Genomic DNA, 514,584 nt, shown 5'->3' with positions numbered 1-514,584 from the left:
AGTAATTGTTCTTATTGTTACCCGCTGAGATGCGGACGTGATTTGTTGTTAACGTATTGGATACTTTTGATACCGCTGTTATGCGGATAGGATTATTATTTCTTGACTTGTAGCACTAACAAGGAGTGCAGTATATTATTATTATGTTGTAAATAAACTTAATGTTGTCTGCTGAACGGACTTGAGTCAGTCGTATAGTGTTTGTCTCGTCACGTGTCTAGAGTACTTCAAGAAGTAAGAACCCAGTATTACACCATTCAACGTTCATTTACAAGTACCGAACAAAATAATTAATGACCAATATTTATTTAAATAATTAGTTATTTTTTTTTATTGATTCTTGTTTTATCAGGTACAAGGAATTACAACGAATAATAATAACTGTGTAAAATTTCAACTTGATCCGAGATTGGGTGAGGAAGAAATTACAAATAACGTGTACACACTTTTTTACTAGACAGACAAACAGCGGGAGTTGAAGGAAGCTTTATAAAAATCGTCAAAACATGTTGATTCGTTTTTTTATACGGTATTTTATTTCATGAATCACAAAGATTCTAATAGCAAATAGACCACTAAAACTCTACTTGGATTTCTGCTTTACAAAGTATACAGTTAAACAAATCTGATACATCTATATCCCTGAGATAATATTATTAATAATACAATCTTCAAATAACAACCACAGAATGCCTTATAGGCTACATTGCAGTGGGTATGTACATTTACAGACATTTTCAAATACCGTGCATATAAAATTTAAAGACTGTTGCATCAAATGTGTCACTTAATGTTGGACACAAAACGTTGTTAAAAAATATACCCGTATGTGGTTCAAAACAAGGCATGATGGTATGAAAAGAGTCCCTGAGTATTTTAAAGTTATTTGTATATTGTTTTGAGATTCTTAAAAAATGCAAAAGAGAAATGTTACAGATACAGTAGGCCTACCGTAATACACATGCATAAGTTCACACCAAATAATATCAATTACAAAAACACAGTAAGAAAATATAGCAATTTACGTTTAGGAGAAATGCAAATACTTCACACACACGCATAAACTGACCCCTCCTTTTGCTTTAAATGATAACTTCATAACCTTTTTATTGATGTTCTTTTAGAACAAGCAATCATCGCATCATTCTTATAGTCGAGCGTTTCAATGAGTCCTACAAGCATCGTGCTGTTTTACAAGATGTGATAGAAAGCTTTTCGCAAATTGCGGTGCTCAGGTGCGAATCTGTCTAAAATGGTTCCCTAGTGAGCGCCTAGGAGATAGAAAAAGACCCAGTGTACGAAATGCCATGCGAATCCGTAAGACAGTTAATGATATCCCTTGATCTATCAATCAATCAGTCAGTGGTATTTTGCGCTTATAATACAGATGATCATGGTTCTTTATTAAATGCATCTAATTCTCATAAAAGTAAAATAAACCGTAAGCTGCATTAAACATCTTTGTAATATGCTCTGTAAATGATAAGCCTGCCTACAATAAACCATAAACTATACATCTGTAAATGAAAAGCCTGCCTACAATAAACAAACTATATACCTGTCAATGATAAGCCTGCCTACAATAAAACCATATAGCTGTCAAGGATATACCTGCCTACATTAAACTATATAGCTGTCAATGATAAGCCTGCCTACAATAAACTATATGGCTGTTAATGATAAGCCTGCCTACAATAAACTATATAGCTGTCAATGATAAGCCTGCCTACAATAAACCATAAACTATATAGCTGTCAATGATAAGCCTGCCAACAATAAACCATAAACTATATAGCTATCAATGATAGCCTGCCTACAATAAACTATATAGCTGTCAATGATAAGCCTGCCTACAATAAACTATATAGCTGTCAATGATAAGCCAGTCTACAATAAACCATAAACTATATAGCTGTCAATGATAGGCCTGTCTACAATGAACCATAAACTATATAGCTATCAATGATAAGCCTGCCTACAATTAACCATAAACTATATAGCTGTCAATGATAGGCCTGCCTACAATTTACCATAAACTATATAGCTATCAATGATAAGCCTGCCTACAATAAACTATATAGCTGTTTATGATAAGCCTGCCTACAATAAACTATATAGCTGTTAATGATAAGCCTGCCTACAATAAACTATATAGCTGTTTATGATAAGCCCGCCTACAATAAACTATATAGCTGTTAATGATAAGCCTGCCTACAATAAACCATAAACTATATAGCTGTCAATGATAAGCCTGCCTACAATAAACAATAAAAACTATATAGCTGTCAATGATAAGCCTGCCTACAATAAACTAAATAGCTGTCAATAGGGCGTACAAATGTCTACTTTAAAAGTGTGTAGTTTAAATAGAAACTCTCACGTTTGTTCCTACTCTACTTCTATCTAATACTATTGATATGTATTCAACTAACCGGTACCTCAATACGCTTTTTTTTAATTACGTTTCACCTTTACCACAAAAAAAAAGGGGGGGGGGGAGAATGTAACAAAATTAGTTCTTATGTAAGAGATATATTGAGAAAAAAAATCATTTTTATTAAAGTGTGATTCATAAGCGCCATTAGTTCTCAATAGTTTGCATGGAAACAAATGAACCTCAATTAAATATCATCGCTCATAGTAAAATAAATGCCGGTACAGTACCGGTACTAATATTTTATAACAGCAACAAGAATAGGCATTTCCATAGAGCCAGTCAAAAATAACCATCCAATAATAGATTTGAAAACAAAACAAAACAAAATCACTTCACGGAATTTCCACTAGGCTACACCTTAAAATAGTTTTGTAAAAGAAATATATTACATAAGTATTTCAATCATATAGATTTCAATGTTGGAGTGCTTCAATACACATCCAAGTTAGTAACGAATATCTTTAACAGTCCAGTCGTCTGTATGGCATAGATGACCTACTTTCTTACCGACCTTACACATACCATTGTCTATATTCACCACTGATATCAGTATCATTAATGTTGCTTATTGCTTATGCATATACGGACAGCCCATATCAAACAGTAATTAATTTTTTAAAAAATCCTATTCCGACTAAAGATACTTTAAAAAAATATTTTAAAAATTTCTATAAAAAAAAACGCAACATCACATTTAAATATTGTACATAGTGTACCTAAGGATTACAGTATATACTAAGTGCTCTAATGATCGCCTGATGATTACTTTAAAAATGACTTTATTAAAGTTGTATGAGTTATTTAGTAACAAACTTTTAAAAAAATCAACAAAATGTCTTTTTAATCAAATGCCCAATTCTTTTCACATCTTGTTTAAAATGACTGAGTATTGCATATGGGACAGTTAAGAAAATTTTTTTGTATTCTTAATTAACTAGAAATGTGTTCAATTCAGGTCAAGTTCTAATTTGGTATCCTGTTGCATGATGGGTTTTACTCCATCAGCGTTCACATTTTTCAAGTCACACGAAAGCCTACTAAATCCACTGCTCATGACAGAAGTATGGTCAGCGCTTTGACGCCTCAGCTGTTCCTGCCCAATATGTGGTCGCCCGCCATGTGCATACCCCATCGCCGCGATGTCATCTAGAAAATCTGACTGGGGGATGGGCGATTTCAGAGAGGTCTGACCCCTACATGCTCTCTGCTCCTCTTGTCTCTTGATGTTCATTCTGAGGTCTGCTGGGGCTCCGGGGTAGCCCTCTTCATAAATCCTTGGCGTGCTTTGGTTTCCGTACTGCATGCTGTAGAAGTCGTAAGGCCTCGGGTACCCACTCATTGACCCAGGGCCGTAGCGAGTGTACGGTGAGCTGTGCTTGGCCTGGTAGGAAGACGGAGTGGACGACTGCTTAGGCTGGTGACCAGGAGAAGGGGAGAAAGGATGACCAGAGCTGTTACTTGCTAAGCCCTGCTGGCTTGAGCTGGCGGCTGGAGCCCAGCTGGGCGATGGATTGAAAGGTCCGTAAGCAGCAGGACCGTAGGAAGTTTGCAAGTTGTAGGTGGTCTCACTTACTTTTGGGCTGTTGTCGGAAGACTCACTGCAGACTTTCTCAGCATCAGAATCATCGAGGGACGAGTGCAGCCCCACAGAGAACACTGAGGGAGATGTTGAAGATACGTCGTCAATATTTCCTGCGCTTTCTCTCTTCTTGCGCAACTCATTAGCTTCGCGAGCAGCCTTGACCTCTAGAATGCATTGCGCTTGTTCACCAGGGGTAAGCAGACTTTGTTCAGTTGGAATTCCATAGCGTGCCTTTATGATGACGATTTCCTTGCGCAATAAAGCATTTTGTTCCTCCAAAAGGGCAACCTAAAATTAATATTGAAGCAAAAATTATCAACCAGCATTTTGTAAACACACTTAATCTAATTATTTTTTTTATCTAATATTGCTTTATGTGACTGGAAGACAATTTAAAATTAATTAGAGAAAACTAAGTGTTAATTAAGAGTTCATCCATAACGTAATAATAAATGTCATTGTCTAGGTTGTTTTTTTATTTTATAAACAATGTAGTTATATTTTCAGAAATAGCAGTAAATTTCTAATATCACTAACTATAGCCAGGGAGTTAAAAATATGGTTACAAATATGCGAGATTAATCAATAAGTTACAAGCTTCATGTTAAGTCTAATTTTGTGAATCTGTAATATTAATATATATTGTGTATTAATAGTGTGTAAAGTATAGTTTTCCCTTTCAGACCTAGACCTATGGGGCAGATGATGTTAAAATCATCTATTTCTTTAGCCAACGGTTAAAGAGCAGGGTTTCATGTGGCCAGCACAACAACCAACCGCCTTTACTTTACCCAACTTAAGTCAGGTACCCATTAGAGTTGGGTGGACTCAGGGGTGCCCTAAAAATCCCCAATTTCCAAATCTCAGTTTTCACAGAAATTCGAACCCAGGACCCCAGGTTCGGAAGCCAAGCGCTTAACCACTCAGCGCCCTCTATAATAGAGTGTGTGCTCAACCTTTTCAAGAATTTTTTCGAAAATAAAAATATGTTATTTCTTAAAGAGGAATTCTGTTGTTTTCCACGTTAACCTAGATTACTTAAGAGTTAGGGTTATCTGATTTAACTTCCGCTAGTGCTATACACTTTTCACTACCCAATCCATCGTAATCATTGGACAATAATCATATTAAAAAGCACTGTAAAAAGAATTCGTAAATAAATAAGTAAATAGGGTTTTATTTTAGTCATACATGTAATTTCAATATGCCAGATAAACAAAAGCAAGGAAGATAAAAAGATTGAATTAGTAGATGGCATTTAGAAATACAGATAGATTGACCTTTAATTTCACAAATTAAGCGAGAACAGAATGTAATATCAAGTTGACAGTACACTATTTCCACAACAAACTTCCCAAGGAGAACAGAATGTAATAGCAAGTTGACAGTACACTATTTCCACAACAAACTTCCCGAGGAGAACTAAATGGATTTAAAAAAAAAAGACATTTTCGTAGACATGTTACATTACAAATCACTGAAATCAGTACTTTTGGCAAGAATAAAATAACAAAACTGTTTTAGTACGGTACCTTCTGTCTGATGTCACTCTCCAGAAGCCTCTTGTTCTCGCGAGATCTCTTGGCGGCCAAATTATTTCTCTTTCTCTTCTCCCAATACTTGTCGTCCTTCTCCGTCTCCGGAATGTTTCTCTTGGCTCTTCTGTGCGCGTTCTTGGAGCTGCTCTCTTCTTGGTCCTCGTCGCACGACTTCCATGGATCCGAGTCGGACATGAACGCCGGTGGTGGCAGCTGTGGCGTCGCATTTTGTTGCTGCTGTTGGTGCTGGCAAGTCGGGCGGTCCTGGTTCATACTTTGTTTTCGGCGTGTTTCGTGGGTCTAGGACAGAGTGAAATGGTTTTAAAGAATTTTTTAATATGAAGTATACAATTATTTTGAAAGGAGGCAGTTATATTCCATTTGCTTTATCCTTTCAAGTTTTCTGTCCCTAATCCTGCGGTTGAAGCTAAGACTGCTTTCTCACCAAGCTTATATCAACTCTGTCTGGTAAAAAGTTTGTACACGTTATTTCTTCCACACCCAATCTCGGATCAAGCTGAAACTTTTCACAATTATTCATTGGCGTATACGATACACAAATCAATAAAAAAAAAAGTCAATTAATTACTTGTAATTCATTATTTTGTTTCATACCAACAAGAGAAATTAACACTTCAGTATTCACAGATATAGATAAATAAATAGTATTTTGTCCCTTTAGATAATTGTACATATTTGTTTCTCCCACACCCATTCTCGGATGAAGTTGAAACTTGAAACAATTATTATTGTACCTAGCAAAGCATGAATCTATCAGTTATGAGAACAGACTTTTTTTTTTAATTAGGAAATTTTCTGCAAGTGTGCCAATGTAAACCAAATAAAAAAGTCATTAAATATTTTATTTTAAATTATTTATTAAATTATAGTTATAGTTGTAATATATAGTTGTACTGGACATTTGAAAAAGAAATGTTTGAAATCATAGTCCCTGCTCTTTTGCTATACTGGTACTGCCAGTGGCGTGGCTAGGGTGTGGTGAGGGGGGGGGTCCAAATCTGAAAATCCCCTCGGGCCCCAACTTGAGGTGGTCCCTCATATGAGTGTCCAAAAATGTGTTGTTGTTTTTTTTAATAAATAGTACGCCATTATCTCATGGCATGATGTCGAATGTCGAAATGCAAGGGTCCTTAAGGAGGTCAAGTTCCCCAGGGCCCTCAAATCCCTAGCTATGCCACTGAGTACTGCATAAATAAAAATATGTATGGAAGGACAGTTCTTTGCAAATTCAAAGGAAGTACTTGAAGACTGCTTTTCTTCTTTTTGCACTTGTATCTATGTAAATGGTCAAGGCAGTCTGAACTAATTAGAATAGTCATGGCAACATCTTTTCTCAAAAATATTTTTCTGATTTTTAAGGAAAAAAAATGATAGTAAAATTTTAGGTAAATTCCCATCACTGATCAATAAAAAAACAAAATTACAAAGAGAGTTTGTGTTACACAAACTCAGAGGCGGCCCCCGTCGAAGTCGGATCCCTGTCGGATCTGCATATTCGCAAATAATATTCAAGAGGTGATTTAATTTTGATGGTCAAAAGTAATAATGTTCAAAACGTTTGGAAATGAAAATCTAAACTTTTTTTTACACTTTAAGTTTAGAAATTGAAATTCTACATCTTAATTTAGTCTATTTTAGTCTAAACTAGATCTAGAAATTCTAGATTTAGACTCTAAAATAATTTTAATTAGAATATAAATCCAGATCTAGATATACTGTAATAAAAATCTTGATCTAGTTTTAAAATCTAGATTAGATCTAAATCAAGATATCATTCCTTTTTTAAACGCGAGTCACATAACGAGGCTTAATAAACATTACTATACCGAGTTCTTTTTTCATTTCATTTGAAGAATTAATTCCATATAACGTCAGAGGGAAAAACAAACACAACGTCACACGGCCTAGCTAGACTAAAAATCGCCTTCATCAATACGAGCCATTTATTGAGTGTTTATAGACATTGGTGCACCGAGTGCGTTCTTTTAGCATTTCTTTTAAAGAATTCATTCCATATGACGTCAAAGGAAAAAAAAACACTACGTCACACGGCTTAGTTAGAATAAAATATGTTTTCGTCAATACGAGCAATTTTTCGAGGGTTAATAGACATTGGTGCACCGAGTGCGTTCTTTTAGCATTACATTTAAAGAGTCCATTCATATGACGTCAAAGAAAAAAAATTCCATTACCTCACAATAGGCTATATATAGTAGCGGTACCATAAAAAAATGTCTTTATTTACACGAGATATTTAACGAGGGTTCATAGACATTGGTGCACTGAGTTCTAATAGAATTTATTTAAAGAGGATCAAAGCCGCATTGTTTTTGCGTTTTGTCTGTCAGTCGGTCTGTCCGTCATCTTGATATAAAAAAACAACAACTAAAAGTTATTAAAAATTAATTAGCCTTTATTTTACGTTTCAAAACATCGCAATAATGTTTAGGTATGAACACAATTGAAAAGTTTATATAATAGATTGTTTCGGATGTTTGTATAAATAGTAAAAGAAAAAGAGAATTTCAGATAAATGTAATACCGTTAATTAAATTTTTTGGATGGTCTGGTATAAAAATTAGATGTACTACAGCCATGTGGAGAGATTTTCATACCTTACTATGGTGTATGGATTCTGTTTTCCTTAAAAATCGGAACATAATATTAACGATAATTAGATTTTTTAATGTTTTAGGTAGAAAGTTAAATGTACTGTAAAAGAGTAGTGAGTTAAAATATTTTTCATAAAAATCCGTAAAAACATTATTTCGTAAATGAGAAGATTATTTGTTTATTAATTAGAAGAGGGAGTTCAAACAATTATTTGGCGTTAGTAGATTTTTAAATAAATTCGGAACTTTCTGGCGACGATTTGTAAGAAACAAAATCCGGAACATTCTTTATCGATTACAAAACTTCTATGTTATGTTTCAGCAAGAAAATTAAATGTCTAAAAAGTAATGTTCAGTAATCAATTCTAGTGAATTACTTTTTTTTAAAGCCCTGAACAACCTATTGTCGATATTTTAAAAATTTGTTTAAAGATGAAAATACGGAACAATTTGATATTGATAACCAAATTATAGTGACGCATTGTCAAATAATATAAGTGTAATATTAGTAAATTATGCGATTTCAAACAATCGTTAGGCATAATTCATGTTTTATAAAACAATATCCGGAACATTTTTACACTTAATGAAATATAAGTCAGAATAGACATTTTGATTTAGCATTAATATGCTATTTACATAAAAAAAACGGAACAACATATTATTGATAATGTGTTTTTGCAACGTTTAAGCATGGAAATTGAATGTAATATAAATTAGAAGAGCAAACAAACATTTGTTGGGGTTGATTAGTTTTGCACAAAAAAATCCGGAACAATAAATTTTTAGATACTTAAAACTATTGAGATGTTACGGGAGGAACATTAAAGGGTAAATCAGATTTTCAATAGCTTTTAGAGTTCTAGTTTTTTTTATCTAATCGTGACGGACAGACCGACCAACAGACAAAACGCACAAAAATAATCTTCTTTTATTCGGATGGGGCACTAAACAAAAAAAAAATAAAATCTGATTGCGGCTTTTACCCCTTACGCTACTGCACGAAAATCGCTGCATAAAAAGTCCATTAAAAAAATGTGCGTGATATTTACATACAAAGTGCATTATTAGCCTTTATAAACAAACAGAAATGTTTTCTTTTAATTTTAGCAGCTAGTTGACCAGAAAAAACATCGTTAACTATTATTTATATTTGTTGTAAACATTTCCTGTACATTTTAAAAATATATTTGACTTAGTGATACTGAAAATACACCAAAATTGCCCATCTTTGTTAGCATATTGTAACATTACCTCCCTTACATTTACGTAATTGTTTTAGAATTGGTGTATTTTTATGAAAAAATCGCTTGCATAATTAATTTTATAAATTTAACGGTTTGCTTTTAGAAAACCAAAAGTAGCCGTTGCACCTAAACTTTTCAAGCCGCATTTAATGATGAAATAATATTTTTCTTATCTCTTCTAGTTTTCGAGATCTGAGTGTGACAGACGGACAGACGGACATTTCGCACAAACCTAATAGCGGCTTTTTCCCCTTACGGGGCCGCTAAAAATATCCAATTAGTCAATAAATTATTGGTCATTAATTGTGTTTGATGTCGAATAAGGGAAATAACTTCTACATTATAAAGAGATATAGTATTACGTGCGGAGTTTTTCCCCTTAGATAAGCTTTGTTGTTGTTTTTTTAAAGGATTTTTAAAAATTATTTTGCTTTTTTTATTTTGATTATTATATACTGCCTTTATATACCCATTTAGCTTCAGAATATTGGACGAAATGTGTTTTTCTAAATCATGGGTTAATGTCGCCCTGACATTCAGATAAGTGCAACTTTAAAAGCTATATTTACAGGCTTAGTGACTCTTTTTTTTTCCGAAACATAGAAAAGTGTTTCTACAACCTGAGTGCTTAAATTGTTTAATGCTGTATTTAGGGACCTAGTTTAGTTTAGAGAGTATGTTAGTTTTGTTGATAACTATATTGGGCATTGTTTTTTAGTAAATGTAATGACGTAGTCAGACGAATGACGTAGCAGAATAGGCGTACAAGTAGAACAAGATGGCTGGAGCTTAGAGAAGTTTGAATAGTGATAGAGACAGATAAGGAAACGACGGCTAGGGGAGACAAGACAAGCATCCCATTTATAAATAAATACATCAGTGAAGTATGCAACAGTCTTGAGTAGCCTACATCTATCTTGTTAATTGTAATGCCCCTTTGCTAGTTTAGACTAGTAAAGAAGAAAATTGTTGGATTTACACAACACACAAGATCCTAGCCAGGACAAAATTAAAATACTTCTAAATGAGTTTGGCCCTTGGGAAATGCCCGCTTCCCACCTACCACGCTCCTAGAGACGCCTCTGGTCTCGAACTATTCAAGAAGTATGGGTTCATTATGGCTCTTTACGGTACGAGCCGTAAGCAGCATACAGATAACAAAGCCATGACCTGCTGTCCCATTATCGCCATTCCCAACTACTGACTAGCCGGTGGCCGGTGACGTAACGGCACGCGCAAAACACGCATGTCCATGCCGGCTAATGGAGTGAGTTTTTAATTTACAGGAGGGAAAAGAGTGGCTGTGGTCGATGAGGTGTTCAAGTCAGCAGCTGTGGCCACTACTGTCCGATTCGCCCCCGGGAGGAAACAGGCTTCTACAGTCAATAGGCATGATAAAATAATAATAAGCTTTTGTGTTGAAACGAACCTGGACACCGGCAGATACCGGTATTAAAGTAATCGATAATTGTTAATGTTAGCTATTTTAAATGTTAGGCCTTATTTAGATCTAGATCTGCTAGTCTATTTACCAAACTAAATTGCTTTATCCATTATCTGTATCTGGAATCATTATCATTTAAGACAGGCTTCCAAAACTGTGTTACTAAATAGGTGCTCCACGAACTACTGGAATAATTAAATATCAGACCATTGCGTGAATTAATCACTCTAATAAAAGCTAAAGCAAAGTGTCCCGTGAAATACTCAGAGTGTGCGAAGTGTTCCGGTTATGGAAAAAAAGGCTTATTACTGATTTAAGCGATAAATGAAGAAATTTTGTTAATTTCAACATCTATTGGCTTAATAATAAATCAGAATAATGTCGTAGCTTTCTGTTACATAATGCACCATAAGCGTGATCCACCAAAGTACTCATATTGACGAGAGTCCAGGCTTTCTTATCTTCAAGAACAAGTCATCCCTGTTTCACGAACCTATATTTGTCTTTTCAAGCTCATTTCTGCTCGCTTGTTCTGGACATTTTTCTTGGAGGCGGAGGGCATCAGTATGAAATATATACCCCTCCCCCAATGCTGGCTATCTGTAATTGTTCAACTCCTGGGGCAGAGAGAATACGTACTACTAATACATTTAACCGCCAAAAGCAGCTAGTGATTTCTTAGAAGTGTTAGAGGAGGGGGAGGGGAATGTGCACACTAAGGTCACTTTGACCTCTTTAAAAAAAAGGTATCGGACCTAAAAATTGTGTCTTCAGATCTATGAGTTAGCGTAGACGGTGAGGTGAGGAGCGGGACAATAGGTGCCCTAACGGACTGAGTCAATGGGACAATAGGTGCCCTAACGGACTGAGTCAATACCTATTGCGGCTGACAGGCTGACACAAAGCAAGATTTAGGTACACACATTTCAAGCTTCCGGGATATTCATGTGTACATAATTTCAGACCTTCCGCCAGGGACGATGGAAGTTTTGAAGTGATCCGAAAACAAGGTAGGGGAGAAGTGGAAGTGGAAAGGGTGCCGGGTTAAGCGTGACCTCCGTGACGAAGGTGCCGGGTTAAGCGTGACCTCCGTGACGAAGGTGCCGGGTTAAGCGTGACCTCCGTGACGAAGGTGCCGGGTTAAGCGTGACCACCGTGACGAAGGTGCCGGGTAAGAGACAGAGCGAAGGAAATAAAACGTGAAGGCGGGCAAGCAAAGGGTGAGTTCATGAAATTAAATTGATGTTAGTAAAATGAGATTATTTGAAGCAAAAATAATTTTAGAAACAAAGAGCAACAAGGTTATAAAATGCCTTATTTTAAGAACGAAATTATTATTTTACAATATTACAATGTTACAATGGCTTATGCCAACTATTAATACTTTTGAAATAAAATAAACGTATGATTTTTTCCAGTAATTGATATAATAAAGATAAATGTACAATAGACGTATGTGCATTCACATAAACTGTTTTGTTTTCCATCTATTTTGCAATGTACATGTACGAATTGGATTAAATGTGGCACATATATGCCTAGATTTGATTTGCATCTCTATAATTATATACTGGGTTCCCTTTGGGTTTTTTTTATAACAGAAAGAAGAAAAATACGTCCAAAATGCTCGTGAAGTTTTTTTTTTTTTTTGGTCATCATACTAAATACGTTGAGCCAATTCAAAACAAATATTGGCAGAAAAAAACAAGGTCAAAGTGTGCAAATATAAAATTAATACGCGAAACTGAAATAATCCTAATACTGTAAGTAATTTAGGCAGGTCATATTCAGTCTAGCAACATAGTGCTATGGTCTAGCTCAGCACAACGACCGAACAGTTTTGCGTAGAATGACGTCTGGAAGTTTGGTTTTTAATTATGTTTTAGACTGTCTGTTGATAATGAAATAGCCAGCAAGACCGAGACCAATCATCACAGAAGGCCTGAACACTGACCTGCAACGTTTGCAACCTATGTACGACGTGGAAACGAGCCATGGGTCTCCACTGCCCACAGGTTGTGACGCTGCAGGTCAGTGTTGAGGCCTGCTATAACGAATGGTCTCTGCAAAACAGAAGAGGTGGGGGGTGGGGAGGGCGAGACCCTCGGGAGTAGTTTGACGAGGGTCCCGGACGGTGCTACGTTGGGCAGAACTTAATCTATGGACCATCATGTCCGAAGCGCATACTACACGACAAGACCGCCCTCCACTCCCCCACGACAAGAAATCAAACCTTAACATCTTCGATAAAACGTCCTATCTCTAAACCACTTCCAATAAATCTTACACATCGTTTATGGACGACTTTACCGGAAAATGAATGTCAACACATAAACAAAGACATCTGTGTGCTTACCTTTCCTGAATGTGTAACTCGCAGAGTGACCTGGGAACAGAACTTATGTCACATGTCAAAACAAAAATACAATGGTTGTAGGCAATGGTCATGTACTTTCTCCGAGATGACCGTGAGTCCACTGACCCACCCACTCGAGGAGAAGATAACAAGTGGTTCACGAACTCGCCACCTCACAGTGGCCACTTTGAGGCACAATATAATAAGTGGTCGGGTCGGCGATGTTATCAACCCGGAATAGTCTCGAGATGTCCTCAGGGGTCAAGTTAAGTAGCACCTTCATTTCATAATGAAATTTCTCAGTTCATACATAATTAAATGTTTCTCTTATTGTCTAATATGTATCTTTGTTTCAATTCACAAGCAAAAAAAAAATTAAAAATCTCAGAATAGTTACGTTTTTAAAGCTACACATTTTTATACAGAGTTCAATGGTTCAATGACGCGACATTTTTTATAGCAATTTATCAATCGCTTTCAACGTTTATTACTAGTGTCCGTAATTTTTACACAGAAGCCATTAATAAAAATCACCATTCAAGGGAAAGAATCTATAAATAAAATGTTTTTGGTGTATTCGGTGTATAGAAAAAAAAATGGATGATTTGATAAGCTTTGTTGTTTTTGTTTAAATGAACTGATAATTACTGTGCACTTTTTACCATTTGTAGCTTTGTTTAGTTGGTAACATTCAAATTCAAATTAGAGTCCTCGAAACTGTTTTGTTTTTTCTGATTAGTAAATGAAGTATCTTTGAAGTCGTCTGCTAGTGTTTGTACACAAATTACTATGTAACTTACTAATGAAAGACATAGCTTTAGCCAAACGTGTGTTCTTTTCTACACCGGAAACACCAAAAAAAAAAAACTATTTATAGGCTTTCCGCAGTGTAGGAAAATCTTCTATAAATTTCAGAGGTTCAAAAGAGAAGATAATTATGCCCTAAGCGTGGCTGAGCGGTGAAACGCTTGGCTTCCGAACCGGTGGTCCCTGGTTCGAATCCCGGTGAAAACAGGTATTTTTTATTTCGGGATCTTTGGGTCCACTCAGCTGGCCACATGACACCCTCGTAAACCGTAGGTCACAGAAACAGATGACCTTTACATCATCTGCCTCATAGACCACAAGGTCTGAAAGGGGAACTTTACGTACCTATATATTGCCAAATGTTAATTTAGTCGTGCATATTAATTAGATACTTAAACTCTGCTAAATCCTTGGTTTTCTTGAGTGAATTATGCAGCGCATTCAATGCTCAAATGGCCTAGTGAAAATAAAAGAATATTTAAAATATTTAGGCTTTTGTTTTGGAAGGTCGCGTAGGCCGAGTGCCAATATAGTTTTACTATTTATATAAAGTAAATTTTGACAAAATGCAGATCTAAAATTTTACATGCCACGGTTTCAAACGTTAAAAAAACAAAAACAGCAACTCTAGTTGGTGATCTGGTTAGCGACCACGACATTCTTCAGTTGAACTCTTGAACTAAAGTAAACTCTTCCGCAATACTCAAAGTAAGCTATTGATACATGTCAAATGTTTCTTATAGTATTTTGCAAGTGAATAAATATTTCTCCCATCGGCGCGACTTCGCCAACACAACACACGCGCACACAGACGGACCTTATTACTAGATTTTAATACAAATGGAACTAGAGAAAAAAACAAGGTAACAATAGATTTTTAAAAGTCTGATGTTCTAATTTGTTGATCCTTACCAAAAAAGTACATCCTCCTATATTTAGACCATAAACATTGTTAACTCTTTCTCTCCTAATTTACGATGCCATACAGTGGTGTAGCAAGGTACCCGTGGCCCGGGTTCAAGAACATTTGGGTGGGCCCGGGTTCAAGAACATCTTGGTGGGCCCCCCTCCAGCCAATAAGACAAATTTAGTGTGTGACAAATTGAGTTATCTAAATGCAAAGACATTCCAATGTAAAGATCGTAACTTTAAAAAAAAAAAGTTATTCGAATGGATGGTTTTGAGGTCATACGATGAGAATGTATGGGCATTGGCATCGTATTGGTTTCAAAATCAACCACCGCTGGAATCCGCTTTCAGAATAATTTAAATAGGCACTCGCTGAACCTCCAAGAAAACATTTAACATCTATATTTCATTTAGTTTGGGGATCCAACCAAGAACTTGTGTGACAGACTCAAGCTAAATGGGAGATGGGATAAACATGGCTTGGTGTTGGACCGAATTGATGTTGGAAATCAAGTGCCAGTGCTTCTTGTGACTGAGTTAGAGACAGTATTATAAGTGCACATTCTTAAACGCACGGGATAAAACGATATTATTAATTAATATCTATTCGTTTTATGACACATTGGGAAGTAATATGCAAGCACGTAGTTTAAATGTTAAGTTAAATTTTAATTTAAGTGATGGCCAGAGACTGTATACGACGTAACCACTGCCTGCTACACAAGTAAATATCACTCCAGTACTGCGAGGACTTTCGGACGTAACCACTGCCTGCTACACAAGTAAATATCACTCCAGTACTGCGAGGACTATAGGACGTAACCACTGCCTGCTACACAAGTAAATATCACACTAGTACTCCGGGTTCAAGAACATCTTGATGGGCTCCTCTCCAGCCAATAAGACAAATTTAGTAAGTGACAAAAATGAGTAAACTAAATGTGAAGACATTCCAATGTAAAGATCGTACTTTTTTCTTTAAAAAAGTAATTATGTCATAACGTTTCATTCAGTTAGGACTGCATATAAGTAATAGTGTCTTAAAAGTCAATGTTTTTACAAGTACTTAACAGAGTTAAACTACTTAGAAGTGTTTCAAATGAACAAACAAATGTTCTTCCTAAGTTCTAATGTGGGCTCCAACTGGCCTTGAGGCATGGGCCCAAGCGTAATGAGCTCCTTCGCGCCCCTATTGCTTGTGGGCCCGGGTTCATTGAACCCCTTCGCGCCATGGATGCTACGCCACTGATGCCATCGTTGATTTAACCCTATTAAATTAAATTAAGTTTTGGTTTATAAACTTTAATTTGTGTTATATAAAAAGAGTATGCATTTAATACCAAAAGTAATCACAAACAAAAATGTTATTGTCATATCAGGGTATATGTACAAATGTGAAAAATGAACAATTCTGTCAGAACATGGAAAATAATTACGAGTGTTAATTTTATTTAAAAATTCATCAAAGGTCTACCTTAGAAGTCTTTTTTTTTAATCTTTTACAATACGGTATATCTATTCAAGTCAAAACTTCATGGAACCTTCAAGATCCTGGACGCGTACCGCGAATCTCACAAACGGCTCTAATGATTTTCCTAGAAATTTAAGTGGATGTATATCGCTGAGAAAAGAATTACTAGCTCGTTGACCACATAGGTGAAAATTCTATTTTGACCGTTATAATTTTTCAAAGTAAAAAATAAATGAATGTAAATTAGTCTTGAGTACTAGACTTAGATCTAGAGCCAACATCGATTTTGAAAGGACAAACGAGTTCTTGAAAAGACTATCGCCTTCGGGAATTTCCGAATGTAAGGCATCATTGATTCAAGGCTTTAATTAATTAATGTTCAGGAGGTAGTAAATCTTGGGAGTCAAATGTCCAGGTCTAGTGTTAGATCTAGATGTCCATATAATAAGAATATCAATAAAGAATCACTAAACTATGCATCGCTCGCTGGCCGAATTGGTAACGACATAGGCATCCACATCAAGTTCACGAAGCCGACAGTGTCAAAATTACTGGATCAATACACGATTTAAACCAATATGTTTTTAAAATTATTTTTAATATATGTTTATATTTTATATTTATATATATTTTTTTTATTTATTTTACTTTAAGTTGTATAATAGGAAAAGGCATCGTCTTTACAAAATGTATTTTTTAAAAATGTTTTTCTTGTTAAAAATAGTTAATATGAATGTTCAAATAATATATAAGACTTATATATATATTATTTGAACATTCATATTAACTATTTTTAACAAGAAAGTCTATGGTTCATACAGTCCGATATAAGAAACAAGAGAAACATTTTAAAAGTATAAGTAAAAACCTTGCTTGAAAAAAAATGAGTTTCTTTGACACGTTTTCGGATGTTCCTTCAGAATTGAAGATTATTACATCCAAGCCTAAACCTCCAGCAAGACGGCGGTGAATGTCAGCGGGCGGGGTTTGAGCCCCGGGCCTTCAAGACGACAGTCAAGGGCGCATACCACGCAGACGTACAGTGAAAATAAAAAAAAAATACCTACGTTGAACTATTAATAACTTGTAAATCCAAGCTCAGTCCATTGAACTATGATGCACTAGACTTCACTAGACCTCTAGTACGAGTCTTGTTCATAACGAGTTTCATTTGTAGAGCATCGTCAGTGGAAGCCATGGCGTGATTGAAATGAAATGGTTGCGAGACTAAATACCTCTATCCAAGACTCATCCAGGAAGATATATTTCTAATATAGTCTATGTGACTGTCTACTCCGAAACAAAATGTAAAGTTTTTAAGGCACGGTAAGTTTTACAAGGATTTTACTGCACCTTTGTTACGTTTATATACACTGACGTAAACCTGCACAGTCATGGCTTTGGAGTTTTTTCGTTGACCAGTGCGGTCATTGTGTCCGAAAAGCACGCCTTTATTTCCTTTTACTGGACCGTGGCGTGTAGAGGAAAGCCTGATAAAGTATCGTTGCGTCACCTTGACGCAACAGCAGAGAAAGCGTGTAGCAGTAAGCCTCCCCTCTTCCTCCAGCTCATTCTCCACCTACCTCCCACTCGACCATTTTCTTTAGTTCTGCATGAAACGCTGTAAGGCTCACATTTTAGAAGTAAATCTGGCCTGTAGATGTGTGTGCGTGTGTGTTTGCTAGGTGGGGGTACAGCGTCACAAAGGTGCAGTGAACTCCTTGTAAAACTTACCTTGCCTTATAAACTTGACATTTTTCTTTCGGAACATGGGGGTCAAGCAGCAAAAACTCTCCCACCCGGCGCCGATGCATTATATCAGAATGAGTTTTTAGTAAGGGATTAACGATGAATTAATTGAAAAGGTATAAAAAATAAACTACTTCACTTCCCCCCTACCCCCTCCCACGTTAGCATATTTTCAACCCAAAAGACAGGTCATCATAGTTATCTCTTTTTTTTTATATTCATTATTTAAAATGGGTAAAACTTTTTGTAAGATCTCTTGTGAGAGTGTAAAAGTGTGTTGGTACTAAGTGCACATTTTTTACTTTCTTCAAGTATTTTTTTGTATATTGTGGTAATTAACTTTTCCACATATCTGCATATATTCAACATACATGTCAATTTATGTAATATAATATTTATATACAATAAATATGGTAGGAAAATGCAAAAAATCGGCTACAAATAAAATATAAAATATAGTGTTCTGAAAATTGAAAAAAAAAAGAGGACTAATAATATTTGGATAAAATGACTATTATATATATAATCACTAAATACTTTTGTTAGTTTATTAACATATATAAACCGTGACCTATCATTATAACGATGGGTCTCGTTTAAATCCCCAAGTAACCCGCACAATGCCCAAGTAACCCGCACAATGCCCACACCCTTCCTCTCTCACAACACGCCCTCCCACTGAAATGGATTTTCTCGCAGGTAGATGTTAAACCTGGTCATAAAACTTACGTAATGGAAATAAAAGGCAAAACACTGGAGTAAAGGATATGGACATTTGACGTTATATTTACTAAGGATTTGAAAGTTGCTGAATTTTATATTAGAGATGGGCAGCGACATAATATATAATACATATTTTTATAACAATGAATCAAAAGTATATCAAACAATGACTATTTATGTACATAAATTGCGTAATTATCAATACCCGGTACCAAAAAATCTCCTGTTAAGCTTGAGGTTGGGGTTTAATTTAATTTAATTTTCCTATGTACCTGTGCCTAAATTGCAATGCTTAAAATTCCAGTGCCTAAATATTCAGACACCTTGTGAAGTGTGTTAATTAATATTTTAAAAATTGTTTTGTTTCTTTTACAATTTTCGGATGTTTTTTCAGAATTGAAGACGATTACATCATAGTCCAAACCTCTAGATGGAGGCGGGGAATGGCGGCGGGCAGGGTTGAAACCCGAGACCATCGAGACAGTCGAGAGGTCATGCAGCATGACCAGGCAGCCAGCTTTCAAATATTTTTTTTCTAAATAAAAGATTTCCCGTATGCCATAGAGATATACAAAATATACTTACAGGGTCGTCCATAAGTAAGTGGACAGTAAATAACATTTATTTTGATGTATACATAGTGTGTAGATTTTATTTGTGTTGTTTAAGGGAAAATTAATACCGATTTTAAAAAAATATTTGAGTGCTATGTTTTTCAGTTTGGGCTATACATTTTATGTATGCCATTGTATGTTATAGTGATTAGAAAATACTCAATTTTGAGCTGCAAGAGCTGTAGGAGAAAAAAAATTTAACAACTCTGAATTCAAATTTCTGCTGCCTTGAAAAAAACATTTTCCTTTTCAGAACCTAACGATCTATTGGGCAGATGATGTAAAGGTCATCTGTTTCTGTGGCGCACGGTTAACGAGGGTGTCATGTAGCCAGCTCAACGACCAACAGCCTTTACTTTTCCTCAACTAATGTCGTGTAGGTGGGCTCAGGGGCGCCAAGGAGATCCCAAAATTAAAAATCCCAGTCTCTAACAGGATTCGAGCCTAGAACCCCTAGGTTCGGAAGCCCAACCTTTACCATTCATTCAACGCGCCTCCGCAAAACCCCAAACATGGGAAACTGTTCGGAAGTCAACCCTGAGGAATAATCAGGAGCCAGCGATCCTTGAAAAGCAGCTTGCAGCACACGGTGCAACATTCTGTAGAACGTGCTGATCCCCAGCTATAGCTGTTATTTGACGTTTCTTTGGCTCCAACAGCCGCGTGTGTGTGTGTGTGGAGGGGGGGACTGCTGTGAGGGCGACAACGTTCCGACCATACCCAGACTTTCTTCTCATCCAATCTCTATGATATAATATCCTAAAAAATACACTGGTACGACAAAGTAGAAAACACCAAACTATGGGAGATGAATGGGCAGAAAAATATAGAAGTGCAGATCTTAGAGAGGAAGTGGAGATGGATTGGTCACACCCTTAGAAAAGATACCAACAACAGAGCTAGGCAGGCCTTAGAGTGGAACCCCCAGGGAACAAGACGCAGAGGAAGACCAAAAAGAACATGGCGACGCAGTATACTAGAGGAAGCCGAGAGGACCGGAAAGAGCTGGGAAGCCATAAAAAAAAAACTAGCAAGAGACCGTGGAGAGTAGCGTGTTTTCACAGAGGCCCTATGTTCCATGAGGAACTCAAAAGAAAGATGATGATGATGGATCTCTATGATATGAACAATTATCGTGTTACGACTAAAAGCAAACAATAATATAAAAAAACTCCTTAAAGCGTAGGAAATGTGAGTGAACTATCATGTACGAGAAATATATAGCATAAAGATGAAATAAAATGCAGGGCCTTATTAGAGGATGTAGAATAGATGTGTACCTGCAAGGTTGCAAATAATGCAAATCCCTATTGCCTGCATATTAACAATAGATCTATATTCTTATACCATTCCAGCGCAGTTCTCAAGCTATATCTTCTCTTGTTTAGTTTAAATAGTTTACAAGGCGAGAGAAGGAGAAACAGAGACATTTACTCAAAGCTGATGTTACATCGAAGTTATGGCTCGTTTCAGAACGAGACTGAGATTTCGCGCGGTTTGCCTCAACGTGAACATGACGTCTCGGGCATTTTCGGCCTAAGAAATCTTCGAAGTCATCGCCGGTATCTGGAAATTTAGGCACCGGATATTTAGGCACCGGAAATTTAGGCACCCGGATAATTAGGCACACGGAAATTTAGGCACCGGATAATTAGGCACTTTTTGACAAGGCGGAAAATTAGGCACCGGAAAATTAGGCACTCTTTAATTAGCGACCTTAATTTTGAAAGTAGTTTTAAAATGTTAACGTATATTTTATCCTTAGGCTATGGGCTATCGGTGACGTTATTAAAAAAATAGCAACTAGAATGATTCTTACTGAATTTTCATGATATAAAAGAAAAGCTGACAAAACGAGGGGAAAAAATGACAATCGTGAGAATATGTGGAAAAAATGACTCCGGAGTAATAGTCATTATAATATGTAGACCTCACAGGATTCAGGGAAGGGGAGGTAGAGTTGATTCTCTTCTCATTGCTTCCCCTCCTTAGCACTTCCCCCTCTACGCACTCCCACTAAAAGGAGAGGATTTGTCGCGGGTAGATGTTGAACTAGGTCGTGAAAATGACGTAATGAGTCTCAAGGCTACTGTTACGGTCGTAGCGCAGCACGGTGTGCATGAATAATGGTGCGAATTTGTGTAATGAATGGAAGGGATGTTTAAAAGGGGAAGCCGGGAGAAATTGACAGGAAGAGAAATGAAATGTTCGTATTTACATAACTTGTTGTAATATTAAAGTATTTATAGAGTAATAACCTGAGAGTCTATTATTATTTCGAAGAGTCTTGTGTCATAACAGCTACACACTGGAGTACTGGGCAGCATTGTACATAACTGGAAGTCTGGAGAAAATTGTCTTCTTATAGTGGGAATGGAAATTAGCAGGTTTGCGCGCGTTACTTGTAGGAATTAAATATGTTGATAAACGAAAGTAGTATTCATATTTTATAATAGCATTAATATCTATTATCAACACTTCTTCTTTTATATTGTTAATGGGTAACCCCTTTAGGAAGATCTATTGTGGGAGTGTATAGGTGTGTTACGTCCTTCTAATGTGGTAATTAACTTTTATTGAATATATGTAAATTTATGTAATATAATATTTATATAAATTGCAATGGAAATCGCAAAACGGCTAGAAATTACGATAAAATATAGTTTTGAAAATTAAAAAAAAATATGGAAAAGACAGATGAGTTAACAATTTAAATTTTATTTTTTTGGAATACTGGTCTCTTATTAATACTTATTCTGCTTATAGAAGATTGTTGATGTTCCAATTTAACCCCGCCTTCTCTATCATAAACCAAATATATTTACTACAATTTTCGAGAAGGTATGATTCCTCTATTCCTTTTGTGTTCAGTACCATATTCAATTATTTGTTTCTTCAGAATGAAAAAAAAAAACAACGACAAAAAAAGGTTTCATACACACATTATTAAACACACACACACACATAAATATTTATATATGATTAAAAACAACAACAAAAAAACACTCGTTTCCCTAACTTTGAACACTGCCCAATGAAATTTAACTATCTTCATTTCCATTATATATATTATTATTTTTATTACTGTTATTATTATTATGATGGTTTTAACAGAAATATGTCTACCAAAGTTTTTGGAAGGCCTCTAAAATATAATCCCCAGACTTCCATTTTAACACCTTTGTGTTTCCATACCCTTTAGTCCAGTGTGTGCGCTCCTCCCCCCCCCCCGCCCATCCCATTTTAAAAGTACGACCCCTCCCTTTCCCATAAGCAGAGGGCGATTGCGATTATATTTATCGCCAAAACTCACCGACATAATAAAAATATTTTATAATACTTTTTAATCCTAAGTATTTACATTAGTAACTAAATATTTACACAAATTGCATAATCATCAATTTAAAAAACTCACCAGTCAACCTTAGGGGTTGGTGATGGAAGGAAGCAATGAGCGGAGAATCATCTCTACCTCCCCTTCCCTGAATGCTGTGATGTCTATATTACATAATGACTCATGAGTCATTTTTTCCACACATTCTCATGATTGTCATTTTTCCCATTTTGTCAGCTTTTCTATAGCTAAAATCGTTAACCGTTATAGTTGCTATTTATTATAACGTCACCGATAGCCCATAGCCTAAGGATAAAATATACGTTAACATTTTAAAATTATTTTCAAAATAAAGATCGCTTATTAAAGAGTGCCTAATTTTCCGGTGCTTAACTTTCCGCCTTGTCAAAAAGTGCCTAATTATCCGGTACCTAAATTTCCGGGTGCCTAAATATCCGTAAATACGCGGTGCTTAAATTTCCTAAATTCGTCATCGCCACCTTGTCAAAAATGTTTCCCCCTCATTAGACAAATTTCTTAAATAGGTGACATTTTAATGTTTTAATGGTTCCCTTTGTAATTAAAAAAAAAATAATTTACATCTCTATAAGTCTATAAGCCTAAGGAAATATTTTGATTTATGTAATTTACATATTTAAAGAAAAATGTGAATACTAACGTAACGATATCAAGAAATTGGAACGTACACATTTCTTGTTGCCCTTTTCTTAACTATGCTGGAAGCTTCCATCTCTTTTATATTATATTATATATTAGTGGGCCTACTTAATTCAGATGAGTTTATAACTCAGCTAAGAACAAAAGCTCGATTTTTATGATGTGATTTTAATTACTTAAAAAGCACTTAATATTATATTTTTAGTTTGTTTGTTTGTTTTTTGTTGTTGTTTATGACTAATTCAACATATACCTCCACATCTGTCAAGTACGATTTCTTTCCCTTGTTCAAGATACCAAACATTTAATTGATTCTTGTGTTGTGAGGTAAAAGAAATAATTGTGCACAATTTCAGCTTGATCCGAGATTGGGTGTGGGAGAAATGACGTGTACAAACTCTTTAGCTTACAGACAGACAGACAGAGTGAGGTTACAGAAGCTTTGTGAAAAGCATGAAATAGCGCTAAGCAAAAAAAAATTGGTAAAAATATTTCTAATCGCGCAGATTTATTGCTGTTGGTCAAGATCTATTACAAATTTAACTCCATGACTGATCCAACCTAATTGATAGAATTACTCTTCGTATAAGAATTGTTGTTTTTTAAAGTAATTTTAAAATGATTTTCTTGTTTCTAACTACCTTTGTATAGCGCAATTTTAATGCTAAAACCATGTTCAGTGCGCTTTGGTTAGCATGGTCTAATCTTTTGGGGGAGTTGGATATTTGAGACTGGGTTTCTGTGCTGTGTACACATTTAGGTCCAAAACGTAAAAAATGTATACTTTCTTTTTAAAAAAATGTTTTCGGAAAGTAGCTCGTACAACTGAAAACACAGTTATTTTGTAAATCTTTATTTTGTCGAAATAACAAAGCTCATACATAAATGTTTTAAAAAATTATACAAAATAATAACACCCCCTTTACATAGTGTAGACTCCCATGTTTTTATAATAATAAAAATAAATTTTTGTCAAAAAAAAAAATACAGTTTACGTTACAGGTTTTATATGGAAGATAAGAAGCAGCCGTTGCACCAGAACTTAGCAAGCCGCAATATAGGATAATTAATTTCTTTTCTAGTTAGAGTACAGTAGATAGTTAGTTAGTTAGTTAGTTATTATAGATAGATAGATAGATAGATAGATAGATAGATAGATAGATAGATAGATAGATAGATAGATAGATAGATAGATAGATAGATAGATAGATAGATAGATAGATCTAGAATTCTGTATAGACATTCATCATAATGTACGTCAAGTAGGTCCAAAAAAATAGCATATTAACTTACACTGAATCAGAAAAGCTTTAATTTGCTCCTTCCAAATACATGTCGAATAAGAAGAACAAACTAGTTCAAGTCCTTGTATGAAATAGTCTCATGATTTAGCAGAGAATCTGTACTCTGCAATGGAACTGCACTGACACTGTGGAAGCCATTATTGGCGTTATATGAAATAAGCCCAAAAGTATGAAGCAATGAAATGGTTAGAAACTATTATCCAAGACAAAGAAAAACTATTTTATTTTTTAATTCACCTTGTCTAATCCGAAGTAAACATTTTGTTTAGGGCACGGTAAGTTTTAGATTTAGATTTCACTTTTATTGCATCTGGACTCTACGTGCACTGACGTCAACTTGTACAGTCATGCCAGTCATAGCTTTGGCGTTTTCTCGTTGACCGTTGGGGTCATTGTGACTGAAACGAACGCTTTTAGTTCGCTATGCCGGACCGTGGCGTGTTGCGAGAAGCCTGATAAATGTTACGTCACGGCCAACTGGAGAGCGCTGTGACGCAACAACAGAGCAGCCGAAGGGCCTCCCCTTCCCTACCCATCCCCCCTACAGTCCTTGATCTTTTTCCCTTCATAAACTGACACTGTTAGGCCGTAACCCCACGACAGACGGAGGTCATAGTTAGGCACTTAGATCTAGGAAAGAGTGGGCAGTAGTCGCCGTTAGCGTATGTATGTGCTGGCCACCATTCAGGTGCCGATGCATTAGTTCCACGTGAGTCAAGTGTCGTTTGCAATATGCAAAATGATTAAAATAAGTCCGTTTGTGAACTTAGATAGGCTAAGAAAGAATCTAGGATGTTTAGGCACTGGAATTTTAAGCACAGGTAATTTAGGCACCGGTAAATTTGGCACTTTTTTTTGACAAGGCGGAAAATTAGGCACTCTTGAATAGCGACCTTAATTTTGAAGATAATAAAAATGTTTAACTTTTTTTTTGTCATTAGGCTATGGGCTAGTGGTGACTAACTGGCTAGAGGAAGAAGAGAGTGTCATGGGGAGGTATGGCGAGAATGAATGTTAGTTTGATATTTTGGTATGATTGTTATATCCCCTTGTTATGAATGCGAAGTGTTGCACGTGTTGTGAACTGAGTGATTAAGTCTTCGTTGAATGTGCGAGAGAATGTGTTAGTCAGTAAGGTCTTGCTCCCGGTCCAGGAAGGTTGGACGTTGCTTCCTGGACTGGTGTTTATATATGTATATGACATGAAAGTCGATGGACTGGTGTTTTGTGTATTACTATTTCATAAGAGTGATATAATTGTGTGCTTTATTAAGTATTAAAGTATTATCGATATTTATGAATATAAGGAGTTAGAGTTGATGTATATTAAGTGTTCGTATTTGAGTTAAGCAAGTATTGATGAATTATAATTGAGTAACCAAGAAAGTATCAAGCAAGCATTATTTAATATTCAAGAAAAACCCCTAGTGAGCCACAGGAACCAAGACAAGAAAAACAATAACAAGAGACAAGCATATATATAAATTTGAACCCTGACACAGAGCTTAAATTTCAGGGTGCCTAAATTACCAGACACCGCTAAGAAAAATGCCAAAAGACACAAAGATAAAGATAAACAAGTGTTGGGCCATCAAAACATGAAACGGTTACACGAATCAGCCCGGAAAACATGTACGACTAGATTCTAGATAGACACATATTAAGGTTCACATTCAGACCTTGCGATCTATGGGGCAGATGATGTAAAGGGCATCTGTTTCTTTGCCTCACTGTTAACGAGGGTGTCCTGTAGCCAGAAGAACATTTACATTTCCCAAACTAATGTCAGATACCCATTAGAGCTGGGTGGACTCAGAGGTGCCCCAAAAGATCCTAAAATTAAAAACCCCAATCTTCATCGGAACACTCCTGTTTGAATGTCAAGCGCTTTACCACTCAGCCACCGCCCCTCCTCACATGTATGATATAATATATTTTATTCTGATGGAACGACAGTTACTCACATAAGAGTAGGGGCGGACTGGGTATCAAAATCGGCGCCGGCATTACCATATAACCTGGCCCACAAATGGTGTGACATATGTTGTGCATCCTAATGGGTACTTCTCAAAATGTGTAAAGTTTGGATGATGCACCGAAAACTGGATGAATGCAGGCGTAGGCTACGCAAAGTATTTTATTTCTACATGAAGTGGTCTAAACATTATTTACAATAAATTTTTTATTTCTACATGAAGTGGTCTAAACATTATTTACAGTAAAGTATTTTATTTCTACATGAAGTGGTCTAAACATTATTTACAATAATTTTTTTATTTCTACATGAAGTGGTCTAAACATTATTTACAGTAAAATAGCAAACGTGATGAGTTTGAAAGGTGTCTGGAAATTTAGCCACTGGAAAGTTGTGTTCCGGTAAATGGGGTACCGAAAACTTTGCCATCCTGAAATTTGGGCACCTGGAAATTAAGGCACAACTAAATTCGTCACATTTTGATAGCGAAATTTATTTTTAAGATTATTAAATTCAGTTTAAAATGAATACCTTATTAAGTGTTCCAAAATTAAATTCAGTTTAAAATGAATACCTTATTAAGTGTTCCAAAATTAAACTCAGTTTAAAATGAATACCTTATTAAGTGTTTTGGAACCTATCTGGTTTTACATTGGACTACAGGAGTCTAAGAAAGCCAAACGCCTAGACAGGAACTTACTGCACGTAAACATCTCTTACTGCTGTATACATTTAATGTAGTTGATACTTATATTCAAGGAATACTATGACCTCTCATGAACATACTAGTTCCTGCCTTATCGTTTATAATTGTGTCGAAATCAATTTTTTCTTAAGCATTTTTATTTACAGACATTAACATCATTAAAAATCAAGTGTTCTTGTGTCATGGTGCTTCTTAGCCTATTCTTTAAAACGTGCAATGTGCAGAAGCTTCTTTCTCAAGTTACTTGAGCACGTAATAACGTACACACAAATTTAGAAGCAAAGCCGATGACAAGATAAACTGTACATCTTTATTCGGTGACAACAATATAGACAGTTATTACTAGACAAACACACTTTGCGCTCAACTTCCATATCACTATCACCACGAGAAATGGACAAGCTCTCATCCGAATCACAAGAAGATGGCGCCTATTATAAGCTATCCCGACAAGATCATCGTCTAATGTTTCGTCTCAGAGCAGGACACAACAGAATGAGACAACATATGTTCCGGAAGCTCAAAATTGGAACTAGTGAAATCTGCGGAGTGTCACCAGAGAATGCTGACCATATTCTTCAAAGCTGCTCTCTTTACCAAGAGGCCGGAATAAGACACTGGTCTGGCCCAAAAACACTCCTTTAGAAAGAAAACTATATGGAGAGTTTCCTGATTTGGAAACCAGTGCGCAGTTCATCTCATATATTGGTCTGGTCATCTGAACGCTCCAACATAATTATGAGAACGAAGAAGAACTATCACCTTAATAGTCATAGTCCTGTTCATATTAGTCGTTTCCTAAACTTATCTTCTTCCAATGGAGATGTTTTCATCTACTTCTTTCTTCACGACTTGGAAATCTGAATGTCTTCATCTTGGTTTACACATACCATGTTCTATGTTCTCAGAACATCCATTACATTTGTTGGAAGGTAATTTGAAAGAGGTGTGGTCAGTTCAAAGACATGCAGTAAAACAAATGCTATCAAGATGGTTTCATAGCTAAGTAAAGCATCTTTTCTTCTTGTTTCTGATTTCGGCTATTGTTTTCTATTATTTTGTCACGCATTTGACAATCAAAATGATTAGGTCTCGAAGACATCAAGCAGTGTTAAAGTCCATGCCGATAGTAAATTTCAAAAATACGGTCTAACATTTTGCAGATCATATTATATTCACCGTATAGTGTAAAGTTTTTGATACTCTTGTTGAATTTAAAAAAAAAAAAAATTGCACACAAAAAATGAACAAAAATATGTTCATGTATTTGTATAAAGCTATTGTATCTTTTTTTAAAAAGTCTCCTTAGCAAAAATGCATTATTTTTCTTTAGTGACATCCAAGAATTGGATCATCGAATTTAAAGCTCGCACTGTATCACACACATATCATCCACCCAACTCCATTGTAATACTTGAATTGTAAACTCAACATCTTTTTAGAGTCTTGGGAATCACGCTTTTGATATTAACAAAAAAAAATAGCTTTATACATTTCTCGAATTTCATTTATTCAAATTTAATCAGAGCTAATTTTCTCAAAACAAAATTAATTAAAGCTATCCATTACCAGCGAAAAATTTTTTTATCAGAAACATAATAAGTGTGAGACTTTTTTTTAATTTAAAAGTAAGTACACATTTCTTTGATCGAGCAAATGTTAACAAAGTAGTAGCCTACGAAAACAAATTAGACAGGTGAAATAGAAGGTTTCTATACGTTTTACTTTAGACAAAAAGTTCTTAATCAGTGTGTTCGTTTATTTTTGTTATTTCTTTAACTCTTACGTTTGTTCCAAGTGCAAACTTTGTTATGTGCCTTGTTCTCAATAAAAAGTACTTTGAGAGCTCAAGTAGGCCTACTTAAGGGACAGATAGGGTACACATTCTCGTTCTTTGGTCCAAACCTTAGTTTTTACTTAATTAATACTCAAATACGAGTTTATAAATACAAAGTAAATATAACATTTTGTTTTTAAATCCTTGAAAAAAAAAATACCAACATAGCGCCCTCTTCTCTTTTGTCATCAGTACCCACCTCACAGTTTGAGAAACGCTTTCTTAACAAATAGAGAGCCAGGGAAAGAATGATTATGATCAGACAGAGTGCAGTGTGATGCTGAAATAAGTGTCTCTTATAAACTATGAATTTAAAAAAAAAATCGGCTTCCTTTGTTTCCCCGGTAGAGCAAGCTTATAAATGATGATGAAACAACAAAACAATCAATTAAATTATAACATTTTTTATTTCAATAGAAATTGGATCAATCTACACTCAGTACAAATATTCCAATGACATTGCAGTGTGATTAATGAGTATATTACAATATCATGCTCTAATGATATGATACAAGAAAATAACTAAATTTTAATGAGTTAAACTATTTACAGATCTGTCTTCTTCCTGGTCTCCAGGTACTGTTTAATTCCATCAATCTGGGCCACTATTTCCCGTATGGCTTTCACTTCAGGGTATTTGTTAAGTAGGTCAGGGTTGGTCTGGGACAAACTTGTTGTACTCTCAAAGATGACAATGTCAGCCAAACTGAACTAATAATAATAAAAAAAACAACAACAGGTTTTTAAACTAGTTTATCAATTTATATAGTACCGGTATTGTGATTTCAAGGTCTTTATACTTTTCTAGTTTATCGGCTGGAGACCTCGGGTGACTTTTTAATAGACTCTTGATAAATGAAACAATCCTTATATACATTGTAAATAAAATAATCAAACCTTATAGAGAATTTAGTCTCGAGAATATGTGCCTATAAAGATTTTGAAATTTGGGTGTGTGTTTGTGTTGTGCTGTGTGTGGTTAACAGTTGAAGAGTTCATTAAACATTCTTTTAACACTTACTTTTGTTCCAACTGCAAACTTTGATTTGTTCTCTGCCTTGTTCTCAGCAATAAGTCTGCTCAGAGAGCCCAAGTACTTAGGGTACACTGCCTCGTTCATGTTCTTGATCATCTCAGCCTGAAAAGGTGAAAAGGTCAAACACACATTAACAATTAATACTTTTGTATTTCTATGCTACAATCAAACACACCAAGCTTCAATGCTATCAATTGATAGTGAATGAGTGGGCCTATAATTTGTTTTGTTTAATAAAAATATTCTCACTAAAGAGCTACATCAACACAAAAACATAATAAGGAGATTATACACAAATAATCAAATTTAAATTTAATAATAATCTGTAAACGGCAATTATTATGATTATCAGATTTGTCATTTCCTTTTTTTTTTAAATAAATTTATCCCTTAAAGAGCTGAGCTGTTTTACAATGAGTGCATACAATTTGGAATAACAATTCTCATGAATTGAGGCTAAACTACCACACGCGTCTTAAGGGTTAAGAGCACCAAAGTGTTCAGAACGACGTTCAGATGCACGTGCAAGCCTTTCGTAGCAGCAGATTAAAAAAAAAACTGGTCACGTGAACTTCAAGAAATGAAAACAAAATGTTTAAATAGTAAGTGAATCCTTTTGTTTTTTAAATTTAAATCAACTTATTATTCTTCAAACCAGAAAAAAAAAGGTAGGGCCTATATCTTAAATAGATATCCTAATTATATGACTGGTCAGGCGACTTACTTTTTTTGCCGCATCTTTCTCTTTGAAAATATTGATTTCTTCAATAATGATGTCTTCCCTCAGCAAATGGATCTGGTCTATTGCTAGGGCGTCAAGGTTGGAGGATCCATACAAGCCTTGAATCATAAAGTAAGAATGAGTTTTTGATAATTCGCTCCGATAGTGCAATTATAGCAAAAATCGAATAGCCTACTAGCTAGATATAAGTATCACAGTATAAGTATAAACATGTTTCTATGTCTCTAAACAAGAAGTCTGAGGTAGGCCTGTTTAACGTATTTATCAGAAAGGAAAGACAACTCAACATTGGACCCTACGATAACCTATGTTATTTTATATTTACGTAAATGGTCGTAGCACGGCAGTAATAAAGTCTTGATTTCAACTTAGATAACAGTAAAATGTTACTTCCCTTTATATGTAAAATAACGCATTATCTGTTTTCGAGTGTTAATCGGCAGTCTCGGTCATGTTAAACCAAGTCTAAGGGTTAAAACCCAACCCAAACGAGCTAGATGTTTGCAGGAAACGTGAGCTTTGCCTTCTGTTTAGACTGCTCAGAGAACGTTATAGTTTAAAGCCTGGAACTGTTGGGAAAGTTCTAAATTTAGATCTCTAGCTATTTTATAGCAATTTTGAAATTTAGGGGGGGAAAAATCGTCATTTACAACAGATTTGTTAACTTCACCCTGTAGTCGACAGTCTGTATTCATTGAAGATACGCCCTTTCGACACCCCCCTCCCCATTCCAAAGAAAAAAAAAACTTTTTAGTTTTTTTTTTGTATTAAAGAACATAAAACAGTCTCATGTGATCATGTGTAAAAAAAAATGGGGAGGGGGGATCATTATGAAGCCTTCGTCCACTCTAAACTTAAAAGTTCAGGACCCATCCATAAGCATAATTGGCTTGTTTGATGGTAAAAAAAAAAAAAAAAAGAAGAACAGGGATTAATTCACACCTTTTAAATCGTATAAATTACACAAGTTATTGCTGCAATACGCGTAATCCCTGCTTTGACCTATTTGAAGTCATTTCTAGCGTCACGTTCTTTACATCAATAGAAATATTAATCAACAACAACGAGAAAAAAAAAAAAAAAAAGCTTTTTCATTTTAACCCGATTCAGTCGAGTCTCTGAAGTAATTTTAAACTTTGGCTCCACTTAAAAAATATCCAACATTTTGTAAGCCTTACAGAGCGGTATTCAAACCGACGAAACACTAACAAACAACGACTGCTAATTATATTTTAATTTCACCCATATTTTTAACTCTTTCTCTCCTTTATTATTTAACACGTTCTGATGGAATCAACGTTGGTATCGTGTTTAGGAGAGAAGGAGTTAAATTTATTCATGTGACAACTCAACCTTACCATTCTCTCTTGCCAGATAGGTAGATAAAGCGATGCCTTGGGCAAATTGTTTACCATTGACTTCTAATACTGGTACACTCCCGAATGGTGTGGCTGCGTGAAAAAAAAATATATGGACCATGAATCATGAGTTATCAAAGTGTTGGTGGCAACAGAGGAAACCATTATTAAACAAGATTGTTGCTAAATAAAAACATGGTAATTTCCCTTTTTGCTCATGTTATTCTTTCTATTTATCTTCTTTAATTACAGGTATACTAATTTCTTATGAAATAATATCTTTGTTCCATTTACACTATAAAGCCATTCATGCATCTTATCTTATAAATTACATTCTTATCTTATAAATTATATGCTTTATTTCAAAAGAAAATGCTACCCAATCATAAGCCTAGGCCTATCCATGTGTTAATCGTGTCAGGCATGTGAATTAGACGCTTTAAAAAGTCGTTGGTTTTCCTTGTTGATAACTTCAACACGTTTCCTGCTCTAATGGCGCTAGGGAAGAAGGAGGACTTGTATGAATTGATCCCAGTGTACGGAAAAAGAAATGTGCCTTTATCTTTTTGTCTATCTGGGCATTTTATTAGGTTGTGTCTTTGTATTTGGTTCAATATAATGAGTCAGACCTAACAGATGTTAGAATACACCTAGGGCCGGATTTAAGTATGGGGAGGCCCCTACACTTTTTGAAACCTTGAATACAAATCCACTTATTAATAATATTTACTGAGATCTAAAGGAGTGATATTTTAGAAGCAAGAAGCTTGAAAATTTAAACAAATTTTCCTACTTTTAAAAAATTATTTAGTAGGTTTATGTAAATTTTTGTTTTAAAAAATGTATATTTTTGAGTTTGTGGAGGGTAAGGTCCTGGGATGATGTAGGCCTAGTGTCGTAAATCATGAGCTGCATTTATGTATTACCAGCACGCTACAAGTGGACACTCCTTAACCACGACAGTGATGACAACTGTAAGATGGAAAGAATTGTCACTAAAATGCGAAAAGGTAATAATGCCATAAGAACGTCAAAGTTTCAGACCCGTCTATATTTAATACGAATATCTTTTTTTATGTATTTATTTTGTAATTACCTAAATGATCCAAATAAGCTATAACGTTCTTCCGTGAAGCCATATTTAAAAAATAAACAATAAACTTTGTTTCAATCTTTAGAAACAATGGGAAACCTCACGTAAATGGGATGGGATTAACATATTACACATGTAGAATAGAACTGCCTATAACTCGTGCAAACCAAAGCCTTTTTTTCTAACTCTAATACAGTTTTTTTTATTGTCAATGCGATTATCCCTAATGCCTTATAGATGAGAAACAGATATGTGTCAACATGTTCACTTTCACTATGTGTTAAACCAAATTATAAGAAAGTCTAAGGGAGATTATAAAACAGAATGTTGTAAATGCAGAGTTATCTTACTTGGCTTCACTTTGCTCCACTCAGAGAACGGGATTCTGTTGTCTACAAAAGGTTTCTTAGCTGCGTGCAGGACAAGTCTACTTGTTTCAGCCCTTCCTCTCAAGTCGAAGTAAGACAATTTTATAGACATTGTGGAATAGGCTGGAATATAAAATGAATATTTAACAATATAGGGCCAATAAATAGGGTCACATGTTTATCACATTCTATGTTAACAGCAAGAGAATGTACCAAAACGTGTCTATCTGTAGGATTTATTTTGCTATTATTCCAGGAGGCGCGGTGGCTGAGTGGTAAAGCGCTTGGCTTCCGAATCGAAGAATCCCAGGTTTGAATCATGGTGCAGACTGTGATCTGAGTCCTCCCAGCTTTAATGGGTACCTGACATTAGCTGGTGAAAAGTAAAGGGTGGGTGTTTGTGCTGGCCACATGACAACCTCGTTAACCGTGGGCCATAGAAACAGATGACATTGAAGTCATTTGCCCCATTGAGCGCAAGATCTTATAGGGAACATTTACTTTTACTTACTTTTTATTAGGTTAAATAGAGCCCACAACTCAGCGGATGGAACACGCAGTGTTTTGGCATCATTTATTTTTTAAACATGTTTCGTTTAGAACAACGAAATCCAACAACGCCCTGACTTCACTTGCATGCTTGTATGATTAGCAGTGACACACATTATATTTCATTGAACCTATGGAAGCCTACGAAACCAAGACAAATGAGAAGCAGATAGTCCTGGTGCGTCTGGAGAAAAAGAATTCTGACGAAACACACTCAAACACAATCACAGAAGCTTTTGTTTGTAAGACTGATCAGCACAAACAAACAATGCAAACGGATCTTTTAATACTAGACTACCAGGACGTCACGGTGTCTGATTCGCAAGCAAGCCATCCGTTTTAATTCTCCAAAGGGAAATAACTAACACAATTTAATTATACATTAGCAACATGCATAGAAATTACTTTGCAATACGCGTAGACCATGTGTCAACTAACCCAAAAACGTCAGTATATAATATCATGCACATTATTTACATCTGTTCATGGTAGTGATGTTTTTTTTACTCCGCTTAAAATCACTAACCTCGTGTAGGTTTTTTTAGAGCGGTATTTCGTTGTATTTTAGTTACACATTTGAATATATACAGACACATCTATTACAAAAGTCTTCAATCAAACTTATTTAGACTTACAATGTTTGTACTTGTATCCTCAGTGCAGTCAAAGAAAACTTTGCAAGCTGTTCCTTCAAGTGTCTCCGGCTTTCTCTCCCCTTTATATAGCCATAGCCAAGTAGGAGTCGTGCGTAAGCCTGGGGAAAAATCCCGCCGCGTCATTTACATCCTGAACGGGTACAGTATGCAACTCGTTGCTTTATACATAATTAGTAAGACTATATTTAGCGAACCGGTAGAATGACATTTCATTTTTTTTAAAAAAAAAAGCTGATTGAATTTTTTTAAACCGGCATTCGCTTTTTTTTTTATTTATTTATTTATTCTACCTTTTCTTTCGTTGTAGTACATTTTTAGTGAAAACAAAAGATCAAAGTGCTATATAAAAATAACAATAAGCGAGAGCAATCACTATAAGTAAATCGATAATATAAATGAGTTGTATAAAATAACATTTATTAGGATCTAACAGTAACTCAATGTGCTCATGCACATCACTTCAAGCAGTGTTTATCTTAGAAGCATGTCTCTCCAAAGGGAGATAAACTCTATTCAGGACAAATTCTCTCTCTCTCTCTTATGGGCACCCATCACATCAAAAGCTATCAACATTTGGTTATTGTCTAACACAGACAATAAACTTTTGATTTATTTTATGCATACAGACATACACAAATATGTTGAGCTTCATATTGCTGACAATGACACAAGCCCATGCTAATTTTTGTTGTGATATAAAAATGCTAACCCTTTTAAGTTACACAGACAGTTTGATAGAAGACACAGTATCAATTAATTTTTTGAAAATGTGAATTAAAAGATTTAAAGTTTAAACCGATATATTTTAGAATAAGACTTAAAGATAAAATCAAAAATAAAATACAAACCAAAAATAAAATCTATAAAAAAAAAATTAAAAAAATAAGTCTTGAAAGCATTAATAAATTTGGAATCATATACCATTTGCAAATCTGAAGGAGTGCTGTGCTATATTTGTTTCGAGTTTTTGTAAAATGTTCACAGGGTCTTTTACGTTTTATATTTAGTTTATTAATTTTTGCATAGGCCTATATAATTTAAGTTTGTGGAGGATTGATACATTGAAGCCGATGCAACAAGATCTATATCAGGTGACATTTCACAGAACGAGCATGAAAGAAGGGGGGGGATGGGGTCGCAAACATGAGATCTTGTCTTATATACCCACACAATTTCGCCGAGTTTGGTGTTACCCCTGGACACGTAGAGCCCAATATTCCAGGAACTGGTTAAAAGACTTAGACAGTTACACAGAGTTCGATGACGTGTACTGGAAATTCCATTTTTTAAATATTTCAAACTAGGAAGTCTAAACATCCGGGTATAAATAGTATCATTTCTAACAAACTGGAAACATAGATCTAGAGCTTTATACTCCCTAGTTTCTTGTACATAGGGTTGATCTAAACAATTCTCTCTGCCTTATTGAGAACTATAGACATCAGAGGCGTAGTGTGGTTGGCATCATGCCCCGGACGTCACTGTCAGAGGGGCACCATACTAAAAAGGGGAGTCAATAAAGTACCGTGCTCCGGGGTGCCAGCTATGTTCACTATGCCACTTCTAGACTCATGTGTCTATAAATAGATACGGTCAATATACTTCTATGATATATTGGACCGATATGACATTAGTTCTGATTCAGTTTTCTTGTAGTCACAATGGTTCACTCCGTGCATGGCTTTTCCAATTCTTTTAAAAAAATACTTGCGTCACTAGGGTCAGTGTCACCAGGTGCGGTTAGCTCAGGGTCTCAAACCTCCACCACAATCAACCTCTCCCACCAAAAATTCCAAAAACTATCGTTAGTTTGTACTTTTTGTTGAACCTTAACAGAAGCCTACAATAAGTTAATTACACAAATTGATTGTTAAAATGATTGTCGATTCATATTTTTAATATAGTTTTTATATCGAAAGTCTTTTTTACTACAAACTCGTGGGCTGCCCAGGTGGGTCACACGACACTTAAGGCTTACATGGCACACAAACTCGTACCTAAATAGTATGTATGACAGTGACCTCGAATACCGGGTACCTATATGAGATCGTTTTTATCATTTTAACAAACTTTGTCTCAAAAAATGTTTGTCGATTGCTATTATCATTTTCTTTTTAAGTTGCGGATAATTTGGTTTTCATATCGATCTAACTAGTGAATGATAGGCAATGCATTCTTGATTTTGTTTAAAATTACAAGTAAGTAGTCAATGCATAAACCAACGTATGAAAGTATCGTATACGAGTAGCCTACTGTTATGAACTGTATGTGGGGGCTTCAGAAAAACAAAACATGAAAATAATGTGGACGGATGGTTAAATTGGTTGAGCAGACTAAAAAGATTCTGATGAAATCCCGAGGTGGTCTGTCGTAGTTTAAGTTAATAAATACTGGTGTGAAGTGAAAAGGGAGGAACAAGCAAGCGACGTGAGACAGATAAGACGTGAGACAGACAAGACGTTATACAGACAAGACGTTGATTTTCAGTGACCAATATCTTGTTTAAATTACCATTTCAATTGTGTTTCTACATATTTCTACGTACAAGTTGAATCTGTGAACATTTATAAATAAAATGTTATTTCAGTTTTTGTTTTAAAAGAAAGGTGTTTATTTTTATTTCAAGTTCTACATTAAGAATTAATACGCCTACATTTTTCTTAGTTGTATTAGCTGTTTTGGAGCTACAGACGAACGACCACCAGTTAACTGTAGGAGATATAAAGACATACCGGTAGGAGATATAAAGACATAGGCCTACCGGTAGGATATATAAAGACATACCGGTATGGCCTTAGTTTTCATTATGCTATGTTTATGAAAGATTTCCGGAGTCAACCCTGAGGAAAAATCAGGCGAGCTGGCGACTCTAAGGCAGTTTGCAGCACTCAGGGCTACACCCTGGCAGAACCTGCGACGCCGCTGACCCCAAACTTTATCGGCACTGTCGTTCCTTTGGATACATCAGCTGCGTGGAGAGGGGAGAACTAATGTGTGGGCACCTTTTTTTTTTTTTTAACAAAAAGCACTGCCACGGACTATATGTACGAAAATACGGTAGGCCTAGTATCAACTACTATCAACGTGTTCAATATGCCTAGGCCTAATTATATTTTAAATATAAAAATAATCCTATTAAAGTATTATAGACATTTGTTCCATTGAGAGCTTTTATCTTATTTTATCTAAAGTGAAGATAAAGAAAAGTTAACAAACGATAGCGATTCTGAAATCGAATTTTAAATGTCAATTTTCGTTGGTCTTTTTTAGAAAAAAACAAACAAACAATTAAGAAGTAGACTTTTAAAATATTGTACCTGAAAAAAATTAGACTACCTTAAGAATTAATGAAAAAAAAAAGGCTTCTAAAAATATTATTGTTGTCAAAGCTTTTATAATATGAAATAATAAGACATATCTTAGCTAAATGCGACATGTCTTCTGTTTACACATAGATCTACAGGTTGGTTGTGTTAACATCAGTCTCTGTGGCGCAATCGGTTAGCGCGTTCGGCTGTTAACCGAAAGGTTGGTGGTTCAAGCCCACCCAGGGACGTTCTTTTTTTTTTATTATTATTTCATGTTATTATGTTTCCGATTGGAATTTCTTCGGGCATAGATCTAAACGCTAACTGGGTCAACTCGAGTCCAGTGATGTCAATGATTTATTATTATGGAAGGAGCTTTACATCAGACTTCACAGAACATGGCAACTAACAAGAGTAGGGAGAAAGGCTAAAATAATAAACAAAGAAAATTAGTTATTACAAAGGACATTCTGACCACGATAGGGCTTCCAACAAAGAAAACAAACAATGAACGCAAAGTTAGCATAAGCAATATCAGATCTGTCCGATGTTGTTGGCTATTGAGGGTTGAGGCAGACTAGAATTAACATTACGCCAAGTTGTCTTGTTTGTTGAAGCATTTTTTTTTCTGTTGAATTGCCGTTATTTCATTACTGTCTGTGCCTTTCAAATGCTGTAGCCTGTATGTCGTTTTCAAGCAGGATGTCGTGTGGTATGTGCACTGGACAGTCGTTCGGATGGCCTCGATCGTCCCGGATTGGTTCCCTGCCCGCTGCCATTTCGTCCTGGGCTTATCCTCAAACCTGAATGAACATCCGAAACTTGTAAAACAGACAACTGTTCTTCAAAGCACTTCTTACTTACAACATCATGATATTTTAGATTTTAAATTTAATTTAACATCGACGAAACAATAATTAACCTTTGTTATACAGCAACCATCAGCAGTGTAATTAACTTTGCCATCACATGCTGGTATGGTAATACTTCATTGGCACAGACTTAGACTAAATAGACTAATTAAAAATACATCGTATATCACTCGAACACAGCTACCATCTCTTGAAGAGCTTTATAAAGAGCTGGTTGTGAGTGTGTATGTGTTTCGTGTGTGAATGTTGTTCGTATTTGCGTCTATATTGTTATTGTACAGTAGTTACGCTGAGGCTGTCAATTGTTATCGAACTGAATTCCCATTGAATGTTCCTCTATTGCACATTGATCTCTATAGCAGCCTAACGTTTTCACCGGAGATTGTACAAGGACAAACAGATCTGTTTATTGCACTAACTACTACTACTACTAAGGGAGACCGCTAAAATTATAGACATTGGACCTTATTCACCAATCGTAAACAAACAAGATTTAGTCACGTGATAATATTGATAATACTGTAATGTACTAGTTTAGAGAGTATGTTAGTTTTATTAAATATATTGTGTATAGTTTTAGCGACGGTAAAAGTAATGACGTAGTAAGACAGACTAATGACGTAGTAGACTTAGGCGAACAAGGGACCAACATGGCGTTATGTTAGAAGTAGGTTGTGTTTTGAACAGTAGTTGAATAGTAGTTAGATATAGCGACGTTTTAGAAAGACTGGACGGATTTCCCAGTGGTTAATAAGTCTCATTTTATAGAACTGAATGTTGTTATCAACTATATCTATTTTGTAATGTTCTATGGCTAATGTTAAGTAATAATTGATACATAGTCGAAGTCAGATTAGATTAGCCCACAACAATACAACGAAAAAAAAAACTGTCACGTGATAGCCACTGTTTTGTTTGTTTGTTTTACATGTTTCGAATGTTCCTTCAGAGTTGAAGATAGTTTATCTTCCTAGTCCAAACCTCCGCCAGGACGACGGGGGATGGGACCGGGCAGGGTTTGAACCCTCGACCGTCGATTAATCCGAACGACAGTCCAGCGCGCAAACCTCACGACCAGGCAGCCACTGTGTATTACAATTAGATCGTAATTTGTATAGAAGAGATAGAGAATCATGTGGCTAAATGTTGTTTGTTTACGATTGGTGAATGAGGTCCATTATGTAAAGGCCGCGGGATACACATTTAAATTGAGACAAAAAAGAAAATCCGATGTCGAGGACAGGCGCAGACGGCGAAAAGAAAATCTTAATCGACCACCGGCAGACAGTGGTTATGCTTGCCCTGGAGTGGCAAAATATGTAGGCCACAGTTGGGGCTGCGTAGCCACGGAAAATAAGCCTACTGCATTCGTCATTAATCTTCTGACTCGAAGACAAGCCTTATTATATATAGTATATAATCTAGAGAGCACGGGTTATAATTATAATATATATATATATATATATATATATATATATATATATATATATATATATATATATATATATATATATATATATATATATATATATATAGGCAAGGCATTGCGATTATTGAACTGCTCTTGACTGGAATACAAATGTTAGGCCTGGCTGTTTGTAACTGTGTATTGTCTGCTGCATTTTCTGCATGGAGTCGGTAAGAGATGAGACTACTGTAGATCTAGATCTATAGATCTAGATTAGATATAGAATCTAGTTATCTTAGAAAAAATGGATGGATTTAGCTATCTAACACTTGACACTCCCGTTAACGGTTTAGTGTTACTGCAGTAGGCGAACTGTCATAGCACCCCTAACTACTAACTAGTAAAACTAGCCTCCGGCCGGCCCTACCCCTACGGCACGGGCCCTAGGCGGCTAGGGGCCTACAGCTACGAGTAGGCCTATACTATTAGCTTCTAGTAGATCTAGTACTACGACAAAAGATTGAAAAGTCACTTTAAATAAGTGTCAAAAGACATTAAATAATGTCAATAAATGACTCTAAGTCAAGACACTTAAGACTTTTTAGTCACTTTTTAAAGTGACTTAAGACAGTCAAACTGTCAAGGATTAGGAACAGATGAGCTCTAACTTACTCTAAGTACTCTAAGTCTTGATCTATAATTTATAGTAGTAGTAGTAGATCTATAATAAATCATTTGGATTCTAGCCTTCTAGTTCTAGTTGAACTTCTAGCTAGAATTATCTATATTATAACTATGTTAATATACTATGTATATATAGTATTATATACTGTCAAACCTAGCATGTGAAGTCTGGACTTGGCGGCCTGTGCGTAACGTCACAAAACTAGACAAATCAGACAGAAAGGCAACTACCAGCACAGTGATGTGGAGCACTCTAGAGCAGGACAAGACACACAGAAAGTCTCTGGTCATCCACTGCACCCAAACTCTTCCCTGTACGTCTTGACCAAATCTTGCTTCCCGAAAAGGATGGGCTTTAGGGGGAGAGAGTGAGGGCGACATGTTGCGTGAATTCTTCTCACTTAAATCAAAATTTTAGCGCAAGTCATCATTCCCCCCCCCCCTCCAATTAAAACCAAAAGCCCTCAGCCCCCTGGATGACAAAGTGGTCATCATCGAACCACGATGGACGAACTATATACACTATATGCTAGATCTAGATAATAATCCTAATCTATTCAAGTATTCACTAGACTCTTACTCTTATGACTATTAGTATTTGCACTAGATCTAGACTCAAGATCTACAATCTAGACTCTAAGAGTGACTATCTCTTAAGTCTTAAACAAAAATAAGAATTCCAATGCAAGAAGTAGTGTAACTTTTTTTCTAAGTAATATTGTCATAACAAAATAACCTTCACTAACCTTCAATTAAGTTAGGACTCCATACTAATCTAGATGTGTCTTTAAAGTTAATGTTTGTACAACTTCTTAACAGAATTAAAGTATTTAAAGTTGTTTGAAATGAAGAAGAAACAAATGTTTTATAACTTCTATTTCCCATGATACACATTTACATTACGAAAGCACTGCTGTAAAACAATCATTGATAAAAACTATTATTATTATTATCAGTTCTATGTGCATTATATCTATTTAACTGTAAACGGATGTAACATTATTTACTAAAATTTTTCTAGCCTTCTAAGTAGCAAAGTCAGAAACCAGTTTATCGTTTTCTAAACATTTAGCACAGTGAACATAATGCATGAGTGGTTGCTTTTGATGAAATAATCATAGTGATCACTCATTAGGAAGCACCATCAAGCTTTAGCCTTGCAGTTAATTTAAGGATAATAGGCGATTATTCATTACTTGGAGCATTTGTTCAGCCAACTCTGTAGGTTGAATAATTAGCATCTGTGTTGAAATTTTATTTTGTGACCTAATTGTCATGGTCACCTTATTTTTTCCGTTCAACGCATTGATTATTTCTTCACCTAATCTCAGGTTCTCTCGCTCTTTCTCCCCTCTCCCAGAGTCCTATAATACTATCAATGGTTTTATGAACATACAGGGAAAAATAAAAAGAAAGGGACAATCTGGCATCAATTGTCCTCAGAAATGCCTGATAAGGGCTAGCCACCATTACAATAAATTTGATGAAAACAGTTCCTTACATGAAGCAGTCCTTGCATCCACGCCGCTGGTACATAGACTCTAGCTTAAAACACAGGTCAGTGTTTTGAAGTTGATATAAAGTTTTGTAAAACATTTAGAACATTTGAGGGTCCTTTTTAAGATTGTATTTTTAAATCAGTTTTTACAAAAGTGCAATTTTTTTTTTAGCACTTCTGTGTCATACCGAACTTCTCATGTAAGCCCCAACTGGTGATAAGTAATGGGCCCAAGTGCAATTAACCCCTTAGTACCATTATCACTACACCACAGGCTGTGGGCCTCTAATGGTACTATCTGTACCATCCTACAGATTTTGCATATTTACATCTGCCTTCTCCTGATTGTATATAGATCTAAAGGAGGACAAGAATTTCCAGACTTTTAATATTTAAACCTGTCTTGTTTTGCTTATAGGCCAAATATTGTCCAGATTGTGCATATTTTTAGTTGTCTCTATATCTAGATCTAACTTTAATTTTTTAGTTCACAATACATTAATTTATTATTTCAGCTTCCTCCTGAAGTCTTGCAAATTATTTTATGCTGCTTAGGAGGACAAGATTTTGTCAAATTCAGAACTGTTTCTAAATGGACCCGTGCTGTTTCAAGTGACTTAGAGGAAAGAGCCAAACCCACTATTTGGCAAAAGTAAACTTCTGTAGTTGATTTAAGACTATCTATTTTAAACTTTAAAAAATACTTTTATGATTAATGCTTTTGTTTTTATTTGTCTAAATGCTATTTTCTTTTAATATGTATGCAGGTGAATCCACTTAATTTGACCACCAATTAGTAAGAATAACTTTTATAGGGACTGAATCTTACAGAAATGAAAAGAATCAAATGCATAAGCATGTTATAATTACTTTATTAAGATCAAAAGGGTGATCAAAGCACTTACAAGAGAATAAGATAAACTAATCACTTTCTCACCCTGACCTTCATTTCTTTGTCCAGATGTTGACACATCTCTTTCGACTTGTGGTCAGTCTCAGCTATCCATGGGCGTAGCCAGGATTTTTTTTCGGGGAGGGTTTTGGGGGGGATTTCCCCCTCCCCCCCGCGGAAAAAAAATTATATATATATATATATATGTGTGTAAGTGTGTGTGTACATAATTAATCTTTATTACATTCTGACCCTTTCGGAAGACGCTTATTGTTTATTGTAGACTCCCCGCCCTTGCTAGCAAGGGGGTCTGGGGGAGTTCGCAGCGCTCACCCAGCGCGGGGCGAAGCCCAGCCGCCGAGAACTATTTCTGGTATTGAAAGCCAACAAAATGCATATTCTGAGGTACAGTGCATTATCTTGCTATTAAAAAGTTTTATTTCAAAAACCTAATGTGCTATTCTTACTGACTTAGACCCTCTCGCGCCGTTCAGCGCATTTTCCGGCAAGCTGTTTCCGCAACTCTTATTTTGCGTAATTCATTTTGTCGGAAAACATGTCCCGCAAAACCTCATGCGACGCTCTGTCACAACCTTACTAAGGATTCGACTCCCAGTTCGACATATGATTTCTTTGATTTAGACCCGATCTCTATGACTGACTCCTAAAATCTGTCTTAGCCATCTTTGTTGAGACACATTTAATGATTTTCAATTTGGGCAGAAGACTATTCACACTTAATTAATTGAGCCCAAGCCACTGGTAGAAATGTGTAACCTTTCTTGACTACGCTCTTGGAATTACATGCCTGTATTTCGCTTTAGATTTTATATCGAAAAGGAAAGTTTTTTCGTCAAATCATCTGTTGAGGGATTTTAAACTAAAAAATCTCTGTTTTTTTTTTTTGTTTTGTTTTTAATTCAAAACCCCATTTAGCTACGATCATAGAATTTGGTGACTGTAGTTTGCTTTAAAATTATATTGAAGAGAGAGGTTTTCAACTCTAACGCTCTATAGGGGAATTTTAAACTCAAAACCATCTGGAGGGGTTTTAAACTTTAAAGAAAAAGCCATCTGGAGGAGGGGGATTTAAACTCAAAACCCCTTTGGCTACGCTCAAGATTTTATAGTGTGTAATTTGCTTTTTTTTTATATTGAAGAGATACTTTTTAGCTTCAAACCCCAACTGGAAAGGGGGGGGGGGGTAAACTCAAACCCCCTTTGGCTACGCTCATAGAATTTTGAGTGTGTAATTTGCTTTTTTATATTGAAGATGGAGTTTATCGTAAATTTTGGATGGGTTTTAAAATCAAAATCTTCCTCAACTGTGTTGTTGGAATTTGGGGATTGTTGTTTGCATTTTTTTTGTTTTGTTTATAGAAGAGGGGGATTTAAAAGCAAAAACCTCTGGTAGGGGGTTTAAAATTCAAAACCCCCTGTAGGGGGTTTTAAACTCAAAGCCCCCTGGTAGAGGGATTTGTATCTCAAAACCCCCTGATAGGGGTTTTTTAAATCTCAAAACCCACTGGTAGGGGGATTTAAACTCAAAACCCCCTGGTAGAGGGTTTTCAACTCAAAACTGCCTCGGCTGTGCTGTGGTAAGTGATGATTTAGTATTAAAATCTCACCTAAAATAAACAAAATGAAAGCAAAAATCAGTCACTTAATTCCGCCCCCCCCCCCTGGGGGGGGTTAATTTCATTTCGGGGGGGGGGGGGGGGTTGAACCCCAAGAACCCCTCCTGGCTACGCCCATGCAGCTATTATTTCTTTGTGTCATGTAAGCAGAAATTTCCAAAGAATGACTGTGCAAAGTGACCATCTTACAGCTTCATTTAGCTTGCTTGAAGATTTTCTACTTCCTTCTCTGGAGCACAATTTGAAATGCAGACAATGGACTTGGGAATCTTTTATTTTGAAATATTGTTTATCTTGTTCTAGAAGTGATTGAAGAAAGTTTGCTCATCTAAACAGCCAGAGAAATATGTGCAAAGGTTGATATCTTACAAGCAGTATTAGATTTATGTCCAGTAGCTGGGGGTACAAAAGCAGTCAAAGTTTTACTGACTTTATTTTTTAGCTTTTGATGTCTGCAGTGGTTGTGGAATACTGATTTATTTATACAAAATGTAATAGTAAAGTTTCAAAAATGGGTAGACGAAATAGATCTAGATCCATTTTACTTAGTAACCAACAATGAAAGGGCGGGGTAAGACACATTTGGCCTGTGTAAAAGTAAATCTAGATTTATCCTTGACTATCAGATGTGTTATTTGTTCGCTAGACAACTCAAGCCTATTACGCACAATGAAAAACACATAGCAGTCCTTTAATCTTTTATAGCAACTAGTCGATATATGACTACACACTAGACTAGGCCTAGAGTTATCTGACCAATTCAATACACACTGGTCTGCTGTCCAACTTTTAGTGTTCTACTCAAGTTCTAGCTTGTTTACTTTTGGGCAGAGAGGGAGGGGGTGGATGAAAGTGTAAATTTTTTTTTCTAGGGTTGTTTACCCGAATGCTAAGAACTTAACTGTAAGTGTAGTGTAGATAAAGAAATCTAGATCAAAGTATGGCAGACTATAGGCCAAACGCTTCGGTACCTTCTGTCAAAGGTTTAACTATCTGTTTTAGTTGAAACTATTAAAAAAAATGAATTTCTACATTCTCCTGTTATTAAAAAATTATAGTTTGGTTCTAATGAATAAATTAAAACCACTAAATATTGACTTGAAACGCTTCAGATTCCCACTATAAACTAAATGAAACTAAGAACGGCATGTAATGTAAACACAACAACCACATGACTCAGGAGAAATCCGGAACAACCCCATTGCTATCTAAGATGTTGGTGGTGACATTCCTTCACGTGCAGGTTTTTTTTTTTACACAGAAATCATGTAATAAAGCTAGAAAAGTTAAAATGCTTCCTGGAATTCGCTCTTTTTTTAAACAGTAAATTATGTTTTGCATGAGTGCAGATTTTTTGAAGAATTAGTTTGTAAATATATTTTCCAATGACATCAATTGTGTCTTTCAGCAAAAGTCTAATTAACATATCAGTTTATTATATCTTGTAACATAGTTCAAGTTTGTATAATTGGACCAGGTGCATAATATAAATAAATAATTGCATCCTAATGTGGCCAGTTTAAATGAAATGGATCTGGAACTTGCTGTCCTTTGAACTCAGACAAACGTGTTTCTCTACATTCAAGAAGAACATCAACACTTACCCATTCAAAACTTAGTTCTATTTGTTGGCCTTTTAAACTCTTGTTGTTGTTGTTTTGTCTATTATGTTCTCAAAGTGCCTTAAATCTGCACTATATTTGTTTACAGCACAATATAAATACAATTATTATCAATGCTAGTATGGTTTAATCTTAAAAACATTTTGGTCATAAACTTAAGGCCTAAACATTCATATTGCTAGCATTTTACATCTTCAGGTTTGTGTTTAGTGATTTTCTTCAGCCTTGTGTGGAATCTGTTGCTCCCTGGGTCTACTCCAGTGATGTCAATGATGTATTATTATGGAAGGAGCTTTACATCAGACTTCACAGAACATGGCAACTAACAAGAGTAGGGAGAAAGGCTAAAATAATAAACAACGAACATTTCTCAGAGGGTGGTGTTAAACTGGTGTCTGATGTCAAGTTTATTTGTAAGTTTTTCTTTTTGTAATGCTCGTGTGTATTTAGGGTTTCATTTAGTGTGCCATCGTTCAACACAAATATGTTTCATACTTCTAAAAGATTTGGTACAAGTAATACTATAATAAGCATTTAGATTAGAAACAACTTTGGGTTCCACTGTCTTCATTACTTGTTGCTTTTACTTTCAATTTTTCTCAAGTGTAAACAGAGAGTTCTTTAACCTGTATTTAAACAAAAATTAACTTGTTCATTAGAATCTTTGTTGGGGTAGTAATATGTTTATCATGATACAATGTACTGAACTTTAGATGGTCATAGCATTAACCCATCAAGTCCAGTATTTTGATTCTGATATATCTCAATAAAATAAGAAATTAAGTTCATTCAAAAGTTATCAGGTTATTGAGATCTTCAAAGAAGCAATAAGTGAAATAACAGGAGAATGCCTAGATTATTATTCATTGTTACATACAAACCAACAGATTTCATTTATGAATTTTATGAAACAAAAAAACACACACAAGTAAATCCCATTAATTCAGCCACCAAAAAAAGCCATTCTGTGTTTTAGTCCATGTTTTTTTGTTTGCAGATGGTTTTTTATTTCTCATCTCCACTGACCAGTGTGTCAACTTAATGGGTATAGCAGACCAGCTGAGATTGAGGGCTCATTGCAAAGACACAGATTGGATTTCTCCGTTGTCACTAGAGGATGATATGTTGCTAGCCCCTGTCACTCTAGTTCAAAGAGGAAATGACAACTATTCAGTGGTGTTGAAATCTTCAGGTGAATATCTTTAGCTCATGAAATATCATTTTAACTGTGTTTAATTGAATAACCAACATTCTGTATGTCAGTGTGGAACAACTGAACAAAAAAAACAGCATGCCATGTCTTGGCACAGACTGCAAAAGAGCATATAGCTCAGCGGCAATAAACTAGCTAGAAGATGAAGAAGTGTCTTGCTTTACTTGTGCTTAGTAATTCCATTTTCAACTAATTTTAAGTTCTTTTTTTTTTTATGCAGCACTAAATTGATACCACAAATGATGTTTTTATTAATGAAATAATTACCAATTTTCTATCAATTGACTGAAATTATCATTTTATGTTATTTTCTTCAATATTGCAATTATTTTGCTTGGACAAAATATTTACACATTTTAAATTCTTATTTAAAAAAAAAAGCAGTCCAAATGAAACCAACTTTAAATATATATCACAATTATTTCAGTAATTTCAAAGCCTTTCTTAAGGCAACTACTACAAGTAAAAAGAATATTCTTTTAATTCATTATAATGTTAAGCAACTTACGTTGATTTACTTAATTTGAGATAAAATAAAATAAAGTTAGCTTTTTTCATAAATAATTTCTTAAGTCATACTAGTTTGACTTTTGTTTATCATTATAATAATAAATTTAATTGATTATAGATTCTGGAACTTAGCAGGTTTACATGCAAATTACAAATATAACACCTAGCTGTGATCAATATATTTCCCTATGTCTGATTCAATTAAAGGCATAATTTCTCTTTTTCACATCTTTTTTATTGAAAGAATCAGGCATCTTTCTTTGAGTGTAACTTATCTTTAGGTCTCAAAAATCTGTAACATTTTCTTAAGTTCTCCAGCTGTCTTACTAGGAGTGCAGTTTCTAACAAGTGTTATTGTGTATGCAGATTCCAATAAGTTTCAAATCCCAAGTCTCCTATTTAAGATTGTTTCCATGATATGCATTAGGCTTGTCTGCACTTCAATTATGCAAATGTTGTATTTCCTTAAGCTAGCAGTACTTCCAAGGATGAGGAAATTGATGACGTAGATTTAGAAGTTTGTGAACCGCCTGATAATTTTGCCAAAAGTGTTGGTTTAAGGTAACAGATATTGTGTTTACAGCAATAAATTATTTATAAAATATAAGATGGAAAATAAGACTTATTAAAAATAAAATTGTAATAGTTTTAAATGCTTTGTTATATCAGATTTGTCATTTTTACAAATTTAGTTACAATTTAGCTGTAGGCTATATAATGTTCTAAATTCTATGCTGTAACCAATGCACTTAAGTTAAATTTAGACAATTCTTTTTGCATCTTTAGCTTGATTTAAGAAAGAAATAAAAAATTTAAAAAATAAATGCATACTATGATTTCCGTAATTAAAAAGAAATGATGACAATATAATAGAATTTAATATGTTAAAAAAAATAAAAAATAAAGGAATAATTATATTAAGTATAGGTTTTGATTTATTTATATATATATATTTTGTTTACTTCCAGTGTTTGGACTGACACTTGCATAGTGTACCAAAAGCAGTTTCTCTTTGATGAAGAGAAATTTAAGATGTATAATTATAAAGACATTAACATGACATTAAACAGGATTATCACATTGTCATCACCAGTAACTGAGGTGCTAGACCTTTCATACAATCAAGATAGAGTAAGTACTATCCACTATTAATCATCAGCAGGTAAAGAATAGTGTTCCATGCAATGAAGGGGCTTCTTTGTTCCATAAATGAAAAATCTGATTGTTAAACTAAAAAAAGACACTATAAATGAGAACATAAAAGGATAACATATACTTGAATTATTGTTGGTTATGAATAAGAACCATAGTTTCTCTAGAATGATTTGATGCAATAAAAATGTTTCTCTTGAAATTGAAAGAACAGTAGTACTTTTTCACTGCATTTAACTGAATGACTTTTAACTTGCATGCTTTACATATATATATATAGAGAGAGATTGCAGCTTTACAGTTTAGAAAGTTACCAGAATACACTTGAATACTGCTATTCTTGTTTTTTTTTTCAATTCCTATATTGTGCTTGTTGTCATGTCGAAATGAGAGCTATGGCTTTCACTTCCATGTTCTTTACCTAGTCTTTCTCTCACCATTCATACTAATTAGAATTTTATACTTTATGTCATTTTTTTAATCTTATCTTATAGATTACAGACGTTACTTCAAAAAAGAAGATAATTATGTCCTATGCATTTCATGTGTCAATCTAGTCATGCATGTTAATCAATGACTTAAACTCTGCCAAGTTGTTTTTTTTTTTGCTGATTCAGGCAACGCTTTCCATTCTCTAATTATCTTATATAATACAGACGTTACTTCAAAAAAGAAGATGATTACATCCTACGGGTCATGCATTAAGTCATGCATATTAACCAATGACATAAATTCTGCTAAGTCACTGGTTTTCCTGTCTAGCTCAGGCAACCCATTCCATGCTCTAATAGCACTAGGGAAGAAGGAGCTTTTGTACAAATTTGTCCTAGCATATGGAACAAGGAATGTGCCTTTATCTTTGTGTCTTTCTGAGTATTTTATTAGATATTGTTTTGTATTTGAACATTATGGTTTAGTGATATTTTGCTAAGATCAACAAGGCTGCCAAGAAGTCCCCAATGTCTAAAGCCATTGATAAAGCTCGCAAAGCTGATGAAAAAAAAAGACCGAAAGGAACCACAGACCGAAAGTGCTGAGGGAACGATGAACTCCCCATTCTCAATAGGCGAGCTTAATGCTGCCATAAGGAAATGCCAGCTTAAAAAGGCTCCCGGGCCGGATGGTATCACCCCCGAAATGCTTAAGCATGTAGGGGGGAAAGGAAGGGCTGTGCTCTTGGCATTCGTAAATAGAACTGGGGCAGATGGTCATCTACCCAGGGCCTGGAAACGTGCCACCATTATTCCTATACCAAAAAAGGGAAAAGATGCTTCCACTGCTGAGGGCTACAGGCCCATCTCACTCACATCTTGTGTGGGAAAGATGGCTGAAAAAATGGTAAATGAGCGTCTGGTTTGGTACCTTGAGAGTGCCCGTCTTATAGCTCCAGAACAGGCTGGTTTCAGGGCTGGAATGTCCGCTATAGACCAAGTCAACATCTTTGTGCAGAGCGTAGCAGATGGATTCCAAAGGACCGAAAGCACATACGCAGTCTTCATTGACTTAAAACAGGCATATGATAAAGTATGGCGGCCTGGTTTGCTTCATAAGATAAGAGCCGTGGGGGTGCGGGGACGGATATATGACCCTCGAGCACGGCCTCCCCCAGGGCTCCGTCCTGTCATGCGCTCTTTTCACGGCCTTCATAAATGACCTACCGGCTCAGCTAAAATGCCAAAAGCTGCTATATGCTGATGATATTGTCCTTTGGAAATCCGGAAGGAGCGCAACCTCTATACAAAAAGTGCTACAAGAAGACCTCCATACGCTCTGCTCATACACACAAAAATAGAGGCTAGAAATAAACACCTCCAAGATGGTCTATTCTCTGTTCACGCTCGGGACTGGCATTCTCGGGCAACCTTTCCAGCTCTCCCTCAATGGAGTGGCTCTTAGCATGGAAAAGCTACCCAAGTACCTTGGTGTAACTTTAGATCGCAAACAAAAAATGTGTGAGCACATCCAGGATGTTGTAAGAAAGGCCTCAGGGAAACTTTGCATTGTGCGGAAGCTGGCATCCACGAAGTGGGGAGCCCGAGCAGTATATGCTCCGATCCCTGTATTTAGGAGCAGTCCGATCACAGATAGACTACAGCCTACCTGTGCAAATTTATGGCTCTAGGACTGCTCTTGAACAACTTGGTAAAATACAGTCCCAAGCACTAAGATTTGTCTGTGGAACCTTTAGGACAAGTCCAGTAAATGCGGCTGAAATAATGGCTAATATAGGTCCACTAACCCTTAGGAGGGAAAGGTCAGTACTGACCTGCTATGAGCTGGATGAATACCTCCCAGCTAGAAAACTAGTGGATGGTTGGAGATGCAGAAGACATATCCAGATGCAGTCTTTTATGCATCATGCCACTAGACTATCTGATGAAGCTGGCCTCTCCACCAACCAACAAAACATTCAACGCTTTCATCCCCTTCCCCCCTGGTGTCGCCCAACAACCCCAGACATACGCTTGAAATTAGTATACCCTAATGCCACTAAGCAAAGCCGTTCATCTAACGACCTTCAAATCCTAGCTCTGGGGACCATTAATACCTTCAAGCCCAGTGCTATTTTTGCATACACTGATGGGTCGGCATCTATAGATTCTGGAAGAGCAGGCTATGGAGCCTACATCGACTTTCTTGGCTCTTACACAGTCAAAATCTTTGGACCATGTGGTAGTGTTTGCAGTTTTGATGCGGAGACCATGGCAGTCTGTGAAGCCTTAAAAGTCATTGACTCTCAACTCGGCGAGGGACATTTGAGGGCAACACAGATTGTTGTGGTCACTGACTCAAAATCTGTACTACAGGCTTTGCAAAGCCCCGGACCATGGCCCCCCAATATCAACACTGTCATCATGGCTTCACATAACATCAAACAACGCTATGGCACCCCTGTAATAATGCAGTGGGTACCGAGTCACATAGGTGTGACTGGCAACACAATCGCAGACTCTTTGGCCCACCAGGGAGGGCAAATTCCACCCACTGATCAGGCTGTAAGCTTTCATCAAGCCCTGGCTATAATACAAAAAACAGAAATGGAAAAAGTGGTTTGAGTGCTGGGACAAGTCCAAAAAGCCCGTGGAGTCTGGGAGCGCATGAGGCACCCTGACCGCACTTCCCCGTGGTGGAGGCTGTCCAGGCCTGAGCAAGCTATTATAGCACAGTGCAGGACAGGCCACTGTCCTGTTGGCTCATATTTCTCGCGGCTATGGCCAAATTTTGATTCACGGTGCCCCCGCTGCGGGGAAGAAGAGGAAACCGTGCCTCATGACTGCCCCAGACTTGCTGATCTCCATCTCGACAGGTCTGGGAAACCCAAAATTCTCGACCTGTATGGCGACATTTATGCACTACGCAAGACAGCAGGGTTTCTGTCCAGGGCTTTTGCAAGAGAGGATTTGAGCCTCTCAAGCCCTCACTCTAATGGAGTTTGATGATGATGATGATGATGCTCTAATAGCACTAGGGAAGAAGGAGCTTTTGTACAAATTTGTCCTAGCATATGGAACAAGGAATGTGCCTTTATTATTGTGTCTTTCTGAGTATTTTATTAGATATTGTTTTTGTATTTGAAGATTGTGGTTTAGTGATTTATGTGTAATTGCTACTTTACTTTTGAGTCTTCTATCCTGAAGGCTTTCTAAATTCTACGATTTTACTAAAGGTGTTACTCTGGTGAAATATGAATTTTTTTTTTGTTATGAATCTCACTGCTCTATTTTGTGTCTGTTCAGTTTTTTAATGTTTTCTTGAGTTAAGGGGTCCCAAACAGAGGATGCATATTCTATTATTAGCCTAACCAAGGTTAAATAACATTTTAGTTTTATGTTCTTATTTGATTTATAGAAATTTCTTTTAATAAACCATAATGCTTTGTTTAATTTTTTGATAGTGTCATCAATATGAGGATTCCATGACAGTTTTTTCATTTATTATAACACCTAGGTATTTTGCATTTTTAGTCTGTGTTACTGGTTTTCCGTGAATAAGATAAGTGAAATTAATTTGTTTTAGTTTTTTTGGTTACTATTAATAACTGACATTTTTCTGAAATGTGCCTTTAATTGCTCTAGAGAAGAAGGAGCAATTGTACATATTTTTTCTAGTGTATGGAATAAGAAATGTGCCTCTATCTTTGTGTCTTTCTGAGTATTTCATTAGGTTTTGTTTTCTTGGCTCATGTAGGCTACATGTTGCACTCTGACATAGGTCAATTTTTTTTTTATGGATATTTTTATATCTAGACTTAATGTACAGAGGAAGGTATATTTGTACAGCCCAGTTGAACAATGGAAATATTGAACCATTGGAAGTCATCTTCTGCAGTATAATAAAGGATGATTTTAAATTCAATTAAAAATAATACCCTCTAACAAGTCTAACATATAAAACACCAAACTGTTTAATATGTTTTAATGCTAAAACATTTTTTTATTTGATATTAAAGCCTATATTTATTTCTATCTAGATTGCCTTGATTACTGCACAGCAAAAGATTTGTTTGTTCTCCAATTTGTCTACACACAGTGTTCCTGTTTTTGAGTTTTCTTTGCCTCAACCAGCCACTAAAATACAAATGTTAGGAGATTTCATTCTTTGTTTAATGGGTAAAAGTTGTTCTCGTCTGATAAACAATTCACTTTTCAGCTAGCAGGAATTAAGAGTTTCCTTTTCTGTACAGTGTGGGTTTTAATTGAATGATTTCCCCAAGTCCACTCTACTAGAGTAGGAACCTGACTCTGGTGGGGGAAAGTGCAGACAGTTGGTCTTGCTTACCATAGAAACAGTAAGCATTGCCTATGAGGTGGATCACTTGATTCATTTTTTTAAATAACTTTTTTTCATTTTTCTGAATTATATGTTTTTTTTAATAAAAATGTGTTTTTTAAAGCTTTTTTTTCTTCTCTGTTTTTATGTGCAGCCAATTTTAGAATCAATTTAGTAAAAAGTATTTTTTCTTAAACAAGGTGATGGTGTACTTGAGACATGTCAAGTGATTACAGACAAAGACAATAAAATATCTCTATCAAAGTGGACACAAATGGACCTGAGTGGCCATGCAGTCTTACAGGATCAAGATGTCTTTATTTATGTGGTAGACTTTGTTTTGCAAGGGCATATATTTGCATTTACTACAAGATATGGTAATTCCAGTTCCCCATAGTTTTAGCTGTGAATACATATAGGTGTATTTAATTTTTGTTTAAAGAATTGCTCTTTTCCTTTTTTTATTAGTATTAACAACATTAATGTTGAAGTTGCATTTTTAAAATGGAGTTTTTGTTTTTTGTGACCAATGTTTTTTAAGGGAGATTTTTTGTTGTTGACAAAACAATGATAATGTTTATTTTACTTAGTCTGAGACCAGGTAATTATCTAGAACACTTTTCTCAAAAGGATTTCAAGTAGTAATTGAAGTCTTAACCATTGCACCTTTTTGTTATATGTTTCATGAAGTATACACTGTTTGTTCTCAATCAATATAACACAATTTATCTGATCTTCATCTACAGGCCTTGTGTTTGTTAGCTATATGGACACATTAACCCTTTCCTGCCTTCTCCGAAACTTGAAGTGTGTTCATCAATTACATTTGGACTCCACTGGGTTTATTTTCAATATGGCAGTTGACCAGCAACATGGACCTAAGTTTGCAATCATTGAACGCTACTTTGATGAAATCCAGTGGGTCTCAAAAGTGCATGTGTTTGAATTGGGCTGATTTGTCAGTATTTATTTAGCTTTACATCTTCAAAATATTTTTATAATTTAGTCACTTACCTCCCTTTTCCACTAAATGTAGATATTACATTTTATTGGAAGAAACAAAAATGTATCAAAAATACTTTATCCATTTGTTGATGGTTATATAAGTAAAAATCTGCCAGTATATGTAGACTGAAAAATAACTTCTTCCAGTTTCTTTCTTTATAAATGTATATCAAAATTACGCACAGATGTGTCAGTCTGAATCTTTACCCAATATCATAAATATGATCTTGAGTCAGATTTATACAAAAGCATTGCATACAATATTGCTAGAGAATGGCAAAATTAAAGTAAAAGTGATCAAAGTAAAAATGGGAAGATGATGTAAATGTCATCTGTTTCTGTGGCCCATGTTTTAGGTATTCATGTGGCCAGCATAACAACCAACCGCCTTACTTTGCCCAACTAATGTCAGGCACCCATTAGAGCTGGGTGGACTCAGAGGCACCCTAAAGATTCCAAAATTAAAATTCTCAAGTCCAGGATTCGAACACGGGACCCTTCTGTTTAGAAGTCAAGCGCTTTACCACTCAGCCATTGCGCCTCTGCTGAAACAGTTTCTTATATGCTAAATATTTATTTCTGTACAATTTGTTTTAACTTTCATAAGTGGACAAATAAAGTTGAGCATCTTTCATCTTTTACCTTGTATTCCATTGAGAGCCTTCTTTTGGATTGTCCATACATGTTATTTCTATGAAGGTACCTTAGGCTATCTTCAATAGATTTTGTTTCAGATTTTTTTGTTAATGTAATTTGTAAACTATTTTTTAAAATACAAGTCAATGTACTTAGCAAGCCTTCGTGTCTTGTTTGTTAACTTTCTATTTGATCTTCTTCTCCTTATGTGCCTTGAATTTCAGGCTGTTGGAAGTATTTCAATAGGGTGTTGATAGGTGAGAAAATTGTGGCCTCTAGGACATTGGTTGACTTTTTTTGTTTCAGGAAACATGGGGAATATCTAATCTCTACTGAAAAATATGGAGAATACATTTGTAAAAATATATGTACACAATATTTTTTATTATAGATTAAGAATTTTAGAAATATATCAATTGTAAATATTAATACATTTTAGTAGCTCTGATAGGAATTTTAGGAAAGATTAAGATTAAATGGGCATAATAGGGCCTGAACAATGCAGATGTGTCAAATAATAGACATCCTACTTTTTATCACAAGAAGTAATATAGGATTTGTTTTTGTTCTGACCAGCCACGGGTCATCAAGAATTAACTTCAACGAGTCATTCATTCACATTATTTACTAAAGATTAGATGTTGGGCTAGTTGTAGGTCCTAAAACATCTTCATGAGTTTGATATACATCCCTTTCATCTTACCTCAAATTATTCGAGTACAATCTGTACATCAACCATTAATGTTGCTAGAAAAGAAGAAATCTTTATAACCTAAAAGGGGGAGAGATGTTTTTAGTTGAACATTTGTTGATAAAATCCAACCCAAAAGAGAATAAATAATTCATATATCTAGTATAGAATGAACACTGTAGTTTTGTCTATCAATGCAGAATCGAAAAGATACTTTTTTTATTGGTCCAATCCAATGGAAATTAAGTTGGACTACAATTGACCATCTCAGCGTAACTACTGTACAATAACAATGTAGAAGCAAATACGAACAACATTCACAAACGAAACACATACACACTCACAACCAGCGCTTTATGAATTAGACTTCTAGATGTAGTTTTCGATGACGACAGATGACCTTGTAACACTCTGACCAAAAGTGTGATGAAGGAGTTTTTAAATCTTTCAGTTTTAGTCCTAATGGCAAAGAGACGACCAATTTGTTTAGTTCTTATGTAACAGTGGTTTATTAGGGGAAGGTTGTCTTTAAGAATCATGTTTTGGAAAGCCATCTTTCATGGAAAAGCTCTTCAAGAGATGGTAGCTGTGTTCGAGTGATATACGATGCTTTTTTAATTAGTCTAATACGTCAAGTATTACCATACCAGCAGGTGATAGCAAAGTTAATTAGACTGCTGATGGTTGCTGTATAAAAAATAGGTTATCCAACTTTCTACTTTCCATATGCTTACATATAAAGAGCTCAGTAAGTAAATGCTTGAAAGCCGCCTATCATTGATGGTGTCCAATTGTACAGACACACCTGTTCATTTTGAAAGCAACATTATAGATTGAACATTAACACTGCAACACGTAAGTCCTGTAAAAAAATTCTGGAACATGGACAAGAATATGAATTTTTGGGTTCTGTCGTTTGGAACGTTGACATTCCCCCTCCCCATGCCACCCCTCAGACGCGATTAAGAAAATGACCGCAGGTCTTAGGAAGTACGAAAAGGTTTGCAAAACAATATTTGCTGCAATTGATCCAGTTTCAAACTAATGTAGAACTGTGTACTCGAAAGTGCATGTCTATACAGCCAAAGTTTCGTTTAATTGTTGGCTTTAAAAAAATACGTTGGCTTAATTCTACAGAGTTGATGTAGCACTAGGTAACGATGCAGTCAACTTAACGGCTCATTTATTTGTTGAAAGAAAGAAACGCAACAGCAAAGCTTATAAAAGATTTATTGTTCATTTAGAATCACCTCATTTTGTTTTGTTTTTTCACGCGGACTTCTATACTCCCACTTTCTATCTAATGCCAACAGCTGGTGAAGATTAGAAGAAAAAATATGTATAGCCTATAATCAATTCTTGTGATATATTTGATTTAAATTTTTTTTAAAGTAGAATTAGTAGATAAGTTTGTTTTTTTTCAACAATGTGAATGTTCAATATTTTGAATTATTCACTATTTGACAGATAGGCCTACGGTATTTATGTAACGTTAGATATGTCTGGTTGGTGAGCCCTGTTAGGACTTTCCCTTCAACTCTGTGTATGTGAAGATGGCCACGTAGGCCTAGTTTAGAAGATATTGAAGTCGAAGATTTTCTAAGGAAGTGTTTCTCGTACATGGACTCGATTAAAAACGTATGTCCCACACACTCTCTCGTGTCAGAGTTATTTCTTCACGAGGCTATATGGCAAGCTTTAATCAAACCTCTTCTCTGCCGAGTCAACAGTTAAACGAAGCCGCGTCTTTACTGACCTGTGGTCGATTTGTGAGTTGATAACGGTTGTCAAAAGGGCGGGGGGTGCTGGCATTGATACAGTTTTCATTAAGCTGGGACATGTCCTGCTTAGTCAGCCAGGCACGAGGATCAGGCAGGAGATTTTTAGTAAGCCGCAATTTCTTCCTGATTAGGCAGCCACCACACAAGTTGATGTGAACACACACACACACACATATACAAAGGACGAAAGGGAGGGCATCCCAGACAGACGAGATATACTAGATCTCTAGATCTACTTCTTGTCCAACACAGCCAATTAATAAACGTCTTTCATTAATTTAATTTGTTGTTAATATACGTAAAGCAAGCTTCATTTCACCACAAACATACATAGTCTACTTGACCTACATCGCTCTAGTATTATCATTGTTTTATTTTATAAGCATTAAATAGATGTAATTATAAACCAGAGTGATTGGTGCTATGTTATTTTCTGTTTTAAATTAATTTTCATGCACTTTTTATGCATTCTTTCTAATGAAATGACCAACATAAGGTGCATCTCAATAAGAAACAATTAAGTTGTTGAATTAAAACTCCAAGCCGCTTTATGTTTCAAAAGCTTTTTATTGTCTTGTGTCAAAGAAAGACTCAATATCAACCAGACAAATAATTGTTCCATCAAGAAACAGCAGATTAAAAAAACAAAGGGAGAGAATACATGGCAAAGCAAAGGTCAGATTCTCCACAGTATAATACATTGTCATAGAATAGAAATACAACACCAGAGGAAATTATGCATAGAACAACCCAAAATGGAGTCCACAATGTGAGCCTTGTGGTTTCAATATTTCAACTAAGACTTGATCTCAACATAATATGCTAGTGTGAGTGTGTGTTGTCTGAATGCACAGAACTTGATGATTATCAAACATCAATACAATGTCTGGGTAGGTCAATGAGGAAAGGATTTCAAGTCCATCTATGGGGGAGTTGTCTACAAGGTCAAGGAAGTGGATAGCCACAAGTGGGCAATCACAAGTCTACAAGGTCAATGTATGGGGAAGTAGACATGCCCAAGGTCAATGTATGGGCAAATAGACACGGACATATCTTTGAGGTCAATATATGGGGAAGTGTCATTGACTTCAAGGTCTATGGATGTGGTAGTGGATATTCAAAAGTTCAATGCATTGACTAAATGGCTTGATTTAAAAGGATGTACAGTCCAATACAAAAAAAAAGATTATTATTCTACAAACTAAATGTAAAAAAAAAGTTTTTTGCAGCTTTTAATTTCTGATAATGCCTGTTCCAGATGCATTCATTTATCAGGGAAAAAGCAATAACGCAATGCAAATAAATCAAAATGGCTCTCTTTGATTATCTTCTTCTATTATTAATAACAACATTTCAAATAATTCCTTTTTAAATCCTAGAATTTCATCTTATCGAAATAAACAGTTTCAATTAGTTCTGTAAGGAATAAAAAAAAAAAAAGATAATTATTTAAAGGGCACACAAAAATAAATAAATACAAAATGTACAAGAAGTGAATTACATGTCAGATCTTTCCCTCTCTCCACCAACAAAATAGTGCTCAGACATTGAATGTATACAACATATGGTCACAATTTATGAGACAAATAGTGAATACTAATAATGTTTTGCTATTAATAGACTGATGAGATCAAAGAGCATATTCAATTTCAATATTTCTTAATCTACTTCAGTCTTTTCTTAAGTTTGGTCAGTAGAGAAGTAGCTCTATAAATAATAGAGGTCCTTATTTGTTCAAAATAAAATGTCTGAACATTTAGATTAACAACAACAAAAAAAAAAAAAAAAAAGCGAACAAAGAAATAATGACAACCAAGTCCACATATTAGATTACTTGAACCAAAGGAGGACACACCTTAAGATTTCACAGGATAAATGAATCATACATCTCAGATTTCATATCAATTTTTTCTTGTTGACTTGAGTTACATCCCTTTCTCACCCCTCCCTCTTCTCATGAAACATTTTCTGCAAGAAAATCCTTGAACTTATGGAGGTTCTCTACCTAGAAACTTAGGCAGGAGGGGGATCTGATAACATCTGATGCTGAAAGTGATACAATGTTCAATTGTAAGCAGAGGATAACTATTGTGTTGTGAATCGCTAACATCATACTATTGGATAAGACATCAAAACATTGAAATGTTTAATGCCTCTAAGATCATGAAATGCAAAACACAAGACACACATGACATTAGAAATAGTATTTGTACAATTCAAAACTAACAACAATAAGAATATCTTTGGAAGTATCACAAATAAGGGAGAGAAAAAGCTGACCCAAAACAAAATATATATAAAATAGAGAGAATCTCTAAGAAAAAGAGTTCACTGTTAAATGACAATATAAAAGACTGAAAAGAAACCCAGTAATAACTGAAAGGTATTAGGAAAATAAATAATTGAAACTCCTTCAATTTATCTACCATTCAAAGTTATGCTTTTAAACAGATGAGAAGAAACTTGAGAAATCAAGACACTGTAGTTTCAATTATTGTCACAAGTAATGAAAGAAATTCTCTGTTGTAATGATTTAGCATAAATATTTTAATGAAAACATCTTTTTGAAAAGGATACTTAGTCATAGACAATCAATAAAGCAATTTTTGAAGGCAGGACATTTGAAGGATAATAACCAAGTTTGAAAAGAATGACAAATAGCATAGACATTTGTAAACTTGAGTTCTAAGCAAATGTCATAAATCTTTGAAATATATTTCCACTGTCATGTCTTGGTCTGATCATCATATAAGCAAGCCTTCAAAGTGCAGTAATTTTAATTTAGTTGTTTGCCTAAGAAACTTTCATTTTTATTCTCTTAAATGTTAATATACAGTATGTTCAGTTCTCATATAGAATAAATAACACGTATATAAATATATTACTCAGTATTATACATGTATGCTATTTGATTACAAGCATCATAGTATTCATGTCAAGTTTTTATGCAATACAGGAGAATGGATTCAATAAGGATGGCATTTTGCATAGCAGAAAGAAAAATACAAATGGACAGAAGGAAGTGGAAGCTGCCTTTGGATTAATTGCATAGCTTACTTCATTTCAAGAGCTGGCACTGGTCTAGGTACGTGAACCTTTACACTTTTATTATGAGACAAAGATTCCAGACCTTATGTTCTTACTAGCAGTGAAGATGAGTGTTAACTCTGCTGTGGTTAACAGTGCCTGAAGGTGCAGTAGTGCCAGCTAAACAACCCATCATAGCTTTACCTATCTGAGATACAGATACTCATTTGAAGCAAGGTCTACTAAGGATATCTACTTATGGCTTTTGTATTAATTTTAAAAAATGGTAAAAAGGATTTAAACCCATGTCTCTCATTATGGCAGCTGAACATCTATAAGTCAGCCCATCAAATGGATAAGTTAAGTTTAAACAATGTTTAAAGCTTTCATCTTTGTCTAGATCCAACTCAAAACTTACACTGCTGAGAGACAACACATTGGTCTACACAGCAGTGTTTCCCAAACTTTTTCCTTAATGGGAAACATTTCGCACATTCTGAGTATTTATCAGATTACTTTGCTTATTTTTTAGAGAGATTAAGTCAGGTGGTGGCCTACTAGTTAATTTATTAGTCCAGTAGTTCATGAAACACCTATAGAGGCCCAGTGGAAAACTAGGATTCAGCAAAATACAGTTTGTGAAACAGTGGTCTAAAGAATTGCAATGTACACATTCAAAGTGAAACAAGAAATTGAGAGAAGAAATGAGAATCTCTAATAAAAAAAAATACCTTTAAGTTTATAGAGTTCTCTCCATGTACAGATTCTAAGCAAAACATCACAGTATTAATTTCCTCCCCTGCAAAGAGCAATCTACAACCTTTCAACTAAGAACAGGGCACACACCTCTGCTAAATTACCATCTTAACAAAATAAATCTTGCACACCTACCCCTTTGTAAACACTATCAAGTCATATCCTCTTTGAATGCCCCTTCCTAATCCTCCTTATGCAGACCCTATTACCACTACAGCCCAACATAACCAACACTCTGTTCTGCAGTGCTGAACAACTGAAGAGAACAGCACACTATTTTTCCTTGGCACAGTCTGCTAAAGAGCTCCCAGTTCAGCAGCAAAAAGCTGGCTAGAAGAAGTAAAACATCAGACACTGCAAGAATTTGAATCCCATCTTGGCAAATTAAAGGCATTCTACAACAAATTATCTTATTGACATTTGAGCAATGAAGAAAAAAAAAGGTGGTCTGTATTCTTAGGACATGATAGACAGCTGAAGAGATGTACATGATTTATAACTATAAAATCTGGTTTTAAAAATTGGTGTCACACAGTTAATGTAAGCACTGAAGAGATCCCTAGAGAAATGAGTAATGCAAGGCTGAATCCAATGTCACTTTTCTGCATTCATCACTTAATGAGCGTCTGTGTTTTGGTAGAGAATAAGATTTGATGGAGAGATCACCGAAGTCTTGAGACAGTTTGGTCGAGTTGAACACTTCTTGGGAAGGTGAGCAAATGTCACTATCACTCTTGATTGGTGACCTTTGATTCACATAATGATCACTGTCTGCGCTGTCGTAAGACAGGTCAAGGATGTCTGCTGATGAGTTTGAGCCCACGCTGCTTATGCTCAACCGGTTTTTGGCTTCCTCTGACTGAGTTCTGCCATTTTTCAAGATGCTTTTGGGCCTGCGTACTACTTTGGAAACATTTTTACAGACTCCACTATCTGGTGACTCGTCAGTGGGTGAACTGGTTTTGTCTGCAAGGCAGTGAACAGGAAGATTCAGAATGTCCCTTGATGTTGTAACAACAGAAGTTATCTGTGAAGAATGAGCATAAGATCCAGAATTATTATGTACAGGTGTAAGGCAGTGGTCGTGAGTGTCATGTAAAGATGCTGAGCACGTGGTAGGTGGATGGACAGATGATAAGGATGATGATGAAGGCGATGAAGGCGACTGGTGATCCTGATCTTGGCGACGATGTATCAGCGGTGAGGTAATGCTTTGCGTTGGTTGAGGCAAATTGCCAACAAGTTCACTATTCCCAGCATGCAACAAATGACTAGCTTTGTGTTTGGATGAAAAGATGCCATGAGCCTCTTCCCTGAAAGAAGGAAGCCTTCTTGGCAGATGACCAGATTTAGGAATGCTGGACTCTTCCGACTTAGCCACAAGCTCTTCCTGCATTATGCATCCGCTATCCCCACCAGAAAATTTTCCTTTTCGTTTTAATATACCTCTTGCAGGCTTCCTTTCAGAATCAAAAACAGAGGAAACAGTCTTTTCATTTTGGTCTGATCTGGTTCCTTCAGTTTGGCACTTGGGATTATAGCTCTGAGACAAATTACTGTTTCTGTCCAAACTGTTGTCTGGGTGAAGAAGAGCAGCTAAAGATTTACTGCTGCAACCTTTTAAAATTTCAAAAATATCTGGGGATAGTTTCATGAGACCAGAAGCAATATCTGCTGAGTTCACCTCAGGGAGGACCTCCTCGTCCAACTTGCTTTCTCCCAAAGGAGCAGGACTGCTGGCCACTGAGGAGGACACACTGTTGCCAGCACTGTCCAAGGCCATTTTTCTTCTTGACCAACGGTTAGGCCTGAAGTCCAACTCTAAGTCAGAGTCGGAGGAAATGCTGCTCTGGTTTCTGTGGTGGATGACTGCCAGGTGATCTCTGCGGGATGAGTTACTGGTAGGCTGATCATCCTCTGTGCTATATGGCACATCATTGGGCATGTGTGAGTGCCCAAAGTTGATCCACCAGTGTCTGAGGGCATCTTCCATGGTAGCACGGCGTGTGGGGGTGACAGTCAACATATGACGTATTAATCCAGCAGCATCTAAAAAAAAAATAATAATGATTAAATTTGTTGCTATCACTACGTTTTTTTTTCTTCAATAATTAGTTTTTACAGTAAAATGTGTCATGTCTGCTTAAAAGTGATAGAAAACTACAAAAAAATCTGAGTTACTTAAACCATCACTGACCCAACAAACAGCAAAGGTAAAAGAGAGAGGGAGGGGATTACGACCATAGGTTAGCTACGGGACTGTGTCATTGATTGTATGTCTTCTTCATTGATATAGAATGCTGGGTAATCCAAGGGAGCTCGCGACACGAAACAAAACACGAGATGTGAGCACAAATGTGTGTCTTTTTGCTGTCAATGTGTATCTGCGAGCTAGACCAAACAAAAGTGTTCCCGTACAACTTTTTAACAAAATGTGTGGGGAGGGGGAGCGCCAAATTGTTGGCTCAAATTACGTTTCACAAAACATAAATAAGGAAAAGAATTAAGTCACGCGCTAGTTACATCATGCCACAGGTCACGGGAGCAAGTGAACTTGACTAGAGCAGCCCAATGTCCTCTCTGCGCTGTCTATCTTAATATAGGCCTACCACAGAGACGGTGTCTCATCACCAAACGGTTCATACATTTAAATGCCAGTAGCTTATATCAGCAGTATCTCTGTGTTGGGGGGAGTTATCAGAAGTTAATTATTTACATGCACATTTTGTATTTCTCGTGCACATAAAGGCATAACTGTTATGAACGTATTGAATAGTTGTTTGTTAAGTCACATTTTTAGTTTTATCATGAAGACACTATTGCTGAAGTGTTAAAAGGTGTGTAAATAAGCACACAATCGACGAAAGATTAAAACATGTCAATAAGTTCACGTTAACTTCAGATAGAGTGTGTTGCGATTCAATTGTAAGCTGTCCTCAAATTGAGTCCTAATGAATCTGTGTATAAATATTATGACGCCGTGCAAATTAATTCAGTATGGTATAAGCAGTGGACAGGGGCTATCTAGTTTCAAATGTGTTAAACATAATCTAGAATTACAGATTTAGATACGTTTCTAAATGTGAAGAAAAAGGGGCTAGTAACTGCTCAATCAAGGATGGTCAGATAATGCTACAAGGATGGTCAGATAATGCTACACGGGGCAACACAATGCCTCGCTTGCACTATTTCGATTGAGACGTTAGTGGTTTGACCTTTGACATGTCTAGACACACACACACACACCATGAGATGATAAGCTCTAATCTTCCTATTATTTTTGTATCCCGTTCTCTATATCAAAGTCTTTGATAACCACTCTCCAAATACATTTGGCAGCGTTAGATAATGTTAGACGCTTCAGATTTTCTTTCTGCCGAATGGCTCAGTCTTTAGGCTATTAATAAAAGTGATTATTTGTTCTCCAACTCCAGAGGAAGAAATAGCCTCTTTTTAGCAAGAGAACAGTTCAACTAATATATAATGGGAATCAGACTCAAATATGCAGTCAAGTAGAGTAGAGTTCCCCTTTCAGACCTTGTGGTCTATAGAGCAGACGATGTCAAGGTCATCTGTTTCTGGTTAACGAGGGTGTCATGTGGCCAGCACAACGTCCAACCGCCTTTACTTTTCCACAACTAACGTCAGGTACCTATTAGAGCTGGGTGGACTTAGATGCGCCACAAAGATCCCGAAATTAAAATCCCAGTCTTCAACAGGATTCCAACGCGGGACGCCCGGTTCGGAAGCCAAGCGCCAACGTGCCTCCCTAAATATGCAGTAAATGAACGTAATAAATTTGACGAGGAAAAAAAAAAAGGAAGAAGTGAATTAGTTATCAAAGTTTTGAATTGACTTCTAGACTTTAAAAGGAACAGCCTCGACTAAAGTTTGCCATGGCTAATTGATTCAACTAAAATCACCGATTGCAATTAATAACTAGCGTTATGCTCATTGATGATGATTGCAGCTTCAAAATCTGATTGGCCCCAAGTTTGATTTGCATATTTGTTTCATATAAAGTAACAGCAGTTACTTATTTTATTTTATTTTACTTTCTGACGTGATAGGAAATCCGTTCTTGATTATGAACACTTCTATTGATCTCGTGAATTTGACAACATTTCTTGTTTTTTGCTACTTTGAATAAAAAGAATATACTCCAGCTCGACATTCATTGTGTTGAATCAAATACTTTAAGAAACTGTGGGAGGCAAAAAAAAAGGGATTGTGGGAGGGGTGAAAAGGTAGGTAGACATTCTTCCCCATTCTTAGACATTTTGGGATGTTTTTATGATTTCTTTGTTTCTTTTGCAAATTAGAGACACCTGTTAGAACACATGCACTGTCACTGACTGTTGACCTGGAAACCATATCAGCTCATCACAGTCCTAGTGATCAGCCAAGTGAATAAAGTCTCTTACGAAGTATCAGGTCACGGTGTCCACGGGTTTTTAGGTCAGCGTTAACCAACAGGCTAGGATTAAGGCCTAGGGAGATTTAGACATGAATTCATCAATCACTTTGGTGATCCTTGACCTATTTGTCCCAGCCACTGTTACAGTCGGTAGACCTGGCATACTTCAGGAGCACATTTTGAATCGTGTCCATGACGTCCTTCTCTCCCCCCCCCCCCTTTCCCCTCTTACTGCTGCTCAGATGTCCATTATATTTTCATCCAACAATATCTCTCCATCCCTTTCCACCCCTTCAGTTCAACAAGAGGCGCTGCTCCTCATCTGCTGCATGGCTAAGTCAATTTCAAGGATCAATTCATCATTGGCCATCGTGATAAATCACCACCCTCCCCCCTATTTTTATGTTTTTTGCCCAGAAGGTGAGACCGGCGTCAAGAAGTCTCTAAGCCAGGGGAAGGGAGGGCCAGGTTGAAACTGTAATCCACATTGATGGTTGCATCAAAACACCACCACAGCCTCCCCCATGCAACGAAAGAGAGAACAGACTCGATCATTTAATTCCACTTAATGCATTATGTCAACTCATGGGAGAGAATCATTTGATCTGATCTAAAGATGACTTGCAGCAGTTTTAAGCGGCGTCACCTGCTCCTTCAAACCAAGGTCATTTGTAGCCATTAGTAAAAGGGAAAGAACTCGAGAAGGAAAATTGTTCACTATCATTCACTACGCAAAGATTGTTGGGTATCACCTATTGAAGATTAATTACGGTTCAATCCAGTTAGTGTTAACAGTTTCAGTTATTGTTAACGTGAGGTAAATATAAAACTGCGTTGAGATGTGAATGCAAGTTCATACAGAAGGACGGCAGAGCGCCACAGTGCACCTGAATACTAAACAGTTCAAATCTAAGCCTTCAGTTTCTCTAGGAGGGTGTCAGGAAATTTAAGCACCGGATACTTAGGCACCCCTCTAGGCGGGAGTTCAGCCAGGTTCTACCAGTTAACATAGGGAGTAGGCCCCTATATTCCTGTAATGTCCAGGTGTGTCCAGCAACAACAACAACATGCCTCTTCCACATATCACTATAACGGAAGTCTTTTAATCAACCATCGTGCAGCCCTTAAATAGCTGAAATATGTTACCATTCCGTACAGTCTAATGCTATAGTACAGCCTAATGTTATAGGACAGCCTAATGTTATGTTATAAACGCTCTTTTAACGTAAAAAAGAACAACGTTATAACTAAACACATAAAAAAATGGAATCATCTATAAGACTATGGAGTGTCTAGAGATGCATACTGACAATGAGCATTATCAATGTATGCATTTAATTTGTAAGCGTTTCTGTTGGACAATTCAGAAGTTCAGAGGTCAGAGGTCATTAGCATCTGTGATAGGCCTCGATCTTGTAGTTGTTGATGTTCTAAGATGTTGTCACCTTGAATTCAGCTGACTGTATAAATAGACTAGAACCCACCAATCTGTGACGTCACTATATGTCGTGTTTAACTATGATGCGTCTCTATACCGTCTGACACATCCTAACGACATAGGAATTCTAGAAATAGCGTATTTCCCATAGTTGAAAAAATTTTATCAGAAAGACACGAATCACTGTTACTATCGATTAGCCTCAAGGCACAGACTGACTGATAGAGAAACTTTTTTTTCTTTTGTTGCTTGAGCGACATGTTGCATTCTAATGAGTGGACTTAGCGAGGACCCCGCCTGTGTCTGTGATCTAATCTATCCGGCTAGGACCTTCATATTATAACTTGCTGGACTTCCTCGCGGGAGAACATAAAAGACAAACGAGATACGGCCAGAGTTGTATATGAAATCATCCACACACAAGTAGAAGAGATACGGCCAGAGTTGTATATGAAATCATCCACACACAAGTAGAAGAGATATGGCCAGAGTTGTATATGAAATCATCCACACACAAGTAGAAGAGATACGGCCAGAGTTGTACATGAAATCATCCACACACAAGTAGAAGAGATACGGCCAGAGTTGTATATGAAATCATCCACACACAAGTAGAAGAGATACGGCCAGAGTTGTATATGAAATCATCCACACACAAGTAGAAGAGATACGGCCAGAGTTGTATATGAAATCATCCACACACAAGTAGAAGAAAGAGAATGTTGAAACTGATGCCACCACTTCCCATAACGTCTTGCTCCTGTTTCCCTTTAAATAAAAACAAATATTGCTTATTAAACTGCGAGTGATTAGCGGGGGGAAGGGGGGGGGGAGCTGTCCGAAAGGTGCTGAGTCCTAATAACTCTTTCAGCGAAAATATCTTTTTTTTTAAATAGTGTTCTAGGGACTTTCAGGGACGGGGTAGTGTAAAAGATTTAAACGCCCCATCGTCCCCTTTATTTTTGTTTATTCGTTACGGACATTCCTCCAGAAGAGAAGGTTATTACGCTCAGCCTGCAGCAGGACGGCAGGGTTCAAACTCGGGACGCTCGTGACGACAGGCCGAAGTGTATACCACACGATCAGGCAGCCATCTCGTCAAACGTCAGCAAGGCCACTCTAGATGTCTGGGTTGGCCACTCTAGATGTCTGAGTTGGTTATTTCGAATGAATGACAAAATATCAAGAGAAACAGCTGCACTTTGGTCTTTTTAAGCTTTAGAAAGCCATATATTTGTTTCTTCTATATTGACTTCACCCCAAGTTATGATAGATCAGTCCAAATAACATCCACGAGGAAATGGCAGCCCTCCCCCCTCAGACAGCTTTCTAGTTTGTTTTTTTCGACTACATTTATCTGAGCCTTTGTTCTTCTCCCTTGAGTGGTTTGACAATTATTCGGATGTGTTAAAATATACAGATAGTATGTGCTGATGTGTTCTGTATCCATGGAGCAAACATAAAAACTTGGGTAATATCAGCCAGTGAATTAGAGACACAGGTCGAGCCTTTAGTAATTCTAAAGGTAAAACTTATCACAAGTGACGAACGGCTTAGTCAGTTTGATGTTATTGCGGAAATGGGGGGGGGAGAGAGAAATTTTAATCGTATGCAAACCAGTGTGACATCCAAAAAGTTATTTCCGTTTTGGTAAATCAAATGTAGCATACATTAAAATGTAGCGCTACAAAGTACACAGGACCTGACGACCTTTGAGATTCTGACTTCGGCTAGACGAGTACCGTAGCTCTTTAGCATAGGGCAAACAATGGACAGGAAATGTGCATCCGGTTTGTGGTTAGAAGTCAACCAAACCCAAAGACCACTTACGTTCTTGACAAACTAAAACATGGGACAGTTGAAAAGAGAAGATAAATGACTCGGTTCGAATCTCTCAATCTTGTGTGTGTGTGTGTTGTTGTTTTTGTTAGAAACACAGTCGTTACTGTTGTTTTGTTTTTGAGCTATTTTTAAACATGGGCATTAAAGGGAGTTAATAGTTGACCTTTGAGATTAATGCAAGCGCGGGACAGTGTATTGACGTACTTCTATTTTAGACAGTACTAGTGAAACAAGACTTAGTGCGACTGTATTTGGTAAACACACACACACAAAAACACAGACTTTTCAGCAGATGTGGCTAGAACGTTATGAAAAAAAAATAATTAAAGTTATAAGGAGGGGGGGGGGGTAAGGGGGAGGAGAGAAAAGAAGGTGACAGAAAGAGTACATCCAACTTATTTTAAAATTCACAATGAGTGAACTAGCTTTTGACACAATGCATCAATTTCCGTGCTATCACTGCAGTATGATTGTATAAAATAAAAAAAAAATGAATAAATTAATAAATCCTATGTTTGTAAGCTTGGACACTGAAATGCAACCTCGCAAGCTGTGGGCAGTGGAGACCAATCGCTTCCTTGCCACGTCACAGGTCTGTGCGATGTGGCGACGAGCCATTGGTCACCACTACCCACAGGTTGCGACATCGCAGGTCAGTTGTTAAGGCCTTCTCTAACGACTGGTCTCGGATAGCCTCATTGGAGAAGGAAGTACTGAGCCTAGGTTATTTTTAAATTCTTTTAAATAAACATTGCATGCCTCACAGAGAACATTAATTGTATATCTATAAATTAATTTTCCTATGTTCTGTGAATAGTTTTCTATTAAACTTTATTTTAAGTTACTAATGCCTAGAATAAAGTTACCAATGCACTTAGTGATCTGTTTCTTTATACTTTTACAATGAGTTATGCTATATCTTCAATGATCAATTTTCTTATTGCCCTTTATAATAAGTTACTACTGTCATTTATAAGTTACCAATGTCCTTTCTGATCAGTTTTCTCTTGCCTTTTATAATCAGTTGTATAGTGTCCTCTATTGGAACGTTTGTTTAATAATGTTCTTTAAAGTCTAGCTCTAGACAGTGAAGTATATAACTACACACTGGACCTACCCGAAGGTTTGGACGGCTGAGCATAGTCCCCCTCTGAGATCTGTCTCTTCAACGTGATTAGATCATTGGACTCAAAGGGCATGGCGCCGTACACCAGCGTGTAGAGGATGACCCCAAGTGACCAGACATCAACCTGAAGAGGAGAGGAAGAAGCGTGACAGATTTTGGCTCCGCCAAACAGATGAATATGCGTATAATATAAGCAAATAAATACAATGTCAACTGATAGCACAAACAACAACATCAAACAAACTTAGGCTAATTAAAGCGGATGAGGGGCAGAGGCTGAGTGGTTAAGCGCTTGGCTTTTAAACCTGGGGTCCTGAGTTCGAATCTCGGTGCTGACTGGAATTTTGAACTTCTGGATTTTTAGTGCACCCACCCAACTCTAATGGGTACCTGACTTCAGCTAGGGGAAAGTAAAGGCGGTTGTTCGTTGTACTGGCCACATGACACCCTGCTCGTTAGCCGTTGGCCAAAGAAATAGATGACCGCATGATCTGCAAGGGAACTTTACTTCTTTGTTTACTTAATTAAAAGTGGAAAGAAATTATTCTAGAAAAAAAAAACAACATAAAAACCTGTTTATTTACCTAAACAAGTTTATTTGGTTCAAATGATTTTCGATCATCATTGCAAGGTAAGAAATAAAAGAGTACATACATCAATAACTGTACTAATGCTAACGGTAGGCATGTACTAATGATGTTATCAGTAGGCATGTACTAATATCAGTAGGCTAGGCATATACTGCTAATCTTATCAGTCATTATATCGCTTGTCACACTGAATTAAGTATCGCCATTTTGACTGATTATAATTCAACTATGCTCAGATTATAAGAAAAGAACGCGTTAGTTTGTCTTTAATACTGGCGATGTTCACGAACTCTCCAACAGACGGTCTTGAAAAAGTCCCTCCTCTACTGCAGATTTCCCAGAAACACAAACGAAACCAAAGATTTTAGAGATGATTTATTTCAAAGCCATTTTATTTAGGTCAGTGTAGTGTAAACTTGGTTCTAGCTAGAGCTAGTGACAGGACACATCTTTGAGTGGTAGTTTTGTGCCTTCATGTAACGCTAATATTTGACACACCGTGCCCATCTGAAAGTTCGGGTGTTTCCACATGTGAGGTTCTATAGGTTCGGCTGTTTCCGCATGTGAGGTTCTCTTGAAACAATGCATTTTATTTCAAGCCTGTAGTAGATCTGGATTTAAAAAAAAACAAACTGGTGTACTTCTCTTTCTCGCAAAATTCACTTGACCGGTCATAATGTCAAGTAGGTACTAGAATAGGTCACAGTGAAATAGAACTGTTTTGACCCAAATTTATCTCCGCGGGCTGCTTCCTCAATTTTCACTCGAAAGTTGGGCCAGGATACGACGACATTTTAAAAGTAGCTGACCTACTTTTGACGACCTTGACCTAAGTGTCTGATAATCTGTTTCTGTTTTCTTTTCAGTGAAAGTTTGTTACTGGTTTTATCAACCTTGTCACCGTTGGCGTTTGACGAGCTAGGCGTGCACCAGATTCTACATTCGTTTACAGAAAGATACATCACTACTTAAGAAGTCATGCGATTTCGAGTCGAACCTTCCGTGTCAGAGACCGCTCTAGTTCTATGTAGCCACATCCAACACCAAGAAAAAAATCCAGGTTTACTTTCGAAGATGAATATTCAAGATAAAAAGAGAGAGGTTTAAAGACTTTATTTTGTAATTTTAATGAAATATATAGTTTTTAACTTTCATTACAGAATATAAAGAATACATTCTCGGGATTCTATTTGCATTATCTACCTTGAACCAGGTGACTACCGTGCACGACTTAGCTAGCAAAAGTAATCATGTCGCTATGGAGAAAAGTTGAGGTTTCGATCATTGTTTCGATGGATTTAAAAATTACATTTTCGTCCAATTAATGAAAATGATTCTAATTATCTACCTTACAAGTCTCACAGACCTATATATATATATTATACCTAGACTGGACATGGAGATCTTTAACACTACACAAAAATGTCGTGAAAAACTTTTTAAAAAGCTGAAACAAGGTGTTGTTTTGTAAAGTGGCTATAAGAAGTCAAGTTGTTGTTTTTTTCAACCCTAACCTAATTGTAATTAAATATTGAAAGTAGAGTAAAACAAAAAAGTTCCTCTTTCAGACCTTGTGGTCTATATGGCAGATGATGTAAAGGTCCTCAGTTTCTGTGGCCTACGGTTAACAAGGGTGTCATGTGGCCAGCACACCGACCAATCGCCTTATATATATATATATATATATATATATATATATATATATATATATATATATATATATATATATATATATATATATAGGTCTGTGATCTGATCATTATTGGATAAGTACGTGTTTCCGTTTTCCAGTCTAGGTATAATATATAGGTCAATGGTTAGTCTATTATTAGCTACTTTAGGGGGGATAATCATTTCATCGGCTTAAAAAAAAGATGCATGACTTTCTGGTCAGCTGGTTTAATTGTACGTAAAATGCATATATTATGTATTTGAAGCTATCGATTGGGTATCGATGTGATCATAATAACAGAAAGCTTCGTGGATGTGATGGTCAAATCAGGTGTTCGAAAGCGCTTGTATTTATTTTTAGATGGAAAAGGTGATCCACCGACTGCAAAAACACAAAAGAGTCCAATCCACACGGGATAGCTAATAATTGTACAATACCAGATGTAGATATAACGTTATTACACATGCAATACAGTTTGGCAGAGGACTACGGTGACATGCCAAACCCCCACGTGAATGCAACAATCTTCACCAAAGAAAACAAAATGTGTGTTGATTCTAAGTTATCGACATTATAGCCTCATTATCGCTTGAACACGTGATGCTAAGAAATAGAACAAGAGATTATCCACACGTTAAACCTAATCATTATTTCCAGCAGTCTCTAATCTGAAGTCCTCCCCACCGAGTCGCTCGTCCAAACAACCTGGATAATTTCCTTAGATATAAATAAACATGTCAAACTCATCCTTCATGTCAATCAGCAACACCAAAGGGAGGAGGGAGAGAGGGGAGGCCATAATTATTGTCATTTCACAAGTAGGTCGAGGTAACTTACCTTAACACAGATATGTCAAAATAAAACTCATAAAAAAAAAATTAAAAAACTCAGGATATTATGTATTTGTAAACCAAGAATACCAAGCCGTACAAATAAAATCCAACAAGGCTTAACGCCAAGCTATGTCTTCTTTAAAACCTTGTAAGCAGACTTAGTTCCATAGACAATTCTAAACACAGAGCAATTGAAATGTTTATCATTCACGAACTTTAAAGACACAAAGAATATGTCAAGTCAAACTGTTACTGCTGGGCCAAGGATTATATCTAGTTCAGATTGCTCGCATTTTAAGATATCCACATAGAAAAAAAAAACACTTAAAATAAATAGTATCTTCGATTGCTTGAAAAAAAAAAGTACCTAATTCTTTTTTTTTATTATTTAGGCGAAGAACCGCTGGTGTCAGAAGTAGGATCTACTCTTTACAATAAGTTTTCTTGTGTTATTTGTTTTTATCTACATTATGTTGCGTTGGTGTTTTCAAATAAAACTTTCTTCAACAGAGAGGTCACATTTTTGAGGGAGAAAATCATTTCCAGGTTTAGATCAAGAGTTCTATGAAATTAAACATTCTTTAAAAAATTGAATGTTAGTTTAAAAAAAAACAGCCAATGGGAAGTGAGGAGGCAGCGAGTGACCAATGGGAAGTGGGAAAAGCAGTAAAAAAGAAATGCACAAACAAGCAGATTCAATATCTAGAATGTCTTACTAAAGTGTATGCAGATCAAGTCTGTGTTTGTTTGTTTACAACATGAATGACGACATGAATGGGTTTGCTATCTCCTAAGATGTGACATTATCTTCTAACAACGTGACAGCTTTGATAGAGCTCTCAGAACAGAAACTTGGGACTGGAAATGTATTCATGTTCATAATAAAGAAGCAACTAAAAAAATGTGTGTGTGTACGCGCGTGTGTGTGTACGCAGGTTACAGAGCTGTCACCATAGTGTGTAGCCCTTGACTCGAAACATTCAAACCTTGATCTTGACAACACTAGATTATTTTTTGTTATAAGTTATTAGTTCAGAAAAAAAATGTTCCTAGCAATATAAATGTTATGTTTTCGTAAAATATTTTAAAGTCATGTTCGTCTTTCTTAATAACAACCACCTGGTAGCCTGGTAGGAAATATTCATAATGCATTAATGCTGCACTGACAATAATGTCTTCATCACAAAATAAGTTGAGTTAAAGTATATTTAACAATTTATCATTTTTCTTAAACCCATCCTATACTATCCATTTCGTTTGATTGCAAGATTAGATCTAGTTCTTTAGTTCTACAATGTCTGTTTGAGACACACACACACACACACACAGATACCAAAAAAAAAAGGGGGGGGGATTTTCCTTTCTGTTTTTTTTAATACTCTGTTAAAGATAATTTTGTGTTCTATATATTAACAATACCAAACAATACAGATAACACATCAACTTACTTCAGGGCCATGGTAAGGTCTTCCATTGACGATTTCTGGCGATGCATATAGGGGGCTCCCGCAGAAGGTCTTCAGGGTGCCGTTCATGCTGTAGTAATTGGACAGACCAAAGTCAGCGATCTGCAGAGATACACGACAATTAGATCTACATGACGACAATTAGATCTACATGACGACAATTAGATCTACATGACGACAATTAGATCTACATGACCCGATGTTGCTTTCATTTGTTATGGCACGATTAGGAATTAATTATTTGTTTCGGAAATAGGGGAAGTTTTTACGTGACTTTAATAAAAGAAGGATAAGGGTTTTTAGACAGAACGAAATAGAAGTCGACATCAACAGACGGCCTTCATGTGATTGTAGAAATACGTAGCCTTTTATGAACGTAGCTGACATTCGATGGTTCCTTTCATTGTTATTAAACTTGTTCGATATTCAACATCAGCGTCGACTAACTTCAATTGATTGTTCGGCCTTTCGCCAGTGTTAGTGGATTCTACATTTCGTTAAGTGTTACCTCCATTTGGACACAGCGGAAGCGTTTAACACATTCATAAAGATTCTGTGTTATTATGTGTTTGAATGCTAGCTTCTTTCGTGTATGTGGAAGTCGCTAGGTATTGTCTACGCATGCGTATAGGTATGCTGATTCCGTCACCAGAGGGAGCCAAGCGGTATTGCAGGCGGTCTGCAGAAAGTTTCATGTTAGAATCCCTATAACCATTGCAGCCACTAGACTATTATTACACTGGTAAGGAGATTGTGTAGAGTGTAGACAAAGCAAAAGATACAAATCTTATCTAAAAACTTGTCAAGATGAAACAGGAAATAAAGCCTGAACATAAAAAATAATATAACTCTTTGAGAACCCGAGATTACAGAAAGTAGTTCTTTAAGCCTGTTTCATCAAGGGACAAACTGTCTGAGCTAGATATCATGGCTTCTGTGATTGCCTTGAAAGTTGCTATTACTTTCTTACGTAAAAACTGTGCATCAGTAATAAGGTCTTGGTTATTGTTGTCCCCTCCACTTTAATAAAAAAAAGATGTAACATTGTAATTTGTTTAGTACATTATTTTTAATATGCTACAAACGATCATTCGAGGGCATGGTATTAGCTGACACGGTCTGTCGTCTGCTCAACATGGCAGTTTGTCCCACTATGTAAAATGCATTATGTCGTAGGTCGTGTTTTATAATGGACCTCATTCACCAATCGTAAACAAACAACATTTAGTCACGTGATCTGATTGATAAAACAATGGCAAAAAAAAACTGTCACGTGACAACCATCATGAATTAAACATGAGATCGTAAATTATATAGAAGAGATAAAGCATCACGTGGCTAAATGTTGTTTGTTTACGATTGGTGAATGAGGTCCATTGAGCAACCAAATAGTTCAAATAACAACTGAATTGCTGCGAGGTTACAGACTGTTTCCCCAAGCAGACGACATACTGACCTTGACATTGCCCTCATCATCCAGTATGATATTCTCCAATTTCAAGTCTCTGTGGACGATGCTATTCTGGGGAAAGACAAGAAGAAAATCATGGACATTAAAATACAGAATCAACAAATGTCAAATGTCAGCGCGGCCAATTTGACGCCCGATTAAAAAAAAAACAACAACTTAGTCATAAGGCCGCGGCGTGTCATGTACAAACGTTTACAGTGCCATGACATCCCACGTGACATTAACCCAAAGCACGAGGTCCACGTTTGGACATCACGTGACATTTTGGCAGAACGCGTTTGATTATGTCACGAATGAATTGTTCCGAAAGTCTTCGCCAGTGGCTCCCAACCGAGGAAACAGGAAACCCATGGAAGTATTCGGCGGACCGATTGGGGGTTCTCACAGCAGTAACGGCTGATATGAAATTGGTTCGGGTTGAGTTAGTGGAAAATATGTCCTAACTAGGTGATGCCTACATAGTGTTTTGAGGATATGACTTAACTAGATGGTACCTACGTTCTGTTTTGAGGATATGACTTAACTAGATGGTGCCTACGTTCTGTTTTGAGGATGTCCTAACTAGGTGATTGTGTAGAGTTGTAGAGGATAAAAGACTTAACTAGTCGATGACTACATTGTGTTTGAATTTTAAAGATTACAGAAGTTACTTGAAAAGAGAAGATAATTATGACCTGCGCATTTCATGTGTCAATCTAGTCAGGCATGTTAATCAGTCACTTAAAATCTGCTAATTCTTTGTTTTTCCTGGCTGAGAAATTGACTTTAGTAGTTCAGTCATAGGCTATACAATTATGAGTTTCACTTATTTGATTGAGACATAAATCTACACCACATGTGTAACTGTTAGGTGTTAAGAAATGATGCTGTTTCTGTTCTCACCCACTTAACAATACATCGACTCCATAAAAAACGAATGATTTTTATTCCCGGAAACAAACGTAATCTTTAAAACAATCAAAGCAATGAAATATTCTAGGATGTTGATGCTAGATCAAGATACTTGGACAGAAAGCTTACGGCTTGGGTTTGAATTTAAAATGAAAATGTATTCAATATGTAGATGCAAAATGAGAACGTGAAGACATCAGAAAAACATTCTGAGGTGGTCAAGACATCACGGAAACAGTGTGTGGTGGTCAAGACATCACGGAAACATTGTGTGGTGGTCAAGACATCACGGAAACATTGTGTGGTGGTCAAGGCATCACGGAAACTGTGTGGTGGTCAAGGCATCACGGAAACTGTGTGGTGGTCAAGGCATCACGGAAACTGTGTGGTGGTCAAGGCATCACGGAAACAGTGTGAGGTGGTCAAGACATCACGGAAACAGTGTGAGGTGGTCAAGGCATCACGGAAACAGTGTGTGGTGGTCAAGACATCAGAGAAACATTGTGCAGTAGTCAAGACATCAGGGGAACACTGTTGTCTAGAGTCAGGAAGACAACCTATCATCCTTTATTACAAACATGTCAACGTAGAACACACATCACGTGACAGGGACATTGATAAAGGTCAACCACGTGATGATGCAGTCTACACAACATAATCTGATTGTATACGTGTGATGCTATATCAGTGTGTCAGTGAGTGCAAGATGAATGATGCAAAAGCGACTTTTTTACTTAGGAATTTTTTTTTTTAACCACGACATGCGTAGTAGGTTGAATACAAAGTTTGAATTTGATGCAAGGAAATTTTTTCTTTTAACACACCAAGGATGGGGTTTGGGAGGGGGGTTAAAACAATTTGCCAAGATTTAAAATGTATAATAATTTGGTCTACTCCCGAAGGGCAAAATTGTTTAAAGTACCGGTACTTAGACATGTATGCACACCACTGAGCCTCTATGTTCAATAGAATGTGTTATCCAAAACGTGAATTTATTTCCTGGCACTTACCTGGTGACAATAATGAATGGCCGACACAATCTGTCGGAAGATCCGCCTGGCTTCTGGCTCGCTCAGTTGACCCATCTTGTTGAGGTAGTCGTAGAGCTCACCCCCCTGGGCGTAGTCCATCACCAGAACTATCTTGTCTTTCTTCTCAAACACTGCAGACAAACAACAAACACAAGCGTTAATTCGTATAGAAAGATGTATGAATAGTGAAATATACACAACTGTAGAGCGAAATAGAAATAAACAGCACAGCAAAAATGGTTAACAAGAAATGTTTTTCTAGAAGACAACAAAACCTACAAAATATTACAGTAAGGAAGTAGGGAGGTTTTCCAAATATATGCAATAGATCTCTGAAGATAAAGAATGTTCGTTAATGATTATATTCTCACTCGCACACCCCCCCCCACACACCACTACCATGAAGTGTACGTTTTAAGATGTTCCTTTTAAAATAAAGATTATCAAGTCCTAGAGGAAACATCTCGCATGGCGGCGTGCAGGTTTCAACTCCGGGATTACCGGATCCAGCAAGAAGCCAACATAACATCACTAGAACTGAAGGGGGACTCAAGAGAAGCAGCTGGGTAGAAAAATGTCAGAAACGGGCGTGGACAAACTAAACAACGCCGAGTGACGGTCTGGACGACGGAGGGATCTAGAAAACTTAAAAACAAAGAAGGATTAGGTCTATTTTATGTGTAGGATAGTGAGGCCAGAGTATCACTACAACCTGACTTACAAGTGTAGATAGTGAAGCCAGAGTTTCATTACAACCTGACTCAGAAGTGTAGATAGTGGGACCAGAGTTTCATTACAACCTGACTTAGAAGTGTAGATAGTGAGGCCAGAGTATCACTACAACCTGACTTCGAAATGTAGATAGTGAAGCCAGAGTTTCATTACAACCTGACTTCGAAATGTAGATAGTGAGGCCAGAGTTTCACTACAACCTGACTTAGAAGTATAGATAGTGAGGCCAGAGTTTCACTAAAACATGACTTAAAAGTGTAGGATAGTGAGGCCAGAGTTTCACTACAACCTGACTTAGAAGTGTAGGATAGTGTGGCCAGAGTTTCACTACAACCCTAGACGTGTAGAATAGGCATGTGTGTAGGAGATTGGTAGGTGTGCAACATTAAAAACAAACGTATCACTTCAGTGATCAACTCATCATTCAAGCGATTCCAGGTATGCAACAATTAATTATTACCCAAGGGAGATAAGAAAGAATAAAACAATGTTCAGGGGAGGTGATGAAATGGCAGACGGCGTCGCATAAAGGTACACGCGCGACACCTGGGGTAAGGGGGAGGGCTGTGATAAGGTGGCGGCGGCAGCTGATAAAGAATGCGCGGCGCAGGAATCAATAACTCAGGAATGCTATCGATTGTCTGGCCATACAACAGTACAGCTTAATCTATAACCACGCCCACCGTTTGACTTGGCGTGTCAATCTATTCGCCAACTGACACTAGCACTACATGTACACACAAATGTATGTGCTCTGGTTCTAACGCTGTGAGACAATGTATAATTAAAACAACACCACTACATTAGACAATTAATTTGTGTTGGTTTTATTCAGTGAATCGTTTCAATCTCAAAGTCAATGCTAGACCTGGAGAGATATACAAAGACAATTTATGGTCGACACAACTAGGGGTTTGAAAACTTCCATCACAGCCATGTCGTATCACATAGAAAGAAATCTGGACCTAGAAATAGTAGACAGTTAAAAACAAAGAAAAGATTGCAATTATTTGAATCAACTAACTCGGTGTAAGAAAGAAGGGGAAAAAAAGTGTATCATTCCTATAAACCAGTTTGCGAATAAGAGGACACGTGAAGGGAAGGAGACATCCAGAATGTACTTTTGCTAACTCACATTCATTACGTTCTAGATCTACTTGTAGTAGGAATGTTTATTAAAACACATTGGTTCTCAGACACCGTAGCAAGACATTTTTATTTCATTCATTGTCATCTACCATAAAGGGATCACGGGTTTATTCTGATCCATTCACGAAAACGTGGCTCAAAATGGTCGTGCCAACAGCTCAAAATGTTATTGTTTTCTATTTCCTAAGTCCACAACGTTCAAATAGCTGTAAGCCGGGACTCTGGCAACAGCTCCCAGCCTGTCATTGAAGAGATGGACCTGATGAGTGTTTACAGAGGACAAGAAGTATCCGAGGCGTACAATGTTTCACCTTGTTGCCAACTCTTTTCTCGTCACAATGTTAAGTTCGTTATGAGAGACAGACACATTCCTCAAGATCTACTAACATGGCTCTTAATGTTAATTATTTAATAACTCTCTCAATTAAAATGTGACAATGCGGTTGGAATGTGTGAGTCACTGATATTAGTTCTCGTTTCAACACACTTCCGGAATGTATGTTAGTCATACTGAAAATATTAGATTAGTTCTAGTAAAACGGAAGTATCATACTGAAAGTACTAAATTAGTTCTAGTAAAACGAAAGTGTCATAATAAAAATACTAGATTAGTTCCAGTAAAACTGAAATGTGCAGATGTAAATACAGATTAGTACAAGGACAATAGTTGTCGACAGAGAAGATTGTATACCATTTACTGTATTATACCATTTACTGTATTACAGAATAAGTTCTGGGGTCATAAAGAGTCAATTTACTTCTTTACGATCACTGATTCCTCGGTCATATTTCTCGCGAGTTTTTCGCATTGAGCGACGACGAAGACTCAATGATCATGCTGTAATGAGTTGCAAACACAACGCTAAACTAAAAGTATAATCAGATTTTAGAAGTTAAGTAACAGATGGAAAGATTCCACAGACAGCTGCAGCCATTCGAAGAATGCGCTGTTTGGGGTCACGACAGCAGCTAAATTTCCAACAACGCCATATGTCTAAGAGCGATGTCAATTGAGTAACAACAGTTCTGGAGTTGGGGGGGGGGGGGAAACAAAGGCTCTTTGAAGAAACATGTAGTTCTTAGACACTCTTTGAAGTGCTAATTAGATAAATATGTCGATTGGCCTCTTGTCAACGCCTCAGACCACACGGAGGTATTGGTACAAACCCTTCTTGTCCCTCGCCTCCTGTTTCCACGTGAAGTGGCTATCCACTCCAGATAGCGGTTCAAACCAGGGCTTCCACCTGACTATAATATACTAGTATCTTGTTGACACAAGCTATTTGATTGGTCAATACTAGACAGAATGGGAAGTCTAGTCAGTTTGTTCGACTGAAACAACCTTTTTAACAGAGTAGGACACGAGAGATGTCTAATAACAAGTCAGACAAAAGAGAATAGTCTGCATTGCTAATTTGAGAACCTTTAAAATATAAAGTAAGTAAATATCCCGCTCGTTACATTGGTGTCAGAGGGCAATCACAGTTTAAGCTATGGATCCCATAATTGGCTCAAAAGAATGGTGTGACCACTACAATTACAGACAATTGAATATAGAATATTTCTTACACGAGTTTAAAGACTGCCCTACTATTTGGTCTATGTATGGCAAGTGAAAATATAACAGTAAACAAAATATTTAAAAAAAAGGTCAAGCATTAACTCTTTCTCTCCGTAATTATTTACCACATTCTGGTGGAATCAACGTTGGTATCATCAGTTAGGAGAGAAAGAGTTAAAGATATATGGGGAGAAAAAGAACAAATACCACAATATTAAATAGATTTAGTCTAGAGTTTCCGGTGATGTGCCACGAGTGTAGCGCGAGTCACTGTTTGCTCAGACGACAGAAAACATGTAACGTATATTCTGGTACCGGAGACAGTGTGTGTGTGTGTAGCTGATTGCATTCCTGGAATAACTTCCGTGCGTGCCTGAGAGAATGTCTAAAGAGACACGTTTTTATAAGACTATTTCACCATCTATGACATTCGTTTGATGACAAGGCTTTCCCAGAGTGTGTATGTGTACGTGTGGTAGACTTCAACTTAGCCACGGTCTACTGAATACAAATACTATGTCGTTTTCACTTTTGTGGGGGGGGGGGGGGGGAGGGTTGATCTAGAGTATGATATCCATGTACTCTAGGCAGTAAGTTTATAATAGTGGGTATCATGTAGTCAGACATGGGAGGTTGGGGAAAGTGACAAAAAATAAAGGTGAAATGCTCTCTGATTGGCTGCTGAAAAAGAGTGTGTCTAAAAAAATATGTTTAAAAATTGGAATCATGGATTCGAAAAAAAAATATGTTTAAAAATTGGAATCATGGATTCGAAAGTTTAATTTCTAAAGTAAATTGTAGCCGGCTTTATTCATACCTAGTAATGCAAAAAAAAAACTACTAAACTATCTTTCAGCTGTAATCAAAATTGTTCTCTCTCTCTCTTTTAAATTAATTCCATAATTAATAGAAGAAGAAAAATTCCCTCTTAGCAGCTAATTGAAAGTACACTTGCTATACAAGAAGAACGGTGCTAAACTACATCTACATTAAACGTCTGTGAAAGACTTTAAACTGACGAAATACAAAAATGAGATTTAAAACGTTGTACTTTTATTACAGCCGATCATAAAGTATTCCCGAGACCCGCGTCACTTTGAGAATTTCATAAATGGAGACAGATCCATGGACAGCGAGCTTATGGTGTATCCGGTGTACAGTGTTCAGAATGAAGGAAATACTGACAAGCTATGTTTTTTATAAGAGAGATTGAGAGAGAGGGAAAGAGAGAGAGGAAGAGAGAGAGAGTAGGATTGATCGCATCCTTGTGAAGAAAGCATTTACATTGACGGATAACGTTAGCTGACCAGGTCCAGGGGAAAGACAGCGATATTTGGATTAATAAACACCGTTTGAGAAAAGAATAAGCAAAGGGACTGAACTGTTCAATCATGTCACAAAAAGGAGCAGACGACAATGCGAGTAAACGCTTATCAAAAATGTGTAACCTTCTATTCCCAACTTCGTCTTTCGTTTCTTTGTTCAAATTTTAATTTTTGTTCCACCAGTTCTCAGCCCGTAGTCTTTAGCTAAGATTCGTTTTGTATGGTATGGCCTCTTAAAAAAATAAAATACTGATACAATCAATTAATATTTGTGTATCTTTTACATTCATTACCATATCTTCCTTCATCAATAACAATCATGAGCAAAAAATTCAAAACGATCTGATGGGGGAAACTGTTTCTGCACCATGGCCTGCGGGCTAAATCATGACTAAGCTTAGAATTTTCGTTTTGTTTAAAATAAAATAAATAAAGAAAAAAGGATGAGGCGTGGAACAAAAAAAAGGGAAGGGGGGATTCTATTAAAATAATCGCAATGTCACATAACAAGTAGTCATCAGTCTATCAGCTATTATTATTCATATAAACTCAGTGAAGTGTTTCAAATCTCCTCAATATTCTGATGGTATCACTTCTTGCCCGATGACTCGTCTGCCAAATTTCGATAAGCAGACTAAAAGTGAGTTATTGTTCTTGGCCGCACAATTTGAACCCTTACCTCATTTGAATATTTGACATCTCCGTGAGTGCTTTGTTTGTATACTTCGACAATATGGTTGAACGTTTTGATCAATGCTAACAAAATCTACAATGCCTTTTTTTTTAAATTTACAATAAAAATTTAAAAAAAATAAAAAAAATGTCTTCATTCCATATTATGTTAAAAAAGGAAACCTTCTTTAAAACTAAAAATTATTACTAAGGAGACGTCCCAAGTATGTCAACACTTTTCCCTCGCAAAACACCGGCTTGAAGTCTACATTACGCCTCATTGTAATATGTTACACAAATCAGACGTGACGTTATTAAAGGCTTATTGTCTGAACTAAGTCGGCTCCGCCCCCTTCCCCATCACACACCTGCATCTCGTGACATTTCTAATGTCAGACCAGTGGAGGGAACAAAACAAAGACATCCGCCTAGCGTCTCCCCTTCCTCCAGTAGCATCCTTTTCTCTTCACAGCATTACAGCCAAGAAAAACACAGATTTTAATCAAGAAATACACAGATTTTAAACATAAAAAATAAAAATAAAAAAACAACAGATTTTTAAAACAAGCAATAGAAAAAAAAAAAGAATACTTATTAAAAACAAAACTTATTTATTATTGCCATTTATCTGAAAATTACCGGGTTTATATATAAAACAAAATTAATTAATTAGACTAAACGATTAATGAATCGGCTAATTTTTTGATTGATTCGTATATTTTCATCGACTATGAATAATTATGCAAATTTTCAACATGATCCGAGAATGGGAAATGGGAAACAAAGGTGTCAAAACGTAATAAAGGGATTAAATCCAAATATACATCCAAATAGTAGAAATTATTCCCGTTATTCCGATATCAAACAAAATAATTAATAACCAACAATTATGTAAATACGTGGTTAATTTTGTGATTAATTCATGTCTTGTCAGGACCAATGAATAATTGGGCAAAGTTTTAACTCGATCCGAGAATAGGAAATGGGAAAAAAACAAAACATGTTGAACCATTTTACCACACCGACATAAGAACTTAGTTCGAATCCTTTCAATGGAAAAAAAAGTTGAATCATCTAGCTTGGGCTATAAAGTGATGAGAGCAGGGTATGAACTCGTGACATCTAGAAGACCGAACCACAGTCCAGCGCGCATATCGCACGACCAGGCAGTTATCGAAAACCTGTTTAAATCCAAAGATATTGTAACTAACTACCAATGAAGGTACAGCCTAGTCGTCTAGGTGTAGGTCATTTTTTTTTTGTTTAGAAATTGCTTTATAAGAGTTTTGTCATGCTTATATCATGCTCAGTGAGTCAGTGTCATATGGTCTTATCTCTTTTGTCGACCAATTGGGGGAGGAGGGGAGGGTCTGGGGCAAGGTTTCCGTGGTGCCTTTTGGCGCTTAGCAAACATAACTAAGATAAAGTCGGGATTCGAACACTAATTTTATTGTGCCTCCGAGCCACACATCCCACAATGGTAGCAGTGGTGGAACTGTGAAACAACTAACATTCTTAAAATCCGCTGGGGTACTCTACATCACCACACGAGGACAAGCTGGTGTGTGTACGTTGACTCTGGTCATTGTCTCTGTTTCCGGCGAGAGAGGGGAGCGAGCGAAAGAAAGGGGAGGGAGGCTATGTCGCATGGAGCTTCTCGTGTCCTGAGCTCCCCTAAAGACGTTGAAACGAGAATAAATTCTAGCTCTCCGTGATGTTTTTTTTTGGGGGGTCCAAAACCACGTCACGTGACCCCATATGTCATAGTTCATCGCCCCTCCTCGCGCATGCCCCAGATACAAACAGACCAGACAAACAAAACGGCTTCCCGGCATTAAACAATGACCAATGGAATCATCATCTGGATCATCGGTGTGGATAGTGCAAGGTCATCTACGTACTTGGTCCTCACACATCTCTCCACACACATCTACTCCCCACACACTGGTTTTGACCATAGTGTACGACAGTCCATTGCACTTTCCTAACAAGCCCCACTGAATGAGTTCCCCACGGGACTGGTCATTATTTGTCAACCTCAGTAATACGTTTCACCCCGCACTCCCCCCTTTCCCGAAACTATGTCAAGGGAATATGTCTGAGAACAATGGTTGACCCTGTTTCACTCCCACATCGTCCACTTCCGCCTCCAATTTAAATTCAGCAAAAATGGCGTCTGTGTGCCGAGCGCGTCCGTTACTGTTTAGTCGGCGCGATGTGACACAAATTATGAGTAGCACGTCAATACGATGTACGCGAAGGATGAAATTTGTAGGGAAAATACACCATTGTGTGTTGAAATCTTCAAGCAATACCAGATTTAAAAAAACAAACTCGGACGCCTACACCAAGGTGCAAAGTTTGAAATGTGTGACATCCCGGCGCTGGAGGATTAGACAGCGTCACTTGGACATTGAGAAACAGAAAAAAAAAAAATTGAAGACTTGTATGTTAGACATCATCTTGTCGAATAACATTTCAAGAGATCGATTTGACCAGCTCAATGTATCACATGTTCTACATGCCCTTTCTTAACAAGTAAACGAGGCTAACAAGGGGAAGAACATTAGAAAGAGAAATGGGGGGGGGGGGAGGGCAGAGGTAGAGGTGGATTATATACACAGAAAGACATTTGAAAGGAACTCCCCCAAGTATCGGTTTCCCTCCATTTTTTCTTATTAGTTCAATGCTAGCCTTGACGTGAAAGACGGAATGCGGCGCGACAGTGTGTAGATGTAGAACCAACAAGGCCGCGGCTTCAATATTTCAGTAAGATCTAAACACGAGACCTCAAAGACGTTACGTAAAAGAACCGTACAGTATTTATCTTACGCCACGTGACTGTACCATACGACTCTCACGTTACACCCAGGGCATTCATCAGGTGCATCAACATTGACACGTTTCACCAAGGTGCAGAGACGTTAGCAGGGACAAGCTGGCTTGTCATTGAGTACCTCTTGTCATTGAGCACCTCTTGTCATTGAGCACCTAGGTGTATGGCATTCGAAGCGACTCTGGATCATAGAAACGCGACGAAAACTTGGGGATAACTGTGGTCAAACGATGCTGCCCACATAGCAACACACAACTGACGTGTCCAAAGGAAAGGCAGGTGCCCATACACTTGAAGATCAGGTTCTGCCAGGTTGTAGCACTGTGAGCTGCAAGCTGCCTAAGAGTCACCAGCTCCTGTTTTGTCATCAAGGTAGCCCCCCACCCCTCCAAGCCTTTCCATGTTCCGGTCAAGCCGCAAGGCAGCAGAGGTCATTGTTTTCCTTTTCATGTAGCCAGCCAGAGCTAACCAGCCCCTCCTGCACATACCTCTTAAAATATCACTGTAATTTGGGCATTTCGATGTTGATATATTTTTTTTATCCGTGTATCATCAGCGTACATACCATGTCTGTAATGCACTTTGGTTGGGATCTAGAAGTGTAAACTCTATTTTGACCAATGGTATTCAATAAAGGCAACATTTAACTAAATTATGCGTCCATTAGTTGTGCTTTGCATAGAGTGTGGTTCATAGCTCAGCGACCTTATGCAAAGCATTACGTCATCCCCCAATTTCGAGATTAAAATCTCGTGCGCCTCGAACCATTACGAAATGCCCAACAAACAGAATATCCATGACCTTCTGACTCCCGGATATGTACAGATTAGATCACAGACTTTGCCACTGTAACAGTGTGACACTTTGCTGTGTGGATGTGTGTTTCTCCCAGTGATTGTGTCTGTGTGTAACGCGCCTCTCAGTCTAGCGTACAAGAAAACGAAACATAAATTATGAATAGGACAATATATATAATTTTTTTAAATATTCTTTCTTTGTCAGCGCAAAGAAGAAAAAAAACTTCGACCAAGTTTCGTTCTTTCAAGTTCCACCATGCGTCAACTTGCTACCAAAGTGGCCCTTAACATTTGCTAAATGTAGACGACAAAACCATTTCTGAGTACAATGTATGATGCTTTAATGGAGCGAATCAAGAGAGCTTACACACAAACACATGAAAGAGAAAGAGCGAGGTATCCTCACTTAATAATCTTGCCTAAGGACCGAGTCCATAGAACTGGCGGGGAAGGAAGAAAACCTTTTATGACGAACACCTGAATGGCTGATGTGGTACAGAGACGGAATATGGGTGTGTGTGGGGGGGGGGGGGCATTTCCTAGTGTGCTCGGCCTTCGGCCTCACTTCTAACCAAAACTTCTTGGGATACGAGTAATTGGTAATAGGGATGCTTGAATCTTTCCCAGAGAGACACTTTCTTCATACGGCGACGGATAAAGAGTTTCAAGAGTCTTAGACTCAACTAGTCAAATCTTATGACAATTACAAGGAAGAGAAAGAAGATACGGTATCGCACATAATATACATAATTACCACTTTTAACAGAAAAATTTCCCAATTTGATATGTTTGACTGAGAAGCTTTGGTAATGTTTTGTTGTTATTGTCACAATGTCATTTTGTTTTCAGGCCAAGTGTGTGTGTGTATTTGAATGTGCAAATCTTGAAATGATTTCTAGGTTTCAAAGAAAAATGATCTCTTGACTACAACATAGTACACAGTGTGGGGGTGGGGGAAATCTTATATTGTATTTCTTATTCAGGCCGAATCGGGCATAGGTATCGATATGTTTTCATACAGTTGGATTAGCTCATGAGATCTTAGTTACTAGGTCTTTCTTTGAGGAGTTTAAAATAAAATCATGTTTTTAAACGGAACTTGAACTTCGCAAAGGAAATATTTGGTCCAGAAAGTCACGAAATAAAGAGAATGCACAGAGTAAGCGTTTTTTGCACTAAGTAATCGAAAACTTATCATCAGTTCTGGTTATGCAAGTGCAATCGATCACAAGACACTCCAAACCATTTTGTTTTATGTAACCAAATGCTTCTTATATCGAGAGAAGACCGTAACAGATGTTTCGAGTTATAAAATATAGACTTATTTGTGTTACACACGATATTCTTCCCCAAACACACACACACACTTGCTATGTAATTGAAAGCAAACGTTATCGCAAAGATTAAAACGCCGTGCAAGCACTGCACATAATTTACGACCTAAAGTTCCTGAGGTCGACCATTCCAGGCCTCAGATGTTGGAGCGACACGAAGGTTGCAGTCAAAAGTAGTGAAGAGTGTATCGATGTAGGTTGTTACATTATTAAATGATGTTGAGTGGGGAAAAAAAGGGGGGGGGCGTAGAGACTGGGGGCCTTGTTTGGGGGGGGGGGGATTAGGGGCAATGTTGGGTTTCGGAGGTGTTGAGAGGACTGGATCAATGTAGGGAGTATATCGCTGACGCTATCGGAAACAATAGATCAAGATATAAAGTATTGGTGGTGACAAGTTGGAAGCATTCAGTTAGTATTGATAATAAAAACAAAGATTATGTGGAGTAATATGCTCCCCTCTCTCCCAGGGTCGCTGGTTGGGGGAGGGGGGAGTACAAAATGTCATGTCGTGCTTTATAGAAAAAGAGAGAAAAGAAAGGACATCGGCAGCTGGTCTTGATACATACAAGTAAATAATGGAGCTAGCAAAATTGAACCCTAATCTGGGGAGGTCAGCTGTAGAATCAAGATTGGGTCAATCGCATTAGAACACGACTTAGAAGACGACCAGACCCAGTGGTTAAATTTATTTAACGGTTCTGAACTTTTTAGGCTCGGCGACCCCTTTTTACAATCCCCCACTCTGCCGCGACTCCTCCCCTCCACACACATACAGCACTAGAAGAATAGACAATAACAATCCATATTTTCGATGCTCTTAGGCGACCCCTGGCAAATCGTCAATCGACCACAAAGGGGGTCGCCACCAACAGGTTGAGAACCCCTGGGTTAAAACATGCACCAGCAAATGTTATACGAAACTTAAAGCAGGCTCGCGAAAATAAATTTAGATTGTTTTATTTTATTTGTTCATTGCAAAGCTCCTTCTTTAAACATTTTATCTTACACACACTGTGTTACACATATTCTTCTTAGTTAAGTTTGTTTTTCTTTCCCTGCCAGGCTGCTTTAAAGAACAACCCGTCCTTTTTTTCTCCCCTAAACCCAAGGAATGACAAAGCCGACATTGTTTGTAGAGTTGTCTGGCCGTGTGTCTGTCTCGTCGTTTAGATCTCAAAAACTAAAAGCGCCATTGAGAATCTGATTTCCGCATCCTCTGCCACGTGCTCTAGGTGGGTTCAACGGGTCACATTCTGGTCTTCTCAGAGCGCATCCTTTTGTATTTAAAACTGAAGACACATACTGCAATATATTTCTCAAACAAGATGCACTTTGTGTTATGCATATCTGGTGCACACCCAGTACCGCCTTACATTCCATTTCTCGATCGACTCCATCGTGTTTAAATCTGTTCATAAAGTGTACCAGCTTGTAAAGAATTATTTACAGCTTGACCTTTTATTTTTTATAACTTTTATATGCATATTGTATGCGGATACTTATTAACCATTTATAAAGCAAGATTTGCAAGTTTGTTCGCTTTAAGTTCTAAGAATTCTATTTCAGAATGATATATATCGAGATTATAAAAGAAGTCGCCCAAGATACTCTATGAGTCTATGTTGTCTAATGTACGTTAATGGTTGATCTAATTATAGTCTCATAGCGGTACATCCTAATTCCTGAGATTTCGCTAATGCCAATCTGACTTAAGTCACTGAGTAACAAGTTTATGTACGAGTCTTTCGGATGGGCTGCCAACGAGTGAATTCATTTGTCACCTAGGTTTTTTTTATTTTTACTTCTCGTTGCACAAAGTGTACCAGGTAAGTAAATCTGGGCAGTACAAATATATATATATTGATAGCTTTACATAGGATGGCTGCACAACGATCCCCCCCCCTTTTTTTTTTCTAATACAAAAGCTCATTTTTTTTATTATTAATAAATATGTACTTTTTGAAGGGGTGGGGGAGTAGTGTCAACGATTCATGAATTGAGATGCCACTGCTATAAACGAAATATTTCTGATCTATTGAAACGGAGAAGTCCCCTCAGGAGGTGGAGACAACCTGCTGAATGAAGGCAAACAAAACTGCACAGCAGGATACGGAAAGCGTCATCTAATGGAAGACATTTGCAGGCAAGATCGTTGCAGCCAAAGAAAAAGGATTACGCCGAAAATGCAAATTCTTCGTCTTTATCTGAGATGACCTTTAGCCCCCCATGAGGCAAGACATTTTTTAAATAAATTAACATAAAAAAAAAGACTTCAACGGTGATGTGTATCACAAGACATTCTAGACTGCACTGATATCTCAGTTTTAAGTCACTAAGTCCCAAACTGTTATAGAAACAAATATTAATTATGACTTCCAGGATTTCTTTAGTGTCAGCAAGTGTTCCCCTAACTTTTTCCTCAACGGAACACTTTGCACATTCTGAGTTTTTAGAGGAACACTTTGCTTATTTTTTTTTAGAGAGATTAATTTCACGTGGTGGCCTACTAGTTAATTATTTCTGCAGTGCATGGAAAACCTATTCAGGTCTCGCGGAACACTAGGGTTCTTCGGATCACAGTTTGGGAAACACTGGTGTAGGGTACGCGGAGGATTCCAGCTACCCGTCGCCTCAGCGTGGCGCCTCCGGTGGAAACGTCTAGTAGTGGAACTAGATAGGCTAAGTACGAGTAGCGAACCAGGCCCTTGCGGGATTCCCTGGGTGAGCTTTTTTTTTTTTTTATCTCACTCGGGGTAGGGATGAAACAAACAGCCCGCACCCCAGTCCAAAAAGTCCGCCACGCCGTTCCACAAAGGGTGTCGTCATCAGTGTCCCGTTAGCTGGAGTGGCGGTCCCTGCACGGAACAGTGACAGTTTCAGTATAGAAAAATGAGACAAGCTCCCCATGGTAAGTGCTGCTCCAGGCCACTTATAGCGAGTGGACCCAGGACCGGGGGCGGTGCGTCGTGTACGTGGTACGGTCCGGTTTCCGCCCAGTTACAATTATGGTCGCTACTACTGGGAGCCCTCAGACAGGACAGGGGTGAAGAGCCCCATGTCCAGGCCTGGTTGTTGGATAAAAGCCTTTCTAGCAATCAACGGGATAATGTCGCAACAAGCGCCGATCCCGACTGGACTTCATCGAAGGTGTAGGGTACGACCCTGTCCGCTGTCCTCCTCTATCGTCCTGCAGGGGAGGGGGGCGGTTGGACAGGGACGTATATTTTTGACACATCAGTACACAATGTATGACAGAGATCAACATCAGTACACAATGTATGACAGAGAGCAACATCAGTACACAATGTATGACAGAGAGAATTGAGAGAGAGAGAGAAAGAGAAGATAGAGAGTCATGTTCGCTATTCTTGACCCTAGTGTGTGTGTGTGGGGGGGGGGGGAAGCCTCCAATGTCGTAAAACGTTCTATGCACGTGCTAGAGATACACGTCCACGCATTCTCTCCCCTTCTATTGGACCAGTTGCTATTTTTAGGTATCAACGATGACGCTGTGTATGCTAATAAGGCCATACAGCTGTTGCCCCGAAGAATGTAGTGATTTGACACGAACCCACAGATGAACACACTGGAAAATGGCTTCGCCAGCACACCCTCGCATTAGATTGAATAAAAGCGAACATTATTATTATTACTATTATGTGGGCGCGCAAGTCGTTTTTAGGGATTAGGGGAAATTTACATATAATTATGGCATAATACTCTTTAGTTTGAAATAATTAATTACAGTGAAAAGATGAAATCTGAACATCCACGTAGAATACAGAATACGAGAGAAACAAGAGGACATGTTCACAAGTGAGGCTTACTGAAGGCCGTGGGATAATGACAGTTTCACATTTGTACATATTGATTTGGCGATCGAACGATCCTCCTTATCAGAGCCTGGCTTTAGCAGCAGGGGGGCTGGGGGTTGAGTTATAACCATAAATGAATAGAAAATCGATCGTGAAAATAAAATACAGACCTTGCGCCCAGTTGATACACGTTTTTGTTACGATGTTGTCTTCAATAACAGGGTTGCAAGTTATAGAAATAGGTTGCCCATACGGCTATACCATACCCCAGGTTGCGGTTTAACGCGTGCAAAGATAATACAGAAATATATTCTTGTAAAATCTTCAATGTGGTGTTACTGTAAAGCATGTTGACTCAAAATAGTAAAGGTTCCCATTCAGATCTTGTAAAGGTCATCTATTTCTGTGGGCTACGGTTAACGAACAAGATGGATGGACGGACGGACGAGCAGGCAGGCAGATAGACAGACAGACAACCAGATAGACAGATATATATATATATATATATATATATAGATAGATAGATAGATATATATAGATATATATATATATATAGATAGATAGATAGATAGATAGATAGATAGATAGATAGATAGATAGATAGATAGATAGATAGATAGATAGATATTTTATAAATTTGCAATTACGACATAAAATCAAAATTCATTCCTTAAGTTTGTGTTGGATTTCATACTGTTGAAATTCACGTAGTCAGCGCCACGGAAAGAGAGAAACTAACCAAAGGCCTTGCGCTGTAACCCCCCTCCCCGCCCCCGATTTCTGTAAGCCCAAAGACTCGGTTCTGACCTTAACATTGAACAGAATGATCCTCAACACTCCCCAGTATGCTGTACGAGTAGCCAGTTTCCCAGATGACTGTATCTCCAGAATGAAGGCAATAAGTCACGTGTATTAACACGACACGCACCTGATTGAATCCTGCCAATAGTCGGACAACTCTGAGGAACTCCTTCAGGTGAGATTTTTAAGAAAAAATGCTTTTGTGTACTCGTTCATTGATTCTTTATCCCCGACAGTAAGCTAAGATAAACATTATCTCCAGAACTATAAGCCCGTTGTTCAATGGAACTGCTGTCCGGCGGGTGGTCCACACTAAGCCCAGTCCTTCGCGACTCTGTCCTTGTTCCCGGGGTGACAATGGCCAGGCAGCGCCGTCCTTAATATTTGATTGTTGGCACTTCGTGTACATACGAGCGCCACGTCGCCTTAAAGTGGGACCTCGTCACGGGAGGAAGATGAAAGCGGATTCTTGTTTGTTAAGGCGAATGTCAGACACCCAGGTTATTGTCACGTGTCTCCTGGCCACAGGCATTGAGAGATTGGACAGTTTGATTTCAAAAGACCAGCGACATCACCTTTCTTTGTGTCTATAACCATTTAAAATTTATTTTGTGTGTGTGTGTGTGGGGGGGGTACAATGTTATGGATGTTACTTTAACTTCGAGAAAAAAAACACGTTTTATTGGTCAGTTCAAATGCATTGTACAAAATATTGTTTTCTTTTTATATGCTAGATCCTAATCCACTTTGGCAGCTTGAATTACAGAAGTTAATGAAGGAGATTAATGTCCGAGTGTCTGACGAACTGAAGCCACATATAACAAGCTTATAATATAGATCTAGTAAAGTAACATTGTTACAAGATTTTAAATTGAGTTCGAATGAGTTCTAAGGAATAGGACGCGACGTCCCGTTTCAAACGTAGCAAAGAAAGCTTGCTACAACAAGTTGCATTCAATATTATTTCTAGACCTAGCAAATTTGAATACCGCCATTCCAATGCCCATGCCAACAGCTCGCTGGTTTACTTGACATGCTCTAGATCAGTGATTCCCAAAGTGGTCTTTATAGACCCCCAGGGGTCTACGAGACAAACAAGTTTGGGAACCAGTATACAGTTTGATTCAGTCATACTGTGGACATCAACAATGAGCGACTTTGCAAGATCACGTGACTCATGTGTGCATCTCCTAAACTGTTCCGGTGCAAACAACGTTCGTGGCTTCATTCATTTTCTCTCAGACAAAGTCTGTACGTAACCTGCAGCCATAGTTTAGATACACTTTTACCTCTACATGATGCTACATTCAGGCTAATGGGAGATGCACTTCGAGCTAGCAATGCATGACGTTAAGTCGTGTATTCAGTCTCAGTAGATAAAAACATTTGTATTGATAAAAGACTTGTGATTTTGATCAACTGGAATGCTCAAGCCAGTTCTTTTTATACAGAAAAAGGTTTTTTCTTACAGGAGCAAAAGTGATCGTCTCTCTGTAGCTAAGCTATTCATCTTTCTCTACAAACCCTGATTTCACTTTTCTGAGAGTGTCACGCAACAGATGCCGTCCTATGTGCAACTATTTGCTTGATGTCTTCATAAATATCGTAATCTTCTAGCTTTATAATAGGACATAGTTTCTCAAAGGTTTTACAATTCAGAAACATTTTGACCGCCAAGACTCTTAGAGCTATCAAAAAAGCACCAATTATACAAACTTGTAAAAATCTCGTACTTAGATAGTCCAGACTCCTCTTAGAGCTATCAAAAAAGCACCAATTATACAAACTTGTAAAAATCTCGTACTTAGATAGTCCAGACTCCTCTTAGAGCTATCAAAAAAGCACCAATTATACAAACTTGTAAAAATCTCGTACTTAGATAGTCCAGACTCCTCTTAGAGCTATCAAAAAAGCACCAATTATACAAACTTGTAAAAGATTTGGTACTTAGTGAGTAGCTCTAGGTTTTTGTTGTTTAGGTGTTGTTGGCGGAGCAGGAGGAGATAAAAAATTAATAAAAGGCTTGCAAATAAATGGAGAAAACCGAAAAGTGGGAAAGCATCCTGGATGCTGGGAATGAATCACACACACATAAACACACGCACGGGCGCAAACACAAGCGATGACGTGGCCGAAAAAGGAAATGAGATAAAAAAAAAGAAAGATGGGGGGGGGGGGAGAGAAAGTCGTAACATGGTGAGTCAGGTAAAAACTTGACAACAAGGTAGTCAGATGCAACAAACACTGAGTTCTGTCAGTGGTGACTGATTATCGCCTCGGCGTCAGTCCGGTCAGACGGGGGACCCCCGCAGGTAAATGTCATGACAGGAAGAGCAACTCACACTCTACCCACACAGTCACATCACTCATGAATAGAATTAAAAGAAAGAAAAAAAAAGAGAGAAATAATTATCGGAAGATTGGTAGCCTGGAGGAGGGTGTGAGAGTGGTATCAAGATGACACAGAGTGAACACAAGTAAACAAACATCTAAGTAAGTATAAAAAAAAAGTATTTGTACCTGAGGCAGTGTATTTGTCACAAAGGGAGACAACTATTGACTCTTGGCAAAGATTTTCAGAATCAGATAAGTACTTCTTAATGTTTTGATGAATATCTAACAACTTTTTTTCTAATATTGTTTAATACCTCGGAGCCCACGAGAAGATTTTATAGCTAAACATTTCAATTTATCACTCTAGTACCGAATACAAATATAAAAACAATGAAATATTCATATTCTTAAAAGCGAGGCAACGTATATGTATATCTGTATTTCTGATCATTACAACAAACCATGATGTTGGTATATGTACATCCGCAAATGTGTATTTTAGTTTCGGTTATCTAGTCAGCAATGGATTTGATATTATGGATTTATTTGTATAAAACTAATGATTTAATGTTTACATATGTATATAGTGCTGGTATCTGTAAAAGTGTTCTTGTGTAGTTATTAGTTATCCATTTTCCCTTGTATGAATACAAATGACTCACCAAAGCATTAATACTTTTTATTGTTCAATTTGCCTCCAAATAAGAAGAGCTCCAAACAAACATAAAAAATACGGCTTTAAAAACAGCAACAACAAAAATACCTTTTACAATTCCTTAGTTATGTTTAGCTATGTTTTACAAACAACAACCCAATAATAATAATAATGATAATAACAATATAATCAGGTTAATAAAAAGGGTTATGTATTACATTTTACTTGAGTGTTTGGGAATCGGGCTGTTAGCTAATACTTCGTCTTTATTTTAAGAGCCACACTATTGCGAGATTGTGGCATGAGCTCTGAGAAACACTGATGCATCTTAGAAGACAATATTGGAATGTAGTTTTCGTGGCTACACTGTGGATGGCTTTGAATTAATCGAGTTGCAAGGAAAAAAAAAAGTGTGTTATGTATGTGGTGTGGAGATGTGTGCATGTCTTATGATGTTAAATGTTCACCCAGAAACGCGTAAAGTTCAAAGCAGAACTATGAAAGGAGACGAACATTAATCCCCAGTCAGCCATGATAGCATCAGACACCATGCTGCGACCAGAGACTGACTGTTGCCAAAACACAGAAAGAGAACCATTTGTGTACGTCGGCTGTGAAGTGCGGAAGTGAGCTGCTCTAGCAAGACATGCGCACATCTACATCTGGAGAAAGAAGACAAACAAAATCCCGTCGTGTAGGTGGAAGTGTCAGAACGTCAAATTTGGTTGAAAATAAAGCGTAGCCATCCAGAGTCATTGCCCCACGTGGAAATGTGGCCTTCTAGAGACATGTCATTAGTTCAATGGATTAAATAAATATCCAATTCATTTCTAGACAGAAAAAACAAAAGCGCATGCGCGTTTATATGAAAAAAAAGGTAGACATAATAAAAACAAGGGAGAGAGAGAGAGAGAGAGAGAGCGAAGTAGACAGCTACAATTGTATTTCTCTTCCCTTAATTCACACTACATTGTCACAGGCTCAGAGCATTTATTTTTTAATCGTTGATAAAATATGGTGATTTTATTTTTACCACGTCGCCATTTTGACAAGGTGGCAGGCAATGCAGCCCACGTGCTGTTTTATCACATCCCATTAACACTTTCATCATAGGCTGCGATTTTATAGGACATAGGGGAAAATGGCTCAGGATAATAGTATTACTTAACATTCAAATGGAGACATTTCAATAGTTCACGGGGGGGGGGGGGGAGATTGGGGGGGGGGCAAAGAAAGGAAAAGATAAATCTGCCAATTTCAACGTGAAACCAGGAAGTAACGAATGTTTAGTTCCACAGTACAATGTTTAGTTCAACTGTACAATGTTTAGTTCAACAGTACAATGTCATCTCAGCTAGCAGAAATACATTTCATAGAACAACGAATCCAGACAATAGCAGCAGATTAAAAAAAAAACAACAACATATATTTTAATGGATATCGTTAAGACATCAAATGTATGGCTTGTTCGTGGATCCAAAAGTCAGTTCTAGCGTCATGTCCATGCCCACTTTATAGCTAAATAATCGCATAGAAAACTAATGTCTTAATTGACCTGATCACTGGCGGTAATTAGTCACGCAAGACACGACACATTGACAGAACGTTAGATCTGCAAACAAGCATAGAAGAAAACGGAGTCTTCCCCTCAGATGTTTTACTCAACTGAAACCACAATTTTAATGACAATATAGAATTGTTACAATTAGGACTTGTTATAACATTGACTTGTTACAATATAGACGTGTTACAACATAGAAATATTCACAGTCGAGTCGTATTGCCCGGATGTACTAATATGCTTAATCAATATCGAATAATAATTTTTTTAAATAATAATACGATTGTCTGAGAATGTCCGGGTCTGGCAATTTTTAGGAAATCAGCTATTAACAAGTCCGCGCTGATTTGATAGAAACTTGGTAAACAGGCAACACAACAGCCTCTTGGTTACATCCGTTTCAGTCACACTAGTTTCTTAGTCATATTCGTCTCTTAGTTAATTTAGTCTCTTATTTACTTAGTTTCTCAATTACACTCGCTTGTTAGCCACTTTAGTCTCTTAATCACCATTCTTCTTAGATGCTACACGAGGTCAAGGCCGGATTTACCTATACGCAACACAATTTACAGCTTAGAGCCCACAAGAAATATTTAGCACTGACGTACAATATCCGAGACTTATGAAAAGCCTCAAAAAGGGTCCCCTAACTGAAATAAATTAGAGCCTTTTTAAGCCTAACTACGGCACTGATCAAGCATGCCACTTGTTGTACCGGGTAGTTGAGGCTCTGTCTGGGGTGGGGTCATTTGGAGCATTGTAACAGACGACAATGGCGATAGTAGGGAACAGTCCTTGCAGTTGCATTTTTGTTCCGTTTTTTTTTTCTTGTATCGCAATTCATCAATTTAACGCAGGTCCTTACAAAAAAAGTCTACGCTTGCTTTGTACTGTTTTTGTTACAGTACATTGTGAAACATTTTCATATAAAATAAATAAAAAGTGAAACAACGTGTGCTGGAGTGATTGGACAGTTACAAAAACATGTTATTGGTAAAGGTTTAGAAATGAAACTTGGCTCCAAAAACCGCAACATGGCATAAAGAATTAGGGACGAAAGTCATTTCTGGGCGGTTGATAAATACAAGAAAATAAATGCTTCTCAAAATGTCAACGTCTTTTTTTTTCTTTAACAATTTCGATAACAAAAAAAAAGTGGTAAAGGGGGAGGATATTTTTAAAAAAAAGGGGGGGGGCAATTCTAAAAGGGTCAAGGGTAACTTATCTTGACAGAATGACGGCTTCATATTTCTACACGCAGGCACACACACACTTTTGTGACTAGTTTTGTCCTGAACGTTTTATCAATCGGAGACAGCGGTGAAGTGCTGAAAGGCAGGCCAATGGCGGGGGAGGGGGGGGGGGGCAGGGCGAAAGGGAAATCATTTAATAACAGTTGGGTAATAGTGTGTTGGTACTAAACGTTTGGAAGAGAGAGAGAGAGAGAGAGAGAGAGAGAGAGAGAGAGAGAGAGCAACTACACTCTAAAGAAAAGAGAATTTGAAAAGAAAAAAAAAGGCACTTTAAAATAAAAAATTTGAACCTAGCCCCGCGTTTCCCATACTAAATTACGCGTACAGCAAAAGGTACTTGCCATTACATTTTGGAAAATACTTGCCACATACGATGAGATATACTTGCCTCATAAGTTAAGAGAGGGGTGGGGGCGGGGTACTCAAAACAAATTTACGTAATGGCGAATACTTCTTAAGAACACACAAAAAAAAAAGACGGGAAGTACTTAGAAGAAAAAAACTCAGGTTTTTAATTGTAATAAGGTTGACATAATATCATGTGATAGTAGACAATGCAATACTGATACAATAAAACTTCATGGTTAAAAATGTTAGTTATGTAGGTGTCTTTTTTTTTAATGTATCCACTTTAAAGCACAAAAAGCGTATAACGTATACTTGAACCCTGTCCCATCCCCCGTCCTGGCCTGGGGTGTAATGCAGTAATCTTATATTCTGAAGGAATACCAAAAACATGTTATAAAATTAAAAAAAATACTTTCTTTTCTAATTCGTTTTTTATTTATTAACAAAGCTTATATGAACTCACTCTGTTTGTCTGGTAAAAAGTGTGTACACGTTATTTCTCTAACTACCATTCTCGGATCAAGTTGAAGCTTCATTGGTATAGACAAGACATGAATCAATTTTTAAAGGTAACCAATTAGACAATTGATTACTGGTAATTAATTATTTTGTTTGATACCAACAACGGAAACTAATACTTCAGTATTCACAGATATGGCTAAATTAGTAGGGTTTGGTCCCACTATTGGTAACACTATTTCTCCCTCACACATTCTCCAATCAAGTGAATACTTAAAACAATTATTTATTGTACCCAACAAAACATGAATTAATAAACAGAAATATTCAATTAGTCAAATAATTATTGGTAATTAATTAGTTTGATATCGAATAAGGGAAATTACTTGTACATTATTGATAGATATAGTTTTAAAGACGGAGTTCTTCCCCTTTAGATAAGCTTTAGTGTTTTTTTTTTAACTCTTTCTCTCCTAACTGACGATACCAGCGTTGATTCCACCAGAATGTGGTAAATAATTACGGAGAGAAAGAGTTAAGGGATTTAAAAAAAAAATATTTTGCTAGTTTCAGTTTAGAGTTGTTTTACTATTTGTTTTGTTTTTATTAATTGACAAGAAAAGTCTTCAAATCATTGACTGGTGTCAAGTCAAGTAGTTGTCAGGGACTGGTTACATGCTTGTCTTCAAGACGGACACATATGGTGCTCTTAGAGCTTCAAGGGAACCAGAATTTTAGTGCAACGAAATTCACATTTAAATATGCCGTGAAATCTAGACCGTGACACGGAGCACCGACAAAATATATTCGTTTTTCTAAGATTGAGAATCGCTGAAAGAAATGCTGAATGCGGAGTTTCGTTTGTCTCTTGATATTATTGCAAAGCCATTTCCCAAAACGCCCTGCGCACCACTTTGTCTCCTGCAGCGACATCTAACGGGAAAAAAAACGCAGTGTAAATGAACCAGACCTAGTGAGTGCAATCCTTAATAGAATACACAGCGAGCGTCGCGTGAGACGACATCCCATTCAGATAACCGACATCAGCGACTTCAGACATTTCTAAATCCTTTACAACAGATAGGCGTCTTCTACTTTATCACAAATGAGAAGAAAAAAAGAGGCTATACTTTTTAATGGAATGAGGGCAATATGTTTAGTTAATCTGAATCGACAACAGACATTTCAAAATTCTCTACAACAGAAAGCCGTTTACAATTCATTGAAGTGACCTGGAAAATAAAATTAAGAGAAAGAAAGACAAAAAAAAGGATTATACTTTTTTTGAGGTCGGGAAACTTATGACTACAAAACTCAAATGTTTGTTAAATTTAATAGAACAGATTTTTTTAAAGCTAAACATCTCTTTGAAGCCTGATTATCTCCGCTATGTGTATTAAAGGACTGAATGTGGGCGAGATGACTATGACAATGAAATTACTTTATCAATCACGAGAATACAATTACCGCATTTTCGCGCGTATACCCCGCACACATTCCAAAATAATTAAAACACAAAATCGTACAACCCGCACCCTTATATAAGCCGCATGTGCAAAGTGTGATATCTGCAAACTACCGGTACATAAAATTGTTGCTGATCAGACTTCAGTCCTCTCGAGACACAATCGTGTTCCAGTTGTTGTTCCAACAGGCGATACAAGACGCGTGTGAGATACAAGCCTAGGGTCGTATATGTTCACAGCGAACTCTAGGAGGTCTAAAGACCCACCGGTATGTCCATAGTTTCCGTTATGCTAGGTTGCTATGTGTATGAGTAAAATACATTATGTATACCCCGCACAATTTTACATGGTCTTTTGACGGAAAGTTGTATAGCCCGCGGGTAATATACGCGACCGATTTACTTCATTAAGTTCTAGTACCAACAAGTTTTGACCCAAGACTATTGGATTAGCAACTAGACGCCCATTCCCATGTGAATGTGTCACACTCTTATGGAGACAAATCAAACGGAAGTTGTACTGCAGTACAGTTGACCTGTTAAAAGGTCTCCAGTCCACCTTAGTAGAAAAGGTAAAACGGTTTACCGTCTTAATTCAACAATGTAATTTTCACATGTAAACAAAAAAAAAAAAAAGGGGGGGGGGAGGTGAAGGTAGTGTAAACTGATGAGCTGCCCGAGGGGCGATGATTCCCAACACAAAGAACAAAACAAAAAACGAGTGTTACCTTCGCGTATGTTGACAATATGCTTGTGACGTAGGCTGGACAGAATGTGGATCTCCCGCCGTATCCTGGCCAGGTCATTGTCATCGTGGATCTTTGTCTTCTTGATGTACTTGATGGCCACCTGAAACAGGAACAAAGAGAAAGGCAATGAACTTCAGGGTGGGCGACAACTTCTGCATCGGTCTACGCAAGTCTGGCTGGGATCAGACTATTCATTCTATACATATCACTTTAAAAAAAAAGGCTGGGGGGGGGGGGTTACATTTTTGTTTTCTTTGATATAATTTGTTTGTATTTGCCCTCATGCCCCTTCCTATTTTGCTTGTGTTTTTATGTTTGTAGTCACGTGGCTTCAACGTCTAAGCTGCTGTTATCAACAGTGCATCTCGGTACACATTTTTCTTAAGGGTGTAGATGGTTCTACACGAACTCTCGGTAAGGCACTAGTTTCTCTATGCGGACGCCCCTGACGACTAAGACCACCCACACTAGCCCCCCAAGAAGTCAACGGATCGAGAAGATAACAGTACAGTGTACCAATCAACTCTTGTTTAAGTACTTGACTTCAGAGCGCTTCCGAAATGATGAATAGAGAACGGACAATGTGACAACATAAAAACAACTGGCGGGCACCTGGTAGACACGAAAACAAAGACGATCAAAAGGAGAGAGAGAGAGAGAGAGAGAGAGAGAGAAAGAGAGAAAGAGAGAGAGAAACTTTATTACTAACATTCTTTACAATACAGCCTTACGCTCTAACAAACCTGTGCTTAGTCTAGACATTATGTACGAACTAGTGGTAGTTATGTGTCATGCAGATATAATGTGCCAAGTTTTTGTTCCCAATCAAACCATACAATTGAGACATTAAAACAATATCAAGAATTTATATGATAGTGAAATTGTTATGTGAGGCTTTCCCCTCGGCACCCACATCTCCCCGGTTTTGTTGTTGTTCTTTGGTGTATTGTATATAATTTGGTCATTTTCTAATCGTACTTTAAGAACAAACTAAATGAGTTCAGTTTTAAGCCTCTTCCCCTCGTTACCATTGCGCCAACGTATTTTCTTTGCACCCAAAGGTGGCTGTAGATGTCTACGTTTCGCTCTAAACAGGTCATCACAGTTGAGGTGTGCACATTGAGGCCTAAATCCAAGACTAGCTTTTTGGTCTCGCCGGTGTACAAAATAAAGGAAGTGAAAATAGCCCACACTTTTTGTGAAATTATTTCCGTACATTTGCTTCCACTGCAGCAGCCACTTTTCTAGTCTCTTCCGTTTGTATCTTTGAGTTCGTGGACAAGGTCAAAGTTCAATTTAGCGTCCTTGACAGCGTTCCGTTTAGCGTGAACATCTCCAATTAGCTTGTCTTCCTCTGAAGGCCTCTGATAGTCTGAATTCTAACAAATGTCAAGGACATATAATTTATATGTCACACAGTCACAGTAATATACGATTTAAGCTGTCGACGTTTTGAGCTTGCAAATCGTCAAGCCTCTCTCTAACACGTTTAAAAGACTTGACGACATTCCAATGAGTGAAGCGTTAGGTGCCCCAAAGAACGTTTGAGAGAGACACAAATTGTTAGAAAATGCATGCATGTAATCGCGTGGCGCTCTTTTTAAGGATGAATTCGAGACTCTCCATTCCTCACTTAAACGTAGTGTGATGTACATTAACTTAGGACAGACACAATGCTAAAGGGAGTTGGTGTGATGTACATTAACTTAGGACAGACACAATGCTAAAGGGAGTTGGTGTGATGTACATTAACTATGGGGACAGACACAATGCTAAAGGAAGTTGGTGTGATGTACATTAACTTAGGACAGACACAATGCTAAAGGGAGTTGGTGTGATGTACATTAACTTAGGACAGACACAATGCTAAAGGCAGTTGGTGTGATGTACATTAACTTAGGACAGACACAATGCTAAAGGGAGTTGGTGTGATGTACATTAACTTAGGACAGACACAATGCTAAAGGGAGTTGGTGTGATGTACATTAACTTAGGACAGACACAATGCTAAAGGCAGTTGGTGTGATGTACATTAACTATGGGGACAGACACAATGTTGAAGGCAGTTGCTGTGATGTACATTAACTATGGGGACAGGCACTATGTTGAAGGCAGTTGCTGTGATGTACATTAACGATGGGGACAGACACAATGCTAAAGGGAGTTGCTGTGATGTACATTAACTTAGGACAGACACAATGCTAAAGGGAGTTGGTGTGATGTACATTAACTATGGGGACAGACACAATGTTGAAGGCAGTTGGTGTGATGTACATTAACTATGGGGACAGACACAATGCTAAAGGCAGTTGGTGTGATGTACATTAACTATGAGGACAGACACAATGCTAAAGGCAGTTGGTGTGATGTACATTAACTATGGGGACAGACACAATGCTAAAGGGAGTTGGTGTGATGTACATTAACTTAGGACAGACACAATGCTAAAGGGAGTTGGTGTGATGTACATTAACTATGGAGACAGACACAATGTTGAAGGCAGTTGGTGTGATTAAAGTGAAATGATAAAGTTACGTAGAAAATGTTTTGTGTTTGTTTTATACAAACAAGACTCTGTCCACTCTTATGAAAGCAAGAATTGATTACAAGGTGGCCCACACTTTGTCATGAGTGCATTTACAACAAATAAATGCAATTGTCCTATAGTGAGCTGATCCCACCTCATGTCCCTCAAAGAGTTCTGCACAAGTTACGCTTTGAGGGTTTTCTCAGTGCATGGACCAAACGTTTGATCTCAGACAAACACCATGCTTCACTACATTCAAAAAGACCTTTCTGTTCAAAACTTGTTTTTAGACTAGTTTGTTATTTAAACTCTTGTGTTTATGTCATTACAGGGCCTTGAGCCTACATTATGTTTGTTAACAGCGCTCTATGTATGTTTTATTATTACCCGCTTCATTAGACTATATTCCTCAGTCATGTATACGCTACATATCCAGCTGTCCTAATCTCACGCAAACAAAGTGCTTGACTTTCTTTAATTTTCTCGTTTTTTTTTTTTTTTGTTTTTGTTTTTTTGATTGAATAAGACATTAGGTCTTGCAACATCAAGCCCACCATCCTCACATAGCCACACCAGCTCTCCCACCTCATTTTTTTCCCTGAACCCCCCTCCCCCACTTGACAGGTGCTTTTGGGGTCCAGGTGCACTCACTCCAAAATACCTGGAATGTTAACTCGCAGAGAATCAGTGGACGGCTTCCTTGTATCATGGACTCAGCGTGGGGGAGGGGGGGCGGGAAAGTGGTGTGTAGAGTGCGTGTGATTGCGTGTGTGTGTGTGTGTTTATATATGAGTGGTTGTGAGATTAAAAAAAGAAAGATGGATAGGTGGGGGGTGGGGGGGAGGAAGAGACAGGACGATAGCTAAGATGGAGTAAACAATTTTGTTCTAGTATCTCCATCACATTCTTCAATAAGATTACAAATAACTCGATTATTTATTTGGATTTACAAAACATGTTTTCCTTCAGTTCGGAGAATCGCCAAGGTCGCCACAACTTCTTGTGAACTCGGTCAAGGGATACAACCACGATGAATAAGTAAAGCTAATGAGAAGCTACGAAAATCTTTGATATACGAACGTAATCAGCAGTTTCAGGGGAGTTAACTAGACATGGAATTGTTGTTGTCATTCAGAATTTAAAATTTGAGTGAACAGAGTGTAACAAGGAAAAAGGGTAAAAATTGCAGTCAAACTTCGCTGATCGAGGTGCCTTGTAGTCTTTCTCTACCATGCTATCCAATCAGAAGTCTTCAGGCACAACGTAAACAAAATGTTCATACACTTGTTTGTTCATCTTCTCGAGTTGGGTACAAACTGGAAACGGAAATTATTTGCTGCTTCCATCGCTAGAGGATTTCCCACAAGATAAAGCCTACGTGTTGTTTTGTATGAATCTATAGCTTTTATCTAAGTGGGTTTCCCTGGGAATTATCTTTTTTTTTAAATTGGAGAATGACCTTATATAAACATATGTTATTTAACGATTTCATTGATTTAACAAACAAACAAATAACAAAAAAAATGTTGAGAAATAGAATTCGTAGTTCTCTTTCAAAACTACTGTTATCTCGCGAAAACAATGGAAGGTTTAATATTCAATGCATGCAGATATAAGTTGTTGTTTTTCAAATGTAGCATTATGCTTAATAGTGCTAACTAGTTGTGAAACAATTTTTTAAAATGAGATCATGACGTAATCAAGACAATGTAACAAAGACAGAGAGAGAGAGAGAGAGAGAGAGAGAGAGAGAAAGAGAAACTATCTAACACAAACGAGGCCATGATATGTTATTCTGAAATGGGACACAATCTCAAATGAATTGAAATGTAAGTTTGACTTCTGCTGATCTAGCCAGGTTTCTATCTGTTTGTTAACAACAAGTCGCTTGGTTCAAGTTACCAGGAAATGGACGGAAAAGGGACACAATCACAAATTAAGTTATACTCTTGCTAATCTAGCCAGGCTTCCTTCTGCTTGTTAACAAGTCGCTTTGTTAAACCAAATCTACAATAGTTTACACGATGGAGTCTTCTTTAATAGACACTTACGCAAAATGATGTAAAAATACATCACCATCAAACAGAACACGTCACACTTGGGAAATAGACATTGTCCGTGGACACAATGAAACAGATTTGAACCTCACATGATTTTTTGGTTGATTATTGGAGTGTATGACAGAAATTCGGTGATTTAAAAAAAAAAAAGCCGGGCGTGGCCGGTGGATAAAAGCTTGACGTATAATAACGTATTTAGGTTTTCCTTGAGGGACTGACGAGGTTTTAAAACACAACACAAACCATTCAAGTCAAACTCTCGTGCCTGTGTGTGGGGGAGGGGGATCCCAACAGAGGCATGCGCGACTTATTAAGAGACTTCCGTCCAGTCAACAGAGATAAGGAGAACAAATACTGACAGGCTTCAACCCCCCCCTCCTTTTTTTTCCCTTCTCACACACTCCCCCCCCCCCCACACACACACAGAGGAAAACATTTTTTAAATGACAGTAAAGAAGGTAGGGTGATGGAAAGCTGAGGCGTAAAAGGCACGTGACAGGAAACGTGAGTGCCCACGTGAGTACTTACAAGACCTGAGAAGAGATACATCCCCGCAGCCAAAAAGGAAGAACAGGGGGTGAACAGAAATCTCTCTCTCTCTCTTTAAACTTTAAAGCATTTAGTTAAAAAGTAAATAAATCTTGCGTGAAACAATTCTACCATTTTCCCGACTAAAGCACGAAGGCCGTGTTTCTCATGGTTAAACAACATTGCTGTATTTCAGAAAGACTTCTCATGGTGAAACAACATTGCTGTATTTCAGTAAGACTTCTCATGGTGAAACAACATTGCTGTATTTCAGCAAGACTTCTCATGGTGAAACAACATTGCTGTATGTCAGAAAGACTTCTCATGGTGAAACAACATTGCTGTATTTCAGTAAGACTTCTCAGGGTGAAACAACATTGCTTATTTCAGTAAGACTTCTCATGGTGAAACAACATTGCTGTATTTCAGTAAGACTTCTCAGGGTGAAACAACATTGCTGTATTTCAGTAAGACTTCTCAGGGTGAAACAACATTGCTGTATTTCAGCAAGACTTCTCAGGGTGAAACAACATTGCTGTATGTCAGAAAGACTGAGTCAAAACTACATTTGTGTACATGTACATTGTACGGGGCGTGTGCCGTTAAGACGTCACTAATTATAGGACCATCCAGATAAGAGGTCAAGTCGTTGTAGATGAGATAACAAAATGTGTTTTCCAAGAATGGAGATTTATCTCTACACGTCCACCAGATGTTGCGGAATACACTTATATAAGCGGGGGAAAGATGGGGGGTGGAGCTTGAGTCTATTAATATCACTGTATAAACCAGTGAGGGTGAGATCGATTACGTAATGACAACGTGTTGGTTAACATGGTACACAGTGGACATTGAGCTGTCATTGAACACACAGGGACTGCTTCAATGTGTGGAAGGAGGGGAAGAAGAAGAAACGGAGAGAGAGGAGAGAGGGAGGGAGAGAGAGAGAGAGAGAGAGAGAGCACGTATGGAACGGAGACTGACGCTATCAACGTTGTGACATTGTTGTGACATTCAGTCATTCAAAATGTCATAGCTATTCCACACTACCAAGTTAGTTTCTCTTTCCAAACATGCCCAGTACCCGACAGACATTCATTGTGCCTCTGGTTATACAACACATAAGTCAACGCACATAAGTCAACGCTTTCTCCTCTTGTTAAATCACCTAATAAATTATTAAAGTAATAGATCAAAAGAGAATATCTGCGATTCCGGTTTCCGAAAAAAATTATCAGGCGGAACGACTTTCCAACTTCCGACTTTTAGTGAAGTGCTGATATATACTTTCCAGCTGTTCAAGACTTAGAGACCTAGAAGAATGTGGTCTCAACCAATCAGATCATCGGTCAGGTCTTTATGTTGAGATTTGTTCTATTTTTGTTAATCTTAATTGTCTTGACCTCCGCATGTGTTGTGGATATATTTCTAGCAAGCAGGTCTAGACTTTTCACCTGAAAGCTAGCTCCGAGAGATTTGTCTCATTTGGTGACTTCTAGCATTCTTAAAACTCCAAGCACAGAACATAACCTATATAAACATACTGTAGACAAAAAAAGTACAAGAGGCTGTTTTAAAAACAATTGACACAGAAATAACATTAATAAGATGTTTGATTATTAATTCTTTAAACAAAACTTACTTTAAACAAATATTTAAATTAGTATTTCATTTTTTTTTCACGTTTTGCAAAGGCAGAAGCAATGGTTCCACAGCAGCGTTCAGCACCAAAAAACATGTTTAGTTCAAAGTAGGCTTTAATTTCCGCTATACTTTCAGTAAATGAACGAAAAATGTTGCATGGATTGACGAGATGGTCGACATTCCAGAGCAATCCCTCAATCATGGACATGAAGTCAGTAAACACATTCTTTAATTCTTTCAATGCACTTTCAAAAATGTAATTGGCTTTTTTTTTAAAGAGTGAAACGAAATCAAAGAGAGGGCAAGTAGTTCTGTAACAAGAATAAATTAGCATGTTAATTGGTGCACAGAGACAGATCATACGTCACTCAATGATTAAAATTCCAAAAATGTTATGACTGGCTGCAGCGATGAGCACTTAAAAATCGGCATTTGAAAGTGTAACAAAATCAAACAAACCAATCAAATTGATTATAGACAAAGTGCAAGCAGAAGTATCCAATGAAAAACAAGCTGGCACACTCAAAATGTTTTAGTTCAAGAAAGAAGGGGGAAAGTTCAATGACCAAACGTTGTACATGGATTACTTTTTTTTTTCAGAAACATAGATCTAGGTATTTTAAACTCAGTAAACAACTTTCAATCTTGAATGTTTTCACAGCGGGACACCAAACGTTCATTAACTTCTAAGATTATATCTAATTATCTCGAGACGAGGCCAACCCGCCCCTTTTTATAATTACACTAATTTGAGAAGTTGTTTTTTTTCAATCACATTTGCACTGCTGTAAAAAAAAAAATGAAAATGTAACTGTTGGATATTGCACGAGCAAACTAAAGTGTGGGGGTGAATGACTTCCTGTTTGTACGTCCAAAAGAAACTGTGTGGCGGACAGCCACAAAACAGCACGACTTTTGTGCAAGTAACTTTGATCTTCATTGCTTAAGTGCTCACAGAAGCAAAAACGCATTTGGACTTATAAAGATATTTATGCATTACATCTCTATGTCTTTCATGGGCGTAGCCAGGGGGGGTTCTTGGGGTTCAAACCCCCCCCCCCCCCGAAATGAAATCCCCCCCCCCGCAGGGGGGGGACGGAATTATGTGACTGATATTTGCTTTCATTTTGTTTATTTTAGGTAAGATTTTAATACTAAATCATCACTTACCACAGCACAGCCGAGGCAGTTTTGAGTTAAAAACCCTCTACCAAGGGGTTTTGAGTTTAAATCCCCCTACCAGGGGGTTTTGAGATTTTAAAAACCCCTATCAGGGGGTTTTGAGATACAAATCTCTCTACCAGGGGGCTTTGAGTTTAAAACCCCCTACAGGGGGTTTTGAATTTTAAACCCCCTACCAGAGGTTTTTGCAGTTAAATCCCCCTCTTCTATAAAACAAAACAAAAAAAATGCAAACAACAATCCCCAAATTCCAACAGCACAGTTGAGGAAGATTTTGATTTTAAAACCCCATCCAAAATTTACGATAACCCCATCTTCAATATAAAAAAAGCAAATTACACACTCAAAATTCTATGAGCGTAGCCAAAGGGGTTTTGAGTTTAACCCCCCTCCCCCTTCCAGTTGGGGTTTGAAGCTAAAAAGTACCTCTTCAATATAAAAAAAAAGCAAATTACACACTATAAAATCTATGGGCGTAGCCAAGGGGTTTTGAGTTTAAATCCCCCTCCTCCAGATGGTTTTGAGTTTTAAATTCCCCTACAGAGCGTTTAGAGTTGAAAACCTCTCTCTTCAATATTATTTTAAAGCAAACTACAGTCACCAAATTCTATGATCGTAGCTAAATGGGGTTTTGAATTAAAAACAAAACAAAAAAAAAAACCCAGAGATTTTTTGGTATAAAACCACCAACAGATGATTTAGACATAAAACTTCACGTTTCGATATAAAATCTAAAGCAAACTACAGTCACTTAATTCCAAGAGCGTATTCAAGAGAGGTTACACATTTCTACCTGTGGCGGGGCTCATTTAATAAAGTGCAGTGAATAGACATCTGCAGAAATTGACAAACACTAAATGTGGCTCAACAAAGATGGCTAAGACAGATTTTAGGAGTCAGTCATAGAGATCGGGTCTAAATCAAAGAAATCATATGCCGAACTGGGAGTCGAATCCTTAGTAAGGTTGTGACAGAGCGTCGCATGAGGTTTTGCGGGACATGTTTTCCGACAAAATGAATTACGCAGAATAAGAGTTGCGGAAACAGCTTGCCGGAAAATGCGCCGAACGGCGCGAGAGGGTCAAAGTCAGTAAGAATAGCACATTAGGTTTTTGAAATAAAACTTTTTAATAGCAAGATAATGCACTGTAGATACCTCAGAATATGCATTTTGTTGGCTTTCAATACCAGAAATAGTGCTCGGCGGCGGGGCTTCGCCCCGCGCTGGGGGAGCGCTGCGAGCTCCCCCAGACCCCCTTGCTAGCAAGGGCGGGGAGTCTACAATAAACAATAAACGTCTTCCGAAAGGGTCAGAATGTAATAAAGATTAATTATGTACACACACACACACACATATATTTTTTTTTCGCGGGGGGGGGGGAGGTCGGGGGGATCCCCCCCACCAAAACCCTCCCCGAAAAAAAATCCTGGCTACGCCCATGATGTCTTTACTAATGCGGCAAGTTTAATAGCTTGAGCTAAAGAGCCTTGAAGGTCCACTTAGGGATCAAATTAGTTTTCCTTAATTTTTGTTAACAAATATATTATCCTGTAATAGAAGGCAATGTAGTTACTGTGTACATCTGTGTGAAAAGAAACTAAAAAATAACACTGTATGTTATTTTCCTGATAGTTTTCTGTAATAAAAATAATAATAAACTACTCTAGCAAAACTGGATGGCTGCCAGGTCTTGCGGTTTGCGCGCTGGACTGTCGTTTGGACTTTATCGATGGTCCCGGGTTCAAACCCTCCCCGCTCCCTTTCCCGTTCGTCCTGCGGGAGGTTTAGATTGGGTAGTAAATTACTTCAACTCTGAAGAAACATCCGAAACATGTAAAACATTTTACAACTGTAGAGCAGAAAACGCTTGGATTAAGCATCGGATTATCTAAGAAGAAATTCTCTATAAAGAAGAATCTTAGCTAACTATTGAAAAGACAATGGAACATAGATCGGCTTCGTAGTCATCAACGAAATGCGATCACTTCTATCAACCAAATAAAACTAAGAACTGTGATTAATGGTTTAATGCAGTGATGCCCTTACTACGGCCCGCGGACCATATCTGGCCAGTGGCACTTCTTTATCCGGGACCCTCGAAACTTCAGCCCATAATGCATAAGAAGCAACGGAGTTTCGGTTCCAGATGGACTCGGCGATTCAATGTGGCCCGTGACCCATGTTTCTGAAATGTATATTTGGCCCCAAATCCGAAAATTGTTGGACATCACTGACCTAAACCATTTGTACCATTTCCCCGCTATTGAGGAGGTAGAAACATGCACACAACATTAGACATAAAGGGGTCATTTAATACAGATTTATGCAAGAGTTAATGAACAAATTGTTCATTGCAATTAAATTGTTTTTTAATCAAATGAATCATCTTGGTTGGGGTCCATAATAGATTTAAATACAGCAATACACACCTAACCAATGCGTCGAGGATATCGTGTACAGTAGGGAGTTTCTGTTTCAATGGCTACTACTCGTGCACTTTCTTCATAGTCAAAACGTTGGTGACAACTACAAGTCAATTGAACCGTTTATTTCATGTTAACATTTAACAACTAGTAGTATGGCTAGCTAGCCAAGTGGTTAGAGCGTCACACTAAATAACGAGGTTTCTTTCTTTTTTTTCTTTTCAATGACCAATAAAATATCAATGTTTAGTTGACTACATTATTTAAAAATAAAAACAGGAACTGATTTATATATAAAAGATATTAGGCCTACTTGTTACGTGTTTTGATTGCTGTTTAATTGACTTTAAGAAACTGGGCGCGTGACACAAAACAAAAAGCAGCGATTGGCTTTGGATTTCTAAAGTGTTTGAACAAGCAAGATCAAGTTGAGTCGCGGGCTATGTCGTAAAACTCAAATGTTCCAGACCTAGATTTAAACTGTTGAATTGCAATGCGATTGCCTGACGGTGACACAGTTTCTAGAAGACTTTTTGTTGTTGTGGTCAAAATGTTGAACAGGCGACTAACGTTATCGATTGACCAAGAGCTAACAGGATGATCCCACGATCTATCAGACAGTCAGGCGGCTCCCAGCCACTGGCCAAAACATACTAGGTGAACTGCTGACCAGTAGCAGGTGCTTTCCCTCGCAAAACACACACAAACACATTTCAAAGTTGCCCTTAACTGGACATAACACAAGCTTCCAGGGACCCAATGTCCGACAATGAAATTAAAAACTAGGAAAAGCCTCGCATTTTTTTTTTTAAATTCAAATTGGCTACGAAAAAATCGACATTTATTTACAGGAGAAATTTTAGACATCTAAAAGTTGCTTACCAAATACTATCCGTCATTGTCTGGGAAACTATTGGCGTATTTTTAATTGCCATGTACTTGTACTGAAGTGATCATACATAATGCTTTAGTAATAATACTTTCGTGTAAGGAACCAAAAGTTTGGTGTCAGAAATAAAAAATATTATATTTCAAACAGGTGCTTACATTACAGCCTTTTGAGGATGCTTTCTTGCAACAACAACAACAAAATGTCGCACTCACGTGATTAAATCCAGTAATAGTTTCTAGCTTTGATATGGTTGCTTCTTTAAATATTTCACCCAAAAGTGGTTGCATCTTTCAAATGTTTGTCGCACTCGTGTGCTTGCACCTTGTAAAAGTTACTCGCGCTAATGTGCTTGCACCTCAAGAATGTTTGCCGTGCTAATGTGCTTGCACCTAACTAATTACACCAGATAGACCACAAATAGTGACGTGTTGGAGACGATTAGAGTATTGCAGTACAATTACTTTTTGGTGACCTTCGCTGTAGGGCCTCCACCATTCCCCCTCCACAGCTTATGACCTTGTTTCCTTAGTAGTACTTAAGTCTTCAAGCAAGAAGAAGCAGCAGGGGAAAAAAAGCAGTCCCCAAGAACAATCAGCAGGACTAATCTGCCCCAAAGTCCATACTAAGCCAGTCGGAAACAAACAATTCAACAAACAGTGGTTTGCCAAACATGAAGCTAAACTTGGGAGTCCTTCCCCTCCCCCTCCCTTTTCATCCACTCTCCCGCTTTTTTAACAGAAACCTTCTTGCAATAACGGACAGCATTCAACGTTCAACAGAGAAGCAATGTGGCATAGGTCAGTGAGATGGGGAAAAAAATGAGAGAGGGATGAACAAACAATGAATTGTCTTTGTTCTGTTCGGACTTTCCCCTAGAAAACGTCCACTAAATAAAGTGCAATCAGTCGCGCGCTGTAAAAGACCCCACCCCCTCATTTTTTCCCCCCTAAATTCCACACACAATAAACGTAGATATGGTATGTTAAAAATGAATGTAACAGAAGTCTCTGACATAAACACCTAACTTTCGTGTTAGGGCACCTTTCTTTCCACTAAAACAGAGATGAACTACTTCAGAATTCTAGGTTTAAACATTTCAAATTGACCGCACTCAGCAAACAATTGCGTTAACGTCTGCAATGTTTGCGCTGCTCGCATTCCGAAACGGGGCATTAAAATCAATAGACTATTCGGGAATCCACCATCCAAAAATGTCGGACACTCTTCTTTACGTAGAAGCTAAATTAAGTGTACATCCCGTGTTTCATAATGGTAAGATATATTGCAAGATATGGTATATAGATCTACATGGCATTTCTCTCAATTCATGATGACATATATCTGATTGTTGTATGGTCAGCATTTGTTTGCATATTGAATTATCCTTCTCTAATTGAACTTTTATCGACCCAAAATGTCTTCTAACAAGCATCATGAAACACGCACAAGTTCTTTGGCTTATTGACAATTTAATTTAGTATTATAAGATATATGTCACGTAATAACAAGTGTCAAGGTCAACGTGTTTACATTTCCAGAAGGAACAGTTATTTCCCTATCGGCCTGAAAATAGCCAAGGGCATTAAAAATAAGCAGGGATCTTCCCAATAAAAGAATTTGGCATTATCCTGTCTATCGGAGAAGCCAGTTTTAGTGAGTATGTACAATCAAGGGAGGATAATAAGCGGCATTGGTAAAATAAGGTAAAATAAGTTTCAAGCTTCATGTTAAGTCTACTTTTGTGAATTTATTTTTGAAATTAAGTTATATTGTGTGTTAATAGTGTGTTTTCAATCTTTTCATGAATTTTACTTGGAAAATTAGTTTTATTTTGTAAGAAGAAACCTTGTGATTTTTTTTCACTTAAACAAGATTCCCCTGCACACATTGGACGATGTTAAGACGTGTCAACCATCGAATCTGGTATTGTGACAATATAACATTAGTGATATGAGAGAGCCCAATTAACGTACGATATAGAGCCATATAAATGTATAGCTCTATGTGGCTTTTCTTTAGATTTAATGTTATCCAGAGTAGCCTAAGCCAGCATAATGCTGGCTATCTAGTATGCAGACGACACATCTCTAGAGAATGGCGTAGACCTAGGTGCTCTAAAGCACGTTTTCACTACATTAAGACCAACGCCCAATGATCACTAAGACGGACTTAAAATGTTGAGAGTAAATATACACTGCACGCTAATTATAGCGGGAAATGTCACGTGACATTGCTTAAACGTATAAACGTCAAGGACAGTGCGTAGGGGTCGATACCCTCGAGATGACGCTAGGTGTAGCCAACAATTATAGGTGGATGGCAGGCTCCTTGACATATTTGGCAAAAGTCTTCAGATAATAAGGAAATATTGTGTGTGTGTGTGTGTGTATTGTTTTCTTCAAGAAGTCTTCAATGAAATAAGAAAACACTGTGTGTATGTTGTTGTTTTCTTCAACGGACAGCTCAATGTTTAACCTCTTTGGGTCAAGAGCCAGGCGCGGAGAAGCATAAAACTGCCTTTCAAAGATCACTGCAGCTAAGGTTTCAACTGCAGTTCATAAATCACCCCTGCAAGAAAACATCTTGCAGAAAGTAATGAGATCTTAACTGGGGCTGTTGCATGAGGAGAAATGACGAGTCAGACCACTCTTCAAAGTGTGTTCAGCAAAGAATGCTCCACAAAATCGACACGCCTCCAGTTTTTTCCCCCATCAAAATAGTATTCATATCATAGTGATGTACATTTTTGCAATGTTTTAAACGTATCAATCTTTCTCTCATCCCCAACCACTTTGTTTTGTAATCAGTCCGTAGCTACTGAAATATTTTCAGTAAAAAGAAAAACTCGATGGATTAATTGAAAGATTAAAAATGTAACTCCAACATAGCGCTACGATGAAGGGTGTGTTAACTTTACGATAAATGAAACTGATTTTATATATTTGACAACAATGAAATTCGTTAAGTCATTTACTACACTACCCTGGTAAAGTTGAAACACGACGCCATTTCTATGCTAGTGTTTACTTTTGGTACACATTATATATACACACACAGAAATGAATTCTATTCCTAAATGTCAAGTGCTAAATAATGTGTGTGGAACTCTACAAGTGTAGGCTACACTAAAGCCAGAGCCAGACGTCCCAAACCAATATCGTGCGTTACAAACCAGGTTTGCTTCATAGTCGTTCAAACCTCGGCCTCGGCCCACTTAACTAGACGACACAAAGGAAACACTAAAAGAGTTTTGATCAACTTTTGTATCCTGGAGATATTACACAGCACACGAGCGTCGGTCTATTGGAAGGTCTGGGTGACGTTATTTTAGACCTGCTGCTTAGTTACGAGAGCCATGAAATATTGAGATTTAATATGTACTGCTACAAACTGGAGGTCTCGCGCGATTACAAAAATGGAGACTTTTCCTTAGATACTAGAAAGTACATCTAGTCTGCAGCGTTTCTTTAAGCTGTTGGGGGAGTGGGGGGTGGAGGTTTTGTCATGAATTAAAATCATGGGCTTTACAAAGATTACAAAAATTGCTATTAAGTCTGTTCTTAAGGAGTGTGTGTTTCCTAGGTAGTTAAGAAAGGGAGCATTAATTGTTAGTCTTGTGGAATGATGCAAGATAAGCGGCTATGTCATAATCTATGATAAGAACGAGAGACGACTTCAGGAAGCCAGAGACGTGTTTTAGATTTTGTTCAAAATACCATTTTATATAATTACTCAAGTCTACTACATTTATTTAATTTTAAGTTGAATTTGTCTATACTGTAATAAAAGTTATATTTACTTTTATTCACATTAGAAGTTTATTCAATTTATTTCCAGTTGTATAATTTAAAATAGAATACGACTACACCGGTTTAATTGTCTACTACCAATCTGGTGCTACATGTCAAAGACAGACAACAACATCAAGTAGATCTCTGACTTTGAGACCCCCGACTACAGCAAATCTCTTCACATAACTCATTTGAAGCTACTTCACTCTCAACTTAGTGACTTCAGCACTTAAAGAGTCTATTACATCATTCCAACTTTATTGTTTCATTTATGACCATTCTTGATTAATTTTGGTAAACGATTTATCACTAAGTCTATAGTATAAATGAAAATACATCCATACTTAGTATAGAACCTACTAAGAATTTCTTATTGCGCTTTCAAAATACTATCAATATCGGTTATAAAGTTTAAATCCATGAAATTAACAATAATAAAACTAATTCTTCTTCAAAAAAAAAAAAAAAAAAACAACAACAGATTTCTAGGGTTTTTAATTACACCATATCTAGTTTGGAAGTTTTAAGTTGAAACGAGACAATGTCTTTATAAACTAACAGGTGATTGTGGTATAAGGAAATCTACAGAGTTATTGTTTTGTTTTTTGTTCAATGCAATTCATTTCTTCACCTTCCAACTCCTCGCCACTTGTACCCACTGCCACCATCCAGTGCACCTGACTTGTTGCGTAGAAAACCTCATTATTTAGACAAGAGTTTTTAAATAGATTACATCCACAAGACTACGCTTCGACACACCAACACACACGCACGCCCAACATGTATCTTAGAATACATTCGCACCAATTCAGATTTCCTTTCTTCCACAAAACCAAAGTGTAGACAAAGAAAGCATGACAATGTTATCAATTAAAGAAAAGGTGGCCATGGAACAGAAAGATTAGGGGAGGGGGTAATCCTAATTATTACTTTTTATCATAACATTTAAAGCACAAATTTAAAAACAGGCGGGGGTGAAGCAGGGGCGTAGCTAGGAATTTTCCATCGTTTGGGGGACGGGGGGGGCTTGATCTCTTTGAGGCCCCTGCATTTTGCGTAATATTTAATTTTTAATGTTAAAAACACTCATTTGGGGTCCCCCCCCCCCTCCTCCCCTACCCAAGCTACGCCACTGGGGTAAAGTGCAAATAAAGGCTGAACGTCATGACAAAGAGATCTCCTCTTGTGGTCTCACGAGCCTGAAATGTGTTTCTAATTATATTAACTTATACGTACTTTATTTCCCAGGTGTAATTGGGGGGGGGTGCTTTGCCACCAACCATGCCAGTGATTACGCAAACTCTATTAATAATGGCACTAGATCAAAATAAGGAACCCATCTCGTGGACTCCGTTGCGTTTTGGTGTGAGACCCGCCTTATCGAATACCTGTGTTAGAGAAATGTCAACTTCGAGTGACGCTGTAGTTACAGTACAGGTACACGTAAGACGAAACACCGCGCGGGGGTTTCCCCACTTCAATGTAACATTACACCGTGACTCTACACACAAGGGATGGCGGGACTTTACCTCATGGAAACAAGAATTTAAAAAAAAAAAATATACGCGGGAAAGAAGTGAGACACACACACACACAGAGGTAGAAAGTGTGTGTCCTTATCGTTGTAATTATAAATACATTCGTTTTTTTTTTATATTCTTCTCTAAAGACAACGCCCCGGCCTACATTACCGATACGTAAGAAGTGAGACAAAGTGAGATCTAGAACAAGGTGACATCTAGAACAAAGTGAGATCTAGAATCAAGTGAGAGCTAGAACAAAGTGAGAGCTAGAACAAAGTGAGATCTAGATCAAGTTACTCAAACATAAGAAGAGAGTGCACGTGATAAATGGTGAGGTCATCGTTACAGTATTTGAACATTTCAAGTAATTGTTTCTTGGAACACGATCGATCTTTTAATTTATTGATTATTATTCGCATAGCATCAACCTCTCTCTCTCTCCCCTTTCTTTTTCTGTTCTATTCATAAATAAAAAACAACAACAATCCAACGTAGAATGTATCTTGCTATACAAGAGGACTGTTCTTCTCTTATCTTCCGACTCTTATATTAAACCTTATGCACACAAAAGTATCGTCTAAAATAACAGACCTTTTTTTTATATTGTAATGAAAATTGCTTTAGGTTATGAATTATAAACTACGAGTCAAAAGTTCGCTTTTAAAAGCCCAAATTTCCTGGGAATCCAATGTTCACGAAAGTGGCAGTGTGCTTACAATCAGTCCCAGTGTTGCTCGCGGGCCAGCCCAACGTTTCACCTCTGTACTGCAGGTGAGCAGGTCCAGCCTTCGTGGGGAAGGAAGAGGGTGAGTCATGCACGCGAATTAATTCATCCAAACGAATGGCTGCCACAATCAGACATGATTTTGGGGAGGGGTGGGGCAGCACTGTGACTGCTCAGTAATGGGGGGGGGTGTGGAGGAGAGGAGTAACGGATGGTTGCAACAGAATCACAACACGGGTCAATACTTTCGAGCTGGGTCTCCTAGGACCGGAGTCTTGCCACATTGTTACACGAGACGTTCCAATTCAAGACCCACTGGTAGCTAGATACGCTTGATCATTAGACTAGTCTACCCCTGTGTTGTGGTCAACGTGCAACTAGAGTGTCATGGAGTCAGCACAGTGACGAGCTGCTTTACCAATTCTCGATAAAACGTCTTATACTACTTAAATAAAGAAAGCAGAATCCGAAACGGAGCCTCAAGTTTAGACAGCCTCATTTGTCTGTCATTCAATTACTAAGAGCCATATTATTAAACATGCAGGTACATTAGTAATTGTGTTAGAGTCCGAAGACCAAAGAAGAATGCAATATGTCACGTGACTAAGCAGACCCAGTTGAGACTTGCATATTTTGACAAAGCCGTTGTCCGTTGGGATCTTCGACAAGAGCTTTTCTATTTGGTCTCAAATGTGTATCCCGCGTCTTCATCAGTTCTTCTGCCATCTATTTTCTTCTAAGCCATTGATAGCACACTAAAGTCCGAGTCGAGTCTTTAAAAGCTCTTACGCTATCCTCCAGTAAGCACATAAGGCATACAAACATCCCCCGTGCGGGATAGCTGTCCTATCAGCGGAACCGTCGATGTGCATCTAATCTGTCCACATTGGGGTTCAAGTAAAACAATTTATAGTGTTGTCTTGCCAGCGTGAATGGACATTCAGCTTTTCCCCACATTTCCATATACTTTTCTTTCAAATATAATGACCAAGCACATCCATGTGATATTAAATTTTTTGAACTACCTCAATAATACAATTTGTTGTTTAAAAATTTGTGTTTTAAAAAAATAACTTTCTCGTTTTGGAATCTTCAAATGAAAAGAGAAACATCCATGTGAGAAAAACCTCCTGGAGCGCAGTCTATTCACACTTTTTACCCACTTAATTCCCAATACAACTTTTGTGTTTCTAATTGTGTCCTATACGTCTGCCAGTTGTCTGCAGTGACAAAAACAAAACAAAAGCTTGTCGTCAGACGGCGATTTCATGGTGTAACTAACAAACACGGCATTAGTGACACTTGAGAAATGTGTAGGTCAGTGCTAACAATAACCTTCATTATCGCGATCTTCTGGTACTCAACTGAGCGCTTAACGAAGCTGGAATTCCAATGAAACAAAAATTAAATTAAAAAAACAACAACATCGTAATTCCGGTTAAAGCTGGAATCATAGACGTCAACAAATATATTGAGACACGAGCGGGGGAGGGGGGGGGGGCAAAAGAGTTCGTTAGCATTTGGGGAAGGGGGAGTAGTGATAAGGCGAAGAAGCAGCGAGTCGAGAAGGTCCTCCCCTTGATCTTACATTTGGGCCATAGTTGAAGATGATCACTGGACTATATACACGACTACTACCACTAGAAACACAGGACTTGTACCGTGTTGTGGATAGTCTCATAAAATCAATGTTCTTTGACCGCTTAGGTCACGTTAACCTGTTGATCTCTTAAGCTGAAACACACACACACACGCGCGCACAGACATTGTGTAGTATCCACAAGCGGTTATGAAACGAGCCACCGAGTTCAGCGTGACCTCGGTCCTGTCTTGTTTACTTATGGAAATACGATATGCCAACCAATTTATGACTGGTGTTTCACCGGAGGCACCCAAAAGTATAGCACAATGGGGGCGAAAGTACAAAATTTAGAGCACATACATGGCACACACTCAAACTTTGTGTATAACGCACATATAGCAAACATATAACCAATAAAAATTATCTCATCTTATCATTATTGTGTTGGAAAATGTCTGAAAAGCATTGAGAATGGAAAGGAAGGAAAATAAAGAAAGCGATTTTTTTATTGTCGAATAAGAAACGTTAGATTGATGAATCGGTGGAAGTTATAATTTTAATTTATACTTTACGATTGGTCTCGGTTAGTCTCGCGAGTCACGTGGAATCCGTTTCTAACATATCGTTTAGGATTATACCTGCCTTTGACTTCAAACCACCTACCACCGTTGCCAACAATTCCACACGTACGTGGATGAATAGAAAAGACATGTCACGATCTCGCTTGTGTCTCGAAATCAACGGGAATTCTCGGTGACGATAAGCAGAGAGTCGGGTCAAAGATAACCATCAATTTATCTTCTGTTAATAGAGTAAACATTAGTGGGCAACTAATGAGGTGGGTGGGAGAGGGGGCATATTCGAAACAGTAGTTTCGAGAAACTGACTAAGACTTAGACGCCACGTTAACCTGGGGGCATGTATTTGCGGAATGTTGACATTTTTCTAACTAGCAGACGATTAATCCCCCCCCCCTTCCCTTCAAATCACATTTCACACAAAACAGTTACCGTGTGTCACACTCACGACTGCTTATTTATAGTTCGTTGTCTATTTATAACACTGATGTCATTGTCTTTAGATCAACATGGATTAATAAAAAAGTTTTGAAAATGTTTTTTTTTTTTGTGTTTTTTCTTTCTTCTGATATCATGTAATTTTTTACGTAAAGACCTATGGACCAGGATTCGAACCCATACACCCGAATTCGAGATAGAGAAGGCTAAAAGTAGTATCAATGCTTCTCAGTCAGAGAATTCCTAAAATAGACTACTTCCAAACTTGCCCCACTCTATTTTCACTACTCACAGATAAAACTTTCTATTAAGATCTAAATCTAGTCCAGAAAACTTATCCAAGTGACTCAAACCTTTGTAAAAGCTACAAATGTTCTACGGAACACCGGTGTGGACAGAATAGAGGCACTTCTTATTTTGCCACAGTTGCGCTGTTGTAGGGTAAGAAGCAATAAAGGCATGGACATGCAGATCTGCACAAACCAAGATGACACGCGCATTTACAATGGGTGGCCATTGTTTTGATTTCAGTTGTATTGGCTTTAGTGAACACCATTTAGAATAAATATATGCAATGCCTTTTTAAAAAAAATTACATCATAAAAACTGGTATAAAATGGCATTTTTAAAGATTCAATGCCAATGCTCTCCCCTCAAACCAAATAAAGAGAAAAGTTTAGAATGGATCAAAGACTACAAAGATATTTAAGTTTGCAGTCCATTATAAACTGGATATTGATTTCTCTAATGTAATTTCAGACTCAGGTGCCGTAAGAATATGTAACAGTTATTCCCACCACAGCCACAGGTGGTTTAATAATTCTCCAAGAACTAGAGGGATCAAAAGTTCATTCAATGAATCATCACTGAATAAATAGTTTTTTTTTAAGAATTTATTCAAGCTAACTTCTGAAGGCCTATAGGTATCTATTATGTTGCGTTTTTTTTTAAGTTAAAGAGTCATAGATTTCAATGCAAAAAAAAAATGAAAAATAAAAACTTTTTAAACTCATTTGTTAATTGCAATGCCAATAATAATTTTAAAAATTTCCATTTTTTTTTCTTGTAAAATTAGACTTGTAAGGAACATTAAGAAATACATGTTGGCAGGCTATGTAATTAGGTTTACTCATATGTTATAACTGTGCCAAATAAATTATAAGTACTCATGCAATAATTTTTAGCTCTAGAACTCACCAATTCCCCTGTACTTTTATCAGATGCAAGTTTTACTTTTCCATATGTTCCTTCTCCCAATGTCTTCTGCAACTGAAACCTGTTCTTGAGATTCTGTCTCTGGTGGTGTATGACAAGTTTATTTGCAGGCGTTGAATCACTCCTGCTCCTGCCAACTGAAGATTGAGCAGGAGTTTTGGTGCCAATATCAAGAGCAACCTTTGCACCTGCTTTTGAGGAGGATGCAGCAGAGCTTTTGTAAACGCTCAGTGTGGTGGTCAGTGTGGTGGTCGTATCTGGGTGCCATGAACTTGAACGTTCTCTGGAATGAGTAGGATGTTGTTGCTGGTGTGTAGATGTCCTGGAGGTGAGGCGCAACTTCAGCGGGGGCTTGTTTGTCACTGGCACCTGCCTCCTAAGACGAATGTCTGCAGAAGCACCTGACATATTTGTCTTGTTGTCATTAGAAATTATATCCGTCTCACCTAATAGATGCATCTGAAAATTTAACACACAAAAAAACTTTCTCAAACAATACTATTTCAAAATAATACATTACAAATAAAGACATACAATTGATTGATGTTCAAAATGAAAGACTAAAACTATCATTCTATAACAACTTGGGAATAGCTTGTTGGCACTTTTGATAATCAAACTTTGTAAACGATAATTTGTATACTTTTTTTTTGCTTTTTCAAAAAAAGTACAGGAGGATATGTAGAATTATTTCATCGCTAAGCTAAGTTTTATGTATTATTTTTCTAATTGATTAACTAAATAACCAATGTTGTCGAAATCCATCCATCCCAGTGGCGCTACAGCCCATGGAGGGCTCTGGCCTGCTTTAACACATCCTTCCATTCAGATCTCTCCTGGGCCTTTCGTCTCCACGCCCTAACCCCAAGCTGCTTCAGATCTGCTTCCACGTCATCTATCCATCGCATTCGGGGTCTGCCTTTGAGTCGCCTGCCTTTTGGTTTTTGCCTGTATACGATTTTCGCCCCTCTGTTGTCTGACATTCTTTCAAGGTGACCTGCCCAACGTAGTCTGTTCTTTTTTATTTCGTTCACTATTGGTGGGTCTTCATATAATTGATATAACTCATGGTTAGTGCGTGTCCTCCACCCTGTTTCATCCTGTATGGCACCATAGATTTTCCTAAGGATTTTTCTTTCCCAAGTGTTAAGTAAATTTTCAGATGTCTTTGTCAGTGTCCAGGTCTCACTTCCATACATTGCTGCTGGTCTTATTATAGTTTTGTATATTATTTTCTTGGTTTTACTTGAAATCATTTTGCTCTTAAGTAGATGGTGGGTGCTATAAAATGCCCTGTTGCCTGCTGCTATTCTTTCCTTTATTTCTGTTAGTAGGTCATTTTTTAAATTAATGGTACTTCCTAGATATTTGAAAGTTTGGACGTTTTCAAATTCGTGGTCTTTGATTTTGATATTTTGTCCCTCTGTTTGATTGTCTCTTGTCATTGTGATGTACTTGGTTTTACTGTCATTGACCTCAAGTCCTGCTGGTCGAGATGCTTCTTCTAGTTGTATGAAGGCTCTAGCGATGTCAGAGGTTTCTTTACCCAATAAGGCAATGTCATCGGCATAAGCAAGGTATTGTAGAGGTTGGCTGTATATCGTCCCTGTTGGTTGTGGACCCATGTTTTCTCTCCTGAAGTAGTTAGTAATAGTTCCCCTTGTGTTTATGTGTATATTTCTTATAACTCTCTCCAGTGTTAAGTTGAAAAGCATGCAGGAAAGTGCGTCTCCTTGTCTTAATCCTCGTTTAATCCTAAATTCCCGTGAGTGTTCTCCTTGTATTATGACTTTGCTTTTTGAGTTGTTTAATGTCATATGTATAAGTCTTGTCAGCTTATTGGGTATTCCAAAATCCTGTAGTGTGTCATATAGGTATTTCCTTCTGATACTGTCATAAGCCATTTTATAGTCTATAAAGAGTTGGTGGATTGGTATGTTGTATTCATGGCATTTTTCTAGTATACATCTTAGTGTGAAGATGTGGTCGGTTGTGGATTTGTTGGGTCTGAAACCACATTGGTAGTCACCTAAGATTTCTTCTGAATATTTTCCAAGTCTCTTAGTTATAAGCCTAGACAGTATCTTATAAGTCACATTTAGTAGAGAGATTCCTCTGTAATTACAGCACTTTAACTTGGATCCTTTTTTGTGTATTGGGGTTATAAGAGCAGTTTCCCATTCTGTTGGTATTACTTCTTCTTCCCAAATTCTTGATATTAGTCTGTGTATTTGGGAATGTAAGTCTTTCCCTCCATATTTAATTAGTTCTGCTGTGATTTGGTCCTCTCCTGGTGCTTTGTGATTCTTCATGGTCCTAATTATTTCTGATGTTTCAATGAGTGTTGGAGGGTTCACTAAGGGATCTGGTCCCCCATGCGGCAGTTCATATTCTCCATTGTCTCCATCTTCAGTGGTATTTAGGATCTCCTCAAAGTATTCAGCCCATCTCTCAATGACCCTGCTGTTTTCTGTAATAAGCTGACCATCTTTGTTCTCACACATGTGTGATCTAGCTTGAAATCCGTTCTTTTCATCTTTAATTTTCATATACATTCCTCTCATGTCTCCCTCCTTTGCTAGTTCCTCAATTTTAGTGATCTTGGACTTTTCCCATTCCCGTTTTTTCTTTCTTACAACTTTTGTGGCCCTTCTTCTTGCTTCATTGTATTGCTGTCTAGATGTAAGAAGTTTCAGAGGAGCTAATGCTGACTCAGACCACCTACTAGTAAAAGCTAAATTTAGACAAAGAATAAGTACCATACACAATTACCAAAGAAAGAGAGCACAGCAATATGATAGTCAAAAACTCACAAAGGATCCACTTGTTGCAGAAACTTATAGAATGGCACTCCAAACACAACTGACAACATTAGAAAAGGACTGCGAAAATAACATAAATGAGCATTGGGAAATAATAAAGCATGCTATCAAAAGAACAGCAGAAGAGGTAGTTGGATTTAAACAAAAGAACGAGAAAATAGGGTGGTATGATGATGAATGCAGACAAACTATAGAAGAGAAGAACAATGCCCGAATGATAATGCTACAGAGAGAAACCAGGAACACTAGACAGCAATGTTGTCAAAAAGGCTGTTCAAATGTACAATTTTATAAGCTTAGACTGTACATCTTTAAAAAACTCAATGAGAATAATTTTAATTTTTTTTTTTTTGATTATCATAGATCTACCACAAATTTGAAAAGTTTATATTTTAACCAAAATTTATGTACATGTGAATGTCATTTATTGTTGGATATATCTTACATTATGACAATATCTGTCATTACTATTTCATGGTGTATGCAAAATCACATAATATAAATTTAAAAGACCATTTGCCTGTTGGCTAAATATATAGAGCTAGATCTAGATGACTTTTGTATGATAAACATATTTTGTGTTATTAAAAATACAAAAAGGTTTATTATAATTTATATTCCATTTTGTTTTTAAATCCATATACTGATATAGCCATAGATGATAGATGTATGTTACTTTAATTTAGTCTGAGTTTATTATAAATAGATCTAGTCTATCAATTAGCAGAAGCAGATATATCAAATAGATATAGAATCTAGATCTTGATCTAATACTAATACAATAATCAATAAATAAAATAGTTAAGTCTAAGTATATCTATCATTAATAGTAGATTTAGAAACTAGATTTATTAGATCTGTAGTAGATATGACAATTTGACATCTATCAAAGTATCATATTATGATATTTATTTATAATCAAATCATTAAATAAGAACAATCTGGTATAAACTTTGTCACATGTAAATTATGAGTGAGTCTGGTGTGAATGTACACTTTGGTTTCTTATAGTTATAATGTTTTTTGTTTGTAAGACAAATTTCCTTACGGATAATAAAGATTATTATTATTATTATTATTATAATCATATATTTTTTTATAGAATAGATCTAGAATATAGATCTAGAATCTAGATATCTAGCTTAGACAGCCGCTAGTAGCTAGTGCCTCTGCTAGTCAAGTCTAGTCGTCTAGAAACTCTAGATCTCTATATCTATTTATTAGTACTTACTTTCTAGTTACTATATAATATACTAAATATCTAGTAATGTACTCAGTGTACTGTATATAACTGTATTATTATAACTCATTAACTGTATAAAAAAGTGTAGTATACTATACTGATCTGATGAACAGATTTAGTATACAATAATACATTATAGTGATTATTTATACTAATACAGTAAATACTGTATTAACTGTACTGTCACTGTGTAGTGTAGTGTACTATAAGTTAAGTATAAGTATAGACTTAGAAATCTAGGTCTAGGGGTCTATCTATTGAATCTATATAATTATTATTAATTATATACTTATATAGTCAATATAGAATAGAACTATAGACGTATAGTAGTAACTAGATCTATCATAATAATAAGTTTAGTAATCTTTAGTTTAATCTTACTTATTGAAGGAACACTCATATTTATATTTTCCGACAAGGACCTTTTCCAACATGCTAGCCATACGAGAACACTCTTTCTCAATAACATCAGAGCGAACGAAACTACACAAAGTGGCTGGGCGGAGCTTGTGTTAGCGGTACGCCAACGTTGAACCGAGTCTACGCTTCGACGCTACGCCGCTCAGCCATCCTTTTATTTCCCTAACAGCTGGCGAGCCGTAGATCTTAGAGTCTAATATTTTAATTTCTTAATTCTGGATATAATACACTAGATTATATTACTTTAATACTCTAATATATATATATCTAGTCTATATACCTAGATAGATCTAGTCTATCTAGACAATTTACGGTTCACATTTTTCGCAAGCACTGCATCATACGGCACATCTAATAAATTGTTTCGTTAAGAAAGTGTTGTTTTTTAAAAATGATTATTGGGAATTTTTCTTATTATTTTTAGATATTGATTCAAAACTCAAAGGTTAGAATTTATAATAAAAAGAAGATTGACGATTGACCAAACGCTGCATTTGATCTCTATCTTAAAATGTAGATCTATATTTTTAGTTATTACTAGATGCAAGACGCGTAGGACGTAATCATCTTCTTTTTTTAAGTAACGTCTGTATTAATAGTATTATACAAGATTATTCATTGAACTGTGACTAGATCTCGATCTATGTCGTGCAAATTATGCAATTGTTCTTGAATCATGATCGGAGTCAAAGTAGGGTCAATGAAAGATAACGGCGCTAGTCGAATTATGAATCAGAAAATGCCGGTTAGCATCAAATTAAAACTAATTGATGACACATTAATTAAGCCTTGGTGGTTACGCTGACTTGTTAGTTTGCTTGTTTTAAATGTTTCGGATGTTCCTTCAGAATTGAAGATTAGGTTATTACATTCTAACGCAAACCACCCGCATCGAGCAGCTAGGGTTCGAACCTGGGACCATCTAAATTACAGACGACAGAACAGAGTGCATAGGCCTACCACACGACAATAAGCAGCCATTAAATACATTGTAATTTTATACAGATCTATAGACTAGTTTTAGATTAATATCCAGGTCATCTCTACCCTAAGACAGAAGGCTTTGTTACAGCAATACAGGACAGAGTCATTAGGACTAAAAATTACGAGAAGCATATCCTCATTGACGAAACTCGATCCTGGCAGCGCCAGAGAATAAATACTCGTTCGTTTCTAGCATAATAATAATGCTTGTGTTTGAGTCCGAAGATTTAGAAGGAGTACAGTATTTCATGTGGCTACACAGTCCTAGCTGTGATCTTACTATTTTGTCCCATCCAGCGGTTGAGGTTCCCTTTCCGTCGTCCATGTCTGTCCAGGGCAGAAGGCCACTCATTCAATGATTAATCTGTCACGAATGTCTTCAGCCGTTTGAACGGATATGCATGAAATATTGTACACAAGTTCATCATACCCCTAATAAAGTGCTATCTAAGAAACACTTTGATATATATTCGCAAACTAAATGTGGAAATTCTCGAAAATAAAATAAAAAAAGAATATAAAAAAAACGCAAGCCTTCTATTACCCTATCATTGTATTTTTTTAAATATTTCTCCAAATGACCACAGTCCATGGGCGTAGCCGGGGGGGGGGGTTCTTGGGGTTCAAACCCCCCCCTCCCGAAATGGAGTCGGAATTTAGTGACTGATTTTTTGCTTTGATTTTGTTTATTTTAGGTGAGATTTTAATACTAAACCATCACTTGCCCTAGCACAACCAAAGGGGTTTTGAGTTTAAAACCCCCTACCAGGGGGGTTCGAGTTTAAAAACCCCTACCAGAGCGGTTCGAGTTTAAAACCGACTACCAGAGCGGTTCGAGTTTAAAACCCCCTACTAAGGGTTTTGAGTTTTAAACCCCCTACCTGGGGTTTTTGCAGTTAACTCCCCCTCTTCTATAAAACAAAACAAAAAAAAAATGCAAACGATATTTAACGAGGGTTCATAGACATTGGTGCACTGAGTTCTAATAGATATTATTTAAAAAGGATCAAAGCCACATTGTTTTTGCGTTTTGTCTGTCAGTCGGTCTGTCCGTTATCTTGATATAAAAAAAACAACTAAAAGTTATTAAAAATTGATTAACCTTTATTTTACGTTTCAAAACATCGCAATAATTTTTAGGTATGAACACAATTGAAAAGTTTATATAATAGATTGTTCCGGATGTTTGTATAAATAGTAAAAGAAAAAGAGAATTTCAGATAAATGTAATACCGTTAATTAAATTTTTTGGATGGTCTCGTATAAAAATTAGATGTACTACAGCCACGTGGAGAGATTTTCATACCTTACTTTGGTGTTTGGATTCTGTTTTCCTTAAAAATCGGAACATAATATTAACGATAATTAGATTTTTTAATGTTTTAGGTAGAAAGTTAAATGTACTGTAAGAGAGTAGTGAGTTAAAATATTTTTCATAAAAATCCGTAAAAACATTATTTCGTAAATGAGAAGATTATTTGTTTAGTAATTAGAAGAGGGAGTTCAAACAATTATTTGGCGTTAGTAGATTTTTAAATAAATTCAGAAATTTCTGGCGACGATTTGTAAGAAACAAAATCCGGAACTTTCTTTATCGATTACAAAACTTCTATGTTATGTTTTACAAGAAAATTAAATGTCTAAAAAGTAATTTTCAGTAATCAATTCTAGTAAATTACTTTTTTTAAAAGCCTTATGCGATTTCAAACAATCATTAGGCATAATTCATGTTTTATAAAACAATATTCGGAACATTTTTACACTTAATGAAATATAAGTCAGTATAGAGATTATGATTTAGCATTAATATGCTATTTACATAAAAAACGGAACAACATATTATTGATAATGTGTTTTTGCAACGTTTAAGCATGGAAATTGAATGTAATATAAGTTAGAAGAGCAAACAAACATTTGTTGGCGTTGATTAGTTTTGTACAAAAAAATCCGGAACAATCAATTTTAGATACTTAAAACTATTGAGATGTTATGGGAGGAACATTAAAGGGTAAATCAGATTTTCAATAGCTTTTAGAGTTCTAGTTTTTTAAATCTAATCGTGACGGACAGACCGACCAACAGACAAAACGCACAAAAATAAGCTTCTTTTATTCGGATGGGGGCACTAAACAAAAAATAAATAAAATCTGATTTTTAAAAAAAGTTTAAGGAATTGGTTTAGCACCTGATCATGTTGCGACGTTACGCTACTGCACGAAAATCGCTGCATAAAAAGTCCATTTAAAAAAATGTGCGTGATATTTACATACAAAGTGCATTATTAGCCTTTATAAACAAACAGAAATGTTTTCTTTTAATTTTAGCAGCTAATTGACCAGAAAAAACGTCTTTAACTATTATTTGTATTTGTTGTAAACATTTCCTGTACATTTTAAAAATATATTTGACTTAGTGATACTGAAAATAAAAAAAAATTGTCCATCTTTGTTAGCATATTGTAACATTGCCTCCCTTACATTTACGTAATTGTTTTAGAATTGGTGTATTTTTATGAAAAAATCGCTTGCATAATTAATTTTATAAATTAAACGGTTTGCTTTTAGAAAACCAAAAGTAGCCGTTGCACCTAAACTTTTCAAGCCGGATTTAATGATGAAATAATATTTTTCATATCTCTTCTAGTTTTCGAGATCTGAGTGTGACAGACGGACAGACGGACATTTTGCACAAACCTAATAGCGGCTTTTTCCCCTTACGGGGGCCGCTAAAAAAGCTAATTACGCACTCAAAATGTTATGAGCGTAGCTAAATGGGTTTTGACTCAGTTTTGAGTTTAAACCCCACTTCAGTGGGGTTTGAAGGTAAAAAATACCTCTTTTTTTTTAATAATAAAAAAAAAAAAGCAAATTATACACTAAAAATGTTATGAGTGTAGTATATGGGGTTTTGAGTTTAAACTCCCCTCCAGTGGAGTTTGAAGCTAAAAAGTACCTCTTCAATATAAATAAAAGAAAATTACTTAGGCCTACTCTAAAATCTATGAGCGTAGTCAAAGGGGTTTTGAGTTTAAACCCCCCGCCATCTTTAGTTTAAGAAAAAAAAGCAAATTACGCACTCAAAATGCTATGAGCGTTGCCGAAAGGGGTTTTGAGTTTAAACCCCCATTCAGAGGGGTTTGGTGCTAAAAATACATCTTCAATATAAAAAAAGCAAATTACACACTAAAATTATTTGAGCGTAGCCAAGCCAATCGGGGGTTTTGAGTTTCTTCTACAGATGGCTTTTTTTTTTAAAGTTTAAAACCCCTCCAGATGGTTTTGAGTCTAAGATCCCCCTACAGAGCATTTTGAGGTGGAAAACCCCCAACAGAAGATTTTGACGATAAAACTTCTCTTTTCGATATAAAATCTAAAGCAAACTTCAGTCACTTAATTCCAAGAGCGTATTCAAGAGAGGTTACACATTTTTACCAGTGGCAGGGCTCCATTAATAAACTGCAGTGAATAGTCATCTACCGAAATCGAAAAACACTAAATATAGCTCAACAAAGATGGCTAAGACAGATTTCAGGAGTCAGTTATAGAGATCGGATCTAAATCAAGGAAATCCAATGCCGAAAGGGAGTCGACCCCTTAGTAAGATTGTGAGAGAACGTCGCATGAGGTTTGCGGGACATGTTCTCCGACAAAATGAATTACGCATAAGAAGAGTTGCAATGATATCCTAGTACAACTTGACGCCACTCATTCATGGAGGTCCTCATGGTAGGTGGGAAGAGGCTTCAGACATTACCAGTGACAGATTTTTATGGAAACTGCTTGACGTCAAATGCTCCGAACGGCGTGGGATGGTCTAAGTCAGTAAGAATAGCACATTAGGTTTTTGAAATAAAACTTTTTAATAGCATTAAAATGGACTGTAGATTCCTCAGAATATGCATTTTGTTGGCTTTCAATACCAGAAATAGTGCTTGGCGGCGGGGCTTCGCCCCGCGCTGGGGAGCTACTGGCGCTCCCCCAGACCCCCTTGCTAGTAATGGCAAATGCACCGAACGACGAGGGAGGGTCTAAGTCAGTAAGAAAAGCACATTAGGTTTTTTAAATAGAACTTTTTAATAGCAGGAAAATGCACTGTAGATACCTCAGAATATGCATTTTGTTGGTTTTCAATATCAGAAATAGTGCTCCCCCAGACCCCTTTGCTAGCTCATGGAAGAACCTATTCTAGGGCACAATAGACGTCTTCCGAAAGAATGAAGGGTCAGAATGTAATAAAGATTATGTACACACACACACACACACACATAAATACATATAATTTTTTTTTCGCCCGGGGGGGGGGGGTGTCGGGGGGGGGGGGAATTCATCCCCCAACCCCAACCCCCCCCCCCGAAAAAAAATCCTGGCTACGCCCATGCCACAGTTTATATGCAGGTCTACAATTTAGATAAAAATCTTCAATAGAATAAAATATACTTCTTTTCCCCGTTTTTTTTAAGCACTGCAAGTGTGCATAAATCGCCACTCTGTAGACACTTTATAAGAACACCCCAGAATGTAATAGCTGCGTGTACGAAGTTACACAAATAATATAAATAATACATAATAATAATATGAAATTTATGAATAATATTTTGTTGCTGCGAGTTGAGGTAAAAGGGCATTAGTCTATGTGGGAGAGCGTTTCCATGCGCAGGTTCAGGTTTCGGGGAAGAATAGTCAGAGATAGTTTGTAGGACTATTTTGTTTGTCAAATGTGTTCCATGTTTCGGATGTTCCTTCAAAATTGAAGATAATTTACTTCCTAGTCCAAACCTCCCGCAGGATGACGGGGATAGGAGCGGGCAGGGTTTGAACTCGGGACCATCGCTAAGTCCGATCGACAGTCTAGCGCGCAAACCGCACGACCAGGCAGTCATCCTTTTGTGTTTGTGTGTGTGTTGGGAGAGATACGTGATACCAAAATTCATGAGCCTAAATTATGTATGTGTGTGTGTGTGGGGGGGGGGTATAAGCGTTTTGTTTATATAGGGGAAAGTGGGGTAATATGAGATACTTAACTTGTAAATTTAAAAAAAAAAAGTTGTAGATTCCAACTAGCTACCAATATAAAAAATGATCAACTACACATCAAAGAATATTTCCAACAAACATCAGGCCTTTTAATTAGAAACTTATGAAGATATTTTAATTTTAAATTTTTAAGTTGGTATCCCATATTACCCAGGTAATATGGGATACTTGAGCTCTGCCATTAAAACTATAAGAAAGAAACAACAAAAATGATTTTTTTAAAGGACAATATAAAATAAAACATTTTTATAGAATGGAAATAATTTTAATTAAAAAAATATATATTTAATCACTCTCAACACACAAATCACACTAAAAAATACTGGACTCTGCCCCAGCACATTTAGTGTGGGCCCATTTACTACAAGCTACACACTGAATCCATTGTTCTCCATGTGTATCTTCTGAGAACAGGCCATTATCTTATATAATACAGACGTTACTTCAAAAAAGAAGATGATTACGTCCTACGCGTCATGCATTTAGTCATGCATATTAACCAATGACTTAAATTCTGCCAAGTCACTGGTTTTCCTGGCTAGCTCAGGCAACCCATTCCATGCTCTAATAGCACTAGGGAAGAAGGAGTATTTGTACAAATTTGTCCTAGCATATGGGACGAGGAATGTGCCTTTATCTTTGTGTCTTTCAGAGTATTTTATTAAATTTTGTTTTTGTATTTGAAGATTATGGTTCAGTGTTTTATGTATGATTGCTACTTTACTTTTGAGCCTTCTGTCCTGAAGGCTTTCTAAATTTAGTGATTTTACTAAAGGTGTTACTCTAGTCAAATGTGAATATTTGTTTGTTATGAATCTCACTGCTCTATTTTGTGTCTGTTCCAGTTTCTTAATGTTTTCTTGAGTTGAGGGGTCCCAAACGGAGGATGCATATTCTATTATTGGCCTAACCAAGGTTAAGTAACATTTTAGTTTTATGTTCTTATTTGATTTATAGAAATTTCTTTTAATAAATCCTAATGCTTTGTTTGATTTTTTTGTAGTTTCATCAATATGTGGATTCCATGATAGTTTTTCATTTATTATAACACCTAGGTATTTTGCGTTTTTAGTCTGTGATACTGGTTTGCCATGAATAAGATAAGTGGAATTAATTTGTTTTAGTTTTTTTGTTACTCTTAACAACTGACATTTTTCTGGGTGGAAAGACATGCTCCAATTTGATTCCCATTTCTGTAATTCATCTAATTCTCTTTGTAAAATATCTGTGTCTTGTGTTGTTTTTATTGTTCTATATATTATGCAATCGTCTGCAAATAATCTGACTTTTGTTCCTGAACTAATGCAATTTGGTAAATCATTTATGTAAATTAAAAATAGTAGTGGACCCAAGACTGTACCTTGAGGTACACCTGAGTTTACTGTTATCGGTGTTGATTTAGAGCCATTTATTATTACAGTTTGTTCTCTCCCTATCAGAAAGTCTTTAATCCACTGATGCAGTGGACCATTAATGCCGAAATATTTTAATTTTTTAAGCAAACTATGGTGGTGAACTTTGTCAAAAGCCTTAGAAAAATCTAGTAAGATAGCATCTATTTGTTCACTATTATCTAAACCTTTTGAAAAATCATCAATTAGTCCTATTAGTTGTGTTTCACATGATCTATATTTCCTAAAGCCATGTTGGTATGGTGTGAGGACATTATGTTTGTCTAAGTGGTTTATGATGTTGCTACATATTATGTGTTCTAGGATTTTACATGTGATGCTGGTAAGTGATACTGGTCTGTAGTTTCCTGGGTCAGATTTTTCTCCTTTTTTAAATAGGGGGGTGACATTAGCTTCTTTCCAGTCCTTTGGTACTCTGCCCTGGTTAAGTGAAGCCTGAAAGAGTATTTTGAACACTGGGGCTAGCTCATTACTTGGTTCTTTGAGTAATCTAGCTGGAATACCATCAGGTCCAGAAGCTTTATTTGGTTTGGTGTTGGCTAATAGTTTTTGAATTCCATTTTCTTGTACTACTATATCTTCTATGTTGTCTACTTGGTTCAAATTCAGTAATATGTCTTTGTCTCCTGGGGCTGAGAATGCTGATGCAAAGTATTTGTTTAGAATGTTTGCTTTAGTTTCATTATCATTATGTATTATGTTATGTTCATCTTTTAATGGCGCTACGCCTGTTGTTTCCATTTTCTTAGACTTAATGTAAGACCATAGGTTTTTGTTGTTATCTTTAGATATTACATTGTTTATGTATTCACTCTGCAGCTGTCTGCTTACTTTTTGGGTTAAGTGTTTAATTTTTATATACTTTTTGTAAACTCTTTCTGCATTAGTTTCTTTAAATTTTCTATGGTTAGTGTTTTCCAATTTATATCAGGTAGGTTGAAATCACCCATAATCCAAAAAACTGCATTTTTATTTGTCTCTTTAAGTGTAGTAATCTGATTACATAGTTCCTGCATGTATTCTAAACTAGAATTTGGTGGTCTGTAAATGCTGCCTATTATTAGGGATGTTGAGGTGGTATTAATTTTACAAAATGTTGATTCTACATTTTTTGAGTTAGGTAAGGTAATTTCTTCTGCTATAAGAGTGTTTTTTATTGCTAAAAGAACTCCTCCATGATTATCAGCCCTATCTTTTCTAAAAATTTCATAATTACTATTGAAAATTTCTGCATTATAAATTTCAGGATGCAGCCAAGTTTCTGTTCCTGCAATTATGTCTGGTTTCTCACATTCTAATAAAATTTCTAAGTCTGCTGTTTTGTTCCTAATGCTTTGAAAATTTATAACTAAGGTTTTAAGGTATTTTGGTATTACTTCTTTAGTAGGTTTGTTTAGTGAGGCTGTTGTATTAATTTTAGTAGATTTAGGTTTAACAGGAGTGGATCTGGCTAGTGGTTGGTGAGTTTGGTTCGGGATGGTGTTTAGGATGTTGTATGGGTTAGAAGTGTCCGCATCAAAGGAATCAAACAGTCCTGATGTAAACTGAGGTAACCCACACGGTACACAGTGCCATGATGCGTCTTTGTTGCCTAAGGCATAATACACAGGTGTATTCATATGGGGACATGATGCATGGTACCATTCATCGCAGGTGTCACATTGAATGGCTTTCTGTTTCAGGGTGCATATTTTTTTGCAGATGTTGCATCTATCTTTAGATCTAGGCCCTGGATTTGACTCTACATCTCCTGCTATTAATATTAACAGTGATAGGTATTTATTTCTGCTGTGTCTGATTGAGAACTTCCATTTGTGATGGGTAATCTTCTTTAATGTTATAGATGTGTATGTTAGGTTATTTTTGAAGTTGCATTGTTCTAAAGTGTGATGATTGATTATGACTGTTGTTTCCTTTTTAAGTTTAGTGTTGACAAAGGTAGATCTAGTTCTGTGTTCAGCTAGTGTGCATTTAGTGATTATTAGGATAAATAGCCAGAGCAATTTCATGATGACTGTTCTTGATTTTAGTTTTTAAAGGAGTCTAGTCTAAATCTAGTTTAAGGTTTACAATGCCTAAGTTAAGTCTAAATCTAAAGTGAAAGCCATTGCAATATATACAAGGAGTGTCATCATCATCTAGGTTGGATGATTTGCCTTTTGATTTATTTGCATTGTGCTGATGTGGGACACATTTTGAAGTGGACGGCTCGCATAGTGTCTGTGTGTATGGTGAGCTCGTCAAAACAGTGGTACATCCTTTGCGCCGCCTTTCCCTTTGCTTCGTTCACAATGTTCCACCGGAAAAGGACTAATGTCAGCTGGTCCCCAGGATTTGTTAAGAGGTTCCTGGTTACCAAGTTCCAAATTTGAATAGTTGGATGTCGATGTTAAATCCATCGCAGAGTTCATTTGTTGCTCCTGAATTTCATTTGATGCTACCTGTATATCTGTCGTCTCCGCTGCCTTAAATTCCCAGTCTTGTAAAATGTCTCTATTGACAGGCCAGATGCCTGTCTTTTCGAAGCCATTAACCGCTGTGGCAAGGCTGGCAGCACGAAGTTAGGTTTTGGCAAAAATTTAAGCTATTGTTATAAACCTGGTGGTGGTACAGATGGGGGTAGTGGTGTGAGTTTAGTCAGCCGACGCAAATCGCCCCAGGCCAGCGCTAGACGAGCGGTCAACCGTGACGAGTTACGACGGTCGGCCGAGACGAGTGTCAACATGATGGTTCGGGAAGGATCGACGTCGTGAACAGAGCTAAGGAGCTTCACGAGAGTTGTAGTCATCTGACCACCTAGAAACGTCTAGCGGCGTTCTGTCCGGTTCGAGAAGGCCAGAAGGGACCCTATATAAGAGCGGAGGTGTCGCAGTCAAGACGGTTCAGAAAAGGGGTTTACGACAGAAGGTTCACTACAGCACAGTTCAACGGTGTGGTTCTGTACGGAGCATTACGACGGTTCAGTGCGGAGTACTGTCAAGTACAGTTGAGACGACTGGCGTCTTGATCTTAGTCTGCGATCGAGTCCGACACAACGAGCCTAGTGTGTGAAGTCAGTCCTGAACTGTTGAACCCAGTGCAAGCCCGGAACGAAGACGGAGAGGCCAGTGCAAGAGTTGATAAGGCGGTACGGTATTATCGGAGAGATATTTGTACAGTGCACGTTTTGCCAATTGTACAGTATTGGCTGTTATTTATTCAACTATTAAAGTGTTACGTTACTTTGGAACCCTGAGTTGTCAAGTTCTTTAAGTTGGTGGTGTATGATGCAGTTTGCAGAGAGCCTGGATAGTGAGATTCGTAACACTATTACCCCACTTTCCCCTATGTGTGTTGTTGGTCTCGTAGGACGATTAGGGTTCATCTCATAGAGCATCTTTTCATGAGACTGTGGAGCCCTATTTTGAAGAGACACTCCCTACCATATATATATCGCAGGTTAAGGTGGCTTTCGCTTTGCTGGTAGAGGTGCCGGGCATTTTTCGTAAAGCTGAGGCCCATGTTTATTTCACTGTTTAAAGCTTTCTTGGTCCCCCGTCTCTCTCCACATAGTGCATTCTAGGGCCTAGGGCCCAGTGGTCATTATCAATGTTCACTGTATTTAGGTACCGTTATATTACATCCACATACATACATAGGATACATACTCATTATATTCTACTATATATATATTATATGGCTTCTTCAGTCTCGGAAGACAATGGATGCACTCATACATAGGCCTACACAAAAGATGAAATTGAAAATGCAAATTAAATAAATCTATAATGATGAGATTGTTAAATCTGAAGCATTAAAATACAATGTAAAATGTCCATAGTATTTAACTTGCATTACTAGAATAAGATTTAGAAAAAAAAAACGAATTAGCCCTAAATTATTTTATTAAAATTGATTACGATTTAAAATGCAAATAACTCATTGATTGTTTGAATCTGTTTTTATTATCAACATTGTTTATTTTAATTTAACTAGACCCATTATAAAGTTTTATAAGTAATAATGTAATTTCAACATGACTTTGCAAACATCCAGCATGTAGCGGCGTAGCCTATTACATTTTTTTTTTACTTCCTCATATTGTTTTTAGCGGCCCCCGAAAGGTTTAGTAACGCTATTGGCTATTAGTTTTGTGTGGAATGTCTGTCCGTCCGTCCGTGCCATTTAGATCTCATAAACTAGAAAAATAGAGAAAATCTGACATCATAATATTTTAGACCATTCATAGTTCTGATGCAATGGCTATTTTTTTCTTTTCTGAATGCGAAAAATCTAATTTTTTAAAATCACTTATGCAAGAAGTTTTTTCATAAAAATACATCACTTTTACAACTATTCACTATTAATAGTAACAGACATGGGAGGCTCTTTAGTAGGGTCGAGAACAATTTACCATATTTTTAACAAATTTATGCAAATGGTTTTTCTTTTTTTTTTTTTGTCAAAGATTTTTTTTTACATTTATATTGTTAAGTTAAGTAAGTTCTGTCATACTAACTACTACATTTACACACACAAAAAATGTTTACTTTTTTTAAAAGAGAAAAAAATCTATTAGTAATACATATACTTGGACATTTCAAACAATAATTATCAGTTAGGTTAGGTTCACATCTAAGTTAAAATTTAAGGTCATACACAACATTCACTCTGGGGCACTACACAAGATTTGTCAACCTTCCTTCTCCATTCTTCTCTGTTATTTGTCCTTGATAGAATTTCATTCTGATGTTCTTTCTGAAAATATTGAACTCTGCCTTTTTACCTGCCTGGGTGGACCACTTTTGGGGCCGATTTTGAGCTTGTGTTTTCACATATATATGGGTTAGGAATCAATGGGAGGTAATTTTATTTACACTTGTATTAGATCTACCGGATGTTGACAAAGTATAGTAAACCTTGTTAGCTTTCAAACAAAAAACAGGACAGAAATAAAACATTATGTTTGTAGACCTAGTCTAGAAAATAGTTTAGATCTAGATCTAGATTTAATGGTAGTCTGTTTACTATATAATCTAAATCTATCTAGTCTAGTAATTTGGTATAAGTAAAGGTAAAAAAATATTCTTTGAGCTCTTCCTTTTTAAATTTTTAAAGTTTTGCCAGCCAGAGTTAAGTTAAAACTTAAGTAAACTAAAAGTACTTGATTATTGAATAATATTGATATCATAACTCAAATAACTGTGTTATAGTCGCGAGAGACCGAGAGTATGGTAAAGACAGTAGACAGTAAAGTAAAGTTTTTAAAAAAGTCACTTAAAGTGTAATGTACTAATGACCTAACTAATGTGTTGACTTGTTGTGTTGTAAAATTAAAAGTTTACTTTTTCAAATTCAAGACTTCAAGACTATCTCAGTATCTGATACCCAGCATTTTTCTTGTTAGCCTTGGCCTTTACTCCCAAAAGCTTGGATTCTTCTTTCAGCCTCAGCATTCAGTGTCCAACTTTCACAACCATAGAACTTAGAAGTACAGAAACCACTACTTATTTAGCACTAGTACTAGAACTACTATTACTAGTACTAGTGAAGAATACATGATCATTCATTATTCATGATGATCATGATGTTGAATTTTTTGATATTATTTAATAAATATAATTAATATTGTTAAATCTAGAGTCTAGGTCTAGATCTAAAATCTAATCACTAAACTAATCACTAATCTATAGATGATCAATCTACTTTAGACTTTAGTACTGTAACACATACATCATTCATACATGACATATACAGACTTTTACTACTTATAGTAATATATTAAATTAATAGACATAGATCTCTATTCTACATAGATTGACTAAAATACTAAGATTGTCTTAGAGTTAAAGAGTTCAGATAGATCTAGATAGTTAAATGTCTTAATTTAATTAAATCATCAGTACTTAAATTTAAATTAATTAATTAATAATTAAATAAAGTCGTTTTATAATGTGGACTAAGATAATAGCGCCTCATTATCATCAATTAATTTACTATTCACATTTATTTATTTGTATCTTAATTGTAAAGAAATGCCATTAATGATTAATTTTTTATTCACAAATTCACCTAGTCATTATGTTTTCTCAAATTTCAGAAATTGAAATATATCTCCTAGTCCAACATGGGCAAAGAAAAACCAGGTTTTTTGACTCCAAAGGCCATAGCCAATAGAATCAAGGCAAAGGGGCTTCAGAAACTACGGTGGTATTGTCAAATGTGCCAAAAGCAATGTAGAGATGAGGTGAGAGTTGTAGCTTAGTTTACAATGTCGCTTAGCTGTTTTATCAAATAATTCAATCACATCTCTGTGAAGACCAGGATTTTGAATTCCATGATTTTTAGGACGCCCCTGAGTCCAACCAGCTCATTGGTTAGGCCATTGTGCTGGCCACATGACACCCTTTTTAGCCATCAGCCATAGAAACAGATGACCTTTACATCATCTCCCTTATAAATCACAAGGTCTGAAAGGTGCTGTTGGTTTTATTTCATCCTAAAAATCTTTTATAGGTCAATACCCTTTCTTTTAGCTATTAAGCATAAATTGATAAAGTAATGTGAAGCTAGTTCATCCCATAATCCTGTCAAAGGTGTGTGTGTGTGAGAGAGTTAATAATATAATATATGTCATCAGGTGTCTAGTTTAGGTCAACAATATGACAAACAACCAAATTATGACTTCTTTTAAAAATTTGTTAAAAATGTTTATTCTTTTTTGTCTAATATCATCTTGTGTTTTTTTTTTTTTAGAATGGTTTTAAATGTCATTTGACATCTGAATCACATCAAAGGCAACTTTTGTTATTTGCAGAAAATCCAGATAAACACATAGATAGCTTTTCAAAGTGAGTTGTTTTTTTTAGTTTACTGTGTATACATTTTGATTTTTTCTTGCAAAATATCTTTAAAAAAAAATATTTTTTTTTGGGTACGTGTTCAAATAATTTTTTATGTGTGTAAACGAATGTTTATCATATATTTTGGTAGCTAAATTTCCAAAAATATTTTGTAGCATTAATATCTATGATACTAAAAAATATTTTTTTCTTCAGAGATTTTGAAACAGAATATTTAGAGCTGTTAAGACGTAGATTTGGAACAAAACGTGTCCATGCTAATCTGGTTTATCAAGAATATATCTCATTCAGAGAACATGTTCACATGAATTCGACCCAGTGGGAGACTCTGACTGACTTTGTCAAATATCTAGGGAAAGAAGGTGAGTCCACCATGTGTTTTACATTTCTTTTGTACTGTTGACGATATGTGAATCTCTTTTCATAGTTTAATCAAATTGGCTAAATCTGACTCAAACCCATTAGTGCATTGTGTTCCTTGTGAGATAAATAGTTTTATAGTATAATAAAAAAACCCTCTCTATTAAGGCTATGCAATTTTTAAAAACAGGAAAATGTGTTGTGGACTACACTGAGAAAGGCTGGTTTATCACATACATCGACAGAGACCCTGAAACTATTCGCAGGCAGGAGGCTGTCAAAGCTAAAGAGAAAATGGATGCAGATGACGATGAAAAGATTGCCAAGTTTATTGAGCGACAGATTGAAAGGGCGAAAGAAAGCGGTACAGAGAAAGAAGAGCACCAGTGCACGGAGCTCAAGAGAGAGGATGAAAGTGAAAAAATTGTTTTGACCCTGAACACAACAAAGAAAGCAGATCCTGGGATTAAAAAAATAGAGTAAGCTACAGCTTTGTTCTAGCAGGGCCAGCCTTTATCTGATTTGACATATTGCTCCTATTTGGGCTCTAGGCCTTGCCGAGGCCCCGCAATTTACATTAAGCATATCACTATGTCATGGCTCTTGTCATAGGCTTTTAAAGATTTAGGACTTAAAGGGTCAACATATTTAGTGTATCATATAATTTATGTAACTATTATTAATCCACTGGTGCCTGTCGTGTTTGATTTGCTTCCTATGTATGTTGTATAATAAATGTTGATATAGTGATCAAATTAATAGTAATAGTTGTTATTGTAAACAGAATTAGAAGAGGCCTTGCAAGCATCCATTAAATTAGGCCCCACAATTCGTAAAGCTGTCCTTTTTTATAAATTTATCAACAAATGTTATGCTTATATTATTATATACATCCAATTTAATTTTGTTTTCCAGACCAAGCACATTAAACAATCCATTGATGTTAGTGGACAAAGTGTCAGAAAAGTCGAAGAGTGTCACCTCCAGCTCCCATAAAACAGAGAAAAGAAAAACAAAAACTGCATTAGAGGAAATTATGGAGGTCAGTGTTGCTTTTAAACTTTTAACTTTTTTTCTTTAGTGACCTGGATGCTGTTTCTTGCTAACTTATTATGCTGAAAAAAAAAAGGTCCTATGTTACATTAAAATTATTAAATTAAATGAAGTTACTTTCCACTTTTAGTTGAACCTGATTTACCTTCAATAAAAAATATTTAAAAAATACACATTTTTCCATTTATTGCTCATTTGTAATTGTGTGATAGTTTTGCCACCAATGATTATGTATTCTAAATTGACGTTATGCTAAAGTTTGTAATGTTAATTTAACCTACATCAATTCTCTGCTTAAAATTGGCTATTAGGGTGAGGTTTGTGCAAGTATCTTTTATATCCACTAAAATGTTAATTTTTTTTTTACTCAAAAGTAGCAAAATTTAAAGTTGGATAAATATATATAAAAAAAAAAAGCTGATGTGTGCTTCAAGTCACTGAAATTATGAAACGAAAATAATGACAATGTTAAAATAACTTCTATTTGAGTAGGTGGAGGAGAAGAAAAAAGAGAAAATCAATCGCAAAGATTATTGGCTGTGTCCCAACATTGTGGTGAAAGTGGTACACAAAAAACTGGGAGAAAAATATTACAAGAAAAAGGCCGTAGTGAAGGTAAACAAAGTCCTCTTGTTTGTAAGCTTATTTGTTCTAGCTCAAGACTTTTAGTTCCATAGAACATGTAAAGCAGAGTGAAAAACTCTCCCTGGGAGAAAAACTATTATTACAAGTTAATGTAAATATAACTCTTTAAGGTTTAATGTTTACATTGTCCTCAAAACTATAAGATCTCAGTTTTAAAGGGCAACTTTTTATTATGTCAACAGGAAGTGAGAGACTTGTATACTGGTATCATTAAAATGCTAGATAGTGGTGATAAACTGAAGGTGGATCAGAGCCATGTGGAGACTGTTATACCAGCTATAGGTAGGTTTTATCCATGTCTTGAGTTGATTGAAGAAAACAAGGTGCATTCTCTACTAATACTTAAAATGTAAAAAGACGAATTAGGCTTAAACTATGTTTAGGAAATATTGATTTGTGATCAACGTTTAATTTGTAAGAGCTAAACGAATGCAAGACATTTATCATTATTTTATTTTTGAAAATTTTTAATGTAATTTAGATCTCAAAGGCAACTTTTATGCTTTAATCTTCAGTAAGCTTACTCCTAGCTATTAATAGCAAGTGTTCCAAAGTTTTAAAGGTAGACAACCTATAATGTTAGCATCATAGAATAAAAAAAAAAGACTTTGTAGCTAGTGAATTATTCTACTTCTACCCTTTTTTGTTCTTATAATGTAAAATTACAATAAAAGGGCTGTCATAGTATCAGTGATTCTCAACTACTGGAATCCTAAAACAGACTATTTCCTATCTATTTTCAATACACTCAGATATAGTTCTTGTCTTTTTATGACATTGCACGTTCACTTCCCTGTTTAATTTTCGCAGGTAAAACTGTGATGGTGGTCAATGGAGCTTACAGAGGAGAGGAAGCCACACTAGAAGCTATAGATGAAAAAAACTTTTCTTGTACAATAACTATTAAACACGTGAGTCTTATGTCCATTTGGTTCTCTTTAATAAATAATACAGTTTTGTCTACTCCAAAGCAGAGGTGTAGCTTGGAATTTCCTATCATTTGGTGGGCTTGACCTCTTTGGGGGCCTTGCATTTAGTGTACTATTTAATGTAAAAAAACACTCAAGTGGGGGCCCGGGGGGATTTTTAAATTTTCCACCCCCTCTTCCCCCCACCCTAACTACGCCACTGCTCCAAAGGTTTTTTTGTATTGATACTAGACCTGTCAGCACTAGACCTATGAATGGAAGTGACTAAGACTAAACTATTATAAAATCAAGCAATAAATTATATTGAATAAATATATTAGTTTGTTATAATTATTAAAAATCTGATTTTTTTCAAATGCTCTTTATTTCTTTCTTAGTTCTACAATTTGTTTATTTAACTTTACATGTCTTCCCATCCAACACTATCAAAGGTAATATTGGCCAATGTATTCACAGCTAAGCATAATCAGAGATTACCATCCAAACACAGGCTATCATACATAATAATAACCAATGAATCTCGATCCAGAAATGGATTTTTAAAATTACATTAAAGAAACAAATATTTTATCAAATAAAATATGTTATAATTTTTTTGTTTTTGTTTGTACACCAATAGGAAATCAAAATTATGCCTCTTCTAGCTCTTGTTTTGTTTAAATCTTAAAAGTATCTTTCAATTCACTTTTCAGGGCTTAGTGGCAGGCCGAGTTGTGTCAGGAGTTCAGTATGAAGATATCTGTAAGCTGAATTCAGAGTCATGACAAAAATGGGGAACAGATTCTTTGTCTCTGGTTTACATGCATATTAAGAACTATGAACAACAGCACATTATATCTTATCACCATAACATGAGCCAGTTTTCATGGCCCACAGATGTATAATGTATGACTTTGAGTCCAATCTTATGGAGAAATAACAATAAGTTATTTCACCTTTGACCTCTCTGAATGGCATGACAAGTTTAATTTTGGACATTGATTGGAAACATGCCTCCATCAAGCACTTCGATTTTGGTCTTTTTTTCTTTATACATTTTATACTTAGAGTAATGTATTGCTCTGTGTTGTAAAAAAACTCAAAAAAACAATCTATATGGTGTCCATTTCATTTCTCTTAGGAAAGGGAGAGAACTACCTGTGCTGTCTCAAATTTCTATGTAAATTTGTTGAACTTGTTTTATGATGTAACCAATTGTATTTGTATGGGACATATTTTCATATGAAAGTGAAATCACTCCGCCACTCCAGTCAATAGTAAATTGTGTTACCATGTCCCGGTTTGTTTTGTGATCATTTGGGAATGAGATGTGCACACAAAATTAAAAAAAATGATTTTAAAATGTTTGCTTTTAAATTTCTAGACATAAATTATATTCTTGTAATTGTCTTGCACAGGCAATTAAAGTGTGCTGCAGCATATTATTTTATCATTCAATACGGACAGAATTTTTAGTTGAGAAGAGGAGAAACTTGATTGCCATCTAACATCTTGGGCTAGAACTTGGTCTGAGAAACACTGGAAGGGGCACTTTTGCAAATGGAAGTCCTGTTAGGTTTGTGTTCTTAAGACAACCTGAAGGTAGAGAGGGACACAGATTGTGAACCTCATAGAAAAGTGTATACAGAGGCAGCGACAGTGAAACTTGTAGGCAATATTTGAAGACCAAGACTTACCAATGTTTGTGGGGTTCACCCGTCAATTAACATCAATCATCCTTGCCTTTGTTGAGTTGCCTCCTTTAGATTTATAACCATATTATATACCTACATTGATTTACCTATTTTAAGACTTTTTTTTTAAAGAGATCCAGTACCTTAATGGCTTTTAGGCTACTCATTCTCAATATGCCTTTTAAACAATTGGTTTATTTAATCTCTACATGGCTTTGGCTTTTTTTCTTCAAATTAATGATCAGATGATTAAAAAAATGTTTATATAATTATTGCATCTCCTTTCCCCCTATAATGGTTTCGATTTTTTTTTTTTTAGATTTTTGTTGTAACTATTTTTTTCCCACACTTTTATTTTACTTCACCTATCATTCTGTCTATTAAGAATCTTAGATAACAGTGGAATTCAAACCCACTCCAAAAAAAGGAACAGGTTTATGAACCAACACATCACTGAATTTTTGGTTCACCTATTTCAAAGCTCCTATAAAAAATAAAAATTGATTTTGTGTTAGCAGAAACAAAAATTAATTAGGCTGTTTTTATTTTACATTAATGATGCATATAACTTCTTATACATTTTTAGTGGTCCAAATGTTTGGCAGCACACAAAAAAACAGATCATTTTGTATTATGTGTTGCTGTGTGCAAAGATTGCTATTTTCTATGTGTTAAAAACTCTACCATTTTCATCTCGAAATTTCCTAATTCTCTGAACAGTAAAAAAAAAAAATTTAATATTTCGTTTTTTTTTAAATATTACTTTTATTGGATTTTTAAAAAAAAAGAGGGGGGGGGGGATAAAAAATAAATATAAAATAATAATAAAAAATAAATGTGTCACTTACTTCACAATTGTGTTACATTTCTTTTTATTTTTAATTTACTAGCTTTACCCAATAGCTATTCTCCCATATGTAAATTGACTTTAGTTTTAAAATTTAAGATGACCTAAAACCAATTATTGTACGATTTGAACATCTTTTCCATGTCCTGCTGAAAGGTGAAGCCAAAAAAAGTTGGCCTAATTAAAGTCTATTTTACAACTTTTTCTCACACATTTTCTTGCTGCATTCAAATAGTTCATAGGTTAGAATTGTTTTGGTTTTCACTTTCAATGAAACCACCCAGATGTATTTGGACACACCAATACTTTTGGCCAGTCACAAGATAAGTGCTGTCATTTTTCCTCCCAAGCATCCGAACACATTCCCCCGTGAATTTACAATACTTTTTTAGTGCTTTAGTACGATCAGTTGATATTTTGAAAGTTCCCTAAGGAGTTGACTTTTAAAATCAACTTTTGTTATTAATTGTTGATTGAAAAACAAGTGTGCATCAATCTGTGAAAAACAAAAACAAATTGAAAACAAGCAAGTGCTGTCATCACACCTTTATCATTAGCACATCAGGCCTTTATGATGTGACATTAGATTGCTTACATAATAAAATAAACACAATGACAATACATAGCCAAATAAGGGCCAATGTAATAAACTTAATGAAGATTTTAGATGCCTCAGTCAATAAGCAATCCCATTAATTCATATTATATATTTAAATGAAGCAAATACCAGAAACAAACAAGTGAACAATCAAAGAAGATGATATTTATTCAAACTTTGATAATGAAACAAAATATTGAAAAACAAAAAAAAAATATTTACAAACAAAATTATGTCATGTTAACATCATCAAGGAGAGGGCAAAGTTCACCATCTGGTGATCACTTTCCTACATCCAGCCAAAAAAAAAAATGTAACATATGATACATAGCAACAAGATTTTAAAATAACATACAACACATGGAGTGTCACCCTCATTGTACAATTAGCTATTTCTAGTTGGTAGAAGCAAAGAAACCAAAACAAAGTGAGACCAGAAGAAGTTTGTGAAATCTTAACAATACAAAGTCCACCACTCAAAAATATACTTTTTTGAAAATCCATCAGACATTAAAATAAATTCACAGTAAATAATTCATTTGAATTAAAAATAGGAAAAACAGATATTTCAAGTCAAAATATTGCTTTTAGTTGTAAGTTGTTTTGATTCAGCTTAAATTTGTTACAACTGTAGATCTCTGCAACACACCATAAATATGTTTTATTAATGAGAGCTGAAAGCGTAGAACCAAAACAGAAATACAATGTGGAAACACTGAAGAAAACAGTTGTAGTAACCAAAAACTGAATTGTCGAAGTTATGGAACCGCAGCTCGAGTTGTTTGTTTGCTAGGATTACAAAAACTGATCACCGGAATTTTATACCTTAAGAAACTTTTCAACAAGCAAGAAACCTACGCAATATTTTGTATATTTGGGGTTTTATACATACTAACAAGCTGCTCAGTCAAGCACCATGATGTTACATATAATCTGGTTTTGAGCCCTTATCTTGATTAGCGTAGAAGCAATATAAAATAAACTTGCATCATTGAGAGTTAAGTTTAAATTTATCCCTGACTAATCCATAGTAGGAATTAATGACTGAACTGAAGAATGTTAGAATATATATATTTTTTTTTTGAGCTTCTGCTGTGTGTACATACATTAGAAATCCATAACTAGATGAATTTACATTAGAGAGACATTTGATAACTCAATGTTACATTTTGTGTATGATAAATGTTTTTTTTCTTCATGTTAATATATTGCAATTTCTGTCGACTGAATGTCACCAATCCAATCATAGTAACTGTACAGTATTTACATCTAGCTGGCCTTTGTAAGTTTGTTAAATTATGATACCAGAAAATGAAGTAAAAAAACACAGACAGTAAGGGACAATTTGTAGGTGTATAATTTTCCAATGTTGATAGGTCAAATACCACTGAACTAGAATTGGCTAAGGGAACATAGCAATGATAAAATGTCTATCTCAAAGCACCATCACTTTAACACATCCATAACGTAAGTGGGGTGGTTGAAGAGATGCACCACTGTCACAAAGTCAAGGCTGGCTATTCAAAGTGAGGCAGTGATGTCATGTCACATGAGAGATGACATCCAATCAAAACATTACAAAAGGCTTCAACAAAGAGGTGAACAGTACAAGTATAATGGATGATGGTCAGTGCAAAAAGAGTCTGAAAATACTTCATCCAGATCAGATGAAAGAACACTACAAGAATTCAAATTGAACTGCAACTAAAGATTGCTTGATCAAGAAAAAGAAGTAAATAATGACTAGCTAAGAACAACAAGACAGCTTTAACATAATTTGAAGATGCCAGAGACAATGAGACAAGAAATAAGAAACCAACAATAATATGATCTCTCAAGATAGTTGAGATCCAGGTTTCACCATCAGAACATACTGGTCTTGGCCTAGAACTATTATTTTAGCTATATTCTAACAAACTCCAGGTATGAAACAATATGCAGACCTTCAATAACAATATACAGTTGACAAATAGATATATATATATTTTTTTTATATATTTACAATAATTAAGTAAAAAAAAAAGTTCACCAGTTAAAACAATTATTCAATAATCATTATGAAGTTAAACATGAGTATTAGGAACAAAATAATGAAACACTGACTTACAAAACTCTGGGGCTTACTTAGTTTTAAAAATATGGCATTTTAAATTTGTATGGCAGAAAATGACATCAATTCAATATATGAAGTCTTAACACCTAAAACATAAGTGGTAGACTAATACAAATTGTTTATGTATACTGTTAAAATATGTACTGAACAATGAAAAAAAAAAAAATCAAATATTGAATCTCCTTAAAAATCCCAATATTAACAAACCTAAGAAAGTCTAAGACAAGGTGGATCTGTCAGACAATAAAACATTGAAATTAAAACTGTCAGAATAAAACAGCTAAAACAGGCCAAGTTTTGATTTGGTCATCTTTGGTTTTCCACAGACACACCTACGTGACGGAGTGAAAAGTAAAAACACCAGACAATAGTTTAAAATGAGACTTAAAAGATCTGACTATCACTGGTCAAAGCAAACGCATACTTGATACTTGACTCGCATCTGCATTGCCCTGGAAGTTCTCTCAGGGCCAATGATAATGTTTTCATAGAAATGTTAGTGGAAAACTACATCCCACATTACTGCAAAGTTTAAATCACAGATTATACCAGAGATTAATGTTTGTTTGACAACAATATAATTCTGATAAATGAGGTGGGGCTGACCCAACAATTTGTATTAGTAAGATAAAACAAGACATTCTGCTTCAAGAAAACATGAGAACTATTAGACTTAAATGTTTCACCCAGTACACGAACTTAGGACTACAACAGAACTGATGAAACAAATGATGAAAACCAAACAAAAATGTACAATGATGAAACAAAAATGTACATGGATGATTATATACATAAACATGTGCAATGCACTCTGGTTTGTGAGTGCACAAATATTGAATGAAGGTCACTTAATGATGTAGAGCTTAGCCAGTGGCTTAAAAATGAAATAATTCAACTGTACATAGTCCAAAAATGTGTATGGATATCAACAGTACGCAGAAGATAGTAGCTGGTCCAGCTATGAGATTGAGGTGTGTGGTCTACAATCTATGACTGAACTAACCCTCTCCACCATCTTCTACTTTCAGCTTCTTCACAACTGATCCAGGTTTGCTGAGGAGACAAATAGGGAAATCAATTCATTATAGTTGTTTATTAGAATTATAATTTAAGACTTACGTTTAATGTACAATAGCTATATAGCAATACAGACTAAAATGTAAAAAAAAAAAAAAAATTAAAATGAATGATTTTTGGCTATGATGATGTACTGTTGTTTTATTTAAACATAAAGTGTAAAAAAAACAACAACTGATATCTGTTCCACCTTAATCATCATCATCATCAAACTCCATTAGAGTGAGGGCTTGAGAGGCTCAAATCCTCTCTTGCAAAAGCCCTGGACAGAAACCTTGCTGTCTTGCGTAGTGCATGAATGTCGCCATACAGGTCGAGAATTTTGGGTTTCCCAGACCTGTCGAGACGGAGATCAGCAAGTCTGGGGCAGTCAAACAGAATATGAGGCACGGTTTCCTCTTCTTCCCCGCAGCGAGGGCACCGTGAATCGAAATTTGGCCATAGCCGCGAGAAATATGAGCCAACAGGACAGTGGCCTGTCCTGCACTGTGCTATAATAGCTTGCTCAGGCCTGGACAGCCTCCACCACGGGGAAGTGCGGTCAGGGCGCCTCATGCGCTCCCAGACTCCACGGGCTTTTTGGGACTTGTCCCAGCACTCAAACCACTTTTCCATTTCTGTTTTTTGTATTATAGCCAGGGCTTGATGAAAGCTTACAGCCTGATCAGTGGGTGGAATTTGCCCTCCCTGGTGGGCCAAAGAGTCTGCGATTGTGTTGCCAGTCACACCTATGTGACTCGGTACCCACAGCATTATTACAGGGGTGCCATAGCGTTGTTTGATGTTATGTGAAGCCATGATGACAGTGTTGATATTGGGGGGCCATGGTCCGGGGCTTTGCAAAGCCATGGTCTCCGCATCAAAACTGCACACACTACCACATGGTCCAAAGATTTTGACTGTGTGAGAGCCAAGAAAGTCGATGTAGGCTCCATAGCCTGCTCTTCCAGAATCTATTGATGCCGATCCATCAGTGTATGCAAAAATAGCACTGGGCTTAAAGGTATTAATGGTCTCCAGAGCTAGGATTTGAAGGTCGTTAGATGAACGGCTTTGCTTAGTGGCATTAGGGTCTACTAATTTCAAGCGTATGTCTGGGGTTGTTGGGCGACACCAAGGGGGAAGGGGATGAAAGCGTTGAATGTTTTGTCGGTTGGTGGAGGGGCCATCTTCATCAGATAGTCTAGTGGCATGATGCATAAAAGACTGCATCTGGATACGTCTTCTGCATCTCCAACCATCCACTAGTTTTCTAGCTGGGAGGTATTCATCCAGCCTTTTATACCGCTCATAGCAGGTCAGTACTGACCTTTCCCTCCTAAGGGTTAGTGGAGCTATATTAGCCATTATTTCAGCCGCATTCACTGGACTTGTCCTAAAGGTTCCACAGACAAATCTTAGTGCTTGGGACTGTATTTTATCAAGTTGTTCAAGAGCAGTCCTAGAGCCATAAATTTGTTGTTGATTTGTTGTTGTTTTGAGGCACATCGGCACAATTTAGGCCATGTCGTGCCTGCAGTCCCTCAAGGACCACTCTCTCTCTAAACAACAAGGGCCAGATTCTATACAGTCATATAATTAAAATCAAGGTCTATTCACAGTTAAAATAGTAAAGGTAGTAAAAATTTAAATATTTGGTAAAAATCTAATGTAAATAGTGCATGTTCACAAATTCAGAAATCAGATCTTCGTAGATAGCCCCACTTCCCGAATAAAGCCCAGTACCTTCCCAGGGTCGACATTATTAAATAGTATTTTTTAGATTAGTGGCTCTAAAATATTTCGCCCTGACATCCTGGTATCTGGGGCAATCAACGAGGATATGTTCCACGGTGAGGCGAGAGTCACAGTACTCGCAAAGTGGGGGCTCCTCTCTCTTCAGGCCATAAATTTGCACAGGTAGGCTGTAGTCTATCTGTGATCGGACTGCTCCTAAATACAGGGATCGGAGCATGTCTGCTCGGGCTCCCCACTTTGTGGATGCCAGCTTCCGCACAATGCAAAGTTTCCCTGAGGCCTTTCTTACAACATCCTGGATGTGCTCACACATTTTTAGTTTGCGATCTAAAGTTACACCAAGGTACTTGGGTAGCTTTTCCATGGTGAGAGCCACTCCGTTGAGGGAGAGCTGGAAAGGTTGCCCGAGAATGCCAGTCCCGAGCGTGAACAGAGAATAGACCGTCTTGGAGGTGTTTATTTCTAGCCTCCATTTTTGTGTGTATGAGCAGAGCGTATGGAGGTCTTCTTGTAGCACTTTTTGTATAGAGGTTGCGCTCCTTCCGGATTTCCAAAGGACAATATCATCAGCATATAGCAGCTTTTGGCATTTTAGCTGAGCCGGTAGGTCATTTATGAAGGCCGTGAAAAGGGCGCATGACAGGACGGAGCCCTGGGGGAGGCCGTGCTCGAGGGTCATTTCTCCTGAGACTTCTCCGTGCATCCTTGTTCTTATTGTACGCTCTTGTAGGAAGTCTCTAATCCAGTAATATATCCGTCCCCACACCCCCACGGCTCTAATCTTATGAAGCAAACCAGGCCGCCATACTTTATCATATGCCTGTTTTAAGTCAATGAAGACTTAATCATGGAATGGAGAGATCTGATATAACACAAACAATAGAAAGTAAGAAAAATGTTATATTTATACATACACATTTTCAGTTCCTTGTCGCTTGGCTCCTCGACCAGCTGCAGGACTTTGGGAAGCATCTGCAAGAAAAATATTTAGACATAATAATCTTTTCATTGAATCATTATAATCCAGAAATAAATAAAAAAATATGACTAGATATATTTCCAGCAGCTCAAAAAGAGCATACCACTGTTTAAGCCCTACAAAATAAGTACATTACTTTAAATGGCCAACCTAGAATAATTAGATAATATTACATACCTTGAAGCCACCTGACTTGTGTTGCAGGCCCATAACCTTTCTCATTACGAGCTGCAATACGGAAGATGATTGCAGGCTTGGTAGTGTAGTCAATATGTGCAGAGGTCAAGGAAGAGTTGGTCACTACACAAGAGGGCAGAGGTCCACAAAACACTCGCACAAAGGCAAGTTGAGCTGGGGCCCCAGGCTTCGTGTCCTGACTCTGGTTCCGCACAGCCAGGTAGACAGAGTATTCAATAATTTTACCAGCAGTGTTCTGGGGTGGTTCCCAGGAAAGATGGGCTCCATCACCACTCTGTCATTAAAACAAACACTTAATAAGCAATATTTTCACAATTGGACATTAACATTGCAATAATAATAAAACTTTGAGAGTGATTGTAGTACTATTTCTCTTCATTTGAAGTATTTTTTCTCTGCCCATTTATGTTCACTAGACCACCTTGCTTCGTGACTACTCAAAATAGACCTTTAATATACTGAATAAGCAATATACTGCCTTGTGCAAAGTAGATAGTTTTAAAAAATTATCATTGGTTAATTTTAAAGAAAGTGATATACTGACCCAAGACATGGCTGATAGTTAAGATTGTTTTTCTTTATTAGGCTTCATCCATATTTTGTAATACTATCCATGAAACTAACATCTTAACAGAACAAATCAACACAACTATATAAATCAGGTGGGTTTGACAAATGATTAACATACTCAACAGCTAAACATACTTACTTTGCTAATTTTAATAGCAGAAGGTGCACCAGGGAAGCCAGGGAGACAAGTCTTGAAAGCTGACACCTCACTGAAAGGCCCACGACCACAGGCATTGATGCCTGCTACTCTGAACTTGTAGGCTGTACCAGGTTGTAACTCTTGTCTCTTCAACACACTGTGGTCTGGAACATTGACTACATCAATATCCTAGAAAACAAAATTTTAATACAAAGAAAAGTTAAAGCATTTCCATCGCAGAATGTTAATTTAGTAGAGTAAGTGATAATGTGATACTGTGCAGGATGTCTTAAGGTCACTGCAGTAGCCAACAGTGACAACTAGGCTCTCTTTGGTCAACTATTAATACAAAAAACAAACAACTAAGCAGCTACTTGACTCACATCTGCGTTGCCCTGTGCATTCTCCGAGGGCAAGTGATAATGTGATACTGTGCAGGATGTTGTCTTGATGAAGCCCACATCAAACCACTGCTGTTGATCTTTCTTGACAAGGATTCTCTCCTGCTTCATTTCAGGCTTCATGTCATCTATTTTGGAGTCTATGCTGCCAACACTGGCATCTGACATCTTGGGTGTAGCTACTGGGGCAGATGAGATGGCAGCAGATGCCAGAGTTGCAAGAGGATCTAGAGAGAAAAACAAATATTTAAACAATCTGACACAATCGATTTTTCTTATAGAAAAGAAAAATACAGCCTGCACAGCATTAACTCCCATGCATAATAAAGCAGTGTTTTTTTTTAAAATAAGTCCTATTGCAATTAATGCTTTATTATATTAGTAAATTTTCAATTGAAAGTCCTATTACCTCAGGTGTAAAGCTAACAATAGAAATTCAGTGTTATGATTTTTTTCCTATTCTAAAGGTACTGAAAATATAAAATATTTTAAACTAGACATACTGTTCTAAATTTTTATGTTTTTTAGATTAAATTTTTTTTCTTGCTTGGGAATTAAACAACTTTTGATAATTAGAAATAGTAACTATTGGGCTAATGCGCAGTAAATTCTGATTTAACCTTAGTTCCTGATACAAGTAAAAGGATAACTACCTGAGGCATCACCAGCATTGTTTGAAGCACCAGCTAAAGTCTGCGCTAACTGGGCAATGGTCTCATCAGATGGTTCCTCTTTTGGCACCAAGTTTCCATTTTCTGCTACATCCATTGCATCACTTGAGTTAGCTGTTTCTGCATGGTTAAGATCAATGTCTGGCTTAGTTTCATTTTCATCTTCAGGCTGTGTTAGCTCTCCAGCAGAGTCCTCATGCTCTACAGAATTCTGAGATGTGTCTAGTGCTGAAGTGGGCTGGGCTAGCATCCCATCCAAACCAACACTGTCCATCAGGCCATGATCCTCAAGCATACCATGAGCAGACAATACACCTCCAGCTTCAGCTAGTGCTTCTAGAGCACTCTCAGCTTGTTGTTGAAGCTCTGCATCTGTCATATGATTATTACTTCCCTCATCCTAAAAAGAAAAAAAAAACAACATAATAATAATCAGGGTTCTTAATTGTGTTAAGTATTTCTATGAAATTATGTTCATTCTATTTTTTGACTATGTGATGTAAATGTTGGCCAAAAGAAAAAAAAAATTGAGTTGAGAGACAGTAGTGTTCTAACTCGAATGGACACTTCCAAACTAATAGGAAATATTTGTAAAAAAATAATTGCATTTTATGCTCGCAGAATAATACCTTCTTACAGTGTAAGTGATGAACTGCAACTAACAACTTCATTAAGATTTTTATAACATTATTTATATGGCAAATACAGTGATGTATATTTTATCTAAGCTAATAATAATAATAAGGCTTGTCTTCAAGACAGAAGATTAGTGAAGAATGCAGTAGTTCCCGTGGCTGCGCAGCCCCAGCTGTGACCTACATATTTTGCTACACTCAGGCTAATGTAGTTATCAAATATTTAATCCTAGTAGACTCGATGGGCAGCTGTGTTATTTTAAAGGAAAAAAATCCCTGATAAGTTACAAATAGCTAAAATAACCAATAAGATTTAAAATAATTTATTTACAAAAATATGATACAGCCTTAAATTACTGAATTATTGCTCTTCTATTTACCTGAGCCAAAAGTGATGGTTCTATATGACCCATATCAGCATGCAATCCTTCCTCCATAGCTTGTTGATTTGTCACACCCTCAGATTCAGTACCTTCAAGTTCAGAGCTTTCTTGACCTTCCTCTTGTTCAGCAGTTTCCATTGGTGTATCATGATCTTCAACAGGCATCTCTTTGTCTGGAGCTTCCTCTTGGCCACCTTCATCATCACTACCACCATCTCCAGCCCCATCAAATTGAGGAATTGTGTATTCCTCATCCTCACAATAGTTGGGTAAAGAGTAAAGATGATCATGGTCAGGTTTGCAATAACTTTCTTCAAAGTACTCCACATCCTCCTCCATGGCATCAGTGAGAGATGAGCTGTAGAGCATCAGAGTGGATTCGAAATGGCACACTTCCCCATCTTCAATAATGTCATCACTGGTGCCATCAAACTGTTGGATGGCACCTTCACCTTCTGCAGCCTGCCCTGCATCACCAACAGAATCAGCAGGTGCTGCTTCTGTACTAACAAGTGTGGCGACCTGGTCTGCAGCCCCTGAAGCTGAAGGAGTGGGAGTAACTGTCAACACCTGGGCATTACCTGCGCCACCCAAGCTGACAACCTGTGTGCCATTAGCTGCTGGTGCGCTCACTACAACTGGTTTGGCCATCTGCCTCAGGTTGGTAGGCAAGGTGATGGTGTTGATACCACCTCGGTTAGCTGGGGTGATGGTTATCTGAACTGGACCCTTTGATCCTGCCAAACCTGCATGCCCTGCAGGCACCGTAACAATCTGTCTGCCACCACTAGCTGAAGCCTCATTGGCTGCCTGTGTGATAAGGGAAATGGTTGATGCATTGCTACTGACCACTCGCATTGTAGGTGATGAGACAACAGTGTGACCACCTGCTGGTGTCACAGAATGTGTTCCAGTTGTTGAACCTGCAAATATAAACAACAACAAAATGTAGCCGATAAGCAACCACCATCAGCACCAACAAAACTTTAGAACATGAGGTTGACAACATTCAAACTTACCTCCAGAAAGAACTGTTATAACTGGTTTTCCAGATTGGGTTATAATATTACCACCAGATGTGAATGAAGTTATTGCAGTTGCTGGCTTGTTGCCTAAATAAAAATGTTTAGGTACACATTGTATTTGCTGACAAAACATTTAAATAGATAAATACTAAAATGTAACAAATATTTATTTAAAAAAAAAAAAAAAAAATTATGTAGTCACAAAGACAATATTTATATTTATGTATATTTTTCTGTTCAAAAATGTGTGGTTAAAAAAAAAACAAACAAAACAAAGCTAAGTTTATTTATGACTACACTTGACCCCAAGAAAAAAAAAAATCACCTGCAGCCACAGCTCCAGCCATGCTTTGTGGGCTAACTACAATAAATTGGGTGTTGCCTGTCTGGCCAGCTAACTTAGGGACACTAGTGATAATTTTAGTAGGCTGGTTGAGGCTGCCAGCTGTTCCTTTAGGGGCTGCTATGACAATGGTTTTAGTTCCCACTGGTGTGGTAGTACCACCCTGTGTAGCCCCCTGTCCAGTTTTGGCCATTGATAGCATAGATGTAGGTATTGTCCTAATCATGGTTGTTAGAGTCTTCTGGCCTGGCGTGCTAGGCTGCTGAAGAAAAAAAAAAAAAAATTAAAAATCAGCTTACTTTCCATATTATGTATTCAAAATGATAGCAAAGTTGTCGCGCTAAATACAATGTTTCAAACACTAAACATTATTTTCTAAGGTAGAAATAAAAGGTAACAAAAAAAAAAAAACAACAACAAACAAACAAACAGGGCAAGCTTACAGTTGGCTGCACACTACTAATTCCAAGTATAGTAGGTGTTTGACCACCACTCTGCGTTGATAACACTGTGGTTGGTTTATTGATGCCTCCAGCTTGGGTAGTTACTAGCTTCACAATGGTGGCCCCCTGGGGTAAAGGATTCTTAGGCTGCAAAACAGGCACAAATAACTCAAAACATTGCATGCCAGTAACAGAAAAAACAGCTAGGACTGAATTAAAAATATGGGATTGAAAAATATAAGCATTATTTCTAATATTTTCAGTTTAAACTTACTGTGGCCATAGCCATGCCCTGGGTTGTCTTCACCAAAGTTACAATCTGAGACTGGCTGGTCCCTGTGCTGCCTTGTTTGTGAACTGTAATAATTTGCTTTCCAGCTAGGTTGGTCCCTGATCCAGATGCCTTTAAAATAGTGGCTCCTGTGGGGGCAACACGTACAGTCTGCGTGCCAGGAGCAATTGTGTTGGCTGAAGGTGTAATGATTTATTAACATATGGTACAATGTTTCTATTTCAAATTGCAAATCTACGTTTTAATACAAAGAGTGCTATAAACTTACTTGGAAGCTTTCCAGTGACAGGTGTGACTTTAACGCCGCCAGGTGTAACTATAGTTGGGGTGACAACTTTGATTCCTGAAGCAGGTGTTGTGGTAGCACTTGCCATGGTGCCAGCAATTTTCTGAGTAGCAGCAGCAGCTGCAGCTAGGGCAGCTATGCCGGACATTGTGCCAGTGGTCTACAAAATACCAGACGTTAATTTTAATAAAACTGAATAATGCAACATTATTTTCAAAACTAAGAAAATAAGTAAATCCACTTACAGTGGGTGTGACAACACGCTGAAGTGCCTGCGCCATTTGCGGAGTCCCAAGTCTTATTGTGTTAGCAACAGGTGTAATAGTTACCGGTGCTCTAATACGAGGAGCAGCTGTGACTGAAATTTAAAAAAAAAAAAGTTAAAAATTTGAAACACAAGACACTTGAAACAGCTTTGTAATTGTTTTACAATATTTGGCAAATTTCTTCTAATAAAACTAACCATGTAGGTAGAATTTTGCTTTCAATTCACCAAATAAAATGTAAATATTTTAAAGTTTTGTAGATTAGACAATGGATTGAATATTCTGCCCAGAAGGTTCATTAAGCTATTTCTCAATACAAAATGTTGATTCAAAGATACATTTTTGGTTGGGTTAATAGCTTTTGGTGACAACTAGTAAAAATTAATTAACTAATCAATTGAGCCAACTGGATATCAAATTGCTCAAACAGGAAAAATGCAGCTGCAATAAAATTCATAAATTAAAGAAAAACATCAGCCCATATTCCATACAAAACAAAAAAACAACAACAACAAACTAAACAATAAAAGCTGAATTCATTTTGCACAATGCACAAGAAACAACTGCATAATTTTTTTTTCATGGAAGTAATACAGACCTGGATGATTTGTTATCTCCCATTCAAGTTATCAGAAAATTTGAAAGTAACTTCTATTTTTATTCTCTTTTGACTTTCAAACCAGTTGAGCTTTTGATACAGTTCATGAATTTGACTAGCCCTAACCAAATTTATTAGACCCTCCTTAAGACAGATGCCCAGGTCTGTAAAATGTTAATATTAATTTATTGTCTAGCGAATTGATTGGTATTTAGAAGTATTATCTAGGAATGTTAATAAACATACACGAGAAGATTTTCGTTTTCTATTAGAAGTAAAAATAGGAGCATTATCTGAAGTTATTTTTTTTTTTACTTTAAGCAGAACAGAAGCAAACTCAATTAGTAGAGAAATGCAAGAGATCAATTGCAGTATAAACAAGCTCCACAAGACCAATCATTGCAAACATAAAGTAAGTTTTCTTTGCAGAGCTTACTGAAAGAAAATGTAAAAAGAAAAAAAAAACAACACATGAAGAAAAATCATGCGAATCGACATGGAGGAAAAAATGTGTTTATACTTCTACCTCTGATGGTTTGTGTTGTGTGACCAGGGGTCAAAGGTGACACCACACTAGTTACTGTGCGTAGGGGTAATCCTAATAGGATGGAAAGAATGTGTAACAAAACATATCCAACAGATGTAACACTCCACAAAAACAGTCAAAAGAAGAAATTTAAAAAAAAAAAAAGTTAAATAGAATCAGGCTGAAAACATTAATAACTTAATCTGATCTCTTGGAAAATGACCATTAAAGTTATTCAGTTTACTGACTTTGTGTCCAGAAAATATCAGAACATTTAGCAAAATGGTTCAGAAATAAATACTTTTTAAAAACTACTTCAACCCTTCAAGCAAGCTAAGTTTTTTAAAGAGAAAAGCAACAAGGATCAAAGCTTAAATATTAATGGAGAACTGCCAGGTAAAAAAAAAATATTAAAAAAATGGTGAGGACAGTTAAAAAAATAAATAAATAAAAAATTTACCAGTTGTTGGGGTACGAATAATTGCACCTCCCTGTCCAGTAATCTGGAATTGAGGTCTGGTCTGAGTCATTGCTGGTGTAGGTGTGATAGAAGCAGCAGTAGCCACTGCTGTAGCAGGAGTGGGAATAGTTGGTGTAGCTGTTGTAGCAACAGTAGGATTGCAAGCAGCAGTGGTGGCTGCAGTGGTGGTGGATGGGGGCAAGTCATATTTCTGTAGCTGGAGCAAGTAGGCATCTGCTGTAGGCACTGCACCCCACGAGACTTCCAGCGTGTTAGTGCTGGCTCTAACCAGCTGAACCCTTGTGGGTGCTGGAGGCTTTTCTGTAGGGAAGAAGAATATATTTGTATACAAATTCTAATAGCATAAGTAATCACCAATAAATTATCAAAGCATTCTATGCAAGATGAGGGAGCAGTGATGATCAAGCACATGGCTTCCCAATCAATGATCTGATGTAGAAGACAATAAAACCAACTGAAGCTACTGACTATTTCTCTGGACTGGTGCGCTTAAAATATTTGCCACAAAAAGATGTGACTTTTACCTTATCTGCCAAACGGAACAATGACAGCCAAATGAGACCTAACAATGATTTTAACAATCCAGTTTTTCAATGACCAACACAACTTAACTAGTAAACAATGTGAAAAGAAAAAAAAAAAGGTACCTGTTTCCAAAAACCACAAGTCTTTAAAACAAACCTGTGAGAGACATCAAAAAAAGTTCAAGATAAACAAAACAGCAGCACTACTAAAATATTCAAATATAAATATATACTGTTCCACAGTATGCAAACCTTTATATTTATACCTGATTGTTCCAAGCTTTCCTGTAACCATCACGACCACTCCATATATACAACCTTGTATTGATAGCAACAGCACAATGTCCTGCTCTAGCTCTAGGTAAAGCATCTTCAAAAACTTCCATGGCCAAAGGTTCCCATGTCATAGACTCTATAAAAAAAAATGTTAATAATGAAGAGAAAATATTTATATAGAACTAAACATACTATTCAACAATTTGTTGATAATTACCTAGGTTCAATGAGGCCAAAGTGTTGGTACATTTCCACTCCTTTTCATGGGTGGCTACTTTAACATCCTCCATGACAAGTGGAACCCAGCCACCAAATATAAACATTCTGGATCCAATGACAGTAGCAGAATGAAGACTGCGAGGAAGAGGTGGCATGCCAGACACCGTTGGTTGCACCCATGACACCGAATCTTCAAAAAAATTGATAAAAAACTAATTAATATTCAATTATTAAATCTTTTTATTGCTCACATTGCACAGAAAAGACAAAAATTATAACTTACCAACGTCTAGCATCCACAAATCTCCAAGTCTGCATCCACTCATGCCGCCATAAATAAACAATCTTGGCTTGCGACCATCTTTGTCAGTGTAAGGAGCAGCAGAATGAGATTCACGTGGTGGTGGGGGAACACCAACAATATTTGGCAAATCCCAGGAGAGGTTGTGATTAGCCAAAGGTCGAAGTTCCAGTGTGTACAAATCATTTAGGTACCTACAAAAGCATTAATGTACATCATCTTTTCTAAAGATTTTATTTTTACAGTAATCATATATTTACATTTACAAATAGTTAGTATTCCTCTTACCTTGGGATATTATTTTTTGGATCTTCACTGTCATTAGCTAATCCACCAAAGAGGTATCCTTTGTTTCCCAGCAAAGTAAAACTATGGCCTGTATTATGGAAAATAGATCATTAATAGTATAAAGAATGTATTTTTACACAACAATAATAGACTAATTCACTGAATAGTTTACCTAGCCTAGGGCAAGGGGGCTGGCCAGACTTTGGTGCACGGGGCTTCAGCCTTTTCCATTCCCATCTGGAAGCTTGGAGTTCATAAAGTTCATTAGAATATTTGCCATATTCCACCATACCACCAAAAACAAGGATTCTGGTGCCATCACAAATAAAGCCATAGGCAGCGCACCCTGGAGGTATATCGCCACGAACTGCTGGAACAAACCACTGATTGGTAGCTGGGGAAAAAAATTCAAGAATATCTCAAAACATATTTAGATACTATTGAAAACTATTATCCAAAAAATGTTGACTTTTACAACGGTATGAATATAGTCTTCTGTCAGTCCCGCACAAAATTAATGTTTAAATTTATTGACAAAAGCAATTCTAAATCTTTTTATTCCTTCTTTATTTCTTTTTAAAACACATTTACCAAACAGAATGTAGTTAACTACTTGGAAACTATAATTTTACATCCTTGTATCTATAGATTTTTTAGAACAAAAAATATTGAAAAACTAAAGATGTCAATGTATTTGTCTACTAATTACATTAATAACCAAATAAAATAGCAAATATTATAAATGTTTTACACAGTGATTCAGTTACACCAAAGGTTGTAAGGCTTAAGTAAGTATACTTAGCATAGTCACTAATATAATCAGTGATGGGAACAGACTTTGACTAATTTTTTAGGAAATTTTGCATACCCCCGTTTTTTTAAGATGTTGCTGAATTTAAAAAAAATTTATTTCATATTTTCTTTAAATAATGTATTACATAATAATTACACTGCATAAGCTTTACTGCACATATGCACACAAAATGCATGCAAGGCACTAATGTTTGTACATATAGATCAGAGGAGAAAGCTTTTTGCAGATGCTTTATATCTGGGTCCAGGCAATCTGAGCATTCTATAATAGATAATTGCTTTACTGGTATTGTAACAACTTCTCTCTCAAACAACTATAAAGAGTTTGAAAATCAAAACATACTTGAATTTTGGAAATACTTCAAAAGTTTGAGCTACACTTCTGTTTCTTTCACTGATTATTCAATTTTGTACAGGAGAAACTTTCTTTTAATTAAACTTTGTACATAAAGTCCACCAAAGAATGCTTTGAAAAGCTATTGAGAGAAAGCTGCTGAATCTCTGCTGAGTTCTTAAGCAAGACAAGGGAGAACAACCAGATGAGGAGCAATGCTTAGAGAAAGAGAATGTTATGCAATACAACTGCATATTGAGGCTTTCTAAAGTGACTCTTTTTCATGCTGATACACAAGTTATTTACAAGAAGTGGATCTTTAACACAATGGGCTTTTAAAGCATTGTAATGATAAGTTATTAGTTAGATATAGAAAAAACTTTCAGTATATATTTCTCACTCTAGATCTAGATCTACTTAAATCTAATAACTTGGATTTAGATCTCTAGTGACTCTAGATTTAATATATTACTAGATCTATTATAATACATATTCCATCAGACTTATACTACTCAATAACTCACTATAATCATGTAATGTAGGACTACATCTATATAGATGACCGGTGGGCCTACTAGATCTAGATGTCCAAATCTAATCTTATTTGAACTCATTGAACTCAGCAGGCAGGGTTCAAATTAGAAAAATCTAGGGGCCATCGTAACATTAACAACAGAGTAAAAATTCAAAGCCTGACAAAGTGCATAGCGCCGGGGAACTCTCTCAACTGCAATACTTTTCAGAAGTTCAATCTCAACCAAACTGTTTAGATTTTGGTAAAAAGGCATATATGAAAATTATAAGAATACTAAAAGTTATCAGAATACTATCAGTGTATCACTAATTAAAACAAGTATGTCTTAACTTAATACTGTATGACAATAGGTCTCTACCATAGGGGAGAAAGCCCTATTATTTGAAATCTTAAATCACATGATAATCCACTATTCCTTTGCAAACCCTTTAAAGTAAACAAAATATTTTCTTTTAAAAAATACAGAACCTATATTGTGACAATATTGTCCTATACAGACATTTATAACTTCAGTAAAGTTGATTTATATGGCCTTGCAATTTGGAAAATACAAAATCTAGATTTTATTATTATCAATACTGCAATACCCTATCTTTTAAATTTAAGCCTATCTAGACCTGTCCAGTATAGATGATAGTCCAACATTTTTACCCAGGGCAGAGTTATCTTTTTGCTAATAGTGTTGCAGTTGAGTAACTTAAAACAAAACAAGAACTAAATAATTAGATCCATAGACTCTAGAACTATCTCATGATTCAAGTCCAAGTAACCAGGTACTGAAGTAGAGATAAAAACTAGATTCTGCAATGCTGGCATGTGCAGCTGTCCAAGTCGACTAAGTCTACTCTACTCTAAACTTAGTCTAAACTCTAAGTCTAAGTAAATAATAAATAAGTTACTGCAAGCTTTTCCTCATATTTCATCTAGATTCTAGATCTATTTGATATTAAATTTAGGTAAGTCAGTGAGTTAGTCAAGTTAGTGTTAAAAAGCTTTAGTCAGTTTAGTTCAACTTTAGTAGTTTAGTTTTTAAGTTTTAGTACTTTTTTTTAGACTAGATGACTAGATCTATTCTAGACCAATCTAGTAAAGTATTAGAATTAAATATACATTACTTTAATATTATATAGATTCTATATTTACATGAACAGCCTGCCAAAAGATGTCAGACTATATAGATCTATATATAAAATCTAATATATAGATCTAGATCGAGACTATCATTATGTAGATCTAAGGACTAATGCGTCTAAGGGACTACAGAAAAAAAAATAATTCCTAGATCTAAGTCTAGTTGTGTATAAACATATGAATCTCGCGAAATCTCGTTTAGGGTGATAAAACAGATCCTTGAAAGGCGCCATCTTGAATTAGATCCACTAAATTTGAAATTTAAACATAAATACCGCGTCAGTAAAAAATCAATACAGTACAAATAAGTAAAAACCTAAAATGAATATTCCATTCTAGGGTCTACATATATCTATTCACTAATAACATTTCCATCGAACCTTTTTAGATAAAAGAAAGTTTTGCTAGTTTTAAATAGTAGGGCGCCGCCATTTTGATTCATTGAGAAATAAAATTTCGAGAATTCACGATTACTGTTTTTATTCATTAAATTAATAGAACGAGGAGGAAAAGTAAATTTAACGTACTCAAAAGTTTAAAGAAAGCTTAATTTTTATTATGAAGAGCATTTACATATAAACATAGGGAATAATTAAGCGAAATCTCAGTATGAAGACTCGCAAGAAAAACATAACAAAAGCCGCCATCTTTTAACATGGAGTAGTTCATGAGTAGAAGATAAACAAATATCAACTTACAAGTGTTATAAACATGTAGTTCGTCAACAATTCCTTCATTGCCACCTCCAAATACAATCATTAGATCTTTAATCGCAACTGCTCGGTGTCCATGTCGTGGTCTTGGGGCCGGTCCAGAAGTATTAGTAACCCGTTTCCACTTCAATATGGGAGCCGCCATATTGAAAGTAAGATGCAGATTTAATTAAAGCCCGTAAGCGACGTAAAAACACAATTTGCATATCACGTGACAAGTAATCTCGTACTAGGTAAAATACGAGATTTTAATCAAATTAGCTTGATTTATCATTTTATTTGGCTAAATCTTTGGATCTATAAATTTGATATATTTATTTAAAATAATTTTATTGTTAAATTAGTTTTAACTTTAATGAAAAAAAAGAAGCACAATAAATTCAACTAAATCCCAATTGTTTTTTCTTCAGGGGTCAAAGGCCAAAGTTCGATCTGAATATCAACATCACATTCTATTTTCGAACTATAATTTTCTTCTCAATAAAGTTATTATTTTAGAACTTGTATCTTACAATTTCGGCTTAAACATTATAGTTATAGACTAGTTCTAGATTCTAGATCTAATCTAGATCTCATCTTCATGATTACCCTAAAAGTAAAACGTTAGAATGTTAGATTAGAAACTAGTCAATCTTATTGTGTTATTATTTTATACTAGATAGACTCTACTCACTACTCTACTCTTACTGAGTCTTACTCTTAGTAGTCTTAGTCTTAGTCTTAGTAACTCTTAGTCTGATTTAAGTCACTCTAGAAGAAGAGAACCTTATTTATTATGCATTATCATTATGATTATGTAAATCATATGGCATATAATGATATACTTATAGAGATTATAGATCTAGATAGATATAGATAAATCTAATATTATATTATATATATATAATTATAATATAGATATAAGAATATAGACAATATAGATAGTATAACAGTTATACTCACTATACTTTACTATAGAATATAGATTAATATATAGATGATCTTATAAAATATTTAATATTAATTTAATGTATAGGAAAATAATATATTATATAAATATAGATATCCAGATCTAGAATCATAGAATCTTTCTTTAACAATATTTTTTTTCAATATTATTATAAAATATAATATATTTTATAGGGCCTAGAATCCCAGCCTAGAAAATCTATATCAAATATAAAAATATAATATATAACTAGTCTATAACAATCTGATATAAACTTTTCACATGTAAATTATGAGTGAGTCTGGTGTGACTGTGAATGTACATTTTGTTTTCTTATAGTTACAATGTTTTGTTTGGTATATATGTAATGCACAAATTGTAAGACAAATTTCTTTATGCACAATAAAGATTATTATTATTATATAGATTAGATCTAATAATCTAATCAATTATTATTAGATCTATTATAATTATAGACTCCAGAAGCAGAGGATTCATTCATTTAAAATTAGTACATCAAAATCAAATGATCTAGATCTATATATATTATAGTTTCATATTGTATGATGTAGATTCCAGACATAGTCACATTTTTAGATTGACTGTAGCGATAGACAGCGCTGTGCTGCCACTTGTGTAACATTCTTCAAAAGGGTCCTTCAATGGAAAGTTTTACCGATAAATCTATATACATAGATGTAATCTATAACTATAGGGCAGATGATGTAAAGGTCATCTGTTTCTGTGGCATGCAGTTAATGAGGGTGTCATGTGGCTAGCACAACGACCAAACACCTTTACTTTTACCCAACTAATGTCAGGTACCCATTAGAGCTGGGTGGACTCAGAGGTGCCCAAAGATCCCAAAATTGAAAATCCCAGGATTCGAACCCGGGACCTCCATTTCGGAAGCCAAGTGCTTTACCTCTCAGCCACCCCAAATAGATATATGTGACTCTGATATTTGGAGAGCTTAGGCCTAGGCCTAGTTACATTGCATTGTCATTTGTCACTTAATTGTCACTGAAATATTTATTTTATTGAGACCTAAGGCTATTTTTTAATTTTCATTTTCCAATCCAGACGACCAGATTCAAGTCTCTTGGGCTTGGCTTACAGGAAATAAATTGTTTGCCTCCATGACATGTACAACTGAAATAAGAAACCATAAATTCATCAAAGCTGAAATATTTTTCATTTAGAATAAATTTCATGCATTGGTTGATCTAGTTCTTTTATGAGAGGTTGCAACTTTGGAAACTTGTCCTTTGGATCCATATTTGCATTGGTGACAACATGCCAGTTATAAAAAATGGTTTCATAGTGATATTTATCATGTGCTTCTGTTCTTTGTTCTTGTACATTAGTACTGGTAGGGTTTTTGCATAGTGGAACATGTGAATTCTATAACAATACTTTTTTTTTCACGGCACGATAGCATTAATAATACAGAAATAATTTAAAAAAAACAAACAAATAAACTGTTAGTATATGACCTAGTTCAGGAAAGTTGTACTTATTTGCCTTTAGATGGATCATCAAAAAATTTACAGAAATTCACATTACTTTTAAGGGTGCAGTACACCATCTCTGCAATGTTGTGGCTAACTCTGCATTGCATGATTAGGTGTATCCCCAGAAAGCTTACATTCTTGAAAAATCACAGCTCACAGCCCTGCAGTGCCTTGCTCAGTAGGTTACATACAGCTCCCATGGGGTTGCTGTTCGAATACATGGGTTAATGTTGCCAAAGAATTGTTTATGATTTGGTTTATACATGTTTTGGATGTTCATTCAGAGTTGAAGATAATCTACTTCCTAGTCCAAACCTCTTGTAGGATGACGGGTATGAACCTGGAACCATTTAGATGGCCAAATGACAATCCAGCGCATGTACCACAGAATCAGGCAGCCATCTTTTTGAGGATCTTTATCATCTCTATTTTTTACAGGGGTGAACTGAAATTTAAGTATTCAAGCTCCTTCCCTCCCTCACTCTGTGTCGTTGACTTGTAGCACCAAACTGCTGGTAGACATCCACTGTATGCATATAACATTTTAACTTGTAAAACTTGAAATAACTTGAATAATTTCTTGTATAACAAAATAAAGAAGTTCAACTTAAGATTAAATGAAATAAATGTAGTAGACTTAAGCAATAATATAAAACTACTACAAAAACATCTTTTCACTATGGCAATCTGGAGTCATCTGCATACCTTAGACTGCTGAGGACTTTTTCTTCTTCTTCTTGTTGAGCCTTCGACTCTTGGAACTCTAGGCCAGCAAAAGTGAACAAGAGCTCCCTCTCACCGGCCTGAATGAGAACAGTGTACACTGTTCTGTCTGACCGGTGGGTCAGACTCGCGGCAAACGACAGCGTACACTAAGACCCCCACCATTTTCTTTTTCTATACCAGGCTAACTGTGCGGGACACGCCATTTATGTAACGGCCCCTTGAGGAACAGCGCCTGGATTGTAACAAGGATGTGGGAGTTTTTTTACAACTCCGCACAGTGCAATGAGGATGCTCTTGCACCCCCTTAGGCACCCCCACAGGAGTCTTGTTTTGTTACCCTTTAGCCTAATCGTTTCCTGTTACACTCGTTTCCACCCGGGTGCCACTATGAGGCAGGGTAGCATCCCCAGGACTGCTGAGGACAATGCCATTTATCTTGCATCATTCACAACCAATCACTAACCTCTTTAAATCATCACCATAGAAACGCACACACCATAACACTATGCTTTGAATCAACTACATTATCTTTAAATAAGAATATAAACAGATATGATAAGTAACCTATTTATTACTTATTCATTAGTTAAATTCTTTTTTTTTTTTGACAGCTGCCAATATTTAAAGAAGTGGATAAAATATGGAAACATTTACTACATCTGCAATTAGTATTTTAGTGCCTTTCAGTTCAATGCTAATTTTAGCTTCTAGTGGTTTTTTGGATAAAGTTGAGCATGAAATTGGTCTACAGTATTATGCAGAACCAGCCTGGATTCCTTTTTTCAGTTTTATGCCGTTTAACACCTTAATCAATTTTGCATACATTGGATATGGACTTTACTGGTGCATTTTAACTAAAGTATCTGTAGATCATGGAATCTTGAAGGAAAAAGATATTTTTATGTTTTATACTTTTAATTTCATGTGCACCGTTTATGGATTTGTTCAGTTAATGAGGATAATTACACAGACTACATTTTGGGCCATTATGGATCAGTGGTGTACTCTACCATTTTTCTCTCTTCTATTCATTTGGGGACTATATTATCAACATGGATGGTCCACCAGCAGAGCAGGAGCTATTGTCTTGATTTCCCTGATGAGCTATTTTTTGTCTCTTCAATATAAGATAGGATTTGAAATAGCATTAGGGCTGCATATAATCGCAGCTATTATTGGAGCCTATATTGCCTACCAAAAACACAGGGCAGCAGATTGCATGACTTCATTTTACTTAGCAATAACATTTTGCTTTGGCTTTGTTGTTTTAAAGCTTCTTGACCATTATTTGGCAGACATTTTCATTGTGTTCAGGTACACCTCAGGTCATTTTCTTAGCAAAATTTGTGATGTAGCGCAGATAGCCTGTGTGAATAATTTTTTTTTTGACCTCACCTTACAAAAAGAAGCTGACTTTAGTCATGAAGAAAAGAAGAAATATTTTGAGAAATATGATAATGAATATTTTCAGAAAGGATTCACCAATGACATTATGTTTGAAATTGTTAGAAGACCAAAAACAAATTTAATAAATTGATTTCTTTCGTTGTAAAGTACTAATAGTTAATGTGCCTTGACATTTTGTGTGTAAAATTATATCACTGTTGGTATTTAAATGTAAAGTTTACTTTTTCCATACCATGTTATGAAATTTTAATTAGTTCAATTAGGATGATATTTTTAGTTTAATAATAAGCAACATCTGTGATATTTATTCTTTTTTTTTTTTTTTTTTTGTATTTTATTAGCAGGTTTCTTTTGTATCTAATGCATATTATATTCACAAATGTGTTAAAAAATTCTAAAACAAGATTAAAGGGACAGTTTTTTGTTTTTCAGTAGGCCCTATGTGTCTGGGATCTAGATTGTCTGCATGTCCTATAACAAAATTTGATGAATATCCTTAGATTTCTCCTACATGTCTTTTAAAGATATTATTTCATATGAGGGCACTATTTGGAGATCAATATATTTATTTGTAATGCATTTAGTGAAAATGACTGACCTGCTGGTGTTGCTTTATTTGATATAAACTCATTTTGTTATCATGTTAATTGTTTTAATTATCTGTTTTCTCTGTAATATTTTATTTTTCATTTTCTATAGAACACAAAATGCACTCGATAAGCAAGAACAAAATACTGTGGAAGTCAGATAATTAGAACTCACATAAATGGAAATTCTGCTTAATTTCAATTAGCTTTATTTTTTTTTATTCTTTTTTGTCCTTACTGAAAAAGTGTCAGGTTCCTGATAGTTCAAATAAAACAATGACTGTTTGTTCTGTATGTCTTTTTGACCCACCCATAACAAGCATGCAGCCACATGAGATGTTCACCAATCTTTTAACACTCTGATTTTACTTGATTTTCAACTTTGGATTGTGTGTGTTTTTGTGTTTATGATATATGGTTATTTTTACATTATGAATAAGCGTCCAATGGCCTAGCCTGGGTGTGTGCGTACCTAGTGAGGAACAAGAAATGGCCAACAAAGTCTCTCCCATTCTCCCTCCCCCTCACAGTTCAAAAATATGCCATGCTGTTTAGTTTAGTACAATTTTCTTTGTGTCCATCAAACTCAGACTTGCTTACCCCTTTTTTTCCTATGTAACCAATCATGTACACTGTGTTGTAATCAGTGATCCGACTGAATTAGACCAACAACCACACTTCTGGACAGTTAGCAGTAACTATATTGCTGTTTTAAATAGAATGGCATTGTTAAGCTCTTCAGGTCCAAATCCTTTAAAAAGAAAATGCAAATCTCATGCATAAAACTTATTCTTCTGTTTAAGGATTGCACTAACAAGAGAAGTATTTTGTATGCTCAACATATTTAGTTCTCTTGTTGCAGTGTTTAATTGCTTTTGAATCACGTCACATATCAATAACTTCACAAATTCTATCAATTCTTTTTAATATTAATAATTTAAAAAATGTATCATTCATAAGTACAGAAGTCGGCTACTTTGTTATTTTCTCCAGAAGCAATTAATTGTTAAAACAATTTTTTATATATACAATTTTTAAAAAATTATTTTGCTGATTTTATAACTATACTCGGTATATAATATTTTAATGTAATAAATCTCATTACCGTATAACAATTTCATTATGAAAAAAAAAACTGTTTCTTAAAGCTCTGTATTTAAATAAAAATATAATTGGGAAAGGGGAAGGGAAAGAAATACTTTTAAGTCCTGGAGAAGCTTAAAAAAAATAACTGACTATTCATTAACAGCAAAGATTAGAGAGCACATAAAAGGACTAAAAGGTCATGTGCGTGTGAGATTTTGATGCATGTTTTTTTTTGTAAATGAAATATTGGCCTTAACAAACCAAAATGTCTGCATTATTTTGCAGGAGATATTTTTACAAGATTTGTATGGTTGAAAATTGGTTTAATGCAATGAAAACCTGAGCTCTCTGAGAAACATAGAGAATAATAGACAGTAATAATAAACATTTATTTAAGAATTTATTTTCCTGAAAATTATTTTTAAACTTCTCTTATTGTATAGATTTTAAAATATGTTATTCTAAATAATTCCACTATTTTTTTTTTAATAAACTTGTTTCTTTGGCTTCATAAAGAGTTTATTTTCTACTTTACTTTTAGTTTCACTTTGTATTTTTTCTTTCAATTATGAATAGTATATTTACTTGGTTTTCATTAACTTTGACATTCTAATCAGAAGCCAGCATCAACTAGAAAGTAAAGTACCCTTTTCAGACCTTGTGGTCTATAGGGCATATGATGTAAAGGTAATCTGTTTCCGTGGCCAGCACAACGACCAACTGCCTTTACTTTTCCCAAGCAAATTCAGGTGGACTCAGAGGTACCGGTACCCTAAAGATCACAAAATTAAAAATCCCAGGATCCCTTGGTTCAGAAGCTAAGCACTTTACCACTCAGCCATGGTGCAAGACCGGATGTTTGTAGGATTACAATATGTAAAGCGAAAAAGATATTTCTATAATTTTTATTTTTTTTTAAATATGATTAATTTAATGGAAATTCTAAAAAAAAGTATTCTTAGCATAACTTACTTTAAAGCTTATTTATGTGTTTGCATCACTATTTAGTTAAAGAAAAAGTTGCTTATTTTAGATTTGTTTTCATTGATTTTCATCTAATTGACCAGCTTTCTATATAAAATGTGAATGCAATTGTGACCAATCTGTTTTTACTATATGGTTATAAAAGAGCCAATGATGCTTAATGTTGTTTGTCCTTCTGGTTGATGAAATCAAAAGTCTCATTATAATTAATTATTATAAAAGAAATATCTTTATTTGCCAAATAATTCTTTTAGAAAATATTTTAAAATATATACTTGGATGTTATTTTCAGTATTTATTTTTTTCATAAATTAAGAAATAAGTTCATAAAGTGAATGTTTTATAAATTAATACCAGTAGTGCACCTGTTGCCCTATCCAGGCAATACAAGATTAAAAAAAGAATGTGTAAAAATTATAACACTTATTCATTTCAAAATCATACTTATTCATTTCAAAATTATAGTCATGGACGAAATTAGTGGTCATTTGATACAAGAGTTATCTTTATTTACCCTAAAATGGCAACTCAGCAATGGATTGGTAGAAGAGTTTCTAAAAACCTAGCTCTCTACACTTGGCCTGCCAGGTCCCCTTACCTTACTGGGTGCCAATTTTTCCTGTGGAGTTATGTGTAAAACAAAGTTTTTGTTTTATGTTTTACAGTAAATATCAATGACATGAAAAATCAAATAACAGCTGCAATCAATACAATGGACAGGGGACATCCATGTGAAGTGCGTTTGGGAGAAATTTTCTTATCAGCTTGATGTCTGAGCTTACGGTGGTGGTCGAGCACTTGTAAAGCATGAAATAAAAACTTATACAAAACTTGTGTCCAACTAGGTGTCAATTGTTTTGCTTTTTTAGTTTTGAAAGATAGCTCAATGTTCTTAGCTCATTCTTTTTAAATCACCATTTCTTAGAAAGGTTAGATTTAATGTGAGGTTGCAAATATCTATTCCTTCTTTCCAATTCATGTTCAAGTATGTGGTATCCAATTTATAGAATCTTTTTTTTTTTCATACAATGTTTCTGTTTGCAAAACCAATGACCTAAAATTTTAATTTCATAAAAAATAAAACAAAAATGTTTTTGTGACATAAATTACCTATACATCAAGCCTGAGAATCAAAATTCATCACAGTCAAGTGAAATATTTTTTAATCATGAATGATTTACAAAAAATACAGCTACAGATAAGAAAGTTTAATCAAACATAATTCAATTCTTTGCCAAAATACACAAAAGCAGTACCAGGATGCTAACATTCTAGAAAGTATTTAATAGTAACTTGGAAGACCAACAATAAAAAATAATGTTCCAATGCAATGCGCTTCTTGATTTATTAACCAAGTGTTGAAAGACACATAAGACCCCAAGCTGATGGCTGACACATTGAGGTGATTATTGACTGGAGTTAAATGAACTAAGTACAAATAATTTTCTAATGAGCAGTTAAGATGGAAAAAAATTTAACACCTTTATCTTCACAAGTGCAAGATTGAAATAGACAATCTAAATTGAAAGATGTATTCAAGCATGTTAACCCAATTAAGAGTGAATTTTACTGACATAACTTAAGGCTTTACTCCACAAAGCAGACTCACATGGTATACTATAACTATGTAATCTATTTGTCAAGTATATCTCTCCACAACTAATACATTTCAGTTTGGCAAAGTGACAAGAAAAAAAAAAGTCTGTTCTTACATTTTAAAGAAAGATTTCTATGCTAATATATAAATAAAAAGTTATCTCATGTAAATGTTTGAGTTAAAAGAAAATTGCTGGTACCGTACATTTGTAATAAGAGCCCTGGGAATTTAACTTTTTAAATAGAGTCATGTATTAAAGGTTACATGCTTGCTGCCCAATGGAGTTTAACAAGAAACCAATAAACTTATATAAAATAAAAAGTATAAAAAGCCTACAGGTTGAGCATAATTAACATATTTAAATTACTTCACAATTTGCTGACTTTAAATTACACTAATTTCAATTAATGTCTTACAATAAATCTATGTAATCAAAGTATTTAAGAAATTACAGAAACAAAGTGTGGGATACAAAATTAAAAATGTGAAATGCATATATTATGTACATTTGAATTGTGAAGCTTCTAAATTGAAATTCCTGAATTGATGAAACATCACAGGGATGACCGTAACCTTTGACACTGCAGGCCATTGTGGTCTTAACTATGGGTTGCCTCCATTGCAGGGCTAGTTAATCTAATCTCATTAAATTCTGTGTTTACTTCCCTTGTAGAGTGTCTACTAGATTCCTAATAAAAAGAAAAACATTTAAAAAATAATCTTTAATCAATAATTTACAATGGAAAAAAAATCCTATCAATCAATGTGTATTTGTACAACAAATATGCCAATGATGATATCAGATGATAGAGCTATATCCACTTTAAATTTTAACACTAAACTGTTATTTCAAAAGTATTCATAATTAAATTACATTAAATAAAATAATTTCACATTATGTTTTATATTCAAATAAATGAACTATTAAAATTAAAAAAGCTAAATTTGGTTATATGTTGCATTCATGATTTTTAATATACGCTGAGAATAAAAAGCAAACATACACATTTTTAATACTTGTTTGATCCTAGGATTCAATGGCTAGAAGACTAACCAAAAAGAATCTGCTTAAGAAAACTAACCAAAATGATAACCTAAATTTTATCAACAAAAATGAAGACAGATTAGCTATATGCATGCATTAAGAACACAATGTATCCAAAAGGACAAAATATGCACTTCAATGGTGAGAAAGCAAATACAAGTGACAACAGCAGAAAACAAAATGAAGGTGGATCAAACCTGGACTAGGAAAAACTACCCAAACAGACTGTAGGGAGATAACTGACCCAATTATACAATGAGAAGTCTAAATAGGAATTAGAAATGAGTGAAATAAGTGTACACCTTTAATGACCTCATTCATGCATCCCCTTATGTATATTCAAATGGGTCAGTATAAATAGCTAGTCTAAACTACATGGCAAGTCTAATAGTAGTAACAATCATCACAAGAAACAAAGACTTTCTAAAAATAACAAGCAAGCAAAAAAAAATAATTAAAGTAAAAAACAACTGATTAACAATAACAAACAACAAGAAAAACAAACAAATAGTTACTTCTAATCTCTGCAGTATATTGACTACTGCATCATGCGTTGTTATGAACAAATAGTTCTTGCCTTCTGTTTTATAAAAATTTGTTTTGCCAAACATTTCCCTGACATGTGCTGCAACAAAATAAAAATAAGAAAAACAAATCTATTATAGACACATACAAGACTATTTCTCGAACAGAATGTATCCTTAAATGTTTCAAAGCATCTAAAACAAAAACAACTTTAGCTCAAAGCCAAATGCTTCAGCACTTAGCCATCTCTAATGAATCGTAATTGTGTAAAAACACAAAGTATTAACTAAGAAACCAATAACTTGCCTTTGCAATGTGATAAATAGACTGTAATGTTGAAAACATTTAGTTCTGTTATCACCTATAAAAATATAAATAGTATAAAAATACAATTATAAAAGTGTTAAATTTTCAAGAATTGACATATTAAAGCACAGAGATGTTCAATTGTTTATTTTTGTTTATGGCATATCATTAAACCATGTTATGGCAACTTAAGTCTAGGAATTGAGAAAAAAAGTTATATGAAAGATCAGAGAGGGACAAGACAGGAGAGTTGTATAGTAAAGTAAAATATATAACGTAAGCCTTAAAACTTTAATTTCAAAATAATATTTGCACATTTAGAATAACTATTTCCTGTACTAAGTTTACCTGTTGTATGGCTTTTACTCCCATTGAGTCCACATGACCCATAGTTGAACAATCTATAATAATATAATGAATATCAGTCAATACTGGAAGCTTGGAATCAGTTACTGTGGTGTTCTCACTCTGCGCAGAGGTTGAAGAGTTCACAGCATCCCATTGGTTGGAAACAACAGCTATTGCACTGCCTTCTCTCCTGTCCATATTAGTTTCTTGCAAACTGCTTGGTCTAGGGTGGCTCTGAAAGGTGAAAAACAGATTTCATGCAAACAGATATATTTTAGCTGTAAAAAGAAATGATTTCCTAAAAGAACCCTTGGCAAGGTGTTCCAGTTGTCCAACTTTTTTAAAAATTACAAATAGGAAGTGAAAAGGACAGGAAATTTCAATAGTGATATTGTTCCTTTATAAAAGAGCTGGATTTGAAAGCTCCCTAAAGTCTTCTACAGAAATCATCAATATGATCTATGACTCAACAGTCCTGGATTTGAGCCTAATTTAAAAAAATATATGCCTTTATATATATGCCTTTAGAATACAGAAAATCTTCAAAAAATACTCATTTTGGCATATTAATAAACCATATTAAGCCTAGGAGTTGAGAAAAAAAGATGAAAGATCATGCTATAGGCCTGTTTGTTTGAAAAATTCTTTAAAAAAAGAGATACACATCCAGTTTTCAATTTTAAAAAGTCACTACCCTCTAATTTTTCTTAACAAGACATGATGTGCTATTTTTACCGGAAAGTTTACGAACTATTGCTAGCATCCCAACACATTCTAATGCAATAGGCCAAAAAAGATGCCCAATACTGTGGTAGCAGCTATTGGGCTAAACACACTCCATATTTCTCTTTTTAATGACTTGGGAACAAAACCCACCATTTGCAGAGTGTCTAGGATTGCTAATCAAAGAGACAACTAAATCCCAAGTTTTCTGATTTTCTTAACAATAAATATTAAAATTAGGTCCTAACTTCACTTAACAAATTACTAAAATAATTAAGCACACTATCACTGCAAGTAGACAGTCACACATTTTGCCATGACTTTTATACAATAAGAAAACTTTTTTCCCCAAGAGAATTTATTCTACTTACTCTTTCCATCTCTCTGTCTACTTTCTTTTGTCTTTTAGTTAACTTCTTTTCAATTTTCTTCAAATCATATGGGTTCACAGTCATCTTGTATAGAGAAGTTTTGAAATACTCTGCATTGGCAAAAAATATTGCAGAATCAAACCGGAAGATCTTTATATGGGGTACTTCTTTAGCCTGGAATTATGGACAAGTAAAATTATAAGCTGAAAATATTTGTACAAAAATATAAGTGTTTTAATCCAGTGGTGCATCTTTTTTTTTTTTTCATTTTCATATCAAGTCTTAGGTGACTAAGAACATTTTAAAATAATTGATTTCAAAGATATTCCATGAATTTTCTACAACAGCGGCATGCACCCTGCATTATTTATTATGGAATATAAAAAAATATGATGATGCCCTGATCATTGAATCTGTATGTCCAAGGGACACTTGGAGTGATCAGTTCAATAAGGTGCAAAGGCAGTGAGAGAATATGCACATGGAAAGAGAAGGGTTAATCCTATTGAAATAGGTAAACTCTGTCAACTTCCTTAAGGTTGCTCTAATCCATTCAATTTACTAACAATGGTAAAAACATAATGCTCTAAACAATTGTTTGCAGGCTGTAAGGCATTACCACAAAAATTGAGAAATCATAATGCTAATTCACCACAATTCTTTCAGTATCACTGGACTTAGTGCAATTGTAATTTTTCAAACTATAACAAAGGAAAAGCAAAAAATAATAATAAACTCCGGTAATTAAAGTAAAAAAAAATAAATTAAAAATGTATATTTTATTTTACTTTAAGAATAATTTTTGATACTTAAATTACAGAAAAATCAGATCTCATAATTAAAATAAAAAATTTGATGGAGTAGGTTTTTGGAAGGATTCTTAGTATGCTTTACAAGCTGAATTATAGTCAAGGTGTGAATGTTCAGTACAGATGATCCTTAATAGTCCGACATATTTTAATATGACACACTCAGTAGTTCCACTGTTTTGACACACAAATTTGACTCTTGCTGTGTTAAGTGGTGGCACATTCCTGATTACCATAAGACAGTTTACCCGCCATATTTTTTTAGTGTTGAAGTTTTTGTTATGTCTTTTAAGATGGTGAACAAAGTTGGCAAATGGAAGATATTCCTAAAAAAATGGTAAATTATAAAGATCTATGACCTTGGTGAAACATTCACTTCCATTTCCTTTATCCCACTTTTGGTCAGTTTTTCATCATGGAGAAGTACATTAAAGTCTCATTCATAAATGCGTTGGTTGTGATGTGTGTATGTGTTCCGTGTGTGAATGTTGTTCGTACTTGCATCTATATTGTTATTGTTGACAGTAGTTACACTGAGGTGGTAAATTGTAGTCAAAATGAATTTCCATTTGATTGGACCAATAAAAATTATCCTATCTTATCTATCTTATCTTGGACCAATAAAAATTATTTTATCTTATCAATCTTATCTTATAGCAACATGCAACCTACCATTTATGACATCATGAAAAATAGGGAAAATATAGTACATTTTGTGAAATCCATTGAAGACCACACACACACCAAGTGAAAACACTTAAATCAAACAAATATCCCCAAGTTGAGGAAGTTGAATTTTTTAAATCACTAATTTTTTTTTATACTATTGAAAGTTGAAAATCTAAAAGAATAACATATTACTGTATATGTAAAATATAATTTTCTTGACGTATATGGGTAAATTCTTTGAGGTACAGCTAACTTTTGATAATCTTACATTTTCGATACTCAGACACCAGGCTGGTCCTGTAACTGTAGAAACATTAAGGGTCAATATATATTGCCATTCTGCTTTACCCAAACTGTACAAAAAGATATAATTAAATCCCATGTATGTTACATTGGTCACAGAGCTAGTAGTGATTAAAGGGATATGTTCATAACTTACCACTGAGTACACTGAGATATCTCTGTAAATGTCTGTGCCTGGTACTTGGCCCATCAAACATGAGTAGGGTCTGCACAATAATAGTATTTCAACAGTAAGTTATCCCATAGGTCAGTTGGTCTCAAAAGAATTATTTCATACTTACAACAAAATACTTTTCTATATCATTCAATGTCAGCTCAAAAGTATAGTTAGCTTTTGTCATAAATGAACTAGTTTATTAACAAACACAAAACTGAGTTAACCTTTGAGACTTGGCTATGACAGTCAAAAGAGCAAACACTACACCAACAAGTAGACCAAGGTCAACATCCAGCAAAACTGTAGCTAAAAATGTAACAACCCATGTTAACTGAAATATAAAAAGTGATGAAGGTTATATTTAAACTTCATTCTGAAACTAATTTAATGCAGATCTAATCTAAGTATGATTAGATTAACACATCAATATTCTTAGGACATAATTATCTTATCTTTTAAAGAAATACATAATTATCTTATCTTTTAAAGAAATACATAATTATCTTATCTTTTAAAGAAATATCTTTAATTTATAAGATAGGATAAGCTGTTATATAAGTAAAAAAAATGATTTTAAACAAAAAATTTTATGAGGTGGCTGAGAATGGTCCCAAAGTCAAAGGCTGGATTCAGGGAATTTCGACTTCTTATATGTAAAGAAAATCTGTGGGGCAAAGGAAAGGTAGCTTACCCACTTAACATGATACCAATGTAAATTTAACTATTGAAATAAGAAAAGATGATAGGCCTACTTTACATACTTTATACATATTCTCTTTAGTAAGTAAGGCAGACTTTGATATAATGTACAAGAACACAATAAGAAATGTGTTTAAAAAAAGGGATTCTTATATATTTTTTGTTTGTAGTAAATGATAACCATGAACATAAAAAGAAGTATATTTTCACAACGCTAAATTGTAATATTATTAATTATACAATCTTAAAGGACTGCAATGGATGGCTGCCTGGTCGTGCGGTTTGCACACTGGACTGTCGTTTGGACTTATCGATGGTCCTGGGTTCAAATCCTGCCCGCTCCCATCCCCCGACGTCCTGCAGGAGGTTTGGACTAGGAAGTAATTATCTTCAGCTCTGAAGGAACATATAAAACATTTTAAAAACAAACAATGAATTTTGTTTTCATTTTAATGAATCTTGATCCTAGCAGAATTGGAGATAAGTTTAAAATAATAATAATTTCAATCTAACACTCACAAAGTCAGATAAAGAGATTATCCACAAAGTTTTCAAGTCAAAAACTTGTTTGAAGATTCCTTTAAGTGAAACAAGAATAATGGAGGCTAGAACACACTGGAAAAAAAATTAACAAACATGAGAAAACATTTGAAGACTACTTTGTCCCTATTAGGATACTTGTAAAGGAAAAAAGGAATACTTGTATTTTATTTTATTGATGGGTGGAGGTGTGTAAACACTTATCAGTGAAACAAGGGTGGCAAGGACAAATAAGGTCACTAAAGTCCAGATAGGACTACCATCTATACATTTATAAAAAGGAAAGGTAAGGTCACTAAAGTCCAGATAGGGCTACCATCTATACATTTATAAAAAGGAAAGGTAACACTTATCTGTGAAACAAGGGTGGCAAGGACAAATAAGGTCACTAAAGTCCAGATAGGACTACCATCTATACATTTATAAAAAGGAAAGGTAACAGGGCATTGGACTAGTGGCATCTAAGTCAACATTTTGAGGTCCGAGCAATAGGTTGTAGGGGATGGGCTTTCACTTATAAGGCCAAATTTACCTATAGGCAACACAAGCTATAGCTTATGGTCCCCAAGAAATATTTAGCACTGACATAATATCTGGACTTATTAACAACCCCATATTTCAAATAGCTTAGGGCCTTTTCAAGTCTAAATATGGCACTGTTCATTATAACTTATGCCCCTCAGACTTTTAAAATTCAAAAGGAATTTAATACTTTGTATGCCTTTCTATAAAATAATACAATGTGCCTTATTGTTCCTTTCCACTTTTGGCATCACAGTCTGTTCTATTTAAAACTATTTTAGGACTGTACATGTTATTGTTGAAACTGTATTTTTTTTTTACAAGACACATATATTTAATCATTGTTAGCACATCTTTTTTTTATTTATCTATAGGTCTATATGAAACATATGTGTAATTTAAGATATAAAAATAAAAGTTTACATTTTATTTAAAGGTAGGCCTACTTACATTAGGTAAACTTTTAAAATATGGACCAACAACCAGTAGCACAATTAGAAGCATAGCACTAGACACCAAGCTAGTTACCTGCAATAGGAGCAATAAAGGAATAATTAATAGCTTTCAGAATGTCTTTCTAGTTCAGAATAATGTACATTTATACACAAAAGTAATAAATACATGAATTATAAAATCTAGTCCTGTGTAATTACAGACAATAAAAGAAATCATATTTAGAGATTATATAAATGCATCTGATTAGTTCTTTAAAAACAGCAGGTGTAATGAACTTGCCAACATGGTGAATTCCTATGTTTACACTCATTTTTGTGACTATATTTCTATATTTATAAGTAGGCTACATTTCATGTTAAAAAAAACAACAGTTTCCTTATAAAATGTTTCCATAGGAAATCTCATATTTAAAAAGTGATTAACAGTAGTACAAGACTAATAACAAGGATGTTTTAGACATACAGCTTTCCAAACAATGCTTTTAATAAAGTTTGTAGAACTGTTTTGTACAGGTTGAAAAAATTTTGAAAGCTGAAACATCATCAAGTTCATGTTAGCAATTCATTCTCCTTATAGACATTTTTTTAAAATGCTAAAGCAATAAGTAAAATTCAGTAACTGTGTTTTTTAAAGCTGAGCAAAGCAAATGTATTTTTGATTGAACATAGGAAACATATTTTGATTGAGCAAAGCAAGGGTATTTTTCATTGGACACAAGTTTATTGCATTGAATTATGTTTGCTAAAGAAAACAATGTCAGGAAGTTTAAGGGATCAGAGAGCACATTTACATATGTTCCAGCTTTCTTAGCAAATGAAACACAAAATTTATTTAAAAAAAACAAACTATGGATTTTTTTAAAACAGTAATTAGTTTTTTGTTTTTTTTAAATATCATTGTCTATATGTTATTGGCTACGTTATTCAACATTTATACTTACAGATAATTTACTAGGAACTGTAAACATTTTTAAAATCAAAATGCTAAGGCATGTTTACTACTTTCAAATTTAACAAAAATATTTTAAATTGCTATGCTAGAATACTTCAGTACCTGTGTTTTGCCCCCTACATTTTCTTGTACTACACTTCTGGATAAAGAGGCTGCCGATGCAAATGAAGAGAAAAATGATGAGATGATATTGCATGTCCCATATGCCAGTAATTCCTAACAAAAGTAAAAAAAATAGAAATGTAACAAGTTAAATCTGAATGTACATTTAAAAAAAAATTAAATACAAGGATATAAAAATACAGTGGAACCAGCTTCATTTGAAATCCCAAAGAACAGGATTAAAAAAAAACGTTTACAATGTAAATGACATATTGCTGTACTACAAAGTTACTTCCCTTGTAAGTACAGTAAGTTCTTTGATATCATTGACTAAGTGTTGACCAGAATACATTTCTCTGCAACAGCCTTCATGGGCATTTCCCTGCAGCAATGCCTTTTTTATTTCACTTATGAGAGCGGGAAAGATTTGTATTTTTTGTTTTCAAAGAATTTGGACTACACAAAAAATGATGATGTCATTCTGTTTAGAGCTTAAAATAGTCATATAGCTAGTGATAAGTCATAATAAGTATCAAATTCCGACCATGTGATTTTTAGGGCAGATGATGTAAAGGTTATGTTTCTATGGCTGATGGTTAACAAGGGTGTCCTGCTTAATGCAAAATGAGCAACTACTTTGCTTTCCCCAACTAATGTCAGGTACCCATTAGAGTTGGGTGGACTCAGGGTATGCCCTTGAAATCCTAAATTAAAAATCATATTCTTTATCAATATTCAAATCCAGGACCCCTCAGTTCTGAAGCCAAATGCAATGCCACTTGACCATCATACCCCCATAACTAATGATAGTGATTACAAAATGCTGCATATTTTCTACTTTTTTCATGTCTGTAAGGGAAAGAGGGGGGGAAGATTCAATGACCAGTCAATGCATTTACATAATAAATAAGATTGACTTAAATTCTTGCTTGTTATAATTAGGTGAAAAAGCCAAACAGCCCATCAATGCTAGCTGACTTTGAAATAACTTTTTTTTTCTTAATAAGAAGGATTAAAAAAATGAAAAGAATTCAAATTAAGAAGAGTTTCTATTTATTCAAGCTAAAATTGTCTGGATTTCTCTGTAGTATAGTTGGCAATAGATCAATGTGTTTATAACACGTTTTCAAATGTGAGAAAGATATCATCTCTTACTTGATTAGCATCAATGCTATAATTATGTTTCTTTGCAAACATTTTAGCCATGGAAACATTTATGGCAAAGGCCACAATTGCAAGAGCAATGGCATCAGTGATTACATTAGGTATGTAAGAGAAGGCATTCAAATTAGGAGCTGGCAGTCTAAAAAGAAAAAAAAGTTTTTAATCATATAACATAATTATAATTGTATCATTATTAACAGAACAACAAAGATATTGAAAACTATGAGCTACCAGTGATGTAAAAGAAACAAACAAGTGAAAAGATTGGCCAACAGAAAAGTGTGAGTAGAATACAAAAAAACAAAACACACACACAAAGCTCTCACCCAACTGGAATGTCCCCAACAGATTTGACACTGTATTTTACTTCTAACTCAGCAAAATGTGATATGATAGTGCCTAACACAACCTACAGAAAAAAATTTATTGTTTAATAAAACATGATTTAGTCTTGAAATTACTAAGTCCATATAACTAAAAATTGTTCAGGGAAAATAATAATCTTTATTATCTGGGAAAAAATGTTTAATTAAATTGCTCAGTAACAGTACTTGAGAATATTTGAGAAGCTATATTTAGGTCATGTACATATACGAAGCAATAGCTCTGGGCATGAGCGTCCATACATTTTATAACTTGATGTTGAATCTATTCTGTGGATTTGTTATTGAAATTAGTTTAGTATTGCATATTTTAATATTGTGTGTGTTTTTTCATTTTCTGATTTTAATTTGGATTTGTGAAATATTCAATTCTTTAAAGAGATCTTCAATTGGTTCATCCCCAATTCAAATATCTGTGGTTACAGATTTGGTAATTGAGTCATCAAACTTTGTGTCTAAGAGTATAGAATCTTACTAAACACCCAATTCAAGCATCAAACAATGCAAGCAAGAAGAATTTTCTATTCATTTAGACTATTTAAAAGCATAAAGGAAAACGTCTTGACTTGGATGATTAGCTCTTAAGAGAAACTGTTAGCAAAAAAAAAATGTTATCAATAAAGAAACATTATTAAAATAAAGTCTCACCACAATAAGCTCAATGGGGACAGGCATCAACATTTTTGGCTTTATCTTCGGATGTGTGTTAATATACTCTTTAACAATTACAAGTATTGTTATACAAACAATCGAAGCAATTAAGGTCACAGCTTTGGTCTGCGGAATGTTTTTAAAGATGTCTCGATAGGTCTGAAATGGAAGCAAAATTGAAGCAAAATATAATTTATTATAAAAAGTTGTTTTTTTCTAAAATTGACTTTTCATTGAGAATTAATTCATGGGTATATTACAAAATTATGTTACTAAGACAACACAGATATGCTAAGCTATATTTTATTAACAGAACAATTATTTTCTTAGCTTTATAGTACTAAGAGAACAATGATGTAGTTAGCTATATAATACTAATGGAACAATGATATGCTTTAGATAATAGATGGAAACAGCAACAATGAAAGGCAAACAAAAACTTACATAAAAAAGATTCAATACACCACTATAGGTTCCAGCTGAGATTCCAAATATGTGCTTGATTTGACTAGTAAAGACATGAAATGCTGCCCCAGTTGTGAATCCACTGATGAGTGGGTCAGACAAGTAGACTGTCAGGAAACCAAGATGGCACAGACCAAGTACAAACTGAAAAAACAACAACAGCATATGTCAATAACTATTTTTGTTTTTAAAGCTTAGAAAATAATAATATAAAAGGCAAACAAGTAGTACTCAGACATATATTACATTTTGTGGGCTACTGTTGCAAATTGCACTATAAAAAAAGGAGATGTATATGTTTTCACACTTGTGCTACAAACATTTTTTACAATCTAATTTCTATATACTTTATATTTGTAAAAAATGTTTTCCATGTTTCATATATTCCTTCAGAGTTGAAGATAATTTACTTCCTAGTCCAAATCTCCCGCAAAACGACAGGTGATAGGAGGGGGCAGGGTTTGAACCCAGGACCATCAATAAGTCCAAACGACAGTCCAGCTCGCAAACCACACAACCAGGCAGACATCCATTTTGGTTAGTCATACAAGTAAATTAATTTTCAAATTAAAATTAAATAAGAAGCTAGGCTTTTAATCATACAAATAAAGAACATCCTTCTGATTTTAGAATACAAAAGTTTTCCTGACAAGAAGATAAAACATTAACTATATCTCATCTCTTAATATGATAAATTTAAACACAAAACTATTTCAACTCCAACTAAAAACTTCAAAAGATTACCTGTATTACTCCAACAACAAAGCTCACAGACATGGCCAACATAAGCTTGGTTCTATCTATATCCTCTTTATTGTCGACTATCTTGAAGGTTACATTTCCTCCACCCAAGTCCACTGTTTGATTCCAGGACTTTAAACTTACATTTTGATTTTGTAAGCCTTTAGTGACTGCAGAGCTCATCATCAGAGATATGATGGCAAATGTTCCTAAATATAATCAAGTTTTGTACATGATGTTCCTACATATTATTCATTTTGTACAAGCTTGAAATGTGTACATAGTTAACTTTCCAAAGGTGGTATACACAGAAAATCAAGTATGTGCACATATACAAACAAACAAATGATATGCTTTTTTTCAATAAGGCCAAATAATTGAATAAGTTCTGTAGGTAAGATAGGGACATAGGGACATAGTGACTGAGATTTTGAGCTTCAGAATTTTCAGTACACCTAGAATTCCACCAGATCAATCCTTGAGGAAGAAAATATGGTTGGTCATAGTGCTAGTCATATGACGACACCCTCCTTTACCAGATGAACTTTACATCCTTTGCCCCCCCCCCCCCCCATTGATTGAAAGGTCTTTGTTTATAAGAAGACAACTGCATAATACAGAGTAATGAGGCATGTGTGATAAGAATATTGTTAAGAATTGAGATACACTTACTTCACTGACTAAAAGAAATATAAATTAGGATTAATGAAAAAGATTTTTTTTTTTATATACACATAAAATACAGTATGTATTCATAGCATCATCTTAAATGAATTTTCATTGCTGAAATGTTAACTATATGCATTTAATTAAAAGAAATATCTTTAGGTACTTACCAATAGAAATATGTTTTGAAGTACCAAAGAAGAAGTAAAGGATAACTGGAAAAAATGACACATACAGACCATATACTGCTTGAAGACTAGCTAGTTGACCATATGCCATTCCTAAAGATAAAACAAGATTTGAATCATAAAAAGTTTTGTTTTAGAACCTGACATTCTATAGAGTAAAGAATTGAGTCATAGTTTTATTTTTCTGCTCTCTAAAATATAAATAGGCCTAAATTTGTTAACATTTTTCTAGGCTTGATTAACCATTGGTTATGCTTGCCCTAGATGTGGCAAAACATGTAGGTCACAGCTGGGGCTGCATAGCCACGGGAAATACTGCATTCCTCATTAATCTTAGGACTCAAAGACAAGCCTTATTATTATTATTAATCTTGATTATATATATATATAGCCTACATTTGAATGTTTTCAGTCTTTGCTACTAAATAATTAAGGATGCAGTTTATGGTTCTAAAGATTTTGAATTAAACCCTAGAACTAAAAGAACCTATTAAACCTACTGATTTGCAACAACTGAGATAACAAAAGATTAGGAATTTTTTTTTATGTTCACAAAAATTAGGGAAAATTCTTTTGTAAAACATTTGGACATGAATAATTTTTTACCTTCATTTTTGAATTTTGAGGAAATAGAACGGACCCATTGCTTCTTTTAGGACAGCGATGAATATGAAATAAATTAGGCCGTAAATATTATTCACCAATGAGTCGAGTGTTTACTGAGGGTAATTCACAACCTCTTGACCAAACACAAGAGGTCGGTCTACTCCCTGACTCGCACCCCACACAATTGAGAGGTGCTGTTGGTGGTAGAACAAGAGGAGCCAAAAGAATCAAATGGACGAGAGAAATGAATATAGACATTATCAAATCGTTCTTCCGTGTAAACATTTGTGATGATAAACCTCTCCCAGGTTATAGGCAAAAACTCTCCCTGGAATTTAACAAATTATCCCTTAACATTCCTAGGAACATCTTCGTTGCCTGTCAGAGGGCGGTACTGCTGCAGACCTGCCACATCACCAGAAAATTCCTCAGTGGAAACTGTTAAAGGGACTACGATGAATTTTGTTTCTCTTTAGCTAAACTCGACCCTGGCAGCGCCAGAGAATGACTACTCGTTCATTTCTAACATAATAATAATAATAATGAATACTTTAGTGTTTTATAGGCAAGTCTTGAATTCATGTAAATACTGAGATTCAAAATTTAATGACATGGGGCCTACCTGAATGTCAAAGCAATATGTAATTTGCTCTACTTAACACAAAACTATTCAACTACAATAGATTTTTTAAGCATAAAAGTAAAAGGAAAATTAAAGTTTTCTTGTCAGATGAGTATAATTCCAAATACCAACAGGTCACAAAACAAATTACAGGTCTTCTAAGCAATGCCACATGGACATATTGTATAGCAGAATTCATCAAATTAATTTAATAAATATATAGAACTAGAACTAATTTTACCTTGGGGTATATGCATGATGGCTACAGTTAAGCCTGCAATAACATCAGCTAACAAATCTTTTCTCACATTATACTCTTTCATGATGGCCAGGAAGGGGAGGTGATGGGAGATGATTTTGCGGACACATTGCCAGGAGTAGTCACACCTTACTTTTGATTTAATCCAGTCCTTAATTGTTCGACTTGAGAGCGACCCAGCACCGAATCCCTAGTACAAATAAAAGTAAATATTATCTAGAATAAAAAAAAAGTACCGGTACGTTTAGTCTTTATTCTAACCTCACAATGCTCTTAGGTTTACAGGTAAGCAAATCATCTACTCGAAGCCTATATAGTGTACAGCAAATGACCCTATCAATAAGAAAGGCAACACAAAATATTAATACCATATAATTTGTTAACTTTGTAACGATGCGATTATAGGGGAGATGAATAATTTCATTCTTGATATTACTCAGAATCAGGGCCGGTCCTAGCACTTGCGGGGCTCTATGCGAAACGGATTGCGCGGGGCCCAGTCTGGGTAGGGATAAGCATAATTTCAGGAGATTTCCAGGACTTTTTATATATTTTGCAATTACAGGATATGTCAAGGAGCCCTAGAAAAATTAGGAAGCCTCGGAAAGCCAGCTTTTATTTATAAGTTCTAATGTTTTAATTTAATAAGTTATACGCGGGGCCTATGAAAGTGCGGGGTCCACTAAGACCGCATAGGTTGCAGTGGCCTAAGTCCGGGCCTGCTCAGAATTACTCTCTCTCTCTCTCTCTCTCTCTCTCTCTCTCTCTCTCTCTTAAATATATTGCATTTAAGTATATTTACAGGATGGTCGCTAGAGAAGCGGAAAATTTGAGGCTCAGATGAGATCATATACACCAAGCTCCAAAAGTCCAGACTTAAATGTCATGGATTATAGAGCTTCAGAACGATGTCTCACAAGTTACCCTTCAAAGCGCTACACGAGCTTGGATTTCTAGATTAAGACGCTGCTCTGAAGTGCATGAACGACATTTTGAGCATCTATTAGTGTAATATAACAAATGCCTTAAAAAAAACTTTGTCAAAGCTACTATTCTTTGTAAAAAATAAATAGCTGTTTAACAAATTTTCGCTTTTCTCTCGACCAACTTGCTTATTATTGTGTGCACCAGTGCACGATTCCGCACTAGAAAAGGACATGATTGTAGAAAAAGACAGACTTTCGCTAATATGGCAGCTGAGAAGAGTGCTAATATATTACGAAGGCAGATTGTCGAATTGGTCTGTGTGTCTTATCTGGTATTAAACAATGTGTCATTGTCGTTGAGATGCTTGAATATAATACGATGTAATTAGAATCTTTTTACCTTTATCTATCCCTTACTCTGTTGGACCGTTGGGGCACCAAGCAAGACTCGTCGACCGTCTTTCTCCATTCCTTCCTGTCTTTTGCCTTAGTTAGAACCTCTTTCAATGGCAGGCCCGTCCATTCTTTTATGTTGTCCTCTCATCGCGTTCTCTGTCAGCCTCTTCTTCTTTTTCATGGTACTGTTCCCTGAAGGAAGGTCTTTGCCAGACCCGAAGATGTTGTAATATAGCCATAGATTTTAAGCTTGCGTTTTTTGTTTGTTTTTACTATAGTTAGCAGGTCATCATGCGGGTCCGATCGCTGCAGTAACCCTGTCTTTAATCTCTTGGTTTGTGATGCGGTCTTTGAATGTGATACCTATGATCCTTCTGTAGCCACTCAATTCCATTGCTAGGACCCTCCTCTCTAGTTCTGCAGTCAGCGAACATATGCATGGTCGTGCGGTTTGCGCGCTGGACTGTCGTTCAGATTTATCGATGGTCCAAGGTTCAAACCCTGCCCGCTCCCATCCCCCGTCGTCCTGCGGGAGGTTTGGACTAGGAAGTAATTATCTTCAACTCTGAAGGAGCATCCGAAACATGTAAAACATTTTACAAACAAACAAACATATCTAATTTAAGAACTTACCTGTTCAAAACCATCTTGGGAATAGATTGGTCTGTCAATTATCACTTTGTCATCAGAATAGGACTCATGATCCCCATGCTCATCTTCATCAGACTGGTGCCCTGAAGTGACAATGATAATCAAACCGAATTTCCAATTGTTTGGACCAATAAAGTTATCTTAAACAAATGAAGTAAATAACAAGGCTCTGCCCAGGACCCAGCTTGTGGACGTTTACAGCACACCTCTAACCCCAGATTCCCTTATTGGCGGCCTCTCCAATTAGCTCCAGAAAGAGGCTGTGAGTGTCGGAGTCACGAGATCGCCGAACCAACAAAAAGCTGAGAGAAGAAGCAGGGCTATCTGCAACAGATCGAACCACGTCTGCGGCCGGACTTTCAAAGCGAGGATTGGACTTTACAGTCATCTACGAGTTCAAATGAAATGAGAAATGTGCTCATCTTCGACCATGAAGTAGGAGCTATTTAAGTACATGCAAAATCATAGTTTCTTCTCACGTTTTTTTTTTCGCAGCTTTCGAAATGTTTAAAAACTAAATTGTGCTTCAGAATATCTAATGTACAAATATCCTAATACAAGAGAAATTAAATGAAAATGAACTGCGTCCAAAAAGGACATACAGAATTCATACACAGCTACAATGGCAAAAATGTCATGTAATAACCCCCCCCCCCTTTTTTTTTTATATTTGGACTTTGCAGGATTTCTAAAATGTCTATCTTATCTTATCGTATAAATTACGCTCGAAATATAAGTATTGCTTACACAAATGTCCAGGCTCCAAAACTGTCTCATCAGTGTGCTCAAAGGCGTGGTTGAGGTAGATCCTGTGAGATGCTTCATCTAAACCTAATCCACGATTGGATGGTTCATTGGATGAAACTTTGTTTAAATTGTTCACTTTGTTGTTGGAGTCTGTTCCAAGATGTTCATCTTGGGTAAACATCCCTACAGCTTCATTACTGGGAATGCGTGGAATATGTCGATTGCTAGCTTGCTTATTGACGCTCTCCAACAAGGCTGGAAGGTGTTCATCTTCCGTGGGCCTAACATTTAATGCGATTTCACTATCGGCTTCTGAATTGTGTGCTGCCATTTATAGGCCTACGTCAGTCTGAGTAGCCAAATTATAATCTTCAAATCACAGAATGGCACATAGTTTCCAATCTGATATTACAGAAAAGAAACATAAATCCTTTTAATTTGGTGTTTGTTTTTTTCTTAAACAGGGTAGTTATTTATGTACGCAGTACGCGGAAACATTGGTGAAAAAAAATATCAATTACTTGTACTAGAATCATTAGTAAAAATCACTCAAAAAAAAAAAAGGCTTAGAAATTAACGATCGATGAGTATTGTAAGTAAATATTTCTTTAAAATAGAACCCAGCAATACTTTGTTTAGTTCTACGTGCTGATTCAGTGATCGATTGTCTGTTTAGTTGTTTATGTCTGATCGAACGCTTGCAGAGTAGGCCTATATATAGGGTTTGATGGAACTTCACTCGCTATCCTTGCTAGCAGAAAGTTTAATTCTAATCTGATGATAGAATAGAAACGAAGGCTTTATCGCAGAACCAGCTAGGAATTCTCCTTTCCTACTCAGTGGGAAACTTTGCTTTTATAGAGAGCATACGTTTTAAGTCATTGATTAGGTTGTGTGACTACATTGCACACATAACATTCAAAAGCGTAGGACGTAATAATCTTCTCTTTAGAAGTAACGTCTGTAATCTATAAGATACTGACTACATAGCGAGAAATAGTTGCTTATATATGATTCGAGATACCTCAAATTTATTCCGAAATTTAAAAAAAAAAATTCAACAAGCTAGGTTCAATTATTTAAAACCCCCTTTTCTGCTATCATATTATTGGGACTTAAAAAAACGATAGGCCTACTAAACGTGACAATGCCCGATCTTAATTCATAGGCCTACTGGTAATATTTATATTTAGGCTTTAATCAAATTGTTTAATGAACTACCTGATATCACTGTAATTCTCTGCTCCATCAGAAAGAATTAAAAGCAAACACAATACATGAATAAAATCCAAAAGGAATGAATTCCAAATGAAATGTATGAATGAAACATTAAAGACGGTTAATGTCCTATAAAGACATTCACTTTGTCCCCGATTAAGACCTGGTGTTTGTATTAGCTGTATGCCTCATGATCAGTTGTTTTTTCACAACAAATACAAAAACAGCTGATCTTAAAACTAAAAATGTCACGTATTCGAAGTCGTAGTCTTAAAAAAAAAAGGTTAAGGTCATCGGCTCACTCATGCGGAAACGTACTAAGGTGAGGGTGTCCATGAGTTTAGTAACAATTACCGATAACGAGTTAAGATGACAAATAGATTGACAATTCTACAAGTTCATCAAATTTAAGACAACTAATGAGACTTAATCGGGAGGAGGGGATTATTCATCGAATAGATCTAATAGATCTCAGTTTTTAAAATCCATCTATTACTGTTTTCTTTACGTTCATAATTTGTATAAAAGTTGTTTTTTTGTTTCATTCAACTAGATTTTTAATATCAGAAATCACTAGACTCTAAGTAGACGTTGTGACGCCTTGGAATCACTAGGCTCTAAGTAGACGTTGTGACGCCTTGGAATCACTAGGCCCTAAGTAGACGTTGTGACGCCTTGGAATCACTAGGCCCTAAGTAGACGTTGTGACACCTTGGAATCACTAGGCCCTAAGTAGACGTTGTGACACCTTGAAATCACTAGGCCCTAAGTAGACGTTGTGACGCCTTGGAATCACTAGGCCCTAAGTAGACGTTGTGACACCTTGGAATCACTAGGCCCTAAGTAGACGTTGTGACGCCTTGGAATCACTAGGCCCTAAGTAGACGTTGTGACACCTTGGAATCACTAGGCCCTAAGTAGACGTTGTGACGCCTTGAAATCACTAGGCCCTAAGTAGACGTTGTGACAGCTTGGAATCACTAGGCCCTAAGTAGACGTGACACCTTGGAATCACTAGGCCCTAAGTAGAAGTTGTGACGCCTTGGAATAACTAGGCCCTAAGTAGACGTTGTGACACCTTGGAATCACTAGGCCCTAAGTAGACGTTGTGACGCCTTGGAATCACTAGGCCCTAAGTAGACGTTGTGACGCCTTGGAATTTATCATGTTGTTTTGTTTCTTCCTCTTTTAGGCGCCTTGATGTGGGGAAAAAATAGCAGGCTGCAAATTTTCCGTAATCGTCAAAAACGTAAACAAACCTTTGCTAAATGTCTAGACTTCTTCATTGGTATAGATTAATGGCAAGAAAAGAATTAGGAAAGGTTGTCCAAGTTAAATGTAATAATAAGTACGAAAGACTTGAATTTAAAGGCTAGAATAATAATAAAATCAGTTCACCATGAAACAAATGATAACCATGGAGTGGCATAGCGTCTTTTTTTTTTTAAACCGACATCACGTATTTTATGTTGTTCAATCGACGTAGTCCTAGACGTCTGCACAACAAGGTGAAGGTTGGCGCTGCCTTTTATAAATGCCGTAACGTTGTTTTTTCGATAGGATTCTAGTGGAATACATTACCAATATTTTCTACTAGACTAAGTAGTTATCTAGTTATCATTGATATTTAGAGTTGGAGTTCAATGTTGCGGGGAAGTGAAATTTTGTGACTGATTTGCTTTTGATTTTTTTGTATTGGAGGGTGCACTTTAATGTTAAACCATCACTTGCCCCAGTGAAACCAAATGGGGAGGGGGTGAGTTATATACAGATATACATGTATGTGTTCAGGTCATGTCAGTTTTCATGTATGTATGTGAGCTAATGGCGCTCTCCAAAACAAAAAAAAGTGTATTTAGAGAAAATGTTTCCTTACTTTTAATATTTCTTACACGTAGAACAAACGAACGAAGAAGTTGGTTAAAGCTGACGCTTTAGACGAATCGCTCTGCAATGTGAATGACATGGTCTGCGCAGAAATATGTTTGACTCATCTCGGAAGACACTTTCAAGAATTACAACTCACTAACGTGATTCGTATGTAAGCCGTTAGCTAAGCTCTGGTATTTCATTCGCATAGTTTTGTTATGGTCTAGTGTGCACAAGGGGAGGTAACAAACGATTACATAAAGGATAAACTTCAGATGTGTCAACTCCGAACGCATGATTTAGTAGCTTTAACCTTTAACCGAGACGATAGGACAGACATAAGAATATTAACATTTTTTAAAGTTATTACCACAGATCATGTATAAATATAACCCTAACCCTTAGCCGGAAATTAAAAATTATTTGTTTTCCTTTGCATTTTTTCCTTGTTCAAAACGTAACTCTTTATATTTTTACCTTGTAGAACAAAAAAGTTACATTTTCGTCTTACTTAAAAGAGGACACCCCAGTTCAGCAGACAAATATCCCACCACTCAGCCACCGCCTTTCCACTGCACTATTTACTACTACTTGTAACACTCGCCCATCAGGGTCATCCAAACTTCTGGCTACTTTGGATTCAGCCCCCGTCGCCTCAGCGTGGCGCCTTCGTGGAAACGTTTCGTTGTGGAAACTAGATAGGCTAAGAACGGGACGCGAACAAGACCCCTGCAGGATACCTTGGATGAGCTTTTTTTTTTTTTTAATCTCGGGGATGGAACAAATAGCCAGCACCCCAGTCCAAAAAGTCCGCTTTCCACAAAGGGGGCCGACATCCGTGTCTCGTTAGTGGAGTGGCGGTCCCTGCATGGAACAGTGGCGATTACAGTATAGGAATATGAGACAAACTCCCCATGGTTAGCGCTGCCCTCGGCCACTTCTAGCAAAAGGGAGCCAGAAACGAGGCGTGGTGCGCTGTTTACTTAGTACCACCTCGTTACTCGGTCCAAGGCCGTCACTGCTGCATGAAGTGAGGGAACGAACTGATGTGAAGTTAACATCATTCTGACTATAGCTAATGCCCAGGCATTCATCTCATTTCTATGAGATTATTCATAGTCGCTCCTCGACTGAAGGAAGTCCTAACTAAGTAGATGTTCCATGAGGAACACAAAGTTGATGACGTATAGCTTTAGGCACTCTTCTCTACATTATCTTAAAGTTACGCCTGGAAGGGCATATATCATGTATGGGCGTAACAGAGGTGCCCCAAGGAAAGGCTTTTAAGATCAGCTTAGGCACCAACATGCTTTAACTGACACAGAAGAGAGCACCTGGTTGCAGGCGGTTTCAGAGCGAGACAGCTGGAGGTCAATTGCAAAGGCCGCAGGATACACATTTGAGACCAAAAGAAAATCCGCTGCCGAAGACAAACGTAGTCCCCCCCCCCCCTCTTTTTCCAGCAACAGGAAAAGCAATACAATAGCAAATTTCATGAGCGTAGGCAAATCGGGTTATAGCAGAACTATAGTTAACATTTTCTACCAACTGTTGGGCTCTATTTCCTAATAGGAAGAGAACAAACTGTAATAATAAATGGCTACAAATTAACACCCATTATGGTAAACTCAGGTTTACCTCAACGAACAGTCTTGTTCCACTACTGTTTCTAATTTACATAAATGACCTACCAAATTGCATTAGTTCAAGAGCAAAAGTCAAATTTTTTGCAGACTATGGCATAATATGTTTAACAAAAAAAAAACAACACAAGATACTGAAAGTTACAAAGAGAATTAGAAGAATTACAAAAATGGGAATCAAATTGGAGCATGTCTTTCCACCCAGAAAAATAATAGTTATTAATGGTATCTAAATAAAAAAAACAAATAAAAACTACATATTTTATTCATGGTAAACCAGTAACACTCCAGTGGGATTTATCTTCTTATCTTATATAATACAGACGTTACTTCAAAAAGGAAGATGATTACGTCCTACGCGTCATGCATTCAGTCATGCATATTTTAACCAATGACTTAAATTCTGCCAAGTCACTGGTTTTCCTGGCTAGTTCAGGCAATCCATTCCATGCTCTAATAGCACTAGGGAAGAATGAGTATTTGTACCAATTTGTCCTAGCATATGGGATGATTAATGTGCCTTTATCTTTGTGTCTTTTTGAGTATTTTATTAAATTTTGTTTTTGCATTTCAAGATTATGGTTTAGTGTGTTATGTATGATTGCTACTTTACTTTTGCATCTTCTGTCCTGAACGCTTTCTAAATTTAGTGATTTAACTAAAGGTGTTACTCTAGTCAAGTGTGAATGTTCGTATGTTATGAATCTCACTGCTCTATTTTGTGTCTGTTCCAGTTTCTTAATGTTTTCTAGAGTTGAGGGGTCACAAACAGAGGATGCATATTCTATTATTGGCCTAACCAGGTTTAATAACATTTTAGTTTTTAGTTCTTATTTGATTTATAGAAATTTCTATTAATAAACCCTAATGCTTTGTTTGATTTTTTGATAGCTTCATCAATATAGGGATTCCATGACAGTTTTTCATTTATTATAACACCTAGGTATTTTGCGTTTTTAGCCGTGTTACTGGTGTACCATGAATAAGATAAGTGGAATTAATTTGTTTTAGCTTTTTTGTTACTCTTAATAACTGACATTTTTCTGGGTGGAAAGACATGCTCCAATTTGATTCCCATTTCTGTAATTCATCTAATTCTCTTTGTAAAATTTCTGTATCTTGTGTTGTTTTTATTGTTCTATATATTATGCAATCGTCTGCGAATAATCTGAACTAATGCAATTTGGTAAATCATTTATGTAAATTAAAAATAGTAATTGACCTAAGACTGTTCCTTGAGTTACGCCTGAGTTTACAGTTATTGGTGTTGATTTAGAGCCATTTATTATTACAGTTTGTTCTCTCCCTATCAGAAAATCTTTAATCCACTGATGCAATGGACCATCAATGCCAAAATATTTTAATTTTTTTAAGCAAACTATGGTGGTGAACTTTATCAAAAGCTTTGAAAAAATCTAGTAAGATAGCATCTATTTGCTCACTGTTATCTAAACCTTTTGAGGTTATAGGCTAACCCCCACTTCAAAATTAAATTAAGTAAACTACAGTCACTGATCTGGCAATCAGGAGAATGGCCCAAGCCCTGGACCCAATCACTCATCATAACCCTTCCAAAGAAAGGCAATTTACAACTCTGTCAAAACTATCGCACCATCAGCTTCATAAGTCATCCCAGCAAAGTACTGTTAAAAATTATATTAAACCGGCTAAAACCGATAGCAGACAACATCATATCAGAAGAACAAGCGGGTTTTAGGCAAGGTCGCAGCACAACAGAACAAATCCTAAAACCCAGAATACTCTGTGAAAAATATCTCCAAGAGAATCTTTTCCATGTCTTTATTGAATTCAAGAAAGCTTTTGACCGAGTTTGGCACGGGGCACTCTGGGCGACAATGGAAAAGTACAACATCAATAAAAACATAATCAAAGTTATCCAGAACCTCTACAAGGATGCCACCAGTGTGGTGTACTTCAACAATAATATTGGGGACTGGTTCAAAACCACAGTTGGAGTAAGACAAGGCTGCCTACTTTCACCAAGACTCTTCAATATCTTCCTTGAAAGGATAATGGAAGATGCTCTCGAGGGCTATGACGGTACTGTTAGCATTGGAGGAAGAAGAAGAACTAACTTGCGCTTTGCAGATGACATTGATGGCCTAGCAGGGACAGAAGAAGAACTAGCTGACCTAGTGATGTGCGTTGACAAGACTTCCGCAGCATATGGCATGCAAATAAATGCCGAAAAAAATCAAATTATGACCAATAGCCAACAGGGTTTTAAAAGAGGCATCAGTATTGGAGGTGAAAAGCTGACTAGTGTTAACAGCTTCAAATACCTCGGAGCTATTGTCTCAGATGAGGGAACAAAACCCGAACTACTGGCCCGAATGGCACAGTCCACAGCAGCCCTTTCAAAACTGAAAATAATTTGGAAAGACAAGGGCTTGGCCCTCGGCACCAAAATCAGACTGATGCGCTCCCTGGTCATGGCCACATTTTTATATGCTTTCGAGTCTTGGACGCTGACTGCAGAGCTAGAGAGGAGGATCCTAGCAATGGAATTGAGATGCTACAGAAGGATCCTAGGCATCACTTTCAAAGACCGCATCACAAACCAAGAGATTAGAGACAGGGTTACTGCAGCGATTGGACCCCATGATGACCTGCTAACTATTGTAAAGAAACGCAAGCTTAAAATATATGACCATATTACAAGATCCACGGAGCTCGCAAAGACCTTCCTTCAGGGAACAGTACCAGGAAAAAGAGGCAGACAGAGAAAGCGATGGGAGGACAACATAAAAGAATGGACGGGCCTACCATTGATAGAGGTTTTAAACAAGGCAAAAGACAGGGAGGAATGGAGAAAAACGGTCGACAAATCTTGCTTGGTGCTCCAACGATCCAACAGGGATAGGTAAAGGTAAAAAAAAACCAGTAGCACAGACTAAAAATATCTATGAGTAATAGTAAATGAAAAGTTATCATGGATCCCCATATTGAAAAAAATTAAGCAAAACATTAGGGTTTATAAAACGTATTACCATACAGACAGAGTAAGTTGATATAAGCTTTGTAAAAAACATTTGAATCACAAATGTGAAAACATATACATCTTCTGTTTTTCCATAATGCAACAATAACCCACAAAATGTAATATATGTCTGAGTTCTACATGTTTGTCTTTTATATTTCCATTTTCTAAGCTTTAAAACAAATCAGTTATTGACATGTTTTTTTTTCGGTTTGTACTTGGTCTGTACCATCTTGGTTTACCGGATAGTCTACTTGTCTGACCCACTCATCAGTGGATTCACAACTGGGGTAGCATTTCATGTCTTTACTAGTCAAATCCAGCAGCTACTTGGTGTCTCAACTAGAGCCTACAGAGGTGTTTGAAGCCTTTTGTGTCATTTGTTTGTTGGCCTTTTGTCATTGTTCTGTTTCCATCTGTTATTACTATAAGGCTAAGCATATCATTGTTCTATTGATAAGATGTAGCTTTGCATATCATTGTTGTCTTGGTAATTGGTAACATAATCTTGTAATAAACACATGAATTTGTTCTCAATAAAAAGTCAAGTTAAGAAAAACTTTTAAAAATAAATTATATTTTTGTTCCAATTTTTCTTCCATTTCAGACCTACTGAGACATCTTTATTAAAAGCATTGTGCAGACCAAAGCTGTGAACTTGATTGCCTCAATTGTTTGTATAATAATCCTTGCAATTGTTAAATCCGAAGATAAAGCCAAAAATGTTGATGCCTGTCCCCATAGAGTTAATTGTGGTGAGACTTTATTTTAATAATGTTTCTTTATTGATAACATTAATTTCTTTGCTAACAGTTTCTCTTAAGAGCTAATCATCCAAGTCAAGACGTTTTCCTTTGTGCTTTTAAATAATCTAAATGAATAGAAATTTTTTTCTTGCTTGCATTGTTTGATGCTTGAATTGGGTGTTTAGTAAGATTCTATACTTTTAGACACAAAGTTTGATGACTCAATTACCAAAATTAGCCAGAGATATTTGAATTGGGGATGAACTAACAGAACACCTCTTTAAAGAATGAATATTTCAAAAATCAAAATTGAAATCAGAGAATGAACAAACACACATAATATGCAAAGTTAGAATATGCAATACTAAACTAATTACAATAACAAATCCACATTATACTCTTTCATGATGGCCAGGAAGGGGAGGTGATGGGAGATGATTTTGCGGACACATTGCCAGGAGTAGTCACACCTTACTTTTGATTTAATCCAGTAGATTTTTACTTTATATTGCTCAGAATTATAATCTTATTTCTCTCTCTCTCAATGCCAGTTCTTGATTCATACTGGATATGCTTGAACCAAATTGTTTAATGAACTATCTGATTTCACTGTAATTCTCTGCTCCGTTGTATATATCAGAAAGAATTCAAAGCCAACACATTTTATGAATTAAAATCCAAAGGAATGAATTCTAAATAAAATGTATGAATGAAACATTAAAGACGGTTAATGTCCTATAAAGACATTCACTTTGTCCCCGATTAAGACCCTGGTGTTTGTATTAGCTGTATGCCTCATGATCAGTTGTTTTTTCACAACAAATACAAAAACCCCAGCTTATTGTAAAACTAAAAATGTCACGTATTCGAAGTTGTAGTCTTAAAAAAAAAGGTTTAGGTCATCGGCTCACTCATGCGAAAACGTGGGTTGTGGGCATCGCGAACCCAAGTTGAAATGTTGAACTGTGATTAGGGTGTGCTATATTATATATTTATGTTGAATAATTTGCGTAACTTGTACTTGACCTTGTAATTATCTTGTACCTAGAACCATGGACAATAGCCAAGTAGGGTCCATACAATAACACAGTGGCAGCCTACAGATCAGGCTTGACTCCAGCAGAGTCCTAAGCCTGCATCCCTAAACAAGAAAAATATACATTAGAATAATTATGCAATTACACCAGAAAAAACATCACTACACAAACCAAAGTATGTTCATATCAATGTATTGTCTTCAAACTCTAAACATTTCAAATAATTTATTTCACAGACATTTGAAAGTAAATTTTTTTTTCTAACTTTGACACTTTCATATAATTGTTTTGGCTAAATGAATGACATTTATATTATTTACAAAAAAAAAAAATGAAGTTGACAATTTCTGCACAATGATAGATAAAATCTTGAATGATACAGATTACAAGAAAAACTACAAACCATGACTAGTGACTAGACATACAAGCAACTTGGGTACTGCAGAAATAAATACTTTCATTTGATATAAATAATTTTTTTTTTCAAAATAAAATTATCTACAGAAACAATAAAATTATTAGCACAGATAAGCCACAAGTAATTACATTTCAACAAGGTCCAATATTTTCACACCCAAGAGAACAAATAAGTAGTTGAGTAGAATAGAAGTAATTAAAATGCTTTAAAATTCTGCTTTACAGAGTTAGTGTCATTGTCCTTTCCGATTTCAAAAAATTCCAAGCTCTTCAAAACAAAAAAGATTTCCAAGTTTGAGAATTTATTAAGGACTGTCAATCAAGTGTTGTTCAATAGAAAATAAAGGAAGACTATAACCATCAATCAAGTGAAGCAAAAACTTCAATGTCACAGACCAAAAGCTCAGAGGCCTATGTCTCAACCTACAACATATCACATTTTGCTTTCATAAAGAACAATGATGACTAGATTTGGTAGATGTCCTGTAGAGCTGCTTTACAATTTTCATATTCAACAAGCAAGAAACTTTTTTTTTCATACATTTTACCTTAATAAATATAGATCTATGTGTGTTCTAATTGAATGCATGAAATGGCATAATGTAGGAATTTTGAAACTTAATACATAATTTATATACAATAATTAGTCTTGTTTAAGCATGAATTGAGAAAGTCTCCACTATCCCATAAACTAATAGGAGAGTTTTGATGTCATCAATAGGTTAAATAAAAACTAAACCTTATCCAATGACAAGTGAAATTAACAAATAAAAAAAAATTAAAAAAAAATGATTTTTAAAACTAATGTTGAGATTCATTAATACTTATAGAAACCTAGCTGGATTTAAAAGACCCCTGACAATGGCATATAAAGAGGCAAGCCAAAACAGAGACTATTTCTTCATTTTAAAGTCAAGTAACTAAAGCAAATGTGCATTTATCTCCAACTCTTTTTTCTGGCCCTGTTATTAGCTGCAACGTAAGAGCACAGCTCAAAGAGACAAAACATTCAAGAAATGGGCGTTATTAGATCTGAAAACTAAACATAGTTTAGTACAAACTGAATGTTCTTTCATTCAACACACATAGTTAAAAGCTTGTCTATAAAAAAAAATTTAAATGTTTTGTGACCAGACACACAGGCCACCAAACCCAAAAATCATTGAAAAATATTCATTCAGTCAAGCTTACATTTCATGATCACAACTATACAAATATTCTCAGATGGTCAGAATATAAAATAGGATACAGACACTTTCAAACATCACATTTGTTTCACCACTTTTTAACAAAACATACATATTTCTATTAAGATGTCATTTGTACTCATATAATATTTTAGTTTTTATAACAACATAATTCACATTACATAATCATAAAGGCACATTAATTTAATGACACAATTTTAGGATAGATAGAATATACCAACATCTGAAAGACATTGAATTATTTCTGTACTTTAAAAATATAACTCTCAAGGCCAGACAAATAAATACACACATGAACTAACAATAAAAATTACTTACAAATATAAAAATAGTTAGAAAAGACATTTTGAAAATGTAGACCATTTTTTTATGAAACTAGAAAATAATGTTTGCTATTTGTAGGTAATAAGTATGCATTGCTATGTTCACAATGATATTACTGATCTACAAAGTATTGCCACCATGAATTAATACATGATACACTGTGTGAAAACTAATCCTAATGCATTATAACAGGATACATAAATGCTACTTATGAACAAGAATAAATGTAAGGGGTGGTAATTTGCATACGGGCGAAATGACTCTGGATCAGAAGAATGTTTTTTTGGACATTCCGATGGTCTAGAGGCTAGTTTCGCTTGGTGCGTTATCGCTAGGCGGTGGTGTCGAATCCAGTGTCACAGGTTCGAGCCTCGGTCGGCGCAGTCCCTTATTTTCGTAGCATTTTAATTCACTACTTTCTCTCTTAAAAACTTGGTCCCTGGTGCTGTTATTCATTTATGTTTAATATATGTATGTATCATTTGTTTCAGCACCTAGCTTCAACTCTATGTTTACATTTACGATTACAGCATTATTGCTCGTACCCACTGAAGCTTCTATATGTAATGTGTTTATGTTGTCCACTTGTCTTTGTGAGAGATAAACAATTAGATAGAGCCATCGTTTGTCTAATACATGCCTAACGGCTGTCTGTGTCGGCTCTATCGAAGTTGTTAGTGAACGGATGCTGCGAGGGTAGGGGAGGGGCTAGCTGGAGCTTGTGACCTTTGACCACTGGGGTGGTAATTTGCATACGGGCGAAATGACTCTGGATCAGAAGAATGTTTTTTTTGGACATTCCGATGGTCTAGAGGCTAGTTTCGCTTGGTGCGTTATCGCTAGGCGGTGGTGTCGAATCCAGTGTCACAGGTTCGAGCCTCGGTCGGCGCAGTCCCTTATTTTCGTAGCATTTTAATTCACTACTTTCTCTCTTAAAAACTTGGTCCCTGGTGCTGTTATTCATTTATGTTTAATATATATTATGAACAAGAATAATAAGGTGTAGATAAATAACAGTTCTAACTAAACTTATTCACCTTAATAGTTCATATGGTATAGAAAACTTTGACTTAAATATGACCCAAGCTCTAACAGAAAAACAAACTTTGTTATTTGTTTTAATTACATCTAAAAAGCCCAAAGTGGCAACTTGTTTTTATTTTTTTGTATGTGTAATTTAAACACTACTTTTTTTAGATTTATGTTGTTCTAGTATGTTGTCAAGTCTTTCCTAATAAATAACAGAAAGAAACTAGATTAACCAAGATTGGCAAGAAAACATCTTTTAGATTTAAAAAAAAATAGCTACAACTTCACATAGGATGCTAACATTTCTCTGTAAGTTATCAAGGTAATTGTGAAGAATAAACATAAAGAGTGAAAGAGAAGATTCGTTCACACATTGTTAGAGGTAGCTAAGTGGTAGGAACATTTCAAAGTCACTGATAAGCAATTCATCCAGTTTGTTTTTGTTGACTTATCACTTTAAAGAACAACTGTATATCTTTTATCATTATAATAAACACAATGTGGTTATTGATTAAATGCTCATAATAACAATTCACGTTATATAAAGATAAATTAAGTTGTACAAAAATAGACACAATGGATTACAATCTCTCAAGTTCTCACTCAAAAGATTAAAAATGATGATTTATACTCATGGTATATGTTTGTAAAAGTAAGTGTGGGCTGGGTTGCTTGAAAGAAAGCAGTACATACATCAGTTCAAATGTTTCCACCCTGACTAAGTTTCAAGGCAGTAATGTCTAACCCAGACTTGAACAAGCAGTTGTAGCATCAGCAAAGATTTGTTTGTCTCATATTTTCATTCAGGTGATGTTTATAAGACCATTTAAACTCATGAAGATTTGAAACAAATTCCCTTCTGAGTTATTTTTGTAACACTATCTTTGACAATATGACATGTAGTTAGAATTTCATGAAGCTAATGCAGAAAAAAAAAGGTTTGAAAGCTCTTTTATAAGGGGACATATACTAGTCCCTTAGGAAGTATACTTTCATCTAATATTTTAACTACTTGTACATCCTATCAATGACACAGATACAACTCTTTAGTCCTCGCACACATAAAACAAAACAACTACAAGTCTGCAACCTAATGTTTATAACATTCAAATATGTGTATTTTCTATCACAGGATTGCTTGTAATATCTTGTTGAGGAATGCCTCTAACTCCATTTGATTTGTTGAAGTCATTTACATTTTCTGCCCTGCTTGTTGCTTCCCCTATGGTGATATCAAGATCTATCTCATGACTTGATCCAGCTGTGTTACTGATACCAGTATTGGCTAGAGACTCCTGGGAAAACATATTATATATATATATGTATGTGAATAAATTTCAACACAGGTCCTTGTTTATAGACCAAAAGATAAGAAGGCTTAGTCAGCTGAACAAAATAAAGATGATTCTTTTACTTTAACTGAAAAGTTAATTTAATGCAGCTTAATAAGTAAGTTACCACCATATAAATGCCATGATAAAAATGATTTCATTAACTAAAATAAAGAGGGGAAATAATTCAAAAACTTTCTTCTAGATTTGATCAATGTGAAATTTAAAATCGCTTAAAAAAACAACAACAAAAACAGTGTCAAATATTTAACATAATGAAACAAAAAAGAAACTCAGTATTGACAAACACTAACCTGTACAGAGTTTTAAATGGACGTTTCTGTTTAAAAATAAATTCTAAATTTGAATGACTTCGCTATTTTGTGTTTATCTCTTCTATATCTTTAAACATATCAATGGGATTAAATGCTTATGTTGTATAAGCAATCAAGCTATATCTGTTCTCAAGCTGAGCTGGTACTGGAGTCAATATGATTATTTCATTACTGATGTTAGTTGCGAAGATTTATATTTATTTATGAAGCCACAATAGTAAACTCACCCCAGTTACTGCCCACTGATGTAACTGTGCACTGACTACAGCATCATGGATGGTCACAAACAAGTAGTTTTTACTTTCTGTCTTGTAGAAGTTGGTTTTTACAAACATTTCTCTTACACTCGCTGAGGGGACAAAAAATTTACTTTTTATGGCTATTAGATTCTTATTGGTATATATACAATTAGTGTAGAGTTTCATTTGTTGTATTACTAATAAACAGGCCTAAAAGCATGGGTCATTAGCTGTGTACTTTGAGATCTAGCAGCACCTGATCTGCTGACCTTCACTTTAAAGACTTTTATAACAAAGTAGTAGGGAAAATACAATAGACATCTTTTTTTTATTATTAAAGTAAAAAGCAATAAAGGAGAAACAAAATAGAGAAGGAGCTTGTAGAATGTGACAAGTTTAAAGAAAGTGGAGATGGATTGGTCACATTCTAAGTAAAAATGGCAACAAAAAAAAAGAGCTAGAGAGGCCTTAGATTAGACCATCCTCAGGGTACAAGATGCAGAGAAAGATCAATAAAAACAAGGTGAGGCAGTGAACTACATGAAGTTAAGAGAGCAGGAATGGGCAGGTGAAAAGACTAGCAAGACATCATGAAAAGAGGCTTTTTTTTTTTTTTTTTTTACTGTGGCTCTATGTTCCATAAGGTTTTTCTGCCAAAAGTGATACCCGGTAATGGATATAAGCATATCCACAACCTATAAAATGATTTCTAATGGCATGTGTCTCAAATAGCCTCTGACAATCAGTCCAACTCATGGCCTTCATGTATGGCTCAAATACTGGGTCTGATGTAAGTGTTTTAACTAACAGGAAAAGGGATGAAGGCAAGTAACTGGCACCTAAACCAGTAGGGGCTCATAAGCCTTGCCTGGCTACCCACCTAGGAGAAGAAAAACTCTGAATTGAAAACCTCTGCTGACTAGCAGCTACAGCCAAGCATGGGAAATGCTTTGAGAGTTATTCCTGAGGAGAAATCAGGAGCCTGCAACCCTTAGGCAGTTTGTAGCACACAGTGCTACACCCTGGCAGAGCCTGCAATGCCATTGATCCCAAACTGTATCGGCATTCGCCATTCCTTTGGAAACATAGCTGCACGGAGAGGGGGGAACTGATGTGTGGTCTATATCCTTCTGACCATAGTCAATGCCCAGGCATTCATCTCATTTCTATGAGATTATTCAGTCTCTCCAGGACTGAAGGAAGCCATAACTAAATAAATGGTTTCATGAGGAACACAGCTGATGATGTAAAGCTTTAGGTACTCTTCTCTAAATTATCTTAAAGTATATGAAAATTTTTTTTTAGGTACAGCCTGTTGGCCTCATTCAGTCGTAGAACGACCTTTTTTTTATGTGACTGTGGAGCCCTATTTTGGAGAGATCAATCAATCAAAACATTTCTCAGCCCTAAAATAAGTACAAAATAGTACCAATGTTTGCTAGAATAACTCACTGACTGACATTGCAGGTTAGAAAAGTTGTAGGCTAATCGTCTACATCAAAAGCTCATATAAGAAATTCTCTATAGAAGATTAACACAAGACTAATGATAAAATATAATAAACCTAAAAAAAAATTTAAGTGAAAAAGAAAAGTGGAGGTGATGGGTCAGCTACAACTTAAGGCCTGTCGTACAATGGTAAGAAATGATGATAGCAGCACCTTGTGGGTTGGCTCAGTAAACCTTGCTAAATTGCACATTTTCATTTAGACATTAAATTTATTTTAAATGAAAATAATTAAAAAAACAGTTGATTTTGACAAGATTGAATGGCTTATGACAGAAAAAGAGTTGAAAGCTTTGCTTTAGTAAGGCCACCCCAAAATGCAGGTCAAAGAGGTCAATAGTATATTGAGCTATTAGACAATAAAGTTGGTACAAGCACAAAAAACCACTTACATTTACACTGTGCTAAATAAACTGTAATATTGAAAGCTCTAAACTCTGAGATTACCTGGAGACAAAAGTCATAATACATATTTCAACAAAATACTTAATGGGAGAGCTTTACAAACATTTAGAAAAAATACAAGCAAGTTTATACTGGACAACTATTAGTAAAGACAAATTACATACTTGATAGAAATGCTCAAAAATAATTCCTCTGATCATATTATAGATAATGTGCACACCTAAAATATAAATACGCTAGCCATATGCGCATGCGTGACCTTTTTTGTTAGATGTACGGGAATTATGAATGGAACTATTAAAATGTATGTCAACACGGCTTTGCAGCTATAGCAAACAAATGTATGGAAAATGCTTTAGAAAAACAAATTTGAATGTTAATTTGATTGAAATATGAAATGAATGGACTATAAATAGTATGTTCATGTGTTAAAGTATAAAACTATCTTTGCAAGGAGAAGTTCTATCATCTTAGAGTTGAATTAGAGTTTTAGACCTAGGAATAGAGAGATGTGTAACATTTCAGTCTTGTCTAAAGAAAGAATGTACGCCAGGAATTCAAAATTCGAAGGTACAAGGAACGAATTTATGTAAAATTGCTTTTGAATCACAAATTTGAAGGTTAATTTATTAAATATGAAATCAATAGACTATATTTTGTATTTTCATGTGTCAAAGTAAAAAACTATCTGTGCAAAGTGTAGTTTTAAAAATTAGATCTAGATCCTTTCGATCTAAACATGGTAAACTTTCATAGAGTACGAAAACTTTTTTTTTGAGGGTCTTTAGTTTGTTTTAGAGCTACTATACATACGTTACAGTTCGAGTTAGTACCCAGGGGACATTTATGCCAAGTTTTATCAAAATTGGTGAAACAGTTTTGATTTCTATGCAGGACATACATACATACGCCTTACTTTCTACTTTATAGTATAGATGTACTGCTCATGCACTTGAAACTTGTCAATTTATTTCCAAAAACGTGGTCCACTTTTGGTAACAAAAATTTGAGTCTTTAATAAAAAAAAAAAACCAGCAAACTTTAATCATCTTCAGCATGTGGTAAATTATGTCTTGAGAGATGATCTCTTTCATTTGCAACTTCTGCTGCTAGGTCCATCCTTGATACACATTCACAGTCCCAGTTAGGTATTTGTAATCACCAGACACTGCAACCTTTTACAAACTTCTGTGATCCAGGACTCCTCCGTTAGGCTTGCCCTCCATGTGGGCCTATCCTGTGTCCTCCCAACTGTTGTTGGATCTTCAAAAGCTTCATGTCACGCTTACACACATAGAAGTATCGTAAGAGTGGATGTCATGCAGCTCTCCAGCCATCTAATAATCACAATACAATGCATCCTATGGAAGTCAGTCCTGTTTCATTCAGCGTAAATGACCAAACCAGTGTGGATGTCTTGGCAACCTTCTCTTTGCAGGTCTTCCTGATTGGTGATTTTATCTTGCCACTTTATTTTGAGAATAGGTCTTAAGTATAGACGGGGGAAGATATTGAGCTCATTTTCCTGCCAAGAGTAAGTGGAACATGTTTTGCTGCCAGAGTTCTAGGCACAAACTAGGGTTTTGGTTATTATTAGTCGGCAAACTATTGTCCCTCATTTTTCTCTTCAGCTATGACAATAGTGGCCATTGTTTAAACTATCCTGGTTGTTGATGTCTTAAGCAAGTAGCACATCAATGGAGATAATGGAGTTAAAGTAACAGTAATAAAGTAACAGTAATAATCACTATTTCCATGGTCATGTAAGGTGCAGTGCTTATATTTAAGGCTACCATTTCAACACAATTCATTCATTCTTCTTCTTCTAGCCAGCTTTTTGCTGCTGAGCTGTCAGCTCTTTTGCAGACTGTGCCAAGGAATAATAGTGTGCTGTTTTCTTCAGTTGTTTAGCACTGCCATACAGGGTGTTGGTTATGTTGGGCTGGAGTGGTAGTAGGGTCTGCCTAAGGTGGATTAGGAAGGGGCATTCAAAAAGGATATGGTTTACGGTTTCATAAGGGTGGGCGCAGTGTCTACAAAGGGGGAGTTGTGTGGGATTTATTTTATTGAGATGGTAATTTAACAGAGGTGTGTGTCCTGTCCTTAGTTGGAAGATTGTAGATTGCTCTTTGCGGGGGAGGAAGTTAATACTGTCCAGTTTTTTTAGGCATGTTTATTTCTTTGTACATGGCTCTGCCTGTGTTTCCTGTTGCCCATTGGTTGAGCCACTCCTCTTTGTAGTTGTTGATTAACATTGACCTTAGAGTGAGGTAGTTAACAGGTCTATCTGGTTGTTCCATCGATGATCCTGCCTTTGAAAGCTTATCTGCCCTTTCATTTCATTTCCCATTGTAAGGTGCAGTGCTTATACTTAGGGCTACCATTTCAACACAATTCATTCATAAAATTTAACTAATTTTTAATTGTTGACTAAACAAACCACTAACATTGCTTTTACTAGGTAAGAAAAATATTATAGTTTTAAACATCGTGTTTACTAAGCTTTCAAAACTCAAGAATATAAAGATGACAACCCTGGATTATAAAGATGACAACCCTGGAATATAAAAATGATAACCCTCTAATATAAAGATGACAACCCTGGAATATAAAGATGACAACCCTGGAATATATTTGTAAAAAAAAATTGTACATGCTAATAAAAAAATATCCATTGTTTTAAGACATTGTATTTTACCTGTTGCAAAACTTTCACTCCCATGGAGTCGACATAGCTCATGGTGGAACAATCTATGATGATATAATGAATGTCTGTCAGGGTAGGGACCTGACTCACAAACTGTGGAGGCTTGGCCTCACTGTTTTGTATAACAGGTGGTGAGGTCAAAGTGTCAGTCCTGTCTGAATCAGGAATTGGAATGTCAGCGCTGCCTATGGAATCCTAGAAAAAAAAAAATCAAAATTTGCTTATAATACAATTATGTACATTTCTTCAGTATTTTAGGAATTTCCCTCAAAAGTAATATAAATAATAATAAATAATCTAAAATGTTGCATCAATACAATATACATAAGAAAAAGTTATTTTTAAATTACAGCGAATAAATATGGAAACTACAGTAACCAACGATACAAACCAAAATGAGATTAACTTGACTAGTACTTGGTGCATTGTATATTGCAAAAACATACTCTCAATATAAAATAAACTTTTTGAATAGGATTATGTGCCAAATTCCACAAGCCCTTGACCCAAGAATAAAATAAGTTGCGGATTTTACAATTATTTGATAATCATCATAAGTAATTCATTCAAACTAAAATGCAAAACCTGTGCTAACCACATTGTCCATATATGGAAAGGTGCACTTACTATTGTCAGATTGAGTAACTGTTTTTCATTCTTCTTTCTCTTGTCTAATTTTCTCTGCATTTTCTTCAATTGATATGGGTCTACTGTCAACTTATATAAAGAGTTTTTAAAAAACTCTGAGTTGGCAAAAAATATGGCAGAGTCAAATCTGAAGATTTTTATGTTTGGAATTTCTTCTGCCTGCAATGAAACAATATTTAAAACATGCTGTTGTCAATATTTGCTTTGTGAGAATTAAAGATTAAAAAGTCAACAATGTGTTGAAATAAACATACAAGGCCAGTGTTGCTTAAATTATTTTTAATTCTATCTGCTTTTGTTAATGCAGGCTTTTTAAAAGTCTATCAGTAGCAGTGAGTCCCATGAAAGAATGTCATTGCTTTTGCATACTCCATATTCAAGGCACACTAAGAACAGCACTGTAACAAGAATTCCTGAACCTTTTTTTAAATCCAAAAAAATCTTTTCCATTCCATCTACCTTTAGGTCTATTTCTCCTCACTATTTTTACCAAATTCCATATTGGCTTTTTAGAATTATTTTTTTCATTGTTATCTAAAGGCCTGCCATTTTTTTCCAGATGTACAGGCACCCAAGATGAAGTCATCTCATAAAAATAAAAGGAGTTGGTAAGACCAAAGATGTTGGAACATATTAAAAAAAAAAAAACAAAAAAAAACAACTTTTTTTTTTATAAAGTATTGTTTATATTTTGTTTAATATTTGTAAACAATGAGAAGGCTGGGAGTTTTGTGGGACTAGCTCGTATGATTTGTTCTGTCAAACTATGCCATAAGTAATAACATATCAAAGTGAAGTAATGTTTAAAATGTTGGTTGAAGATTTTTTTTTCTTAAACAATTAATGAGAACTTGTTTTATTTATGTTAGATGGATCGATATCATATTTAAGTTAAACTGAAAAAAAATAAGAAAAATGTTTAAGAAAATGCAAATATTTAAAACAATGTATTTTATTCTCTCAAGCACTAACTCAAATGATTTTTAGGATGATGACAAATATTCACTATTTTTTTTTAGAGAAGCAACTCAAATAGCTTATAGCATAAACAAAAAAAGTAAATGTTTCAATAAAATCTAGTTGAATGTAATAATATTACAAAGAATGACCCCAGAATTAGGGAAATTTAGTTTGGAGCTTTCTTTAAATTGGTGAACACAAATCTGAAGTTGATTAATTAAATTTAAGGTTATGAAGTTATAAAAAATATTAATTCTTGAATTTACTGTTTTAATTTTGCATTAATACAAAGTCTGTTTCTGTTCTTTAATAAAACTGTCTTTTCTTTAAGTAAAAACAATGTAAATTTTAATGTTGAAAATTGTTTTAGAATAAATTCTTGGTACTAAAGATAAAGGTGCTATACAACATGGCAAAAGTTCACATTTAAATTTTTAACAAGACATTTATGCAATACTTGCCACTTTATAAACTGAGATATCTCTGTAAATATCTGTGCCAGGTACTTGACCCAGTAAACAGGAATATGGCCTACAAAGGATAAGAGAATTAACAACACATAATGACCTTAATAATCATTTACATAAATGATTTGATTTTGATTTTAGGCACATCGGCATAATTTAGGCCATGTCGTGCCTTTTTACATAAATATTATGTCCGGAGTTTGTTGAAAGCTAAAAAAAAAACCAAGGTTAAATAAGACAAGACATTCACATACATAAATAAATGTGTGTGTTCTGTATAAATATGCCTATTTCATGATCCCTATGAAACAAAAGTTTGTATTTTGTAATTTAAGATGTTTCTTCAAAAAGTAGATAACTGTGTATCTTTAAGATAATCTTATCATTTATTTGAAATTAAAATTGTGTAATTCTGTTTTTTTCCAGGCTTATTCAGAAAATCCATTCTATGTTTAAACTAAATTTTGAAATTGTTTTAAAATTTAATATTAATACTTAATCTCCTGGTTCTTAGAATGTTAAAGCAAAATATTTAGTTTGCCTAATTGCTTTAATTTCATGATGTGTTATGTTAACTTTCTTTTAATTTGTAAGCAAACCAAATCAATAATAATAACAATAAACATAAACAAAAGTTTTTTTAAAAAGAGCATACCTCTTTAAGAATCTGAGGACTTTTCCTAAGAGCGATTATTTTACACTTAATAACTAATGAATGATAGATTTTAAAAAATCAAAATATTTTTATCCTGGCCCCATTTCCCCCCTCCCCTGAAAAAAAGAAAAAATCATGGTTAAGTGAATGCATAAATCCACTCAGAGTAAAAAGTATGACAGACAGATGAAGTTGTAGAGACTAACCTTTGAGATTTCATAATGACTGTTAATAAAGCAAACACAACACCAACCAGTAGGCCAAGGTCAACATCCAGAAACACTGTAGCACAGAATGTCACTAGCCATGTTGCCTAGAAAACAAACAAACTTGGTTTAGTTAATTAGTTATAGATTTAAAATGTGCATAAATTGGTTAACTAAAGTTTAAGTAGCAGCTGAGCATGTGAAGGAGGTGCGGTGGCTGAGGGGTAAAGTGCTTGGCTTCTGAACCGGGGTTTGAATCCTGGTGAAGACTGGGATTTCTAATTTCGGTATCTTCGGGCGCCTCTGAGTCCACCCAGCTCTAATGGGTACCTGACATTAGTTAGGGAAAAGTAAAGGCGGTTGGTCGTTGTGCTAGCCACATGACACCCTTGTTTACTGTAGGCCACAAGAAACAGATGACCTATACATCATCTGCCCTGGGTGTCTATGTTATCTTATATATTACAGACGTTATGTCCTATGCATTTCATGTGTCAATCTAGTCATGTATCTTAATTATCTTAATCAATGACTTTAACTCTGCTAAGTTGTAGGTTTTCCTGGCTGATTCAGGCGATCCATTCCATTCTCTAATAGCACTAAGGAAGAAGAAGCACTTGTATTAATTTGTTCTAGCATATGGAATAAGAAATGTGCCTCTATCTTTGTGTCTTTCTGAGTATTAATTAGGTTTTGTTTTTCTATGGTTCATCACATAAAGATTGAAATGATAGCCTATGTTTAATTTATGATGGAAATGTTGCCCAAATAGCAGTGCCTTTTTCTCTACACACGTGTTACAATTAAAAACTAATGTCAGGATCAGCAGCTAACAAGGCCTTCATGGATGGTCCAAGAACAATTTTCTAGAAAGATTTACAATTAGAAACAAGGATCTTTATTAGGTAAAAAGCCTTTCAAAGCGTCAGTATATTTGTGACATTCAGCACAAATGTATGCCTCCTGTGCTGTCCTGCAGGAGACTTGGACAATGGCATAACAATCTCCATTTCTGAAGGCACTTCCAAAAGTTATAATATAATGTTTTTTTTTTTTAATTATTTCTCTTCCTTATGTGGGCAATTATTCAAGTTCTTTCATACCATTCAGAATAAAAACTTATTTGTAATATTAACAAAGTACATCATTGTTATCTGTAATTTCCCTACTGTCCAATCAGATGATTGGTTATAAAGTTCTGTGGGACTTATTTTCCTATTCATCAGAAGCAGAAAATCTTTCAGTAATGGGTTACTTCCACTATTTGTCCTAGTTCATAAACATTTTTTACATTTATTACATTTAAATATTAATCAGGTGATTTAGGTACTTCATTTGATTGAATACAATACTCACAAAATCAAATAAAGAAATTTTCCAAAGAGCTATCAGATCAGCAAACTGTTTGAACATTCCTTTGAGTGCAACCAAAATAATGGCTGCCAAAACACACTGAAACAATGCACACATGAAATAAACAGTTATAATTATCTGAGTTGCATTAGAGACCTAGTGATGTTAAATTCATCTTTTTTTTTAAGTCTAAAAGTTGATAAGATCGTGAAGTTAATTAGAAATAAAGTACGTAAAAACAACCACACATACATTTGGCAGAGTTTTGAAGTACGGTCCAACAACCAGTAGCACAATTAACAATAAAGTACTGGATACTAGACCGGTCACCTGAAAGTTAAATGAACATTGATCATTTCAAAGATAACACTTATGAAGACACAGTTATAGTACTCATTTTGTACTTAATTAAACTATAACCAGACCAGCCACTTGAAAGTTAAATTAACAATAACTTTAAAGAAAAAAATATATATAAACTCAGTTATGATACTTATTTTGTATATGGATTAAGTTTTTAAACATAAAATCTAATTGTGATACATAACAAGACCAATATAGTTCAATGAAACATTAAAACTTTAATTATTTTTTTTTTTAATATCCTCTAACATTGAGCAGCCTGGCTCACTTATGAGGATACTTAATGAGCTGCTTGAGGGTACTAAAATAATAATTAAAAAAAAAATGATAATGGTGAACTTCTAAAAGAGAGAATAGGCTTTGTGAATGTATATTGGTGGAAGAAGAGATGACCAGCTTTAGAGGTTGTTTTTTTTTTTAGTTTTTGAGTTTAGGCACATCGGCACAATTTAGGCCATGTCGTGCTCATAATCCTTTAAGGATCACTCTCCATTTATATAACAAGGGCTAAATTCTATACAGTTAAATCATTAAAAACAAGGTTTATTCACAGTTAAAATAGTAAAGGTAGTAAAAAAAATTTTGTTACATATATACTGTTACTCTATGTAAAAAACAAAAAAAATACAAAAAACATTCTTGTATTTGTTTAAATTCTAAGAGGTTTGGGAAATGGTCCAGCAGGACTACTCACCTGAGTCCTACCACCAACATCTTCTTGAATTAAACTTCTAGATAAAGATGCGGCTGATACAAAAGCAGAGAAAAAGGAAGAAACAATATTGCAAGATCCATAAGCCAGCAGTTCCTACAAAATAAGATAATTGTTAATTTATTTTTTGAACAAAGAAAAATAAATTATTGTAAAATAAGTTAAAGGACTTTAAAAGACATTTTCATAATATAAAGTTAAAAGTTCTTTTGTAAAGAATGTATTTTGCTACCAAAACAAAAAAAGTACTAGATGAAAGTTCTATAGAGAATGCTACCTGATTTGAATCAATAGCATAATTATGCTTTTTGGCAAATATTTTGGACATAGAAACTGAAATGGCAAAAGAAACAATGGCAACAGCGATGGAGTCTGCAATCACATCAGAAATGTAATTAAAAGCATTCAAATTAGGGACTGGAAGACTGAGGAAAAAGAATAAAAACAACATGTTAATACATATTTCATACAAGGAATCTGTTACAGACGACTCTTCTGTCAATAGATATTTGCTACTTGTCTAGTGAAGCACCATGCATTTCACTGGTACTTACAATTTTGTATATTTGTAAAACTTAATTTGACAAATACATATTCAATGAATACAATTAATTAGATTATAAATAAATAAGAGCTGTCAGGTTAAATGGCTAATACAACTACAAAACAGGATTTACAAATATATGTTGTTTTTTTTCATGGTTGGGATGTTCCATCAGAAATGAAGATTATTATTATAGTCAAAACCTAATTCAGGACAGCAGAAGATGGCAGCAGAGTTGATATGTCATATTATATAGACAGCTTTAAAAAAAAAAAAGCTTTTAAAGTGAGGGAGGTGGGAGAGAAGATGGTTGGATGATATCTAGGACAAAAAAATAGATTTGGCCTTTGAAGATTCAATTGAAACAGTGGTAAAAAAAAAGTAAAGCAAAAAAAATTAGTTCAAAATAGAGCCCCAATGACACAAGGTTGTTGGAAAGAAGTAGAAATATTCAACTATTTACCCAATAGGAATGTCCCCTACATTCTGGACACTGTACTTTTCTTGGAGCTGAGCAAAGTAAGAAATGATTGTTCCTAGGACAACCTACAAGATATAAAGTATAGTGACAATTAATTCTTTGTTAACAAAGTTAATTTACTAAACAAGAACAGATGGGGAGGAAATGATTTATTTAAAAATTTAACAATGATATTTTTTCATCTCTGTCAACGTTACGTTTGACCATTTTATTTTAGTAGTATTATCTTATAGAATTGAACTGAATTAGACATGGTCAGAATGTTTTCACCCTCACAGCCATTCTGCTCTCTCCATGCAGCTGATGTATCCAAGGAACAGTACGTATTGATACAGTTTAGAATCAGCACTTTCACAGGTTCTTTCAAGGTGTATCACTGTGTGTTTCAAAATGTCCGAGGGTCACCAGCTCATGATTTTTCCTTAGGCTTGACTCAGTGTCTTTCCAATGTTTGGTTATAGCCACAAGACAACAGAGGTTTGGATACAAAGTTTTCATTCTTCTAGGTGGGCAGCCAGACAAGACTAACATGCCCCTTCTCCCATCACTGGTAACAATTCTGCCTAACTCAGTATCTGAGCCACACATGACTTGGACTAATTGTCAGAGGTTATCTGAGATGCATGCCATTGGAAATTTTTTATAATTTTTATTTTTGTTTGAGTTTAACATAGTCAGAGTTTCATGTCAATCTCTTCTTGACATCATTAGACAAGGACACACACAGAATTATTCCTTTTTATATTCTCAAATATATATAAATTAATGCAAACTATTTCTACCAAAATTTTAAGAAAAATAAACTAATTATATTGACCAGTTTATTGCTATATGCAATTTAGTCATATAGAAAAAGTAAAGCATTTCAAAATATTGGTCAATAATTTTTGTAGTCAAATTATCACTATACATACTAAAGAAAATTCTCTTACCACAATTAGCTCTACTGGTATAGGCATAAATAGTTTTGGCTTTATTTTTGGATTGGCATTTATATACTCCTTGATAATCACAAGTATAAACATACACACAATGGAAGCTATCAAAGTTACAGGTTTGGTGTGAGGAAGATTGGTAAATATATCTATATAGGTCTGGAAATAGAAAGAAATGAATTTGAATTAGATTGAATAATTAAATTAAAAAAAAAAAAAATTTTACAATCATTTATATGAACAAAAACAAAATATTGAGCTTACTATTTATAACTTTGACTAGATGTGATAAATCATTAAAAAACTTTAATGTAGCAATCCTGTTCTAGATTTAAAAAAAAATGCTTTCAATAAAGTTAAAAGTCCAAGAAGTTAAGACCAGCTAAATATTGTAAGAAAAATGCAACTAAAACTCTATGGCCATAAACAGGGTCTTTGGGGCTCACAAAGACATTCCTTCAGGGAACAGTACCAGGAAAAAGATGAAGAGGCAGACAGAGAAAATGATGGGAAGACAACATAAAGGAATGGATGGGCCTGCGATTGAAAGAGGTTCTATCCAAGGCAAGACAAAGAGGAATGGAGAAAGACGGTCGACAAATCATGCATATTGCCCCAACAGGTGAAGATGGGATATTGTAACCGAAACTGAACTGAAAGTAGAGGTGTTCATCCTGGTGGTGGTCTCAGAACATTTTAATTAGCATTTGGCCAAAGAATAATGTTAACACGTGATCATCAATTAAAATTCATTTTCTGATATATACACCAAATTGGTGGTACACAAGCATGAACGAAATATAAGGACATTTGGTAGTGACTGGTATACTCACATAAATAAGTTTGAAAACACCACTGTGTCTATTAGTATGAATACCAAAAATGTGCTTGATTTGACTAGTGAAGACATGACAGGCAGCTCCTGTTGTGAAACCACTGATCAATGGGTCAGACAAGTAGACTGTCAAAAAACCAAGACGAAATATTCCCAACAGTATCTAGCAAAAGAAAAAGTTACAAGAGAAAAAGATTTTAATGTTTCAATGATACTAGTTACCATCACTAATACATCTGTTTCAATGTTTCAAAGTCACAGCATAAAATATGTATAATGGTAACTAATACATCAAATAAAATTAATTCATAGATGTAACAACATCATAATAATAGAAGTTGATTTGTGACACTATTATTCTAGAACCCCCCTGAAATCTTGAAGAAGATCTACAAATAACTCATAAATGTTCAAAGGCATCAACAATAAAGATTCTGGTTCTTTCATAGCTTTTCAAGAAATTCATTGTTTAGCAAGATAATTTGGACAGTCTTGAGTTATTTCAGTGTTCTTACACTGGGTTTTATTCATTCTATTTTAGATATATATATATTGTGTTATCATAACTGGAAAGGACGTTAAAAAGGAAACAAATTGGCTGTTTATGTGCACACCACACTTTTTAATTTGGAGTTACCTCAACAGTTTTAAATAAAACAGTTTTAATTAAGAAACTGGGAAGATTAAGAAAAAAAAAATCTAAATTCACAATTTTAAATTACTTAGTAACTTAAACTGAGGTCCTCAGCGCATGGGGTGGCTATCTATCTTCGCAAAGATTGGTTATATGTGACTTCTACATCCTTGTCCCAGATGGTGCTATGGATTTCAGGTCTTCCTAGAATGTCCAATGCCATGTTGGACATGGACTGCAAATTTTTTTCTTTCTTCTTTTCTTAGTCTTGTCTAAGGTTATTTCCCGCAAATCTTATACACCAATTGGTCATCACATTAATTAGGGGGCAAAAGCCAGAGCGAGAAAGGATCTCTGTATGTTACTATCTAACTCATATATCATTAACTTACTAATGTGAAGTGTTACCTGTATGACACCAGCTATAAAAGTAACTGACATGGCCAGCATTAGTTTGGCGGTCTCCACTTCATCACTATTGTCCACTATTTCAAATGTAATATTACCACCTCCATTATCCACTGTCTGATTCCAAGTCTTTAGAACAATGTTGTTGTCTTTCAATCCTTTATCTACAGCAGAACCAACCATCAGCGAAATGACAGCAAATGTACCTAGCAAAATCATGGTAATATACATTGAATGATGTACCAGGTTATGTTGGTAGTAAAACTTTGGTAAAAATTTATGAGATGACAGCAAATGTGCATTATGAAAGATTAGAAGATAATATTTTCAAATTAAAACTAAATTGTACTTTTCAATAATTTTTTTTTTAAAATAACTTCACCTAAAGTAATTAAAAAATAACTAAAATTAAGTTTTACTCTTATGCATATAGCTGGAAATTTAGATAAATTGAAATATGTAAAAGGCTTACAATACCAAAGTGTCATTTTTTAAAAAATAATGGAGACTTAAAAAAAATAATTAAATATGTTACTTTTCACAAAATAGTTACATTACAAACATGTGTTATTCACCAACTGTGAACTCTATTTCTAGACTTTCTTCAAAATAATCGGAAAATGGATTTTATATTGCTTTGTTTTTTATTGATTGAAATTAATTTAAAATATAATCTTAAATCTATCAAATTTTTAAATAAACATTTGTGAATTTACCACAATTTAATCTCTTTTAATTTCAATTTATCTTATCTTATATAATACAGACGTTACTTCAAAAAGAAGATGGTTATGTCTTACGAGTCATGCATCTACTCATGCATGTTAATCAATGACTTAAATTCTGCATGTCACTGTTTTTCCTGGCAGGCTCAGGCAATCCATTTTATGCTCTAATAGCACTTTGCGTCTTTCTGAGTATTTTATTAAATTTTGTTTTTGTATTTGAAGATTATGGTTCAGTGTTTTATGTATAATTGCTACTTTACTTTGAGTCTTCTCTCCTGAAGGCTTTTTAAATTTAGTGATTTTACTTAAGGTGTTACTCTAGTGAAATGTGAATATTTGTTTGTTATGAATCTCACTGCTCTATTTTGTGTCTGTTCCAGTTTCTTGATGTTTTCTTGAGTTGAGGGGTCCCAAACAGAGGATGCATATTCTATTATTGGCCTAACCAAGGTTAAATAACATTTTAGTTTAATGTTCTTATTTGATTTATAGAAATTTCTTTTAATAAACCCTAATGCTTTGTTTGATTTTTTTATAGTTTCATCACTATAGGGATAACATGACAGTTTTTTTATTTATTATAACACCTAGGTATTTTGCGTTTTTACTCTGTGTTACTGGTTTGCCATGAATAAGATAAGTAGAATTAATTTGTTTTAGCTTTTTTGTTACTCTTAATAACTGACATTTTTCTGGGTGGATAGACATTCTCCAATTTGATTCCCATTTCTGTAATTCATCTAATTTTCTTTGTAAAATTAAAAAAAAACCACAAAATACAGAAATTTTATCTTTATTTTTGTGGGTTTTTTAAAATTGTTCTACATATTTTGCAATCATCTGCAAATAATCTGATTTTTGTTCCTGAAAGAAAGCAATTCAGTAAATCATTTATGTACATTAAAAATAGTAGTGGACCTAAGACTGTTCCTTGAGGTACACCTGAGTTTACAGTTATTGGTTTTGATTTAGAACCATTTATTATTAAAGTTTGTTCTTTCCCTATCTCAGAAAGTTGCTAAAATCTGGAATATAACTGACTGAAAGTTGTGCCATTATTGTGTAGTAAACTGATAAGATAATTAAGATAATTTTATTGATACAAACAAAATTGAAATTCTGTTTAACTATAATTGACCACCTCAGCATTACTACTGTAACAATAACAATATAGATGTAAATAAAAACAACACAGAGAATAAAAAAAATAAAACAATCAGGTAACAATTTTTAAGGTGGTCAATTAGGTGCGTTTTTTGTGTGGTGTAAGCAAATAAAAAAAAATAATTCAAGTAGATGAAACTTCTAATTAAACCAAAGACTCTGACCTGAACTAATATAATATTGTGAAGTTTTAGATCTGATTATTTGATTTGGAATTTCTTTCCATCAAATAAAGTTTCTGTCTTTAAAAAAAAATTGAAACATCATTCAGCCAATTACTAAGCTTTTGATTATCAATTATAGGAATTTAATAGGAAAAAAAAATATTTATGCAAGTAATTACATAAGCAAACACATGTGTGCATGTATACACACACACATATAAAAACTTACCCAATGAAATATGTTTTGATGTGCCCAAGAAGAAGTAAAGAATCACAGGAAAGAAAGACACATAGAGACCATACACTGGCTGTAGTGTGGACAGCAGACCATATGCCATTCCTGTTAAGACAAAAATTGTGTGATTAGAAAGCGAAGAGCTAGGAAAACAATGAATGCTCATGCCAGCTTGGTCAGCACAGCCAATTTTGTTTTTAAAAATAAAATTAAAAAATAAAATAAAGAAGACTTCTACTTCATGAACAAGAGAACAACTTAAATTAAAAATAAACAAGTCTAATAACACACACCAAATGTACCTTGTGGAATGTGCATGATCCCCACAGTCAGGCCTGCTATAATGTCTGGCAAGAAATCTTTTTTGATATTGTATTCTTTCATGATGGACAGGAAAGGGAGATGATGGGAGACTGTTTTGCGGACACATGCTGCACTGCATTCACACTTTTTAACTTTTCCCTTCATCCAGGAGAGAGCAGTATGTTTGGGTCTCTGACCAGCATCGAACCCCTAAAATAAATGAAATGATTGCATGGAGTAGCATTAATAAATATAGATCTATAAATCTACAAATCATCAACAGAGATTAAAGAAATCAAAGACAATAAATTCATTGATCATCTTTACCTATTCCTTAGTCTGTTGGACCATTGCGGAACATACAAAGGCATCATCAAAAAAGATTCTAGTCATGGCAAAATACAGAAAAGAATGGAGAGAGATGGTCATCAATGGCATTTAAAAATGAAATAATAAAATTACTTTAGATATTATGGGGCAGTTGATGTAAAGGTCTGAAAGGGGAACTTTACTTTTTAGTTTAGAAATGAAAACTTGGTTCACTGACCTGATCAAAATCATTCTGTGTATAGATTGGCCTCTCAATGACCACCATATCTTCCACAAAAGACTCACTCTCAGCATTGTCAACATCATGGGACCCTGCAGCAGAATAAAAAATGGAACAAACATTAAAAACTATGAATTAATGTTTTTTAATTAGTGATTTGTGCGAAACATACTTTAGAAATTTAACAGTAAAGATAAATAGGTAAAATGGTTTAGTACCAAGACATACTAGTCAATGAACCATTGCACTTTTTACATCATATCAAAACATTTCATTTAAACAAATCAAAAATATAAGTTGTGGATTACATTTTGTCAATTAGAAATATTTTTATTCTAATTTCTCTTAACTTTTTTTAGTTACTAACCTAAAATTAACTTTTTGCCACAATATATTAACAAGAAATAGTTTTAGAATAATGAAAAATATTGAAGAACTTTATTATATATATATATATATATTGCAACTTGAAAACGATATTACATTAGTGTAGTTAATAATATGTAAGCAGGCTGAAAAGTACAACTTAAAAATTTTTGATACAAGACTTCAAGAATCAAAAATCATTCTTTTAACGGTTGTTCAAGCGTATGCAATTAAATTATTACACATAACAATCTGTTATTAAGAAGTCTAACTATGTAAAATACGCAGCCTCCTTTTCATGTAATCATTTTGATATTCAATCAACAAGAAAGTCATTTTACTCCCCTTTTTATACATGCATGTTAAAACCTAAAAATTAACCATGAAAATTATACATAGGTTTTCCACAGTCACCAAACTGCATGCAGCTCTCCAGCCAATTATGAATGCAAGGCAATAATTTTCTGTGTTTATTGTTTCAAATAAGTGTGTGTCTTGCCCATTTTTTTGAAGCTATAATCCTTATAATGTAAATATGGTGTAATTATTATATAGCTCACTGACATACCACTATAGACTCCTAGTATAATAATAGCACTTGGTAGCATCTGACAAAAGTGGAAGGACTTTGTATCAATGGTGTAGGCATAGATTAAAGGGAGGAGGGGGAATGAAATGGCAGCCTTTAGTGTGGTATGTGTTCTGGACTGTTGTCTCAATGGCCCCAGGTTTAAACCCTGTCCACCGACATCCCATTCAACAGGACATTCGGACTAGGGTGTAATTGTGACAAAGCATTCGAAACATGTAAAAGTAACAATGTGAACAATTATCTAAGGGGACCTAACCCTACATATTTAGCCATATCTGTGAATACTAAAGGATTAATTTACCTTCTCAATATCAAACAAAATAATTAATAACCAGTAGTTAATTGATCAACTGGTAAATTTTTTTTTAGTGATTCATGTCTAGTCTATGCCAATGAATATTTGTGCAAAGTTTCAACTTGATCCGAGAATGGGTGTGGGAGAAATAAAGTGTACAAACGTTTTACCAGACAGACAGAGAGAGTTGATAAAAGCTTTCTAAAAACACAAAAAAAGAACTTTAAAAATAAACCTCCAAATAGTCAAAACACGGTGGAGAAGCAAAGTGAAATAATTAAATTCAGAAACTAGCAGAGTTCATAAAATGTAACATTAAAGATTTCGCTCCAGTGATTTGACCTTCCTTGCAAACAAAACAGTTAACTCCTATAATAGCCTGGGCTTTACTGAAGTAAGCTGAATTAGTTTCATCTTGCTACCCCCGCAGTATTTCGTATATATTCTATAATTGTAACGGCTCATTGTAATGTTACAACGCTACAAATCACGTCTACGAAGGTACAGGTCAGGTCAGTAAAAGCGTTGACAAGAATAGAGAAGAAATATATAGGCCTGGATCTAGATCTCGAAGAGAAAAACAAAGATACGCTGGCAATAGAAAACAGGAGAAAAGATTTATGGCTAAACACATTTTGAAGTATTATGTCATATTTAGGACAAAGTCAATATTTTAACTGGAACAATCTAATTCATTTAGGCATAGCACTGTAACAATGATATAAATAATAGTAGGCCTATTAGTATTTTAAATGAAATATCAAAAAAACGTACTGATTCTGAATATATATATATATATATATATATATATATATTATATATATATATATATATATATCATGGGCGTAGCCGGGGGGGGGGGGGGTTTGGGGTTCAACCCCCCCCCCGAAATGAAATCCCCCCCATGGGGGGGGGATCGGAATTTAGTGAATGATTTTTTGCTTTGATTTTGTTTATTTTAGGTGAGATTTTAATACTAAACCATCAATTGCCCCAGCACAACCAATGGGGTTTTGAATTTAAAACCCCGTACCATGGGGGGTTCGAGTTTAAAAACCCCTACCAGGGGTTTTGAGTTTAAGACCCCCTACTAGGGGTTTTGAGTTTTAAACCCCCTACTTGGGGTTTTTGCAGTTAACCCCCCCCCCTCTTCTATAAAACAAAACAAAACAAAAATGCAAAACGAAAATCCCCTAATTCCAAGAGCAGAGTTAAGGGAGATTTTGATTTTAAACCCCCCACCAAAATTTACGATAAACCCCCTCTTCAATATAAAAAAAAAGTTAATTACGCACTCAAAATGTTATGAGCGTAGCTAAATGGGTTTTGACTTAGTTTTTAGTTTAAACCCCACTTCAGCGGGGTTTGAAGGTAAAAAATACCTCTTTAATAATAAAAACAAAGCAAATTATACACTCAAAATGTTTTGTGTGTAGTCAAAGGGGTTTTGAGATTAAACTCCCCTCCAGTGGAGTTCGAAGCTAAAAAGTACCTCTTCAATATAAATAAAAGCAAATTACTCACACTAAAATCTATGAACGCAGCCAAAGGGGTTTTGAGTTTAAAACCCCCGCCAGGGGAGTTTGAAGCTAAAAAATACATCTTCAGTGTATGAAAAAAAGCAAATTACGCACTCAAAATGCTATGAGCGTTGCCAAAAGGGGTTTTGAGTTTAAACCCCCATTCAGAGGGGTTTAATGCTAAAAATACCTCTTCAAAATAAAAAAAAAAGCAAATTACACACTAAAATTATTTGAGCGTAGCCAATCCAATCGGGGGTTTTGAGTTTAAACCCCTCTTCTACAGATGGCGTTTGTTTAAAGTTTAAAACCCCTGCAGATGGTTTTGAGTTTAAGATCCCCCTACAGAGCATTTTGAGGTGGAAAACCCCCAACAGATGATTTTGACGATAAAACTTCTCTTTTCGATATAAAATCTAAAGCAAACTACAGTCACTTAATTCCAAGAGCGTATTCAAGAGTGGTTACACATTTTTATCAGTGGCAGGGCTCCCTTAATAAACTGCAGTGAATAGTCATCTGCCGAAATTGAATGATACTAAATGTACAGTGGCTCAACAAAGATGGCTATGACAGATTTTAGAAGTCCGTTATAGAGATCGGGTTTAAATCAAGGAAATCCTATGCCGAACTGGGAGTCAACCCTTTAGTAAGATTGTGAGAGAGCGACGCATGAGGTTTGCGGGACATGTTCTCCGACAAAATGGATTACGCATAAGAAGATTTGCAATGATATCCTAGTACAACTTGACTCCACTCATTCATTGAGGTCCTCATGGCAGGTGGGAAGAGGCTTCAGACATTACTAGTGAAAGATTTTTATGGAAACAGCTTGACGTCAAATGCTCCGAACGGCGCGGTAGGGTCTAAGTCAGTAAGAATAGCACATTAGGTTTTTGAAATAAAACTTTTTAATAGCAGGAAAATGCACTGTAGATACCTCAGAATAAGCATTTTGTTGGCTTTCAATATCAGAAATAGTGCTTGGCGGCGGGGCTTCGCCCCGCGCTGGGGGAGCTCCTAGCACTCCCCCAGACCCCCTTACTAGTTTTGCGGGGAATCTACAATTTTTCCACTAACTCCGGGGTTGGCAACCTGCGGCTCGCGAGCCACATGCGGCTCTTTGGGTGTGAAGATGCGGCTCTTTAGTTCCATACGCAAATATTATTTATTTTATCGAACATTTTTTTAAATACTTCTGAATTTTTTAACGAATATTAGGCGCCGATTCGGTCTCTCGCTTGTGTTGGCTTTTCAGAACACCCCTACCCCATTACACGCGTCGTCAAAGTTGTCAGTACGTAGGAAGCTCTCTAATGACGCCGTCGTCGGATGTTTCTATGTAGGTTTTAATTCGCTTTGACGTAATTTGAATTGGCATCTTAACCACTGTGACGTATAGTTTGTTGTTTCAAGTCAATGAGTTGGAAGCGATTATCTTCTCAAAGTTAGAAGCAATCTGCAAGCTTTGAGTACCACTAAAAATTGCACAAAAAGGCAAACCATTTACAGATGGTGAGTATGTCAAAGATGGCTTCCTAAAGTCCAAAAGAAGAACTTCTAGGATTGCTACCACTCTCGTGACAAACTAGAGGAGAAAATAGAGCGAAGGCCATGCCAATAAGATCGATTTAAATAAAATCATTAAAATAGCAACTGATAGAGCCAGAAGAATGACAGGAAAAAATAAAGGAAAGTGGCAACAACGATTCGTCGGAGCAAAATAAACCAAGAAATTCTTACGTTTCACTGAATAATGCACTAATAAGCTTGTGCCCGAAACGATTGCGGCCGAAATAGATGAGGTCATGATTTTGGTAATCAAGATTATTAACAGCATCTTCCAAAAGCACTCTACCATTTAATGGAGACTCAGTTTTCCGACCTCCTTCTTCCCCAAAAAGTGCTATGACTTTCCAAAGGTAAGGTGTTGAAACGTTTTGCTTTGTGCTTGAATGAAATAAATACATTTCTAAATGAAAAGGCATTTATTACACCGACAAATAGTTGCAAAAATTTTACTTTATGGTTGACATAAAAGAGAAATGAAATGGGCCAAATTACAAACTACAAGGAAGGGAAAACCCATCCTTTGTTTTGGTTGTGGAATTGGTTTGTTTTGAAGAAAAAATAATTCTTTTTTTACTTCATTTTGAATGTCTAAAGCAGTATCGTGATAAAACCAATGCAACTTTTGACACGAATTACTTCAACAGTTATAAAAAAAAATCAAAGATTAATTTCTTGACAGGTTTGAGCATTTCAAAACCAACTAAACTATTCTAGCATTCCTAGTACACCATCTCAACACAAATAGTAACGAAATCAAAATTGATGCATTTGGAATTGATACTGGATCGCTAGAAATGCAATTGATCGATTTAAAAAGTAAAGCCTTGTGGGGTGGAAAATTTATAGAGTTGAAAAGCAAGTTGGAAGTGTTGGAGGTCCAAAAATGTATGTACGTAACACAACAAAAGTGGACAGCTTTAAAAGGAATGCCACGAGTTGAATCGACACATGGAATAATCTTCCAGAATGCTACAGTGATGTGAAGAAGTTGGCATTTGGAGTGCTGACTATCTTTGGATCGACATATTCGTGCGTGCAAGCGTTCTGTTGCAGGAATAGAATTCAAAGTAACGTAAGAAGCCAACTAATTACTGAAAATTTAGAGTCGTGTTTGAAACTAAAAACAAGCTTTGAGCCAAATGTATTCAACTTTCTAAAACCTTGCAAAGCCAACGCTCCCACTGAATTTTTTTGCTCAATTGTTTGTTATTGAAGTACAAGTTAACCTTCTTTAGTTGTTACCGAAATAAAAATTAATTATCTAATAATGCCATATATATATATATATATATAATATATATATATATATATATATATATATATATATATATAATATAATATAATTAGTTGTACAAAATACACTAGTTATATATGAATTTGTTTTTTTCATTTTAAAATATTCATTGTGTGAGAACTATTTATAAGTTGGCAAGAAAAAACGTTGTGGCTCTTTACAAACTTTGAAATTTGGTAAATTGTAATTTTTGGCTCTTCTGACTCAAAAGGTTGCCGACCCCTGCACTAACTCATGGAAGAACCTATTCTAGGACACAATAAACGTCTTCCGAAAGAATGAAGAGTCAGAATGCAATAAAGATTATGTACACACACTTACACATAAATACATATAAAAAGAAAATTTCGCGCTGGGGGAGGGGTCGCGGGGGGGGGACCCCCCCCCCCCCCCGAAAAAAAATCCTGGCTACGCCCATGATATATATATATATATGACCATATTGATTTTTAAAGAGGATACCGCAAATAATGTAAACATACAAATGAATCAATACCACTTCTTTGTCTAGATTTAGATCTATAATGTTTGAATCAAAATTTAAAAAAGAAAGATTGGCGTTCGGTGTCAGTGGACAACCCAGCAGAAAATCAATAAAGTTTTCTGAGTGGAAATTACATACTACTTGTTACAGCCACATCCAATTATCTGTCAAGAGTTGCCTGACATTAAGAAATTTAAAATAACAAATCATGAGCAAGAAATCAATGGAAGTAGCCTGTTGACTTCTACGAATGCCATTACCTTTGTGAGTGGACAGTGGAAAAGGCTTAGTCTAAATACATTGAACTAAATGTAGAGATCTAGATAGGGCGGATAAATGAGGGTACCATGAAAGGTTTGATATCGATTTCATTGGGACGTCACAGTAAACAAAACAGAAGCCTTATAGATTACACATCTCTGTGCCATCAAAAGAGATAAAGACGACTCCATGATATCACGAACTGATATGTAAAAAAATAAATAAAGTGTCCTAGCGGTCAAGCAAATAAAATATTTAGTGTGCACTCCAGAGGCGTCGCTAGGGCTTGGCGCGATTAGCCAATGTGTCACCACCTCCCCCAAAACCTCATCCTATATAAACGATCACAATAAAAGGCGTGAAGTTTTGAAAGAGTCATCATTGGTGACCCCAACGAGACCCCCTCCCTTACGACAGGGATATGGAATAGAAAAATATCCAGACTGGATAGCGGTCATAGCCAGGATGGCATGTAACAAAATGCAAAAGTCGATCGCATTGGTTGTGGTGTGTTGGGCTGTGGTGAGCTTGGTTGTGGTGTGCTGGGCTGTGGTGTGTTAGGTTGTGGTGTGTTGGGTTGTGGTGTGCTAGGTTGTGGTGTGCTGGGCTGTGGTACGCTAAGAAACGTTGACTTAACAAGTAACGGTAACAGTCGAGCATGTACATCTCCCCGAGAACAACATCTCATGCAACTCAAGTCTTTCTGCTATCACGTCATCAATCCATTACGATTCTAAGAGTGCGTTACAAGCGGTAGGAATCACTTCATCAACATACTTTTTTACAGTTCGGTTCAGTTCGGGGGAGCAGTGTTTAAGAGATAGCTAAGTGTGACAGTACATCAGTACATACATATGCTAATGTTATGATATCACTTTCAAAGGAATACCATCAACTATATCTTTAACTTGTACACTTTATTTACTTAGCGTCTAGCTTAAAGTGACATTTGCTTCAGTTCGAGTAGTTTCTCATCAGTTTCCCCCAGAACAAAATAATAGCAACAATCATGGCCGCTTCTAGTCCGACATATGTAATGGGGTCAATTGTACTTTTTTTATCAGGATTAGGAGAAAGATTAATTTAAAAGTCCTTCGTTGTGAAAAGCACACCAACTGTTCTGATATGCCACACTCTCCAAACACACAATAAACTTGCAGATATTAACCTTGCCTTACTTCGTCCTGTCTTTATAGGTCCGGCAATGTTACCTATGTGCATGTTTATTGAATTTTCTATAACAGTCGTTCACCCCTGCAGCAGTAAATCTGTGGTGTTCCCAACACAGACAGCAACCCGAGACCTTATAGGCCTACATCAAGACAGTCTAGCACTAATTAGCACCTCAGCCTTTTAAGCAGCCTTTATCAAAATCAATATCGGTACCGGTACACATAACTCAATGGTCTTTATTGTTACTTCAATTGATGTAAGTTGCTCCAAGCAGTTTCTGGACAAACCTAACTTTATTGTGTATTTCTTTACAATAATTTATTTTTGGAAGTGTTTTTTTTTTAAAATCGCCTTGCGCGCGTGTGCGTGCGTTTGTGCCCTCTATGTTAAACGACTACTAAATGAGCAATGTAAAATTCGGAACAGAGACGCCAAGGAGAAGACAAGTAGTACAGCGCTTCTCAAAAGTTTTTACGGGAAGGCCAAATTAGGTTTCTGGGCAGTGAAAGTAGCTTTGTGTGAGAATCTATTTATTGAAATTTACACAAAAGAAAATGATGAACAAAAGCGTACTATAGTTAATATAGATGTAGTTATTGTAAACAAAAATCTGGAAACGAAATCTAGATTTCTACAACATAAGGAATAAAAAAAAACAAAAACAACAATACGATTACAAATCTAAGCATACTGACTAGTATATTTTATAAGATTAGGTTTAATATGAACAAAAATCGCGTTGAACAATTAAACTATAAATACCAGATAATCGAATGAACAACAAACAGCCAAAAAAAAAAAAAACAACAACATTCAGGGATTTCAATATACTCACTATCAATGTCACGGAGAGAATGATCTAGGTAGAGATGGTTGCATTGACGCGAGACTGCCGCTGCTGTAGTCAACAGGTGCTGAAATCCACCAAGTCCAAACAAAGTGACAGAATTAAAACAATGCTCACACGTGCACTCTCAATCAACTAATGACCACAGCCCCCCCCCAATCTTGCGATCTTTAGGGCAGATGATGGAAAGGCCATCAGTTTCTGTGGTCCACGGTTGACGAAGATCGCATGTGGCCAGCATAACGATCAACCGCATTTACTTTCCCCAACTAAAGCCAGGTACCCATTAAAGTTGGGCATCCTAAAATCCCGGAATTTAAAATCCCAGTCATCACCAGGATTCAAACCTGGGACCCCAAGCATTTTACCACTCAGCCACTGCTCCTCATTTATATCAGAAGGATTTGTATATAACTCTACTATAATATATGTTTCTGCTTTTTCTTTCAAACTGCTCTGTTAGTTCTGCTTTAGTTGTTCTTTCATTTCTAGCCCTTTTTAAGCTGTTTTTTTTTTTTAAAAAAGGTTAAGGATGACATTTGACACTGACCTACTTCCCCTGTGCTGACATCTACACAACAAACGTCTGGAGCAAACATTACGTTCATTAAAGTGTTTTTGTTTTCTTTTTAAATCCTTTCACTAACTGCTAAGCTGGCTAGGATGCGTTACACATATACGGAGAGAGAGAGAGAGAGAGAGAGAGAGAATGAATGAAAAAAGGGGGAAAAAATAGAAAAAAAAAGTGAGAGGGTTCATATTATGTGTATATGCTACATTTTCTTAACTTTGTGTGCCCCAATCAGCCCCACACATAATATATAGAATTATAATATAATTGTACGACTATAGCTACAATAATAAACTATATTTCCAAAACTAAAAATAATACATTACATTTTTTTTAAATTGTATAAATAATGAACAAGCAAAGAATAAAATTGATGATAATGATTCACGCGATTACTAACAATTTAAATTAGATGTACTGTACTTCTTAATTGTATTAGAAATAGAGTAAGACAGTGAAACTTTACATACATGATGTAACTATTGATAAGCTACTTACATTAGAAGTGTGATAAATGATTTTGCAACGTGTTGGTGAACGCTTAGCCATAGAATGACAGTATTTCAATCTAGATCTAGATCTAGTACAGTCGAACTCTTATACTGTACAATGTCATAGGCGAACGGCTAAACTATTTTCACGATTTGTAAATGACATTATATCATATTTATGGTGTAGGTTATTATATCATATTGGTGCATCACACTTTAGACAGAAATCCTTAAGACACGAAGCACAGAAATGAATAGGTCTAAGTCTAATCAATAGAGATCTTGAAAGTTTCAACACAAACTCTTACTGAAGCTATTCGGTTGATATTGTTATACGGACTATGTAATGTTTACATCACGAGTGATGGTGATGCCTGAACATTGTACACATTGAATGATTCGACACGAGTTCCATTTCGACAGCATTAAACTAAAGCAGCTACCTTGATGATACCAGAGAGATAGAAACATAAATTATAAGAGGCTGCGTTTGTTTATATTCGGTACGTAAGAATGACGGAAGAAAGGAGTCCGACTTTTTAAACCACTGACATTGGGAGAGCAGTGTATTCGTAACAAAAAGTGAAGTACGAGTTATCCCCAGCAACGCCACGAAAGGTCGTTCGAGTCTATTTATATCAACCAGTAGCGAGGCGACATAGGAAGAAGAAAGGGATTTTCCTATTGTTGGAGGTAACAGCAAAGAGAGGAGGGGGAGGCGTCAACTCGCTAACATCGGGTGTGTGTTGAAATAGGAGAAGGAATACCCAAAAAGCCTACTGGTTTGAGGACAGTTACTTATGCACAATCTGGGAATACAAATAATATGCATATAAAGTGGGCTTGCTCATTCTTTGAAGTGATAATTAAAAAAAGGTTGGATACCAGTATTGGGAGATTTGTCGAACTATTTATTTACACGTGCATATCCTTGTAGGCCTGTATATCCTATAGGCCTACTCTTAAGAGAGCTATATATAAATTTTATTTCGAAAACGGCTCTAACGATTTTCTTTAAAGTTTCAAGGTACGTGTATATTAATGAGAAAAAAAAATCTCAACTCATTGGCCACATCGGAAAAACTCGAGGTCGACCGTTATATCGCTTGGAAAATGTCTCATTATCGAAAAATTAATTTTGGCTACTATGTTATATGAATGAAATTTTTTTCCATGACGTCAAAAGGAAAAAAAATTGACACCAATTACGTCACTATGCTTACAGCAGTACACTTAATTAAGACATTTCTTTGCAAACAAGAACACGTTTTAATGAATCAATGGGCCTAATTAAACATTTGCGCACCATCTTATTGTATATTGATCTAATATAAAACTATGGAAGAAAAATAATGAAATTAAATTTGTTGTGTTTTAAAGGTTTTATAAATTGCGTAGACCCGTAGGTAGCTTTTACTTTTGTTATTATTTTGTTGCTGAATTATTGCAATGTGTTCAAGCTACTGTCCCATACCAAAACATATGAAATGGCGTTTCATGAGATTTCCAGGAGCTTCTTGAAAACAAGGAGACCACGGAAACCCTATTCTAAGTTATATTGGCTTAATTTAATAATTTACAACTAGAATTAGCGCAGGGCTTGTGAAAGTTCGGGGCCCACTGCGGCCACATAGATTGCAGTGGCATATGGCCGGCCCTGATGATATCCAGCTCGCAGTCAACGAATTTTCATAATGCTGTCGCCTCTTTTGGTTTCCTATAAACCTCGGTAAAACAGAAGTCACCCAATAAAACATACTAAGCCCAAAGATCACCGCGCTTAGACATCCTTAAACGTGTTAGACAACTTCACATATCTGGGAAGCATAGTATCAAATAGATGACGCATTGCTGTAAAGAGAGGTTGATATGTGATCAGGGATAGTCATGCTTTTGGACGCCTCCAAGCGAGAGTGTGGCGAAATAAATCGCTCCGCCTTTCTACAAAAATCAGTGTCTACCAAGCAGTGGTTCTCTCAACCCCTCTTTGTGGATCTGAGACATGAGTACTTTATAGAAAGCAACTAAAGACTTCTTGAAACGCCTTAACCAAAGACATTTGCACACAGCGATATTCTTGAGAAATGGTATAAACTTCTTATAGTCCGACAGTCACGCTGGGCAGGGCACTTATCCTGTATGGGGGACGAACTGATGCTAATGGCAATCTTTTTTTTTAGTGAGCTAAAAGGTGGTCAGCGTAACAGAGATGCCCTACAATAACTCTTTTTTAAAATACTAACGCGATGTTTTTAAGTCTCTTAGGGAAAAATGCGCTTTTTTTACTTTGTTACAAGGTATACGTTTTACCCAATAAAGAGATTTTGCATCATTTGATGCTTTGAACTAAAGCCATAATGAATATACTAATTGCAATATTAAATGTCAGAACGTAACCATTTTAGAAGTTACACTGCAAAGACTTTCTTTCAAGCCAATAATAGCCCAAATAGTTATACGCAAAAGATGCAATGTAAAAAGTTGCTACCTGAACTGTCGTTTTCTATACTGTTGGGGGGGGGGGGGGTGACTTAAGAGACTTTCTATTCTAGTCGCCATGTACAATTACATTGAGAACTGACAGAACGAAAAAGCAACTCTTCAGATTGATAGTCTTTACCCGATCGTTCATTTTCGTAATTACAAAAATATTCCCAAAATGACTTCGGGTATATATCATTCCTTAACAAATTATTCATCCGAGTGAGGCGAGGTCACCTGCTACCCCTATACTCTTAAGCCAGCAATTATTTCGAAAACGGCTCTAACGATTTACTTTAAAATTTCAAGGTACGTGTATATTAATGAGAAAAAAATTCTCAACTCATTGGCCACATCTGGAAAACTCGAGGTCCACCGTTATATCGGTTTGAAAATGTCTCATTATCGAAAAATTATTCTTGGCAAGAATGCTTTATGAAGGAAAAATTTTCCATGACGTCAAAGGGAAAAAAACTTGACACCGCTTACATCATTAAGCTCACAGCAGTACACTAAGACATTTCTTTGCAAACATGGACAAGTTTTAATAAAATCAACGGGCCTAATTAAACATTAGCGCACCATACTATAGTACATTGATGTATTATTGAAGAAAAATAATGAATTAAATTTGTTGATGTATGATTAGTTATTGTCTTTTAAAGGCTTTATAAATTGTTTACACTTTAATTACGTAGTCCCGAAGGTAGCTTTTACTTTGTTATTATTTTGCTGGTGAATTATCGCAATGTGTTCAAGCTTCGAAGTCTACTGTCCCATACCAAAACATAGGAATTGGTCATAAAACAGTTTATCTATGCCTTACTAGCACACACTGAACATGATACCCAGGGCCGGCCCTAACATTGGCGGAGCCCTATGTGAAATGGATCGCACGCGGCAAGAATAATAAGTGAAAATTAAGATTTTGTATTAGAAAATAAATTAATTTTTGCATTACATTTGTATTAAATGAAAGCTAACGATGCCGTTTTTTTTTTATCGCGGGTAGGTTTGGCGTTTACCATATTGATTGACACCCCAAAATGACAAATTTGTCTATTTTAAGGAAATATTTATGACTTTCAGGAAATTTTTAGGAGATCCTTGAAAACAAGAATACCACGGAAACCCTAATATGTATAAGTTATAATGGTTTAATTTAGCAATTTACATCTAGAATTAGTGCGGGGCTTATGAAAGTTCGGGGCCCACTGCGGCTGATGATATCCAGCTCGCAGTCAACGAATTTTCATTATGTTGCCGTCTTTATAGACCTCGGTAAAACGGAAGTCATGTTCCAGAAGTCACCCAATAAAGGCTACTCAGCCCAAAGATCACCGCACATAGACATCCCTTGACGTGGTAGATAATTTCACAGATCTGGGAAGCATAGTATCAAATGACGCATTGCTTAGGGAGGTTGATATGTGATCAGGGATAGTCATGCTTTTGGACGCCTCCTAGCGAGAGTGTGGCGAAAGAAATCGCTCCGCCCGTCTACAAAAATCAGTGTCTACCAAGCAGTGGTTCTCTCAACCCCTCTTTGTGGATATGAGACATGAGTACTTTATAGAAAGCAACTAAGACTTCTTGAACGCCTTAACCAAAGACATTTGCACACAGCGATATTCTTGCGAAATGGTATAAATTTCTTATAGTCCGACAGTCACGCTGGGCAGGGCACTTATCCCGTATAGGGGACGAACATATGCCAAAGGCAATCTTTTTTTTTAGTGAGCTGCAAGGTGGTCGGCGTAACAGAGATGCCCCACAATAACTCTTCTTTAAAATACTAACGCGATGTTTTTAAGTCTCTTAGGAAAAAATGCGCTTTTTTACTTTGTTACAAGGTATACGTGTTACCCTATAAAGAGATTTTGCATCATTTTATGCTTCGTACTAAAGCCATAATGAATCAACCAATTAAAATATTAAATGTCAGAATGTAACCATTTTAGAAGTTACACTGCAAACACTTTCTTCCAAGCCAATAATAGCCCAATAGTTTTATGCAAAAGATGCAATGTAAAACGACACGACGTGAGTTGTGGTTTGTCTAGACTGTAGGAGGACTTAAGAGACTTTCTATTCTAATCGCCATGTACAATTACATTGAGAACTAACAGAACGAAAAAGCAACTCTTCAGATTGATAGTCTTTACCCGACCGTTCATTTTCGTAATTACAAAAATATTCCCAAAATGACTTCGGGTATATATCCTTTTTTGACAAATTAATCATCCGAGTGAGGCTCGGTCACTTGATACTTAATACTTAAATAAAGTAGACTTATTGCTAAGGTGGTTAGGGCTACTTATGCGTTCAAAGACGGAGACCAAATAGCTGTGTATAATAACGGTATCGCAAACGTCGACGCACTAAATAACAACGGAAGACCAACAAACAAGTTCATTGAAGACATAGTGCGATAAGATATTTTTCTAGCTTAATGTGCACTGTTACATTGACTTCTGAGATGCTACAGAAAGGTCCCAGGTATCACATTGAAAGACCGCATCACAAACGAAGAGATTGCAAGATCTTCAAGGCCTTCCTTCAGGGAACGGTACCAGGAAAAAGAAGAAGAGGCAGACAGCGAACGTGATGGAAAGACAACAAAAAAGAATGGACTGGCCTGTCATTGAAAGAGGTTCTATTCAAGGCAAAAGACAGAGGAATGGGGAAAAGACGGTCGACAAATCTTGTGTGGTGCCCCAACAGACTAAGGGTAAGGTGAAGGTGTTGATATTGTCAACGTCGACGCAATAAATAACAACGGAATATCAACAGACAAGTTGAAGACTCATTTCGATAAGATATTTGTTTTCTAGTTTAATGTGCACTGTAACAATGACTTACTGTAATAAACAGTTTTATACTAAATAATTAAACTGTTTATAGTGCCACTGTCCCGAGCCTGCACATTATGGAATAGTTGGGGGGGGGGGGAGGGGGAGGGGAGGTCAAGATCGTCTTCCTGGGTACCAGAAGGTATAAAATAAAAAAAAAACTATTTGTGATATATAATAGTGCCTTCTCGTCCATCTGAATAAAAAAAAAAAAAAGATTGTACACAAACCAATTTTAGGGTGAGGCTAACCCCACTGCTAACATGCCCCCACAACTTAAAAAAAAAAATTAACTATCATCTCAAATTGTGAGCATAATAAATACTGAAGCAAATAGTTTTAGAAATCGTTTATTTAAAAGTAGACACCACTTAAAACGTCAACATTCTGTACAACAAGGTCTTTGTGGAGGAGCTCAAGGAAGCGTAGAAACCATGACCGTGACGTATGAACAGGTTAACTAGGTGGAAGAGGAGGCGCAGTCTACTATAGATGGTTAGAGGTCACATAGTAGTTGGCCAGAGAGTGAAGAAAAATGAGCCTTCAAGTCGTAAAGTCACTTTATAAGTTCAACATGACAAGTTTGTAGGTTCAACATGACAAGTTTATAGGTTCAACATGACAAGTTTGTAGGTTCAACATGACAAGTTTATAGGTTCAACATGACAAGTTTGTAGGTTCAACATGACAAGTTTATAGGTTCAACATGACAAGTTTGTAGGTTCAACATGACAAGTTTGTAGGTTCAACATGACAAGTTTATAGGTTCAACATGACAAGTTTATAGGTTCAACATGACAAGTTTGTAGGTTCAACATGACAAGTTTGTAGGTTCAACATGACAAGTTTATAGGTTCAACATGACAAGTTTATAGGTTCAACATGACAAGTTTATAGGTTCAACATGACAAGTTTGTAGGTTCAACATGACAAGTTTATAGGTTCAACAAGACAAGTTTGTAGGTTCAACATGACAAGTTTATAGGTTCAACATGACAAGTTTATAGGTTCAACATGACAAGTTTGTAGGTTCAACATGACAAGTTTATAGGTTCAACATGACAAATTTATAGGTTCAACATGACAAATTTATAGGTTCAATATGACGGAGAAATAGTTTTCGTCTTCAAGTCTCATTACACTATTGCAATACTTCAATACCAACATTTTTCCTCTGAAAATTCCTTTGAAAGGATCAAGCCTCATACACTTTAAGGAGATTCACATTGTAAGACAAGGAAAACATACAAAAATAATTAAAAAAACAACAACATATATAGTGTCATTTTATCAATTAGTATGGATCAGTCATATGATTATATGTGTAATGGATCTAGACTAACAATAATAAATCTGTGCGATTACAAATATTTTTACCAAATTGTTGGTTTTGTTTAGCGCATTGCATTTGACTTTCTCAATGGACTATAATTCAATCACTTGTCTGGACCAGATAGGAAAGGGAGTATCTCTGTAAATGTTACGGTGATAGATTTTTAAATACATTAAAAAAAAAAACTTATTCACCCAAGCCTCCTCAATGTGACCGAGTCAGCTTATACCACCACATCTATCAAGTACGATTTATTTCCCCCTGTTCGATACCAAAGGGTTATTTTTATGTATTTTTTGTTTTGTCAGAAACAATTGACAGACAGACAGACAAAGTGAGTTGATAGATGATGTTGCCCGTAGTACGTGTTTACATATAGGCATACAACACAAAAGTGAATTCTTGACCTATCCAAACAAGATTCAGCAAGTCAAGGGACATACATAATAAAACAAGGGACATGGACTCTCCCTACATGAAAAAGAGGAAACGGTTAGTTGATTTTCAGTCACAACCTTCCAAATTAAAAACCACCAAAGGGGCAATGACCCGAGCTGATCAAGGCTACACCGATAAGTTATAAAAGTTACACATTCTTGGCATAAAAATTATACAAATAACAGATCTAGATTTCGAAAATGACGGTCATGAGCGTCCAATGACAGATTCGAACTCGCGAGGCGAAGATAACTGCTCTATCACTCGACGGCTACGTACCCACAAAAGACTTTTCGGTGATGACATGCCATGTCTTAAGACATATACTTGCACATGACATGACACAACATACTGTATTGTGACACCTAGATCTATATACATTATTTCACTGATGTTGACAGTACTTTTTTTGTAGTCATGTAAACTCCGGGTGGGGAACGTGTCACTCGGGGGGGGGGGGGGTATGTGAGTGGATTTTACTGAACATGTTTAGATGAGAGTAACGTTTCTTTGAGAACATAAAGAAATCAAAAACGTATATTGAAGAATGGAGAACACCATTCAACGGCTGCCATATTTCTAAAAATGTGTATTTCTCAATTTTCTAAACCCAAAATTTATTAATCACCACTAATGGATTAGCAAATAAATTAGATTTTTTAAAATTGATTCGTGTGTTGTCATCGACTATGAATATGTGTGCAAAATTTCAACTGGATCCGAAATGGGAAGCGGGGGCCGTAAAAAAATCTACCCAGATAGACGAACTGAGTTAACTTTGTAAAACTATGAACTAAAAAAATAGTAAACATACCAGATTTTATAGTCATACTATTGTGATTGATCAACAGTCCATTCTCAGAAAACAATGCATCAGCCATAGCTGTGCTTCACAATACCGCTACTTATTGTTAATTGAAAATAAAAAACATTCTGTGCAATCCCACTAGCTATGGTAAGATCACGAAATATTAATCCCACACCTAGAATACACTACATTGGATCTAATAACTACTAAAAAATATTATTCCGGCAACACACTTTTTAGATCAAGTTTTTTTTTTTTTAAAATACATCAATGAACCAGCTGATAGCAGACGTCACGTATTCGCGGTGAAACGCTTGAACGAAGGTGAAGGTCAATGGCAGTTGATTTGTAGTATGTGCTTTCGGTGTTTTGTAAAAAATATTTCAGAATAAAAGTCGGTCTAATTGAACCAAAAGTGACGAATTCAAATTAAGATCTCGGTAAAAAAAAAAAGAGCTGTGTTGTGATTTTTTTTTTGAGGGGGTGGGGGGGGGGGGGAGTCAAAGAAATATTCTGTACACTGCTAGAGGAGCAACTCGTACCGAGGCCTGGAAGTAGTTAATAAAACAATTACACATAACAGTGAAGCGAAATACTCTGCGACTTGCAGTCAAAGTATGCCAGAGTATACAAATATAAATCAAATAAATCATCACTGATGACAGATTTTTCTAACAGTACAAAACACAGTCCTACTATACAAACACTAGATCTATTTCTGATACAATAAATTTTATAAATCATCATTAGAAGGAAAATGTGGATTTCCGAGTATTATTTTTTTTTGTTCTATGTCGAAAAAGATATGAATAAAACAATCACAAAATATTAACTTATAAAATTATCTGATAGACTATTTGGTTTACATAAGATATTAACAATAAGGAATGATTCAATTATGTAAATCTATAAGATGGACCAAACATTCAGTTATTTCATCGAAAAGTAATTTCAGTGAAAGCAACATTTCTTAATGTCTCAAAAAGGTGGGATTTACTTATCATGTTTAGTACATTGGGCTGAGCGGCCAAAACCTGTATGGAAACCTTCTCTAAGATACATCCCCCATAAATGAGATCGAACTGGAGTGCACTGAATTTGCTATACCATAAAAAATGCACTACAGAAAAGAAATCGAAAATGAAAAAAAAGAGGTAAAGAATTTTTTAATTTTGTCCTCAGCTACAGAATTTCAGCCAACCTACAAAATAATCTTATTGCCTCTTATCTTATCTTGTAATCTAAATTGACAATGGTTATGTCTGCATTGGTTGTGGCAAAATATGTAGGTCTCAGCTAGCGCTGCGCAGCCACATGAAATACTGCGCTCTTTATAAATCTTCAGTCTCAAAGACAAGCCTTTCTCTTTAGCAAATGGCTTCCTGGCTGTGTGGTATGCACTCTTAATTGGTCCTGGGTTTGAACCCTGCTTGCAGCCATCCCCTGCCTTCCTGGGGGAAATTTTGCTTTGATGTAATAACTTCCAATTCTTAAGCAACATCCAAAAAAATGTAAAACAATATTTAAGCTTTGTGATGTTGCTTAAGTACAACCAACTGTATGAATTTCTGTTTTTAATAATATACTAAATTTAGCAAAGAAAAGGGTGTAAAATGATAAAATGCAGTAGTTAACAAAAAATTGTCAACCATCATTTGGGATGCCAGACAAATATTTATTTTTCATCTTTTAAATATTTCATGCTGAGAGTTGAGTTTTAAAAAATGTAATAAGTGTAACCTGTTTTCCAAATGCCTCTGTGGGACCACAGTCTGTTTGTACAGAACGGAGCATGCATGTTATCTTTAGCTTTGTGCATTGCTTAAGTCTTGAATAAAGCTGCTCGTTGTTGTCCAGTTTTGTTTTCTTGATTGAATGAAGTTAGCTGTATAATTAGGGGAGGGCAAGTGTGTCTTAAAATGAGGATTAAATAATTTTAAGAAGACAGACCTTAGCCAATGATATAACACTACAGTAAATGAGTTAGAAATAGTAATTACTAACAACTATTTATTTGATTAAAATTTGTAACAACCTTATTAGTTCCCCTCTCAGAATTTGCTATCTATGAGGCAGATGATGTAAAGGTCATCTGTTTCCGTGGTCCATGGTTAACGAGGGTGTCATGTGGCCAACACAACAACCAAACGCGTATACTTTCCCCACAACTATTGCGTTATAGAGACATATAAAGTAAATTAAAATAAAAATCCCAGTCTTCCCCAGAAATTGAACCCAGGACCCCTCAGTTTGGAAGCCAGGTGCTTTAACATTCAGCCACTGTGCCTCCATCAACCTTATTGGTTAGTACAAAATTTTTACTTTGAACAAATATAATAACTTAGGTATTTTTAGTCAAATTGTAACAAATTACGATTAGCCAGACAATGATGTGAATCCTATATCTGTTATCATATAGGCCTGACTATCCTTTCATTAATGGAAACATACAGTTATGGTATCTACTCGAAGGAATTTGGCTCTTACATTTTATTAATCTACTATATAGCTACATGTTAACTAATGTAATTTTTAAAATAAAATACATACGGTCTTATAAAAAAAGCTTATCATACCCTATGTTTACGCCAAACATTCTTTAAAAGCTTAAACAATGAGTGACCTTGAATCTTCTAAGTCTTCTAGTAATATTTAAATCAGCTGTCCCCTTAAATCTTATAAATTACAGTATGTTACTTCAATAGAGAAGATTATTAATTCCCACTCATATCCATGAGTCAAACTAGTCTTACATGTTAATCTGACTTAAACTCTGCTAAATTGTTGGTTTTTATGGCAATAAGGGAAAACCCATTCCAAGTTCTAATGGCACTATGGAAGAAGAAGCACTTCTATTATCCTAGCATATGGAATAAAAAAATGTATGTTTATCTTTGTGTCTTTCAGAGCATATTCAGCTGCTCCAACTTTTTTGTTTTATAATGAATTCTATACATTTTTTTAATAAAAAAAAAACAAAAGTGGTCAAAATGTTTTTCAAATGTTTCTAAACATTACTTGGTAAAGAAGTCTTCACAGAGATACCCGAGACCCCTCGGATTAAGTGTTTTAGCCTCTTTTACCACTCAGCCACCCTAATCTTAGGTAGTTTATTATTCCTTATTAATATCAAGATCTAGATCTACTCATTGTCTTGTATTAGTCTCTAGATATAGATTTCCTATTTTCTATACCTAGATATGTAGATCTACTAATAAAATGTCTATTATGTAGGCAAAGTCTTTTCTCGAGTGATATTTTCCAGGCTACAAAATTTGCTGATCGAGTCTATCCAGAATCACAGTGCGGCGTTCACTCAGAGAGATCCACAATTTACATGATTTTCTCCATCTGTCAACTTCAGGAAAAGTGCAGAGAGCAAAGGATGCCTTTGTACATTGCATTCATCAACCCGACAAAGGCCTTTGATCTAGTCAGCAGATAAGGCCTCTTTAAAATCTTACAAATTAATAGGCTGTCCACCCAAGCTGCTAAATATTATTGTCTCTTTCCATCCATGCAGCTTAACGGCTACTGCTCCATAAGTTTCAGTATAAACAGTGGAGTCAAACAGGGATGTGTCCTGGCCCCAACCCTCTTTGGAATACTCTTTTCAATGCTGATCCACCACATATTTGACGAATCTACCGAAAGCATACATCTGCATTCTAGATTCGATGGCAAACTTCTAAATATTGCTTGACTAAGGGCCAAAACTAAAACCAGAACCACCCTCATAAGAGATATGCTCTTTGCAGACGACACATCGGTAGTGGCACATTCACAAGAGGAGCTTCAGTCACTAATTTCCTGCTTCTCTAAGGCTTGCAAAGAGTATGGCCTAACCATTAGCACAAAAAAAATAAAAATATTATGGGACCACCTGCTGCAGCATCACCATCTATCCTCATTGGCGATAACAAGCTAGATGCCGTAAACGAATTCTAGTACCTCAGTTCTACAATTCAAGGTGACCTGTCACTAGAAGAGGAGATAAAAAAACGCACAGGGAAGGCAGCATCGACCTTTGCTAGACTCCAACCAAGAGTTTGGAAAAACTAGAAGCTCACTACAGCGACCAAAATGAAGGTCTACAAGGCAAGGGTTCTTAGCATGCTACTGTACAGCAGTGAGTTGTGGACAACCTGCACAAAACAAGAGAGAAAACTAAACTCATTCCACCTGCGTTGCCTTCGAACGATCTTAAAAATAACATGGAAAGAAAGAGTGTGTAATACTGAGTACCTCGCGAGAACGGGCCTTTCCAGCAGCTTTACGGTCCTCAGGCAATACCACCTGTGCTGGCTCTAACATGTTCGCCAGATGGAGGACAATTGCATCCCGAATATCATTCTGTACGGGCAACTTGCGTCTGGCTCAAGAAAAACTGGTCGGCCCCACCTCCGTTATGTTGATGTGATTAATAGGGATTTAAAATCAGTAAACATTGATACTGACCACTGAGAAGAGATAGCCTTAGACCACACTAGTTGAAGAGAGACGAAAATGGCCAAGAAAGCTATAGACAACGAGACAACATGGGCCTTGACTCTTGAAAAAAAGGGTGCCACACGGAAAATGGTCAACTCCTCTACCACCAAAGCGAAAGCTACCTTGACATGCAATATATATGGATGGGAGTGTCTCTCCAAAATAGGGCTTTACAGCCATATGAAAACGTGTTTGAGATGAACCATAGTCGTTTCACGACTGAAGGTAGCCAATGATATAATTTTAATATTATTATCATTTATTATAATTTATATGGATAAGATTTGATTAGATCTACTTTTTCATCTAGCTATTCATATAAATTATAATTTAATTATATAAAAAATTCTAATAATATTTTATTATTTAATTTTAATTAATTTAATATTAATAAACTTTAAACTTAATAAAGCAGGAAGAAACAAAGATTTACTTTAGACTTAGATTTATGATTTAGACAATTTAGTCAATTTAATTTAGATTACTGATTTAGTGATTAAAACACTGTCGACACTCACTGATTATGATTTATTAATATTATTAGATTATCATTATGATTATAAGTAAATTTACTATTAAGTAATACTACTAAATTATAAATACTAATAAATACTAGTTACTAGTAATAGTAATAGTCATAGTAATTACTATAGTAGTCTATACTTATAGAGTAGACTTACTAAACTTTAAACTACTTACTTAATTTACTTAGTCCAAAAACTGAAAAGTAAACAAAAACAGAATTAAAAAAACTTAGATTTCTTAATTTATAACATACCAGACGTTAAACAAATCTTTGACAGTGCTGAGTTGATTACCCTGAGTTGAATGAGACTAAGTCACTAAACAAAACTGTATTTTGTGACAGTGTTACTATTACTACTATTGGTATTAGAAGTTTGTTTATGCTCTTTAGTTTTGTAAGAGTAAATTTCTCATTTAGATCTATACTTTCCTTATTTTCAGGTTAAAAAGAGCGGTCAATATAATCACCGACCTATAAAACATTTTCTCTACGACTATTGCATGAGAAATTCAGATAGAGACACAAATCCCTTTACATCTTTTTTTGTTGATCTGACTTTGACATGGTCAGCAGACATGGGCGCCCGCATGGGGGGTGCAAGGGGGTGTCTACACACACTCAAACCCGGCCCTGAGGGCCATTATTGTTATTATTATAACATGTTTATAACTATTTTTGTTTTAATCATTTTTTATTCTTCAGGCATATTTTGATAAAGGCCAAACTTTATTACAAATGTCTTATTTTATTTTGTTTACAGGGCCTTTAGATTAATTGTTCGATCAAAGACCAAAAAAAAAAATCAGGACAAGTCTGCCAACGATTAAACCCAAAAGAATCCAAGCGATCTCTTTTTAAGAATCCAAGATATGTCGAGCGGCTATCACGAAAACATTTTATCAGATAGCCAACTGGTAACTACATCAGCCCCCAAGTCGTGTAGACAAAAATGATTGGATCGCAGCATCACGAGCTTGCAGAAGTAGCACGGAGACACACACACGCACGCACACATACACATACAAACACCATTTATAATATAAAATACCACAATTAGATGAGAGAATTAGACAACTAAAATACAAAAAAATCTTAAAAAACAACAAAGTGTATCTAAAAGGAAGAACTATCTCTCAACAATATAGAAGCTATTTCCCTTATTTGATATCTAAAAAAAAACGCATTAATTAACTATAATTAATTGACTAATTGGTTAATTGTTTAAATAGATTCATATTTTGTTAGGTATAATAAATAGTTGTTTAAAATTTTAACTTGATCCGAGATTGGATGTGGGAGAAATTCCATTGGCCTCATTCAGTCGTATAACGACTATGGTTCATCTCGCACACTTCCTCTTGTGGCTGTGGAGCCCTATTTTGGAGCGACAGTCCCGTCCACAAATATCACAGGTTAAGGTGACTTTTGCTTCGGTGGTAGAGAAGCTGGCCATTTTTCGCATTGTCCGTTTTTCTTCCAGGGCTGAGGCCCATGTTCTTTCGCTATCCATTGCTTTCTTGGTCACTGTCTCTCTCCATCTGGTGCGGTCTAGAGCTATGTCTTCCCAGTGGTCAGTATTGATGTTTACTGATTTGAGGTCCCGTTTTATTACATCTATGTAACGGATAGTGATGGGAACTAAACTAACTTTTAAAAGTTAAACTAAAACTAGTTTTCAACTAAAATAAAGTAGTTAAACTATTAGTTTATCATGAAATTCAAAAGATAGTTAAACTAAACTAAAGAAAGTTAATTAAACTATAACAAACTTTTTTTTTTTGGGGGGGGGGAGGGACGGGGTTGAACTAGACCTATATAGATATAATTATCCGACTGTATGCCTACGGTTCGATCTTATTCTTTTAACATTCTAGTAATATTTATCTATAATAAAATCAGTATTAATGAATATGTTTCTTACATAAACGTTAATGCACAATAAAATAAAATGTCTAAATAAATATGTGTGCTTGTATATTTGCCTTGAATTAAAACTTTTAGAAAATAATGATACTCTTTTTAAAAAACATATTATATAACGGAAAATCTTACTTATACTGGTAAAGTTTAAAATCTCATTAAATAACATAGATTTAGAATTTCAAATTTAGATCTAGTATCCAAAGAAATAGAAACGAAATCGTAGGAATTTTTAAAACATTTGACCTGTATAACTAGTTTATAGTGTAAAATACATGCTTGACTAACTATGCCGATGTGCTATTTTCTTGTCTGACCACTAAAAATACAACTAACACTATTGCATAACCGTTAAACGCGCAAGGGAAAAAAAAAACTGGGTGATCTTGTCATTATGGACTGCACACTCAGTATACTATATAGACCTACACGTGTACATCTATTTGGCCAGGTTGTTAAAATCAGTCGGACACACTGTCTATTTACTTTCTGGGCAGGGAGGGTGTATAAAACTATTTTAGTGTAAAGATATATCTACGAACATGCTTGACTAGCCACGCCAGTGTGTTATTTTCTTGTCTGACCTCTCCACATTAAGCAAACACTATTGCATAACGCTTAATGTAGGGTAGTCTTACAGTATTATCGACTACACACGTACAGTACACTAGACCTACATGTGGTCATGTGTATGTCTAGCTGACCATGTTGTTAAAATCAGTTGGACACAGTCTATTTACTTTATGGTCAGAGAGGGTGTAGATTAAGATTATTTTTTTTTCTAGAGTTGGTTACACTAATGCTTTTAGATCTATATAGGCCTAGCTGTTGATTTAGACTTAATATATCTCAATAATAAGTATTAAGACTATAAAAGTGTGTACTTGATGCTCCTGCAGTTAAAAAAATATTGTTTGCCGCAAATGAATTGATTAAAACCACTAAATATTGACCTAATTCACTAATCAGATTCCCACTAGAAACAGAAATTAAACACCTCCGCGTGGCTCACAAAAAAATTTGGAACAACCTCATTCATAATACTGCATAGAAGCTTTTGGCAAAAAATGTTTAACATTTATAAAACTGCTACTTTAAAGTGCAAATATTTACGCCCATAACTTCTACCAGGATCTTACTTTACCCTCTTCAAATGCAGATTGTCTGAATAGTTGTTAACTGCATAATTTTTTTTTTTTGATAATCAAAGTTATTGATATCACATGACCAGAAAAAACAGGGAGTGCGTTTCAAGCCTGACTACATGTTGAAAAGTTTTACAAATTTTAATTAAACTTTTTAGTTAGTAACTAAAAAAATTAATTAAACTACGATTTTAACTAAACTTTTTTTTTCTAGTTAAACAATGGCCTTAACTAGTTGTTTTTTTTTAGTTAAACTAAAAGTTTCGAACTTTTTAGTTCACTTTTGACAACATCACTAGTAACGGAGGTGGGGGCGACCAGTTTTTCTGGAGCCAGTCGCGAGTTGTCCATAGAGAATGACTTTCGGGATGCGTTTACTATATTTACTATTATCTAAGGTAACCAAACCCTATATAGTTAGCCATATCCATGAATACTGAAAGATTACTTTCTCTTGGTGCATCAAACAAAATAATTAAGTATAAACAATTACTGACTAATTGGTTAATTTTTAAAAATTGATTTATGTCTTGTCTATGCCAATGAATAATTGTTTAAAACTTCAACTTGATTCGAGATTGGGTGTGGGATAAATAAAGTGTACACACTTTTTACCAGACAGACACTCAGATTGAGCTGATATAAACTTTGTAAAAAAAAAAACTTCTCCGAATCGTCTGGCCAATTATAAATGCAATAGAGATCTCATGAAATATTGTGACAGAATTAGTGGAAGTCTTCTTAGAAAACTGAAGGAAAAGACAATCCCACAATATCTTTTAAGAGTGTTGCGAGCATCGGCTGCAGAAGTATCGGATCCAGATACATTCGTTTTGCGACGCCTAAAATTGCAAAAATTAGGATCTTTTTTTAAAAAAAAAAAAAAAAGAGGTTCTTTGCCATATGTCCTACCTATTATAATTGCATACGATGTTTTAGACATATATAATTTTAAACCACTAGAAATGACTAGCAAATAGTTAGATCACGGCTAGATGTCCACTAGTACAATAGTACACACATTTATCATACACATTATAATTTCATGACCTAAAGGACATAGACAAGAGAATAAAACACTCCATCAAACCTTTAGCCAACAATAACACTGTGTTTGAACACTCATCGTATAAGCTACCATAAAGACCGCAGGGGTGAAAATGTTGGTGAATATGTCAACCTGTCTTTTGACCTCGAAGTAAGTCTATTCATATCCTTTCCTTGATTTTATGCACTAATAAACACACAACTTTTTTTTTACAGACCTACAAAATAGGTATACTCACATCTGCTGGAGGAATCCAGAAGAACCCTTCCTCCCCGAGTCACTTTTATTTGAGAGGGGGTTCTCTTAAACCTGGCGGGTGCAGGCATTGTTGCTGGCACAGACTAGACTGAGACCTAGATCTAGTAGCGTGTAGATTCAGAAAATCGTATCAATCTGAATGTAACCTACAGTCACAGTGTTGATATTTACACTTAACGACCACATCCGGATATCGCTTTAAAATGATTCGCTTTAAGAGCAGTGTTTTTTTTTCCCCTCACGTCTTTTTAGTGCAGTTAACTTGAGATCTATGTTTCCTCTTCTTTAATGCAGCACCGAACCCTTTTAAACGAAACGAGGGCTTGCGTTACAACATAAAGAACGGTCACTCTTCAATGAATACGGAAAGTAGAGTAACTTGGGTTCTTCCCTTTAAAGTCATAACTTGTTGCACTCAACTCTGTACAGGAGAAGGCTGCACGATAGTGTGAATACAAATAGATAGCAGGTTTATTATCAGCCGCGGCTGTTTGAAGCTGTAAACACCAGTGGGTGCCACTCCATACAGGATGAGACCGGGCGGCGGTGTGGGGAGGCACCCAGTTGGAAACAGTGAAAACAGGTATGTAGGTACTACAGGATGAGACGTTGACCACTTCTAATTATGTCCCATGATAATCACGGCGAGTGACTTGCAAGATAATTATCAATTTAGTAGGCAACAACATGGCGTAGCTAAACAGATAAAAGGTGAATCTTTGGCTTCTGGTTTAATGTGGGCACATTAAAAATATCAACTTTATTGTTTAGTTATGTGACTGTCAAAGTTCAAATCATATAGCATAATAGGAAGTCGGTTAGACAAACATGACAGAGAACTGTGGACTTGACCAATGCATTGCTGTATTCAAATAAACCTCTTTCCTCACTTAAAAAACTTCGTGCACATTCAAATCTCAAAGATTTAATACATCATTTTATTTCAATCCTAGTTTTTTACCACTCTTGCGTCACGTCATTCAAGCAATGGTTGAATAAATAATCGTTTAAGAAGCAACTGCATCCCTTTCTCTAAATCACCTTTTCTTCCAAATCATCATTTTTTTCCAAACCATCAGTCTTTCCAAATTTTTACTTCCCCAAATCATTATTTAATAGTAGTAGTGATTACTTCTTCCAAACCATCAATTCTTCCCAATCATCAATTCTTCCAAACCCTCATTTAATAGCACAAAGGAAATCCTTTTCCAGCAGTAGTGATTTACTTCTTTCAAACCACCATTTCTTCCACATCATCACTTCTTCCAAATAATCAATTCTTGCTAAATCATCATTTAAATAACACCTTAGCATTGCTTTCTCCAAAACATCCCTTAACTCACCGTATTATTGTTTAGTTTCAGTATAAAATATCCAATGTTTAAGTAAAAAAAACTCTTAAAAGGCCACCAAATCTTATGCACGGTGCAGTCTACAGAAAAAGAAATGAAAGAGTGAAAATTACGCTGAACATTAACATGTTTTTGTTTTTTTTTTTGCCGCTGCCACATCTTGAACTATTGAACGCGTTAGTTTCTGTATTGGAGATTTTCATACATTGTGGAAAACCTGTATATAGCCAGCTTTTTGGAGTATCCGGTGTAAGCTCTTATGTTTCAAGTGTTTGTTACTTTTATTTAGCTGGCAAATTTGAAGTTCAATTTAGAGTCCTTGACCTTGTTTAGTTCATCGAGAAAATCTCTAATTACTCAAAGAGCAAGGTAGCCCATTAATTATCTGTAATCATGTAACCTTTGACATCTTTCATCCATCCATTGCAGGTGCTTATATTCTGACTTCAAATGATTCACTCTTTGACAATAAACAATGTGTATATATGCTTGTAAAGATTCTAATTTTGTTCATCCATGATAGATAACATGAGCCAGAAAATCCTTAGTATTCTTCTTTATTGCTACTATTTTTGAGTCTCTTTTAGGAAGCTGAAATAAAAGCATAATACAATGAAAAGTTCTCTAGTCATGGGGTTAAGGCTTTAGATGGGAACAACTGAAAGTAGCTGTCTAAACAACTTTTGTCTACTCCGGAGGTGCAGCTGCTCTTTTACGCTGTAGCGGTAAACATAAATAAGTTTTGGACACGCAAGAAAGTTATTCAAAAATGAGTTTTACTTATTACCTAACAAAAAAAATTGTGATAAATCCCTATCAAAGGGAGACCCTATCATTCACAAACCTTTATGACTGCGAAAAGAACTCGGGATTTTTCAGTCCATGATTAAACATTTATTCCAGAAAATAATGACAACTCACAAATCCTTAATCATGCATAAGTAAATGCAGTTGGTCTTTGTGCTGGCCACATGACACCCTCGTTAACCGTGGGTTATAGAAACAGATGGCATTTACAGCATCTGCCCTATAGACTATATTTTCTGAAAGGGAAACTTTAATACTAGGCCTACTTTTTTAAAAATATATATTATTCTTTCAAATACAAACACCTTGATAGGACCCGCAAAATCGGTAAAACAGTTACCCAACCCTCGCATCCAGTTTACGCCTCTGCTGTTGTCGCATTGCTTTATTTGCCAGAAGTTGTAGGGTTCATTATTCACCGACATACCTTCAACCAGAAAAGTCTAGACCACACGTTTTGATGACGTCTGAAGAAATGAAAGTGAAGCAAGGTCGATAAATGGCCCTTTTCCCCCCCTCAAGTAGCTAATTTTTATTAAAATGGCTTTAGTACAAAAATAATTTGAGCACTATAAATAGGGTGTAGAAATCGGTCCTGGCGTTACCTCACAAACTCCCCCCCCCCCCAAACCCTTTATGTTTAAATAACTATGCGATATGATACCCCTTGCACTTGGAAACTTGTTACCGCTTTATAGAGTAAGATGTGTTCGGTCATAGATTCTCCGAAGTATAGACTCACATTCCTAGATTATAAGAATTCTTTGATTGTACGTAACATAAGCCTCATGCTGTGAGGTAATGTGTAAGTGCAGTTAAGCTGACAGAAGCACAATGCAGGCTACCCGACATAGCCCCAGATGCACACACAGCTAATTTGCCCCTAGCTAAGAGAAAGTCTGGGAGACCAAAGCAAACATAGAGTCGATCGGAAGACCAAGAAGCAAAGACGGCAGGATGGACATGGGCCCAACTGAGAAGAATACCAAGAGGCCGATGGCGAAATACTGTTGAGGCCCTATACTCTAATAAGAGTCAAACGGACTAAGTGAAGTAACCGTATACGAATTGTTTAACTTGTAATCAGTTAATCTAAACACAAAAGTTACATTGTTTCTTTGCTTCAACTTCAATATTATGATTCATGCATAAAGATTAACACAAAAGCATTTAAATACTTTTTAAAAATTATATAACTTTTCCCATTTGTTATAGATAAGAGGTAAAAGCAACTTGTGTACACAATTTCACGTCAATCCGTTCGGCGGTTCCAGAGATATATTTATATATGTTATAAAAAGCTTCACTAGTATATTTATTTCCTTAGTAAAGTCCAGTTCAATGTTACTAACAGCTCTAAAATACAGATGGTTTTTATAAAGAAGATTGCTGTTTATCAATTACAGTGATAAGTCAACGTCTGAGGTCAACGAAATACTATTACAGAGACTAAGGCCTACATCAACATATTTTTAAGAGATAACAGTTTCTTTTTCATTTTTTTTTACTTCTGCAGTGGTTAAAAAAAACAACAACATATCTGCCGGGTTCAAGGTTCAATTACCTAAACCATTATCTACTTAGAATAATTGATTCTCTTTCTGGTCGAATGATTGTAATGATTTGTTCTTGAGCTATTCCGAGCCGGGACGCGTGGGTTGGAACTGTGTGGACACATAAAAGACTTGAGAGGGGAGATCACTGTGACAGTGTGCGTGACACAGCTGCCACGCTATTCATTGAACTCAAAGAATGTTACAAAACAGAATGAAAGTTACACATGCAGAACTCGTGGCTTCTCTTCCATTCCGGACACAACTCTTTCAAGGCACCATATCTGTGTCCATGACCTTGGTGTGGTCTTTTTTTTTTTAAATAGTTTTTTTTCTTTCTTCCATTATTTTCAAATTACATTTTTTTTACAGCATGTTTGTTTTCTGTTTTGGATGTTCCTTCAGAAATGAAACTTTCAGCAGGACTGCGAGGGATGGCTGTGGGCAGGGATCGAACCCAACTTATTGAGAAGGCAGTTCAGTGCACATACCACTCGACAAGGCAGCCATTATTACAAGAACACATTCAAGAATGTATGCGTGGATTTGTGATTGGTCTTATCAACGTCCCAGCATTAAGTCACATACAGATGGGGGGGGGGGGGGCTTTGAAAAGTAAAGAATACCAGGGTATACATTAGAGATAAGAGATTTGATATTCATTCTACAGTCAGCCCTTGGTAGTTCACATTTTATTTCCTTCTATTTTATCGATTGTCGTATCTTATCGTATAAAATACAGAAGTTACTTCAAAAAAGAAGATGCCATACTTTTAAGCCTGACTGAGCGATTACACATTAAAGGCAAATGGCTCAGTGCAACCAAGCGTAATGTACAGTTATAGAAGGGGCTTTATAAAGACAGGGGGAACTAATTGTCCAATAAGTAACTGTAGGCCTAACTGTCTGTAACCATTATAAGAATCTATAGCAAAAAAAAAAAAAAAAAACTAATTCCAGCAACGCACTTGACTACGCTCCTGTCAACTTGACTACGCTTCTGTCTATTTGACTACGCTCCTGTCTACAACTGCATTGCTTTAAGTTCGATAGAATGAGGTTAGACTCTACCCGGCTAGGTCAAGCTGAACTTTGGGGTCACGTTCCGGTGATTGAAGGTAAGAACTAACGGTATGCATCCTCGTAAAGCATGGACAGCAATGCAGAGCGTGCAATCAGGATGCGTCAAGTTTTGACCCAATAATATATAAAGATCCAGGCACTACCTCCAGAGGGGTTGTAATTTCCCCCCTTAACTCGCCCTTATTCAAGCTGTTTACAAACAAAGAAACTCTACAGTGACAAGATTACTGAACGGAACAAAATATCGGTGCGACATTCTTTCAGGTCAAAAAAAAATTCAAAAGCTCAGTAAAATTTAGTCTTATTCAGTAGCCGATTTAGTCCTGGACTAAAAAAAATGTCTCAAACAGTCTTGTGATAAAATTCTACATAAATAAAAATAAAATAATTAAGGTTCATCTGGGATTTACACCGTAGTGTCGCGCAAGGACTCCTGAATTTTAAGACTGTTCGCTGTCAACTCCTGACGTCCTGCAAAAGATCTGTATGGACATCATGGGCGTAGCCAGGGGGGGGGGTTCTTGGGGTTCAAGCCCCCCCGAAATGAAATCGCCCCCTTCCCCCCCCCCCGGGGGGGGGAGTTGGAATTTAGTGACTGATTTTTTGCTTTGATTTTGTTTATTTTAGGTGAGATTTTAATAGTAAACCATCACTTGCCCTAGCAAAACCAAAGGGGTTTTAAGTTTAAAACCCCCTACCAGGGGGGTTCGAGTTTAAAATCCCCTACCAGGGGGGTTCGAGTTTAAAAACCCCTACCAGGGGGGTTCGAGTTTAAAACCCCTACCAGAGCGATTCGAGTTTAAAAACCCCTACTAGGGGTTTTGAGTTTAAAACCCCTTACCAGGGGTTTTGAGTTTTAAACCCCCTACCTGGGGTTTTTGCAGTTAACTCCCCCTCTTCCATAAAACAAAAAAAAATGCAAACGAAAATCCCCTAATTCCAAGAGCACAGTTAAGGAAGATTTTGATTTTAAAACCCCGTCTAAAATTTACGATAAACCCCCTCTTTAATATAAAAAAAGCTAATTACGCACTCAAAATGTTATGAGCGTAGATAAATGGGTTTTGACTCAGTTTTGAGTTTAAACCCCACTTCAGTGGGGTTTGAAGGTAAAAAATACCTCTTTTTAATAATAAAAAAAAGCAAATTATACACTAAAAATGTTATGAGTGTATTCTATGGGGTTTTGAGTTTAAACCCCCCTCCAGTGGAGTTTGAAGCTAAAAAGTACCTCTTTAATATAAATAAAAGAAAATTACTCACTCTAAAATCTATGAGCGTAGTCAAAGGGGTTTTGAGTTTAAACCCCCCGCCATCTTCAGTGTAAGAAAGAAAGCAAATTACGCACTCAAAATGCTATGAGCGTTGCCGAAAGGGGTTTTGAGTTTAAACCCCCATTCAGAGGGGTTTGGTGCTAAAAATACATCTTCAATATAAAAAAAAAGCAAATTGCACACTAAAATTATTTGAGCGTATCCAAGCCAATCGGGGATTTTGAGTTTCTTCTACAGATGTTTTTTTTTTTTAAAGTTTATAACCCCTCCAGATGGTTTTGAGTCTAAGATCCCCCTACAGAGCATTTTGAGATGGAAAACCCCCAACAGAAGATTTTGACGATAAAACTTCTCTTTTCGATATAAAATCTAAATCAAACTAAAGTCACTTAATTCCAAGAGCGTATTCAAGAGAGGTTACACATTTTTACCAGTGGCAGGGCTCCATTAATAAACTGCAGTGAATAGTCATCTACCGAAATCGAAAAACACTAAATATAGCTCAACAAAGATGGCTAAGACAGATTTCAGGAGTCAGTTATAGAGATCGGATCTAAATCAAGGAAATCCTATGCCGAACTGGGGATCGACCCCTTAGTAAGATTGTGAGAGAACGACGCATGAGGTTTGCAGGACATGTTCTCCGACAAAATGAATTACACATAAGAAGAGTTGCAATGATATCCTAGTACAACTTGACGCCACTCATTCATGGAAGTCCTCATGGTAGGTGGGAAGAGGCTTCAGACATTACCAGTGACATATTTTTTTGGGAAACTGCTTGACGTCAAATGCTCCGAACGGCGTGGGAGGGTCTAAGTCAGTAAGAATAGCACATTAGGTTTTTAAAATAAAACTTTTTAATAGCATTAAAATGGACTGTAGATACCTCAGAATATGCAGAAATAGTGCTTGGCGGGCGGGGCTTCGCCCCGCGCTGGGGAGCTCCTGGCGCTCCCCCAGACCCCCTTGCTAGTAATGGCGGGGAGTCTACAATTATATGGAAACAGTTGGATGGCAAATGCGCCGAACGACGAGGGAGGGTCTAAGTCAGTAAGAATAGCACATTAGCTTTTTGAAATAGAACTTTTTAATAGCAGGAAAATGCACTGTAGATACCTCAGAATATGCATTTTGTTGGTTTTCAATATCAGAAATAGTGCTTGGCGGCGGGGCTTCGCCCCGCGCTGGGGGAGCTCCTAGCGCTTCCCCAGACCTCTTTGCTAGTAATGTCGGGGAATCTACAATTTTTTCACTAACTCATGGAAGAACCTATTCTAGGGCACAATAAACGTCTTCCGAAAGAATGAAGGGTCAGAATGTAATAAAGATTATGTACACACACACACACATAAATACATACAATTTTTTTCGTGGGGGAGTGGGGGGGGAGTCGGGGGGGGGGGAGAAAAAATTCACCCCCCAAACCCCCCCCCCCCCCCCCGAAAAAAAATCCTGGCTACGCCCATGATGGACATAATAATCATTTCCGAAGCAACGTCCGAAACTTCAAGTCACATCAGATAGGCCTAGAATCAAGGACTAGGTTTTATTGATACATTTAATGAGCCTTTTGTAACAGTACTAGACGTCGGCTAGAGCGTACTTATTGTTTTGTTAGTGACGACGTTCAGGTCACATAACTATGACCTCAGGTCAGGTCAACTAGTTTAGCTGAAAGCGTAAGTTAAAATGGTAATAAGCATATCATATGATAATTAATGAATCGGTTTAATTAGTCGTCCTATTTTTTTTTTATTTTACCAAAATAGTAACAAGGCTTAATATATTCATATTCTTATCTAGGACCTGATTTTTTTTTATTTTGTATAACAGGCAAACTTAATTGGGTCATTTGAGAAAGTTCCTTTAATTAGTTCAACTATTAATTGCTTAAAATGAATACGGCAATAAAGGCGCATCAGGGACTTTTCCCCCCGTTAATTAAGAGCTCAATATATCTTACTGAAAACTAAAGGGCATAAGGTGGATACGATGGGTACAGTAGATTGAGCTTTCATACCATCTTAAACAAGTTTGTCACATGTTGTACACGTCAAGGTCCCAAGAGATGTGTACACATTGGCTTCTCGAAGATACACGTTTAAACAGAATAATAATAAGGTTTGTCTTCGAGTCCAAAGATTAAGGAGGAATGCAGTATTTTCCCATGGATACGCAGCCCCAGCTGTGACCTACATATTTTGCCACACGCAGGGTAAGGGTAACCATTGTCCGCCAGTGGTCGATTAAGATGTGTTTTTTCACCGTCTGCGTGTCCTCGGCAGCGGATAGGCCTAGTCTCAAAAGTGTATCCCGCGGCCTTTGTGAGTGAACTTAAGCTGTCTCGTTTTGAGGCCGATTGCAACCGGGTACTCTCTTCTATGTTAGCTAAGGCAAGTTGGCGCCTAAGCTGGTCTTTTAAGCGTTTCCGTGGGGCACCTCTGTTACGTCAACCACCTTTTAGCTCACCACAAAAAAAGACTGCTTTTTGCATACGTTCGTCCCCCATACGGGATACGTGCCCTGCACAGCGTAACTGTCGAATCAAAAAGAAGTCCCTCTATACTGTCCATACCGGCGTTTGCAAGGACATCGCTGTTTGTAGTGCGGTCTAGCCACCGTATATCCATGATGGAGTGCAAGCATCTTTGGTAATAGCGCTCAAGTAGTCTTAGTTGCTAGTAAACATGTAAAGGATGTTAATTATAAATGAAAAGTTATTATTATTTGCACTATCGGAACTTTCTCTTTCAAAACCTTTATAAAGAAGATACAAGTTTCGTGGTCAACAAATCAGTCTGTTCATTCAATATGTTACAAGCTTCATGTTAAGTCTACTTTTGTGAATTTATTGTTAAATTTGGATTATAATGTGTATGATTGCTTGATATATAGTGTACATTCAATCTTTTCATGATTTCTTTGAGGATTAAAATTATTTGAATTTGTAAATAGGAATTCATCTAAACAAGTTGGCCCCGCATACTTTGGACAATGGCTCATCAGATTTAACTTTTTGAACACAGCAGACCAGCCAACGCCATTGTAACAAATTAACGTGGTAAAATGCTTTTTATTTGGTAAAGATAGTCACGTGTGGAAATTTTTTTTTTCAAATTTGGAAGCGCTATTGATTCGCTCTTCAGACTGCCGATTTTCGTCCTCCACTATCGTCCTTAGTTTGGGCTCAGTCAGTGTCGATCACAATAGCCTTTAATTCTAATTGTGTTAGCGTTTGTGTGTAATTGTGTGTGTGTGCCAAGTGTCCAACATTTATACGTGTATTTAGGCGTGTTCATTATGTTTCTTTTCATCCAAAATTCTTATAGGCCGACATTTTTTTTTGTGTCTCAGTCGTCCCCAACCTCCAGCCCCATACCCACACATCTTTTAAAAAGTGTATTCCGCCTATATATTTGTTTGTTAAGTAGGCCTGCTATCCAGGCAAGTCGTCCCCAACTTCCAGCCCCATACCACGCACCTTTTAAAAAGTGTTTACCGCCTATATATTTGTTTGTTAGGTAGGCCTGCTATCCAGGCAAGTCGTCCCCAACCTCCAGCCCCATACCCACACACCTTTTAAAAAGTGTTGTCCGCCTATATATTTGTTTGTTAAGTAGGCCTGCTATCCAGGCAAGTCGTCCCCAGCCTTTAGCCCCATACCACGCATTTTTTAAAAAGTGTTGTCCGCCTATATATTTGTTTGTTAAGTAGGCCTGCTATCCAGGCAAGTCGTCCCCAGCCTCCAGCCCCATACCACGCACCTTTTAAAAACTGTTGTCCGCCTATATATTTGTATGTTAAGTAGGCCTGCTATTCAGGCAAGTCGTCCCCAACCTCCAGCCCCATACCACACACCTTTAAAAAGTGTTTTCCGCCTATATATGAAAGGCAAGTCGTCCCCAACCTCCAGCCCCATACCCACACACCTTTTAAAAAGTGTTGTCCGCCTATATATTTGTTTGTTAAGTAGGCCTGTTATCCAGGCAAGTCGTCCCCAACCTCCAGCCCCATACCACACACCTTTAAAAAGTGTTTTCCGCCTATATATGAAAGGCAAGTCGTCCCCAACCTCCAGCCCCATACCCACACACCTTTTAAAAAGTGTTGTCCGCCTATATATTTGTTTGTTAAGTAGGCCTGCTATCCAGGCAAGTCGTCCCCAATCTCCAGCCCCATACCACACACCTTTTAAATAGTGTTTTCCGCCTATATATTTGTTTGTTAGGTAGGCCTGCTATCCAGGCAAGTCGTCCCCAACCTTCAGCCCCATACCACACACCTTTTAAAAAGTGTTGTCCGCCTATATATTTGTTTGTTAAGTAGGCCTGTTATCCAGGCAAGTCGTCCCCAACCTCCAGCCCCATACCACACACCTTTAAAAAGTGTTTTCCGCCTATATATGAAAGGCAAGTCGTCCCCAACCTCCAGCCCCATACCCACACACCTTTTAAAAAGTGTTGTCCGCCTATATATTTGTTTGTTAAGTAGGCCTGCTATCCAGGCAAGTCGTCCCCAATCTCCAGCCCCATACCACACACCTTTTAAATAGTGTTTTCCGCCTATATATTTGTTTGTTAGGTAGGCCTGCTATCCAGGCAAGTCGTCCCCAACCTTCAGCCCCATACCACACACCTTTTAAAAAGTGTTGTCCGCCTATATATTTGTTTGTTAGGTAGGCCTGCTATCCAGGCAAGTCGTCCCCAATCTCCAGCCCCATACCACGTACCTTTTAAAAAGTGTTGTCCGCCTATATATTTGTTTGTTAAGTAGGCCTGCTATCCAGGCAAGTCGTCCCCAACCTCCAGCCCCATACCACACACCTTTTAAAAAGTGTTTTCCGCCTATATATTTGTTTGTTAAGTAGGCCTGCTATCCAGGCAAGAGTCTCTACAGCGGACTCTTGTCTTTGGGTCAGGTTACCCCAGACAAAAAAAAATCGACTTGGTACTGCATAAAACATGGACCAATTTAAGTAGACTAAGAACTCTAAAATCCAGAGCGTATGTGTTACAACTTATATTTGTTACTTTAAGAAATGAAATTAGACACACAACAAGTTGGCGCCCCATACAACAGTAACATCTCAGACTTTATCTGGTGTTCTCAACGCTTAAATGGAGATCCTGACTCAAAAGCCCGCTCCTCCTCCCACTCCTCCTAGATTGACCTAGATCACTCAAGGCTGTCGGTTATACATACAGCTATAAAGATTTAGATGTATTGGTAGTGATGTATATTGATCTAAATATTTTTGGAGGTGTAGATTATAAGAAGTTCAGGAGTCTTTCGCAAACTCAATCCATATTCAGATCTGTATGAATTAGGCTAAGGGAAATCAAACAACTAGTTAAAGACGACTTATGCAGATTGTCAAACATCATGACATGCTATTTTGTCATTGTCACTGGGTTTACTACCAAACACTGTAGATATTGTAGATAGATGATAACAGAATCTAAGTGTACATGTTGAAGTACGCCTATGTTATTTTACCTACATTCACACCGCCCCTCATCCAGGCACCACACAAATCACGTCTCTAGCGCATGGGTTACGTTTCAAGGTATTTGTAGCGAATTTTTTTTTATAGGTATTTGTGGCGTAGTGTGCGTGTGTTTGTGTGTTGGCGTTGGAATAAATTCCCTTTCCTGAGAATATATAGAGACCGATATAGTTTCCTTTTGTAACCAGGTTTATTTTTATCACACAAATAAATGGTTGGTGTCGTTTTTTTGTTTTTTTTATATTGAACATAACTTGTGCAAAACTTACCAAGCTAGTAAGTTAGTGCAATAAATTGAAATACTACAAATTGTCTAATATGACCATATTATTTTTTACAGTGAAAATTTTGTTTTTCCAATTGAAAATTATAAATGTTTCAATATATTTTTTGAAAACATCCAAAGCACTTCTGTCGACGAGGCAATGGGACGAAAGATAACTATGGATTTAATGTAAATAATAGTATCGCAAGAGTTATCTCCTTTAAAAAAAACTTAAAAAGAACTTGTGTGATAGTATGTGAAGTTTTGAAAGAGGGTAAATCTAGAGGTGTAGCGGAATCCACTTTGTTATGTAGAATGGAGAATATAAAAATTCTTAGATTTTTATAATATCCTAACATGTGAAACATATCAGTTTCAGATTAGGTTATTATTGGCCTCCTTCAGTCGTAGAACGACTATGGTTCATCTCGAACGAGTGTGATGAAAGCCTGGGCATTGTCTAAGGTCGGAACGATGTCACCCACACAGCAGTTCCCCCCCTCTCCGCGCAGCTGATGTGACCAGCTCTGCCAGGCTGTAGCACAGTGTGCAGCAATTTGTCTAAGGGTCACAAGCTCCTGATTTTTCTTCAGGGTTGTCTTCCGAAGACTTTCCCGTGTTTGGATATAGCCGCAAGGCAGCGGAGGTTTGGATTCAGAGTTTTCCTTCTTTTAGGTGGGTAGCCAACCAAGGCTAACGAGCCCCTCCTGCCTGAAGCTTACTGGTTTAGGCGATAGTTGCTCGCCTTTGCTCCTTCTCCTGTCTATGGTAACAGTTCCGCCGGGCTCAGTATCTTAACCACACGTGAAGGCCTGGTGGACGCCAAGAGTTGGACTGGTTGTCAGAGACTATTTTAGACACGTGATATTGGAAGAGGTAATGGTGGGCTTAAGACCATTACCACTTCCGGCGTTAACAACCTTGCGGATGAGGTTAGGAAGCCACCAAGAGTATTTAATCCAGCTTGTAATGACTCTTATTGATATTCTTTTACCGAGCTTAGATCCACTCACTCCGTCTGTCTGTCTGGTTCAAATCATTTACACGGTTTTTGTCTCCCACTTCGCATTTAATTTTGAAACTTTGCACACTTGTTTGCACTTGTGGCCCCCAATTCCCAAAATATTTTTAATGCGGCCCTCGAAAGAAAAAGGTTGCCCACCCCTGGTCTAATAGTATGTCATATGATGGTGTACATTCATTCATTCAAGACTCCGGTTTTCAAAGATGACATTGTTTTTTCTTTATAATTAAGATTTTTTTGTTCCAGACAGTTAATTATTTTTTTTTACTAAGTATTTACTTTATATACAAACTCATTTGCAAATTGCACTTCGATCTTTGGGCATGTTTTATGGAAATTATTTCTTCTACAAAAGCATAAGATAACCAGTGTAAACACGAACTTTGTGGTGCATTCAAAGTCATTTTTTCCAAACCTCTCGGTGTCTCATACTGGATTTGTGGTCTACGCTTCGGACTGTCGTGACGACAGCTCGACATCATCCCATGCCGTGCAGCAGCAGCGGTCCTGGAAATTAATTATTCAATTAATTAATTTAATTAATTAAACAAAGGCTCATTGTTTTATGTGTTCTCATCGACAAGAAATAATTGTGCAAATTTTCAAATTGATCGGAGAATGAGACGTGGGAAAAAATAACGTGTACCAGATTTGTACCAGACAAACAGAGTGAGTTGATGTAAGCTTTGTACAATTACTTACGTACGGCTTGTGGGTCCAGAATGAGTTCTTTGCTGTCGAAACCTTCATTAATATAAGCCCTTGGTGGGTTTCTCTGGTGCTGTTTGATTCGCTCCTTGGAGGAGGAGCCTGTTAGGTTAATGCTGTCATATGATTTGCTGATCACTGCAACTTCCGGTTTTCTATCTTGATCAGACGTCAAATCTCCTTTACTCCTCTTCAATTGTCTTCCATTTGCAGATGGTGACGATCTGACCGACCTGCTGGCTATGGGCAGCTTGTTTAGATGGCCAGATGCTCTTAGAGGTTCTCTGATTGAGGACCAGGAATCGTCGTTCGGGAGCAACAGCTTCTGTGTGAACTTTAAGGAGCCTGTGCTGCTCTGTGCCAACGATGAAGAGCTTGCCGTCTGATGCGACCCTGACACCGATTTGGTTTCCGGTTGCTCTTTGTCTGACAGCGAGGATTCGCAGTTGACATTCATATCCGTTGAGTTCATTGTTCTTGTTATTTGTCGTATAAAATGTCACCACTACACATTACACCCTTTGGCGATGGTTTTTCTCTGTTTTTTTATTGAAAACTATCGCAGGAGAAATAATCTCAATATTTTTTAACGTATCGAATTAGTATTAGGAAATATTTACTCAGCAAAGTTGAGCAATTTCCAAGAGCAGATAATGTGAAGCAAGGATCTGAATTAATTGCCTCCTAATGTTTTTGTGGCATTTATTTGGTGCAGGCCTTCTGTGTCTTCCAGACTTCGAGACATGATTTCTGAAAAGAACAAAAAGAACATAGTGCTGAAATTAATCCCAATATTTGCAAAGTCTTCAAGATTATTTCAATGTTATCAGAATTGCACGTAAGCACGTAATTTAGATGGAAATCTCGAATTCGTTTCCACCGCGCGAAATATATATATACTTTGCTTCTAAAAGCTGCTTGTTGGTCTGATTTTGTTCAATTTAAAGTTCTTTCCTTTATTGGACTTAAGCACCACCGGACACAGTTTGACGATGGAGTTCGATTTTTCAGTAATCGGATGCATCGTTTGAAACAGGTACCCAACTTATTTTTAACGTATAGTATTATTGGAAATGGCAATTCGTAATATGGATCTCTAAAACTTAAATCACGAATATTGAACACATCTACATTTGTCTGAACATAAGATTCTGGCATATCGTGCTTTGGGACTAACATGTAGATGGAATTGATGAGAGTAAAGTAAATGGCCACATTTTAGACCTTGCGATATATAGGGCAGAGGATGTAAAGGTCATCAGTGGCCCGGGATTAACGAGGGTGTCATGTGGTCAGCACAACGACCAACCTCCTTTACTTTTCCCCAACAATGTCAGGTACCTATTAGAGCTGGGTGGAGTCAGATGTTATCTAAAGATCCCGAAATTCAAAATCCCAGTCTTCATCAAGATTCGAATCCAGGTTCCCCAGTTCGGAAGCCAAGTGTTTTATCCCTCAGCCACTATGAAAAACCACCGATAAGCTTTTTACTGAGAATCAGGAATAATCATTGATAGGCATCAGTAGGATAGCACCAGTAGGATAGGCATCAGTAGGATAGGCATCAATAAGATAGGCATCAGTAGGATAGGCATCAGTAAGATAGGCATCAGTCCAGTAGGATATGCATTAGTAAGATAGGCATCAGTAGGATACGCATCAGTAAGATAGGCATCAGTAAGATAGGCATCAGTAAGATAGGCATCAGTAGGATAGGCATCAGTAAGATAGGCATCAATAGGATAGGTATCAGTAGGATAGGCATCCGTAAGATAGGCATCAGTAGGATAGGCATCAGTAAGATAGGCATCAATAGGATAGGTATCAGTAAGATAGGCATCAATAGGATAGGCATCAATAGGATAGGCATCAGTAGGATAGGCATCAATAGGATAGGCATCAGTAGGATAGGCATCAATATGATAGGTATCAATAGGATAAGCATCAGTAGGATAGGCATCAATAGGATAAGCATCAGTAGGGTAACTATCTTTGGGACAAATATTAGTGGGATCTGTATCAATGGGATCATCATCAATGTGATTATTTACATTCGGATCATTGTCAGTGGGATAATTTCAAGCTGGGTCATTATCATTGGGATCTCAATCAGTGGGCGCAATGAAAAGTTTATTGAGCTGTCATATATATAGATATACAAGTAGTTGAAGGCTTCTGTATATATACATTTGATCAAATGTGTAGTTTAGACTATTAAGGATGAATGTTCGAGACAGTGTTGAGCTTATGGGAGAGCAGCACAACATTAACTAAAACTTAAAATTGAGTAAAAAAAACAACATCTGGGAATTTTTGAGCTAATGTCCGGTTGTACAATCAAACACTACTAGACATTAGATATAATAATGATTTTCACATTAGATTCTCGATTGTTTAAAAGCTAGAAAACTCGACATTAAATATAAACAAGTTTTTATTTTACTCACCTTAGAAACAAAATTCTTACTGATACTATCAAAGAAAGATAACCAGGCAAATACACAATTAAAGTAAAACGGTTACGTCTCTTTTTGCTCTACAATGTACACTAGATCTCTCTCTCTCTCACACGCAATTAGTTGATATAATTAAGCTAGACTATACCTTATGACACCCGTGACCAGTGGGGCTCTAGAGGTGCATTGTGGGTATACCAGTGGGCTCTAGAGGCCTAGGAGCATTGTGGGTGTAAATCCTATTTAATAAGATATAAGTTTATATTTCTAAAAAACTTTTATAATTTTCACTTTGTCTGGTACAATGTTTGTCCACGTTATTTCTTTCACACTCAATCTCAAATCATGTTGAGTTTTGCACAATTATTTCTTGTACCTGAAAATACAAGGATCAATTAACTATATTAACCAATTAGTTAATAAACTATTGGTAATTATTTTTTTTTAGTAACGAAAAAGGAAAAGAAATTGTACTTGACAGGTGTGGCGGTATAAGTCTTTGTGTAGAGAGTTAGGTCGTTGCTAAAAGATAGATAGATAGATAGATAGATAGATAGATAGATAGATAGATAGATAGATAGATAGATAGGTAGGTAGGTAGGTAGGATATATATATATATATATATATATATATATATATATATATATAAAACGAAGCACTAGACAACGCAATCTGCAACAGCTTTGGTCGCTATTTGTTGTTGCTATGTTGTTTTTTTCCACACTTTTAACAAGATCCTTTTTGTCACAGCATTGTTTAACTAATTAGATCTGAGTTTTTTACAATAGACTTCAACATAAAAAGTCATTGTTCGCATCTAGACTCTCTAATGAATGTTGAAAACCAAACAATACCTTCGATAAAGCAGAATTTTTCATATAGGCAGAGCAGTTCCTAAAGACAGTCCTACATTTTGTATATTTTGTAAAATAAAAAAAAAAAAATCAATGAAACGAAGGATATGTTACAGAGAGGCCAAAACCGCTTGGCTAACAAGGGGACTTGAGTTCAAATCCCTACTCGAGAAGAGTTGAGTTTTGCTTAGTATTAAAGGCAGCACAAAAGAAATTGGGCCATAGCGCTCCGAGTACACTTTATAACAGCAATTTTAAAAAATACAGGCTTATTTGAAATAAAATAAATAAATTAAATTGAATGGTTCCATGCCTGTTTTGAAGACGGACTTTTAATTTTTTCATTATTTTCATTTTTGATGTCAGTCCATTTGGTCTTAGTCTGTGCGCCATCTAAAGTCTGATAAGGCTGTTACTGCTATTCCATAATTTTCTAAAAATAAATGTACCTCATTATAATTTTCTATTACCTGGGTGAGCTTTTTTTTTGATAAATAGAGATGTTTCAATATTTCGTCTAAAGACATAACATTTACGTTAGCCACTTGAAAACATAAAACTACATTTTTCTGTTGTGTGACCTTGTTGATGTCTAAGAGCTGAGCCGAAGGCTCTTCGAGCTCTAAGTTTGAAAAAAAAACCCTGTTTGGACGCCAAACAGTAAAAAAAAAACAAACCTGTGTGAACACACAGTTCTGTTTGGGAGAGACCCTAGACAATGCCTATGTGAGGCATTGCTGTTGACCGATGCGTTCGGCCCCCGACACGTGGACTAGAGACACGGCCGAAGGCCGGGAATGCACCGGGGACTTCTGCCATTTTCCTTCAATGTACCAAGCTAACTGTGCGGGACCCGCCATTTATGTAACGGTCCCTTTGAGGAACAGCGCATGGATTGGTGACGTGTTTGTGGGGACTTTGTTGCAACCCTGCCCGTGCAAGGGGTGGACTCTCGTCTACCCGTGGGCATCCCCACGGGAGTCCTGTGTTGCTACCCATTTCGCCTAGCCACTTCCTCAAATGGCCGTTTCCACGCGGGCGCCACGATGAGGCAGGGCAGCGTGCCCGCGTGTTGTGTGACCAAGCTTTACTATAGCCTTGATGAGCCTCATAATGCACCCAAAGGCCAGCAGGTGGCCGGCAGAACGCATACGTGAAATGCGTGCTTTACATTGCTAACCTATATATGCAAATTTTTATCTAAACGGTGAGACACGTGATGTATATCACTAAGCTTATATCAACAGACTCGGTCTGGGTGGAATCTTCTACACATTATTTCTCCCACTTCCCATTATTGGATCAAGTTGAAACTTTTCAAAGTTATTTATTGTCGATGACAGCACATGAATCAATAAAAAAAAACTAACGAATTAATTAATCAATTAATTTTAATTGGTCCATCACTGGTTCACAAAAGTGATTGGACCATAGCGCAGCTGAGCATTATATAAGTATTATGGCCGTACTATCGTACTAGCCTTATTACTACCAATATGATCGTACTAAACACGAACAATTAAAAATAATATATCCATTTATTATTGTTAGTCTACAATAGTCTAGATCTCTTAAAAATTAATTACATGATTGATTCAAAATAATTGAAGCAATTTCACTTTATATAAATTTTGTTTTTAAAAAGGATTTCTTTTTATTTAACTTGTTTCTCTCAAATAAGTAATAGTCTTTCAAAAGTTTGTAGGCCTTTTTTCTCCCACACCCTATCTCGGATCAAGTGAAAGTTCTCCACAATTATTTGTTGTACCTGACAAAACAAGAATCAATTTAAAAAAAAACAACAAACAAACAAATAAGTTAATTATTTTGTTTGTTATTGCATACGGGAAAGAAATTGTACTTGACAGGTGTGGTGGTATAAGTTGAATTAGTCCCCTTTATACTTGTGTAGAGAATCAGGTCGTAGCTTAACCTTAAAACCTGTTTTTTCATACGTCTTTCGCGGGCTCATTACTTCGTGTATGGGTTAGAGGAGGCTTGAGTTCGAGTCGTACACCTTTTTAAAATATAAAATGCATTAAAAAGCGATCTCCGACACATTTATCCAGATACCCCAGATATCCCAGACACCCCAGATATCCCAGACACCCCAGATATCCCAGACACCCCAGACACCCCAGACACCCCAGATACCCCAGATATCCCAGACACCCCAGATATCCCAGACACCCCAGATACCCCAGATATCCCAGACACCCCAGATACCCCAGACACCCCAGATATCCCAGACACCCCAGATACCCCAGATATCCCAGATACCCCAGATATCCCAGACACCCCAGATACCCCAGACACCCCAGATACCCCAGATACCCCAGATATCCCAGACACCCCAGATACCCCAGATATCCCAGACACCCCAGATACCCCAGATATCCCAGACATCCCAGATACCCCAGATATCCCAGACACCCCAGATACCCCAGATATCCCAGACACCCCAGATACCCCAGATATCCCAGACACCCCAGATACCCCAGATATCCCAGACACCCCAGATACCCCAGATATCCCCATCTTTTCTACCTCCTCCTTTTTTTTTCCCAAATGGCGCAGACAAGTGATAGGATTATAGTGCAATGAGAAATCTACAAGCATGAGATTGCGCTAAACAAAAACGATTGGTAAAAATATTTCTAATCGCACAGATTTATTTTTGTGTTGGTCTAAAGTAGATCTATTACAAATTTAATTGCATGACAGATCTAATCACATTTACAATTACACTTGATATAAGCTATGTTTTAAAAAAAAAAGTACTTATCATATTTTCTAGTTTGCTTTTGTTGATTTCATAATCCATTTTTGTCTTAGCTGATAAGTCACTTCAAGATATCTGTATTTAAAAAAAAAATCACAAGCCATCTAATCTAGTGTTTAAGTTTATCTTTGGTTCTTCTGTAGATAGTGATATTAATGGTCACTCACTATATCTGAGCCGCCAAAACTTAATATGCCATAACATTCGCTTCCGCTGTTAACCAACACACACGTAGAGCAGATACAATCCACGACTATAATGTTAATGACGGAAGCAGGAGGTGCCCTAAGTTTCTAGACTCATCCTTAAAACTACGACCTTAACATCTCCATCACATTGTTACGTGCTCAGTGTATGGATGTTATACGCGTTGATACTAAATGATTTTTAAACCGTATAGAGACAAACGAAACAGAGAGATGATTTTAAAATGTAGGCTACAATGTTTTGTTTTACATGTTTTGGATGTTCCTTCAGAGTTGAAGATAATAACCTTTATGTCCAAACCTCTCGTAGGACGACGGGGAATAGCAGTGTGCAGGGTATGAACCCTGGACCATTTAGACGACCGAACGAATGTCAAGCTCGCACACCACACGACCAGCTATCCAGTAATCATGCCTGTATTACTTTTTCTTTGAATCTTTTTGATTCTTTGTATCGGTCAATGTCTGTCTCTTTGTATCTCTGTCTCTTCGTATCTAACTCTGACAACTTGTAATAGACTCAAAACCACTTACGCATCTTGTTAGGAGAAGCGCGCAATTAATAATATATTTGTAAAGTAAGCAATATCTACTAATGTAATAGTTCATATACACCATGTTTTACTTACTTTTTTAAAATTCTGTTGAACTAATTGGAAGAAATAATCCATAGTTAATAACAGTAGTAGTTTTAATCACAAAGATTCAAGACTTGTATAATAAAAACTGTCCTACTAAGTGTGGGTCAAGCTGGTACTCAAAGGGAGATAGTAAGAATAGATAAAGAAGCACTGCGCTGATAAGGTTGTCTATCTTGAAAAGAAAAAAAAAAACACAACTGTCAAAACGTAGTCTAGTCCGTAGTCCATATGTCAGTAAATAGACGATGTTATTATTTTTTTTGTAGCTTATTTTGTAATATCACTTTACGTCCAGATGTCTTCGATTTTGTTTCGCGCATGACACTTCACACCGAATGCATGTCTGTACGTGACTCCAATCAATGACCATCTCAGTACTTGCACATGTCTTGTAAGAGGAGATTGTGTATGCTAATGTGTACATTTATTTAATAGCGAATCATCAATAATAAAACTTTTTGTTGATGCCGTTTTGATAACAAAAGAAAGCATTTCTCTTATTAACGAGTAGTCTTTATCTCATGCCAATCATTTTACATTACAAAGCTTGTATCAACTGACTCTGTCTGATAAAAAGTTTGAACATGTTTTTTTATTCTTTTCCATTCTCGGATCAAGTTGAAACTTAGCACAATTATTTATTGTACCCGACAAAACATGAATCAATAAAAAAAAAATAGTCAATTAGTTAATCAATTATTGGTAATTATTTTTTTTTGTGGTATCGAACAAGGAAAAGAAATAGTACTTGGCAAGTGTGGCGGTATATGTTGAATTAGTCTCAATTTTGTATCCTGAGGCTTTTGTAAAAAATCTCCAACTGTCTCGTTCGAAAACCGCCTGCTGCCAGTTGCTCTCTTCGATGTTAGTTAATGAAAGTTGGCACCTAAGCTTGTCTTTAAAGCGTTTCCGTGGGGCTCCTCTTTTACACATTATAATCTGAATTCAGTCATAAATTTATCAGATGAGTAGATTTAACGTTAATATTTTGAAACTTATGAACTGAACATAATGATTTTTATAGACCCTGAAACAAGCTCGTCTCCTCTATTTAGAGGTTTTCGAACCGAAAGTTGAAGAATGTTTCTCTACCAAAAACGATTTATTTCCCTTTCATTAATTTACTTTTTTGTATGGAACAACTTCCTGTTTACACTTCTCTTGGGAAAGTTGTGTGTGGGGGGGGGGATGAAATAGTTACATCGTCAATCTATATTTATAAATACAACGAAATATACAAAATATAAAGGATAAGTAAAAGGTACTCTTTAGTGCTTAGACATTGGGAGAGACAGGCACGTTGATGAGTGCAGCCCCATCTACATACAAAACAGAAATAGGTTTTAGCAATCTCCCTCACACGCACATAATGAGTTTATTGTTGGCCAAAATTTGACTCTCAAGTTACGCTGATCCAGCGAGCAATATTTGTTTTTGTTGTTGTATTAAGTTGACACTTTCTTACATTATTTTTTTTTGACACTTTTTTTTGTCAGAACGATCTGCTCGAGGGCCTTTTTAGTACCAGGACAAAAAGTATCGGACCTTGCCTCCCATTGTGTTCAGAGTGACTATTTGTTTATCTTCTTTCAAGAAGAACATTTTGATTTACAGTTTAAAATGGATTGAGTTTGGTTTTCTTTTTTAGTCTGTTTTTTTATTTTACACTGAACGCTGAGGCTTAAAGAAGAATATAAGCCTTTGAGAGTAAATGCTACAGAAAACTGTTGGGTATCAGATACCAGGCAAAAAGGAGAAACTTCTCAATACTGTGAAGAAAGGAAAACTGAGGTGAATTGGTCACATTGTATTACAGGACTCACTGTCAAAAGTCATTCTTTAAGGCTCTTTGAAGGCAGCACGAAGAAAGGGTCGTCCAAAGAAAAGCTGGCTGGATACAAGACTGGACCTACCTCCCTCTTCATATCCTGCTAAGAACAGCTGCTGACCGGAAGAGGTGGAGGGATTTGGTTACACCTACATCTACGATGAACGCCATTTAAGTATAAGTATACGTAAGTCTAATTTAAGTATATTTAAGTATATTTAAGTATATTTAAGTATATTTAAGTATATTTAAGCCTAAGTCTAGATGATGATGACGGGGATATATCTTTTATGTTCTCATAGTGCATTGAGCCTAAGTTAGGTTTGTTGACGGCGCTCTGTAAAGTGTATTATTATTATTATTATTTAATATTAGTATTATCATTATTATTCCAAGAATTTCGCATCTTGTAACTAAGAGTTAATTTAAGAAAATGTTACAGGAAAAAAAATATCTTGGCTTTTGTCAGAGTGAAGCAGCTTGTCCGTAGAGCGCTCTCAAATAAATATTGTTTTCATTATCATTACATTGAGTGTAATCAAACTAAAAATGTGAATCACTTATTCATTATATCAATATGCTGAAAAAGTTTAAAAGGCCTTTTAATTTGATTTGCTATCATTTAGGGCAACACGCGGGGGCAGTTATCCTGTTTCCATACAAGCAATAGAAGAAGCAATGTAAATATCTAGATCTAGGCCTTGGGCGTATCGCCACTACACTCTTGGCACTGGTTCGACTTCGTTATCTGTAATGAAAGATAATATTCAGGGGCGTTGACCAATACAAAATTGAGCCTAATAGATCTGTGCAAGATGAAGGATAAATAGTACTAGCCTACTCTTGCAGACAGTTTGTATTCAGAAAACAGACATTATAAAATGGTATTCAGCTTATAGAACTAAAGACATAGTTTTCTCTCTCTCAACTTACCAATAACTTAATGGGCAAGTCACTAGGATATTTTCACGTACGAATTACGCCCTTTGGTTATCTCATAGTTTGAAAAGAGACACTGATTATTTTTTTACTTCATATTTAAAACTGGATTATTAATCAGAGTTCAAGGACAAAAAAAAAATGGCCGGAAAAAAAATGCACGTGCTTCACCGTGTGAGAAGAACAAATGAAGAGATTTTTTTTTCTAATTATTTCACTTTTTTTATTATTCTTTTCAAGATATTTGTCGAAGTCAGATATATAATTTTGACACAAGCTCATTTATTTATATTCCTATTAACAATACCTCTATTCAACTCGTATCTTCGTGGAAGGTTGCGGTGATTCTTGAAAACGACTCAAACGATTTTCCTAGAAATTTAACAGTTGATGAATATCGCTGAAAAAAGAATTACCAACTCGTTGGCCACATTGGAAAAAATTTGTTAGACCGTTATAATTTTTCAAAACTGGCATACACTGATGGATAACGAGAGGATTAATTGATGGATTAATTGACGGATTAATTGATGATGATGTAGTTAAAATAAAAAGAAATCGTCAAAAAAAAATGATTTTCAGAATCTATCTCTTTATTAGTATAGCATACTTATAATAAATAACAGCAACAGCTAGCTATTAATAGCTTGTTGGCCACACTGGAAAAACTTTTATCTAACCGTTAAGCTAATTAGCTTTAACTTTAACAGTACATTAAGCATTGAACCCAAACCTCTTGAATTGGTTTCTTTAAAAACAAAAAAAAGAAAGAGTCGAAAAAGTTCTTGATTCAAAAAATGTTGCTCGCGTCACCAGCAGGATTTGAACCTGCGCGGGAATATCCCATTGGATTTCGAGTCCAACGCCTTAACCACTCGGCCATAGTGACACACATGCTATTGGCGACGATCCTCACGCCACGATACATTGTTATAATTACATTATTTAAATAAATGAAGTAAATACTGAAAAGAGAATGACTATAGTTTTACAAACAACAAATGTCATTGCAATTATGTCATTCGGTAATTGAAATAATTTTTTTCTTCCACAGTCTGTATTTTACTTTTTCAAAAAATTAAATTTCTTTTAAATAATCAAAACCTTCTAGAGGTTCTCTAATATTTTTGTCGGTGGCTCTCATAGGGGAAAATAAAAAGCCGGTATTGTATTTTGTGCTTTTGTCAGTCACAAATCACGATACCCGGTAGATATTGAAAACATAAAAACGCTATTCCAATGTCACTATCACCAGCAGTAAATGTGCAACCATGCCTTCAGACTTCTTAAAACGAACTCTGTTTACTCTCTCAAATCTCAAATACAAGCACCAACGTTATATTCTTAATGTTCATTAATTTCTCTTTCTCTAGTCTAATCTGGCTCATGGCTTTCGTCGTAGAGGTGCTGTGACAATGGACCTCATTCACCAATCTTAAACAAACACCCCTTAAGTCACGTGACCACCATAAGCTTCATGAACATGGAATCTATTGTTAGAAAACCACTCTTGCTTGTAAATTTTACTTGTGTGCCTGACCAAATCTCTCCACTTTGCCCGGCCAGCAGCTGTTCGTAGCAGGACATCAAGAGCAGTTTATTAAATGTACTGTTAGATTATGTATTTTTAAAATTCACAAAGACACATCCCTTTTTTTTAAAAAAAAAACAAATTTTACAATCAATAATGTAACACTTTTAAACTAACGAAACAGTAGCGCGGCTTGTGATCTAGATTTTGATACTTCTTCAAAGCTTTATGTCTTGTTCAAAAGAAATCGATTTTACTAGTTTATGTACCAATTGACACGAGTGTTACGATTTTATTTTACTTGAGATTGAAAAGTGTGAAGAGAATGGGTTTTTAAAAGATGAAAAAGGAAAGTCACTCTAATCTACTATCTACTCAATCTTGACCAATGGAGAATTGATTAATAGAGTCATGGAATTCAGAGACTGGAATAAATGACGGCAAACAAATTCTCTATTCGCTCCGCCTAACAGTTCAGCTGTGATCTTGTAATCTTGGTTTTAGTAAATCTGTATTTTAAAATCGTGTTATTATTTGTCTTATTATTGTTGTTGTTGATTCTGATGTTGTCAAAGTGTCAAGCACCTAATCATCACCTTCTGGTTTCCTAATGGGTTAAGTTAAGGTATCACTTTGAGACGTTGCGGTATATGGGGGGGGGGGGGGAGTGGGCATATGATGTACGGATCATCTGTTTCTACGGCTGACGGTTAACAAAGATGTCATGTGACCAGCGCAACAAACAACCGCCTTCACCGCCCCAACGTATGTCAGGTACTCATTAGAGTTGCGTGGACTGAGGGGCGTCATAAAAATCCCGAATTAAATGACAATCTTTTAACGGGATCCAAACTCGAGACTACTCGTCAAGCGATTTACCACTCAACCCTCCCCATTGTCCTGAGTAAGGATTAAAATTATATAAAAAAAAAAAATTTTTATTGATTATATTCCTCATATTCAGTTCAATAACTAACAGGCAACTTACTAAGTTATCATGTACCCCCCCTTCCCTAATCCGGTGATCTTTCTAGATCTATTGAGCCGACACTATTTCTTTGAACTTTTGATTGAAGTCGAACTGACGTCACCACTTTTTCTATAATCCCAACCAAAATGAAGCGTTTTAAACAAACATTTTGATGTGTGCTGTCATATTAAAGAACCTTGTTAAAGAAAAGCTAGCACACACACACACACACACACACACAAGACAGTTCCTGAAGTAAATAGACACCAGAAAAATGAAATAAAAACCAATTCCTGTTCATATCGTTTTTGTAAAGTTTCATTTCATTGTCAGGGAACAAACAAATTTTTGTCTGTGCTTTTAAAAAAATCTGGACATGACGTTGGTCTTATTCAAAGGACTGCTGATCAACTCAATGACTTTTTATGAAGTCATAAAATAGTTGCACCCCTTGAATGGCGTACAGACGATACTAAGGATTCCCGCGTTTTTTATTAATTTTTTAACGTAATTGTAGTGATATGAAAATGGTTCTCAAACCTGTGCTTGTAACGCCACTGGAATGAAAACAAAAAATAGAACGTCAGCGCCGCGCCGCCTTCTCAGCTTAGTAATGCGTCAGTAGAAAAGCATTGAAAGGTCCCACGTAATACCCTTCAGTCTGAGCAGGCGTCTTCAGCGCTCTTTCCGTCACAGTTGAAAATAGCGCAGGTCATATTAAGTAACAGAACGCGCGGTGGCTGAGCGGTAAAGCGCTACGCTTCCGAACCGGGGGTCCCAGGTTCGAATCCTGGTGAAGACTGGCATTATTAACTTCGGAATCTTTGGGCGCTTCTGAGTCTAAAAGGGTACCTGATATTAGTTGGGGAAAAGTAAAGGCGGTTGGTCGTTGTGCTGGCCACATGACACCCTCGTTAGTCGTAGGCCACAGAAACAGACGACCTTTACATCATCTGCCCTATAGGTCAGAAAGGTGAACTTTACTTTTTTTTAAAATATTAAGTGATATTTAAGAGGAGGATGCGAACGGTTGATATCTGAAGTTTGTGAGAGAAACTCAAGGAACGTGTAAGGCCAGGGCCGGACTTAGGCCACTGCAACTTATGCGGTCGCAGTGGGCCCCGCATTTTCATAGGCCCCGCGCTAATTCTAGGTGTAAATTATTAAATTAAACCATTTTAAACAATTTTCACTTGTATATATGTGTCCTGATTTTCTCCTGGAAATCTGAAATTGTTAAAATCTCCTGAAAAATAGACGAAATTGTCATTTTGGGGTGCCAATCTTAAAAAAAAAAAAAAAAAAAAAAAAACGGCATTGTCAGCTTTCATTTAATAAAAATTATTGCTAAGACGAATGTATTTTCTAATACAGAATCTTAATTTTGAAATTATGCTTATCCCTACCCAAATTGGGCCCCGCGCAATCCGTTTCGCATAGGGCCCCGCAATCGATAGGGCCGGCCCTGTGTAAGGCACATAACTTAAGTCTGTAATGTGTTTGATCGTCTCAATATCATCTTTAAGTTATTTAACACGGTTTGTTGTGGGGCTTTTTTGGTCAGGCAAACGACGTCACTTGGAGGATTTTACAACACCTGTGAGAAATTCGACAGCTCTGACGTAAATAAGACATGCAGATTGGCGCTGAAGTGAAGAAGTCTTTTGCTACCCTAGCAATAAAAATCATTAAATCATTAAATAAAATCCAACTTTCTGATATATTGTTTGAATGAAATTGGTATGAACGGACCGGCATACTTCGTTTGCTATTGTTCAGTATTTGTACCAAAAAGACAGATCGACGGAGTGAGTTGGTAAGTTATTAGCTGTTGAATATGTTTAAACTAGTCAAGTTTGAGAGCTACTGAAGTGTAAATATTGATTGTATATTGATCGCAACCAAGGTGTCACTAACAAACATTGGTCTAATTATAGTAACACCTTTCATTACCTAGTAAAACTGCTTTCTCTCACTCTCTCTCTCTCCTCTTTCTCCCACGCACACTCTCTCATTTTCCCTTCTCTCTGTTTTATCTGCTTTCTGTTTGATGCCCGTCTTCATTTATCTGCCGTTATCTCTTTGTATCTTTCTCATCTCTCTCTCTGTCTCTTTCTCTGTTCCTCTCTATGTCTTGTTTCTCCCTTTGTCTTTTTTCTGTCTTTGTCTTTCACTTTCTCTCATTCTAACGCACTCTCTCTTTTTCCCTCTCTCTCTCAGTATCTCTTTAACACTTTCTCTCTCACTCTACCATATACCTCTTCTCTTTCGAACAGTCACCCAGTCTCTTACTCTTACTCTCTTTCACTCCCATTCTTTCACTTATTTTTTTTTACAAAGCTTATATTATCTCACTCTGCCTGTCTGTTTAGTGAAAACCATAGACTTATATATTATACTAGACTGGAAACCGGAAAAAAATTCTTATCCACGATTGATCGATTCACAGACCTATATATATATAGAGATTTTTCAAGCTCTAAGGGGAGTCGCCCCAATCAATCTTTTCTGTCTTACAAAAGTAATGATCTTTAGTTTTCGAAGTTTAGTTTAGAAATAATGCAAAATCATTTCTCGGATATTCACGCAAATATATGAAACAAAGCCATTTCCTGTTTGTTTCCATTGAGATAATGTTTCAAAAATCCTAGATGGAAATAATTCATGTTGATTCAAATCATCTTATGTACATTTAAATAGATTGATTACCTAGATCTTTCTAGATTATGTATATAAAAATTGCAAAATAATAATTATGAGACGAGAGTACTCTTATTATTGGTGTTCAATTACTAGATCTAGATATAAAAATTAAATTATATGCTACATAGGTTAGGGTTGGAAAAAAACAACAACTTTACTTCTTTTAACTACTTTACAAAACAACGCCTTGATCCAACTTTCTAAACAGAATTTAAGTCATTGGTTAATATGCATGACTAAATGCATGACGCGTAGGACGTAATCATCATCTTTTTTGAAGTAACGTCTGTATTATATAAGATAACAAATTTCACATTTTTTGTAGTGTTAAAAAAATCTCCATGTCCAGTCTTGAGTAGTATATATAAGTCTATGGTCAAAACATTTGTACACATCCATTCTTGGATCAAGTTGAAACTTTACTGAATTATTCATTGACAAAACATTAATCAAAGAAAAAAAAAATTAATCAATTAATTATTGGTAATTAATAATTGTGTGTGATATCGAATAAGGGAAATAATTTCAACATTGTTTAGAGTTAAATGTCATAAGCCGCATTTCTTGACCAGATTAGTTCCATATCTCTATTCTTATTCTATTCTTATAGTTATAATGTTTTTTGTTTGGTGTAATGCACAAATTGTAAGACAAATTTCCTTACGGATAATAAAGATTATTATTATTATTATTATTATTATTATTACACAGACTATAGAACACAAAAAAAGTAATAATTAATTCTTAAAGCTCACCTTTTTTTTATAAAGTACTCTGTTAAACTTTTAAAATTGTTATTTTGTTTGTTTTTTTCCATTTTGTTATTGTAGTTACCTTCACATACCTTACAGTAACATTTAATAACGTAGTAAAGTTAATATAATTAATTTTTACTTTTTATTAGGCCTTCACCTTGACATAAACTTATTTTTCAGGTTGGAAGCATGGGGAATTAAAATATGAAGTATTCTATAGTTTGATTGAAGAGATTAAAATAAACAACAAAAAAAAAAACAAAAAAAAACAACGCTAGATGGAAATAAAAAGAATAATTGACGTTATTTTTTTAAATCTACTTCCAAATGTATTCTAGCTGTCTAGTCTAAACATACTTAATCATAAACATCTAGTATAAAAATAAAATTACTACAGATTGAAATATGTGTGAATATCTGTGCGTTTAATGACACAAAGTGTCGGGGTTCACTGGTGAAGCAGCAGATCAATATAAGCCACACCCACCATCAATGAATGTTTCGGTACCTGCAAGGTAAAAAGAAACTACAATGCCGTGTTGACGGCGTGATATCTGATCCTGATAAGGTTTGCAATAAATCAATACCATTTGGGTCATTTTATTTTTCTAGTATTTATCTATTTGTATGTCCTCTCCGCGGTGGCTGAGTGGTATAGCGCTTGGCTTTGGAACATAGGGTCTCCGTGTTAGAATCCGGGGGAAGACTGTGATTTTTTAATTTCAGGATCTTTAGAGCGCCTTGGAGTCCACCCCGCTCTAATGGGTACCTGACATTAGTTGGGGAAAGTAAAGTGGTTGGCCGTTGTGATGGCCTTATGACATCCCGGTTAACTGTTGGCCAAAGAAACAGATGACATTTACATCATCTGCCCCATAGATCGCAAGGTCTGAAAGGGGGAACTTAACTACTTACTATCGCCTCTCACCTGATATCATTAGCATGAGGATCAATGACCCAAAGTGTGAACTTCACGGCCTACTATCAGTCTATGGTCTTCATTAGTCAAGAAGCGACCATGGATCAGTTCATAGAAATGAGATGTAACCCTTTGGATTAGCCATGGTCGGAGCGATGTCAGTAACAAAATACCCCCCCCCCCTCCACGCAGGAGTATTTTCGTTATATTTCATTCACTACTTTCTCTCATTCAAAGTTTGGTCCGCGGCACTTTACGGTTGAAACTTCGTAAGCTTCCTAAACATAATCATGCAGAGATCAAAAACGTTCAACAAACCAGACTCGAAATAAAGTGTTGACATTTTCACCAAAAGAAAGCAACAAGGGACTTCTAACAAAGGAAGTCTAACAAGTGTATACACTGAAAGTCAAAGTGGAGACATAAAGCTAGGCTAGTTGACAAAGAGACATAGAGCTAGGCTAGTTGACAAAGAGACATAGAGCTAGGCTAGTTGACAAAGAGACATAGAGCTAGGCTAGTTGACAAAGAGACATATAGATATGCTAGTTGACAAAGAGACATAGAGCTAGGCTAGTTGACAAAGAGACATAAAGCTAGGCTAGTTGACAAAGAGACATAGAGCTAGGCTAGTTGACAAAGAGACATAGAGCTAGGCTAGTTGACAAAGAGACTTAGAGCTAGGCTAGTTGACAAAGAGACGTAGAGCTAGGCTAGTTGACAAAGAGACATAGAGCTAGGCTAGTTGACAAAGAGACATAGAGCTAGGCTAGTTGACAAAGAGACATAGAGCTAGGGTAGTTGACAAAGAGACATAGAGCTAGGCTAGTTGACAAAGAGACATAGAGCTAGGCTAGTTGACAAAGAGACATAGAGCTAGGCTAGTTGACAAAGAGACATAGAGCTAGGGTAGTTGACAAAGAGACATAGAGCTAGGCTAGTTGACAAAGAGACATAGAGCTAGGCTAGTTGACAAAGAGACATAGAGCTAGGGTAGTTGACAAAGAGACATAGAGCTAGGCTAGTTGACAAAGAGACATAGAGCTAGGCTAGTTGACAAAGAGACATAGAGCTAGGCTAGTTGACAAAGAGACATAGAGCTAGGCTAGTTGACAAAGAGACATAGAGCTAGGCTAGTTGACAAAGAGACATAGAGCTAGGCTAGTTGACAAAGAGACATAGAGCTAGGCTAGTTGACAAAGAGACATAGAGCTAGGCTAGTTGACAAAGAGACATAAAGCTAGGCTAGTTGACAAAGAGACATAGAGCTAGGCTAGTTGACAAAGAGACATAAAGCTAGGCTAGTTGACAAAGAGACATAGGGATCTCCTATGTTTGAGAATTGATCCAAGTTTGGCAAGTGTTTCAGTCGGAGGCCCTAGGCTGCTGCCTAGTTTGCCTATGCCTATGGCCGGCCCTGTCCACGTTTAATAGTTTTGAGAATATATTATTGAAATTAAGTTTTATTGTGCTTTATTAGTGTGTGTTTAATTATTATTTTTTTGTGACTTCTGTTTAGAAAATAAATGTAATATTTTATTTCGTAAAAAGCATATCTGTTATTTCTTCATTCAAAACAAATATCTCAGGCATATTTTAGACATTGGTCTTCAGATTATTCATCTGAGACAATCCCAATTAAACAACCTCATTTCATTTTTATAAGCAACAGTGGAAAGCTCCTTTGAGGAGGGGTGTAACATTAAATGTATACTAAAATAAAATACATATGAGTTATGACTAATTTCATCCCAAGCCTCAGAACAGAAGTAGTAGTGAGGTTCGGGTCTCCATTTTATTCGGATGATTTAGAGACACTGTGTGATTGAAACATAAGACTGTTGAGTCTCCATTTTGTATCGTTTCTAGGAGTTGAGCTTTTTCTTTGTAGCCAATACTCGAAGCTGTTTAGTATTCTTGAACCCTTAAAGGCAATCATCATGTAGACCAGATCAAAGCAAGCCTAAGGCTTTTTGGAACTAACAATTCAAACGGGAAATAACTTTTACAGCTCAGATGTTACCGCTCTTACACGACTGAAACCTTGAGGAAATGGCAACAATAGATGATAACAAGCAAGACATAGAGAGCATTATGTAATGAGTTAATAGCCAGGTAAAAAATGTGGTCTTGACCCCTCCCCCCCACCCCAAAAAAAAGCATAACATTTTTTATTAAAATGGCGTTTATTTTACTTAGAGCTATTTATCATTTTTAGCTCTACTTTGATACTATTGTGCCAGGACAATGTCTACTTTCTGGTCAATCAATTCAGTTGTCGTTGATTAGTTTTCTCAGTTGATTTCAGTCTTACACTTTAAGTTCGTATAAACTAAATCAACCATAATGTACAAAAACATGAATTTATTGTACGATTGTGGTTGTTACACCAAATGAAATCATGGATTGAATGAAGTTCTATCCCAGGCAAAATATAGGGAGAAATGGAGAAAGATGGTCGCCAGATCTTGTATGGTGCCCCAACGGTTCAGCAGACTAAGGGATAAGTGAAGGTGTTGAAGTTGTATGGATGATTGATGATTGAGCACTAAGTATGGACAGCAATTGTCTCTTTAAATGAGAAATTAATCAATTCGACACTTTGATATCATTAATCATAATACAGCTTATTTTTCAAAAACAAAGACCCAATAATTGTTTTAATTAAAATAATGTTACTTTTACCTGAAGGAACGCCACTTCGCCTGGTGTAAATTGTCTCAATCTCAATGCAACCATGAATGCCTTACTTTTCCCTGATTCAAAGTAATTGTAAACATCTAAATGTAGCCTAAATCAAATATGCTGAAATAAAAAAAAGACATTTAAAATTGTACTTTAAAGCATGATATTAAAAACAAGGTAATAAAAAAACTAAATTGACACAGTATTATAATGTCCTTCTTTCTCCGTCTCAAGGGACACAACCAAGTTTTCAATTTCAAACCTTTAGGCTGTGTTCACGATGAATGGATCGAGTAATTCCATGATATCACGGGCAATAACTCTTACTACACCTCCTGTCAAACGTTTCTAATATTACATTGTTTGTCGGACCTTTTTTCTTTTCTTCTGACCAATAAAAATCATTATCGATTTTTCTGCGACGTTTCCCGTAGCCCCCAATTTTTTCCCCAGTCTCAAATTTATCGGCTTTCCATTTTATGCAGGTGGATCCGAATCGAGGGCAGCGGATCAATAGAAAGTGGTCGATCTTTGAACTGGGATTGACTGTTTAAAAACTACACTGGCAGACGTTCACTTTTCTTAGCCTGGGAGTTCAAGAGGTAACTTCAGATAATAGACTCGTCATTCCGAGAAGTTTCCCTTGAAGAAATGTTGGCAGGAAGCTTCTATTTTCTGAACTTTTGTTTATTAAAGAGCGAAGCTTCTGTCTTCTTTATAGTGTTGATAGGGGAATAAATAGTCTACACTTCAGTAACTTAGTTCACTTACAGCATAGCAGAAAATACTTATCAAGTTGACACGTAGGGATCCAGATTATAAAGTGTTAGAAACCCAGAGAAGGAAGATTAACTTTAACGTCTTTCGATTCACTATTGGACATACATTACATTGAATGTTAGGTTTTATATAGTAGGCCTACAGTCTATGATTGTTTCAGAGAGGAGATCTAAAAGTTGCATTTTCTCTTCAATTTACGATACAATGGATACTGTATAGGATTAATGAAGACAAAGCCATGGATTTAAAACTAAAACCTGGATGTGTCGTTGCCCTGGTAGTTGTGCTCTTAGGCTATGATGGTAAGAAAGTCTGTTAGACTTCTACTTGTAAGTTAGAAGCAATGAATTCCATGATGTGTACAATAATCATAGGAAAAGAAAATGTATACATCTAATAAAATACGATGTGCTATTCATTCAGAGGTTTTTTATTTTAAAAAGTAATTTTACAAATATGTTATCAACAAATGAATTCAATTGCGACGATAAATACTAAAAATACTATTTCGCTTTGGTCCACCAGAAAAAAAAAGCAATACACTTTTCAAAAACTAAACAAACAAAATATGACCTTTACCTTTACATCCTCTGCCCTATAGAGCACAAGGTCTGAAAGGGGAACTTTACTTTGCTTTACTTACTTGAAATCTTTTGGTTGGCAACGCTCTCCGGGCCGGCCTTACAAATTTAATGGATGCTTGCGGGGCCCCTCTTCTAATTTCTTTTTTACAACAACAGCTATTACTATTGATTCTATCATTATATCAACATGCATTGGAAGCAACTAAAATATAATGGGTGCCAGAGGGTTAATTAAAGTTACATCAATTATACAATACCTCAAACATGTTAACCCTTTTTACTTTACATCATTAAAGGCCTGTGACAGGAGCCATGATTGATAATGATATGCTAAATGTAAATTGCGGGGTCCCTGCAGGCCCTGAGCACTATTATGAATAAGAAGTGTCTGCTTGTAGCTTGCTCGTAATATATAGATTGTTCCTTTCCATATACTTTGCATAAACCCAGGGCCTTATTTAATATACGGATTAATTTTGTTTCAAATTAGGTGATGATATTAAAATTTGAAATCCCTGTCTTCTATAATATGACGTGCTTTTAGATATAAGTATTGTTAGTATTATTATTAAAAATTGGATTTTTATAACAGTTTTTGAAAAGTGCATGGGTGTTCACGCCAAAACATCGGTAAAAAATGTAGACATTTTTAAAAATATGTTAAAAAAGGTATTTTCTCTATGTTAGACCTCTCTCTTTTTCTGATGGATTTCATATTAATCTATTGTCTTGTAATATTCATATTAAATTTTTTTCTATAAGAATACAAGGCTTTATTTTTCGGCGACAAGAATTAACAGTTGTTTAAGAGTCTTGGACGACTCCGCGGTTGTCTTGAGCTAGCCGTGTCCTTGACATCTCATGTGTGTAACGCAGCGCATCTTTTCTGCATCATTTTGGTTCGTGTCATCTGACATCAACATGGTGCCGTACAATGCAACATTTGTATGTTAATGAAATAGGAGTCGAAGAAACAAAAATTGGATGTTGAAACTTCCAGGAAAAGTGGACAAATCTTTTTGTTGTGGAACATAAGACAACATTTTTATTTGTACCGTAAGTGTCTGTTTTAAAGAACATAACATTCTAAATTTGCGAAAATATTTACCAAGAAGAAAAAAAAGCCGACTGTTATGGAGGCTACAGAGTTGCTGACATTTTAAGAAGAGAAATGAAGCATAAAAAAGTGCTTGCTAGCAGTGATGGAATAAAATCGTCCTGAAAACAACAACAACAGTTGAAGCTGTGCCGCCTTTCTGGCATGACAGTTACAAAACGCGTGGAGGATGTTGGCGAAATTCTCCATTCAAAACTAAAAAACAGAGCAGCAGATTTCGAATTAATTACTATTGCCGCTGAGGAGTGACACCATCTGGAACTGATTGACTTACAAAGCCAGACTTCCATGCTTGAGAAATTTCGAGCAATACATACAATAGATTTCGAGCAATACAGACAATAGATTTCGAGCAATGCAGACAATAGATTTCGAGTAAATTTCGAGCAATGCAGTCAATAGATTCGAGCAATGCATGTATGTATTTATGTGTGTCTGTGTACATAATCATTATTACATTCTGACCCTTCATTCTTTCAGAACAGGTTTATTGTGCCCTAGAATTGGTTCTTCCTGTAGTTAGTGGAAAAATTGTTGAATCCCAGCCATTGCTAGCAAAGAGGTGCCAAGAGCACTATTTCTGGTATTGAATGCCAACAAAATGCATATTCTGAGGTATCTACAGTGCATTTTCCTGCTATTAAAAAGTTTTATTTCAAAAACCTAATGTGCTATTCTTACTGACTTAGACCCTCCCGCGCCGTTCGGCGCGTTTGCCATCAAGCTGTTTCCACAAAAATCTGTCACTGGTAATGTCTGAAGCCTCTTTCCACCTGCTCTGAGGACCTCCATGAATGTGTGGCGCCAAGTTGTACTAGGATGTCATCCCATTTCTTATTATGCGTAATTCATTTTGTCGGAGAACATGTCCCGCAAACCTCATGCGACGCTTTGTCACTTTTACTAAGGGGTCGACTTCCAGTTCGACATAGGATTTCCTTGATTTAGACCCGATCTCAATAACTGACTCCTAAAATCTGTCTTAGCCATCTTTGTTGAGCCACATTTAGTGTTTTTCAATTTCGGCAGATGACTATTCACTGCACTTTATTAATAGAGCCCGCCACTGGTAGAAATGTGTAAGTGTAACCTCTCTTGATTACGCTTTTGGTATTAGGTGACTGTAGCTTGCTTTAGATTTTATATCGAAAAGGGAAGTTTTATCGTCAAAATCACCTGTTGGAGGTTTTAAACTAAAAAATCTCAGGACTTAGTTCGATGTTTTTTAAATTCAAAACCCCATTTAGCTACAATCATAGAATTTGGTAATTGGAGTTTGCTTTAGAATAATATTGAAGATAGAGGTTTTCCACCTCAAAACGCTCTGTAGGGGGGTTTTAAACTCAAAACCATCTGGAGGAGAGGAGTTTAAACTCAAAACTCCCAATTGGCTTGACTACGCTCAAAAAATTTAGTGTGTAATTTACTTATTTTATATTAAGAGGTATTGTTTAGCACCAAACCACTCTGAAGGGGGATTTAAACTCAAAACCCCTTTTGGCAACGTTCATAGCATTTTGAGTGCGTAATTTGCTTTTTTTTTTTACATTGAAGATATATTTTTTATAGCTTCAAATCCCTCTGACGGAGGATTTAAAGTCAAAACGCCTTTGGCTACGCTCATAGATTTTAGAGTGTGTAATTTTCTTTTTTTTTTTTTTATTGGAGATGTATTTTTTAGCTTCAAACTCCACTGAAGGGGATTTTAAACTTAAAACTGAGTCAAAACCCATTTAGCTACGCCTCTTAACATTTTGAGTGCATAATTTACTTTTTTTAAATTTCATATCGTATATTTTAGAGAAGGTTTTAAAATCAAAATCTTCCTTAACAGTGCTTTTGGAATTCGGGGATTGTCATTTGCATTTTTTTTGTTTCGTTTTATAGAAGAGGGGGATTTAACTGCAAAAAACCCTGGTAGGGGGTTTTAAACTCAAAACCCCCCGGTAGGGTTTCAAACTCAAAACCCCTTGTTAAAGGGTTTTAAACTCAAAACCCTATTTGGCTACGCTCATAACATTTTGAGTCCATAATTTGCTTTTTTTTTCATATTGAAGAGGGGGTTTATCGTAAATTTTGGAGGGGTTTTAAAATCAAAATCTTCATTAACTATGCTCTTGGAATTTGGGGATTGTCGTTTGCATTTTTTGTTTTGTTTTGTAGAAGAAGGGGATTTAACTACAAAACCCTCTGGTTGGGGGTTTTAAACTCAAAACCCCCTTGGCTGCGCTGGGGCAAGTGATGGTTTAGTATTAAAATCTCACCTAAAATAAACAAAATCAAAGCAAAAAATCAGTCACTTAAGTCCGTCTCCCCATTTAATTTCGGGGGGGGGGGGGGGGTTGAACCCCAAATTTTTTCTTTTAATTATTTTATTTTATATTTTATTTTATGTTAAGTTGTTTAATGGAGGTATTGTCTTTTTAAAAAGTGTATTTTTTAAAAATGTTTTTCTTTTATAAGAGTATGACTAAAAAAAAATCTAGAGGAAAAACAAACGAACGCAAAGGTTTGAAAGAAAAAAAAAATGTTTTAAAAATATTAACCAAAAAAAAACAAATCTACTTCTCTGAATTTTCATTATGTTATATATTTATATATATGTGTTATATATTTCTATGGGACCTAACTGATTCCCCACTGATCATTAATTTCCCACTTAATTAAGGCACATTTTCCGAAGAAGTGTTTTTTTTTAAATTGAGGCCCATCCTTTTTTTTTTTTTTTAACAAAGCTTATACGCTTATATCAAATCATGTCTGTCTGTCTGGCCAAAGTTTGTACACGTTATTTCTCCGAGACTTTCTATCTCAGATCAAGCTGACATTTCGCACAATTATTCTGTTTACCTGACAACACAAGAATAAAAAAACAATAACAAACAATTAGTTAATTAACTATTGGTAATAAATTACTTTGTTTGGTATCTCAGAAAAAGGGAAAGAAATATTACTTGACTGAAGTGGTGGTATAAGCTGAATTAGTCCCCTTCATAGATTGTCATCTTAGGTGTATTACACATTTAATTACATGGCTAATCTAAAATAATTGATACACTTGATATAAGCTTCTTTTTTTATTTTACTATGTTTTGGTACATGATTGCAGTTGCGAGACTTTTGAGTTTTGCGACATATTCGTACCACCTGCGGCTCGTTATGTTTTAACAGAAGTTGTCAAAACTCCCATATGCACTTTTTTAATATAGATTTTGTCACTTATTTTCACAGAAGAGGCAAACACAAGGATTTTTAATACAAATAATTTTTGTTTCACAGTTTGGGCAGCTTCTTTGAATCTGACAAATTTGCCATTTACTATTTACGTGAAAGAGAACGAGACTGTTGGAAATGTCATCTTCAATAGTACTTATAGCAAACCTACAGGGACGACACCGATCTTTATTATAAATGGTATGTATCCTCTGTGCTCTCTATACAAATTTGAAATGACTCTGACTAGAATTTGAAAACAATTTAATAGATCTAGTTGAGGGTTTATGGAATTAGGCTTCTAGATTAAAAAAAAGAAAACATTAAAGTAGAAAGAAACTAAAAAAAGGATATAAAGCCAAACCCTAACCCAAACCCTATACTTCCAAGAAGCTCAACACAGTGTCCTGTAAAAAACAAAACAAAACAAAAAACCCACAAGATAATGCCATGAATACATAGAATTAAAATTAGTCGTGTATTGATTAGTTTCAAATGCCGAAGAAATCTTTTTTTTTTATTTTATAAGCCTTTATCCCAACTCGAGGCTACGTTCCACATTTTGAAGAACCATCAACATCACCATAAAAACTTTAAACAGCGGATCTATAAAGCTATTGGCCATTACCGTAATATCACAATACTACCTCGTCGACGTTTAAAAGTCATTGACCACTTATACTGCCTTCTAAAAAGGGCATACATACTTTACACATACAGAGAGACATTACGACAAATGGGCACCTCCTGTTCTCATTTCAATAGATCCTACTTCCAGCTTGACAAATTCTTTCCATACCCTGAACTAAGAAAGGTAACTCTGAATAAAACAAAACAAAAAAAAACATAAAAAAAAAACAATAAAATATAAGATTTAATACTAATATATAAAAACAGACATCTAGCCACATCAATATCTAGTTTAAAAAAATATACACTTTTAATATCTTTAGAAAAAAAAAAAGCTTGTTCAGTTGCAAAATTCTTTAAAAAAAATAATATAAAAAAAAAAAAAAGATACACATCCGTACTTCACAACAAATGACCACATTCTAGTTCTCACTGGCGACATAATGAGCTTTTCATATTGGAAAGTTTAAAAACGTTTACAAATAAGGAAAGACGTTTCATTAGAATGTACAATGGCCAAGCTGACGGGTCTAAGAAGTGCTTTTGCCTACTCTACAATGAGAGGTTACGGGCAGTTTAATTGTAGATGGAAAGAGGAAATAAATGACAGAATTGGAAGGCTAGAAAATTATGTTGTGGGGAGGAGGGAAGTATTGTAATGCTGAACATTTTAATGAGGGGGGGGTAATAGAGTTTCGAGCAAAATAAATATATATACCAATTATTTATTAAACCATAGCGTAGCACGGTTATCAGCTAGTATATATATATATATATATATATATATATATATATATATTGATTGATTGATTGATATATTAATGTATATATTTATATAAGTATGTATGTATCTTGTTTCATGTGACTTCCTTTTTTTTTTTAAAGTGGGCAACACACTTAGACGATTTTCTATGGATGCTCAAAGTGGCTCGATTTACCTTGGCGGATCCTTGGACTACGAGTTTGTGAAACAATACCTTTTGTACGTAAGGGTGACTAACGCGGATGTTTCAACTGACTTTGAAGAAAAGCTTTTAACAGTCAATGTGAATGACACGAACGACAACGCCCCGGTAAATACATTTTAACATTGACTACAAAAATGTCAAGATCTAGTTTCTAAATTTTTGTCAGAAGACCTACTAGATCTATAGAATAGTGAGTAGACTCAGTTAGTGGATTCAGAAATAGATTAAGTCAGTCAATTTACTTTGTAGACCTGGTCATTTCTGGTGTAGATTTAGTTTGGAGACCTAGTTAGTACATGTACACTTAGAAGTAGTCACAGCCAATCAGAATTTTTAAAAAAGAAGCAGCCCTATTCTCTAAAGAATTCTACCAACTACTCTTCGATTACAGCCTTGCTCTCAAACTGTGCACTTTGCCCCTCCGCGGAGGGACAAGGACAGACATGCTGACTAGGGGCTTAGAAAGCGTAAACGTTATTTTTTTTTTATCTTTGGGGGTTGTTGTGGACTTTGACTTGTAGCACCAAACAGCTGGAAGACAACTAAACATCTGTAGGCGTATTATATTTAAACTTGTAAAATTTGAAATTACTTGCATAACTTCTTTGTGAACAATATTATATATAACTTTTCATTTTTACAATATAGACAAATCATTTTGAGATAAAAGAAATAATTTTGTAAACTTTAGTAAAAATATAAAATGGTATTCTGAAAAAAAATCTAAAAGTAAAAAGTAAAGTTCACTTTTCAGACCTTTTCATCTCTCACTCTTAGATTTAGATATATATATATAACACTACAAAAACACGTCTTTTCAAGCTGGCAATCTGGAGTGCTCTGTCCAATCTTAGACAGCAATGCCGCTTTCCTTGCATCCTTCACACTATATAGCCACCGTCATCATAGAAACACACTCACAGTTCATAACAGCCACACTGGAATAGAGACTCATCGCCTCAAAACACTGGAATAGAGACTCATCGCCTCAAAACACTGGAATAGAGACTCATCGCCTCAAAACACTGGAATAGAGACTCATCGCCTCAAAACATCCTCAAAATATCTCTACGATTGTTTATCAGCTTAATAAATATTTAGATGGGGGAGGGGGGGAGGATCCATAAGGTTCTGAATTGAGTAGAAAAACAAAATATCATTTCTACATTTATAATTGGAAGTTGACTCTTAAGTGTTTTGTTTTACGCAAGCAGTCGTCTAAACATTGGACAGTTTGGTGTTTATGATAGTGTTCATCACTTTATACCTTGGAAACAGCAAATGAAAATTGTTTGCGTTGGTTTTCTTTCAGGTGTGCCATCCATACAGTGTTCTGGGAGAACTGGATGAGACCGCGGCTGCTGGTACTGTTTTCGTCACTCTGAATTGTACTGATGACGACACTGGTGATGGTGGTGTGGTGGAGTATAAAGTAATATCTGGTCAGTTAAAGCATCTAAAAACATAAATCAAAAACATGCTTTTTAGTTAATCAAGTTTTTAATATAGTGTGTTGCTGTAAGAGTTTATGTCTTTCAATTTGTCCAAATTTGTTTTGCCAAAACTTATACTTTTTTTTGTCAACTTATTCTTTTAAATTGGTTTCGCCTAAAATATATACCTACATTATAATAACAGGTAAGTAATCACATTTAAAAAAAAATGACGTCAAATATTTTTTTCAGTTTCACCATTACCTATCTAGTCTGTTGGACCGTTGGGGCACCACACAAGATATGTTGACAGGCTTTCTCTATTCCTCTCTGATTTTTGGCCTTGGATAGAATCTTTTTCAATGGCAGGCCAGTCCGTTCGTTTATGTTGTTTTCCTTTCACTTTCTCTGTTTGCCTTTTCTTTTTCTGGTACTGTTCCCTAGAGGAAGTCCTTGCGAGCCCTGGGCACGTTGTGATATAGCCATAGAGTTTAAGCTTTTTTTTTTTTCAAAGTAGTTAGCCGCTAATCGTGGGGTCCAATCGCTGTATTAATTTTGTTTTTAATCTCTTCATTTGTGATGCGGTTTGTGATACCAAGAATCTCTCTGTAGCATCTCATTTCCATTGCTGGGATCCTTCTTTCTAGTCCAACAGAATATAAAATGAAAACTTCGTATTGCTCAGACACCAGCTAACTACCACTCACTTTCACAACTACACATCTGCTGTCTATTAAAATTTGAATGGGCACTAATTATAATATTCCAAAGGCAATTCAACAGTCATTGCGGTGAATTCCAGCAATGGAAGAGCCACGCTCATTAACCAGACAGACTACGACACCACCAGGCAAGACTTCTATAGCGTGACCGTTGAGGTCAGTGATAAAGGAAGCCCGAGGTTGACAACACAGGCCATGGTGTTTCTTTCCTTCAAAGACGCGGATGACAACAAACCACTTTTTACTGAAACAGTTTTCACTAAAGGTGAGGACATAATATGTAAAGTGTTTATGTTCTTGTACATGTAGAAAAACAATAACATTGTTACCATAATAACTTAGACCAGTGATGCACAGCCAAAAGTCCGTGAGCCATATCCGGACGATCATAACTTCTGCTCACAATGGCTCAGAGTGAGGGAAACCGGCATTTTAAAACTAAAAATAAAACAGCAGGGAATCGTCCTGTAACAAACGAGTTGGAAATGTATATCCCCTGCCTCCTTTTTGTTCGAGTCGAAAAAAGGTTTGCATCACATATTTCGACCTTTTCATCTATATATCACATATTTCGACCATTTTGTCTATATACCACTTATACCTTAATTTTTCTTAGACAAAAATGCTTTTAATTATGCTCTAAATTATTTCTGAAGTCTCAAAATCTATACTAGATTACAATAAAACAGATGCATTCCCATGCACAAACTGTGGCAAACTTTGCCCTCCAGAATTGGCTTGATAAGTCACATCAGATTCAGCTTTGTCTAAAGACAAAACCAAAACCAGTGACTCAACTTGGCGCATCCATTGTCTTACGAGACAGAAGGAGCCATGTATTAGATTACACTATATGTATCTATATCTATATAGGTATTGAACACCTAACAATGCTATGAAAGCATATACAGATATAATAGTAATGAGTAAAATAGCAAAAGATTCAAATAAAAATGAGGCAGAATTTATGTATAGCAAATGCTGTCTTATTGACAGAGATCCCAGAAAACACTCCCGTTGGTGCCACTGCGCTGACCATAAATGCGACAGACTTGGACACTCCTAACACATTCAACTCTTTGACTGTTTACGAGGTAACGAGCTGTTCTCCAGACTGGCTCATGGTGGACAGATATACAGGTGAGGTGCAATAATAGCTTCAAACTTTCAGAGCCAGAGATAAGCTGAGAAATATGTTGTTATGTAGGCTATACATTGTTGAAGACACACAGACATGAACTATTATCTATATTAAAAGATTGTAGCTTAAATTAATTTCCATCATTTAGTTGGCAAAAGTGATCTTTTAACTTAGTCTGTTTCACGTTTGTGTTTTATTACTGTAAATTTATTTATTTTAAAATCTTTCTTTAATTTTCCTAATTTTTTATAGATTTACTTACACCGATGGCCCCCTTCCCCATTTCTTAAAAATCGCTCCTTTCATTCTCAGTCTTTCATAGCTTATATCAACTCACTCCGTCTGTCTGCCTGTCTGTCTGGTACACATTTTGTACATGTTATTCTCACACTTCCCTTTCAAGTTGAAACGGAACTTTTATCATATTAAACTATTCATTGTTCTTTAAAAAAAAAAACACGAATCCACAAGAAAACAAATTAGTGAATTAAATGGTGGTAAGTTTTTTTTTTTCTCGAAAGGAAATAAATCTTACAGTATTGAGATATAAGCTTGTAAATATGGAGCTCTTCCTATTAGATAAGCCTTTTTTTAAAGTAAATTTTTTAAATTTTATTTGTTATGCTTTTAAGTTTACAAAACATGTCAACAGGATCTCTAAAACATCTTTAAAACAACGTAATTAAAGAGCAGATGTCTATAATCTCACGTACGCGAAGGTCCCCTGTGCCTCCAATCGTAATTACCACTAACTACAGCTTTCTGCTCTAAGTGTGTCTGACATTTGTTACTTAGATCCTCCCGCGCCGATCAGCTGCCTCCATAGAAGTCGGTCTCCATCAATGTTTGCAGCCTCTTCCCTGAAGGTGCCCTCTGCCCTATAGGGCTCTGGACGTCCTGTAGCATTTGGTCCAATGCCATTCAACGCCCTCACCGCACGTTAGGTTATCACTGTGTTGGTTTTAACCGTTTTGTATCAATTTGATGTTTACAGGGTGGAGCCTCTAGCCCTCGCACCCAACCCTGTTCCTTTCTATCCCGCCTTGGGACTAGTCATCTGTTAGGCAATAGTCATTCTGTAATAACACATTCTGTTACTGTCATATGGACTATGAAGACACTTTAATTTCATATTTGTGTTCATCTATTTTCAGGAGCTATGATCGTCAAAGACACACTAGACTATGAGACTTCCAATCAGATCAACTGTACAGTCACGGCTTATTCCTCCAATCAGACGTCAAACAAAGATTCGGCTAACGTGACAATAACAATTAAGGACGTCAATGACAGAATCCCAACATTTAGCCAGGTCTGAATTAGGTTCATCAAAATAAGCAAAAGAAGATTACAAAGAGAGTTTATGTTATCACACAAACTCAGAGGCGGCCCCGTCGGATCCCAGTCGGATCTGCCTATTCGCAAGGAATATTCAAGACGTGATTTTATTTTGATTGTCAAAAGTAATAATGTTTCAAAGATTCATTTGCCGTTGTACAAAAAAAAATTTTTCTTTCTATTTTACGTGTTTCGGATGTTCCATTAAAGTGAAAGATAATTAACTCCTGATCCAAATCTCCTCAAACTACAGCAACAACAACAACAAAAAAACAACATATAAAAACTTTTAAAAAATAACAAAGCTTATATTAAGTGTTATTGTATCAATTCGTTTGGATCACCACCTCACCTTCACCTTCGCTATTTAATTTGCAATAGATCTTGATCAACAATAGTCTATCTGTAGTAATAGAAATACCTGTACCGACTGTTTTTGTTTAGCCCAATTTTAAGTGCTATGATCCTATCTTTAGGAGAAATAAAGCGAGTGAGAAAGAAGGAGGTACCCTTTGAGGGTTATCATGACCGCTTTTTAAATGCATTTTAATTAAACAAAAAGTTGTACAACTCGAATCCGAACTCAGGGCTCAAGCCTCCTCAAGCCAATACGCTAACCACTGTGCCAGCGAAGTGCTTATGAAAATAGAAAGTTTCATAGCTATCGATTGTTAGTTTCAAACTTAAAAGTGACGACCTAATTCTTTATTAAAAGTAGAAAGGGAACTAATTCAACTTTTACCACCACATCTATTCAAGTACAATTTCTTTCCCTTTTTCGATACCAAACAAATAATTACTTACCAATAAAAAATAACCAATTAGTTTTTTTTTTGTTTTTTTTTAATTCTGGCTTTGTCAGGTAAAAGAAATAATTGTGCAAAATTTTAACTTGATCCGAGATTGGGTGTGTGAGAAGTAAAGTGTACAAACTTTTTACCAGAGTTCATTAACAAGACACGGCTGTTACAAAGCGCCCAACGGCCATTATACTTTTACGGTGAATTACATTCTTCTTATCTACAGGCGTAAGTTTTTGGCGTTTTTTTTTTTTACTTACGAAGCTAACCAAGTAGTGTGAAAGTGAAAGCAACCTTTGTTCTTTACTAGTTGGGGCTTAGCGCTGTCCTCTGAGCACAAACTACAGTATATTCTCTCTATATGTTCTTTATAAAAAAACAAAATTAATTAATTAACAATTGGTCGTTTTTTTATATTGCTTCATGTGTTCTCATCGAGCATGAGCTTGTATGCAAAATTTGATGACGATTGGGTAAGTAAAAGTGGTCAAAATATCGATTGCGAAAACCTTGACAAGAACATCAAAGAAAGAATCAGAGCGAGTTATTAGAAGTATTTAATAAGCGTTGTAAAAACACTCACTTGACTAAAGAGTCTAACATTGAAACAAATAGGAGTCCTTAATACACTAACCTCTTAAAAGAAAATAATTTTTAACTCAGCTCAAAGAAGAGTTGTTCCGCACTTTTTGTTTAAGCTGAGTTACAAAAAAAAAAAAAAAAAAGTACATTAACGTGTATATGGCAGTTATTTCTAATGTCCAGCAACATTAATGGTTGTCCTTCATTCCTTACCACCAGGTGTTCTACAAGGGCAATACAACAGAGAATGCAACTGGTGCGCTGGTCCTCACAGTGAAAGCCACAGACCCTGATGCTGGAAAAGACGGGGAGATCAGATATTCTATAGTAGACCCTGGTAAGTAAATTCTATCAAGATCTTGATGTTATTTTTTCTATGGAGGAATCATTTTGACGTCATAACTGTGCAGTGGTCATGTGATATACGAGTTTGGATTTTAAAAACAGTCTCATATCTTGTTTACTTTATAGAGAAAAAACGTTTTCTTTATTTAATAATTGGTTTAATATGGAGTTGCTAGATGAAATCTCTTAGATCACAACTTAGATCACAGAATAGATATCATAGAGTACTGAGATCATAGAATAGATATCTTAAAGTACTGAGATCACAGAATAGATATCTTAGAGTACTGAGATCACAGAATAAATATCTTAAAGTATTGAGATCACAGAATAGATATCTTAAAGCACTGTGATCACAGAATAAATATCTTAGGGTACTTAGATCATAACTTAGATAGATCACAGAATAGATATCTTAGAGTACTGAGATCATAGCTTAGACATCTTAGAGTACTTAAATCATAACTTAGATATCTTAAAGTATTAAGATCATAGCTTAGATATCTTAGAGTAACTAAATCATAACTTAGATAGATCACAGATTAGATATCTTAGAGTACTTAAATCATAACTTAGATATCTTAAAGTACTAAGATCATAGCTTAGATATCTTAGATCAAAGATTAGATATCTTAGATCAAAGATTAGATATCTTAGAGTACTTAGATCACAGATTGGATATCTTAAAGTACTTAGATCATAGATTAGATATCTTACGCTACTTAGATCATAACTTAGATATAGATATCTTAGCGTACTTAGAGCACATCTTAGAGTAAGAGTTAGTTAGAGTACTTGAAACACAGCATAGATTTCTCTGTCGATAAAAAAATCTCCTGTAACCATTGTTTTGCCCACTCCCTCCACACGCATGCGCTTTGTATTCTAGTGTTCTATGATATTAACAATAATGTTTGAAGATATTTCTTTATGGCTTTTATCTGGCAATTGACTTATGGCATAGGCATTTCAGTGCATTATAATTTTTCTTTGTGTGGTATGTGCCTGGGACTGTTGACATATTGGTCCGAGCTCGGATACTGCACTATGAACATTATTCCCTACTTTCCTTTATGAGGTTTGTGCCAAGGCGTAACAATGTTCATTTGCACAGAAAGGTTTGGAACTATTAAAGAAAAAGAAATTCCAATATTCTACGACAAGCCATGTAGGCATATATACATACATACATATATACATATATACATACATACATACATACATACATACATACATACATACATACATACATACATACATACATACATATATACATACATACATATATACATACATACATACATACATACATACATACATACATACATACATACATACATACATACATATATACATACATACATATATACATACATACATACATACATACATACATACATACATACATACATACATACATACATACATACATACCATACATACCATACATACATACATACATACATACATACATACATACATACATACATACATACCATACATACATACATACCATACATACATACATACATACATACATACATACATACATACATACATACATACATACATACATATATACATACATACATATATACATACATACATACATATACATACATATATATATACGAGTATATGTGTACGTTCTTTCCTCGAGCTAATGTTTATTATTGGAAACATTGCAGACGACATTTTTGTCATCAACGATACCACTGGAGAGATTTCTGTGTCCAAGAAGCCAGACTACGAAAATAAAACTTCGCATCTGATCACAGTGATAGCTGAGGACCAAGGAACAAGTGTTAAGAACAATAATACAGTCTATGTACAGGTCAGTAGTCGGACTAATGCGTAGACTATAGCTATTCCAATGTCTCATTTTATTTATTTTTGTTTAAATTAAATTTGTATCTGACTTACCATGAATCATGAACTTTCATTCTTCAACCTACACAATATGAAACTTGCTATCGGTTGTATATATTCCTTTCATATCGTAGACTCTTGTTCTTGTTAACATTTATGTTTTGTTTCAGATTACAATTGATCCTGTGAATGAATTCACTCCAACATTTAACGTGACGCCCTGTATATTCTCAGTCCTGGAGAACAAGACTGCAGGTAATTGGTTCCTATTTATTGTCGTCAGCCAGATCTAAGAAACTCCAGTTCAATTTATCATAAGTCCGTTGTTAAGAGATGGTCTAAAAGCCAATGTTTTTATACTAACTGCATGCAGTTCTTTTTCTTTTAATTCAAAGCGACATAATGTTTCACTTGCTGCATGGTTATACTGAGTTTTCTAAACTTTCAGTTACAATTGTAATTGAGAAGCTCCCTGATTAGAACCTCTCTGACTTAGCTTTTTGCCCTCAATCTGGATACATTGAAGAGTTTTCCTATGATCTATTGTATGGAGAAATACACATTGGTTGTTGTCGTTATAAGCATAAAGCAGTAGGCAGGAGAAGAATATACCAGAATAGGTGCGAGCACACATCCCTGTTGGACACCGCTGCAAAGGGTGCTAATTCGATTTCACTGTACATTTTGTTTTCTCGTGGAAACATTCAATAAACTTTAGTAGTTTGGGAGGGGGCAATCTTATTTTTTTTTCCTTAGGGTTTTTAAAAGACCACTTCTGCTGACCATGTCAAAGGCTTTAGTCAGATCAACAAAAACAATGTAAAGGGGCCTGTCTCTCTATTGGAATTTCTCCTGCAGTAGTCGTAGACAGGATATCATGTCTATAATAGATCTACCATTCCTAAATCCACATTGAAACTCCGAGGAGACATATACCTCAATAACTAATAAATATTTAACATTTGATATATTTTTCATATACATTAGACTATAAATCTTCAATAAATGCAACGAAATGATAAATTAAACTATAAATCTTCAATAAATACTGAAAGATAAATTAGAATATAAATTTTAAAATAAATGCAACCAAGTGATAAATTAGACTATAAATATTCAATAAATACAACAACCAAAATATTAACTAGACTAAAAATATTAAATAAATACCAAATGATAAATTCGAATGTAAATCATTAACAAACACAATCATAACACATTAGAACTGACCTTAAACATATTTATTTTTGTATGAAAAGTTGAATGTCAGACACGATGATCAAATAAATTGTTTGTTATTCAATTTATCCCTTAGTTTATTCTCACTTTACCTTTGGAGTTATCATGTCTGCTACTTTCTCAACGTTTAACAACCTTTGCTTTAATTTCAACTGCTATTTGTGCCATAAGAAGAAAAAAAATGAATTAATTATTCTTTAACAACAAAGAGATGACCTAATATTAAGTGTTTTTTTTCTGGGTCAGAAAACAACGTTGATCTAATAGAAAACCAAAACGCCTTGTTCTAGAAAAGTGCAGTAGCTCGAACCTTTTCATAACATTGTTAGAGTGGGTTGAGAGCTTTAACAAGACACAGATAAATGCATGAGGCACTGATTAGTATATAAGATGTAGACTAATACATCAGACACAGACTATACATCAGACACAGACTAATACATCAGACACAGACTAATAAATCTAATGTTTTTGAAGGTGACGTAGTTTATATTGTCAACGCCACTGACCTAGACGCGGGTCTGGATGGAGCTCTTGAGTTCTCTATTGACAGTTTGAACAACGCACTTCCTCTCAGAATAGACAGCGGAACAGGTGAGCCACTTTATTTGTCAGTAATTTTTATTTTTTTTTCGTTCGGAAAACAAACTTTCATGGTGGATTTTCTTAAATGGGCTTTTCGGTGTTTCCGGTGTGAAGAAAACGAAAGCATTGAGAATTGATGTATTTTTAAAAGATTATTGAAATCATTTTCTCTCATTAGCACTACATTATTAAAATTTGTAATCAATTCCACTCGTAGAACACAAAAATAATTGAGAACATTGACCTACAATTCTTATATAAATTCATTCTGTCGGTCATTCGGGCAGGATTCCTTAACAATCAACAACAACAAAAAAGTAGTTGAATTTTTTTTTTCAAATAAAAAGGGAAAGTAAATCTTGCTGTATTGAGAGATAGGACAGTAAATGACTATATATGTAGCTCCTTCCCTTATATAACCTTGTTTTTTTGTTTTTTAAGTAATATATATATATATATATATATATATATATATATATATATATATATATATATATATATATATATATATATATATATATATTATTTTGCTTTTTTCGAATGATGCGTGTGTTATCAACAACAAATAATTGTGCGAAATCCATAATATTATAATTTCGCCGAATAATTTTCAAATTTAGCCCAAATCTTTCTCTTTTATTTCCACTATAGCTCACATTGTCTCTGTGTCGTTTTATATTTTTTATTCTCCTCAAGCTTTATTTCTAATAGAATCTCATCAACAACAGGGTAGCCGTTTAAAGATTGTTTTGTGTTTGAATCATTTTGTTTGTCAATCTCTTTCTGACTAGGAGCAATACGAGTTGCCTACCCATTAGACTATGAGACACAGAAGATGTACACATTTAACGTCACGGTTAAAGATAACTCTACTTCAACACGGCTGTCAAGTAATGTAAGTGATCTATCTATCAATCTATCTATCTATCTATCTATTTCTAATCTCTCTCTCTCTCTCTCTCTTTCTGGCGGTTCTTCATTTGTGGTGCTATGCTGCTAGTTAAACAGAAAATCCAAAGCAGGCGTATAATATTTTTAATTATAGAACTTGAACAAACTTGAACAAACTTGAACAAACTTGAACAAACTTGAACAAACTTGAACAAACTTGAACAAACTTGAACAAACTTGAACAAACTTGAACAAACTTCTTTTGTGAATAAAACTGAATGAAACGTTTATTACCATATGGACCAATTCAACTTCAGATAAAATGAAATATATCTAGTAGACTTGAGTAATGACATAAATAGGCACATCAAAAATTCAACTTCAGATGAATTGAAATAAATATAGTGGACTTCGTGATAACATAAATTGGAATTTAAAAAATTCAACTTCAGATGAAATGAAATAAATATAGTAGACTTTGGTAATAACCATAGACATAAATAAATATAGACTGGCCGAAGGAAGTAACTTCATGTAACTTGAAAACATGTATATCTATTGTATTCGGATTTCCAAATTATGAAAAAGTGCATGATCTTCATTCTTAGAGATTAAACAAAACTACACTGCATCCTTATTTACAATATATATATAGGTGTGTGGCTGAAATAGATATGAATACTCAACTTTTATACTGCTCATAAATGCTGTATAATAAAGTGCACAAAATTGCAAGTCACAAATTTTCGTTTCATAAAACTCTTTGATCGGCCAGTCTATATTTATTTATGTCTATGGTAATAACATAAATTGGTATTGTAACAGTTCAACTTCAGATGAAATGAAATAAATATAGTAGACTTGAGTAATAATATAATTTGGTACTTTAACAAAATCTAACAATAAAAACACATCTTTACACTCCGGCATCCTGGAGTTGTCTCCCGTTCTTAACTTAGATTATGACAAAGCCGCTTAGCTTGCATCATTCCACAAGACTCAATGCTCCCTTTGTGCATCACATAGGAAACACACACACGCTCTCCCCATTACACACTTCCCTCCCCACCTCTTCACTCTCCCCTTACTTCTCTCTCTCTCTCTCCCTCTCTCCTTCTCCATGTCTCTCCCTCTCTATCTCTCTGGATCAATATATCTCGTTTTCTCCGCAACAATCAAAGAATGAAACTTTTTTTTTTATAATTTAGAAGTAAATTCTTATTGACCTAATTATGTATTCAACGTCACTTTTATGACAGATGACATGCACTGCCAATATCATCAATGTTAACGATTCAGACATCATATGTGAGAATGTGCCTACGGTGGTTCTCAAGAAACCAGCCCAAGAGGATACTGTTGCTAAGCTCAAATGTAACGACTCAGATAACGGAGGAATCGCTTTGGTGAACTATGGGTTATGTGGAGGTAACGACAAAGGAGAGTTTAAGGTAATGTTGTTTACTTTTTTTAAAATCACAAACTATAGTATGATAAAATATTATAAAAGAGGAAATACTTGTTACAAAACATATATATATATATATATATATATATAAACTCACTCAGTGTGTCTTGATGGCGTCTTGTACACACTATTTCTCCCACTTCCCGTTGTCAGGTGAAGTTGAAACTAAGCACAATTACTTATTGAGGAAGACAATACATGAATCAATCAAAACATTAACCAGTTAGTAAATCAATTAGACAGACAGAGAGAGAGTGAGCTGATATAAGCTTTGCAATCATTTTTCTTATCATAGATTAGTAAAAAAAAAAAAAAAAAAAAAGTAAAGTTCCCCTTTCAGACCTTGTGGTCTATAGGTCATCTGTTTCTGTTTTCTTATCACAGATTATGGAGGATGTAATAATGTTTTGTCACAATTTTATAAATTATAAAATAACAAGTTCATATTTTAGACTATAAATGAAATACTAGTTAGATCATATTACAGGCAAAAAAAAAAAATGATACAACTAATTTGTATCACATTCTATGCGTCTTGCAGTAATTTTTCACATCACAGTCACACAGTCTTACATTTGTTTATTTTTATTTTCTCAGATATGTCGTGTAGCAATTAGGTATTAATCTCTGTTAAATAACAACCACTAATTCACTTATTTTCTTTGGATTATTGAAACTTACCACTAACTGATATTGCCTTCCCTTAAGATTCAACAGGTAGACAGTCTGGGGAAGGTGTCAGTTAATATAGTCCCGACGACCACTCGCTACGACCTGTCCGTCTGTGTCTATGATGTGGTCAACTTGACTGTCGTGTCCTTCACCGTGCTGACCGAGACGAGCCTCACGTTCCTCAATCTGCCCAATACGACACACGTGGTGGAAAACACTTCCGGCATGGAGCTGTTCCACGTCACTTCCTGCTGCGCCTTCCCCAACGTCACGTACTCCATCTTGGGCGGCAACGAGGACAACAAAATGACCTTTGACTCCAGCACCGGCATAATGGGGCTCACCGTGCCCTACGACCGGGAGATCCAGAGCAAGTATGAGTACAAGGTGCAGGCAAAGTCGGACAGCGGTCAGACCATTATCCAGAACCTTACCGTCATAGTGGACGATGTGAACGACAACGCCCCTGAATTTGACTCTAGTGTTTACGTTTTGAAAATCAGTGAGGATTATAGTGCTCCAAATAATCTTATACAGATAACGGCCACTGACAAAGACGATGGTTTGAACAAAACTCTAACCTATAGTTTAACAAACGCATCGACTTTCTTCGATATTGATAACAACGGATTTATTCGTCTATTGACCAAGCTCGACTATGAGACACAAGACAGCTTTGAATTACTTCTTACAGCAAGGGACGGTGGGTCGCCACAGCTGAGTGGCTCAGCCACAGTTTACATAATCGTCGTGAACGCCAATGAATACCCGCCGGAAATCATTGCAGTACCAGGGACCTTGTCGACAAGCCTGAGCGAAGACGTCGCCCTGGGAACGCTGGTGTTTCAGGTGCAGGCCCGGGACAACGACACCGGAACTAAGTTGTTGTACTCGATCACTTCCGGGAACACCAACGATGACTTCCGCATCGACCCGGTCTCTGGGAACATAACCACGTGGCACTTCTTGGACCGCGAGACGACGCCTAGCTACAACCTTGTGATCGTGGTGCAGGATCAGATGGGGAAGAATGCAACAGCTACTGTCAGCGTCACTGTGACAGATATAAACGACAACAATCCGATATTCTCCCAAAATGTTTATATATTTGCCGTTGCGGACAACGCAACCCCTGGAACATTTATCGAAACTCTCAATGCTACTGATAAGGATGCTGGGGTTAATGCATCTATTAGTGCGACTTTATCAGGTGCTCATGCTAGTGATTTTAGTCTAGACAGCAGTTCATTAGTTCTCACAAATCAGGCAGTCATGGCGTATGCAACCAACAATTACTACCAGATGACTGCCGTGGCTCAGGATAAAGGGACTCCACCAAGAAGCAGCTCCGCTGTGGTTATCGTCACCGTCTCGAAATCTTTAAGCCCGAAGTTTAATTCGTCCACGTACACAGTCCACATATTTGAAAACCAAACTGTTGGTAATCTAGTGATAGACCTTGATGCCACACTTAATGGTTTACAAGAAGGGATTAATTTGAAATATTCAATAATTTCAGGAAATACCAACAATGACTTTATTATAAGAGATACAAACGGCCAAATTGTAATTTTTAATAACTTAGACTTTGAGACAACTTCATCTTATAGTTTGATTGTTCATGGCTTTTTAACCCCTGCTGGCAATCCTATCGATACTTGCACTGTATCTATTATTATTGATAATGTCAATGACAACTCGCCAATATTTAAAGACAGCAGCCTTGCTTATGACCAGGAGACGTTTAGCTTCAATGTCAAAGAAGAATCACCGCTAACAACAGCAGTTGGTATAGTGCTTGCAACTGATAAGGATCAGTCTCCTTACGGTACTGTAACACTGACTTTGTCCAACACAACTAAGTTCGCGATCCACCCCACTAGTGGAGCTATATCCGTAAATGGCAATCTCGACTACACGGAAGCCAGCAGCTACAAACTAGTCGTCACAGCCACTGACAGCGGTGTCCCTGCACTGACAGCCAAGGCGTCTGTAGTGATAAACATCATCGACATCAACAACCACGCCCCTGAGTTTATCACCCCGAATAACGTCAGCGTTTTGGACACCACTGCTATAGGCTCAGAGATATTCCGTTTCCACGCCACTGACAAGGACACCGGAGACGCTGGATTAGTCGCCTATACGGATACGACACAAAACGCTGCGTTTGAGCTTGATAGCGCTAGCGGAATCCTGAAAACTAAGGCAGCCCTCACACCTCCATCTTATGCATTAACAATAGAAGCGAAAGATAAGGACGCCGCTAGAACTATGTCTACGAGCCAGGTTTTTACAGTCTACGTCATATTCACTGACCCAAACAACAACGACCCTGTGTTTTCCCCAGCCTCTTACTCTGTCAACGTACCTCGATCATCTGGCTCCGGGACAAGTGTAGAGACCGTGACCGCCACGGACGCCGATAAGGGCTTGAGCGCCCAGTTAGTTTACACTATAGCGTCCGGAAACACAGACGGCTACTTTGTCATCAGCCAGAGCACGGGCCTCATCACTGCGGCCACTTCAATGTTGTCTGCAAAGGATACCTACAGCTTAATCGTGGTGGCCACCGACCAAGGTAACCCGCCCCGCTCGGCCAGCGCCACTGTGGCCATCACAGTGGTGCCGAAAATGACGACATCAATCACCCCTAACTACATTTTCCAAGTCTATGAAAATGTTAACGGTGAGGTTGGTCGTATACTCGTAGACAAAGATCTGTCTCCTACTAAGTACACCATTGTTTCTGGAAACATTGGATCAGTGTTAAGTATCAAACTGGACGCAACCACTAAAGAAGGCGTATTATCAGCCAGTGCACTGGACTATGAAACGGTGCCCGTTTATTCTCTTGAAGTAACCGTAGATTCAGACATAGGAAGTCTCACTAAAATTGTTGAAGTTCAGGTGATGGACGTAAATGACAATCCGCCTGTGTTTGCTCCCTTGACCATCACGTTGACCATACCGGAAAATCTCCCCGTTGGACACACAGTAGACACTATAACCGCAACAGACGCCGACGTGACCGCCAACTTTAAAATTATCACCTTTGCTATAGCAAACCCCGGCCATGATTATTTCAACTATGACCAATCCGGTCACTTAACTATTAAGCTGTCACCAGACTACGAAACGACTACCCAGGACATAATAGTGCTGACCGCAACTGATCAGCTTTTTACTTCGAGCGTTACGGTCACAATAAACCTGTTAAATATTGAGGAGGTAGAAGATGTGTCCACGTCATCGTTGACCAGCAATGCCCTCATCTCACTGGAAGTGCCCTACCAAGCTACTCAAGGGCATTCCATTCAGACACTGACCGCTGGGGATTTCGGCATTAACATTTCCTCCACTGCTAATGTGGAGTTTATATCCTACAAAAGTGACGTTCCATTCAGGTAAATGGATAGGTAGATAGATAGATAGATAGATAGATAGATAGATAGATACATAGATACATAGATACATAGATAGATACATAGATACATAGAATAATAGATATATAGATAGATAGATAGATAGATAGATAAATGGATAGATAGATAGATAGATAGATAGATAGATAGATAGATAGATAGATAGATAGATAGATAGATAGATGGATGGATGGATGGATAGAGATAGATAGATTGATAGATAGATAGATTGATAGATACATAGAATAATAGATAGATAGATAGATAGATAGATAGATAGATAGATCAATAGATAGATACATAGAATAATAGATAGATATAGAGATAGAGATAGATAGATAGATAGATAGATAGATAGATAGATAGATAGATAGATAGATAGATAGATAGATAGATAGATAATATATAGATATATATATCAATAGATAGATACATAGAATAATAGATAGATCTATAGATACATAGATACATAGATACATAGATAGATACATAGAATAATAGATAGATCGATCGATCGATAGATCGATAGATCGATAGATAGATAGATAGATAGATAGATAGATAGATAGATAGATAGATAGATAGATAGATAGATAGATGGATAGATAGAGATAGATAGATTCATAGATAGATAGATAGATTGATAGATACATAGAATAATAGATAGATAGATAGATACATAGATAGATAGATACATAGATACATAGAAAAATAGATAGATAGATAGATAGATAGATAGATAGATAGATAGATAGATAGATAGATAGATAGATAGATAGATAGATAGATAGATAGATAGAAAAAAATGTATAGATCTTTTAGAATGTTTTGAGAGATTGATATAGAAGAAGAGATGTGTTCCCCAGTATTGACAGCACTACTGGCGAGTTGACTGTCAGCGGTTCTCCAGCCTTAACAAACCACGCCAAGTATTTCATGTGGATATTGTGCCGTACCAAAGATGGCTCCGTCACCACCTCACAGATCTCACTCATCCGAGTAGACACCTTCGATCTCTACTCACAGATGGCCGTCATTGAGTTTGCTGAGTCGTACTCTGAAGTCAGTGCCAAAAAGTAAGACCTTCCAGACAAATCAGACATTCTAGACAAACAAGACATTCTAGACAAATAAGACCTTCCAGACAAATAAGACATTCTAGACAATAAGATCTTCCAGACAAATAAGACCTTCCAGACAAAAAAGACATTCCAGACAAATAAGACCTTCCAGACAAATAAGACATTCCAGACTAATAAGACATTCCAGACGAATAAGACCTTCCAGACATGTAAGACATTCCAGTGTAACTTATTTCCTCTATTACGTTTTTGTAAAACAATACCTCTATTCAAGTCAGAAGTTCATGGAACTTCATGGGTGAAGAGTGGAACCTGGACTCGGATCTCAAAAACGGCTCTAACGATTTTCCTAGAAATTTAACGGTTGATCTATATTGCTGAGAAAAGAATTACTAGCTCGTTGGCCGCTCGGAAAAAACTCTAGTTTGACTGTACTTCTTCGTTCTCATTTTTATGTTGGAGCGTTCAGATTACCAATATATGAGATGAACTGCGCAGTGTTTTCCAAATCAGGCAGCTCTCCATATAGTTTTCGTTCTATTGAGGTGTTTGGGGCAAGTGTCTTGTATGGGCTTCTTGGTAAAGAAAGCAGTTTTGAAGGACATGGTCAGCATTCTCTGGTGACACTCCACACGGGCAGATTTCACTATATCCAATTTTGAGCTTCCGGTACATATGTTATCGCATTCTGTTGTGTCCGGTCCTGAGTCGAAAGATTAGACGTTGATCTTGTCGGGATAGCTTATAATAGACATCATCTTTCTTGTGATTCGGATGAGAGCTTGTCCATTTTTCATTTATTTTATTTACTATTGATTTCTTCATTTCTGTTCAATTGTGAGTTTGTTCTCCCACTCTTAGCTAAAGTGTGTCAGCCTTCTCTTTTCCTTCTAGTTCTATATGTGCTGGTATCCATTGTTTGACCGTACAAGTTTTCAAAGTTAAAAAAGAATTAAATTGAAATTTGGCTATAAAAAAAGCGTGACGTAGTCAATCTTAGTGTACCGATTATAAGTTGTTTATTAAATTTTATGTTGCTTTCAGCTTATCTATAGAATATCAAAGCCCTACTTATATTTATAAGTTAATCAAATTTAGATTACATCCGGATTCTAGATCTATAAGTAGATTTAGATCTAGACTAGATATTAAGAGTTCTAATGCAGAAGTTTAGGTAGATCCATATCTAGTTCTAAATGTCTACATAATGAGAGTACCAATAAATAATTATGCAAGTACGCAATTGTAGCTTTGGCTAAGTGGGTAGCGTCATTGGTACCTCAAGCTAACGGTGCCACAGTAAGATTTCGATACCCTGCTTGAGAAGAAAAAAAAAATGATTTTTAAAAATTAATTTTAAAAAATATTTTAATTTACTTTAAGTTGTCTAAAGGAGGTATTGTCTTTTTTTTTTAAAGTATTTTTATAAATTTTTACAAATAGACCGAGTTGTAAAAAAAATAGCATTCTCATTAGGTCTTGTAGAATATTTGTGTTACACAAATACCAAACTAGTGTTTAAGAGGGAAGACATATTAGGAACTCCATTTATTACGTAAACACAAGCGGTGTTGCACTGACGCGCTAGTGTGCAAATGTACATATTATACCAATATGTTGTAACTTACAGGTCTACTCAGGTAAATACCAAGCTATATATGCCTACTGATTAGTAGATCTAGGTGCCGTAACACAATGATCAGTATTCTTCTATTTCTATTGGTTTCTTGTCAGTTATTTTGATCTCACTCATAGAAATGATTGATTCTCCTTTTTTTAATGTTCTTTGTTCCCTAGTCATAGGACTAGATAGGACAACGATCATTTTGACCAGATCTTTCATTTATCATAAGTTTCTATTGAGTTATTAAGATCTCGCTTATAGTGGGTCTCTTTTAATGTTCAAGTCTGTCTTCCCACAGTTGTTTTTATCTCCCTCTACAGTGCGTTAATTTACCCAGGAGGAGGTAACTTAAGCAAACTTAATTTGTATTTATTTGATGAAAATAAAAAAAGGTTACATAAGATACTTATAAAGCAGTAGCTAAGCAACCATGGCGCGAATGGGTTCATTGCACCCAGACCTACTACCCATAGGAGCCCTTGTAAGAAAATGAGAATGTGTTGATTGTACTAATTTACATGTGTTACTGTACTACTCTGGATATATTAGTTAACCTCCGTCACGCAGTTATTATATAATGCATATATTCTCAATTGGCACTGTGGTATGAAAGCCATTAAAGAAATTCGAGATGAACCGTGTTCCAGAGTATACATTTTAAAGATAATAATAATTAAATAAACACATTTATGGTACTATACTACAAAATTATTTTATAGAAAAAAAATATTTCTCCGTTGAATATTACTGATTTCATTTATTTATTTATAATTTAATCCTAATGAGAACTATTTACTTCAAGACTAGAATAACAATTGTTTCCTGATGAAACCTTAAACTTTGGCAATGCATATCAAATGTTTACATTATGTGAACTGTTATAGAACATTATGAAAAGCACAGCTACTTAGGCTTCTGATTTTTACTGTTGGGGGTCGCGCATAGTATAGAATTGTAAAAAGGGGTCGCCGACCTAAAAAGGTTAAGAACTGCTGCTCTAGTTTATCTCCCGTAACGAAGCTATGTTTTCTTGACATCCTCATAACATAATTATATTTTTTTCCAATAAAATTTAAATTTCTATTTCTCCCTCTCTCTCTCTCTCTCCCTCTCTCTCTCTCTCCCTCTCTCTCTCTCTCCTCTCTCTCTCTCTCTCCCTCTCTCTCTCTCCTCTTTCCCTCTCTCCTATGTATCTTCACACAGAGTTAATAATCTGTTTCGTTCTCACAGAGACCTCTATTTAACGAAGCAGACTTACATTTCCTCCGTCTGTCTTTCTGACTAGAATTGACTAGATAATTTCGTACATTTTTTTCTGCCATTTCCCTTTCTTGCGTCGAACTGAAATTGTTCACAATAATTCTTTGTCGATTACAACACATGAATCAATCAAAAAGTTAATCAGTTAGTGGAAATCAATTAATTCTGTTTTAAAATAGAAGAAAGGGAGATAAACATTGCAATGCTAGGAGAAATGGTATCAACTGAACGATGTTCTCCCTTCAAACAATATAAGATCTGTTTAAAAACAAATCGTTTAGCCCTTTCCTTGTATCAGTTATCTCCCTTCTCTACTGTTATGTCGTGTAAACTAGTTCACAATTTTGTCAACCTGAAATACACAGTGTGTGTGTGTGTGTGTGTAGTGTTGTGTGTGCGTGCATGCTTTGTGTTTGGTGGTAAGTAGCTAGTGTGTGTGTGTGTGTGTAGTGTTGTGTGTGCGTGCACGCTTTGTGTTTGGTAGTAAGTAGCTAGTGTGTGTGTGTAAGATAAAGTTCCTATATTTTACGCCTGTACTTAAAAGTTATTTAAGTCATCAAATTTTTGTTACGTGAATTTAGAGTAACATGCTCTCTACATCTAGATATCTCTGTTGCCTTTTTTTTCATGTCATGCCATGCTCTGTCTCTCTCTCTGTCTGTCTCTCTCTGTCTCTCTCTGTCTCTCTCTGTCTCTGTCTCTCTCTGTCTCTCTCTCTGTCTCTCTCTTTCTGTCTCTATTTCTGTCTCTCTCTCTGTCTCTCTCTTTCTGTCTCTCTCTGTCTATCTCTCTCGGTCTCTCTCTCTCTCTTTCTGTCTCTCTCTCTCTCTTTCTGTCTCTCTCTGTCTCCATCTCTCTCTCTGTCTCTCTCTGTCTCTGTCTCTCTCTGTCTCTCTCTGTCTCTCTCTCTCTCTCTGTGTCTCTCTTTGTCTCTCTCTCTTCTTCTTCTTCTTTTTCTTCCCTACTCTCCCCCTACTACCATATTAAGGATATAGTTCGCCAATCGTGGTTCGATAATGACCACTTTTGTCACCCAGGGGGCTGAGGGTTATGCACTGGGGTTTCGTGCCTCCTCGTGTGGCTGCTAAGACCTATGTGAGACCATATTCATTCTACTTTCCACAGGGCAGCATTTCAAAGAAGAGCACAGGCTTACTTCGGCACCAACCAGAGATTTGGTATCTCCAACATAATTGACACGAGTTCATCCTCCAGGAGAAAACTTTTGGCAACAAAGTCAGTTTTTACAAAACTTATATCAACTCTGTCTGTCTGTCTGTCTGTTTGGTAAAAAAAAAATTACACGTTATATCACACACACCCATTCTCGGATCAAGTTGAAACTTTGCACAATTATTCGTTGGCGTAAACAAGACATGAATCTATAATAAAAATTAACCAATTATTCAATTAGTTACTGTTAATTAATTCTTTTGTTCGATACCATAATGGGAAATTAATCCATCGGTATCTACAGATCTAACTAAATATGTAGGGTTTGGTCTCCTTAAATAATGTACGCGTTATTTCTACCACACCCATTTTCGGTTCAAGTTGAAACTTCAACCAATCATGAATGAAAAACAACAACAATTAGTCAATTAAATTATTGACATTTTTTTATCAAATAAAGGAAATAACTTCTACATATATGAGTTATACAGTTGTAATTGCGGAGCTCTTCCCCTTAGATAAAGCTTTTTTAAAAATAGTCTTATCATTTGTGGGTAATGACGTAGCAACCATTGCTGGAAGGGTCTGGGTCCATGTCTAATTGGGATCCATATTGAAAGATAGTGTTCTAGTACTTTTAAGAAACTGTACAAGCATATATTACTATTACTTCTAAAAGAAATTACAGGCATTGGAAACATACAGGATAAGATAAGATGATAAGATAAGATGATAAGATAAGATGATAAGATAAGATGATAAGATAAGATGATAAGATAAGATGATAAGATAAGATGATAAGATAAGATGATAAGATAAGATGATAAGATAAGATGATAAGATAAGATGATAAGATAAGATGATAAGATAAGATGATAAGATAAGATGATAAGATAAAATAAGACAGATAATTTTGTTTGTTCAAACAAATGGAAATTCAGTTTGACTTGATTTGATTTTATGTAACACTCAACCTTCTAGTTTAAGAAAAAAAAGTAACCATCAAATTCTACTACCTGAACTCACGGGTACCTCGCTAAGCCGCTAAGTATGGGGGTTCAAGAAGATATTGGTTTGTGTATGAATAGATGGTGAGTTTTCTATTGCCTTCAGAATTGAACATTTCACACCTTTAAAGTATTCAGTCTCAAGCCGCTTTGTTTTTCGGCCACCCTGCCGCCCTTTGTGGTTTTATTTTCGTATACTTTCATTGTTCATCCATGCTGATCCTATTTAAAACTGTCTCTACAGCACCATCGCCTACTCCTACGTGGTCAGTAACACCGGTACCACGGACAACATGGCCAACGTCAACCAGGACAAGACATTTTTTACCGAAGCGGAGATTCTCACAGTAAGAGAATGTAGATCTAAGAAAGGCGTTATGTGATAGAGAAATGATACTAAAGCTTTTTGTTTAGACTAAGCTTATATCAAATCACTTTTTTGTTTAGACTAAGCTTATATCAAATCACTTTTTTTTAGACTAAGCTTATATCAAATCACCTTTTTTTTAGACTAAGCTTATATCAAATCACTTTTTGTTTAGACTAAGCTTATATCAAATCACTTTTTTTTCCCCACTTTCCATTCTCGGATCAATTTGAACCAATTATTCATTGTTGATGACAATACATGAATCAATTTAAAAAAAAAAAATGAAAATGTGCTATACCTATTTTCTCCTTTGTGAGAGATTCTCATTTATGGAGTCCTTGGTGTATCCGGTGAACAAATTAAGGAAGTATTAAGAAGAGATGTATTTGAAACAAAAAGCAAAAAAATTTTTTGGCATTGTTTTAGCCCTACAGAATCTAAAGTTCTAACCTCTTAAGTCTGCAGCACACATTATTTAGTATTATTTAGTTGGTGATAGTGAACTTTCAACATAACATCCTTGACATTGAGTTTGTCTATTTTTCTCTCTTTATATTTCTCAAATAAATCAGATCTACAAAGTCACATTGTTAACAAACAAAGGAATTATCTTTAATTAAAGTTTAGTAGAAAAATACGCAATCAGAAAAATAATAATAATAATAACACAAGTATTTGCACATTTACTACGATTTGATTTGGAGGTGAACTCCTTAAGGAAAGCCAATGTCCTAACAGAGTTTAAGTCACGGATTAAAATGTATGACTAGATTGACACATGAAATGCATAAGACGTAATTATCTTCTCATTGAAGTAACATGTGTAATCAATAAGATTAGATTGGATTGGATTGGATTAGATAAGATTGGATTAGATTAGATTAGATTAGATTAGATTAGATTAGATTAGATTAGATTAGATTAACATGACTGCTAAGTCTGGCGTGTGAAAGATGGATTCAGATAGTTCTTAAATTATTAATGGCTGTTTATTGTTTCCCTAACACTAAACCGCTTTTATCCAGGTCTTACAAGACTCTTCAGATGGAACCCCTGCAAGCGGCCTGTCTGACCCAAACTTCCTGGACGTGACCAAAGTCATGCCATATCAAGAGACCCAACAGGGCAGCGACTCTGAGTTCGTCAGCTCCCCGGCTGGTATTGCCATGTTCTGCCTGCTGGCGCTGCTGCTGCTGCTGGCGCTGGCATTGCTCATTGCTTGTCTGTGTTACAGGAAGAAGAAGCGAGACGACGAACGGTGAGCTGTGTTAGATATAGAGCATTCCTCTTAGAGGCACACAATCGTAGACATTGGTATTGCTGTGGTGTAACTGCCATTGCGATGTAAACTCTACAGAATGAGTTAGACTTGATGGTTAGAGGAAGCCATATCACGTCTATATTTCTTGAATCTCATTGCTAACCCATTTTTCTTGTTTAAAGCAAATATTTAAAACAACAAATATTTAAATTTATATCGATATAAATTAACCGATATATAAATCCATACATCAAAGATTCTCAAACTTTTTCAGTTCAGGGACCCCCTTTGCAAGTCATGCGGTGTTAGCGGTCCCCGACAGCCTGATTTGTCTGTCTGCCCAAATCGCCTATTTCTAAAGCCGTTGATATAATCAGTGCTGGATTGTATGCTCTGCGCAACTCACAATGTAATAATGTACGAAATCTTCTCTGATGAAGTAGATGCTTTAAACAATTATTTATTGTACATTACAAAACATGAATTAGTTAAAAAATGAACCTATTAGTCGAATTATTATTGGTAATTAATTAAGCTGTTTGATATCGAAAAAAAGGTCAAAACTTCTACATTCTTAAGTGATATAGTTGTAAGTGCGGAGTTCTTCCCTTTAGATAATCATATTTTAAAAGAATCAATTTTCCCCTCTGTAATGAGTACATGCAGGAATACCTACTGACTTGCTTGTTTCTTTTCCAGAAGACTTCTCCAAGAGGAAAACAAGAAATCCCAAGGTAAAACTAGATATTTTTATGCACATCAGAGCGCTAATCAGTATAGTTTTCTAGCTAAACACTAAACTAATTATTATGCTCTGAAGATAAATAATAATTATTATTATTTCTTTTATATTATATGTCTTCCATGCCTATTCATACTTTTTGGTCAAATCTCTTTAGTGGATACATGGGTTAGGAGCAGTGGCTTGGTTTTCAAGGCGCGAAGGGGTTCAATGAACCGGGGCTCACAACCATTAGAGCCAGTGACGCAACAATCAGTGGGGATTTCATTGCGTTTGGGCCCATGGCTTGTGCCCTATCGGGGCTCACTTGATCCATTGCAGTTTGTTTGGCCGAGTCAATTGCGATAAACAAAATGTCAAACAAAACCATTTGATTAGCTTGACTACTTATTTTTTAAATGAGCATTTCTAAGCATGTATAAACTATAGAATATTAACAAAAAGACTGACTGTGTATATCTTCAGTATTGATTAACATATTCAATGTAAAACATTTCGGATCCTATATTCAAAACGAATATAAATAATGTTTGTACAAGTAATTTGTTTAATCTCCAACAGAAAACAGCGGCTTCTTCATTGTGAGAGAATTTTCTGATGCTGAACTGCCTCCAAAACATTATGATCAACCACCTCCAGCTATTCATTCCTACAGACAGACCCCAGCCAACCAGCCTCAAGACAAGAATGCTCCTCTTCTGAATGTTCCAGAAGAAAAGCGCGAGGCCGAGTCAGTTCTCGAGAAGCCCAAAGATGCATCTCCAAACATCATCGTGGTGACAGCGCCAACAGAAACGCCTCAGGAGATCGCGGAAACCTCCAAGGAGCCTCAGGCGAAACCTTCCGAGGAGAGGAAGAGAGTGAACACCCAGAGAGGTGACACCAATAACAACGTGTCGATCATTAAGAGCAGCGCCAAAACCTTTAGCGGAACTTCCTTGGCAGCGTCCAACTTACAGCTGAAATCTAAGAGCAAAGGGAAAGCTGGAAGAAAGCAAAGCCCCAACAGTAGTGCGAAAGATTCGCGTAAGCCTCAGGACTCAGCCACCAAAAAGGAAGTGGCGGAAGAGACTAAGCCATCAGAGGAAGCAAAAGAAGATGTGCACAACAAAGAAGAGGGGAGCAGTGCACCAGACCCCAACAATCCAGAAGATACTGCTGATCAATCACGTGATGGTGGAGACTGAGTCATTGGAGCTCAGGGCGCAATATACAGTGAAATCAAATCATACATTTTAATACTTACAATGTCATAATTATCATTTTCTATGCCCTTTGGATATTTGTATAAGCATACCTTTTTAGTGTGCATATTATTGTTAAGCTCATTTAATTACATTTTTCTTTAAAAATATTTCCATAGAAGGTAAAACAACCGCCCCCCCCCCCCAAAAAAAAAAAACAATATAAAATATAAACAACTTGTACAGAAACAACAAAATATGCCCTGTGGATATGTTTGCTTTTATATGTATATGAAATTTATTCACTACTTGTTAACTCAGCATACTGTGATATGATATAAATGTTACAATTTGATAATGTTCAAACGTTGTATATTTTTGTACATAATATTTTTATCAGTCTGATACAAGAAGGTGTATTTGTGACTTCTGGAATATTTAGGTGTCCATTAACTATTTCCGAGATAACTATGTTGACTTATGCTATTTAAATTGTCTAAATAACACCATCTCGACTCCCAATCAACATTCCAGCGACCTCTCTCTAGCCTCCAATAAAACTACATTTCATACGGCCACTGTTGCATGAATCAGGTTTCTATTAAAGATGATGGATTCATTCCTTTTTTTTAGATTGACGATGTAAATAAACATAAATAAGAGCATTATTCTCTTGAAAAGAAAACTGTTGTATTTTGAACTTTGAAGACTTTTTTCCAACAACCGAATATTAAACGGTTTATTTAGTTTTGTTGAACAAAGCGCTCTGTCTGATAGAGGTCCAAGCTAATGACCATATTTAATACTACTATTTCCAATGGGTCAGGGACTCCGGACATACGGACTAAAATATGTGGCCGAAGGCCGAGCACACCGGGAACCCTCATCATTTCCCTAAAGTTTACAAAACTAACCGTGCATGACTCATCATTGATGAAACGGTCCCTAGAGGTACGACGTCTGGATTACGGCGTCTGGATTTTGACAAGGTCTTTGAAGCTCTCGTACAACTCCGCACTGTGCAATGGAAATACTTTCGCACTCCCTTAGACACTCCAACAGGAGTCTTGTTTTACTACACATTTAGCCTAATCGCTTCTTCTAGCGATCGTTTCCACCCGAGAGCCGCTTTGAGGCAGGGTAGCGTACCCGGGCTTCCAGACCAGGAAGTTCTATAATTTTCCAATTCTTAAAATTAAAAAAAAAAAGATGTATTCATACACAAAGAATATATAAGAAATGTACTAAAGACTATATTTTATGTTCCACACTCTAGACCATTTAGGCCTACACATCTTTGAATATTGTCCACCAAAGCTTTGATAAAATGGTTTGCTAATATTGAAATATAAGACAAAGTCTAATGCAGCCGTGTCTCATAAATAGTGCACGAAAACATGAACACATTGAAACTGAAGAGAGAGAGAGACAAGAGAATAAATGAACGGAAATGTACAAAATAAAAACAAAATAACTTAAGCAAAAGTTTTCAGATCTCTATTTGAATGAATTGTCTAAATAAATCCTCCTCCTCAACAACAATGATTGAAATGTGTTTTTGTTCTCTAGGTCACTGTAAACTATTGACGAGATGGGAGAGACATTTCATTCCTCCTGTTGAACCTATGAGACATTTAACAAATATGTACAGCGAATGATCTTGTGGTTTCAATGTTTTTGTATTTAGAAACAGATAATTTATTATAACTTTAAAAAAACAAACAAACGAATCTTTGACTAATAGGTTTTTGAAATACTTTTTTATGCTTTATGTCAGTTCTATTTGCAGCTTTTAATGTAACTTTTTTTTTTGGAACAGATATTTTTAAAATGTTGTTACCTGTAATAAACCAAAGTAAACAACAAGAAAATATTTTAAAATACTTTTTTAATGTTTATTTTAAATCTAATTGTATCAAATAGTTTAGATCAGCCAAGTAATTAAATGTGTAATAGATCTAGACTAACAATAATAAATCTGTGCAGTTAGAAATGTTTTTTCCCAATAGTTTTTTGTTTAGCGCTTATTCATGATTTTAGCTTTCTTTTAAACCTGAATCCACTTTTTTTTTTCAAGGAAACAGGTGTTAGGTTGGGTTCAGTTGGGCAGAGGTGTCCCTAAAATTCGTTTTATTTGTGGTACATATTCTCTATAATAGTCTAGAGTCTGACACTTTAAAAAAAAAATACATGTAAGCATATGCTCTATTTCATTCAATGTACTACTTCAATTTCTACCGAACAATCCACTTTTATTGCCTTCCTACTTTTGACTGTTTTTTTAACGGCACCCGAAAGGGAAAAAGTTTCGTTTGGCCTGTTCGTCCGTCCGTCCCGTTTAGATCTCAGAAACTGGAAGAGAAAAAGAAAATCGGACATTCATAAAAATACACCACTTTTACAACTATTCACTATTAATAGTAACAAACACGGGAGGCTCTTTAGTAGGGGAGATATCCATTTAGCATATTTTTAACACATTTATGCAAACAGTTTTACATTTTTTGTCAAAAAAATTTTTTTTTACATTTGTATTGCTAAAGTTAAGTAAATTCTGTCATACTGACTTCTACATTTTCACAGAAAATTTTTTTTACATTTTTTTAAAGAGAAAAAGTCTATTTAGTATACATATAAGTTGATCAGAATTTAAAACAACAATTGATAAGTAGTTTTTCATATTATCACGTGAACTGCTGTTTATTACCATAGTCATAGTACAATTTGAATAAGAGATTGACCCTTTACAAAACAATTAGATCAATTAGATATTCATTATAAAACATCAGTTAGGCCAGGTTCACATCTAACTTCACATTCACTTTCACCTATCCTTTGGTCTGCTGGGGCACCACACAAGATCTGTCAACCTTTTTTTTCTCCATTTTTCTCTGTCATTTGTCTTTGATAGAATTTCATTCTTATGTTCTTTCTGAAAATATTGAAACCTGCCTTTTTACCTTCCTGGGTGGACCACTTCGGGGGCCTTTTGTGAATTTGTGTTTCCACACAACCTGTCTTTGTAACCTTGTTTTTCATTCATTTTATAGTGGGGACAAAAACATTAGCTACTAGTAATATACAAATGTATGCACTAAACAACCCATTCATGTTATCGCGAATGTTTCTGAATGGTCCATGGGACTTAACAAGAATGGAAGTTCACAAGACTTGAGAAGTTGAAAAAAAAATATCACACGGTTTCTGATGACGTCAAAGGCGGTGCGTCGCTGTGAAGATAAACAATTGGCGCAGCACTTAGTAACCGATAAATCAGGCTACTGTGAGTGACATGAACAAGCCATATCGTTGTTTTGAAGTTCTGTAATTTCCTATGACTCAGTTAAGGAGAAAAGAAAAGGTGTCTGGAGAATGGGGGGGGGGGACAAATAAAAGAGGAGGGTGTTGTCTTGGTGTCCCCGTCAAATGGTGACACATGTAGTCAACCTTGTCAGAATTAGAATGGAGAACCTTTGATAAAAGACTAAGTGGACGTTGATAGATCAGAAAGCTACTAGTTGGAGGGGGTCCGAGGTGGGACGTATAAACCTACCCCACCCCAGTGGCGGCGTTAGGGGGTGGCGAGTGGGGCAGCAGCCCCAGGTCCAGCGCCTGAAGTGAGGCCCCGCGATAGGAGATTCCCTTGTTACCGTCAGCTTCGGAAACCAGACCAGTTCTCATAAACGAGGACTTGTTACTCAATTTCTTGGAAGTCTTTCTGATTGATACCAAATACCATTAAAAGCTCTTGACTTTTCGTTATGAATTTCGTAATACTGTATTGCCAGTTACTACATAAGGTTCTCTGTTTTGTAACAATAATAAAGCCTACAGAATTAGAGGTAGACGAGCCCATTAACGTGATCTGGTACAGTCTATAGTCTACAGTTTACGCGTACGGTTACCGGAACCGCGTATGACACTCACCCGGGGCCCCACGTACTGCTACGGCTGCCTGTATCCACACAGGAAAAGTTAACAAAAGATCTGGGTGGGGATACTTTGCTTTAACGAAAGTTCTGGTTACCTCCTGATGCACTTTTAATCTCACACATACAGACAAACTAGAAAAGTAAAAAATTGAGTCCTAAGTGGGTTTTTTATTTAATTTTAACGTATCTTTTTTTTTTTTTGAAGACAATTAAAAAAATTTAATTTCGAAATCCCTGCATGGTTAAAAAAAAAGTACCCTTAAAAGAAAAAGTTTTGTAATTTTTTCTAGTCTACATTTTCATACATGTAAACAAATGTATGAATAGAAAGCTTTTTTTTTTTTTTGGTGTAACCGGCGTACAGAATACGAAAGCATTATATTGATAAGCAAAGTATTTCAATACATAAAAAAAATAATTTTTGCACTTTTTTTTACTACCATAAACAACAAACAGAAGTCGAAATAGGCCATGACATTGAAATGGTCATTCAAAGAGGGGTCATTAAGGGGAGGGACTTCTTTCTTGCTTTTAAAAGAACTTCCGCTAATTTAAAGAAAGATCCTGTGTTTAAAAAAGTTACAAAGTTCACAAAGCAACAACGTAATTAACAAAAGGATTAGATTCACAGAAATGTAGTAAACAGGTGAAGTTTCAGTGGCCAAAGTTCTTAAACCCATGACTTACGCAGATCTATATATTGCAGCAGCCAGTGGCGTAGTTGGGGTTGGGGAGGGATGGCCCAAATTTGAAAGTCCCCCCCCAGGCCCCCACTCACCCCAAATGAATGTCCTAATTTTTATACATTAAAAATCAAGCCACCGCCATTTAATATTGCTATTCACGTAACGTTAAAATACTAGACAGCGTTGATCTAGATCAGTAGTTACCAAACTTTTTTGGCTCGTAGACCCTTTGCAATGTTTTTCTGATATTTGGTAGACACCTGCTTAGCTAGCTTATTCATGAACTTTAAATGTATTTTGTTTTACTTACTTCTCGCCGAGTAATGTGAAAACTGAAAAAAGTCATAAATACAACTTGTAAGTTCATCTCATTGAATGTATGGAACAAGTGTGTTCAATAGGCAATGCCCGATTTCCCTTGATTAAATTTCATTTTCAAATGAGATCTTTAGCATCCAAAAACTCCGATACAGTTTCAACAAGATTACAAAGAGAGTTTGTGTTACACAAACTCGGAGGCGGCCCCCGTCGAAGTCGGATCCCTGTCGGATCTGCATATTCGCAAATAATATTCAAGAGGTGATTTAATTTTGATGGTCAAAAGTAGGCCTAATAATGTTTCAAAGATTCAATTACCGTAAATTTAAAATTAAATTAAATAAAAAATAGTAGATTAGTTTTAGTATATTATAACATTGCAATATTGATCAAAACGATTGGAAATGAAAATCTACACTTTTTTTTTACACTTTAATTGAAATTCTACATCTTAATCTAGTCTATTTTAGTCTAATCAAGATCTAGAAATTCTAGATCTAGACTCTAAAATAATTTTAATTAGAATATAAATCCAGATCTAGATATAGGCCTACTGTAATAAAAATCTAGATCTAGTTTAAAAAATCTAGATTAGATCTAAATCAAGATATCATTCCTTTTTTAAACGCGAGTCACATAACGAGGCTTAATAAACATTACTATACCGAGTTCTTTTTTCATTTCATTTGATGAAATTAATTCCATATAACGTCAGAGGGAAAAAAAAAACACTACGTCACACGGCCTAGCTAGAATAAAAATCACCTTCATCATTACGAGTCATTTATCGAGTGTTCATAGACATTGGTGCACCGAGTGCGTTCTTTTAGCATTACTTTTAAAGAATTCATTCCATATGACGTCAAAGGAAAAAGAACACTACGTCACACGGCCTAGCTAGACTAAAATCACCTTCATCAAAACGAGCCATTTATCGAGTGTTCATAGACATTGGTGCACCGAGTGCGTTCTTTTAGCATTTCATTTAAAGAATTCATTCCATATGACGTCAAAGGAAAAAAACAACACTACGTCACACGGCTTAGTTAGACTAAAATATGTTTTCATCAATACGAGCAATTTTTCGAGGGTTAATAGACATTGGTGCACAGAGTGCGTTCTTTTAGCATTACATTTAAAGAGTACATTCATATGACGTCGTGGAAAAAAATTCCATTACCTCACAATAGGGTAGTAGTACCGGTACCATAAAAAAAATGTCTTTATTTACACGAGATATTTAACGAGGGTTCATAGACATTGGTGCACTGAGTTCTAATAGAATTTATTTAAAGAGGATCAAAGCCGCATTGTTTTTGCGTTTTGTCTGTCAGTCGGTCTGTCCGTCATCTTGATATAAAAAAAAACAACTAAAAGTTATTAAAAATTGATTAACCTTTATTTTACGTTTCAAAACATCGCAATAATTTTTAGGTATGAACACAATTGAAAAGTTTATATAATAGATTGTTCCGGATGTTTGTATAAATAGTAAAAGAAAAAGAGAATTTCAGATAAATGTAATACCGTTAATTAAATTTTTTGGATGGTCTCGTATAAAAATTAGATGTACTACAGTCATGTGGAGAGATTTTCATACCTTACTTTGGTGTTTGGATTCTGTTTTCCTTAAAAATCGGAACATAATATTAAAGATAATTAGATTTTTTAATGTTTTAGGTAGAAAGTTAAATGTACTGTAAGAGAGAAGTGAGTTAAAATATTTTTCATAAAAATCCGTAAAAACATTATTTCGTAAATGAGAAGATTATTTGTTTATTAATTAGAAGAGGGAGTTCAAACAATTATTTGGCGTTAGTAGATTTTTAAATAAATTCGGAAATTTCTGGCAACGATTTGTAAGAAACAAAATCCGGAACATTCATTATCGATTACAAAACTTCTATGTTATGTTTCAGCAAGAAAATTAAGTCTAAAAAGTAATTTTCAGTAATCAATTCTAGTAAATTACTGTTTTTAAAGCCTTGAACAACCTATTGTCGATATTTTAAAAATTTGTTTAAAGATGAAAATACGGAACAATTTGATATTAATAACCAAATTATAGTGACGCATTGTCAAATAATATAAGTGTAATATTAGTAAATTATGCGATTTCAAACAATCATTAGGCATGATTCATGTTTTATAAAACAATATCCGGAACATTTTTACACTTAATGAAATATAAGTCAGTATAGAGATTTTGATTTAGCATTAATATGCTATTTACATAAAAACGGAACAACATATTATTGATAATGTGTTTTTGTAACGTTTAAGCATGGAAATTGAATGTAATATAAGTTAGAAGAGCAAACAAACATTTGTTGGCGTTGATTAGTTTTGCAAAAAAAAAAATCCGGAACAATCAATTTTAGATACTTAAAACTATTTAGATGTTAAGGGAGGAACATTAAAGGGTAAATCAGATTTTCAATAGCTTTTAGAGTTCTGTTTTTTTTAATCTAATCGTGACGGACAGCCGACCAACAGACAAAACGCACAAAAAATAAATAAAATCTGATTTTTAAAAAAAAGTTTAAGGAATTGGTTTAGCACCTGATCATGTTGCGACGTTACGCTACTGCACGAAAATCGGTGCATAAAAAGTCCATTTAAAAAAAATGTGCGTGATATTTACATACAAAGTGCATTATTAGCCTTTATAAACAAACAGAAATGTTTTCTTTTAATTTTAGCAGCTAGTTGACCAGAAAAAACGTCTTTAACTATTATTTATATTTGTTGTAAACATTTCTTGTACATTTTTAAAATATATTTGACTTAGTGATACTGAAAATACACAATATTGTCCATCTTTGTTAGCATATTGTAACATTGCCTCCCTTACATTTACGTAATTGTTTTAGAATTGGTGTATTTTTATGAAAAAATCGCTTGCATAATTAATTTTATAAATTAAACGGTTTGCTTTTAGAAAACCAAAAGTAGCCGTTGCACCTAAACTTTTCAAGCCGGATTTAATGATGAAATAATATTTCATATATCTCTTCTAGTTTTCGAGATCTGAGTCTGACAGACGGACAGACGGATAGACGGACATTTTGCACAAACCTAATAGCGGCTTTTTCCCCTTACGGGGGCCGCTAAAAAAAGAAAAAATATCTTGTCAGACAAAGTTTTTGACAACCGTCGACAATTGTGACAAAATAGGAACTGATTAAAGTTATCGTCCTTTTCTGAACACATTTAGGCAAGAAATTGTGTATTTAACGTGTTAAAGTTGCTTCGGTTAACTGCGGTTGAAGATACATGTATTCATGCTATCTACTCTTATCAGATTTTTAGCTGTGGATGGATTACTCACAGTATTACTAACACTCCAGGTACACTCTCTGCAGTAGGACTCAACCATGAAAGCTGCTCCATTTGTTGTTTCTGATATTACATTTGATAAAGCGATTGCTTTCTCTTTAGAGCAGTCCTTCGAAACATTATAGATACGCCTTTGTTGTCAATTATCAGTTTTCACAAGAAGAAGTTTTTCTTGGATTTCTTGTTCCAAAATACCAATTAAAAAAAAAAAGATTTATTACGGCTGATTTGTCCACTTGATTAAAGAAATACGTCGTTTGCAAAAAATGACATAAGAATCTTTCAATGTTACAACTCATTTCATCAATAGGCCTTTGAACTGTTTTGTTGCTTTAATAATTGAGATAAAGGTCTGTGTATAAAATAATTTATATAATATCTCGGACCGCTTGTAAAAACACTTGCACACCATCATCTTCTCTTTTTGATGTCAAAACAAAAATTGTGTCCAATGTAGGTCTTCTCTCCACTATGACACTTTAAAAGTATTCAATTCTAAATGCATTTTATCAGGGTGGCATCGTCTCAAAATGTTTGCCAGTTTAGGTGATTTTATTTGGCAATATAAGTTCAACAAGGAAAAAGGAAAAAAAAAAAAAACTAACACCACTGTCTACATTTCATATTTAGATTCAGCCATGGTAAATATTAGTTACATGTAGACCCCCCAAAAAAAGCTATTTAAATGAGGTATTAAAATGTACAAAAAATTTTCATTGGAATAACAGGATTCAAATTTAAAGGATTACCTATAATAAGATAAGTTATACATAATTTATATTTGTATGCGATAAAAAATAGCTCATAGGTTTGAAATCAAAGTTAAAATCACGACCTTCTCACATGAGATCCACTCTTGTGGACCCCCATTTGCATGTCAAAGACCCCCAATTCTTTTTTTCATTTTTCTTTTTCAATTTCGTAGACCCCTTGGAAGTCTTCGTAGACCCAAAGACAGATCACGAGTACGATGGTTTGATGGCATAGAGGCAGATCTACAACAGCTAAGAGGCATGGATAGATCAGCAGGTCAGGGCTCTCCGGGGCTGTAGCGCCATTGGGATGGATGGATAAGAAGTTTGATATGAATCTTTGTTTGTGTGCGGGCGTGTATGTTCTTTTAGTCATCAAGTACAATTTTCAAAATGTCCTTGGCGTGACCTTGACCCACTAAAGGTCATCCTAGTCTAGAAATTCAGTGGGCAATAATATACTTATCGATGATGTATTTTTAGACACTGGCAGAGAATGAAATGACATGTTGACACAGGAAGTACTGACATGAATGTCAACATGTTCCTAATATAGAAACACCATCTTCATCTGATAACCTACTTTAAAACTTGTATCATACAGACGAGACGTGATTAGGCAAGGCATAGTTCTTTAACATTCATTTTGAAATAAAATCAAGGCATTGCCTTTGGAATCAATAGAGCGATAAAGATACATTATTTCACAGGACTATGAAGACCCGCAAGCAGTGGCGTAACTAAGGGGGGGGGGATGGGGGGGAGAATTTTAAAATCCCCCCGGGCCCCCTAGGAGGGGGGGCCCCCTAATGGGTTTTCGAAATTTTTTGTAAATACATAAATTAATATATTTGATTGACAAATAGTGTCAACGGGTGTCTTTTTTTTTCAACATTTATGGATTAAATTTATCACAAAGACTAAACCTAGATCTAGGTCTATCAGTATGTTGACTTTGTTGACATTTTAAAAATATTTTTTCCCACAGAGATCAAAGTTTTTTTTAAAGTTAGTTTTACATTTTTAACCTTGTTGCCACGAATAAAACTGCATGATATACAGCGAATTCCAGGTATCTTGTTAGCTTTACTAATAATAGATCTAAATGTCGAGTATTTTATGGCTACACTAATTAACCTAACCTGGAATCAAAATTTACAGAATCAAGTATAACAGATCCAAAAGTTATTCTTAATAATACTAGAATAGTCCATTATTCGGGTTTGGCGTCTATAATTTCAGAATTAAACTTCACACTCGAGTTATTACCCCTCTATTCATCTTTCCTCAATCCAATGGAAACTCTATTTTTTATTTCCATCTAATCCTTTTGCTTTCGCACAAAACATAAACAACAAACAATGACGTAATATCATATAATATTAGCACATCATTCCTTTTGAAATTATTATCACACCCTTCCTTTTAAAGTTCTTAAAAGTGATATCTACTAGCAGGGCCGCCCTATCATTTGCGGGGCCCTATGCGAAACGGATCGCGCGGGGCCTAGTCTGGGTAGGGATGAGCATAATGTCAACATTTTTTTTTTTATTAGAAAATAGGCCTACTTTCGTCTTTGCAATAAATTTTTATCAAATGAAAGCTCGCAATGCCACTTTTTATTTATAGGCACCCCAAAATGTCAATTTCGTCTATTCTTCAGGAGATTTGAATAAATTCAAATAAAGTTCAGGACTTAATCGCATATTTTGCCTTTTCATGACATTTCATGGAGGCTCTGGAAAATCAGGGGGTCGCGAAAACCCTGTTATTTTATATACGTTATAATGGTTTCATTTAATAATGTACACTTAGAATTAGCGCGGGTCCTATGAAAGCGCGGGGCCCACTGAATGTTTTTTTTTATGACAACTGCTTTCTGCCATGTTTGACCTAGACGAACTCTCCGACAGAATAATCTTTAGGTAGTCTTGCGTTTTGCATCGTATTTCACTTTGCTTTTCATCTGTCGTTCGTTGAGTAATGTCTCTGCATTTTCAGCTACCGATGGTTTCAATAGTTTGGGATCAGTTGGAATGATTCCCTGAGTCTTCTACTCGTCAGCAGTTGTGATGGTGCATACGGCAGTCCGCTTATCGGAGTATTTCTATACTCGAGCATAACGAGATATGGATCTTTCCCACTTCTGTATTCTCTGAATCCTTTTTCTTGCGCACAAAACATAAACAACCAACAATGACGTAATACCATATAATATTAGCACAGAATCTTCTTCATGCAGTGGAAAAGTAAGAATTTTTTGCCTATCTTGAATTCTGGTTAAAGCTCTTGCGCCCAATTAATATAGTTCGGAAGAAACTACAAAAGTCTGGACTGCATATACGGGAAGCTGCTAAAGAAATTAGTACCCTTTCATGCTTTCTGCAAAATGATGAGAAACTGACAAAAAACCAATCCATCGAAAAAGCAAAAGAAGGTAGTGAATACTATGGATTCCCTGTAATCAAAACAACCATATGAAAGAAAAGACTTGATGGGAAGTTGAGTTCTAATGTAGGACTATCAATAGAACTGCAATTCAAACGTGTTGCGACAGAAGTGCTGGACAGATTTCATATGGAGATGAAGGGCAGATTACAAAGGCTGGAAAGAAAATGGATACCTTTGGGTTTCTTCTTGAACCAAGACACCTGTTAGATGAAGACCCGCTTATGACAAACTGTGCTACTTTTCCTGTTTGTTTGATGAAATAAATGGCAAATCGCTTTTTCAATGATGTGATTGATGCACGAGCACTTTTCATCAACAAACCAGTACTACAATCACCAATAGACATATTGAGGAAACAGGCTTCATATGGTAATTACGTGTGCTCAAACTTTGCAACCTCCTCCGAATACTGCTAACTCAGGCCACTTCCATTACGTCATGTGAGAGATCATTCTCAAAGCTCAAGTTCATCAAAAGCTATCTCAGGAGCACAATGACACAAGAAAGGCTTATCATGGCTTTAATGTCAGTGAAGTCACAAATACTAGAAAGTATTGATGTAGTTGATGTTATAGATGTCTTTGCTGCACAGAATGCACGACGTGAGGCGATATCACTTTAGATTTGTCACTTGTGCATTATTTAACTAATAAATAAAGGTATTATTCATTAAAAGAGTCTTGATTACTTTTTGTTAAGTTTACTGATATACTGAACCAATTGGATTTGGGGCGTATATATTTTTGCGTACATTATCCCATGTCATATGTCGAATGTCAAAATGTAAGGGGCCCCCAAAGAGGTCAATCCCCCCGGGCCCCCAAATCCCTAGTTACGCCCCTGCCCGCAAGTGACCTATAAATTCTGTTAGATCCTACCATCATCCTACGCAAGCGCAGCCATTGTCACCCGTGGTCGATTTAAGCTCTCTTTTCAGTCTGCGACTTCGATGTTAGCTTTTCTTAGATCGTCAAACTAAGTGGCCTGGTCTTTGTAAGAATCCTCCAATTGTGGGTTGAATTTCCGTAGATCATTGCTAGGCTACCTCAAGATTTAAGTCGGCACAGAAATAAAAAAAAAAAGCTCGGTATCATGCACTTACTGGCCTTGTCTGGAACGGTCTGGTTTTTATCGAGTCACGTGATTTTATTTTTTTCTCAACTTTTGTATTAAAAAGCAGGAGAGAGGAGTGGATATGAAACAATAGGAAAGGAAAGGGGGAAAATGAAAAAAAAAGGGGGGGGGGGGTTCGTGGACGAGAAGGCTGGTAATCTTTATGAAAATATATTTCCTCAATACAAAAATAATTCTCTAGAAAAACAAATATTTATTTAAGTGTCTGTCACTAGTAAGAGCCCCCCCCCCCTTTTTTTTTTTTAAATTTTCGTTATCAGGTAGATTTGCGATGATTTCTAGAGACCAGCGATTTGCGTCACATGCCAGCAGGGGGAAGAGGTTTGACAATCTCACCAACTACAATGCTATCTCAAGTTGTGGGAGTAGACTTGAATAGAGACTCAAAATGTGTAACGATATTTTTTTCCCCCGTAGCCTCCAACCCTTTTGTGATCTCATCCCCAATCAGACAGATTTGTAAAACTGACCTATTTACTAGATCTAGTCCCGCTTTGAATCCAGGCCTATAAATACAGCTTTAGACGCTTGATCTTAATTAACTCGAGCAGGCTTCTAGACACTATAACATACATTTGGAGTTGGCTACTTACACAACTAAAGATACCGAGTTACAACATTGAGTTTTATCAATTGAAACCAAAGCGCAATACATTGTTTGTTGTGCGGCGACATTTTGACAAGCATAGACAGAACATCGCTATTGTGTCTACTGCTGTCTATTATAGGGGAGATCACTCTAGAAAGGAGGAAAGAAGAATCGCAATTTCAGTAAAGTTTTACATTCCTGTTTCTCTATTCGTGGATTTGGAGCTGAAGAAACAGAAAAGAAGACATGGAGGCAATCTTCAAGTGGGCTTTCTTTATGGCATGTCTGCAGCAAGGTGAGTCCGTGTACGTACAGTGCTTGGAGGTCAGTGGCATGTTGCACAATGCGTAATGTAAAGTAGCCTCTGCTGCCTGTCTTACTGTGCTTGGAGTTAAGTGGCTAATTCTATTTTTACAAAACTTACATCAACCCTCCCTATCTGTCTGGTAAAAGTTTGAACACGTTATTTCTCCCACGCCCATTCTCGGGTCAAATTTAAATATTTTTTTATTGTAATTAACAAAACACAAATCAATTTTTTTTTAAATTACCCAATTAGTCAATAAATTATTAGCGATTAATTATTTTGTTTGATATCAAAAAAGGGAAATAGCTTCTACATTTTTAGTGATAAAATTGTAAGTGCGAAGCTCTTCCCTTTAGATAAGCTTTGTTCTTTTTAAAGGTTTTTTTTGGCTATTCTCCTTATAGTCCATTCCCATTTTTTAAACTTCATACAATTTATTTTGTAATCTATCCCTAATGTTTTAAAATTATGTTTTTATACTCTGCCCTTTTTTTTTCTTTCAGTGTCAAAATGTGTGTGTTCGTGTGTGTGTGTGTGTGTAATGTATTGGAGAAAATGCTAAAAGTTTTTAAAAAATCAAAACGATTAACTCAATGAGATAACGATTAGTAGTCACTTCAATGAATTAAAAAGATGATTTAAAGGTCTAATAAGATTTCTTGAAATGGGTATACAATTTTGGGCCTAACACGTTTTTACACAAGTTTGTAATTCTTGTTCGATATGTTTGAACTACTTTTCGACTTTGTTCTTGTTTGTTACCAAGCTTAGATTTACTCACTCTGTCTGGTACAAATCTTGTACTCGCTATTTCTCCCATTTCCGATTCTCGGATCAAGTTGATATTCTTCACAATTATTCATTGTCGAAGACAATACATGAATCGATTGACGGATTTTTTATTTAATTATTTGATTTTTTTTTCTATACAAAAAGGGAGATAAATATTGTAGTATTGAGTATGTGCCAGTAATTGTGCAGTTCTTTTCGTTATACAAGTTTTTTAAAAGTATTTTTTTTTCATATTTTTTCAACTAGTGACCCCTATTCACATTGACCTGACTCCAAACTTCTTTGTGGAGGCAGCCACCACTGAGGTGACCATCACCTGTGTCCCGGACGGTACCGGAGTCCTGGCCAAGGAGATTCTTCTGATAGAAATATCAAAGAACGGGGAGACGCCCATCGTTAATGTGCAGCCTCCCAGCAAACTGAACTATGGTCCTAATGATTTTCAACATTTCGAGGTGACGTCAACTTCTAATGATTTTTTATGACACAATGATATCCGATGAGGGGGGGGGGGGGAAGAGTGGTAAAGCGGGGTCCTGCTTTTAGACAGCAATGCAGAGTATAATTTTGAATTTTGTACTTTTTAAAGGCAACATAATATAATAAAATTGTAAAAAATGTGACGTCTAATTGAATATTATCCATCTAATATATTCCTGTGGGGGTAAGCATTTAGATGGTATGATATTTTTCTGTTGATATACTTGGTGTATAAATTTTCTTTTGCACTTTTTAAGCACTGTAAAATAAAATGTATATGTTCTTCAAATTGAAGCCCAAAGTAGTTTTTAGTGAAAAGCTTAACTCCCTTGGTCTGTCTGGCCGTTACATTTGGAGCTCGTTATTCCGCCCACCTTCAGTTCTCTGATCGTGTTGAAACTTTGCTCCATTGGTCCTAGCAAAACATGTATCAATTGAAAATACAACCCATTAGTTAATTAAATAGTGGTAATTATTTAATTTTGATTGATATTGAATAGGAGAAAAAAATCGTATAGTATTGGACTATATATGACTGTAAATGTAGAGCTCTTCCCCTTATATAAGCTTTTTTAAAATTAATTTTGATTGATATTGAATGAGGGGAAAAATCGTTCAGTATTGGACTATATATGGCTGTAAATGTTGAGTTCTTCCCATTAGATAAGCTTTTTATTTTGTCTGTTGTTTTTTTTTATTTTGTTTTTTTTTTATTGGAGACAGTGATCTTTCATCAAATGTTTAGTATATTTATTTATTTCAAAATCTCTCCCAGTCTTCTATATGTCAATGGTTTAAAATTAATTCGTTTTGCGTTGTTTTAATTCCATGAGCTGCTTCCCTTTCCCGCTGCTTTTTTTTCCCCCCGTGGATAATAATTTTACTGTCATTCTGTTTCAGGCTCAGGGCTTTATCAACAATAGCTATGTGGCCGACAGTTACCTCTACCTGAGGATCAAGTACCCTACCAAAGATGATGCCGGAGCTTACACTTGCGTCATGTCCTACTTAGACTCGGCAGGACTTTTGAAACAGGATCGAGATAAAGCCGACCTAATCTTGCACAGTAAGAGATGTACATAATACTTGTTGGTGTTGTTACTCTAATTGAACTTCATGCGCTGATTAGCTTATGTCAATGATGCCCAAACTACGGCCCTTTGGCCGCATCTGGCCGAGACCAATTGTTATATAAGGCCTGAACACTGACCTGCAACGTCACAACTTTTGGGCAGTTTAGACCAATAGCTCGTTGCCACGCCGTACAGACCTGTGCTGTTCACAGTGCTTACATTATGAAGCCATCGAAACTCAGCTCCATTGGTTTTCGGTGATGTGGCCAGGGGCAAGCGGGTCGGAAATGTATCTGGTTCCCAGTTTCTAAAGGTTGGGCACCTCTGGTCTATATTAATCGTTTGGTAGGATGATTCAATAAGGAGGTTGCCTGACTGGTGTGAGTGATAGGGGCCTTATTAGATGAGGTCTTATGACATGGCGGTTATAGACTAATAAAATGAAGGCACGAAAAGTCATATAGCAGTGCAGTTCAAAGAAATGTCATACGATAGGGCAGTTCAGTGAGGATGCCATATGTCAGGAAGTTCAAAGAGGATGTCATATCTTAGTGCAGCTCAAAGAGGATGTCATATGTTTGGGCAGTTCAAAGAGGATGTCATATGTTAGGGCAGTTCAAAGAAGATGTCATATGTTAGGACAGTTCAAAGAGGATGTCATATGTTAGGGCAGTTCAAAGAGGATGTCATATGTCAGGGCAGTTCAAAGAGGATGTCATATGTCAGGGCAGTTCAAAGAGGATGTTATATGTTAGGGCAGTTCAGAGAGGGTGTCATATGTCAAGGCAGTTCGAAGAGTATGTCTTATCAGGGTGGTTTCTAGAGGAAGTCTTATGTCAGGGCAGTTCGAAGAAGATGTCATTTGTAAGAGCAATTCAATATCGATGTCATATGTCAGAGAAGTTCAAAGACGATGTCATATGTTAGGGCTTTACTTGGAGATAAGCATTTTACTGGAGATCCTAAGACATTGGACACTGGGCCCAGGGTCTATCAAGAACACTGAAGTGAAAGTTCTGAAGTGAAAGTTAAGACAAATTTTGGGAAGGGATATCATTGAATTAGTTTTCAAAGAAAATGATAAAATTGATTTCCTCCTCATAGTATGTCTATGTGTCCATGTTGTGTGTGTGTTTCAACATTATGTTTTGAATTAATAGATAACGCTCACATTATATATTTTGAAATAATAAACTTCGTAACCAAACAAATATATTATAAACACAGTTTTAACCAACTAAAACCCTATTATTTTTCTAATAATTTTAATAGTAATGTAACAACAGTTACATCATCAGTCATCGGATTCACCTCTTCACAACATGTGATAAGGGTACCTGTAAATTAACTTAATGTACAGGCTGTATAGAGGTAACATGAATGTCAGTCTAGTGTTTCAAATCAAATCAAATAAAACGTTGTAGATGTTTATTGTTAAAAAGGGAGAAATTAAAGCCGAGAAACGTTTATCTAGAATCTCATCTCATCTATGCCTGTGGTCACGTCCTAGGCCAGTGGTCATATCCTGCAATCAGCTTCCTCCCAGCGTCTCAGTTCTGGGAGTCTTTCCAACTGTCCCATCTTGCCCATCTACTTGGCATTTGCATCCAATATCTGGGCCGTCTTCAATGCCTCTTCCTTTGGGGGTTCCAGGCTTAAATAGACACAGAAGCTAATTGTAACTATTAATATTTCTTTTCATCGATTTAAAACAAAATGTTGACTATAAATATAACCTGCAATTATTTATTGCATGATTAGAAGGGGACAACTCAAGTATTGAAGACAAAATGGACACTCTACAGAAAAGTTTAGAGAACCTCCTAGACAGAGTGCAAGAAGTAGAGAGAGCGAACCAGATGTTGATTGCAGAGAATAGAAATCAGTCACAACAATTACAGGATCTGCGGGAAAAGGGTAAGTAAAAAAAAAAAAGGAAAGCAGACCAGGTGATGAGTGGAGTATTGGGTGTTGACCAGGATGTCGTAGGGGTAGGTCGGGGTAGATGGTTTGTGTTTTTATCATTTAACAAGAAATGTAAAAAGTTTGTTCTATGGTTGTATTGTAGACGCGGTGGCTGAGGGGTAAAGCTTTGGCTTCAGAACCAGGAGTCATGGGTTATAATATAGGTGATGAGATTTTGAATTTTGGGATCTTTGGGGTGACTCTAAGTCCACGCCGCTCCAATGGGTACCTGACATTGGTTGGGGAATTGTAAAAGTGGTTGGTCGTTGTGCTGACCATATGACACCCTCGTTAACCGTGGGCCACAGAGACAGATTACCTTTACATCATCTGCCCTAAAGACCCACAATGTCTGAAAGAGGAACTTTACTTTTATTATGGTTGTATTATTTTATGTATGGATCACTACATGTAAGACTTTTCTCGATTATCAAAATCTCACATTAAAAAGAAAATCACCGAATCTTCACACTGACCCAACTCCAATAATGGAACGTTAATATGTGTAGATAAATGTACAGCACGTCGTTTGGCATTAAGATTAACCAGATTCTTCTCTTTCTTACGTAGCCAATGATTTTAATTTGATGTTATGTAGTTATAACTGTGAAAATGAGTGGTTAAAAGCATCCCTTATTAAACCCATAGGCCTAAGTTTGGACAGTTTCCCATTCTTCAGATAAATTCAATATATCACAGACGTCTTCACAACCGTTTTTCGTTCATTTATTCTATTATCGCGATATTTCAAAGTTAGCATCAAAATTAAGCGAAAAACCAATAGGAGATTTGCATACAAGGCGGAAAAACTATAAATAGCAAGTTTTTGGTGTATCCGGTGTACAAACTAAAGGAAGTGCTGATAAACTATGTTTTTTTTTAAATTATGTGATTATTTGTGTGCACTTTGTAGCACTGCAGAATCAAATTTCTAATCCCCTCTGATTGTAGCTTTGATTTAGTTGGCAAGACTTGAAGGTCAATATAACGTCCTTGACATTGTTTAACTCTTTCAGTGCGGCGTTACTCTCAGCGAGTAAATGATGAAAAACTCCATTTTTTTCTATCAAAATAATTCGCACTGAAAGAGTTAGTTTATCGTGTTACCAAAAAAAAAATAAGTTAAAAGAAATGTAAGTAGACTGTTATCAAACGATCAAAGTTACGTGTAACTTATTTAGTGCTATGTCTCTTTTCTTCTAACAGTGCGTTTGACGGTAGCATTCTCTGCAGCCGTGAACCAAGAAAAGAACATAGTGAGTGGAGATACCATTGTCTTCACTGACGTCATGCTCAACGATGGCCAGGGCTACAATGAAACCACAGGGATTTTCACAGCTCCTGTTGCCGGACTTTATGCTTTCCATCTGGTGCTGGAAATAGGTCAAGGAGGTAAGAATGTGTAGCTTATATAAAGACGATGTAAAAATACAAAATTAAATGTGCTATCATTTCTCTACAGTTCCGTAGTAGCCAGTCAGACCGCTGGGTAGCCATAAATGCTCTATTTACACATTTCCGCGATTACTCTGTTTTCTTTAGAGTTCTGTGACTGATAGAGTTGTTTGCGGACTGTGTCAACATGATACCTAGTTTCAACCCCACCTGCTTCCACCCCCTGCCATTCTACAGGACGTTTGGGATTTTTTTACTCGATGCATTAATCTTCTAAGAAACGTCCGAAACTTGTAAAATACAACAAATAACCGAGTCTTTCTATAGAGCTGTGAGTCACGTGACCATTCTTTTTTTTTTTTTCATTGCTCTTTAAACCTGTATTTCTTCCTTTTGATGAAACTTAGAAATGCCTTTGCTAGAACAGAAAACTTGGCATCGTGAATATAGATCTAGAAGGGCTAGCTTTGGATGTTTGAAGTCCCTAGGCGAAGTGAATTTGGTGGCCTCAAAAGATTTTATTTATAGATAGAAACATCAAAAAATAAAATTATGAAATGTATTAAAAACCTGCCCGTCCATATCTAAATCGACAACTAACTGAAATTGATATATCGCAGATGTAGAATATTCAACATAGTCACAGTGCGCTGTATGTTTGAAATCTGATCCAAGTTAGGCAATTTTTTTTCACTAAAATTTTTTTAGTCCTTTGCGAGGAAAAAGAAAAGTAAAGTTCCCCTTTCAGACGTTGCGATGATGTTAAGGTCATCTGTTTCTGAGATTAACAGCAAGAAGCAGATTATCTTATCTTCTTATCTTATATAATACAGACGTTACTTCAAAAAAGAAGATGATTACGTCCTACGCGTCATGCATTTAGTCATGCATATTAACCAATGACTTAAATTCTGCCAAGTCACTGGTTTTCCTGGCTATATATAAGATAAGAAGATAAGATAAGATCCTAAATTCAGAGTCTACTTGAAGTTTCTTCGGCTCTCCCATTTCATAAACTTACACATATTAAATGTCGTGGTACCAATCCATCAGAGAAAAAGTGAAGGCTGTGACAGGTGGGGAAATGTGACGTGTGTTTGGCACGTTTTATGTCTAGGGGATGATTATTTTTGAAAGCAATCACACCCCCACTTATCAGCATATGAATCGGGAGCAGGCACGCAACGAGACAAAGCAATGAAAGATAGATACAAAAGTTAAAATAAAGGATATTTATTTACATAAATATACATATAATAATAAAAAGGGGGAGGGTTTGCATCTATCTCTAGTATATCCTATGTTTAATCATCACTCTTGCACATAATAAGAGAGTATGTCACTTTGTCCTCTGACTTAGCTGGTATTCCTGTTGATGTCGCAGCTGGCTGTGTCCTGGCTTGAGGTTCTGCAGCTGGAGGTGGCGCTCTAGCGGATAGAGGGACGCCGGCGATATAGTTCTTGTGGAGTCTCAATCCCCAAAATCTATTATCTGTAGTGGGCACAGTAGGGCGGGTGGCCGGCTACCGTGGGCACCAGGTTACTGCGGGCAGAGCGGATCTGCCGTGGGCAGCGTAGTTGACAGGATATGCCCAGTGAGTTGCAGAGGGTTGGCGTAGCTATGACGTCTCACACAGACCTGAGCCCATAGGGACGTCGCACCTAATAGCTTGACAGGTGGGCTGTCGAGTAGGCGGGCAATGCCGATAGCGCCAAGTAGTAGAGTGGAGTAGTGTCGTGTAGACACTAAACAGCAACAGCAAATAAATAGGCAGACACCTGAGGGAGGCTGCGGATAAACAAAGACAAGTTAGGACATGTCTCTCATGCATCTTATCGATGCCCTCCACTGAGGTGCATTCGTCAGATTGGTAAAATTGCTTTAGAGCATAATTGGGAGAAGATGACAAATGGGATTTGGAAAATAATGGCAGATAGTAGCCATATAAAAATGTACATGAAAGGGGAAATAATAATATAAGAATGTACATAGAAGGGGAAATAATAATCTCAAATAAACAACAAAGGTGGATAGAGAAAGAAAAAGGGGGGGGGTGTGAGTTGGGCGGTGATCAGCGACCGAGACGCTTTGTTTGCATATGACCGTGGGTCGAGAACAATGGAGCGTGCTTGAATGTCCCTTCAAGCGGCGCAACTCTCATTAGAGTAAAATGAGTAAAGGGGGGACAATTCAATACAGGGGAGATAACTCATATCTCATTTCTAAGCGCAGTATTAGTGCGATAGTAAAATCATCAAGGCGATCAACCGAGATAAAGGAAATAAAATAAGGTGTACAAATATATACATGGTTGCATCAATGATCAATTGAGCAACGTAGCATTAATAGATTAATGCAATACATAAATAAATACATAGGACATGTTTATGTTTTCTACTTACGCCAGTGAGAAATACACAATGCACTAATTAAATATAAATGAACTAAGCAAAATCCACATGATAAAATCCAATGGAAATATACAAAAGTAATTAAGATGGAACTTGTGATTAAGTTCGGCTTACCACCAGGTATTCCTCTAGGAGAAAGAATAAGTGATATAGTCCAGACTCGATAGCTCAGCTCGAATGAGAAAGAGAGGGTGATTTGAGTTGGTTTACTATATATATATGCCTGAAAAGTGTGGGCGGACACCGGAAATGTCCTAGGCTAAGAATTATCTTACACGTGGGTGAAGTAGACTTGAGCCGCACCTTGGAGTATCACGCGGTGTGTTGACCCGTGTAATCTCTTAGATCAAAGAGAGACGTGGGGGGGGGGGGAGAGTGACCTACCTTCCACCCAAGAAGGGGGGGGGGGGAGTCAATTGCGGCGTCAGACATCCTGCCGATGAGATCAAGGAGTCTGAGCGTATCTTTGCCCCGGTCAAGGGAAGATAAATGAAAGGACTGGCCTAATTTTCTCCAAGGTGGTGGACTAAGTCTAGCCTGGTAGAGAGGAAAAGGTGTGGCGGGTGAATAATTTAGGGGTAGGATGGAGAAATAATTAAAATAAAATAAATAAATAATGAAAAATAATAATTAATGCTGTGATAAATTTGAGTGACTCTGACAGCGAGTTTTTGACTTGTCACAAAGGCCGAAAGTAGGTAAAGATACATTTTTCAATCTTTTTTTTTTTTTGGAGGGAGGGGAATTTCTACACTGTCACTTTGTGCTTACGGTTCGGCGGGCCGGACGGAACCCAGATCCGGCCCGCGGGCCGTATTTTGGGCATCACTGCTCTAGTCAAATGTGAATATTCGTTTGTTATGAACCTCACTGCTCTATTTTGTGTCTGTTCCAGTTTCTTAATGTTTTCTTGAGTTGAGGGGTCCCAAACGAAGGATGCATATTCTATTTTTGGCCTAACCAAGGTTAAATAACATTTCTTGATTCCATTAGGTCTATCACATCCTCATTGAAAACTTTTGTCAATGCTCGTAACAGTTTCTCGTCTTTGACTTGAACGTTTTCCCACGTCTGCTAGTGAAATCTACAAAAGTATAACCGAGATAAATAGGAGCTATTGGTTTTTATTAGTGGATATTTTTTGTGGTGATCTACACCTTTTTAGCGATGCTATGATCCGGTGAATTTTTAACAAGTACTCTACGTCTAGACACATGGTTCCAAATCGTGTATGGTCTGGAACCTCGTTGGGCCACATCACATAACAAAAATAAAACAGTCGAGTCCAATAAAAACTATCTCTCTGTGTGGCTTCATTATCCGCTGGGGACAGTATGTCGAAGGACCGGATATAACCACGTCAAAGGCCGCAAATGGACTCTTTGTTAGTTTTTGGTTTTAACCCAACACACCCATGAAAAAAAAAAAAAAAAAAAAAGAAACTCAGAATTATAACGGGTCCTCCTAACTAGCAGTGGTGTAGCTAAGGTGGGGGGAGGAGGGGGGGGATTTTTAAATCCCCCACTTGAAGGGGGCCCCCAATTGAGTGTTTTTTTACGTTTATTGAATATTACGCAAAATGCAGGGGCCCGAAAGAGGTCAAGCCCCCGGGCCCCCAAGTGATGGCAAATTCCTACCTACGCCCCTGATAACTAGTATGGTATAGAGCCCTAAACTCACCTTGATTTATGTATTGTATTGTATTGAAACAGGAGCTGTTGGTGAAGTGTTTCTCAACGTTGCAGGCAAAGACATGGTCAAGATGTACACCCAGGACAAAGACTTTGGTGACCAGGGAGCTGTCAGCGTGGTCAACAAGTTAAACAAGGGGGACGCCGCCAAGGCTGTGGTACACCAGGCCGCTGGCATCACTCCACGCATCCTTTCAGAAAGACTTTGTGTATTCTCCGGAGTCTTGATCCGCTCTTGATGGTCTGAACACATAAACTCTCGTGATTGGTTATTGCTGAGCACTGATTGAAGCATGATTAACATGTGTACGAACTGATAGACACATGAATTTCACGACAAGATCATGTTTCTGAATGAATGTTATTACACTAAACAAGCATTGACATTTAACCTATAATGCGCTATTCAAGGTCTGTACATAAAAATGCCTACATTTAGTAAAACATAAAGAAATGGGACGGACTGTTTAAATTGAAAACTTCAATACAACAAGCATTCAATAGAACAACAATGTTATGATGATAACATTAATTTTATTCAATATCTATCTAATCTATCTATCTAATCTATCTATCTATCTATCTATTCTATCTATCTTAGGTTTACCAGACACCTAAACCGCCTTGGATTGATAAAATGAGGACAAAGCTTTACCAATGAGGGCACCTTTAAAAACTAGGCTTACTATGTGTTTGATGAAACATGTCAGGAAATCAAAGGCTGTAAAACTACTTTATTAAGCCTTATATTTCTTACACGATCTGACTTTTCTTTGGCATTACCGGTAGTTTATCATGCGCTCATTATGTGTTAGAAAAATGCATCTCATTGCCAGTTCGCAAGGGGTTTTCTTCTTCTTCTTCTTCTTCTTCATCGTTCTCATTGTTATGTTGGAGTGTTCATATGACTAGACCAATACATGAGATGAACTGCGCAGTGGTTTCCAAATCAGGGAGCTCTCCATATAGTTTTCTTTCTATTGGGGTGATTTGGGGCCAATGTCTTATACGGGCCTCTTGGTAGAGAGAGCAGTTTTGGAGGACGTGGTCGGCATTTTCTGGTGATACTCCACATGGGCAGATTTCACTGGTTCCAATTTTGAGCTTCCGGAACATGTGTTGTCGCATTCTGTTGTGTCCGGTCCTGAGTCGAAAGATTAGACGTTGGTCTTGTCGGGATAGCTTATAGTAAGCATCATCTTTCTTGTGATTTGGATGGGAGCTCGTCCATTTCTCATTTATTTTATCTACAATTAGTTTCTTCATTTCTTCTGGATAGAGAGCAGAGTTTACTTGTGAGTTTGTTCTCCCACTCTTGGCGAGTGTGTCAGCCTTCTCATTTCCTGCTAGTTGTATGTGAGCTGGTATCCATTGAATGAATCCTCGATACACTATAATGAATCTCCACCCTGGGACGAAAGCCCTCTTCCTACTATAAGGGACCATATTGAAAACATAAAAAGAAAATCTGATTACAGACCAACAGAGCTCAAGGAAATAGTGAACTGTTTTCTACATACCAATTACCCTAGCAATCAGTGGATCAGAGTTTACACGGATGGCTCATCCCATAAAGCCACCACAAATGGAGGAGCTGGAATACTTATCGAATGGCCAGATGGAGGAAAACTAGAAAAATCCTTTGCAACTGGAGAGCTCTCTGACAGTCACAGAGCAGAAAGGGAAGCACTAGCACTAGCTGCTACCATGCTAGCAAATCATCCAAGTTCCCCTCACAGTCAGATTGTCTTTCTAACAGACGCAAAAACAACCCTCCAAAGCCTGCAAAACTCTGATTCCCCTTATATTAAAAACCTCAGAACAGCACTCACAAAGCTCAACCACAACAGCAAGGGGTTTTGACTAACATGTTTCTCGTGAAGTTATTCATCAGTTTTAGGTTCAAAGATGGACATGTCCTCCTTTTGCCGGACGTCTATCTATCTATCTATCTATCTATCTATCTATCTAGATCTATCTATCTATCTATCTATCTATCTATCTATCTATGATTATTTACACATAATGGGAAGGTTACTGGTGTGGTATATGAAGTCTAGATTGCCTGTTATGAGATGACAAAATTCCCAATAAGTATGTATATGTTGTAATGCTGCTAGAAACGGATCATCCTTATCGTTCTGTTTTAATTTGTTTGTTGGCCTAGGCCTACATTTCAAACCCAGAGAAACGACATCTGCGTTAGATGAGTAAAATAATCTAGGTCACAGCTTGTTCTGCTTTCGTAATGCACTATAGTTTCCCATAACATTAAGACTCAAAGACAATTATTGATATAGAAAAAAAAATGAAAGCCCTCCAAATGTTACACTACTGTAAATATAAACATCTTTATTTTTTTTTATTTCAATAAGATGTATATGTTTTTTTGTTTTTGTTTTCTTTTTATGATGATATTCATACATAAATTTAGTGTTTTAGTAATATGTAGTTTGATGTATTGTAACATCTGTATGGAATGAAAGATTCGAGCTTCAATACGTCATTTTCATCCATCGTGTTGAATGAATAGAATCCATAGAGCATTGTTCATTGGTTATCCCTTACTGAGACCAATTGCCCTCCACTAGCTAACTCAACACAGGAAAATTATAGCCTACTTGTAGTGGTTCTTTCCGTCCTATTTTACTAGTATTCCAATATCTTAAAATAGTGCCCCAGTATAAAGAGTATCTTATCTTCTTATCTTATATAATACAGACGTTACTTCAAAAAAGAAGATGATTACGTCCTACGCGTCATGCATTCAGTCATGCATATTAACCAATGACTTAAATTCTGCCAAGTCACTGGTTTTCCTAGCTAGCTCAGGCAACCCATTCCATGCTCTAGTAGCACTAGGGAAGAAGGAGTATTTGTACAAATTTGTCCTAGCATATGGGATGAGGAGTGTGCCTTTATCTTTGTGTCTTTCTGAATATTTTATAAAATTTTGTTTTTGTATTTGAAGATTATGGTTCAGTGTTTTATGTATAATTGCTACTTTACTTTTAAGTCTTCTATCCTGAAGGCTAGATCTTTATGTATTATTATTTTCTTTTGTTTGATGAAGCTATAAGTTATAGTTACTAGAAGAAGGAAAAAGTTTTACTAACTTTCGTACACATGGTTGTATGGTTGGTTGGCTTGGTACTGTGTTGTTACTAGGAGGAGTTGTCGAATCGGAGGATTCGTGCCCTGGTCAGGACTGTCACTTATTTTGCTGTATTTAATTCCCTATTTTCCTTAATTAAAATGTGGTCCCTAGTGCAGTCTTAATCCAGCCTATGTAAAATGTATGTATGTAAAATGTATGTATGTAAAATGTATGTATGTAAAATGTATGTATCATTCTTTCTTTCTGAGATTGTCTACTTTATGTATTCTTTAACAAAATCGTAATAAACAATGAAATATAAAATTTGTCTGATAAATTAATTTCGTTTGTTATGGACTTTAAAAAATAATGTTAAAATTTGTCAGGATTTTAACAACAGAGTTAAATCCCGGAAACGGCTTTGATTGGCCGGCTAAACAAGGAAAGGGTATCTTACGTGTCCGTGACTCTCAGAACACTGAGGTTTTGTGAAACCTTGCATATGAAGTATGGACTTGGCGGCCAGTGTGATACGTCACAAAACTAGACAAATCGGACAGAAAGGCAACTACCAGCACAGTGCTGTGGAGCACTCTAGAGCAGGACAAGACACACAGAAAGTCTCTGGTCATCCACTTCACCTAAACTCGTCCCGGAGGTCTTCACCACCCAATTAGTCAATTAATTAGTGGTTATTAATTATTTTGTTTGAGACCAACAAGGGAAATAAATACCCCAGTATTCACAGATATGGTTAATTATGTCGGGGTTTGTCCGCTTAAATAATTGTAGGCTACACGTTATTTCTCCCACAACCATTCTGGGATCAAGTTGAAACTTTCAAAGGATTTTGTATTAGGTATATTTGTCATGTTCGGGGCGTGGTGGCTGAGTTGTTAAGGACAAATGAAATATAAATGTTTTCTTGGAGGTTTAGCGAGTGCCAATTTAAATTATTCTGACAGCAGATTCGAGCGGTGGTTGATTTTGAAACCAATACGGTGCAATGCCCACACATTCACATCGTATGACCTCAAAACCATCCATTCGAAGTTTGTTTTTTGTTTTTTCTAGCGGTGGTTGATTTTGAAACCAATACGATGCAATGCCCACACATTCACATCGTATGACCTCAAAACAATGATCATTCGAATTACTTTTTTTTTTTTTTAAAAAAAAAAAAGGGACGATCTTTACATTACAATGTCTTTACATTTAGATTACTCATTTTTTTGTCACACACTAATTTTTTTCTTATTGGCTGGAGAGGGGTCCACCAAGATTTTCTTGAGCCCGGGCCCACGAGTACCTTGCTACGCCACTGTTTATTACTACGCCTAGATATTTGGAGTTTTTAGTCTGTGTGACAGTTTTACCATGAATACAATAAAAAGTGTTTTTTTTTTTTTGTTACTCTTATTAACTGGCATTTTTCTGGGTGGAAAAACATGCTCTTATTTTATTTCCATTTCTATAGCCTAATTCTTCTATGTCTTTTTGCAAACTTTAAGTATCTTGTGTTGTTTTTTTATCTTATATATATAAACTAAAGACTTTTTTTTTCCAAAATATTTATTTATCTAAAGCTGTATTATTACATCAGTGCTAATATTGCTAATAGGCCTATTAGCGTAAACCCTCAGACTATGTAGTTGTGTTAGGTTACATTTATTCCAGAGTTTATTCCAGATTGCAAATGGTAAATAGATCACTGATGGTAAATAATTAGAATTTGTATCTAGTTGTTTTTTTTTTTTTGTATCCAGTTGGAAGTCTTCAATTTCATAAGTGTTAGGGTCTCTATACACCTAAAATAATGTAAAAGAAAACAAGGGCTAGCACTCTCATTTTTTAATCGAATGTGACTCTATAGATGTAGGCTATTTTCTTAGAAAAGGGGAAGGCAACCCTCTCAAGATTACGGCCATTAGAACATATCTACTCCTTATTACGGCAAAATGACGGTGTTCTGTTTGTGTTGTAAATTGGATTGATAGTAAAAATTAGTTCCTAATAGGGATATGTGTTTTCATTTTTAAAGTCGTACTGATCTTGAAGGAGACCCGTAAAGCAATATGAGTGTAGAGAAGAGACTATTTGGACTTGATTTTTTAAAAATCAATCAATGATTGATCTTGACTTCAAAATTGTGAATTTGTGGGTGACTTAACTCAGACTCAACTACAACTCTTGCAAACTTGTTTTTGTAGATCTAATTAGATCTATGTTGTTGTTTTTAAATAACTGTTGTGTTTAGTATAGTGACTAAGTGTTAAATACAATGTTTCCCAATTAAACTTGGGTACGGTATTTTTTTTTATTTGCTTAGGCCTAGGCTTAAGTCTAAGTCTTTAAATTTAAAATACTTTATAGATCTAGATCTAGATGTATTTAGATTCTAGATCTAAATCTTTTTAACTTTTTTTTAAGTTTCATTTTCAATGTCTCTACTCTCTAGTAAACTCTAGTTAGTCTAGTTATTAGTTAAGTTAAGTCAGAGTTTTTACTAATCTAGACTAGTAGATCTAGATATATAATAATATAAAATAAAAAATATTATTATTAATATTTAAATATTAGATCTATAAAATAGAATCTAGATCTAGATCGTACTGTTACAAAATAGTTAGATCTACATATTAGTAATAGTACAGTACATCTATTAGATCTAGATCTAATATTATATAGATTATTATATATATATATAGATCAATTTTTATAATATTTTTATTAGAATCTATCTAGATCTAGATATAGACTATGATTAATATCATACTAATATGATAATGTATCATTAATTATCAATTTTAATTTATAAATTCTTTCAGATCTAGATCTATCCTGGTAATAGTTTAGTAAATATAATTTATTGTAGACAATAATCTAGAGGATAATATAATAAATTATTTTATATTGTCATTATATTGTAAACAGAATACTTCTGAAGGCTTTAGACTTTAGAGAGAGGCGATTTTTATGGACGCAGAGATTTAGGTTCACAACATTCGACGGTTATTATTAAACGTCTTGTTAGACATTTAATGTCAGCGTCGACTATCTTTATAATATATTGTTGGCCTTTTGCCGGTGTGATTGGATTTTGTGTTACCTCCATTTGATGTGCCTAACAATAGATCTATATGCTATAATATATATTATATGATAAGTCTAGATTCTATATCTAGATTGTCAGAGCAGCTTTGATTTTAGATCTAGATCTATATTTAGAGTGGATACTAAGACTAACTAAGACAATAGAAGTTATATATATAGATTCTAGATCTAGATTTGTCTAGTCTGGAATAGTCTATATATATATATCTATAATTATAATCAATAGATACCCTTTATTATATTATATATATATATTAGATTCTATAACTTGTAAATGTATAAATCTAGATCTACATTATCTTGATATCAGATATATATTATATGGGATCTGGGCTAGAATCTAGACTCAAATCTAGATTAGTTGATATGAACTTTGTAGATTTTTGTGTAAGTGTAAGTATCTAATCTAATGACAAATCTTATATTCTGATCTGATGATTCATGGAATGTTAAGTAATAAAACAATGAATAAGAATTCTTTTATTATATTATGTATTATTACAGTTGAGTTATTTATTCTTTAAGCTTGAGTAAATAAGTGAGAAAAAAAAAGATTTAAATAAAAAAAATTTTTATAAATCACGATTAGGGCACTAGATCTGTGATACTACTGAGCCACTGTGGTCAACATTTTGCTTAAAGAGTTATTTTGGTATCCATGTGAAACACTGCATCCACCAAGTATTGCGCAAATATTAAAAAATATAAAACATAACTTCTTTTCATGATTTTTAAAGCTATTTCAAGAATATACATTATTACTAGTATTTTATTTTGATAGATGAATTCTGCTATCTGGGATCCACAATTCAAGATGACCTGTTTCTAGAAGAGGAAATTAAAAAACGCATAGGGAAGGCTACCTCGACCTTTGCTAGACTCAGGTCAAGAGTTTGGGAAAACCAGAAGCTCACTTCAGTGACCAAAATGAAAGTCTACAAGGCATGCTGAGTACACTACTGTATGGCAGTGAATCATGGACCACCTATGCAAAGCAAGAGAGAAAACTTAACTCATTCCATTTGTGATGTCTCCATAGGATCTTAAAAATCACATGCAAAGAAAAAGTGTGCAATACTGAGATCCTTGCGCGAACAGGTTTTCCCAGTATCTTTACAGCCCTCAGACTATTGCACTGGCTTGGACATGTTCGCCGGATGGAGGGCAATTTCATCCCGAAAGTCATCCTCTATGGACAACTTGCGACTGGCTCAAGAAAAACTGGTCACCCCCACCTCTGTTACATAGATGTAATAAAAGGGGATCTCAAATCAGTGAACATCAATACTGACCATTGGGAAGACATAACTCTAGACCGCACCAGATGGAGAGAGGCAGTGACAAAGAAAGCTATGGACAGCGAAAGAACATGGGCCTCAGCTCTGGAAGAAAAAAACTTACGAAAAATGGCCAGCTCCTCTACCACCGAAACGAAAGCCACCTTAACCTGCAATATTTGTGGACGGGAGTGTCTCTTCAAAATAGGGCTCCACAGCCATATGGAAAAGTGTGAGAGATGAACAATAGTCGTTCTACGACTGAAGGAGGTCAACAACAATTTTGATAAAATTATGGACTATTGTCTTGATGGTCCTTGATTTGAACCCTGTTCACCACCATCCCCTGTTGTCCTGTTAGTGTTTTGATAGAGGATGCATTTATTTTCAATTCTGAAAAAACATGTGAAACATGCACACAAAATATTTTTAGAAAATAAATATTGTCATAACATTTAAATTAGTTTATTTTTATAATGATAAAAACAGTTGAAACTGTAATGTCTGATTTATATAACTTAAATTGTTTTTAAAATGTTGTGTGTGAATTTTCACAAGTTAAATTTTCTTCAGAGATCTCGTCAAAGTGAAAAAAAAATTTTTATTCATAGTCAAAGAACAAACTAAATCTTTTTTTTTTTGGGGGTTTTAGATTGAATTTGATAACATTGTCCACTATGATATATTGACATATAATTGAACCATCTGAGATTTGAAAGATATTCAGAATGAGTACTATTAGGGGATCTGCCAGCTTTGTCTGGGACACCAATAAAATGCTAGGTCAAGGAGCCACCAGTACAGTCTACATGGGCAGAAATAAGGTACAAATTGCATTTACTTAATCAAAACGTGATAAAATATGAATTTGCTATTTAAAACATGTTTGCTTAGCCATGTTAAAATGATTAATATGAATTCATATACAATGAACATTGTTTTAGCCAAACATATTAGAAAAGGGCAAAACATTTTCAATTTAGTCATCATCTTGTCTTGCTAGAATTTTGGAACTTAAAAAACAACAACTGGGCATTTCCTTTTATATGTTTCTCTACTTGATGTTTAAGTAATGCATACATACCACAGGGGATACTTGAAAGAAATTACAGTAATGGTGGATAATGCTTATTAGCAAATGAATTAAATTATTGTGTGTATATGGATGAATAGAGGTAAGAGGAATACTTAGAAAGAAAAAAAAATCAACAAAAGGGGGGGGGGTACTTTATATAAACAATTTGACTTGAAGTAGTTCAATGTTAATGTAATGAAGATTTAGATTACTATAAATAAATATTTTACATTTTCTTCTTTTGTAGAAAACTGGAGAAGAGGTGGCTATAAAAGTGTTTAACCAACAAAGCTACCATCGCCCATATGCAGTGCAGATGAGAGAGTTTGATGTGATGAAGAAATTGTCTCATGAAAACGTTGTCAAACTTTTGACCATTGAAGAAGAGGTTAGAGAAACTCTTTGTATCCTCTTGATGTTGTGATGAGTGAGTTAGTTTGAAGTGTCTGCTGTGTGAGCTAACATGTATCTCATACAAAATTCCAACAATGCTTAATAGTTTGTATTTTGAAACAAAGAGGACTCCCCTAGTCATCCAGAGAATGTTGGTCAGTGATAACAGTTTTGCCCTAATGATTCTGGGTTTGACTAGGTCAGAATAACTGATAATAGAGACATATCAGATACCTTCTAACTGGTTAAGAAAGCCAAAGCTATCTCATCCATTCGTGTTGCAGATATTGGGAGTGACAGCTGGGATATAAAAATATGCAACCTTCATACAAAAGAGTGTGACATTACTTTTGTACCTTGAACATCTCTAGAATTTACTTTTTTTTTTTTTTTTAAGTTATTTTGCATGATTCTACACAAGGGGGAGCCTACTAGTTTTATAATAAGCTGTGCTGTGTGAAAATAGTTTATTAAAAAAGGTGAATAACTCTTCCATTTTGTTGATGTGGACAGTTACCAAGCCGAGCTCGAGTCATTGTGATGGAGTATTGTACACACGGCAGCCTGTATAATCTGCTAGATCAACCAGAAAATAGTTTTGGTTTGTCCGAGGAAGAACTTCTGAATGTTCTCAAGCAAGTCAGTAAGTTGGGATTATTTTCACTGTTTATAGATAGTAAAATGTTTTAGGCTTTTGTTTACAAAATTAGTCTTTTTACCAATTGGTCTTTTGACCATTTATTATATATATTTTTTTAATCTATTTCCTATAAAATATTGTTGAATAAATCTGGTGTTTCTGTATTTCCACTTCTAATGTGCAGGTTATAAAAGTTAACATTCCATATTGATTTGAATTACACAAGTCAATAGTTTACTCCCTTTTTTCTTATAAAAACCACAAACATATTGAACTAAAGGTAGCTTACAATCAGAGGGTTAAAAAAGAGCCCCTTGAATTTGGGGGAGGTGATTTGAATTTAAGGGGTTTTGTCAGCACGCATTGGAGAAGTAAATGCGGTTGGTTGTTGAGCTGGCCTCATGATACCCTCATTAACCATTTGCCATAGACACAGATGAGCATCACATCATCCACCCCCATAGATCACAAAGTCAAAGGGTGGCTAAACTGAATGGGACATTTATGTAATAAACAATGTATATATATATTTTTTTGCTGTTTATAGCGGCTGGAGTCAAACACTTGAGAGACAATGACATCATCCATCGTGATATTAAACCAGGAAACATACTACGATCTGTGGCCCCTGATGGAACGTAAGCTGATTTATTTTTAATAAAGTTTTATTTAAATCACTTTTAATTACATGCATTTTGTTGATTTTTATGAAAAGACTGTTAAGTTGTAAGTTTCATTAGTATCTGTTGGACATTTTTTTTTTGGCTCCAATTTCAAAGTTACAAAGCACAGTCTATATAAGACAATTTGATATTTATGATTCTTATGCACTATTAAAAATTATCTCAACTAACTATATTCTTTTGACTAGCATCTCATATTCAAAATCAATAAACAAATACATAGTTAATGTACTCATTAAAATTTATTTATATAATAATTCCATGAGTGCATTTCACATTTTATATATATTTAAATTTATATTTCAGTTATTGATAAGAAAGAAAATCATGACAGTTATTTTTTAATCTGCATGTTTAAGTTGTTGTTTTTTTCTCCTTTTTTTTTAGCTAAAGAGATCATTTTATTTTTACATCCCAAAACGTTTCACAAGTGTCATTTGTGTTTGTTCTCTAGATCTGTCTACAAATTGACTGATTTTGGTGCTGCCAGAGAGTTACAACAAGATGAAGAATTTATTTCTCTGTATGGCACAGATGAGTATTTGGTAACTTTGCTAATTATTTCACTTTCTTAACATCTTTAGGACCATTAATCTGTATTTACATTTAAAAAATTAATGTGGTTAATTTCACTGATTAGTAGCAATTTTTTTTTTATTGTGCGTAGTTTTTTCATTCAATTAACAAGACCTGTTAATTTTTTTTTTATTTTGGTAAATAAACCTTGAGATCCATCCATCCATCCCAGTGGCGTTACAGCTCATGGAGGACTCTGGCCTGCTTCAACACATCCTTCCATTCAGATCACTCCTGGGCCTTTCGTCTCCACGCCCTAACCCCAAGCTGTTGCGGATCTGCTTCCACATCATCAATCCATCGCATTCGGGGTCCGCCTTTGGGTCACCTGCTTTTTGGTTTTTGCCTGTATACAATTTTCGCTCCTCTGTTATCTGACATTCTTTCAAGGTGACCTGCCCAACATAATCTGTTCTTTTTTATTTCGGTCATTATTGGTGGGTCTTCATGCAATTGATATAACTCTTGGTTAGTGCGTGTCCTCCACCCTGTTTCATCCTGTATGGCACCATAGATTTTCTTAAGAATTTATCGTTCCCAAGTATTAAGTAAATTTTCAGATGTCTTAGTCAGTGTCCAGGTCTCACTTACATACATTGCTGCTTGTCTTATTATGGTTTTGTATATTATTTTCTTGGTTTTCCTTGAAATTGTTTTGCTCTTAAGTAAATGATGGGTGCTATAAAATGCTCTGTTGCCTCCTGCTGTTCTTTTCTTTATTTCTGTTAGTAGGTCATTTTTTAAATCAATTGCACTTCCTAGATATTTGAAAGTTTAGACGTTTCTAAATTCGTGGTCTTTGATTTTGATATATTGTCCCTCTGTTTGGTTGTCTCTTGTCATTGCTATGTAGTTGGTTTTACTGTCATTGACCTCAAGTCCTGTTGGATGGATGGTTAATTTCAGTAATAGCTATTTTTTTTTTTATTGTTTATTATTTGTGTGTAGTTTTTTCATTCAATTAACAAGACCTATTCGTTTATTTTATTTTTATTTTGGTAAATAAACCTTGAGAGCCTTATTCAATGTAAAGGGCAAAACAAAAGTCACTTTTTTTTTTACATTTGATTGGCAGCATCCAGACATGTATGAGAGAGCTGTATTGAGGCGTGCTAAAGGTCAACAGTTTGGTGTCTATGTTGACCTTTGGAGTCTAGGAGTCACATTCTATCATGCAGCCACAGGAAACCTACCATTCAGGCCTTATGGAGGACGTAGAAATAAAGAAACAATGTTAGTATTTACTGTATAGGCCAGAAATGCAATATTAATTACCAATGCAATGCAAAGCTAGAGATTTAATCAAATATGTTGTTGTTGTTTTGAGAATATAATTTGAAAAAAAAAATTCTAAATAGTTTAGAATTTATAATTTTAGAGCATTACAGTAATAAATGAGATTTGTCACAAAAATTCTGAATGTTTATCTTTACGAGGCTAGTTTTTTTGTGTTTTTTTAAATGAAAGGTTAGGAAGAAATAAGAGAGAAAACTATGGTTAAATTATGCTTACATAAGCAGGGAATACTTAAAGTATACTCAGTATTAAGTATATGTCAATGTATTTATATTCCAGGCATATGATCACAGCTAAGAAGGAACATGGAGTTATATCAGGGGTTCAGGAACAACAAAATGGACCAATCAAGTGGGAGAGAGATTTGCCACCAACCTGTCGATTGTCAGGGTGAGAAAATCAAGTTTTTTTACTTATTTTTTTTCCTTTCATCAAATAATCATTTGCTATATGATGGAATATGATCCAATATGTCTACCATTGCTGATTTTTTTTTGATATTACTAACACCTAATGATTTTTTTTAATTCCTCGTCCAAACCTGTTTGAGCCATTACAAAGTTATTATTTTTTACTTTTTAAATATATATTTTTGTACATTGTAATGTGTTCGTTTAATTAATATTTAAATCAGGCTTGTCAAACCTTGTATTCGAGGGCCCCGTGCGGCTCGCTGTCACTTTGCTTGCAGCTCACTTGACTGCCTCAAGAATTATCAAAATAAAAAAATGTTATTAAGCGTTTAACAATGACCGATTTTCAGGTAAAATAATTACTGAAAAAAACAACTAAAACGTAACAATCAACATCGTTGAACTTATTAATTCTTTTTAAAACAAATAATTATTCGATATTTTATTTTAAATTAAATTAGATGTGGTTATTTCATTTAGTTATTAGCTTTGAATTATCTTTCAAGTCACTTAAATCATCGCCATTTTCAATGTTTCTGTATGACATTGGACACAAATTGTATTGTGTTCCCTACTACACAGAAATCCTGTCATAAAGTATTGAAGGGATTTTTTGCACTGCGTGATGAAATTGTATTGTTTCTGAACATGAAAGGTGAACCTGTTGAACATTTCCAAACTGACGAGAATTTGGCATTTGCAGTTGATCTCACTGGTAACCTGCAAGACTTGAATTTGAAACTTCAAGGCAAAGACAAAATTGTCACAGCTGAGTGTGATGATGTGAAGTCAAGCAGAGTTACAACTGGATAAACCAAATATCAAGAGAAAACCTTGTTCACTTCTCAACTTGTAAGGAACTAAAAATATTAAATATGGCTGCAACATTTGGTAAATATGTCCTACACCTGAAATCGTTATTAGATGCTTCAATTACCGTTTTCGTGAATTTGTTTCACACAAGCAATAATTTTCGTTGTTTGTATCTCATTTTTGTTTGCTTCTGAAAATGCTGCTGATAATGTGCAACTAGATCTGGTAGAATTGCAGTCAGATTCTTTGTTGAAAGCGAAGTATATAGAAGTGGCTGTGCCACAATTACATCTTAATGAATTTGACATGCCTGATTTAGTTCCAATAGAGAAAAATTTCAGTTTATTTGCGTAAATCTTTTCTTATATTTGAAAAGAGTTTTTGTTTGCTTTGTTTCTATAGGGGACTGAAAGCTTTAATAACTTCCTTCCTTGCCGACCTGCTAGAAAAAGATCCTGACAGGACCATTGGTTTTGATGAATACTTCAACAGAGTGGATGACATTATTTCCAGGAGACCTTACCATGTGTTTAATCCATTCTCATTTTCTCTTTTGTTAATCTATGCCAGACCAAAAGATGAGTAAGTTATTCTACCTAATCATTTTTATAACAAAGTGTTATGTACCAACAAAATGCAGTTAAAACAGTTTACACTTTTTTTTTACATTTTTTAAAACTAAATAATACTATTAACTCCTTTTGTTTTTCTTGTATATATTCTCTTACAGACTACTGGTACTTTTGTTGTATTCTGAATGTCAAATACATATAAACTATATTAGTGTTTGTGAACAAAATTCATGACTTTGTTTTAACAAACCTTTTACTTTTCTGAACTATTGATGGTTTAAAGAATAAAATGGAAACACCTAAACTTTAGTGTTAAATTTAATTTTGAAAACAAAGTAATCAATTTTCAACAGCGTCTTTTTTTTTATACCACTATAGTAGTTGATTGGCTACACTTATTTTGAGGTCAATAAAAAAATTTTTGTAATATATTTCTTCCTATAGTATGTCTCAATTGCGTCAGCTCATCACAGACCAGACTGGCATTCCTGGTGGGGCACAACTTCTAATGCACGAAGGGAAAGTACTGAAAGATGAGTCCAGAGAGCCTGTGTCCAGTTACATCCGAAACATTTCTTCTGATAATCCAATTATTGTTTTCAACAAGTTGCCAGAGTTTAGAGGCTTCTTTAAACCACACTATGGTCAGTGGCTCATGTTTGTGATGATTTTATTATTATTTAGATCTATGTCTTGATTTAATCTTGTCATATGTACAAAATAAGATCAATAGGCTTGCTTTATATAAATGGAAATATGCTTATCACCTAAAAAGAATTGAAACTCACAAGATCGACACTTCAAACAAAAATTGAGAAAATAACATGAGCAGTAGTCTTTATTGAATCCGAGCCTGGCAAGATTTAACAAAAGTAGTATAAAAGTATCTTTTACCATTTCCTGATTTATTGAGAACAATTTCCCTAGACTGAAAACAAATTGAACAGTGTTATGATCTTGTATCAGTGTGAGTTTACAGCAACTTGATTAGTGACACAAAGAATACCCAAGGTGTTTTTATATAATTAATAGTAAAGTTTATGCATTACTGCACAAAATCTGACGCCAAATCTGAATCTCTTTGTAACTTGATTACAACAATTCTCTAATGTCACTTCATTTAAAAAATGCATCATCACTGTGCTCCTTCTTCCCTTGTGCCATTAGAGGATGGAATGGGTTGCCTGAATCAGCCAGGAAAACCAATGGCTTACTAGAGTTAAAAAAAAATAAAGTACCCCTTTCAGACCTTGTGATCTTTAAGGCAGATTGATGTAAAATCATCTGTTTCTATGGCCAACTGTTAATAATGGTGTTATGTGGCCTGCATAATGACCAACCACCTTTACTTTCCCCTACTAATGTCTGGTACCAATCACATTTGGGTGGTCTCAGAGTCATCCTAAAAATCCAGAAATTCAAAATCTTACTTTAGCAAGGTTCGAACCCAAGACCCCTTTGGTTCAAAAGCCAAGTGCTTTACCACTCATCCACCACACCCCCTGAAGGAAGTTTCTAATTAACATCTTTATAAACACATTGATACACATAGGAAATAACACACATTTCTTCTTTTTTTTTTTTAAGATAAGATCAGTTTAAGATAAAATCAGATTATCTTAATGTATCACAAACTATTGGTATCTCACCCTGAACATAGTGGTGTTTGCATGGGATTAAATGTTTCAATCGAAATCTGCTATGTCCCTGTTGTCAGGTTCTTTCAAGGATGTACCCCAAGAGACCAATGTTGCTACAGACTATCCACTGGCTAAAAGAAACTTTGCCTGTCTGCATTCTGCCAAGAACACAGTGAAGACTCTGTTACACAATGATATGTTGACTACCAAAGCAGTGAAGATGTACAGGTCAGCTTACACTTTTCATCAACTAATAAAAAGTTAGGGTCTTCTGGAAGCAAAGCTGTTGATACAATTTCTATGCAATATTTTTTTTAATGCAGCAAAGGCTGCCAACATGTCTCATTTTATAAGAATTGTCTTACAAACATGATTTTATGTAACTTGTAAAGATTAAATATGAATTCAATAAAAGTATTTATTAAACTGACCCAATAGATAAAAAAAACTCTGAATAATTGCAAGTATCTTTTTTTCATTTAAAGGACATAAGTCTTTTTTTGTAAATAACAAATGTTTACAACATATTACATGTTAAAATTGCATTCTTAGTATAATCTTATGTTATAAACTCAAGAAGTATTCAATGACAAGCATAAATTAATTAAATAATTATTAAATTAATTACCTTTTAATGGAATTATCATTTTAATAAAGCTTAAGGCTGTTAAACTAAATTCTGGAATTTCAGTAGATTCAAAGACATGATTTCACTGTAGGCTGTCTGGAGTTCATAGATAAGGCATTAACCAAAAAATAGGTATTGTATCTGTTCTGCTTTATCTATCAAAAGAAATTTTGTTTAGAGTAAAATGGAATCATGTTTTGTTCCTTTTCAGCAAATATGTACATGAGAAGTGCTGTCAACTAGAGAACACCATGGACCATCTTGTCAGGGCTTGCAGTGATGTCAGGCTCTGGAAGGACCAGTTGTTCATGAGCATAGGGATGCAGGCTGGGATGTTCAATATGTTGACCACTAGCAACCTCAAGCCCAATGGCATCGATTTGGCTGGCAGAGTGAATATGCTGCAGACCATACACAAGACTGGAAATAGAGAGTGTACACAGATGTGCACAGGGGTAAGGTTTGCAGTAGTTCTTGTCTCATAGAGTGTAGGACTTTCTCTAATTAGACGGTTTAGACCGCTGTATATCACTGCCTCAGATATAATTATCAACCACAGTGACATTTGTATATGAATTGAATCAATAAGTTAGTATGTCTCAAATCCTTAAAGAATATGGAAATGCAGAGCAAAGTACATGTCTTTCTATCTACAACTTACTACTGCATCATAGGGACCAATTTTCACAGCTATTTATCTCAAATTTTTGTCAATGCTTCGAATGGCATGAGTCTCAAATAGCCTCTGACAACTAGTCCAACTCTTGGCTCAGATATTGGGTCAGGTGGAACTGTGATCACAGACAGGAGAAAAGACCAAGAGCAATTGGTGTTTAAACCAACAGGATTGGGGACATTTTAATCAGGGCATACAAACTTTACATGTTTATGCATATCTGCAGGATGTTTTTTTGTTGTTGTTTTGCAAGGATTATCAAAGTTATAAGCTCCTAAGTGCTCATTAATTAATTTTGCAAGAGTTTATTTCATTGCATCATTAGATATTGCTTTCTTGTACAATTGTTAACAACTGTAGACTTAAACAGTAAGTGCCAAAGCATATTATTTTATTATTATGTCATACTTACCATATTTGTGTTGTATTATCAGATGCAAAGTAAATTAGACAAAGCAATGGCACTGCTACAAGACATCAAGGCTGGTCACATGATTGATGCTGACTGGGATCCCAGCAAAGGTTGTCTCCCATCAGATAAATGGTAATTTGGTTCAGATCTATTTTAAATAAAATATTCTCTGCATCTCTGCCAATTTTTTGTTGAATTAGAAAAAAAAAAAGGAATTCTCTTGGAAGTGGTTTATGTATGTAGAGCTCTTCTCTTTCTGTAGTGAAAATGTACTTTATCCATTTTTTCTCAATCTGTGTAGACTCTTGAAGGTCCTGAACTTAAAATTGCACTATGTTTTGGTAGCATAGGTCTAAATGCTTTTACCACCTTAACTCTTTCAGTGCTGCATTACTCTCATGGGGTAACTTTGCTTGCACTGGCAAAAGATGGATTACTCTCCACGAGTAACTTGGTATATAATATAAATTGTTTCACTATCTTTTTAATGTTAATTTTTATATTTTTCATTTTTTTTTATATTTTCCGGATGTGAGAGCAGCTTGTTCTTTGTTTTTATAGCCAAAAAAATTATATTAGTTTTATTAACTCTACCCCCCTTACAGATTTGTGTTTGTCCCGAAAATGTTATTTTTCGATCAAAACAATATCTTTGAAAGATTTAAATACAAATTTTATTTTTAACCATCCCATGTTGTTTTGTTTTTTTCAATATTAGTTTTAACTTTTTCCTGTATTGTATTTTTTCTGCTCTATAAATGTTTATAGTTAACAAATTTGCATTTAATTATTTGTTTTTGTTTTTCCATGACTGATATATGTTATTGTTGTTAGCATTGAGAAAATGGATTTCATGATACAAAGGCTCCTGAAGATCATGAATTCATTTAGGGAGGACAGAGCCAAACAACAGCTCAACAACAATGATGAACAAATTCACAGATTTGACAAGTAAGTTCTTTTCTTTTTTCTTTGTATCTGGCACTAGTTTGATTGGTTGTTATAAATATTTACAATGATCAATGCCAACTATGGTAAAATTAAACAATTTATTTAAAAAAAAAATATATCAAGATGGTGATTAAGTCATAAAATTGTTTTTAAAGAAACAAAATGAAAGAGATTTGTGTAACGGCCATGACTTTGGTAGACGATGATTGTACCAAGAAAGCTCTACATTTGTTCTCTGCATTCAAACAGCTGTACTGGTGAGTGTTTGTGACTGTAATTTATATCTAATATATATAATTGATTGATTCTTCTTCATCTAGCCAGCTTTTTGCTGCTGAGCTGTGGATTAGGAAGGGACATTTTAAGAGGGTATGGTTTATGGGTGGGTGCAGTATCTAGGGGTAGATGTGTGGGATTTATTTTGTTAAGATGGTAATTCAACAGAGGTGAATGTCTTGTTGAAAGATTGTAGATTTTGCAGGGAAGGAAATTAATACTGTCTAGTTTGTTTGGCATAGTCATTTCTTTGTACATATGTCTTCCTGTGTTTCCTGATGGCCATTGGTTGAGCCACCCCTCTTTGTGATTGTTGACTAACATTGACCCTAGGGTGAGGTAGTTTATCAAGTTGTTCCATAGTTGTCCTGCATATAAATAAAAACCATTTGACATATCTTGATAAAACTTGGCATAAATGTTCCTTACATTATGGTAGAGATAATGTCTTATGTTTTTATGTTTAGTTTATACTTTGACATGATATTGACACATTAATGGCTGTAGTTCTTCATAACTCAATAAATGTTTTTGTTTTGCAATGTTTCTTTCCTTGCCTCTGCAGCAAAGCTGTGCAAATCAATGATGCTGGAGAGAGGCTAGAGATACTGATGTCTGAAATTAGTCATGAACATGGAAGACTTGTCAATAAATTAAAAGTTGTAAGTAGTCAGCCATTATCCTTTCTCTTTGGGACATCCTTAAAAACAATTACAACTTATGTAAATCATTTTGTCATATTTTTGTTTACAAGCAGATGATGCTCATAAGGTGAAAAGGACTTAAACAGGAAATAGGGGGGTGGGGTCTCAAAATATTTTGTTGGGATTTGAACTTTGAGCTCTCTTGATAGGTTGCAAAGTATTTTTTGCCTCTCACCCATACACCCCAGTGCAGTCATATCAAGAATATGTTGAAATTTTTTCACTGCTATGCAACAAATAGCACAAACTGTGACTCACATTTGAGTTTTGTTTTTCAGTCAGGTAAAAACTGTATATCCCAGATGGATGTGTGTATGGTGGCCCTTGGGCAGTCTAGTGCTGTACCTAATGGAGACTCCTCTGAAGTAGCAGAAATTACACCTCCTGCTAGTGATCAGCCTAGTGTTAGACCATCAAGACAGGAAAGACTTGATACAGTTCTCGACAGGTAAATTTTTATTGGTGTTATTAATAGTGATGATTTTCTGGATTGAATTTTACCATCACTTGTTAATACCACAATTGTTTTTTTGAGTTGATTAAAGTGAAAGGTTGATTAAAGAAATGAGATTTTGTTATAACATTATGATTGTGTCATTGAATTAATGGGTAATTCAAGTCCTGGTGCTAAACCATGACCTATATGCTCTTTCAATTAACCATATAGAAGCCAGTTTAAGGCCAAATGAAGTTTTACATACAATTATTCAAGTACTTCACATATATTTATGATACAAATTGCTTACAATTCATCTTCAACAAATTATTCAGGAAAATTGATTAGGTAACGTTAGGGTTTTAAACTTTTTAAAAACTTGCATTTTATCACATTTATATACCAGTAGTTGTTAAGTGTGTTGCTAATTTTTACAAAGCTTATATCAACTCACTGTCTATCTGTATGTAAAAAAGTTTGTACACTTTATTTTTCCGACACCAGATCTTGGATCAAGCTGAAATTTTGCACAATTATTTGTTTTACTTGACAATCCAATTAATTAACTTATTTGTTTGGTATCTTGAACAAGTGAAAGAAATTGTACTTTACTGAATTGGTGGTATAAGCTGGATTAGTCCCTTTAATAGGTCACCACTCTTAATTGAAAGAAACAATATTTAACTACTAGTCTTCTGTAGTCATAAGTACCACACCAGCAGAGTTTGAATTCAGGTCGTTCTCTTTTTTTTTTTTTTTTTTTTGTTGTAAATGCTTTTAAAAACCAATTACAGTAAAATTCATCCAGATAAGTGATCTAATCATAGTGTATTGAGAAAGCTAAAAGCATGAAATTGCACTAAACAAAAACAATGGTAAAAATATTTTTTATCGCACAGATTTATTATTGCTAGTCTAGATATATTACTGATTTAATTACATGACTTATCCAAACTAATTGATACAACTGCATTTAATAAAAGCGTTTTTTGTTTGTTTTTTTTAGTTATTATTTTATTGTTGTTTGCTTAAATTTTCAAATTATTTAATTAAGAAATTTTATTTTGTTCATTGGTTGAAGTTGTAAGGGGAAATTTTAAAAACAAAATTTCTAATTTTTTAATATTTATTTTTAAACTTTGAAAGTTATCCTACTGCTTTGCTAGTACATTCTGTACAACAGAAAATATAATTATATTTTTTTAATTAAATAGAATTTCTATAAAGACATTTATTTTCAACTTTTCTATTGAACGTTTCTAGTTTACAGAGCACCAGGTCGTCATTGGAAGAAGTTAGAGCATTGATCACTGAGAATACAACCTTAATGGAAAAGTAAGTAGTTATTAAGCTTTGTGCTAAATAGTATCTCCTTAATATTTATGTCGGCTATCACTGCTAATATATTTAAAGACAAAATGCGTTAACAAACCACCAGGGCTCTTACTCCAGAAAAGAAATAGGAAGAAAAAAAATGATTTTAAGGCTTAAAAATAGATGGAATTTTAAATAACAAAAAAAAAAAATTTATAATTTTGTGAAAGTATGAAGATTATTTTTTTACGCTATAATCAGAAACTGTTTTTATATGACCAAAGCAATGAAGTAAAAAAAGAAAAAAAAAAACTTAAATTTTGTTGATTTCACATTGAAAGAATTCATTGTTTTAAATCATTGGTTCATGTTTTTTTTCCAAAATGAAATATTTTTTTTAGTGCCCCAGACCTTATTGTTTAAATAGCCATGTTTAGTCAACATTATCTATTAGAGAGTGGAGCAGATAATGAAGATTAGGCTATTTTACCAAAGTAAAAGACCACAGATATCACTAATGAGACATTGTCCAGAAAAACAAATAATGCCACAGCATAGACACACTTTGTAGTATAGATAGTTAAGTGATTATAAATTATGAAGAATACATTTTTGAAAGGTGATCTCACCTTGATTAATCTTTGTTTTTAGCTAGTTCACCTTGTAATCTATGTTCATAGTTCATCTTGATTAATCTATGTTTATAGTTAGTTCATCTTGGTTAATCTATGTTTAAAGTTAGTTCATCTTGATTAATCTAGGTTTATAGTTAGTTATCTATAACAGTAAACATTTGTTTTCCTTTCAGATTCAACTCTCTTGGTGAACCAACAGAAGATTATAAATCTTGGGAGTATGTGCCATGAACCTTTTTTTTTTCTTTTATCATATTTCTCTCAGGCTGTCGGAATAATGTATTGTATTCTCTGCACTTTTGTTAGTTAGACAGACATATACATGTGTTATAGCCATAGAATGAGCTAGATAGGCGTGAAAGTCAGGGTCGGTGTTAGGACCACTTGTTTTATTGTCATGATATCTGGATTTTATTTTTATGTTGCACAATTTGTGTCAAACTTTTAAAAATGTTTTCATAATTTAATGTCACTATTGAAAATGTGTAGGACAATTAAGTATTGCCAATTTTTGTTTAAATTTTTTAATCACCACTAAGGGAGCATAAAAAAAAATATATATTTATTAATTTAAAATTGTATCTAATTTTATATCTTTTTTTTTTTAATTACCATCTTAGGTGCTTTTGTCTGTAAATGTACTTACAACAACGGGAGAGCAGTTTATGGTGTATGTTAGAATTTAATCTGTCAACAACATTCCATTCAAATTTGTTAGTTCCTTGTGTCAGGAAACGTTTCTTCTTGGTATGCTGCAGAATGAACAATAGATTTTTAAATCAAACTAATGCTCAAAGTGGGACATGGGGGTTGTGTGATAAGCAGCCAAGTTGGAGGTGCCCTAAATGAAGTCATGGCCTTTCAACAATTGAAGTCATTCAGTAGACTCAGTTTGAATAAACATTCATGAAATTATTTGAGGAATGTAAAATTGTTTTTTTGTATAAAAGTAACGTAAAGTTTCCTTTACAGACCTTGTGATCTATAGGGCAGATGATGTAAAGGTCATCTGTTTCTGTGGCACATGGTTAATGGTTCGGAAGCCAAGCGCTTTACCCCTCAGCCATCACGCCTCCGGTTTGTTGTATAGTTAGCATTAAAACATCCTTTTAAGCAATTAGTCACTAAAATAGGTTAATTGTATGTCATTAACATTATAGAGCTTTAAGTTTGTAAAGAGAAATTCACTATAGATTTTTTTTTGTAAACAAGGAATGTTGATTTTATTTTAATCAAACACTTGAATTTAAATCTATGTTTACTAATTGTTGTATGCATTATTGCTATTATTGTTGTTGATATCCTTACACATTAAAACATTTAAGACAAGCAAGGAGATGTGCTAAACAAATTCAGTTCTTTGTGGCTTGTTACAGTAGCAACTATTACAGCTAAATTCAAAATTGAAAAGAAAAAAATTTCAAGACTATCGCAAACCTTTTACAGAACTGATTTTAAGAGGTTGAACAGAAATTAATGAAAAGTAAAATAGAAGAGATATTGTATACCATAGTGCACTCTCAAAGTTTGTCTGTGACAGAACATTTGATAGATTTTTGCACTATGATTTTTTTTTTATTTCCTTTTTGGATCCCATGACCTTATTATTCATGCTGGTGCATAATACATAATCACCTTGTGTACTAGTAATCTTGGTAGTATAGTGATCAACTAGCAATTTGCACACTTGTTACATGGTGATTGACCAATAAAACAGTTTCAAATGTAGATTGAACCAAACGTACACATGAATCATTTATTAGTACACTTGTACATATATTAATTAGAAGAATTCTCCCATAGCGGGAACAAAAATGATAAAAGTTTAATAGTTTGTTGTTTTCTTTTAGTTGCCAACTGTAAACAGGTGAGAACAACTTCACTCTTGTAGAACATTTTTGTGGATATAAAGTGATGAAATTATTCATTTAGCTTTCTTTTTTGTATTTATTTACATTAGTGTTGTTGTTATTAATATGGGTGTTGTTGTTTTTTTTTTTGGGGCCTGGACAATATCTATCATTGAATTATCTTATGCCTTGTTTACCTGACCCATTTATGTTTTATGCAATGGCTGTGATTGTATAAATACAATGACTTGTTCTTCTAGTTACTTTTTTCATTGTATCCATTTCTTCTTTTATCCGTTTCTGTTAAGTATCATTTAGATACACCTGTACATATTCCTGCATTTCATTAGCCATTTTTTTTTAAGCCATGGCCCAATTTTCATTCAGGTTGATGATTGATTTATAAAACCAAGTCAGACATTCTTTTTTTTTTCTTCAAGAGATCAACAAATCTTCATTTATTTATTTATTTATTTTAGAATCATCTGTTTTGTAGACTTTCTATAAAAGAAATGATTTTTTTTTAGTCTTATAAACTGAATTTGCATCACTTTTAGGTTAGGTTAGGATAGGATTAGAAATCTTGAATGGTTCTAAAAAAGACTTGTTATTTTTCTTTAATCGCTTCCATGTGAACTCTACTTCCATTTCGGAGGTACAAGTCTGAAAATGCACAAGGCTCTTTGTTTTATAATTGACAGCTAACTCAAAAAAGTAAATGCTGAGTCTGATGGTAAAGTTTTTCTTCTATTACCAAATCTTGATCTTTTTATATTCTTGTCAACCTTTTAAGTTTTCTTGTACCAAGCATCAAGAGTGAGCAGTTAAGTACATGTAAGTCACTAGAACTTGCAAATAAGATGAGAATCATTGACTAATTGATAGCAAACAAGATGAGAATCATTGACAAATTGATTACAAATAAGATGAGAATCATTGACAAATTGTGTTTTTTTTTTTTAATTTACAACAGTTACTTGCATCTAATCTGAAATTGAATTTTGTTGACATTTGGCTATGTTTATTTCACTTATCAGAAATGCGAATGGATTAAATGAGTCAATAAATGGTGTACTTAGTTTCATGTTTCAGCATCAAAGGTTTCTGTTTGTGCAAGATTCTTTTGTAAACTTTTTTTTTTGTTTTCCTAGTTTTATGCTAGATGTTTATCATGTGAAAGTTTTTTTGTTGTTATAAGAACAAATGTCTTCATTGCATGCTATTTGCTTGAAGAAATGATCTTGTAAAAAAAAAAAGAAAAAATATTTTATCAAACACGCTAAAAATAGGAACCAGGTATTCTATTAAGCTCATTTATATATTTCAGTAACTGACTCAGTATTTCTTAAGGTGACAATGATTCATTGTTTGACATGTTATGTGAAGAGTAGTTTGCACACAGTCATTATGCAATGGTTGCTCATATGGTATGTGTTAACTTTGTGCATGTTCCAATACTGTACTACTTTTTTAATCTAACAATTATTTTGAAAGGGTTAATCTTATCAAAAAAAAAAAATTAAAAAATTTCATTCATAAACTTACATAGTCAGCAAATGGTGTTTTGTTTGAATTTTTTAAATGAAAAAAAGATAAAGAAATACAAATTGTACATATTATTGCAGTAGCATCAGACATAATTAACTTCTCTCTTCTCTGTTTCATATCATTATTGTTATTTCTGACCTAAGCTTTGTTATAGCATCATTTTAATTGCCTGCAAGTACTTGTTGGTGATTACATTCACTCTGGTCTACTGTTGTTGTTGTGTTTCACTTGTAAACTTGCTGTATACAAAGTTCGATAATTCTGTTTTGTACATAGTACAGTAAGTATTTGACTTCAACATAATGTTCATTTATTGATAGTATGGTAGTGATCAAGCTGGGGGGGGGGGGTGAGATTAAAATCAGCTGAAGCTGGAGGACTGCGGTTTGGGAATTGTGGGAGTGGGCAGGTGGCTAAATTAAAGAGCTTGCACAAAGCATCAAATGTTATTAGTTTATGCCTGGCAGGTCAACTGGGATTTATGAACTTACTATCACAGAAACCTCAGAAGAAATACTGAGAAATGATTTATGTTCCTAGGAATCATCCCAGTAGGGTAGATTGCTATTGTATTATAATGCAGCAAATAATTAGCATGCAAGTATTTAACAATTTTAATCCTAAAACACAAGACATGGCATATTGTATTCGGTGCTACCATGAGATTCTTTTGACCATTCAAACAAGAGTGTATTATGCTGTAATCATACAGTGGCCTATCATCTTATCTTCTCAAATTATTTGACCAAGGATGATAATGTTACAAATCATGTTGTATTACTTAATTAACTGCCTTGATTTGTCAAACATTTCTTTCGATATATAATGTCTTAAAAGTCCGATTTAGATTAAATTTGTCTTTTATTAAAAAAAATAAATATATATATATTAACATTAACATGTTTTGTTCTGGTACTCTTTTGTATAAATGTTTAGTTTGTATTTTAAAGACTAATATATTAATGCACAATCACCGCCAAACAAAGGCTATGAAACAAACACAGTATAATGTGTAACAATTTTAATTGCCTTTTTCTATATTTTACTTCCTTATATATTATGAGTTGTTAGTTTGGTCTCTAAGTCCAAATCTATCCTCTTGTCCCCCATAGCTTGCCAACTTCAAGCCACATATAATGTATGGGCTTTCTAATTAAGATTTATGCTACAGAACTGTTAAAAATCACTGGACTAAAGCATTTTTCCATGTTTGTATTTCCCATGTTTAGAGTTTTACTTCCAAATATCACCTTTTAATTCTTTTATTTATTTCATGGACCCAAAATTAATGTTTTATCTTCTTTCAGACCCCCCCCCCCTTTTCCACATTAGGATAAACATTAGACTAAAGCTATTGAACTGAACAATAAACATCATTAGAACAAACCTAATGTATGCATCAAACAACCTGACTCAATAATTATTGAATAAATCATGATATCCGATCACAACACATAAATGAGACAACACAATTAAATTAGCCGTAGACAGTTCAATTGACTTCAATATTAGATTTGTTTAGGTGGACTGTTAGTGAATAGCTATTGTCTTGTAAACAGATTCAGCGGATGAAAGGAGCAATGCTTGCGATGATAAAGACTTGATGAAATTCAAAGGATAAAGAAACAAATTCTTGTGATAATAGATTTGATGAGATTCAGAGGATATCGGAAAAATGCTTGTGATAATAAAGACTTAATCAGATACACAGGATAAAGGAACAACGCTTGTGATTATAAAGACTTAATCAGATACACAGGATAAAGGAACAACGCTTGTGATTATAAAGACTTAATCAGATACACAGGATAAAGGAACAACGCTTGTGATTATAAAGACTTAATCAGATACACAGGATAAAGGAACAACGCTTGTGATTATAAAGACTTGATCAGATACACAGGATAAAGGAACAACGCTTGTGATTATAAAGACTTAATCAGATACACAGGATAAAGGAACAACGCTTGTGATTATAAAGACTTGATCAGATACACAGGATAAAGGAACAACGCTTGTGATTATAAAGACTTGATCAGATACACAGGATAAAGGAACAACGCTTGTGATTATAAAGACTTAATCAGATACACAGGATAAAGGAACAACGCTTGTGATTATAAAGACTTGATCAGATACACAGGATAAAGGAACAACGCTTGTGATTATAAAGACTTGATCAGATTCACAGGATAAAGGAACAACGCTTGTGATAATAAAGACTTAATCAGATACACAGGATAAAGGAACAACGCTTGTGATTATAAAGACTTGATCAGATACACAGGATAAAGGAACAATGCTTGTGATAATAAAGACTTAATCAGATACACAGGATAAAGGAACAACGCTTGTGATTATAAAGACTTGATCAGATACACAGGATAAAGGAACAACGCTTGTGATTATAAAGACTTAATCAGATACACAGGATAAAGGAACAACGCTTGTGATTATAAAGACTTAATCAGATACACAGGATAAAGGAACAACGCTTGTGATTATAAAGACTTAATCAGATACACAGGATAAAGGAACAATGTTTTTGATTACAAACGCTTGATGAGATTCAGATGATAAAGGAACAATGCTTGTGATGATAAAGATTCAGAAGATAAAGGAACATTGCATGTGATGATAAAGATTCAGAAGATAAAGGAACATTGCATGTGATGATAAAGAATTGATTAGATTGAGAGGATAAAGGAACAATGCTTGTGATAATAAAGACTTGATGAGATTCTCAGGATAAAGGAACAATGCTTGTGATAATAAAGACTTGATGAGATTCTCAGGATAAAGGAACAATGCTTGTGATAATAAAGACTTTATGAGATTCTCAGGATAAAGGAACAACGCTTGTGATAATAAAGACTTAATCAGATTCACAGGATAAAGGAACAACGCTTGTGATTATAAAGACTTAATCAGATACACAGGATAAAGGAACAACGCTTGTGATTATAAAGACTTAATCAGATACACAGGATAAAGGAACAACGCTTGTGATTATAAAGACTTAATCAGATACACAGGATAAAGGAACAACGCTTGTGATTATAAAGACTTAATCAGATACACAGGATAAAGGAACAACGCTTGTGATTATAAAGACTTGATCAGATTCACAGGATAAAGGAACAACGCTTGTGATAATAAAGACTTAATCAGATACACAGGATAAAGGAACAACGCTTGTGATTATAAAGACTTGATCAGATACACAGGATAAAGGAACAACGCTTGTGATAATAAAGACTTAATCAGATACACAGGATAAAGGAACAACGCTTGTGATTATAAAGACTTGATCAGATTCACAGGATAAAGGAACAATGCTTGTGATAATAATGACATGAGATTCACAGGATAAAGGAACAATGTTTTTGATTACAAACGCTTGATGAGATTCAGATGATAAAGGAACAATGCTTGTGATGATAAAGATTCAGAAGATAAAGGAACATTGCATGTGATGATAAAGATTCAGAAGATAAAGGAACATTGCATGTGATGATAAAGAATTGATTAGATTGAGAGGATAAAGGAACAATGCTTGTGATAATAAAGACTTGATGAGATTCTCAGGATAAAGGAACAATGCTTGTGATAATAAAGACTTTATGAGATTCTCAGGATAAAGGAAAAATGCTTGTGAGATAAAGACTTGATGAGATTCTCAGGATAAAGGAACAATGCTTGTGATGATAAAGACTTGATGAGATTCAGAGGATAAAGGAACAATGTTTGTGATGATATAAACTTTATCATAGGAATGTTTGCAACTAAATGCCCGTTACAATATCACAATGTCCACCATGATCACAATTTTGTGTCCGGTCTGCATGATAAGTAATTTGACAGTTGTGGCAGTCCCATGACCATGGCCTTGTGATCTGACAAACTGGGGTAGCTGTTTAACACTGAAGGGTTTTCTTTGATGAATGTGTCAAGGACGTCTGCTACGGCCAAGTCTGCTATACTGAGCTTATTTGCAAAAGAAAAATAATTGAAAACTTAAAAAAAAAATTTAAAAAAAAAAACCTTAATGTTAGGATTTCTTTGTATGAATTAGCAAGAGAAGGAAATAAAATACTTCATAACTTTTCTACTCCCAATTAGAATAGTATTAAACTGGGAAGACATAGACCTAGACCGCACTAGATGGAGAGAGACAGTGACCAAGAAAGCTATGGACAGCGAAAAAAAATGGGCCTCAGCTCTGGAAGAAAAGCGTGTCATGCGAAAAATGGCCAACTCCTCAACCACCAAATGCGATATTTGTGGACGGGAGTATCTCTCCAAAACAGGGCTCCACAGCCATATGAAAAGTGTTCGAGATGAACCATAGTCGTTCTACGACTGAAGGAGGCCAACTTAGGTTGTCAGTATCCACAATTGATTCTACTGTGTCGGATGATTCCACTCCTAATTGGAATCGGATTAATCTGGTTGTCAGTATCTACAATAGATTCTACTGTGTCTACTTGGAACGCGGTGGTCTCTTTTAAATTCCAATAGCCCATGTGTCAAGAAGGCCAAAACCAAGGTTATTGAAGACCTTCAAGATTTGTTTAAGAATTACTTGCCATGTTTAAATTATCTGAAACTATTTCTCACGAGATAATCATAAACTCTTTAAACAAATTGTATCAGACCGAAATTTAATTATTTGCAAAGCATCCCCACCTCCCTCAAATCATTCATTAGCCATCAGTCCCTCAAAGAGTTGAACACATTGGATTTGAGATACTTGAATATAGAGTATTAATACCACTAGGCTATTTAATTTAAACGACTCACTTTATCACCAGCTAGATATTTCGAAGTACTTTTGACCAATCTTTTCTCTATCTTGTTCATAAACTTTGGGACATCTTGTTTCTGAAATTTTTCTTCTAATATTTGCTGTGCAATGTATCAAAATTAGAAATTAGAATATTATTGAAACAACGTAAAATTGTGTTCTCATATTTTTCAGTTATCGATTGAAAATACTCGACTAACTTAACTCGGCTATTCACTAGTCAAATTATTCTTTCAAGATCTCGATAACTTAAATTTAATTCTCACCTTCTGTTCTGGTGTCAGAAGTGAGTCAGTCTTGAAACGGACATAATCAAGTCTAAGCTGATCCACATAGTTGAGAATGATGTCAGCGTTTAGTTGGTCCAGCTCCGTATCCCCCATCAAATCTACGAAGCAACATTTCAATAAGTCGATTAAGAATATTAATAAGTATGACAAGTAAATGCAATTTTTTTAGCCTATGGACAAATGATCAACTAAAGCTCTGGGACGCAGTTTTTAAATTAATTTATACGATCTATTCTACACCAACCTAAGAAAAAAAACTTTTGGCTTAACGAAAGAATACATTATCTCAAGGCTATTTCTAGTTAGATAGCATCTACTCTTTAAAGACGGAAATGTCATTTCTAGCCAGATAGCATCTACTCTTTAAAGACGGCAATGTCATTTCTAGCCAGATAGCATCTACTCTTTTCATACGGCAATGTCATTTCTAGCCAGATAGCATCTACTCTTTTCATACGGCAATGTCATTTCTAGCCAGATAGCATCTACTCTTTTCATACGGCAATGGCATTTCTAGCCAGATAGCATCTACTCTTTTCATACGGCAATGGCATTTCTAGCCAGATAGCATCTACTCTTTTCATACGGCAATGGCATTTCTAGCCAGATAGCATCTACTCTTTTCATACGGCAATGGCATTTCTAGCCAGATAGCATCTACTCTTTTCATACGGCAATGTCATTTCTAGCCAGATAGCATCTACTCTTTTCATACGGCAATGGCATTTCTAGCCAGATAGCATCTACTCTTTTCATACGGCAATGGCATTTCTAGCCAGATAGCATCTACTCTTTAAAGACGACAATGTTATTTCATTTTTCCTGACAAGCGCCCCCCCCCACCTTTTTTTTCCATACAAGCCACCAGTTCTTTAAAGTGTACTTGAGGGAGGGGTAATTAAGATCTAAAATTTAATGCGAAACTACTCACTATATTTCTTGGCTAGGTAACGAGCCAGCGGCAGACTTTCCCCGTACTGGACACCATCTACCTCCAGGAAGGGGACATGACCCTCTGGTGTATCTGTATCATAGAGAAGTGACCAAGAAGTTTAGAGAATTTTTTCTTTGTTTTTGACAAGTGGGAAGTGAAATAATTTTGAAATTATCATTTATTGTAGCAAAACTATCTTATCATATTATCTTATATAAGACAGACGTTACTTCAAAAAAAGAAGATGATTACGAACTACGCGTCATACATGGTAGCCCCCTTCCTCCTCTAGGATAAAGTTTTCAAAAACAAATCTATACATCAGTACATTTTAAAAAGTCTTTCTTTTTCATCACATTCAGTTCACTTCTTTCAGAAGATATTGGCATGACACTAAATCCTTATTTGGCTACGACTTCTTAACTCTTTCTCTCCGTAATTATTTACCACATTCTGGTGGCATCAACGCTGGTATCGTCAGTTAGGAGAGAAAGAGTTAAAAGTAGCGGTGATTATCGAGCGTTTCATATCAGCAAACAAATGTTTTACATTGACGAATTTAGTTGTACCCATCAATTGTTGAACGCACATTTCTTTTTTAGAAGTGGCTAGCACACCAGTTGGCCTATAATAGAACCTTTTTTTTTTCTCCACACCTTCAGAGTAGCAAAGTACAAAACGAGTGCATATGTTAAAAAACTTTTTCGATAATAGCTAAATGAAAGAACAGTGAAAGAAGTCAACTTCTCCAGATTTATAGACCTTCTTATGTCGGCCTAATTGTGTATCAATCACATAATTGAAAAGGACCGCTCTGCTGAACAGATGTGTTTCTGGAAAAGTAAGAAATAGACTACATGACTGACATGAAACTTCTTTTTTTTTTTTACTAATTAAGTAAAACTGGCATAAGACTGGTGTGGGGGTGTTATCTTACAAATTACGGACATTCCTCCAAAAGAGAAGATAATTATGTATTGCGTGTATCCATGTGTTAACTTAATTGTACATGCTAATTAGAGAGTCAAACTCTACTGGTTCCGCAGGGTTATCATGGCCGGAAGTCGTTATGGATATAAGCACTTCACTACCTATAAAATGTTCCCTAATGGCATGCGTCTCTAGCCACTGACAACCAGTCCAACTCTTGGCCTTTATATATGGCACAGATATTGAGCCCGGCGAAACTGTTTTCACTAACAGGAGAAGGGGCGAAGGCGAGTAACTGGCGCCTAAACCACTAAGTTTTGGGCAGGATAGGCTAGTTAGCCATTCCGGGAGAACAAGTAATCTTTCTCTTTATACATTCTATATTTGACTACATTTATATGTGTATTTTTTTTACACACTTCAATATCTGGTGTCATTAAAATAGTTTCATGTTTTTTCTGTAGCTTTGTTTTGATATTTTCGCTTCACATTTGTCTCGTGGAGTCAACAGGTCTTTCAATGTAGTCGAAATTCCTGCATCAGCTAACTGTTTATTTCTATCAGTCGCATATTTCTGGAAAAATGTCATCGACGAAACTGTTGCTCTCGAACTTGGCAAGATGGCTGTAAGCTTTGTTTACTAACATTGGAATAACTATGGTGACGCCCTGTCCGTTGTTCTTACGGAAGCACAGTCATACAATACAATACAAAACAGCTCGACAATACGCTGCCTTAATGAATACTTCGTCAAATAGCGGCGTATGATACGCCGGGGATCGACTTATACTCGTAATTATAGAACAAGGGTCAGTATATGGATTTTGAGTTTTAATGTCGTAATCTATATAAGAACTTACTTGGTTTTAACTCTGGCCAATCAGAAGGCTGCACTCTGTGGTCAATGAACTCTACTTGAGCGGTGTGCAGCAGCAGACGAATCAGTTCTCCACGACCGCGAAAGTTGAAATAGTACAGCTTGTATTTCGGACTTGGACTTGCCATTACTCTAAGACAGATTTTATATTTTTTTTACAAAGCTTATATCATTCACTCCGTCTGTCTGATAAAAAGTTTCAACATGTTTTTGCTCCCGTTTCACATTTTTGGATCAAGTTAAAACTTTGCACAATTATTTATTGAATGAATCAATTTTTAAAAAGTAAACAATTAGTAGATTTATTGTTGGTGATTGATTAATTTGTTTGATTTCGAAATAAAAGTAATAAATGCTACTTAATGAGAGATTTGGATATATATATATATATATATGTATATATATGTGTGTGTGGATTTTCTGAAAAAGTAATTCATATATGTTTACAAATCTTATATCAACTTACTCTGTCTGGTAAAACATTTGAACACGTTATTTCCCCCACACCAAATCTTGGATCAAGGTGAACATTTTCTCCATTATTTCTTTTACCTGACAAAACCATTATCAATAAAAAAAAAATAAAAAAATAAATAGTTAATAAACTATTGGCAATTTATTACTTTGTTTGGCATCGAACAAGGGAAAGAAATTGTACTTGACTGATGTAAAGGTCTAAATTGAATTAGTCATCTTTATAATTTGTAAAGAGAAATAGGTCGGCGCTTAAAAGTTTGAAAATAACAATAGATAACTATAAAACCTTCTATTTTCATAAGCACTTCGCTGGCACAGTGGTTAGTGTATTGGCCTGAAGAGGCTTGAGCCCTCGAGTTCGAATTCAGGTTTTTTTTTAAAGAATGCACTTAAGAAGCGATTACATTAACACTCACCCAGATACCACCTTCTTTCTCTCCCCCCCCCTTTTTTTCCCCAGACAAGTGATAGGATCATAGCGTAGCCTACTGAGAAAGCTAAAAGCATGAAATCGCGCTGAACAAAAAACAAGGGATAAAAAAATCTATTTCATTCCATGACCGATCCCAACTAAACAACTGAAACAACTATAGTGTGAACAAAATGTCTGTCTATTTCTCCTTGACACATTTTGTTCTCGCATTTTATTTTAATTTTACAAAACTCAAATAGAGAACATAGCTGAGGTTACGCTATTGTGGTTTCGGTTGATATATTTCCCCATCAACGGTGGGCTTTCAATGTGTCACGTCGTTGGCGTGTAACTAAATATTAAGGAACTGAAATGAAATGTGATCATTAGTGTGCTAAAAATCTGAGGCGTTACTTATCCTTGATTTTGATTGATAATTTTATTTAACCGACATCTATGCAAATACTAGGAGAATTAAACAGCCATAAAAATCTGGCCAATTTATTTATAGATATTTTAGACGGTGGATGCTTACAAATAAAATTGGAGTAAATACTATGCGGATATACTCTACATTCTTCATTGATACCTTTGTTACAGTAACGCTTAGGATTTGATCTGATAACACACAGACGGTAGGGTCAACAGGTTTAATGGGCAATGCACGAGATGGGATGAGGATATCCTGTGAATACATGGGATCAGGATTGAGGGTAAATTTAGATACATGTAGACTTGGACACAAGGAAGGAGATGGGCTGAATTGAGTGGGCTTTGTAAAATGCAGTCGGCTGAATTGAGTGGGCTTTGTAAAATGCAGTCGGCTGAATTGAGTGGGCTTTGTAAAATGCAGTCGGCTGAATTGAGTGGGCTTTGTAAAATGCAGTCGGCTGAATTATTCAATTTTTGGAGTATGTACCTGTATGAGAGGCAAAGCAAATACATTCACACACTTAGAGCCTACACAAGGAGACTCACATAGGCTGAACAAGTTTATTGATTCACATGGGCAGAATAATGTGATTGATTCACACAGGCAGAATAGTGTTACTGACTCAAATGGGCTGAATAATGTTACCGATTCAGATTGGCAGAATAATGTTATTGATTCACATGGCCAGATTAGTGTTATTGGCTCACATAGGCAGAATAGTGTTACTAACAGTAACAGAGACAGATTAACGTAATTGATTTAAACAGGTATATTATTTACTGACACACATAGTCTAAAAGTAAATGTTACTGACATTTTTGCGTAGTTTTGTAATGCGGTCACAGGGCTCTCTGTTTCTGTGTTAAATTGTCCGGCTTATTGGTATTCTAATTGTTTTAAAAATAATAATAATAAATAATGGGTTAATGGTCAAAGCCAAGACTCCTTACAAAGAAATACATTTCTTATCTTATATAATACAGACGTTACTTCATAAAAGAAGATGAATATGTCCTACGCGTCATACATTAGTCATCTATTTTAACCGCATATTAACCAATGACCTAAATTCTGCCAAGTCACTGGTTTTCCTGGCTAGCTCAGGCAACCCATTCCATGCTCTAATAGCGCTAGGGAAGAAGGAGCATTTGTACACATTTGTCTTAGCATATGGAACGAGGAGTGTGTCTTTATCTTTGTGTTTTTTCTGAGTATTTTATTAAATTTTGTTTTTGTATATGAAGAATATGGTTGAGTGTTTTATGTATAATTGCTACTTTACTTTTGAGTCTTCTGTCCTGAAGGCTTTCCAAATTTAGTGATTTTACCAAAGGTGTTACTCTAGTCAAATGGGAATATTCGTTTGTTATGAATCTCACTGCTCTATTTTGTGTCTGTTCCAGTTTTTTGATGTTTTCTTGAGTTGAGGGGTCCTAACCAAGGTTAAATAACATTTTTGTTTTATGTTCTTATTTGATTTATAGAAATTTCTTTTTAATAAACCCTAATATTTTGTTTGATTTTTTGATAGTTTCATCAATATGGGGATTCCATGACAATTTTTTTCATTTATACTACCTAGGTATTTCGCATTTTTAGTCTGTAGGGGGCCTCCACAAAAACCCATACTTAAATCAGGCCCTATAAATAATGGGCCATGATACATTCTTATAAAAGTCTAAGTAACTAAGACGAAGCAAGAGCTTTTCAGAATAAGTTCCCTTCTAACCGTTCTGCTTACTCTAATCTTTAAATGGAATAGGTTGTTTGGGTCAGCCAGGAAAACCAACGACTTATCAGACACCTAGTGACATGACACATGAAATGCCTAGGACGCAATTATCTTCTTTTTTTTTAAAGTAACATCTGTCATCTATAAGTAAAATCATAACGTAACATTTAAGACTATTGTAACCGAGGGCAAACACTCCACGAAAGAGAAAAGTGAAGAGATATTGTTTTTACAAGGTATTAGACGATCACCACATAAAAGTCTTATGAGTTCATTTAGCTGCTCTGGCCTGCAGGGTTCACTGTCTCCGCCACTGCCTTCCACTAACATACACCGTTCACTGCTGCCGCCTATGTCTTATCGTTCCAACAGGGTTCTCTGTCTTGCCACTAAAACAGGTTACATTAGGTGTCTCAGGAACAATAGTATACATACACTAACAGGAATGACCCTTTCCAGTTTCCTCACAAGACTTCTTCCTGACCAGACAAACTACACTGCTTCTGACCCGCTTACCACACTGGCAATGATCCCTTCTACAACTCAGGCGGTTCTAAGCTTCTAACCTCTATTCTGTCTCTCTATCTACTTGGTTGGAATCAACAGTCCACCATCTTGTTTCTACCCACTCACTAGTCTTTAACAGTGCCCTGGTACGCACCATACGCTTCAATGTGGGAGCAGAGATATAACAATATATTCATTTCAAACTTATTAAGACTGCTATTGAACTTTTAATAGTTTTCAGACTACATACATGTATAAATAAAATACAGTATGTAATCCTACGCAAGCATACATCCAGTATCTGATGCATTATCAAACTTTATCTACATATATTATACACATATAATATGACATGTCATTTGTGGGCCGGGTTATATGGTAATGCCCGGGCCAATTTTGACACCCAGTCCGCCCCTGTCATTGGTCAACCATGAAATTTGCTAGGATCCCGAGTCACAGGCTTAATCATGAAATATTGTGAATGCGCATTACTTGTCACAAGTATAGAAACCGCAGTATAAAGTCAATTGTGATATCGAGCTCAGTTTTCAAAATTACTTTGTATATACTAGCGGGTGAAGTATACAACATTATGGATTAATAACTCGTAAGATAATGTGTTATCAGCCTAGTATTTTTTTGGTCGGTATTGATGTGTTATAACTTTGCGACATCTACAGATGTAAACATTTAACGGTGGTAGTAATATTTGTAATTTAACTGTTTACTTTTACTATTAATTTATGTAGTTCAACTAGTGAATATGTACTGTAATATTATGGAAAGAAATAACAGTTAAAACAAAAACAAACATAACTTTATCTCATATTCCATTTTTACCCTGGTTACTAGTTATTATTATTATTATTATTATAAAAAAATCTAAACAAGTTAGATTTCAATTAGACTTTGTACTGACAATTTAAGAGTTACCTTTCTTTAATGGATTTTTAACTAAAGTAATAAGATTGACATCGATTTGTTATTTTGCTCGGACACCAGAAATAGAATTTAAGAGAAACAAATCTACGATAATTTAAAACATCCAGCACATTTTCCCCTTACAAGAGCCAGATTGCATGCTATGGTTGCAACGCCACTACCTCGAAGATCTAGTTTGTTTATGCACTCGGTATAGTCGCCTAATAACCTTACACAAATTAAATACACGATTCATTTTATTATTCTGTGGGTGTTTGTTTTTTTTTTTTTTCAGCTTTTGTATTTAATTATTATGATTTTATTCTATGGTCTCTTTCAGTCGCAAAGCGATTAATTGATCATCTATTTTGGCAACTACTATTGCTCTGGCATTGTCAAGCTTAAGATTCGTCAAGTAGGCCTACAAACACAAGTTCTGTTGCCATTCCCTAAGCAGTGCCCTTTGAAGAAGTTATCTTTGATTGGCTTGGTGGTGTGAGGATTAACGTTTCAAAGTCTAAATACCTGTCTCAACATATTAAGAGTTTGATCTGAACAGACTTCGAAACGAATTAAAAAAGTGAAACCTTTAGAACGAGATCATGTGTATGAATCAACGAGTGCTTTAAAATGTACACTGAGTCATAGGAGATACACTGAAAACAAAAGTGCATAGTGAAATTTACCTGTATTTTTTTTTAAGTCCTTAAACTACCTGGTTGAAAATATCACAAACACACACACACATTTTTTGTCTTTGAATGAGACACGAGACTAAACTGAGGGAGGCGGGAAGTTTGTTTTTTTTTTTTGCTTCCCGTCAATGATAGCTGATGACAAGGGAGGGAAGGAAGAGAGGCGAAAAATGAAACACGCTCGGAAAGAGAGAGGAGCGCGATATTTTAAATGGTAGACCTATAACTTTATATATCCTGGACACACACACACACAAATCAGTGGTTCTCAATATGACGAAAAGAGCTGAAAGTTTGTAGCATTCAATCTACTGATTGCAGAAAGGGCATAATAAAAACATATTTATGCTAAGTTATAACAAAAATATTCATCTTATTAAAACGTGTATGCAGGTGTAGAAACAATTGTTTAAGAAATATAAACAAATATTTCAGCAAAGTATAATTTTCATAATTACAGGGATAAGGGATTACGTTTTTTCCACCCGCAAAACTTGAATTTTAAGATTAGTAATTAAAATGTGGGTGTGCTTGATTTGTTTTTGGTACATACTTAAGAAATATATCAACGTATAAGGCATAGGCGTAGCCGAAATTCGTTGTAGATTTACTAATGTCAACTGATACATTTTCAACCCCTTCCCGAAATGAAATCCCCCCCCCCCCATAAAAAAGGGGGTGGTGGAATTTTGTGACTGATTTTTCGCTTTAATTTTCTTTATTGACCGGCAAAGGCGGGATGTCTACAGCTGTTCCACTAACTCCAGGAAGAACTTAATCTATGGTACAATAAACGTCTTCCGAAAGAATGAAGGGTCGGAAGTAATAACGAATAATTACGTGTGTGTACACACACACACACACATACATACACATATATATATGGAGGGGGGGGGAGGAGGCAAAATCCCCCCAAACCCGCCCCCCTTCCAAAAAAAAATCCTGGCTATGTCCATGGTACAAGATGTTATTACTCGTTAACTTTTAACCAGTCTAATAACACTACGACAAACAGCTATGAGAACTATTTAAGAAAAAAAAAAGGTCTAGACCAAGCTACTAAAATGTCCACTGTGAAACCTTTGCAGTTATTGCTGCCTCGTTTGTGTCACAATGATTCATTGTAAAGTATTGGTGGGAAAGAATTGAACCTAACACGTATGCTTTTCCGCTGACATATTAAAGCTTTGTATTCTGTATTATTAGTATTATTATTATTATCATCGATTATCATCGATTCCATAGTTATTCTCTGACGAATCGAGATGTTTTAATAGGAAGCGAAATTCATTGTAAACCATTAACAATGTCAAATGTGTGGCTGTATTTCCTCCCATCGACTGGTAACAAGAATCCTCCTAGATATTATAAGTTCAGGGTCTCGAGGTTGAGTTCATAGAGTTTCTATAATTATTTAGTTTTCTTTTCTCCAAAGCTATGTAGGTCTTCTTTCACGGCTGGCCTAGTTATCTTACGAATTGCAGACGTGCCTTCCAAAAGAGAAGATAATTACATCCTACGCGTATCCCTAGTTTGGCTTGTTAATTACAGACTTTAAACTCTGCTAATCATTGGTTTTCATGTCTGATGCAGGCAACCCGGTCCATGCTCTAATTGTACTAAGGAAAGAAAGAGAACGTGAACGACTTTGTCCTAGCATACAGAATTAGAATAAGAAATGTACCATTATCTTTGTGTTGTTTTTTTTTTTATAAGTAGGCCCTACCGGTATTTCAATAGGTTGTGTTTTTGTATTTCTAAGTTATGGTTTAGTCACCACTTTTGTTTGTGTTCTGGTGTCTATAATTTAAGTGATCTTACTAATGGTGTCACTCTAATCAAGTGTAAATAATCATTTGCTATAAATCTCACGGCTCTATTTTGCGTCTATTCTAGTTTCTCTGTATTTTCTTGAACTGAGGGGTCCCAAACAGAGTACGCTTATTCTACTATTGGTGTAAAACCCAAAACCACAAACCTATAAAGGTCTGTGCCCAAAACTTTGATTTATTTTAATGCTTTCGTCAGTATTGTTTTGTAAACTCTGTTTTTTTTTTTTTATTTCCCCGAAGGCTATTCCTAAATTGATAATATTTATGTCCTCCGCTGTCCTTGCTGTGATCTGCTTCCCGTCTTTCAGAACTCTCATACCAAATGGAAACTCAGTACGTAACCTATGTCCTTCCAGTGGTTAGTGGGAGACTGTAGGCTAGACCAATCATTATAGAAGGCCTGAACACTGACCTGCAACGTAACAACATGTGGGCCATTTAAACCAATAGCTCGTTACCACGTCACAGGTCTATGTCTATGGATGAAAAGCGAGTTCGCAGGATTTTTCCATTTTTTTAAATCTATTTAATAAAGCGCATAAGAATTTTCCGCTAAATTTTTTTCTTTGGTTCCGTCCATATATTTCTGTGTGTGTGTGTGTCTTCATAAATACAAGGATTAACTGTCTGAAGCGGCACCTTAACACAAAACTCACAATAATTATTACTAATTATCATAAGGCTCGTTCGGAAGCTGCCTGCTGCACTCTTCCATGTTAGTTAATGTAAACTGTTGTCGCCTAAGCTGGTCTTTAAGGGGTTTATGACGGCCGTCAAGAATAAATTGCCTATAACATATGGTCGTCCCCCATAAGGGATAAGTGCCTTGCCCAGCGTAGCTGTCGAACTAAAAGAAGCCGCTCTACAGTCTACACTGTCCATACCGGCATTAGCAAGAACATTGTTGTTTGTAGTGTGGTCTTGCCATCCTATGCCCATGATAAAGAGCAGACAAGTTTGGTGTAAGCTAAAGTTACTTTCTGTATAGTAGGCCTACCCATGTCACAGGTCCATCCATTTAAAAGGGTTGAGAGAACCTGTGTAGACAGACGGAGCGATTTATTCTGCCACACACTCGTTTGGAGGTGTTCATAAGCGCTACCAGCCTTAGTCAGATGATTATCAACTTCTGTTGAAAATGATGCGTCACTAGATAATGTGCTTCCCACATAGATAAAATCAATAATAATGACTGTATCTTCTAATTCATCGCTCTGATACCGACAAGCATCTACTGCATGAGCCTATTATTTCTAAACTGTCCATCTTGGCCCATGTCATCTTCATCGATTTCTTGTTGCAAAAGAAAACAACAAAAAAAAACTGTCTTAGTTATAGACCTATATTTAGTGTAGGCCTATTTTATTTAGAACCATTCTAGGATCGCCACGTTTTAAACTCCGCCTACTCTAAAGCAGTGATGCGTGAAGTTCATCCATTCACTCGACCGTAGATAAAATCAATTGAATGTAAAGTGCCCTTTGTTCACAAATCACACTCTAGTAAATGGGAAAAAGGGGGGGGGGTGCAGAAAGGGGGCGATAAATGTTTGTAGACATACGCCATCAATGTAGGCTACGGCCGGCTTTAGATTCAATGGAATTGAAGTTTTGGTTGTTCAACTATTGCATTTTTTTTTTCATTTAGCATTTAGACTATGAAAAACATAATAATAATAATAAGGCTAGTCTTCGAGTCCGAAGATCAGTGAGGAATGCAGTATTTCCCGTGGCTACGCAGTCCCAGCTGTGACCTACATATTTTGTCACATAACATATGAAACAATACATATATACACATTCTTAAGTCAACAGTTTGTAACAAATTATTATTATAACTTTTCCTTGGAGACCCCTTTTATTTCTCTACACCCGTAAACTGAATCTTATCTACCCTTGCAGACAGGGCCGGTCCTACAGATTGCGGAGCCCTATGCGAAACGGATTGCGCGGGGCCCAGTCTGGGTATAGATAAGGATAATAAGTGAAAATTAAGATTTTGTAAAAGAAAATGAATTCGTCTTTGCATTTATTAAAACTTTACTAATCACAAAATTAACTATAAGAGCCATCTACAGTAGATTGTAGATTTCCAACAAGGATGCAGTGTCCTAAGGCCGGCCCTGCTTGCAGAGTTTCGGATGTGATATAGGTTCTAACCCTCTGTGTTCATTTGAAACTGAAAAATAGAAGCCTACTTATAAAAAAGTGCACATTACATGCTAGGTCCTAATGATAAGAAGTCGAGATAAAAGAATCTTGGATTATGTAGGCCTACTCTTGTTCTATCTATAACACAGACTTTCGCCGTAGTGTGTATGTGATTGCCATTCTATGAATCTTTCTATTATAATGTAAGGGTGAAGGTTAGATAACGATGAAACTCTCGCAGTAGATCAAATTCTTATTTTATGGAACAATAATTAAGTTCATTTATTTTCACCGCGCATATAAATGTCCTATGATAAGCTTACGTCTATAATAGACAAAAATAAATTTTAAAATTGAATAATATAATTAGCTTGACACAATCGCTGTGACTAATGAATGAATTATGAATCCATGTTGTGGAGTTTTAACTTAGACCATCAAATACAAATGGTAAGTTGATTCAATTGATAAATGTGATGAAATTATCGATTACTTTGATGTTTTATCCTTCAATGTAGTTTGTTTGTGGAGACTTTGAGCTGTTTATCACGTCTGCTAACAGAGAGACACTAAAGAAGAAACTGTACGTTTCTAACAAACATTGATGTAGCCCACAGTGGACTCATGGTAGTTCTCACTTTTTGTGTGACTTACAAAGAGACCATGCGTTCTAAAACGCCGGAACACTGACATGCAAATTCACAACTTGTGGGTAGTTTAGACCAGTAGCTCGTTGCCACGTCACAGGTCAGTTCGGCGTGGCAACGAACTATTGGCCTAAACTGCCCACAAGTTGTGACGCTACAGGTCAGTGTTCAGGCCTTCTATAACGAGTGGTCTCCCTTAAAGCATGTGTGTGTGTGTGTGTGCGTGTGTGTGTGATTCCTACACGCTGAGAAAAAGAAAGTTTTTTTTGGATCGTAGGTGTAGAACAGTGGCTCTCAAAGTGGTATCGGTGTACCCCAAGGGGTCCCCAGTATCATTCAGGGGTTACGCACAAAATTAAAATTGATTTTGATGTCCCTGAACAACGTTATGTATCCCGCGCAAGGTTTAAATATAAAATAATAAAAAATCACTAAGAAATAGTAAGCCTACTTTATCTAGATGTCTTCTGTGTAATAAAACTATGTTAAAATCATTCAATGAAGCTTAAGGGAACATTTAGTAAAAATCCATAGGGACAAAAAAATAAAGATACGATTTTACGTTTCTTTCTTCAAAGAAAACTATTTGAACACACCGTCACTGCAACAGTTCATAGGACTAGCTTCTATTCTAGATGGACAAAAACAATTCTTTATTCATTGAAAGACGTTCACTACTGGTGAAGAACTTATTTTATCAGCTGTAAGGGGGACAATGCTATCGTGCAGCCTAAACTATATTTCGACATTAGAAATAGAATTTCATGGAATGAAATCGTTGGAAATCTCTCACAAAGGCTATGGTGGTGTTGCCGGTCGTTGACTTGTAGAACCAAACTGCTGGTTGTGGGCGCAATAGATCTTAAAACTTCAAATAACTAGAATAACTTCCAACAATACTAAATATAACTTTATTTATAATATAGACAAAATGAAGTACATAGGATTAAATAAATATAGTAGACTTTAGTAATAATATTCTTTAGCAAAATCTAACTCACTACAATAACACAACCTTTCAGTCTCACGTTCTGGAGTCGTCTGTCCTAACTAAGACCAAATGACGACAATGCCACCTATGTTGCATCATTCACAATCAATCGCTAACCTCTTCCCACCGTTACCATAGAAACACACACACACACTCTCCGTAACATATGGGACACACATTTGAGACCCCCAAAAAGCCCTTGTTGAAGACGCAGAAGGCGAAAAGAAAACTTAAATAGAAGGCCGGTCGACACGAAGCTTTGTTTGTGTAGTCTTGTGAAACAATGTATTTATTTTCAATCTTCGGAACCTTTATTCTCCTTTTATTTATTAGGCTTATCAACTCACTCTGTCTCATACAAATCTTTGAAGTCTACTACCACCCATTCTCGAATCAAGCAAGTTGAAACACTTTGCACAATTATTCACGAATAAATCACGAAACATGAATCAATCAAAAAATTAACCAATTAATTAGCTTTAATTTAATTTATTTTTTAAAAAAGGGAAGTAAATCTAAAAATATTAAGCAAAAAAAAAGTTTTTTTTTTAATTTTTTTTATTTTGCTTGTTTCATCATCATCAGGTTGTTACTAAAGTGTTGATATTTATGTCCTCCGCTGTTCTTGCTGTGAACTGCTTCCCATCTCTCAGAGCTCGCATACCAAATGGAAACCATGTACGTAACCCGTGTCCTTCCGGTGGCGTGTGGGAGGCTGTTGGTCACTTTGACCCGATCGGATGGGGAGAATTAAATCCATTTGGCTACGTAAGTAATGTTACAGATCGTTAACGTACAGTGCATTCTAATCGTTTTTTATCCCCACCCCCCGTATTTCTCCATTACATTCTCTCTAAACAATATGGAGAGTTAAGTAACAATGAAATGCTAGCAACTCTTCTGCACAATTGTTTTCCCTTGGTTTTCAGGACTTCCAATCAGCTGGCTTTCAGTGGACTGAATCTCTCTGTAGATTGGACTCGGACAGTGATGGGATGACTAATGGATTTGAGCTGGGAGATCCTACTTGTACCTGGACACCAAACAGCGGCATTCACTTGATTCTGAACGCAACGGGACACCCAGGTTTAGTTTAGAAAGTTGTTGGTTTTTTTTTACAATTCCTACGTTAAGCTTGCATTTCTTTCATGTGTTGGTTGGAGGGGAAATCGGAAGTTGGACGGGTATTTCGAAAACGGCTCAAACGATTTTCCTAGAAATTTTACAGTTAATGTATATCTTTTGGTGAAAAAAAAAACAACAACTAGCTTTTGGCCACACAGTGAAAACTCTGGGTTGCCCTTTATATTTTTAAATGAATTATTTAATCCTCTAAAAATAAAATTTGGATTACGTCTTTTTATCAATACAATTTTTCCGCATGAGGTCAAAGAAAAACAAATTACACAGATCTAGCGGGAATTACCGCACTCGGCTCAAATGTTTCTTTGTTGAATCAATAAGTAGACATGAACATACGTAGGCCTGAAGACCAGCAGTGCCAGCTTCGAGTACGTTCTCAAATATACAAATGTCAAATACTAGACTCTTGAGAAATATGAAGCGTAACGAGAAAGAAAGAGACAGACCTCCACCAGCTTCATTAAGTAGAATCATTTGTTAGGCCAATATAATTATGTTGGGATTAGAATAGTTGCCCGATCGTGCAGTTGGCAATTGGACTGTCATTCAGATTTATAGATGGTCCCGTATTCAAACCCTGCCCGCTCCCACCCCCCGTCGTTTTGCTGGAGGTTTCGACTAAGAAGTAAATTATCTTAACTCTAAAGGAACATCCGAAACATGTTTAACATTTTACAAAACAAACAAATGTAGCTGCGTCTAAAATATAAATATATGCATATGGGCCATTTTTATATTCGTCATTTTTTTTTTTTTTGTAAAAATTTTAAAAAATATTTATAGTCAAGGTGTGATTTTAAAGAAACTATTTTTGTTCTAGGTGTGTGTGAACCGCTCCAGTCTCACCTGTGCACAGAGCAAATAGATGTGTGCTCAACTTTGGATTAAGAGAAGCTGTCAAGGCTTGATATTGTGCAACGCTTGTCAAATTAAAACATCTCATTTCCCAAAGAAGAGCATTTTACTGTCTGGCACCGAACGTTCGACTCAAGAGAATGTCAAAATGTTTGTCTCCAATACTTACCCAATATTAACACTATATTTGAAAAGGACCTACTGTTAGAGTTGGAGAACAAACAATAACTAGTAATAAGGATTGTAATACAAAATTTTTGGAGTACACAGTATCTCAGGGGAGACACCTAGCAGTGACCAAACTAGTTTGTTTTTTGACGCAGGTGTAGGGCTAAGAAACTAACAACCAAACATAAAACACAACGTAGTCTTTTTCTCTGTGCTTTAAGATTGCATTCAAAGGTCAAGAAGACACCACAACTACCAAAAGGAAAACAAAACTACCGGTACTTGGAATCCGCTCAGCAGTGGGTAGGACCTATGTCAATGTAATGAAAAAATCGATCAAAAATCACTTTTTGTTAGGGAGAGGGGGGTGCAATAAGATGAACACTTCTCGAGTTTCCCAGAAGTCATAAACTTCTCTGCTTAGTCCCGCAGTAAAACCTATAGAGGGATACAACACTGGACGCAAAGACACCACTAAATAACACAACGCAACAAACGAAGCAACAAACGCACTCGTAGAGTCAGCAAAGACAATTACACAATATCAAACAATTCTATTAGCCCCGTAGTTACATTAAATTTAACAAAACAAGCAAGTACTCACTTTCTTTCTTCATAAATACAACAGACTTTTACAAGTATTAATTGTATAAAGTGCATATATATTTAAGACTGAAGAAGGTAGTAACCCCCACAACAATGTCACAGAGGGCCTCTACATACTAAGATCAGGCACTGAATGTTAGAACATACAAAAAAACACAGCAGCCTCACCACGTGACACTCGCCTCATTTATAAACCCAGGCAACAAAACCAGCCTCCACTAAGCAAGTCATCAAGAACACAGACGTTTATGAAATATTAAATTTAATTAAAGGCTATTTTTTATATAATACATTAACTATGGGCTTTATTTAAAAAACAACAATCTTTTAGGCCTGTACACGGCACGCACAAAAGACTTCGCCCCATTCATGACAAAACAAAGGCATGCTAAACACATGGAGTGCAAGCTACTTTGGTGATGTATGCAGTCTACACGATCAAATGAAGGCAAGGCTTTCGTCAGGAAACAGATGATTAAACTGATGCATGATGGTCTTAACTTTGGACATTTTGTCAACATTTTCAATTACCCCTCCCCCCCTCCCCTTTCCGCTGGTGCCATTTGTGTGCAGGTAATGTTAGGGTTGTGGTCAAACTGTTAACGACTCGTGAAATCCTTCACAGTAATGAGAATGAAATGATCCACAGTTCGGTGCTTCACTTCACCAAGTCTCAGGAAGATAAACCCTACTGTATATAGATCATTTATTTTTGACTTTCCATATTGACAGTCTCAGTCTTTCGTTAGAGCTATTTGTTATCCAATATTCATTTTTACTTAACCACTAAAAGTTACAGTCAATTCTGCTTCTAAAAAATTTTCAACCTGGATTATCTCCCCTGATGCTTACCATAACACAAAATTATTGTTTGAAAAGATAATTTACATAATTTAATTAAAATGTAGTAATCATACATCCGGAGTATTTAAACAACAATAATTGATCAGTTTATAAAAAAATCCACAACAAAATAAATATTTGATTCAAGTAATTCAGAGGTTTTAACTTTTTCTATATATACGCTCCATTTTCACCAGAAAGTCTCTAGGCTTCCATTCAATTCTGTTTGTACATTATGCACTCCTCATTTACACTTCATTTGGTGTCACTGGAAGATTAAACTTTTGGTAGGACAATCAATCTCAAAAATCAATCCTTAATAAGTTCTTCATTTATGATAATGTTTCAATCTGCACAGAATTATGTTAAAAAAAAGATTTTTGAAACATAAACACAAACAATATAATAGAAAAACTAAATTTTCTTTAAAAACAAAAGCACTATCTTAATAATTTTTTTATAACAAATGTATTAATGCATATAAACGTATAATATATTATATGCATGTGTATATAGTTTTCTAGCCGTTTATATACATGAAGCCTATAAGGCCATATTGATTCCTACAGTTCAAGCACAATCAATGATGACTACCTACAATGTTATTTATATCTCCATCATTTCTAAATCATGATAAAGAAAATATATTTACAGTTCCACAAAGTATAACTGTTATACAAAACAATAAACACCAGATTCAGAAACTGTCAAATCTATTATATAAGATTCTCTTTTAAATCTATTAGTCAACCCAGTCTTAAAGCCTGCATCATCTATATTCATTGAAAAAAAAAAATTGCTCAATGGAGTGATGATTGAATTCTTTCTTTTGATTTAGATATTTTATTAAGTGCTACATGGAAAGTGGGAACTCTTAAGTTTTTATGGGGATTTTTACTCAAAGAAGGAGGTCTGAAATGATGTCCTAGAATATACCTGCCTCTATATGTCTCATCAAGGGAATACTTTATGGAAAGACAAGGCAGCCATACTGAACAAACAGTAGGCCTATGTTAAGTCAGTAGCTAAAAAAAAAAACAACAATGGCAAACTATTGTACTTAAGAGCCCATTGGAAAACAACTTGGTCCAAGGGAAGCCTTTAAAAACAACAATTCTAAATGTAATACAAGACAGGGGGGAAGTGAGGAGAAAGGGGAGGAGAAAAAAAGCCAATTAAAAATGACAATACAAATGAAGACAAATAATTTAGTAATGGGAAGGGTAACAACCTATCCCTGTCACAAAGTCAGGAGAAATAATCCCGTACAGAATTATAGCATAATAAACTTCAGGGTAATACATTAACTTACAAAATGTGAGCTCATTATACAAGAAAATGGTGAATACAATAAGTTGTGCAATAGACTAAATGATGGACTAGTAGTGATACATCCTTGAGAAATAGTTTGTCTTTTTTTAAACAAAGCTTCAATGACAAGAGAAAAGGACTACCTTTTGACTCTTTCAACTTTAAACCAGTAGACCTAAAGTAACTATTATATAATTATGCCACTGTCATGTTGACTATTCAATTATATTCTATGTGGACCTCTTGTGATGAATCAAATGTCTATGTTGAACCTATACTCTTCAATCACCTCATAAGCCAACTATAAATCAGACTATACATAATTATTTTTTTCTTGGACCTTCACATGATGCAGTATCAAAATGTTTATTCTTCATTCCAGAGATAAATTCCTTCCAGTTTTCTTCATCTTCAAATAATATTTTCTTTTATATATTCAATTTCACTCCAACTATTAAAGTTTCAAAGACTTTAATCTCTTGCAAATATATTAAGACCATCTCTACATAGAAGTAAGACAAACCACTCATATGACCAATAAAGGATTCTTTAATGCTTACCAGACAAAGTTCAGTTCTATAGAACACTTAGGTTACTAACTTTCCTGCTTTACAGAAATTTAGGCAGTGGTTGATTAATTTTTATAAAACTAAGGACAATCATTATTTCTACAATTTCCTGAAAACCTCTACCACTAGGATTTGAAAACACTTTTTCTTAATATGTTTATCTTTTTTTTTTACTTTTTCAACATTCTCTAGTAGTCAGAACAATGTTCACTTGTACCACAAGGACAGCTTAACAAATTTCTAATCATGCACCCACTGTGTTTAAAAATAATGTACCAGTTGGTGATGTGTTAATCCAACAAACTGACAAGAACTTTCAAAATGAGCATGTATTTTTTATTTATCAGCCGACATTCAACAGTAATGTACACTAAATATAAGGCAAATTTGTTAGTAGGTTGGGATGATATCATGACCATAGCATTTAGTCCTCGAGAGGAAACAATAAACAAAGAACATTTGGATGAAATGCAACAAATTAAATGGGCACCAAACAATACTGTTGTATTATATATATATATATATATATGATTATTTTACATCGATGCGTTAAATTATTTGGAAAGAGAAAAAAACAAAAAACAATTTGATTTAGCTTCCTCAACAGTAACAAGCACCCCATTCAATATCTTTCTTTCTATTATTATATTAGCATATGCAGATTAGTTCATACTCAAGACAAACCTAATCAATAGCAGGTCTAAACATTTTAAACATTTAATTTAAATGACTTACAAAAAGAACTAGTAATCCACTGAAACAAAAATTAAGCACAAAATTATTTGTATCTCTCTAGAAAACAGTAGAAATGATATTGAGTTTCAAAAAAACAGTTGTAAAACATTTTTAAAAATTAGCTAGTAAAACAAAGAATTGAAACAAAAAAAAAAAATAATAATCAAACAAACCAAGTTGGGTCATTCTACTCAGCAAAATACTAATTATTACTTAACGCTCACAAGAAGCACATTTTTTAAAGTAATTTAACTAAGACCTAAATTCAAATTTCTCAACTTCATAGGACTCTTCACTAAAACCTTCCTTAATTGAATGCCCAAATTATAAAAAAATGACTATTTATTTAGATTGCATTCAAAGTAAAGCAGAGTTTTTCTTGACCCTATCAGTACAGTAGAGAAAAGAAAACTATAATGCTGGTCCTGATGACAGAGAACTACTGATAGAAGAGAAATCAAAGGGAAGATAAGACAAACATTGAATGTTGGCAGTCCACATCAACATGGGAAGAATAGATGCCCAAAACAGATAAGTCTCATTACACAGTTATTGACTAATTTCCCCCAACAAAATTATTTCCAAAAATGAAAAATGTTTATTATGAAATGATTCCTATTTCAGCTAAAATGTTGCAGTTATATTCTTTCTAAATCAATAGATAATGTATGATATAAACCAAATAGAATCAAGTCAACGAGTGAAAGAGTAGGCCAAATGCAATTTTTCCATGAAAACTCCCTAAGAAAACCTACTTAGTAAATTTTCTCCCCCAAAAATGTGCTCAACATCTCATGATGACTTCCAATTCTACATTACCTGTACTTAGATTTAGAATCAAATAATGTTTTCAGATGCATCCAGCTTAGACACTGCACTGTCATTCTAGATAAATGACCAAACTACCAAATTTGTTAAAATTTAAACTTAGATGACATGATCACTGAAAATGAAAGGGCACATAATCCTGGAGAGCATGACAACAAATGGAAGAGAGGGGAAGACAAAAGAGAGATTGGGCTGGCATCAGCCTGTCGACTGGCCTTTCATTTACAGAGTCATTGAGAAGACGAGACCGACAGACTGCAAAATGATGCGAAAGAGCCATAAGGGATGCTCTTATAACTCCTGCCCACAACATAAACAGCTTCCTGCATGAGCATAAGAAATAGAATTTCAGAATTTCATTTTTTTTTTTTTTTTTTGGAACCCATCATGTTATTCTCTTTAACGTAAAATCACTGACATTTTATGCTGTGTGTATACAAGTAACTTTTTTTTTCTAAAATGAATGTAGCACTACTAGAAATAAAATGCAGTGTAATATAACTTAGTGACAATAAATACACAAACAGTCTGAGAACAGTTTCAAGTTTTATCAGACAGTAACAGCTACATTTTGTTTGGACACACAACTTTTATCACATCATGACAGAAAGTAATATGAAATTTCATTTTGTATATGAACAGAATATGAACAAACATATTTTAAAACTTAATGGAAGATAACAGACAAATTTCAATGTCATCTCTCTGCGGCAACACAAACATGATTAAAAAAAACAAACTTTTTTCATATAAAAAAAATAAAATTATATAGCAAAATGTGTGACTAAGAGTATACTGATTATAAAGATGGTCTACTTGTACACGATGAAAGAAGAAAGATGACATGGTGGGGAGTGATCAGTCTCTACATGGCTGCCGCACCTTCAGGACCCTGTTTCATTCGCTTTTTTAGCAGAGGGTTGTTAGACTGCTGAAGGTTCTTAATGTTTACACACTGGTCGTAGTCAACCCGCATTGTGGCAAGAGCATTGGTCATCTCTTCCTGATTAAAGTGAAAAAAAAAATACCATGAATATACATGAATACCCTAAACACATATTAGCAGCACTAGAATAAAATAGATATTGAGTTAGAAGGTGAAGAAAACAAAACCAAGCCCAGATTAGTGATGCTATTATAATCCATACAACACAAGACAAAACACATGACTCTTGACCCTTTTACCAGGGCCAGATTTACAATTTAAAATAAAAAAGAGTAAGACGCTAGTCAGCATAAATAATAATGTGGGTCTGAAATGGGACAGACGTTTGTGTATGAATGCAAGCAGTTGGTTAAGTTTATGTAGCTCTCTTCCTGCACCCTCTACATTGATTTATTTTGATCTATTTTATTTATGGTCTATAAACAACTGGAACTGGAGTCTTCTTGCTGTGAAGTAAGATATCAAATGATAAGCCTCGTGTTTAACTTATTAAACATGCTGATGGAAATGTAGACCATGATAATAATAAATGTTTTGTGTTTTCCATCCAAACTTCTAGTGCCAAAGTGTAGCATACTGACAAAAAATGGACACAACCCTTTAAAAAAAACAAAAAAAAAAACAGAAACAGGCCAGACTCCCCCCCTCACCATCACCTAGATGACTGATGCCAATTTAATATACAGAAGCATGTACCTGGACATCCATCCATACTTCCTCCTCTTCTTTTAAAACCCTGGCAGACATTAAGGGTGTTGGTGGCACAAAAGTATTATCCTGAAAAGGTAAAATAGAAATCATAACAAACATATTGATAATACTCTGATGATTACAAACTGTTAAGTATAATCCAAAAGAGGAAAACACTGCACTGAGGAGAGAAACATTTTCAAAACTCAAATGTATATATGTAAATAGGGTTTTGCTGCTGACCAAAATTAAGACAAAGGATGTTTCATCCAGGCTTTCATCAACTAATAACAAACAATGAACACAAGATTAGCTTTTAGTTAAAATTTATCAACCCGGGTGAAAGGAAAAAACTTTACACCAGCTAAAAAGGGCAGGAAATCAGAAAGAAGAAGCAAAATTAATACTGAGCATGAAAGAGTGTGATAAAAGAATTGGGGGATATGAAGGTATAAGAATAATAATTTTCTTTTTATAAGAATAAGTCTGGTCAATTCTTCTTGGACCATGAAATTTAGTGTCAGTAAGTTGTCTGATGCCTCAAGTTTCTGACCATCTACCATCCTTATATTTATTTATTTTTTTTTTGTCATCAGCACAATTTAGACCATGTCAGCATCCTTATGTGCTGGTATCGGGTATACCTGCTAGCACGGTGTTGCAGTAGTCAAGGCGGGAGAGTATGAATGCCACAGCTAGCGTTTTTGTTTACTCCATTGTTAAATATAGTCAGATCTGGCCTAATCTGCGCAGCTGCAGATAAAGACCCTTGCAGAGCTGACTTATGTGTGGGTCGAAAGATAGTGTTGAGTTGAAGAAAACTCCAAGATTCTGCACTAAATGGACATAAGTAACCTGGCAGTTCGTAATAAAAAGAGAATCTAATATCTACATTCCATAGTCTCAAATGTTGTTATAATTAAATCTTAAGCAGACTCTTAAAAAATTTTACCATAATTTTAGCTATTGATGATAAATGAAAAACCTCTTTTTGATTTAAAAAGATTAATGACAACTTTATGGTTTAAAAAAATGTAACAGAATAATATTAACACCTATCTTAGAATGGGAATAGAAAGACAATAAAACATAAAGCCAGTTTCTAAAAAAAAATAGAAGAGTGACCACAAAGAACTTTAATGTTTTTGCTTTTTTGTGTAACATCTGTTTATATAAAAATATTATTTACCTGGCTTCAGCATCTCTAGTATTAAGGGTACTCCACATAAGGAAAATAGAAGAAATGAATAGAAACCCAGGTAGACAATAATTAAGAAGGGGCAGGCTGGGGATAAGGAAATGATTACCCTTGAGTTCCGAATGTAAACAAAATGGAAAAGTTTAATTTGCAGTTTGCCAATTTGTAAACAGGCATGACAGTGTTACAGAGTAATGGACCAGATAACAGTTGTAGTATCCAAGAAAGTTCTTTGAACTGGGCATTTAAAGAAACCAAAAAAAAAAAAAGCATAAACTCAATTGTATAACTCTAATTGTATGACATCTACTACTCACATTGATCCATTTATTTTGCATAACTCCTTCTATTGTGAGTCTTTTGTCTGGATCTGTTTTTAACAACCCTTTGATAAGATCCTTAGCTGTAAGAAAGAAATCAGAAGTTATCAGAGTGCCCAACCTTGTAAAAAAAAAAATGGATTTGGGGCATACAAAATTAGAATCATAATATTAACTAGTAAAATATAAAAAATACTTTAAAAAAAGAAACAGTTTATATAAAGTGTAATTGTATCTGTTAGTTTGGGTCAGTCAAGTCATTAAATTGGTAATAGATCTAGACTAACAATAATAAATCTGTGCAATTAGAAATATTTTCACCAATTGATTAGTTAGGATATAAGCTTTGTAAAAAAAAAAAATAATAATTTCAAACCTGTTTTGAATACTACTAAAAAGTTCATTTTTTGTTCTCTATAATAGTACATTTAGATCGAAATCCCAAAGTTTGTGTACATTTTATTAAGAAATAAAAAAACAAGACAAACTTATTTGCTCTTTGAAGTGTCTTTCTTTAAACTGGATTGCAAACTGTTCTGATTTGTTCAAAAAAAGTATCTTTACCATAAAGTATTTTTTTGTTTGACTAAAAAATTACAATGGTACCTTCTGGACTGACCCTACTCCACTCAGGGTTAGGAAACTCATATTGTCCATTTCGTATCCTCTTTTTCATTCCAGGAGAAATGGCAGCACCATGATTGCTGTAAAAAGGTGGGTAACCACAAAGTCTGAAAAATACAGGAATACAAATTTAAAAAGTTAATTTTGTACAGTGCTGAACTTAGGAAGTTGTAAAATAAAACAAAAATTTACATCTACATAATATAAGAAAAAGTATATTATAGATACATTAGATAGAGATGGTAGATTTACTCTTGTGTATGTTATGTTTTATACTAATTTGAAATTTCACATTTAGAATACAGGCTGATTTAACTCATTCTGGGTCAGTACAACACTGCTTACAGACAGTCCAAGAAGAAGTAGAGCAGCTCTCATCCCATTGAAAGAAGGATATCAAATAACTTATAACATAAAGATTAAGTTGTGTGTTTGATAGTTATGATATCTAGCATGATATATAGCAATTTTATGTTTAATAAGTCTTTGTTAAAATTTTAGAACTGCTGTGATCTTTTTTTTAAAACAGTTACCAATGATATAAGACATTTATAAATTGAAAAAAATCCCTGCACTGATGAAATAAGTCACCCTTAAGAATGAAACTCAAACAAGAACATGGGACATGGGAGTAAAGTAGCATGGATAGGACTAAATGTTAAGAGCCCCATTTGCTTTCAGTAAATCACGTTTAAAAAAAGTGTATTTAACATATGGCATTTATTTGTTTTTTTTATAGGAGTACAGGAGCCTGGTAATGATTAAATGTAAGAAAACAATTTGCTTTTATTAAATCAAGAGTTTACAAGGCCACTTTTTCTTAAGTATTTTTTTTTGCATTGTTCTAGACTCAAGTCTGAGTTATAGTTGGTCTTCTTCATTTGATCAACAACTATGGATTATCTCATAGAAATAAGATGAAAATCTGGGCATTAGCGGAACGATGTCCCCCACACAGAAGTTTTCCCCTGTCCACGCAGCTAAAGTAACCAAAGGAACATCAAGTACCCGATAAAGGTGAAATCAGCAGAGTCATGGGTTCTGTTGGGGTATGGCAATGTGTGTTGCTATCAGACTAAAGGTCATCTGCTCCTGATTCTTCCTCAGGGTTGACTCCCGAAGCCTTTCCCATGTTTGGATATAGCATAGCCACAAAGCAGCAGAGGTTTGGATTCAGTTTATTTCTCCCAGGTGGATAGCCAATGCTAATGAGCACCTCCTGCCTGAAGCTTACTGGTTTAAGTGCCAGTTGCTAGCCTTTGACTTTCTTTCAGTAACAGTATCACCATACCCAATACCTGAGCCACACATAAAGGCCAGAAGTTGGACTGGTTGTCAGAGGCTATTCGGAGGCATTTTATAGGTAGGGGAATGTTTATGTCCATTACAACTTCAAGCAATAACTCTACTTAAAGAAATCAAACACCCATCATGAAGATTTTTACAACTGGTAAGTGTGGTAACTTGAATATGCCTAGATTCACTGTTCCCAGGACACTGTCTACCCAGAAATGTCTACATGCCAAAATGGAAATATGTATTCCCAGACCTGCAAATGTGTATTTTGAGGCAAAGGTGTATTTTCCTAAATATAAAGAAATATAATCAGACAAGGCTAAAATCATTCAAGCACGTAACAGACAATAAATGCAGCCTTTAAGTTATATATGACATTCTGTTTTTTCATCAAAATATTTACACTTTTTTTTAGATTTAGATTTTTCTAGAATATGTTAGAATGAAGCCGTTCTTGTTACTTGGCAATAATTTTATGATCATAATGCCTCTAATGTTTTATTCCTAATTCTATAATAGCACCAACATAAAATTCATTCAAAAGAATTGGAATTTTTGTTACACATGAAATTAGACTTAAACCAGATGTAATGGTTTGCTTGGCTGGGTCAATTACATCTAATTTTATAAAAGTAGTTCTGTTTATAGGCAATTTCTTTACAAGGTATACAGACACTGGACATATTTTATCACATTTTGACAGAATTCAGATTTTCTTCTTTTAGACAGCAACCCCCTAAAATGTAGAAGCCTTAAAAGCCCATGGAGATCCCCAAAGTACACATATTTGGCATACAGTTTGAAATATACATATATTAAACTTAAATGAATAGCAGCACCAGGGACCAAGTTTTAAGAGAGAAAGTAGTGAATTAAATGCTACGAAAATAAGGGACTGCGCCGACCAATGCTCGAACCAGTGACCCTGGAAAAACCAACACCGCCTAGCGATAACGCACTAAGCGAATTTAACCTCTAGACCATTGGAATGTCCACAAAAAAAAATTCTTCTGGTCCAGAGTCATTTCGCTCTTATGCAAATTACCACCCCAGTGGTTAATGGTCACATGCCCTAGCATGTAATAATAGTTGCCTAGCCTTCACAGACCTAGACAGACAATAACCAATTTCAGCAATCTATGCCCCTTCATTCCAAATGTTAAAGGACAAGCTTTTCCAAATGATAAGAATTAGTTATATTAAGGTATTGGTAGCCAAGAGTTTTGTTAACCAGCAGCAAATAAATATATAATATATATGTATATAAGTATAGTATGTAACTACTTACAATATGTACATTATAACACCTAAAGACCACATATCACACGACTTGTCATATTTCTCGGGACCCAATACTTCAGGAGCTGGTCAATAAATAGTAAAGAAAGAAATTAAATGTGTTATCAATTAGTAGACTGCAAAACATATATTTAACTAAAGCTAAAGTTAATAAGTTACTCGTTTAACAAGGACTATCAATTTTTTTTAAAAGGCATATAATACAAGGCTTTCAATAGTAAAAAAATAAATAAAAACTAATATAAAAAAAAAAACTATAATTACTAATATAAAATAAGACTATAAGTACTAAAATTAATAAAAAAAAAAAAAAAACTAAAAAAATACACACAGCACCTACCAACATAGTATGGTGTATAGCACGGTGTCTGTAGAGATTTCTGCAGACCTATCTCCTTAGCAAAGCCAAAGTCTGTGAGTTTTAGAATACCTTTGTCTGTCTTGTCAGAGTACAGCAAATTTTCAGGCTGCAGACATTTGAAATGTAATTTAATATAATTCAGACAGCTATTACTAGCAAGGTTGTCTACCAATTTCAAACTGAATAGTAAATGTTGTCTTTAGTTGAATGATTAAACTTACCTTCAAGTCTCTGTGTGCAATACCCATGGAATGTAAGTGAAATATAGCTTTGGCAATATCTCTAATAACAGCAGCTGCCTCTAATCAAATAAAAAAAAATAATAATGCAACATAAATATGCACACACACACAAAAAAAAGATATTATAAAAATAAATTTAGTAGCTATATTAAGTGAACTATGAGGCAGAGGATGTAAAGGTCATCTGTTTTTGTAGCCTATGGTTAATGAGGGTGTCATGTGGCCAGCACAACAATCAACCACCTTTAATTTTCCCCAACAAATGCCAGGTACCCATTACAACTGGGTGGACTCAGAGGCGCCCTAAAGATCCTGAAGTATAAATAACAGTCTTCACTGAGATTAGAACCCAGGGTTCGAACCCGGGAACAACGGTTCAGAAGCCAAACACTTTACCACTCAGCCAGTAGAATATATACAATGCAGTATCACATTGGGTCAGAATAGTCTAATAAACAATAGAGTTAAATAAATATTTGTAAAAAAAATACCTCTTTCTGTGAACGCTGTATCTGCTCTTTCTTGAATGCGTGTGAATAGTTCTCCACCTTCCATGCTAAGAAATATTATATGCAAAAAGATAGGTGAAAGTTTCACATGAATTCAATATGGTATGGCTATGACAACAATAATACTGGTCCATAGAAGGAACCAGTGGAGAGCTATAAACCATAAATGAATGGAGTGAATATGAAATAACAAGGTTATGCAGAGAACATCTACAGATCCAGTGTTAGTTTTTGAGCATGGTGGTTTAAGGAAAGGTCTTAGTAGAACAGTAAAAAAACAAAATAAGTTTCAAGTATGTGATTTTCCACCTTTAAAATTCAGAATCTTTATTAAATTAATATAATTCTACATTTAGTTTTAATATTCAGTTTCATAAAAAAATACATAAGCATTTGAAACTCAATGAAAAGCCATTACTGAAGACAGGCGCAGAAGACAGAAATAAAACTTTATTAGATTGCCAGTGTCTGCACAAAATGAGGGAAAATATGCAGGTGAAACACTGCACTCATCCTTAATCTTTAGAATCAAAGACATTACCAAATACAGTTTTTTTTAAACAATTGCTATTATCCACTCACTGTCACATATATGTAGATCACACTAGTTGTTCAATGACATAATAACATAAACAAAAAACATTTTTTCCCAGCAAAGCTTAATTACTTTAAAAAAGCACAAATTTAACATTTACTTCTGTTTCTGGGTTGTTTACGCACTTTCGAGATATAAACTTAGATAAAAAAAAAACATAAAAAGGAGAAAAAGAGGGTTCAAAGTCAGTTGTTTATTACAATGTTCTAACAGTGAATTTATTTACATTGTGCCCTTATGCTAAAAAAAATGTCAATGTGCCTGTTTAGTCTACAAATCAAGATTTTGTATAAAATTATTTCACATTAATTAGTCATTGTGTTTCTTTACTCTATTAAACTGACTCACATTAATTACCACTTGAGTGCTTGTGTCATTTGAATACAAAATTAGCATCACAAGCACAAACTTAAATACACCGGTACAAGTTCAAGCCCTTTCCAAAAAGCTGTATTACTTTCAGGAGAGACATTTAGTTATTCTTTGCCTACACAGTCATTGCTCTACAGATGGCTATACTAACATGCAAGAAAGTGTCTGACCTATTCAGTTTCCTATCAAGAATGGGAAGTATATTTTCCCCTTAACACTTACAATGTGTGGTTTCATCTTATCTTTATTTCCCATCAGCTATATGTGCCCCATGGCTGGTTTATACTAACTTATCTCCTTGTCAATAAGATCTTTTTCTCTCTGTTGTCCAACTTGGGAAAGATCATAGAATTACTGTTTTGAGGCAGTTCATCGTTTCCAATATTTGGTAGAAGACTACAACCATATGTTTTTTCATAGCCGCAAAATGATTTATTTTTTTTTAAACTACTTTAGTACAGAGCATCTCTCATGCTTATACCATGCTCAGTCGGCTTTGATTCTATCCCAACGTGGGGTGGGGAGGTGTTATCTGGGTAAAGATTTCTGTGCTGCCTTCAGACACTCAGCAGACACAACTCAGTTCAAGTCCGGTTGTGATCTTGAGCCACCTTGATAGGTAGCCAAGTTGGTTATGATGCCCCTCAGCCTATTTATCATGCTCTATCAATTTTGAAGTCAATGAGTTTCATCTTTTTTTTTTTTTGTTTCCTCATTACTTTTCAAGTGCAATCCTATAGTCATACATGAGTGTTGGTACGAGTGAAGAATGGACAGGATAGAAGGGCACTAAATTTTACTATGTACATCATGACTATGAACCATACTGGAAAGAGGGCAGGCCTTAGATAGTTGAAGGCCCTAGGCGAAGTGAATTTGGTGGCCCCAAATGAAATAGAAAATATATAAATTTATAAAAGAAAATAAATTAAACGACGCAATGTATTAAAAAACTAGTGTACTCCAGCAATAACATTGGGTCAAGTTTAGCTATTTCTTCTCTAAACCCCAACCTATCAGAAGCCTTAGGTGACTGCCTAGTTTGCCTATGTCTAAGGCCGGTGTTGCTGGAAACAATCAGAAGTAGTGAAGTATAATTACTGTCATGCCTCGGTGCCCAAGCCAGGTATAAAGTTATGACTTGGGATTTGTGTTAAAAATGAATTCCTAATTAATTTCTAAATTTATATGAAAAGAAAAATTCTTCAAAAGGGATTAAAATTTGATTTAAAAATTTCAACAACCTAGAATCATGTTCATAAAACAAAATTCAAACAAAAAATATATATTTATATACATTACAAACTCTAATTTTAACAGTCAACATAAAAAGACTAAGAGTAAAAATAAAATCTCTACTTACCATTCCATTACAACCAGAAGACATTTGGTTCCAGAGTACTGGTTCTCGTACACATCGTGTATTTTAACTATGTGGTTACAACCTATACAAGCTCGCACATGCAAATCTACTTCTCGCCTTGCCTTGGGTACATCTTTTAAAACCTGAAGATAAACCCAATTTTTTTTTTGTTTTACATAGTACATCGTAAATGAGACTTAAGCAAAATATTTATTTTTTTAAAATACTTTAAAAAAAAAAAAAGCAAAGCTTATATAGGGAAAAACAACAAAAGCAATGCCATAAATTTCAATACTGCAAGGTTTAACTCTCTTTTCTAAATAAAACAAAATTTAATTCATTGGTTAATTTTTTGTATTGATTTATGCACAGTAATCGACTATCAATAATTGTGCCAAATTTTCGACTTGTCGTTGTATAAAAATATTGTTTACTTTACCCTTTTTATTTTTACATGGGGTTTGGGCAACTGATGTATGTAAGTCAAAGTGTTTTTGTAGAAAGGAAATTATTAATGTGAAAATGGTGATTAAGATAATGTTAATTAATCAAATCCTATACAAAGTTTTCTTTATAACTGATTAATATATACACAGCCTTAGATGCAATCTTTACATTAAAATTTAATTATTTTATTTTACTCTAGCTATCTTAAAATTTGCCTAACTATCTACTCTTGGCATCATCACCTTTTAGCTTAATAAAAAAAAAATTACAATTAATTGATAAAATAATTGGTCAATTTTTTTGATTGATTCATGTTTTATTAGAAGCAATATGAATAATGTAGGCTTGTATCAGTGATGATTGTGATGACCACCTCACAAAGTATGTTTAGTGGTCAGGCAAGAAAACAACACATTGGCATGGTTAGTCAAGCATGTAGATCTACCCTTACAATAGTCACAGAAGTTAAATGTTTCTTAACAGTCCAGCAATTTCTTTTTATTTCTTTGGTTAATAAATCTAAAGGTAGACATCAAGATCAATTTCTTTTATGAGATTTAAACTTTACTGTAAAGTTTTCTGTTATGTAGTAAAGTCAACAGAATAAAAAAATGAAAGTAGCCTTTCTTTTCTAAAGGCTTTAATTCAAGGCAAAAAAAAACAACAAAAAACACACACACACATCTTTAATTTATTTTATTGTGCAAGAACATATGTAATGTTAAGACCTCTGCGCGGTGTTGATTCTTGACAATCTGTCTAGTGTAGATCTGACTGTAGGTAACGCTGAATTCAACACTTCAGTAACACCGGCGAAAGGCCGAAACAATCAAATATGTAGTCGACGCTGATATGTTGTTCTAACAATATGTTTAATACTCAAAAGGGAATCGTCCGATGTCAATAATGTCGTACTCAAGTCTACTACTTTACAATAAGCGTCCTCCTTCTAGCGTCGTTTAGAGCGTTCTTCTTTTTAAAGATCTGTCACGTCACTTGTCGCTAATTAAAACTTTACCCTATTCCCGAAACAAATAACTAATTCCTAACTACTTCCTAATCATGTCATAACAGTAAGAAACATCTTTCTTATAAATGATTTTCATTTGGAGAAAGATTTCTACAATGCTAAAACCCAGAATGATTAGCTACAACTAGACTCTAGACCAAAAAAAATTATAAAATGTCAAGTGAAATTATTTTTTTTTAGTTTAATTAAAAAACTTTTTTTTTCTAATTGGTGATTAACTTTAGTGCAACTACTTTATTTTTAGTTGAAACTTAGTTTTAGTTTTTTAAATTTTATTCAGTTCCCATTACTTATGAAATGTAGTTATCTACTCAAGTAGTTTGTGTAACTAAAGGTCTCCAGCCCTCTAATTGATTTATCTTCAAGTAAGCAAACTCAGTTTCCTGTTAATAATTATAAATCTATAAACTCACTGATGGACTATACAAATAAGGAGGGAGATAGACCAGCACCACTAGGCAGGTAGATACTTCAGAATACTTTTAACTATCAGGACAACTATCCTGCTGCTAAGCTCTGGTGCAACCCTAGTTTTAGGCCATTCAATTTATGATGGTATACTGGTGTTGAATATGTTATGTTGTTGGTCACAGCTCCAGACAGTTAATCTAACCTGCCCAGAAATTAATAAAGATGACAAGGAAATTTGAATATAGCTCAAAATCCTCTTTTTCAACAAAATAAAATTTTTTTCATTAACATATATTTACAGGCTTTCAATCTCAGTGTTGAATACAAATTAAACTCTCAAGATGTTAAGGATTTTTAAAATATATTGCCAATACTTAAAATTTACTTCCCTTGGCGGCAAGGAAAGCAACAACTTAGCAGAGTTAAAGTCACTGACTAACATGCATGACTAGATTGACACATGGATATGCTTAGGACGTAATTATCTTCTCTTTTGAAGTCACATCTGTAATTTATAAGTTAATACAAATTTCACCATTCTTTTGCCTCTCTGTCTTCCCTTTTACCGGCCCTCTTTTATACACCAATATACACACACACACAGACATTCCATAACAACTGAATCCCACTTTCTCTAGTGAGAAACTACTAATGCTACCATAAAGCGGACATTATACTGCTGGTCAAAGATATTAAGAGATGTGAATTTATGAAGAGACAACTATTTATTACCAATATTTTAAAGTGTAAAGTAATTGTTCCTCCTGCTATTTTTTTTTTCGGGTACTATGTTGATGATACCATACTTAGTTACTAACTGGTCGATCAATAAAATTAGGGCACGAAGGAAAGACAGAATAAGAGAGAGGGAGAACAGGGTTGTGCCTATAACTGTCATTGCTGGTTAATTGCATTTGTATACTTTTTGCTTTAGTAGCCTAACACTTTAGATCGCCTTTGTCTTTTTAAAATTTGTAGCCCATTAGCGATTTGTGGTAAGATGGTAATAAGATAGTGTAAAAATATGTAGCGCTGCATCACTTGTCTAACAGCTCCATGTTAATTAAAATAGTGTTTGTTAATGTCATTGATAAAAATAAACAAATATTAGTGAACCCATGCTATTTACATAAAGGTTATGACGTGTTGTGTATGTGTTTTTTTGGCCTATTTAGAAGCATTTTAGATAGGTCCTGTTTAGTCGAGTACCTACATTTTCTAAAAAAATTTCCTTAGCCCCAGGCCTACCCTCCTTCTGCCCTAGAAGAAAAAAGGTCACATCGTCAAACCACAGCTCTTTATTAAACATTATACCTTTTTTATAAAGAATAATTTTAACAAATATTGTGGGATGCTTGCTAATATAAAATAATAGGGGGTATTTGTTAGACGAAAATGACTATAGTACTTTCTACTAGTAGTACTAGTTACTAGTACTAGTCTAGATTAGATATAGATATACAGGATCTAGATCTAGAACCAGAGTTAAGTACTAGATTTAGTAGAGTCATGGACTTGTTGGAGTACTCAGTAACAGTTAGTTTAGTCAGTATCAGTATCAACTATCATATCATAATCATACAAAAATTAAATGAATGATACATGATACTCAGTCACTCAGTCCAGTCATTGTTAGTCAGATTAGGGCTTAGATTTTTTAGATTTAGATCTATGATTCTATCTAGATTTAGATCTACTATCTAGATCTAAATCTAGATTCTAATAATACTAATATTTAGTAATATAATCTCCATATTCTTAAATCCTAAATTATATTCTTTAGTCAGTGAAGTCCTTACTAAACCCTACCTTTAGCGCATATTTTTTCGAAGTCGTCCTGGAATAACATTCATGAACTTTTCCATTTATACCTAGACCCAGAACAGAGCCTGTCAAACGGTAATCATCAGAAATTGGATTTTTCTTCGGCTGTAGTTGTCTTGGATATCCTTGTCCCATCATTGTTTACGTAGATAGGATTCAATACCTTCTTCTAATAACAAACAAAATATATGTTTATTTTGTTTCTAAAGTAGTTTAGTTAGTGTCACAAGAACCGGATACTAAGAAGGAAGTGACCAATTTGACTAAAAATAGAAAATTAACAAAAAAATACAATTCCGTTAGCTTGCCACAAAACAAAATATTTCTAATCTAGAAAAAGAAATATCTATATATATATTTCTCTTCTTCCCTCAAGAGTTTGGACGAGAAGAAGTACAGGAAAGATCACTCTCTTATTTCTGCAATTTTTTTTTTTAGTTTTCAAAAGATTGTAATTATTTCCGGATATTTCCATGACTTTTCTTATATTCTGTTATAAGTTATAAATAATGGTTTAATTTAATAATTTACACCTAGAATTAGCGCGGGTCCTTTGAAAGTGCGAGGCACACTGCGGTCACATGGGGGCCTAAGGCCGCCCTTGCAAAAAACAAAAAAACGGCGTATGCTATAAGCCGTTGCATGGTCGACTAGTACTAGATAAATCGATTAAAATTATGTATATTTAGATTCTAGAGATCTAGGTCTACGTGGGTATTATAAAAAGCGTCATACCTACACACCAGAGCATAATCGTGGTTGTCTCAAATGTTCAAACAAAATTGTTTAAAATAAATTTATAAATAGTAAGGATAAAATGTAATAATAATTAATATTACTATTAGACTAAACGCGACATACCCGAAGCTCTTCAAAATTGACACTAGCAGCTGGGAAAAAGTATCACTGGATATATCCACATGGAGAGAGAGCATTATAATGGAAGGGTCTCGGATTGCAGATGCCATAAGTAACGTATGTATTTTATAAGATAAGAAAGATGTTATAATGGATTTAAACTATATATAGGCATTTTGTTGATTAAAACTTTTTTTTTTGTTGTAAATTTAAGCAGGTAGCCTACACCACCTAAAGATCCATCAATGTATATTTTACAATTTTACAGTGGATGTCATCGACTTCTAGATCTGTGTGTGACAAATTTTACAGTCTTGTGGGCTTAATTAGTTCGTATCAGTGAATGAAACGAGACTGTCGAGAGCGTTATACAAAATATTCAAGCTGAAATTGTTAACTTTCTAAAGTATCTTATAGTAATTTGTTTTATTGGCTGCAACTAATGGATCAAGTCAGGGGGAGTGTGTATGTGCTTAATGGTAAGGGCTAATTTGTAAATGGGAAGTATCCCTATCGGACATATTTCAATATTACTATATTAGTATTTGTGGACCAATTTGTACAAAAGGGTGCGTGCATTGACTTATAAAAAAAAAAATATCTAGGTCTGTTACTGCGTGAACAAGGGAGTTAAATAATGCACACACAAAAAGTTCCGGTCAAAATAAACAACATATACATTTCAAACGATTACAATTTCTTTTTAACTGAAATAAAATTGCTCAACCAACTAATTTTCAATGCAGCGAAATACTGGCTTACATAAAGACCTATATAGTAAATTAAATAAGTCATTATTAATAATTGTGATATAGGGGTTTCGTTTTCAAAAGCGTGGGTTTAATTTTTTAATTTGTTAGCCCAACTGCGTCTAAAGCAATGTGTGATTAAAAAGTAGGTCCACATCCTTTATCATATCCAAGATTATAGTGATTTTATGTAATGCAATATGAGACAATTTCTAAAAACACACACCTAATTTTTTTTTTATCCATGAGATTTTAACGAAAACATATTGCTTTTTTTTTTAAAATAAATTATACTGTATTGGTGTGCCAGTTAGGTCTTTAAAAAATATTTTCCTTTTTTTTTTTTTAGAAATAATTTTAGTCAAATATTCATAGAATAAATTATGTTATTGTGTTATTATTGTAATCTTAGAAAATATTGATATCGTCTATTTTTATATGTAAAAAATACTAAAATGATTTAGACTATTTTATGAAATTATCATCAATAACAATCATACGTTTTTAGTGCATAGTTTTAGTTACAAATTTATCGATGAGAGATGTAAACAAATAATTGTAATAAACGTCTAGATTAGCTTTTAGATCTATATGTTTAGCCAACAGTCTACAGATTTATGTTACTTTAGGCTACTACAATTAAAGTTTTAGCACTGTGTAATAAAAGAAAAAACTGTAATATGATTTATTAAAATACTTGGCGCTTCCGGATTCTTTGTTGATTAACATATTTGGCGTATGAATATATTATGGATACTTGCTGACGAGGATTAAATTAATGTTGAAATTATTAGATCTAAATTAGTCTTAAAATGTCTAATAGTGTTTTAAAACGTAGCATGGATCGAGAAGGTTCACCTATGAGTAAAAGATCTCGATCTGGTTATGCTCCTGAACATGAGTTAATGCGTGATCGAATGAGCCCTGATTTCGATAGGAGAGACAGTCACAGTCGAGGGAAGTATGACCCACCCGGTCCACCACCAATTTATAGAACCGAATTTTTGGTTCACGATGGTCCACCTCCTGCTAGACAGTACGAAAGTCGCGGACCTCCACCAAGTGGTCCCTATCAGGTTCCAGCTAGGTGGCCTCCAGATAATAATGATTACAGATCTCTGTACATTAGCGGAATTCCTAGCAAAGTGCCGGATAATGTACTTAAAGATTGTTTAATTGATAACTACAAAAGGTTTGGTGAAATGAACGTAAAAATAACCATGTCTAATGACCAACGAGTGGCATATTTAAATTTTAGATATCCAGAAGATGCTAGAGAGGCATTGGTGAAAGGCATAAAATTTTTGTTTGACAGGGAGTTAAAAATTAATCCAGTGTTTAATAAACGGCGAAACATTAGCCCGAGTCGCCAGATTCAACCTCCAGCGACTGGACGTCCTTTGGCTGATCCATTTTACAATCGTCATTCTCCACCACCCTATGACAGGAGGCCTCTTGCAATGGACCCTCTCCCTTATGCCAGCAGAGATGACTATCGACCTCCACCAATGCCAGGACCAGGAAGTCTTCCTCCAGCTGAAAGTGAAAGAAAAAGTGAAAAATTTCCATATCACTTAGATCATGTTGATCCAGAGTATGATGATAAGGCAACCAGAACACTTTTTGTTGGTAATCTTGATGTTAACATAACTGACTTTGATTTGAGAAATATTTTTGGAAAATTTGGAATGGTTGAGGATGTGGACATCAAACGTCCCATCCGTAACACTGGGAATGCGTTTGCATTTATCAAATACATTAATCTTGATTGTGCTCACAGAGCTAAAGTAGAAATGTCAGGAAAATATATTGGCAGATTTCAGTGCAAAATTGGCTATGGAAAAGTGACTCCCACCACTGTTATCTGGGTGGGGGGTCTTGGACCTTGGGTAACAGTTGAAACTCTAGAGAGAGAGTTTGACAGGTTTGGTGCAATACAACACATTGAGTGGCCCAGGAATAAAAACTTTGCATATGTAGTTTATGACAGTATTGATGCAGCACAGGCTGCTTGTCAGCAAATGCGTGGCTATCCACTTGGTGGTCCTGATCGACGTTTGCGCCTAGATTTTGGTGAAAAAGAACATATCAGTCGTAGTCATAGCCTACCAGACTATCATTATCCTCCCCCTAAAGAGCGTAGCTATGGGCCACCACCAGAACGTCCACCAGGTCCATGGCGTGACTCACCTAGAGGCCCATCTGATGGCCCAGAAAGGTCTCGCTATGAAGATTGGCAGCGTGAAAATAGAGACTACAGGGCCCCACCTCCTGAAGCTTATCGGGATGAAAGTCGTCGAACTGACATTTATTATTATGAAAGGCGAAGGGAACGAACTCCTGAATATGAAAAAGGTTCTTACCATGTTGGTGTTAGCCGATCACCTGAGCGATCAAGAGATTACCGTGATGAGCGTGGTCAGCCACGTGAGATAGAGAGAAGCTTATCAGAAAGAAGGGACTACAGGGAACGTAGCCCCAATGGTGATTTCATAGAAAACCAATGTCGTTCATTAGCAGATTTGGCTAAAATTCTTCCTGTTGCATGGAACGGTGCACTAATTTTAAAAAGCTCTGCCTTTGCCACTAGAATGCATGTAGTCGGTGGAGATGTAACATTGGTGGACACTTTGATGAGAGATCCTACATCAACTGAGTCTCCAGTTTTGAAAATAACCCAGCGCCTGCGCTTAGATCAGCCTAAATTAGATGATGTTGGTCGTCGAATCCAGGCAGCTGGTCCTCGTGGTCACTGCATTTTACTTGCAATGCCTAGCTCACTAACTAACTATGAAGACAATGCAGCAGCAATACAGCAACGACCACTTAAAAATCTTGTGACCTACTTAAAACAAAAAGAAGCTGCTGGGGTTATTTCTCTGCCGCCTATTCCTATTTCAGGAAAGAAAGACGTGGGTGTTCTCCATGCTTTCCCACCATGTGACTTTGGTTTTAACTTTTTAAGAAATCGTGCTCCAAAGCTGTCTCCAGAGACTACTAAAGAAGATTATCTTGTTGTAGTCGTTGTTAATGGTGCAGCCTAACTTTACTTTTCATCTTTTTTTTTTTTTTTTTTTTGTTTCATTTCATTGTTCAAATTATGTATACACTGTATATATTTTATGTGAACTATTGTACCAAGTTATAGAAAGATTGTCATTTTGTTTGAACTTGAAAACATTTTACTACTTTGGCATCATAGATATATTCATTGATATTTACATTTTTAAAATTCACTTTACAAGTTAAAAAGAAATAAAAACTTAATACTCTGTATTAATACCTCATTTAGGATTTCTAATTGCTAAATTTAGAAACAGTTTTTGAAAACTTCATTAAGTTATAACTTTTGTTATCATACTTTTTTATTTCTTTGTAAGCATTTTTTTTTTGTCAATTTATTAATGTACCTATGATGCTAAACAATTTTTTACATTTTGTTGTGTTAAGTTTGCATAACAATTATTAACAAGTTTTATACAAGAAAACAAACTTTTAAAAAATATAGACCAAAAAAATTTTTTTTTTTAAATTGCTCAATTGATGGGGGCCCAGTCACAGTTCTATTGTGAAAAAAAAAAAGAAAACTGAATAATTAGATATCCTGGATAACAATATTATTGTTATTATTATCTTTTGTCATATTATTACATAATTACTCTATCAAATAGTATGAATTTTAGCAGAAGCAACTTTGTAAGCTATTTGAGTCTAGATCTTAATGATCTAAAGATAAAAACAGAATTCTTACACATGAAGCTTTAACAATTTTTAAAACATTGTTTAGTAGTATAATATGCAATCTATTGTATTTGTTAGTTATAGGCTAAAAAATTGTGTTTGGCACCAAAAGAAAATTTATTCACAGCTCTGAATTAGGTTATCAAAAAAATATAAGCTTGATACCAAAGAGACTTCTTGATTCTCCACTAGGTGTTCAATATTGGCTGAAATACAAGTCACACCACTCTCACTCAGATAAATAGAAGTAAGGACTGGTAAGTATTTTTATACATGCCGTGTATAATAGTATTTTTTTCAGATATATCTATTTAGAACTCTTGATGCTGGTCAAGTAAAAACTCTCAGCTATCTCTTACAGGGTTTTAAGATTCGGTGTAAAGAAAAAAAAACTTTCTTAGTTCACTTTTGACTTGCAATTTATTCATTGAGAGCTAAAGTATGTTGGTAAGATAAGCATGACTGGACTAAAGGAAAAAAAAAAAAAGTAAAGTTAGTATTATGCACATGGTGGTTGTCAGGTTATATGATTGCCTGGTCAAATCAAGGTTTGGAACATCTTTAGCTCTCGGAAGGAACTATTAGGTGTTAGTTTATTTGTGAATTTTGAAAAATATGATGACTGGTTTCAATACTTTCAAGTTCCAGTACCAGTGATAACAAATGTTAACAAAATGCATTACACATATTTATTAATAATTTGCTCCTTATTTTTATATCCTAATTCAAAATGAAGTTCTATAGAATAAAAATTTATTTACCTTGACATGATTAACCAGCAGCAAAAGAAACTTGCCCTTTTTTTAAGGAAAAAAAACAACACCCCTACAAGTGAAGAATTTTATTTGCCATTCCTTGAGGGCCGTTGGCTCTCACAGTGGGACCCAGAAGGGCTTTTAGAATGGAAAATAAAAGATAAGAAATTTGAAGACGTAACACAATTTTCTGGTGTTATTTGGAAAAAAAGTGTTTAGAATCCAAATTTAGATATTAAATGCTCATTCAAACTAGTCTATTTAGATTTATTTTTTTTAGGAATAGTGTTTTGAAGATTAGATTAAAGTTTTTTGAATACTAGAAAATGTTCTTTCTAGGGATAGTGTTGGAGTGGTGGCAAGGGGGTCTTGGGCAGCGCTGTAAGCTGGTGTTTACAACGCCCTTTTCATTTAGTTAGTAGAGTGTAGGTCAACAAACTAAAGTAAAATGGCATGGGGCAAGCTATTACTGAAGTTTTTTCTTGCACTATTCATCCTAGTAAAAAAAAAAAAAAAAAGGCGCAGATCAAATTAATTAAGTCTATTAAAAGAGGAGGGAACACAAGCCATCTCTACAATGTGAAAACATTTTTGAGTTAATATAGTTCCCATCTGTTATGGGCGTGAGCATAGATTGCCTTTGGGTTCAGACGTCTTGCTGTGGACCTTATGTAGTATTTGTCACATAAAGAATATCCTAAAACTCATGGGGGGGGGGGGGGGGGGGGTCAGTAGTTTTCAGTGACATTTTAACACCCTCTTTAGTGAAAAGTAGTAATACCAGTATTTTACTTATTAATTTTTTTTTACTTTCAGCTTATCAAGCAATTTGAAGCTTACATTCTTACATTTTTGTCATGTAAGTAATAAACTAAGTTAATTTTTAATAATGGAAGGTTTTGATGTATTTTACTGTATTTAATTTTTTTTATCATTTTACTTATCTCAAGCATACCGTTGTACCAGTCTGAATGAATGTCTCTGTAGTATTCAATCTGGCCAGGTTCTTATTAAAAGATTTTTTTTTTTTGGGTGCCGTATTTAGGCATTTTTTGTTAGTTCCCCTGATCAGTTGGCTTGTAATAATTTATTTCAGTGCAATATTAGTATTCCAGCATCTTTCAGCTCTGTCAAGAATGATTAAGAAATGATTTTAATTGTTGTTTAATAGTGCCTTTTTTTTTTTTGTTTTTCTATATTGTGTGCTGATCCTCTGAATTAGTTTAAAGTAACTGGCAGTTTAAGTGGTCATTGAAGATTTTAGCATTTGTTACTGTGATATTATGTATTATGTAAATTATGCATATAATTTGAATTAAATTACATACACTTAAAATATGAAAGTCCATGAACCTAAAGAGACACCTTTTTTTTTTTAAATCTAAAATACCTAGGTGCTATTTTTTTTTTCTAAAAGTCAAGATAAACACTATATTTTATATATACATATATAAATATATATATATATATATATATATATTGCACATAAACCCTATTTTAACAAGCCTTTTTACAAGGATTTATAACTGAGGATGAAAGTGCTGCCTGATGCTGGTATAAATTTTTGCAGACTTTCATATTGTTTGTGAATTTATTTAGTGAAGAAAAAAAAATTACTGGGAATAAATAAACGTGTTCATTACACTGGACACTTAAGTTAAATTTAAAGGCAGTAAAATAATTTAGCCACCAACATTCCTGGTGAGGACCTGTTTAAGTTGGTTAAATTATCATGCAAGTCTATTGAAACATTTGTTAACTTCTTAATTACCGGTATGTAATTTTTTATTTTTTTTAAATTTTAGGTCTAACAATATTTTTTTTTTATTCTCCAGGTAATTTTAGCATGTGAAGATCTTTTGTGTTACTGTAGTAATAGCACAAACATAATATGACTGGATTTCTCAGACAAAGTAAACATGTGAAAGCAAGAAGCAAAACAAACAACATAACATTTCTTAATTTTGTTACGAAGTGTTTTTTATTCACTTGTGGTTAGGAAAACAGTAATCAATGTGCTTCTATTTTGTGCCCTTTTTAATGTGCTAATGTTTTCATGATGTGTGGTGCTCGTGGTAAGTGCTGACATTCAGAGTGCTATCATTAATCTATAATAGATGTGTAAGGCATCCTCTTTTTTTTTTTTATATTCAAGGAATTTCAGTGAATTGATTTCATAGTGGAAGAATTATTTTTTAACACTTGAGCAAAATGAATTTTAATCTAGCAATTTTTAACTTTAAAAAAAAAAATAATTCAATACCGGGTACCGGTACCCTCAAAAAAAAAAGACAGCAAATAGTTAACTTTGTGAAGTACTGGTATTGGAAGTGGAGCACTTTATTTTCAATAGGTTAAGGAACAGTGAAATTTTTTTCTTAGTACTGTGTAACAAAAGCATACATTTGACTATTTCAGCCTTTTTTTTTTTTTCTTTGTAAATAATTTCAACTAAGTTTGTGCATGCGTTTTTTTTAATATTGAGCTTTTAATATATTTTATACTTTTTTTAAAGTGACGAAATTTGTGTTTATGTGGTGCGACAAAGTGAAACAAAATTGCATTACTATGAATTATTTAAAATGTGTAAGGTATTATTCCATTGTTTTTCTTATATAGTGGATAAAAGAAGGGCTAAAAATTAATGTTGTGTACCCATCTATATTAGTTTTGGATCCCTTTTTTTTTTCTCGTATATAGTAGACCCCATCTTTAGTATTGTGGTGGTTTTGTGTATTTCTTAACTCTATAGAACAATAAACATATTACTCTCAATGATGTGCAGTGCTATACTATTGAGTGTCAGATGTGTTCTAGGATGCTAGTGTAGGTATAGTGAACAATTCTTAAAATCATTTGTGCTTGCAAACATCTTCCGTGACTTACGGTGTAGGAGTTTCAAAGTGTTCAAAATTCGTTAACCATAGCGGTTTGAAAAGTTAAGTGACAAAAAATAGTATTTAGTGTGTGAAGTGATAGACATAAATGTAGTTCTAAGATATGTTCCAAAAAAAAAATGCTTAAGTTAAGGATGTGAAAATTCGTAATATTCCATATGGTCATATGCAAAAAAATCAACAGCTGTATTTTAACTCTTTAAACAATTGAGTTTCAGTGATAAAAGTGGTGCTGTTATCTTTGAAGTGTAGGATTGATGTAATCAGTGTGCTATTTACAAAATGGCAAACTTCCTTGATGGTAATAAAACTGTTAACATTACAGATACTTTATAAAAAAAGGGAGCAAATATTTCGAGTAAATTACATGTCGAGAATGTGGAGTTAATGAAAGATGATTTTCAATTAAGAAACATCGGAGGAAAATCTACCAAAAAAAAGGTTCACCACAAAAGTTGTTTAATAGGAATACAGGATACATTTGTTGTGAGGAAACACTTTGACATTGGAGGACATTTTTACTATTGAATACTTTTATCACAGACCAGTGATGTAGACTGTATTTTTGTGATATCTGACTAGTATTGGACCATGGCTGCATTTTTATTTATGGTGAATTGGCGCTTAAAATAACTTTACTCAGGCCACTTTACAGCCTTCATACTTTACCATCAAGTTTTTGTTGAAGCAGGTCACTTTACAGCCTTCATACTTGATAAACAGCCTTTGACTGGAGCAGGCTACTTTACAGCCTTGGTACTCAGCCATTATGCATCCTTGGACTGGAGCAGGCCACTTTACAGCCTTGGTACTCAGCCATTATGCATCCTTTGACTAGAGCAGGCCATTTTACAGCCTTGATACTTGGCCAGTACCGGTATGCATCCTTTGACCAGAGCAGGCCACTTTACAGCCATGAGACTTGGCCTATAGTATTGACTGGAGCAGGCCACTTTACAGCCTTATTTTATATGCATACAGCATTTACATTTCAGCATTTTATAAAACTAAATTGATTTTATTAAGCAGCTTTGATAAAATTTTTCCCCATTCTGGTTAAATGTATTACTTGCTATTTTGTGCAATTACTTCTGATTCAGCACACAGCTTCTGCTGTAGTTGTCAAGGTAATAATAATATAGGTGCTAGAAATTGATTATGAGTTAATTTTTTTGTTGTTGTTGATTCATCTAAAAAATGTATTTCAACATTATTCATCATGGACTGCATTTAATCATAATTAGTTATAGTATAAAATTCACAGTAATTACTAGATTATACAAACATTTAAAACCATAAATAATATTGAATCAAATGTATGCAGTGTATCCAATGACTATATATATAGATAGATCTATGTGTATTTTACATTTACCGGTACAAGGAATCCCCAATGGAAAACGCCTACACACAAGTATAGTACCGGTATATTAATAATTAATTCAACAGTTGATTCGTAAAATGATTAATCTTCTACATTATTTTAAGAAATATATTGAAACATTGCAACTTTTATTCAATATAGTTTCCGGTACTGTATACATCATGGATTTCATTGAAACCTGTGAGAGACTGCTTTAAGCAGGAAACGTACCGGTATATAAAATTAGAATACATTATCCAAAACATAGTTTGAACGTAACAAAATAAATATTGCTCTAATTCTGGTAATCTGTTTGTCGACGTACTTGATACAGGTCTACAATATTTACCCCCCCCCCCCCCCCCCCCCCCCCCAAAAAAAGTTAATACTGGAACCAACGATACTTTAGAGCATATAATGGGAAGCAACTCGAGAATTGTTTTGTGAATTGTTATATTTATTAAGTTGTATCCCTTTCACGTCAATTTTTTTTATAACGCGGTAGCACGGGTACCGGTACCTTGTAATCGGATAACACAGAGGCTTACTCTGCGCCCAATACACCTTACAGTTATTATAAATTTTAGGGGGGGGGGGATATAATTTTCGGATCATTTTTTAATTAATAAACCTTAAATCACCAGCACCTGGCGTTCACCAAAGAATTCGTAATTAGTGTAAAATATATTGTTTAAATTTAGTAGGCGTCCTGTCTCCAATAAGATCACATCTGGTGGCGTGTCGTCCAGTCCATGTACACGGGGGACTAGGCTAATCCCCTAAGAGTCGACGGTACTTCAACATAAAGTGTTTTAAAAAAACTCCCTCTGTAGCGAAGGTTTACAGTACACGAGGGGAAGTAACTATTAGCAGCGTAGCAGCCTTATCTGCTAATTAGATATCCCCCCTTCCCTTGTCTCGCTCGTTGGATATTTGGTCACAGGAAGAGGTGAATGTTCCCTTTTCCTTTATGAGCAGCGTTGTTAGCATTGTATAGTTCCATGTACCCGGTGCCAAGTGAAGTAGCGGGTATCTAAAGAAGATGAACAAGAATCCACAGTTTTACAAAACGTTATCTCTAGCCTAATGATCGAGAGATTTTATTGTCACCAACTTCGAAAACCAAATCAGTTCTCATAAACTAGGACTTGCTACTTAATAGTTTCCCACTACCTTTATGATACAATTACCATTTAAGCTTTTTACATACGATACATTTTTGGTTTCAAAATACCGTTCAGTTTCGGTAAAGACAGCATCTAATGACCTGCCGATTCTAAGAGGCTATCATCGTTTAACAGTTCTTAATAAAAACACGTACCGGTAGGTGGAAGCAACCAATCCAAATTTCATATTTAAACATCGACGTCCAAACGTACGGTATGTTAGAAAAATGCGCAGTGATTAAGTCTGAATTATTGTACTCTTTGAATTATGAAAATTGTATGCCCCCGGTATGAATTTATAGTAACATAAATAAAACTTTTGACAAATTGATTTTTAAAAAAATGAAAATAACTAAACAAATATACCGGTACAGTATTTTCTTGACTTACGCTAATGATACGTTCTAAGACCGCACGCGAAGGTCAGATTTTCGCGGTCTTTAATTTCGTATGCGCACACTATTTTTGGATACGAACAGTATCACAGGACATCCCCTAACACCTAAAACCTCTAAATAACCATTACCCGGTACGCATTTTTTTAATAACTTTTACATGCTTTTAAAAATTCATAAAATGTTTAGTAATTTTTAAAAGTGCCATACAGCACTGTTATGTCGCATTACATTTAAAAAAAAGAATTGGTACGTAATACATTAAATATACCGTACGGTACTGTTAATTTAGTCTGCAATGGAAAAAAAGGGTTCCTTGTTTGGTACTGTAACCTAGCCTGTACTGAACCTGTTGATGTGCTTGTACAGTTATTTCGGCCAATCAGCTCCCAGAAAACTTTTTCCCCACTAGGCTACTATGTATAGACATCGTGCGGCCATATTAAAAAAAAACGCGGGGTTCTTTTTTTTTTTTAATTAATTTTTTGAAAACCTGTTAGGTCTGCGAAAGTGTAGGGACCACTGTAACTCTTATAGCACACTTTGTTTTTATAGAGCGAGGAGACAATATTAATATTGCGCGAGTGTTTTCCTGTTTATTGGCTTCTGTTAATGCAGAACAATGGCAATACAGTCTATAATGTACTTACGTAATGTAGCTACGTCATGTTCTATGTTTTGTAGCAAAAATAGAGCTTACAGCGTTGGAGACAGATGAGCCCGTTGATGAGTTTACGTATATATAGGATATAGTCTACCTTTACGGCTAAGGGCCCCGCGCACTGCTAAGGCCGCCCCTGGCGCCAGGTCGGACACTTATCCTTCTGACCGTTTTGGTAAATGAGGTCCATTGTTTGAAGTGGAATCAGTTATGTTCAAGTGCAAAGTGGTACATGATAACCTAAATAAGATTAATCGCGCTTACTGTCGTATTTACTGCGAAACTCGCTTTTGCTTCTTTGCCATCGGGTCCTGGATCCTTGAAGAAATTTTGTTTAATTAAAGAGACCAGCAAGCCGTGTTCGAGACCGTCGCCTTCAGGCGATAAGAAATGAAAATACGTTACGAATGTCGTAAGCAGTTGTTTTTTTCTTACCTCCCTTAATTGTGTCGACGGATTGATCTGATTGATATATCAATATATGAACTACGCTACGGACAAAGACATTAGTGTAATTTTTTTGAATGTTTAATCACCCAAAAGGGTGGCCTCACTCTGGTCAATTATCTTATCAAATATAGATCATGGATTCGTACTACTCTAATACCGGTACTGGTTATAAATAACACTAAAACACAACCGAACATATTTTTACATTAAGACGTATTACTAGAAAAATGCTATGAATACAATATAGGCATACCAGTCCACCAACTCGTGACTATAAACTAGCTTATGACTTGGGGCGGACTGGCTATATGTGCATTCGGGCAAAATTTCCTTCTCATAATAAAGATTATTTTCATTATTATTGTTATTAGTCTGATCATGGGCGTAGCAAAGGGGGGTGGGGAGTGTCGGAATTCAGTGACTATTTTTTTGCTTTGATTTTGTTTATTTTAGGTGAGATTTTAATACTAAACCATCACCTGCCCCAGCACAACCAAAGGGGTTATGAGTTTAAAACCCCTACCAGGGGGGTTCTAGTTTTAAACCCCCTACCTGGGGTTTTTGCAGTTCTATAAAACAAAACAAAAAAAATGCAAACGAAAATCCCCTAATTCCAAGAGCACAGTTAAGAAAGATTTTGATTTTAAAACCCCCTCTAAAATTTACGATAAACCCCCTCTTCAATATAAAAAAAAAGCTAATTACGCACTCAAAATGTTATGAGCGTAGCTAAATGTGTTTTGACTCAGTTTTGAGTTTAAACCCAACTTCAGCGGGGTTTGAAGGTAAAAAAAAAATAACTCTTTAATAATAAAAACAAAGCAAATTATACACTCAAAATGTTATGAGTGTAGTCAAAGGGGTTTTGAGTTTAAACTCCCCTCCAGTGGAGTTTGAAATTAAAAATTACCTCTTTAATATAAATAAAAGCAAATTACTCACTCTAAAATCTATGAACGTAGCCAAAGGGGTTTTGAGTTTAACCCCCCCCCCCCCGGCCATGGGGGTTTGAGGCTAAAAAATACATCTTCAGTGTAAGAAAAAGAGCAAATTATGCACTCAAAATGCTATGAGCGTTGCCAAAAGGGTTCTGAGTTTAAACCCCCATTCAGAGGGGTTTCATGATAAAAATACCTCTTCAATATAAAAAAAAAAAAAAAAAGCAAATTACATGTGAGCAGGTCAGGCAGGCGCGAGTGGATAGAGAGAGAGGACCTATTCTCTGCTGCTCAACATTAAAATTTACCTAACAGTAGGCAGATGTTTGCGCTACTGGGTGGGCTCATCTGTGACACCTCAGTCTACGACCAAGGGGCTAGAGTCACCTAAGTAACCAGACATACTAAACTAAACTAAATAGAAACAAGATAACAAACTTTAGTTTAGTATAAATAAACAAAATGAAACTTTATTTACATGGAATCAAATAATAATAAAATATAATATATACACTAACCACTATAAACTACCCTCTAAATCTACACCACTTCAAACACTACCAAACTAACCAAACCAACTATCTGACACAAACTGATCAAAACAACTATCTAACTAAATCACTAAAACTACTACACTAGACCTAGATCTACAATAAACACACTACAATAAACTAGTCTAGATCTACAATATCCTACTATTTCACTCATAACACTAACACTAAAACAAGAATATCTTATCCTTAGGCTCAGTACCTTACTATTCACTAAGAACAGAACTGAGAAACAGACTATAAATATAACTAAGTTTACTAAGGCGATAATAAAAGAAACAAAATAACACTAGATCCTAGATTCCCTAGAATTAGAATAGATCTAACAACAGCAGTTATAAACAACAGCTAGATCTATAAGCAGTAATATTCAGCAGTTAAAAGCAGCAACACAGCAGTTACACAGCAGCAGTAATAATAGCAGGCCGTCCCAGGTACAGGAATAAAAATATAATTAGATGACAGACCACAAATATCTTCAGCTGTCACACAGACAGATATGGTACTGACCACTGGTCATCTGTACACTGAACTGTTTTAAAACAGCGTGGCATCACTTTTTATACACAAAAAGCGGAAGTAGAAATAATAAGTTTGGCACTAGCCTATAAAAATAAAATATATAAAAATATAGCTCTGGGAGCGCAAGCTCACATACACACTAAAATTATTTGAGCGTAGCCAATCCAATTGGGGGTTTTGAGTTTAAACCCCTCTTCTACAGATGGCTTTTTTTTTTTTTAAAGTTTAAAATCCCTCCAGATGGTTTTGAATTTAAGATCCCCCTACAGAGCATTTTGAGGTGGAAAACCCCCAACAGATGATTTTGTCGATAAAACGTCTCTTTTCGATATAAATTAAAATCTAAAGCAAACAACAATCACTTAATTCCAAGAGCGTATTCAAGAGAGGTAACACATTTTTACCAGTGGCAGGGCTCCATTAATAAACCGCAGTGAATAGTCATCAAAAATGGCTAAGACAGATTTTAGGAGTCAGTTATAGAGATCGGGTCTAAATCAAGGAAATCCTATGCTGAGCTGGGAGTCGACCCCTTAGTAAGATTGTGAGAGATCGACGCATGAGGTTTGCGGGACATGTTCTCCGACAAAATGAATTATGCATAAGAAGAGTTGCAATGATATCCTAGTACAACTTGACGCCACTTATTCATGGAGGTCCTCATGGCAGGTGGGAAGAGGCTTCAAACATTACCAGTGACAGATTTTTATGGAAACAGCTTGACGGCAAATGCGCCTACTAGAATAGCACATAAGGTTTTTGAAATAAAACTTTTTAATAGCAGGAAAATGCAGTGTAGATACTTCAGAATATGCAGTTTGTTGGCTTTCAATATCAAAAATAGTGCTTGGCGGCGGGGCTCCGTCCCGCTCTAGGGGAGTTCCTAGCGCTCCCCCAGACCCCCTTGCTAGTAATGTCGGGGAGTCTACAATTTATGGAAACAGCTTGACGGCAAATGCGCCGAACGACGCGGGAGGATCTAAGTCAGTAAGAATAGCACATTAGGTTTTTGAAATAGAACTTTTTAATAGCAGGAAAATGCATTTTGTTGGCTTTCAATATCAGAAATAGTGCTTGGCGGCGGGGCTTCGCTCCTAGCGCTCCCCCAGATCCCAATAATAATGGCGGGGAATCTACAATTTTTCCACTAACTCATGGAAGAACCTATTCTATGGCACAATAAACGTATTCCGAAAGAATGAAGGGTTAGAACGTAATAAAGATTATGTACACACACACCCACACACATAAATACATATACATTTTTTTCGCAGGGGGGGGGGAAAATCACCCCTAAACCCCCCCCCCCCCCCGAAAAAAAATCCTGGCTACGCCCATGAGTCTGATACAAAAAATTATCCTTATAACTGTACTTAAGTGGAAGCACTATGGTTTCTACGTAGAAAAAGTTGATGTATTTGAAGGTGCAAAAATTGGTTAGAATTCGGCTACTCAGAATCCAAGGGGGTGCACGTGCACGACCTTGCACCCCAAGGCGGGCGCCCATGGCCTTACCCTCCAGAAACTAAAAATTTTATACTTCTTAAAACTAAAATTTGCATATTAAATGTTTAAAAAATGGAAATTGAGATTAAATTTAGCATGTTTTTAGACATAAGTATTTTTATTAATAGGCTAAGTGGAATTTCACTAAAGCTTTTGAAAAAACTGTAGGAGCCTTCACAAAAATCCTGCCCCGGGGTCTCCACATACTTAAGTAATGGGTCATGATCTATTCATAGAAAAATCGCGTTTTTGTGAATGTACTAAGACGAAGCAAGAGCTTCTCACATTAAGTAATTGCCTCTCTAATCGTTCTGCTTTCTCCAATCTTTAAATAGAATGGGTTGTTCTAGTCAGCCAGGAAAACCAATGACCTACCAGAGTTTGTCACTGATCTAAATGCATGACTAGATTGACTCATGAATTGCGAAGGACGCAATTATCTTCTTTTTTTTTTTAAGTTATTAACATTCGTAATCTACAAGTACGGTACAACCAAAAAGTTTCCAAAACATTTAATAATATTGTAACGAATTTAGGGTGAACACTCAACGAAGAATAAAGGTGAAAAAATGAGAGATGTTTATCTACAAGATATTTATTTTACAAGATATTAGACGATCAGAGTTAACATAAATGTTGTCTATGAATTCATTTAGCTGCTCTGGCCTGCATGGTTCACTGTCTCCGCCACTGCCTTCCACTAAAAAAACACCGTTCACTGTTGCCTCCTATGTCTTAAATTCCAACAGTGTTCTATATCTTGCCACTAACACAGGTCACATTGCAGCCTCAGAAACGATAGTGTAGGCCTACATACACTAAAAGGAATGTCTTCCAGTAACAGGAACGACCCTTTCCACAGTTTCCTCACTTCTTCCTGACCAGCCAACCTACACGCTTCTTACCCGCTGACCACACTGGCAATGATCCCTACTAGAACTCAGGAGGTTCTAAATTTCTAACCTATCTTTAGTACTGTTTCTCTATCTACCTGTCCGGAATCAACAGTCCACCATCTTGTTTCTAATCACTCACTCGTCTTTAACAGTGCCCTGGAGCGCACCGTATATACCGTATGCTTCAATATAGGAGCAGAGATATAACAATATATTCATTTTTAACTCATTAAGGCTGCTATTGTACTGTTAGTAGTTTTCAGACTACATAGGCTACATGTATAAGATACAGTAGGGCCTACGTAATCCTACGCCAGCATACATCCAGTCTCCGATGCATTATCAAACTTTATCTACATATAGACCTACTATACACATATAGTATGACATGCCATTTGTGGGTTGGGTTATATGGAAAATGCTAGGTCCGATGTTGATACCCTGCCCGCCCCTGCTTATGACAGTATCAAAAGGAAATATCTGACACATAGCTACAGTTCCGGTGTTTTGGAGTCCCTAACAAACTGATAAGACTCATAGGCTACATATGACATTAAAGGGCTCAAAAGTAGTCATGAGAAAACACTCACTGGAATTCAGGATTCAACGAGGATTAAGACAAGGAGACTAATTTTCATTGATGCTCTTGAATTGACAGTGGAAAGATAGATAAAATACAGGCCCTACACTTAAACACAAGGTAAAGATAGATAAAATACAGGCCCTACACTTAAACACAAGGTAAAGATAGATAAAATACAGGCCCTACACTTAAACACAAGGTAAAGATAGATAAAATACAGGTCCTACACTTAAACACAAGGTAAAGATAGATAAAATACAGGCCCTACACTTAAACACAAGGTAAAGATAGATAAAATACAGGCCCTACACTTAAACACAAGGTAAAGATAGATAAAATACAGGTCCTACACTTAAACACAAGGTAAAGATAGATAAAATACAGGCCCTACACTTTTAACACAAGGGCAACATTTACTAACTACTTAAGGAGAGAAAACATATAAGTACGCAAATAGCGAACGATATACACTACAGCCAGCCCCTATAAGCCTACTTTGCGTATGCCGTTGGCATTGCCTTCTTGGGTAAAGATAGGAACAGCTAGAACTTTAACACTACTAGAAGAACCATCTCGACCAGCAAAAAGAGTAAAACTAATTATATCACAATAACAAGAGACTATCAGACATAGCCTAGGAACAATATATTAACATTTCTAACCACAAGTTTGAAAATGTTTAAACTTTCAAATATCTAGTACAATAAAATTTAAAACAAGATTACAAAGGCGGCCCCCGTGGTAGACGGATCCCTGTCGGATCCGCATATTCGTAAGAAATATCCAAGACGTGATTTTGTTTTGATTGTTAAAAGTAATAATGTTTCAAAGATTCATTTGGCGTTGTAAAAAAATTTTTTTAGTCTAAATCATGGCTGTCGGGTAGTGCGGTTTGCGCGCTGGACTGTCGTTTGGATTCATCGATGGTCCCAGGTTCAAACCCTACCCGCTCCCATCCCCCGTCGTCCTGAGGGAGATTTGGACTACAACTCTGAAGGAACATCCGAAACATGTAAAACAACAAACATTCTAAACTAGACCAAGAAATTCTAGATCTAGATTCTACAATAATTTTAATTAGAACTTAAATCTAAATCTAGTTTTAAAAATTCTAGCTCGTGTACAAAAAAAATCTAGATCTAGTGTAAAAAATCTAGATCTAGTATAAAAAATCTAGATTAGATCTAAATCTAGCTATTGTATTTTTAAAATGCGAGTCACATTACGAGGTTTAATAAACATTACTATACCGAGTTGTTTTAGCATTTCATTTAAAGAATTTATTCCATATTAAGTCAGAGGAAAAAGATCCAATACGTCACACGGCCTAGTTAGACTAAAAAATATCATCTATACGAGCAGCTTGTTGAGGGTTCATAGACATTGCAATGGTGCACCGAGTGTTTCTTTTAGCATTTCATTTAAAGAATTAACTCCATATGACGTCCAAGGAAAAAAATTCCATTACGTCACACGTCCTAGTTACTAAAAAATGTCTTCTATACGAGCAGCTTCTCGATGGTTCATAGACATTGGTGCACCGAGTGTTTCTTTTAGCATTTCATTTAAAGAATTAACTCCATATGACGTCCAAGGAAAAAAATTCCATTACGTCACACGTCCTAGTTACTAAAAAATGTCTTCTATACGAGCAGCTTCTCGATGGTTCATAGACATTGGTGCACCGAGTGTTTCTTTTAGCATTTCATTTAAAGAATTAACTCCATATGACGTCCAAGGAAAAAAATTCCATTACGTCACACGTCCTAGTTACTAAAAAATGTCTTCTATACGAGCAGCTTCTCGATGGTTCATAGACATTGGTGCACCGAGTGAGATCTTTTAGCATTTCATTTAAAGAATTAACTCCATATGACGTCCAAGGAAAAAAATTCCATTACGTCACACGTCCTAGTTAGACTAAAAAATTTCTTCTATACGAGCAGCTTCTCGAGGGTTCATAGACATTGGTAATAGCGAGAAAAAAAAAGACTAAAAGTTATTGAAAATCTGATTAAAATGCAATTTCCCTTCCGAAACATCGCATTAGTTTTAAGTTTCTATAATAGATTGCTCCGGATGTTTATGTATTTATAGTGAGATACCGTTAATTAAATTTGTGGGATGGTCTGTTATGAAAATTAGATGTACCATAGCCTTATGGAGAGATTTTCAAACCATACTTTGGTGTTAGGAAGTTGTTTTCCTTAAAAATCGCAACATAATATTAACGATAATAAGATTTTCTAACGTTTTAGCAAGAAAGTTAAATGTAGTGTAAGAGAGAAGTGCGATTTTACATAAATAGAGTTAAAATATTTTTCATAAAAAATCCGGAACAACCAATTTTCGTAAAAGAGAAATTTTTTTCTTTATTTATTAGAAGAGGGATTTCAAACATTTCTAAACAAAATCCAGTACATTCTTTACCGAGTAAACAACTTTTATTATGTTTCGGCAAGAAAATTAACTGTAAAATAAATTAAAAAGTGATTTTCAATAATCGTTTCTAGTAAATTACTTTTAAAATCCTGAACAACCTATTGTCGATATTTTTGAAAAAAAAAAAGTCATTTGACATAAATTTGTTTTAAGTTAAAAATTCGGAACAGTTGAAATGGATAAATAAACTACAGTGACATTGTGTCAAAGAATATAAGTGTAATATTAGTCAATTATGCGATTTCAAACAATCATTTGACATAATTTATTTTTTATAAAACAATATCCGGAACAACTTTATTAGAAATTAAATATAAATCGGTATGATATTTTTATTTAGCATTTATATGCTATTTACAATAAAAAACCGGAACAATGTATAAAAGATGATGTGTTTATTGCAACGTTTAAGCATGGAAATAAAATCTAATATAAGTTAGAAGAGCAAAACAAATATTCGCTGGCATTGATTTATTTTTCACAAAACATCCGGAACAATCTATTATAGATACTTAAAACTATTGCAATATCCTGAATGAAAAATTAAAGGTTACATCAGATTTACAATAGCCTTCCTTTAGTGTTATTTGTTAATCTAATCGTGACGGACAGACCGACCAACAGACAAAACGCACAAAAATAAGCTTTTTTTATTCGGATGAGGGGCACTAAACAAAAAATAAATAAAACCTGATTTAAAAAAAAAATATTAAGGAATTGGTTTAGCACCATAGCATGTTGCGACGTTACGCTACTGCACGAAAGTCGCTGCATAAAAAGTCCATTTTAAAAAATGTGCGTGACATTTACATACAAAGTGCATTATTAGCCTTTATAAACAAACAGAAATGTTTTCTATTAATTCTAGCAGCTAGTTGACCAGAAAAAACATCTTTAACTATTATTTATATTTGTTGTAAACATTTCTTGTACATTTTATAAACATATTTGATTTAGTGATACTAAAAATACACGAAAGCTGCTCATCTTTGTTAGCATATTGTAACATTGCCTCCCTTACATTTACGTAATTGTTTTAGAACTGGTGTATTTTTATGAAAAAATCGCTTGCATAATTAATTTGATAAATTAAACGGTTTGCTTTTAGAAAACCAAAAGTAGCCGTTGCACCTAAACTTTTCAAGCCGCATTTAATGGTGAAATAATATTTTTCATATCTCTTCTAGTTTTCGAGATCTGAGTGTGACAGACGGACAGACAGACAGACGGACATTTTGCACAAACCTAATAGCGGCTTTTTCCCCTTACGGGGGCAGCTAAAAATGACATGGTGACAGAAATTAAGGAAAGAATATTAAGAGGCAACAGAGCAGCATATTCTTTAACACACACCACTTACAATCAGCTGAACAGTATCGCCCGGACGATCGGTTTCCAAGCAGGAAAGATTTCTCCTGTAGTGCTCTGGCAGGAAACTGCCGTTTGGCGTAGAACTTCGTTTTCCCCATACAGATCTATAGTGACCGTCCAGACAAATCCCCTTTTAACTATCGGACTTTGGGTCACTCGTATAAGATATAGGCTATGTGGCACTGTCTCCACGCTCTTTCCACAGTGACGCCATTGGGTGTCATAATTATCACAAATGTACGTCAATCACGTATGTTGAGTACATCGACCAACTGCATGTAATTACCCAACGTTAAGTCAGGTATCCATTAGAGTTAGTTGGACTCTGGGGGCGTCCTAAAAATTCCGAAACAAATCTGTCTTCATTGGGATTTGAACTCCAGATCCCTCGTTTCGGAAGCAAAGCGCTTTTTCCAAGTTATCTTAATTAGGCCTCATATAGGCCTATAACTTATTAAGTCGGCCTAACCGCTGTATTTTTTTCCCTAATGTTTCTTTTAAGTTAGATAATTTGACCAATTTTTAAATGTTTTTTAATGCGACCATGATTTCACAAAGGATGCATTTATAGTTTATATCAACAGGGACTCTCTTGAACTTGAGGTGTCACTCATTTTAACCCTGTTGTACTTCGTATTATGGTCTAAACCTAAAATTACCCCATGGGATTACATTTACTATTCTCAAAAACTTGATGCAATGAAAACTAACCCCTCCCCTCGAATGTCCAGGAAAGCCAGAGTAACCCATGATGTTTACAATGCAATCAAATTATTCAAATAGGCCTACACCTTTAATAATTGAAACCTTCAAATAGCATCTATCAGGCATACCAGAGTGAAGTATTAAAAATTACAAGTTGTAGATTGTGTATGTATTATAAAGCAAATATAAAGTAATTTTAAACTAAGAGGATTCTATTGTAAGGATAATTAAATACATATACATAAATAAAATCTAAAACCTTTTTCTTTGAAGTTTTTATTTTTTTTCAAGAACATCTGGTACATTATTACAAAAATTGCTCAATTGAACACAAAAAAAAAGTCTAGGACCAATATGCAATTTTTTTTTTCAAAATATTTAAATAAAAAATGGAATGCAGTTATGGTCATTTCGTATTTAAAAAAAATAATCTATTTTATTGTTTTTATTTTATTATATTTTACTATTAAAATTTGGACACTTTCGAAATGTGGAAGTTCACAAAATTTACTGAGGGTTGGTCACATGACTTCTCTGTAATGTATACAGATATAATGTACAGCAATATCAAAATGAAAGACTTGTGTAATAGTTATCTTACTGGACATGGCCATGGGGTTGTGGTAAGATGCACAACCAGGTTCGATGTGATTCAGTTGCATGGTGATAAAAAAAATATGCCATTTATTATCTTTTGTCAAGTTCAAGAAAAGCCAAAAAGTTGACAATGGAATGAGATGCGAGTGAAATGAAAATGAATGGCTGATTGAAGTATGAATGTCACAGTGTTGGAGTGTAAAGATGTATCATATATGCATTTGAGATGAATTCTTAGAAAGCTTTTACAAAAATGAAAATGAACCATAATAAGATGATTAAGATTACAAAAAGTAGCAATATTGATTGTATTTTTACACTCTTAGTATAATTAATAATCTCAACTAAAGTCAGATCCATAAAACCATTTATCACACATTTTCACATTTCTTGAAATGCCACTATGTACACACATTTTAGTTGAAATATATACACAAGCATGAGACAACAGAAACTAGACTGATGTCATGTACATTTGAACAAAAAAATGATGGCAGCTTAAATAGTTTCTATTCAAAACACTGAATACTATTTACACAACAACAATGTAAAGATTTTAAGTTACAAAAGTCAAATTTCTATTGGCATCAACACATTAATTCCCTTCAATGCCTTCTTTCCTAAAGATGTAGTCGATACCTTCATAGACATCATGAACATACTTGTGTGGTTTGGAGAGTTCTGGTTCATGGGCAATGTCTCTGTGGCCATGATAGACCTCAATGGTGTCGCTTGTGGACTTCATTTCATCCTCAGGCTTAAACTTGTAGACGCCAGTGCCGACGAGCATGCTGTGACAGGACTCAACTGTTTGTTCATTCAAAATGTCACTTTCTGGGATAAGTCGAGACACAGGGAGGTCTATGGAGTTGGCATTGCTATCTTTCCTCTTGATGAAGCGATCATACAGATTGGCACCAACTATGTCCACATTAGGGTTGTCACTGATGTAGAAGAAAGGAGTGTACAAACTTAAAACAGAGCAGATAAAATGTACTTGTGCATTTATGACATAATATCATCCCTAGAAAACTTGTAAGACTTTTCTAGAGATGATATGATCATTTCATGTTTTTTGAAGTTTGAGGAGCACCCAAGAAATGTGAACATACTGCAAGATTTTTTTTTTTTCTAAATCTCCCAACCGTTGTTTGACCAGGGGGTACACATTTTGACCAAAGTTTGGAGAAAATCAAAGTGAAGACTTTCAAAATGAACTGAACAAATGTCTGAAATTCAAGAGAAAAAAGGAGTCAAAAGTAATAAAATACTTACCCAAAAAAGTACAGCCTTTTTATCGGCTTGCTGATTCCCATCTGTTTTGCAATTTTGGAAACTGTGTGCTCTGCAAATCTGTATGTAATCTCACAAGGCTTTCCCACTAGATTTTTGTAATGTAACTCTCTCCCTGTAATTTTCTGAAAGCAGAATTAATCATAAGTATTTTGTTATTAAGTTAAGTTCCTTTAAAATTTTAGTATGGATGATGTAAATTTCTTGTTATAAATTTCACTAATAACTGTTAGCTAAGCAGACTCATTTGTAAAATCTTTACCATTTTAAGCCTTCATCCAAATTAAAATGTTAAACTATAGTCCATTTGACAGCTTTGCACTTCCCACTGTAAAAAGTGCTGTATTTGTTTAACTATTAAAACAAAGAACTATGTGCCAATGATAAGAAAGGAAAGTCACTCAAATTGAGAACTGAAGATAAAAGAATTCTTTCATCTTAAATTGCACATGTTCTAAAAGATATCTACCTTGTGTAAAAGAATTCTTTCATCTTAAATTGCACATGTTCTAAAAGATATCTACCTTGTAGAGAGACTCCAGACACAAAAGAAAAGCGCCATGACCAAATCGTGGCATGCAGGCCTCAGCCATGAAGACCAAGTCCATGTTGCAGGCGATAACTGGGATCTGTGGAACACTGAACAAATCTTCAGGTGTAATATTTGGCTTTCCTTCAGTCAAAAGTAAGTCTATTATTAGCTGCAGGTCTGTTTCCCAGCGACATGGCTCCCCAATGAGTAAAACGACTGAAAAACAAAATGATTTTTTTTTGAAAGAGAATGTTCATGCATTAACTGGTATTTCATACAGAAAAATTAAACTTGTGTAAAGTAATTGAAGGATATTAATATTAAAGTTAATTACCATCAACTCTTGGAAAATTAGGATTCTCTGTGTAGTTACCTTCAGCCTGCAAAATAATGCAAAATAAAATAAATAAATAAACATACAAACATGTTAGAAATTTATAGTAGAATGTTTAACTTTTCTCAAAGTAACTAAAATGGCAATTCTAACATTTTTTGCTTACAATTTTGGCTCTGTTAGCATGGTCAACCATGTCCAGCAATGGATAAGCTTCTTTGATGTCTTCAATGATGCATGTATTGGTAAATCCAAGGCTAAAGTAAATTAAGGAAAAAACTAAACTGGAAAAAATGTATGTACCGGGTAATTCAAAATTTTGAGGAGTGAAAATAAGTAAAAAAGTTTTTCTAGAAATTCAACATTATGAAAGTGATGACTTAAAATTAGAGTAATCACTTCACTCATATGTAACGATAGGTATAGGGAAAAAAAATAGACCAAATTTAATTTTAAGATAATTATATTTTGAAAAATGATCAATCCAGAGTAAAGCTAGTATTTTTTTTTCCCAAAGATGTAGGTACATAAACTTAATCTCTTGTAAAATCTAAAGGAAAGTTTTCGAGATGTGTCCAGTCACCACACAGTGTGTCGTTCACCCAAGAAAATTTAACAAGCTAAGAGGAATGGTAAAAAAAAAGCCTACAAAATAAAACTTGAAAGGATACTCTGCAGCTATTTCTTTTCTGTGTTCCTGGCCAATAACCAATGTATGTTTTGAGTGAAATTCCTTCAATAATTTAGCTGGAGTAGGAGCATGGATAACTTGTTCAGGTGTAATCTGTAGAATAGTACATTAAACAACTTATTCAAATTTCTTGCATTTTTTGTTTCAATTATCTTTAAATTTATTTTTTTTAAAGACAATCAATACGGAATAATGAAACTTGTATATATATAGCCTACTCACATTGATATCAAACCAATTCTGTATTTGACGAGCCTTGTCTGCACTTCTGTTGCAAGCATTAGTAACAAATGCAACTGGCACCTTCAAGTTTCCATTAGCATCTTTAAGCTTAGCCATTGCTTTCTTGGCAGGATCAAGTGGTGTGCTACCTCTTGCCAAAACACCATCCACATCAAATAAAATGCCAAAATTGACCTAGACAAAAATATTTCAAAACATCAATTTCTCTGTACCTATTTTAGATCTAACATTTAGTAAATAAATTCGCGTACAAGTTTATATAGAGCAACATAGAACATGAGATATTTAAAATCTAACAAAAAAAAAACAACCCCAAAAGGTATGCATTTTTAACTTGTTAAATGGTAAAATATAAAAGAGCTAGATATGTTGATCTAGATAATCTAGTGTTACAAATTTTATCTATCTAGATCTAGATCTAAATATTTAGAATCAGTCATTTGTATGTCCTACCTGTTTAGATTGTGAATCGGCATTTGTTGCAAAATTGGAGAATAAATCTAAGTTGTATGTAATCATGCGAATTCTCGTCTGAACTTTTTTAGTTTTAATTTTAACACTTTTGTTCTCACTATCAGATGTAGTAGGCCTAAACAAAGCTGCACTATAAACTAAATTTCTCGCGGAGATTGTGCATTTTGTTATTAATAAAGTATTTAAAGTCCTAGATCTATGATAAGCGAATTCCTTTGCAACAGAATAAACTATAGATCTAGAAAACATTCTGCAATGTAAATGTTGTTCGCAGTCTATTTAATATGGTAGATGAAGATGTAGAAGACTAAACTTAATCTAGACTCTGATTCAATATTTCAGGTGGTTAGTCCTAACGCGACTGGTCTAACTCTAGACCTAAGCCTAAAGTGAATGTTACTTTGTGCAGCTTGTTATAAATATTAGCACTTAGTCCTGTTTTTAGAGGAAGTGAACTCGATTCACCGTGCTTGACCTCGTAACCTTTGTCTGTTTACATTTTCAGGACGAGGGAAAGTAGGCGTGGCTAACTTCACGTGGTACTTACATTATTACAGTTTTCATTGAAGTCTGATCCCATTGAAACGTCAGAATTATCTGAAAGAACAAGCAAATAACAATGTTGAGAACACGAAAATCTTAACATTTTAAGTCTATCCACTAGTTTTCACATAAGAACGTAGGCAGAATACGTTGTTTCGTTTTTCATTCAGCCAATAATTGGCTTAAAAATATTTTTTTTTTTACAGAACTGATTTCTTACCAGTGGAATATCCATCAGATTCCTCGGCATCACAGCCATGCAACTGAATTCTGTGCTTCATTTTATTATATTTTATATATATATTTCTAGACTAAGTATTTTAAAACACTTTTTTCCACAAAAAAAGTCAAGATGAAAAATCACAACCCAAATCTGATTCGAAGTTGATCAATAAAACAATTGCTTTAGTTTAAAAATAACAACGATGAAATCCAAAAAAAAAAATAAGTCCGCCAAATAATTTTCAAGTCACAATCGCTTAAGTGCGTGTACAGTATCTGCAAGTGAAATTATCTCTGAAGTTGTAAACAATGAAAGCCGCTATTTTATACACTTTACGAAAGTAGCGTTTTGGAGCGCCTCATTTGCATGCCGTTTTTCATTGGCTAGTAAAGAAGTCAGGGTGAACAGACATGCGCAGTCGGCCAAGACGCTAAGAGCTTCAAAAAATCGGTTACATCGTAAACCATGGATGCTTTTTTTTTAGTTGACCCGTTCCTGAACCCCAGATCCTAAAAAAAAAATAATGAAGATTAGAGCAAGATAGCCAACTGATTATAAACTTATCTCGGTGAAGGCTAGTATATGCTTTAGCATTACTTAAAAAGGTCTAATCGTAAATAGCCTAGTGATGTGTGTCAGAAATTGTGGCTTAGGTCATCAAAAATATCAAGTACCGAAACCAGGTCACGCTGGTAGTGGCAATCAGCTGGGCTAGACAAGTCAGCTGATCGCCGTAAACACCGGCTTGGCTGTACCGAAACAGCTGTTTTATGAGTTTGTTTATCGTTTCGAAGCAAAAGGGGACGGTAGCATAAATGTCATCTGGATCAACGGTTTGTCTTTTGCGGACCAACAATGCAACAATTGAAGATTTAGATTTTTTAAAAGATAAAAGTTCCATTAAAAAACGAAACCTAGTACAATAGCACACAATTAAATTAAACGTTAAAAAAAGTTTCGTTCCTTTTTTTCTCTCTCACAGACAGGGCTTTGATAGAGTCTGCTAATACATTTAATTTTCGGACTACAAGAAACTGCTTTCTTCATTCAATGCCCTAACTCTATAAAACATACCTGTAGGACAGTGTAGGGTACTATTGACTATTTGATTTTATCCCATCTAAAAAGATCTAATCAGTTGGCCTAAGTTATTGTTGATAAAAATATAGTATTTACTTGACACATTTTATTTGTGTTAGCATTGACAAAAAAATATAGCAAAACAGGTACACCAATTTCTTTTACAGGTAAGTTAGAAAAAAATATATTTTAAAATGTTACAAGGCCATCTTGACTATGCACACTGCAGTTTTAGGACTACGGACAAAACAAGGCCTTCACTCTGCGATCACGATCGCTGGACGTGATTAACGTCGTCATTGACACAGTTGCCTTCCCCTGGTCCCCCATCACCCACCCCCAAAACGCCCGACTTAGTCTTTGTTTTCAAGACAACGGATGACTAATGAATGCGATTTTAACACTTATTTGTTCTATTTTTAGCTTTTACTTCAGCAGTGTTTGAGTCAATGGGATGGGGAGGGGGGGGGGTGCAGAGAAAAGATAAGTAACCGCATTTGTTTCTCTCTTGCTATATTTTGTCTGGGTGGATTCAAGAATTGAGAATGGGTGGATTCAAGGACATGTAACCTCTCCATGCGACAGTGTTTTCAACTAAAAAAAAAACCTCCGTTAAGTAGCACATAGGCGTAGAAAGCATAGATGGCGCCAGGGGCATACGATGCACCCTCACTCTGCATAAGCACTGTTATATCGTCATGAAGGTTCCCAGTTTGAACACCGCTCTCGCTCCTCTGTCATCTTGCAGAATGTTAGAATACTTTAAGCTAGACACATGAAGTGCGTAGGACGTAATTATCTTCTGTTTTGAATTAACTCTTTCTCTCCGTAATTATTTACCACATTCTGGTGGAATCAACGTTTGTATCGTCGGTTAGGAGAGAAAGAGTTAACGTCTGTAATCTATAAGATAACTTTCGTCTCTGAAGAAAAGACCAAAACGTAAGAAACAAAACATCAAAGCCTTAACTCTGATCATATTGAATTACCATTGAATGATGATGGCGAGAGAATACGTGCATTGTGTTACCTATATACTCCCCTAGTTAACCATTTCCCACTGTCTTCAAGATTGAAAGTAAAGGACATCTGCTGAGCTAGATTTAACTATAGGCAATATAAGCTATACATGTTTTCAAGGATAGTTATAATCATTTGGAAGAAAAAGCAACGAAATTGCCTAAGGTTGATTACAAGGGGCCCCATATCTCAAATAGCTTAGGACGTTATAAAATTTTAATTCGGATCTGGACGCTTGGACATCTGCATTCTTCCATTTTTGTAATAACACGATTGTTATTTTTCTCTAGCTGTCTTTCGCTTCGACAATGAACTACTACCGTACGTAAAGTTTTTTTTTGCTTGAAACTGAATTTTCCATTTCATGGTCTTTCAGTAATTACTTTTAACTTACATCTCTCTCCTCATTCGGGACAATAATTCAATATGATGCTGATCTTTGCGTGTTAAGTTTCCATAATTTAGAAGTAGTGTACGTAACTTTAGAATAAGCCCCGTTTTTTTATTGGGGGGGGGGGGGGGTCACATCTTTTTTGCAGTAGTTCATCCTTCAGTGAAGACTGAGATTTTGAATTTCGGGATTTTTAGGGTGCACTGAGTCCACCCAACTCTAATGAGTAGCCTACCTGACATTAGTTGGGTAAAGGTAAAAGCGGTTGGTCGTGTGTTGGCCAGATGACACCCTCGTTACCGTGAGCCACAAAAACGATGATCTGTACATTATCTGCCCTATAGATTGCAAGGTCTGAAAGGGGAACTTTACTTTTGTTTTGTTTACATCTTTAAGGTTGAATGGGGAGGTAACCTAAGCGGTTACGAAACAATCAGTGACTAAATGCACTTGTTTATATGACCGATGTGGGTGTGGGGGGGGGGGACAAAACAGCTAGTGGGACATTTTATGAATATGCATGTATTGTTAGTGAATATACGATATTTCATTGTACCTGAGAGGGGCGTCACCCTTTAAGTGTACGATTAGACAAGGCCGGCCTTTGGTAATCGGATGCCCTAGGCGTAGTGAATTAGGTGCCCCAAATAAAATAGAAAAAATAAAAAAAAAATTACACCATAAAAATAAAATAACGCAATTTCAAAAGTGTGGTAAAAAATAAACAATGCTGACAAGTAACGAAATTTAATAAAGCACCCCCCCTCCTCTTTGCATTCTGCACTTTTCGTTTGCATCTTGATGCATCAGACTAGAAATAACATGTTGACATATTCACCAATAGGACTAAACAAGGTTCTTCAAACATAGGTATAAAAGTAGATCTAAGCATTCTTGAATTAACCATGAGTTATATTAGAGACTTAGAGCTAGGCTAGAAGACATAGTTTCTTTGCTATATTGGAGATTTGATCCAAGTTCCGCATTTTTTTCTCGAAAAATTTTCCCGTGCTACGCCCTCACCAATTGGAGGCCCTAGACAGCTGCCTAGTTTGCCTATGCCTAAGTCGGGCCCTGAGTTAGACTGAGACAGTAACTATACCAGTAACTATACATTTATTTTGAAACATCCTTGCACATCTTATATTAATAATAAATCAAATCAAATTTACTGTTAAACATTAACGCCCAACACAGACACGAAACGAAACGGGGGGGGGGGGGCAATCTACCACCAGCTGATGCTTCCACCTGCTTACCAAGAGGTCAAACGACTGGGTATGACCCTGTCAATGACCGTACGAAGTGCCGTACCGGAAACCAGACATTAAGACACTTCATTGATTTCCAGCAGCAGCGGCTCAGCAGAGCTCAGCATCTGATTGGCTTGACAACGTAGAGGATGAGCAAACGCCTTAACGGCAAAGTCTTCCGCCACGAAGTGAGCACTCCTGTTATCACGTGATCAAACACGACAAATACACGCACAAATCACGTGACAACTGCACGGAGGAAATAGTCCTCAAAAGTTCATTACATTCTACACCGGATTTTTCTTTCTAACACCGTCAGTAATATCCGCAATCATATTCATAATTACCGTTACTTTGACTAAACATTAATGAGTGTATTTTAAAGTCAGTCCCCCAACTTTGTTTTAACAAATGCAATATTCAAACCCTCTTTGTAGTACCTTGAAAAACTAAGGATAAGGATTGTTCAGAAAAAAAAAAAAAAAACTTATTCTATATGTCCTCCAACTGCTGGTGATTATAGCATCTAAGCCAGGGGTGCTCAACCCGTGGGTCGCGACCCCTTTGGGGGTCGATTGACGATTTGCCAGGGGTCTCCTAAGACCATCGAAAAAAATGGATTGTTTTTGTCCATTCTTCTATTGCTGTGTGTGTATGCGGGAGGGGGGTCGCGGCAGAGTGGGGGATTGCAAAAAGAGACTAAAAGGTTGAGAACCGCCGATTCCTAAGCTGTCTAGTCGCTGGTTAGACAATAGCTGCCTGTAATTATGACATTGCACAATTGATATGTCAGTATACTCCTAATGATTAGGCTATGTCATTATTGATAGGAATTATATCATCTTACTCTTAGTGATTATATAATCTTACTGCTAGTTTTTATTTCATTTATCACTTGGGATTATTTTCTAACTGTAAGCCAGGAGTGGGATGCAACTTTACTCATAATGATTATGTCATCACGTGGCCAGTGATTATGCCATCTTACTGATAGGAATTATATAATCTTACTCCTAGCAATTATATAAATTGACTGCTAGTGGTTAGGCCTATGTCATTTATCACATGGGATTATTTTATTACTGTAATCCAGGAGTGGAACGAATTTTTTCTCCTAATGATTATGTCGTCTTGCTCCTAGCGATTATATAATCTTACTGCTAGTGGTCATGCCATGGTATCACTTGGGATTATTTTCTTACTGTATGCCAAGAGTGGTACGCAACTCTTTCTGGACGAGTTTGTTCTAAATATACACGTACAAATTGTAGTTCAGATGGTCTATGCTACAGCAGCTAGGAAGACTCGGTGTGAGTTCAATTGAAAATTGCACTTCTGTTACAACTTCTGTATGTTATGCCGTTCAATTATAATACATGGTTTACCACGAATACAAACGTTACTTCAAAAAAGAAGATGATTACGTCCTACGCGTTATGCATCTAGTCATGCATGTTAACCAATGACTTAAATTCTGCCAAGTCACTGGTTTTCCTGGCTGACTCAGGCAACCCATTCCCTACTCTAATAGCACTAAGGAAGAAGGAGCATTTGTACAAATTTGTCCTAGCATATGAAACGAGGAATGTGCCTTTATCTTTGTGTCTGAGTATCTTATTAGATTTTGTTTTTGTATTTGAAGATTATGGTTCAGTGTTTTATGTATAATTGCTACTTTACTTTTGAGTCTTCTGTCCTGAAGGCTTTCTAAATTTAGTGATTTTACTAAAGGTGTTACTCTAGTCAAATGTGAATATTCGTAAGTTATGAATCTCACTGATCTATTTTGTGTCTGTTCCAGTTTCTTATGTTTTCTTGAGGATGCATATTCTATTATTGGCCTAACCAAAGTTAAATAACATTTTAGTTTTATGTTCTTATTTGATTTATAGAATTTTAAAAAAATAAACCCTAATGCTTTGTTTGATTTTTTAATAGTTTCATCAATATGATGATTCCATGACTGTTTTTCATTTATCATAACATCTAGGTAGGTAGATTGCAATGTGTAGTGACATGAGCCTCCAGAAAGACTGGCCTTCTACTGAGATATATCTAGTATGTTTGTATCGGCGTTTCCATGTGGAACTTCTCCAGAGATTTAATTTCTAACCCATTTTTTTTTTTGTGGCTGGTCTTTCTAGGTCATGCATGGGTCTTTCGGTCTCAAGGGAAGCCTGTCCCGATATTTTCATTCGCGAAGTCAGTGGCGGTAAATTGTAATGACTATTTCTGGCTAGCTCTCCCCCCCCCCCCAGTTTGTCACATGTCCTCTATGCTTCCTTTCTTTGGCTTCCCCCAAACCTCCACCCCCCAGTCGCTTTTGTTAATCTTTGTGTGTCTGTATTTTCATTGTTCTTTGTGTGTCTGTATTTTCATTGTTCTTTGTGTGTCTGTATTTTCATTGTTCTTTGTGTGTCTGTATTTTCATTGTTCTTTGTGTGTCTGTATTTTCATTGTTCTTTGTGTGTCTGTATTTTCATTGTTCTTTGTGTGTCTGTATTTTCATTGTTCTTTGTGTGTCTGTATTTTCATTGTTCTTTGTGTGTCTGTATTTTCATTGTTCTTTGTGTGTCTGCATTTTCATTGTTCTTTGTGTGTCTGTATTTTCATTGTTCTTTGTGTGTCTGTATTTTCATTGTTCTTTGTGTGTCTGTATTTTCATTGTTCTTTTTTTTTAAAGCTTTTTTTTTTCATATTTAAAAATGATTGAAAAAATGTTTACAGTAAGAAAAAAATTCGAATCAGTACAGAATCCAGCCCCTCCCCCTCTAACTCCATTTTCTAAAGCATTTTCGAAATAATCTTAGAGGTCAATAGTTTTTCCCCTTAAAATTGGATCATTGAAATGGTGAGGCGATCAGCAACATTCTATATCAATAAATAAATGAAACTTAAGCTGTCAATGAAATCCAAACTGGCACTTTTAATGTTTTATAATTGACTCGGAAAGGGTTAAATTCAACATCAGGGAGCCCTCTTTTAAACAAACTTAAAGCGTCATTGACAACACATTTTAAGAAATAGTGGAAACTCTTCCTTAATTTGACTAAACGTTTGTGAAAAAAGGTTAGGGAATACGATTTGGACACTTTCTACTCATGGTGTTACCAAAGGAAATTGGGGGGGTGTGGAGATGTGGGGCGGGGGGCACGAAATAGAATGATATGAGGCTGTAAATAGGTAAGCGGGTTATAGGCTACTAGATGGGAACCCTATGGCGGACACCTTCTCTCCTAAACACTTGGAAAGATAAACTTCTAGTTAGTAAAACGCAAATATTAATCAAAACAAGGGAAACAAAAATGGCGTAAAGATTGATGGCATTTCTTACGATAGCAGAGGCGGCTTTTAGGTGGGGGCGAGGGGCACAGAAGAACAGTTTTTGAAAGAATAGATTGTAGAATGTTGTCTTCTTATGTTTATTGCGATTTAAATGAAAACCTTTCCGTGGCATATAACGCTACACAAGATTAAACTAAAAAATCAGCTGGCTAAAGGGAATGGCGTTTACAGAGTTCATGGCGATGTTATAAATAATAATAATAATAACATGTAAACAATATTTGAGAAGCACACTTGATAGATGAGTCTACAGTTGGTGAAGTCTAGGTGATCCTACTTTTAATGCACCCAAACCAGCTGAAAGGGGGGCATTGAATTTAAAAAGCTTCGTTTTCTATGTGAGACATTTCTAAGTAGTAACATTAAGTTGATTAAGTCTGTGTTTTGAGGAAGGAGGTCACGCCTATGAATATGCCACCTCTGCATCAATGAGCTAAAGGATAAAGATAATTTGTTTTGTTCTTACCTAATGACGATTCCTCACTGGACCAGGAAGATAATCCATTCACTTGGATCTTGATAAAATTTTCACAAGAGTTGCTTACTTCCATTTCAACTTTCTACTGATGAAATCAACTATAAAGGAAAAAAAATAAACATTTACTCAGCAATCGATTTTTTAAAAAATTATACATAATAGACTTACATAATATTATTGACATCTAAATTTGATTCGCCTTGCTGGATAGTTTTTGAAATAATTGCTCTTGTCATTCTTGGAAATTTATTAGTTTAAATCGCGATTTCGTGTTTATATTTCAGCGAATCAAGCGTTAGTTGTTTTGATGTCATTGGCATGCAATGGCACACTGGAGTCAGCACTGTGATAAGTCGCGTCATAGAGTCAGCACTGTGATAAGTCACGTCATTACTTTCTAAAACTCCCCGTCTTTACTTTCCATTTCAAGATTTGTATTTTAGTCACAACGCTGTTTTGTTGTTGGTTATATTGTAGGCTACATTGTATTGTATTCTTAATTTTTAGCATCATTTTAGAGCTTGCTTCTACGAGAAACAGGGCATCATAGTCTCCTAAGTTTGAATAGAAAATCTATAAACGCAGAAGAGATTTGTCCAATTGAATTAAAATAAACAACATAGATCTAGGTGCAAAATAAATTATATTTACATTATTTTGAAACAAAGGTTTAAGCTAAACTCAATGAAGAGTTGATGCAGGTTTGTTTAGAAACATTTTTACTACATCCAGATCTAGGATCAGTCTTAATATGAAACATTGCTTGCTCAAAGCTGCTATTGTTTAGTATTGTGTCCTAAAAAGAATTTGAGATCAGAGCTTTTTCTATTCGTATCTAATTGCCACCTGTGTAAGTTTACCGCAATGTGAAGTCAATTAATCCTTTAATTAGGTTCCTTGATGTTTGAAGCGTAGGTGATAAACGGAGAAGGCTTAGCACCTTTACCCGAGAGTCCGAGTCATATCAGTCCAATACAGGCCTGTGATCAGCTGTTTTTATCAGCCGGCTATTTAGGTCAGCCTGACTTGACCTCGAAACTCTGACATCACGTGCACTCGGGCCAAGCATGCTAGACCTGTGGAGGGAACCACACCTTACCCGCCCTTCAGTTCCGCTGTCTTACTTTCAGGTGCTTTCATGTTTATTTTTTTTTTCCAAAGACCGCCCTACTTTTATCATTATGACGAAGGTACAAAAATACGGAGTGTTCCGGTGAAGCTAAAAATAACGACCAATGACATTAAGGTATTATTTTTGAAAATGATTTCACACCATTAAAAATATATCTTTAACAAGATAAGAAAACCCATAATCATCGTTTTGGAAAACTCGGTGATTGATTATGTAAATAAGAAAAACCGTTTTTTTTTCGTATAATTTTTTAAAAATAAAGATTCAACGTAATCTTGCAGTGAGGCGTCCACAATATATAGACACACACAAACAAATAGGGGAATAAGGATAAAAAAAATAACGGTAGGGGGGGGCAAGATGCAGTGTCGCATTTAGACTTGACTAGGCCCTAAGCTATTTGAGACGTGGGGCCCCTTTAAGTTCCGATATATATGTCCCCTTTAAGTTCCGATATATATGTCACGGCTAAGCATTTATCTTCCATTTGAATGAGGGCTTGCGAGGTTCAAATCCTCTCTTGCAAAAGCCCTGGACAAAAAACCTGATGCTTTCTTTAGTGCATATATATCACCATACAGATGGAGAACTTGTGGTTTCCCCAGACCTGTCGAGATCAGAAAACCTGGAGCAGTCAAAATGAATATGCGACACGCTTATGTTGCCTATAGGTAAAGCCGGCCCTGGTTGGATAGAACAATAAGTATTGTGTAAGTCCATAAATAGACCAAGGAGCCTTTGGCTGTAACATTTATATCTATAAACACAAACACTATTGAAAATCCAATTCTTCGTCATCTTCCCCTCGCTCGAAATAAGGAATCACAAAATACGTGTGGCCGTGAATTTCCGCTTTTTGAAAGTGTTCTCAATTATTGTTTTTATTATTTATTAATTAGTAGTTAGTAATTAGTAATTAATTAATAAGTAGGTAGATACGTACGTACTGTTTTGAAATAAATGCAATTAAAAAAAGGGAGACTACTGTTTGAAAGATTTTATTGTTGTATCTCAAAAAGGATGCTCGGACCTTTGACCTGATGACTGCCCGCAACGTTGTGACGTCACAGGTCAGTGTGGAGGCCTACTATAATGATTGGTCTCACTCAGAGGCCGAATTTACGTTTGTGTTGTTGTTTTTTTTACCTTACTTTATAATCAAAGACCGTAGCGTTTCGTGTTTGTATATTCTAACTAGCAAGTAATGATTGCTACAAAAAGGGGAGTCAGTTATAGAGATCGGGTCTCAATCAAGGAAATCCTATGCCGAACTGGGAGTCGACCCCTTAGTTAGGTTGTGACAGATCGTCGCATGAGGTTTGCGGGACATGTTCTCCGACAAAATGAATTACGCATAATAAGAGTTGCGATGACATGGAGGCCATTACGAGGAATGCGCAAACAGGGACATCCAAGTACAACTTGGCGCTACACTTTCATGGAGGTCCTCAGAGCAGGTGGGAAGAGGCTTCAGACATTGCCAGTGACAGATTTTAGTAGAAACAGCTTGCCGCCCAATGCGCCAAACGATGTGGGAGGATCTAAGTCAATGAGAATAGCACATAAGATTTTGAAATAAAACTTTTTAATAACAGGATAATGCACTGTATATACCTCAGAATATGCATTTTTTTGGCTTTCAATACCGGAAATAGTGTTTGTAGAAAAATCCCCCCAACCCCCCCCCCCCGAAAAAAAATTCTGGCTACGCCCATGATATATATTTATATATAAAATATATAATATAAATACGACTAATTAATACAATAATTGTTCAATGTTTCGATCGATTAATGTTTTGTTAGGGGCAACAAATAATTGTGCAAAGTGTCATCTTAATCCAAGAATGCGAAGTGGGAGAAATAACGTGCACACAATTTGTACCAGACAGCGACTTGGTAGAAGCTTGGTAAAGAAACAGGAACGACATTGAAATACAGATTTTATCATTGACTCCAATGGTGCTTTAAAAAAAAAATATATATATATAATACTGCTCAACCCTGTATAACTCCTACCGCCCTTTTTTTAGGTTTCGCACCTATGTGCCGATGTAACATTAACTTTCACGATGGTGACGCCTCTGATCGCTACTAAGGATACTAAAGAGTGCATACTTTTTCTTTCCATGTCTCTCCACAGCCTTTTTGGTTTCTGTAATGTTTTTCAATTTTTTTAAATTTTTTTTTTGCAAAACAGCTATTATTGTTACAAAATTAAAAACAACAATTCAAGTTGTTGTTTTTTTGTACGCCCTTGAACTTTGGCCTTTGTAACATTGGAACCTCCTCTCTCCCTAGCCCCGACACTTAGCACTTTACACATCCACGTAGTACTTGGGATGAAGTTCAAACCAATCACGCATTGGGCGCCTGGTCGTTTAAACTATGCCCCCACCTCCTCTCTTACGGTATTTTTTTGTCATAAATTCTGTTACAAAGCGCTTTAATTCCGACCTCCCTCGGGCGCCACGCCCCTCCACCCTCATTCCCCACATTGTCACTTCACTCGCCGCGTTTCCTTTGAAAATCCACGCAAGGCGATTTCTAGGACATGACCTAATTACCGCATGCTATTTTTAGACCCCACTCATAATTTTTCTCTGCCTGGATGATTAAATTTTCCGCACACCGGGTTTCTCCGATCTTATCAGTGCCATTGATTCCATCAGCCGAACTGAGCCACTCGCTCAGCGCGTGTCCTCACCCATATTGAGACCTTCGTGAAATAACAGAATGGCTATGACACACTTTTCTTTTGCTTTCAACTTTTTAGATTGAAGGTGCAACTTAACGTAAAAGTATAACAATTATTTATAGAACACTGTAAGAAACGACTATAAAATATCAGCATTGTTATATACAATACTTTTTCGCGTTGTAAAGATAAATTAGTTTAAAACCAGCACTAAGTAACATAATAATGTCTTATATAATCAAAACCAACTTTCTTTAAGGAGATGCAACAATATGTACATATAGCATTTCAAAGTAAGGAGGAGAATTAGCCAATTTGGCGATCGAACCCATGAGTTTGTTTCATTAACTTAGCCATCCACCAATCCTACTAAATACGAAAATTTAGCTTCAATAAATGATACATTATTTTTACTTGTACCCCTTACCATGTCCCAATTTTCGACCGCCTTCCCCCCCTTGAGTAGGAAGTAAATGCGAGCTAATAGATCCTAGTAGAAATTAAATTTAAACAAGAAAAAAAAAATAAAACTACTTTTTTAAAATGACAATCCCTCCTTTAAACAGCTTATAGAGCGATTTTTTTTTAAATACCTCCATTTAAGACACCCCTACATGGAGTGGGTGGGCGGACAGCTGATCTCAAAAACGGCTCTAACGATTTTCCTAGAAATTCAACAACTGACGTATATCGCTGAGAAAAATACTAGCTCAATGGCCACACGGAGAAAATTCTAGCTTAACCGCTATAATTTTTATTTGTTTGTTTTTTTTTTCTTTAAAGTATTTTTTCCGACTTATTTCACAATTGTCGGTTCACGGTCTGACTTGTACACTGAATTACTTTAATAATGTCCAAGTTTTGAACTTTTCCAACGTACATTTGAGAAACCTCTTGTTGTTTTTTTTTACTTAAATTAATATTTAAGTTTGTTCTTTTGTGAGCACAACAGTACAAATCCTAAACCCCAGAATACTCTGTCAAAAATACCCCCAACACCAAGAGAATCTTTTCCATGTCTTTATTGATTTCAAGAAAGCTTTCGACCGAGTATGGCATGGGGCACTCTGAACGACATTGGAAAAGTACAACATAAATAAAACGTGTTATCCAAAACCTCTACAAGGATGCCACCTGTGCAAGTGTACTTTAATAATATTATATTGGTGACTGGTTCAAAACCACAGTTGGAGTAAGACAAGGCTGCCTACTTTCACCAACACTTTTCAATATCTTCCTTGAAAGGATAATGGAAGATGCTGTCGAGGATTATGAAGGTACTGTAAGCATTGGAGGAAGAAGAATTACTAACTTGCGCTTCGCAGATGACATTGGTGGCCTAGCAAGGACAGAAGAAGAACTAGCTGAAATGGTGATGCGCATTGACAAGACTTCCGCAGCATATGGTATGCAAATAAATGCCGGAAAACCCTAATTATGACCAATAGCCAACAGTAGTTTCAAATATATCAAAGTTATTGTTTAAGATGCACAGTCCACAGCAGCCCTTTCAAAACTTAATATGGAAAGACAAAGACATAGCCCTAGGCACCAAAATCAGACTGATGCGCTCCCTGGTCATGGCCACATTCTTACATGCTTGCGAGTCTTGGACGCTGACTGCAGAGCTAGAGAAGAGGATCCTAGCAATGGAAATGAGATGGTGCAGAAGGATCCTAGGTATCACATTGAAAGACCGCATCACAAATCAAGAGATTAGAGACAAGGTTACTGCAACGATTGGACTCCATGAAAGCCGTGATGACCTGTTGACTATAGTAAAAAAAAAACGCTAGCTAAAAATCAATGGCTATATTACAAGGTCTTCGGGGCTCACAAAGATTTTCCTTCAGGAAACAGTACCAGGAAAAAGAAGAAGAGGCAGACAGAGAAAGCAATTGGAAGGCAACATAAAAAATGGACGGGCCTGCCATTGAAAGAAGTTCCATCTAAGGCAAAAGACAGAGGAAAGGAGTAAGACGGTCAACAAATCTTGCAAGGTGCCCCAACGGTCCAACAGACTAACTGACTAAGGGATTGGTAAAGGTAATATTAATATAATGAACACTCACACACACACACAAAGTATGTAAAGTACATATGTACCTTGTGACGGGATCAACTTATTGTTCTCCATGTGCATAGCCTGGTTAAGGCCCATGACAACAACATGTCCACCTTAAGGTCGGGGGGAAGCATGGAGTGTGTTTATTTGGGTGAAGGGAGGTCGTATTTTTTTTTTGCTAGTTGTCACTCGTATTCGGCTTTTATGTCATAATAATTTAATAAAGGATTACATTGTGTATTTATGAATTAGTAATTGTTAATTAAATAAATATAGGTCTACACATAAAATATGTTTAATAAAATATAGGCCATTATTAATTTGCAAAAATATTGACTTATCCATACAATCATTAATTAACTAAAATGCTCAGAGACTCAAGGCAAGGAGCAAGGTAAACTACGACTGCACCAGAGACCTGCTATTCCCAGATGACTGTGCCCTAAACGCCGCAAACGAAGAAGTCCTTCAAAAGAGCCTGTCCCTCTTTGCTAATGCATGCCAAAATTTTGGCCTCACCATTAATGTAAGAAAGAGACAGAAGTGCTGCACCAACCTCCTCCAAATAAAGCTGTCACAGAACCAGAAATTCTCATAGATGGCCAGAAATTAGCAAACGTCAAAAAGTTTGTCTATCTGAGAAGCACCATATCAGCAAACGCCAACCTAGATGATGAGGTTGACTTCCGTGTTGCTCGTGCCAGTGCTGCTTTTGGCAGACTTCAAGAACAAGTGTGGCAACGGAGAGGACTCAGCATATCCACAAAACTGAAAGTCTACAGTGCTGTAGTCCTCCCGTCACTCCTATATGCATCAGAGTCCTGGACACTATATTACCGCCACATCAAAAAGCTAAACTCCTTCCACCTACACCGTCTAAGGAGTATCCATAAGGAGCACTGGTCCCACCACATACCAGACACAGAAATCTTAAAGCTAAAGCAGTAAAAAGGTCCCAACTTCGATGGGCGGACATGTAGTCCGCACGACAGACAATCGCCTTCCCAAGCGACTTCTGTACGGCGAGTTGTGTGCAAGAAAGTGCTCCCAGGGAGGCCAATACAAGCGCTACAAAGACACTCTCAAGAGCTCCTTCAAGGAATGCGATATCGACATTCATGGCTGGGAAGCACTAGCTCAAGATCGCTCCTCATGGCGTGAAGCTGCGAGTCTCGGAGTCTCAAGATTTGAAGCAAGAAGAGTGGCCAGGGCGAAAGAGCGCCGAACCAACAAAAAGCTGAGAGAAGAAGCTGGCCTATCTGCAACTGACATAACCCACCCATGAGGCCGGCTTTTTAAAGCGAGGATTGGACTTTTCCGCCATTTTCGAGTCTATGGGAAATGAGAAATGTGCTCATCTTCGACCACGAGACAGGAGCTATATAGCTAAAATTGGCAGTTTTTAATTCATCTGAAAATAATCATCGTAACTTAATATAGGTAGTTTTAGCTTTCTAACTATAGAAATACAGAAATACAATCATTAATTAGCTAAATATATTAGGTTACTTAGTGATGAAAATCTTTTTGTAATAGATCTAGACTAACAATAACATTAATAAACATTTAAAAGAGAAGAAAGAAATGAATTCGAAGTCATAGTTCAATCCTTATCAAGTCAACACGGTAACCACTCTACTAGTTTGGAGCTTATGAACATGAAATGGGTTGCCTGAGCTAGCCAGGAAAACCAGTGACTTGGCAGAATTTAGGTCATTGGTTAATATGCATGACTAAATGCATGACGCGTAGGACGTAAGCATCTTCTTTTTTTTTTTTTTTTTAAAGTAACGTCTGTATCATATAAGATAAGATAGGAAGATTGTATAGTTATCTATTGTTTCTATAGTCTCGTCCTATTTTGTTCATGTTGTGTTCACCAAGACTCAGATGACGACCTATAAAGGGGACTAATTAGCTTATACCACCACTTCAGTCTAGTACAAATTCTTTCCCTTGTTTGAGATACCTAACAAAATAATTAATTACTAATCGTTAATTAACTAATTTGTTAATTTTTATATTGATTCTTGTGTTGTCGGGTAACAGAAGTAATTGTGTAAAATTTCATCTTGATCCGAGATTGGGTGTGGGAGAAATAACGTGTACAAACTTTTGACCCAGAAAGACAGACAGAGTGAGTTGATATAAGCTTTGCAATAAATATTGCACACACCAAATCGTGAACCAAAAAGAACATTGCATCTATCAACAAAAAGATCACATTTATATGTTGTAGGTTTTACTTACATAAATAGTCCAGCAATGGATGTCTATACGTAAGTAACTGCTAATGAATGTATTCAACTTTTTTTTTTCTGCCAGTGCTAGATTCTAAACCAAGTCAACATTTTAATTCGGATAATGAGTCAATCAACATCTACTTATACTGGTCTATTTGAAATGGCTCATTTCGCTGAGATCACGCTTTGACAATCTTTAAGGTTATAAGGGCTTAGATAAATTATAATTTTCAAATGTCAAGGTCGATTAGGGCTTAAACTTTGAACTTTTCCTGTTTGTTTTTTTTTCTCGACTTAAGCCGAATTTTTTGTGGTTATAGTTTGTTGTGACAGTCTTATCTTAAGTTTAAATGATGGCCTTTATTTATAATTAGTTTCGTCGCTTTGGAAGTTGGACATTGCGGTCAGTGGAAGTGGCTTTACCTCGCTCCTATTACTTCGCTTGTATTAACTCGTCCAATCACATGGGGAGGAAACCAGTGGCAGGATGGCTTGCTTGTTTTATTTATTTATTTGTTTGACAATATTTTAACAATGAATACACATTAGTTCAGAAAAAAACAAGGTTACAAAGACAGTTTGTGTAGAAACATAAACTCACTATCGGCCCCCGAAGTGGTCCACCCAGGCAGGTAAAAAGGCAGGTTTCAATATTTTCCGAAAAAAAATATATCGGAATGAAATTCTATCAAAGACAAATGACAGAGAACAATGAAGAAAGAAGGTTCACAGATCTTGTGTGGTGCCCCAGTGGTCCAGCAGACCAAAAGATAGGGGAAAGGGAATGTGAAGTTAGATGTGAACCTAGCCTAAATGATGTCTTATAATGAATATCTAATTGATCTAATTGTTTTGTAAAGGGCCAATTACTTATTCAAATCCTCAAGAAAAAACATTTCCGTAAAAAAGATATAACTTACTGTATGTTTTTCTATTCACGCGATAATATGAAAAACTACTTATTAATTGTTGTTTTAAATTATTTCCAACTTATATGCATACTAAATAGATTTTTTCTCTTTAAAAAAATTCTGTGTAAATGAAGTAGTTAGCATGACAGAACTTACATAACTTAGCAATAGAAATGTAATAAAAAAAAATCTAAAACCAACTACATGAATATGTTAAAAATATGGTTAATTGCTAGCTCCCCTACTAAAGAACCTCCCTTGTTTGTTACTATTAATAGTGAATAGTTATAAAAGTGGTGTATTTTTTATGAAAAAACTGCTTGAATAAGTGATTTAAAAAAATAGATTTTTCGCTTTCAGAAAAGAAAAAAGTAGCCGTTGCATCAGAACTTTGAATGGTCTGAAATATTATGGTGTCAGATTCTCACTATCTTTTCTAGTTTACCCTTTCAGACCTTGTGGTCTATAGGACAGATGAAGTAAAGGTCATCTGTTTCTGTGGTCAACAGTTAACGAGGGTGTCATGTGGCCAGCACAACGACCAACCGCCTTTACTTTTCCCCAACTATTGTCAGGTGCCCATTAGAGCTGGGTGGACTCAGAGGCACCCAAAGGATCCCGAAACCAAAAATCCAAGTGTTCACCAGTATTAGAACCCGGGATTCCCGGTTCGGAAGCCAAGCGCTTTACCGCTCAGCCACCTCACCTCCACTGGACGTATATAGGGCTCCAAAAAGGGCCCCATACCTCAAAAAGTTTAGGGCCTCTTCAAGTCAAAAATTAATCATTGGACATGTATTTGAAATGAAAGATGAGGTTGAGTTATTAAACGCATGCTGCCCATTCTAATTTTTAAAAAATGTATCCGTTCAATTATCTTCTATATAGATCTAGATAAAGCATTCCATGATACTTTTATATTCGACTAAATAATCTACCCACAACTCTTGAAACTACCTGATTCAGGTTACGTTGTTAAGAAAGCACCATCAGTCTGAACGTTGAAGAATGCCAACCCTCACCACGGGCGACACATCATCATCATCATCAAACTCCATTTGAGTGAGGGCTTGAGAGGCTCAAATCCTCTCTTGCAAAAGCCCTGGACAGAAACCCTGCTGTCTTGCGTAGTGCATAAATGTCGCCATACAGGTCGAGAATTTTGGGTTTCCCAGACCTGTCGAAACGGAGATCAGCAAGTCTGGGGCAGTCAAACAGAATATGAGGCACGGTTTCCTCTTCTTCCCCGCAACGGGGGCACCGTGAGTCGAAATTTGGCCATAACCGTGAGAAATATGACCCAACAGGACAATGGCCTGTCCTGCACTGTGCTATAATAGCTTGCTCAGGCCTGGACAGCTTCCACCACGGGCGGACGACACAAAGCATACATAACAAATACTTATAAGTATAAGCCATCGATAAATCATTGTCTAGGCAAAAATATTTTAGGTCTTACCCCTTGCAGCTTACCTGAGTAAAACTCTAAGGAAGGAAATGAGTATTTTGTAAATAGAACAGCTTAGAAGTAGAATCCTGTAGTTTTGAAAGCCAATCAAACCTGAAGATAATTAAGAAAATCTGAATACATTTAGTAAGGTGTCGTCTGCTAGAAACGCGATGAGGTCACACGTCAGCTTCCTAACCACTGCCACTATCCAAGACCACCCCAGACACACACACACAGACACATAAACAATTTAAACCTCTCCAACCCCCATTTCAACAGAAATACACCAAGATAACAATAGTTGTTTTTTTAATTGGTCATGCTTCTCATGCAATATTTATTCCAGTTTTTTAAAAAAAGGGAGGTCATTAATTGTTTTCTTTTGCTGACCTGTTGGAAAGTCCTGTCAAGCCCACCTGGTGCAGTCAATGTTATCGAACACTTGGGCGTCAGAAACTACGCTCATTTCAGAACTGAAAGCAGTTTGCATGGCATTGGATTCGTTAAATGAACTTAATAGCCAGTGAACTCAGAGATTAAATCACAACAATGTGAATGTCAGGCCCAGGAGCATTAGATCAATGAAGACTTTCTGATGTTGTCATTAAATCACAACAATGTGAATGTCAGTCCCAGGAGCATTAGATCAATGAAGACTTTCTGATGTTGTCATTAAATCACAACAATGTGAATGTCAGGCCCAGGAGCATTAGATCAATGAAGACTTTCTGATGTTGCCATTAAATAACAACAATGTGAATGTCAGGCCCAGGAGCATTAGATCAATGAAGACTTTCTAATGTTGTCACTTAGTTTTTGGTCTTTAGGATTAAACGACTTAGCTCTGGCTTTTATGATTTGATGACTTACCTTTGGCTTTTATGATTTGATGATTTAGCTCTGGCTTGTATGATTTGATGAATTAGCTCTGGCTTTTATGATTTGCTGATTTAGCTCTGGCTTGTATGATTTGATGAATTAGCTCTGGCTTTTATGATTTGATGACTTAGATGTGGTCTCTTCTTGATATTTAAATAATTAATTAGCCACGTTTTTTTTAACTCAGTACAATTTTGAAACTTTCTCCCCCTTGATCTCAGACAGGCCACATGCATAATTATTAAAGAAGACTTTTACAACTAGATATAAACTACTGATTACACACGTAGTTTGCAGACTTAATTCTGTTCTTTGTTTATATTATGAAATGTATGAAGATTACATTAAAAGTAAGTTTCAGTTCTTTTCCTACATTGCGATCTAAAGGGCAGATAATCTGTTTCTGTCGCTCACGGTTAACGAGGGTTTCATGTGGCCAACACAACGACCAACGGTCAACCGCCTGTACTTATCCCCAACTATTGTCAGGTACCCAATAGAGCTGGGTGGACCCAGAGGCTCTCTAAAGATCCCGAAATTAAAAATCCCATTCTTCATCAGTATTACAATTACATTACGCTGCTATTTTTTTTCTACTAGCACTATTAAATTATCTAGCAATTATAGTTATTATTATCTGTATATTTATTCTAACAGCATTTTAAAAATTAAACTATTATTATTATTATCGATTCCTTTTTTTTTCTAGCTATTTAAAAGTTAACCAAGACCAAGTTATATTCCGAGTTACCTATTCGCTCACTTCAAGACTCTTCTAAGAGAGAACAACATAAAACAGAGAACTCCGGGTCAAGGAGATTTGTTAACGGCGACTCGCAAGGGGGACAAGCCGAATAACAAGCTCTAAGTCCCATTCCTACAAAAAGAAATATGTCTGAGCTAAGTGGCGTAAGGTTAAAAAAAAATCCTGAAATTTTTAAACTATTTTTTTATTGCTTGTGTGAAACTTGTACATCCGCTTGAATCTTTCCCAGACGTAAGTTCAGACGAACGCAAGCTTCCTTAAGCCTAGAGCTCCAAGAGTCTTTGACTCTACTGTTAGGGCAATTTTATATGTGTGAGAGTTTACGTGTGTTCTTGTGTGTACGGCAAAAAAAATATATTCTGATTTACCGTATTTTTATTAGATGTTTTTTTTTTATTTACGAAAAGGCCCCTAAAGAGATGTAGATCTAGAATGGCTTTCGTTCGGTAGAATTTCAACCTACACCTAGTAGAAACAGAAATCAGGTAACATTCTTGACAGCCTCATCCCTACTGGATACACGACATCACTTGGATGGAAAGGGGAGGATTGTCCTCCTCCTACTAGGACTAAACATTTACCAACTTGACAGATTCAATTGCCCATACGTAGATCGCAAGTGACAGTTTGCCTAAAAATTAGAAATGAAGTAAATAAGGAGTCAAAAAGTTTTATTTTGAGAATTTGTAAATACGAAACGAAATTTCTTATCAGTGGCCTAAATATGTTGTTGTTTTTTTTTTTGGAGACACCGTTTCTATTGTGATCTAATTGATGTCTTGAAATGAAGACAAAAGCACTTCATATGCATTTATTTTTATGTAGAGTCTATGTGTAACATTGGAGCGTTTTTTAAATACATGTAGATACCTAACATCAACCAGATGTAGCAGCTGTCATGAAAAAAAAGAACAGATTTAAGAAGTCGAATTTAAGGTCAGAGTTAAGGCCTGCAGGTTCTGTATTCAATCCCAAGGTCAATCAAGAGATCAGAAGATATATATTATTACTGTATTATTACAATAAATGACCTACATATTAAAGTTTGTCATTGTATCATTCTTGTGTATTTCTGCTCTAAAGGGTAGGGAGTAACTAGCCTGTGACTCGGTAATACTGCTCTTAAGAGCAGGGAGTAACTAGCCTGTGACTCGGTAATTTCTGCTCTAAAGGGCGGGGAGTAACTAGCCTTTAATTTCTGCTCTAAAGGGCAGGGAGTAACTAGCCTGTGACTCGGTTATTTCTGCTCTAAAGGGCGGGGAGTAACTAGCCTGTAACTCTGTAATTTCTGCTCTAAAGGGCGGGGAGTAACTAGCCTGTAACTCGGAATGTAGTTCAGTTTTTTTTGTCATGATTACGTGCCAGGGCGGATTCACGATAAACTCTTGTTCACCTTTTTCACCATTTACTAATTAGTCTCGTATGTGACCTAATTAATAGAACAGCTGCTACATGAAGTAGGCCAACAAATGCAGCGCTAATTCCGTACTAATTCGTGTTGCTAATTAATCAGACTCGCCCGCTTCGTTATGCTATCCAAAAGCGGTCTAGGTTGTAAGGTCGGCCCTGGCATGACCACACCATGCGGCCCAAAAAAAGGCGTGCTATAAGTTAATGATGGACATCCATACGTACCAGTCCTCATAATATGTAAAGTTTGATAATACTTCGATAACTGAGCTCTTGCTTACGTGAGTTTACATAACTTCTTGCATTTTGACATGTAGGTAGGCTGGTAGACTACACAGAATCTCAATGTTTACAAGGGCAATCTTATATTGAATTTCTTCATTATGATTCGTCTATGGTCTTTCTAATGTAAATCATATGGGACTTTACTTCTTCTTCTTCTTCCTCGTTCTTCTTATTATGTTGGAGCGTTCAGTGGTTTCCAAATCAAGGAGCTCTCCATATAGTTTTCTTTCTATAAGGGTGTTTTGGGGCCAGTGTCTTGTTCGGGACTCTTCATAAAGAGTTTGCGAAACATAAGCTTTTTTATTGTTAGATATGTTTAACGGAATTATGCTCATCTGAAGCACTGTTTAAACAGTTACATTATAAAGAAAACGTGTTAGGTTCGTATAAAGTGTAAAATTCTGTAAAAAGATATTTAATAAAAGGTAATGCAAGGCCAATTACAGAGTTTCACGGGCCAATTTTTAATGAGAATGTTCTGAAATCTTATCATGCGACCTTTCGATGCCGGCCCACCGGCCCTAGTGTAATAACCATACAGCTTGCCCGCCTCTGATGCCAGCCTTTATTATACCAAACGTGGCGTCTGTCGAATCTTTTAGCAATTTTTGCAAGAGATTTATAGCATAAAGACATTTACATTATGGTTACATAGACCAAATCAAAGAATAACTACATTTACATTAGGGCTTATTAAGTACACAATCATTTGCCATTCTTTAGTATGTTGTATGACCAAGAGCTCTTTGATAAACTGATGTAAATTCAAGGCATTTGTAGGTTGGGCCTATCGCTAGTTTGTATCATTGTAATAGAAGAGTCAGGATATGCTAGAGTATAACCCAGCAACCATGGCGAGAAAGGGTTCAATGCACTTAATCTATGACCAATAGGGGCTCACAAGGGCTATTGAAAGAAACATATTTTAGAGATAAAAAATAATTCTATAAAATGTTTACATAATTTTACTTGGCATTCATTGTGTATTTATAATTGTATCTGTATTACACTGCCTTTTTTTAGTCAATACCCTGATACATACTAAATGACTAAATACTTTTTTGTCACATTCAGCCTATCAAAACGGTGTGGGGGGTGGGGGAGATGGGGGTTTTGCAATGACTTTATTCTGATTTACTGGTATAATCAAAAGTTTTTAAAATGCCGTATGTTTAATTATACCGCTAATTAAACAGCTTTAGCTACATGTATTTAGCAACTATATGCGTTTACAGCGTTATGCGTTTACAAGCGGTAAATACTTCTACAAAGAAGGAACATTTGCTACACTATTTACTGAGTGATCGAGTTACACGTGAACTCAATGTTTACATCAGATTCCGTCGTGCCGGCTCTAAGTATGTCGGGGACTACGTGATGCTGTTGCCCTTTTCTGCTCCAAATCTTTTGTTTGTCCCGTCAGCCGTGACGTCGAATCACTTTGAAGAAGAATAAAAAAAATATTTCTAAATTTTCGACTGCACAGTTGTCTTTCATACACGCTTGATAAAAGTATGATACAGACCTAACTAATCCCCATCTATTTTTTTTACAAAGTTTATATCAACTCACTATCTGTCTGGGTGGAATCTTGTACACGTTATTTCTCCCACTTCCCATTCTAAGATCAAGTTGAAATTTTTGTGGAAGTATCCATTGTCGAAGACAACACATGAACCAATACAAAAAAACAGTTAGTTAACTAATCTGTGGTAATTTGGTAATTTGTGTGTTATATAAAAAGGGAGATAAATATTGAAACATTTAAAAACGATATGGTAGCAATTGTGCGGTACTTTCCCATTTCTAAGCTCATTTTTTTTTTGTAAAGTATATATTTTGCTTGGTTTGATTGACTGCAACCAATTGTTTTAGGTAATAGGTCAGTAGTTCTATGGGGGGGGGGCAGTACTAGTTTAAAAAAAAAATCCCTCTATTACGTCTTTCACGGTAACGAAGCGTGTGTGTATCAGCTGGTGGGTGGACTCATGCTTTGGTGATTTTAGATCTCTGTCTCTTTATATATACAAACACTAAAATACTTTTGCTTTTTTTTTTCTTACTTCACGTTCAACGGAGCCGTCGGAGATAAGAATGACAAGAAAAAAAAAGGCATTAGTCTACATACCTATCTAGACACTGATCGTATTTCACGAATTTATTCAAAATCTTATCAACTACAATAGAAACTTTATTTCAAGTAATTGTAACTTTATCCACTTGAAGTTTACACTTCCATCATACTATTTATAGCTTGCAGTGCCAGTGAGTGATTTAAACATGGGCAAAATTTAAACTCAGTTTAATTACATCTTAGAACTTAAACGGAATTCTACTTCCAAATAATAACAAACAAAAATAACACATGTAACAGGCTTTGTCTTGTAGTTTGTATGATGGCTGTCTGGCTTCAACAGATTACTCAGAAGATGTTTGAGTTTCTTGTACGGGTGTATCAGATGCATTTACAACTACTTATGAACAAGACCTACACAGTAACAAGATGTATGGACCAAGTCCAGGCCGTTAGATACTTGAATACAGTTTAACGCATAAAGGCCACAGTCGAGTCTCTGTCCGTAATAAGATGTGGTCACCTGGAATTCCTAACACCAACTGAATAAGCTAAAACCCCCATTATCCGTGATGTCACTAGATGTCACGTTGAAAGTCCGTCAAACTATCGTGCGTCTCTATACCAAATGCCTAAAACACACAAATATAAACAAATTAACAAATTAACAAAATCATGTTAAGTGCGCTATGAAATTTTCTTTTTCAATACGAAAAGTCTGTAAAATCTAAAAGAACAGAATCAACAGATCGAGTTCGCTAATAAGGAAACAATACGTGTGACAACAAATTAAATTGCTGTCATTCAATGTTGACTATTAACATAAAATCGTACAACATACTGACGGTCAAACTGCGAATCTTACAGCATTGAGAAACCATACAGGCATGCACTGTCACGTGACAGACATTCTGAACTCTACCGCGTGAACTTCGCGCGCTCACAGTGCTGTGGGCAAAGTCTAGATCCGTACGCGAGTGTTAGTGCAAATATAAAGGAACAGTTTCGCTACCTCTAGAAACAATCTGCATTTAATGTTGGGGAGGGGGGGGATAGCATGCGGCTGAGCAACACCACTCCCTCCCGCCATTCCTTTACGCGAACAATCTGACCCCACTTTTAGGATGTAAACAAGTTTGACCTTGCACTGAAAATATATGCTCACTCCTACGAGTAGGCCAGAGGTGCTCATCGACACTAACCTTTAAGGAGAAAACAAAAATCAAGCCTAGAATTTAAAAACAATATTTTGCTAAGCAAATGTAAGTCATATCAGTTTGTCCGAATACTGTCAAGTGTTTGATCATTTCAACCAGCAAAGCCTGTTTTTTTGTCAAAGCTCGTACCGTTGTGAAATTATGAAATGCAGTATTTATTAATCTCATTGATTTGAGACACCAAAATATCTAAAGCACTGCCACTTTTATCTCATGAATATATCATGAACTCGTAGCCGGCCCCTGTGGATCTTTTTCTATACTTGATGAGCAGATCATAAAGTAGATTTTGATATTTTAATGCATTATAAAAAAAATGGTGAAGTAGTTTTTTTTTAGATATAAATAAACATAAGAAACGCGTTTCAATAAATAAATAAATAAAATGTATATATAACAGAGCTTTTTTTGTGACGGTACGCACCGGTACGGCGTACCGGCACCTTTTTCAATGCGGAGAAAAAATTATTACATTTCTTGTATTAAAACGTTAATTATTAATATATTAGAAGTCAAAAGTTAGGCAATCCATCACTGAGTATCTGTATTGTATATCTTTTGTATAAAAAAAAGCACTATATAAATATACAAAACAACTAGAAATAAACTAGAGGTGTCGAGAGAGGGGAGCGCACTGTACCTTGTGACCCACATTATGGAATGATTCCAATGTAGAAAAAAAAAGGGCAAGCTTTAATATAACTTTTGAAATTATAAATAACTAAATTTCAAGGTTTTCAATTTCAAAAAAGGGCGAAAACAAAAAAATGGTGAAAAACAAAAAAAACACTTTAATTTATAAGATAATGAAACAAAAAAAGGAAACGTTATTATGTGTGTGTGTGTGTGTGCGTGTGGTAGTTTTGTGGCATTGTTTCATTCCTTCAGTACTTTAGTGAAGCAAGAGATGGTTCACGTGACGTATTGCCAGAAGTTGGTAGGTGGCCAGGAAGTCTCGACTGTGACCTTGGAAACTTCTCCAACTTTCTTTCTCTACCTGGACTGTTGGAGACTTGGTTGTAGAAACTCGGTTGACAGCTCACAGCCGTGATCCACTGTAGACTAGAACAAACTCCTAACACTAACATATATACATACATAGTAGACGCCACTGAAAAACTAGAACAAAATGTGTGTATGTGTGTTGTTACATAGAAAGTGTGTCAGTCTGGTGAAAAGTTGAGACAAAACTGTGTCAATATATAATTACATATCCCTCTTTTAGACCCACGTGTTTTAAAGATGTAAGTCTGAAGTTATTTGATTGAGCTTATAGTTCTGGGGTCATACTCCGATAAATACACTTTTGTTTTGTTGTTGGTCTCATTTCAATGAAGTTCTTATGGTTGTTACGAATGTCTAATGACTATATGGCATCTATCTTATCTTATATAATACAGACGTTACTTCAAAAAAGAAGATGATTACGTCCTACGCGTCATGCATTTAGTCATGCATATTAACCAATGACTTAAATTTTGTAAGGGGAAACATTGGCGATTGATCGTTTTGCCTACATGCAACCATTGGCGGATCCAGGGGGGGGGGGGGCGGTAGGGGCGATCGCCCCCCCCCCCACACTCGGCCGACTCCCCCCCCAGAGGGGGGGGGGCGGGCGATTTTTATTACAGAATTCACACAATTTGTATAGGAATTTATTACTTATGTTAAAAATAAATACTAATTATTTATATTTCAACCTATTTTTAGATTATTTCGCCCCCCCTCTAGTATGTTGGCCGATTGGTGGGGTCGGGAGGGGGCGATGGTATCAATCCCGCCCCCCCCCCTCAATACACTTTCGAGTGGGGGGGGCGGTCCAATTTTTTTGTAGAAATCACAGCTTGCTAATAGAATCAATGTAATATCTATATTGTATAGACTTGTTATTGATTTTTTAACCGATCTTTACATTATGTCGTGCCCAGTTTGCCGATTGGTAGGGGGGGGGCGAATACCTCTACTGCCCTTCTCACCTAAACCCTTTGAGTGGGGGGGCGGTCCGTTTTTATGGAGAAATCATAGGTTGTGAACAAAATTAGTTGAATTAATATATACATTTTATATTATGTCGCTCCCTTTCTGGTATTTTGGCCGATTCGGTGGGGTGAGGGGGGGGGCAATTGCATGTACTGCCCTCCCCACTCTATCTCTCTGAATGCTGGGGGGGGCGGTCCTATTTTTGTGGAGAATCATAGTTTGTGAACAAAATTAGTTGAATATCTATATAATATAAACTACGTATTGATATGTGACCCATTGTATTTTATGAATACCACAATCTAATCTCAAATTGTATCATTAGTAAATTTATATGAAAAAGGGTTGTACAAGGAGGGAGGGGCGATACATGCAATCGCATTTCCCCCATCATAATTTATATACACTATAAATTAAATTCTTATATTGAGTCGCCCAACCCCTATTCTTTAATGCCAAATGCAATCTTTAGCAGAAATTATTAAAGGAGCGAGGATTAATCGTTTTCACTCTACCGCTCCTCTCATTTCTAGACAGAGTTTATTTAATTTCACATGAATTTATCATAATTATTTTAAGTAAGACTTTGCATTGGAAAAGTTCGAATTCAAACGAAATTTTTCAGTATTAGAGCCATGATTGAGATGAGTTATAAACTCAAATAATGTTTTCATAGTCGCCTTTTACCAACCTTTACTCAATCTGATAATTTTCTAGTTAAATAAATTTGGGACTATAATTCACAATTTATACATTGATCTTATTGAATACTTTTTATTGAATAATTTTTTTTTTCGGCGGCGATCCCCAAAGCCAAAATTTAAATATGTGGGGTATCTTATCTTTTCAAGGAACAAATCGGTTTTATTTGCAATGTATTAAGGGCCTATAAATTCAAATTAAAATAATTTTCAAGTACAACATTATTCAAAAGGTCCTTTTTTAATAGTATGAATAATGAGCTTCGAACTCCATTGATGAATAATGAGCTGTAGATGTCAGGAGAATACGTTTCTGCAGTGAAAAAAGAAGAAAACGCTTTTGGCGTCGGGGCTTCGCCCCGAACTCCATTGATGAATAAAGAGCTGTACTTGTCAGGAGAATGCGTTTCTGCAGTGAAGAATGCAAGAAAACGCTTTTGGCGTCGGGACTTCGCCCCGAAATCCATTGATGAATAATGAGCTGTAGAAGTCAGGAGAAGGCCCTTCTGCAATGAAGAATGCAAGAAAACGCTTTTGGCGTCGGGGCTTCGCCCCGAACTCCATTGATGAATAAAGAGCTGTACTTGTCAATAGAATGCGTTTCTGCAGTGAAGAATGCAAGAAAACGCTTTTGGTGTTGGGGCTTCGCCCCGAAATCCATTGATGAATAATGAGCTGTAGAAGTCAGGAGAAGGCCCTTCTGCAATGAAGAATGCAAGAAAACGCTTTTGGCGTCGGGGCTTCGCCCCGAAATCCATTGATGAATAAAGAGCTGTATTTGTCAGGAGAATGTCTTTCTGCAGTGAAAAAAGCAAGAAAACGCTGTTGGCGTCGGGGCTTCGCCCCGAAATCCATTGCTAAATAAGAGCTGTACTTGTCAGGAGAATGCGTTCTGCAGTGAAAAAAGCAAGAACCCCACAAGAGAACCTTATAGCGCTGCCCCAGTTGTTTTGTTTTTCGCTGAAGGTTGAGAAATGCTGCTTTTTTATAATTCTAATATATATATATAAACATATATATATATATATGTATGTATTTATATGTGTGTGTGTGTGTGTATGTGTGTGTGTGTACGCACGTTTATGCATAGGGTTAGGGTTTACTGGGCGTTAGGGTTAGGGTTTGGAAAAAAATCGCCCCCCCCCCCCTTTAAAGTTCTAGATCCGCTAGTGCATGCAACACAACGTACTAATAAAGCGTTGACCACGGTAATAACTGAACTCAACGTCAAATATTGGACCTAAAAAAATTGGATTTATTTGTTTAAATGCGCAAAGTAATTATTTATAAATATTAAAGAGGACATGGCAGGATATGATATGCATGCAAATCAATACCGAAAAAAAAAACAACAAATTGTGACCAATAGCCAACAAGGTAATAAAATGGACACTGGTAATGAATGCGAGAGGCTGAAAAGTGTCAGTGGTTTTAAAATACCTAGGAACATTTGTCTGAGATGAAGGAACCAAACCTGAACGACTGGCCAGAATTGTACAGTCCACAACAGCACATACAAAACTGAAAACAATCTGAAAGACAAAACCCTAGCCCTCGACACTCTAATCACCCTGGTCACGGCCACATTCTTACATGCTTACTTAACTTGGACGCTGACTGCAGATCTCGAGAAGAGGATCCTAGCAAAGGAACTAAAATACTACAGAAAGATCTTGGGGGTCACTTACAAAGACAGCATTACGAATGAAGAGATTAGAAACAGGATTAATACAGCAATCGGGACCCACGATGCTAACCACTGTAAAAAAAAAAACAAACGCAAACTTAAACTCTACGGTCACATCATAATGTCCTCATTGAAAACGGTCAAACTAGAGTTTTCCCTGTGTGGCCAACGAGCTAGTATATTCCTTTATCAGCGATATAAATCAACTGCTCGGAAAATTGTTAGAGTCGTTTTTGTGATTAGCTTTCCAGGTTCTTGGATCCAGGCTTCTGAAGGTTCTATGAAATTCTGACTTTAATAGAGGTATTGTACAAAAAAAATGCATTGTTAATGAGAATGCAAAGTGCACTAGCCTATATCAACTGAGGTAACCTATTTGTCCTACTAACCAAGTTTTGACGAAGTCAAACAAGAGTTTCTTATCAGACTAGTAACCGTAAAAAAAAAAAGTAGTTAAAAATAGAAAAAAAAAGGGGGGGGGGATACAATGAAAGGAAACAAAGTCAGATAAACAACTTTGTTCCAAAAGAAATTGGTGGCAGTGAAATTGTCCCAAATTTAGTGAAAATGAATTTTATGGTTTGCATTCTAGTTTTAAAAGCAAAAATTTTCACTCTGCAAAACAAAATAAATCAATACGATGTGCAAAAGATTGAGTTAAAAAAATTTGGACAAAATTTAAAGCCAAACTATATTTATATGCAGAACTCATCCATATTGATTCACACTTGTGTTAGCCTGAAGGCAGTATAGTTTAGTACGCGCTGCACTTCCATATCTTCTCACGTGACTTGTGATGCCTATATGAACCCGAAAGTTCACAGGGTCAACCACTGCTTCTGGATCCAGTGTTGCTTTTACTTCATCCTCTGACGTTTTTCTTCCACTAAGGCTGCTTTCTTGTCCTCGGAAAATTTCGCTCCAGCACCACAGGGTCGCAAAGGTGCTCTATCATTTGCTTCCTTATTCTTGATGTAAGTGAAAAGCGCTCACTGATCATTAAGGGTGTCTTTCTCTTCTGACCATCTTGTGCTTTTCTTCCGAGTTAGATGGAGGTGAAGGAAGAAGTCTTTTTAGCGATGCGGGAGTTATCCATTCTTTAGCCATCCATTGCAGTTCAGTCTGCATCAGGATTGTGTGTAGAGCTTTGCAGGTCCCTCTACCCGGAGTCACTGCGTCAATAAACTTCATAAAAAACACTGCTTTCGGAACTACGCGGAGTCAGGGGCTGATTATTCGTGAGTGTCGAACTAGTATGATGAAGTCAACACACAGGGACTTTATGTTTGGCCCCAAAATAGTCATTTAAAGATTTTTAAGAGCACTTTCAGCTATTTCCTATTCCACACTGACTTTTTTATTTAAGTTACCAAACTCTTGAGATGAACTTGGGGGCTCCAAGCGTCTTCAAAAGCTGAGCGTGGTCAGGTCGTCCCACTTTGACTCTCAAAGTCACTCCTGGAATTAGAGTTTGTTGATCTAATCTGCGGAAGGCTGGCGAAATTTCGAGAAAAACACACGATTATTTATAATCTTGCAATCAAGAGCGACTACCGTAGCCTTTCTCTGGCATGGATCGAGATTTTATTACCCATAATGCAATTCAATTCTCTCAATTTAAAAAAAATATCTTTTGCTATATCTAATAACTCTCTAATGCAATGCCAAGTATTGTCATCTAACAATTTGACATTGTTGTTCTTGGATCTGCATGTTCTTCCAGTTTAATAGGACGAATTTCAGAAAGATATATACTTTACTGTAAATCAAAAAAAAATCTTTATGCTTTATTTAATTAAGAACCGATTTCTCAAAATACACTAAATGTAGATCCTTTTTATGGTTTGTATTTATGAAAACTAAGAACTTTGGTAACCTTTGTTATAATCGGTCATATATGTTGATTATATACAAAAGAAGATCCTCACTTTTTGGCTTTTTGTGCGTCCGCAAACCAGCTGTGACATGCGTTGCCAGAACTGACCTACTTAGTCGCCTGAATGTCTGTCCAATAATCAGAACATCATTTCGGGATAAAGCATGTCTGTGTAACAATACATGATAACAATCATTTTGAAATATGGGCCAGTTCAACTGAGTTATCATTAAACCAGCTGCAGGGCCAGTTCAACTCAGTTATCATTAAACTAGCTGCAGGGCCATATAAACGTCAGTGCATGCAGTGCACTCCTCCCATCCGAGAGAACAAAATGCTTTTATTATTTTTATTTTTTTTTAAACTTTCGCCCCCACTTCAATTTTTAGGTCAGAACTTGGTTTCAATCAAAAGTGACCAACTTTTAGGTCAGAACTTGGTTTCAATCAAAAGTGACCAACTTTTATGTCAGAACTTGGATTCAATCAAAAGTGACCAACTTTTAGGTCAGAACTTGGTTTCAATCAAAAGTGAGACTAGAAACAAACAGTTGACATTCAAATAAAACAAACAGTTGACATTCAAATAAAACAAACAGTTGACATTCAAATAAAACAAACAGTTGACTTTCCAATAAATATGTTTTTTTCCAACGATATTGAAAAATATATTTTTTTTCTTTTTTTTTCAGTCCTGTCACTCCTTGTCCTACCTCATCTTTGTCTTTCATTCCTAGATATTAAGTTTCTTGACAATATGTTTTTTAAAAGTCGGCTTTCAATTCGTCACGTGTATTGTCACACTAGTGTGTGCTGACCTGCAGCCATGTATCAAGTGGTCGTGACAAAACTGTGTCGGGAAATTCAGGCAGTATTTCAGTCAAGGCGAGTTCTGGTTCTGTTTTTAGCACCGAACTTTCAACCAGTCTCTCCCCCCCCCCCACTTCCCTCAGACACCCCACCTCTACCTAAGCCACAATACCTTGACCGAATTGACTGCTAGAAATGTACAAGGCCGAACCCGATTTTAACCGCCAAGAAAAAAACAAAACAAAACAACGGAACAGCTGATTGCACCAAAGACTGCACTAGGTTGAAACCAGGTCATAACAGCTGATGGTGTCATGGGAAGGTCACAGAGGTATGCCAGACTAACGAGCTGGTCTGCTGTTGTTATCTTAGCTCTAGAATCTATTTGCTCTACTCACTTAATGTTTTCTTTCTTGTTTAGTTTTCTGTTGTTGTTTTTTCTCTTCTTTCTAACGCTTTTTTTAATTCATTAGATTTAAATCTAGATCTACTGGAGAAATCCGGACACAATTTACAGTGCTCGTTTCAAGTTTAGTTGGAACCAACAGCTATAGAGGAATAGACAGACTGTTGGACTAGCTTATAGTCCAATACAAGAATAGACAGACTGTTGAACTAGCTTATAGTCCAATACAAGAATAGACAGACTGTTGAACTAGCTTATAGTACAATACAAGAATAGACAGACTGTTGAACTAGCTTATAGTCCAATACAAGAATAGACAGACTGTTGAACTAGCTTATAGTCCAATACAAGAATAGACAGACTGTTGAACTAGCTTATAGTCCAATACAAGAATAGACAGACTGTTGGACTAGCTTATAGTCCAATACAAGAATAGACAGACTGTTGAACTAGCTTATAGTCCAATACAAGAATAGACAGACTGTTGAACTAGCTTATAGTCCAATACAAGAATAGACAGACTGTTGAACTAGCTTATAGTCCAATACAAGAATAGACAGACTGTTGAACTAGCTTATAGTCCAATACAAGAATAGACAGACTGTTGAACTAGCTTATAGTCCAATACAAGAATAGACAGACTGTTGAACTAGCTTATAGTCCAATACAAGAATAGACAGACTGTTGAACTAGCTTATAGTCCAATACAAGAATAGACAGACTGTTGAACTAGCTTATAGTCCAATACAAGAATAGACAGACTGTTGAACTAGCTTATAGTACAATACAAGAATAGACAGACTGTTGAACTAGCTTATAGTCCAATACAAGAATAGACAGACTGTTGAACTAGCTTATAGTCCAATACAAGAATAGACAGACTGTTGAACTAGCTTATAGTCCAATACAAGAATAGACAGACTGTTGAACTAGCTTATAGTCCAATACAAGAATAGACAGACTGTTGAACTAGCTTATAGTCCAATACAAGAATAGACAGACTGTTGAACTAGCTTATAGTCCAATACAAGAATAGACAGACTGTTGAACTAGCTTATAGTCCAATACAAGAATAGACAGACTGTTGAACTAGCTTATAGTACAATACAAGAATAGACAGACTGTTGAACTAGCTTATAGTCCAATACAAGAATAGACAGACTGTTGAACTAGCTTATAGTCCAATACAAGAATAGACAGACTGTTGAACTAGCTTATAGTCCAATACAAGAATAGACAGACTGTTGAACTAGCTTATAGTCCAATACAAGAATAGACAGACTGTTGAACTAGCTTATAGTCCAATACAAGAATAGACAGACTGTTGAACTAGCTTATAGTCCAATACAAGAATAGAAAGACTGTTGAACTAGCTTATAGTCCAATACAAGAATAGACAGACTGTTGAACTAGCTTATAGTCCAATACAAGAATAGACAGACTGTTGGACTAGCTTATAGTCCAATACAAGAATAGACAGACTGTTGGACTAGCTTATAGTCCAATACAAGAATAGACAGACTGTTGAACTAGCTTATAGTCCAATACAAGAATAGACAGACTGTTGAACTAGCTTATAGTCCAATACAAGAATAGACAGACTGTTGAACTAGCTTATAGTCCAATACAAGAATAGACAGACTGTTGAACTAGCTTATAGTCCAATACAAGAATAGACAGACTGTTGAACTAGCTTATAGTCCAATACAAGAATAGACAGACTGTTGAACTAGCTTATAGTACAATACAAGAATAGACAGACTGTTGAACTAGCTTATAGTCCAATACAAGAATAGACAGACTGTTGAACTAGCTTATAGTCCAATACAAGAATAGACAGACTGTTGAACTAGCTTATAGTCCAATACAAGAATAGACAGACTGTTGAACTAGCTTATAGTCCAATACAAGAATAGACAGACTGTTGAACTAGCTTATAGTCCAATACAAGAATAGACAGACTGTTGAACTAGCTTATAGTCCAATACAAGAAGTTTAAGTGTCAGGACGTGGAACTTAAGAATCACTATGTGAGAGGCTAGAAGAAACAAATATTGTTTGAAAACAATTATAGCGTGTCTTTTGATTTAAATTACATTTCTGTATATCTATCTATCTATCTATCTATCTATCTATCTATCTATCTATCTATCTATCTATCTATCTATCTATCTATCTATCTATCTATCTATCTATCAGTCTATCTATCTATCTATCTATCTATCTATCAGTCTATCTATCTATCTATCTATCTATCTATCTATCTATCTATCTATCTATCTATCTATCTATCTATCTATCAGTCTATCTATCTATCTATCTATCTATCTATCTATCTATATATATATCTATCTATCAGTCTATCTATCTATCTATCTATCTATCTATCTATCTATCTATCTATCTATCTATCTATCTATCTATCTATCTATCTATCTATCTATCTATCAGTCTATCTATCTATCTATCTATCTATCTATCAGTCTATCTATCTATCTATCTATCTATCTATCTATCTATCTATCTATCTATCTATCTATCTATCTATCAGTCTATCTATCTATCTATCTATCTATCTATCTATCTATCTATCTATCTATCTATCTATCTATCAGTCTATCTATCTATCTATCTATCTATCTATCTATCTATCTATCTACCCATTGCAACAGAAGGCAATCAAGAAGTAGACATACTGGCCAAAGATCGTGGAATGATCAAACAATTGGAAGAATTAAACGAAATAATAGAGAGAAGAATAAACGAGAACTAACTGGACCATCTCTCATATAACTTTCATGAAAGACAATGCCTTATAGAAGCTTCCCCGACAGACCAACATCTAACCTTTCACCTCAGAAACGTAAGCAGAATGAGACAACATATGTTTCCAAAGTAATAATATGGGACTAGTGAACATTCGCCCTTGTGGTGCATCACCAGAGAAAGCCGACCATGTCCCTCAAAGCTGCCTAGAGTATCTAGAGGCCCGAACAAGAAACTGGCCCGAAAACCCCAACAGAAATAGAACTCTATGAGAAGCTGCCTGGTCAGATCTAAGTCAACTCGTCTGAATCCTTCAACTTAAAAATGAGAACAAAAAGGACGAAGAAGCCTATAATTGAAGGAATATGCAAATAGACTGATCAGAATCCAGGTACTGTTGTCTCCAGCAAACTAGAATGCAAATAATTCCTCTTTCTGTTCTCTGAGAAAGAAAAATTTTTCTCACATTTGTCTTCCTTGCAGTTTAGACGAAACCTCTCAAATCTAAACAATCTTTAAGTTAAACTTTTGCACACAAGAACTTTAAGCTTTATGCATACATCATTATTGGGTGAAAAAATAAATTGTCAAACCAGGTTTTGAACCAGAGAAATTCGGTAAGGCATTCCATCTCGGCTATCAAACGATTCCCCAAAGTAGGCTACAGATCACACAGTTGGAGAGGGGGGTCGACTAAACGTCCACTTGTTGTTATGTTGGTATGTTCAACACATGGGGGCAAGCAAAACGTAAAAAAAAGTCTGTTTATACCAATGTCAGTGTCTGGGCTGTTTACTGTTGACAGTCCGACCGACATGTTTGTTTTACCTACTTACCTTTCAGTACTTACATAATGTTCACACCGTCTTGCCCCCCACTCCATCTCATACACACACGCACGTCCACACGTTTGTAAACAATAAGCCAAGTTTTAGCGTACTCGTAACACTGTTGGATGGGAATTTATTTAAAACACTAGAAGAGGTTAACTTATTTAAATAGTTGGGGTCAAACATAACAAAAGATGGAGAATGAAGAAAAGAGATCAAAACTCTTTTAAGCTTGGCACCTGCTGTCATGACTAAACTGTGGACAATTTGGACGAGCAACATTAGCTTCCCAATAAAACGATAACTGCATTCTTCGTTACTAGTCTTTGTACTTCTATATGGCTGTGAAAGTTGGACACTGAACGCTGAATCTGAAAGAAGTATTCAAGCCTTTGAGAGTAAATGCTACAGAAAACTGTTGGGTATCAGATACCAGGAAAAGAAGACAAATGAGTTTGTACCCTTACATGTCAAGACTCAGACTGACAAAAATGAAAATTACCTCAATACTGTGAAGAGGCAAAAGCTGAGCTGGTATATTGTAAGATATGACTCATTGTCATCTTTGAGAGTCCAGTGATAGATAGGGACGTCCAAAGACAAGCTGGCTGGACAACGTCAAGGAATGGACCCGGCCACTCTTGGTATCATGCTGAGAACAGCTGCTGCCCGGGTACAGTTGAGAGATTTGGTTACAAGAACTGTCACAGCGCCCCCTACCATGAAACTCAAGGGGCAGATAATGATGATATACATTGTATTTTATTTCTGACAGAAAGTGCGACCCAGCTGATCTAAAACTGAATCGGTTATCTATGCCCAAAAGCAGTGTACAGGGGGGGGGGGGAACTGCTGACATGTCGACAACTTTCCGACATTAGCTTACACCCATCAGCTTAGAGCACATTATCAGTCAAGTACAATATCTTTCCCCTGTTCGAGAATCCAAACAAAATAATTAATTACCAATAGTTAATTAACTTGTTTTTTTTTTATATATTGATTCTTGTGTTGGCAGGTAAAAGAAATAATTGTGCAAAATATCAGCTTGATCCGAGATTAGGTGTGGGTGAAATTACATTTTTTTTTACCAGACAGACAGACAGACAGAGTATAAGATTTGTAAAAATGAGCACGAGTTCAAATTTGTCTGACACATGGTACAGGAAATGTGGATTTGGTGACAATACACTTCATCATACGAGACATTTCATCATTATAGCAATTCGTCATTTATGTTAGGGTTAGGGTTTCGGTTAGGGTTAATTACTTAATTACTTAATTCCACCTACATGTACTTATGTTTGCAAAATGCACTTTATGCAATGATGAGATGTTATGGTGATGAAATGTTGCAATGATGAAATGTCTGTTATGATGAGCTGTCAGGGAAATGTGGATTTATCTTTTGTGTCTTTCTATTTACTGTTTGTTTTTGTATCTTTTAAAACATTTTTTATTTCATTTTTTTTAAAATATTTTTTTATAGTTTATTCAGATTATATTCTTATTTACACTAACACGCACGACAAACAGGTTAACGCATCCACGTCCAGACTATATAATACTGTTGAGCAGTCAAGGTTATTGATAAGTTGTATATAGTTCATTGTAATATACCCGCTGGATTTCATCAATTATAAAGTCATAGTCGCTGATATTAGGAGCATAAGCGAGTGGTCCAATTCAGATTATACTTTCTTTTCTTTTTTTAGGAAACCTCAGCATTTGCGCTATTCAATTTTAGCTTTGTCATCATAGTAATACTTGGGACTTAGGCCTCTTTTCTTTGCCTCTTTTTGGGCTTTCTTTGTCTCTTTTTTGGGCCCTCCTGCCTCTTTTGTGGGCTTTTAAAAAATTTATAGGTTCTCACATTTTACAAATATTAAATTATAAAGAATTAAAATGTGAAAATTGATTAATCCATACTTAATTAGTAATTAAAATAGTGAATTTACGTAAATAGCAGATAGAAAGTTCAAGATTATACTTTTTTTTTTAAAGAAACCTCAGAATTTGCGCTATTCAATTTTAGCTTTATCATCATAGGAATCATTGGGCCTCTTTTCTTTGCCTCTTTTTTTTTGGTGCTTTCATTTATTTATTTAAAATACAGCGTAACCAAAACATTAACAAATTGAATATAATGCTTTATTTATTTATTTCATGTTTATTAACTAAATAGGCTGAGCTCTTTGTACATATTCCGGGCCAACACTTTATCATCCCATTGTGGCTAAGGCTTCACAAGAAATTGCACCAAGCCTGATACTTGAAATGTTTGTTGTTTAATCAGGAAATTGGTACGCACAACAGCACAGCGCAGAAACTTTAAAATATTTATGATGATAGTGTATCTGAATTATAATAATTTTTTTTTAAAATTGTTATAGTGGTCGGTTGTAGAAATGGGTTAGCACCCTTCAAATTAATAACTAATTAAGGATCTAATTCTAATCCTCTGAACTCTACTTAACCTGAGTTAAGTAGGGCAACCATCTGTTGACCGTAATGTAGTGGGTAGGGCCCGTATATAGTTTCTTACAGTTCTGCCAGTTGACCTAAAAACAAGTGACAAGTCAGGCAAGGACAGACACACCAGTGCCTTTCGTCACGTAAAACTTTTTTTTTTGTTTTGTTTCGTAAAACTTTAAATCTAGCCTTACTTTCGCATTTTATACATTTTTGCTAGTTATGGTTCTAACAAATTATTAATGCTATTTTGTAAAAAAAACTTTGTAAGATAATAAATGAACAGTTAAAAAAAAAGATATACTATTTAGTGGATAATTGACAATAATTCGAACATTTGAAAGTAGTATTTTTTTTTCATTAAATTCATTCCCCACAAACAAAATGTGACGGCAGAATGATAAACAAATCTGGGGGAAAAATCTTAAAATAGAAATTCCGTTACACAGAATAACAGATCTATACGCAATATACATAAAACCTAATGTAATAGCCAAACTTTCAGACTGGTACAAAGAGAATTCGTGAGTAAATGGTGGGTCTACGGTTCGAATCTCACGAGAGATTGTACTCAAAGGTTCTACCGATCAGCGACAGGTGAATTCAACTAGCAAAAATACCCTGCCTTTGATTGTGGGAACCCAAGCAACTCTCTCTCTCTCTCTCTCTCTCTCTCTCTCTCTCTCTCTCTCTCTCTCTCTCTCTCTCTCTATGCTATGCTGGACTGTCATCCTAATGCTACCTGGTTCGTATCCTGCATGCTGCAATCCTCAATCGTCCTGCGGGAGATTTAGGTGGAATTTAATAATCTTCAAATGTAAAGGAACATCTGAAACATGTAAAACAAAACACTAATTTTTAAAACTCCCACACCCATGTGTATAGTGCACACCTGTGCACCGTTTAACACGAGTGATAGACCATATGTTGATACCAGAAGGACTGTTTTAGATCCGGCCGAAATGATCAGCAAGAGGAATCTGAGCTGCCTGGAACTAAGAGACGTCCTTCGTGAGTCCAGCAAACAGGATTAAGGACCTAGAGCTACTCTGGGAAGCAGAGCCGGTCCTAGCAATGGCGGGGCCCTATGCGAAACTGATTGCGCGGGGCCTAGTCTGGGTGGGAATAAGTGAAAATTAAGATTTTGTTTTAGAAAATAAATTCGGCTTTGAATTTTGTTTATGCGATCAAGTTAACTTTACTTTACGAATCTTGCAACTATGGCATATTTATATGCCAGTGACTATAAAAGTAGGTAAGGTATTGGAACTTCCGGTGAAGGAGAAAATTCCTCCGATTATTACATTTTATTAAACGAAAGCTGACAATGTCTTTTTTTTTTATCGCGCGTAGGAATGGCGTTTTCCGTAATGAATGACACCCATAAATGTTAATTTTGACTATTTTTCATGAGATTTTTATGAACTTTCAGGAGATTTTAATAAGTGCAGGACATTTCCAGGAATTTTTCGTATATATTTTGCAATTAATAATTACAAATAGAATTAGCTCGGGGCCTATGAAAGCGCGGGGCCCACTGCGACCGCATAGGTTGCAGTGGCCTAAGACCGGCCCTGCTGGGAAGTGTGTCGGTGGTCGGTATTAAGGTTTGTGTTGGAGAGAACTGGTTGAACTAAAGACAAGTCTCCATGTGCCTGGTGGCTAAAGTCACCGTCTGTGTCTTGTAATTGTTAATAAACACATCATCTGATATTCTTATTCCTTTCGTTGAGTGTTTCTCTTAGATTTATAACAGTATTTATGAATGTATATTTCTTTGGGTAATTCTCTCTGAATGAGTGAATGGGTCAGCCATCTTTGTTATTGTTTTGACTGTTATCTTATATCTTGGGTTTTCTCTCAGATTTTTCGTTTTTGTTTTATTTTTATTTTAGTCGCTAAAAAATATGCTAGATCTAGACCTAAACCCAGGGTCGGAAGTAAGGGAAGGTTACAGCCCCCCCAAAAAAGATAAAAATATATCTGAATTTCGACGGGCTAGAAACTTTTAAGAAAACAAAGCAAATTATTGAAATGTTAACATGAGAACATGAACTAATTAAAGTTTCAATGTCATTTTTCATAAAAACTTTGATTTTTTTTTCTTTTTCATGTACTCATAAAATGTTTCCGTATTCTCCATCTTCTCCTCCTACCCTGAAATTAAATTTATTGTTTTTATTGTCCTGTGTATAAGCCTTAATATGTCTAGATCTATAACCAAATGTAAAATAAACATTTAAAACAAGCGAAACAATTAAACAAGAAGGCTGAACATCTCATCAACGTATTATATTGACACTTATTCAGAATTAAATAGAAAATAGCGTTGCTTTGAAAACACTGGAGTTATGTTAATTCTTGGTATTTTTAAAGACACTATCTTGGGTTTTGTTTGGTACATAAATAATAACAAAATAGTAACAAAGATGTCTGACCCATGCACTCATTCAGAATTACCTTCTTAGTGTTGAAATTGAAGGTTTATCATCTATGTATACTATCTCGGTAAATTAACACTGGTGCCTAACTTAATTAGAATTGATGTCGCAGGACAATGGCTCTAACTCATTGTATCAAAGTTAAAGAGAGAAGAAAAACAAGAAGTGGAAATTAGATCTGTAAGTGACTGTAAGTATCTGTAAGTGACTGTAAGTATCTGTAAGTATCTGTAAGTAACATAAACAAGTTTCGTCTTTCAACAGGAGCCATTCTAAAAATAAGTCACGCGCGATGAAGGGTGACGGTCTACTTCCGGATTATCCCAGTGACAATGACTTATGGTTGTTTATGTATCTGAAGGTCACAGACCCGTCCCCTGGATTAGTGGCCAAAAGGAAAAATACATATATGTGAATACATTGAAAGAAAATATAAAAGGAAAATATATATATAGACATGTATATATATAAAAGTGCCCCCCCCCTTTTTTTTTCTCTAAAAAGACAATGCCTCCATCATACAACTGAATAACTTTTATATTAGTTATTGGTCTGCTCTAAATAAATAATGATTGATAGAATTTAAAAAAGGAAAAAAAAATATCCAGCCCCTATTCTTCCCCACCCCCAAACCGAAAGTAATTCTGGTTAAAAGGATGTATAAATTTACTCAGTTTATAAAATTCTATTGATATACCTATAGTCCAGACTTAGAAGACGGTGCTTGATATGCATATAGTCTAGACTTAGAAGACGCAGCTTGATATACCTATAGTCCAGACTTAGAAGACGGTGCTTGATATACCTATAGTCCAGACTTAGAAGACGGTGCTTAATATGCCTGTAGTCCAGACTTAGAAGACGGTGCTTGATATGCCTATAGTCCAGACTAAGAAGACGGTGCTTGATATGCCTATAGTCCAGACTTAGAAGACGGTGCTTGATATGCCTATAGTCCAGACTTAGAAGACGGTGCCAAAATGTTCTTCTGCGTCCGTTTATCGATTAAACTCTTTCATGATTAGAGCCTACATGCGGGAAAAAAAACTGTCGTGTCTGTTCAGGATAATATTGACATAAATGTCTTAATGACGCTAGCATGAGCTCTGGGTCACAGGAACAACAACATGTCAAGTTGACTTGAGCGAACTCAGAGGCATCTGCATGTAAAGTTTATAGAGCCCGCCGGAATTCGACATGATACTCTTTATGCCCAGCGGTCCAGCTGTATAGACCTCGACCCCACTACCCAATGACTATGAATTCAGTGGACTATCTTGCTTACCAGAGACTCTGTAAACAGAACGAGTAACATAAATAGAGGACAAAAAAAATGTTTGTTTGTTTTGTTTGTAAAATGTTTTATATGTTTCGGATGTTCCTTCAGAGTTGAAGATAATTACTTCCTAGTCCAAACCTCCCGCAGGACGACGGGGGATGGGAGCGGGCAGGGTTTGAACCCTGGACCATCGATAAATCTGAACGACAGTCCAGCGCGCACGACCAGGCAGCCAGGACAAAAGGTGTAAGTTTGTGTGTGTATGCGTGTGCCGTGCTTGGTTGACTAGTGAGAGGAACTTTGCAGTTATCCTAGAGCTCTATACGCTGTTCAGGCTACTTTTTAAATGTAGCGTCCTATCTATCCACCTTCAGCTATCCCATAGTCTGTTGGACCGTTGGGGCACCACGCAAGATTTCTGGACCGTTTTTCTCCATTCCTTCCTGTTTTTTGCCTTGGATAGAGCCTCTCTCAAATACAGTCCCGTCCATTCTTTAAAGTTGTCTTCCCATCGCTTTCTCTATCTGCATCTTCTTTTTTTTCCACCTATCCATCTATTGATGGATCAATCATCAATCTCTCTCTATATCTCTCTCTCTCTCTCTTTCTCCCCCCCCCCTCTCTCTGTCTCTCTCTCTCTCTCTCTACTCTCTGTCTCTCTCTCTCTCTTTCTATATATATATATATATATATATATATATATATATATATATATATATATATATATATATATATATATATATATATAATATAATATAAATGTTTGTATCTGTCTAAGTATCTACTAAACAAATCTATCCATCTACTAATCAAATCTATCTAGATATATATATATATATAGTTTTAAGAGATAGATAGATAGATAGATAGATAGATAGATAGATAGATAGATAGACAGATAGGTAGATAGATAGATAGATAGATAGATAGAGTGAGAGAAAGAGAGAGATGGAGAGTTGGAAAGAAATGCTTTCATGATAAACATTTCTAACTTCTTTAAATTTAAGTTTTGGACCACTAAAATAGTGTGCACCAGCTGCTTGCACAAAGTTTGAACAAAATAAAATGTGTGCATTACTTAGTCACACTCTGTTTACGATGTTTTGTTTCGATGACCCCATTATTGACTAGTAAATCATGTCAAGGCTGTCACAAACCAGGTCATGTTAGCTAAGTAGGTCAATGTATTATACGTTTTTATTTTAAACGTGGCGAATCACTGACATTTAGATCTAGTTGAGAACCAAACTTAAATGACAGTTTGTAGAGGTGTTCACAGTTTGTAGAGGTGTTCACAGTTTGTAGAAGTGTTCACAGTTTGTAGAGGTGTTCACAGTTTGTAGAGGTGTTCACAGTTTGTAGAGGTGTTCACAGTTTGTAGAAGTGTTCACAGTTTGTAGAGGTGTTCACAGTTTGTAGAGGTGTTCACAGTTTGTAGAGGTGTTCACCCAACACCATTCGTTATAGAAGACATCAACGTCACAAGCTGTGGTCAATTTAGACCAATAGCTCGTTGCCACGTCATACAGAACTGTGACGTAGCAACGAGCTATTGTTCTAAAATGCGCACAGGTTGTGACGTTTCAGGTCAGTGTTCAGGCCTTCTATAAGGACTGGTCTCGGTTCACCTCAGAGCCAACAACTTTCTGAAGGTCTATCTCTATCACATCCTAAAATATGGAATTTTCATTTAATATCTGGCTTAGCCAGACAAAAAAAAACAACATATCACATTGTGTAAAGAAACTAGAGGCTAGAATCTATTTATAGTATTTGGTTCACATTTTAACAAATATGCGCAAACAAATCTTCAATTTAGTTCTTGAAGAAGGTCACGAGGTCACTATCATAGTCAAAGGAAGTGACGCGTTAAGAGGATCTTTGAGACGTCTGCACTGACGCCTTATATTTTTACCAAGCTCTAAAGGAGAACTTGTTAATTTTTTTAAAGCTTATTACATGTAATACAATGAATATAAACGCAAACAATATCAGCATGAACAGTATAATACATCAATAACATCAATAGAATTAACATCAATATCAACAACAGGAATAACGCCAGCAGCATTAATAATTAATCTTCAACATCAGTAATATTAATAATATAAGAAAACCTTATACCTACTTAGGTTGGTCTTAGTTTGTTGTTCTTGGTTTTATTTTTTCTTCCTTTAAAAAATAATTTTACGATCAAACGTATCCCACCAACATGGCTGACAAAAGGCAGAGTACAACTCCAACAGGATCTTCCACCCAGAAAAACCATCGACCTAGTCACGAAGATAGGGGGAGCGGTGGCTAAGTGGTTATGCGCTTGGCTTCTGAAAATTCTGAACCTGAGGTCCTTTGTTCGAATTTCGGTGAAGACTTTGATTTCGAATTTAGGGATTTTTAGGGCATCACTGAGTCCACCCAACTCTAATGGGTACCTGGCTTTAGTTGAGGTAAGTAAGGGCGGTTAGTCGTTGTACTGGTCACATCACACCCTGCTCTTTAACTGTTGGAGAACCTTAAGAAGTACGAAGGCGAAATGAGGGTCCATATATTGTACTCAGGGTCGGCCCTAACTATTGAGAGGCCCTATGCGAAACGGATTGCGCGTGGCCCAGTCTGTCAAAATTAAGATTTTGTATTAGAAAATACATTCGTCTTTGCAATAAATTTGTATTAAAGGATAGCCGATAATTCCGATTTTTTTTAATCGCGCGTGTGATTGGCACCAAATACGACAATTTTGTCCATTTTTCAGGAGATTTTTTAGTAATTTCAGGAGATTTCCAGGAGAATCAGGAGGCCGCGGAAACCCTGTTATTATATATAATTGATAATGGTTTAATTTACACATTTATACCTAGAATTAGCGCGGGGCCTATGAAGGTATAGATTGCAGTGGCATAAGGTCGGCCCTGATTATACTTACTAATTTAATATGTACATTTATTGATCAAATGAGTTATGTGTTTGGTGTATATGGGCAGGTTATAATAGAATGCACCTGATTTCAGTTTTGTGTTTCAATTATATAGTTACAATATTGTGTTTTGTTCGAGCCGCGTGCTTCACTTGGTTTAGAGTTTAGTAGATTATATTTAGAATGATACTAAATATAAACGTCCTTCAACTTTTTTTTTATTTTTTAAAGGGATTTCCTACAAATGATTTTATTGAAAACTTGTTTCTGCAATCTATTTCAGAAACCTAGATCTGTTAGAGTAGTGTCTATGTCTCTAGAACCCAGTGACTAAGTTCCTGAAGGCACCTACAAATCATGCAGTTGTCACCCCTACATTGAATGTTTGGCTCAGCTGTCATCAGAAATATCTTGCTAAATCTATAATGGTTTCTAACTGGATCAAATATGTTTAATGACTCCACTCCGTTCCCCAAAAATTTTGAGCCCCCCTCACGGCTATGTTCCCCTCTAACCACTCGGTAGTGACGTCGTCGCGTACTCTTAAAAGTGTAGTGACAGACTTCACGGGCATGCTTTCGTCACGTGACTGAGTGTCGCGTCATGTCGTCGTCTGCTGCGTTCCTAACTTCCTATGGTTTTGGTCGGCACACGGCTTGGGGAATAACAATAACAAAGAATTTCGGGCGCCAACCTTAAGAAAAAGAGAAACAATACAGTCAACCGAGCGTCACTATTTATAGACATGACAATGGCGTTGTAGTTATTTTTAGTAACGTTCCTTAGCCTACTTCTTGTTAGCCTCCTGCTTCGACAGTTCGTCCTCCACCTCATTGCTATTTTGTTTTGTGGACAAGGTTTCAGAAAGCCTTGAAGACAAATTCTAAAATAGATTTGGAACTATTTATTTTGGTTTTGAATATTTTTAGTTTGGAAAATATTTGTTTTGTTTTATAAGATCACATATACAGGTCTAGTTTAAAGGCAGATTTCTTGTTCCATATGCTAGAACAAATTTGTAGAAATACTCCTTCTTCTAAGTGCTATTAAACTAATTAAAGCATGGAAGAGGTTGCCTGAATCAGCCAGGAAAACCAACGACTTGGAAGATTGTGTCATTGATTAACAGGCATGACTAGATTTACTTAGGGACACTTCTACATTTTCTTGTTTGAAGTGACATCTGTATTTTATAAGAAGATATGATAGTTTTGACTAGAGGACTCAGAAAATAATATTAATTGATTAAACTGAAACTTGAGACAATAACTTTTGTTATTGAAATCAATTCCTACATTTCGTACAAAGTCTGTTGTAAATGTCATATACATTTTTATGTTGACATTGGAAAAGAAAAAAAATGTCCAGCATGGGAAATGAAAGCCAGGATATTCGCTTGATGCATTATCATTTGAACTGAACAGCTGTATGTACACAATTTCAGCTTGAAAATAAATAATTTCATTTTTAACCAACTTTTGATCACCTTTTGATTATCTTTTGACCACCTTTTGACCACCTTTTGACCACCTTTTGATTATCTTTTGACCACCTTTTGATTATCTTTTGACCACCTTTTGACTACCTTTTGACCACCCTTTGACCACCTTTTGATTATCTTCTGACCACCTTTTGATTATCTTTTGACCACCTTTTGATTATCTTTTGACCACCTTTTGACTATCTTTTGACCACCTTTTGATTATCTTTTGACCACCTTTTGATTATCTTTTGACCACCTTTTGACTATCTTTTGACCACCTTTTGATTATCTTTTGACCACCTTTTGACTATCTTTTGACCACCTTTTGATTATCTTTTGATCACTTTTTGATGATCTTTTGACCACCTTTTGATTATCTTTTGACCACCTTTTGACTATCTTTTGACCACCTTTTGACTATCTTTTGACCACCTTTTGACTATCTTTTGACCACCTTTTGATTATCTTTTGACCACCTTTTGACTATCTTTTGACCACCTTTTGATTATCTTTTGATCACTTTTTGATGATCTTTTGACCACCTTTTGATTATCTTTTGACCACCTTTTGACTATCTTTTGACCACCTTTTGACTATCTTTTGACCACCTTTTGACTATCTTTTGACCACCTTTTGATTATCTTTTGACCACCTTTTGACTATCTTTTGACCACCTTTTGAATATCTTTTGACCACCTTTTGATTATCTTTTGATCACCTTTTGATTATCTTTTGACCACCTTTTGACTATCTTTTGACCACCTTTTGATTATCTTTTGATCACCTTTTGATTATCTTTTGACCACCTTTTGACTATCTTTTGACCACCTTTTGATTATCTTTTGATCACCTTTTGATTATCTTTTGACCACCTTTTGATTATCTTTTGATCACCTTTTGACTATCTTTTGATCACCTTTTGATTATCTTTTGATCACCTTTTGACCACCTTTTGACTATAAATAAAGTGTTATAGCTAATTGTAGGAATTGGAGGCTGAGTGGTTAAGCGCTCTGCTTCCGAACCTGAGGTCCCAGGTTCGAATCCTGGTGAAGACTAAGATTTGTTTACTTTCGGGATCTTGAAGGCGCCTCTGAGCTCACCCAGCTCTAATGAGTACCTGACATTAGTTGAGGTAAAGTGAAGGCGGTTGGTCGTTGTGCTTGTCACATGACACCCTCGTTAACCGTGGGCAACAGAAACGGATGACTTTACACATCACCTGCCACATAGACCACAAGGTTGTGTGAAGCCGTGATGATGACAGCGTCGATATTGAGGGGCCATGGTCCAGGGCTTTGCGAAACCTGTAGTACAGATTTTGAGTCAGTGACCACAACAATCTGTGTTGCCATCAAATGTCCCTCTACGAATTGAGAGTCAATGACTTTTAAGGCTTCACAGACTGCTATGGCATCCGCATCAAAACTGCCAACACTACCACATGGTCTAAAGATTTTGATTGTCAGAGCCAATAAAATCGATGTAGGCTCCATAGCCTGCTCTTCCAGAATCTATTGATGCCGACCCATCAGTGTATGCAAAAATGTCACTGGGCTTGAAGTCTAATGGTCTCCAGTGCTAGAATTTGAAGGTCATTAGATGAACGACTTAGATTAGTGGCATTAGGGTCAATTAGTTTCAAGCGTATGTCTGGAGGCGTTGGGCGACACCATGGGGGAAGGTGATGAAAAAGTTTAAAAGATTTGTAAGCCAGTGCTATGACATGTGAAATGCAGCATGCTTTGAAGACACGAAGGCTTAACGTATGACATTGAAACAATAGTTTAAAAATAAGCAAACTTTGGCAGGTGACATGCATGCTATAATTTCTATTCTAACTAGATTTAGTGCTCATTAAAACAAAGTGTCATACAATAGATCAGGGATCCCTTGGGATGACAAAGCTGTGCAATGTTTCAGGTGTTTTGATTCCTATTGACAGCTCTCTTTTATTTATTTCTCTATCTCTCCATCTTAGCCTTTCGTTCTTAAACCTGACAGTCTTGTCTTATTTGGCAGACTCAATGGACAAAAGTGGAAAAGTCTGAAAACCTAATAGTGTGATTATTTTTAATTTTACGTGCGTCAGTGACTCTTATGCACCAATGATTCTTGTGAGCCCACTTAGAGGCTCAACGGGGCACTTTAATGAGGGCGAGAAGCCCCCAATCCACGGGAGCATGTGTCTCAAACTAATGGAGGGTGATAAAAATATTGAAGAAGGTGCAAATTGACAGATACACCTGTAACTTCAGAAAAAAGATTATAATTTCACATTTACAGCTCACAGCTTGGGTCATAGAACCTTATTGACAATCCTATGGCTCACAGCTTTTGTCATAGTACATGACAGACACTTGTAGGGATCACTCTTGTGGACACAGTCCCAGCAGACGGTTTAAAAGGTCAGCGCAACAGAAGGTCAGATATTAAGATCAGACATATTGTGGCCTTTATGTGTCCATAGAATCATAAACTAGTTATATTCTCCAGATAACCTAATCTGATATAAAGTTGGAGTCTAGACACTGCTGATGAATATAAATTTTAAATATATGTCAGGTTGGTCTGTAGTTATCTCACCGACCCTTATATCTACATCTCTCTTTTTTTTATCTCATACATTTCTATAAAAAGCCCATACGTTAGTGCGTATGTTGTACAATATCGTAAACGCGAACTTAATTTAAGTCTGGACTTTGGACAGGTTCAATTTTTTTTCAAATCAATGACGAGCTGTCATTTGAAACAGTTTGTTATTTATGTGCTGGGTGTTTGTGTTTTCTTGAAAATTATACAATCTCTCTTCTTACTTTGGGAAGCTAAGTCCCCGTCAAATGCCAAACCATCCCACTTTGTCTTTGGTCGAGTCCAAATATAGTCCCGACATCCTTCCAATAAAACAAAGGGGAAACTATACAAGAAATTAAAGCGCTGCTTTATCTCTAGAAAAAGAAACTCTTGTTTCCTCCCCCCCCCCCTTTTTTGTTTTTCACACGCCTATTACGTCTTCGTTATGGCCTCTAGCTCCGCTATGGATGATTGATCAAGTAGTTCTAAATAGAATTTGCATTTTAAGAGGAATTTATGGAAGCAAGTGTTTTGACCGATTCCCCCGCGTGAGTCAGGAAGCTCTCTATTATGTCATTCTTTTTTCTTAAATAGAGTAAAACTTTTGCAATCGCTTAAAATGTTTTCCACAATTTTGACTACAGGACTCAACACATATTCCTGTCTACCAACTCGCAGTCCTTAACTCAAGCAGAACGAAAAATTACTTGTTTCCTTGAAATGTCCTTCCGACTTGAAGACCGACGAACTCATATTCTTTTACAGATTCGTTCGCGGTCTTTTCACAGTCGATTTTAATTCTTTCTAGTTCTATTCTTTATTCAGATCGTAACCCACCAAGAAAGGATTCCACTAATGTGTAGGTCCGTTATATTATTTGACTTTATTTCTCCCTAATGGCTCCTTTTTATACAAACTATTATAATATATAAATATTTTTAAAATTATCTAATCTTCTTTCTTTAATAGAAGGCAATTGTAGCGGATGATAACGCATGAACGCCTTTAAAAAGATTACTTAACAACGATTATGTCACTGCAAAGACCAAATGACGCGAGTTGACCAGGGTAAAAAAGTCAAGTCGACCTTGGCACAATCCGCTGTTAAATCTATTTAATCATATCTTCTGTGTTATTGGCAGACGAAAGGAGTTGCTTAAAGCACGAGCTCCATGTCGCGTAGAGTTGGGTTGTTTTTTTTTTGTTCTCCCAAAAGTTTTAATGATTTCTTTGATTCGGGCATGATCTGAACGATCAGTGTGGATGTAGGTCGGCCAGACCGAATTTTAACAGGGTCAAAGTGGCAGATGACGTTGTTAAACTGTCATGTCACGATCAAACACTTCAGTCTGGTTCATGTGTGCTAGTCACAATGAGTCAATGATAAACTACTTTGATTCAGTTTCACACCGGTACCGGTGATATGGCCTTGGAGTCCATTTTGTCGGTCAATGTTTAATGTTGGACTTATTTAAGTTCAAATAAAGCATGTAATAACTATTATTCTGTAGGCCCTATATAATTTCTATTTTCGTATCAAGTGACCATAAATAATAATTATAATAATAATTACAATTACAATAATAATAATTATAATAATAAGGCGTGTCTTAGAGTTAGAGTCAGAAGATTAAGAAAGAACGCAGTCCTAGCTGTGACCTACATATTTTGCCACATCCAATGCAGACGTAAGCATTGTCTGCTGATGGTCGGTTTATGTTCTCTTTTCGCAGCCTACGCTTGTCCTCGGCGGTAGATTTCATTTTGATCAGAATGTGTATCCTGCGGTCTTTGTAAGAAGTCTCCAGCTGTCTCTTTCAGAGGCCACATGATGATCTCTAGCTGTCTCTATCAGAGGCCGCATTATGATATCTAGCTGTCTCTTTCAGAGGCCGCATTATAATATCTAGCTGTCTCTTTCAGAGGCCGCATTATGATATCTAGCTGTCTCTTTCAGAGGCCACATGATGATCTCTAGCTGTCTCTTTCAGAGGCCGCATGATGATATCTAGCTGTCTCTGTCAGAGGCCGCATGATGATCTCTAGCTGTCTCGTTTGGAAGCCACATGATCTCTAGCTGTCTCTTTCAGAGGCCGCATGATGATCTCTAGCTGTCTCTTTCTGAGGCCGCATGATGATCTCTAACTGTCTCTTTCTGAGGCCACAAGATGATCTCTAGCTGTCTCTTTCAGAGGCCATAAGATGATCTCTAGCTGTCTCTTTCTGAGGCCGCATGATGATCTCTAGCTGTCTCTTTCTGAGGCCACAAGATGATCTGTAGCTGTCTCTTTCAGAGGCCGCATGATGATCTCTAGCTGTCTCGTTTGGAGGCCACATCATGATCTCTAGCTGTATAAATGTTGCCCTTCCTGTGCTGTGTATTTTAAAATAATTTAATGACACAAAAAGCTGTGTCATAAGCACACCATACTGAATCTGAAGACCATAGTGATCTACGTAACTACTGAATACAGAAGACAAAGTTGCATATATTATACAATGATACCAAAAGTACCAAAAATATTTTTGTCATCTTTTCTGGTGGCGAACTTTGACAAAATATTTTTGAAATTTCAAGTCCTCCTTTCTGACTCGGCCACATATTTGTCAGAATTCGGTCACATCTGGATTGCATTGACCTAGAATGCTAGAAACTCGAATGTTACCTACATTGCAAACAATGGTTCATTATGGATACATTTGACCACTATAGAAAAACGTCTTGGGATGTTCGGGATTTCCCGGTGGTTGAGTCGAGCACCGACTTCCTTTTGGAGTCAATAAAACCAGTTCACGCTGACTTTAATTAGAGCAGCGTAGATCTAGGGCATTCCAATACGTAAAAACTGGTTCACAATAACACAATCAACCTGGAATTATGTTGTTATTTTTATTTCTATTCAGCAGAACAATACAACAGCAACATTTTATTGACTTTAATCGTTGAATGTGCTTATTTTTATTTAAAATCTACTCATATTAACAACTATGTGAGGAACAATGTCTCGTATTAAAAATTACATAGATCTGCCAGAATTTTCCGGAATGCCAACTTGGTATGAATCTAGATCTAGATGGCAGATGCGCGGCAGCTTACTTTGTAGTCAACGCATGTTGTTTTTTTCTTTGTCAATGTACAATGTTATCTACCTTTTCTTAGATTAAAGTATATATTATATGTGCACATTGCTTAGGGTGTAAAAGGGATACCAAGACCCTGGAATGCTAAACCTTATTCTACCGGCGGGCCATTTTTATTTCCAACACTCGTGTCACGGGCCACACCAATAACAAGAAAGTATGAATCAAAGTACTTAAAATAAAAACAATAACAATACTTATATTAAGCATAGTTGTACCAATTAGTTTGGTCAGTCATGTAATTAAATCTGTAATAGATCTGGACTAATAATAAGAAAATCATTTATAAAAATTAAAAAAAAGGGGGGAATGACCTGAATTCCAACTCATGATTCAAGCCTTCTAAATGTTCTCAAGGCAAACACGGTAACCACTCTGCTAGTAGAGAGCTTAAGATTGTATAGTTATTTATTGTTTCTATAGTCTCGTCCTATTTTTCATGTTGTGTTCACTAAGACTCAGAGGACGACCTATAAAGGGGACAAATTAAACTTATACCATCACTTCAGTCAATTACAATTTCTTGCCCTTGTTCGGGATAACAAACAAAATAATTTATTACCAATAGTTAAGTAACAAAATTTTTAATCTTTAAAAACTGATTTTTGTGTTGTCACGTAAAGGAAATAATTGTACAAAATTTCAGCTTGATTAGGAGATTGGGTGTGGCAGAAATAACGTGTACAAACTTTTTACCAGACAGATAGCCCGATTTTTCGGCTGGGCGAATCGCACCACGCCGCGGGCTAGAGATTGTATGCGGCTGTATTTTGAATAATACAGATTTAATACATCTAAATCCTTAAACGTATAATAAAAAGTTGACGCTAAGACAAGCCTAATACTAAACGACCTGAAGGGCAGAATTTGAACTTTTTAAAACAAAATCAAGACAACTTTTTTTTTGTACTTGTGAATGATTGATCTCACTTTATTATGTATATAATTCGGTGAAGTCTGCTGTTAAAAAAAATAATTACAAAATTGATTTTAAGAAACTAGATACACTTGTCTCCCTTGCTTTGTCCTTACAAAGATCGGGCCTGCATAGCAACCACACAATCCTGACTTGCGTTGGGCAGGCTGCGTCTTCATATCGCACAACTTCCGCGTTCCTAAAAGACTTCTTCACATCCAGCTAACGAATGGTAAGAAAGCTCATGGGTGATCAAATAAAACGCTTCCGTGAGAACCTTCCTCATTGAACCTGCCACCTGGGAGACGGACACAAATGATAGAGCATCGTGGGGCCGCGCACTTGAGACCTGTCGTTAAAATCGCCGAAGACAAGAAAACAGCTTTTTACTAAAGTAAAGCGCCAGAACCAAAGCAACCCTGGCCAGTGCAGTCCCTTATGTTGGTGTATTTAATTCACCATTTTCTCTCAATAAAAATGTAGTCCCTATTGCTGCCTTTATAGATGTCATATCCAGCTGGAGTAACTTGCATAGTGTGCAGCCCAACACTATGGGTCCATGAAGGCTTCACAAATCGGGCGGGGATTGAACCCAGAATATTCGAGACGACATTCCACAATGCATATCAAACAATCGGATTTCACTGGTAAGCTTGACCTTTGGTCTCTCCTTGAGCCCAAGTGTTTTGGAATACGAGTCATCGGAAATCGAAACGAATTTGCATTTTTTGGTACCTTCCCAAACAGAACAGCTGTTCAGACAGGCCGGTTGGGGGGGGGGGGGAGATTCCAGTGGCGTAGCTAGCCATGTGCGAGTGGTGCGGGCCGCACCCTAGCTATGCCACTGGAAGCTTCCATGAGTTTCAAGAAGACTTAATGACAACGTTGTGTTGGACAAGAAGAAGAAATGAAATTAACCCTACGCGAATGGCTTCTGACTGACAGAGATAATCAGAAATCTAGGTTGCAAACATTGGCTTATCTTCATAGACATTGCAGAAGAGAATTACGCCCCTCGCTGTGCATCCCATTAGAGACTTAGACTCTGCCCCATCAATAGTCCTTCTCCCATCTCTATGAAACCTTTTGGCTTTCCTGTCTGATTCAGGCAACCAGTTCCATGCTCTAATGGCACTAGGGAAGAATTTGCTCTAGCATATGAAGAAAATATGTGCGTTTATTTTTTTTTAATTAGGATTTGTTTTTTTAATTGCAATTTATGGATAATGATTTATGTACTTTTGCTGAGTCGTTGTAGGGAAGCTGCTCATATTTCTTGCAAAAGTTTAAATGACCTTGACCAACATGATTTCCGTCAGAATCATATAACCCTTACACATCCAACCAATTTTTTCCCAATATATTCTAGTTCATCATTAGTTGACACACACTAAAAGTTGACCGTTTCTATAAAATCTACTTGACATTTTGAGAGTTGAAAAACAAAACAATTAATCTACTTTACTAATAAGAAAAGAAAACCTGCATGTCAGCGATTTCAAAGAACTTTTTTTAAAGAAATAAAAATAGCTTTTCCCCTCCCCCTTTCACACCTACTTTTGACGCCCCTCCCCCCCCCCTTCCACCAACCACCCCCTAAGGTGAATTCGGTCAAGGCGCGAACAGATATCACAGTGTCAGCTCTGCAGATATCTTTTTTTTGTTTTTTAAATAGGTCCTAAGATTATAGTTTGTGTGTGTTTGCTTTGGTTAGCTAGTTCTGTTACCTTGAAGACCCACGCCGTGTCTGCGTGAACACCTGCCCTAATTAAAAGATAGCCTGAACCAGATACTAGGGAATATGCACTCTTAATAAGCAACAGAGATAATAAAAATATATATTTGTCAAACTTTTGTTCAACTGCGCTTGTGTTGAACTCAACCAACAGTGTTACATATAGGGTAGTCTACTTGCTTAGTTGAAGGTAAAGTGTTTTTTTTGTACAGGTTTAAACAATAGTCACCAAGCGACAGAATACTAAAACATCATTTTATGATCGATTGATGTTTCCAAAGGCCACGCAGCTCTAATAGTGATGCCATAGAGTGAGACAGGATAAGGAAGTCAGTCCCATTTTACGGTTACCGCGATACCATCGTAAACTTTCGACCACAGAGTACAAAGAAGGGTGATCTCATGGTCTTAACAGTAGTAGGATTTCTATGACAAAGTTTATATTAAATCCACTCTGTCTGGTACACATTCTGAACACGTTCTTTTTGGATGAAGTGGAAACTTTTGCACAATTATTTATTTTTCCAAATAAAACATGAATTAATTAAAAAAAAACCAACATATTAGTTATTACTAGTGGTAATTTATTTTGTTTACTGTCAATAAAGGAAACACATCTTACAGTATTAATATATACGACTGTAAATGTGGAGTTCTTCCTTAGCTTTAAAATTAAAAAACGTATTTTTTTTTTATATTTTGCTTGTTTTTTTTTTTTTATGGGTTGAAAAAAAAAAACCACCAGCTTTTTAAAAGATTTTCTTATATAATTAACTTTATTTCATAATGAAGTAAACCACAATGGTCTGCCCTTTGTTCACAAACTGGGTTTTAAGATTTGGACTCTTTCCAAATAAACACCAATAACAGTAAATTCAGGTGTATTTGGTGTATCTCAAGGAACAATCTTGGGCAGGCTACTCTATTGAGTTACATACATGACCTATCAAATTGCATTAGCTTAGGAACTAAACTTAAATTATCTGCAGAGGATTGCATGATATGTCTCATCTATTTGGGACCCATATCTCAAGAAAACATAAAGAAACTAGAACAGACGCAAAATAGAGCCACGACGAGTATAGCAAACGAATATTCAGAGTCACATTTGATTAGAGTAACACCACAAGTAAATTCATTTAATTTAAAGACCCTTCTGGACAGAAGACTTAACCATAATTTACAAATACAAAACCTAATAAAATAGTCAAGGAGACACAATGATAAAGGCACATATCTTATTTCATATGCTAGGACAAATACACATAAATGCTCCTTCTTCCTTAATGTTATTAGAGCAGGAAAAGGGAAGTGGGTTGCCTGAATCAGCCTGGAAAACAAATGACTTGTCAGAGTTTAAGTCAATGATTAACATGTATGGTCGACACACCTAAAACATAATTATTTTCTCTTTTGAAGTAACGTCTGTAATTTATAAGATAAGATGATCTCATCTGGGGTAATGGCCAACTAATATCATCTAGTGTAAATGAAGTTCCCCTTTCAGACCTTGTGGTCTAAAGGGCAGATGATGTAATGGTCATCTGTTTCTGTGGCCTACGGTTAACAAGGGTGTCATGTGGCCAGCACAACGACCAACCGCCTTTTCCCCAACTAATGTCAGGTACCCATTAGAACAGGGTGGTCTGAAAATCCCGAAATTAAAAATCCCAGTCTTCACCAGGATTCGAACCTCGGTTCGGGAGTCAAGTGCTTTACCACTCAGCCACCGCGCCTCCTGTGTAATGGCCATATAATCTCTTGGGGTAATGTTAGATGTTTAAGATGTGTACAGTGTATAGGAAGAAGAGAATACTGAACTCAAACACAAAGTCTTTGATCCAAATTTATTGACTTTTTGGTTGTTCTCCTTTAGATAGCAGTGGAAGATGGTTTCTTTATAAAAACAAGCAAATGGTAAATAGTAGCCAATGGTCAGTACAATCTAGTCATCAAGTCAGCATGATGGAATAATGGAATAGGCAAGATGGAACATCAAAACGTATTGTTTTTATTCACTGTCACATACCACCTTAAAGTCAAAACTCAAAGACACTGTGCAACTAGCATGGCATTCAAAGCATCCCCACCGCCAAAATAAATAAGAACATCCATAACTATTTATTAGACCTTCTGGTGCTGAAGATGTAGACAAGGGCAAAACTCTTTAATATCCTCAGCCCCTTCCCTTCTTTTTCTGTGCACTTTTTAAAAAGCTTAGCTCAACTAACTCCATCTGTCTCGCAGGATTCTTGTACACGTTCTCCCACTTCCAATTCTCAGATCATGTTGAAACTTTGCACAATTATTCATTGTCGATGACAACACATGAATCAATAAAAAAAATAAACAATTAGTTAATTAGTTAGTTGTAATTAATTAATTTTGTTTTCTATAGAAAAAAGGAAAATAAATCTCTAGTATTGAGAGAAATGAGCAGTTCTTTCTCTTGTATAAGTTTTTAAATATTTTTGTCCTTTTAATTTTGCTATTTAATATTTACTTAACAAACTGTAGCTCAAATTATCACACAGTTTCAATACACTTGAACTGAATTATAATAGTTAAAGGATCATGGCTTAAATTTTCAGAGGATCTTAATCAAAGCAAATTATCGTTCATCTTATTTAATTTTATTCATAATTTTACAGAGCTAAGTAAAAATTTAAAGCACATTTCATGAACATAAATTTAAAAAATGAAAAAAAATTCCCCCCCCCCCCCCCCAAAAAAGTACAAATAAAAAAAAGTTTATCCTACTTGTTCCATGTATGAAGTAAAAGATGGTAAATATTATATGATAATAATATATTATATAATAAAGAAAAATAATACATTTTAGATTATTTAAGGATATAAATATTAATTTTTTACTTGTTAGGTTTTTTTTTTTGCAAGGAGTTAAATGGTAAAAAATTTGGCAGCTGAACTGATAATCAATATGACACAAGAATTTGTTTTAAAATTCAGATACAGGTCATCCCAGAGTCATATTAATTCAATAGGCACCTGTCACTTTTTTTTGTGGGAGATGAACAGAATGTCCACTCTGCTTGAGAGATGGATAAAACCATGTTAAAGGGAAACTCAGATAGTTTTGACAATTACTTTGTGTTTTGATTTACAGATAATGAAAATATTATTCTTTTTTTTTATATTTGCAATAATAACTTAGTAATTGATGTTTTTCTGACGTAATTTTCCTGCGCATCCAAAACAGTCAGACATTCACCGGGTTTCTATGTGACGTCACACTAGCCTACTAATTTAATATATTGACTTATTGTATAACGTTAGACCATACAGCAAAGTTAACATTCTCGTAAAAGAAATATATTTTCGTCTATGCAGTTAGAGCTAGGATCTTGTAAGCAAAGAAAAAATGCATATTAAAAGTAGATTTACATGCTTGACTAACCACGGCAGTCTGTATTTTCTCGCCAGACCACTCAACAAACACTATCACTTGGTTGTCTTATCATGACCGACTACACGTCTCGACTAGCCTTACACTGACCAGTTTGTTCGAATCAGTCAGACACACGACCTATTTACTTCTTGAGAAAAGGAGAGGCTTAGATGAAAATGTTACTTATTTTCTCGAATTGGTTATCCTAATGCTTTTAGATCTACCTATACATGTATTTATAACTGTACCATAGCTCTGGAATAGGCCGTCACTAAGCCCAAGAGCCTGTAAGAATGAAGAGATACGATTGGTTAAATCTAGTTTCCTTTTCAGTATTGTTGATGGAAGTGACGTATGCCTAACCTAAAAACAAAATCTCAAAGCACCCCGTCTTTTTGGAGATGTCAAGAATTTACTGTCTAATTTATTAAAAAATGGTAAAATGTTTACTATTACAACTTTTTACGCAGAATTCAAATATGTCAATAACTCAAATTTGAAAAACCATTGGAGTTTCCCTTTAACTCTTATTTAAAAGATGAACAAAACTAAATTCTGCTTGAGAGATCATATAACCCTGTCCACCTTCTGGTCTACTAATACAAACTACAAACTGTGATACAAAAATATTCCAAAGATAAATAAGTCCTCTGTACAATAGCAACTAATGAACATGTTGTAGTCTGGAAAAGTATTATATATGGGATACACTGACTCATGTACAGAAATACTGTCAACAAATAATAATCTTTATTATCCTGGTGGAAATGTGTCACCAATCACCATTGGTAATAAAAACATGAACAAACCAATAGCCCTTGGATGACAATTTTATTCACTGCTTCATTCTACTGTGCTATATTACATTCCAATGAACAACAAACAAAATGTGTACAATGTATTATAATATTATATCATGTACAAGGTATTATATATATATATATATTATATCATCATGCTGTACACATAACCAAGTGCAACAAAAAAAAATTGCCAGGCTCTTGGTGGCTATTAATAGCTGTATGTGTAACAGGCCCATGTGGGCAGAGTACAAAAAAATGGGTGTACAATGTAATGAAGAGTTACAATGCTTAGTCTGTAGACAAATGGTGAAGGTGCTTGACTGTTTTGGTTTCATGGAAGACATTCTTAGGTCTTAGCTTCAAGATAAAGTCAAGGCATGTGATGTTAGTACCTGACAATGCTACTTGTGGCAAACAAAACTTTCTCGACCAGTCTACCAAAACCTAGAAATGGGACAACATGCTCTAGCATACATTACTTTTATCATTTCTCAACCTGCAGTTTATATGTTGAGCTCAAGTTGCTATGTTACACATAAAAAAAATATATTTATAATGTGGTGCATAACCAGATTGAAATACAGCTGCTCAAACCCAGGACAAAAGAAAACTGCTACAGATATTGGTTTCAAATCACAGACAGAAATTCAAGAAACAAATCAATTAGAAGTACAATCAAACATCATGTCCAATTTACACATTCCTTTTAAAGTGTAATTTCATGTCATGACATATAAATTGGGAAAATACAGTCACATTCAGAGCTATGACATTCAGTTCTACAGTTTTGTCAAGATTTGACAGTACTTACTCATCGCTCTGGGAAAAATCAAAAGTTTCAATGACTGATGGTCAAATGAGAACTATATTTCCTTCCATAATGTGAGTTTAATCTAACATGAAAAAAATTGATGCCTGAATGCACTGAAAAAAAAAATGTTTTGGCTTTGGTTTAGTAGACTAACTAAATGCAATGCAACACAATAAAAAAAAAATTACAATTGAATAAGCATTTATTAATCAATTTTTTTTTTACTCAAGTTACATACAGACTTGTATGTATAGTTACATATATTTTCACACTAATATAGTCTTGTATATAGAGATAATTCCCCGCCCTCCCAAAATATTTCTTATATGGAAACTTTACAGGAAAAACAAAAGATACTTATAAGATAAACTTATAATAAGATTATTATGATCAGCTACTTGAACAGGATGCCATAGAATAAACTCTTACAAAATACAGTATTCCTTCACTGACTATTCAGATGAACTACTCCATGCGCAGATCTTACAAAGAGCTGCTCACTTTAGAAAAAAAAATTTTTTTTTTTTGAAAATGATGGGCAATAGGGTTCAACAGTTCACACTAGTGCGTCCAGTACCCAAGTAGTTATTCAAGAATACAATACATTGGACACAAAATGAATGGATAGCTCTATAAGATTGAGAACCAACAAAACATAGTTGACTGACACTGACCTAAGAAATAAAAACACAAACCTTTCACTTGAGATATAAAAACATTGAGGCAAATAGACATAACCAGATTGAGCAGAGAAAAGCTTTAAAAAAACAAAACAAAAAAAAAACTTTTTCTTCAAGCTTCTTGACCAGCCATTTCAGTCAGGCCACACACGTCCAGAGACATTCACACACACCAATTATTTTGTTTGTTTTACGGCTAGGGACTAGCTAATGGGCAGCAAGTATCTTAATAACATAAATGCAGAGCAGGGGATGTCAACATATCATTCCTACATTAATCTCATTTTTCATTTTGTAAGCATTCATCCTGAATGTAAACACAAAATTAACAACTACTAAAAAGTGTGATGCTGAGACTACAGATGCAGCCTTATTTTAACTGTTATTCGAAGCACTGCATAAGGGTAGCTTTAATCTTGTCACGTACTTGAAAAGGTTAGGGGGAGTATAAAGTTAAAAACAAAAAAAGGAAAGCTATTTTACTGCACAAGATCTGTCTCATAATGTTACAAAATGAAAGCCTCAACAGTGGTGTTATGATGTCGTATAGACCAGGCTGAAGCATGGCGTGTAGCTTGACAGGAGATGAAGAAACAAGACACTGGAGCGTAAGGCAAAAGGTCAATACTTTTAGGTCATCTCCAACGATGATTTGTAATAGGGCTGTGACAAGGACTTCATCTGATTGGTCGATGGCTTTAGGGGCATAGTGGCGTTACGAGATTCCGGCCACCGCTTATGATAATGTTCCACTCTCAAAAACTTAACAGTTACCAAACGACCTGCAAAAAAAAAAATAAAAAATTTTATTAGCAAATATCTATGTAAGTTAAAGCAAATTGACACCTAAGCTGGTCTTTAAAGCTTTTCCGGGAAGCACCTTTGTTACGCCAACCACCTTTCAGTTCAACAAAAAAGATTTGCCTTTGGCAAGAGATGAAGTTATGTAAAAATAGACAGCTTCATGCATTTTAGTTTGCAAGCAAGCTAGAATTAATTTGATTCCTACTATTAACTCAAGCTTTTGACGTAGTCAAACTTTGAATCTATCCTTGCAGTCAAATTTCCAATCTATTGTTTGACAACTTTTCATTATTTTATCAAGCAGAAACACATTTTATTAAAATTTCATAACGATTATTTCTTTAATTAACTGATGAATTAATGAACACGTTTTATTTTCCATTGAAGACCAGTATTCCATCTATGGGACTCATGGGGAACTAACAATTATATAGTATTTCTTCTTTTAATATTATAATTTCCCTTTTGCATATGGCCACCTACTTGCTAAGTTAAGACAGTCTTTATTGTATTAATATGTATCTTAAGTCTGTATTTAATGAATATGTATAGTATTTCATATGAACATAATATTTGATATTTATCATATATCTTGATATAAGTTATAAGTTCACTAAACATAGAAAAATGACATATTAGTTGTGTTGTATATATTCATCATGTATAATGTTAACTCAAGTCAACAGGCACATTTTCTATACTATTCTAGACTAGAGATAGTTCCCAATGGGTCGTGTCAAATCCTTGATCAACAAAAAACATGCAAACAAAACAAATAACAGACTAGTGTAAAAAATCTAAGAAAAGGTTCCTATGTTCACTGTGACTTCTATAAAAGGAAAAAGAGCATTCCCCAGGGCAGTCAGTTGTTTTATTGGTCAGTCAGTCTGTATTGTGTAACTATGTGCAGTCACTTCTACATCGCTTCATTTATTTGAATATAACTGTTTGAAAGTTTGTAAATTTGATAGGTGGAAAAAGGTGTCAGAAAAAAACAAATAGACTCACCATCAAACCACCAGCCATGTAAAGCCTGCCTGGCCTGGCCAGCTGTCTCACAACTTGAACATTTGAGGTACACACAGCCTTCTCTGCTCTCAGCGTCCACATACACATGGACAATGTTCTTCACGCCATCACACTTTTCCAAGATGGCGTCAATGACATTGTTCTTCCAGTGCTCTCCACTCTCCCTGAGCAGACATAGGCAAGTTTTAAAAAGAACCAATCAAAAAAGAACAATTCAGTGTCTATAATGTGACCTAACACTGCCACTCTTTCCTATTACAATGCCACTAAGTTCTTAGAAATACCAAACAGCATGACAGTCATATCAAATACTGTTAGAATAAATGTCACACATTATATTAGTTAGTAACATACACAGCCAAAGGAGATGGGCTGACCCCAGACAAAGCCAATATGAAATTGATGTATGCACAGAGCACTGAGTTATTTTCTTTTCTACTGATCCCATACAAAAAAAAAATGTTACAGTATCATCTAGAGAGTCCTTGAACTAAAAAAAAATTATTTTTTTTCAATCGGATAACAAAACCATAAGCATATTTCCAGAAACTACTGTGTGTGATTGAATCTTGTCCTAAAAAAAATTTCATTTTCATTTTTTGATATGATGTATTTCTGTGCTAATGAGCCCACATTACATTTGGCTAAAGAATCACATGCTAAATTTGACTAAATTCATGAGCTATTAGTCATTCTCTGGTACTACCAGGTTTCAAGAGTCATTAGAGAATAAAAATTCATTATAATTCCCTTAACAGTGCCTCTTGTCTAGTGATAAGAATATTTTTTGGATATTTTTCACTTCCAGTTTTTTTTAATGTTACCAATTTTACTATGTTTACTGTTAGCATCTAAATGCCCCTCTATACCACTTAAGCATGCTCAGACTTCTAGCATAATCTCTTTAGTGTAAATGTGGGGTAGGATGTGCCAGAGAGAATGTTTCCATGCTGCTGTTTAACAAACACAATTCAGCTCAAGTTAAAAATGTCAAATCTTCTGAATACAGACTTGAGTTTCAATGTTTGATAGCCAAACTGTTAATGTCATTGAGTTACCAGCAAAGAAACAAAACATCAATACAATGTTTACAAATATTAACTTTTCAATAAAATACAGTTCTGTTACTGGCTTTTTTAAAAGTCTGAAGGTGAGGTGGCTGAGCGGTAAATTGCCTGGCTTCCGAACCGGGGTCTGAATCCTGGTGAAGACTGGGATTTTTAATTTCAGGATCTTCGGGCGCCTCTGAGTCCACCCAGTTTTAATGGGTACCTGACATTAGTTGGGGAAAAGTAAAGGCGGTTGATCCTATTGCTGGCCACATGACACCCTCGTTAATTGTAGGCCACAGAAACAGATGACCTTTACATCATCTGCACTTTAGACCACAAGGTCTGAAAGGGAAACTTTACTGGATATAAGAGAACTTCATAATTCATTCACATATTTTTCAATTACTCTAGTTGACATTATAAATAAATAAGATTAAAGGGGCCTAGTTACAATGTGTAGCACATCAAATAGTTTACATGATTCAAAGTCTTAAAGGAAAACAAAAACTGTGTGAAATGATAAATATATAATAATAGGGCCTAAATTTCAATAATATTCATTAAATTAATTCATTGAAACAGCTCACAGAATGGCACTACCTTCAAACTGTCTGTGAAAACTCTCGGCTAATTAATTGTTCAAATATCAGTATAAGAGAAAGTCTCAGATTACTTTCTGAATTACCTAATGCTCAGAAACATTGAAGGTATTTTCCCTCACTTTAATTTAGTTTGTGACAGTTGCAAATGTTCCTGTTTATAATATTGGGGTTATTTTTATTTTAAGAGCATCCATTGTCAGGAGGTGATGAAACAAAAATTCAGCTTTTGGTTGAGGTCAGAATGTTATTTAATAGAACTGTATTTATCATCACAATATTCACTTCATAAAACTAGAGTATGAGACATCAATAGAGTTTCAATACAGTTCTAGAAGAGTATATACTCACACATTTGAATCAAACATGTTACGAATTTTCAAACATGGAGTAGGGCTGTAAATGACCTGATTGGAATTATTCTCACTATTTTCACCAAATGCTGAAAGAAATATTAGAAGACCCAATGAATGAATATCAAACTATGAGAATATTAACTCTACTATACTAAAAGTTTTAGCAAGTGCTGACTCTGTATAGTTACAATGTCTTATCCTTCAGTTACCTAATGTTATAGAAATTATAGAAATATTAATACATTTTTCTATATTTCGTCATTTGACAAAAGATTTTTATTTTATAATTTTACTTTTTTAATTTGTTCATTTGTGAGTCCCATGAGTAGCCCACTATCAAAAAGTGCAGTCAAATCAGAATGATGGTAGGAACCAAATAATAAGCAAATGTATGAGTACTTTGTATTCACTGTATACAGAACAGCTGGATGTAAATTTAATTAAATAATTAACATTAGAATGACATTTTGCAAACGAGTGATCGACTTGCTAATGTAGGATATTTGTTGATGTTATAAAAAAAAAATCTGATTGTAATCTGATTTGAACTTCTTTGCAAGTTTGACAAATGTCTGAAGCAAAATAAAGAGACTTTAATCCATTTGATTTAAATAAATGATTTTAATGTGAATATCTGAGTTATAAAATATAATGACAAGAGTCTCTTTTGCAAGTGGACTCCTCATATTAAAACACGGATTACTACAAGAAGACAACTGAACCATGTAGGATGGAATAGAATCAAGACACAAAGAGACGCTTGTATATTTACCTTGACCTTGCCAAATTTTTCCATTTGTGGCAGTTGGCTAAAAAAATAACAACAAAGAAGATGTAGTAAAAAATGTTTTGCACTTTATTCCTGGGAGTGAAAAGTAAATTAAAAAAAAAAAAAACAACAAAAAACTGAGAGGCTGACAAAAAAATATGGAAATAAACTATTTAAAAATGTTAAATATAGCTAAATTTACATGATAAACAGAAATACATTCTTGTACACATAACAAACCCCCAAATGTAGCTCTATTGAACACTACTACCCCATATACATTTCAATTATAACTCTAAGCTTTACCCTAACCAATCAATGACTAGCATGTTAACAGTGGAGAAAAATAAAAGAAATTATGTCTTTGTAGAAGTCTTACTCAAAGTGATGCTAACTGATAAGTAGACATGTACACCTTTTGAAGTGGTACATGGAGATGTTATTAAAATGTTCGCTGCTAGATTTAATAACACTCCCCCCCCCCTCAAAAAAAAAAAAAAAAAAAAAAAAAAAAGAATTTAAATCATGTGTTAAAATAAAAAGACACAGGAAAGATATGAGACAACTGATCTTTCAACTACTTACTGGCAACCAATGCCAAACATCAAATTCATCCCCTCTTATCAGTTTGGTTTCCAGTCGAATCCTAGACTCATTGTCAGCTATAAACTCAACAGCTTTTTCCCAAATAGGTTTCATCTGCTGCCTGTAAATAACAATAAACAAGTCATTCATTGCCCCTTTGAAAACGGTACAAAGTTAATACACTAATTGTCTTCGGGCATGGTGGCTGAGTTGTTAAGCGCATGGCTGGGTTTGAATCTAACTCTAAGGGTACCTGACTATAGTTGGGAAAAGTAAAGGCTGTTGGTCGTGTGCTGGCCACATGACACCCTGTTCATTAACCCATGGCCAAAGAAACAGATGACCTTAACATCATCTGCTTTATAGATTGCAAGGTATGAAAGAGGAACTTTACTTTTTATTATTGTCTTACCGAAATTGATTGTTCTTCACATTGTGGACACATTTTAAATGTCAGTTTAATCTACTGTTTTATGAACTATCAAAGACTTGTGATATGGATTAACAGAATTTAGAACAAGGAAAAAATATATCCAAAAACAATGATGGATATTTTTCAGACCTTTTAAACATATTTATGCATATCCTGTCACAGTATTTGAAATAACAGCCTAATTATTTTACATTCAAACTTTATGGAATAACTAAGCTAACTGCTCATACTAATGCAGTTCATTGTTAGGCTATTCAATTCTTGCTCATCCTTCTATCATCCAAGTCATGCTGTGAGAATAGTTATGAAGATTTACCTTGAGGCAGGAGGAAGCAACTGATCTCTTACATGTTGCACAGCTAAGTATGGCTGCTCATCAGAGTCATCTTTCTTGGCTAGCTCATGATGCTCTTGAAGAATATCTACCAAACAATGTCAAAATTTAATATTTGTATATAATTGAAATAAATAAGAAGCAAAATCTTAACATAAACTGTCTAGGCAAAAAAAAAAAAATTAACAGCTCTCACTTTACTCTCAAGCAATAAATCATTGAATTCAATCAAAACTATAATTTAGGTAAACTAATGCTTCTTGCCATTACACAGACAGCTATTAATCAGTAACTAAAAAATTTTGTTATTTATAAAAAGAAATATTTTAAATTACAATGAAAGAAACATAGTTCAGCTTCATATTTTAAGATTGCAGGGCTGGCCTTAGGCATAGGCTAACTAGGCAGCCGCCTAGGACCTCAGATTGATGAAAAAAAAAAAATTTTTTTTTTAGAGAAGAAACAGCGAGACTAGGGCCCAGTGTTGACGCTGAAGTATTGTTGGAGTACACTAGGTTTTAAATAAAGTACATTTTTTAAATTTTTTCACTGTTATTTTGTATTTTTCTATTTCATTTGGGGCCACCAAATTCACTTCGCCTAGGGCCTAAGCTAGCCCTTAAGATTGTTTTTTTTTTTTTAAATTAACAAAGACACAACTTAGAACTGAATTTATTTTAGATGAAAACATTTAGCATGGTTTAAATTAGAGCAGAAAGCCTTAAAATAAAGAAAGCTAACTTAAGTTGTAAATCGGATTTCCCACAATCTAGTTGTAGGCTGTTTACATACCAATGATTTTTTCCACCATGGCATAAACCTCTCCCTGTTCTAACTGACGCTGTCTAATCCTGTATTTGATATACATACCAAACAGAAGGACGGCTCCAATAACTAAAGAAGAAATACAATGAGAATACATCATATAATAAATTTAAAAAAAAACTTTGTCAAGTAGTTCTATTTACTGTACAATTGTTAAAAACAATTTCTAGAAGATAACAAAGGACATAAAAAAAAATACAAATCAAAATGGTTCTATTGGCACTTCCACTGGCAATCATTATACAAGATAATAGCAGCAAACCTTTCTGCATGCATGCAGCCTGATCAATTCCTAAACCATTACATAAACAGAGGGTTGCCATCAATCGCCTGGTTCTTTGCAACACATACTTCTTGAGTAAGTTTGTAGGCAGAATAAAAAACTCATAAAAGCTAAACTTAAGTTTTCATCCACCCAATTTATATCCCTGACTATTCCAATGATGAACTTTGTCCTTAAAAAGAAATACTTACCACAAACAATTAGAAAGATGCCATACAACACAGTGATAAAAGACCTCTTTAACCTACACCAAACTGTCATGTCAGCTACAGTGGACTCCAGCTTTATTATATCAGAAACTAGATCCGCCTCAGCACTATCTTCTTTCAGAGGCCTGCCAAAAGAAACACATTTTTGAATGTTTAAATATGCAAAAAATTTGGGAAGAAAAATAAGAAATCACATTTTTGAGGTTAAGTGGTTAAGCGCTTGGCTTCTGAACCTGTGGTCCCAGGTTCAAATCTCGGTGAAGACTGGAATTTTGAATTTCAGGATTTTTAGGGCGCCACTGAGTCTACCCAACTCTAATGGGTACTTGACTTTAGTTGGGGAAAGTAAAGGCTGTTCGTCTAGCCCTGCTCATTAACCGTTCGCCAAAGAAACAGATGACCGTAACACCATGTGCCCAAAAGATTGCAAGGTTTGAAAGGGGCACTTTACTTTTAAATATCAAGATGATTAGTACTGTGAAGACCACTCAATTGCACATTAGGAAGATGAGACTAGACTAGGAATGGCAAACTTTATGTATGAAGGGCCGCATAAGAATGTGTTTTTGCTATGAGGGGCCACAAATATATGTGTGTGGACTTGTATCTGAATGTTAAGGGAAACTTTATATCAGCCTTATAGCTCAAGCCTCTTTGAGAGGTGACTACCTGTTTATTCCACTCAGCCACACATAGTACTACATTTGGTGATGGGTTAAAAACCTATACAAGTTTCTTAAGAAAGATGTTTTGGTAATTATTTTTTTTATGTTGAATAGCACCTGGACAAAAAAAATGATTCATTTAAAGACATTACCAAGGTTTCTGCACCAAAGTCCTGGAGATTTTCAGGAGAAATGATTAATTCCAGGACATAAAATTCTTGCAAAAAAAATTTAATAATAGCCAAAGTTGGCATAATGTCATTACTGGAAGTGTAATGGATATAAGCACTCCACTACCTATAAAATGCTTGCAGCTACCCAATCATGGGATAGGCTTCGGGAGTCAACAATGAGGAAAAATCAGGAGCCAGCAACCTTAAAGGAGATATTTTAAAATTCCAGGAGATTTCCAGGACTTTTTTATTATTATTTTTTTTTAATTCCAGGAGCATTCCAGGACATCCTGAAATTTCAGCAGGCCCCAGAAACCCTGCATTACACTAGCTATAGATATCTATGATTTTATTAACTTAAAAATTTAAAAAGTTTTTAAGCCATGAAGAGATAGATTTCATAAGTGTTAAATTTAAGGAAGCAGTTTCCATTTAAACAGAAAACATCATTGTGACAAAACTTAATGATTTCATAAGAAAAGCTTAGTTATCTGATACCTGATATTCCATTCGGGATTAGCAAGTATAAGCTGCATGCAACAAGAAAAAATCCGTTTCACATCAACACCCTTCTGCTGAAAAAACAAAAAAATAATAATTTGACAATGTAAAAGTAGGCCACATTTTCTACGACAAATGCAAAAGAGTTTGCAATTATATAAATAGCTAACTAAGAACTTTTTTATGGTATTTTGAGAATAATAAAATTTAATTTAGACTACTTAATAAATATGGCTGGATACTTTATCAATAACTTACAGCAGGGATCATGGCTATCAATTCAGAAATATTTATTGTGTCTCCACCTATTTTACCATGACATAGCACTTGACCTGGTAAGCAAAAAATGGAATGAGACAATCAATAACATAAAATACAAATATTGGTCTTCTTTGTCTCTGAATTAACATTGTCTTTGTTAATTGCAAAATTGTGGTTTGGGTGGAGAAATGCTGCCACAGATGATTGCAAAATGTCATTTTGTATGGAATAGTTAAACAATTATCAATTGTTTTTTTTTTTTAATTTATGTTCAAATGTTCCTTCAGAGTTGAAGATAATCTACACCTTAGCCCAACCTCCTACAAGACTATGGGGGATGGCCGAAAGCAGGGTATAAATCCTGAATCATCGAGACAACAGTCCAGCATGCATACCAAGTGACCACATAGCAACCTAATATTGCTATGAAAGTAACTGTGCTATGTTCTGAAATAGTTCAGAGACATATTTAAACCTATTGCTAGCAAAAAATAACATCATAATTGTAACAAAAGGTAAAAAAAAAATTCTACTTTTAATGTAGTTAATGATGGCTTTACATGTGTATACTAAATTTTCAAACCTAAAAGTTTGTCAGAATTTTTTTTCAACAAAATTTTATTGCACATTTTTAAGACAACCATCATATCTTTTTTTTTTTAATTCAGATTTTTATTATTTATATTTATAAAAGAATGTCAAGATTTTAGAAGAAGTAGAATCTATACCTTGCCCATTGTGATCAATGACATAACTCTTTTTTTTTAAGAACTTTAACATCTAGATAGATAATGAAAAATTGAACTTGTAATTAGCCTGAGTGATATATGCATTTTCACTCTTAACAGAAACATGTTGAGTAGCAAAATTTTTTTTTTAAGTAGACTAATAAAAACTGAAATAGAATTGATAAAAGTATGTTGGTTGCAAAATGGTTGGGATTGATCAAGAGACAACAAGTATAATTTCAAGTATACAAACAGTTTTTGCATAATAGAAGTGCGGAAGGGGGGAAAAAAAGATCAGAATTGAAAAAAAGAAAGTTAATAGCAAGTCTAATAAAGGATGTTAGCAAAAAAAAACAACATACCTTTCTTTAGAGTGAGCTGAGAGAACCATTTTTTCACAACTTCCAATGATGTAGCAATATCTGCATCATCCATTTCTTCCCCATCCTATTGAAACAAAACAAAAAAAACAAAAGTTCAACAACTTCATCCATATGAGTCATCAACATCAATAAAAAAAATCTAGCCTAGTATTATTCAAACTACTTTCAAAACTGAGCTTAAAAAATTACTTTTACAATATCTAAAAGAAATATTTTTTAAGGGGAAAAATACATTTTTTTTTCACTTTTATATAGAATATATATAGCTTCCTTTATATAAAAATATGGACCATTAATACGAGTTCTGTTTCAATTCATTTTCCATTCTAAACAATAACTGTTTAAAATATATATATATATGTCTGAAATAAAACAAAACATCTTTCGTCTTTCCTTTTCTTAAATGTGAAAGTGTGAATGATCCCTATTGTAACATACTAAATTATTTTTAATTTAGATGTTAAAATATGTTTAAAGATTTATCAAATCAAAATTTTACTGCTGAGAATAGGTTTTTTAAAATAGATTTTATGAAAATAAAATTGCCGCATAACGACTTATAACAGTATCCATCAAATCCCCTGGAAGATATTCTATTATTAGAAGTCCACTAAAGAAGTCGAGTCATACTAAAGACCAGATTACTTATAAATGTACAGATATATTTATATGAAGGCAAGCAGAGTTGAGTAGTTAGTTATCATAAAAAAAAATCATTTTCTATTTCATTTTACTTTAAAATATAGCATTTTAGATGCTTACCTGTGAGCACCTTAAATGTTTGCCTGTTTGAGAAGCTGCAGAACAAGAAATATAAAAAAAAAACGTGTTATCACATAAATCTATTAAAATGTCCTAGAATAATTTATTTTAACTAAAAGGGAATAACTATTTACTCATTATAATTTTATTAAAAGTTTTTTGGTTTTTATACCCATAGACCATGAAGCCATATACTTATCTTATCTTATCTTATATAATACAGACGTTACTTCAAAAAAGAAGATGATTACGTCCTACGCGTCATGCATTTAGTCATGCATATTAACCAATGACTTAAATTCTGCCAAGTCACTGGTTTTCCTGGCTAGCTCAGGCAACCCATTCCATGCTCTAATAGCACTAGGGAAGAAGGAGTATTTGTACAAATTTGTCCTAGCATATGGGACGAGGAATGTGCCTTTATCTTTGTGTCTTTCAGAGTATTTTATTAAATTTTGTTTTTGTATTTGAAGATTATGGTTCAGTGTTTTATGTATGATTGCTACTTTACTTTTGAGCCTTCTGTCCTGAAGGCTTTCTAAATTTAGTGATTTTACTAAAGGTGTTACTCTAGTCAAATGTGAATATTCATTTGTTATGAATCTCACTGCTCTATTTTGTGTCTGTTCCAGTTTCTTAATGTTTTCTTGAGTTGAGGGGTCCCAAACGGAGGATGCATATTCTATTATTGGCCTAACCAAGGTTAAGTAACATTTTAGTTTTATGTTCTTATTTGATTTATAGAAATTTCTTTTAATAAATCCTAATGCTTTGTTTGATTTTTTTGTAGTTTCATCAATATGTGGATTCCATGATAGTTTTTCATTTATTATAACACCTAGGTATTTTGCGTTTTTAGTCTGTGATACTGGTTTGCCATGAATAAGATAAGTGGAATTAATTTGTTTTAGTTTTTTTGTTACTCTTAACAACTGACATTTTTCTGGGTGGAAAGACATGCTCCAATTTGATTCCCATTTCTGTAATTCATCTAATTCTCTTTGTAAAATATCTGTGTCTTGTGTTGTTTTTATTGTTCTATATATTATGCAATCATCTGCAAATAATCTGACTTTTGTTCCTGAACTAATGCAATTTGGTAAATCATTTATGTAAATTAAAAATAGTAGTGGACCCAAGACTGTACCTTGAGGTACACCTGAGTTTACTGTTATCGGTGTTGATTTAGAGCCATTTATTATTACAGTTTGTTCTCTCCCTATCAGAAAGTCTTTAATCCACTGATGCAGTGGACCATTAATGCCGAAATATTTTAATTTTTTAAGCAAACTATGGTGGTGAACTTTGTCAAAAGCCTTAGAAAAATCTAGTAAGATAGCATCTATTTGTTCACTATTATCTAAACCTTTTGAAAAATCATCAATTAGTCCTATTAGTTGTGTTTCACATGATCTATATTTCCTAAAGCCATGTTGGTATGGTGTGAGGACATTATGTTTGTCTAAGTGGTTTATGATGTTGCTACATATTATGTGTTCTAGGATTTTACATGTGATGCTGGTGAGTGATACTGGTCTGTAGTTCCCTGGGTCAGATTTTTCTCCTTTTTTAAATAGGGGGGTGACATTAGCTTCTTTCCAGTCCTTTGGTACTCTGCCCTGGTTAAGTGAAGCCTGAAAGAGTATTTTGAACACTGGGGCTAGCTCATTACTTAGTTCTTTGAGTAATCTAGCTGGAATACCATCAGGTCCAGAAGCTTTATTTGGTTTGGTGTTGGCTAATAGTTTTTGAATTCCATTTTCTTGTACTACTATATCTTCTATGTTGTCTACTTGGTTCAAATTCAGTAATATGTCTTTGTCTCCTGGGGCTGAGAATGCTGATGCAAAGTATTTGTTTAGAATGTTTGCTTTAGTTTCATTATCATTATGTATTATGTTATGTTCATCTTTTAATGGCGCTACGCCTGTTGTTTCCATTTTCTTAGACTTAATGTATGACCATAGGTTTTTGTTGTTATCTTTAGATATTACATTGTTTATGTATTCACTCTGCAGCTGTCTGCTTACTTTTTGGGTTAAGTGTTTAATTTTTATATACTTTTTGTAAACTCTTTCTGCATTAGTTTCTTTAAATTTTCTATAGAGGTTTTCCTTCTGTTTACAAAGCTTCTTTAGTCTATTATTAAACCAGCATTTATTTATTTTGTTTGATGTGTATTTAGTTGGTATATGATTTTCTATTATGCTTTTAAGATGGTTTTTAATGAAATTCCAGAGGTCATCGACTGGTTGGTTAATGTCTTTTTCTAATAAGAATGTTTGTTGAAAGTTTAGTGCAGCTTGGTGTAGTTGTGTTAGGTTACATTTATTCCAGAGTAAGATTTTTCTTTTGGGTTTTGTATTGGCTACTGCTTTTATCTGACTGTGTATTTTTATGATCTCATGGTCTGATAGACCCGGGATAATTTCATAATCAACTACTAATCCAGGTCTGTTGGTTAAGAAGAGATCTAATGTGTTGTTTAATCTAGTTGGCTTTTTAATGATTTGATCTAAACTTAGGTTGTGTAAAGTTTCTATGAAAAGCTCATTTATGTCCTTAAGGTTTTGGTGTTTATCTATGGTTAGTGTTTTCCAATTTATATCAGGTAGGTTGAAATCACCCATAATCCAAAAAACTGCATTTTTATTTGTCTCTTTAAGTGTAGTAATCTGATTACATAGTTCCTGCATGTATTCTAAACTAGAATTTGGTGGTCTGTAAATGCTGCCTATTATTAGGGATGTTGAGGTGGTATTAATTTTACAAAATGTTGATTCTACATTTTTTGAGTTAGGTAAGGTAATTTCTTCTGCTATAAGAGTGTTTTTTATTGCTAAAAGAACTCCTCCATGATTATCAGCCCTATCTTTTCTAAAAATTTCATAATTACTATTGAAAATTTCTGCATTATAAATTTCAGGATGCAGCCAAGTTTCTGTTCCTGCAATTATGTCTGGTTTCTCACATTCTAATAAAATTTCTAAGTCTGCTGTTTTGTTCCTAATGCTTTGAAAATTTATAACTAAGGTTTTAAGGTATTTTGGTATTACTTCTTTAGTAGGTTTGTTTAGTGAGGCTGTTGTATTAATTTTAGTAGATTTAGGTTTAACAGGAGTGGATCTGGCTAGTGGTTGGTGAGTTTGGTTCGGGATGGTGTTTAGGATGTTGTATGGGTTAGAAGTGTCCGCATCAAAGGAATCAAACAGTCCTGATGTAAACTGAGGTTTATAAAGATATAGAAAGTTAGGCCCCAGTTGATCGTTTAAAACTGATGCATGTTTATGACTTTATTTAAGTAAAAATGTGATATAGGGTATTAAAAATATATTAAACAACTGTTTGGCTCCAAAACATGGAGAACAACTTAGTAGTCAACATGTCTGAGAAATATCCTGAAAATACACTGGTACGACAAAAAATAAAACACCAAACAGTTGGAGATGGGTAGACAGAGAAATATAGGTGCAGATCTAGAGAGATGGATTGGTCACACCCTTACATAAGATGCCATTAAACAGAGCAAGACAGGCCTTAGAGTGGAATCCCCAGGATACAAGACGTAGAGGAAAACCAAAAATAACATAGCGACGCATTATACTAGATGAAGTCGAGAGGACAGGAAAGAGCTAGGAAGCAATTAAAAAACTAGCAAGAGACCATGGAGTGTGGCATGTTTTTACCGAGGCCTTATTTTCCATGAGGGACGCAAAGGAGAGATGATGCCACGATGCTGAAACAACTGAGAGCTTCAGTATACTGATAAATAATTATATGGTTAATATACAAAATTAAGTTTTGAAAACAAAATGCAATAAAAAATATAGTTATACATCAGAGGTTACATTCTACATTATGCTAAAAACAGAAGCATTTATCATTAATCATTATAAATAAATTTAAGTGTTAATATGAGAAATACAAATTTACCCATATAGTCTGGGGAGGAAAACCAGGAAAAGAAGTAATCTTTATGTATCACAACATAAGTTAGTGATAATCCAACAAAGAAAATGATGACACAAGCGACCAAGATATGTGGCAAAAGTTCTAGGTATCTTGATTTGTACTGTTGGACTCTAAGGTAAGAGCCATTGGAATATCTTCTGTTTGGAAGTGTTGAAACATTTCTGTGATGAACTGACGGAGAATCATTGAAAGATTTCGCCTTAGCGTTGGAAGTATTTTCTTGGCTATTAAAGCTAGTCCCTGGAACATCTCTATCCTCATCATCTTCAGCTTTATAACTTTGAAATGACGTGTTTACAGATTTATTGGTGACGAAGTAAGTGCTTCCATCAAGGTCAGAATCTGATGATTCAAAGGTATCATCACGAGCAGTTGCATGAAAGTTACTCAAATTTGGATAAAGTCGTGATCTAGCTGGTGAAGGAACAGGTGACTTTTCAGGTGTACCAACTGAATCATTTTCATATATTCTATTCTGCTCACTGCTAAGCTCAAGTACTTCACTTTTCCGTGTGCGTCTCGGGGGAAGTTCCCCTGTTCTTCTCCTGAGTGTTCTCAGAACATTATCAGACACATTTGATTGGCGACTTTTATCTCTACTAGTACTACTCAAGCTCAAATTTGCATGGTTTGTACCACTGGCTTGAGAATCAGTGAGTGTTTGCGGAAAAGAAGAACTTTGTACTATGTCTACATCACTATCATTATCATCAGAACTAAGATTGTTTAATCCGTAAGAGCGTGGTGCAACACTAGAATTAGATCTAAGAGAAGACTGATTATTTAAAGTTAATGATCTAGATCTAGAACTAGCATTATTTGCAGATTCTGGGCTATTTTCTTGAGAAGAGCTGGTCTGTCGATAGTTATGTCTCGACTTATGCTTTTCACTTGAAGTGTCATTAGCTTTAGATCGAGCCCTCAGGTGGTTAAGTTTTTTAATAAGCAATGGCCGTTTAGTGGATTTTATGGGTAATTGTATATTTTCACCATAACGTGAAAGCTCAGCAACTAATTCTCTGTCTGAAATAGCCGCCATGTTGTTGCTTATATTTATTGTACCTCACTACGCATGCTCGAAATTGAAGATTCACTTGTATTTCCGATTCGCAATTTTCTTTAGACTACAGTACATAAAAAATAAATAAATATATATCTCATTTATATCATTATTCCTTTACCAGCTTTCTGGGAACTGTTTGTGTGTGACTATTCCAGACAAGCACTAGCACTTCTCACTTCCGACCATGGACCCCCTACTTCCATTTTTTTCTTACTTATAACTTTAATCGGCCAGTAAATTCGAGTATCACACCCCCAACTCACCCCCTAACAAATAGTTTTATTTTCAGTAACTGACTAATATTGAATTCTGCTTTTCAAAATATTGGTAGGTTTCTATTTTCCTAAGCGATTCGCTGGCACAGTGGTTAGTGTGTTGGCTTGAAGAGATCTGATTCGAGCCTTCGAGTTCGAATTTAGGTCTTTCGTTTTTTTTTTTTTTAATTTTATAAATGAATTGAAAAAAAGCAATTACGGTAACATTTACAGAGATACTCCCTTCTTTCTTCCACCACCCTTCTCAACTGTTCCAGAAAAGTGATAGGACATAGCATATTGAGAAGCCAAAAGCATGAAGACCCGCTAAACAAAAACAATTGGTAGAAACATTTCGAATCGCACAGATTTATTATTGTTAGTCTAGATCAGGGGTGGGCAAATTACGGCCCGCGGGCCACATGCGGCCAGCCGAAGTGTTTTATGCGGCCCGCCAACGCCTAAAGAAATCAGATGTTCCCACACATTACACATATAAAAATGCAAATATATTTAAATAAATAATTTTAAATATCTATAGATCTAGAAATTATTGAAACTTTTGATTCTTATCACTTATCATGAAGAGGCTAAATAAACATTATCTTTAAACGTCATTCTTAAAAGTTTAAAATAAACGAAGATTATTTAAAATGGCAATATTTCGAAACATTCAGTCAAAGACAAACACAAGCCAGTATTTCTTCAATTCTATCAAAAACTGTGTTGAAAGTGATGGTTCTGCGTGTACAAGATGACAAGTGTAACAACTAATGGAGCTCGTGCTTTGACTAAGAAAAACAGGCTTTTTAATAAAATAAAGCATTGAATATCAAATATATTGTTGGAATTGATTTCTCAATGATCTTATTATTGGCACAGGACCAGCATTAGGCATAGACAAACTGCTTAGGGTCCCCAATTGGTGAGGGCCTTGCACTAACTCGAATCTTGTTCAATTATTTTAGAGAAGAAATATCGAAACTTGTCCTCAAAGTTATTGTTGAAGTACAATAGGTTTTTAATAAATTGCATAGTTTTACTGTTGTCGCTTTTTTTTATTATTTGAGGCCACCAAATTCACTTTGCCAAGAGCCTCCAATTATCTGCCGGTCATGGCAGTTCCGAGAAGTACTTGAAGATTTGGAAACAAAAAATAACATTCCGATGTTCGGTAACACAGTAGTATCCGCTGGCCTAGAAGAATATAGAATCTCAAGGAAGAAATAGTTAGGTTCGTTGAAGGACATTGATTGTGTTACTAATATTTCTAATGAAGAGTTGAAGACAGACTTCATATTTATCATTGGAGACATTGCAATGTTTTGTTTGCAAATGAAATGTATGTGCATCTTAAATCTTTTCAAACAAAATTATTCTACTTCTCGAGCTAGCGAGTGAAATCAGGTCTTATCATTTTCTTTAGCTGAAAGGTGAAACTATTTCTAGTGAAATGGATGAAATTAGAAGACCTATTTGTGGATTGTGGAATTTGAAAGCAAATTTTGAGACGTCAAGAACTTGGAGCTAGTTTTCAATACCATCAGCTCACCATTTAATGATTTAGCTCCAGATGACAAACCTCTAAGCAAAATATGACCTGAAAGAGTAATTCCAGTGAGTTCTTCCACAGAAGTTTCATGACTGCCAGAAGCTGCATTCCCATACTTAAGAAAACTTTGCTGCGAAGCTTTCACATTATTCGGAACCTAATTTATCTGTTAACACGCTTTATTTCGTTTGTTTCAAAATTATGAAGTGTTAGAACAGGTCGATGCTCACTGATTGTAATTTGACAGCAGTTGCAAGAAACAACTAGTAAGCTAGTTCTACAGTTACAGAACATTATGCACGAATGTAAACAGTTAAATGCTTCACATTAAGGTTTATTGTACATTTGTTGTGAAATGTTGTGATGTAAAAAGACAATAACAAAATTTTAAAAGTTATTCGTAAAATTAGCTCAAGAAATTGATAACTATTGTTGTAATTCCTCAATTGGGACGATCCCCCCCCCACTCGGCCGACCCCCCCCCCACGAAGGGGGGGGGCGGACGAATTTTAGTATAGAAGTCACACAATTTGTATACGAATTTATTACTTATGTTAATAATATATACTAATTATTTATATTTCAAACTATGTTTAGATTATTTCGCCCCCCCCACCTCTAGTATGTTGGCCGATTAGGTGGGGTCGGAAGGGGGCGATAGCATCAATCCGCCCCCCCACCTAATCATAAACCTTTGAGTGGAAGGGGGCGGTTCAATTTATTTGTAGAAATCACAGCTTGCCAAAAGGATCAATTAAATATCTATATGATTAAAACTTGTTATTGGTATTTTAACCGATCTTTATATTATGTCGTTCCCCTGTTGTCCGATTGGTGTGTGTGGGAGGGGGGGGCGAAACCTCTACTGCCCTTCCCACCTAAACCCTTTGAGTGGGGGGGGGGGGCGGTCCTACTTTTATGGAGAAATCATAGTTTGTGAGCAAGATTAGTTGCATTGATATATAAATTTGATAATATGTCGCTCTCCTTCAGGTTTCTTGGCCGATTCGGTGGGGTAAAGGGGGGGGGGGCGATTGCATGTACTGCCCTCCCCGCTCTATCCCTCTGAGTGGGGGGGGGCGGTCATATTTTTATGGAGGAATCATAGTTTGTGAACAAAAAATAGTTTAATTTCTATATAATTGATATGTGAAACCATTTGTATATTATGTCGCACCACACTCTAATCTCAAATTTTATGATTAGTAAATATAAAAGGAAAAAGGTGGGAGGGGCGATACATGCCATCTCCTTTCCCTCATCGGACGAAGCAATAATTTTTCTTTTTGTATTATAGTTAAGAAATTACAAAATGTAAAAAAAAAATCAGCCACTAATATAATTTATATATGCTATAAATTAAATTCTCGTATCGAGTGGCCCCACCCTTATTCTTTAATGCCAAATGCAATTATTAGCAGAAATTATAAAAAGGAGCGAGGATAAATCGTTTTCATTCTACCGCCCCTCCTATTTCCAGACAGAGTTTATGTAATTTCACATGAATTTATCATAAATATTTTAAGAAAGACTTTGCTTTGGAAAAGTTAGAATTCAAACAAAAATTTTTATTATAAGAGTCACGATTTAGATGAGTAGCCTTTTTTCCAACCTCTACTCAATCTAATATTTTTCTAGTTAAATTTGGGACTATAACACACAATCTATGCTTGAATTTTATTGAATATTATTTATCGAATTTTTTTTTCGGCGGCGATCCTCAAAGCCTTAATCTAAATATGTGGGGTATCTGATCTTTTCAAGGAACAAATCGGATTTATTTGCAATGTATTAAGGGCCTATAAATTCATATTAGAATATTTTTGAAGTACAACATTATTCAAAAGGTCCTTTTTTAATAGGATGAATAATGAGCTTTAGGTAAGGAGAATGCGTTTCTTCAACGAAGAATGCAAGAAAACGCTTTTAGCGTCGTGGCTTCGCCCCGAACTCCACTGATTAATAATGAGTTGTAGATATCAGGAGAATGCGTTTCTTCAGTGAAGAATGCATGAAAACGCTTTATGCGTCGGGGCTACGCCCCGAAAATCACTGATGAATAGTGAGCTGTAGTTGTCAGGAGTAGGCGTTTCTGCAGTGAAAAATGAAAGAAAACGCTTTTGGCGTCGGGGCTTCGCCCCGAACTCCACTGATTGATAAAGAGCTGTAGATGTCAGAAGCAGGCGTTTCTGCAGTGAAAAATGCAAGAAAACGCTTTTTGGCGTCGGGGCTTCGCCCCGAACTCCACTGATTAATAATGAGCTGTAGATGTCAGGAAAATGCGTTTCTTCAGTGAAGAATGCATGAAAACGCTTTATGCGTCGGGGCTACGCCCCGAAACTCACTGATGAATAGTGAGCTGTAGATGTCAGGAGAATGCGTTTCTGCAGTGAAGAATGCATGAAAATACTGAGAAATACTGCTTATTTATTCTTATATATATATATATATATATATATATATATATATATATATATATATATATATATATATATATATATGTGTGTGTGTGTGTGTGTGTGTGTGTGCTGTACGCACGTTTATGTATAGGGTTAGGGTTTACTGGGCGTTAGGGTTAGGGTTTGGAAAAAAATCGCCCCCCCCACTCCAAAGTTCTGGATCCGCTTGTGGCGGGGGGGGAGTATGAAATGTTTAATAACACGAAATGGACGCCCATATATTAAACAAAAAACATTCAGCAACTTTCTTTCTTTGTCTCTTAATTAAGAAATAGCTGCATGAATGCGTGTTTACAGAGAAAAAAAATGAAATCATTCACTCTTTGGTGTGTAACTGTGTGTGTGTGTGTTTTGGATAAAATTTTTTAGTTAATTACAGGTTGTTACAGGTTATTACAGGCTGTCTGGGTGTTGACGAAAAGAAACATAGCTATGTATTTCGACATTGAGTTGAAAAGTCGAGAAAAGTCCAGAGATTGTATTTAAAACCAACTCATAAGTTGTTGGGAAGGGGGGGGGGGGGAAAGCGATACTAGAATTTACCGGCCAACATTATGTGTACGTGTGTGTGTGTGTGTGGGTAGAGGGAGGCTTAATTCAAGTCGGGTGTCTGTAGGAGTCCATTACGACAAGGAAAGTGCCAAAAAGAAGGGGGGGCAGGGGTTTTGGGCCAGAGAGAGAGAGAGGGAGAGGGAGAGAGAGAGAGAGAGAGGGAGAGAGAGAGAGGGAGAGAGAGAGAGAAGGAGAGAGAGAGAGAAGGAGAGGGAGAGACAAGGAGAGGGAGCGACAAGGAGTCGAGGAGACAATATGGTCAAGCATTACGATGCGCAAGGTGCTAAAAGGAGGGTTCTAGAGAGACAGGAGTAGAGAGAAAGAGAGAAGAAGAAGAGAGCGAGAGAGAGAGATTACAGTAATTAGAACCTTATTGAAAGTGGACAGTCCACAGCAGCAAAATTTTTCGCCAGTTGTTGCATTAGGTACTGTTACTTTTCTTAGGTAATTTATTAGGTAACCCATTAGAGAACTTTGTATATTCTGTTCATATAGAGCAAGACCACAACCACACAATTAGAGCAGCACTCTTATTGTTACCTGATGCTTCGAAATCTATGCATAGATGGGAGCAGGTTTCTCTACGGCTAATGTCAGCCAGGTGTCAGCCGCTATAAAAAAAAACTTTGATGAAGGAGTGTTTATTGAAATTATAGCTTCATTTAAAATTAAATTTTAAAAAGTTAATGATTTAGGTTGAGACATTTTATGTTGGCATTTATGTCCGACTCAATGTTTTTAAGC

The 514,584-nt window shown here is 35.6% G+C and overlaps 18 protein-coding genes, 1 long non-coding RNA gene and 2 other non-coding genes across 59 annotated transcripts; 10 read left to right on the top strand and 11 right to left on the bottom strand.

Annotated features, from left to right (window-relative positions):
- Nucleotides 1–2,309: 2,309 nt before the first annotated feature.
- Nucleotides 2,310–25,256, bottom strand: LOC106070346 (nuclear factor interleukin-3-regulated protein-like). 3 transcript variants are annotated; one of them, XM_056025460.1, is made up of 4 exons: nt 25,064–25,256; nt 24,816–24,951; nt 5,552–5,857; nt 2,310–4,307 (listed from the first exon to the last, which is right to left on the bottom strand). In XM_056025460.1, exons 3-4 carry the CDS (start codon nt 5,828–5,830, stop codon nt 3,384–3,386), a joined length of 1,203 nt encoding a protein of 400 aa, XP_055881435.1. In that variant the 5' UTR covers nt 5,831–5,857; nt 24,816–24,951; nt 25,064–25,256; the 3' UTR covers nt 2,310–3,383. The 3 variants fall into 3 exon arrangements, with proteins under 3 accessions (XP_055881435.1, XP_055881434.1, XP_055881436.1); XM_056025459.1 differs by having other exon boundaries at nt 24,816–25,256; XM_056025461.1 differs by lacking the exons at nt 24,816–24,951; nt 25,064–25,256 and adding an exon at nt 17,492–17,883.
- A 4,476-nt stretch (nt 25,257–29,732) lies between these two features.
- Nucleotides 29,733–35,285, bottom strand: LOC106067044 (glutathione S-transferase 1-like). Its single transcript, XM_056027667.1, has 6 exons — nt 35,126–35,285; nt 33,924–34,064; nt 32,481–32,573; nt 31,105–31,220; nt 30,366–30,482; nt 29,733–30,055 (listed from the first exon to the last, which is right to left on the bottom strand). The coding sequence occupies exons 2-6, from the start codon at nt 34,051–34,053 to the stop codon at nt 29,891–29,893; spliced, it is 621 nt and encodes a 206-aa protein (XP_055883642.1). The 5' UTR covers nt 34,054–34,064; nt 35,126–35,285; the 3' UTR covers nt 29,733–29,890.
- A 3,343-nt stretch (nt 35,286–38,628) lies between these two features.
- On the top strand, nt 38,629–38,702 carry Trnan-guu (transfer RNA asparagine (anticodon GUU)). Its single transcript has one exon. It is a non-coding gene; the product is annotated as a tRNA-Asn (tRNA).
- A 2,184-nt stretch (nt 38,703–40,886) lies between these two features.
- On the top strand, nt 40,887–56,484 carry LOC106067045 (uncharacterized). 2 transcript variants are annotated; one of them, XM_056028011.1, is made up of 9 exons: nt 40,888–40,964; nt 43,432–43,568; nt 47,266–47,480; nt 48,065–48,259; nt 49,261–49,351; nt 49,759–49,921; nt 54,414–54,552; nt 54,913–55,089; nt 55,459–56,484. In XM_056028011.1, exons 1-9 carry the CDS (start codon nt 40,956–40,958, stop codon nt 55,665–55,667), a joined length of 1,335 nt encoding a protein of 444 aa, XP_055883986.1. In that variant the 5' UTR covers nt 40,888–40,955; the 3' UTR covers nt 55,668–56,484. The 2 variants fall into 2 exon arrangements, with proteins under 2 accessions (XP_055883988.1, XP_055883986.1); XM_056028013.1 differs by lacking the exon at nt 55,459–56,484 and having other exon boundaries at nt 40,887–40,964; nt 54,414–54,523; nt 54,913–55,050.
- Nucleotides 56,485–59,372: 2,888 nt separating this feature from the next.
- LOC106075012 (NUAK family SNF1-like kinase 2) lies at nt 59,373–129,030 on the bottom strand. 2 transcript variants are annotated; one of them, XM_056025950.1, is made up of 8 exons: nt 128,786–129,030; nt 124,322–124,798; nt 103,211–103,331; nt 79,365–79,516; nt 77,449–77,514; nt 75,975–76,094; nt 71,423–71,555; nt 59,373–64,657 (listed from the first exon to the last, which is right to left on the bottom strand). In XM_056025950.1, the coding sequence occupies exons 2-8, from the start codon at nt 124,796–124,798 to the stop codon at nt 63,168–63,170; spliced, it is 2,559 nt and encodes an 852-aa protein (XP_055881925.1). In that variant the 5' UTR covers nt 128,786–129,030; the 3' UTR covers nt 59,373–63,167. The 2 variants fall into 2 exon arrangements, with proteins under 2 accessions (XP_055881925.1, XP_055881926.1); XM_056025951.1 differs by lacking the exon at nt 128,786–129,030 and adding an exon at nt 127,153–127,433.
- Nucleotides 129,031–141,135: 12,105 nt separating this feature from the next.
- LOC106075019 (DNA/RNA-binding protein KIN17-like) lies at nt 141,136–148,472 on the top strand. 2 transcript variants are annotated; one of them, XM_056028158.1, is made up of 10 exons: nt 141,136–141,196; nt 142,333–142,479; nt 142,989–143,083; nt 143,291–143,457; nt 143,646–143,934; nt 144,371–144,497; nt 145,001–145,123; nt 145,336–145,435; nt 145,964–146,064; nt 146,775–148,472. In XM_056028158.1, the coding sequence occupies exons 2-10, from the start codon at nt 142,360–142,362 to the stop codon at nt 146,844–146,846; spliced, it is 1,194 nt and encodes a 397-aa protein (XP_055884133.1). In that variant the 5' UTR covers nt 141,136–141,196; nt 142,333–142,359; the 3' UTR covers nt 146,847–148,472. The 2 variants fall into 2 exon arrangements, with proteins under 2 accessions (XP_055884133.1, XP_055884132.1); XM_056028157.1 differs by having other exon boundaries at nt 141,175–141,306.
- Nucleotides 148,473–149,350: 878 nt separating this feature from the next.
- Nucleotides 149,351–167,681, bottom strand: LOC106075017 (host cell factor-like). Of its 4 annotated transcripts, none has more exons than XM_013235933.2 (22): nt 167,483–167,681; nt 164,144–164,365; nt 163,972–164,059; nt 163,666–163,877; nt 163,381–163,572; nt 163,154–163,299; nt 163,011–163,044; nt 162,343–162,663; nt 161,883–161,954; nt 160,738–160,850; nt 160,475–160,652; nt 160,189–160,382; nt 159,915–160,061; nt 159,454–159,733; nt 159,123–159,215; nt 158,101–159,026; nt 157,068–157,485; nt 156,397–156,641; nt 156,014–156,202; nt 155,284–155,578; nt 155,042–155,099; nt 149,351–152,366 (listed from the first exon to the last, which is right to left on the bottom strand). In XM_013235933.2, exons 1-22 carry the CDS (start codon nt 167,640–167,642, stop codon nt 152,312–152,314), a joined length of 4,638 nt encoding a protein of 1,545 aa, XP_013091387.2. In that variant the 5' UTR covers nt 167,643–167,681; the 3' UTR covers nt 149,351–152,311. The 4 variants fall into 4 exon arrangements, with proteins under 4 accessions (XP_013091387.2, XP_013091388.2, XP_013091389.2 ...); XM_013235934.2 differs by having other exon boundaries at nt 159,454–159,730; XM_013235935.2 differs by lacking the exon at nt 161,883–161,954.
- A 30-nt stretch (nt 167,682–167,711) lies between these two features.
- On the top strand, nt 167,712–173,890 carry LOC106075018 (transmembrane protein 187-like). 7 transcript variants are annotated; one of them, XM_013235937.2, is made up of 3 exons: nt 167,915–168,092; nt 169,509–169,713; nt 171,277–173,890. In XM_013235937.2, exon 3 carries the CDS (start codon nt 171,306–171,308, stop codon nt 172,200–172,202), a length of 897 nt encoding a protein of 298 aa, XP_013091391.2. In that variant the 5' UTR covers nt 167,915–168,092; nt 169,509–169,713; nt 171,277–171,305; the 3' UTR covers nt 172,203–173,890. The 7 variants fall into 7 exon arrangements, with proteins under 7 accessions (XP_013091394.2, XP_013091393.2, XP_013091391.2 ...); XM_013235940.2 differs by lacking the exons at nt 167,915–168,092; nt 169,509–169,713 and adding an exon at nt 167,712–167,730; XM_013235939.2 differs by lacking the exon at nt 169,509–169,713 and having other exon boundaries at nt 167,913–167,982.
- Nucleotides 173,891–175,875: 1,985 nt separating this feature from the next.
- LOC106065221 (solute carrier family 26 member 6-like) lies at nt 175,876–194,757 on the bottom strand. Its single transcript, XM_056028156.1, has 20 exons — nt 194,539–194,757; nt 193,318–193,719; nt 192,553–192,653; nt 190,580–190,787; nt 189,093–189,203; nt 188,260–188,465; nt 187,495–187,659; nt 187,048–187,209; nt 186,343–186,425; nt 186,008–186,155; nt 184,853–184,966; nt 183,794–183,871; nt 182,801–182,896; nt 181,807–181,913; nt 181,562–181,631; nt 179,645–179,818; nt 178,551–178,784; nt 178,203–178,257; nt 177,887–177,996; nt 175,876–177,015 (listed from the first exon to the last, which is right to left on the bottom strand). The coding sequence occupies exons 2-20, from the start codon at nt 193,646–193,648 to the stop codon at nt 176,926–176,928; spliced, it is 2,643 nt and encodes an 880-aa protein (XP_055884131.1). The 5' UTR covers nt 193,649–193,719; nt 194,539–194,757; the 3' UTR covers nt 175,876–176,925.
- An 8,250-nt stretch (nt 194,758–203,007) lies between these two features.
- Nucleotides 203,008–265,747, bottom strand: LOC106065222 (sulfate transporter-like). Of its 11 annotated transcripts, none has more exons than XM_056025939.1 (21): nt 251,425–252,027; nt 243,797–243,941; nt 233,071–233,149; nt 224,676–224,770; nt 224,128–224,338; nt 223,820–223,930; nt 221,535–221,740; nt 220,491–220,655; nt 219,655–219,816; nt 218,705–218,787; nt 217,975–218,122; nt 217,680–217,793; nt 216,875–216,952; nt 216,626–216,721; nt 215,270–215,376; nt 214,399–214,472; nt 212,961–213,136; nt 212,325–212,528; nt 209,614–209,668; nt 207,703–207,824; nt 203,008–207,104 (listed from the first exon to the last, which is right to left on the bottom strand). In XM_056025939.1, the coding sequence occupies exons 2-21, from the start codon at nt 243,848–243,850 to the stop codon at nt 206,916–206,918; spliced, it is 2,529 nt and encodes an 842-aa protein (XP_055881914.1). In that variant the 5' UTR covers nt 243,851–243,941; nt 251,425–252,027; the 3' UTR covers nt 203,008–206,915. The 11 variants fall into 11 exon arrangements, with proteins under 11 accessions (XP_055881914.1, XP_055881915.1, XP_055881919.1 ...); XM_056025940.1 differs by lacking the exon at nt 251,425–252,027 and adding an exon at nt 251,229–251,372; XM_056025944.1 differs by lacking the exon at nt 233,071–233,149 and having other exon boundaries at nt 251,425–252,026.
- A 9,786-nt stretch (nt 265,748–275,533) lies between these two features.
- Trnas-cga (transfer RNA serine (anticodon CGA)) lies at nt 275,534–275,615 on the bottom strand. The gene has a single exon. It is a non-coding gene; the product is annotated as a tRNA-Ser (tRNA).
- A 9,236-nt stretch (nt 275,616–284,851) lies between these two features.
- On the top strand, nt 284,852–319,076 carry LOC106068171 (protocadherin-23-like). Of its 2 annotated transcripts, none has more exons than XM_056026648.1 (20): nt 284,852–285,371; nt 290,050–290,184; nt 291,499–291,686; nt 292,894–293,023; nt 293,786–294,001; nt 294,733–294,876; nt 296,032–296,189; nt 297,817–297,934; nt 299,631–299,776; nt 299,982–300,066; nt 301,528–301,644; nt 302,427–302,530; nt 303,786–303,977; nt 304,703–308,073; nt 308,958–309,167; nt 313,183–313,293; nt 314,482–314,584; nt 315,633–315,865; nt 316,568–316,602; nt 317,172–319,076. In XM_056026648.1, exons 1-20 carry the CDS (start codon nt 285,308–285,310, stop codon nt 317,795–317,797), a joined length of 6,486 nt encoding a protein of 2,161 aa, XP_055882623.1. In that variant the 5' UTR covers nt 284,852–285,307; the 3' UTR covers nt 317,798–319,076. The 2 variants fall into 2 exon arrangements, with proteins under 2 accessions (XP_055882623.1, XP_013082936.2); XM_013227482.2 differs by having other exon boundaries at nt 284,853–285,371; nt 304,712–308,073.
- Nucleotides 319,077–330,784: 11,708 nt separating this feature from the next.
- On the top strand, nt 330,785–344,531 carry LOC106068713 (uncharacterized). Its single transcript, XM_056027618.1, has 6 exons — nt 330,785–331,290; nt 332,341–332,549; nt 333,475–333,640; nt 335,409–335,564; nt 336,819–337,004; nt 341,132–344,531. The coding sequence occupies exons 1-6, from the start codon at nt 331,242–331,244 to the stop codon at nt 341,347–341,349; spliced, it is 984 nt and encodes a 327-aa protein (XP_055883593.1). The 5' UTR covers nt 330,785–331,241; the 3' UTR covers nt 341,350–344,531.
- Nucleotides 344,532–346,102: 1,571 nt separating this feature from the next.
- Nucleotides 346,103–365,024, top strand: LOC106068715 (serine/threonine-protein kinase TBK1-like). Of its 3 annotated transcripts, none has more exons than XM_013228174.2 (19): nt 346,103–346,171; nt 349,251–349,422; nt 349,921–350,061; nt 350,580–350,709; nt 351,254–351,344; nt 351,844–351,934; nt 353,041–353,198; nt 353,541–353,651; nt 354,890–355,069; nt 355,504–355,703; nt 356,777–356,927; nt 357,539–357,782; nt 358,438–358,547; nt 359,250–359,366; nt 359,522–359,623; nt 360,208–360,304; nt 360,625–360,794; nt 362,046–362,117; nt 362,905–365,024. In XM_013228174.2, exons 2-19 carry the CDS (start codon nt 349,327–349,329, stop codon nt 362,960–362,962), a joined length of 2,319 nt encoding a protein of 772 aa, XP_013083628.2. In that variant the 5' UTR covers nt 346,103–346,171; nt 349,251–349,326; the 3' UTR covers nt 362,963–365,024. The 3 variants fall into 3 exon arrangements, with proteins under 3 accessions (XP_013083628.2, XP_013083626.2, XP_013083625.2); XM_013228172.2 differs by having other exon boundaries at nt 346,116–346,364; XM_013228171.2 differs by lacking the exon at nt 346,103–346,171 and adding an exon at nt 346,373–346,509.
- A 4,336-nt stretch (nt 365,025–369,360) lies between these two features.
- LOC106068714 (glutathione S-transferase 3-like) lies at nt 369,361–379,266 on the bottom strand. 4 transcript variants are annotated; one of them, XM_056025294.1, is made up of 7 exons: nt 379,136–379,263; nt 374,434–374,519; nt 373,951–374,099; nt 372,158–372,250; nt 371,203–371,324; nt 370,933–371,037; nt 369,361–370,116 (listed from the first exon to the last, which is right to left on the bottom strand). In XM_056025294.1, exons 2-7 carry the CDS (start codon nt 374,448–374,450, stop codon nt 369,952–369,954), a joined length of 651 nt encoding a protein of 216 aa, XP_055881269.1. In that variant the 5' UTR covers nt 374,451–374,519; nt 379,136–379,263; the 3' UTR covers nt 369,361–369,951. The 4 variants fall into 4 exon arrangements, with proteins under 4 accessions (XP_055881269.1, XP_055881271.1, XP_055881273.1 ...); XM_056025296.1 differs by lacking the exon at nt 374,434–374,519 and having other exon boundaries at nt 379,136–379,266; XM_056025298.1 differs by lacking the exon at nt 370,933–371,037 and having other exon boundaries at nt 379,136–379,265.
- A 3,999-nt stretch (nt 379,267–383,265) lies between these two features.
- LOC106066533 (temptin-like) lies at nt 383,266–386,861 on the top strand. The gene is made up of 4 exons (XM_013225593.2): nt 383,266–383,576; nt 385,350–385,532; nt 385,694–385,850; nt 386,728–386,861. The coding sequence occupies exons 1-4, from the start codon at nt 383,523–383,525 to the stop codon at nt 386,793–386,795; spliced, it is 462 nt and encodes a 153-aa protein (XP_013081047.2). The 5' UTR covers nt 383,266–383,522; the 3' UTR covers nt 386,796–386,861.
- A 3,720-nt stretch (nt 386,862–390,581) lies between these two features.
- On the bottom strand, nt 390,582–405,611 carry LOC106066532 (MAP kinase-activated protein kinase 2-like). The gene is made up of 10 exons (XM_013225592.2): nt 405,335–405,611; nt 401,638–401,780; nt 399,290–399,354; nt 398,778–398,857; nt 398,536–398,662; nt 398,185–398,260; nt 395,583–395,707; nt 394,974–395,059; nt 393,465–393,545; nt 390,582–392,825 (listed from the first exon to the last, which is right to left on the bottom strand). Exons 1-10 carry the CDS (start codon nt 405,485–405,487, stop codon nt 392,688–392,690), a joined length of 1,074 nt encoding a protein of 357 aa, XP_013081046.1. The 5' UTR covers nt 405,488–405,611; the 3' UTR covers nt 390,582–392,687.
- A 2,058-nt stretch (nt 405,612–407,669) lies between these two features.
- Nucleotides 407,670–414,227, top strand: LOC106066531 (RNA-binding protein spenito-like). Its single transcript, XM_013225591.2, has 4 exons — nt 407,670–409,989; nt 410,890–410,954; nt 412,269–412,311; nt 413,288–414,227. Exons 1-2 carry the CDS (start codon nt 407,769–407,771, stop codon nt 410,940–410,942), a joined length of 2,274 nt encoding a protein of 757 aa, XP_013081045.1. The 5' UTR covers nt 407,670–407,768; the 3' UTR covers nt 410,943–410,954; nt 412,269–412,311; nt 413,288–414,227.
- A 13,931-nt stretch (nt 414,228–428,158) lies between these two features.
- LOC106059861 (haloacid dehalogenase-like hydrolase domain-containing 5) lies at nt 428,159–448,559 on the bottom strand. Of its 8 annotated transcripts, none has more exons than XM_056026161.1 (10): nt 448,540–448,559; nt 440,384–440,493; nt 432,610–432,659; nt 431,568–431,762; nt 431,326–431,438; nt 430,821–430,911; nt 430,655–430,700; nt 430,313–430,536; nt 429,771–429,913; nt 428,159–429,466 (listed from the first exon to the last, which is right to left on the bottom strand). In XM_056026161.1, exons 2-10 carry the CDS (start codon nt 440,466–440,468, stop codon nt 429,091–429,093), a joined length of 1,323 nt encoding a protein of 440 aa, XP_055882136.1. In that variant the 5' UTR covers nt 440,469–440,493; nt 448,540–448,559; the 3' UTR covers nt 428,159–429,090. The 8 variants fall into 8 exon arrangements, with proteins under 8 accessions (XP_055882136.1, XP_055882134.1, XP_055882135.1 ...); XM_056026159.1 differs by lacking the exon at nt 448,540–448,559 and adding an exon at nt 441,256–441,395; XM_056026160.1 differs by lacking the exon at nt 448,540–448,559 and adding an exon at nt 441,242–441,380.
- A 39,091-nt stretch (nt 448,560–487,650) lies between these two features.
- Nucleotides 487,651–489,890, top strand: LOC129925812 (uncharacterized). Its single transcript, XR_008777496.1, has 2 exons — nt 487,651–487,724; nt 489,411–489,890. It is a non-coding gene; the product is annotated as an uncharacterized LOC129925812 (long non-coding RNA).
- Nucleotides 489,891–491,755: 1,865 nt separating this feature from the next.
- On the bottom strand, nt 491,756–509,033 carry LOC106072818 (inner nuclear membrane protein Man1-like). 2 transcript variants are annotated; one of them, XM_013233264.2, is made up of 13 exons: nt 507,922–509,033; nt 503,989–504,023; nt 503,206–503,290; nt 502,113–502,186; nt 501,852–501,928; nt 500,498–500,640; nt 499,991–500,092; nt 499,181–499,286; nt 498,432–498,552; nt 497,850–497,886; nt 497,073–497,163; nt 495,050–495,234; nt 491,756–494,019 (listed from the first exon to the last, which is right to left on the bottom strand). In XM_013233264.2, the coding sequence occupies exons 1-13, from the start codon at nt 508,997–508,999 to the stop codon at nt 493,868–493,870; spliced, it is 2,286 nt and encodes a 761-aa protein (XP_013088718.2). In that variant the 5' UTR covers nt 509,000–509,033; the 3' UTR covers nt 491,756–493,867. The 2 variants fall into 2 exon arrangements, with proteins under 2 accessions (XP_013088718.2, XP_013088719.2); XM_013233265.2 differs by having other exon boundaries at nt 501,852–501,925.
- Nucleotides 509,034–514,584: the final 5,551 nt, after the last annotated feature.

The sequence above is a fragment of the Biomphalaria glabrata genome, chromosome 4, assembly GCF_947242115.1.
Source record: "Biomphalaria glabrata chromosome 4, xgBioGlab47.1, whole genome shotgun sequence".
Classification (NCBI taxonomy): Eukaryota; Metazoa; Mollusca; class Gastropoda; family Planorbidae; genus Biomphalaria; species Biomphalaria glabrata.
Note: the sequence above shows the minus strand (reverse complement) of the source record. Positions and strands in the feature narration are given on the sequence as shown.

Bases quoted from the DNA above. Each gene is read 5' to 3' on its own strand.
- LOC106067045 (XM_056028011.1), top strand. The intron at 49,352-49,758 runs GTAACAGATATT...GTTTACTTCCAG, and splicing joins GCCAAAAGTGTTGGTTTAAG to TGTTTGGACTGACACTTGCA. The intron at 49,922-54,413 runs GTAAGTACTATC...ATTTCTATCTAG, and splicing joins TTTCATACAATCAAGATAGA to ATTGCCTTGATTACTGCACA.
- LOC106070346 (XM_056025459.1), bottom strand. From the start codon at position 5,830: ATGAACCAGGACCGCCCGACTTGCCAGCACCAACAGCAGCAACAAAAT. The intron at 4,308-5,551 runs GTACCGTACTAA...TATTAATTTTAG, and splicing joins AGAGTGACATCAGACAGAAG to GTTGCCCTTTTGGAGGAACA.
- LOC106066531 (XM_013225591.2), top strand. From the start codon at position 407,769: ATGTCTAATAGTGTTTTAAAACGTAGCATGGATCGAGAAGGTTCACCT. The intron at 409,990-410,889 runs GTGCAGCCTAAC...ATTCTCCACTAG, and splicing joins TGTTGTAGTCGTTGTTAATG to GTGTTCAATATTGGCTGAAA.
- LOC106066533 (XM_013225593.2), top strand. From the start codon at position 383,523: ATGAATTATGAATCCATGTTGTGGAGTTTTAACTTAGACCATCAAATA. The intron at 385,533-385,693 runs GTAAGTAATGTT...CTTGGTTTTCAG, and splicing joins AATTAAATCCATTTGGCTAC to GACTTCCAATCAGCTGGCTT. The intron at 385,851-386,727 runs GTTTAGTTTAGA...TTTTTGTTCTAG, and splicing joins GAACGCAACGGGACACCCAG to GTGTGTGTGAACCGCTCCAG.
- LOC106068715 (XM_013228174.2), top strand. From the start codon at position 349,327: ATGAGTACTATTAGGGGATCTGCCAGCTTTGTCTGGGACACCAATAAA. The intron at 353,199-353,540 runs GTTAGTATTTAC...TTTATATTCCAG, and splicing joins CGTAGAAATAAAGAAACAAT to GCATATGATCACAGCTAAGA. The intron at 360,305-360,624 runs GTAAGTAGTCAG...TTTGTTTTTCAG, and splicing joins TTGTCAATAAATTAAAAGTT to TCAGGTAAAAACTGTATATC.
- LOC106065221 (XM_056028156.1), bottom strand. From the start codon at position 193,648: ATGGCAGCACACAATTCAGAAGCCGATAGTGAAATCGCATTAAATGTT. The intron at 186,426-187,047 runs GTGAGACTTTAT...TTTTTTCTGTAG, and splicing joins TCCCCATTGAGCTTATTGTG to GTTGTGTTAGGCACTATCAT. The intron at 183,872-184,852 runs GTACTGAAGTAT...CTCCTATTGCAG, and splicing joins ATGTAGGGGGCAAAACACAG to GTAACTAGCTTGGTGTCTAG.
- LOC106067044 (XM_056027667.1), bottom strand. From the start codon at position 34,053: ATGTCTATAAAATTGTCTTACTTCGACTTGAGAGGAAGGGCTGAAACA. The intron at 31,221-32,480 runs GTAAGGTTGAGT...TTATGATTCAAG, and splicing joins CTATCTGGCAAGAGAGAATG to GCTTGTATGGATCCTCCAAC. The intron at 30,483-31,104 runs GTAAGTCGCCTG...TCACCTTTTCAG, and splicing joins AGAAAGATGCGGCAAAAAAA to GCTGAGATGATCAAGAACAT.
- LOC106068714 (XM_056025294.1), bottom strand. The intron at 372,251-373,950 runs GTAAGTTCTTAT...TCTATGATACAG, and splicing joins TTGGCCAGAGTTAAAACCAA to ATACACCAGAGGGTCATGTC. The intron at 371,038-371,202 runs GTGAGAATTAAA...TACATTGCACAG, and splicing joins TTCTGACACCAGAACAGAAG to CAAATATTAGAAGAAAAATT.
- LOC106075019 (XM_056028158.1), top strand. From the start codon at position 142,360: ATGGGCAAAGAAAAACCAGGTTTTTTGACTCCAAAGGCCATAGCCAAT. The intron at 143,458-143,645 runs GTGAGTCCACCA...TTTTAAAAACAG, and splicing joins CAAATATCTAGGGAAAGAAG to GAAAATGTGTTGTGGACTAC. The intron at 146,065-146,774 runs GTGAGTCTTATG...TTCACTTTTCAG, and splicing joins GTACAATAACTATTAAACAC to GGCTTAGTGGCAGGCCGAGT.
- LOC106068171 (XM_056026648.1), top strand. From the start codon at position 285,308: ATGGATTTAAAACTAAAACCTGGATGTGTCGTTGCCCTGGTAGTTGTG. The intron at 293,024-293,785 runs GTCAGTTAAAGC...AATATTCCAAAG, and splicing joins GGAGTATAAAGTAATATCTG to GCAATTCAACAGTCATTGCG. The intron at 316,603-317,171 runs GTAAAACTAGAT...AATCTCCAACAG, and splicing joins GGAAAACAAGAAATCCCAAG to AAAACAGCGGCTTCTTCATT.
- LOC106068713 (XM_056027618.1), top strand. From the start codon at position 331,242: ATGGAGGCAATCTTCAAGTGGGCTTTCTTTATGGCATGTCTGCAGCAA. The intron at 332,550-333,474 runs GTGACGTCAACT...ATTCTGTTTCAG, and splicing joins ATGATTTTCAACATTTCGAG to GCTCAGGGCTTTATCAACAA. The intron at 335,565-336,818 runs GTAAGTAAAAAA...TTCTTCTAACAG, and splicing joins ACAGGATCTGCGGGAAAAGG to TGCGTTTGACGGTAGCATTC.
- LOC106065222 (XM_056025938.1), bottom strand. From the start codon at position 265,491: ATGAACTCAACGGATATGAATGTCAACTGCGAATCCTCGCTGTCAGAC. The intron at 218,788-219,654 runs GTAAGAGAATTT...TATATCTTGTAG, and splicing joins TACCAGTAGAGCTAATTGTG to GTTGTCCTAGGAACAATCAT. The intron at 216,953-217,679 runs GTGAGTAGTCCT...TTTAACTTTCAG, and splicing joins ATGTTGGTGGTAGGACTCAG to GTGACCGGTCTAGTATCCAG.
- LOC106072818 (XM_013233264.2), bottom strand. From the start codon at position 508,999: ATGGCGGCTATTTCAGACAGAGAATTAGTTGCTGAGCTTTCACGTTAT. The intron at 503,291-503,988 runs GTAAGCATCTAA...TTGTTTCAATAG, and splicing joins AACATTTAAGGTGCTCACAG to GATGGGGAAGAAATGGATGA. The intron at 497,164-497,849 runs GTAAATATACAA...TATTTCTTTCAG, and splicing joins AAAAATTTGGCAAGGTCAAG to CATTTGGTGAAAATAGTGAG.
- LOC106066532 (XM_013225592.2), bottom strand. From the start codon at position 405,487: ATGATGGGACAAGGATATCCAAGACAACTACAGCCGAAGAAAAATCCA. The intron at 395,060-395,582 runs GTACCATTGTAA...TCTTTCTTACAG, and splicing joins GAGTAGGGTCAGTCCAGAAG to CTAAGGATCTTATCAAAGGG. The intron at 393,546-394,973 runs GTGAGTAGTAGA...TTACCTTTTCAG, and splicing joins TGCAAAATAAATGGATCAAT to GATAATACTTTTGTGCCACC.
- LOC106075018 (XM_013235940.2), top strand. From the start codon at position 171,306: ATGGAAACATTTACTACATCTGCAATTAGTATTTTAGTGCCTTTCAGT.
- LOC106059861 (XM_013217555.2), bottom strand. From the start codon at position 432,311: ATGTTTTCTAGATCTATAGTTTATTCTGTTGCAAAGGAATTCGCTTAT. The intron at 431,763-432,041 runs GTAGGACATACA...ATTTTTGTCTAG, and splicing joins CCGATTCACAATCTAAACAG to GTCAATTTTGGCATTTTATT. The intron at 430,537-430,654 runs GTAATTAACTTT...TTTGTTTTTCAG, and splicing joins TAATTTTCCAAGAGTTGATG to TCGTTTTACTCATTGGGGAG.
- LOC106075012 (XM_056025950.1), bottom strand. From the start codon at position 124,798: ATGCATCTATTAGGTGAGACGGATATAATTTCTAATGACAACAAGACA. The intron at 77,515-79,364 runs GTAAGTGCCAGG...GTCTTTCCCCAG, and splicing joins CCATTCATTATTGTCACCAG to AATAGCATCGTCCACAGAGA. The intron at 76,095-77,448 runs GTCAGTATGTCG...GTATCTCTGCAG, and splicing joins ATGATGAGGGCAATGTCAAG to ATCGCTGACTTTGGTCTGTC.
- LOC106075017 (XM_013235933.2), bottom strand. From the start codon at position 167,642: ATGGCGGCTCCCATATTGAAGTGGAAACGGGTTACTAATACTTCTGGA. The intron at 164,060-164,143 runs GTAAACTATTCA...TCCATAATACAG, and splicing joins GCCCCCTTGCCCTAGGCTAG to GCCATAGTTTTACTTTGCTG. The intron at 163,045-163,153 runs GTATAAATATAA...TGTCTCTCACAG, and splicing joins GGAAAGCTTGGAACAATCAG to GTTTGTTTTAAAGACTTGTG.